Genomic DNA, 414,749 nt, shown 5'->3' with positions numbered 1-414,749 from the left:
GCTCCCATTGCTCGGTCCCTGCTCCTGCCAACCTAGCAGTTCGAAAGCACGTCAAAGTGCAAGTAGATAAATAGGTACCGCTCCGGCGGGAAGGTAAGTGGCGTTTCCGTGTGCTGCTCTGGTTCGCCAGAAGCGGCTTAGTCATGCTGGCCACATGACCCAGAAGCTGAACGCCGGCTCCCTCGGCCGATAAAGTGAGATGAGCGCTGCAACCCCAGAGTCGGTCACGACTGGACCTAATGGTCAGGGGTCCCTTTACCTTTAACCCTATTGCCAGCCAGGTCAAATCAAACGATTCGGTTTTTACACCAGGTTCACACAAGCAGGGAATATAAATAAAAAACCCTCTAGCTTCCCCTCGCTTGTTTTTCATCCCTAACACATAGCCCCACTTAGTGCACACCAGCAAACATATAACGTAATGTGTGAATTGGCCCCACTATTCATACACCTGCTAAGAGCGTGTACATGATTTTGGAGTGTGAGAAGACTTTTCTAAATGGTCTCCAAAAGCTCAAGCAGTTGCTGCAGTACAGAAGGATGCTTTTCTGTTCCCTTGCCAAGGGTTTGGTTTTTTTTAAGCCCCGTAAATATACATCTCGCATGGACAACAAGCCTAGCCAGACATCATTAATTTTTATGAAGTTCCACTCCCCTGTTTGAAAGAGACCTAATTAAAGAAGGCAGATGCCGTCCAGTGATTTTAAAGCCAAAAGAAAACCCCCCAAAAGTACACTTACAGAGCGAGGGGTGAATGCTACTTCCTCCAAGTTCAATTATTAAGAGTAAAGGGTGTCCATTAATAACTATGGACTTTTTATTTAAAAACAACCAGTTCCACATTACAGTTCCTAAATGATCTCTCGCCTGTAATTTCTCCAGCGCCCAGAAGCTTTTGATGAAAAGCTGCATTAGGTCACCCTGCAAATCACTTCCAGCTTTTCCTTCCTCTGCTCTAATCTGAGGAAAATGGGGTAGGGGAATGAGAGTTGTTTAGGTTGAAGATCCAAGGGAAGGGGGAAATGGGGAGGGGGAATCCTACATAGAAGCTACTATATAACTTCATTTAGGAGTTTGTGTTTAATGAACGTTGTCACTCTCTTAACAAGGGCAGAGGGTTTTTAGGCTTGTGCAATTAAATTGGACCCTCTGTAGCAATATCTTACTAAATGGGGTAAATGGACCGTTGGACTAGGACTAGGGAGAGCACTGTCAAAATCCCATCTCGGCCTTTAAATCTCCTCGTTCCTGGGGCTGTATAAAGAATCAAATCCTTTTGCATATCCTGTTAGGCTGGGACCTTCAAGTATCCTGGCAGCACCTGCCAAAGTGTCCAGCCTGCCTTTAAAAGGCAGCCCCATTTAGCGAGCACTGCAGTAATCTAGCCTTGCTCTAAAGCAGGGTGGGCATAACAGAAGCCGTAATCTTTGTTCACCTTTAGAAGGCAGATTAAAGCTTACCTGTCCCAGCAGGTGTTCTGAAAGTGCCTCCAGTTGATCTCAGGTTTTACTGCTGCTGCTGATAGCAATTTTTATTTTGAGAATTTACGCTTTCATGCTGTTTGTAATTTTATACGTGACTGTGCATTACTTTGCAGCACAGCAGTTAACAATTGCAGTAATATGATTTATTCTATTTTTTTAACTTGTTTTCATACGGCAAAAGCAAGAAAGGACATCTCTTTTCCTGTACCAGGGAAATATGGAAGGCAAGGGTGGATGAATTGACTTTTTCCTTTAGAGTTCACCACCAGCAGTCTGTAGAAAATTGTTACTTGGTGGAGGTGGGAAGGATTCTTCACCAACCTAGGAGCCTCCAGATGTTATAGACAACAACTCATAGGAGCATAGAAACCTGCTTTCGCATAGTTGGTTAGAGCGTGATGTTCCTAATGCCAAAGCTGCAGATTTGATCCCCTTAAGGAACAGCTGCATATTCCTGCATTGAGGGTCCAGATTAGATGATCCCTTCCAACTAAGCTACTGAAGGTAATGGGGCCCTTGATATGTCCAGCTGTCCTTTGTCAACAACAAATTGTCGCTGTTTTTCGTGTGTTGAATATATGCTATATGGTAATTTATGGACCTAATAGATATCTAAAGCTATGGTATTTGCACATAACAAAACATTTTATCAAAGTAATTGTTGGACTAAAATACAATTAAGAAGAAGTTGTTTTTTATGTTGTGTTTTGGAAATATACATTCAGGTTTTTTTTTCCTTTTTAAATTTATTATTACTTTTTTATTCAAAATTAAAACAAAACATATTATCCAGGAACATATCATCCTTATTCCACCCCCCATTTTCCCCGCAGGGTTCGCAACCCGAGGTATGACTGTACATTTCCAAACTATAAGATAAAAAACAAGTAAAATAAAACCTACATACAGCAACAGTGTTTCATGTTGTGTAGGTTCCTGTGATTTAAGTACAGTGGTACCTCGCAAGACGAATGCCTCGTAAGACGAAAAACTCGCAAGACAAAAGAGTTTTTCGTTTTTTGAGTTGCTTCGCAAGACGAATTTCCCTATGGGCTTGCTTCGCAAGACGAAACGTCTTGCGAGTTTGTTTCCTTTTTCTTAAAACCGTTAATACCAGGGTGCATCCGTGCTTCGCAAGATGAAAAATCCGCAAGACGAAGAAACTCGCAGGATGGATTAATTTCATCTTACGAGGCACCACTGTAATGGGACCGACCTGCTAGCCCTGCTCCCTAAAACATCACTGGTTTGCTCATTTCTGTATATAGGGCGCCTACATTCTACATGGACTAGTTGCATGGCAACATGTGCAAATGGCTTTAGATACCTATTAGGTCCATAAATTACCATATAGCATATATTCAACACACACAAAACAGCGAGAATTTGTTGTTGACAAAGGACAGCTGGACATATCAAGGGCCCCATTACCTTCAGTAGCTTAGGGCCTCATCAAACCTAAATCCGGCCCTGAGTGGGACTTGCTTCTAAGTAGACACGCACAGGATTTCCCCACTAACTCTTTCCAGCAATTAAATATAATGATCACAGGTGGTCCAACAGTGTCACAGAGCACAGTGAAAAATGTAATCTTGGATCCCTAGCTGGAAGCCACAATGCAATAAAGTGATTTTCTTTATGGAAACTTTAATTAATCTGCCAGTAAGCATGCAGAGAACCTTTAAGCACCATAGCTTGGTGGAAGCTTAATTAACTCTCTTCCAGAGCATAATAGCTCAGCGACTAGCACATCATTCTACATTCACGGGCTGAAACAAGCATATGGACTTTCACGTTTCTCTCTCTTCCCCTCACAACAGGGAGGTAAGCTTGTCAGATTTAATACAGGTTTTTTTTCACTTGCAAAAAGAAAAAAAAAGGACAGGGCGGCTATTCCGAGGCCCTAGAACACTGACAGAAACAAACAAAATAACCTTTTGCAAGATGCCAAGTAAGTAGCAAAAAGCAGAAGACATTCAATAAATGTACTTCTCAAAAGGAAGTCTCAGAAACTGATTGTCCACAGTTAATCCTTCCACAGCAGACAATTTCTCAAAATGAAAAAAAAAAGACTTCAAAACAAAAGGGGGGGGGATTTCAGCAAGAGGAAAATCGGCTTTTAAGAACAGGTTTGCCTCAAGGTGCCCTTGGCTGGGGAAGAGGAAATAAAAATGGAGGTTTACTTCTCAGATGAGACTGGAAACAATGCTGAATTTGATTTTTGTATTTAAATGGTTTGCAATAAATGTTCTGCATACAGCTCAAACAATAGGAAGGCTTTTCAGACTACTATATGCAAAACATTGGAGAACTTAGCTTACCACACTGGAGCTACCAGGGGACGGGGCAGGGGGATCCAGTCAAAATTATCATTATTTATCATTAATTTATTGCATTGCCTGCTCTTCACCTTGAAGGTGGGTGACTACACTTTAAAATACAAAGAAAACAGGTGAAAACAAACTGCAATCTCAAGAACAGGACGTGTACAAAATAAGCGTATCTCAAGTATCAAAGGCCTGGGTAAAGAGGGGCATTTTCAGCATATAATAAAAGCTGTATAGTGAAGGCAGTTCTGCAGTAAGGAAGTTCCATGTCGCTGAAGATGCCACAGAGAAATGTGTTGGGTTACTAGATCTTTGCCAATTCCTCTGTGTGTGTGTGCCAGCAATCTATGTTTGCTAAAACAATTTGGATTTAAACCTGAAAGACTCTGTTCAAGAGCTCAAGACAATTCGTATTTATTTTGGACTTATTTAGCTTTTATATTTGGGGAATATGGGGTGTTATGGGAAGGGCAGAACCTCTGGTGGGAGAGACACTGTGCTTCTTCTAGGGTACTTTGTCCACCTTTGTGTTGTGATGCGTCCAAGGGAATGGGGGCAATTGGCAGGCCCGCAGCTGACTCCAGCCCACCGGCCGGTAGCCGAGCAAACTCCGGTTCTCAGAACAGCATCAAACAGCGACCCACAGCTTCAGAACTCTTTAAAAGCTGGCGCACGCTCTAATCAGCAGAGTAATTAACTCTTCACAACGGAAGGGCGGACAGAGGCATATGTAAAACATATTTACAAGCCGTTTATTCAGCATAGATCAAGACAAAGGAAACATGTCTGCTCTCCTTCATGTCTAAGAGCAGGAAGCACTAAGCAAAAGCTCTACACAAACGGAAGCTCCCAGCAAGCTGCGCTGGAATGTAAACAGACATGTGACATACAACAATCCACATATCTGTTCCTCTTAGGGTAGAACGGAACATCAATATCCTAACACTTCGGTCCCACCATGCACTCAGCTCTCACCTATGCCTCCTAGGTGAGGGTAGCCGATGGGTCTTAAACCCTTGGCGAGTTAGAGATATCTCCTGCAGGTGAAGAAGGCTCCAGCAGATTGAGCTGACAAGACCCAATAGTGGATCCAACGCTCAAAAAGGCAGTTATTGCATGTGTTGTAGGAGGAAGCGAGGGGCAGGTGGGCTTTGTTGACCTTGGAAGGGAGCCTATCTAGAAGAAGGAACACTGGTCCTAAACCTCCGCTGCCTTGTGAGATATCCTTGGGAGAAGAAAAGGCTCAAGAGTAAACCCTACACAAATCCAGAGTGGAGTCCCTAAGACGGTTGGATGGTGTCTTGTCTGCCTCCTTCCAGCAATGCCTGCAGTCAAGGTGGTGCCAAACATCTTGCTCTTTTGATTCTTGTCATCTGGGCAGCCCAGGACCTCCACACACACTGCCCAGGCTTGCACCCTCAGTGGTCAGGTGTGCAGGCAGGAGCCAGGCCCTGTGACCAATAGGACTCTGCAGGAATGGGGCCTTCCTAAGTTTGTTCTGAAGAGGCAAGGCGTGGCCACACAAGTGAGGACAATTGGTAACACACAGCACACCTGGTGGCAAGAGCTGGGGAAGGATATAAGGTCAGCATTTTCCCTTCGTTCCCTGCCTTGCTGCGTTTGACTTTATGACTCCTTGCTTCCTGACCCTCGGACCCTTGGCTTTCTGACTCCTGACTCCTGGACCCCCGGTTCCTGCTCCCACCCCGCCATCTTGCCCCCGGTCCCGACGTCCCCAGCCGGGACTTTGATCGCCCATGAACCAGACCGCGACACTGAGGAGGCTACTTCAGTGCTGTTAACACAGTAGATTAACTGGAGGCGCACTCCATTGTCTCTCAAGGCAGACAGATGCCAACAAGTTTTTATATTTATTGGTGAATCATCCGACAATTTTTATCCTAGACTTTGTCATTTGTATGGATGGGGCTACTGCATGCTTAAGGTCCCAAGTATCTCTAGCAAGGGGCTGGGAAAGGCTGTGCCCTGGAATCCTGCATAGCCATTGCCAATCTATGAAAGCTGGGGTGGCTCTTACTCCCTAGAACCATTATATTAGTGGAAAGAGCCCCTTCTCATGAAGCTACTCTCCGCCGCCCCTCGAATGAGGCACACAGAGAGGGGCCACTGATCAAGACTGCAGGGTCCAAGCTGGTTTGTGCAGAGAGAGGCAGAACTTAAGTTATTCTGATTAATTGCTGAGCTTGTGGCATCATGTGCTACCTGCAGGAGATGTGATGAATGAAACAAATGGGATTGACTTTTGTCACGCTTCAAACACAGGTTTTTAAAAACCAAAAGTAACAGGTTTCTGCAGAGATGGTTAAATTATGAGGAACCAAATCCACTACAACAAGTCAACATCTGGGCATAAATCTTTGGCTTCCATTTAGCATAGAGTTTCCTCTCTTTGTTCTCCAGAGTCTTTTTATTATTGTAAAATTTGCTGTATATACACACAGACACAAAAAGAGCTGTTTGAGTTGGCTTAAATCGGTCGTATAAAAATGTTTGAGTGTATTGTTTTAAGAACAGTGATTTTGATTTTGATTTTAAGCCACATGCTTCAAAAGGAAGTTCCCAGCATTGCTGAACTATTCTGTATAAGGACAATTTGGTACAGAAAGTTGGTACAGATGCTAGACCAGAACTATGAGCAGCTTCACAAAACACTTAATAAAATCCTGGTTTTTCTGTGTGCAAATAAAATAACATCATATCATCATACACCAAACTCTGGTGACATTTGAAACGGGTTTATACTGTATCAGACCACTGGTCCATCATTGGTTTTTTTAAAAAAATGATACTTATTCAAAAATATACAAAAATTCATATCCATTACAAAGTTTCCTTTTATAATACACTGAGATAAAACAGCTAGTCTATAAGAGAACATAGAAGGAAGAAAAGACAAAAAAGGAGAAACCTAAAGAAAGAGAAAGTGAGAAAGGGGGGGAGGGGAAAAAACTAAAGGAGATAAATATATATATATAAGGACTTCTGGTTCTCTGTCCTGCAGCTACATATGATATCCATACGTTCATATCCAATCATTTTATCTTCTATAAACAGTATATTTTTCAATCTTAAAATCCAGATATTACAAGATCATTTTCTCTTTCGTGCAAAAAGTACCTAAGAAATTTCCAATCCTTAACATCCATCAGCAACGATTCCCCCCCCCCCCAATTAAACATGTTAACTTTGCCATCTCAGTCCAATAGTTTTATCAGTCATTCATCTACGGTGGGTAGGGTTGCGAGGCTTGTTTCATAAAACCCCTGCACCGGAATTGAACCACGAATCATCTCTGCACAAAGCATTCACTATTCCACTGGGCTATCCTGTTCCTTCCACCCAAAACAAACAGCTGGGGACTACCTATTAAACCTTTAGCAGGAAGGGCTGAACTCAGCAGAACAGCAAGTACTTTGCATGCAGAAGATCCGAGGTTCAACACCCTGCATCTGAAGTTAAGGATGGGAAGGTCCTTTGCCTGAAACCCTTGGGCGTTGCTGCCAGCCAGTGCAGACAATACAGTGGTACCTTGGTTCTCAAATGCCTCGGTACTCAAACAACTTGGAACCCCAAAACTGCAAACCCGGAAGTGTTCCGGTTTGCAAACTTTTTTTGGAACCCAAACATGCTCTGTTTTGAGTGCTACACTTCCGTTTTGAGTGTTACACAGAGGTCCATCTGTTTTTTGCTATTTATTTTGTGTTTTTGCGGCTTTTTTGTTTTGTTTTTGTGACTGTGCGGAACCCAGTTCAGCTACTGATTGATTGTGTGACTGCAGTACATTGTTTATTGCTTTCATTTTATGAATCAATGGTCTCATTGGATAGCAAAATTCATGTTGAATTGCTGTTTTAGGGGTTGTTTTCAAAAGTCTGGAACGGATTAATCCATTTTGCATTACTTTCTATGGGAAAGCGCACCTTGGTTTTGGAACGCTTTGGTTTTGGAACGGACTTCCGGAAGGGATTAAGTTTGAGAACCAAGGTACCACTGTACTGAGATAGATGGATCAATGGTGTGACTCAGAACAAGACAGCTTGTACCCGCTCCCTGCCCCAAGAGAAGACACAGCTTGTGTGGTGTAGTGGTTAAGAGTGATAGACTTGTAATCTGGTGAACTGGGTTCGATTCCCCGCTCCTCCACATGCAGCTGCTGGGTGACCTTGGGCCAGTCACACTTCTCTGAAGTCTCTCAGCCTCACTCACCTCACAGAGTGTTTGTTGTGGGGGAGGAAGAAGGGAAAGGAGATTGTTAGCCTCTTTGAGACTCCTTCAGGTAGTGATAAAGCGGGATATCAAATCCAAACTCTTCTTTTGAGAAATTACTTTGTTGAAATGGAGAGCATGTAAAACCATTCCTCTTGAAGGTGTATTTCATCAAAACATGATGGGCATTTTTATTCAGTTTCATATCAATTTCTCCACGTTACCTCACCCTCTCTCTTTGCCTTTTATTTACACCTTTGTGCAAAGTTACAGAGAGAGGCGAGGGGGTTAGAAAGAGCCAATCTTTCTATAAATACACATATAGAATGGATACCATATGTGCCCAGAGGGCTTGCTACACTTGCCTTCATCACTCAACTTAAACACACACTGGAGGGATCCCAAGAGGGGGGGAAATGTTTAACTGGTGGTCTACTGAATTTCCTCCGCACACACACACATACACACAAACCCCGCCAGGCCTTTTTGGCACCACCTAACCCCTCAATTAGCAATCCCATTTGGCTAGGAAGCCCAGTCAAAAATAGGCAGGGTGGGAAAGCTTGAGGAGTGTCACAGCTTCACATTGCTTATTTGTGCGTTGATTTCCTGAAGAGAATTACATATTCTTGAAAACAATGAAACCAGATAAGGCTGGGAGGTGGGGAAGATGAAAAGAAGAGCAAAAAAGCACCAAAGAACAAGAGATATTATTGGCTTATAAAAGCAGCTGTGAATACCGTATTTTTCACTCTATAAGACGCACCAGACTATAAGACGCACCTAGTTTCTGGAGGAGGAAAAGAAGAAAAAATAATATTCTGAATCTCAGAAGCCAGAACAGCAAGAGGGATCGCTGCGCAGCAATCCCTCTTGCTGCTCTGGCTTCTGGGATAGCTGCGCAGCCTGCATTCGCTCCATAAGACGCGCACACATTTCCCCTTACTTTTTAGGAGGGAAAAAGTGAGTCTCATAGAGCAAAAAATACGGTAGTTTGTCAACAGTTTGCAAAGCTGCACACACTACACTTAGCATGAAGTTGTCCCGTTGGAATGAATGAATGCATGGCCGGGGGAAAACAGGGAATTTGGGTTCCTGGGAAACTAAATTCTGAGCCAGAATGTTATACCACAAAGTACCCCCCAATTAAAAAAAAAAAAAGATATCCGAACCACCAATTCTTATGAAGCACAGAAGTATTCAATGCTAGCCAAACCACACAAATGAGCAGTCAGTTCCTCCCCTGAACCACAAAAAACCCAACACAGAGCAAGTAAGGCAGCACCTTCACTACTATAGCTATTGGAAGCTAGCTTAGATCAAACATGAAAAGCCAGTTGAGTCACACAGTGTTTCTCAAACTTGGGTGGACAGCTGCTGCAGGACCACAACTCCCATCATCCCTAGCTAGAAGGAGCAGTGGTCATGGATGATGGGAGTTGTAGCCCAACAACAGCCGGATGAATTTCAAGACATCTGCCCTCAAACTCGCAGCTAGACATTCCGTTTTGGTGACTGTAACTGTGGTTTCAGGAGCCATTAGGTGCCTAGCTTACATCTAACAAATATGTAACAAGGCACCCTTGCAAAATGTTATTTGGGGGGGAGCTCTATTTGGCGCTGTGGGTTAAACCACAGAGCCTAGGACTTGCCGATCAGAAGGTTGGTGGTTCGAATCCCCGCGATGGGGTGAGCTCCCATTGCTCGGTCCCTGCTCCTGCCAACCTAGCAGTTCAAAAGCACAAAGTACAAGTAGATAAATAGGTACTGCTCCAGCGGGAAGGTAAACAGCATTTCTGTGCACTGCTCTGGTTCACCAGAAGCGGCTTAGTCATGCTGGCCACATGATCCGAAAGCTGTACACCGGCTCCTTCGGCCAATAAAGTGAGATGAGCGCCGCAACCCCAGAGTTGGCCACCCACGACTGGACCTAAAGGTCAGGGGTCCCTTTACCTTTGCCTTTACCTATTTGACTGGCATGTGGGTATGTTTTTTCACATGGGGCGGGATCTTTGGACCAAAAAGCAGTATATAAATAAACTAGCTGCAGAACTGGGGATAAAGACATCTACTCTGGAGAAGCAAGAGTAGAGGCAACGGTCTGAGGACTGCCAGCTGATATATGGAATTTTGTTGATGCCAGTGTATCATGTCAAAGTCCCCTTGAAAGTCGACGTGACTTTCAAACTCTAATTCCGGATACGCGTTAAATGCATCACAACAGGCACTGCATAATTTCGGCATACCTCCTGGATAGGTTTATGATGAGCAACGGAGACAGGCAGCTATATCGGTAACAAAGGCAGCTTATTTAATCAGAGCAAAAGAAGAGAAAAATTATTAAGCTTTCAACAAGGCATTAATAATTCATACCAGCAAAACAGAAGAACGCCGAGTTAAGGTGGAAGTCAGCTGGCTGGGAAGCGCGGCACTTAAGAAGACACAAAACTAACATGATAGTTGAACGGCGTATTAGCTCATCTATAATTACCGGATTCGCATTTACACCAGGAGACTCAGATTGTAGTATTCAGTTAACAGCCAGTCTCACTCACACTTTGGGGAGGGGGAGAGGCGGTGGTGGAGGTGGTGATGTTTTAATAAAAAATATTCCAGCGAGCCTATCTAGCGGTGACAAATGCTATCTTGGCCGATTGATACTTCGTTCCCCAAGCACAGAAGAAAAAGCACTTTACGTTCACTACTTTTGTGATCTCCGTGGCTGCCTGGGGCCCCCAGCTCCTCCATCAGCCCATTCATTATTGTGCTTTTCAAAAAGCCCTCCCCGCCCGCCCCCCCCTCAAAACCAACACAGAAAGAGAGAAATATAGAGCAACCTAAATCCTTCTGACACATTTCTTTCTTTTGGCACATACCCACAAACGGGAAGCATGAATGGGGCGAAGGAGGCTTGAAAATATTATTATGCGTGCCCCAGTTATCCAGGCAGAGAGGACCCCGGGGACTTCGGCAAACTCAGCTTCTGTTTCCTCTGAATGAGGTCACTGGAAGCTTGTGGTGTTTTCGTGATTTTTCCGTGGATTTATTTAGAGGTGAGCAGGCGGCAGAGATCTCCCATCACTTCTGTTCCACATCTGTTATTTCGGATGCGTAACGTTGGCAGGTTGCTGCACTCCCAGCTGAGTAGTGTTACATGCATATGTTGAACCCTCGTCGGCATCCTGCGCAGAGCAGGGGGTCAGACTACGTGGCCTCTAAGGTTCCTCCCAACAACTGTGGCCGAAACCCTTTCGCACCATCAGCTGCAGGAGGAGCAATGCCATCTGTTCTTTGGTGGTTGGTGAATCCCACCAGAAGTACTGTTTCTGCCGGACAGAGGGCGGGCAGGTGTGGAGGACTCCCTGGTCCTGAACGGAGTAACTTGTGCCCCTAAAGGACCAGGCTAGAGGTCATTTTGGACTCACAGCTGTCCATGGAGGCACAGGTTAATTCTGCGTCCAAGGAGGCTGTCTACCTGGCTGCCTGCGCATTGTCTCGCCAGTGTGGTTCATGCTCTCGTTATCTCCAGTTTGAAGGCATAGAACTGCAATGCATTCTATGGGGGGCTACCTTTGAAGGAAACTACAACTAATTCAGAATGTGGGTGGCAGACTGGCAGCTAGGAGCGGCTGCCAAGACCATAACACACCGGTCCTAAAAGATTTACATTGGCTCCCAAGTACATTTCTGAGCACAATTCAAAGCATTGGTGCTGACCTTTAAAGCCCTGTACAGTCATACCTCAGGTTGAATATGCTTCATGTTGAGCGTGTTCGAGTTGCACTCCGCGGCAACCCGGAAGTAATGGAGCGTGTTACTTCCGGGTTTCGCCGCTCGCGCAGACGCTCAAAATGACATCACGCGCATGCGCAGAAGTGGTGAAAATGACGCGTGCATGCACAGACGTGCTGTTCCTAGTTACGTTTGCTTCTGGATGTGAACGGGGCTCTGGAACAGATCCCATTCGCATCCTGAGGTACCACTGTATACCTGAAGGAGCGTCTCCACCCCCATCGTCCACTGAGGTCCAGCTCCAAGGGCCTTCTGGCGGTTCCCTCGCTGCGAGAAGTGAGGCTACTGGGCACCAAGCAGACAGCCTTCTTGGTAATGGTGCCCACCTTGTGGAATGTCCTCCTATCAGATGTCAAAGATAAATAACTATACAATGGATGCTTGGGTTGTGAACGTGATCTGTGCAGGATGCATGTTCACAACCCGCAGCTGCGCATCTGCACACACACAGGTTGCGATTCAGCGCTTCTGCGCATGCATGACCGCCGAAACCCGGAAGTAACCCATTCCGGTACTTCTGGGTTTCGGCAGTCCTTAACCTGAAAAATCGCAACCTGAAGCATCTGTAACCCGAGGTATGACTGTAGAACATTTATAAAATATTTGAAGGCAACCCTGTATAGGGAAGTTTTTAATGTTTGATGTTCTATTATGTTTTTATAGCTGATAGAAGTCACCCAGAGTAGCTGGGCAATCCAGTCAGATGCATGGGGTACAAATAATAAAGTTGTTGTTGTTGAGGCAAGTTATTTTATGTTAAAAGCGGTTATCTCAGTACAAATCTGGAAGCCAAAACCCCTCACAGAGTTAGTGTTCCATAGTTAGCATCTCACAACATGGAGTGGAAAACAGGTTTTAAAAAACCCTAATGCCAGGAATGCTAACTCTCTTTAAAAAAAAGATATAGTTCAGACTCAACAGACCCTTTACAGCGTCCTATTTGTCCAATAGCCAGGACAGCCTTGGGGAAAACTGCAAAACTAAACAGTTTAGATCTTTTGTGTTTAGTGCCATTATCAGCTCCTAAAGCTGTTTTACATAAAAGGGGTCAGTTAGTTCACAGGAATTCTTACTAGTTTATGGGGCCAATTTTAAAAATACCTGTGGCATGGAAAACCACCTGACGCATACAAAGAGCTGTTCTCTGCAGACTGGGCACAGATTAATCTTTTAATTCCTTTTAATCCAAGCCGCAAAAGCCCATATTGGTGACGCGTCCACAACAAAGCCTTGCTTTCAAACTCAGGACCGCAGCAGTTTGTGCCACTTCCAGCTACTCAATAGGTTTCAATTCTGCATGGGCCTGCATATTTCCAATGGGTTTAAAAATGGATCCCCAATACTGTAGGTTCATAGTTCTGAATTGCAGGGCATGGGGTATAATATCAATGCATTCCATTTAATGTAAACTATATATATATTTCCATGGGGTCACAAAGAGTTCCCAGATGCTGGGAAAGATTGAGGGCACTAGGAGAAAGGGACGACAGGACGAGATGGTTGGACAGTGTTCTCAAAACTACCAACGTGAGTTTGACCAAGCTGCGGGAGGCAGTGGAAGACAGGAGTGCCTGGCGTGCTCTGGTCCATGGGGTCACGAAGAGTCGGACACCACTAAACAAAAAACATTACAATTGATTTAAACAGATTAAACTTTGCCAAAGCACCTCAAATGCTGACTTTGAATGGTGGTGTTGCATAGGTGAAGAATGCACAATAGATTAGGAAAATTCTATCTGTGATTACCAATCTCATTTCACACACCCATCAACTGTCTGGTGTGCATTCACTTGAGCCTTCGTTGTTAGAGCAAGACAGACGTCTGTCTTCCCCACTAGTAAAGTTCTTAACTAACAGATAATACAAAGCTCATGTCTGCCTCCTCAACTAAATGTTTTTTTTAAAGGACTTGCAGAGCTAACAACTGGAGTAAATTGCAAGTAGAGGACTTGTAGGCTAGTAAATTATTACTTCTGCAATCACCAGGGTTTGCCATTTATGAAAATGGAACAGAGGAATGCAAACCACTTCAGAAACCAATTCTGTCATGAGAAAAAAAAATGCATCTCTTCCAGCAAGACTGATCACCGTTTGATGAAGATGCATATCCAAGCAAAGAGATAAATGATTTTTTTAAAACAGGTTGTGGGAAGCATGGGTGAATTTAAAGGCTAACTAATTTGATTGTGTGATATAGAGAGCATTTGGTGATCAATTGATTTGCTATCCATTTACTCCACCTTCTGCTTTAGAACAGAAAGGTGATTTACAATACAAATTATATAAGTATACAAAAAACCACCTTGAGAACGTAACCAATTTGTCACGACATAACTTTTCCAACTGAAATGCATGGAGCATTCCCCTTAGTTGGCATGTGTAAGGCTACTAAGGCTTGGGAAGAAGAAGAGTTTGGATTTGATATCGCGCTTTATCACTACCCTAAGGAGTCTCAAAGCAACTAACAATCTCCTTTCCCTTCCTCCCCCACAACAAACACCCTGTGAGGTGAGTGGGGCTGAGAGACTTCAAAGAAGTGTGACTAGCCCAAGGTCACCCAGCAGCTTCATGTGGAGGAGCAGGGAATCGAACCCGGTTCACCAGATTACAAGTCCACCGCTCTTAACCACTACACCACACTGGGACATGGGAAGCTGTCTTAATACCAAGTCACACCACTGGTTCATCTAGCTCAGTGTGGTCTACACTAACTGGCAGCATTTCCAATGGGGTCTCTCCCAGGCTGGATCTAGACACATCAAAAAAAGTTTCGAAAAACGTGTTGTAAAGCTCACAATGGGAAACCACGTTGCCAACGGATAAAACTCTATAGCACAATCTGGTGTCAGAGTGTTATAATGTATTTAAAACACTTCTTTTCTTAAAAAAAACTAATGTAGCCAAGTCCCCAGTCTTAGAATCATAGAGTTGGAAGGGACACCAAGAGTCACCTAGTCCAAGCTCCTGCAATGCAGAAATCTCAACTAAAGCATCAATGACAGATGGCCATCCAACCGCTGCTTAAAAGCCTGCAAGGAAGGAGAGTCCCCAACCTCCTGAGGGAGACTGTTCCACTGTCGAAAAGTTTTCTGTCAGAAAGTTCATCCTGATGTTTAGTCAGAATCTTGTAACGTGATGCCATTGGGTTTGAGTCCGACCCCCCAGAGCAGGAGAAAACAAGCCTGCTCCATCCTCCATGTGACAGCCCTTAAGATAATTGAAGATGGCCATCATATCTCCTCTCCATCTCCTCCTTGCCAGGCTAAACCCAACTCCCTCAACCATTCCTCATAAGGCTTGGTTTCCAGACCCTTGATCATCTTGGTCAACCTCCTCTGCACACGTTCCAGCTTGTCAATATCCTTCTTAAATTATGGTGCCCAGAACTGGACACAGTGTTTCAGGTGTGGTCTGGCCAAGGGAGAATAAGGTGGGCCTATTACTTCCCTAGACATCTATTGATGGTAGCCTAGAATAGAATAAGGTTTTCTGCTGCTGCATCACACTGTTGACTCATGTTAAACCTTACCTGGAGATGCTGGGATTGAACCTGGGACCTTCTACAAGAAAGGTGGATGCTCTGGCACTGAGCTGTTGTCCCACCCCTATATACTGCTACCAGGTTCAGAGGGAGCGTCCCTCTGAATTACCAGTCACTGCAGAACAGCAGCAAGAGGGGGCAATTGGTTTGTGGCCCTTCCCATAGACATCTGGAAAATGGGATGCTGGAAAAGATGTCCCTTTGGTCTGGTCCAGCACGGCTTGTAACCCCACCCACCTTGTCTCTCATACATGCATATAGTTATAGAGGGGGGTTGTGAGAGGGGGTCAAATGGCAATTAAATGCAGAACAAGTACAGTCTGTGACAATGCAAAGCCTGAGATAAGCAGACAACTTGAGATAATTCACAACAACCGTATTCAGTGATAAAACCCTAGCAGTCTTATTGTCCTATTTAGGGCAAGTACAAGGCAAAGAACCTGAACACTAGAATAAGAAGAGGAGGAGTTTGGATTTGATCTCCTGCTTTATCACTACCCTAAGGAGTCTCAAAGCGGCTAACATTCTCCTTTCCCTTCTTCCTCCCCCACAACAAACACTCTGTGAAGTGAGTGGGGCTGAGAGACTTCAGAGAAGTGTGACTGGCCCAAGGTCACCCAGCAGCTGCATGTGGAGGAGCGGGGAAGCGAACCCGGTTCACCAGATTACGAGTCTACCGCTCTTAACCACTACACCACACTGGCTCTCAAGTCTCCCATCTGTTTTTGGACTACAACTCCCATCCTCCCTTGCTAGCAGGACCAATGATCAGGAACGTTGGGAACTATAGTCCAAAAACAGCTGGAGACCCAAGTTTGGGAAACACTGCACTAGAAGATGATTGTTTATTTAAAGTAATTTGTGCAATAATTAAAATAAGGCTGCCAAACCCCTCACCCTGGGAGCTGGAGGCAGTCTGTAGGAAGGAACTGCAGCTTATGGCGCATATGCACGTCCCATTTTGTTTCCGATTAGCAGGTTTCTGTCTTGTTCACAAAAGCCTGCCATCCTTGTTTGCCCAGAGGCACCAGCAGGCGAAAAGAGCTACATACACAACAGGAGAAGCCTCTCACATTTAAGTTCCATTTGCTGTCAGAAGCATTGTCTGTCTCCAACTTCAGAAAAGCCCAGACAGACAGACTTTTAATCCAAGCCTTTAGCCTTGTGATAAGGAGGCTGGTCTCCACCAGTGATTTCACTCTTCTTCCATTATTGAGTAGGCAAAGAAGGGAAGCATGTTTGTATTTGGGGAGGTGGGAGTGGCTGGGGGATAGTCTGTTAGACGTGCACCACCGCAGGCAGGTAGCACAAAAAGTCAGACTGTTGAGAGCCGTTTAATCCTTAGACAGGAAGATAAAAAGTTGGCTTAGACAGTATGATACTGTGCAGATTTCAGACTGGAAGGTTTAGCGCCGTCTGTTCTTTATAAAGAATCTGCGAGGGAGATACTCCAGAAAAAAGGGGAAAAGCCACAAGTGACAAGGAACAGAATGAAAGGAGCATATGACTTTCTTACTTAAAAATCCTTACAACAAAGGGAACAGCACAAACAAGGGATTCCTTCACATCTCTTGACTTCTTGCTTCCGTCTGATTTACAATTAAGACCAGTATGCTATTCTGGAAAGAAGTTAAAGGGGTCTAGAATTTGGCAGGAGTCCAGGATGAGTAAAACAGCGCCTGTCCTGTTTGGGATCTGAAACACTGAACCCCTTAAAGTTAGAGCCACGTGAACATGCTCAGAAGAGTGAAGATGCAGAGACCACAGATGCTTTAAGGAAACAATGGCCAAGGCAATTCCAAATTCAAAACAGCAACACACACTTTTGATGTTTTGGTGCACAAATCGAACAGAGAATGCTGGTTTTCTTAAAAGTAGGTGACAACTCACGATCTCCAGGACAAGCCTATTGTTTGTTACTACTGGCCAAACCTGCCAGTCAGGACTGGTCATATCTTCCTTTTGGAAGGGAAATTGCTGGCTCTGAACAGCCAGGAAATACCTGGGTAGTCCTTGGGTGCTATGAAAGGGAAAAAACCATCAGAGTAGGAGACACTCTCCAACCACTATGGATGATGATTTAGAAGAACCTCCTGCAACCAGGTGCCCTCCAGATCTTGCTGGCCTAGAATTCCCATCAGCCCCAGCCAAACATGTCCAATAACCAAGGATGGTGGGAGTTGGATTTGGCACTCGTCTGTCTCAAGAGACAATGGAGTGCGCCTCCGGAGATGAAGTGAAACAGCTGCATTAGAAGCACCAAAGGGACCTTCCCCAGTGCACAAAGTGTGTGTGGAGGTCCTGGGCTCCCCAGACAACAACTCCCTCCTCCTCAGCCTCTTTGATGTGGTCCAAAGAAAGCAGAGCTATACATCAGGCGCCATCTTGTCTGTAGAAGGCACCATCCAACCATCTTAGGGACTCCACTCTTTGCTTGGTACGTATACAAACAGAAGCTCCAGCATCTTCTAAACGCAAGAGCTTAAGTAACATGCAAAACACTCCTCAGCATCATATTATGTTCCAAACAATGCTACAGTCCTACCTACTGCTGTATTTCCAGCCTACAGATACATACAATGTGATGAATCAGCAAGATTTCAGCTCCACACCACTCTCTCCAGCATAAGGTCAATATGACTTCTTCCCCAATTTGAGATTATTAATTATTTTGGACAGATCCCTAAAATGCTGAAGTAGTTACTTTGGCCTGCTGTGTACTAGAGTATTCCATCTGCCTTCATGCTGAGAGCGCTGAAAATTAGCCTAATCGCATTTCACATGGATGTTCTTATTAGTCATCTGAAGTAGACTTCGTAAAACATGAAGAAAGTATTACCTAAAAGAGGTGGGATAGCATTATGCTGTTGGATATTCTAACTACTCAGAGTAATAAGACCTCCTGGTCAAGATCACATGAAGCATTGTGTTAGGCAAAGTATCCTCTTAACCTGATAACATAGATATCTTTTACATATAATAAAAATGTAAGAGTGGCATCACACATTCCTTCCTCACCACCCCATGCATTGAAGGATCTGTAGCGCTTCATCACAGTTCTGGATTTCCATGAAGTCCAGGTAGGGGAGCATGAGAAGGGGGAGACACAGAGGGAAAAGTTGGTGCTTAAATCAATGGGAGAGCTCAGTCACACAATGTATTTCACTTCTGGTACCATGTGTTGTTTTCAGTATGAAGTTCCAGATTCGAAGAAGTCATTGAAAACAGGTATTTTATTAACAAGCTAACATCCATATACATACAACATTCACCAGCCGCACTTAACCTTATTAGAGAACACACTATAGAGATCAAAAACACCACAAGAACCCTTCACTGTCCCTCCCCTCCCCTTCGGTCTCATTATCAGTTCAGACTTTGGAAGACTGAAGCAGAGCACAGAGTCAGACCTGCATGAAGCTAAATGAAGAGACTAACATAAAGCACAATTTGCGATTGTTACCTTGCTAAAGAAGTGATTTACTGTTGTTTAGTCTCTTCATTTAGCAGCAAATCACTTCTTTAGCAAGGCATCGATTGCAAATTGTGCATTATGTTAATTTCTGAACCTCATCTCCTTTAACTAGGCATCAGAACTGCTAAACCCACGTCACAAATGTGCAGAAACTCCTCTGCACAGAGGGTTGCTATGTCATTAATAATACATCTTGCAAGCTTTCTGCCTAAGTTTCCCCACCAAGTTCAAGGTTCTGTGTCAAGATCACTCTCTGGAAAGCAGAAACAAGTGACACCACAAGCTTCCTCTGTCCCATTTAACTTGAAAGCTCTGCTTTACAGCACGGGAGAAGTAACATTCTTCAATGACAAAGCAATCATCTTCGTTAGCACGCAACTGCAACCACAACACACACACACACTGCAAACCATTTCTACTCAGCACCATCATGGGTAACCAACATCTCCTGTAGGACTACAACTCCCATCAGCCCTGACCACTAGCCATGCTGTGCTGCATGCAGAAGATCCAAGGTTCAGCACCCTGCAACCCCTGGCTGAAGCTCAGTCAGAACAGTCTGCTGCTGCAAATCAGAGCAGACAATACCAACCTGAATGGGTGGGTGGGTTGAACCATAGTATGACCTTTTTGTGTTGGGACAGGAGAGAGACGTATGCAGAACAAGTACCATGAGAGAGACAGCATTTGTCAATGCATGTGAAGCACAGTGATTCTCTGTCACGGTACATATATGAATAGTTTAGAACTGAACGTTTACATTTCCTAAGAACACAAGACCAAAGACCCATCTAGTCCAGAATCCCATTCTCACAGCGGATGACAAGATGTCTATTGAGAAGCCTGTAAACAGGACCTGAGTGCAATAGTCACTGTGATTTGCACCCAACACTCGATTCCTCTGAAGGTGTCGGCTACCTAAATAAACTTTCTGATCCATGTAGACTATGCACTAACACGCACAGTTGACTTGTTGTGTGATTCTGTATGACTATTTCCTACAAGATTGAACTCTTGGGAGGGAAGGACTGGGAGCCCACCTTACCATTCCAGAAAGTTCCACTCAACACTCTAGTACCTGTGTTCAAATAAATGTGTTTTTAGGACTGCAATGCCAATTGTCAAAGTCAGTACAGTGGTACCTCGGGTTACACACACTTCAGGTTATATACACTTCAGGTTACAGACTCCACTAACCCAGAAATATTACTTCGGGTTAAGAACTTTGCTTCAGGATGAGAACAGAAATCGTGCTCCGGCGGCACGGCGGCAGCTGGAGGCCCCATTGGCTAAAGTGGTGCTTCAGGTTAAGAACAGTTTCAGGTTAAGAACGGACCTCCGGAACGAATTAAGTTCTTAACCCAAGGTACCACTGTACCAAGAAACACAGTTAAGGAGGTATTTTTAACAGCAGCTTTCTCAGCTGGCTATGAGAATACGTGACGTGGCAAAAACACAGGGCCTTTTAAGACTCAAAGCTGCTTTCAGGCTGAGTTTGTGCTGTAGGGCACCAGAACGGAAAGGGATTGCATCTTCATCCATCCATGAAGAAGCGAAATACAGACACACATAACACACAAATCAATGGAGGCCCCAACTATGATCAAATACAACCAGACATCCTCCATATGTGAAATCTCTTTAAGTATTAGGTCATGACGCAAACCCATGAATGTGGTCAATGGTTATTAAATAACTATGCAAATGTAGGAGGAGGGTGAGTTGCAAGGGAGGCACACTGGAGTGGAGGAACGCCTAGAAAGTCGTATCTTCGGTTTGTCACTGTGAATGACTACTAAGAGTTTACTTTAGTTCTCCACATGCCACTACAATTAAGCATAGGGCTACAGGACAGCCGACACCACAGACCTATGAAAAGGCTCCAACTGCATGAACCAGGTTGCAGGATTCCTATTGCATCAAATGCAAATTATCCACTTTCCTTTAACTTTGTTTTTTGCCTCATGATTGAGCTTTTCCATTTCAGACTGCAGGTGGTAGTTGGGGTTTACATTCTCTGAAGACTTCTCCAGATTTACTCGTTTTCTAACTCTTCCCTATAGGTATAAAACTATCACATCAAGGCAAGACCCAGCCTGGAAGAATTCTCCCCAGTGGCAATTCTCAACACGTAGGAAAATATTTACGCGAATCGGTGTTTTTTAAGCACGCAAAAAAAGATCCTCATCTGCAGAAGAACAAGCTCAACATGACCACTGTGCTGAACTTGTATGTCAGCCCACTAACATCTAGGTATTTGCACTCCCAGTTTCAGCTGGCGGGTGCAATAAGAAGACCCTAACGAGGGAAATGTTGCTTTCCAGGTTTTGCATCACCGAGTCTCTTCTAGCTACCACAGACAGCGAAAGCGAAAGGGCTCGGGGGCAAGGGAAGAACTCGGCTTTAAAGAAGTGGAGCCAAAGCCATCTCTCAAGTCTTGTTGAACAAACACATGGTTCACAGGCTTGAATTGGGGACCTTGCGCTTCCCATATGGGTAGAAATGTTTTGCTTTTAAGCAGCCATCCAAACTTAAAGGACTCAGGGGACATCTTGTGAACATGGCCTAGAAACTACCTGCGACTAGGAAACCGTTTTGAGAAAGTGCATTTAACATTTTTCATAGGCTTTCAGACCCTCCAAGTGCCCCTATTTTCTAGGGGCAGTCCTGGATTTACAGAAGCCATCCCGGTTTCTGATCCCAGAACATCCCACTTCTCTTTTGGACGTCCCTATTTTCATTGGAGAAATGTTGGAGGATATGGAGTTATGCGAACCCCAGGTCAAGGAGCTTTGTGTTATGTACTGAAGTTCTCCCCCTGGGCCAGCAGGGGGATACTGTAGATAGTTCAGGTCCACATATGCAAATAAGGGATCGAAAGTGACGTTCAGTGATTGGATAGTTTAAGAAAATGGTTACTGTTGCGTTCTGGTGGAGCCTATATAAGGAGGCTGGCTGAACCCTTCAGTTCAGTTCTGTTCTGGACTGTGAATAAACAAGAGCTGTTTGAAGAATCGCTGTGTCGTTTGATATGTTCACCCACAACTTAACACTTTGGGCCTACCCTGCAGGTAGGGCTGTGAACGTTGCCAGTCTGAAACCCTGGGTAGCTGCTGTCAGTCAGCGCAGGCAATTCTGAGCTAGATGGAGCACCAGTCTGATTCTGTATAACAGAGATGCTTATGTTCCTTTATAAGATTGCCTACTATCATTCCCTTTTCACACAAAGATCCACAGGTAAACAATGATTATGAATGGAAGCCAAGCCATTCAATGGTTCCTTTTAGGTAGACACAGAGACTTGCAAGGCCTGAACTTCATACGTCGAATTCAAAATGCACACAATCTTTCTGCAATGCACTGAATTGGATTTCTAGGTTTCAAGGTCAGCTTTCCTTGCTTTATAGTTTTGAATGTGGTGCCTTTTATTAGTTTTGTTTGCTCTTTTTTCCTCTTAAGCTTACAGCACCGCATAGCAAGCCCTGTTGAGTGATGTATCTTAATGACACACTGAACTACATTTTACCCATGAAAAAAGCTGCCATATGTTTCATGCTGTCCGATTTTATTAGGTTGCTGCACAAAGAAGAGTCAAAGGTAATTCCTTTTAAAAACAAAAACACAACCACTAACCCATTTTCAATTTGGAAACATTTTTCCAACCCAGATTTCTAGTGCAATGCAGTAGAGTTGACAATATTGATTGCAATTAAAAATAACAATAAAGCCAGGAGGAATTAAAGACAAGCTTTCAAGATCAGAAATTTTTGCTCGGTGATATTTACGACAGCATCAGAAATCTTTTCTCAGTGTGGGTAACCAGGAACTAAGGGACTGGTGTTAAAAAAAAAGAACCATGCTTGGATTCACCCTCCCCTATACAGTGGTACCTCAGGTTACATACGCTTCAGGTTACATACGCTTCAGGTTACAGACTCCGCTAACTCAGAAATATTACCTCAGGTTAAGAACTTTGCTTCAAGATGAGAACAGAAATCGTGCTCCGGCGGCGGGGCGGCAGCAGGAGGCCCCATTAGCTAAAGTGGTGCTTCAGGTTAAGAACAGTTTCAGGTTAAGAACAGACCTCCAGAATGAATTAAGTTCTTAACCCGAGGTACCACTGTAATCTCATGTGCCATAAATGATGGAATTCCATGTGGAATCTGTTATTTGGATTCTCAACAATCTCAGCATTCATTTACAAACAAAAAGTGTGGGGATGAAGCAGGTTTTTGGCCTTGATGTCTACAGAGACAACTATGAATGACTCCAAAATTCAGAGGAGTAGAACATTTCTGCCATGCATTCTGATCTATTATCAATAACTCCTAATCATGAGCCCCTCCCTCCCCCCAGCCTGCATAGTCTTCCCACAGTCTTCCCATCTCTCCCATGGAGGAGCAGGAGGGGAATCTCAGCTACCACACTGGGGAGGGAATCTCAATTCACACTGGGTTGCTTTTATTATAAGGAAGAAAATCTACACACATATCATTGGCTTGCAGCGTTTTTTTCACACCACAATTTGTGGGTGTGAAAAAATATAAACTGCTCTGGAATCTGCTTCAGTCACTTTCTTCCCTATCCGAGTTTCAAGCCTACTTTGCCTTTCTGCCAAAACAGTATGCAACAATTTGTAAAACAAATTATTTTTGCATCAATATTTACAACAGAGGGAAAAACCATACCTGTACAAGACTGCAGACTCTAGATAAGAGCAACAACCAACAGCACAAATTAGCAGCCAACAATGAAAACTTTCTTAAAGCAGCACTTCAGTGGGTTCAAGAAATGCAGTCCTTGATAATAATAAATTCTCTAATTACCCAAATAAAAGCTGCACAATTTGGGTCATCCTGTCATTCTTCTTGTTTCTAGAGATTTGTGGCTTTGGGAGTTCTTGAGCAATGTGCAGTTCCACAAAAGCCAATAGGTCCATCTATGACTAACTGTGAGTTAATGAAAAGGCGGCTTGGGTGCATAGTAGACAGGGCTGCTGCACCAGGCAAAGCCAACAGGGTGCCGTCCAAATGGGGTTGGACTCCAACTCCCAACAGCCACAGCCGCCATGGCCAATGATCAGGGATGATGGGAGCTGTGGTTCAGGAGTAGGTCAGAGTCTGCCACTGAAGTAGAACTGCCAACACTCAACCATTCACAAGAGATTAAAGTGGTACCTTGGTTCTCAAACGCCTTGGTACTCAAACAACTGGGAACCCAAACACTGCAAATACAGTACAGTAGTAAGTGTTCCCTTCTGCAAACCCTTTTTGGAGGTTGGATGTGCTCTGTTTTGAGTGCCACACTTCCGTTTCGAGTGTTACGCTGAGGCCTGTCTGTTTTTGCTATTTATTCTGCGTTTTTGTGGCTCTTTTTTGTTTTTGTTTTTTTGTGACTGTGCGGAACCCAGTTCAGCTACTGATTGATTGATTGTGTGACTGCAGTACATTGTTTATTGCTTTCATTTTATGGATCAATGGTCTCATTAGATAGTAAAATGCATGTTAAATTGCTGTTTTAGGGGTTGTTTTTACAAGCCTGGAACAGATTACCGTATTTTTTGCTCTATAAGACTCACTTTTTCCCTCCTAAAAAGGAAGGGGAAATGTGTGTGCGTCTTATGGAGCGAATGCAGGCTGCGCAGCTATCCCAGAAGCTAGGACAGTGAGAGGGATCGCTGTGCAGGGCTCCCTCTTGTTGTTCTAGCTAAGCCTCATCAGGGCAGGGGGAGCCTTCATCCCGCTGCCCTGAAGAGGCTTCGTGCGGCTATCCCAGAAGCCAGAACAGCGAGAAGGATCACTGCACAGCGATTCCTCTTGCTGTTCTGGCTTCTGGGATTCAGAATATATTTTTTTTCTTGTTTTCCTCCTCCAAAAACTAGGTGCATTTTCCTCCTCCCAAACCTAGGTCTGGTGCATCTTATAGAGTGAAAAATACGGTAATCCATTTTGCATTACTTTCTATGGGAAAGCACGCCTTGGTTTTGGAACGCTTTGGTTTTGGAACCAACTTCCGGGACGGACTAAGTTTGAAGACCAAGGTATATACAAGCAACTAAGTAGATTCTATGCACTCTTCCAGACTCTAATCAGGGGAAGAATCATAGAATTGTAAAGCTGGGAGGGACCACGAGGGTCATCTATTCTAACCCCTGCAGCACAAGAATCTTTTGCCCAAAGTGGGACTCGAAACTACAACCAAGAGTTTAAGAGTCTCATTTTAAGAATTATTGGGACAGAAGTTCCAAACAAGATGATTAGGCTGTTTATGATTGTAACAACAGCAGCTAGGATCCTCTATGCACAAAAATGGAAGGAAGAAGTTATCACCAAAAAAGAATGGATAAGTAAAAGGATGGACTATGCAGAATTGGCAAAGTTAACAGATAAAATAAGAGAACCTAATGGTAACTGTTTTATGGAAGAATTTTTTCCGACTACTTAAAGAACTACTATAGTATGATGAATTCACAAACAGGATTTGAACTATGAGCAACAGAAGGAATTAGAGTTTATTGTATTGTTGTTAGGGTGTAAGAGAGAGAAAATAAGGTGCAGCAAAGAAGGAGAAATAAAAAAACGCCATGGAAAATGGAGTGGGAAGTCGACAAAAGAGAAGAAAAATCTGTTACGTATTGGAGGGTATATCTGAAACTTTTGAAAACTTAATAAATTATAACTGAAAAAATGAATCATTTAAAGAAGTTTCCATACCCTCATCCAGACTACATAATCAGGGAAGAGTGTCTGATCTGTCTCCCAAGATCACAGCACAGGAGTGAAGGCTTTCTCTGCTATTTCTACCTAGTATGGGATTAGCTCCCAAGCGAAGACCAGCTCTCCTCTAGGGAGGAAAGTAAGAGAGAGAAAAGAACTCTCTTGCCCAAAGGAGAGAGACAATTGGACATGAGCCTGACATCAGAACTATCAACGTTCAGAGCATCAGGAGAGGACTTCAGTCTCTCAGGACACACTGCTGCTGACCTGATTCTGTAACAAAAAGTTTCAAAGGGAGACTTGAGAGCAAAATTGCTGAACTGGAACTTATCCTCAAGTTTCATTCTATTCATTTAGTTCTTGATAGGATCTTCTCTCCCACTCCAGGTGTCAAATTAGCATAGCAAAGGCGGGAAGATTGCATTATCTAAAATTCCTTGTACTGTATGTGTTTTGCATGTAAGTGTCACAGCCCTACTTGCATTTCATGACCTTTGGGCTTCGGTGATTTGATTTCCTCTCCTCCCCGTGCCACACTCTGTATTTTTCAATAATGGGAGATAAAGACTAGATAGAGATATTTCTCTGCCAACTAACAATACCAGTTCATATATCTGATAAGGAGGCTCATTGCCACAATATACCTGCTAGTATTTAAAAAGCCACACAGCATCCATTCCAAAGTCCATAAATTATTATTACTGTATTGTTACAGGAAACCAGGAAGAAGGCCTTCTCGGTAGTGGCACCTGCCCCTTGGAATGCCCTCCAGTCAGATGTCAAAGAGACGACTAATTATACATCTTCCATAGGCATCTGAAGGCAGCCATGTATCAGGAAGCTTTTACTGTCTGATGTGTCTAGTGCTCTTTTATCTTTTGTTGGAAGCTGCCCAGAGTGGCAGCATACAAACAAATTATTATTATTATTATTATTATTATTATTATTATTATTAAAAGCACATGGCTTTCCCCAAAGAATCCTGGTAGCTTGTTAAGGAGGAAGGGAATTGAAGCTCTGTGAGGAGCAAACCACAGTTCCCCCTCTTTGGGGGAAGCCCTGAGTTTGAAATGTATGATGTGCCCAAATTGTCACTTTCCCAAGATCCCAAACTTTGACCCATCCTCAACCACCAGCTCCACAGAGCCTCCTCTTGTAATGACACCTTTAGGGGCAACTGTGGAACTGATGTTGATTGACTGCATCAGTATTACGGTACTTTAGAATTCGAATACAGAACTGAGAAGCCCAGTCTGTAAAACATGTCCTGTTAAAGGCCTGGGTGGTGAACAAACAAGTTATTCAGCCGGTGCAGAAAAGATCATGGGTTGTAGCCAGTGCTGATCCTACTCATGAGAAGACCCATCGAAATAATTAGGCATGGCTAAGTTACATGCTTCCATTTCAGTGGGTCTATTCCGAGTAAAATTTATCTGGCTAGGACCCCATGAAGTTCACCCCATTGCCAGGTGAACCATTCTGGGAAGGCTATACAGTGGTTCCTCGGGTTAAGAACTTAATTCGTTCTGGAGGTCTGTTCTTAACCTGAAGCACCACTTTAGGTAATGGGGCCTCCTGCTGCCACTGAGCCACTGGAGCACGATTTCTGTTCTCATCCTGAAACAAAGTTCTTAAGCTGAGGTACTATTTCTGGGTTAGCAGAGTCTGTAACCTGAAGCGTATGTAACCTGAGGTACCACTATACTCTGACAGTATTCTAGCTTTTCATAAACCCCCTCCTCAGCTGTTGGGAAATTAGCCTACAGAACTTTTTAATAGAATCACAGAATTGTAGTGTTGGGAAGGGACCCCCAAAGTCATCTAGTCCAACCCCTTACAGTGCATGAATCTCGAAGAAAGCATCCGTTTTAAACCAAGAAACCAACTTAAAATAGAATAAAAGCAATGGCTATCTTGGCGCGGGGCTCTTTCAGAAACAAAATAATCCACGGAAATTAAAATAACCTATGCTGGCTCCTTTAGGAGGCGCTCCGCCGCGGTGTCCCGCCCGGGGAACGGAACCGCTTCCTCACGTGCAAACGAGCCAGCAACTTTTCCAAAGCCTAGCCGGCTCTGAGCAAAGAGGCGGCCGCTCGGCTTCTCTCCTCCTGCACCCCACCCACCCATTCCTTTGCGGTCCGGCTCTCTTGACAAACCTCAGCAGCTGAAGTTCTCCGCTGGGCGACCTCGTGGCTTTCCTGGGCTGGGCGGGGAGCCGAAGGGACGGGCCCTGGACCGGGAGGCGCCCAGCCCTCCAGAACTTTTAACCAGCCTGGACTGGGGCACCTTCCCCTTCCAACACCTGCTGCTTGCTCAACGTCTAACCCAGAGCCTCCCTAACTTTTGGGGGCCGCCAGCCCCCCTCCCTTCCGCTCCACGGCTCCATAACCACCTCCCCATTGCCCGCTACCCTACGCTAACACAAACCATTATTCAGAACAGTGGTTTGCACGACCCACTAAGGAAGGTGGTGACACAACCGAATTCTAAACAGTAGCAAGACATTGCACATTTATTCAAAATCCAGCTAAATCTTTTTGGTTTAATTCATTCAACAAAACTGGTGGGCTGGTGAAAGTAGCTTTTCAACGTCATTTGCACCTCCGGCGGTACCCGGCCGCCCCCTTGTCTCTTATTAGCACCTCCCACCCCCCAGGTTATCCCAACCGCCTCCCAGGGTGAGCTCGCAAGCTTCCTTGCAATTTTAGGGCAGTGGATTGGTCCTAATTAAAGTATTATTGCCCAGCTGTGGATTTTTTTTGGGGGGGGGGGAGTTCCTTACGGGCCAAGACGGGTTCCTTTGCTCTTCACGTTTCTCCAGCTAGTCCTGAGGAAGAAAATCACATGCATACAAGCGGAGCGGAGCCCAAACCTGCAAGTCCTATAAACCGCCTTGATTTGGGAAACACGTCTGAAATCAGAGCTGGGTTTCTCTGCCTTCCCGCAAGAGAGGGATGCCTGGGACAGTCTTCGTAAGACTCAGGGTGTTGACCTGGATTTCAGCGGAGAGCAACTCGAAGAGTATTCTGTCTAAATAATAATGATTGCGAGGGCAGACTTAGTTCAGCCTCCGCTCCCCCAACAGTGGGAAAAGATGACTTAGGCACAACTTTCCCCCCACGCTCACACATGCAGGCACGGAACACGCCCCTCTTCGGAAAGCAGAGGGGCAAAACCCAAACAGGGGGGCGGAGTGCGGAGAGATGGAGGACTCGCTTTCCAGCTTGCATGTACTTTGAGGGTCGATCGTGAGGGTCTCTGCCCCCCGCGCCGCCGCCCAGGCTGCCCTCTTAGCCCCATCCGTCCCGGGGGTTGGCTTCTCCTGAGCCGCCCAGGCAGAGCCGCCTCGACACCCTCCAGAACCCCACAAGCGTTTTCACAGCCCCCCATTCTCCCCCGTCCCTAGAAGCCCCAGCCCTGTCTGTCCCCTCTCACCTGCTACAGCTGCTGCCGGTGGTCCAGAGGCAGCCTGTGATTCTCGCAGTTCAAAGCAGGGAGGTGGAAGGCGGGTTTGGGGTTTTTTTAAAGCAAAGATCCGAGTCCTCCCGCTAGTGTTGTTCTCAATTTAGCTGCACCGCTTGCAACCATTGGGGGAAGAACCGTGGAAACCGCCCGCCTCCCTTCTCTGCGATAGGCGGGACGGCTGGGAGGAGGAGCTCTGATTCGTAGCTCCAAGAGCCCCCCACTCCCTCGCCGCGCTTTGCTTTTTTGGTAAGGGGGCGAGGAAACCCCGCTCTTCCCTTCTCTCCCGTTTGCATCCAGCGTTCATTCAAAGATGAGGAGCGCCCCGCCCCTTCATTTGCATGGGGCGGAGCCCTTCCGAGGCGGAGGAGGCCGAGGAGTCCCCATTGGCTGGGGGCGTTCCTCTCCGAGTGACGCGTCAGGGCCGGTGTTCCCCCGCCGCCGCCGCGCTCTGTACCCACTGAATGAATATATGAATGAATGATGAGAGGCTGCATCACACTTATTCTGAAAGTCTCCTCCGAGAACGTTGCAGAGAAGAGAAGGCGACAGAGATTTCCTCACTCTCCCTTGCTGCTGGGAAGTTGCTGAGCAGGGAGTGTGGAGACTGTGAGACTCCCTCTCCGGGAGGCCACGTCTGTTTTCCCCGACGTGACAGCTGCTTCACCACCAAGGCAAAGCGCCAAGAAACTGTGAAGAGAGACGTGGACTTTTCTCTCTCATTTTTCCCCTCCTTAAAAAATAAAAATGAAATTGCAACATGCAAGCACAGCGGGATCAAGCTGTGAACAGCTTAGGGCTTTAATTCCATCACTTAGTATGCAGGGAATAATTGATGGCACTCACCTCGTTTGAAGGATGACATTGTCACACAGGTATTATTAAATCCGCAGCACATCCCTGCGGGAACTGCAGGCACTCGGAGGCGATGGGAGGCTCCATTTCCCCTGCCTGGGCCTCTGCCAGGCCTGGTCTCGCGGGCGGCTGGGTCACCCCCTCCTCTCGGCTAGGCTGGCTGCCAAAAATACTTCTGGGTGTGCGCTGTGAGGGTTTGGTATTGATTGGAAACAGGAAGGCTCAGACTTTGTCATTGCCAGCCTGGCTTAATTAACTCAACAGGCTGAGCCTCCCTGATCCGGATCGGCCACTATGCCAAGGGTGTAAGGGTCAGAGGGCATCTCCTTGCATGGACAGTGGGTGGCATCCCTGCCTCTCCCCCCACCCCACTTTGAAGCTTTCTCTTAGGGCCAGCCTTGACACCAGAGCAAAATGAAGTAGCTGCTTCGGCAGCAGGTTCTATATAGGGCATAGTTTTCTATCTCTCTGAGTCATTTCTTTAAAACATACCAGCCTGGTCCAGAGCAGAATCCGTCCATCAATCCGTACAGCTTTTCACTTCGGGTTCGAGAACATCTGAGGCTTGCCATAGTCATGTTCAGAGCCTCCAAGGGGGTTGTGCCATTCTCTGAGCAGTTTCTCAGCAGCACAAAGATGCTTATGAGTTGTCTGGAAGCAGCTGGCAGTCAGAAACGTACAAGAGAGGAAGCCTCCGAGATCACAGGCTGGAGGGGGCAGGTGAGTCAGTGAACAGCCCAATCCCAAATGCTGGTAGCATTTAAAGTGCTTTGAAGTTACTTAATCTTAATTGGTTTTAAATAATACTTCTATTTAAGTTGGGGGGGGGTTAAAAGAAAATTTCTCTAATTTTAAATAAAGTTGGGGAGGGGTGTACCTGGTGCTTCTCTTTTATACCAATATTTTGAATGTTTTGGCTGGCTCCAGGAAGCCAAGAGCATGCTCACTTTTAACTGAGCAATTTGTGCTGAATGCTGCCTCCATACTTTTTATTATATCACCACAATTTTAAAAGGGTTAGATAGTTCCATTTTTTTCAAGGCTGACTTAAAAACTAAATATATTTACAGCCCCTCCCCCAATGACCTTGCAAGAACCACCATACAATTTATTTATTTTTTGGAGGGGAGAGAACTGGCGTCTGAATGGTGCAGCAAAACTTTTTAAAATGTTGGCCTTGGTGTTTGTGTCAGCTTCCAGCAACATTATGTCTTAGGTCTGCGCTGCTTCCCCCCTTCAATTAATGCTAAAAAGCTTAATAAAACATTTTGGACCATGGGTACCAAACAACCTTAAATATAGCCTTAGAACCATACTTCAAAGAATCTTATTTGGGTTCTTCTCAAGTCTCTCTTCTCAATGCTATAATGTGAGGGTTGTGGTCCCTTTTAATCCTTGGTGTTAATCCAAAGATAAGTTACCTGCAATAAGATGTTTTCAATTACTAGTATGATGATCCCTGTAGATGATGGCAATGTACATCCACTGAGCAAGAATTGGGATCAGAATCCATGGTTCCCAACCCAGCCTTGCAGGCATCTGGCCTAGAAAATCCAGCCTAGCAAGGCGATCCATGTAGGTTTATATTTTCTTATCACTTTCAAACAACTTCAGGTGAATTTACTTTGCTGTTTTGAAAACTGGTATGAGTTAGTGGTGCTGAATTTAAAAAGAGTGAAACTCCCATTGTGCAGAATTTAGAAGACTGGAAACACACAGGTAACTAGCTACAGCAGGACAGACGAAAGCATGGCAAAGGTGAAATCTAATAATATGTTTCTAGGCTTACGAAAGTTATGGCACTGTTACAGGTGGGTGACTGTGGCACTTCAAAGCACCTTTCCATTTCCAAAGGAAGCAGAAGCTAGACATTTAGGAAGAATTGTTCCTTTGGCTACATTTCTAATGGTGACAGCTATTACTGACTCTCTTGCTAGGTTTGCGAATAATAATAACCATCTACTGAATTTCTAATAATGTCTTGGCAGCAAATTATAGTTGCCTCATTATGGCAGTTTTGCCACTGGCATCAAGAGGAGCAAGATCTGGCTCTGTATTCCTGAATTCAACGCTGCAATAGTTTCGGCCTATTATCTACCTCCCGCACTCATTGAAAAGTTAGCAATTTTCATCTGAAAGTGTGAAGCCACTCTCTGCACAAAGAGAAAATTGATTCTCGCACACTGCCTTTAAGTAGTGGGCCTAATACAGTAGGAATGCTGAGACGAGGAAAGCAAAGCTTCATTCAGGTTATTTAGATATTGTGCCAAGCAAAGATATGTCTCTTTCTTCCTCTGCTCTTGTACAGCCTGCTAGTTCCTATTGAACAGGTGTCCCCAACCACTTCATTGGGCCTGCACTGAGCTACACCAAAAGACTATAGTGAAAGATCCCTGAAGCAAGGCAGGAGGCGGAAAGGGGACAGCCTAGAACATCTGGATTTGGCCAGCAAAGAGCGTTTTGAAGCTAGCTGGGAAACGTTGCTATCAGGGACTGATTGGATGCAGAGGAATGGTGGGAGAAACCAGCTGGGGAACCCCCAATAAAAGAAAGGAGAAAAGGGAAAAGACTGGGAGATGTCAGAAGCTGAAGTGGTGACAGCGTTTAGTGAGCTGTGAGCATCTGTAGCAGAGAGAAGTCTAGAAGAAGCAGCAGAAGCAGAAGAGGGAGACCAAGATGCAGAGATGAGTCAGGCTGGTAAAGAGGCACAGGTGAGGCCGCCTCCTGCTGCAACAAGCTCCCCTCTCCCCTGTCTGCCAGAATCAGAAGAGGTATTAAGTGGGCAGAGGAGAAATTAGTGTCATGCAGGCACAGTCTCAGATTGCTTGGAAAAAACCCTGAAGAGGCACCTGAGGGAAGGCTGCGCCCCTTAGTCTCTCAAGTGCTTCATAGGGGAAAGAAGAGTTACTGTGCTCATGAGGCCTGACACTCCTGTGTGGATCCTGTGTTCACAGTGGTACTTCAGGTTAAGTACTTAATTCGTTCCGGAGGTCCATACTTAACCTGAAACTGTTCTTAACCTGAAGCACCACTTTAGCTAATGGGGCCTCCTGCTGCTGCGCCGCCAGAGCACGATTTCTGTTCTCATCCTGAAGCAAAGTTCTTAACCCGAGGTAATATTTCTGGGTTAGCGGAGTCTGTAACCTGAAGCGTATGTAACCTGAAGCGTATGTAACCTGAGGTACCACTGTGCTAATAAAGAGTTCACTCCACTTACTTTGTGTGATTTACTGCTGGCTCACTCCTGTCAGTCGCTAAGAAGTTCCTGTATGGAAATAAACAAGTTTTATGTCACTACAGCAGGTCAAGCCTTAAATGAAATGGTGCTCCAGGCAAGGAGCATCTTCAGCAATGCCCCCCCCCCCAAAATTGGTTCAGCTTCAAATACCTTACCTCTTTGCATTTGTAGCCCATTTCAAGGCAGATGTATGCATGACGTGCCCCAGCTGTGCGAGACAGTAAATGTGTGTGCAACCAACTAATCAGAGGCGCCCACAATCACTCACCAGTGCCCCATTTGTTGAGTGGGCACTGATACTGCAAATTCTTTCCCACAGATAAATAGCAAACTTCAACAAAATGCTGGACACATAGGGCTGTGTTGCCAGCTTTGCAAGTAGAAGTCGTTCTGCACAATTTATTTCAGCCGTTGAGTGGATGCTTGAACAGAGAACGGTGGGGGCTGATGGTATGGAAGGATCTGTAAGCAAGAAGCTTCTAGGCACAGAAACTCTCACAAAGTACATAAAACATTTAGAAGAGAGCTGTGTAATTCAGACTTTTGGAATTACAGCAAGCAGGTCCTAGTCTTGTTGGTATATTCAGTAAAATCCAGTGATAAAGCTTGCTCAGGGCTCGCCACACGTCCGCTTGTCCTTTGCGGAGAAAGCATGGGTCAAGCGGTTTCCCAGTTGCACTGTGGTTTCTAGGCATAGGTCTGAGCAGTTTTGCCTTTGGCCTGCCGCTTCTTCCTGGAAAACACACTCTTTAGCACTAAATTGGAACAAACAGCCTTCTGCGGAAAATCCATTTGCTGTGATTCAGTGCAAAACTCTGGGTTTCCCTGGGTGAAAGTTACTGGACAAACAGTATGCAAACTAGGCCTAGGGACCAGACCACAGATCCTGCTTATGTTTGATGAGATTTAGGAGTCATGATCTCCTTTTCCTCCACGGTCAACACCTTCCCTTTTTCGCTGCAAGCTCGTTTCCTTCTCATGTAGGTCAACTGTATACCTCTACAAAACAAGGATTAAATTCCTCACCTATGGCAGGAAAAGCCACACCTATCCAGCCACACCTATACAGTTGCGACAGCTTTGCAGCAAATTATTTTTTAAGATTATTAGGGAGAGCAAGGCATAGTTCTTTATTTAATACACCAGGAAAGCTATAGAGTTGCTGAAGTCATAAAATTTTTTAAAAAATAAAGGTCTGGAGATGAATGTTTGATGTGTGGGTTGCTGGATGAAGAAACACTGCTGGCATGGACTTTAATGTATTGCTACTTGCAAAGCTAGCATCTTAGCTGAAAGAACTTGATTTGCTTGTTTTGCTTTGTTACTGGCAAAATGGAAAGTGTGAAAACACCCTGAGCTGTGGAACTGGTGTGAGAGGAGAAGCAGGTTTATAATTTGTTACCATTTTCAATGGATTGATCTCCTTGGGAGAATGACACAGCCAAGGACATCGTTTTTCATTCCTGGATACTCTTTCAGATCAGAGCTAGGACTTTCAAGCGTTCTCCAGTGATCCTGACATTGCCACTTGTAAACAAAATCATTGGCAAAGTGTTTGAATGTTTATTTAGATATATTTAATTCACTCTTGTTCTGGAAAATTCACTATGTTCATTACAATTTGTGTTCAAGTGCACTGAATAATTCACACATCCATCCACAGTATATAAGGAAAATGTTACAATACAGAAGGTCATTTCCACCCACAAGCTCAGTATAGATGTCCATCATCATAGAAGCCACTTGGACAAATGGAATTCTTTCCTAGATCAATGTGCACATCACTGAATCCACAGAATTTGCATTGTATAGGCAAGATTAAGGTAAAGGTAAAGGGACCCCTGACCATTAGGTCCAGTCGTGGCCGACTCTGGGGTTGCGGTGCTCATCTTGCTTTATTGGCTGAGGGAGACGGCGTACAGCTTTCGGGTCATGGGGCCAGCATGACTAAGCCACTTCTGGCGAACCAGAGCAGCGCACGGAAATGCTGTTTACCTTCCCACTTTTGAACTGCTAGTTTGGCAGGAGCTAGGACCGAGCAACGGGAGCTCACCCCGTCACTGGGATTCGAACCGCCGACCTTCTGATTGGCAAGTCCTAGGCTCTGTGGTTTAACCCACAGCGCCATTAGGATCCCCCAAATGCTAAATTTACAGTCTATAGGAGTGGATTTCACATTTTCTACCTACTGGTGTGTTTGTATGCTGCAACTGATATTGTAAGTGTTGGCATTTTATGAATGTGCATGTGTATTTTACTTGTAACTTTGGGGAGGCAACTGCCTGAAAATCCACACACAGATTGTTAAATGAAGAGTCGTAAAGCTCTCCAGAACAGTCAAAAATTGCTCTTCTAAAAAATAAATATAATTATCAACCTGCTAAAAAAGAAATTCTGTGTATGTTTCCTGTGTTCTGTCTTCACACACATATTTCATCTTTACACAAATTTACAGTTCCCTTGATCCTGAAAGATGTATGATGGAGATCCCATGCGGGTAACCATTAAAGATCACTTACGTCTAAATTATCATGAATCATAGAAAGCTGATGCGTCATCTGGTACAAACACAGGGGGAATGTGTCAGGCTACCATCTTCAAAATCTGTAACTCCTTAGAAGTTTAAAAAATGAGTGGTCCTGGAATATCTTCACTGGAAGTTGATCTTCAGTGTACCTACTGATTTATTAATTGGTCTCAAAATCTGAATGGTCTACTGTAGAGATAACTTACCTTCAAAAATATGGTTTAGTAGCAATTTATAGATTTGTCCCTTGGGGCAAGATTCAGCTAAGTTGTTGCATGCACAGAATGAGGTCTTGCTCTGGAAGGATGGGAGAATCCCCAGAACAGGTTTAAGGGGGCATTGGGGGCACACGGGCAGAAGAGGGTTGGGAGGTCTAGTGGACCTTGTTCTGTGCGCTATGTTGGCAATCAAGTTTCTTACTACTCTGGAACGAAGAGAACCAGGGGGTCATCCAATGTTGACAAATAGTGCAAGATTCAGGATAGGCAGGACAAAGTACTTGCTCCCACAGCATGCAGATTAAATTATGGAAATCACTGTCACAAGGTATAGTAACAGCTACGAACTTTCGAGAGAGTTAAAAGGGGAGGAATACATGAAGGATAAAGCTATTGAGAATTAGCGCTCTTGCACTTTTGTGTACTATGTAAACCAGTTCTATAGAAATTAGTAGAACTTGTTTCCCCCCTGAGAAAACACCCTTAAACTGATGGTCTATCTTTACTGAGAGACAGAGAATCAAAGGTTCTCATCTGTAACTCCTGTGCAAAATGCATTGTCCAAATGAGTAATGTGGTGATTTGGCCCAAAAAGAGACTTGCCTGCTTCTTGCTCCCTTAACTGTCAAGAAATCAAACACAGTAATATTCCCATTTGGATGTTTCCAGCCATTTCCATTTCTGAGAGACGTAACGTGAGAATCAGCAATCCAAATGCAATTCCCTTTGCATGCAGAACCCTCTGCATCACAGCATGTAAAGCAACGGGAGCAGTTGGAAATTAAATACTGGGATGTTGTTTGATAGAGATAGCAGCCTATTTTTGCTCTCAGTGATAGCAACACTCACTCCTTTGCTGCTGTAGCAGGAATATTTACATTCTGCTGTGAAGGAAGGCTGCTCATTCACAGAACTGGCACAGCAGATTTATGCATGAATTCTTTACAATAAATATCCGGTGCTTTTAAAGGCACCCGCTGAGTTCAAGTAATCTTTCTCCTGAGTTTATGTGCAGATCTTTTATAAACATACAACCTAGGTAGGCATGCCAGAATGTCAGCATGCTTTATTAATACTGCATTTAACTTACATACTCTGCCAGAGGAAATTAAATAAAACACACACATACACTTACTTACAGATCAGCAATGTTTTTGAGAAACCATTGTTCTTCGCTATCTGCAGTAGCTAGACAGCATGATCCTCATATGTTATCACCAGAGTCACAAAACAGCTAAGGGGCATTAGCACAATTCAGAAAATATTGTGACACAGCTACATATCATCAGAAGCAATGGAATGGAAAGAGATTCAATCCCCAGGATCTCCAGTAGGGCTGTGAATGTCTCACCATTTGTTTGGACTGTGGCCCTGTGACTTCATGTTGGATCCGTTCCAGTTTAAATACACATTCTTGAAAGGTTTTTGAAGCATCCATAGGGTTTTTCTTCAGACCTACCATTTTTACTCACATCCACTGGCTTCTGCGGTTGCCGTGTGCTGACAATCAAGTGGAGCTGTTTTGTTTATTTTTATTTATTTATTGCATAAAATTTATATACCTCGATTATAAAAAGAAAAGCCCTCAAAGTGGTTTACAAAAGAAGGCAATAAAATCAAGAAACATTTGCAACTCTATTTTAAAACACACAAAAATTAAAATACCGAAACACATTAAAAAATTACCGCAACTTTCTAAGCATCTGGGTGGGCTTCTCTAAACAAGAATGCTTTTAGCAGGTGCTGGAAAGAATACAGTGAAGGCACTTACTTAATCTCAATAGGCAGGGAGTTCCAAAGCGGAAATGCTTTCCTTTTTATTTTGTTTTCCTCTCCCTTCCAGGTTATCAACTTGTGTGCGTTCAGAATGTCTCCCTTCTTTTTATATTTTCTTTTTTCTTGCTACACGCATTTCATGCAGCTTAACCAGCATCTTGAGTCAAACAAAAAAACACACACCAGAGGAACGGAGGAAGCTTTTGCATATGGTATTTTGTCAACATATTTTATCAGAGCAAGTGGTATAATTCATAATGTAGCAAAACACAGACAGCAGACGTTATTATGAAAGGAAACAAGTAAATATAAATGATTGGCCTTAAGAAAAAAAAATATAACAAATGCATTTCAATGTAAATAGAATGTTAGGCACCAATTTATTGTTGGGAGGTGATGTAAAGGATGTAAAGTTGTTGTTTTTTAATGGTGGAGCTGTTACTTCTGCCCGAGATGAGACACAGGTGTATTGTAGGAAGCATGAAAAATTCAGAAGACTGACGAATCACATCAATCAGCTGAAGTCCTGGTGGACGCAGAAAAAGAAACTGACCTACAAAATGGAAGAATGATACTACTCTTATAGACCCCATTTTCCCCACATTCCCTGCCTACCAATAAAATCTCTGACAAATTTAGTGCAACTCCCATTAGCTAGACAAGTTGTTCAGAATTCCATTGTATCTGAAAAAAGGAAACTTACCTAGCAAAACTCATACCATGTCGCATTAATATCCATTACTATCCAAATTGCCACATTTTTATTACCTTCATAATTCCTAGTTAGCTGAACTCCCTGAGTGTCTTCCAGGTAGCTCTTTATTAGCATTGCTCTTCGTTAATAGCACTCCATTTATGCAAATGTCTGATGATCCGACTGCTTTTGTTGTGTCACAACAATGCAATCAAGATGAAGCAATACTCTGCTGCACTTAAAACATCTGCTAATTGAAAAAAAATTATATACTACAGCACTCAGAAACAGTGGTGTTCAAATGGCTAGTTGCAGGAATCAGCATGTTGAGAATCTCTGCTTTTGCTTAACAAACTGATGGATGAGGAAGTAGAATTTCTAGCTCTCCATGGCTCTTAAGAGAAGATACACTTCACTTGTTTGGCAAGTTACACCTCAGACCTTGGTCCCATGGGCTAGCTAGGGTGAAGAATGAGCATGGAAGTGGAAGCCGACTAAGCAATGCCAAAAAATGTAAATGTATGCAAAAGGTCCATGATGTATTTTGTGTTGTAGAATCCAGCTTTTTCTGAAAAATGGGGTGGTATTCAACTAAGTTTTACTCAGAAAAACCTACTGAAATTCACAAACTTGACCAAGTGAGGCCCATTAATTTCAGCATGTCTACCCTGAGTAAAACTTGAACACCACCCTGTTTTTTCCTCTTTCTAAACCCATAAACCCATACATCAGCAGTTAAATAATAGAAAGAAATAAGTGACAAGTGACAAAGATCTCTTTCTGGCCTCCGGAGTCTGACATATTCAATGTAGACCCCTTACTTGTGGTTTGCTAATGTTAATTTTTGTTCCTCCACAAGCCCTAAAGAGTTTTCAGACAAACTTCTTTTGTTGCCAGTTCTAACAAATGTATCAGGCCTGTTTGGGTTTGCATGTTTTTCAAAATAAAGGAGGCAGAACAGCAATAACTAATTTAGTATTTGCCTGAGGGAAATATGAATTTCATATTTTGCTTTAAGGTTATATTTGAAAGTTTTCAAAAGGTTACCATGCACAGGGACAGACGTTTTCATCAACACTTATTTGTTTGGTGTTGGGGTTTTTTTGCATTTACTTCTGAGGACTTCGGTGCGATGCAGGTGGAAGCTGTCCCATTTTAATTTCATAATATGCATCTGTGGCTGGCCAAGAGGTTTACCAATGGTCGCCCAATATGCTTCTTGATGATGGAATTCAAGTTTCCGAGTCCATGCATATCACTCTGGCCACTATGCCAGCGGTGGGAAATCTGTAGCCCTCCAGACAATCTAGGACTCTTAATGCCAATTAGCACCAGCCATCATGGTCAGTGGTCAGAGATGATGGAAGATACTGTACTAAACTGCTCATTATGTACCTGTCCCTTTACAAAAAGTCAGCTTTATCAAGCCAAGATATATTTTCCTGCTAAAAAATAGTTGTGGTTTGAAGGCTCATTTTGTTTTCATTTTCATAATGCAAAATTATGAGTTGTGTATCTCACGTCTCCAGGGCCTCATGAAGAGGTGATGTACTTGTTAATGTCAATGTAACCATTTTACACTGACGTAAGCAGGCATTGCCTGCAAAGCTCTCCTCCGCTAAGTGCTTAGTCTCCTGAATTTTTCATGCTGGTACAATCCATCTATGACTATAAAGGCTCACAAAAAGATTTATCGCGTTAAAAAAGAAAAGTTAGCCTTTCCCCCTACTGATTTCCTCCTGTATTATCTCAGTTAAACCATGCAGCAGATTGTGACCTACTTATAACATTCATTTTACATTATGTTAAAAACCCGCGAAGTGTATTATTTTGCTTCTGCTAATCAGGAGACGGGCCAGGGACCAACGTAAGAGACACCACTCTTGAACAGGGACACCACTCAGAGGTTTCTGAGATATTGCCAAATGTTTTCCAAGTTTTTTCTCTACTCCCCCCTCAAACTCGTTTCTTTAGAGACAGGCTTTTCTTGCTAGGTACAAAAATTGACAAAGAATACACAGAATCACCTGCTATTGCAAGGACCCTTTGCATACAAAGCAGACACCCTACCAGGGTGCTAAAGCTGTCTATTTAAGGCCTGGTGTGATAGTCTGTGTTGTGCATCTATCTCATGTCCTACTGGACTCATTTGTGGTTCCCTAAGAGGTGGGCGGCGCTGTGGGTTAAACCACAGAGCCTAGGACTTGCCGATCAGAAGGTCGGCTGTTCGAATCCCCGCAACGGGGTGAGCTCCCATAGCTCGGTCCCTGCTCCTGCCAACCTCGCAGTTTGAAAGCATGTCAAAGTGCAAGTAGATAAATAGGTACCACTCCGGCAGGAAGGTAAATGGCATTTCCGTGCGCTGCTCTGGTTCTCCAGAAGTGGCTTAGTCATGCTGGCCACATGACCCGGAAGCTGTATGCCGGCTCCCTTGGCCAATAAAGCGAGATGAGTGCTGCAACCCCAGAGTTGGTCACGACTGGACCTAATGGTCCCTTTACCTTTAAGAGGTGGGTACAGCCAGCAGTAAACTCATCCACAGCTAAGACTATAAACGGCTAACCAGTCATGATAGTCATATGCCTTCTTCAGGATCAGAGGCAGCATGCCTTACACTACAGGTTGCTGAGAAGGCAATATTACCTCATTCGACTGCTGAGCTTCTCAAGAGGCATCTGGTTGGCCACTGTGGAAAAGAGGATGATGAACTACAAAGGCCATTTCTTCTGTTCTGATGTGTCCCTTGCTGCCTTGCTAGACCCCAAGGAGAAGAGACATGTTAACTATTAGTCACTTGCTCACATTTGTGAAAGAGCAAATGGCAATACGTGTGGGAGATCCCTCTGTTTTTCTGCAGTTTAAACACAATGCAAAGTATTTCAAGTAGCAAAGCTGGGAAATACCTCTGTCGGCCTGATTTCTTGGAGAGCTGGTGCCCATCAGGGCAGTCAGTACTGGGCTGGAGAGAACTGCATAGGTTTTGAAATTCTGAAATTGATGACATACAGTACTCCTGACTGTAGTATCCCAGGGAAAGGGGTAGGTACAAAACAACAACAACAGAGACATTCAAACCACCTCCTGTAGACAACAGAACATTATTGCATCTGCAGACCTCTAAGTTTAGCTCTAACCTCCTGAGAAAAAAGGTGCATAATCTCTTATTCAGTGACCTACATTGTAGTGGGTTTTCAAGCTTTAATCTATTCAGTGAGCAGGTGTCTAAAGGGGGGGGGTGACACTGAATGTTCATCAGGCAATAAACCTCAAACGCTGCAAATTTGTGCAATATGCAGAATCCAGTTTGGGCATATAAAATATAGTATAAAAATGTAAGTCAATTCTATCCTTAAGCCTTAACACAAGAGTCAAGAGTTTCCTATCACAGCAATTGTCACAATATTCCCATGAATGGGGTCATAGAATAGAATCATAGAGTTGGAAGAGACCACAAGGGCCATCGAGTCCAACCCCCTGCCAAGCAGGAAACACCATCAGAGCACTCCTGACATATGGTTGTCAAGCCTCTGCTTAAAGACCTCCAAAGAAGGAGACTCCACCACACTCCTTGGCAGCAAATTCCACTGTCGAACAGCTCTTACTGTCAGGAAGTTCTTCCTAATGTTTAGGTGGAATCTTCTTTCTTGTAGTTTGGAACCATTGCTCCGTGTCCGCTTCTCTGGAGCAGCAGAAAACAACCTTTCTCCCTCCTCTATGTGACATCCTTTTATATATTTGAACATGGCTATCATATCACCTCTTAACCTCCTCTTCTCCAGGCTAAACATGCCCAGCTCACTTAGCCGTTCCTCATAGGGCATCGTTTCCAGGCCTTTGACCATTTTGGTTGCCCTCCTCTGGACACGTTCCAGTTTGTCAGTGTCCTTCTTGAACTGTAGTGCCCAGAACTGGACACAGTACTCCAGGTGAGGTCTGACCAGAGCAGAATACAGTGGCACTATTACTTCCCTTGATCTAGATGCTATACTCCTATTGATGCAGCCCAGAATTGCATTGGCTTTTTTAGCTGCCGCGTCACACTGTTCAGTCATTGTTAGAGAAAACACACCAAGACTGAGAGATTGCAAGTGGTCAAGGCCATCCATCTAGTTAATCCAGAAATTTAGAAAGTTGAGGTAATCCTAATCTGTTTTAGTATTTTAACTTCTGTATGTTTCATTAACATGGTTATGAATTTTCCTGTTATATTGTTTTATCGTTTTGCAAATTGCTTTGAGGTTTTTCACAATTAAGTGATGTACAAAGTTCATGTTTTTTGTTGTTGTTGCTGTTGTTGCTGCTAACTAAATATCAGAGCAGACAGGTGGACCTGCAAATCAGCCCTCAATACTCTGGCTGCTAAATCCCCATCAATTTACTGCTGGGGAGCCAACACGGTGCCTTCCAGATGTTGAGACTACAACTCCCATCATGCTGGCTGAAGCCAATGGAATTCAACATGAGGCAGCAATCCTGTTGACTACTCTTGCTTTACTGTATCATATGGGTTGGGATAATGATCAGCGCTGAAAGATTCAGTCAGACTCATTAATATTTTTGTTTGTCATGAATTAAAGACATACTCTCAATTGGAACTTTTAAAACACAATCTTAAGCATGTGAAATATTTTGAACACATTCCGTAATTGTCAAACATTATTATTAAATTGATAGGGTCTTTATCTGCTCCCCACCTCCCTTGGAAGGGCAACAGTGACTGCCTCTAGAAACAAGAAAATGATTAGGGTAAATTTATACCAGTTATGTGGCATTTAGAATGATTATTATGGATGATCCATCTGATCACCCTTTTGAGGGTCTGATTTAAAAATTCCTCAACTGGTGCAACATTTACTTTTAAGGTAGTCCTTTTTCTGAATTAAAACTAAAGGCACGTTTTTTTCTTTTACTCAGGGTTTGTTAAGAGCAAGAATCCCTACTCACATTCAGAGAAGCCTGCCTCTGTTTCTCTGCAAGCGCTGATATGCTGGGTTTGTTTCTTCTGAGTGCAGGTAAATTATGCTACATGTGGGCAGGTAAATCATACCTGATGTTGTATTAACAGTTCCCAGCAGAGCCATATGGGAAAGAGGCAATGCCAGAACAATGTATCATACAGAGGCACAGCAGGCAACCAACTCTGGGGTCTTGGAAGACAGGAGTGCCTGGCGTGCTCTGGTCTATGGGGTCACAAAGAGTCGAACACTACTAAACGACTAAACAACAACAACTGTTCTCTGGCAGCGTATTACAAATGCTTAAGCCCTAAACACTTTGGGACCAGCTTATCCAAGGAACTGCCTGCACTTATGCCTATCTTCCCATTGTACTTGAGGTCTAGCTGTGGTGCACCAGTAGGGCTGGGCAATATATCAATATATCATTCAAAACTGGTTTGAAGTCCATATTGTGTTATTGGTTTCTTAATTTTTGACTGGGCAATATATTGAAAATCATGTGTTCATGTGTGCGCACGCTATGCAAAAATAAAGATGTGGGGAAAACCGTGAAGCCGCCCAATGCCTCTACATAGCTCCATCCTTATTTCAAACATTTTGATATTGCGATGTTTAGCGCTATTATCACCTGGTTTTCAACATCGTATCACTCAGCCCTATCTACCAGTGAAAGCGGTTAGGGTGGCTAGTACTGGGGCAGTGACCTTTTGGTGAAGACTGTTTGCCCAGTATATCTGGAATGCCATCCCTAAATAAAATCATATCAATCTCTGGGCAGGGCACAAGAATTCACTTAAAATTCAAACCCTCAATTTTTTAAAATTCTAGTCGGTATTTATGCTTACTTATTAATACATGAAAACTTTGAAGCGTTCAAAGTGCTTCACATGTATCATCTAGTTTACTGAGCTGGGGCCTCCACCTACAGCATTTGCATGAATCATGTGGATCACCCTGCAAGCATCTTCTGTGATGCTATGTTTTGCTTGTAGCACAAACTGTATAGCTTTCATAGGTGGTGGGTGGGTTAGGAATGGTTGTTATGTGAACCAAGTGGCCAGGACAAATAGGTATATGGTTCATTTCAACTCTGATCTTTTCCCTCTCACTAACTTTATCAAGGAACAGATTAAAAAAACAAAACACAAAGGGGAAAATATAGCAAGGTGTCACTCTTCCGGCTGTGATTTATTCACAGTGAAATGGTCTCCCAGAAAAGAAAATGTGCTACCCTCCCAGGCTCCATTTGCACCTAGCTTACCATCAGGCATGTGATGAATGCAGGGAGCGATGCTTATTCTAGCAGATGTGATAAAGGCCAGGGCTTTCTGGTGCCTGACATTTTGCAAGACTATGTGGGAAAACAACCCCATGGGCAATCTCAATAAGGATAATGTTGTCAACACTTACTATCAGGACTTTTCCCCGCCATCACGCCTTGGCACATTTCCTGAAATCTTTAAGTACCCTTGGCACTTAAAGAGAAAGGCGTTTCAAAGATTTTGGCGGCGTTCCTGGACTCCAAAGACAGTGCAACGAAGAATGCAAAGCAGAACTCAAAACCTGCCAATCACAGTAATGCCAAGCACTTACCACACACTTCTAAACTTTCATCCATAGTACTGAGCTCAGTCTGAAAAGCCACAAAAAGCAGAAACCCCCATAAACTATTCTTAGCTTTCCCAAATGAACTGTTTCTCTCAAGGCTTGCTTCAGATATGTCAGCATTCATAAGCAATTGGTTATTTCATCACCATCTTATAATGAATTTCAGAATGTGAACTCTGCCATGAGACCTAGTGTCTACCTCAGATGAATGTAACTGTAAGAAAACAGATTTCTGGCCCACGGGGTTGGAAAGATAAGCTTTAGAAAGCTAACAGTATGCCTCCTAAGTGTTGCAACGCTAGGAATCAGCACACAACTTCCAGAAGCCACAGTGTACAACTTTCCCTGCAAGTATTCCATGTGATTTGTATTTTCTTCTACTCCAGCATTCCACTAGCATAGTGGTTCACACATTTTTAAGATGGTTCCTTAGAATTAATGCCAAACCATGGATTCTGAGTGGCTGCCAAACCAGGATTTGAAACTACAATGCAACGTCACAAACCAATTTGGGCAAATTACGGTTTTACATTAAATCCCAAACAACCCAGAGTTTCAGAGGCATGTAACACCTGAAGATTAGGTAAGGTAAGACAAGAGAGGTGGAAAACTGCACAAATCATGTTTTATCTGTCTGGAACATAAATCATTATTTGGATAGTTAGTATAGTTTCTTTATCATTTGGATTACGTCTGAAACAATACTTTGTCCTAACTGACTCTCCATAAATCTTGTTATCAAAAACGTGAACTCAAAGGCATTGTGTGTCTAGTTCTGCCAGAGATGAGTTCGTTCGTTCGTGTGTGTGTTTAAATCATTTAGGTTTAGATACCCACAATACACAAAGATGTCAAATCTGTAACTCCACTTCCACAGATATCTCACAAAATTTGTACAATGGAAAGAAGGGCTAGGGGGAAATCCTAGATATGATTGTGACCTAATCCCTCTCAAGAGGGCAGGGAGGAAGATACTTTTCTTCTTCTTCTCATGTCCCAGTATCTGCAGAAGCAAAAGAAACTTTATTATGTGCCAGTCACAAGATCACTCCAGAGCTTTCCTTTGACATTGCTAAACCATAGAGGGCTGAAAAAAATCTCAGAATAGAGAGCAAACTTTTGCCTTCATCTTCATCTCTAGTTTGGAATGCTAGGCTTTGGAGTTTCCTAACCTACTGGTTTTGGGGGACTTCAACGTCCAAGCTGATGCCGCCCCCTCCTCACATGCTCTGGACCTGGTGTCCTCCATGGCAACACTAGGGCTCTCCCAGGTGGTTTTGGGCCCCACACATCAAGCAGGCCCCACACTGGATTTGATCTTTGGCGCAGGTATAGATGTGATCATGTCCTCCCTTGTAGAGGTGCCATGGTCTGATCACTACGAAAGCTCATACAAGCAGACATGAGCATCACACTACTTACAGGCTTTCCTGGTAGTGAGAAAATCTGTCCTCAAGTGTACTACAGTCATACCTCTTGTTACGTTTGCTTCATAATACGCTTTTTCAGGTTGTGTCCCACGGCGACCCAGAAGTACCAGAAAGGGTTACTTCCGGGTTTTGCCACTCGCGCATGCGCACAAAATGACATCACACGCATGTGCAGAAGCGGAGAATCACGACCCGCGCGTGAGCAGATGCGGGTTGTGTTCCTTTCAGATTGTGAACGGGGCTCTGGAAAGGATCTCGTTCGCAACCAGAGGTACCACTGTAATCAGAATTCACAGTTACATCATACATCATGGTGCTTTTCACAATTAGGAACACAAAATGCAAAATTACATGCTTGCTCTGTTTCAGGCACTTTCAAGATAATCGTTTATTTACTGTAGGTAAAAAGCTAGTATACAGATTGGGGATCCCTTTAAATTTCAACTACAGTTAAACGCCATCTAGTAATTTCTGCTTTCAATGTTAACCAAAAATTTCTACATACCTGCTCCACTATTAGTGTGTTCTGTTATTCAAAACAAAAAGGTCAGTCTTTTATTTGTTCAATGCATAATATTTACATTGTGAATGGAGCTAGAACAAGCAATGGTAAAGAGGTAATAAACTTTAAAAAGCCAGTTTATATATTTTACAATAATGTGCTAATCAGCATAATTGTATATAAAAATTAAAACATAGTAGAGCTTCCTACTACAGAAGTCGTAATTGGTTGAACTGTAGTAATTACCTGCTAACAATTTACATGCAACACTTGTTAAGATTGACAACTGATTTTTTGTTTAAGTGTTAAGTTGATTAATGGCATGAGACACAATTTTAACTTGTGTACAAACAGAAATTGAAGTCTGCAACCAAGAACTGTACTCATCACAAGCCTCTTCCAAAAAAAGGGGAGGGGAATGATAAAATGTTCTCATCATACAACAAATGTTATAAAGGCAACATACAAGAAGAATGTACCTGGATGGCACAAACTCCATAGAAGGAAAGGTCAGGCACGCACACATGCACACCTTTTTTTAATAGGAGGCCCATCTTTCCACCAAGAGGCAGTGGCTGAAAGCAAATGATAGAAAGCCAGATGCACAACTAATTCAAATTTGGAAATTTACTAAAATGTGCTTGAGTGTTAATATACAATTCTATATACAGACCACGCTGGAATGTATCCCACCCCTTTGCAAAAACAACCAGACTTTTTGATACTAGCCTTAGGATTCAGTTATTTTTAAAGTAAACAAACAAAAACTCAATAAAGAGTTACATGAACAGCAAAATGCACGAGATGGCTGAACTATTTATTGAGTCGATCTGGGGATATTTCTGCTTTAGAAATTGTTTGAGCACTTCCCACATGTATGTCTAGGAAGAAAAGGGGCAATCTACTAGGTTTTGTTGTGGCACCAATCACCACTCCATTTCAGCAGGATTCTGTGTGAGGTTCCAAAATAACCCTCAGTGATTTAACGGAACCTGTTCAACTGCACTCCAAAAGGCTCACTTCGGGCGATTCCAACATGCCTTTGTGATTTTAGCCAAGGATAATATGCTGCACTTCGCTGAGGCAGATGATACAGTTGGATCAACTTGAAACCAGATGCTTGATTCCCTCCTGGAAGTGCTTTCTGCATGAAACATCCCAGTGGAAGAAAGGGGGGTTCAATAAAAACCCAGACACAGTAACTTAGATCTGATACGAAACAGAATGTCAATGTGGCCGTCAAGCATGTTGAAGAGCAGGAAGCTCTCTTGAACCAGCGGAATCCTGTAGTAGACACACACACACACATACGGAGAAACAGAACACACCACCTACCGTTCCCATGAACTAAAGCTTGAACAAGAGCTGATTTTCATCATATGAAGAGAGGTACAAGATGACAGAAAACATGAATCGTCAATAGAAGATAAACTGATTGACATGAAATGGGGAAAAGAACACTTGAGCAGTCTGATTGCAGTTATTTTGTGAAGGCTGCTACTACAGCCCACAGGACCTCATTTGTGTTGGCCTTCATACATTCGACTTCAGGGTCTAAATCCAGGAGCTGCCGCACTCTCTTTGTGGCTAGGTCATACTGCTCATCCAAAAGGGGGGCAAAAGCGTTCTCAAGGACATCTGATGCATGGGCTAAGTAAATGAGAGCCAGCAAGCGCTTGTCCATGCGGTGGGGGTCATTCACCCATCTGTCAAGAACAGCTTCTTGAACTTTCTTGATGAGGCGCTGCTTAATGTTGTTGTTGGTGAGAGGGTGTGTGGTCATGTCAAAGAGGAGAAAGTTCTGTTTCTCTGTAGTCAAAACCCCCTTTTCCACCAGGTTTTTGGCTAATCGTTCACGTACGTTTCGTAACTGGTAGTGCAATTTTAATGGATTCCATGTCTCACCTAAAATAAGGCAAAAGAACAAACAAGCCCCTGAATGTTTTGCTGGTATTCTGTTGGTTAGCAAGGGTAAATGAGACAAAACAGGACACATTAACACAGCAACAGAGGCAAAGATGCAGTATTAATTGTCACGTTAGGTAGAGAAAGAATGCTTCACTTACTGACCAGCTGCTAAGATGATCCACAGAGCAGCTTGCAAATAATACTTTGGATGAGGAGTTCCATGCTTCTAAACTAGCTAACAAGGAATGACTCCCTAAACTATTCCCCAAATAAACCTCAAAAGTTTCCTGGGGGATGAAATAATTTCCCCTGAAGTTTGTCACCTATTCTAATGTCAAGAAAAACTTTCTGCACAAGGCAGTCAATTTGTACCATGTCTGCTTACAGTGAGCTGTGTTGAGACAAATATGGTGACCATCTAAAGGGGGGGGGAGGGAATCAAAGCTACTTTTTGGAATATTCACCAAATATTTAAAAAGCTTTATTATGAAGGTTGAAGAAAACTGTGAAGGGCAGTTGCCTGTTTATCAAAACTAGAATCAAAAACAAAATGGAAAACAACAGTCTCCTAATATTCGAAATACTTGCTAGCTTCTGAAATAAACTGGTATCTGTCTTATCGGAGTTCATTGAGGATAGAATCTTCATTTCAATTAAACTCTGAAGCTTATTCTATGCATGTTTCTGAAGTGTATGGGGTGTTAAGGGATGGCTAATACACACCACGCTCCTTTTGGGGCAGTTTGTCTACCTCTGCTTCCCATCCCGTACTCCGCTCTCAACCTCCTAGAAGTTGACAGCATGCAACAGTGGCCACACCCCGGGAAACAGCTTTGACCGGCCAGCTAAACCAGGTCAAGGTAGTCAATGGGTCTCAAACCCTTGGTGAGCTAGGGACTTCCCCTGCATGCGAAGATATGCTTCAACAGATTGAACAGATGAGACCAACAGTGGGTCCAACAGTCAAGAAGGCAGTAGGGCTGGGCAATATCTGATGAAAACACCACAATATATCACCAGCTAATTATAACAATATTTCGATATATCACAATACATATCTACAGCGGCGTACATATCTACAGTGGCAGAGGTCCCGCCGTACCTCCCCGCAGCGGTGGAGGGTGCGCTGCGCTTCCCTGCAGCAGCAGAGGGCCTTGCCACACTTCCCTGCAGTGACAGAGGGTCCCGCCGTACCTCCCCCATGGTGGCGGAAGGTGCGTCACACTTCCCAGCAGCAGCCAAGGGCCTTGACAAGGGTCCCTGTGGTGGTGGAGGGTGAGAGCAAAGCTGGAGACACCATGCCTGCAAATTTTTTGCAGAGTACCTGTAAAGTATCCTTCAGCTGTAAAGTATCCTACCCCCCTGGAAAGCTGTTCCTTTTGTTCCCTGGGTATATAGTTTTGTTGAAACACTTATCACAATGTTATTTTAAAACTGGTATTCAATGGTATGGCGATTTATTGCACAGCCCTAAAAGGCATTTACTGCACATGCTGTAGAGGGAACTAAGGAACAGATGGGGCTGGGAGAAGGAGAACTCTCGATCCTAAACCTTCACTGTCTTGCAACTACACTCATTCATGAAAAGGGCTTCAGAAGTAAACCCCAAAGAAAAATCCGTACTTGCTGCCTTGCGGGATGTCTTCAAGAGAAGAAAAGGCTACAAAATAAACCCTTTAACAAATCTGGAGTGAGTCCCTAAGACAGTTGGGGGTGCCTTGCGTGCTCCCTTCCAGCAACTTCCGCAGTCAAGCTGGTGCCAAACATATTGCTCTGCTTTCCTTTGGACCACATCAGCAAGGGCAAGAGAGAGTCTTGCCATCTGGGGAGCTCCATACACATTGCCCAGGCTTGTGTCCTGGAGAAGTTATTTTGGTACTGCTAATGCAACAGAAACAATGCAGGAGGCAGCAGTTATGAGTTACCAATCTCTGCACCCACAACAGGTGCTGTGATTCTCCAATGGTTTGTGTTCACCCCCAGAGGCACACTCCATTGTCTATCGAGGAAAAAAGGGTGTCAACAATAAAATTTCCTTTCTATTAAGTGACACTACCTGCACCTGCTAAAAGAGACACTATAGATAAAGTCACTGACCAAATTAAAACCTCCAACCAAATTAGTCTCATGAACAAAACATTTCTAAAATGCCCCCCAATATACTGTGTGCTATAAGAGAAGGCATAGGGCATGCATTAGCTCAAGTTGTTGTGAACCCGAAGACAAGCAATGAAGCATATTTGCTCCAGCAAAAATAAAGTGAACATTTAAAATAGATTTTTTAAAATCCATTTTGATTTTCCACAGTAGCTTGGCGACACCTTGTGACCAAACCTCCTAACTACAAGGAACTCTGAATAAGCAATTCAGACAACTATTTTGCGTTCAGAAATTGTAACTCTTCAGAGATTTGTGTAAATGTTTTACAGGACTCACTTTCTTATGATATGCAGAAGCGATGGTACATAAAGCTATCAGGATATTTTATCAAATATCAATCATATTAGTTTGCTTTAAGACTGAACACGTTTAGCCAACATGTCACCCGTTAGCAGTACCAGCACCCTGTGGAATATGAGGGGTGGTGACATGCTGAGAAGACTTTCTCTGTGATGGAATGTCTCCCCCGCCAGCTGCTCCTGTATGAGGTATAGTGCAGAATGCTTTCTGTCAGCTGGTTAAAGCATACCTCTGCCTTTGGGGATGATGGACTGAGATTAAGTGAATGTTGTCCTTTCTGCTGTACTCTTAGTGCTGTTACAGTTTTAATTAAAGATCTTTTATATTGTAATATTTTTTTTGTAACCCATTCTGGGATCGTTGGCAAATGATGGGCTATAAATAAATAAAAAACATTCTGGAAAAGCAGAATTCATTATGAAAGGCCATTATTGCCCACTGGCAAGTACCAGTCCCACCCTGAGGCTGAAGTCTGCTGACGTTGCTGGCCCAAGAGGGTCAAACCATGTCAGAAAGCAGGTGGACTTTGAAAAGGAAACCAACCCAAGAAGTTGCTGCCAGCGTGCAGATGCTAGGAAGGAACCACATGCAACAAGTTTAGTTCTTATCAAGGCGGTAAGCCCATACCTGGTCTGTACCACTTCAGACTGCGGGTATGGCTACTATATGCCTATACATAAATCAATCCCTGCTCACAGAAAAATAGCATGTCAGGGAGAAGACTGGGCTAGAATCCTTCCACCTGATATTCTACATTTATACATGGAGGGGATTGCAGGGAGAACATTCAATCATGAGATCCCTAACCCCTGTCTAAAGTGGTACAGACAAAAATTTATTTATTCTTTGAGTGAGAACTTCAGTGGGAATTTGGGTGACATTTGCAGAAATGCTTCTAACATAATGATTTGGGGGTTTGTAACACACAAAGGAATGCAAGTATGGAAATATGATTCAAAATTCTGCACAAAGGCATTGCAGGTTTTAAAACTAAAAGCACAACACACCCACAGAGTACATTTGGAAATGTATAGAGCCTAGTGTTCAGTAGAAACCACCAGGGAACTGCAAATGGTTTCCAGGAGTCAGGGGCAGGGGACCTCGTACCGATCCCTGCCTCTCTTTTTGTTCCCAGGCAGCTTCTCTGCTCCACCCCCACCCCAAATTCCCACACAAACATCAGTGCCTCATCTTCTTTTCTGGCTCTCTTCCATTCACATCTCCAAATACTCTAATTTTGGAACCAGAATTGTGCAAAGTGCATAAAAATAGGGTTTTCCCCTAAGTGCTTACAAGCATTCTCTCACTGATCTCAACTAAACTATTTTGCTAGTATCATTGACAATTGTATTAACCCCATTTTATGGATGGAAGGGCGGAGGAAGCAAATTATTTACAAATTACCTTCTGCATATATATCTCAAGATGATATACAAAATAAAATAAAAGTACCTATAACAGTTAAAACCAGACAAAATACCGTATTTTTTCATCTATAAGACGCCCCCCATGTATAAGATGCCCCCTATTTTGGGGGACTCAGATTTAAGAAAATGGGAGGAGATTGCCCAGAGTATAAGACACCCCCTAATTTTTGACAGTATTGTTTAGGGGGGAAAACCTAGTCTTATACACAGAAAAATACAGTAACTGCTAGACAACAGTATGACTGAATTCATATTTCAACAAGAGGCTCATTCAGCACTCACCTCTCTGAATGACTATTACAATGTCAGCTGCACTGCTAAAACTACCTAATTTAAGAAATGAACTTCAAGAACAGAATCTGATTTTCTTGAAAACCGTAAACATTGCCTCTGCCAGAAAAGCTCCAGGTTTCTCTCATTTTCATTAGTCTCTCTGTTCTTCCTCTCTACTGCTGAACAGCCAAAGCAGGAGGGAACACAGGAATGTGTCTCTGAGATTTAAATATGCAATCCTAAACTCATTCACCAGGGAGTAAGCCCCACTGAATTCACTGGAACTAACTTGACTACATGAACATTACTACTAATCAACATGCTGCAGAAATAGGATATTTAATGAAGATGGAAGAATATTAGTATAAAAAGAACAAAGAGTGGGAAATAAGAGCCAAGTACATACATACCGTGATCTAGGTAGTCAAAATACAAAAGGCGCAGTTCACCTGACTAAACCTGTGTGTTAAGATTTCATGAAGTAATTAACACTGACCAAATCTCCCACACCCTCCCACTGCTGAATCTAAACCTGGTGATCCTGTATGCTGCTAAACAGCTTAATTCTACTCCAGAGATAGCAAGAGCATTAACTATTTCCTTCCACCATTCCAACACTGCCATCCCCAAATTTATTTGACAGAACACTGGTGTTTAAATTTGATCTTCACAGCATCCAAAGTTGTTACTCATAATTTGGACAGAAGTCATCACTTGATAAGGAACTTATCAAGCCCTATGCTTGAAAACTCGCTCCTTAAAACCAGTGATGCATGGCAGCCCAAAAGTTTGTTAAACATTAAAAAATGTTAATTTCCAAAGATTTATCTTACCACTAAGCAGCTCTATCCAGTTCTGCACTGTTTCAGGAGGCTGTGTCTCCTTAATGTGCTTCAGAGCTTCATCAAGTAGAACATCCCCTGTAGGAGCATCTGATTTGCAGATCACCTGATAGGAAATATAAGAGTTCACTCCATCACCTCAAACTTTTGCTTTTAACTTTTTAAGCACCAAGTGGAGAAAAATGTGTCTCAGTACTACTTTTTATATCTTGAGGCTCAGTGTTGGAATATTCCCACTTCTTGAACCGATGTCATTGCTTTTCGGAAACCAAACCAAGTATCTTGCTTTTGAAAAGGAAAACGTCTGAATCCATGGGAAGGCAATGCTCCATATATACCACCCAATTCAAGTCAACCAAGAAATAAAAGTCCCAAACCATTCCCTCTAGGTACATTAGCATCCTTTTTTATTTAGACAAATAGTTACTTCATGAAGAACACATTATATTAATAGCATACTACTTTCTGTTGCAACCTGAAACCACAGCATACAGGGCATATGGAGTCACATTTACCTCAAAAAATGCCCAGAAAAAATAAATACAGAGAGATAAGAGAGCTCTCCAATTTAAGCACTAGAACTTCCAAAGCTGCTGCAGAGGGAAAAACAGTGCCAATGGAGAGACATAAGAGAGCTACACACAATATCCAGGCAACAAATGAAAAATCAACCAAATAGAGTCATTATATTTTTACTGTTATTTTTATTCATAATTAGAATGCTCTGAGCTAGGATTATCAACCTGTATAAGTTACCAGTTGTCACCCTTTTTCACCATAATGTTCTAGTTCCCTAAAAGGCTGTAGGTGATGCAGATATGAACCCATATCACCTCCCTTGACAGGAGAAAAATAATAATCTCCCTGCCACCCTAAAGTCCCTTGCATATGGACAACAGACAAAGTTATGGAGATTTGTCTGGAATGTCTTCTGTTCCCTGGCCCCCTGTACATAATACTTAAGAGAGGCCAATCTGTCAATAAACAATAATCCATTCCTAAGCATACGCTTTGTGGTCATAGAGATAATTAGCATGCTTCTCAGAAGCAATAATTCCAATAAAAGCCACATTAAATGTCTGTTAAAAATTTTTTGATGGTGAAATAATTCCTTTAACAGATATTTTATTTGACAACAATCAAGCTCACTATAAATTTATATTATGGAGGATAGCAACAAGAAATGCCAAAATACTAAATTTAATAGACGTCATTATTTGGCGCCTAGAAATGCTAATTCTCTCATTAGATCTGTGCTCTCACTGCTTGAGCTCCAATTCTTCTGGGAAGCCAATATTAAGGCCTGGCTAATGAATGTTTATTAAGTCCTTCACAACACTGAGGGAAATTTATACCATCAGATGGAAGAACACATCAGCCAGAATGCATAGAATAAAAGCCAGTCAGAGGTTCAATAGAAACTTGGTTTCTAAAGAATGGCCTAAGCATAAAACATAGGAGGATAATCCAACTAAAACATGCTCAGTGCAGAACCACTGAAATCAGTGAAAGTTAATTGTCCATTGATTTCATCGGCGTATGACTAACATTGGATGCCACCCAAACTCTTGTAGTACCAGCTTTAATATATCTAGATACATATTATTTATTTGGTATATGTGGTTCAATAATATGCACTTTGCTACTATGTATGAGGAACTCCACTGATTAGCACAAAATTAAAATATGATGGCCGAAGCTTTTTAAAAGCATAATACATCATTTTAAGCAAATGTCTTCTTCATGGTGACCCCAATTTAGTACAAGGTTACGGCATGTTAGTACTTATTTTGGAAAAAGCTTTCAGTACCTACAAACAATAAAATATCATTTGGAAACCAAACAAGGAGATTATACAGACAAACACACATACCCCCATTTACATGGGGGTTATGTTCTGAGGCACCACATGCATATGTGATATTGCGTATAATTGAGGCACCCATTGGAAAAGCCTGCAAACACCCTCTAAACCTCTGAAAACCCTGGAAAAACCCTTAAAAAAACCAGCACATGGCTGGCGACATTGGCAGCTGCAGGTGTGCTGGCAGATGATGCTGCCCAGATCTCCTTCTCCCAGATCTTGATGGCATGGATGCTGGACACATTCCTACACATTCCTGCCAAACTTGTATGCCACAGCACACACACCCATGCCTTCTTGCAAACAGTCCAGCACTTTCAGTTTCTGCTCTAGTGTGAAACCAGTCGCTGCTTCTTGGGTTTTGGGTTTGTCAGCACCTAAGGAAGATGATGATGCCTCAAAACACCTCTCCCCAAAAGCTCAAAAAAATCCTGACTTAAAAAAGCTCCCCCCAAAACCCACAAAAGATCTATTTAAAAAAACAACAACCCTCAAATACATTCACCAGACACTCCTCCTCCCAAAACTCCTACAAAGTACGTGACAATTGCTCTCTCACAACCTCCTTCCTTAAACTCCAACTCACCACAATTATGGCCAATAAATAATGTAGCTTTTAGGTCTGACTCTTCTTAAAATCACCTATGTAAAATATTCTAGAAATAGTCAAGCAAGCTATTATATAACCTTGGTATTTCAAGGAACATTCCTGCATTTCTGGCACACCAAAGAATCTTGGAAGCTCTATGGGGAAGGGAACAGATCCATTTCAAGATAATCATAACTAAATGCAGCTGAACATAAGCAATAACTGTCTACTTACACAAAGACGCAATTCTTAACAGCGAGGTAGTGTGGAAACCTTTCAAAACATGCTTTTTAAAAAAGGTGAGCAAAAGATAATATTGACAGGGCAGACTGCGCATACAACAGCATTTTTTCATCACAAGATCTCCTTAGAATAAATAAATTGCCTTCACATAATGCCAACAAAATCAACCGCAAAGAGCAACATAGACTGATTCATCTCCATAGTAGGCCCTGGATTCAGCAAACTGCATAAGCACTACATGTTTAATATTAGATATGTGGCTTAAGGAACTTAAAATTGATTAGATACAAGTGTTCTTGTCATCTCTTTACAAATACTGAAATGAGTATGTAAAAGGCTTGGTACAGTTTGAAGAATTGTATGGGATATAATTTTTAAGACCTACATGTCATTTTACCCTCCGATTCTTACCTTTCTAGTTAACAAACTTTTGCGTCTCATTCCAAATGCCTCCAGCTGAAGACGCCCTCTCAGTGCTAATTCAATTAACATGCAGCCACGCAGCCCAGAGGAAATGCAGTCATTCCAAAATGATGTATAACCCTGATGGGAAAGAAGTCTCTGTAAGTTTTCTTTTATCCATGTAAAAATAAATAATATTCATTATAACACTTTCAGACAAAAAGAAAAAGAAATCTGCCCTCTTGAGATGCTCCAAAATAGCTAAAGAATTTAAGAATGAACTAAATACTGAAGAACATATCCAAGCTTTCCTCCCTCTTTTTTGACTTCTAAAGTACAGTGATAAAAGCTTTCTAACAAGCTTTCATGAAATGTGATTCATCTTTACAGAGATTTTGAACTTTACTCCAAAATGTTAAAATATTGATTTCTTTCAATTTAGGCAGTCTAGTTTGAATGAAGTGGGTCTATTTTTCTAAGAGCAGGAAAACACTTTTATTTTCAGTTCGCATGTAATTCCAAGTCAAACCATGGCTTAGCCTTGTGAAGCGTGGCAGTAGGAGTGTAGCAGCTGAAAGCTTTGTTCCGAGAATCCATACTTTTGTTTCTTTGTGCTAAGTCATGGTTTGTGCTAAGTCATGGTTTGGCTGAGAGTTACATGTGACCTGGACCAGACATCTCAAAATATACTTGTTTCAAATGGTTCATTTTACCAGGCTTAGGATTATGCATTGCAGGGGGTTGGACTAGATGACCCTTGGGGACCCTTCCTACTCTACAATTCTATGGTAAATAGTTGCAGGAATCACAAGTTCAGTAAAAACAAAGAAGCTTCGAAACAGGTATACTTCTTGCTTCACAAGAATTTGCGGTTAAAGCCACAAAACTTCACATGCTGAAATACTTTATTCTGGTTGAAGGAAATTTAAACCAATAAAATAAACACTATCAAACTAGCTCTAACATTATCCTTACAATGCTGGCCAAGGAATTTTTAACACATCTTTTCCTCTTTCCACAAAATAACATTTTATCATTTCAAAATGCCTGCTTTTCAAACCAAAACATTAAAATACTCTGGAAGCAGTGTCTGTACACCTTCAAATATGCTGTCAAAATAAAAGAGAATTTTCCCAACATATTGTAGATGTGAAAGTTTTTGAATTTCACTGGGGCTGTTCAGTACCCTTGACTGCCTTTTTTGTGAATGGAATGTGTTCTTGAATTGTGATGCCTCTTGATTGTCTGAATGGTGGGTGGGTGTAAAAACCGACTTTTGTATGGCTGGAATGTATGTAGCCTACTGGACAAAGCTAAGAGCCACACCTATGCTTCATTCAACTTTGCCTCTAACCCAGCCATCCCACTCCAAATTTACCTTGTAGTCCAAAGAAAGATTTTGCAAACTATTGTGGTTTTGAAAATGTTTATTATTTTATTATTTACAAATTCAGTCTGCCTGCTAGGTTATTTTTTATTGATGATAGGTACAGCGCAGCATCCTCAGGCAGCAAGCACAGCATAAATTTCTAATTAAAACAAAAAGATGAATCTTTTACCTAAATCCACAGGTACAACAAACCTCTATGCTCAATTAAGACTCTGCACATCTGACTCTAAATTAAGATAGGTCAGAAAGCTCTATGTTGGAAGTTTAAAAAAAAGAATTATGTTTATACATAAAGTATAGGCAATCATAATGACAAGAACTCAAGTATTAATGCAAAGTTCCTGTTAAGTCACAGTAGAATCCAACGTAGTGCTAAGACAATTATCTCATCAATGTAAGGATTTCTGCTTGTGCAACTACCCCACGTGCTCCCCAAATCTGTTCAGGGGGCTCCTCTAACCCTCCACAGAAGAGGTGCAAAGGGAGATGTATTTCCTACTGATTTTACAATACAAAACTGCAGTGTGAACTGAGAGGCATATACTTGTACAAGCTCCGCAAATTTTGGAATATGTTCCCTGGGAGAACAGCTGAGAGGCTATCAGATGTTGTGGACCACCACTTTCACCAACACAGAGAGAGGTCTGCAGGCAGTGTTCAAAACTCCCATTGTTTTAGGTGCATTTTTAGACAGACAATTTCATTAGTGAGAGCAGTTTCTGAGCTCTGGGAGCAGTACTGCACCTAAGATTTCAGATTAAAACTGCAGTGTGGAAGGAAAGGAGGACCTTTTTCTGCCTCCCCACTTCCAGCTACTCTCTGAAGACTGGAGAAGAGGCCCCCTTAAGAATATTATGGGGGTGGGCAGGGGACATACTAGACCATGTGAAAAATGAACTTATTTTAGCTGCAGTTCATTCATTTCAGATTTGTATTCTTGTTATGAAAAAAGTGTGCCTATATATTCTGTTGTTGTGCCCATAACCTAGGTTTAAGGTGCCATTTAGCTCCTAGCTTTCATGTCTCTGTTTCTGACACGGTCTGCAGGCACTCTGCCAGGTCTGCCACTGTCACTATAAAGCAGTGCTGCACAGACACTGACCTCAAAATGGGGCATTCCAGTGTGCAGTGCCAGGGAAGGCCTTGGATCCACTGAATCCAAAGTCCCCTCATTGCCCAGACACAACCCTGGAGCTGCTTATCTCTCTCACTAAAGTCAATGGTGGAGCAGGAAGGGGAATTTTTAAAGCACCATGACAGGGGGTGGAATCCATCCTCCATCTTTTGCCCTGACTGGCATGAGCTATCAGGGCGGCTTAGGAAGTGGTGGCTTCTTTGCCACAGAATCTTCTCACCACATTAGGACTGTCTTAACTAGGAGAATTCAGTATGTTAGGAATGAAATCGCAACCAGCAGAATTACATGAACTGCAAAATTAGCTGCCTGCATCGTAGTCTTAATTTTCATGAAGACAACCTAAAAATGATGAGAAAGGAAATGTCATAGCCCAGGAAGCAAGCAAAATAAAAGTGAATCTTAATCTGAGGAACAAACAGCCACCAACTCAAATATTCAGTTTAAATACTTCTGTTTGTTGGAGGAACTTTTGAGCTATCACTGAGTGACCACTTCATAATTATATGTATGCCATCATGAGTTTCATGGTGGAAGAAAGTTGAGATATAATGTAAGAAAATAAATATAAATATTTAAACAGCACACTAAATTAACAGCGTACTTTGGTTTTGTTTATTAAATGTAGGACAATGCATGCACTAAGGCTACAACCTGATGCACTTACTGGGAATAAAGCCGCACTGAGCTCACTGGAGTTCATTTTTGCCATAAATGCCTGGTTCACACAACACACTAACCCAAACCATTACTTAGCACAAACATGCAAGCGCTCAGGCTTCCAGGAAGGATAACACAGATGCTTTGCTTCTCACCAATTGTTTTGCCGCTGTACTCTGCTAAGTTACAGTATAGTTTAGTGCGTCATCCGAACCTGGGTTTGTGGTTTAGCTCTCTTGACTTACCATGAGTCATAAACTAAGAACACACTTTGATTACACAGCTACACAGCTTCATTAGCAAAATAAGGCAAATATAAATTATGGAAGCAAAGTGTATCTGAGTAACAAGTTGAAGAACAACTTTCAAGCTCCCAACTTGAGTCAAAACTGCACTAAAATTATTCAAATACTAAAACTTCTCTCTCACTCACACACACACAATCATGATTTTTCTTCCCTCAGGCCTCCCACTGTCATATCTATTCAGCACTTTGCTGTGAAAATAATACCCCTCTTCCCTCACTCTGAGATGCAATTCCTCTTCTCCACTGGCTTCCTGTCCAACAGATGCTTTACAAGCTCCTTCAAAACCCTTCATGCCCCCACTCTGCCCATCCTTATCTCTCTGTGTTTATTTCCCAACACATCCCTGCCTGTGACCTTCGCTCACCGAGATCCACCTCCCTCAGCATCCAAAGGTCTCCTGCTCCCTGAAATGACTCTGTCCAGTTTTCTTTGCTGCCTCTTGTCTCAAACTGCCTTCCAGAAAGAATGTCTCTGTGCAGCCACCTTTATCTCCTTTAAATCCTTCCCCAAAACTCATCATTTCTAGGAAGCCTTTAGATAAGCGCATTAAGATCAACAATGAAACTCAGTTTTTGCTATGACCTGATGCTTATTGGTATGTGGCAACACAGAGGTAAACATTTTCACTTCAGGCACCAGTATTGTAGAATGAGCTCCCTGCTGAAAAACAAAAGGCCCCATCAGTATTGGCATTCCACAGAGTACTGAAGACACACTTGTTTAAACAAGCATTCCCCTGATCTCCTTACTTGAACCTCCAGCTTTAACTGTTTTAATTTTTGTTTTAACTCTTTAAAGGACTTATTTTAGTGTACATTTAAATTAAGGGTGTTTATTTTACTGTTTTGATAAAGATATTTTATTGTGTATTTTATTTATGTGTACAGGTATTTTTTGCAATTAATTTTATACTTGTAATCTGCCTAGAAGCCACTTTGACAATTAAGTAATATATAATTCATCATGGTCACACACACCCTTGCCCCAGTCCTGGATGCCCTACTATAACTAAGCCAAAGCATGTATAACTAAAGTAATCATATATTATTCCACTATTGTATCCTGTCTATACTTCCTGTAATAAGCCCCTTGGGGTAAGGAAGGACCTGTCACAATTATTTTGTATGCATACAGATAGCACTACAAATAATAAGTTAGAAACCCCCACCCCCCTGCAATATTGTAGCGTTTGTCCCTCTTTCAGCTGAAAGCAGTGTTATCTAAGAACCACCTTACTCTGAGGGAAGCGGATACAGTGGATCCATTCCGGAGCCCCGTTCACATCCTGAATGGAACGTAAGATGCGTCGGTGCGTGTCACATTTTGCTGCTTCCGCGCATGCGCTGACGTCATTTTGAGCGTGCGGCGAAACCCAGAAGTAACACGCTCCATTACTTCTGGGTTGCCGCAGAGCGCAATCCGAAAGTGCTCAACCTGAAGCACATTCAACCCAAGGTATGACTGTATCTAGTTTTCAGAAAGACACCCCCCAACTTGTTTTATCAATTTTATTAGTTTTAATCCAACACCTACAAATCTGGTGTTTGAAGAACACATTATCTGGATGCAAAGTAGTAGTACTCCTTCTGTCATCTTTGGAACAGTGTCCTTCTTACAAAAGTTGTGCTACTTTCCTCTCCAAAACAATTCTCTCCCCATACCATTATAACAAGAACAAGCAAAATATTTTGCTTTATATATTTTCACTGTTCATTCTTTTGACAATGGAAGCCGAATAACAAGTATAATAGCAAGAAGAGCAATGCAATTCTTTCATTAACTCTTTTGATGAGTCAATGAATTATGAGTCTATGAATCTGATCTGCAGATATATTTCTTGCTGGAAAGAGGAAAAACTGGTTCAGTCTTCATGGGGTCAGTGCAGACTAACACATGATAGCACATTACAATGACCAGGAGCTGCAAAAAGGTTTCCTCCTCCTGCTCAGCAGTAGAAGGAATTTATGGCTGTGACCTGTAAGGAAATATTTGCATTGCTAAGGGATGGCTGAGCTGTAACTTTTTGAATTCCAGGGAAATTCACCTCCACACCAAGTCTCTGTGTCTAAGGTTTTGTGTGCATTATTTATCATCAGCTTTGTTAAAGCTTTGCTTTCAAAAATAAACAAATTAAAGCATATATACAATCAAACCAGAAATGTAATAGTATCCTTGATGTTATAAAGGCATTTGTGTTATTCAAAAGTCAGTCAGTTTTACTTTTAATAGAGATACTAACAAAACAGAAGGCTTTTTTACTTTTACTTTGCTTTGACATTCCTTAGGGTTATTTTATTCCAGCAAGAAGGGGTTGCTTCTTGTCATTAATATACTGTTCACTATTGGTACAGCTGCAACATTTAGCCAAGTGTTAATGAACCAAAGGGTTCGTATGTGAGCAGCAGAAAAGAATTACATACCCTTCACTATGCATCTCTCATGCGCTCCAAAGAATGCCATCAGTTTCCTGCAAACTGTAAATTCACTTTCACTAGGATGAGGACCTGATGCCTACAAAGTGCCACAACTGGTGTGTCATTGTACCATCTTTTAAGAAATAATAGACTAGCAGTTCTTCAAAGATGATGGAAATTTTGCCTTCAAAAATCCCCATGGTGTTACTGGACTTTATCCAACAGAAATTATTATTACGAGCCTACAGAACATAAGTCAGACTGGGGACTGCGATATCCCACTGCTGAAGACGCAACTCATTGGAGATTATTTAGTTCATATAATTTGGAAGAGCTTCATTTCAATCACAATATGGCATGGGGGAGGCCTAAAGAATGTGCTTGGCTTAAGCTGTAGGTTTATCAATGTTTAGCTCATACAGCATTGGGCTATTTACCTATTATTTAGGCCATATATATTAGGAGTGAGGAGCTTAGGGCAGATGAAAGATGGTTAATAGAAGGTTGCCTCTTAGCTATGAAGCTTAAAGGGCTTAGTTCAGCAGAAGACCTACATATTGTCTCTATACCTCTTAAGTCTCACTTTTTAACACTCTCTCTCTGAACACACCCCTTTGTGGCTTCCCTCAATTACAAGAAATCTGAAAAAACAGAAGATTAATACATTGCATAAGACATTATAGAAACAAATAAAAATGAATCTCAAGGTGCTATGGGTGCCTTATATGAACTGTACACATATGCTTGCACTGTCAAAATAGTCTGCAAATAAGTAATAACTAATGACAATAAAGCTTGACTTTATATCGCAAAATAAGTACAGTATTTGTTCCAAAATTTGGAAGCAACCACAAAGGACTGACAACTATTATCTGAAATTCATCAGAACAAACAGTACTTTTGAGGACTGGACTACAATCATTATTGTTAACTGAAACTCAGAATACATCAACCAACCACAACAATCTTGCTTATTAGAGAAGTTTGCAATGGCTGGATCCAGTCATCGAATTATGCTTTGACAACTGGAAACGCCTCCTTAGCTTGCATATGCCTCCCTCCCACAGTTGAGATAAGCCAACCTAAAAACTCTAATCTAAACTCTAATGAGCCTGTAACATGTTTCTCAGTATAACCTAATAAAAACTACAGCAGAAACCCTCAAAAGCCTGGAGATGAAGTATAGAGTAATGTACAGCAGCCAAGCTACAAGTGAATGACTTTTCCAAAGATTAATGAACTCTGGGAAAGAGTGCATATGAGCATGATCCTTTATGTAAGCCCACGCAAATACACTGTGGGGTCAAAATAGAAGCCAACACCTATCATGAAAAGGGCAGTAAGTTTTATTCTACACAGGTTTACAAACTTTTCCTCTACTAGGTATCCTAAAGAGAGTATCTTGCTCAAGATAGTACTACACTCACTAATAAGCCTGTAGTATGTCAACCAACCCATTCTGCCTATCCAAGTTTGTTTCTTAAATGATGTAAAATGTTTAAGCATACCCTGTGAGTCATGTGTTTTTCTGCAAAAGAAGTACATTTTAACTTTGCAAAAGGTGTTTTTTTAAATTCCTAAATAGCCATATGAACAGCAGCTAGAACACTACAGTCATACCTCTTGTTACCTTTGGTTCAGGTTACGTTCTTTCAGGATACATCCTGTAGCGACCCAGAAGTAACGGAACAGGTTACTTCCGGGTTTCGCCGCCTGCGCATGTGCGGATGCTCAACATAACACCACGTGCATGCGCAGAAGTGGTGAATTGCAACCCGCGCGTGCACAGACGCAGCTTGCGTTCTGCTTCTGTTGTGAACGGGGTTCCAGAATGGATCCCGTTCGCAACCAGAGGTACCACTGTATAAGAAATTCTCAGGCGACTGTTATGGCCCAGTTGTTTGAATTTACTGAACTAGCAAGTAGGTGCTTAGAATGCAGCATACCGACTATGCCAGTACACGGTTCCTAAACATAAATGTTCAAAAAAACCAGCTATTAACAGTATTCCAGTCTGAGAAAGTCCAACTACATGGACCTCTGCTCTTAAGAAACTTGATGCCCCTAAGCCAACTTTTACTGAGGGGTTTCAATGCAACTTTGCCGTTTCTCCTGCCCCATTAAGCCCTTCTGTCAAATCCAAAAGCTTTTCACCAGAACGTCCTCCTCCAGTTTTCCTGACACCACCACCTTCCTTAACCCCTCTTTACATCTAATCTTAAAACCGTTAGCTGCCTCAGTTTCAGTCATACCTGATAAGTTATAGTGGAAACACTTAGCATAAAACTATGAGCACTCAACTAGAATGTCCCAGTACTTAAATTGGGTAGAAGGCGGTGGCTGATGCCCACTTTCAAATTCTATTCCATCTTCATATCCTGTTCTTCTCGCAAGATTCTTCTTCTTCTTCTTTATTTCTCATATCTGATTTATTGCCATATACAGTGGTACCTCGGGTTAAGTACTTAATTCGTTCTGGAGGTCCGTTCTTAACCTGAAACTGTTCTTAAGCTGAAGCACCACTTTAGCTAATGGGGCCTCCTGCTGCTGCCGCGCCGCCAGAGCACGATTTCTGTTCTCATCCTGAAGCAAAGTTCTTAACCTGAAGCACTATTTCTGGGTTAGTGGAGTATGTACCACTGAAGTGTATGTAACCCAAGGTACCACTGTACAGTATCGCAGTTTGAGAATTGGACTGAAAGCTGCAGTGGGAGGAAGGGGTTGCCTTGCAGACAACCTGGCATGCTGGGGAGTGTGTGTCTTATATTTCCCTGCCAGCTTTCTGGCATTTTTTTTTAAAAAAACTTCCATTCTGACACTTGTGTCTCGTTCGTTTTAATTTGTTTTTAGGGTGGCCCTGAAAGGCAGCATGCAAAGCCCTGGGCACAACCACTTTTGTTTGTGTGTGTCAAGAGACGCCCGCCTACCTTAACCCCTAATCGCATACACTACACTACACAACACAACACAACCAGCCAGCCAAGGAGCCCCTCAGACATCCACCAAACCCCGTAGCAACCTCCAGGCCCCTCGACCGACACCACCCCTCACTTTGGCCTCATAATCCCGCCCCCCCCCCCAGCCCCACATACACAAGGGCAACCCTGGGGGGGGGAGGCCTTTCATGTCCCCTCCTCACCTCACAGACACCCCACCCCACCCCACCTTCCCGGGCCCACCCCGCCACCTTCCCCCGCTCGCCAGGCTGCGGGCCCCGCACCTCTCGGTCCTTGAGGCCCAGCAGCAGCACTTCCTCCATGAGCGTGAGGCGCGTTTCCTTGGAGTCGCCCTTCTCGTCGTCGCCCTGCTCGTCCCGCCGGCCTTCTTCCTCCGCGCCTCCTCCGCCACCCCCGCCGCCGCCGCCCCCGGACGCCCGCTCTTTGTCGGCCGCGGCGGCGCTGCGAGAGGCCTCGGTCCGGCGCTGCACTAGGCCCGAGTTTCGCTGGGTCAGGGAAGTCATGGCGGCGGCGGGGGGCCCCGGGAGGACCCTGCTGGAAAGGCTGGGGCTGCGGCCTCCCTGCCGCTCTCTCCGCTTCCCCCACTCCGGGCGGGAGCTGGGGCGGCCCCAAGCGCTCAGGGAGGGGAAAGGGAGGGAAGGGAGCGGGGGAGAAGGAGCTGGGCCAGCCTGGCTCCCCCTGCGGCACCAGCGGCGGCGGCGGCGGCAGGAGCACCTTCTCCTCCAATATGGCGGCGCGGGCTGACGCGCCAGCAGCTATAGCGGCGGCGGAGGATGTGGCAGGAGGAGGAGGAGGAGGAGGAGGAGGAAGACTCTGGAGGCGCCGGAAAGAGAAAGATGGGGGGCGGGGGCGGAGAGGAAGTTAAGTTGGTCAGTCAGTCGGCTGCTCAGAGGCGGCGGAGGTAAACTCTGAGGTAAACTCTTCCCCCCGCTAGCCCTCAGGAAGGAGGAGCGTGTTTTTGTTTCTGTATCTTCTGTTGGAGTCGCTTTTTAAAACTTTTTTTTTATGGTGAGGAGTACCTTGTGAAGGAAAGCGAATATGCAGTATACTTTCTTTTTTTGGACGAACGTGAACACATACACACACATGCCCAGGACATTTTGGCACCTGAGGCAGACCCCAAAATGGCGCCCCCATTCCCTCACACCAGGTGAGGGAAGATCTGCATCAGGGGCCAGCAACCTTTTTCAGCCGTGGGCCGGTCCACCGTCCCTCAGACCACACGGTGGGCCGGACTATATTTTGAAGAAAAAAATGAACGAATTCCTATGTCCCACAAATAAACTAGAGACGTGTTTAAAATAAAAGCACACATTCTAATGTAAAAACACCAGGCAGGCCCTACAAATAACCCAGAGATGCATTTTAAATAAAAGGATACATTCTACTCATGTAAAAACACGCTGATTCCCAGACCGTCCATGGGCCGGATTGAGAAGGTGATTGAGCCGCATCCGGCCCATGGGCCTTAGGTTGCCTACCCCTGATCTACATCAGGAGGAAGAAAAAGTTACATCAGGATCTGCGGATCCTGCCGCCTGAGGCAGTTTCCTCATTTTACCTCATGGGTGGGTTGGCCCGGAATGAATATTGTCATGGAGATCTGCTGCTCCTGAGTGGGCTGGCCCTGCACACACCATATTGCTCAAGGGGAGCAAGTCAATTCTCTGCATAAAAATGCCTCTTGAGCATATAGTGCGCATCCCTGAGAGTTTGGGCATCCTGTATTCTTCTCCTGGGCCCTGCTTTCGTGATCATGGTTCAGCCCCCATGTTGTGGTTGACTGTTTTAGCCCCTGTGATTTGCATCAAATTTTTATTGTGCTGGTCTCCTCGCACGTTTATTGTGGGTTGAGTTTTATGGAATGCCTTTGGATTTCCTTGTTCCAGTTTTGCACTGTTTAGGGGTGAGCAGTGAGGTTGCCAAGTTCGCTAACCCAGGGTCCATTATTTCCTTTTGAGGCACAACAGAGACTGGGGTGTTTTTATGATATATAGATTATTTGCACATTTATACAACCTGAGCCTATGATGAAGGGGTTTCCCAGCACTACACTCCAAGAGGATCTTCTTCTCCCATAGGTGCAGTCATCAGCCATCATTCTCTGCCCCTCTCTCTCCAGCCCACTGCTTTACTATCTCCATTACATCCCTCCTCCTACTCTACTCCTCCAGGCTACATTGCTTCTATTGCTTACACCCTCTCTGCTATAAGCTCTCTTTATCTGTAAAGGGAGGGGCCCTACTCAATTGGTGTCTTAACTCCCAGTTCCTTTGATGTCTTAATGATCCATTACCCCAAGTGATCACCTCATGCAGGAGGTTATTCCTGGCTTTATTAGGTTTTGCCATTTGCTGATTCCAGAGGATTAGATGCACCTACTACACAGCTGAAATATAGACAGGTTGAGCACAGCTTTAACACTAAGTCTTAGTTAAATTCTAACATTAGCTTGATCCGGGAATTTTAGGGGAAGTCTAGCATCCACAACTCCTGAAAATATGTGCTTGTGTGTGTATGACACAGAGAGAGAGGAAATGCAGGCAATCATACAGCTGTCTTGTAAGAAGATGTCAAAAGAGCGATTGTGCTGGTATTTGTATGGTTAGTCACTAACTGAGCAACCCTAACCAGGCAGATGCATTCCTGGCTACCAAGGCAAATCTCACCTCCTAGTCTGAGACACCTTTGTTCATGTCAGCAGTCTATTCATGTTAAGAGTAACTAACTCATACATCTATTTTTATTAGCTTTTTCTTCTTCAGAGAAGCTGTGTTACCCGGCTCTAACCCTTTAAAAAGGTTTTTTAAGTATGCACCTCCAGTGGAGTCTTTCTGTGATCTACAAGCAAATAAACCGCATCAGGGAACTATATACCATGTAAGTGTCTATACGTATCAGCACATGGAGTTTCTAATATATACAAATGCCATCAGCCAGCCATGTTCTGTTCTAATGTACTCCACACTATTTCTCCCTCCAGCAGACATTCGGCATTCTGTAGCCACTGAGAATTGCCTCATTAGGACTATCACCTTGTTTTCTTTCCTAAATATTCCTAAATAATTATTCTCTCTTTTTTATTTCTCTTTCTTTTTCTTTCTCCGTTTCTTCTGGATCTATGTTTTTATTTTACTTAGATTAATGTTTTAGTTTGGATAAAAAAATATTTGATAATCTTCTTTATATTTCTCTTTATAAACTCTAATAAAAATTTTCAAAGAAAATAATAGAATCCTATACACTACAGCACCAAAAGCAGCCTTAAGTGCTTGAGTTACTGTTCTTTTTATTTAAGCTGGAAATGTTGCAGCACATCCTTAGACAGTCTGCTGCAGGTACCATAGAAAATATCCCCTGCTATGTTTATGATAGGAGACTAGAATTATTGGGCTGGATAGCTGTAAAAAAACTGGGGTTTCAGCTCATAGTCACTGTGTGACTGCTATTATCCAAAAAAATACTCTTACGGCCAGTTCACATTGCTCCATAAATGTGATACCCTTAACCATGCATATACATACTTTAGGGAACTGTGATTGACTGAAGTTCCTTGTTAAATGTACACTTAACAGCACACATAGTTTTGCTTTTGCGTAGGTGAAATGGCCCTGCCGTTTTTGCGATGGAAGTCTAATGTTATAAAAAGAGAGTGCATGAATATGTCAGTACAGTATATCTTGTCTTTACTGCATTTGACCACAATGCCTTCACTGTGTTTTCCTACTAATATGCATAAATAATAGTCCAGAACTCTGGAGTGCATATGGCACAAACAGAATGCTCCTGTAAATGTAGAAGTTTTCACATAAAGTGATAAGCATGAAGAATAAATTGCTAATCAGAAAATGGCACTGTTGGGGAGCCAGTTTCAAGCTGAATGAACCTATATTTGTGAAATGACAGGATAGGCAGCAATGGCAATTCCAAAGAAGGCATATAATTATACACTCATTAACATGCATTAGTATGATTTCAATCAAACAGTGCAAAATTACAGTGAACCAGAGGGAAGGGTTCAATAATGCCCAGCACAAAAAACCTCTTAAAGTATATTCAAATGTACCTTTTTAAGGAGTACCCCCACATGAACAGTAAAGTATTTAATAACTCCAAACATTTAGAAAGCACACTTTAGGGGTCCAAACACTTTCTTACCTCATCCCTGTAATCCTTAAAATAAATCTGCAAGGTAAGCCAGCATTATCCCCATGTTGCAAATGGAAGACTGAAGCAGAGACAAAATTGTGACTTGCCGAAGATCACTTAGTTTACTGTTGAGAAAATTGACTGGCATCTTACAGATACCTGGGGCAGAAATCCTTGTGACCTGCTGCAAATCTCTCTGCAGCAAATATATTTAACAGCATTTTATTACTTAAAGCAGTTTTATCCCACTCTTTATTCAAAAAGGTTCCTAGTGCAGCTCATAATCTAAAAACCACAACCAACAAGGAAAATAGGTATTGGCTGAGGGAGGAAAAAAGCAAGCTCAGGTTCTTAAAATTAGTAGTTCTTAAAATTACAGTGTGTTACCAGATAAAAACCTATTATCTTATGTACATATTCATAGACCTTCTAATCTGGCGACCATTACTGGTGATGATTGCACACCACAGATGTTACTGCCTACTTGGGAAAATTACCCCAAAACTTAAATCAATAATTATCTTGATAATCTTTCTCATGTAGAGGAACCAACAACGTTAACACAAACTGATGTGATTGAAATATTTACACAACATGACAATCCATTGCTGCTAATGGGAATGAGCCTAATAGCAGCATGACATGTTTTTGGGGGGTGTGCATGTGTGATGTCTTTGTCAGAAACAAAAGAATCAACATACCAAGATGGACATAAAAGCAAAATGTAAGTGTGGCCATTAGTATTAACAGAGCATATATATTACATCCAGGAATACACTGTCATCACAATGCATGTTTATGACCTATTCAGTGTTCATAGTGCAGACATATGGTCTAATTTCCACTTCTTAAAGATATTAGCCAAGCCAATGTATCCCTTCAAAACAACATTTGAGAAAAGGGAATTGGGAGAGGGGCTGGGGGGGTTGCAGTTAATATATTAAAGGAATTAAGCATTATTTTTGTCTGAACCATGACAGGGATTAAACAGTTAAGCTTCCCCGGCCCATGTTCTGCTGTCCTGATGAAAATTGGGGAAAGGAGCTTTGCCTGCTATTAAGTTTTACAAAACAGATGCAGTTTGCAACACATGTTTAGCATCATGTGTTCAGGTATTAGATGGTACTGACAGCGCTTACAGAGTCTCCCCCACCTAACATTTTATTTTGAGCATGTGATCCGGAAAACTGTTTACTTGGGAGAAGACACTGAACTCAGCAGGACTGAGTCCTGCCACCCTCCCAGGATACTGAAAACAGGATAAAACCCCTCCCACTCTAGATTCACACTGATAGGTGCAAGAAAACGCAATATGCAATTCTTGCTGCTTTCAGCTGGAAGGTTTACATGCAGTTGCACATTGATATGTGTGAAATAGTAATACACTATGATTGCAGTGTGACCTGTTTGGATACAGAACCCAATATTTAATCCCATTTAGAGGGGAGAATTTGCCCTCCAAATTAACACTTAAATAGGCTTCAATTCAGTCATACCTATCCATTGGGTGGAGAAGGACAATGTATTTACTCAACATTCCCTTTGAAAAGCAAATCTGAATTTTAAAACCTAGCAGAACATTTATGATTTAATTCAGATTAACATAATCAGATTAACATAATTACCAGCAGTTCCTGGACAAACAGAATTTGCACACTCTTTTTTCTACATACTGCATAGATCAAAGTGACTCTCAACTTCAAACACAGTTTATCCTTTGAAGTTAGCCAGTGAAGTACTGTATATGCTTATAATATGGATATACCTGTTAAGAGATAACTGGTTTCTGCATTGCGGTCTCCCCCCTTCCTCATTGCACCACTATAACAGAACTTTTAGGGGTCCTGTTTCAACCTCTGCATTCATGAAGGTCTTGGTCTCTCTCTTTTTCTCTCACCCACACATCAATGAAAATACCCAGAATCACAGACAGCAAAACCTAACACATGAAAGTTAAAGAAGCATCTCCCACAAAATTGCAACTTGCTGCATAGTTCCCAGGGTATGGTCTGAAAGCACACGAGGTGCTACATTGCTGGTGTGGGTCTGGTTATTTATTGCATTTCTATTCAACCTTTTCTTCAAGCTCAAGATGGTATACAAGCTTATCCCTTTGTCCATTTTATTCTCACAACCACCCTGTGAAGTAGGTCAGGGTGTGCGAGTGCAGCAATGTAAGGCCAATGTGGGAGCATGATCTGAAAACTCCCTTTAGTTGCCAAATGCATGCCCTAAATCATGGGTTGGCAAACTAAGGCCCGCGGGCCGGATCAGGTCCAATTGCCTTCTAGATCCGGCCCGCGGACGGTCCAGGAATCGCCACATAGATCGCCAACACGCACATTCTTTCCCTCTCCCTCACACGGCAGCACTTTTCCCCTCATGGAGGGAGCGATCTTGTCCCACGCCGGGTGCCGTCAATGGCGGGAGTCAGCTCGCCCGCCTGCCCGCCTCAGCAGGGCAGCGCTGTGAAGGGTGTGTGTGACGCAGGCTAATGCTGCGTTTTCCTCCTGCTCCTCCTCCCTCTCCCTCAGTCTGTCCTTCCTTCCTTTACCGCACCCCTTTTCCGCACCGCTTCCATGCGCGCTTTCTTCATCACCGCCTGCCTGCCTCCTTCATTTCTTCCATGGCGTTCAGGTGGGATGTTGTGGCTGCGGCCGCCGCTTGTGGGTTGGTGAGTGGCTCTGTCTACTTTGTGGTGCCTCTCGGGAAGCAGCAGCAGGTGGTGGGTAAAAGCTCCAGCAACACCCCGGTTCTCCTACCTCCATCCCGGCTCCTCTGCCGGGACTGCTGCTTCTGTCTTCGCCAGCCAATGCAGCCTCCTACCCCACCACGGCACCTGGCTGGCTGGAGAAGCCCAACTGCGGCTATTGGGACGACAACTGGGACAGGTAAAGCTAGGCATAGGTAAACTCGGCCCTCCAGATGTTTTGGGACTACACCTCCCATCATTCCTAGCTAACAGGACCAGTGGTCAGGGATGATGGGAATTGTAGTCTCAAAACATCTGGAGGGCAGAGTTTGTCTGTGCCTGGGTAAAGCAAAGCATCTTCAGGCCTCTGCAGGCGGGAGAAAATCGTTCACCCCCCCAATATAGTCCAGCCCCCCCACAAGGTCTGAGGGACAGTGGACCACCCCCCTGCTGAAAAAATTTGCTGACCCCTGCCCTAATTGCAAGAGATAGGGATAAATATGTAATAAAATAAATAGCTCTGCAACTAAATCTATAAATTGTCTAGGTTTTAAGGCAGTATCCTGGCCTTAAGAGTTTAAGCACCCTGGGGTGTTACGGCACACTTTCCCATTGTGACAGTTGCTGGGAAGTAGTATTGTCACTAACATCTTCAAAATAAAAAGTTAAAAAGGAGCTTGAGAAGGGAATCTAGCAAGTACTATCAGCGCCATCTGATATGATCTCTCCCCAAAAGAAGGCTGTGTGCTTCCATTGTTATTTGTTGAAGTACGTCAATTATGGGTACACAAAAAGTCTTCTGCAGCCCAGCTGAACAAATTGGTACATTTTCATCACCCTTTTCCATTCCATGAAGGCATTCATGAGATAAGGAAATCTCTAGCCCAGCAGTTCAAACTTTCCCCCACACACTCCTTGAAAATTGCCCAGGGTCATGGCCGATTACTCAATGATTTTTCTGCCTGTTATAGCAACTGAAATGCACTGTAGCAGCTCGTACATGCTGTTGGTTTTTAATTATATTTCTATTCCTTTTATTTCCTATGTTGTATTTCATTGCATTACAATTTGCATGCCGTAGAAATAACATTGGAAGTGTCCTTCACATGGACCACCTCAATGAAGCTTGCAAGCCATTAGTGGTCTGTGGAATCCCTGCTCTAGCAAAAGAACCCTAAAAAGAATGGCGATTTTTCTTCTACAGCTTATTGCACGGTAAAATCTCTGGAAAGAAGCACAATTTGCTACTTTTCCATAGCAACTGAGATTTGCTTAAAATTCTCCTATCTTTGTGGATATTAATTCTTAAGTTATGAGGCTGCTAATTTTGTATTGGCTTTGTGTCTTCAAGTACACTGGGGAGAAGGGATCCAACAGAACGTGGCTACAAAACAGAAAGGCACTGGGTGGGAAAATCCTAGCAAATGCTGACTACAGGCAGGCCCTGTGCCCAAGCCAAGAGAGCTTCCTGTTCTTAAAATAAGGTCTGCCTTCTGAAGAGCTACTGTTAAAAAGTTTGCAAGCCTTCAAGTATCCCTCTCCCTCCCTGCGAATCTTTAAGAGGAAAAGCCACTTCAGACATGAAACACAACAAGAACAGGAAGCAGAAGCACAGCTGGCTTGTGCTTCCTGTTCCCTTTTCCATCTCTATTGCATTTGAGCTTTGTTTCCCTATGCATATGACATGGGAGTAGGCTGTGCAACTCCTTAGGACATAAGCAGAAAACTGCCCTCAAATGGGGCAAGGGAGCAGGAATCAAGACCAAACATCTTCCAAAGTCCTATCAGTCCAATAAACTAGTGTTCCCCAACCCCCGGGCCACGGACCGGTGCCGGTCCGTGGATCAATCGGCACCAGGCCGCCCGAGGAACTTCAAATCATTTCACTGTGGCGGGCGGCCGAGGCGCAGAGCATTGCGCCCGCCCATTGTGCGACAATAGCGAATGAAAGTTCGCTATTGTTACACTGATGCTCCTCCTGGCCAATCAGGGAGCGGTCCTCCCGCTTCCTGATTGGCCGAAAAGCAAACCTCACGCCATTGGCCAAGGAGGCGGCACCACGGGAGGACTGAGGACTCGAGGTCGGAGACGCGGGGACTGAAGAGAAGTTGCCGTGAGGTAAGTGCACGGAGTGGGGGGGGGGGGGACTCAGCACTATCAAACGGAAAGAGGAGCAGCAGTGGTTTTATTGGAATGCCCTCTCATTCACCCAGGCCTATTGCACTTATTTAGGTCAACAACTCCTGGGTCGAATGTGTTTGTGCGGGTTCAGGTATAAGTGCATGGAGGGGGGGGCGGAGGTTCTCTGCTATTGAGGAGACTCAGCACTATGGCGCAATGATTTCTGTATTGAAAGGGGGAATGCTGGGGCATCTCTGTACTGAAAGGGGCACGCTGGCATCTCTGTATTGAAAGGGGCACGCTGGCATCTCTGCATTGAAATAAATCACTTTATATTCATTTTTTGGTGTAGCTGTATTTTATTTTGAAGGCATGTTTAAATACAATTAAATTAAAATTATTAAATCAAAATAAGTGGGCCACGGAAAAATTATCAAACATTTACCGGTCCACGGCGATAAAAAGGTTGGGGAGCACTGCAATAAACCACCAAAAACATAGGTTGTTATTTAGGTTTAGTTTCCTGCCATGTGACGTAGACGCAGAATAAATATACAATAAATATATATATATAAATTCCAAACTAAGCTACTCCACCTCAGCTTTTACAAAATCAGCTCTTAATTTAATTCATCTTAATATAACAGGAGTCTAGTGAGTTAGGTCTTGTAACACTGAGTACTTAAAATGACTTTTATTTCCAAATCCACATTTCGATTGATATGAGTTGGGGGGTGATTGCCCTAAATTCCTGGATTTAGTAAATGTTAGAATTTAATGAATCTTTGGAGTTAAATGAAGTTAGACTCTTAATACGTGAACCCAGCTCCCTGTGTTCATGAGATCCCCATAGCAGAGAACAAAGACAGTGAGATGACATAAGCAAAGCAGAGACTTGTGTGACAGTCGGCAAATGGGAAGAGCCCTGCCCTGAGGTAGTTACAGAGAGAGTAGAGTTTAGAATTTCAGTGGTGGTGCTGTGACCTAGAGAGAAAAAGTGGCTGTCTGTTGAATGCAGCAAGCTACAAAGTCAAAGCCATGGCTGGCCAATTGAAAAGTCCTGCTGGTTAGGAGCAAACACCTCAACAGAAAGACCCTCTCAACACACCCCTTTTCATCAGAAAGGGAGGGTACTAGCAGCCCCATTGCTGAGCAAGGGCTGCAGGAGCTTTTCCTCCCCTGATGTAAAGAGGTGGGGGACATGCTTCCAGTGCTCCCCCCTGTCCTCCTTCAAATGGTAGATCCAGATTGCTGCAAAGCTGCTGGGATGCTCCCCACTCACTTCTGCACCTTCCAAGTTAGGAGGCTTTGGTCTCATTTTTGCTCATGGTCCTGTTGGTGTGGCTAGTAGGACAGTGGAACAAGACAAATATTCTGGAGCAAGCTAAAAAACACACTTATTTGTCCAATCATTTGGGACTTAAAAGGATTTGAAGCAGATGTCTGCTAAGGTGATTACTGTGGCTGTGTTCAAAAGTTCTTTTCAATTGTTGTGGCTTTTAAACATTGTTTCATAGTACTGTGTGCATTAGCTGCTCTGTGCTCCTGTTCAGAGGAAGGGCAGAGTACAAAAATGAAATAATAAATCATGGTTGCCTGGCGGCAGGGCCACATGTGACTGTATAGAGTAACTGTTGAGGCCTGCCAGTATAGATCTAATTGTGGTCCAACATCTAGAAGGCTACAGGCTCCCCATCCCTGCTGTACATGGCAGTGAGTTACATGCATTCAAAGGTATGACTACGTAGAAGGCAAGTTTTGTATGGATCTGCACTTCTGCTGTTGATTATCAGGAATCCTGAAACCAATGGTAAGGTTACTGCATCCATTACTATCGCAAAACACTAGAGCCAGGGATTCCCCAACTTGTGTCTCTAGCTGTTTCTGAACTACAACTCCCATCATCCCTAGTTATCAGGACCAGTGAGTGAGGGTGATGGGGAAAAACTGTCCAAAAACTGCTGGAGACCCAAGTTGGGGAAACCCTGGGCTAGACAATGCAAACAGCTTAATCGTTGAGATTGACAAAGACACTTTTCAAGTTAAAATAGTAAAAGTACACTTTATTAAACAAATACATTTGTCCAAATAGTCCATTAAAGTAAACAGGAAGTTTTTTTTCCTTTAGTACTGTTAATGCTAAGCTTGTATTCAGTGTAAAACTGGGAGGTATAAAACAGAATACCAGAAAATTCAGTATAGTGAATTAAATATGTTTCCATCCACAGTGGTGTGTTCTGATCATATCAATACCATACTCGTTCCTATTAGAGTGGAGCCGTTCCATAAGCCATTATAAAAATCCCTCCATATCCATGAGTTTCCTATATACACAATACTTGACAGCTTAAATATAAATACATTTCCACGACCAATATATTACAACTGTTTAGCTGTCAAAGGAAATGCTTTTTTTAAAAAAAAACTTTCCATCGTTAGTGTTTTTCACCCAAAGTGAACTCAAAATCATAATCAAGTAGCTTTAAAATGTACAGCCTGTACTAATTGGAGAGAAACTCCTGTATAAATGCTAAATAAATTTGAAGAAACCAAAGTGTGCAATGCTAGCTTTCGGAAGGCTCATATACGAATAGAATTATTGTGTTTTAAGAATACTGAAAGCTCAAGGAGCTTACAGTAGCAAAATGCATAAGGCAACATAGATTCTGAGGTTTCCATTTGGCATTCATCTATACCAGGGTAGCTCTAAGTAGCTCTCCAGATGTTGTCTACAACTCCCATCATCCACAGCTTAGGCTGATGAGATTTGGAGTTCAATGACATCTGGAGAGCCACAGGCTAGCTACCCTGATTTACACCAATTCATTATCCACTCTTTTGGAAGTCTAATCTTAGCTCCCAATACAACATAAAAAACAAGCAGGTATAGCACACTGGGATATACTCCAAGGCAATGCTTTAAAATTGTACCTAGAATCTCATTGGGCTAGTACAATAACCACTTGTGCACTGTCATATCCATGAAGCTCCAGCCCTCCAAGGAGGAAGGGTTACTAAGAGCCAATTCTATCTTGTGGGCTACTTCTGGATTTATGTACATTAAGACTTTACCCTCTTGACTGAATTATCTGCTTGGTATAGGCAGACAAAACTTAATAAGCAGTTTTCATATGGCTTTTGTAACTGAGGTACTGTTGTGACAACATCCAGCAATTCAACTCCAATGCATAAACTTTACATTCATAGCTAGCTTTAATGTCACGTTTATATAAAATAGCAATACTGGATGACAAATCCAGTTTCAAAGCTGAATATAGCTCTTTAGTTGCCTTTCCTAAAGTAAGGACTTGAGATTCAGTGCAAGCTACTGGCGCTAGTGAGGAAGATCAACATGAGCACCCTATGCAATCTGGAAGAAAAAGTCTGGCTTATTGCAGTCTTTTAAGTTCTACCCCATCTTGTACTTGGTAGTGTGTGTTCCAGATGTCACACACCAAGGCGGCAGGATAATAACATGATGGAAACAAAAGAAGACTGGCACAAGAGATTGTTATCCTAAGTTACTGAAAACTAAGACACTTATTAAGATACAGCAATGAACTATTATTCTGCAGATCATGGATGATAAGAACAAGTAGGATGAATGAGAGAAACACCTAGTATTTCTCTAGTTGGGAGTTTTAAAAAGGCAGGTATGACCCTGTCAAGTTCATTAAAAACAAAAAACAAAAACATGGCACCTGATTCTTCTTAGAAACGCCGGGGGGTGTCTTTCAAACAGCACATGTTTTTCTATGCATTGTAAGATGTGCCTGGAAGACACAGTTACCTGACTAGGACATTTTTTAATTCTGGTGGATATTTCTGAGACCACCACCCCTTTATGTTCCAACAAGAAGTTTATTATGATTTTGAGAGTGCCCCAACACTTTAACTCTTTCCATGATTGAGCAACTAATTTGTATTTTACTTTATTTTTCAAATGGGCCCTTTGCAACACAGCTATGTATCTCCCATGCTTATGGAAAGAACTAATTAAAATGCTTGATCAAAACTCATGTAGAAAATATTGCGGGTGCTCAAGTGAGGAAATCTTCATATGCTAAAAGCTTCATCGGGCAGAAGGGAAAGCCACTGCCAGGAAACCAATTTTATGTTTGGAGAGAAGTGTGCCAGTACTTTCATTTCTGTTTGTGAGCATAAGCCTCACATCAAACATCCCCTAAATCAACATACTCATCATCTCTCCTAGCCAAGTCCTCACCTTCCAAATCTTTCCAGGTGCTCGTAGGTAAAACTGGCTTGTGGGAATGTCTTTGAAGCCCAGCAAATGGAAATAAAGCAGACAGGCGAGCAGGATTTCTCTGGAAGGGAGACTCTGCTGCAGCGCCCTCCTCTGAGAGACTCTGGCTGCGTTGTTCATCCATTTGCTTCTGCAAACCTTGCACATCCTCCATCACATCCCAGACTTTTGTTGCAGTGGCAACTGTCCCACCACTAGGCAGCTGAGCTTCAGGGATCCATCGCAAGTATCTCTGCGCCCACACTTTGATTTCTGGTCCTTCTAAGCGTGGCAGCAGGATTCCATGGAGATCAGCAGGTTTGGAGTGCCAACTCTCATAAAATTCCCTGGAGGTATTCTGCAGTTCGTCGGCAGATGTTATCAGCCTGCTGATCCTTTTGCCAAGGAGGTTTTTTATTAACTGGTCCGTTTCTTCCTTAAAAAACCCTCTTTTGGGGGATGGTTTTGTTTGTGTCAATGGTAAAGAAAGCTGCCGTTGATGCTTTTTGTAAAAAAAAAAAAAAAAAAAAGGGATGAACATAGGCAATAGTTTAGTTTAAGACAGATTTAAGCTGCATTTTAACAGCTATCATAGCCTACAACTTACCAGTGTTTTGGTAAAAAAATAGCTAAGCAGCTATAACACAACACATTACTCAGTCAAATAAGAAAGTTGCGGAGAATATCAACCATCTCTTCTCAACTGAGATAGTGTTTTGAGAGAGGAGTGAAATTAGAATTAAATTTAGTTAACACAAAACATTTAATGGGTCAGTAAGTCAAGAGACTGCCCCTCCTCAGAAAACAGGATAATTGGCCACATCTTTGAAAGTTTTTACAAGTTATTGAAAAACTGCCTAAATCTGCTCAGCAAAACAGTTGCAGATTTCAGATGCATAGCCGTCAGGCAACTCACTAAACCCCTTGTTGCAGTTCAAAAAAGGATTACATCCTTTCCCATCAACTTGTGAAAGAACTCACCTAGCATGCTTAAGACTGCAAATCCTTTAGTGGTTCTCAAATGAAAAATTATTTGAGGGCACATACAAAATATACTGATGTATACTTTTTCATTAAATAACTATTTGCATTTTAAGTTTTTTGTTATGCGTTAATTTCAAAGTTAATCCCAAAGACCAGCAAATGACTATGTGATGCAGCGGGTGACGCTGTGGGTTAAACCACTGAGCCTAGGGCTTGCCGATCAGAAGGTCGGTGGTCCAAATCCCAGCGACGGGGTGAGCTCCCGTTGCTCGGTCCCTGTTCCTGCCAACCTAGCAGTTTGAAAGCACAAAGTGCAAGTAGATAAATAGGTACTGCTCCAGCGGGAAGGTAAACGGCATTTCCGTGCGCTGCTCTGGTTTGCCAGAAGCGGCTTAGTCATGCTGGCCACTTGACCTGGAAGCTATACGCCTGCTCCCTTGGCGAATAAAGCGAGATGAGCACCGCAACCCCAGAGTCATCCGTGACTGGACCTAATGGTCAGGGGTCCCTTTACCTAATCGTATGTTAACACTATTTTACTTAGCTTTATATGGTTAACTCATAGCAATCAATTAAGACAGCAAATGATTGAAGTATCTGATGCTGAAAATAATGCAGCAAGATAAGCTGTAAACCTTGCTTTTGATATTGGCACTGAGAAAACTATTTGCAGAAATCCACAGGTTCTACCTTAACTGAACAGTGGGTGACAAGTCATCAGCCACTGTTATTTATGTAAGGCAGAAAAATGATATAGAGTTTTGAGGATAAGAGTTGGACACCTTACCTTGAATTGTGTAGGTTTTTTCTGACTCTTATCTTGTTTTGGCTTCTCAGCATAAAGAGGATTATTCAGCAAGGCTTGTGCCTCAGGTCCAAACTGCACAGACCAGTCCCAAACGTGAAGATAACTAAGTTTGGTGCCTTCTGTATTAAGGCTTCCTCCATACTATCAAAGAAAAAAAGGGAAGAATTAGAATCTTGAATATATTTCTAATAAGCATCAGTTCATACTAGCTCTTTACTGCAAGTAACATCTTTACTTCAGCAATTTCAGCTCCCTCAACCACCTCTCTGGTCTGCGTAGACTTAGCAGGATTTGAACACATTTCTCAAGATGGCATTGTATAACTTCACTGTACTAAGCGTATCTGTACACCAATCTAGCCGAACAGAAAATCCACTTGATCCAGGACATGGTCTGAAGGCATATGACATAGTCATGGTTTATCGAAAGTTAAACAGCTCTGGTCAGTCTGGATGGGAGACTACCTGGGAATCCCATGCTACCTCAAATAGTATGAGGAGGGAAAGGGTGGATATGTAAATAATTTATTCAGCCATTGATTTTTAAAGACTTAAGTGGTAATATTGCACTCAAGTATAACCTTCCTCCAAAGAAGGACAGAGTTAGATCACAATTGTTTTGAAACTGTGGCAGAGGAACAACTTTCAAGGTATCTTGTTCACATCCATCCTTGAGAAGTGACACTCTCAGGATTCCTATAGCTCATGAAAGCACTGAAGGAGAGAATTGGGGGGGGGGGGGGGTCCCGCCTCTGAATAGGATAGAAGGTAGTTTGCTTCAATCATACTGACGTCTGTGCAATACAAGACATACTACACCGTGTCTGTACAGATTCAAAAATTTTAGTTCTCTTTATTATATGAAGAGTAACCTTCATAGCTGCAAAGAGTGGAAAGTATGTGAGCAATGTCTGGCGAGGTATCAGAAGCCAGGGAAGGGGTGAAAAGGTTTCCAGCAGAAAGAGGCAGTGATTCAACACACTGCACAACTTTATATACCATTGTTAGAATGGGTTATACACAGAAACAAAACAAAAACACTAGCATTTGTACATTATAAAAACAAGGCTTTTATTGGCACTTGATTGTACTGCTGTCATAAATCCAAAGAGAATTCAGCTGCACCAAGACAACCCATCTGCAATTCCCCACAGCCCCCAGTCTACATACCCTGGTAGTGTCTCTTTGATGCGGAGAATTGAAGAAGAAGGTGCTAAATATTGGTATGTACAGACTATCCGACAAGACAGTTAGGTAAGTCTCTGTAAATTCAAAGGCTAGTGAATACTGTTGAACCAACTGCCATACACAATCCAAGAACAACAAGAAAAGTGGTGCCTAAAAGGGGAAAAAACAGACATTATGCAATAGATTACGTGGGGTATTTGATGCATTGAGTTCACCAAGACTGAACCTATCCAAGGGGGTATTCCATGTGATACCCTTTCCTCATTGACCTTTGCCAACTTAAGTATGGCTGGTGGGGATGAGAAGGAGTTCTTTTTTAAATTATGGGTCTTGGCCTGGCCTAGTCTCATATCCATTTCTGAAGGGTTTCTAAAGGCCATGTTACATAGGCAGGCTCCTTATTTAGGGCTCTTAAGGTAGAGAGTTCCACCATACTGTACTATCATTTTGCTAAAGTCCAAATTAAGTTACTTCAAAAACATACTACGCTGTTACTGTTGAATAGCTGAATGCAGTATTTCCATTGTGATTCTCAGCCTTCCCCCTTTAATACCATCCTAGAGGATATGGTTTTGCTCAAAGACTTCAAGAATTTCATTTTGTCATACCTCCTCTCTATCCGTTTGCCACAGATGGTTACACCGATCCAGAAAAGCATGTCCTCCCATGATCCATTCTTTTTGAATAAGACTCTGAAATCCCAGCTTAGTTCTGCAGTGTGCATCCATCATAACTTGAACCAGGCAGGAGATTACACAACACAGGTCAGAAGCATTCTCTTCTGAAGAATAAAAAGAAATGGAAGCATTTGAGACATGACAAATCCTTTTATAAACACTTGAAGGAACTATATAAATTGCAAAAATTAACAGTTCCTACTTAAAACTTGGTACCTACAATAAAGGATTGGCCACTTCATGATTCTTGACAAATGGGGTTTACTGAACCTCCCCAACTCTGCACCTTTCTATTAAGAGACCTTTTACAACAAACTGACCAAGAATAGCATAGCGTAGCATAGTGTGACTAGATGTAGTAGTAGTGACCAAAATACAGGCGCCACACATGCATATGTGAAAATCATGTAAGTGGGGAGCACCCTTTATGTTTCCTGTTTGCTAATCTCTTCTCCAATCCATATAAAAAATAGTGTACCCAAAATATCCACAACTGGAACTGAAACTTTGGGGGCGGCTGGAGGCTGGAAGACATGCCTTGATGGGAGCGGCTGGAGGCTGGAGACATGGAAGACAAAAGTGGTGCTGCACTACCCCACACATCAGCTGTTAGGCAAGGAGGCTGAGCAGTGTAAACAAAGCCCTGTTGGTCCTCCAGTCTCTTTTCCACCTTCACTAAAGTCCAATTATGGCTCTGAGAAGGGTCTCCTCATGAGCCAAATGTATTCTCCAGCTCTCTCCTTCCATTTCCCAATATGAATTAAATTATTTATTCCCCATCACTGCCCATATACATGGTTGCACACAAGTTGATCGTGCATAAGTGGAAGGATGCCTGTATTGCTTTCTCAGAAACTCAGTACTTTGGCTATTTTTACTTCATAGTCCTTTGGGTGAAATTTCATATTCACTAGTACAACAAATCTCAGATGTTTCCCTTTCATTCTTGATTATGTCAACTAGGGATAGAGATTCCCAAAGCAGTGCACAGAAACTATTTCACAGTGGTCAAGGCAAACCCCAGCACCACAGATCACAGTAAGATGTCATAACACAAAGCTGAAGAACCTCAAACAATGTACTAAATGCTGCATGAGGAAGGAACACAAATGTGTGCAGGATGCAGGATTGAAGAAGCAAGTTTGGAAAGATTGCATAATGTTTTCACCAAAGAGAAAACTATTTAAAAGTAGCCAGTTTTGAGCTTGCTTAGTGTAGGGGTGGGTGAATCAGTCCATTTCTGGCCTGTGTCAGTTTTCCATGTGTTCATTCATAAGTCTGTTCTAGCCTGCTTGTACAATAATCCAATGCTTAAGTGTGCCAAATATGTATTTAAATACATATTTTATCTCAACGCATGCATTTCTAAACACCTTTTATCCCAAAGTGGGCATTTTACTGCAATCTTTAAGCCAATAAATCTGGCAAAATTCAGAGAAGAGTGATAATTATGTCAATGCACTTAATTGTTGGGGAGTTTGTTTGCTTAAAAATGCAGACAGGATGAATGTTCCCAGCCTTAGCTGAATGGCACAGTTACCAATTAGCCACAGTGCTAAATGCCAGCCTCCCTAATCTACCCATCTGTAGGGCTAACCAACAGTACTCTACTCACAGGTGGAGAAAAATGGGACAGCAGAAAACAGGGTCTTCACTGAAAGAAGGAAAATAAGGAGATGAGACAGAAGGAAGATGCAGGTGTCCAGCCAAAATAAAATCTCAAAGTAAAATGCTAAAGTGATTTCCAACTAAGCCGACATTTCAGGATTTAAGGAGGTTACTTAGTAAAAAGCCACAGTAAAGACCCCATAGGCATGCATACATCTACAGTGGTACCTTGGGTTAAGAACTTAATTCGTTCTGGAAGTCTGTTCTTAACCTGAAACTGTTCTTAACCTGAAGCACCACTTTAGCTAATGGGGCCTCCTGCTGCCGCTGCACCACGATTTCTATTCTCATCCTGAAGCAAAGTTCTTAACCCGAGGTACTATTTCTGGGTTAGCTGAGTCTGTAACCTGAGGTACCACTGTATCCAAGATTTACAGACCAGCTTCCACAAGGGTGCTTATTCTGTTTCCTCTAAAACTAGTTACACCAATGATTTTCAACCAGTGTGCCATGGTGTCTTGAATGATGGTCAGGGGTGCCGCGGGCAACACTGGCCTCTGTCCCTCCTTGTGTGGCTGGCTGTTGCAGCAGCCCTGGCTACAAGCTTCCCAAGCAAATGGTGCCTCTGGGAGGCAGCTCTCTTTGGGGCAGGGAGGGCAGCTCAGAGACCAGGGGAAGCAGCAGAGGCTGCCCAGAGGACTCCCATGGAGAGGGAAGAGGAGAGAAGGATGAGAAAACACTCCACAAGGGAGGGTGTTTGAAAAAGGGTGAGAGACTGCCAGCCCTGCAAGCAAGGAATGAGCTAACTGGGCTCCTGAGCCCCACAGGGGTGCCAGATAAAACGTGTAGTTGGTCAAGGAAGCCATGGATTCAAAAAGGTTGAAAACCTCCGAGTTACACTATCAGGAAATGAAACATCAACCCAATGAAAGAGTCCAGTGACCACTTACAGAGAGGGCTTATCCCATTTCTTTAGGGCATGACATATATACCTCAAATTCTTGGTACAAAAATCTTCCAGGGAAGAACAGATAAAATATGAGGAAACTAAGGCACATAATGTTTCCCCATAAACCATAATTTCACTCAATATGGTTTATAGAGCTAGAGCAAACTTGGATCCCTAAGTAGTACCATTTTGCTTAGCCAGGGACTGCAGGTGGGCTTTTCAGTGGAAAGGACTGGCCAGTAACAGTGGGGCAGCCCTGCTCACCTGCCTCCCAAATACTGAGCGTGACTGCTGGTTCCTGAAACAGAGAGGGGGGGAAAGCTCAGCACAGTTGAGGAGCCAATCCAATACTCCTACCACCACACTGTGCTGAGCTCCTTCACCTTGCAGCTCTCCCTCTCAGGAACTGGCAGCAACACTATGTTCAGGAGGTAGTGGAGCAATGTTGCTCTGCTTGCACAGCTCTCGCCACCTGCCACGAGGCTGAAAACTGCAGACTGTAGAACAATGGGATCCTGATCTCACCAACTATGCTACATGGAAAGCCACCTTTGAAACTGAAAATTAAAAAATCCTACAGGGAATCCTACAGTTCAAGGAGTGCTTAGTTCTGTTTTATATGCTACACTTTAATGTAAATGAGCTGGTGAGAAATAGTAAGACCTACAGCTCAATCCTACGCATGTTTAGCCAAAACATAAACCTTACTGAGTTGAATGGTAACTCCAACGCAAATGATTATAGGATTGCACTAAGGCATTTAGTGAATCAAAGCTTGCCCTTTGAAATCTTAGCTGCTTAATAAACGAGACCCATTCCAGCAAGACTCTAGGAAAATAAAATTTAAAAAATCCTTCCAGTAGCACCTTAGAGACCAACTGAGTTTGTTATTGGTATGAGCTTTTGTGTGCATGCACACTTCTTCAGATACATGCCTGAACTATTTGTTTTGACTACGGCAGACCAACACGGCTACCTACCTGTATCTAGGAAAAGAGTTGGCGAAGACCATGAATGGTAAATGTGTGCTAGTGGAAAACACTTCTGCATGTGTGACCTTAGGCACACAAATTTTCAGACTTTTCTATCTAGTGCAGCCCCTCCCACGCCCCTTAAAAATGCACCTTTGGGAGTTATGGAACAAAAGAGTTGTGAGAATCAACCACCTTGCCTCACAAAAGCAAAAGCACTTTTCAATAGCCCAAAGCCATCTCTGAAAACAACCAATGGCCTCTTGGTCACTTACCAGAGTTTATATCACGCCATGGAAGCATGCATTTCCTCCCTACCATTAATTCTTCTGTCTAAACTAGACTTGAGATATACTGCCACACACATTATGCACAGTCAATATTAATAGTAGTTAGGGTTGTGGTTTGAATTATGTGTCACAAGACCTATGAATTAGCAGTTCCACCTGGCTGCAGCAAAGGGGGGGAAAGGCAGCAGGCCATCTACAATTCCTTGGAGTAATTGCCAAAGCCCTTCCTTACACAGAACCAACTCCTTCAGTAGCCATCTCACCTGGCCAGACATTTAATGCAACTAAGAAATACTGCCAGAGTTTGTTCTCTATTTTTATCCCATCTCTTTTGCATAAAGTATATTACATTTTAAGCCAGCAGGCAGGGACTGTTTTCTTAACCTTGTACAGTGGTACCTCGGGTTAAGTACTTAATTCGTTCTGGAGGTCCGTTCTTAACCTGAAATGCAACTTTAGCTAATGGGGACCCCTGCTGCTGCCGTGCCGCCAGAGCCCAATTTCCTGTTCTCATCCTGAAGCAAAGTTCTTAACCTGAAGCACTATTTCTGGGTTAGCTGAGTGTGTAACTGGAAGCGTATGTAACCCGAGGTACCACTGTACAATATCCAGAAATCCTAGGAGTTTAGCAAATAATCTAACTGTCAAAATGACTGAACCAACTTCTAGAAAAGATTACCAAACATACAAGTAACCTTGTAATGCACTGTGTTGTAAAAGCTTTATACAAAGTGTATCATCCCAAGTGTGAAATGCACTCTTCTCCCACAAGGATCTGCAAAATCAGCACCTGCACTGTGGAAATTAAGCATTTTGCATGCCCATTTGACAGCCCATGCTGTGTACTTCAAAGTAAACTTCAACCGCAATACCCATAGAATAAGCTCTGCAAGCACCAAAACAATTGGTTGTAAACAACTATTTTGGGAAGTGAGCATACTCTGGGCTCCCTCTGAGACGATTTTGACCTGTTCTCTTTTGGTGGGGAGGAAGTCACCATGAGATCTTAAAACTGCTCATGGCAAATTAATGCCCAAGCACCTACAGCACAGCTTCGCGAGAAGACCTGCAAATAAATATGGGTGCCATCCAAAGCTAAGGTCTTTATTTTATTAATTTCAGCAAGAAACCATCTACCACTGAAGTCAGTGGTCCTTCAATTCACTGCTTTGGCTTGATTGTGCTCCAAGCATACTGCAGAGTAAGGCTCAAAACCCTCGCTTACGATCTTCTGAATACATTTAACATATGAAGTGTACTCAGCTGTAGACCTTAAATATTCAACTCTTCCTCTTTGAATAATCCCCTTGCCTGCCAAGGCTATGTGTCAGGTGTCAACTAGAGAAGGGATTGCAACAGCAGCATAGCTACTGTCCAACCTTACAACTTTTAATAATTCCAGGGCAACTCTAAATATAGAATGCAGTTCATGAAACTCAACTCCTTTCTTCACATATGTTTGAGAACTACTCTACAATTCAGCTACTTAGAGCAGAGCAGCTATGTGGAAGGCACACTGGAAAGAAGGATGTACACAACTTACCTATAAGGAGAACATTTGTATTCTCTGCTTCTAGCAAATCAATAATCTCTACTGCTTTTCTCAGACATCTCCTAGAACATGAATACAATGCTTTAGCACAACTGACAAACATCTCCCACTTCTGTACCCATTTTGGCTGATTCCAGACACAACAAACAGGCCCTATAGTTGATTTCTCTCACAACAATGGAACAGAATTAAACATTTTTTAAAAGAGGAATAAAGGGCATTTTTCTATTTTTCTAACATCCTAAAATGGGCCACAGACTTACATACCAGACTGGTATATCAGTACCCCTTATTTCCTACACTAAACCAATAACCTCATGTCCCCTGTTGAATTGGCCTGACTTAATCCTTAATCCGAGGGACGCGGGTGGCGCTGTGGGTAAAACCTCAGTGCCTAGGACTTGCTGATCGCATGGTCGGCGGTTTGAATCCCCATGGCGGGGTGAGCTCCCATCGTTCGGTCCCTGCTCCTGCCCACCTAGCAGTTCGAAAGCACCCTTAAGTGCAAGTAGATAAATAGGTACCGCTTTATAGCGGGAAGGTAAATGGCGTTTCCGTGTGCTACACTGGTGCTGGCTCGCCAGCTGCAGCTTCGTCACGCTAGCCACGTGACCCGGAAGTGTCTTCAGATGGCACCGACTCACAGCCTCTTGAGCGAGATGAGCACGCAACCCTCAAGTCAGACACGACTGGCCCGTACGGGCAGGGGTACCTTTACCTTTAATCCTCCTTTATAGCTTAGTGAAACAAGCTGTGTTCACAACAAATGCTACTTTTAACATTGATACAGTTATTTTAGCCAAACACTCCTGTATTATTTAGGTTTTATGTAAATTCTATCCAGATACGCTTTCCAAAAATAACAATTCTTTATATTTGATGTAGTTTTTTAAGATGTTAATAACATTTTGTTTGCTAATAGTAAACACATTAGTAACATTGTTAAAGATGATGCAGTGCATTTGGTGCATATGAGTTATCAAACCTTTTCATTAAGTTGGCTATTTTGTGGAATATAGTCTTGTTTTTCTTTGATAACAGGAAAAAAATTCTAACCTGTCTCCTTCAAAGGAAAGATTGGGTATAAATCCTTTCTTTGAGCACCCCTCACTCTTTCATTTGGGAAGCTCACATCACTTTGCTGCCCAATTCTAGCCTTGCTGATTCAGGCGATAATGATTTAGAGTTTCTCAGCTCTGCATCAATAATCAATACAGTATTTTAGATTTGTAATGCTAGTATTTTACAAGGTTTTTATGCTTTCTTTCCTGTACAGTAATAAGGAAATGTGTTATATGCCAGAAGACTCATCCTTGAAAACTAAAATTATGTGTTCTAATATGAAAGGGACCAACTCTGACCCTTGATGCTGCTGCAGAGGGAACTGAGGTGGAAAAATTGACTGTCAGACTCAGCATCTGCTACATGAATGGAACAAAATTGTCACATTAACTTAAATGGAAGGCCTTAATTATGATATGAAGTCCATAAAGCTATTGTGTTATTGTTTGATCTTATACAGGTGATTACATCTTGGAGCTAATTCAGATTAAGTTTGGCATTGCTAGCTTATTACGACATTAACTTTTTAAGATGCACTACAGTTGAAGCAGGGTTTCACCAACCTGACGATTTCTAGCCAATTTGTACTCTCCAATAATGAAAACCATTTCACATCAGTATCCCAGAAGTCTGTACTGTTATCTGTAAAAAGAAGAGAAATTGTTTTTAGTTATTTCTGGTGGCAACTCAAGTACTTTACATCAAAAGAACAGAAGATTTCAAAAGGCACAATGATATTTGAGATATGTATTGACTGTTGTGTTTGCACCCACTGGAAAAAACATGAAGCAGAGCAGTACGTCATCAGTACAATAGAGCAGCTCAAATGAATAAGTAGTAGAGCACTGGAACCAAATGTCCGACACTGAGAGCAAGTGGGAAGTTATCACAGAAACTCCTTGAACTCAAAGGGATAGGATTGAACAAGGAAAACAGAATGAAAAAACATATGGTAGTCAGTAGTATCAGAAGCAGAAGATACGTCTAGGGGTAGTGAAGTTAGACGTGGCTTTCTTTTGTAAAGTGCTATTTTGCTATGGCTTTTAGTGCTGTAGAACTGTTGATCTTTGGCTTTAGACATACTACATGAGTTCACACATTTGCAAACAGCTAATTCCTCTCAGCACTTCATGTATCAGAAAAGCAACATACAAGTTTAGTTACAAATTTCAAATGGAGACTTCAGCCAGTGGGGTGGTTACTGGAGAAAAAGCGTATTTTTTGCTTTAGCAAGTCTAGATAGGATATTCCTCCATAGTGCCCTCAATATATTTTCCACTTACCTATTAGAAACAGCTGTTTAAATCTGGTGTACGCAATTTGGATCTCTTGCAGAGACGGAAGACTACTTGACAGGACATCAACTTTCATGGCTTCATAAGGAGGGTTATCAAGTGTCTTATACATACTGAAAAACACATTAAAACTTATGATTTAAATGGCTTAATAGTGACTATTTTAAAATTAAAAAGCAAGGAAGTTTACAATCCAATTTCTTACATGTCAATATAAATGTCAGTTTTTCTAGGGTTCAGAGTATAAGATCAGCTATAGCATGAGTGGCAAAGACAGTCAACAAGAACACAGTTTTTATGCAATTACTTTGGTAAAAAACAACATGGTCTTCTTGACTAGTTTTTTTCACTCTATAATTGGGGTAAAGAACCTGTGGCCACCAGTAAGATATTGTGTTACAACTTCCATCACCCCTGACCATCAGTCATGCTGGCTGGGGCTGATGGGTGGTTGTACTCCAACAGCACCTGGAGGGCCCCACGTTACCTATTTCAGTTCTAGATAGGGGGAACAATGCTAGATTTACTTGAGCTCTTGGAGCCTTTGCTGTATCTCCCAGTTATATTGTTAAAACTGTACCTCTAATTTTCATAATGGCAGTGGTGTTTAACATGTTTATAATCTTCCTCTTCAAAGTTCCAGGGATGCTTATAGAACCAATGGTGAAGACAAAGTGATACATAGGCTTTGTTTGTTGATTTAGACCTGCTCCTATAGACAAGCCCTATAGCTACAGGCAGTTAGATGCACCCTGCTGTTTGGGAATTTCATCATTATGCTTTGGGTTAGCAATTGGTTTTTTGGTCCAGGATGCATAAAAGAATGTATAAACAACATTAACAACCATCTATGGCAAACAATCACTTGCATTGCATACGTCAGTCAACATTAGGAGAAAAAAACCTGCAGTTCACATCACCCTTGTGGTAATAGCACAATGGACATAGTCATAGGCAAATGTTTGTAACATGCATATAAAGTAGGAGTGAAATAAAGCCTGATGAGAAGATCCTCACAGACACTTAAAAATGGAAGAAGCTACTACTGACTCCTCTAAGAAGATTTTCTGTGTTTGCAGAGCGTTGTCATCTTGTGCTTTGGGCAGAGTAGACATCTTGAGGAGAGCAGCACCATTGTGGCAAGACCAACACCAAATCTGCAACACACGTTTATTCTCATCAGTAAATATTACCCAAGGGGCATTCATTTTGATATAAAGTAAGTGCATCATACAACAGTATGTCACGAGTGAATATTAGATCACTACAGCATTTCTGCATTACATTTAGTTTTCTTAAGGACTACCAATAATAAGCTGCAATCATTTTTAAACATCACGAGTTAGGTTAGATGATCATACGATAACCTCTAGCTCACGTGCTTTCTGCCTACTCATTTTCGTGTTTGTACAAGACATAGGTTGAATCAGTCTCCAAGTCTGGTTTGAGGGAAGCCACTTTTTTTACATCTCCCAAGTGGGAGTGCGCAAAGCCCGAGGCTCCACTTCCAGTTCTCCAAACCATGGAAGATTCTCCGACTTCATTCACAGAATGTATAGAAATTTCATTCTGAATTCTGTGGTGCCAACATTTATCCTTATTTGAATAGATAGAAATTAACATCACACAAAATTACATGACCCAATGTTCAGGAGTACAAAACTGTCTCCTTTCTTGCTCAGCTTCTGTTCTTAAACTGCACTCATTTGATATATTACTCAGATTCTTCAGCTGTGCCACAACAAGTCCTAAACACGCCCTGTGTAAAGTTCACTTCATTCCCATACATGTCTTCCATAAATTCTTGACTACAAATATACTCACTGGAATTCCTCTTCCTTCATATTCCAAAAGGTCCTCTTCAGAGACAGACATGGGAACAACGAAGTATGCTGGCAACCTGAAAACATTAATTAAAAGTCAACAGCAATTTGCACTTATGATGTGGAACACCACAGGAACTGTACAGTTTTTTAAAAGTTCTCAAAATAAGAACCAGAGGCAAACAATATTTGGAGGGCACCATGTTGCACACCTCACTATAGAGTTTGTATCCAGAGACAAGCTATCTAATGGCTCTCCCCATTCCTCCAGGGGATACACTCCCTGTATGTATGTCATCCTTTAAAACAACATGCTCCAGCTTGCTTCCTAGGTTTCTAGCATTAGAATATAAACATTTATACACTTTCTCTCCCCAAATGTCATCTGCACTTACTTTTGGAACTTTGGTTTATATAAATTGCTATCACCTCTGCACCTCCAATGCCTACTGCAACCCCTCCCCCTATTGGACCAATGTTCTCATCCCCTAGATTTAGGTTGAACCTGATGCTCCTCAACTCCTTTTGGCTTTCCCTCATGAATCAGTTTACAAGCTTTTCTGACACCTTTATTATTTTAGGTACCAACCAATCTGGTTCCATTCTGACTCAAGTGGATTATCAGCCCTATTGTGCAGGTCTAGCTTGTCCAAAATATCCCTCAGTCCAAACACTTCCTACAAACACTACAGTCATACCTCATGTTACATTTGCTTCATGATACGTTTTTTCAGGTTGTGTCCCGCAGCGACCCAGAAGTACCAGAAAGGGTTACTTCCGGGTTTCACCGCTCGCGCATGCGCAGACACGTAAAATTATGTCATGCGCATGCGCAGAAGAAGCAAATCGCAACCCGCGTGTACGCAGACGCGCTGCTGCGGTTTGCGTTCTATCCCGTGTTGCGAATGGGCCTCCGGAACAGATCCCGTTCGCAACCAGAGGTACCACTGTATTGGCTAATCCACACATTGAGGGCACTTAGCTGTGTTTGTTTTGCTAGCCCTGTGTATGGAATAAGTAGCATTTTTTTAAAAAAAAGGTATCTTGCAGGTTCTAGCTTTCAAGCTCCTACCTAGGAGCCTGAGTTTTGCTTCTAGGACTGCCTAACTGCATTGCTAACTATTCGCATAAGGCATGATGGTTAACAGCAACAACCGGGGGAAAGAAAGACATAACATCTTACAAGGACAGGAAGAAACACCACAGACAGAATAATTGCCACACACAGGAAGAACAAGGATATAGTTTGAGTTCCTCACTTGTAGTTTTATAAATCATTTAATGTGTCAACACAAATAGAAATTATTAATATTGCAATTGTTGTGTAAGGATTATTACGACGAATGTAATGGAAATTAAGATTTTGGAACGCAGGAATAAAGCAAATAATCAAGCTGTCAATTCTAGCACGTGGGGGGCCATCTTATCTAAATTATATAATTCAGTATTTGAACTACTGGTATTAATGATTGTATTATAAATTGGTATTGTTATAATGAGGCTATTAATGGATTGCAATTGAAAACTAATAAAAATTACCATAAAAAAGGAAATATATATTTATGGGAACCTCTGTTTGAATAACCTAATCATTGTTAACAACTGCAAACATCTTAAGAGAATAAATTCCCAAAGATTGCTATTCAAATTAATCTGTTCACAGCTTTAGAGAACAGATATAAAAGAAATCAGTTTACATTTGTTAATTTGTTCAACAGCAATAGTATGTGAGCTATACTTACTTTTTAGAAACTTTGTAGTCTTCATTGGAACTCACTGCTTTGAATTTCAGGTTTCCTTTGGTTCGTTCCAGTTCCTGACGCCAGTCGTTAATAGAATCAAACATCACTGTCTGATTCTTTTTTTCTGTCAAAATATAATTTGTTAGTTCTAACCAATCTAACAAAAGAACATACATTTGGGGTGTTTTTAGCAAGAAACTAGAAAGTTTAGCTACAGGACTGGCTGAATTTAGTTTTGTGATTTAAATGTAGAAATTAGCATTTCAACATATTTACACAAAGCTATTGATTTGACCTAGAGACTACACCCATAACCCAAAGTGAGAAACTCACAAAAACTTGGCAGTTTAAAGTGAAATTGCTGTTTCTACATGCTCAACCCTTTTCCCTCTTTGAATTGCTTTCAATGTCCTCAAACTGCTTTTTGAACTCAGGTCAGCTTCAAGAATAGCTTGGAGTGCCACAAAAGAGGCATCCTAAAAAGGAAACTGCCAAAAATTCAGGTGCAAATGTGCCCACTTGCAACATGGTCTGTACAAGCATCAGTACTCCTTCATAACCTAACATTTTCAGGAATGCAAGTTTAAAAATGAAGAGTTTTAAGCCCATACAGAATATGCTATTCAAAGCAGTAGTCTCAATTCATACCAATACATCCACAATACAGATTTTTCCACATACTGGTAAATCTAATTAGGTGGTTATAAACTTTTGATGAATTTCCATAAAAAGCAGTGGAAGTACAAAATACAGTGTCAAACAATTCTAAGTGCAGCTGTAAGTACATCACAATGCCAGTCATGAGAAATAATCAAGCACACTTTAAAAAAAATAATAATCATTTTTTCGATATAAACATCAACCGCAAAAGATACATACAACAAAAACCATCGAGTGAACAAAAATGGAGTGAAAAGTTAGGGGTACAGATAACAAATGAAATATGGGAGTCAAGTATAAGAAACAGAAATAGCCACTATGGATCTAAGACTAAGACTTATTCAACAGAAAATATTCAAAGTCCACTGGACTCCAGCAAAACTATTCCAGAAGAAATTAAGTGCAGACAACTGCTGGAGATGTGGGAGTAAAAATGCGAACTTAGTACATATGTTGATTAACTGCCCAATGATAAGATCATTTTGGTGCGAGGTGAGGATATTTATAGCAAGAGTAATATAAAGAAATTGTTATTTAGGGAAATTGAATTTAATAAATTATATTCTGGAAATGCGCGAGATTTCAAGGGGTCAAAAAAAATGGATGTACTGTGCTATATTAGAAGCAAAAAAAACTTGTTTAGATGAATTGGAAGAGCCGCAAAAAGATTCCATTGAGCACATGGATTGATAATATGGACAGATTAGCTACATATGAACGAATTGCATGTCGACGTAAAACAAGAATGGATAAATATGTATAAACCTGGAATGAATAATCCAGCACACATTTAAAAATTGCATTACAGCAAGTCAGTCTAGCCATAAGAATTATATGCAAACACATGTCTATTGGATGTCAGACACTAGTATAACAGCAGTCTGGGAAGTGACTGCATACCTATCTCATTGTTTCACATCCAACCTTTTTCCTGCACCCAAACAATCCCAATGTTGGAAAGAGCATATATAGTATCATTCATGAAGTGCAAGGCGTTTAGTTTGCCATAAACACACCAATGAGGGAGCTGCTTTGCCTTCGAACAGTGGGACACTAGTAATGTTAATGAAGACCAATCATAGGGACACTCAAATCATGCAGGAAATATTTCTTCGAAAAGGGAGAAGCTGCCCTTAGAATACCAACCAATTAAAAAAAACTCTCCTTCCTTCTTCTCATTCACAATGTTTCTACAGACAGGAAGTATATACCAAGAAGCCCACTGGATTAAAATATTTCTAGGGCTTAACCAAAATGGGGAAGGGGAAGCATTTAACAGGAAGCTGCACACCACCATAAATAACTTTGTTTTGTCATTTTGGGAGTGGTTTGAAAAACAGGCCAAGATATTCACGTATTCATAGCAAGGGTGGGAAGCACTGCCCTTTCTGCTTCAACTTTGTGACAATATCATGGAATCCACTCTGGCTAGGATTCCACCAGAGTTACAGCTTAAGAAATACAAAATGTTTTAAAGGTACATTAAAGTAGGTATGGGGTATGTTTTCAATTCCAAGATATTCACACTTCAGTCTTGGAAAATAACTGTGGGCAAAGACTTAACATGGTGCCAAGTTATCACATAGGCAAAATAATCTTTTGGAATAGTTTTCACTTGTGTTGCAGCTACATACAACTTAGGGAGTGCTTACTGTGCGCTGGTACAGAGTACTGTATGGATGCCCTAGTACCTTCCTGGATTTTACCTAAAGCTGTTTGGATATGAAACTGAAGATCTTTGTTGCAGTTTATCTATAGCGCCTGGTTAGTTTCACCTCAATACAGTGAAGTAACACTGCTTCTACCTCTTGATTAAAACAGACACACACACTCTACATTTATATCATTTCAGCAGCTAGAAGTAGCAGAAAGGTTTTTCCCAGTTATTCTCAGGCTAAACACAGCTGCTTTTAGTTTTAGTTTTATTTACCAGATAAAGAATCCAAGCATACAGAAATGAAGCCTGTTGATTTCCTTCTCATAAGTTCAAAATACTTGGACAAAAATTCAGACATGCAGCCTTCCTAGCAAATCCCTTATTTCAGCAAGAGAGAGAATTCAGCACAAAGTGTTGAAGAGACTTATACAGACATCCACTGAAGTTCCTCTCTTTGATTCCATACAGATGGGCATCTTATCACATCTCATGATTCACAGTAAAATAGCTTACTACCTAGATAACCAAGCTACTGCCATTGAAATGAATGGGAAATGAAACCACCAAACACCTAAACAAATTTTGTAAGGAAAATAATTTGACATTTGCCAGTATCATAAATTCCACTTCTGCATGAGTAGTTATACCACCTGAAGAACAAACTTGCTTCAACAGATAATCCCCAATTATACTGAGAACCAAACCAAGTAGATATATGCTTACCTGCTTTACTTGGTACAGCTGTTGCATAAGAGAACAGAAATAAGCGTTTAAATAGCTTAGGAGTCTGTGTTTGATGAACTATGCCACTGACGATCTAAGAAAGGATCAACAAATCAACACATTTATAAACCAGAACAAGGATTAGCCAGAAAGGAAGTCTAGTCACTTACCAAGAAGCTCCATCCTTGTTTGGGGCAAATGAGGCATGCAGAAAAGAATGAGTTAAACCCTGCTACTACTCAGGAAGGCAAGGAACATGCTACTAGCTCTCACCTTTCTGCCATTGAAGCAAAGGAAGCGCCCAGAAAGGAATGGAGTGTGTTTAAGGTACGCTGATCCTAGGAAGGGAGAACAGACTGGCTGGTTTGTCAGATCAAGGCGAGGGCAGAACATGCTGAAGCAACCATCTGACAAAGGATACCACTTTGGAAGGTGAAAAAATAGTGAAGAAATGGGAGTGAAGGATACCAAGAGGGAAGCTGAGTATGAGAGTAACTGCATATGTTTTATGTATTTTCTTAGGGTCTAGCTTATGCCTAGTCCCGAGCTGATGAAAGCACAAATTAACCTTCAAGATTAAAATTGGTCTGTGCCCAGGGTGACCCTATTCTTATGGAAAATGTTTAGATAGCTTTTTACTGACAAGGCTCCCAGTTTGGGGAACCTGCAGACTGTATATATCACAACTAGATTAACCATCTATTTAGGCTTGAAATTAATACTTAAGGTTAAAATGCTGAGCTCTAAGTGGTTGAAAAGAAACTCTGTTGGGTGAAGGCAAAAAAACAAACTGGGGATAAGCTTAAAGAACAGGCTATAGCACAAAGGGCTAGGGACCCTCCAGCCCCCAAGTCAGACTTGACCAAGACTCCCCATTTTGCCCACCAGAGCATTTCCCCCCAAACCACATTGATCTGCCCTACACCTGACCTCATATGAAACATTAGGTGTGGTGCAGGTAGAGATGTGTCCAGTACAACGGCATGAAAGCAAAACGTTAACCACCCCATGCATCAGCTGGTGGCAAGGAACTTCAATCCTCCTTGGCTTGACTATGCATGCAAACTCCCCATGGCCAACTTGCTTGCATAGCTAATGCCTGCAGAAAGCAGGCTAGAACTCAGGGTGGTTAATCCTGCTTAGTTACTACCTCCCCCTACCTCCATGGGCCAATGTTGACAGTTGAGTGGAACCACCCACTTGTCAATCGCCCTACGTCATTATGACAATGACTGACAGGAGGGCGTGAGAGATTTTAAAAAGGGCAAGTCACATGTTCTTCACATTCCTGGATAATAAGAAGTCTGAACCCATTCTTTTCTAGATGTATCCTTTGTTCCAAACAGAGAAAAGTTAAATGTTCAAGACTCCCACACATTTTCAAGCTATAATAAGGTCACTTTTTAAACTTAAAGGCAGTGCAGTCTAAACCCTTATAGTATTGCAATGCTCTCCATACACCCATGAGTATGGACAACTCCCTGTAGGAGACCAACTCCATAAAGAATGGACCAAATGTAGAACTATATGATGCGACATAGGCAGAAGCTATATTATCTTGGATGGGTGAACAGATGAAGCCAATACCAATTTGTGTGTCATTACCAAGTATATACACTTCTGCAATGTTCAGAACTAGATGTAAAAAGGACTTAAGTAATTCTAGCTTCTGCACTCAATGTATAAACGGAGCCACAGCCAAACTATGGCCTCGCCATTGAGGTAGTGCTGCATGCATGAACACGAACTCCTCTCCATTCTATTTCCTGGTTTGCCAGAAGGCCATCCAAATCAAGCAAGCTATGTTCACCATGAACCAGGAGCTGGGGAGAAGGAACTGGATCAAGCCTGAGGCTCTTTATCCCGACATCTGAACAACGGCTATGGTGTGATGTCAAAGCAGTTCAGACAAACCGAAGGAAAGAAGCTTCACTATTATGTAGACTGCACTTTTAATGCTACTGGGAACTGTACATATTATAATAGATATAACTGGTCACCTGAGGGCTTTTGTGTGAATACAGAACATGCAAACACCACATGCCATTTTCCTGTGATTTCCAAATCCTCAGTGGCAATTCTGAAGTTTTTAAATTTTAAAGAGTGATTAATTTGGGGTGCTCCCGCTTTCTCTAAATGTGTCAATTTTTCATTCAAATACATGAAAAAAGCTTACTGCTGCCGTTAGAAACAAGACTTCCCGTATGTTCACACAGTATCTGTCTGTGTGTGATGAATGTATCAATGCTGGATAAAAGCACTAGCTGAGTATTCCTTTTACTGTTTTTTCTTTATATTTACATATTTCTTTTAACAGTACTATTTTAATACTGTATTTCTATTCATAATAGTTGAACGTGAAAAGTTCTCTCTGTGCTCCTTTTCCCAATTCTCCTGTGCCACTGGAAAACAAGCCAGAATCTGGCTTGTTCCAACATCTGAACCCAGATTCATGCTTCTCTTTATTACAAACAATCTACAAGCAGTAAACAAAGAATAAACCTTGGGTTCTGCTCATTGTTTGAAAACCACGAACTCAGGTTTCAAATGTCATGACAACTCTGACTTGCTTCCAGGTTTCATGAAAGCAACAGGAGATAAATTTTCAGAAGGGTGTAGCAAGATGCTGCACATCCTCATTAAAACTTTGTAAATGCCCGACAGAAAAAGCTTAGTCACTCTATTCATGAAAGTTTTGTCACAGCTACTCCCAAATGTTTGTGTTCTAAAGAAAGGGAATTGAGGCTACATTTACCCGTTTTACTTCTTCCTCCTTGGTGTATCGCAAGCAGAAGTGAAACACTCTGAGATCTTTGCAGTAGATTATCATCGTCTCTGGGTATTTTCTCAGTTGACCATTCAGGGGTTTCTTTCTCTCATCATAAACTTTAAGAGGGGAAAATAGTTTTAACATTTCTCCATGCAGTGAGTTAGAACAGGGAACAAGGAAATCTACCCCTTCTCTATCATGAACAATTCTATCAATAATTTTAGATTAGTGACCATGACGGGAGCTGAAAAGTAACACACATTCATCCTGATATAAGGAATGGAAAACTATCTGGCCAGCAAGGCTATTTGAGAGTTGAATATGTTGGAATACATGCTTCATAGCAAGTGATCTTGACACATTATATAAGATTTACAAATTAAAACTCAAACAAGTGGCACCAAAACTGAACTTTAGATTAGGATCACCAAATGAAATAAGTTGTTTAGTTGACACCAAATAGCCACAAGAAGTTGTCAGCCTACCTCCATAAAGCTGGTCTACACACTGAAGAGTGATGTCATTTTCCCCAATGATTTTATTATAAAATTCTAGTTCCTGAAAAAAGAAAAAGGTTTTTTGTGTTCCTTAACAGACACTAGTCTTTTCATTTACTCTGTATTGCAAGTATAAGGTACGTTCATAATAACAGGACTGGAAGACTAGGGTACACTCTCAACCATGAAGCTCAGTGTGTGACCTTGAGGCAGTCACTATCACTCAATCTAATCAATTCACTTGTGGCTACGAGTTTTGAAGTTTCTGTTTCCTATTTCCAAAGCCTCAGTCTTCCAAGAGCGCCAACAAACATCCATTACTCTCCACTGATGCCTAAAAATGCCCAATTTTAATGTCACATCCCTGTCAATGTGCAATCTAATCTTACCTAAAAACAAAGCAGAGACTGCTTTGACATCGCTACAGATTTGAAGCTGTGGATAATTTAATTGTTCACCAGCAACTTGCCCATCCTAAAAGAACTAGATACACATTTAATATTTGAAGACAATTGTTAAGCCTCATTTTTACCTCCAGTATTCTAAAAGCTACATGTTTAAGGGAAACCTCTACCTTAAGACTCCAACCTAAATGGGCCAGAGTGGTGTTTTGCAAAATATTTAAATATAGCATACAGAGCCAGGCAGGCAGTCATCCCTGGCCACTGCTGGATGAAGGAAAATATCTAACCCCCACCCTCATTTCAGGTCTCTCTAATTCTGAGGTATTGTTTGGGCCTTTCTGGAGAACAACCTTTGCTAGGAGAAAGACAGGGAGTATTACTCTTGCTCCTCTCGGACATCTCAGTGGCTTTCAATATCAGCCACTACAGTATCCTCCTGGACTTCCTTGCAAGATTCAGGGCACCATTTTTAGTGGTTCTGCTTACTGGAAAGTAGGCTTGAGAAGGTGGTACTGGGAGACTGTTCCTTCTCAAGCAAGTTATTCTGTAGGATTCCTTGGGATTCAATATCCCCCCCCCCCCCCGTGGTATTTGGCATTTACACTAAACTGCTGGCAGAGGTTGTCAGGTGATATCAGAGTAAGTCAACATATTCCAATTACAGCATGCTCCATTTCTCGTTTTCAGCAAACCAAGCTAAAGTCCATGAACCTGTGCCTGCAATCAGTGACTGACAGAGTGAGAATGCTTAAACTGTTTTACATGGATTATGAATTTATTTTTATTTTTTTAGGTGAGGAAGCAGCTCAACAGACTATGGATACAACTCATTCTGGATCTGATCACCCTTCCTTATTAGGTCAGATTTGTCTTGGGGCATTGCTAAAATCAATTTTATTCCTGGATTCACAGGTTGCAGCTGTAGCCCAGAGTGTCCTTATCAGTTCAACTAGTACATCAACTACTGGAAACTAGAGATCTCGCTACTATCATTCTTGCTTCAACAGTTTCTAGACTGGACTCTAAATGCACTCTGTGGCAGCCTGCCACCATATAATGAAGAGGATACACTCACAAGATAGCTTAAGGTTAACTTAGATTCCTTACATCATCCTCCAAAGCAGGTTCTTCACCAAGGAATGAAATCTTGAAATTCGTGCATATAAGTTTCCCATAGGTGCCACGGTTTGATCCATCATCTTGTGTGTACTTCAAAACCATATTTGCCTCGCAAAGCAGCAGTTCACCTGATGGAAATCAACATGCTTCTTAGCACAGTGTAGTGAACTACTCAGGTTCTTTAATGCAAAGCTTCTCTAACAAATTACAAATGAAGTTGTCACATGTAACTTCACTGCAGGAAAGAGTACTTGAATTACAGATGCAAAATATTTAAATCAACGACTGCTGTTGAGTATTATTGGTCTAAATTACAGAGCCCCTAGTGTTCATTAAATCCACTTTCAATATTTTAAGTACGCTCTGTATTACATGGCTAGTTACCTACACTGCATAAATAGAAGGAAGGATGCTAAAGCCCATTAACACAGGCATCCTCAAACTCAGTCCTCCAGATGTTTGGGGACTACAATTCCTATCATCCCTGACCACTGGTCCTGTTAGCTAGGGATGATGGAAGTTGTAGTCCCAAAACATCTGTAGGGCCAGGTTTGGGGTGCCTGCATTAACACCTGGAGCCTTTAAAACAAGCTTGTTCTACATATAGCCATTTCCACTACCTTCCTATTCTCATTTACCTGTAGCCCTCCAGATATTAATTGATTTCAATTATCCCTGACCACTGAGAGTTGTAGTCCTATAACATCTGGAGGCCCACAAGTTACCCATATCTACAGTTAGCTGAATGGCAAAGCAGAGTCTTCAACTTCCTTCACGTTTGGGACCCGCCTTTCCACAAAACCTTTTACCCACAAGGGTGGCCAAATGCCAGAAAATAGGGTTTCTACACCTAATATCTCCATACAGGGCAATATTGGCAGATGCAGTTCACCATACAGGAACAAGACAGTAGTCTTCATTCTATACATCTTTTAGAGATAAAGTTGCTATTCCTTCTCCCCACCCTTGCTTACTTTCTCCAAAAATATCAAAGAAAGTAGCAACTGTGCTCAGATGCTGCAATCAATTCCTATAGCAGCCATGTGGGGGTTCTTTTTGACAATGCATTAATGTGGTGACCATGTGCAATAACCTTCCAGCACACACAAGGCCTCCACATTCCCTCACACCTTTTTCTCTCTTCCGAAGTCGGAAGGGAATAATCACAACCTTGAGAAATACTTGGAGATGAGGAAGTGAGAAGCGTGTCACACTCTTTGCTTGTTGAACTATGAACTTTTCCAGGCTGAGAGCAGGACCACACCTGCCCATCTCAGCCTTGAAAAGTATAGAGAGAGGAGTGAAAGTGCACAGTGTGTTGCTCCTCCCCACTTTCTTTCTCAGTTCTCTGAGCATTGGCTGCTCAGGTGCTTGATTCAGTTCACTTCAAGCAGGAAGAAGGAAAAGCACCTTGTAAAAATACTGAAGACAACAGAAAAAGGTAAGTGGGAGTAGCAGCCAGACCCAATGCAAGGAGGAAGTGGGGAGGAGAGTGAAGCAACCCAAGAGAGAAAAATGAAAGGGTGGATCGTATCTGCATTTTCTCAGATTGTGTGCCCCTCTTCAGCCGAGTTTCTGCTCTCTATGGCTGTTCTCTCTCTCTCTCTCTCTCTCTCTCTCTCTCTCTCTCTCTCTCTCTCGGTTTGTATCTTGCCAAAGAGAGACTTTGCCTTAAACAAGAATGTTTGGTAACAGCCATGTCTACCATGGCAGTCATTTTATGATGGCGCCCAAGGCGCTTTCGCACAATTCCAAATATGTCCATGGGTCCAAAGACAGTGGCAGCCTCTGTTGTAGACTACCAACCATTCTGCAAAGCTTCCAGACTGTTCTTTCTTGGCAACAGTTTGCATTGGCACAGGAGTTTACTCAGCCACAAAGCTTTAAACTTTCCCAGCCCTGACATCATCAAAGGCTCACAGCTCCTCTTAGTAGCAAAGTAAACATCGAGCCAGTCTTCCTCATCCCTTAAAAAAGAAAGGTGTTTGAGAGAGACAGTACTGCTGTGAACCTAATAGTTACTGTCAACTTTCACCATCTGCAACAGAAATTGTGGAGGCATTCTACAAAATAAAAATGCAGTTGGACAAATCTTGACACATGTCCATTATCTCAGGTCTTCTAGGCAGGTCATGCGTATAACATTGATAAGATTCTACAGCATTGTCTATATGTTACCTGGCAACAAATTTGGCTCTACTTCCCTTCCTGTGGCTTCCCTCACATATACCTCCTAGAAGAAAAGACATTGCATTAGTCCAAATCAGAAGTAAAAAGCTCTGTTTCAAATGCTTTCCAACATGTATTGCTTTAGGATGGTTCAAAGTAACATATTGTTTGGCAAATAAAGTTATACTGTAACTAGAGATTGGCCAAGCAAGCAGCTAGTCCAGCAAAGGGTTCATACACAAACACAGGAAAGCAACTGTGTAAGTTGCTATTATAAGGTAAGAAAACCATTATTCTCTTGTTGATTGCCACTTAAACTATGCAGGAATTTGAGTTCCTATTTTACCACACAAGTAGCTGTTTAGGTTTTGTTGGGATATTCTAACTGAAACTGAAACTCTGGCCATCTATTATTAGCTGAAAGACAACTTGAATGTCTGCCCCCATTTGGTTCCAAGGCTGTAGAATTAAACACAACACACTGTCTTCCTGCCCCTATCCTAAGTTACACAAGCCACTCAAAAAGGAAAACCATTACCACATTGCCAATTCCCAACGCCTGGTCACACCTGCCATCTATAGAAATGTTGTACATTGAGGGCTCAAATACATTGCTATTCATAATTAACAGTATCTTTACTTTTCTGGTTCAAACAGCAAAATATGTTGTGTTAAGTTTGTATCAATATATACATGTAACTGTTAATTTAGGATTTGCATCAACTAGCCATCATTTTCTATTATCCTAATGGCTTTTAAAAAAAACTTAGCACTTTAATTATTCTGCCCTTTACTTCTCCAGGTGTGAAAGCACTTCTCTGTGCTTTCTCCTCCACTGGGAAAAAACCAATCCTTTCACATTAGTTACATCATGGACCACTATTCCCAGCTGCTGCTTCACCAGTAACAAATAAGCCAGGAGTGCCCAGATCCTGTTTCACAACCTGTTTCAGCTGGGAGAATATCACAGTCCATGTTTGTTGCATAAACAAACTAGTGCCAAGATAAAAAATTTACCATTAACACTCAACAATGTTCTTTACTTCCTAGCAAGTAAGGCAAATGTCAAGAACATAGCAGCTCCAGTATTTTTTTTTTTTGTAACACAACTTTTATTCATTTTCACATTTGAACTGTTTGACATGGTTGCATTTTTTACATTAGTGCTTATGGCATGCAACGATTACATAAATTTATTAAAAAATAAAACACTCACACACAACTTTGTTAATATATTCAGAAATGTTCATCTAAGTATACATATACCAAAATTTGTAGAGTTATGACAGATATTAAATGTATAGTAGCGTTTATTGCTTAGATTGCTGACCATAAGTGAATGTATTTTGTATCAACAACAATTAGAAATTATAGGAAGCGGGAGAAGGAAAAAATTAAAATATGTACCGTATTTTTCGCACCATAGGACGCACTTTTTCCCCTCCAAAAATGAAGGGGAAATGTGTGTGCGTCCTATGGTGCGAATGCAGGCTTTCGCTGAAGCCTGGAGAGTGAGAGGGGTCGGTGCGCACCGACCCCTCACGCTCTCCAGGCTTCGCGGACCTCTTCGCAAGGAGCGGGACCACTCCGGCTCCTTGCGGAGAGTTGCCAGCATGCCGAAGCCTGCGCGCGCTGAGCTCAGCGCGCCCAGGCTTCGCGGACCTCTCCGCAAGGAGCCGGAGCGCTCCGGCTCCTTGTGGACAGTTGCCAGCATGGCGAAGCCTGCGCGCGCTGAGCTCAGCGCGCCCAGGCTTCGCGGACCTCTCCACAAGCAGCGGGAGTGCTCCCACGGCTTGCAGAGAGCTGCCTGTTTGCGGGCTGGGGTCGGGGGAAGCTCGAGCTTCCCCCGCCCCAGCCCCGCGCCTGGGGGGGGGGAAATAATTTTTCCCCCTTTATTTCCCCCCCAAAAAATGGGTGCGCCCTATGGTCCGGTGCGCCCTATGGTGCGAAAAATACGGTACTTCATGAATGCCAGGCTGTGCTGCAAGCTATGGGCACTGTTCTACCATATTGTGTGTATTATCAATAAAGTCACATCAGACTACATAAAATTTCATAGAATCTTAGAGTTGGAAGGGACTCCAAACCCCTGCAATGCAAAAATCTCAGCTAAAGCATCCATGACAGATGGCCATCCAACCTCCGTTTATAACCTGTTTAAAAACCTCCAAGGTTTGGCCTCTTACTACTTTTTAATTTGTTTCACTTTTTTCAATAATGCCATTTGCCAAATTGCATTGTAGCATTGGCCCATAGTTGATTGTAATGATTTCCGTGTCCTGGCAATAGTTATTCTTGCAGCAGTTAATAGATGTGCAATACAAATATTATGACTAAATACCGGAAGCTTTCCCTAACTATTGGAATTTATAATCTTTTCGAGAAAGTTTCCTGAAGTTGTTGGGTATGAAAGAAGATTACTTTCGTTTTTAATATCGCCAGCAAAAAGGACACCTGCATTCCCAATTGCTTCCTTAAAGGAAGCAAATAATCTAATACATAATCTAAAATTTCAGAGGGTTTTAAGTTAGTTCAGCTAATATACTGCCTCAGTATTAGTTGCTTAGGCAAAAAGAGGGGAAAACACAATGAGCTAAGGCCACTGACTTAATGACCTACTTGTGCCTCTACCAAAAGTACTTGGCTGGCTTCACTATCGGAAACATGATGCATGATAACATTGGTCCAAGCTGGACTCATGTCCTTATTGCTAGTGGCAATCCATTATAATGTGACCCATTTCTAGTATCTTACCTAAAAGTGAAGGTAAATATTGATTTTCCACCAGCATTTCACCTTGTTTTACTAAGATGAAAACTACCTTGATAGTTTTTAAGATACTGGAAAAAAGCCAACATTAACATCAGTCTACTGTTGAACCTAAAACAGTAGACTGATGTGGAAAATCTTATTTCCTTCTTGGCCAAATGCAAGCAAATGTAGAGCAAATGTAGGCTGCGCAGCTATCACAGAAGACAGAACAGCAAGAGGGATTGCTGCTTTCACTGGGCAGCAATCCCTCTTGCTATTCTGGCTTCTGAGATTCAGAATATTTTCTTGTTTTCCTCCTCCAAAAACTAGGTGCGTCTTATGGTCTGGTGCGTCTAATAGAGCGAAAAATATGGTAAATGTTAAAGTAATCCCAGCTAAGTAAGCTCTGGGAGCAAAAAGTTGTGTAGGGTCAGCTAGAGTATTATTTCATGTTTGAAGAGCTGTAGCTGTACCAGAAAAGTATAGCTAGAAGTTTACTAGTGTCAATTTATGCATGTCATGTTAAAGCATATACTGTATAGAAACTAGTAAGATTAGAGGCAAGGACTTGAGTAATATAACTGAACAGCCTAAGCTCAAGAACGTGGGCAAAAATATTTTAGACATTCTTTAGGCATGAAAGGTAGCATGAAAATTAAACACGTGGACTTCCGGTCGGCGCCAGCGTTAATGGCGGTCCTTGCTTCGAGCTCCGAAGCAGGACTGCTCCGTGAGTTCGGGTCTGACCCGCTACGGCGAGCGGGGGACCCCTAAAATCACAGGCGCTGAAGCCTGTGAGCAAGGAGATTCGGTGGGCACCTTTGCGCCCCCCGGTATCGCGAAAGAGCCTTTTTAAAGGCTCCGGAGCGGCATCGGGTGTGAGCGCGGTGCTGAGGATCGCAACCCAGCCCACGGAGCGAAGCCGCGTCGCCATTGACCGAGAGCGCCGATTCCTTCCTGAAACTACCGATTGGCAACAATACCCGTGAGTAAGACCGACAAATAAAGTGAACGGGACTTTAAAATTTAAGAAGATTAGGCTGAAAACGGGTCAGGCAAAAATTAAGGAAGTCAGCCTCCCGGAACTGCATGTCTGATTGAGCAACGAAAGGAGTAAGCTGTGTTTAAAGGGAACGTATTTATCTTTTTCAACTTCGTTAACCTGACATCAAGAGGACCTCCCCCCTAAAGAGTAGGAGAGGGGGGAAGAAAATTGACTTAATTTTATTTGTTTGAAGAAAGGAGTTTGGAAACGGAAACTTTCCGCTGTCAATACCTCTGGCCAGGCTGCCGGAGCAGTGAGCGCCTGGGAGTGAACTGTCAAACTAGATGGTGGATACAAAGTAAGATTTATCTGAAATAAAATAACGGGACTTTAGTGGACAAAAACTGTAACATTTTAAACTGCAACAAAGTAGGGTCTTTACTTGGACTTTCACTTTTGGGACTTTGTATGGCTACTTCTCTCCCTGTTTCTTTGTTCCTGTACTGGATATAATGTACTCCCTCTAGAGGTCTAAAAGAGAGACTGTTGTTGTACTGAGGCAGAAACAGTGGGATTTTCCACTTGCAACTGTTCCTGTGGGAACGACCTTGAGATATGAGCGGTCCACTGGATGAAATATCAACAAGATCCAAAGCAAAGCAGGCTCAAAAGAAAAGAGGCTCCTTGTCAGGAGCATCAGCTGCACAGGAAAGAATAACAACAGTATCAATGGATTCCATGACACAGGCTTTACTCAGGATAAATGAATATTTAGAAGCACTTACCAAGCAGTCTACAGAGAACTCTAAGAAACTGACAGAATTGACAACAAGACTGGATTTGAACACAACGACAATATCCTCTAATACAGATTCTATAAATCGTTTAATTCAGGAAAGTACAGAAACAAGGAGAATAGCTGAGAGCGCTAGGAGCACAGCCGAGGAAACTAAAGGGAAATTTGTTCCTATTGCAAAGAAAGTATATGAACATGATGCAGCCTTGGCCCTTATGGAACTGGAGAGGAAAGGCAAGAATTTGAAACTGAGACTGGTACCTGAAGAGGAAGAGGACAAGCTTGGGGAATTTCTTACAGATAAGTTCCAAGAATTTTGGAGTGATGAGTTAGAGGGAGAGGAAGAGGATTTTGCAATAACTACAGCCTTCCGGATTGGCAGAAAGCAAGGCAAGAAACCAAGGGATTGTTTAATTACCCTCAGATCCAAGGAAGAAAGAGACAAAATATTGAATTTACACTTCCGGAAGGCATTGGTTATTAAAAACTCCCAAATACAGATTTTTAAAGATATTCCCAGATACTTTTTGGAGGTGAGAACACAATTTAAAGACTTAGTTGACCTACTGAAACAAAACAACATTCAATTCAGGTGGGAATTCCCACAAGGGTTGTCTTTCAACTTCAAAGGGAAGAAAATCAAAATAAAAACAATTCAAGACAAAGAATACTTTTTGGAGAGAAATTTCGAGGACTTTCAGAAAGGAATCGTGAGAGAGAGGGAAATACCGGATATTGCAAACCTATCGTTTGGATTGAACCCAGCACCGACTGACGAGGAACAAGAACTTGGAGCAGTGGGTGGGAAAAATACCCAATAACAAAAATGTCCCTGCAACTTCTGAGTTGGAACTGCAATGGTCTAAACCATCCCCGAAAAAGAGATCAAGTCTTTCATATATTAAAGAAAGAACAGTTAGACATAATCTGTTTGCAAGAAACCCATATTGCCAGGATACACAGGAAACTTCTGATAAATAAGAGATTAGGACTGGAATTTGTTTCCTCAGACAAAGTTAAGAAAAGAGGGGTGGTGATTTATGCCAAGGAAAAATGGGAACCAAAAATGATCTTCAAAGATGATGAAGGAAGATACCTGGCAGTAGAAATGCAAATTCAAGGAGAAAAGATTTTAATTGTTGGAGTTTATGCACCTAATGAGGGGAAGGCAGAGTTCTTCAAGAAGTTGCATGAGACCTTAATGGACTTTATGGACTTTAAAATTATATTGATGGGCGACTTGAACGGAGTTGTCTCCACAAATATGGACAAAGCTCAAAGACAAATAATATCCAAGGATGGGAGACTACCAAAGACTTTCTTTGAACTCACTGACACCATGGACTTGATTGATATTTGGAGAACAAGGAACCCTCTGGAAAGAGAGGGAACCTTCTTCTCTGAAGCAAAAATGACCTGGACTAGAATTGATCAAATTTGGATTTCTAGCAATCTGGCACCAAGAGTGAAAAAAACAGAAATCTGCACAAAAACCTGTTCCGACCATAATGCAGTTAAGATGGAAATGAAATTAACAACGGCTGGAACCTTTAGATGGAGAATGAATGACACCCTATTTAGAGATGAAGAAATTTATCAAAAGGCCCAAAAAATAGTGAAGGACTATTTTGAGATAAATTTGAGAACGGAGGTGGAAAAAAGAATAGTATGGGACGCAAGTAAGGCCGTGATGCGCGGTTTCCTAATCCAGCAGAATTCTATAAAGAGGAAAAAACAAAATGAGAGAAAGGAAAAGATTTTGAAACAGATAAAAGAAGGAGAGAAGAAATTGAGATCCAAACCAAAGTCTCAGGAGATTTTAAGAGAAATAAAATACTACCAGACACAATACATGGAATTGATGAATCAAGTGATAGAATGGAAAATAAAGCAAATGAGACAAAAGACTTTTGAATCAGCAGATAAATGTGGGAAACTGCTGTCATGGCAACTGAAAAAGAGGCAAAAGTTAAACACTGTGACATCGTTGGAAATAGATGGGAAACTTGTTAACAAACCGAATGAGATAAGTAACAGTTTTCAAAGTTTCTTTAAAAAACTGTATGCACAAGGGCCTGTAAATGAACAAGAAATGGAGGAATTTGTTAAAGAGTACAGACTATCAAAAATTACAGAACAAAATAAAAGGATTTTGAATGAAAAAATTACAGAACAGGAAATAGAGGGTGCCATTCAGAATATGAAATTGGGGAAATCACCAGGACCAGACGGCTTGACTGCGAAATACTATAAAGCCCTTAAGGAATGGTTAATACAACCATTGAAGGAAGTATGCAACCAGATACTAGAGGGGAAAAAGGCTCCCGAATCGTGGAAAGAAGCATTCATCTCACTTATACCGAAGACAGAAACTGAGAAACATCAAGTTAAGAACTACTGCCCTATATCACTCCTGAATGTGGATTATAAAATTTTTGCAGACGTTCTAGCGAAAAGATTTAAGAGAGTACTGGCAGAGGAGATTCACAAGAATCAAACAGGCTTTCTCCCAGGGAGACATATGTTAGATAATGTGAGGAATATTATAGACATTTTGGAGTTGCTAGAGGTGGACATCAACAGAAAGGTAGTTTTGATTTTTGTGGACGCAGAGAAAGCCTTTGACAACATTTCTTGGAAATTCATGAAGAAGAATCTCCACGGGATGGGGGTAGGCCAAGGGTTTGAAAACGGTATAGGTGCAATATACTCTGAACAAAGAGCTAAATTAATTGTGAACAATGTGGTAATGGATGAAATACCAATAGAGAAAGGCACACGACAGGGATGCCCTATATCCCCTTTACTTTTTATATCTGTCCTGGAGGTTTTACTAAATATGATTAGAAAGGACCAGTTGGTAAAAGGAATACAGGTCGGAACCAAACAATATAAGTTAAGGGCATTTGCAGATGATCTAGTGTTAACTTTGCAACAGCCAGAAGCTAGTACCAAAAGAGTTTTAGAATTAATGGAGATATTCGGCCAGGTCGCAGGATTTAAACTAAACAAACAGAAAACAAAGGTGCTGGAAAAGAATCTAACAAATGAGGAGAAAGATAGGTTTCAGAGTGAAACTGGGTTGGAAATAGCAAAAAAGGTTAAGTACCTGGGGGTGAATTTAACATCTAAAAATGTGAATTTATTTAAAGATAACTACGAAAAATGCTGGTCAGAAGTAAAAAAAGATCTAGATATATGGTCTAGGCTGAAACTTTCCTTGTTAGGCCGAATTGCTGTTATCAAGATGAATGTATTGCCAAGAATGTTGTTTTTATTTCAGACGTTGCAGATTCTAGACAAAATGGACTGCTTCAAGAAGTGGCACAAAGATATATCTAAATTTGTCTGGCAGGGCAAAAAGCCCAGAATAAAATTTAAGATTTTAACTGATGCAAAAGATAGAGGGGGCTTCGCCCTGCCAGACTTAAGACTTTATTATGAATCAGCAGCATTTTGCTGGTTGAAGCAATGGCTACTTCTGGAAGATACAGACATTCTTGATCTGGAAGGATATGACAATAGTTTTGGTTGGCATGCATATCTGTGGTATGACAAGGTAAAGGTCTATAAAAGCTTTAAAAACCATATTGTTAGGAAAGCATTGTATAATGTTTGGAATAGATACAAGGATCTACTGGAAAGTAAAACCCCTAGGTGGTTGTCACCAATGGAAGCGAAAGCAGTGAAAAAACTTAACATGGACTCTAATTGGCCTAAATATTGTGAAATTTTAGAATATGATGGTGAAAAACTGAAGCTTCAAAGTTTTGAGAAGCTAAAGCACAAAGTTCGAGATTGGCTACATTATCGTCAGATAAATGAGACATTTAAGCAGGACAGGAAACTTGGTTTTCAGGAGGAGAGGTCAAAGTTAGAAACAGAATTGTTAGAATCCAATACTAAGAATTTATCTAAAATGTATAATTTGCTGCTGAAATGGAACACACAGGATGAAATGGTGAAATCAGCTATGATTAAATGGGCACAGGACATCGGTCATGATATTATGTTTGCTGACTGGGAACAGTTATGGACCACCGGTATTAAATTTACGGCATGTAGTGCCTTGAAAGAGAACATAATGAAAATGATCTATAGGTGGTACATGACCCCAGTCAAACTTGCAAAGATCTATCATTTGCCCAATAACAAATGCTGGAAATGTAATGAGGCTGAAGGTACCTTTTATCATCTTTGGTGGACCTGCCCAAAGATTAAGGCCTACTGGGAAATGATCTATAATGAACTTAAGAAAGTCCTTAAGTGGACATTTGTAAAGAAACCGGAGGCTTTTCTCTTGGGCATGGTCGGCCAATTGGTACCAAAGAAGGATAAGACGTTTTTTATGTACGCAACCACAGCAGCAAGAATCCTGTTGGCAAAGTATTGGAAGATGCAAGAATTACCTACTCTGGAAGAATGGCAGTCGAAGGTGATGGAATATATGGGACTGGCAGAGATGACCGGCAGAATCCGTGACCAGAGGAAAGAGACAGTGGAAGAGGACTGGAGGAAATTTAAAATATATCTTAAAAATTATTGTAAAATTGCGGACTGATAAGATGTCAAGGGGTAAGAAACAAAGAATTACAGCTGTAAATCTTAAACTTTAAGTAAATTTAAAAGGGACTTGATTAAAAACTGACTGATGAGTTGTTCGAAAAAATGGCAAAATAAGGATGTGGCGAAGGGAAGGTATGGGGAAGTCAAATCTTTGTTGTATGTCTTTGATGTTTGTGTTTTGTTCTGTATTGTCTTTAATATGTGTAAAAACCAATAAAAATATTATAAAAAAAAAGAAAATTAAACACGTGATTTGAAAACACTTAAATCTTAACATTCTTGATCCCTGAACTAAAAGGTGCATTGGTAAAAGCTTCAAAGAAAAACAGGATGCAGGTTGCTAAGACTGAAATAATTTAAAGTTGGACAGCTGAAACAATAAGTTGCACAATATTGAGATGTGCAGCTGCATAAAGAGCACGTGTGCAGTCTCTAGATGTTCATAAGTCAGCTTTGCACATTGTGGAGTTATTCATCCCAATAGTCAGGAGCTGATTAAAAAACAGCCAACAAAAAGACAAGAACTTTGAATGCATATTCTATTAGGCAACAGAATATTTGATTAGATAACTGTAATCCATTTTTGGAAGTGTATAAATTCTTTAAATATATAAATACACATCTGGATTCCAAGTTCCCTTTTCTGAAAGCAGCTGCTATTCCAGAGTGCATTTAACAAGTGGCTAGCAAATCCAATTTACACATCATCTTGGCTGTACCAAACAGACTACAAGTAGGAGCAGAAAGAAATGTACTGCAGATTTAAAGGTTCACCATTTACCAATCCTTACAAAAATATACTGCAGGGTTGTTGTAAACCACTCAGACAGATCTGCAGTATTAACTATATAGTGCAGGGCTGTTGTAAAGCACTCTCTCCTATCCGAAGCTTCTTCAAACCAGTAATATAAAAAACTTTACATGCTTTGAAATTTACAGTAGTAGGATTCTATTTTAAAGGGTTTCATTCTAATTAAGAAGAAAGTAAGAAGGAACAGAGCTCTTTGTGGCTACCTCTTGCAAAGTTACTTTGGTTGGGGTGGACTCATTGATAACAAATCCCAAAGCTACTTTAAAATCTTGGATTTCTTCGTTATTTTTATGGGCAGCTCTCACCTCTGCCCCTGGAAACATTTTAAAATATCTTCAGTATGAAGCAGGAAGTGGCCTATGCAGTCCGATTTTTTCTTTATACTTCATAGCTAGAGTCTCTTCCTTCTTTTCCATGCACTAACTTCCACCCCCCTCCAACCTGATTTTCTATGATTAATTCCCTGGGTGGAGGTGCTACTGCTTTGTCTACATAAATATAGACATTCTCCTTGGAGATCATAAATAGAATACAAGATAAGCCATGACAGGCAGTACATGCTGGAGTCAATATTGTCCAGCATCATCAGCTTCTCTTTACCTGGCAAGAAGGATCTAGGTGGTTTTGAAAACATTTTCGTATTCTGCAAACACCCACAGAGAGAGAGAAAATCCTTGACATAATCCAAGCTGCAAAGCAGCAGGAAATCAGCCAAATATAGATGCAGCAAAGACTAAACTTTGCATAGCAGTGAACTGTTTATTGTGGGAAAATGCGAGTGTTTACAGTTAATAGTATCTACTCCAGGGGATGTGAAATTCCCTACACTTAGTTTAGCTTTCATAGATGAAATGACACTACTTCACAAGTAGCTGAGATTCAACACACAACAGTAAGTTCAAAAACACTGTACTTTTATCATAAGCTTACCTGGTCTTCTTGCAACTAGAATTATAAAACACCAGAAATGCAAAACTGATGAAACATATCCTTTCACCCACCATTTAACTTGGGTAATGCCAACCAGGTGTATAGCTAATAATGGAAACTATCTTGAATATGTAACCCTGGCTATCAGTAATCCCTGGTAATGTCATTGGTTTTGACCAGGGGTAGGCAACCTAAGGCCTGTGGGCCAGATGCAGCCCAATTGCCATCTCAATCTGGCCCGTTGACAGTCTGGGAATCAGCGTGTTTTTACATGAGTAGAATGTGTCCTTTTATTTAAAATGCATCTCTGGATTATTTGTGGGGCATAGGAATTCATTCATTTCCCCCCAAAAAATATAGTCCAGCCCACCACTGGACTGGACCTACCACTGTATTTGGCTTAGAACAAGGAGCCCTGGGTTGAGTAGTCTGCTCAACCATGAAGCTCACTGGGTGACCTTGGGCTAGGATTGCTCTCTAAGTCTAAAAAATGTTAACAATATTGTAGAGAAAATAAAATGAGAGCTGGAGAAACCATATGTGCCTTCATGGAAGTAGCATATAATCTTAAAATGTACCCAAGGTCAATGGAGCTGCCATATTGCTTGCAATGCTCCACAGTTAACTCCATTAGAAACTAACACAAAATGCGTCCTGACAAGAGTTGCCTGACAACATACTTATCCCAGGCATTTCCCCCAAGCACCACCTTGCTCCCATTTAATGAATGCAACTTAACCTTGGAATTTTCCCTGCAGTACATACAAAACTGAAAATAGAAGTTTCCCCCCAGCATAACTTAGAGCTCATCTGAAGCTTAGGATACTTTGGGGCAAGTTATCTCTGAAGGACCTGGACCCCCCCCCCAAAAATACAATATACTAGATACTAGGAAACTTTATCCTAATTTGTTTCCTATTTAGTCTTTGTTCCAGTATAAATTAACATGGAGATAACTAAACCAACAAACCCAAACACCAAATTTTAGTAGTGCTACACAATGATAATTGTATTTTTATAACAATTATTTGGGATATTCAAATCATTTTTAATGTCCTTCAGTTAACGCCAAAGCAGAATGAAACTATAAACAAGTAAAACCAGTATGGAACTGGCCTGAAGGGCAAGTTCAAGTATCTGCTTTCATTACTTTGGCAAGTAAAGAAAGCATTGTTTCTGCTTTCTTCCCCCGTCAAATTGGAAGCATGGCACCATTTCTTTTAAAAGTAGCTTCTTACAACATCTTCCATAACTCTAAACTCTGCAATTTTCAATGTATTCTGGCAAGAAACAAGGGATATTTTCCTGACCATTATTCAGCTTCACCACACTTGGTACACAACAGCACATATGGAACTTCATTCATTAGCTGTTAAATTTGGAATACAATATTAACTGGCACCTGCTTAATGTGGGAGATATCAGCCAAACCTAACTAATTCCACAGAGCTGTAGGCAAATACTCAGACCATAGAAATACAAAGGTAAAGAGGGCTCTGTGGAGAAGGGGCATTTCCTCTCTCTTCTCTCTATTCCTTTGACCAGCATTGGATGCAGTCATGCCTCAGCTTTAGGTATATGCCTGAGGCTGGTTATACTGTAAATATAAGCATTTTGCCTGCATAGCTTTTAGTGTTGCCTTTGCATGATTATAAATCTTATTCTTACACTTACTTTACAAGCTGTTGTCTGATTCTTTTTTAAGTGGGGTAATAAAGGGAGAACCAACTTCATGGCTAGACTTGCTCAAAAAGGTTTTACAGCCCAATACCCACATGCTTCAATTTTGCTGCTAAGGATGGGACTTTTAAAACTCTTCAACCCATACACATGGGGGCTGGAAGGATAAACTGCAATTAATATATCCTCTCCTACCTATTAAAACCCACCTCACGCTTAACCTCTCTCAATGCAAATATTTTCCTACGCACAGTCAAACCAGTTGGCTCACTGCCTGCCTAATCAGGAAGCAGCAATATGCACAAAATTCCAATTCTCCCTTCACAAAGGTAATCTAGAAGATGCACAAGTCACAGGCTTGCAGTTACCCACACATTACTGTACACCTAAATTTATATCATGAGCCTTTGAGCAAAAATACATACAGCCTCTGTCTGAGAAGAGATGGAAAATCCTACAGTGCACTTACATCAGCAGGTATTATCTGAAACCATCTATTCCCCTATTACTGTTTGATTCCATATGTAGTTAATAGTTTGCTGCAAGATATGTATGAACAGGAGATGTAGGGGATGTGAAGCAGCGCCTCTTCCATCACAGCATTCCAACAACACAAATTGCCCTCCAATACCCTGCCAAAGACAACCTTCTCTCCTCAATTCACTAAACTCCCTCAGCACACCTGTCTACCTAATGATAAGCTCCTCTGCCATTTAAAAGAAAGCAGGAAATGCCGTATTTCAACACTCCACTCTCACACCATTCTTCATTGGCTCTGTCATACACTTCCAAATATCAGCTTTTGGGGGTAGTGGGCACATTTGGGAACCTGAAAAATCCTCAAGGGCGTTGCAACAACAGGAAGAGCATCTCCCTTCAAGAATGGGGGCGGGACTGGGACTTATTTTGATTTTTAAAGCCTAATTGCAGCAGGAGAAGAGCACTGTAGCCAACAGAAGGCTTTTTTCCAAGCCAAGTTGTAGCATAGGTGACATTTTTGGCAGGAGGAGCACAGCTGGTCAAGGCGTTAGCTTCTTTTCTTCACACCTCCCTACCCCACAAAAAGCCCCCTTTGCCACAATTAGGCTTCAAAAAATGCCTACAAAGCTTCTTTCAAGCCTAAATGCAACCAAGCAATTCTGAGAGGGAGTCCACAGAATTACACCTGCCTTACACCTAGTGATGCGAGGTGAGAATATTCAGAAATCCTATCCCAACCACACCTACATAGCACCACCCATCTCTGACCAAGCTACTACTTAAAAGGGGAAGGGGGGAAGAGACAAATTTAATTGGGTTTTTTTTGTCCTACATGCAATCATATTTAGTACAATCAAGAATGCAGTTTTGCAGATAGATTTGATTTGAAATGGCAGAGGTCACCACAGGCAGAGAGCAGGTTTAATTCCCATCAGAGGTGCACACCTTTTATATACATTCCCCTTATAGTAATTAATGGCTGCTATTCACTCTTATGGGAAATAGAAAATTGCTATTTTTACAATGATAGCAAAGTCTGGCCAACTTCCTCTTGACAGTGGAAATATAAAGCCCACTGAGTGCTTTGCACTAGACAAGGCTTCCTTCCCCACCTACTTTTGTCACAGCAACAGGTGCTTTACTGTAACTACAAATCAATATACTATACGCATATAGAGGTCCTTTCCTCACAATGCTACTTTAGCCTGCACCCAACTCAGATTTAAGGAGCTTGAAGGGAGCAAAGCAGGAAACATTCCTTAAGGAACAAATGCAAGACTATCCCGTGCAGGCTTGAGTCACACCACTTCACAAAAGTTATACTGTTCTGACATACCTTGGCAGCATTCAGAAAATGCAAACTTATAATTGACCTTATTTCATCCCAAGTATATAAAGGCTGACATTTTAAAATGAAGAATTACAGGGAGAAACTAGCCTCTCTATCAACAAAGCAATATTTGGACAGTAAGGCTACAACCCTTACCTGGAAGTAGGTCCCAGTGAGCTCAGTGGAGCTTGATACTGAGTAAACACATAGCTAGGGAGGGCCTTACTTCGACCACAGTAGGAAAGCTGGTATCAAGCTAATGCTTAAATATGAAGCTTCAACAGGGGCACTTCACCAACCCAATGTATTTTTTAAAACCTATTATTATTCAACAACACTTGTTTTTGTTGGAAACACACCAACATGAGCATAGATATGACCAGCTACCATCAAGATGTAAAATATTTCATGGTTTCAATGCTTTTAGTTTTGTGCCGTTAAAAAAACAACAACCACAACCCCCAGTAATTTAACATTATCAAAAACTAAATTTATCCTTATTCTCTTCCCCAGTTTTCTCCTCCTCCCACTGCTGTTACCTCCCCCCACTCCCCATCAAGTAAGCTTTTAAGCTCCTGCAGCAGGGACTTTCACTGTAGGAAGAACCACACACACGCTGACGCCAGACACACTTGTTGACTGCCCCCCCTCCCCTCAATGCAAAACAGTGGGGAGGAGGGTTGTGAGAAAGTGAAAGCGTACCACTGACCTAACTTCACAGCAGGCACACTAACCTACAAACAGGAAAAAGCAATATATTCTTATCCTAAAAAGCAAAAGTCTCGCGGCGTCACAAACACAAGCTTTATTATCATGGTTACACTTCTGCGGAAGCCACATCCTGCTGATAACTCCAAGGTCGCGGGTTCAATCCCCAAATGGGCCACGGGCCTACTCCTGCATTGCAGGGGGTTGGGCTAGATGACCCTGGGGGGGAGAGGAACCCTTCCAACGCTATACAGTAGTTCTACGGCTAGTTTTTTTTTTTAAAAAAAAAAAGCTTCACCTGTGAGGGGCACATACTCCCAAAATAAAGCGGAGACCACCGACCCAACTTCGCAGCGCGCGGCAGAGGAAACAACTCTTCTAAGAGACCTGAAGATGAATCTGTCATGGGTTTCGAGACCCAAGACTGAGAAACAAATGCTGGTCTAAGCTTTTATGGAATAAATAAGGAGGTCTATTAAAAATAGTAATAACGGAAGATAAAGCATTTTAAAAATATTAAAAGTGTTATTAAAAGTGCACTTTGTCAGGGTGTGTGTGTGTGTGTGTGTGTATGTATGTGTATATATATGTGTATATATATATATATATATATATATATATATAGGGGGCGAGGTAGGCCGGCGTGGGAATGGGGTCCTCCAGGGCTATTTACAAATATACACACACACACACACACACACACCTTGAGAGTGTCTGCTCCTGACAAAGCGCACTTTTAATAACGCTATTAATACTTTTTCTATGCTTATTTCCCGTTATTAATTTTAATAGACCTCCTTATTTATTCCACAAAAGCTTAGACCGGCGTTTGTTTCTCAATCTCGGGTCTTATATACTGTATGTATGTAAATAGCCCTGGAGGACCCCATTCCCACGCCGGCCCCCTTCTCCCTCCTCGTCCCGCGCGCCGCCAGCCAGCCAGCCAGCCCCACCCGCGCGCGCGCGCCCTCCCTTCCTCTCAGACCAACCGCCTCGCCTGGTCCCCTCAGTCGCCGACCTACCTCCGGGCTGATGTAGGAGACGAAGGAGGGCTTGGCCGGCCTGGCCCCCGCGCCGCCCCCCGCGCCCAGCATGTCTGGCCCCCGCGAAGTCCCGGCGGCGGCGGCGGCGCTGCTGCCAGGGCTCCGGCCGGTGCCGGCGGGCGAGGGCGGCGTCGGCAGCTCCTCCCAGGAGGACTCCGCGGCGTCGTCGTCGTCCTCCAGCGCCGCCCTGCTTCGCCTCACGTAGTTAATCCCTCCCATCGCAGCGAGCGGCAAAACCCCACAGTCCCGGCGGCGGCGCACGTGAGCCTCTCTCCCCGCCCTATTAATGCACGAGCTCCGCCCAGCCATCCGCGCCGCCATTGGGCCGGCAGAAGGTCGATCTCAGGCAGAGGTCCCGCCTGTTCACCCCGCCCTTTCTCGCTCCCTTTGCAGGGAATGGTCATTCCCGTAAAAAAGGGGTGGGGGAAAAGTGTCATGGGACCAATCACAACATTTATTAGATAAATTTTAAAAAATCCGAGGGCTGAAGGACAGATACGTTACCCAATCAGCAAATGACTCACGGACCGGCTTAAAAGAGCTGATTTCCTTGTCCCCTCCCCCCGCCAGGAACTCTGAGCTGTATTAACTGTAGTGCCGCCGCACCCGAATCTAGTTTCTCATAATGCAATTTTAAGTTGCACGGTTTGCAAAGTTGTGTGCGACTATAAAATTTCCAGGAACCCGAAAACAAAATCAGATGCAACGTGTTTGTTTTAAATTGTTATGGGAAATGTTAGGATCCTTCTGCCTTGGTCAGACCACGCTGGAGTGCTGTGACCAGTTCTGGGCGCTCCAAATGATGAAGGATATTGACAAGGTGGAACGCGTGCAGAGAGGAAGGCAGCCAAAATGATCGAGGGTCTGGAAGCCAAGCCTTAGGAGGGATGTTTGAATGATTTGGACATGTTTAGCTTGGGAAAGAGGAGACTAAGAGGAGATATGATTGCCATCTTCAAATATCTGAAGGGCTGTCGCATAGATAGAGGATGGAGCAAACTTTAGTTGAGATTTCTGCATTGCAGGGGGTTATACTAGACCCTTGTGATCCCTTGCAACTCTCCCTTTTCAGCCTGGCCAACCAACATCTATGGGAAGCCCACAAACACAATGTGAGTGCAAAAGCATTCTCGCCACTTGTGAACACCGGCAGGGGAGGTAGAACAGCCTTATGTTGCCCTTCAGGGTGCAATAAGGATGCAAATCAAAGCAATAAGAACAAAACCACACACACACACCAACAACTACATTCCTATTTAATGATATCTATACTGCTCTTCCATAGGAGTATTTCCAGGGTTGTTTGCAACAACTAATAAACACTTTGCAATAAACTGAGGAAATAATCATGTCCCACCCCCGCTGCTGGAAAGTGCCAGTTGAATAAATTATGTAAAGCACTCAGAAGGGGGCCTCTTTAAGATTTTAATGCTGTATGTTGGCAGGTTGATAATTGCAGGTGCTCATTCAACTACTCAGGTTGTAAGGCTCTTGGGCTGCAACTGCCACCAGCTGAGCTTCCAGCTAGTATGGCCAATAATTATGGAAAGCCGTAGTTCAACAATACCTCAAAGGTCAAAGTTTCTCCATCCCTAATCTAGGGGGTTAATGGTAAGTAAATCAATTCTGCTTGGAAACAGAAGTCTTCTAGCCCAGGTGAGATGTGTTTGCAGCACCTGGTCCCAATTAATAGCTCAGCAGCTGATTAATTTTGAATTAATTGCCCCAGCTGTTTAGAAGGTTGTTTGGGAGACTTGCAGCTGTTTGGGAGTGGATATGATGTGTAAGATGTTTTCACTTTTAATTAGAAATACAAAGATTGAATGTCACCCTGTTGGCAAAGAGCCTTTGTAAAACTATCAATTTATGCAAAAGAACAAAAGTTTGCTACCACAACCTTCTCTCACTTTCTCTCTCCCTACTTATCTTCTTCCCCAACCTTGTGCAGTCTATAACAATGTCTCTCATTGATGGCCAGATGATGGGAATTGTAGTTCAACAACATCTGGGGGAACAAAGGTTTTCCACGCCTGCTTTATATACTTAACTCTAGTAGGGATTTTGTATGCCAGACACTGGAAGAGTTAAAAAAAGAAACCAACCAAGAAAGAGCCAATTAGGAAGTTATGGGAACAGGAAGGAATACTTAAAGTAAGAACAATCATGGGGGAAAAGAAGACATGTAACAGAATTTTTAAATAATTTGGTCCCTTGAGTGATTTCATGATGCTCAATACATTAAGGAAAAGCTAGGTGTTTCATGTAGAGGGACACGGGTGGCGCTGTGGGTTAAACCACAGAGCCTAGGACTTGCTGATTAGAAGGTTCAAATCCCCGCGATGGGGTGAGCTCCCGTTGCTCGGTCCCTGCTCCTGCCAACCTAGCAGTTCGAAAGCACATCGAAGTGCAGGTAGATAAACAGGTACCACTCCAGCGGGAAGGTAAACCGTGTTTCCGTGCGCTGCTCTGGTTCGCCAGAAGCAGCTTAGTCATGCTGGCCACATGACCCGGAAGCTGTCTATGGACAAAAGCGAGATGAACGCCACAACCCCAGAGTCAGTCACGACTGGACCTAATGGTCAGGGGTCCCTTTACCTTTAGGTGTTTCATGTAGTTTATTAAATGGTATTATCAAACATGATACTGCCTTTCTCTGCTGGGGTTTTTTGTGTTGTTCTGGCACTACAGTGGTACAGGATTTGTTGGGAGGAGACAATTGTGTTGGATAACAATCTGACCCTAAGTAGCACTAGGAAGAATGACAGAAATCATAAATATTAAGCAGAGTCATGAGTACCAAGAGCTCAGTCCTGAAATGTGTGCAGTAATACACCCGATTGTATGCAAATTCCTTTCCCTCCAACAGGTAAAGCTTTTGCATCACAGAATATGACCACCTGATAAGACTTGCACCATAGTGCCTCTTATCAAGCAGTACATAATAGCATTGTAATATTATCAGATGTTCAGCCTTTGTTTCCTGAAAAGCAGCCATTATGTCTGAAATTGACTTCTTCATTAAACTGGCAAGTAAGGCAAGTCAAAGTTTTACTCAGGTAGGATTACTTAAAACAGATGAGGTCTTGTTAACTGGAGAAATTTCTCCAGCAATTAAAAAATGTTTTCACCTTGAAAATCTTGTTCTCATTCTATTGGAATTTGGAAACAGCGTACTTAAGACTTAGGCTACAGTCCTGTACCCTTACCTGGAGGCGAACCCTGTAATGTGGGCAGAGCATGCTAGGGCACATCTCCTCTAGAATATACAAAGCACAGAATAGTCTCAATTTCGCAGGAAGATGCAGTAGTTAACACCTTGATAGTCCATCATCTAACCTCCAAAAGGTTTCAGTCCCCCCACTTGGATGAGAAATAATTTCAATGATCACTGCCCAACTGTCCTTTGTCCCCCAAAGCCCCTCAGCTGACCATCTATTCTGCAACATGAGACCAGAAGTTTTTGTAAGTAGATGCAACAGTATAGGTTCTTTGCATTTTCTTGAAGCAACATTTGGCCTCCTCTTGTTTCTTTCGTCTTTTTCATCATAAACTAAGCTGTTGCGGTCTTGGGTGGTTCCCTCAGTTGACATCCCCCGCCCCACCCATGCCTAAAATGACTTGGTTCATGCTATGTGTGGGGGGTTTGACAGAGTAAAAACAAGCTACATTGGGCTCAGGGGACAGCCAGGTAGACTGGGTGCTTTCAGCCTTCCCTCCTATGTAAGGTATTTGCCTCGGATTCCCAAAAATGCTCCCATCTGGGGGTAGAGGGAGCCCAAGCTGGTGTGTTGACAACCTACTTAAGTGCCTCTGCCACAACTGGCCTACCCAGACTGGTAGTCATGGGAAGGAATACAAGGCCCATTAAGCACAATGGGATTTCCCCCCAAATGGTCATGTTAATTATTGCTCAGGTTACCAATGGTGTCTTAAATGATGGGCCAATGTTTAGCATACTCTGTTAAAAATAAACAGAACTTTGGCCTAAAATCCGAAGGCTGTGCATAAAAAAACACTACAACCTGCATGTATTATTATAGCGCATGAGTGTTGGAAAAAATCATTTAAAAATGTTACTCCATTGTTATAATGCTGAAGCAGCTGAAGAAGCAGGATAATGTGAAGGCCAAAAAGAGAAATGTGAAGACATGGAAATATGTGACCACAGATATATTTTTTTTTGGGGGGGGGGGGGAGTAGCAACATGCTATGTGGCCTAAGATAGAAAAATGGCCCATGATTAGAAAAGTTGTGCGCTTCTAAAAACATCCCAGTCCCCTTACACTCAGATCACAACCAGCAGCATTTGAAGTCTCTGTGCTACCAAAACTGACTACGTCCAGGTACACTCACAACAATCTGCTAGCCAATATGATGCATCAAATCCTAAATGAGAATAAAATTTAATATTTTAGGTATAGTCATCATGGCTCAAAAGATTCAGCTTCGATACTTCCCCCTTTGTACAATATACTGCACTTACATGTCTGTTAATGAATATTAAGAATTTAGAACAAATACAGCCTGAAGGCTTTGCAATTATCAAAAATTGAAGAGTGCCAGAACATGGCAGTCTCTGATGAAATCAGTCAACCATTTACAATTTCCTATTTCTCAAGAAATTTTAGGAACACCGGGCAACATAAATATCGCATAGGTTCCCACTTACTGCGACCTCCTCTACAGTCTGGTCTGGAGGGTCCCCCTCAACCCTACAGAATCATATTTTGTACGTTGGAAGGGACCTCAAGGGCCATCTAGTTCAACCCCCTGCAATGCATCCATTACATATGGCCATCCAACCTCTGCTAAAAAACCTCCATAGAAGGAAAGTCTACCACCTCACAAGGAAGTCTGTTCCACTGTTGAACAGCACCTACTGTCAAAGTTCTTCCTGATGTTTAGTCAGAATCTCCTTTCTTGTAATTGGTTCGGATGGATGAATCTGTAGCAGATTTAGGGGGGAGGAAGGGAGGAAAGGGAAGCTGCCACTGTGGAAATATATTCCATTGGACACCACTGGTTGCCAGTGTTAAATCTATGTGCTGAAAACTAGCATAATCCACTCAGAAAGACAAAGCAAAGTGTATGTTCTCAGTGTATAATGAACGTTAAGTCATTTAATAGATTTTAGTTTTATTTGCAGATTCCACTGTAGTGTTGTAACAAATCACATCTGTGTACCAGAGCATACATCAACAGCCAGATGTAGACCTGAATTACAGCACTGCTATAATATTTAGTTGTTTGAAGGAGACATAAGCATACACTATGGCCACAAATAATTTTCTGCTATTTTCTTTAACAACCTTCAAATTTCCAGAAATATTGGTATCTACGTTCAGGTTGTAGACCTAAAATGAAAGTTACTGAATAATTTGGTAAGGAAATAGCAAAAGGAGCAATCTCACAGGCACTGATATAGCAAACAATTATTTTAATTCAGAGCTACCATACTGATAAGCTCTCTGAAAACAAGTAGCCAGCTCTTTCCCAAAGGGAAAAATGCCCTCTTAATGTTTTCGGCAAAATTTCAGAAATTTATTTTTTGGCCTTGCTATATCAAAGTCAATCATACAAAGACCTAGGCATGAAACCTAAATTGATACTTCTTTAAAGCCCTTCTATTAAAAACAAAGTCATGCAATTTTTAAAATCAATTATGCAGTTGCTAAAATTGCAGCAAAACCAAACTGTGTATGTTCAGCATTTATACTGCTAATGCATAACTAACAACAAACCTGATTAGAGTAACACAAATCTGTCTTAAGTACACCATTATATCACTAAAGAGACAAATGCCATGGATTTGGCAGAAACATTTAATTGAAAGCACTTAAATAGCAGGATAAGTTTGTGTTAACGCTTCACATTTAGGAGAAATAATATTGCAGACCCACTTTACAAAAAGTGTTCTTCTATAAAATATTAAGTGAAGGACTGTATTTACCATTTTCTAATACAAAGCAACTTACAGCTTGTGTCAATGGTAACTTAAAATTCTAAATAAAAGAGCAAAATACACAAAGCAACTGAAGCACAAAACACTGTATTAAATACAGTGGAATTTAAGTATACATTGTACTACTTAACGTAAAGAAGAGAAAACAAGAATCATACATTAGAAGTTAGAAACTAAACAACGAGGGGTCCGCTAGAAGTCAGAATAGTTTCCATTTGTGATCTCTTTCTACCATAATTAGTCTGCACATCCTAAAAAAAATGGTGTGAATGCCACACAAAAAGCAATTTTTCTAACTTTTTTGGATGTATTTAACAGACATTGAGAAAAAAATCAGAGAACAAATGGCCTCTGTTAACACCAAACACAGTTTTCTTTTCTTTTTTTAAAAGTTATCATAATCTTTCTTGTCTTTCTTCCCCTCGGCTTCAAAGCCATCAACTCCATCACTGTCCCTTCTCCTTTTACGATTGTTGTGAATATTGAAGCGCTGGTTCATCTGGGGCAGGGGATCCATTCCTAAAACTTTGTGTATTTGACGGAATGCAAGGAGTCTCAATGCAAACTGTGGAGGAAGAAAAAGGTTATCAGAATTATTTAAACTTCCAAAAATAGATGCATGTTCATTTTAGTAAGACACTTTCAAGACCATACGTATGAGTATTTAAAACTCTTCTATATATACACCATACAGCTTTACCAAATTTTAGTTAATGATATAGCTTCTGAAAGTTTATTGAAAACAAAATTTTAGTTGTATAGTGAAGCAAAATTGGTCCCTGTGTAGAATATGTTGCAAAATGCTGTATTTCCTCTGCCTTCAGAAGTGAAACTATCTAGAAGAGTAATGGGAACTTCTGCTCCACAGGTGGCTCACATGTGACATTGGTTTTTGGGCAGGTAAAAACATGGCTGCATACTGCAGCTGGAAAGGACTGAAGCACTGAGTTCAATCCTGCTTGGTTTGTGTGTGTAAACCAGATCAGGTGTGTTGGTGCACCCAAATCCTACAGGAAGCAAGAATGAATTTGTTGTGCATCAGCCGATGCATGGGGAGTTCAATCCTGCTTGATAACCATCTCCCCCCAACCAACCACCTGTTAATGTTCGTTTGCAGGGTGCGGAGAGATAGATCTGTCCCACTGGCCAAAAAGGTTCTCCAACCCTGGTCTATAACATGGGTTGGGTTCTTTCCGTATGTCACCCTGAATTGTAACTCCCTGACTAGCCACTATCAATACTGCTCCTGATTTTTATCATTACTTCAACCAGTTTTAAAAAATAGTGAATTTGGTATTATTTTTGATATAGCATTTCCTTTTTCTTCACACCCTTTAAGATGAAAAGCAGTAATTTGCAAAATTGGTAAAAGACCCTAGTAATTCTTCCTCTGCTCCAACAGGTGCATCAACAGGGACTAGGGAGGTGGGCTGTGCTGGTTACTGGGTGGGAGTATAATTTTTGTTTCTGTTACTCTGCTGCCAGCGTTGTTATTACTGTTATGGTGGAGGGGCGCTCTCTCTCTCTCTCTCTCTCTCTCTCTCTCTCTCTCTCTCACACACACACACACACACACACACACACACACAGAGAGAGAGAGAGAAATGTTAATATGATTCCCCCTTTTCTATTTCATGATGTATTTTTGTGTATGTTCTTCGGTGTAAGTTGCCTAGAGACCTGTTAAATGCCTAGTACGTTTAATACAAAATTAAAATGGAAAATTGAAATTAAACTACAGCATATAGGAAGCACATTTTTCAGATCAGGTTCTTTTTTGAAGTTTGTGTATCAGATATTCACTGTTTAACTATTTTATGAGAACTTTTAATTACCTGTGCACTTGAAGTAATGTCTTCTCGTTGCTGATCTGTCATTAAAGCAAGTGTATCAAAAGGATCTTTTTCACAAGGATCCAAAAGGCCAGGACCACCTATAAACAAAAAAGTAAACTTTATTTTCTTTTTTCTTTTTACTAATTTCACGAAGATAGTATTATTTCATTCTTCCTATACTGTAACAAAATAATGTGTAAAGTAGACAAACCAATCAGTTTAACACAGAATTTCAAGTGTGGACCATGACTGCTACTTGCCTTTAAGGATAATTCCTGAAGATATACACTCAAACACTCTTCTTAAGGCATCTCCTGGGCTTTGTGGTCCAGTAGCGCTGCTAATTGCCTTCTCTACTAATAATTCCATTGCCTAAATAAAACAAAGAGATGTAACGATAAACCACTATCCACACTTTAGTTTAAAACACGAAATGTAGAATGCCATCAGCTGATAAGTAGCACATGATAACTTTATGAGCAATGGCTGTCTGTTAACACAGTCTTAAAACTTTGCAGCTCAGAAAATATAAGCAAGTTTAAACCAATACAGCAACTGTTGACACCTGCAGAAAGCCTTTTAATAAAAAAGAGTTGCCTATATCAATTCACACTGCCAGGTTTCTCTCAGTGGAGGCCACGATAGAGTCTAATGTTGTTGTTTTTTCATTAAAAATGTGCTTAACCTATAAATGAACCAAGGAAATGAATGCAGGCTGGAATCAGATGCAATCTTGGCATGAAAATAGGGCCCTGCTGCATAAAACACTGAAGAGTTGTGCTGCAAAAATATGAAAAATGCTTGGATTGTGAGTTGCCCCTCTGCAGATTTTCACTAATTTCCCCTTTCCCATGTATTCTCCAATGTCCCATGCCACTCCAGAGAGCCCCCTGATCCTCCATAACAGATGGCAGGGGCAAGGGGCTGGAGGGGGAATTGGTGAACATCTGCCAACAGGAGCATCAACGAAGTTCCATTCACAAAAAACAAAAAAAATAGAATCTAAGCCAAAGGCAACACACACAAATGTTTGCATACAGTTTCAATAGTCAAGGGTATATATGTGATTATCAGATACCATCACCTAGCCTTGGTAATACAAAACAAAACTACAAATCCGCACACTGCAGAGAACTCAGAGGAGTCTCTTAGCCCATACTGGGTGCATATGCAGAGAACTTGGGGGGAGAGAAATGACCGTCTCTCACTTCATACCAGACTTTGAAGATGCTCAGAAAAAACACACGAGAAATTTACACCTTCAGAGGATCTCTGAAGCCTACTGAGAAATAAGGGGCTCATCCCCAGCTCTTCTAAGACTTCTACACATACCAGGGGCCTTGTGAGTAGCTCAGGGGTTACCATAAAGAATGATCATATCCAAGGCTTGCAAGAATCTGTGGAGCCCTATCAGTAACATGGGCTGGATTCAACTACCCCAGTGTGCTAGTGGAAGCCAGCACAGGGAATCCCATTAGTACAAGAGTGCTGTCCCTCCATAATCTGTTCTGCAGGGTCAAGAGAACCCCCAGAAGAGCAAATGGCTGTGGAGAAGGAGATCGTTCCATCTGGACAGCTGAAATGCTTGTTGCTGACGGAATGCCTCTCATAGCAGAATCCTGAATTCCACAGGTGAAGGGCCTGTGTTTTACGTTAGATGCAGAGCTTACAGCGACATCTTCTGTAGAACCCAGACTCCTTGCAAATTTTCATAAATAAAAGAATGCAAAAGGAATCCGGCTCCCCTCAAATTCTTCAAAATTAATACTTATTTTGTGCACTGTTTTGTAATTGCCCTTGAAGGACAGCATTAGCAATTTAAAATATGTTGGCTATATCCAATAGTTGTATAAGCAAAGGGAAGCTTGCTTAAGCAATTTGTTTAATAACTTGCAAGCATTTCTATACTGCCAACATTAAGAACAAAATATAAAATTATCATCGTCATCACCACCACCATCATCATTAGTACAAGTGCAAAATCAATACAGCTATTTACCCAGGAAATCCTGGGTGAACGAATAAGTTTTAAGCAGGAACCTAAATGACAATACTGTAGGCGCCTGCCTGATGTTCATTGGAAGTGCCTTCAAAAAGTGCAGATACTGCCATACTGAAGATTGACAGATGATGAACCACAGGAGAATATAGAAGTGCTAAGAGTGTCTCTTGTGAAAATCCAAGTGACTAGGCTTAGGGTACCCAAGGTATCCTATTCCCCCCCCCCTTGCTGAATGTCCCATATACTGCATCTAGAGCGTCAAGGACTCTTCATAAAAAGTGGGGGCACTAGAAGAGGGAGGAATCACCCTAAATCAGGCAGAAATATTTTGTGTCAGTGGGATCTCTGCATATAAAAAGGGAAATATACTTCTTTAGCCCAAATGCCTTAAAAAGACAAAATCAAAATTACTGGAAATTACAGATTTATGTAATCAACATGTGTGTCTTGTATAAGTACAAGGAGCTCTTTGGATTGAAGCTATGAGGCATCACAACGGCCAGCAAATAAATGCAGTGAAGTATAAAATTCCAAAGTTGCAAGGATATTCAAAAGAATTTCATGCGTAATTCTGAGAACACAGAGAATCGGCAATTAAATGTTTAATTGGTTTTTTAATCATTTTTATTGATACTTTACTATTTCTTGTAAATCACTTATAAGTTTCACAACAATCAAATGGTATGTAAATCTTGTTTAAAAAATGAGAATGGAAACTATTCATAAATGAAATAAACAAAAAGGAAGTACTTACCCAGCTTGGAAAGTCAGACCAAGTGGGAACTCTCTGACAGAGATCACGAAGAATACGTATGATAATGACACACGACTGCAGACCATTAGCTCTAGCCTTGAGGGCAATACAAAATCAAGTTAATCAATCCCAGCACCAATAGAATATAGGCCTCTTAGAGAAGCTAAAACACCACTGTTCAATGGAAGCTCAGACACAGAAAAGAAACAAGCCACATGAAACATTCCAGGAGCTGCCATTTACAGAAGCATTTTATGCCAAGGTTAGTAATTGAGAAGTCAAGGTGCACAGGTTATACAAGACTAATATCCCTTGAATTCCTGCACACTTTGGTTCATTTATACAGAAAATACAATTATCTTCCTATAATAGAAATACAGGAGTAAAGAGCTAACAAGTAGAGAGACTGAAAGGCTATGGGAATCTGTTTGGTTTCTCTGTCGTACCTTTGCTGGAGTGCAAAGTCACCAAACCAAATAGTTTCTCACCTTTCATTCCCTACACTTAATAAGCTTCAAGAAAAAAAGGGTAAAAGTCTTACATCTAACACACAAAGCTTTAAACACACATTCTGTTATTTAAAGCAAAGTTACTCTGCAGCCTTATGGAACACATTACCAATACAAAACATACGATTTCCCCAAGCGAGTCAAGCTTTCAACTTCGCTATCTCAGTGGCCAGAAAAACAAGTTGACGTCAAATTGGCAAGAACGGCATAAAGCGGTTCTTCTATACAGATCTTCCAAGATGAATTAATTTCTCCCATGTCATTTAATTTTATATATGAGTACACATAATAGATATATATACACATATTTACTATGGGCAACATTTAGTTTTTCCGCATAGTTTAACATCCAACCGAACAACTGAACTACTCTCTCTCATAAGGCTACAAGAAGAAAGTAAAATGATGTTCCGAACCTGGAACCACTTAGCGTGGCGTAGAGCAGCCAGAGCGTCAAGGCATTTTTGCCTGTCCAAGACGTCCGGTGGGTCTTTCACCATACCCGAGGTTACATCTAAAATGGATTGAATTGGCAAAATGCAGTGAGGAATGGGTGTTTGACCAGGTGAGCAAGACACTTCCTTAAATTAGCTTCCATGTCACACGTGCCATTTATATTGCAATCCCTATCTCCAATGTATTTGTATTCAGCAGTAGTAATCCCTTAATCTGTATGTGGTCATTGAGCCCAATACAAAAGGTAATCAAGAGCATAATACAAGGTTAGCTCTCAATCTTATTTTTTTTATGTCCATCTATTTGTGAAAAAAAATCCTCTGGAAAAATAAATTTCCCCTAAAATTAAAATGTTGAAGGAAGAATGGTTGGACACAGTGCACCAGCACAGGAAACACAAGACAGAAGGAACACAAAAATCCACTTGAATGAAGCAAAAGTTACAACAAACTGTGAGCAAAATCTATTGTGAAGTTCTTCTGTGTGGGCCCCACTGAACTGAATGGGCATTTCTGTTAAGTTCCCATCCATTTTAATGGTGCTTGTGCAGAACAACTTCCCAGTGGATTGTGCCCTGTGTTTGTTGGGACAACTTAAAATGGCCGCATGCTACCTCAGACTTAGTCCTAGTTAATGGGTCAAAATTCTTCCTGAGCAGTCAAGACCCATGATGTACTAGGATACCTCCCATTAAGGTAAGGTAAAACTATACTTATAGAAACAATCCAGATTTTTTGGTTTTATGGAGTCTGAAGGGATGTGAAATACTTTGTAAAATTCAAGTCAAGAGCACCTGTACATGTTTGTATTTCTTAAACCCTCTAGGCTCCTATTGCACCAAGGTGCATGCTGTGTATATCCATCCCAATTTCATCCAGGGGTATACCAGAAGAAAATAAGAAAGAGGGGTCTTAAGAGAAGGAAGTAGAGGAAAAATCAAAACCAGGAAAAGCAGAAGCAACAGCAGTGTGATAGAAAGAACAACACTGCATCTGGTAAATTCTTATTTTCCAAACAAGGATTTTGTGTCAATTATAACTACTGTTCCTAAATATGTTGTAACTGCCTGCTGAGCAGCCAAGAGTATTTCTAGATATTTTTAAATTTTCTGCCAATACAAAATTGCTGTTAAAATAAATGTTGAATGCGACCAGACTTTGCCTGGATTATTCAGCAGATGGGACATTAAAATGTAGTCTAATTTAAGCAAACATACTCATAACAGCAAATCAAAGACTCATGGAACACACGAACTAGGAAAAGAACGTAAACCAAGATATTAACAGATTTGGCTTGAAGGTCAGCCATCAATGAAGAGAAACAGGTCAAAGAATGCAAGCCAGAATTTATATAAATGACACTTCCGCTGTGCACAGAATTATTTCAATTTCATTTAGTATGCTATGCCTGAATTGTACACCTCTCATACGAAATTCATTTGTTTATGCTTATATTAATATTTTACCAGTGGGATATACAAGTCTTAAACATTTTAGCAATGGGATTTATGCCATTTTAACATGGTGAATTTTATGGGCTATACAGATACAGTGAAGTGAAAAATGAGTCACATTAGTTAGTGAGAGATTTCAAAGCAAATGAAAGAAGACATTAGGATTATAGATGTATCAAGTGAAAGGAGAGAAAATTTAAGGGAAAAGAGTCAACTGAGGCCAAAGTCAGCAGTACGATTTGATAATTGACACATTTAAAGTTCAGTTCATAGCTCTGACAAAATAGGGAGAGTTTATTCTACTTTATATAGCTTGTGGGAGCAAGCTTTGTTTCATAAAAACTATTTATACTCTCCTAAAAAATACTTACAAGAAAATAGCGTTAATGACTTAGTTTAATTATCACTGAAGTCCTGGATTATTATTATTTAAATAATGGTATTAAAACACTTGTATTTCGAAGCACTACTTTTTAAAAAAAATAATGATGCAATGATCCAGAGACCCATATACAATTGACAAGCAAGATTATGGGTGATCCAGCTCTATTAAGCTTGAGATTTGTCATTGACCTCAGTGGGAGATAGAGTGTACCCATTGCGAATCAACCTTGAAGCCATCAGAAGATGCTGAAGCAGCTATAGAAATTGAGAGCTTATCTGGGCTGGATATCCATTTAAAAGACTTTCCTATATGTGGATTTTTGCATAAAGACTCCAAGTGGATTAACCCCTTAAAAACTGGTCCTAAAATTAAATGAATCAGAATTCAAGTGTGCCCTCTTAGCTTCAACCATAGCTTTGTTTTTAAAGTGCAGATTAATTTTCTTGTATTCTAAAAATAAGGGGTTAATCTTCAATAAGACATGCTGTGTCCACACTATTTCGTTATTAAAAAGTTAACAGGTATGACATGCGCTTTCAATTCCAGGTGTGAATTAAGTATTACCCAGTCAACTGTTTCAAAGCTAGTGTGAACACTGCTTAATTCTAGAGAAGAGAGAGACAAAGACAAGAAGGAAAAAAAAGACAAAACACAAAAGTAACAGTAAATGCTAGGACTATGCAACCAAACCCCCTCAAAAATATGGCAGGTGTGACATTGAGCTTTAGAAAACCTTGGTCAAAAATCCTTCCGATGTCTTGGCAGCAATCCCTGACAGGATTCAATTGTCTCTGCTAGAAGGCTTTGGACCGGGGCTAATAAGCTAAGGATAAAAAACATAAACATATACACTTTGCTGAAGAAACACATTCCGCAGCATGGGTTACAGAATCTTTATATCCGGAGTAAATTCTGTAAATTTAACTGTTAAGTGCACAAAACTGTAAAGAAACAAAATCCTACATGGTTAACAGTTTTGTGTTTACCTTCTCCTTCCCCTTCAGTTTGCAACTGAATAGGATTACATAAGATGTTATTCAACCAGCAAATGAAATACATCTACTTAAAATTGGGTTCTTCCAGCAAAGCCTTCCTTGCCACCTGAATTCAACTCCCAAAAGCCAGCTAGATTCCATCAACCAAGTTAAGACACCGAGCATTAAGAGCTGCAGTTAAGAGTATACCTTTTTTTGCAGCACATAAACAATGATCTTTATAAAAGTCTTGTTTACTACAATTTGCAGTTAAACCACATATTTCAGAGGTAAACTTTTTCACATATTCATTTTAAGCTGCTCAGTGTCTTGAAGAAATGATTCAAAAATTTTAAAAGCTTTGCTTTCCTCTATTAATATTATCAAACTTAGTATTATCAAACTTAGAATGGCAACTCTAATTAATGTTTGGGTCAGACAAAAAATTGGAGCTTTATTTTCTTTTGAAGTCAGATCATGAAATTAATCGGCACAGTGAAATGGCATCAAGATCGTGTTCAAAATAGTTGTGCAATTTTCTATCCACGTTTTCCTTTTTTTGCCAAATCTTTACAGGTTGCATATAACCAATTGTGATGTCTGACGTTCTTTCTGTTGTTTGGTAAAGATGAATAAATAAACTGAACTCAGGGCAATCAAGCAAAGTTATCTGTGATTATTTCAGAATTTAAAAGCCAATGGTATTGTGTAAATTTAAGTAGTGTTTTAAAAACCAGGAAGAAAAATCCTATGTACATTAATAGTCAAGCTTTGTTTTTTAAAAAAAAGCTTTTTGAGAAAGCTTGCTTCTAGAATAGTTATACTTTAAAAAAATAACATAAGCAATTGTTCAAATATTGAAAGCATAATGCTAAGAGTTCATTCCACAGCTGTATGTACACAAGCACACTCACTCTATGCTAACAAGAACTTAAACAGAGCCTTACTTCCTATGCTTATATATTCTTAGCCAGCAATACCACTGTGCCTGCAAAAAGTTTATTTTGACCAACACAAGACAAAAGAAAACAAAGTTCATTTTATCTGACCTCTAAATAGAGCCAACATATTGCAGACATTAAATTATCATGCTTGCTGGCTTAAAAACATTTGTAGCTTTCAAAGAATTATAGAAGAGACCCTAAAGCAACACTGCTGGCACCAGTAGGATCGCACAGGTCATAAATACATATGGAGTTTTAAAGTTCCAAGGTCTACTTAACTGAACTCAGCTATCACTCTTTACTATAAACACACTGCATATGTACTGCTTAATTAAGACACTCCAACCTCAATATTAGGAGCTCTTTGTCTTATACTCCAGTCCAGAAACCAACCTCAAAAAACTGGAAAAAAATACACATCTTGCTCCAAGCAAAGCCAGAATCACTTTGAACTTAAAAATTAACTAAGTGCCATATAAATGAAGGCTAAGACTGATCCAGTTTCAAACATACAATATAATTTCCTGGTGTAGTTTCTCCCTTAGGGAGGAAGCCTTCTTGATTATCAACTTGCAGGTATTTGAGTCATAAACATTTACTTTTTCCAAAGAAAGACAGGTTTGCACATTTTAAAAAAACACCTACATTTTCCAGAAATCTGAGGTTGTTGGTTGCAGTGAATAAGTCTAAAATAGGTTTTGGAAAAACACACAAGACTGCTTGATTTATGAATTGCCATTAAATGTGTATCACATGCCAGCATGTTGCCTTCCAGGATTTAATGCCGTTTATGACAGAATGATTAAGCCAATTAAAATAGAGCATTTTTTAACAGATTCCGAACCTCCATCCCTCATGTTCTCTTCCCGAATCACTGGTGATGTCAACGTGATGGTCACTTGCATTTTAGGTTCCACACAGGAATTCAAAATGATGGATGCTTCTTGTCCTGCACACTTTATTTCATATTTCTCAGGACTTATTACCTAAAGAATGCAAATAAGAAGCTAAATGTTTTCACACAAAAAGGGACTAGTCCGAAATACCCGGAGGTTCATCACAAGTTGCTTGTACCGTACCTTGACTAAATCATGAATTCATACATTAAAGGAAAGTAAGGTGAGAGAGAACTGGCTTCCTTGAGTCTGTAACAAATTTACAGTATCCTGGAGGGAAGGAGCAGGTGGCCATTATGAGGTTAAGGCCCTCCCACTGTATATTGGAAGGTTTTAGGATGGAGGAGAAAGAAAAAATAAATTTCTGCTTCCCCACTGTGCAGAATCCACCCTGCTCCCTGAATGAATATAGCAAAAGTGGGCTAACATTCCTTTCTGGGAATCCGGGGGGGGGGGTGTCCATTCCAGTTGTGAGAGGACCCAGAGAGAAAAATGGGTCGAGTAACGGGTGCATTTTTTACCAAATTATAAGGCTAGTTTCTAGATGCACTTTCAGACCACTCTCCATCCTCCTTCCAGGCAAGCAAGAAGCACTAGCCGAGTTCAAAGGCACATTCCAACTAATAGAATGCAGCAGCTAGATTGGTCCTGAAAGACCTACATTGGCGCCCGCCCTGTGGAACGCCCTCCCATCAGATGTCTAGGAAATAAACAACTATCTGGCTTTTAGAAGACATCTGAAGGCAGCCCTGTTTAGGGAAGTTTTTGATGTTTGATGTTTCATCTTGTTTTTAATATTCTGTTGGGAGCCGTCCAGAGTGGCTGGGAAAACCCAGCCAGATGGACAGGGTATAAATAATAAATTTTTATTGTTATTACCCTCAAGGGGTATGAGAAGTAGGGCTAGTGAGGCATGTGGCCCAGGGGAGAGTGCTCAGAGCCAGAGAGGCCTGGAGGGCTTCCTTCAGCCCCCAGGCCTGAGGTCCCTGCACCTGCTATACAATAAAATGCTCATGTTTGGGGTTGGCAGCCAACCTCCTACCACAGTTAATTAGCACTATATAACACAATGTGGAGTTTTAAGGAGACTGGGAAGGGAGGTGTTCTTTTCTTTCCGTCTTCCGCACCCTCAAGGAGTACTACAAGGCTCTTATTCCAGCCTTCCTACAGCCGTGAAGAGGGTAGAAGCACTCCTATTACAGGATGGCAGTGCAGCTATGCATTGCCGGATGAGCTATTTAGAAAATAGCTCATTGCCAGTCCACCTACTTCAAAGTAAATTACGACAGAGGAAATTTGACTGGCAGAGCCCCAGTTCAATCTTTTTATGAAAAATACCAAATGTTTTCAAGACCATACATACGGCAAGTTGCTTGGGCAGATTTTCAGCAATGCGACTCAGCAACGTCTTAGTAGGTTTCTCAGCACACAGCAAGACAAGGTTGACATTTCGGTCTCCTCGGAGCAGCAAACCCTTAGCCAACACTCCCACTCGTAAGACTCCTTTCAAAGCCCTGCGCAAAAATGAAGTCTTGGTGAGAAGCAGGTGTTTCAAGGGCCAAAGCACTCAAAGAAAACAAGCCTAATGCAGGGAGAGCCCTTCACGTGCAACACACTACCCTAGACCCCCCTGAGGACAGTGTGCATTCTGTCATTCTCTACATATATCATAGTGTACATTTTTATGCGGAAAGCACGAAGTTTTGGAAAATAGATCCAGACAGCAAAGATGTGCAATGAAAAGTTTGGCATTTCTCACACTGGCTAGTCCTTCTCTACAGTCAGCAAGAGGATAAAGCCTCAGCCAAGGAAAAGTAGTCTAAAGTGCTGCTAAAAATCTATTGCACAGCTGAAGGACTTTTTCATATGAACAAAGTGCAGTTGCTGTTGAAGAAATGCAGTTCCTAGTTGCTTCTGGAGAATGCCAGCTAAGCAAACAACTTTCATTGGCAAAAATTAGGGATCCATTATTCTGATAACAGAATTCAATATTTCTGGGAGCAGAAGTTTAAGAAGTTGGCATGAAGTAGGGCAAATGCTCCATTTTGTCTTAGTCCCTCTCCAAGCACAATGATTGCAAGCAACAATGGCAATAAAACATACCTGTCTTTGCCGCCCTCTTTTTTATCATCTCCTTCCTTGCTCTTGTTTTTTTCATTGTCAGTCATGTTATCAGATACAAGTTTCAGTGCACGCTCAGTGATAGAAACTATTTTCTGTACTGCCTGGAGTTCCTCTTCAGTTGGATAGATAGCAGCATGTTTGGTCATTACGTAGCGGTCATCTGAAGAATCTGGTCGGCGAAGAGGCTGAATGCAGAAAGTGGATTTTAAAAATCAGATACATTTTTTGTTTTCCTGCTTTTTGTTCTTTGCTATTTTATTAAAATTATCAAGTTTTCTGCCTCAAAGTGCATTAAGAGCTCACATAAAGACAATGAGATCTTTAAAAACTGTAAATGAAGAATTGGTTGGCATCAAAACCACCCACCAGGGCTAAAGGCTCTCCCTGCTCTGGAAAATAAATGGGGTGATACAGACCAAGACTTAGGAAGGCTTTCAAGTTTTACTATTATTTGTTACAGATTACATCAAATTCAAAAGATATGTAAAGATACAGGAATCTGAATCTCAACTGGTCACACTGTAAGAGAATCCTTATTCAGTTATCTTGTCTGAGTTTAAAAACTAAGATGGGGCAAATAAAGGCAAGAATTTGATTCTCTTTTTAGGTCTGAAACTCCTTGTAATCACTAAGGGGGGGGGCACTTTTTGGCACTGTAAGCTATGGTCCTGAACTGCAAGAGACCAAATACCTTAAATAAAGAAATGGAAATGGAAACAAAAGACTGCAGTCACATATGTTATCCCTTCCTTTATGTGATGGGACTCAGAATAAGTTGTTGGCAGAATAAGTGTCCTGATAACACATGTAATATGATGGTGCCATCATGATGGCTCTAGATTTCACAGCTGGGTAGCAGAGGCCAATGCTTAGCTACTAAGTCTAGGCATAATTTGCAGACCTGATTGAATTACTAGGTTCCCCCCATTCCCCCAAATACACCAGGAGGACAGAGACAATGTGAACATTACTCACAGCTGGTCCCTGGGGCTGTGGTGGCATTCCTGGTCTAACACCAAGTAGTCCAAGAGGTCCTGGAGGTCCATGAGGATATCCTCCATCAGGTATTCTGTGGCGGTCATCCCAATGATGCTGCTCTTCTTCCATCCTCCTCCAGTACATGTCTTCCTCATAGCGTCTAAGTATATGAATTAAATCACATATGCTTTCAGTTGATGCAGAAATACCTTTTATTGACGATATGTTCAATAATTCAGGTCCCACCAAAATTAATTTTTGGAACTTCAAATGTTAAAAAAGATATTGGATGCTGCAGGTTCAATAATTCTGTATTCGCTACAGAATTCATAGCAGGATCTGGATTACACCCATAAAAAGCCATTCTTACTCTTTATAAATATTTCCTATGCCTGCTGTCAATTATTTATTTAAAGGTAAAATTAATCCAGGCTTTCCAAGGCAAGCATTCATAGGAATATAGTTACATAGAATGGAAACTGATTCAGGTTTACAAAATGTACACTGGTCGCTATTAAAGTCTACATGTTACCTCATTTCCATTCTCCACCGTTCCTCCTCTTCACGTCTTCTCCAATATTCTTCTTTCTGCATCTGCTTCCTCATCTTTTCTTCCTGGATCTTCCTTGCCCGGATGCTCGGCTTCACTTCTACTTGCAAGTCTGGGTTTACTTTTTTCTGTTGTAGAGAAGGAAGATTTTCATTTTATTTTCTTGTAAGATTTATTCTATGTGGTCAGATCCAATTATTTTCACTAAGACAAAGCAAAAACTGCCATGCAGAGACACAATCCTTCATATTAAAAAACATTATGAGGAGCAAACAGTAAGCTACAATATCATCCCTCCTCATACAATACTTTCACTTGCAATACATATAAGTAGCTTAATATGTGGAGCAAACACTATATGGCTACCATAGTTCAGCTGGGGGAGGGAACAGTTAGTGCCCAAAATAGATGTACTACCTGCTTAGGTTTCATCCTAGAAGAGACCAAGTAAAACTCAATCACCATCAAATTTACTGAAAGACGGTCAGAACTAGACCATTTATGCTGCTAGCAACTTACCTTATATTGTAATCTATGCCGCCTTCCTTTTAAATGCATCTCCTTGGCATTTGGATCATTAAAACTGCATTCACAAAGTTTGCAATGGAAACGAATAACCTTCCCTTCATCATTCCGTACCTTAAAAATAAAGAAAAAGCAGTATAAAAATGGTCATTTAACACAATTTGGTTTCATAAAGAAACTGAACTGATTTTTGTAAAATTTTCACACAAAGACATGTTCTGGCATAAGATCTATGCAATAGTGGCAACAGAGAACCTGTACTAACCAGCCATAGCAGACTTCAATTAGGTTAAACAAACAAACAAACAAACAAACAAACAAACAAACAAACCTTTGACCCAAATATCTATTCTTACCTTTGCTACTGTCTGATATCAAAGTTGAATTACCCATTTCCCAAGTTAATTATTGTGTTCCAGATCAAGTGCAAAGCTTTTTGTTTCTCATAGCCAACAGAGCACTTCTACCCATATGAGCACTCTTTCAGAATCTAGATCTATTCTGCGCCCCTGAACTATTTCATATAGCGGTAACTTGCCTCTCCAACCCCCCTTGGAATTTTCTGGAGCAAGTTCTGCAATAGTTCTACTTTGGAACATTATGTTGAGGCACTATTCTCAATCGCTGAAGAACACTCTATTACTCCAAAACACCGTTCTGTAGATGTCCTTTCACTGTTAAAATCTTTTCTAAACACCAGAACAAGTACAGTAACTACTAATGTGTTTTGAATCGGGCTGCCTTTGAAGGCAGTTTGAAAGCTACAGTCCAGATCAAGGTTCGGCAAGGTTTATCTTGCCTGAGTTGGATCAGCCCCGTGGAGATCCCTTCATAGGCTGGATTGCGCACATGCCCGCAATTTTCGGAATCTGCGTTTGCGCAGACGTGGTTTCTGACGCTGCGGAAGCAACTCCCCGCACCGCTTTAGCGCAGCGCGCAAGCAGCTCAGTTTGGGGACGGCTCATTGCCCGGTCAAACGATCTCCACGGGCCGCTTCCGGCCTATGGGCCTTAGGTTGCTGACCCCCTGGTCCAGAGCATAGTGACTAGAATTTTGAACTGAGCAAACTGTGCAGAATATTGATCCTGAAAGATCTACACCTTGCACATAACGCTTGTCCTCGAAGATATACAGGGGTTATCTATGCATTTCTAGGCTCACTTCAAAATGCTGATTATGGCCTTGAAAACCCTATACCGAGGTTGGAGAACTAGATCCCGGATGGGAAACTTCCTAGTGGAACTCGCTGTCAGCAAGCCCTGCTTGCAAAGGAACAATCGGGAACTCAAGGCAAATAAACACTGTACTTTTAAAGCAAATACAATGCACACTTAAGCTACCTGACTTCTCCCAAAGAATCCTGAGAACTGTACTTCCCCTCTACAGAGACAGCATTCCCAGTACCCATAACAAACCAGTTTCCAGGATTTATTGGGGAAAGTCATGTACTTTAAATATGCATTTGATGCTTTGAATTTATGGTGTGGATTTACCCCTTACTTTAAGCTCCTGATTGTTCCTTTGGAGTCATGTCCTTACCTGCCTCTCATCTGCTGTCGCATATGTAACCCATGTGGCAGCTGGCCATGGTCTGGGGAAAAGAGTTTCAAAGGCCTAATCAGAACCTGTGCCAGACCTATGAGACACACCCCCCCTCAACCTGGATTCCTGAAAGAATGTCCATCTATCCTGCCCTGAGCCTCAGATGTTCTGAGGAAGGTCACTTGTGAGTGTCTCTGCCATTTAAGGTCAGTAGCTATTAAATTTACAGTGTTCTCAAATGTTGCCCCATCTGTAAAGCTCCCAGCGGAGGCATTTAACTCCTTTTCTTTCCTGATGGCTTTCCTGATGAGCTTTTTTTAGGATTTTACCCCAGGACATATACTGCCACAGGGGCCGGATTAAATCGAACAGATTAGGCCTCCAAAATGGACTTTGGACATGCCTGTAATATGCCATATCACTTTCCTGTTTTACAAGACACAGCCATCTTACTACATGTCCCAATGATTGCCATCTTGCTATATATCCCACTACCTCTTCCTCTGAATGGTCAGTTTTGAAGGACACTCCACGTCCTCAATGATCAGAAGTGTTAAGACAGTGTCAGTATTCACACTCTAGTTTACCTGAAGACAAAGGCTTTTAATTTAATAGCTACTGACATTAAATGGCAGAGACACTCACAAGTGACCTTCCTCAGAATATCTGAGGCTCAGGGAATGATGGACAATGCTATTAGTACTCCACTGCAAATTCTTTTATAGACAAAATAGCCAAGTAGTTACCTCACACAGAGACATGAAGCTAATTTAATTATCAGCGTGATTTCACACTTCTGAGCCATATAAAGTAATCTAACACATTAATTCAGCAGTTTTGTATAATTGCATTTAATGAACATAGTTTTTGAAAGAATACCTCTTCGACATAGTCATGACCCACTGGTTGGACCTCACTTTGCAAAGCAGCAAGAGCTGTAGATGTTACTGATTCAGCAGACATATCTGGCTTAATTTCCTGTGTTTGCACTGCAGCAATAGAAGGAGTAGTTTTGATATTTTCTACTGCTTTTAATTCATCCACTTTGCTTCCTGTTGTCTGTAGCTTGTTACCACCTAATATGAAACATTTCACAAGTGAATATTAATTTTCATTACATTTTCGAGTCACATTTCTTGCCACAACCAAGGGGAGGCTGGCCTACTGCTTAAAAACCTGGATATTCTGTCAGTAATAAACAAGCAAGCAAGCAAGCAAACCATAGCACAATACTGTAGTATTTTCCTCAAAAAACAGGTAACATAAACAGTTAAAATAAATAAAATACAAGTTCAAATAAACTATACGGTTTGTTTTAATAATGACAGCATGGCCTGGGGCGTTCAAGAGGACAGGATAATTGGGTGCAAGACATGAACATGCTGAGCCTTGACCAAACAAAACTCTATGACAGCTATTAAAAATGCATTGTTCATACAACATTAGGAGTTGTGTTCCAAGGTAGCCCCATGTTCAGTATTGTAATCTCTAATAAAAGGCGTGTTGGAGAAGAGAAGTGTTGATATAATACTTTCCAAAACCATTTGAGTAGCAATTTGTGTGCATGAGACAAACATTGCCATGAGAGAGCCAGTGCTTAGAACTGCAAACAGATGCTTGGTCTGATGGGCTTCATGCAGCCAAGCAGAGAGAAAATTAGAATTTCCAGTGGTTGTTAAAATCATAGCAGACACTCATTTTAAACCTGTTCTTGCATAAGTTTATTTAGTGTATCTTGCTGAACTTCTCACTAAAATACTTCAGTACTTACCAACGAAGTTAATTTTGGGTGTGGATATTTTCTTTACAGCAACATTAGCTGGAACTATTGTTGCTTTGTTGTTGGAAGTTGTGCTAAGTAGCACATTGGCGGAAGGAGTAAGAATTTTCACTGCCAAAGATGAAACGGAAGAATTCACAGTGCTGCTGTTAGTTGCAATGTTTGAAGAGACAGCAGTTGGTTTGGAAGCAGATGTTGCAGATGTAGCCTGGGTCACGACGTTTGGTTCGGTTGAAGGAATGGGTTTGCCAAGTTTAGTATGAAGCTTAACCACCTAGAACCACCAATGAAGAAAGTTAATAGCAGAATCTACAAAATTGTTCAACGTCTATTTAGAATCCTGTCTGTACTTCTAAGAGCATGAAAGTATAAGTTTCAAGGAACCTTCAAAAGAATTTGCAGAATTCATGAGGGAAAACTTAATGGAGTCTAATACACACATGAAATACTGCATGAAACTGCACCCCAGTCACACAACTGATGTACACCCAACTGTTCATCTGCAAGAGGTACTAACATTCAGTGCCTTTTACATTTGGCACCATTCTGACACTGCCTCTGTTGTCACCTTCGGAGACACCAAAAGAGGTTCTAGTGCATAAAGATCTGATTGTGTTCATGTTGGTAGCTAGTACATGGGACACTATGTAGAGATGTGTGTTTGCAGATTCTTTAATGTGTTGTAGCTCAGTTGGTTAGAGTGGTGCTGATAATGCTAAGGTTGCAGGTTTTGATCCCTGTAAGGGACAACTGTATATTCCTGCATTGCAGGAGGTTCGACTAGTTGATCCTCAAGGTCCCTTCCAACTCCGTGATTCAGATCAGAGCGACTTATCATTCTCTCTCCCTCGCTCCAAATGCAAGCCTTATTCTGATAGGCTCAATTCAGGAGCTCCAAGTGCAACCAATCCCTGCCTAAGGTGGGGCTCACGTTTACTGCTTAGTGAAGCCCTTGCTTGAATTACAGTCATAGCTATAAAGAACAAATTGAGAGCACAATTCATTCATTTGAGGCTGAATTACCTAAAGGCATACTGTGTCAGGTAACTGAAAGGTGGGCAGTCCCAGCCTCCTATCAAATGTGATGAATTTTGCCTGCCTGTCAGACCATTCATTTTGTCCAGGCTGGGATACTAACTGGGTATAAAACCTGAGAAATGGGAGGGCAGAGGAAGGAGAGGCTTACTTTTTGATGTTTCGCTCCACGAATATGAGCAGCATAAGCATCAGCTCCTGTGCAAGACACATCACAGAGTTCACAACGCAGCTGGTTCTGAGTCCCACGAGCAGATGAACTGTTGCTGGTTGTGTTCTGTGATGCTTTCAGTGCTGCTTCTTTCTTTTTATGTTTCTGTCCCTCCAAATGTTCTTTGTAAGTCTGTTTAAATCACCACATGAATAAAAAGACACATTAGTTCATTTATCATATTATTCTGTTCATCAAAAAGCAAAGTGCAAGAGATAAGCAACATGAAGTTGATTTGCTGCTGAAAAGTATCCTGAAAATACTTTCCTCCACATAATTATACAGTCGTATCTTGGAAGTCGAATGGAATACGTTCCGGATGTCCGTTCGACTTCCAAAACATTTGAAAACCAAAGTGCAATTGGAATATTTTAAACTGAAATAACCCTGAAGCGAAAAACTTTTTGACCCTTAATATTTGGCATATAGTAATTGTTTCATTTTACGAAGCAATTAAGTTCATAATCAGAAAGCAGCAATACCTGTGGTCCAGCACAGCTGATCTTACAAACATCACAATAGTGGATCTGGGGTGGTTTGGGAGGCTGTTTTGGTTTCAACTGTTTATTTTGGAATGGTGCCTTTTTCGTGAAGGTGGTCCCTGTCCAGGCGGCTGTTGCAGCAGCAGCAGCAGCTGCCGCCGCCGCCTGTTTCTGTTGCTGCTGCTGCTGTTGATAGTAAGATGATGCAGCTGAATATACTGCAGCCTCATAGCCAGAATACGATGTACCTTTAAATGATCAAAAAAAGTTGTACATTGTAAGCACATTAAAGTTTGAAAATCTAAAGGTAATAAATGCATAGTGTACACCAGAGTATCTCTTAATTAAGGAGAATTTCAGCATTAACATAGATGCACAAAACTTGTACTTAAAAGTAAAACCAATATTTGCAATCTGTATATCCAAGCAATGCTACACAGCCAGAAAAGAGGAGTTTATTACAAGTTTAAAAAGCAATTTTTTTCTAGTGGAGCAATGCCAACATCCACAGACATACAGCAAACCTGTACAATCAGTCCAACATAGATCTGTAAGGCATCACCTCGTGCCTGAAAAGGTTGATGACACCTGCTCTACACCAACAGTCTGCCATCAAGACTCTTTTTCACCTGTTCTAAAGAGTCTGAATTTGTAATCATACCATTACCTTAGAGTAAGTCCAACTGGCCATAGTTGACTTACTTCTGAGTAAACCTGCACACAATCAGCACATTTGACAAAGCAAAAGTTCCCAAGAAGTAATTTGAGTACAGAACCTGTCTTTGAAAAATCTAGACATGTTCAGCACAGCATTTGTACCTTTGATCTTACAAAGGCATCTAAACAGTCATTTCTAATATCCTTTCTTCAAGCAATACTCACCAGAATAGGTAACTGCTGTTGTACTGTATGTAGCACTTTGGGTATACGAGGGAACAACGGTAGCTGCTGCTGCAACTGGTTGCACAGTGGAAGATACAGGATATATGGAGAAAGTAGTAGTAGCTGGGCTTGGAGTGGCTGGTTTTATGGCTGTCACTTGACGAGTTTGCTGGGCTTGAGTATACTGAGTTGCTCCTTGGCTATAGCCGGCTTTTGGAGCTAATTAAGACAAAAGAGCATAATTACATGAATATTTCAATAATCATGTAAACAATTATAATTTAAAAATCAATTTCATTTAATTTTTCACTTTATCTTATTATTGAATAAGGCAGACAATATGGGAATAAATCTCACCCTACACTTTAAGCTCTGCACTTGGAACTTCTATTATAAAAATACTACTATCACTATAATGGGATCGGCACCGTAAAGCTTTTTTTAAAAAATAAAATAAAATATTTATTAACAGTTTTATTTTGATTACAATACCAATAAACAATACAATATAACACATCTCTTGACTTAATTTTCTTAACTTCTTTGGACTCCCTCACATCTCCCGCTCCTGCGTTCCTGTCTATAAAGTTTTGTCCAGCAAATTTATCCCCTTGTTTCTATTCTTATTATCTAATTTTCCAATGTTATATCTCTAATTTTAAATGTCTTTTATTCAGATCTTAAAACCTTGAATATAACCTGAAACTTCCAAATATTTATCTTTTCTTAAAATTTAGCTTATCTTCATAATTCACTTCCTCTAGCTTAATGGTGCCAAGTCGTTTATACTCTAGCATCCTTCTTAACATTCATACAGTTTACAATATTTCTGTAGATAAATCTTAAATTTCTTCCAATCTTCTTCTACCGTCTCTTCTCCCAGGTTAAAGCTTGTGCTTTTACTTTCAGTGCAACAACGCTTAAACTAACATGTTTAACTCCACATTCTTTGTATCTGAAGAAGTGTGCATGCACACGAAAGCTCATACCAAGAACCAACTTAGTTGGTCTTTAAGGTGCTACTGGAAGGAATTTTTTTTGTTTTGACTATGGCAGACCAACACGGCTACCTATCTGTAACTCCACATTCTTTGAACACACATAATAGTGGCCAAACCGAAGACAATGATAAAAAAAACTAATTGCAATGTATGCTTATTCCACATTCCTATCTAATATTTTATCCACCGATTTATATGAAGAAAAAAATCCCACCAACATCTGGTTTAATGAAAAGAGGTGATTAGCTCCCAGTTAGGATGGGGCTCCAATATAAAACGCACCATACAGATATGTCAAGAAAATAAACTAATTTGAGTTATACCAAAAAACTCTCTCGTTAAAAGCAGTTACCTTCCTGCCCCCATTACTCTGCAACAATTTAAAGCATCTGACTCTGCTCCTTTCCTATTTCCTTCACACATAGCTGTTTGCTCCCCATCTGAGTAGACTAGTTGTAAAACAGCGCCAAGCCACATGGGGCTAAATAAGCACAGCAGCATACATTAGAGTGACACTCTCAAAAGCTTTAAACTTTATTTGTGGCAGTCACAAAAAAGGTTTTTCTCCAATGACTTACAAGTTCAGAATGGCCAAATGTTTTACCTAGCAAGCAGACCCTCCAAGTCCTAAGAAGATAAAACATGGCATGCACTCTGTGATGCAGTCGTGTTAGAATTCTTCTTTGAATAAAGCAATTAAATGAGCTTTTAGAAGCTAGAGGATTGTTAAGATTTGCATATTTGAGCCCTAACTGCTAAGTTAACCACCAAACAGTTAACCATTGAAAACCAAGCTACTAACAAACTATTTTACTTACTAGATTCTGAGCATCTGCAGATGGTAACACATTTGTGAACTATCGTATTTTTTGCACCATAACACTCACTTTTTTCCTCCGAGAAAGTAAGGGGAAATGTCTGTGCGTGTTATGGAGAGAATGCCTACGGGTGGCGGGGGGGTGGATCTGCTGCAGTTGTGAGCAGAGGATCCATGGTTCCCCTTCCTTCCCTCCTCCGTGGCTCGCTTTCAAACAGCAAAGCGGGTGTAAGCGGCTAATGTCCGGTTGGCTCCTTTAAAGCAAGCAGGCTCTCTGTCCCTCTCTCCTTCCCACTCAGCTTGCTAAATAGCATTATTAGCAGCATCCTTCTCCACACACTCCATGCGTGCTCCTTGTCCCTTGAGTGCTTTTCCTTCCCTCCCCACTTAAAACGTGGTTACAAAGCACGGATCCACATGGATCCTCAGGATTTTTGCACTGGGTCACCCCAAATTCACCATCAGATCACATAGCATGTCCATGGCTACATCTTGCACCCAAAAAATCACGCACCCACTGTTGCCTGGGGTCTCAGTGGTGCAAAAACGTGGTTACAAAGCATGGATCCACATGGATCCTCAGGATTTTTGCATTGGGCTACTCCAAACTCACTGTCAGATCATATGTCTGTGGCCACAGCATGAACCACAAAATCATACATCCACTTTAGAATTTTTTTTTTCTTGTTTTCCTCCTCTAAAAACTATGTGCGTGTTATGGTCTGGTGCGTGTTATAGAGCGAAAAATACGGTATATCACAACAAAAAAGCTGAAGTTCTCTTTAAAGCTTGCAACTCACCTGTTTGGTAATACGATTCAGCCACAGAAGGCTGTGGCTGGGCAGCAGCTGCCACTGCAGCTGCAGTGGCTGTGGGTTGTTGATAGTATTGCTTGCTGTCATAAGCTACAGCTGGGGCAGTAGATCTAACATATGAATAGGTGTCCTTAAGAAACATGGGAGTGGGGGAGAAAACATATGGACATTAGTTTTTCCATTAAATATATGGACTATTACTGAATTATTTTGATTATTCTAATTAATCAGACTTTAAAATAGTAGAAACATTCAACAGAATTGATAAGTTACATTTTTGAGGATCAAACTATGTATTTTTTGCCTAAGATTGCTAGATTAAATGAAGCTAGTACTGGACAACTTGCATTAAAGAAACAAATGCCAATGTCCTGTTAAGCAGCCTTTCCCCCTACATTTTTAAAAAATGCTATATCACCATCACTTTACCCACAAGACACCAAGCACAAACCTCTCCATTAGGTTGGAGAACCTCCAGTGTTGGAGGCCAAATTTATCTCATAAAAAGTTTTCCCCAGACTGCATCCACCTTTCCCATACCAGATGCCATATGTGACATCAAGTATGGAGCAGGTAGAGATGCTGACAGACTGTTGTGAAACTGAGCTCTCTTTGGGATACAACTGCCTTTTATCTCAGGTTGTGTATAATAATCTACTAATATCTCACATATGTTGTAGCCTGCAGGCATGTACAGTGCTAAATAATTAAAAGTTCTGCAACATGCTGATGAGGTGGTTATGCTACAGTTAATAATTTGCTAGGAATGTTCAGTGGCTAATAATTACTTAAATTATTGTTACTTTCCACATTAAGTAATGTTTTACATATTTCTTCCCCTAGGTGTTGTAGTGCTATCCTCAGGTTTTTAAAAATATATTTGACTATGCGATGATCAAGCTAAAGGGGAAAAAAAGATTCTTGTACTGTCTTACCAAACATATGGGTGCATGGAAGTACCACTGAAGGCATCTACAACAGCAGTAGCACAGGAAGTCCCCCAAGAGGCCATTCCATGGGCAGATGGAGCTGAGCCAGTCCAGGATGTGCTGGATCTTAACCCAGTCCCACTGTTGTCACTGGACTTGATTTGTGCTTGATCAGTACACCAACTTCAGGCTGGCACAGCGATTTGCCTGTCCCCATGCCCTCTGCCAGCATGAGTGACAGGGCTGAAGATGTGACGGTGGATCGGCTACCCTATTACATTTCACCGCTACTCAGTCAGGGTCTGTTCTGTGAATTACTGGCCTAAACTACATAAGAGTTATACATGCACATTCTTACTCTATATTTAACATATTCTATTGCCCATCATGTTTTAAAAGGTAAAAGACTCAATTTCACAAGTATTATGGTCTATCCATTAAGTACCTGGTAATTTTGTGTAGTGACTGGAGGTGGCGGCGGGGGAGCTTCTTGCTGTCTCTGTGTATAACCATAGTCTGTTGCTGTATGTGCCGTTGGGTAACCTCCATAGGCTGCCGCTGTTGCAGCAGCTGCAACGGCCACTGGAGCAGGCCTTGCAACTGCAACCGTTGCTGCTGCTGGGGCATAGGCAGCAGTAACTGTGTGTGCAGCTACAGGAGCCTGATGGACAGTGTAGCTTGCAACTGTAGTTGGATGGGAATAGGCTACACCTGAAGCTGGCTGCTGGCTGTAATAGAAAGACAAACACAAGAAATATGATGATGTTGTAATGTCAGATACCTAACAGCAAAGCTGCTTAAATTGTCCAAATTTAAGGGTAGCTTAAAAAGGCTAAACTAAGTCTGAAACACAAGCACAGTGACCAGAAGTTTAAATAAGTCATGGAATTCCCATTTCTCAAAACCTTTCAATGGGGCCTTTCACTTTTACGGTCTTGGAAAAGCTCAGTTGCGCAAACATGAGGCAAACGTCACAAGGTTAGCGAAATCGGCACTGAACATTAATGCTACTCAAAAGCAAAATAATTTAGAGTACAATCCTATGCATGTATACTCATCAGATGTAAATCTCACCGGGAGTTAATTGCCAGGAAAGTGCACAGGATTGCATCCTTAACCAATGAACCATTTTTAACAAAATATAATTTTGAGAGGATATTTTTTGATGTAAAATAAACTTACATAAACCAGAAGTGGAGAACCTCCAACCCACAGGCCAAACCTGCCCTACCAGGGCTCCCCATTTGGTCCCGATGTAGTTTTGGGCAAGCCACACGTTTGAAATCCTTTTGCAAGCAACCTTACAGTGCTCTCTGAACCCCTGATGTTTGAAAGTTTAGAGAGGGCTGTTTGCAAAAGGGCTTTCAAATTGCCCACACTGTGCTTTAAAGTCCTAAAACCAGGGCTTCAAAACAGTACAACCTAATGACAATGTGACATCAGTTGATTTGACAGGTAGGGAGATACTGGCTAGAAATGCTTACCCACACCTGTTTTAAAAATATGTATAGATCAGAGTCAGGTAATTGGTTTTATAGCTATACTACATCTAAGAAAAGTACGATTTCACATCTCCATATAAAACAACTACTGTAGAGTAAATGCTTCCAAACACTCTGCAGTGCAATAGAACCAAAGAAACAGAGTCAGATATAGATTCCTAGAATGCTCCCAGGAAATGGAAAGCCTCAAAAAAGCACACCTGAAAATGTATTTGCAGCTAATTTCCTGCATGGGAAGGTGTTTTCATCTCCCACACTAACACATACAAAGAAAAGTCATGTAAGCACCATATTCATGTGATTATAAACATTTAGATCACTGGTAAGCAACCTTGTTAACTGTGTGGGCCACATTTGGTTGAGGGCCATGTACAAATTAACCCTCCCCCGCTCACAAATAGAGGGTGAGGAGGGATGATACGTGATGGAAAGAGATCCTGTCATGTGTTTCTCATGCTCCCCAGCCGACTGGCACTGAAAATCATGCTTCCTCCACCCCCAGCCCATCAAACAGCTGTTTAGCATGCTGTGGGAAGAACAACCGCAAGTGAAGACAGACCCACTGGGAGTCATCCCTGTGCATCTTCTTATCCTTGTAAACTGGGTTCCCTGCAGCCTGACAAACAGCTCTTTGACAGGCTGAAAAGAACATGTGGCAGGAGCTGAATCCCAGGATAGAAGGCTAGGAATTTCGTAACAGGCCACATTAAGGCAGTGTCTTGTCAACTTGCAGGCAGGGACCATTTTCATTCTTGTATAGCAATTAGTAATTTTAGATGCACTATTTTGTATTACAAGCATAGCAATGTTGAGTGCAGTTCAATTCCTCCCCACTCACATTTCTGACCATCCCATTATCCAGCATCCTGGGTCCACCGAACATCTTATTTTAATTGGGCTGTTCAGGGGTGAGGGGCAGAATGGGGTGAGCACTCTAGTGTCAAAGCCAGCTACATTAAAAAACTGTTTTTCTCCACTGATTTCTAGAGGCAGCTCTTACTTCTATTCTGATGACATTTAAATAGGCTGTTTGGGGGAAGGGGTCCTTTTTTGTAGTTTTGGGGTTAATCAGAGACATGTGTTTGGTTACTCCTTCCTCATGCATGTGTGGAGCAATTGCGACTACATAACCTCAAACATTCAAAAACAAACTGGTATACGTGTATATATGATATGATAGTATAATTAGAAAGAAAGGAAGATTCAGCTGAATCTACAGAGAAAGTAAGAAAATAATAATAAGCAACATACCCTTCATGAAACAATCATTCTAGCAACCTTCAATGACAACTCCTATCTTGCAAGAATTGTCCAAGAAAATACCCCAAAAGGAAAGTTCTTTTGAAAATGCCATCTTTGAAGAAATGCTTCAAGTAGCAACATAATTATGCCTCCCCACAAAATGTTTAAATATAATGCAAAACAAAAGTAGGCTCATAGAATGCTTAAAAAGTGATGTTAGGAAAGTGAAGCCAACGTTTTCATTATTTTGAGAAGGCAGTGAAATTTCATTCATTATAATGATGAAGCAGCAAATCAAAAGTATATATACCATTTAGAAATATTTGAAATGTTTCATGTGAAGAAAATGTATTTTGTTATGGCACAGAATGAACAGCCTTAACATTATTCATTCTAAGGCTGGTCTAGTTCTGTTACCACATTTACTTTAGCAAACCTGTTCCCCTTGCGTCTGCCACAACCCGCAGAGCCAGTGATCGAGTTTGCAAGATTTTACAAATTGTAGGATTTGACCTCCTACCTGCTGGGTAGAGAAGCCTCCCTCAACCTTGTATTCTGAGGCACATTGGCAAGAACTAGTAACTTTGGCTAATCCCCTTTAAGCAGAAACTGTGTGCAAAAGGAGACACTTAAAATAGTGTCTCAAACCGCCAATTCTTCCCTTCTCTTTGGTCTGAATAATTTCTCATGACAACTGATGTATGCATAGCCTGTTCCTTGTTGACTCCATTCTTCTACTAATCCCCCCACACATACATAATTTAGTACTGAATCAACATTTTTAGAGATTCTTTTCATCTGTGATCATGCCTAGGAAGTTGTGTGTCCCCCCCCCCTTTACAAATGAGAATCAGTAGTTCTGTCATTTTTATTAGCAATAAGCTATCACTGTCATAGAAACATTTTGTATCACTATACCATGGTAATTCATAGTTTGTAAAATAATTTCTGATGCTCTTCTTTATAGCTGTATTAAAGCAAGTTTTGACAGAATGGAGGCAGCTGTTCTGTTCTAATCACTATTTCTGCATATGGAGTAATTCCATCTTCTACCTAAAACTTTGCTGTATTTGAAGCTCTTCCACAGAAGTATTCCAATAAATTGTGATGAAGATCTCTTATAAGAAAAATAAGTAATTTTATATTCCTTCAGAGTTTCAAATAAAAAGTAATGTTCTTTACATAAAATACAGAGTATGTTGGCCATATAGTAAAATCTGGATAAGAAAGATAACAGCCCAGATTTATTTTTTATTTTGCCAATGAATAAAAAGAAAGTCCCAACAGATAGGATTTGTTTTAAAATGTATCAGTCATTCGAAGTTTTAATCTACAAAGCCCTATACAGCTCAGAACCTCAATACCCTAATGAAATACGTCTCCTAACTTGATCAGGCTGTGAATGCCTTTCACCAGTTTTATTTGGCATACCATTACAGTCATCTTGGGGTCAAGATAACCTGGCCACTGTAGTACATGCCCTGCTAACCTTGAGACTGGATTACTATAATATGCTCTACATGGGGCTTCCCATGGCCATGGTCCAGAAACTTAACCTGGAGCAGAATGGAATGGCAAGAATGCTGATGGAGGAGGACAGCCAACAGCATGCGACAGCCTTGCTATATAAAGTTCTACACCAGCTGCTTGTATGCCATAGGGCCAGGTTCAGGGTTCTTGTATTAATCATTATTGAGATAATTTTGTATTGTTTTTACAGTATATTATGTTTTATTGTATTCATGTATACTGGTATATTGCACACTGACTTGCTATTTTATTTGAGTGGACAATATATAAATAAATATAAAGTACATTCCATATTGTTGTTTTATTGTTAAAGGTGAGGATGGCTTTTTGTTATATATGCCACCTAAATAAGTTTTGTATGAGGCACTAACTTTTATCCATAGGCTATAGGGCATCTGCGTTGACGTGATTTCTGGCGTCTGCGCAGATGCGATTTCTGGCACCGCGGAAGCAAGTCCCCGTGCTGTGATGGTTTAGCGCAGCGCGCAGGGACTCACCAAGTGGGCGGCTCAGCTCAGGGGCCGGTTAAATGACCCCCGTGGGCCGCTTGTGGCCCATGGGCCTTAGGTTGCCGACCCCTGCTATAGAGTCAACAGAATGCAAGAAATGAGCAGGGAATTTCTGAGAAGTGGCAACAATATTATTTCCAGTAATTACAGAACTGGAAAATCTATTTGGGCTTTCGACAATTCAGAGTTGTACTTCTTCAAATGGACCACTGGAAAGGAAGTTTTGTCAAGTCTGCAAGTACAACTGTTACGCTGTGGCTAGAGCAGGGGTCTGCAACCCGCGGCTCCGGAGCCGCATGTGGCTCTTTTACACCTTTGCCGCGGCTCCGGGGCGGATATTAGCGAGGGGAGGAGGTGCATTGTGCGCCCCGACACTCCCCACTGTGGCGGGCGCTATACTGGCTGTGACGTCGCATGGGGGCAGTGTGTGCGTTAGTCATGCACCGTCCCGACGTCACCTTCCCGCCCGCTGTCAGATCGCGGCTCCGGAGATATATTTGTTTTAAATGTCGCAATGGTTTTGCGGCTCCCAGTTTCTTTCTTCTTCGGAAACGGGTCCAAGTGGCTCTTTTTGTCTTAAAGGTTGCAGACCCCTGGGCTAGAGAGAACTCCATCACGTTAGAAATCTTACACAGGGAACAGACTACCCATGCATTATTATTAAGACTCAAGACCAAATAATGGAGAAGTCTGTAAAGTATTTTTCTGCTGTACTATGCAAAACTCCGAATCCAGAGAAATAAACTGAAGGTTGGCTACATACCTTTCAAAAACGTTATTTCCAACAATATGGACAAGATCTCAAGCACCATGCAGAATACATGCAGATGCACATTTCCCCATTTCCAAAAGCCATTCTAATTTCAGTAAACCACTTCACAAGGAGGAAGCATCTTTAGCCCTCTCCCCAGATTTGAATAGCTTTGCACATGCAGTTCTTTGGATCTCAGCCTCTGCTTATTTCAGGAATATAAACTTTTAAGACGGAGTGCCAAGAAATATGCAAGTGTTTACCATGAAATAAGCAACTGATTTAAGTTAATAAAATACTGTTCCAATTGTTAAAACCTAAGAGGTGTAGCAATTTCATTTCACATATGACCTAGCAGCTGTAAATAAGCCTGAAACAATAAAAGCATTCTATGTGGATATTTGAAGCAAGAGAATGATTAGACCAGGCATCCCCAACCTTTCACCCTCCAGATGTTTTCTACTACAATTCCCATCATCCCTGACCACTGGTCCTGTTAGCTTGGGATCATGGGAGCTGTAGGCCAAAACATCTGGAGGGCCGCAAGTTGGAGATGCCTGGATTAAACAATTGCCATCAATTGACAAGTTTTCAAGTTCAAGGTTTACCTCTAAGACATACTAATTATACAAGAGACCACAAAGTTGGTGAAGTAAACTTATATATAAAGTAGTGCTGTCATTACAGTTAACTTCACTATGCCAAAATCTGACAAACTGGAGGTATTTCCACAGTAAACAAAACGATTTAACAAAATGGCCCAATTCTTAAAGAGGAGACAGACTGTCTTTCAGATGCAATAAACGTTCCTTTCACTGGGGATAATTTCAGCTAAGTGAGGCACTGTATGTGCATGCTATTTTGAAGTTATGTAATTAAGAAGTTATGAAATTTATCATCTCTTTCAAAATCATTCCATTTCAAGTTTCATTTGGTAACACCTGTTCCCGAAATTATGAAAAATTGCACAACCACACCATACTGAACATTTAGTTTAAGAGTTTCCCCAAAATAGTGTACGTATTTATAGTTTTTAGAGCCAAGTCATCACAAAGCAACATACATATTTTACAAAAATGTAAAATACATGAGGCACATAATATACTATGGGAAAGCTGCTCTGAATTACACAAGCCATGAATTCTCAAAGTCTGCACTGAGGGGGCCTAAAAGAAACACTGTCAGTTCTTAATAATGAGTAGGTCAGACTATAGCCTTTGTCTTTGTAAACCTTATATTATAAACCACCCTATGATCTTTGGATGGAGGGTGGCATAGAAATTTAATAAATAATAACAAACGTTCATTTTTTTTGCAGCAGGGCACAAATATTCAGCTGGGGTTGGATTCTAACATTCATTCAGGAAGTTCCAGGAATGAAAGTTTCCTACGCCCTCGTTTTTTTTGAAGCTACCCTTTGGAGGCTTTGGAGAGGCGGGAACAGGAACCTCTTCTTCCATGAACTTCCTTAACTTATTTTAGGATCCAAAGTCCTGGATTATAAGCCATCAGTCCTTACAGCCTGCCTGTATTTTATACTTTATCTTATTTATTCTGAATATTAAAAAATAGTCTAAGATATCACAGAACTCTGCAATAGGTTTTGGAAGTCAAACATTTAAGGGAGGATACTGAATGCATACAGAACACAAAAGTCAGTATGTAGTGGGAGAAATATAGTTGGAAAATACAGGTTTCCAAGGCCTGGCTGGGGAGGCTAAGGGAAGGAGTGTGGATGCAGAACCGAAAGAAATAGAACGTGTTTAAAGCTGCAACCCTGTGCCTGTTTGCTGGAAAGCAAGTCTCCCTGAACAATCTGGCGATACCTAAATATAGAATTGTAGAGCTGCAAGGGATACCAAGGGTCATCTAGTCCGACCCCCTGCAGGAACCTCAATTAGATGATCCACGACAGATGGCCCTCCAACCCATAGCTGCCAACGTTTCCCTTTCTTTAAGGGAAATTCCCTTATTCCGAATAGGATTCCTCGCAAGAAAAGGGAAAAGGTTGACAGCTATGCTCCAACCTCTGCTTAAGAGCCTCCAAGGAAAGCGAATGAATCCTTCCAGCAGAGTCTGTTCCATTGCCGTACAGCTCTCGCTACCAGTCTTCTTCATTAGCATGCGCAGGACGGGGCTGGGAGGGCGGAGAGGAGAGGCGGCGGCAGAATCACCAGGCTGGAGGGGAGGAGGAGGAGGCGGATCCAGCCCTACGGCAGGACGGGGAGCCCTTATTCCAATGCACGAGCCGAAGCAGGCCTGACGCCGCCGGCTCCGCCCCCCGTCGCCGCACACAACACGCATCAACACCTCCGCACGAGCATGCACATGCGCCGGCGTTTGCGCGCATCTCCTCTCCAAGGTCTCAGCTGCGCCAGGGAAGAAGGGGGGCCGGGAAACACCTCCCCCGCCCGCCCGCCAGCCTCCCCTTTACCTGTACTGGGCAGCAGCCCCGGTGTGGGTGAACCCGAAGTAGTTGCCGGTGGCCATTTTGGCATCTTCCCCCAGCCGGCTGGGCACTGCAGCAGCGACATGGAGGGGGGAGAGAGAAAGAGAGAGAGAGGGGCCTTGTCAAAAAGCAGCACACCTGAGGCGAGAGGCCGCCTCGCCGCCCCTCCTTTCCGCCCTCCGACCGGCTCGCCAAAGCGGCCGTTACTCACCATAGGTGAAAGAGACTACCGGGCATATGGGAATCATGAGTCCGGGCTGACAGAAATGGCGGCGGTGGAAACACACTCTCTACCTCCGGCGCTCGCCCCGCTCCGAGGACGACGCCGCTACTGCTGCTGCTCCGGGTTCACTGATTCCGACGCCACCACCGTCGCAGGCAGGCAGGCAGGCGCGCAGGTCGCTGGCTCGTCTGGCTCTCCCCTCCCACACGCCGCCCGCTGACCGACCTACGAGGATTCAACGGGCGAACTGAGGAGCCAGGCCTCTCCGTGGCGCATGCGCGGCACTTGCTAGGTTGTAAAACAGGGAAAGGGGACGGCGGGAAATGTAGTTCTTCTCCTTCCTCCCTCCCCCGCCGTCCTTCTTGGGTTCCTCTTGGTCGCCGCGAGGCAGGAACGGGACGCGGGCGGAGACTTTCGGCGCGTGCGCACGAGGCGTGCGGAGGCTGCCGGGAAACGTAGTTTTCTGGCCAGGGCGCGGTTTCTTCTCCATTCCAGTGCGTTTTCCTTACCCGGCCTTTTACGAAGTGCACTGTGTTGTGTTAGTAAAATCACATGGAGACACTCCAGACTTGTTTGCGGCTCCTCTGCACAAAAGAAACTTGACCCAAAAGTGCTCACGATGAGAAGCCCACAATCCAGTGCAGAATTAGCGTTGTTTAAGCCATTGATATCAGTGGGTTAAGAAAGCATATCGTACTTCTGCTGAATTGTGACCCATTTTTGCAATTTAGTACTCTTAATAAAGATATGATCAGTAGGACTAAAATGGTCTTTCTCAGATACATTGCGTATGATTGATAAATTTAATTGTTATTGGTAGATCTCTTATTACAGTATTATGGCTATTACACTGTTACTGCAAAGCAATATCCAACTCCCCACTTCAGTTGCACATCAGTATTCCTTTGCAGCCTCTCCAGGGATAATAATTGTGCCATTGTTACCAAGCTGCTGTGTGGGATTCAAGGACCTTTCTTCAAAGCTAACAGTTCTGTTCTTTTTCCAGCTTTCAAATCATAATGCGGTTTCTACTTACGCCCCCACTGCTGAGTCATTTGTGGTGTACAACAATAATCTGCCATCTTCTAGTCAGCACCACCCTGGAGCCAGAACTGTAGGGCAGGGGAACCCTATTACCAAGCCCAGTACAGGGAGCAAGGGGAGTTAGTGGAGCTTGCCAAATATCCTGAGACTACACCCTGGAAGATGCTTAATATGGTATGACTACAGATTCAGACAGTTCCATGTTTTAACTGGTTCATATAAGCTCCAGAAATTCCACACTTAACCCACAGTGTAAAGACAGTGGTGATTTAGAGTAGAAGTCTAGATCAGGATGATCTGTGCATGTCTGATATCACAAAGCCTCCAACCCTGAACCTACTCGAGAGAAGGGAACAAACTACTGTAGTGTGTGCTCTGGATAGGGTGCAATAAAAGGAAGCAGGTGGTGGAACAGCAAAAACAGCTATAAAACTGCTCAATTTGGCACTTAATATTGCAACACCTAATTTAACTCAATTCCATGTCACTCTGTGAAGATGATTTCCTAGCAACTGCATCTTGTCAAAATGCTGCTGGACAGCTCTTTGGCTGTGCTTCTAAGATGCAGTGGCGTAGCATGGGGGTGCAGGGGGGGCCGGCCGCACCGGGCGCAACATCTGGGGGTTAGGGTTAGGGGGCGCAAATCCACGGGTTAGGGGGCACAAATCCACAGGTTAGGGGGTGCAAATTACTTGCCTTGCCCCGGGTGCTGACAACCCACGCTACGCCACTGCTAAGATGGGAAATCCAAGCACACATCAAGGGTGGAAACTGACAATACTGGCACTTAGGGGATATTCTCTATGGCATTGCTGGCAATGAATGACCAAATTCCTTTCCCAACTTCTGAACATTTTTACAAGCCGTATTTTGTTGGCTTTGCAATTCTCTAGGAGTCAACACCTCAGGTGTGCTGTTCCACAGGTACTCCTACAGACCTTAATTTTAAAAGTTGCAGAAAATGAAACACTAATACCAGGGCTTTTTCAGGGGGTACTCAAAGGTATGCAGTACAGCACCTCGTTTTCTTGTTGTTAAAAAATGTGGCACTTACAGAATACTGGCATCTATTTTTCAAGAAAATAAAGCACTGACTAATACAGACTGAAGGCTCCTCTATTTATTCATGTTCTCTCAACCTGAGGCTGGAGCAGGGAAGGGGCATTCATATTCCATTCCAGAGTGGCAGCTCTGCTTGTCTATTGCAGCAAAAACAAGGGAGTCTTGCAGCACCTCAAAAGACGAACAACTTTTTATAGTAGGAACTATTAATAGATTGTTAAAATATAACAGTTTTAATTATAACAATGTTTACCTGGTAATTAGTTTTTTAATGGTTGCATTCCCATGTTTTTAGCTGTTCTTACATTATAGAATGATGGTATGATGATAAACTTCCACAGTCACATGCTTTGAACATACAAGTGCCCACTCCACATTTGTAATAACTTTCAATGTGGCAGCACTTGCACTTTGGAATTCCCTGTCTATTGTATTAAAATCAAGGCGGCGCTATACTCCTTTCCACGCCTGCTGGAAACATTTTAGACAAGCCTACCCAGAAGCTTATAAAGTTGAGACGACCTAAACCAGTTTCAATGTTTTAACCGTTGTATGTTGTAAATCAGTGCTGTGATTTTTTCTCAGTTTTATCGTGTTATTTTTGAGGGTTTGAAAAATGAATTTGATAAATGAAATCTTCGATTTTTATTTTTTTTTTATTTAAGATGGTTGTTGCTGCACGCATCTCTACGTCCCACGAGTCACCCCACACGCTTAAAACGCTCCCCGCTCTCCGAGCGCCTCGCCGCGCGCAGCGCGCTAACTTCACGCACGGTGTGCGTGCGCCCTCCCGCGGTCTTGTGGAGTGGGCGGGCCGCCGGAGCTCACGTCACTTCCGCTTTTGCAGCGGCGTGGGGCGGGGATAAAAAAGGCAAGCCGAGAGGAAGGCAGTGAGAGCAGCGGGCTCTGAGTGGAACGTGAGTGCCGCTTTTTCCGTTACTCCTCGCGCGCGCGCCCCATCCCTCTTCCCGTGGCTCTTTCTGCGGGGGGCGGGGGGTCACGTTCGAATGGAACTCTCGGCCCTCGTCGCCTGCGCGCGCGGCGCGGCGGTTTGAGCCGCCATGTTGGGCTCCTCGGGACCCGAGTCCCTGAAATGAGAGGCGGCGGCGACGCTCGCCCCTGAGAAACGAGGGAGCCATGGGACAAATAACTGCTCCCTATCGGTGCGGGTCGTGTTCGGACTCCCCATTCCCTAATTCTAAAGGGGGTGGAGGAAACCTGAGGGCGGAGGCGGCGCAGCAGCCCAGAGGCTGCCATGTTGGGGAAGGGAGGGGGCAGAGAAAGCATCCGAGGGAGGGAGAAAATGGCGGCTGGGAACCGCCCCCCAGCTCTACTTGGCCTGGGGGGATTCCCACCTCACCGCCTTGGCCCAGGTTCCCCTCCCCCCCGGCTTCATCTACACGGCTGTCTTAAAGGAGCCGTCTCTGGTCCTCCATACTGTGGTCTGGTCTCTCTCCCCCCATCTTCATCTTGGCTGGTTACGGGTCCTCGGTCGGCAGAGCACGATACGGCCACGTTGGGCAAAACGGTTCCTGCATTGTAGGGGGTTGGACTAGATGACCCTCGGGGCCCCTTGCGACCCAACGGTTTTCTGATTTTCTGGCAACCTGCTCCCCTCCCGCATTTCCTCCCCATGGGTGTTACTGGGGCCTTGGGCTGCACTTTCTCTCTCCTTCTACTCAAATGAAGGGTTCCCCCCCCCCCAACAAAACCATGGCACCTTCTAGGATACCTTGGCCCCAACAGTGACGCACTCTCTGCATTTTAAGTGACCCGCACCTGCTTTTTCCTGTGTTGTAGCCTCACCTTCCTGTTCAATCCTCCGCCTCTTGTGTGGCCATTTTATCCCTTGGGTGCCCCATGTGTCACAGGACTTGAGGCACCATTGGGTGGCAGCAAGAAGCTCGGCAAGTAAATGGCAGAGCCAAGCCTGCCCCCTGGTCTGTTGCCCCCGATTTGGAGCAGTACCAGAACATAGGGTGTGGGATGGCACACTACATACAGTATTAATGTATTGCTTTAACCATGGGCTTAGTCACATTTTAGCCTATTCCAAGTTCATTTTCCTTCTACATTTACACATGGAGCTGCACTACATCATCTGTTAGCTCCCTCTCCTCTTTAGTCTATAGACTTACATGCACACAGGTCTGTATGCTCATCTTGCCATCACCTCTCTCCTCCCAAATTCTCTTCCCTTTTGCTCTTTTGAAAATCTTGGTGAATTAAGTGGTAACAGCACGTAAAGTTCTCACTGTACCTTCACAGTCCACACAGTGAGAGAAACTCAGATACAGTATGGCTGTAGCACATGCCTCTGAATCCAGAAAGACGGGATGTAACACAGGCGTGTTACTTACAGACATTCTGTCGTCATGTGGGTGGGTCTCAGATGTTCCTGCAAATAAATTGAGGAGGCCAACAAATACAGGGATTTTTATTTAGTGTGAAAGCCTGTAGTGGTGCAACATAGGTGGGCAGATTTCTTCCTAAATGAGAGGTATTTATGAATGATAGGGCTGTGCTATCCCAGACATTGGTGGGTAGGTTTCTGTCTGTTAAGCATAACCCTATGCTCTGCATCTCCCCCTCCCAAGAATACCAGTTGCATTTTTCAGTCTTGACCCTCTTCTCTCAGTATGCCTATCCTGTTAATCTTCCCGCCCCCAGGACTCCTCCCTTGTAATATCCAGGGACCTACCTGTCTTCTTTATACTGCCCTCCATATCTGTATTTCTAGTGTTTGTCTCTTCCTATTTTTTAATCAATTTTAATTGCCTTGATATGGTTTTCCCATTTGCATTGAAAATGGCTGGGCTCTGGGTATTTACTACTTTTTATTCCTTACAAGCTGGTCTCTGACCGTAATAATAAATTATTATTATTACTTCCATCTGCCATTTCCCATGTTTCTTATATTTCACTCAAATTTATACCACAATAAGTTTGTGATGGAACAAAGGTTGGATATAATAAACATATTAAATAAATAAATGCCTTTCCCCTTAATTGCCTTAGTGAAACACCTGAAGCCTGCTTGTTTAATTTTTCTGAGAAGTTAAAACATGTCATTGATGTGGTGTGGTCAAGCAAATATACTTACCTGGAGGAAAGCAGTATGATCTCTGATGAAGCTGCATATTTAACTGTTGTGGTTTTTTCTCCCATGTGTTATCTTTTGGAGCTGGAATCGGAAGCCACACCTTGCCTAGAGAGAGAGAGCGCTAGAGAGCTAGAGGTTCTTTAAAGGATTAAGTGGGAAGAATTCCTGATAACTGATATATGTAGGGCAACATAAGATGATGTCTGCTGGATCAGACCAAAGGCTCATCCTGCCCAGTATCCTGTTATCCCAGGGGACAACCAGATGCCTGTGGGAAAACCGCAAGCAGCACCTGATGCACTTGTGATGAATTTCCTTGCAGTTTATATTCAGAGGCATCTTGCCTCCAGCAGTAGAGTTAGAACACAGCCATCTTGTTTCATTCTGAAACTGGAATAACAAATTGGTATTTCACAGAACATATCCATCGGTTCTGTCAAGCCACTTGCAAATTATCACTTAGATTTTGTAGAACATTTTTTTAGCTTCACTCATAAGCAAAAGCATTTATTCAAAGGTGTGATATATTCTGTACTCTGCCACATCTTCTTAGGATTTGTACATAACACCCCAGCTTTGCCTGAGTGCATTATTTACTATTAAACCTTACCACCTGTGAGGCGGATCAGCTTCCTCACAATCCTTGAAAATACGTATAGTACAGGCGTTTGCTCTCTTCTAAAACAAATACATTTTTACCTACTGGTGCCTCTTACTTGCTACGTTGTTTCAGAAGGTCTAACGTAACCTGATCCCTACTGTTTCTCCATGCAAGTCCTATCCATCTCTCTGCCTTTGCTCTAACAGAAGAATAAGTTCAGCTCTATCAGACCATAACAGTATATGTGCTTCAAACAACAGTTGGATAGGATTGCAATGTGTTAATAGTATTGATTTAAGATAAAGTAGCATCCTATATGGGTCTCATTCACTGTCTCATAAGCAGAGAGGACATCAGTTAACCCTATTTAAAATCAAAGCTACCTAACAACCAAGCATTTTGTGCTTCTCTCCATAGTCATTTATTATGTATCCCTCCACTTTTCCCCAATGGTAAGCCCAATGCCATTGTATGGCTCGTATCCCAATTCTTAAATATTACTTTGAAGCCCATTTAATTTCAGTGGAACTTCAGAGCAGTTGTGTGTGAAATGACAATGATGGAGGAGATTGCTTGATGGGAGGGGGTGTGAAATTCTAACAATCACTTAGTGTATGAAGCTTTTTTAAAAAACAACAAAATTTCTTTCCTTCCTAGAATGCCGAAATCAAAAGAACTTGTGTCTTCAAGCTCATCTGCCAGTGATTCGGACAGTGAAGTTGACAAAAAGGTGATTTATTCTCTCTCTCTCCCTCCACAAAATATTGAGCAAGAATAAAACAGTGGCATAAGCCACCCAGAAACTAATTTTAGAGTTTATGCTTTCTACTTATACAGAGACGTGTATAAATGGCTAAGACTTGAATATATGCCTTAAAAAGCCATAACGGTATAAGATAAATAGATCCTCAGGGGAGCTGATTTTACAAATCTACTTTCCTTGTTCTTAAAAAGATAATTAAAATGCACTTCTCTTTAATTGAGTCAGTCTTTTGAGGGCATACTTGTGCTACTCATGATTTTTTATTTCATTTTAAAGTTATGGAATATTTGGATCAAAATGGATATCTTGATCAGAACTTTTTTATTTTTTATTCTGTTTGTATTTTTTAAATACATCAACCTATTTTAAGGCAATGACCCTTTAAGACCTTTCATTTCAAGTATACCCACAATTCCGGGCACATTTCTTTTTCAAGTTCCGCTTATACTGGTATTTAGGACCTAGTTAGGCATGTAGATGATTGCATAGCTCTCTTGTAGCTGAATGCTTTTTTTAGCAAGCGTAGTCAGTAAAGTGGGGGAAGAATGAATCTCTCAGGGAATTTTTTTTGTACTTGAGGGGTAAGTACTAGTCCAGTTGCAGTTTCTCAAAATGTTGACGTATAGTTACTTCACATTTTAAGGAACTTTACCTTCCGCATATTTACTAATTTGTGGTGCTTTACCCACTTGCCGATGAGGGGAAATGGAGAAGCATAACTGGTATATACCACTAAATCTTGGAAAGAATGGATCCCTCTAGCTTGCAGATAAATGTTATGAACACCAAACTGTTAACCTTAATGTTTAAATGATCAACATCTAGCTTGGTCTTGAAATGTCATCTCTGAGCAGGATTCCATCCCGCCCATGGCCTGATTCTTCTCTCAGCTACTTGGCTGTACTTGGAGAATTTCACAAAGGTGTTTTTGTTGAACTAGTAGAATGCAAGTGCATCAGACTATGCATTCAAAGCCCCTCATTCTGCCCCAGGCCGCAGAATTTTGCAATTAGGTGAATTTGGCTTTTCATCTAAATATTTTTTAAGCAATTCCCTATGTACCTGTAACTAATATTCTTTGGTTAGTGGCCCATTTTTTGTGGACTTGAGGTGTTCAGGATTGCCAGCATAGATCAAGGCGGGGTCAAAATAGTTTGGGGAGCTTTTGAGCACAAATGAATTGGGATCTTGGTTTGGCCTTTCTCACAGAAGATGGGACACAAAGGGCAACATTTTTGAGCTGTGGTTTCAAGTGCTGTTAAGTCTGGTATTGCCAGCCCTCAGTCTTTTATACATTACGTTGTAGAAAGTTGCATACATTATTTTGCAATGTTATTTTGCATCTCTTTGATCCAGTTAATCTTAAGGGAGTTTACATTTTCATTTGTAAGTTGATATCCTAGCTGCTGGTACAAACAACACTTCTATTGAAGGGAAGTGCCTATTATTTACCAACACAGTTTGCCGAACATTAAGGGAATTCCTGGATTTACATAGTCTCTGGTGGAGATGGAAAGCCCAAGTTATCTAGAGTGAGATACTGGAGTAAACAAACTCAGGAAGTTTCTCAATACAAAGCAAAGCCAGTTGACCCCATTCAAGACTGTTCTGAGAGTTTGCTGCAGTTTCACATTGATTTTATCTGGCCTTCTGTAGATGCAACCTGAATGTGGTTATATTTTAAGTATGCAGTGATGCTAATAAGGTTTCTTTTACATTTTAAGGCCTGCATCGAACCTTGATAGAAAAAGGTTTAGTTTCCCACAATGAGAAAAATGTAGCTTTTACTTGGTAAAATTGTTCTTTGTATGTAAGTATTGTGTCTTCCCTGTGAACATGGGTACTTTTTTGTTAAATGGTTTTCTGGGGCTTTCTCTGATCAAATATTGAGTACATTTGAACACTGTTGTGGGGGAAGGAGGAGAGACATATTGGTGTAAACTTGAAACTACAACTTCTCCAGTAGGCTCTTAATTCACTTTGATTTTTAAATGTCAAGGTGAAAAGGAAAAAACAAGCAGTGCCTGAAAAGCCTGTGAAGAAACAGAAGACTGGTGAAAGCTCCAAAGGTGCCGCCTCCTCCAAGCAAAGTAGCAACAGAGATGAGAATATGTTTCAGGTAACTGGTGGCTCTTATTTTGAGTAGTTGGTGGGATACCTAGTTCTTGTGTTGTGGGTTGTACTTAAATTTTACAAAGCGGAAGACCTGTCGTCATCATCAGGAAAATAAATAAAGCCAGTGTTCTGTTTTCATAACTTTACAAGATTGGAATCCTTAAGACGACTGTGAGCTAAACCCATTTACAAGCTTCTAGTACACAAGCACCAGCAGACAGATATAGTTGTAGCTTTCCTAAACTGCTATTTATTTATTTATTAAATTATATTTGTATACTGACCTTCATCCAAAGAACAGCTATATGGACTCAGAAGCTTTATGTTCTTGCAGAAACAGTTTTCCCACTACTAGTCAGTGTCAGTAACACAAAGGGAGTGACGTGAAGTAGGAGAGCTGGAGAAGTAAAATTGATTTTGTTTAGGATCAGTCAGTAGTGGGTAGGGTCAGGAAGGAAGCTGAACTTCCCCAAGCAACAGTATTTTCCTGTCTGGGGTTTGGTGGCCTTGCTTGCTGGGGGCTGCTGGACTGAAAGATGGGAGCAGTTTTAATTTGACTGGCACAGATATGTCAAAACATCTTAGCTTGTCTATGAATGACATGAGTAGAAAGCACATTAAATTCTGCTTCACTGAGGAACTAGTCCATGCCTGTGTGATGCTCACACAAAGAAAAACTATACTGAACTTTAATCCGAAACGAAATGTTGAAAATTGTACTTGAATGGTACATCTGATCTGTTGCCAAATAAATGAAGATTACTGGATCCCAGATGGTCTGTGTTATGTTTAACACTACTATCTGTAGTGTGATCCGATAGTTGCTTATGCAGCAAGCATGAAAAGTTGAAGAGTGTTCTTAATTAAAGGTATGCAGTTTAGAAAGCTTGATTTTATAATTATCCATTTTTGTACTACTGTGGACAGCTAATTGGTAAGCAGTATTCTGGTTGAGCTAGGAACTATTTGCTTCAAATTACAGTACAACTAGGAACTTGATGGGTGACCTTAAGCAAATTACTGTTATAATAACATTTTGCATGGAGTTTTCCCCCCATTGGTTCTACATGTTTACTCTGAGAGTGGAAAGTAATTGAAGTGTCCGGAGGTGCTGGTGAAGTTGGCAAATAAGGAGCAGAGATGGGGGGGGGGTTAGAGACGTGGAGGTAGTGGGCTAGGTGTAGGAAAATTTGCTTATGGGCAGGAACTGTGTATTTCAAAGTCCTGTTCAGTGGTCATGGGCCATTTGCATGAGATTGGGGTGTTGCTGCATGCAGAAAAGGGAAGATTATAACAAGTGAGGAGGCCTGAGCTAGTGGAACTTACAGTTGTGTATGTTGAAACTCTTAAGCACATAGGAGTCAACATTTAAAAACATTTCAGATGTTACTCCTCGCATTACAAAATATATTAAGATTATACTCTTGATAGCCAAGGCACATCCAAGATGTTCTTGACATCTTCAGTGGTAGAGATTTTGGTAATCCTTTGAAATACAACAGATACAGAAGCTATTCAATCCAGCAAATATGTGTGGCATTTTTGGGGGTCTTCAGACAGTTTAGTAGTTTTAGAATTATAGGAAGGTGCTTTTGCATCTCGGTGCACTTAGTGTAATATCCTTGACCAAAACTGTTGCATCATTATCCACCCTATTTTTTAAAAATATGGTTCACTACTTTTTGAGCTAGGCTTCTGAGAATATCAGCTGCTATCAATTTTTCTAACTAGCATTCTGTAGGCTGCAGTTTCCTGCTTTAATGCTTTCAGAATGTTTTTTTCTCTTGATGGTGCAACCTGAACACTAATCTTGAAACTGCTTGCGTATGGGTTTGGTGCCCTAAGCTAAATATAGGCCTCTAGTTGGAGCCTAGCACATTTTCACTGTACAGCTGTACCTCATTTTGAGTCCGCCCCGTTTAGGGTCCATTTCATCAAACGTCCGTGGCAGACCCAGAAGTAACAGAACGGGTTACTTCCGAGTTTGCCGCACGTGCAGAAGTGCTAAATTGCACTATGCACAAAGCAGCACATTGTTGAGCACCCTTTCATCGTGTCCAGGGCTCCGGAACAGATCCCAGACGCAAAAAGAGGTACGACTGTACTTGGAAATCAGCTTGGTTGCCTTTCACTTAAGGTTACTTCCAGATGCTAATCATAATCTCATATATGCATAAGTTTGAAGACCAAAATTTACTGAACTGTATCTACCCTATTTCTCAATTTGAATGTGGATTCATACTTCTGAAAGCCCAAGGCTAGGATGATGATTTCATCCTCATTAGTTAAAGGGCTGAAGGTGATTGAGTTTTTTTATATTCCTTGACAATATTTCTATAAAAAAGCACGCTTCTGAGAAAAAGGAAATAAATCAGTTTGGTTTAGCAATAACTTCTGCAGAATGATTTGGCTTCTCCTGTCTCTTGCTGTCATTGCCTGTTAGTTGTAAGAGATTTCACTGAGAAGAAACGCTTGATCCCATAATCTCGAAAATAAACTCTAGTTTTACTTTGTATCATACACAAGACCTTAATAGTGCTTGAAGAGCTGTATCATGTGTTTGGTGAAATAATGATTTAGTTCTCTAATTTGTTGACAGATTGGTAAAATGAGATATGTCAGTGTTCGTGATTTTAAAGGTAAAGTCCTAATTGATATTAGAGAATACTGGATGGATCAAGAAGGTGAAATGAAACCTGGCAGAAAAGGTAATTCTTATGTTGTCTGCATGGTGACTACAGTTTTTGATAATACATTATGCACTATAATGGGTTTTTGGGCCCCATACCTAAACATCTAAGTCAGGGTAATTAGGTGTAGCAATAAGTGTTGTTGTTGTTGTAGTAGTAGTAATTAATAATAATAATAATAATAATAATAATAATAATAATAATAATATATTATTTATACCATGTCCATCTGGCTGGGTTTCCTCAGCCACTCTGGGCGGCTCCCAACAGAATAATAAAGGGTTGTGAGTACAGTCCATTCTTCCACATCATCATTACTACTTAGATATACCAGACACGACATGGCAAGACACATCTACCCAAATTCCCTGTTCTACACAGCTACTAAAGGCATACAGATTGTGTCCTTTTTCACATTCAGTCACACTATATTTAACTAGTTTGTGTGAAGTGGCCAATCTGAACACAACCAAACATTCCTTTGTTTCCCTGCTCTTGGTTTGCCTACCCTCAAAGTAGATACAGACAGGTTGGACATAGACCTATTTGGAGGTTCCTGTTTCTCTGGCCCCAGCAGTTCTGGTGCCCATTCAGGTTTGTTAGGTTATTGGCTTAGGGATCTAACTTAAGATCACCACCTACCTCTCATTTTGCACACATTCCCTTCCATCCCCACCCATTCATGTTTTGGTATTGCATATAACTCAAAGTTCTCGAAAGTGAATTTTGAGCTGCGTTCAGTTTTGTTTTGTTTTGATCCTGTTGACAGAAATCCTAGGTGATGCCAGGCCTGAGGAGGTGAGAAAGGAAAGAACTTTATGGAGTCTTGTAGATCCTTAAAATGTCTGTGCAAGACTTTGAGCTGATCTGTGCTCTAGCTATGCCTACTGAAATACAAAAAGAAATAAATAATTCTGATCATAGAATGCAAATAAATGGGCAGGCTGACTTGCATATCTGTCCTGTATGCCCTTCCTGGTCATACTGTTTGCACTCTGTGTGGTTTCCATTCAAAGAGCAGGAAACAAGTAGGTCAAAAGGAGACAAAGTTCCTTGAATAACTAGCTGTTTGTTTGGATTGTGCTGTCAGTGCTGGTCCTACTAATCTTTCAGTCTGTTGTTTGGATGGTACAGTACTTGTGTGCTGAATCAGCATGTCACAACCCCTCCAGCTTTTAAGGCCTTTGAGGCTTAGGTATGTATCTCCTTTAATATTCTGTGGCTGTTAATATCTAGGCACTTTTAAACTGGGCTGAGAAACTGCAAGTAACATTTTGATGAGTGTTTGAAGTCTTAACTACAACAAGCTCTGCTGTGTATAATGTTACAAGTGAACCATGTCAAGAGTGACTTCCAGGTAACTTGTTTCTCTGGTCTTGCGTAAATACTTGGCTTGGTAGAATTCCTGAAGAGGGATTATCTACTTTGTACTGCATAAATTTTGACTTGGATCATAGAGGCGCTGATTGCCCTTGACCCCCCAACTCTTCTGAGATCCTACCTTTCAAGTTTCTTGTCCTCAAATCTGCATTTTTTAATACAAAAGTTGAGGTTCTCTTGAAGCATCCTCAACAGGACAGCATTGTGAATTCTGCAGTTGTGTAAGTGTGTTTATAGCATAAGTGTGAATTTGTAATAACCTCCAAGGATTTGTTTTGGTTTACTTTAGGTATCTCTCTAAATCCAGAACAGTGGAGCCAGTTGAAGGAACAGATTACTGATATTGATGAAGCAGTAAGAAAACTGTAAAGATGAGCCATGCAGAAACTCTACTGTTATAGGTTTAAGTAGTCTTTTTACATTGGCATTCATTTTCTAAACTATTTGTTTTCCAAGCTATTGTATATTTGGATTGCAAAACAATTTGTAAGATGAGCGCTTTTTTAATGTGCATTAAAAGTGTATTCTGGGTGAAGTTACAAATGTGTATACTTTTATTAAACAGGTGTTATGTTCTCACATCATGGTGTAAAATAAAACACATTCAATTAATACTCTGAGTAAGTTACAGTTGTCGGTGGCCTTCTTGATTGAAATACTCTAACATGAGGGAGATTCCTTGTTTACTTTAATAACAAGAAACAAAAGTAACCCACTGTAGGCTTAAACTTTTTTTTAAGTTTACTTTCCCAGTTAATTTAATTACTGTGTTGCTTTGAAGATATAATCAATTCCTGTACTTCTAGTGTACTTTAGAAATTCGGCCCATTTTTCCACAAATCAGTTTTCTTTTGCAGTGGTCTGGCTATTCACACTTGTTCTTCAATTTCTCTGTAACAGTGGTGTCCCCTATCTTTTTTGGCTATGGTAAAATTGTCAGTTTGTATTTATTATAACATAAGGCAATGCAAGTTTGTTTTTCCATGCTCTCCCTGTGGAAAGGACTAGTTTAAGCAGATGGCCAAAGGTCTTATTCACAGTCAGTCCATCATTTGAAAAAAAAAATCAGGCAATTATCAGTAGGGACATGGGTGGCACTGTGATCTAAACCACTAAGTCTCTTGGGCTTGCCGATCAGATGGTTGGTGGTTCGAATCCTCACGATGGAGTGAGCTCCCATTGCTCTGTCCCAGCTCCTGCCAACCTAATAGTTCAAAAACACACCAGTGCAAATAGATAAATAGGTACCGCTGCAGCCGGAAGGTAAATGGCGTTTCCGTGTGCTCTGGTTTCCATCACAGTCTTCCGTTGCACCAGAAGCGGTTTAGTCATGCTGGCCACATGACCCGGAAAGCTGGCTGTGGACAAACGCCAGCTCCCTTGGCCTGAAGCAAGATGAGCAGCGCACCCCATGGTCATCTTTGACAAGACACTTTAAAAAATGTCCAGGGGTCCCTTACCCTTTTACCTAATTATCAGTTAAACATCTGGCTAGTTCATGAGCTAGGTTAAGAGCTTTAAGAACTTAAAAAAGAGAAGACATTTTATCCAGGGGTAGTCCACAGGTATATTGGCCTATTCAGTTTCTTAATGGCAACACAGACCATTCATAATGTAAGACAACTGAGCAAGGCAAGTTGGGTAAGCAAAGACAAGCTACAACCATTAACTATAACATTGTTTACTGCCTCTCCTCAGGCTGCCCAGAAAAAAGCAGTTTGGTTCCTGAAATTCATTCTGATTGTGCAGATAAAATATAGCCGATAGAATTCTACAGGATATGGTATTAGTGTGTGGAAACAGTCAAGTTGCAATGATCCCCAGGCATGCACCTCCAGACAGTGGAGATGTCAGGCACTCTCCTGGAACCCGCACATCTTCACTTGGCGCCTGGCTAATTTCAAACACTGTAGCTGGTGTTATTAGGACTCTTAATGCTTTAACTGCCTTTTTGTCCTCTGAAAAGGAAGAGGATCCTTCATTCCTTTCTAACATGAAAACTGACCACATGTTGCTCATGCACTGTTTCTCTGCCCCATTGCCTTGAAAGAAGAATAGCAAGTAGATTATAGCAATTTTATTTCTTTTTTAAAAACATCTTAAACAGCAGGTATACAACTGCTAATGTGCCCAGAATTAGTGTGAGGTAGCAATCTTTCGGCCAAAAAGGTTGCTTGCTGTCCATATTCAATGACTGAACCTCACTTGGACCCTTCAAAGCTTTGCTCTTTGGTCTGCCAGTTTCTTTGGTTCTGTGTCTACACTCCCTAAGTCCATAGGTTCCCAACTCTTGATGAGCTGAATACTGTTCTATACAGAAAGAACAGTTCCTGGCATTCTGTCATGCCCTTGGGCAGGCATCCCCAAACACTGCCCTCCAGATGTTTTTGGACTACAACTCCCATCACCCCTAGCTAACAGGACCAGTGGTCAGGGATGATAGGAATTGTAATCTCAAAATATCTGGAGGGCCTAGTTTGGGGGTGCCTGCTCTAGCGTGACCAAGAAACAATATATGCCTATTATAGTAGGGGCAGGCTTGGATCTTAATAGCTGAGTTCAACAGAAAGAGTTAACCTATCCTAATATAGCCAACCTTTTTTCTTTTAATGCATTCATTTTCTGTAATAGATTGCTCCTTTAAAAGTAAAGGTACCCCTGACCATTAGGGCCAGCTGCAGTGCTCATCTCACTCCTTTAGGAGAGAATAAAGTGCCACACTTGGGAACAAAATAGTGGTAAGGTTTTCCACAAACACAACTGGATGGCATCATTTTTTTAGGGGGGAGGTAGCCCTGCAATTTTATCACATCACTCAGTCACAAAGCTCACATTATGTGCATATTTAAATGTTTATATTTATTAAGGGTTTGAAAGGAGGCATTACAGTGGGAAATTCCTGAAGTCTGTGACAACGGGCCAAACTGACAAAATTGATCCAAGGTTTCATGGGCAAAATTTCATTCCGCATATAGCACGTTATCTTTCAACATGCATAGCAGAGGCTGCACTAAGGCAGCAGTCCTATGATTGCCACCAAACACATCTTATTAAATTCAGTGCAGGTCACTTGCGAGCCTTTACACACAGAGTTGGGCTGTCAATTGTGTGACACTTGTGAGAATGTCTTTTGTTTGTGTAATTTATAAAGTTTAAGATTTTCAATACAGAACTTTGATTTTCAGTTTCATATATGCCAACAGCTGGAGCTCATCATGGCAGCTTCCACAGTGAGCACAACTGGTGCCAGATTTTGGGGGACCCTTAGCATGGTGCTTATCATGCACCAACCTTTCCTCCAAAACCAGGACAGTGCCTATCTCTGCTGGTGGCTGCCAACACATGCTTTCTCTGTTGCTGCTTTGGTGGTGGCAACGTTGCCACTAACTTCTCTCCACTCAGGGCCCAGACACTTTTGAATAGGAGCTAAGCTAGACATCTAAGCGTAATGCAGCGCTTTGGCCCATAGATCTATGAAATTGTCAGACTTTATAGTCTTACCAAGGGCCTTTTTTCAGGGGGTAGTCAAGGGTACGCAATACCGGCACCTCTCTCTTTTTTTCTTTTCTTTTTTTTGGTATTTAAAAAGTGTGGCACTTACTGTAACGACCTCATGGTGAGTACCAGCACCTCTTTGTCTAGAAAAAAGCACTGGTCCTACCTGGACTTTAGCTCTATAAATTGGTAAATTTCATAGATCTGTGGGCTGGGACATGACATTTTGGAAATGAATAAGAAAAGAAAATATATGTTTAGCCTAATTATTTTCCTCATTTGGTGACTGCTAATCTGGCAAAGAAACTTGAAAGCCTCATGATTACTCCATTTGCTTGCCAGAGCAGCCATATAGGGACTATCTGTGACCCTGCCGCTCCAAGCTAATGGCGCCATTGCTCCTGTTCTGAAAAAAGTTCTGGAGCTCTGCTTCCCTGCATTCCTTTTGCAACTTTATTAAGTTTTGTTGGGTACAGCTTCTATCATATCCCTACAGTGACAACAGTGACACATGCAGCATTGGGATAATCTCTGAACTGAGGACTCCAGGTGACTTATCTGTGTGACATTTCTGTGGGGTTTTTTTTTTGTTGTTTCTTGGTTACTTGTCCTATGTTCATCACTTCTCAAAAGAGGTAGGCGGCTTTAGAGGGGTGTAAATAACCAGGCTGGCCACTAGATGGTAGACTTGCTCTTCTTAATGTAGTAGTAGTTGTGGAACACAAATAAGCTCCATGTTCCTTAGTGAAAGCCCTTAATTTCCTGGCCCTTGTCCCCTCACCTTTTTAAAAGAACTTTGTAGTGATGCAGAAGCACAGTTTTGTAAGGGGAATTACCTAAAATTTGGCACTATTTCTGGTCTAGTGGGAGACATGATGATGCTTGGAGAGGAAGGGGGCAGGAAAATATATCTGGGCTCATCATCTTTTTATGTTAGCCATGCTGGCTCCAGGATTTGGGCATGACATACTCATTCTACCTCCTGGAAGGGACAGGGCACACAAAGAGAATCCTTTCACATGGCTCCTGGCCTCTTGAGTTCATTGTGTAATGAGAATGATGGCATTGTTTGGATGCTTTGCTAGTTTAGGTGCTTAGTAAAACGTGATCTGGAGATGATCCTGAACAACATGCCAAATGTTATTCAGTATAAATGGAATAAATGAGAATAATATTAATATGCATCAGTGTGCAAGGACTTTTGGCTGCACAACAGAACTTCTCCTCCCCACACCCTAAACATGTTCTTGGTTTTTCCCAACCTTCAGGAGCAGATTTTTTTTTGGGGGGGGTGCAGGGGGTTTGTGCAAGGAGCGAGAGAAGAAGTTCCATTGCACAAACACAAATCCTTGTGCCGGTGGAAGTTGGCTACTGCTCAATGTCTGTTCTCAGAATTTACATCACCTCTATTGAAAATAATCAATTCTGCCAGAAATGATTGTCTCTCTCCACCATAGCCTCTACAATGGAGAATTATTCTTGTTCCCTTAATTATGTTCCTAAGGCAATGTTCTGAGTGTAGTCAGGAATGTTTTGAAATTATATATAATGATTAAGCTTTCTTTCCTTTCCTTGCAGCTTAGGTGGAGATTAGAGGGTCATAAGGTTAAACATATGGAATGGATTGTGCTAATATTAAAGTGCATAGCTTTGCTGAAGGGCACAGAGTAAGAATACTGAGACTGTTAGTGATGGGAAAGTACAATAAGTTCCCCCACTTTGATTTGGATATGGCTGAATATTATCAGGGTCAAAGTTTCCAATGACCTGTTTCCTGAACTTGATTAGTTGTAACTTCTGCTTAAAATCAACACACCAGCCTTAATGCATACAGGAACATAAGACGAGCTATCCTGCTACAACACACCATAAACCTATTTAAGCATCCTGCCTCTCACAGCAGCCAACCAAATGTCTCGGCCACAAGCCAGGGCAGATGGGAGCAAAACCCTCCCTAGGTGTTGTTTCCCAGCAGCTGACATTGAGAGACACGTGCTGCCTCTGAACCCAGAGGCATCATATAACCATTGTGACCAGCAACCTTATCTGCTATGAAATGTTTTAAAGCTGTTTCAGTTGCTGGCCATCAACACTACATCTTGGTGTAATCTACACACATATAAAAAGTGCGGTGAAAATGCTTTTTAAAAAAAAAGTTCTGAAAAATACATTGAATTTTGCATAGCTCACTTTCGTCATCTAGTGTCACATTTGTACATTGTACTTTACAACCAGTTTAAAATGTTGCAGCTGTAAAGCTGAGTCCCTTGTTACAGCATGAGCCAGTAAATCTAGAATGGACCAAACTCAAAAAAGTCCGCTGAATATTTCTAGCAGACCCCTTAATCATTGGAATTTCTAAGTGGTGTATGTAAGAATTTCAAAAAGTATACAATGGATAAAATCAAATAAAATCAACCTTTGTTATTGCTGCTGCTGGAATTCCCATTGTCCACCAACGCATGTTAAATCTGCAAAGCAAATGTGGATGTTCAGAATCTTTGAACAGTTGAGGCACATTGTTGCATGTACATAGAGCAGTTGCTGATGAGGAAGGGCCCCGATCGAAGGCATTGTGACCCACACATTCTTTCAATATGTGTGTGGGGTGTCATTCAGCCCCCTCCTTGTGTTTCCCAAGCGTTTGCTAGATTACACTTATTTGGGAATTAAATCTGGAATGCGCAACAACTAGAATGTGTAAGAATAAAAATTACCCGCCCTCAGAGGAGCCCAGTCCCCATGTTTGTGCATGAGTCACTAAAGTAAGCATTCGTCCTGGTTGGAAAGAAAAGCTCAGAGCACTTACTCATGCAGAAATGCAATGGAAAACCTCCTGCAACGGTGGGCAAACTTGCTGGGTCCCTGCATCAGGAGTGACTGGGCGTTGATTGGAAGGAGGTGAGGCCAGAGCAGGGAATTATTCAGAGATGCAGCCAGTGGTTAATTCCATAGCATCTGCACTGCAGATGTGAGATGGAGTGATCGATTCTTACCCAGCACAAAGCTGTGAAACAACAGCTTACCAGCAGCAAGTGCTGAGTGTAAGTTGGCAAGGGCAGAATTGCAAATCATGCAGAGTTGCATCCGACAGCCTCTTCAGCAGTAAGGGTGCTATAGGCTATTCTTCTTGGCCAAATAGTTGTCTTACAGGAGGCTATTTTATACCATGTCAGACAAGTCATCCATCCAGTTAGCACAGTATTCTCTGCTCTGACTGGTTGCAGCTTCCCCAGAGTCTCAGGGAAAGAAAGGTCTTTCACGCACAAGAGAGGATCCAAAACTGCTGTATGAAAAATATATTTGCCATCACCTGCTGCTTGTTTTCCTTTCAGATGGCGATACCAGAGCAGAACCAGTGATCAATGGGCCCTGCTTTGATGATCCCCCATAACGTACCCCAACACAAAGTTTGGATAATTTACTATGGTGTGTGCTGAATGTAACTGAATTGCTTCCAAGGACGGCCTGAGGCATGTTAACATCCTAAATGTTGAAACATGTTTTCCTTGCATATAGAGGGGAATAATCCCAAGCAGCTGTTTTGCTAGCAAGCCCTGCTGACATCCCATTGCAAGAGCTTGTTGCCCCTGCAATGATTGCTCTGTTGAGAAATGTAATTATTTTTATTTTAAGGTTTCCAGACTGTGAAAGCTGATGCTATCTGAGCTGCTTTCTCTGTCATCAAGGGGTGAGCCTTCCAGCCCTCGACCTCCTGTTGTTAATACCATGAATTCTGTTTAAAAACAAAATAATCCACAAACTCAGCACACGGGGCTATTTTGATATTTTGAAAACGAAATCCCCCCAGCGCGGTCACTTGATTATTTTCCAGCCACCACTTTTTTTTTGCTTCCAAAGGATTGGTTTTTTGTTTTTAGGCTTTCGCTCTGGTGGCCAAAACCGTTGTTTGTTCATCTTCTGGCAGCCGCAGGTGCTATGCTGAATGCCTTGAAAATGACTGTAATTACTGAGCATTGTTTAAGTAAAATCAGATAAAATCCGCATTGGATCTGGGCTGTAGGATTATCTGCCAGATTTTTTTTCCTTTTTGACCCAGGAACATGAATCATGTGAACTCGTTTCCTCAATCGCATCAGCATGTAATTATATATAATCTCCACGAAGAATTCCTGACTGGGTCCTGGGGTCTTCTGAGGGCTGGGAAAGCATTTGTGAAAGGTTTCTCGTGTCATTAGTGAATGAATTTCTCACTTGGATGGCTTAACTATGAAGTCTCAGCAGACCCCAGTGTTGTTTGTGATCCAGTAAATCATGCACCTTTTGGAGCATCTCGGCAAGTTGCGCGCCTGGTTGACGCTGTCTGCCTGTCTCTTGGTTCCTATTTTTACCCAAGGTCAAAGGGGGTTTTCATCTGTGCCAATGGCTATGTTGACTTATGCTTTTCACAGTGGGATATCTGAAGATTAGCCTTCAAATCTGGAGTCTCCCACTCAGAATGAGACAGCAGAGACAAGACCATAAGCCGGCAGAATACAGAACAAATCTCCTGACTGAACAGAGGGGAGGGGGAAAGCTGCCCTCACAAAATCTTTTTAACCTGCCAAATGGGTGTTGAAGGAGAGGCATGTGGGGGCTGAATGGGGGAATCAACAAAGCAAAAGGTGATGATAAGAAAGATGGGGAGGCAGATCTTACTTGAGTACAGATGTGGGGAGTGCATGGTCCTGCCAGATGGGGCTGGATTACAACTCCCATTAGGGGACAGGTCCCCCTTCACCTCTGAAAACGTGAGCTTTACAGCAACAATTTTAAGGAGAACAGTCTGTGGGGATGATAAGTTAAATTTTGTCTGACAAAATATCTGGTTCTAAAGAATTATTTTAGCTGTGTAATCTATTTTATTCTGCTTTATATATTTTATCTTTTGTAACGGCTTCAGCTAAACAAATAAATAATATTTGTTGTATTTAATTCCCTTCATCCTTGATCACTGACCATGCTGAATGGGGTTGATGGGAGCCTAAGAATGTCTGGGTTGCCACAGGTACCCTATTCCTGCTTTATAGTGTTTTCAAAATTTGAAATCCTGAATCATTTCCTGTTTCAGCTGAATCCCAAACACCTACATTTTGGCATCCAGCCTCTTGTTTCCCACTGTGGCCTTGTGTGAAAAGCCCACAGGGAAAGAGAGTTGTTCTCCAGCAGGGTGTCATGGCGCTGTCAGGAAAAGAATGTCCAGAGTGAGGAATTAACTTGTTATTTCCAAAGGTACACTTACAAGACAGGAAAAGGCATGTCCATCAATCCTGCTCCTGGGTATGCACCCAATCAGACAGTTCCATGCAACAGAGGCCTCACCCCCAACCTTGGCTTATGTATTTTCCCCACCTGAACTGCATGCAAGCAGATGAAGACTATGCCTGCGTGGAACCTGCTTCTGCTCCTCCCGCTTCAGTCCTCTTCTGGTCCTGGGAGACTGTGGAGCAGGAGAGGTGGGGGCAGGAGGAGGAAGTGTGCAAGCCCTTGACTCTACCCCAGCCTGACATATCTCTCCTTCCTCTTGCACCTGTTCTTCACTTTCCAATCCTGCAGCTTCTCCTGCCTCTGAATCTTGTCTCCCAGCTATTACTGATTCCTCCAGTTCACTGATCCCTTTTTCTAAGCCAGTCTTCCAGTGCCCACTCATCAGAATCCAGCCACCCCTCCTCAATGTCCAGCCAGTTGCTGACAGAGTGGGGAGGGGCAAACTACCTATGGCTATTTAAACAAGGGATTTATTTCAAGTTCACATTAGCAGGACCGGTGCATTACATTGCCTCTATTGCGGAGTGACTCTGTAGCTCGCACCCTCTTTGTGGTGGAGGTATTCCACTTTTCTGGCTGGCACCCTTCCTCTTCCTCCTCTTCTTCCTCCCTGATTACTAGCTGTTTCTGTGTTACCCCTCCTCCTCCTCCTCCTCAGTGGCTGAGGAAAGGCCAAGGGGTTACTTCCTCAGAGTGATATAGTTTCTGGATGGAACAGCTGAAAGGAAAGCTGTTTAGCTGTAGTTGGGGGAGGGGAATAAGTTACTTTAACCTTGAGAAGAGCAGCTTGGCTCCAGTTGCATATATAGCCCCAGCTGCAGCACACAACCTCATTTTGGCCTCAAAGATCTTCTGCCTTTTGCCTCCCCAGCTCTGCATCTTTTGAATTTGCAAGCCATGCTGCATTGGTGTGATTCACTTTGGGAAGCAATCATTGCCTGAAAAGCCAGATAAAATGATTGCAAAACAAAGGAAAATAGACAAAGTTACTTGTTTGCAGACCTTCTGTCCCTCTTAACATTTTAATTTTTGCTTGAATCAATGTATTGGAGGATGCTTCATTTTTCCTTCCTTACTGGGCAATGCCTCCTCTAAGACTTAAGTTGACTTAGGAAGGTGGAATCATAGAAGCATAGATTGGAAGTAACCACAAGGGTCATCTTGTTCAACTCCCTGCAATGCAGGAATCTCAATTTAAGCATCTATGACAGGTGACCATCCAACCTCTGCTTAAAAACCTCGAAGGAAGGAGAGTCCACCACCTCCCAAGGGACTCCATTCCACTGTCAAACAGTTCTTAATGTCAGAAAGTTCTTCCTGATGTTTAGATGGAATCTTGTCCCTTGTAGCTTGAAGCCATTGGTTTGGGTCCTACCCTCTGGAACAGGAGAAAACAATCTTGCTCTGTCTTCCATGTGGAGCTAACATTTAGTGAAAAAAGATAAAGGGGAAGGGGCATCTGCCTTCCCAGCAGGCATTCTTTGCAGGGTGATATGTTTGCAGCAGACTGCCTTGTCGCCTCTCATTCTGCACCTGCATCTGCAGCCTTCCCTTTGTTGTGGCTGTTCCTAAGTGCAGAGCGATTTCCAGTGTCCCCTAACAGGGATGCAATCGCCTGGGGGATTCTCCAGGTGCAGCTCAGCCCTGAACAGCAATGCCGGCTGCCTGCATCTGAGCAGAACGTGGCTCACAGAGAAGGAAAGACTCTGCCAAAAATGCCATTACTATACGTTTTTAGTACCGTGGACTTCTTCCCCTGACCCCTCGTCCGGACAAGTCGGCCCCAATTCCTTGGTTGTTTTGGTTTTTGTGGCCTTTTGTCAAAAACAGATTTGCCAGGGAGCCAAGGATATGTAACGTGTTTATTACTACAGGATAAAAAGGGGCCAAACAGATGGAAAACTAAATTCTGGCTACTGCAGACAATGCGACCTGGGAGACGATTGCTGAAGCACAGCTAAAGACAGGATTGCTGTGAACTGTTCCAAATCCACTTGTTCTGGCCCATTATTCTGTCTGCTTGTGGAATCGTCTTCTCTGGGTTTGTAGATGTTGGCAGGGCTGTGTTTTGCTACATTTCTCAGTAGTAGTACTTCATGGCAGAACGCTTCATTCCTCCACTGCAGAGTTCCAGCCGTTTTCACTGCCAGTTTGCAGCGTTTGGATTCAGTCGGCAGCATCCAGACTAAGTGAGTTGCACGTAGTTCCCTTTCGAAATTAAGTGAAGTCATGACTAACATGTCCCATCAATTTCAAATGACCTATGTTCAGCTAAACAGGCTGAACCTAATCCAGTAATATTAGCCCTGGGGTGAGGATTGCCAAAGCTTGAAGTTCAAGTGATCATTGGGGGAGAGAATTCAGGGCTTCCAAATGGTGTGTGTTCACTTTTTAAAAAAGGGGTACATGCTGCACTTTGGGGGCCCTTAGCTTTAGCAGCGGTGGTGGCTTCTTCTGGTTTTTATTTGTAAACTTCAATTTGGTTTTACAGTAGAAGCAGCAGCAACAACAGAGTTCTGCTCTTGGCAGCCATTAATAACTCAAAAATGAGTCAGGTGCAATGTCAGTTTTCGGGAATCTTGGTGGTAGTAGCAGTGACATTCTTATTTCCTGGGTAAGACTTGTTCTCTTAATTTGTGCTTTTCAGCTACCTAGAGGGCAGGTTCTGACGCCATTGCATCCTCAAGCAACCATCCAGCAGAGCTGTTCCAACTTGCAAATAAGCTTATTGCACCAGACCAGTGGGCAGCTTTGAGTCATTAGAAGCCTGCTGTGATGCTTTTATGAAGCACTTTGAGGATAAAGTGGTTGGACTTGCATAGAATTAGATATCACAGTTATACTAAATCCACATATATCTCCAGAGCACTGTCTGGTCTGGTTGCTTTGGTTCAGTTTCAGTTATTACAGTTTGAGGATGTGGAGAAGTTGCTTGCAGGAGTTTGGGCAACCACCTGTTTTTCCACTCATCGTCCACCCAAGGGGGATTGACTGGCCAGCCCAGGGAGTGGTTAATGCCTATTTGTCTTGGCCCTTAAAAAGACAGTGGTACACCCTCTTCTTAAGAGGACCCCTCTGGAGCCAGAAGAGTTAAATAACTACCCCCCAGTCACAAATATTTCCTTTTGGGGCAAGATGCTTAAGAGGGTGCTGGTGGTCTAACTGCAGGTGTGCCTGGAAGAAAAAGAATTGTCTAGATTTATTTTAATCTGGCTTCGTTCCCAGGTTTGGAAGTGGAATGACCCTTGGTTAATTATGGTAGGTTTATCAGGCAAGAGACAGGGGGATGCTACCCTTCTCAGTCTCCTTGACCTCTCAGTGGCTGATAGCAGAGTCTACAGATATTAGTGTATTGAAGCCTTTCAGAAGAAGCACGTTGTTCCCATATGGCTGAAAGCAGAAGAGGATGAAGCCAGGCAGTCCGCCTGCAGAGATCATTCCACAACTGAAGTATCAGCAATGGCCTGTAAAACGGATTAAAGCTTCAACTTTAAGGGGACAGATTTGAGTTTAATAATTCCTGGCCAATGTTACTAATTCTATGCAAGCGGTTGTTGTGGGTGTTTCTGATTTTCAGGATCTGAAGCATGTGCCTGAATTGCACTGCACTGTATTCTTTCCAAAGCTAGCCTGCCTCCAGGAAGAGGAATAGGTTGGAGGTTCTTACGGGATGAGGAGAAGGTGAACTGTACGAATCTTAAATATTGCAGGACAGTGTAGCTACCCCTTTTACTTGCAGTGAACACTAACTCCCTCCACATTTTGAATTCAGCTCGTCAACTCATCTTTGTCTCAAGTTGCATAATACAAATACTTCTCTCTAACACACCAACCTCCGGGAAAACATTTGGATGAATGTTATGAATCCCTCTGGTGCCCGAGATGTCTAGGAGATGTCTACAAAACAGCATGCAAATAGCACTTGGAATGGGTAGAATGAGACATTTTCGTCCAAATAACAACGGAAGCCTGTCACGCACCTAAATAAACAGGCATGCATGCCAATGAACACACTCATTTACAGGGATGGGGGGGGGAGGGATGAGTGTTAGTGGTAGAGGTTGGAGGCATGCTCTACCAGGATTTGGGGGATAAAATCTTCTTTGGCTCATAAGCCAAAAACATTGCTTTGCTAGGTTCACACGTCAGACGTGGGGCATTTTTATATGTACTCAGTAAAATAAAAAAATAAAATAAAAAGATGGTGACATGAGGTCAAATTGTTCCAGAATCCAGACCCTGGAGAAGACGAAAAGGGGATGGGGATCAACAGCCTATACTGATCAAGATCATTTTCAGTTCATGCAGAAGGGAATACAGGGGTACCACGGGTTGAGAACTTAAGTCGTTCTGGAGGTCTGTTCTTAACCTGAAACTGTTCTTAACCTGAGGCACCACTTTAGCTAATGGGGCATCCCGCTGCCACCGCGCTGCCAGAGCACGATATCTGTTCTCATCCTGAAGCAAAGTTCTTAACCCGAGGTACTATTTCTGGGTTAGCGGAGCCTGTAACCTGACGCATCTGTAACCTGAAGCGTCTGTAACCCGAGGTACCACTGTATGTTTCCAAGCACATTGCTTAAAGGCAGCCTGCTTCGCCACCTGAGGCGAAACAGGAATGGGCTGCCCGGCTGTTGCATCCTGCCCATCCCACTTCCACCACAGCTGGAATGCCTCCCTCTCAGTGAACTCAGTGAGAGAGGGGCATTCCAAGTGGCAGTGCTGCCTCTTGTGCTTCTGCTGCCTGAGGCACCTGCTCCACCCTGTCACATGGGTGGGCTGGCTCAGATGTTGCTTTTCCATCACTCTGGAAATCAGCAGAAACACCTGTGGTCACAAGGGTGAATAAATTGCTGAGAGAGCCCTTCATGAAAAAACTCCCCTATCTCACAGCCTCAGGCTGAAATGTCGGTAGCATTGGCTACGTTGATGCAGGTTGCCATAGATTAGGCTGAGTAAGTGTGAAGGTCTCTTAGGCTGCATTCACACAACAACCTGAAAGCTATGGTTGCCAATGAGCACCCACATTCATCTCCTATCTCACAATTATTCTCTTGGTCAAGCAGGGTGTGCATGTTTCTGTAGTGTTTAAGAAACTTGACTGACCAGAGACCACAAGAAAACTTAAAGAACAAATGCATAATCATGGTTTAATACTTGTGAACAAAATGGAATTTCAGCAGGTTGTAGATTGCAAGCTACATCTGCTGGAATCTCCTATTCTGCACAACCATTCAAGGTACAGGAGCCCTGGCCACTCTAATCGGAAAGCTAGGGCTGCCATATGTCTGGAAAATCCCAGACATTGCCAGCGTTTGGCATCCAAAAATGGCGTCCGGGCAGCTTTTCGGCAGCTTTTCATCTCTGAATCACAGCTTCCTCCTAGGACTGTTTCTCTACCTGAAGAAGTCAACCTCAACATAACAAATAAGCTGAAAATGGACATCTTCAGTTAGCCACTAAAACTGTGAATGCAATTCATATGAATTCTACACTCTTAGAAGGTCTCTAGATAATGCTGCTGGGAGTGATACAATTTCCCAGCTTAGCTGTAGCCTCCTATGCATCCTACAACTGCATATGATACAGTTGTACTGATTTAATTTTCACACTCTTGGCGATAGGGAGAGAAAGATATGTCACTTTCTGTTCTCTCAGTCTCTCATTTTTGCAGCCTTAAATTCACTTCTCCGCACTTTGTGGCAATTTTTTAAAAAAAATCCTTATGAAAATGCACCAACATTTTATTAACACATTTTATATGCAAGTTTGACTAATTTTTGCAAGCAACTTTCCCCAATTTTGTATGCTATTTTCATTAGTATCTTAATATGTGTACTTCTGTAAATACTGTTTAGAGAACTTCACCACAAAATTCACGTCAGGTAAGTGGATTTTGAGTGTAGCCATGTTTTGATGAGCATATTGTTTCTGAAAGTGTGAATTTGATAGTTTTTGGCTTTAAACATGCATTGTGCACTGAAATTAATTTCTCATCCATCCTGAGTTGACGACATATGCAAACACTGTTAATCTCACTGATCTCAGAAACTTCTAAATTGTGTAGGATAAAGAGCTACATTCACACATAGAACACATACTATGAACTAATCACTGTTTGCTGTACTGAACTTCATATATAATATTCAACACTCACCCGTTTAATCTAGGCTACCATAATATTACAGCCAAGCAAACAGATTTAACTCTGGTAGGGCTGGCTGCATGAGGTATTAGGGGAGTTAAAATCCCTTGGAGACAAATTTAAAAATCATCAATTGTGTTAAACACTCTCCCATTTTCAGGCATACGTGCAAGGAAGTGTGATCCGTTCAAGCAGCTGTGGCCTGAGTTAAGGCCTCCCCCGCCCTCCAATCACTCACTATATAGCACCTGCACTTTAAACACTTTCCCCCTCCTGTGGATCTTTACTTCCAGACTTATAGTCCCCTAGTTGGATGTTCTGGACTGCATTTGCTAGCTGCTACTGACTCTACATATTTATATGCTCCAAATCCTTTTAAGTCTGACTGCAGCTTTGCTGAAATCTTGCTGAGTCTAAATTGAAAACTTGGAAGCTCTACTCTGCAAGCTGGCTATTTCACTGCAGAAATCAAGCACAGGGGGCTTTTGCCCTGATTCATATAATACTAATCTTGAAATATGTTTTCTTAGGCTTGCTTTCCTTGAGCAGGGGTTTTTCACTTTTGAACTGACCTCTGTGTTTGTCTCTTTAATAAACATTTCTCCTGTACTAATAGCTCCATGCAATGAACATCTTCACTTGTTGGATTTCTGCATATCAAACCTCTGTTAAAGGCTCAGAGGTGCAGGTCAGGCAATTCCTAAACTCCCCCCCCCCATCTACTGCCATTTGGCAACTCAGACTTCAACTCAGATATCATTAAATAGAGCACTGGTTTTAACTTCCTTGTATGAACTCTGGTGGTCTTCTAAAATAGTGTGTAAATGAAATTGTGACTTCATATCAGTCACAGTGCTTGGTAGGATGATAGTCGTTTAAATTTTCAGCTACCCCTGCTGTCAGAACCCATGGGCCAGCAATGCTAGACAATTCTTCAACAAGATTTTTAACTGTGTATCTGAAATATTCACAATGAATTTTGCTGAGAAATAAAAAAAAGAAAAACAAGGTGCAATATGAGATCCTTGGAACTATCCCCACTCGACCATGAAGCTCACTGGGTGACTGTCACTGCCTCTATGCCAAACCTTGCTTTTTTAAAAAATGGGTCTAGTAGACCCAATTTGAGTTGCACAACTAAAATTGATTATTTTAAAAAATTAAAAAAAATGTTGTAAAGGTTGTTGTAAGCAACGCCACTGAAGAAGATAACAGTGGTAACCCAGACATCATCAATCATTAACCTTTATTACGGTCCAGAGACCCAACAAATCGTTACAAAGCAATACACAATTCATACAGCCTACCTCCAGGTTAAACAAGCATTTTGTTCAGAATATAGGGATCATTGGTTCTTGCAACCACCAATAAAAACTTTGCCACTGCTAATGTTCTAGTGGTTGTCCGGTCTTCCAATAGGAACCTGAAATAGGGAGCGTCTGATTTTCCCGGGAAAGGTACCAGCAAGGGTAATATCAGTTCAGCCCTGGCTTGCTCATATTTTGCACAGTGCAACAAAATATGTTTTATGGAATCGATGTCTTGAGCACACCAGCAAAGTCTGTCCTGGTAGACATCATTGCTGGTTGTGAAGGAGCCCTCACAACAGTTCAGGCTTCAGGGCCCCCCCAAAGTAGGTCCATCACTGTATGCCACCTTGAGCTCCTGGGAGAAAAAGGTGGGATACAAATGCAACAAACAAACATACCGCTAGATTTTGCAGCAGAAAATCAAGATTGCCCTAGTTCTGTGAGAACCCATGTTGCATTTAGCATGTTAAAATCCCATTCAACTTTGAAGATCACAAGCCAACCTTAGGACAGTTATTACCTTGCGGACTATCCTACCTCACAAGGCTTGTGAGGTAGATAAGATGGAGGGTGGGAAACCCTCTATATCAATGTTATCAAAGTTAAAAATGTTCTGTTGTGGAGTAAGCCAAAATGTGAAATGAGGTGACCATGTGCTATCAGAAAGATTAAAATCCCACATGAATCATGCACTAGTCGTCTCCTCCTTGCATTATATCTTATCTGAATAAACATTTCCTGTTCTGCTGGAGTTCTCAGACTTTTCGGGAGGTCTCTAACAATTCATTCTGGATAGTGTACACAGAAGAGGAGATTTATGATTATTGTGGATGCAAGGTTGGAGATCGCTTTAACCTCAATTAAACAATAGGTACAGTAAATAGCGTAACAAAAGGGGAAGACCTCCAAATAATATTTGGAACCAGGCAAGAGTGAAATGAAGTGCAGTTCTGCATACATACGTACAATAAAATGGTAAGATGTGAGGCTGCCTTGAGGGCCTTTGGTGTGTTTTTTCTTCCAAATTTTCTTTATAATTCACATTTCATTGAATATAACCACAAACTCAAAAATTAACTTCCCTTTCCCCCTTCCATGGTTCTATTTATTTATCCATTAAGACTGTATATTCTAATTCCTCCTTTTATTTTTTAAAAATCCCTTCCCTCTATAGTTTTAATTATTTAAACTGCTGAATTTAAATTAATCCTGCTAACACTTTATCCTGCTTGACATAATCCTTCATATATTCTGCAAACATTTCTTACTCTTCCTTAAAAAACTAAATCTTCCTGATTTCTTATTCTATTAGTTAAATTTGCCAATTCTACATATTTAATTGATTATATCTGCCACTCCTCCTTTCTTGGAATCATTCTCTCTTTCCATTTCTCAGCATATACTATTCGGGCTGCTGTAACTGCGTAAAGAAATACATTATTTTGGTCTGTAGGGACTTCCTAATAAGAAGCTTTCTGATCTTTTTATAAAAGTTAATTATATATCATCTCCCAGAATTCCTTCACATTTTTACATGTACACTTCATATGGTAAAAAGTACCCTCCATTTCTTGACACTTTCAACAAGTACTTGACTCTGATTTATACATTTTTGCTAATTTACTTGGCGTAAATTTATCAGCTGCCTCGAGGGCCTTTGTAAGGCCATGTGGAAGGATCTAAATGAAGTAAAATAATAGAATCATAGAATTGTAGAGTTGGGAACCTGAAGGGAACCTAGCCCAATATCGTATTGCAGAATACACCTACACAAAAAACCAGACTAAATGAGTTGCCTGTCATCTCCTCTGGCTCTTTTCCTCTGTTGATTTTTCTCTCAATATCTTCACCAATTCTCCCCTAAATTTCCTCAGAAAAACCAAAATCCCTCCACCCATTATGGGTGGGCCAATATAAATATAAATATGAAATTAAAAGTATAAAATATGGAATAAAATAAAGCTGTGCTCTAGGCATCTTGCAGTAGGCTACACTTGACAGGATTGGAAAATACTGGGGGGGAATGAACTCTTTTAATTATTCAGCACAGCAGCTATTGAAGCATAATAACTATTCCATGTTAAGTGACCTTAAGAGCACATTCTGGAGTAGTTTTCAGTACCACTGAGGTAAACCCTTAGGTGAACAGCAGGCAGACACCTTAGTGTCCTCAAATCTCCTCAGAAAAACTTCACAAGACTCTCCTCAGAGAGACATCCTTTCCCTCCCCTCTCAGCAGCTAAGAGCAAAAAAAAGGCTGTTCTCCTCCAGATCTTGCTCAGAGCTCCTGTTCTGAAGGAAGGTGGCTGACAACAGGATGGCAGTAATCCCTGGCTGTGTACACAATCCCATTGACTCTTCATCCAGTTTACTCCCACTGCTGTTTTAGAAAGCGGTGTACACATGACATTAGCCACAACCCTTATCTATCCTGTTTTATCTTGTCATTTCTTACGGAACACATTACTGTGTTTTGATTTGCTTCTTCATAGTCCAAATTGAGAAAATGAACCACCTAGCTGTGTTTTAAGATGATAATATGCACACAGCTTCCGTTTCTGTTGATCTTTAGGAACAGGCCAAAAACACTGCTGTTTCCCTCAGCTTTTAATATGAGTTGCTATTCATTTTACTCTGTCGTATGTTGTTTCGATATTTTAAATTTGTAAGCTGTTTTGCGAATCAGCATGATGAGGAGGTGGGATACACATTGTTAAAAAAGGAGGAACAAATAAGCCCAAAATAGTGTGTGTGTGTGTGTGTGTGTGTGTGTGTGTAAACTGACAACCATTTTTAACATTAGAAGGGAATTAACCAAGCAGGCTTCCCTGAAAAATGCTGAATATGGATATTTGAATTGGCCAAATGTCTGAAGTGTGATATAAAAGCTCGTACACCTTTGCAGACTCCTTTAGAGATCTTCAGACATATTTGTAAAGCACCATTTGTTGTATTATCATTCTTCCTTGCCAAACTGATAGTATCTGAGGGTCACTGGCAACTAGGTGATTCCTAGAAAAGGATTTGAGACTCACACATTTGTTAATGATTTGAGATGCTTGTTGTATGGGAATGGAGGAAACAGTGGGGAAATGTTTATTTTCTCCACCTCTATAAAAAGCCAGCAGGATACCCAACAAAGTAATGTGGGGCCCTGAAATACCAATAATCCTAATTGTTTCTTACAGTTTGAAAGGAATGCCAAGCATCCAAATTTGGAGGCCCCAGACACGTCTTGCACAGATATTAGACTTAGCAAATATTTTCCTTCTTGCTTGGTTGGAAACAGACAATAGTTTTTAGGAGAGTTAAAAGTAGGGCTTTTTCGGCCGGAACTCACCAGAACTCAGTTCCAGCACCTCTTAGGAGGGTGCCAATGCCATTCCAAGAGAACAAGGGAGCTGTTCATGGTGTGTTCTGGCACCTCTGTTTTATAGAAAAATAGCACAGGTTAAAAGTGGTTGTCTGTGTTGTTCGCATGCATTTGTTCAGAAGCATCATAAAAGATACGAAAGACAGAAATGACGGTTCTATCTTACCACTTTCAACATTCTGACATTTGGTTTGCCTGCAGCTAGCCCTAGCTAGCAAGCGAAAACAGATGTGATCAATGGTGTCTGCTGCTAGAAGCTTCAACCAGCTTCTACCTGCCTGCCTGCCTTATTACAGCTAATCTAGTGAGCAGCAAATAATAATATTCCTTCTTAGTCTCAATGTTGCCCTTGCAATACTCATTGGGGAAGAGGATGGGGACAAACTTAAATTAGAGGACAAACTTGAATTAGATGGTTTTGTGGGCCATTTGCTCTGGTTCCAACTATTGTTGGAAGATAAAGAAGGAGGTAGTTTCTAGTTTAGTATGGAATGCCAGCCAAGGTCATTTACTATGTAGAGATATCCAGAGCCTCTTCAGGCTTCTTGGGAGTCATCTCAGGACAGAGACAGTATTCCTATTTAATCTGAGCTTGGAGCCACCCCTAGTTAATTTTCTTTTTGTGCAGACTTTAAAGAGAGAGAGAAGTAGTCTTTTCTTGAGTACACTTCTAGGAACATATGTTGCAATGTTCCCTTGAAGCCCGTGTGGTAATGGGCGGCAACCACAGGAGAAAAAATGTCACTATTCATCCCTGATAGACCCATTCTTTAGCTGATTGGTGTTGTTGGAATCTCTCTCTCGGAACAAAGTTTAATAGATGCTTCACGGCACAGTGGGAAACACCTTTAGTCTTGTTGACAGCGATCTGAAGAAGAGGCTGCAATGAAAATGCCAGTGCAATTTTAAACAGTAGTGATGTGAAACAGCTTCTTGGTAACACAAACCAATGAAAAACACATTAGGCTGATGTAAGCCGTTTCCAAAGGGCAAACCTGGACAATCCACCCACTGCAGAGAAAGCATTTAATATGAAACTTGACAAGAATAGATAGCCAACTGCATATCCTACACTTCAAAAAGAAAAATTGCCCTTTGAAACCAGGGGAGAGTGGCTTGGAATGCAGGCTGAGCTTCTGTCTCTCTCTCTCCTCTTATCTCTAAATAGCTTTGAACCCACATGGAAGTCACTTGAGGATACCCTTTTAAGGAATAATTGTTGGCTTAGGCTTTATGAATATCTTAAACTGAATAATTTATTTAAAGGGAATAGCAGCAAAGGCAGTGACTCATCTGAAGATGTTCTTTGCTGCCAAATGGATTGTCCAAGCAAGACTAAAAATAGTTAATACTTAATTCTGTCTTAGGCCACTAACTTGAAATCTCCATTATTAATTAAAAGATGCACAAGGATGCAGGAGACAAGAGCTTCCTGCCAAATGAAATGAAATGTTCCTTCAGTGCCATGCTTGTTCAGCTGGTAGTCCACATTATCTCTTATATGGGTATGTTTTAATTTTAGGGTCTGATTACAAGGCCATCAATCATATGGTAGCTATGGGGAAAGCAGCCAATCAGAGCTTCCTGTACACTGGCCAGAGAATGTAATCAGGGCACATTTTCAGTTTCTGATAGGTTTGTTAAAGCAAAAGAGGACTAAGCCTCCTCACTATGGGAAAATACAGTGGTACTTTGGGTTAATTACTTAATTCGTTCAGGAGGTCCGTTCTTAACCTGAAACTGTTCTTAACCTGAAGCACCACTTTAGCTAATGGGGCCTCCTGCTGCCGCCGCACCGTCAGAGCACAATTTCTGTTCTCATCCTGAAGCAAAGTTCTTAACCTGAAGCACTATTTCTGGGTTAGCGGAGTCTGTAACCCGAGGTACCACTGTACCTGGAAAACTGATGGGTGCCATCTTGAATTCCATGGAAGAAAGGTGGGATATTAATGTACTAAGCCAACTGAGTAATATTTCTTTCCAATAGCACCATAGAGACTCTAGGGTGCTACTGGAAGGAATTTTTTTATTTTGTTTTGACTATGGCAGACCAAAACGGCTACCTACCTGTAACTATGAGTAATATTTGAGAGTTGTAAGCCTAAACTCTTTACAAAAATGAACCATCATCCTACCATGTTTCGTGACGGCTAGTCCTATAGTTCTGGAGATATTACCAGCTTTATTGAGATATTATAGTCCCATTGGAACTATGGAACTCCACAATAAACATACAGACTTGGAAGTGTCTCCTATTGATTCTCGTGGCTCTTGCTGCCAACCCAAATGTACTTTGGATCGAAGCCTTAATGATTCAAGTGCTACCTGTGTCTGCACTAATGATACCTTTCCACTGCCCAGGCCTCAGATGCGGCGGCAACTAAGACAGGATTGCCTTGTGGTCGTCTGCTAATAAGGAAAGGAAATGCGAGTAATGTGGAATCCTGCTCCCATAAAATATTCTGCCCAGTTTTATAAATCCAGGAAGTTTGGCTACTTCAAGTAAGTTTTGGAGAAGCACCAGTCAGGCTTGGAATGCCCAAAGTGAACCCAGAGTCCAGACTGTGGTGTGTGCAACTTGTTATAACTTGCTTTCTGTCACTTCCTGCACTTTGACATTCCCCCACCCCAAGCTTTGAAATCCATTTCTGACTCTGCCACAAGGAAGGAAGTAAAGCCATTTATTGCTTCTCTGCAGCTATTTCTACTGAACAAATAAGGTTGCCACCCGGTTGGTGTTTTCTCTCTCTCTCTTTTAATTAAGCATGGTCTTTACTGGGTTGGAGCCTTTTATTCTTTATCTCCGCTGCCATTTATTTAGGTCCTTGCTCCATTCCTGTTTCAACCCCTGTGGGTTCAATATATTCCTACCTCTTATTATGTATTACATTTCATTCCTATCCTGCTCCATGGCAGAAATTCTGAGCAATATGCAACATTTTTTTACAATATTACATGTTATTAAAAAATAACTAAAGACTGGGACTTTCCTATTCACAGTGTTCTTTTTGGGAGGGTGTGCCATCTCTTCCACAGGGCTGACTCAAGATATCTCACTGCCTGAAGTGAAGCTGCCTGCATCCCCATTTCACATATTGAATGAGAGTTGCATACCCCTCAATTGTCCCAATTTGAGTGGGGCATCCTGGAATCACAGAAGCTATCCCAGCTTCTCATTGGATCCTGGAAAGCCGTGGTTTTCTCATCCGCTTGCTCATCCCAAGCACCAGACCAAAAGACACTCATTTCTTCGTTTTATGCTCTCATGCAACCCTCATGCTAGCTCCCGCAAGAGCTTGGGACCAAAAAACGAGCAACCCAGTTTTGATCACTGGAATGTTGGAGGGTATTTGTTACTTCGACACTGATGACTGGTGGGGAACATCTGCTACACCTGAGGGTAGCAGGTTAGTTTAGGGGGCACAGGTGCGCGACACACACAATTCTGCCCTCCAACAGAGGTGGAATGATCAGGAAGCTGTTGCCACTCCCCCCACCTAGCTTCCACTCCCTCACTGGCTACCTCACTCTGCCAAATGGTAGGGCCAGTCCTTCCCCAGATGTATTTTTCATCTGGCTAGTGGCTGTTAACTATTGTGTTTGCTTTTGCTCCTGCAACCAAAGAGTAGAGGCCAATGCTGCAGAGGATAATCAAGGTCCCAGTCCCTATTTGTCCTTTGGACAATGGCTGGGCCAAGCTGACTTCCCCTCGCTAATGATATCCACCCACCCCCATGACTCTGTAAAGTAGGCTAGGGGCAACAGGAGGAAGATATTTGCCTAGAGCTCTGCAGTAAGCATAATAGGTTGGCTGAGCTTTCATCCTGAGTTGCATAGAATAGGCTTACATGAGTACATTATTCTGCAATAACAATCCCTGAACAAACTTCATTGCATATTATATTCAAGGAAAGAACAAGGAGTTAAGAGTGAGTCAGCAACCCTGGCAAAATTAGGGTGATTAATTCTATAAGCAACAGAAAAGTTGGCATTCAGGAGAGTTTAAGCTCCAGAGAGGAGTACAGCAACCTACGTGTAACTGCCATATGTCTTCTGTATACATAGAAATGAAAGGGAGTTTTTGGAGCTAGCTAACAGAAGTGGTTTAGGGCTTCAGGCGAACTGCTGTGGCTTTAGCACTGATGCTTCTTTGGAGCTAGAACTTTACCTGCATGTATGCCTGCCTACTTTCTAAGGATGGCTGAGTATGTCAATTTTGGTTTCTCTCTGGTTTCTCATTTTCCCATTACAGTATTAAGTTTAGTTTGTGATGTTTCTATATCAGTGAGCATTTTTAAAATAAGCCTTCAAGAAAATTTGCCAGCGAATTTCTCCTAAAATTTCACATGTTTACATTGCAATTTTTTATAATATGCATATTTTCCCAATAGGATGCATTTTAAATGTTATTTTCAACAATATATGCATTTTTATAAACACTTTAGTATATGTAGTTTTGTACACATTAACCTCCGCTGCCTTGTGGGATAGCTTTGAGAGAAGAAAAGGCTAAGAAGTAAACCCTACACAAATTCAGAGTGGAGTCCCCAAGATGGTTGGGGCAACTCCTGCAACCAAGCTGGTGCCAAATGTATTGTTCTGCTTTTCTTTGGACTACATCAGTAAGGCGGAGAGGCGAGTCTGCCATCTGGGCAGCCCAGGATCACCATACACACTGCCCAGGCTTTCACCCCAGAGAAGTCACTTTGGTGTTGCTGATGTAGTACTTTGACTTCACCCCCCAGAGGCATACTCCACTGTCTCTCAAAACAGAAGGATGAGACCAACAACTTCGCTGGGGAACTACACTGCAAAATTCAGAGAAGTATGGCTGTGTTTCAATTCACATATTGTTTTCGAAGATGCAGATTAGGTTCACCTTTAAATATGAACTGAACTGAATTTCTCTCCATTCTCTACTGTGTTCTACTTATATCTTTATACATAAACAGATATTACAGAATGCTCTGGATCACAATCTAGTACAGAGCTAAGGGTGCTCTTAAGGCTACTGATGCGAATGGGGTTAAGTACATTTAATGTTGTGCTCCATTGTGGCTAGGGCTCACTGAAAAATGCCCCACCCTTCTCCATGCAACCGTTTGGTGGGGCAGGGAGCCTTAACAAGGAAATTACCAGATAATTTATCCAAATACTATTTTCTGAGACATTGTGGCTCAGCCCTGATAGTGGCCTGTAATTACCAATATCTGTTTACTTCTTAGTGATTAAAATAATCTATTTCTCACTTTTATTCACTTAAGTGTAATTGAGGTGACATACAATAACTACAGTACACAAAATGCAAAATCATAAATGGGGCTGTAATCTTAACCCCACTTATTTGGGAATAACTCACACTGAATTCAGTGGGATTTACTTCTGAGTAGACATATTAGACTTGCATCCCGTGTCCAGTGCTCTCTCCAAAGAAAAGTGACCCTGAAAAGCATTTCTCACTGCTTGGGGAAGCATACAAAACAATGCATTCATTGAGAACTTTTACTTAATATATATGCTAAATCCAAAACAGTGTTACTGATCTCTACTCTGGGAATCCCAGCCCTGACCCTTCTGGATGAGCCAAAAGTCAAACACTTTTAACAGGGCTTCTTCTCACATCTCTCTGTTTTCTGACACATTTCTAAGCCATGCCTTGGCCAGTCTGCATTCTGGTGTTAGGTATGGAGACAGATATGAATGTCAGCAATGCCTGGAATTTTCAGACATTCCTATGCTAATTTTCCGCCCACTCTGCTGAGCCACATTGTCCACCTGGGAGTTACTGGTAAATGCTGTGCTGTGCTATAAACATGTGCTGCATATACTGTATGGTGGTGGGCTTCAAAGACATCTGAACAAGATCAGAAAAGAAAAGCCGCCACACTGTTGTTCACATGTTGGGCTTAGAACACATGAACAGGATGAAAAAACGACTAAAGATGACACTGAGATCAACTAGTGAAAGTAATAAAGGTAAAGGTAAAGGTACCCCCGACCGTTAGGTCCAGCTGCAGACGACTCTGGGGTTGCGGCGCTCATCTCGCTCTATAGGCTGAGGGAGCCAGTGTTTGTCTGCAGACAGCTTCCGGGTCATGTGGCCAGCATGACTAAACCACCTCTGGCGAACCAGAGCAGTGCATGGAAACGCCATTTACCTTCCCACCAGAGTGGTACCTATTTATCTACTTGCACTTTGACATGCTTTTGAACTGCTAGGTTGGTAGGAGCAGGGACTGAGCAACAGGAGCTCACCCCGTCACGGGGATTCGAACAGCCAACCTTCTGATCAGCAAGCCCTAGGCTCTGTGGTTTAGACCACAGCGCCACCCGCATCCTAGTGAAAGAATAGAGCCTGCATAATTGTTGCCAGCAGCCAGCCTAATTTCTCCCTGTTTTTTTTGCCCCTTGTAAATTCCAGCTTTGCCAGTGTGGATCTTTTAGTTGTGAATTTGTAATATAATACTTTGGCATTCTCACCTTCTCCTTATCATTGCCTAGTCTGAGTACTGTGCTAACAGCATAGGTCAAACAAGACATAATTCAGGGTCTGAACCATGCAAATGTAATCACTCGTAGTTTCCTCACTCACTGTCTCCAGGCTTGCATGTGTACTTCCATTCAATCAATGTCACAGAGTCTTACATGTTTCTTTGTCCCATTCTGGTAGACATCCCCATCACATTCACTCAGGTCCATCGTTCTTCAAACCTATTACCTACTTGGTTCCATTACTTCAATCAACACACCGATTCTTGGCCTTGTCAATGTTCCAATGATTCTTGGCCTTGACAACTTTCTAAGTCTTAACCTGTCCATACTACCTACATGTCAACACAGCTCCTCCACTCTCTCCATCCTGTCTTTGCCTAGCCAAACTGGCTGTTCACTTCTATCAAAGAAGATGGCCCATTTGTGAACATTCTCTTATTTGGAGCTCCAGTCTTTCAGCAGTTGGCATGGCATCATGTCATCGCAGCTCTTACTTGCAGAGTCTGTACCATGGCCATCTTCACTACAAACCTCCTTAGCATATTACAATATGCATTTCTGCATCTAAGAAGACTTTTACTATATTTCTGTCACAATCTTTCTCTGCTTAGATATAACCAGTTGCTTACATGGCAGCTAGATGGCACCAGTTGCTATAATACTTTCTTTTTAATTTATGTTTTAATCAGTGCTTGTTTGGAGAGCTTTCCTGCTCATCTTTCTCAGCTATTCCTTTCGCCCAAGGCAATAGCTTTAGAATGAAATGAAGACCATGAGTTTGAGATTATTACTCAGAAACTTAAAGGAAATTTGTTTTCTTATCAGTTTATCACCGATGCAGGATGAATTATAATTGAAAAGGAAAAGTGAAAGACTATCGTCATTTTGTTTTTAAAAATGAACATTTCCAGCTGTGGTATCTGTCATGGCTTGACTGTTCCAGCTTCAACAGATGGTGAATAAAAACCTATAAACATATTTTAATAACTCATTTTATAGTATTTTATGAAGCAATCTTATACTCCTTGGAAAGGCGGTGGAGGGGCTGTGAGATGCCATGGGGCTCCCTTTCTGTGGTCAGAGGCCTCATCACTACAGCTGTAGAATTTTTATGTTGTGAACTGCCCTGTGAACATCTATGGATGGCGGTGGTATAAAAATGTATTTAATAATGATGATGATGATGATAATAATAATGTAAATAATAAGAGTTCTCATTAGTCTTCTGCCACTGGAGCTGCCACGGTGATAGGGGCTGAAAAAGGGAGATGATGGAGATATGGTGGGATCATAGAATTTTAATGTTGGAAGGGACCCCAAGGGACCCCATTCAACCCCCTGCAATGCAGGAATATCAACTAAAGCATCTATGTATGGCAAGTGGCCATCCAACCTCTGCTTAAAAACCTCCAGGGAAGGAGAGTCCACAGCCTCCCAAGGGAGTCCATCCTACTGTGGATCACATGGATCTTGGATTGGAAGGATCCAAAGCCCTCCTGTTCCCATCATAAGCTCTCACACCAACTGGAAAAAATATATTCTTGGAGCTGGCATGGTTAATTTCCCCCTCATTGAAGCTGATGGGAGGAAAATTAGGAAGCACCCATCCCCTGCAGGAAAAAAGGAACAAGTTGCTGTTTTTATCCTGGCTGGTGCAAGCTGGTAGCGATTAGAAATTGATGGTTTCTCTGCCAAGGAACAACCTCCCCTCCGTTCTCATTAAGATTGCTCTGCCCTTGTATCTTCTAGCTAAGTGTTTTGGTATGTTGGTTGCAACAGTGGCTAATAAAATCACTCAAACAAAGAAGCAAGCAAACAAATAAATGTTGCAGTTATGGTTCAGGGGGTATCTTTCTTTTAAACATACCAGTTCCAAATACAAGGGGTGATATTTGAACTATGTTTTACTCAGGGAAGATGCATTGAAACTAACAGTCTCTACTCTGAGTAAAACTTATATCACTCCATATAATTATGAAAGAGTTTTCTGGGTGTAGCTGCAGGGGAGGGGCATAACTTCTGATTATGTAGATGAATTTGAAAGTGTTTGGTTGATGGCTAGTGACATTCCAGATCAAGGCTTTCTCTACGTTCTCCTAGCCTCTCCTCACCATTAGAATAAATTGTGCAGAATAAACAAATGATGTCCATTTTTTTCCAGTTTCTGCAGGTGGCAGACTTCAGCTTTGCTTAAGATTGAAGTTGCTGGATATTTCCTTCCCCTTTACACAGAGTGTGTAGCCTTGACTGTAGACATCTGTCAACAAAAGCAACCACCAAGCTGGGCCTCCTAGCTGAGCACATGCTATTTATTTATTACTTTTGTGTTTCCACACCACGTTCCTCCAAGAAGTTCAGGGTGGCATTTGAGCCTGATGAATGTGAAGTAGCTTCAGCTGAGAGAGAGAAACCCAGTGATTTGCCCAAGGCCACCCAGTGAGCTTCTTAGCTGCGTTTCCCAGGTCCAAGCTCAACACTTAACCATCACACCACACTAGAAGAAGCTAGATCCACAATTAATTTTTAATTGGCCTCTTCAGCATCTGGTGACATCACACGGAAAATTTAAACATAAGCAAAACCCACAGAGAAGAACAATAGTTTCAGGAATGTGAAGAGGCATTCTCTTGTCTACGAAGAGATGTTTTCCGTTTCTAAAGCTCCTCTACCTGACTTTTCTTTTCACCTAGTTTGTAACAAATGGAGCAGAACATCCCTTCCTGAACACTTCAGGAGCAAAAACAAATGGGCCAACTTGAAAAAGTCAGAAAGAAAGGTGGTTATTCAGCCCTGACTACCTCTCAAGAGAGCCCAGGAGACACACAGTAAAGCTGTACAGCTAGTTGCACAGAGCACAGCTCCGGAGCTCAAGCATGAAATTGCACCCTCCAGTTGCCAAGCCTCATTTACTTTTCTCTTTGGTTTCCAGCAAGGGTTTCTCTGAGTAACCAACCACTATACTGCTTCAGCAAAAAGAGGGAGAGAAAGAAAGGGGTGGTAGAAGCAGTGAATTTACTCACTTATAAGTTGATGCACAATCTAGTTGAGGGATTGGGACCCTCTGGCTCTCCAGATGACTCACAGCCCTGACCATTGGCATGATAGGAGCTGGAGTCCAGCAACATCTGCAGGGCCACAGGGTCCCCATCCCTCATCTAATTAATACTAAAGTGGTTCGCTGGAACCTATTTAGTGCCTGGTGAAACAGGGTAGCCATGGGTGGAATCCAGCATACCACTTCTCAATCACACCTCCAACTTCTTTCATTGGCCAACAGGCAGAAATGTCCAGGCTGCAATTAGAAGGATATCTCCCCAAAACTTTATGCTTCATAACTTTCTTTCTAGAAGGGCTAGAGTTTAGTTTAGTTTTTAAATGAAAGCTCAGAGTCACTTCTGAAAAACTGTTCCAGATGCCCACTGAAATGGCATGGGAGGGGGCATGGAGGCTTCTTAGGGAGGGTCAATTCTCCAAAATCAGAGAAGCACCTTTTGTGAATTGCTTTTCAGGGGACTGGAGTGTGGAGGAAGCAGCAAGCAAGTTCTATTTTGTCAGCTTCTTTCAGCTCATCGTTGTTGGAATCCAATTCAAAGAAAATCATAAATATTTTTTTAAAAATCACTACTATAAAAACTACCAATATTTGAAATCCAGCCTAAATAAGAGACTTACAATGTTTTCTTTCATCCTGATGATGGTGCACAGCAGGGCCACAACCAAGAATGCCCCATGTTGTGTACCAAACAGATTTTACTTCACCAAAGAAGGGCCTTGAACAGAGCCTCACTGTACAACAAATTGAAAACTTGAAAACAAGTACATTTAAGACTTAGAAATTAAGTTGCATACTTCGCATTGTCTCCTTTTAAACAAAAACAAGTTGCATGGGCATGCAACCTCTTTTGTGTGTAAAGTACTTTAATTTGGAAATTTTAAGGGTTTAATGCTGTCCGTTATGGAAAAGAAAACAATTAATATTGCGGAGGTGGCATGGAATGCTTATTTCTCACACATGTGGGTCAGGGTTTGTGTTGAGTAATTCTTCGCCAAGTTGGTTAATCACTGTGTTATGCAAGGAATTTCTGTATCCTAACCAAAACAAGCCAGGGATTCTCTTTAGCCGCATCATAAAATTGTTATGACGTCTCTCGGAGTAGAAAAAGGATACACACATATACACAGTCTTTGTCCATAAAAGATTCCTGTCTCTCATTTGGTTTTTTTTTATGTTATTGGCAAATGCGGCTGGAGCAGTGGAACAAAAGCAAATACTGTCTTTGTATTTTCAACACAGACAAAGGGTGGATTCTTCCATTTTGAAACATGTCACAACAGGCTACTTTGAGTTGTTCTTGAACCTTGACCAAGGCTTTTGTTGCTTCCATTCAGTGGTTGAAACTAGCAGACAAAAATGGTAGTGATTATTTAAAATAAGGGGGCGGTGGTGGAAGAAACTTGGGTCTTGCTCTGTTGTGTTTCCTTCCCTTCAAAACTCAGATTGGTCCCATTTAGTTGGATTCTAGCAATCTGAATCGTCAAAATCCTAGAGCAATTGCTCCATCTGATGTTTGTTTAGAGAATATGGGGGGGGGGGAGTGCATGTGGGGATGTAGTCACATGAAATATTCAGTGAAATTGACAAGGCAAAATAATCTCATTTAAAAATTGTGATCTCCACCTAGAATAATCTTAAATAGCTAGGCTAAGAAAGAACTACAGCTGTGTCTGGCCCAAGACAAGTCAGGGCACATAGTGCTTTCTGGATACCCTAGGCCAGCCATGTTATTTTGGTACCCGTGACAGAAAATCTCCCCCTGCCTAACAGAAAAAATACAACACTATCAGTTTAAAAATACAATAATAAGTTTCAAGGTCTAAGTCCTTTCAAGGTGTCCAAAATCAGCTGCCCATTCTGCTGAAAACCTTCTATGTCGCAAAGCTTATGCAGGCAATTAAGATAAGTATCTTTCTGTTAAAGTTAGTTGATCTCTGATTTTAATTGTTTTACATGATTGCTGTAAACCACTTTGTTTGTTTGTTTAAAAAATAGTAGTATACACATTTTTAATAAACAATTAAAAAAGACATAGTGAGTTTGGTACAGCGTAAGAAAAAAGTTATCTACCCCTGCTGAGGTAAGGTCACACTGCACCCACAAATTTAGATGTTTAATGTGATACATTCCCTGCCTTTCTGTTTGACTTGAGAGCTATAAACACAACAATAATTTCCTTTAAGAAATGCTATGGCAATGTCACATGTAAAGCATTTGATTTTTCATACTCTTGAGGTTTATGTAGCCATAAATCGAAAGGCTGTTGCATGAAAAGTTTGTCTATTGTGATGCCATCTCCTTTTTTTCAGATTACATTAAGATTTATGAATAAAGCAACTGCAAAAAAGACCTTTAAACTAGTGTCTCATCAAAATAATTAGATTTATTGTTCATGAATGACACTGAACTGGTGTTCGATTTAAAACGAACTCCTGTTACCCTTTCCACAGATATATGTTCTATTATTCATGGGCCTGGTCTGACTCTTCAAATCTATTTATCATTTATTTTAAAAATTGGACACTGCCGTTTATTTTAACTTTTCATAGTCTCTTGACATATGTGGACACTTTATATCAGCACATCAATTAGGTAAACCTCATTTCTTCCAGACAATGCAAAGCAAATAAGACTTGGTGTAGCTGCAAACTTTTGTTCTGCATCAATTTATCATGATTTGTGGTGTTCAGATAATGATCTGAACAAGTCTGCATCCTGCACTGTAAGGAATGTGTCTCCTGTATATGTCAGTAAACAGTATGATACTCTTTAGTCCTATTCAATATGATATCAAGGAAGATATGTTCTGCTTTCAGACAGTTGCAATAGTTAATTAGAAGCTTTGTGCTACTATATTGTTGCCTGCTTGAACAAACTCTTTAAAAATCCTCATTATTTCTCTCTGAGTTATATCATACATGTACTAGAAAATATTGACACTTAGTGGCTGAGAGAAAAGTGTCTGTGTGGTGAGGGCAAAGACATGCACAGACCAGGATTTTAAAAAGAAGACATTTTGAACATTGGGTAGATCCTCCCACTTTTGTTGTGGTTTCCGGTGGCATGCAGGCATATTATGTGCTCCATGAGCAGCAATGTGTTTGAAAACACCAACCCCAAACCAAAACACCATTCAGAACAGTGCTGCTTTGCAAATATAAGGGGCTGCAATGTGGATCCAGTCTTAGTTCTCTGAGAGAACTTACATTTAAAGAAATAGATGGTTGGAGGGGGTTTGGAATTACATTTACAAAACTGGATTTGCTGGAGATTTACTAGGCTTCAATAAGCTGGTGGTGGGGAAAGTCTAAAGACTGGATAAGCAGATTTAGCGAGCGCACTAAAAGGAAACAGTACTTCCTCGAAGTGATTCTCAGTACTGTTTTGAAGCTGTTTACTTCCTATTTTGATACCTACAGCAACAAGTGTCCAGGCTAGTCTCTGATTGGCCTTGGGCTCTGTTTTGTTTATACCAGCTTCCCATCAGGAAGCAATCATGATAAACTCTGTGACTCTGTGCTGGATGGTTTTTCCACACTGTGTTATTGCTTTTAACTGATAATGATGGGAACACGGTGCTCTATTCTTGTACTGATTTATTAGAAAAGCTAGGCTGAGCTACCTTTTTTTCCCTGCAATGTAAGTGCTTTTTTCCGCTAGAAGAATAAGATACAGAAAAACACTAAACATTTTGCAGCTGGAAGCTGTCTCGTGATCAATGTGCCCTCCTGCTTGAAAATGCTGCTATGCCTGAGGTTCTTTTTCCTCTGAAACACACACCGATAAAATGTGGCATACTGAACAACACAAAAAGTTCAGTCCCTTAAAATATACACACACAAAACCTAATAAGTACAGCTGCATATATTAACCCCATGGAAACCTGCTGGAGAACATTGCCAAATTATCATTATACAACATCCCTACTTGCAACCCCTGAATCTGCCTCCCTTTACTTGCCATGTGGTGGTGGCAGCTGGTAAATGCGTAGGCCCAGTTCCTCCCTATCTCCTCAGCTGTTTCCTAGTATTGGCAGCTAAATATGCTGCTCAATGGACCAAAGTTGTGTTTTCTGCCCTACTGACAATCAGTTTCCCCAGAATATCTCAATAAGTTGGGGCATGACTCAAATTAAAGACAATTTTGGAACAATGTCTGGTTACATTGCTTGTTTTTAAGCTTGTATAACAGGCCAGTGGTAGAATCAGAAGCCTTAAAAAAATGTCATCATGCACCCAATTGAGCAGAATTGGTTGGAGCAACAGTGGTAAATTTTAAGGAGAGAGGTCTGGTGCAGATGTAACTTACTGTGGCGTTAGATTGTGCTTTGTGGAAACAGACTTTTTACTGCTGCTGTGAGTCACTGTGGAGGAAACAGCTGTGGAACACCTGATCTAACAAGCAAAATTTCAAAGATGCTGAACCACCTGACTGTGGAATAAAGACTGATTGTACAAAAACTGTTGGCGAACCCTTGCATTCCCCAAAAGAGCAATTCAGTGGTGTTAAATGTTTCTAGTACTTTAAGACGATAGGGTTTTTGGTGTGCCTGTGTGTGTTATCTGAAAGGAGCTTTTTGATTTGCTAGATTATATTTATGTCCTAATTTGGAATCTTTCAAACACCCTTGGGTTTTAAGAGCCTGGAAAAAACCGCAGTGACTATATTTGGTCCAGGATTTGTTACTTTATTAAAGCATTCATTGGTGATTTACAGGAAATTATGTCACCTTGCTCATAGTTGCCCTTAGAGAATCAAGACTCTAAGGACCTGAATGTGCTTTTAAGCACACCATCAGATGTGCTGAAGCAGCTATTGGAAGTCAGTGGAGGCTAGAAGAGTCACTCACGGCAGGGAGCGAATTCTGCCTCCTAAACACCTTGGCTTTTGGGGAGGTGTTATGGGGGTGTCCAGCTGCTGTGCTGCTGGCTATATAAGAAGAGTTAGTGCCTTTAAACAGATGATATTTACTTTCCAATCAATAATTTTTCAGTTGTTTCACAGGCCCCTCTAGTAATTCTTCCACCGGTCGTGTGCTCACTCTCCAGTCCCTGCTGCTGCCCTCTTCCGGGTCTCCCACATCTGCCTCATCCTGACAACTCAGCATAGGGCATTCTTCACCCTTGCTGTCAGTCCCCGCTCCTCAAGCAAGCCTTTTCCGGTTAATCCTCGCCCTCAGTGCCAGTCTCTTTTTTTTCTTTTCTTTTTTTTTTCAGGGGAAAGCACGAACGCAGTCCCCCACTGCCACAAATTATGCAGTCAAGTATCCCGCATTTGGGGAAATCGCAGGGGTCAGCACACCCACAGTGCAATGGATGAGCCTCACCCTGGGAAAACCTCCTTCATGATCAAGGTGTCTCCCCTGCCAGGTAAGTATCAGTGCCAGTCTCCTTCTCCTGTGAGGCATCCCAGCACCCCCTGCCTGCTCTGGCACTCTCTGCTGTGCCCTCTGTGTTTGGCTGATCCATGACACAACTTTACCAGTTCTATGATTCTATGAAATGTGGTTACAGTGGTACCTTGGGTTACATACGCTTCTGGTTACAGACTCCGCTAACCCAGAAATAGTGCTTCAGGTTAAGAACTTTGCTCCGGCGGCACGGCAGCAGCAGGAGGCCCCATTAGCTAAAGTGGTGCTTCAGGTTAAGAACAGTTTCAGGGTTAAGAACGGACCTCCGGAATGAATTAAGTACTTAACCTGAGGTACCACTGTAATTAAATTTATTTGAATTTGCTGGTATGTGACAAAATCCCACCTTGAAAATGACAACTGTCTGGAAACACCCTTGGCTTTCTGATTTTAAAGCAGTGGCAACTTGAAGTCTGACTGGGTGGTAAAACAATCAATGGCAGCTTTGCCACTCACTCATCCATTCCATGCACCATCTAAAAAGCCAACACCACAGTTGTTATCAGGCTGACTGTGGCAGATGAGAATGTGCTTTTAGTGGATGTCTGAAGGCAACTTGGATGCTTGCATGCCCATAAGGAAAAATGGAATCCCTTACCACTGAAAAATATTTGATCATGTTGTTTGGGCTAAAATGACCACCCAGATATTGCTGCAGACCCACAAAAAGCCAGATTAGACAGATACAGCTAGTATTATGTCGTAAAACTGCCAGATTTGGATTCTGGTGGACCACAAAAGCATTCCACACAAACCAACCAATATTCAGCTTCTTTTAAGTCTGACTGTTTCAAAGCTATTCAGGATATGAAGCCATAAAGGATAACCAGCACTATGTAAATAAAGATGTGTGTGGTCATTGTATTTAGAGGTACTTTCAAACATCAGATAATCGGCCTCAGCACAAGAGCCTGGGTTTATTTGATGTATTTATTTATTTGCATTTATATCCTGCCCTATTCTGAAGGCTCAGGGTGGTTGCAAGCAACTATAAAAGATTAGGATAAAAATAACATTCTAAATGTATAGCCCATAACATTGCAAAAATGTTAAAATTCTGGCAAAATAAATAAATCCCTTAGCAACAGCATAACCCTGGAAACAAAACAATTTGCCCTGGCGAAGAGGTCTTGTGATAGGTATGGGGAACCTGTGGCCTTCCATATATTGTTAGACGCTCCAGCCACCATGGTCAGAGAAAATGCAAACTGTAGTCCAACAACATCTGGAAGGCCATAGGTTCCACAACTCTGCCTTACAGCAATGATCAAGTCCCTCAGGCTTGGACTTTAGTAGGTCTCTAAGGGAAGCTCTTCTACAGTTGGTCACCAGGAAGAATGCCATGTTAGTGGTGGCAATCCATCTGTGCAACCTGTCCCAGGCAAATCCATAAGGCCCCAACATTGTTATCTTTTAGACACCAGGTTTAAGAGAGCTTTATATTCTCTAAGGATGACTGTGGTTGACCTGTGGTTAAGCAATTTTTTATCTAAATGGATTTTTACAGGACTTTATTCATTTGTTTATTTAAGGAATTTAGACCCTGCTTTTCACTATGTTTCTTAGAATGGTTTAGCAGTCAATCCCCTCTTACTCAATACTTCAGCCCAAACAGGCTTCCCAATGAAGACAATTTTCTTCTGGCAGGCTTTTTATTAACACCAGTATTCTAAGCTAAATTTTGATGTTTAAATTATCTGCTAAACTGCTCTTTTTAAAATTTAATTGTATATTTATTGAAGGTTGGCTAATTTGTTGTGTTGAGTTTTTTCCCTTTTTTCCTAAGGCTACTAGTTTTAGTATTGGAATGGTATTTAATTATACTGTTTCGTTTCAATGTGTTATACATTTTTTTTTTAAATGCAGGGGTGCTTTGAAAGGTGGAATAGAAATGCATTAAAAAAAATCTTGTTAGCTCTGTGAAGTAGATAGATGGGTTACGAATTATACAAAAGAACGAATATATTATTTGATTTAGTGTAAGACAGCTTCCCATCTTCCTGTGAATAATATAGCTCTTCTTTCCTCTGCTAGTTAATAAATACTAGCACTTGGCTTACCACAGGAATGTCTGCTATTTTTACAAGACAGTAAGATTAACTCACACAATCCTTACCAGTATGCCACAAGCAGGTAACAAAAGGAAAGGAGGCACAGCGCAGTCCTAGCAAGCAGATAGTGCCAGATGTCTTACACTGCCAAGCCTCATGCTGTAAGAGAAGAAGAGGAAACCAGAGAAGAACATCAGACAGACTGCGGGTAGAAATAATTCTACATCTAAGCAAGACCAACAGAGTGAAGGAAAATCCCAATATAGGGATGGGTTCACACATGCATGTTCGCCATATGATAGTGGTTTCCATTAGCTGATCTGATTTGCTTTTACAAAACTTATGTGGGGGTTAGGCTATATCCTGTCATTACTGATCATTCATTCTGATTTGTTTGTGGGGATGTTATGCAACAATGAGCATTCATCCTGATTTTCTTATGTGGTGTTTATAATGGGATTGTTCAGTCGGGACCTGAACATGAGTTAGGTTGTGGGTGAACATATCAGACGACACAGCGATTCTTAAAAGAGCTCTTGTTTATTCACAGGCCAGAACAGAACTGAACTGAAGGGTTCAGCCAGCCTGCTTATATAGAGCTCCACTAGAACGCAACAGTAACCATTTTCTGTAACTATCCAATCACTGAACGTCACTTTCGATCCCTTATTTGCATATGTGGACCTGAACCATCTACAGTATCCCCCTGCTGGACCAGGGTGAGAACTTCAGTACATAACAATGAGACTTTTAATCTCACGGTCGTGGGTTTGAGCCCCACACTGGGTGCAAGATTCCTGCATTGCAGGGGGTTGGACTAGATGACCGTTGTGGTTCTTTCCAACTCTACAATTCTGATTCTCTGATCTTCCTATTAATTATTCAGTCCATTAATCATTCAGTCATCCCACATTTCCTATGCATTTTCCTGTCACCTTCCTAACAGCAATAAATGTTTTTTTAAATAAAATGTGGATTTGTTGCGGTTGGACAACAGCAATCTTTAAACTATTGTGCAAACCTAAATTTCTGGTATATGACTGATTCCCTCCCCCCAAATAATGACAAACTAGTCATAATCAGTATGCAACTTCATATCAAGGTTTGCATGTGTAAATTAGTCATTAGAATCTTCTAGCACCACAGGCACAACTTTCATATCCTCTCATGCTCAATGCTTTACAATGGGGTGGGTGCGGTCAGTGCATACTTTGATCTGCTGTCAATCAAATGCAGAGAAATCATATGAAATAAAACATTCCATCCCTTGCCCTTTAGTACAACATGGCCGTATCAAGATACATCTAGGGGAAAATGTGATCCAAATGTTTTACAGGCTTAATTTCAGATCATGCAAAGAGTCACTTCTTCCTTCATCTTACTCAGACTAAACATTTTAATAACAAGCCACATAAAAATCCAATTACAGATTTTCAGCAAAGGAAGGGCAGTTTACAATGTCATACTCACACCTTATAAAGACATGTATTAGATTTTCTTAGCTTGCTCGCACTGTGGCTCATATATTTATTCAGCCGCAAACAAGCGAACAAATGTTTGTCTTTTTTAAAAAAAAGCTGACAAAAGTGAATGACTTTAAATGTATTTCTCTGTTAGCAGTTTTTGGCATCATTTTATATCTTCTTAATTGGGTGAAGATCATTTGAAAACTTAAGGCAGCTGAGAGAACAGTTTTGCAACTGAAAGAACTGAAGATTAGACAGTAATTCCTGTGCAGCTTGGGGCACAATTTTCTGCAAAAATTATTAATAATAAAAATAATATATATCTCACGTTTCATTGTGTAGGTCTCAAAGCAAATGAACACAAACATCCCCTCCAACATTTCTCTGATGAAAATAGGGATGTCCCATTCCATAGTGATAATTATACTATTTATACCCCACACATCTTACTAGGTTGCTCCAGCCACTCTGGGCAGCTTCCAACATATATAAAAACACAATGAAACATTAAATGTTTAAAAAACCTTCCCTATACAGGATTGTTTTCATATAGCTCGGGGGTCAGATAACTCCATACCCTCCAACATTTCTCCAATGAAAATAGGGACATCCTAAGGAAAAGCAGGACATTCCAGGATCAAATCAGAAACTGAGGTAGATTCTCTACATCAGGGACATCCCTGGAAAATAGGGACACTTAGAGGGTCTGCAGGAACTGTATCGAGCATGCTCAAGAGTGCCCAAGAAATGGAATGGAGTTATGATGATGAAAGGGTGTGGTGATGCTAGTCAGAGTAGGTTCAAATTTCAGTGGCTCCCCTTATGTCCAATATAAAGGTAAAGGGACCTGGGGTTGTGGCGCTCATCTCGCTTTATTGGCCGAGGGAGCCGGCGTGCATCTTCCGGGTCATGTGGGCAGCATGACTAAGCCGCTTCTGGCGAACCAGAGCAGCACACGGAAACACCGTTTACCTTCCCGCCAGAGCAGTACCTATTTATCTACTTGCACTTTGATGTGCTTTTGAACTGCTAGGTTGGCAGGAGCAGGGACTGAGCAATGGGAGCTCACCCTGTTGCGGGGATTCGAACCGCCGACTTTCTGATCGGCAAGCCCTAGGCTCTGTGGTTTAACCCACAGCGCCACTCGCATCCCTCATGTCCAGTATAAGACAAAGTAAATGGTCTGTATTCAGCATGACCAGGGGGAGAGGGGAAAGCTGCCTTCTCTCAGAAAAACAGAAGCCAACAAGTGTAGAGTTTTAACTGTTCCAACCCCCTCCCAAAGTTATCTCCTTTAAGTACACTTCACTCCTATGTAAGTAAAGGATATTAATTCCTGTAGGAAGCATTAAAATGATATGCTTGGTATTGCCAATGCACTGAGAGCAAACCCTCAGGATTGATGTGCTTCCATCACCACCGTGCATAACCACATGGTGTGTGGAGCCAGCACACTGCATGTTCTCCCCTTCTGGCGAAAGACTTTGTAATGAGAAAGCCTTATTTCTATTACTACCTGCTGATAATAATTATGAACCTTTTCCTTGCTACTAGAGAGACTTTGACACATGTATAAGGCACCTTTCCAATCTGACCAAGGGCAGTATTCAAGTAAATAATTGCGTGAGTAGAAAATATTCTGTTCAGGCCTGTGCCGAGCCTGTCTGAGGCCCAGAGTGGAGTTAGAATGAAGTTCTAAACTGAAAAACGTAGCTGGTCCCCAGTACGGTGCCTTGGCTGGCTTAGCCCTCCAAGGTCCAGAGCAAGTGAACCTGGCTGCCCCCCCTCCAACCATGGGCCTGCTTCCACCCCCCTTTCCTCTGCTTGCCTGTCCCCAGATGTGTTCTGGAGGGTTGGGGGGACCCCATAACAAACGTAGTGAGTGTGCAGGGGGGAGGGGGGAAGTCCCACTGTGCAAGTGGAAATGGTTCTGTTCATGCAACACTGCCCCAAGCAATTGCAGCTTGCTTCCACATATGTGAGATTCCAAACATCTGAAAAAACAGCAGGTCTTTGTGAGTCACCATCTTTTGGTATGCTTTCCCCCAACAATGACTGGCCTTTCTTCTTATTGCTTGCCCTCGTACCCTGAACACTCTACTTTTAATTCTGCCGCTGTTATTGTGAATCATTTCATACAGCAAAACAGTGATTCTGTTTTTCTGAAAAAGGTAGTTATTGGGGAAATCATTTGCAAGTCATACTGTAGACTTGGCAACTTGCCAGCAATCCATTATGAAGTGATCACCGTCTGTTTAATGGGAAATCCCAGTTCTTATTCCCTATGGGGTTTTTGGTAGGTCTGAAGTATATCTTTGTGGTTAGGGGGAAAAGACATTTACTAAGGAAGCAATGTGTTATGACCTCAGGCAGTGTGCCAAGTGCAATAAAAACTCACTTTTACATGTCATTTACACATTCAGAAAGATTTAGAGAGACTCTGCTGCATATCTCTTCATACAGTTGCCAAACTTCTGTAGGCTCTTATCCTCAAATATAATGAGGCAACATCTAACACTTCTCTGTAGACCAAGAGTCAGGTTTTTTCCATCTAGGTTTTCCATTGTGTATTTTCCCTTAAAACACTGCTGCTCTTTGGTATCTTAGGGTGCAGAGTTAGCAGAAGGAAAACCCCTCCCAAACTGATTATGTATAACTGTTGACTGCAATAGTACTGTGTTTGGAACACTTTAATCCACCAGCAGTAATATCCACAGAAAGCAGATAAGCAGATACTTTTGTATCGTCCATGCTGCCAAGTCAGTTTACTCAGTCATGTGGACTGTGAATTAATTTACAAATGTGGCAAACTACTGCTGCAGATGCTGTTTCATAAAATCTCTTACATTAACTACACTTGTGTGGAGCCTGAGTTGAGAAACCAGGTACACCCCATACATTTAAAGCACATGACTTCTCCCAAAGAATTCAGGGAACTGTGGTTTGTTAATGGTGTTGGGAAATGTAGTTCTGTGAAGGGTGAACTACAGTTCTGACTTTTTTTTTTTGCAGGTGGGTCCTGTCCTTTAAGTGCACTTTAAACATATACGTAGTTAGTACTCAGCCGAAGTAGCAAGGAACCCATGTCTCTAAATGGAAAAGACCACAGGAAAAGGGAAAAGGAGCTGCCCAGGATTATAGGGAGGGGTTTGGGTTGCGGAGCAGGAGAACAGGAGAGCAGAAAAAGCAAAGACATGTAGTGGGGAAAGGGCTGCTCTGGAAAGTGGAAACAACAGCAGGTATAGCTTTGCTAAACAAAGGGGACTGGTATTAAGAAGAGGCACCAAAACATAGTTAGGAAAGAGGGAGGAAGTATGACTTGGTTGATATCCTGAGGGTAAATCTCTTTGGTCATATACAGTGGTACCTCGGGTTACATACGCTTCAGGTTACATACGCTTCAGGTTACACACTCCGCTAACCCAGAAATAGTGCTTCAGGTTAAGAACAGAAATCGTGCTCTGGCGGCGCAACGGCAGCAGGAGGCCCCATTAGCTAAAGTGGTGCTTCAGGTTAAGAACAGTTTCAGGTTAAGTACGGACCTCCGGAACGAATTAAGTACTTAACCCGAGGTACCACTGTAAATGCATCACTACTTTTAACTTGAATTTTGTTATTTCTCTTTTACATACTGTGATGTATGAATTCAGATAAATGTATGAATGCCTGTTCTGGGTGAGTTGAAGTGAACTGAAGGAGCATTCCAGACTCTTGTTTCTGGACTATCAAATTCACATTGGAATAGGGCCCTTAAACAAAAAACAAGGGTTGCAGCCTTGTTGCTGAGATCAAAATAGGACGTTTAAAAGCACACACTGCAGGAAAGAGAAAACATGGCTCCTCCTCCCCATTCCTTCCCCAGGCCTCTCATTGCACAACCAATGAGGTATGAACAGGTGACAGCAGCAGGTTGGAAAAGAACAATCCTGACTTTCTGCTCGAATTGGAGATTTAAAAATGGTTCATATTGGAGCTGTACAGAGGCAACCCTGCAATCCAGGGAGTGGGGTTTTCTGGTAGGCCTCTGTAATGCAAGCTTTTGATAACCAGGAAGCAGCTCCCCAAGGCCCAGCCTCCATATTCTGAGGAGAAATTAGTAATGAATAAATTAGTAATAACTAAATAAATTCTGAGGAGAAAATTAGAAGTAAATAAATAATAAGTATGAGGGAGGTTTGCCTTGATTTTTAGACAGGAGTCGCTCAAAGCTTCGTGAACCGGATTGTAAACCTGTGATTTTAAAAAAAGGGGGCTGGGTCAGTTATTGGACTTATTAACTGTTCAGTTTGTGAAGTAGGATGGTTTCTTATCGGTTTGAGGACAGAGCCAGGATAATTTTGGTCAGAGGATCAAAGTGGGTTATAAGGCACTGTGCAAAAAAATTACACCACATCACCCTCCTCAGATCTGAAGGTATGTGGTATACTCAGCAAAATACCTGATGCCAAGCTGGCGAAAAACTATCAAACGGAAAGCCAACATCTCTGCCAGTTGGTAACCCAGCTCCTGACACAGATTATGAACCAGGGTTTGGGGTTTGTTTGGGTTTTTTCCTTCCAAGGGAAACAGAGAAGCTCCTTTGATAGCGAAGGATCACGAAAAGCAGCACTGCTGAATTCAACTTCCCAGTGTTTCTAAGAGTGAAGAAACACCTCAGTCTCAGGCCTGCTGCAGCGGACGTCTTTCCCTCCTCTTTCTTTCTATTTTTTTATATGTCTTAATTCAATGTGTTTCTAAGAGTGAAGAAACACCTCAGTCTCAGGCCTGCTGCAGCGGACATCTTTCCCTCCTCTTTCTTTTTGTATGTCTTAATTCAATGTGTTTCTCAGTCTCAGGCCTGCTGCAGCAGACGTCTTTCCCTCCTTTTCTTCCTTCCTTTTGGTATGTCTTAATTCAGCTTTGTGACATCTGTCTTTCCTTAGCTTGCTCTTTTTCATCAGACTTGCGTAAATTAGTTTTCTGAGAAAGTTCTGGGTGTAGGGCATGTGGGTTTCTAGATTTTTAATGGTTCTCATTTTTATATGTAGACCGCCTTGAGTTCTGTCAGAGAAAAAGGTGGGGCATAAGTAAATAAAAAATAATGATAATAATAATATTCATGTTAATAAACCAGAGTGTTAGGACTCTTCTTCTCAAGGCTTTACAGTTTTAGAGGATTTTCAGGCTGAGGAACTGCACTTCTTTATAGAACTGAAGCTGCCTTCTCTTTATCCATTCCCCATGTGTCTGAGGGGAACAGAGAGTAGGAGCTCTCATTATGGTGACAAGAACATTTCGTTGTGATTATTTGTATGTTATTAATTTTAATCATATTTAGATAGATAGTTTTAATTCTATAAATATTTAATTGTTTTTAATTACTCCATTTTCTATGTTTTCAGTGGTTCTTACTTTTACCTGCAAGCTGCCTTGAATCCTGTCAGGAAAAAAGGCAGGGTATAAATATATAACTAATAATAATATAATAACATTATGGTTATATAGAGACAAAAGAAAAGTACAGTGCTATTTAAACAGGTTGTAGTGTAGCACAACTGCAATGAAAAGTGTTTAGTGCAGTAAATTAGCACCCAACTTTTTTATGCTTTTTTAAAAAAATGACAGACGTTTTCTGTCGATTAAGCACTATGTGAATTCTGTTAAGTAAATAAAAGAAACACCTTTCTTTTAGTGTTCGCGTCACTGAAATATTGCCTCAGAAATATTGCCTCAGAAATTGTTCCCATCCATGAAGGAGAAAATTCTGCTAAGTGATATGCAAAGAATGATACAAAATCAAATAGATACAACTTAAATGGGGGAAAAAGGATTGGAGAAGCTAGAGGTGGGCCAGGCAGGAGAGAGAAGATGCAGAGTTTATGTATATTCACTTGATATAATAACCATGGAGAAGAGCCATGGAGGAGACTCATGGGGGTGAGGAGCTGAATGAAAGTTGATTCCAGTCACTGCAGCAGAGAGGGGACTTCTCTGCCATTCTGTCACTGATACCTGCCAGGTGGAACAACAAAATTTGGGAACTGGTTTTGGGGAAGGAGGAGCACACCAGGGAACTACACATTTTGGCTTGTCCAACTAACCAGCCATTATTTATGCCAACTTGCCAAACTTTATCAATTCCTCTCCAGATGGTGGGTCTCCCTTGGGGTGCATCCAGACAGGTGTTTATTGTGGGATTGGTGCTCTTCGTACATGGTAGGGTTTTGTTGTTGTTTTTTCGCAGTGTTGAAATGGCATCATTATTGAAATGCCAACCACATCCTCCCTCCCCACAATTTAATTAGAATTTACTCTTTCCAGCAAAAATCAATACTTTTGTTGCCCTGGGCTTCAGAGCTGACTGAAAATTATTCTCTGATGGGTGACAGATCATCAAGTAGACCATAGTATTTAGAAATACCACCTGTATGATATACCCACATCACATTCCCCATTGTAGCTGCTGGTGGTTGGTTGCAGATTTGCAACATGATGGTGATGTTCAGTTCTAGATCCATCACAATAGCAAGGCCCCTCTTGACAGCATCTCCATGACAGGGCTATGTAATGTGTTGTGGCTCTCGGTCAATGAGAGCTGTTTCAAATAACATTTCATGCTGAATTATACTTTCCCTGATTATCATGACTTTTCTTTGCGTGCATGGAAAATACTCCGCTTAACAGTGTAGGATTTTAATGACCATCTGTTGTTTTTTTAATGTGTGTATTTTAGTGTTACATTTGGCACATGAAATTCTAAAATGGCTGGGAGGAGGTGTTTGGAAAAGTTCAGTCCATATTTGTACAACTGCCACTGTTTAACGAACATCTCTAGCAACAGGGCAGTTTCAAAGTCTGAGATGGTATACTATTGTAAAAACAGTACAAATCCGTTAAAAACTGTCCAGTGGTGAAATTCTAGCAATATACAGTTGTTTGGGTGCTTTTATATCTAGCTAATTTAATTAATATTGGTAAAATGGCCAATAGTTCTGAAGATTTACCCTTTGTCTTTTTGCAGAACAAGCACAACACAACAGTTAATATACAGTATTCATCTTGATGCTAGTGTAGGTGAGTAACTTCCAGCTTGCCAAGCCTCTTTGAATGCCATGTGGCAGTTATTTTAAATAAATAAACTATCAACCCCCAGAGCAAATGTGTAAAACAGCCCTCTGCATTTCTCTCTCTCCCTCAGCACTGCCTGAAATGGCTTGAGAAATGGGGGAAATAATTATAGGCAGAAATACTGAGCAGTGACAAGGAATTAAAAAGAGATGTCAGAACAAGGACTTCAGCTGGGATTCCTTAGGCCCAATTTAAACATTTGCATAGTGGCATAGTTGCTGCTGAAAATCATTTCTTTGTGGTCAGAGCTCCATGCAGCTGAAGAATGTTTGAATCCACTTCCTGTGCAGGACGACTGATCACATGGGAGGTAGACCCACAACCATCTGGAGCCCTGAGCATGGGTGAGTGATATTTAGCAGCAACTATGCTGTTGCACAAAAGTTTGAACCAGGTCTGAATTTTCTGCTGCTTCTTCCAACTCAGAGTTGGCTTGGGGTTGGGAATAGATATTTTGATGTTGCCAAGCGTGTAGTAGCCACCCTGGAACTTCTTTCTGAAGGACAGAATATGAATCTTAATTGGTTAATTAATACAGTGCAATACTGAGATTTTAAGATAGCAGTAGCAAGGCTTAGCAGAACTTCACAGATATGTAGGATTGCCAGTTTGCAATCCAGAGATTGAGGATACACAGAACAATTGTACTAATGAAATGACACAAGTGTCTCCTGGGATTTTTAATTTTTTTTTTTGCTATGGCTGCTTGCCTGCCACTTGTCCTTGTGCAGTAGCAAGGGCAAAGTATGGCATGCAGCAGACAGAGAAGGAGAGATCCTCTCATTTCACTGGTACAAATGCATTAATCTCTGGGTTGCAAACTATGTATGCGGGAGGCAACTGTGGGTACTTCTAATCATAGGTTGAATAGAGCCTCTCGGAATCTGGCAAATAACGCTTTGGACATGACAGTCTATAATATCTGAAACACAACTCAAGCATTTCCCATAACTATATTAGAGGGAGACATACAAAACTCCCCATGCCAGCACATCTCTTGGAAGGTGGAGATGTGTGTTTTAATAATATGGGGATGTGGGAGAACAGAAACACATGAGCTTTCTGTTCCTTCCTGCAAGAGAATGAAGCTGCATTTGACTCTCCCCCCACCCAAGTAAATCACAGAGGGACTGTCAAGTTAGCCATTGATAAAGAGCCTACTTGGTGTAGCATGGTTCTCCTCCTCAGATTCTGACTGAGTTCTTGCTGAGGATGTAGGAGACTGTACATACTAGGTGAATTCGCAGACATGGACACCACTTGCTTGTGTTTTCCTCTTTCTATCCGTCCCTTGAGTCTCTGACATGAAACTGTAAGGGGTGAGGGAATGGTTGGAACAGCTGACTGTGAACATAAACCCATAGTCATTTCCTCCTGCTGAAGCCCACCATTGACTTCTTTCTGGAAAACATGGTTGCTATGATCTAGATTGTCATAGAACAGCCAAGGCTTTTGGTTGACTGCTGTTGCCATGATTCATAGTAATAGCCTGAAGGAGAATGACACTCTGCCCATTACGAAAACCCTGAATGAATTGCCAGCTACCCATAAAGTGCTTGAGCCAGGGGTTCATAATTACTTTCATTAGTGAATATATAATTTGTTATAATTTTTGCGTAATCATGTTCCAGAGCCATATTTGCCAAACCTAAATCTTATAAAGTGTGTATTAATATAAACTTTAATGTAGAGGTTTGTCTCAAACTATCACATTTTACCTTTTGTGAAGCACAAACATCTCTCTTTTATTTGAAATAATATATATATATTGACTTTCTTAGTAAAGTAAATAATTGACCAGCACAAAGTATAAGGTCTTCAAACTCAAATGGGTGAATATGCTAATTTTCTTTCTCTTTCTTTCTCATTTCTCCAATCTTCAATTCAAATCTCCACATTTCCACATCAGTTTGCATTTTTTTAAAAGTCTGCATGAAAATTCATCATTTTAGTGCAAATTCTAATATACACATTTTTGTAAGCAATTTTGTCTAATAAACTGGTACATTTTTTGCAGAGCAATTAAAAAAGTTCCCTATTATAATGGATTTTTGTATGTTATTTTTATATGCACTATTTAGTATACAGTATGCACTTTGGAAAACATTACTTGGCTGAAAAACTGCATTGCAACATTTGGGCAAATGTGAATTTTGAAGAATGGCGGTGTTTTGGTTTGCATATTGTTTTGGAAAGTGTGAATTAGGTATTTTTGCCTTTAAATACAAACTTAATTAATTGCTCCTCCTTCCCTCCTCATGACTAGTTATTAAAGTACAAATTAACATGGCCACAGATTTTGATTCCTGATCCTCTGTTGTTTTGTGGATAGCAGGGCTGTACTAAATACTGCTGATTGTGGGCTGCAGATCAGTAATGAACATATAACTATTTGTGCCAGACAGAGGTTCAAGAACACTGTCAGCACTAACCTGAGACTGATTTTCTTTTCTAATACAGAGGAACAGAAGAAGCTGACTATTTATGATGCTTATCTGGGTGGAGCCCGTGGTGAGTGTTTTTCAGTTTCTTTATCACTTTTGTTAACACACTTTATTTTCCTGTTAGAAACATTATTTTTGGAGAGAAACTTTGCTGGCCACTTTTCTGTTTGTGTGCTGAGTCACTCAATCATACACACCCTAAGAACACTTATTTGGAAGTAAATTCTGTTGAATTTAATCAACCTTACATCTTCTATGTATCCACAGACTCTGCTATAATTTCCATTTCCTCCTGAACCTACTACAGTGTCTATTGTACCTCCTCTGTATCTCTGTCTTTCTTTCTTTGCTGCAATCACATTGACACATTCCTGAAATCTTGTTGGTGTTTGCATCAGCTTCGGCCAAACTAAGCTTCAATGCATTCCACCAGAATTTCATATAAACCTAAGTACCGGCTATATTGTATAAAGAAGACAGGATGGTATGTATAAGCAATAACACACAGCACAGCAGGATGAAACCTACCCTAGAAGTCTTATATACATACTGCTTTGGTAACATCAGCATATACCACCCAAGGGGTGCAGCAGGATGCCATTTGCAACCTGAAGGTTGAAGCTGAAGAAGGAAGCAAAGGATTGTCCCTGACTTCCCATGGAGATGCAGTTTGAGGTCAGTGTACATGCTACTCTGTGTACACTTAACTGGCAGAAAGCCCCGTAGTATTCAAAGAGGCTTCCAAGTAAACATGCACACAAGGGCAGCATTCTGCAGGCTACAAGTTTTGACTTGGCTACCAGGGAGAGCCAAAATATGTGGATCACTGTTTGAAAGAGGAATCTATGGTCTATCAGTGGTTATTAACATTAGTAGATAAATGGAGCCTCCACCCTCAGGTGTCCACTGTGAACAATTTGCAAAACACCTTGAAGATAAAATGACTTAAATCCATGCTAACTTGGAACCCATATATAAAGTTATGGATGCCCTCATGGTTCCTAAGTACCATAATGCATTTCAATTTATTCAGCCTGAGGAGGTGGACAAGGTCCCCTTCTTGCCGCTGGAGGGGCCTGGCATATTGGGTTGGGAGGGGTTCTTAATGTCTCACATAGGGAAGGTGTAGTTTTAGTAGTCTTAAAGGACCCTTAATAAATAGCTTATACAGTGGTACCTCTAGTTACGAACTTAATTCTTTCTGGAGGTCCGTTCTTAACCTGAAACTGTTCATAACTAGAGGCGTGCTTTCGCTGATGGGGCCTCTTGCTGCTGCTGTGCCACCGGCACACAATTTCCGTTCTCATCCTGGGGCAAAGTTGTCAACTTGAGGTAACTCTTTTAGGTTAACGGAGTTTGTAACCTGAAGCATTTGTAACCTGAGGTGTTTGTAACTCAAGGTACCACTGTAGTAAGATCTTTACTAAAGAAATATACCCTGTGTCTTACTGATTTGAATAACTATCAGACAGTTATAAAATCTACAATTTGGAAGGAAAGTGTTAGAGCATGTAGTGGGGATACTGGTATAGTGGTCCATTTACTTTTCCAAAAACTGTTTTTGTATTCCTTCCTATGGTGGCATCCACTATGCTCTTCTCAATTTCTTTGTGGTGGCTGACACTCCCTCAACCCTTGGTTTCAGATCACATAACACCAATATTGGAGCAACTTCATTAGTACCCTCTTTGTTTAATAATTTCAAACTACTTGCATTGACTTTAAAAGCTGTTAAAAGTTCGGAGCCTAGGTTTCTCAACCCCCACCCCTTTGTTGGAAGAGTATCTATTCATAGGACAGAACCCCCTGTTTTCCTTAGATATGATGTGTGGAAATTTGAGTTGCAGCCTTATCAGTAGTGGCTCTCAGTTGTGAAATTTCTTGTTCAGTGAAAAGTGACTGCCCCACTTTGTCTGTCTTCAGGTGGCTAGTTAGAGTATTCTTAATTATGTGAAACTTATTATAGTACTGTATCTAAAATGTCTGGCTTTACTTTCTAAGCCAATATCACTACTGGTAAAAATGTTTTAAATAAGTGAGGAGGGATAAAACAATTTTAAATAAATATTCATTGAGCCTTATTGTTTGTTTGTTTGTTTATTTATTTAGTGTAATACATTTGTTACCTGCTGTTCATACTACGTTTTCACAAGATGCCTTACAATATCTGACAGAGCCAGCTAAAAGCGCATGCAGTATTCCAATAACAGGTCATAAAATAATAAGCAGGAAACAATAAAATCACACATCCATTTCAGCAATACATTCAACACAGAAATTAAAATAGGCTGCCAAGAACATGGAAGATGAAATTTCAAGAACAGTAATCCTATCCCAATTCACACAACTTTTTAGCTATTTTGCATTGCTTTGCTTTCTCTTGGTTTCATATGGTTTGTTTGCCATAACATCTTTTCCTTCATTCAATTTTTTTGGGGGGAGGGGCAAGAGAAGACAAAGGCAGCTTCTATCCTTTCTAAAAAATGTTAGACATTATTTCAATGCAAATGCTGAGTCAAATACTCTTATTCCTCAGGTTGGATTATCTTTGTGTTAAAACAAAAACAAACAGTACAATCCTAGTTATGTTTTATCTTTTGTATGTTTTCCTCAAAAACTAGGGAGGTATTATTATTGCAGACGATTTAAAAACATTGCATTTAAAAAGCGGGCTCCAGTTTAATTTGAGAACAGAAAGTGATCGGTATTATAAGCTTAATGTTTATAGGAAAGAATGTTTTTCCTTTTGGGTCCCCCCCCCCTCAATGTTTGAAACGTTAAGTTCAAAGAGAAGTTTCACACTAGTGCCTGCTTGAATTTCTGCATTTTTGGTCAGTAGATTTCAGTACTGTAAGTCTGTTGAGGTTCTTCACTAATGTACGGGCTCAACCCTGCATTAAGGGAAGGAATTACAAGCTGTAAATAGTTTGATAGTGAAATCTGAGCAAAGGGCCAATGTCAGCATTATATAGGTAATCTGTCCATTAACTTTTAGTACTTCAAGATACAAGTGACAGCAAATACACATAATGGTTTAATTATGTAAGGGAAAGTAAAAAAGTTATATTATTTCATGTCAGGACGACAGGCACAACAGGGAAACAAAAGATCCATGATGAAACTTATTTCCATTTAAGTGTTAATAAAATAATTACGAGTTCAGAAACTTTGCTAAACCCAAAACTTTGCTATGTCTTGCAGATAAGAAGGGTAGGATACACATGAAACAAATAAATGCAGTGTGCTTTTAACATTAATTCCTGATAAGATTTAAACACTTGTTTATAGAATTGTACATAGGGATATATGAAAGGAATAGGTCCAAGGCATAAAATGATTTTGAGATAACCAGTCTAACTGCCTCCAGGGTTGTAGCCTGATGACTGTTGATCTTCTGTTTCCCCTCTGGAACATAAATGTTCTGATTTAAGGGTTGTTTTTTTTGTTCTCATGATGAAAGGAAGGTTCTAATGAATACAAGAAAGGTTTTTGCCTTTCTGCTTCACAGCATTATTTGTATAAATGTCACATCCTTGCCAGGAAAACGATCTGGCCACCATAAGTAGAAAACATGGGTGTTTCTTCTTCTTTTAATGGTACGTTGTGTCCACAAATGCCATTCTTTTGCTAGCTGGAAACAGACTACATATGGCTTTGTCGTCATTGGAGGAAACAGCAGTGTGCTGTGGGACTTTATAAACGGTTTTCATTGATTTAGTTTTGTCCATCTAACAGCTGCCTTCCAGCCCTGTACCCCTTACCCACGTCAGTGCTGCCGTCAGTCCAATTTTAAAAGGAAGATAAAGATATCTTTTTTGAGGGTGAGTGTTTAGTTCCAGGAGATGAGTGTATACATAGGATTTCATCCAGTTAAAATGATGGCTTCACCTTGGCCATGAATGACCCTTTTACTAAAATGTAGGCGCTGATCACAGAAACTTAACAAAACCTAGCAAAAAGGGCATATTAGAAAACTATATATTTTGTGCCATATAACTTTGTATAACTTACCAAATTGTGTCTTCTTCAATAGTGATGTCTTTTGGCATTTACATTGTGTTTATTGCACCTTGTATAAATGAATAAACAAGGATTTTTTTTTACAGTGATTGTTATTGGCATACATTCCAATTCTCAGTACTGTTTTTGGCAAAGACTCCCTGAATGGGACATGGTGGTTTCCACAGTGTGCTGTACAAAGGGCACAATAGTGTATTTGCTCTCTCTGGCTATTTTATCATAACTGACCTCTAGAACCATTAACTGGTTTTCTTTTTGGAAAATTATTGGGCACTTGTCTGTCTTGTGTTACTGACTATATATTGCACAGTAGAAGAAACTACAATTGGGTGAATTCTGCCAGTATATAGAGCATAAATGTTATTGAGCATCATTGTACAATTCATATGAAAGGAATTCCAGCTGGATTTTGTTGAGGCTCAAACCGCAGCTGATCTGAAGACAGAAATTCACCAATGTATTAAAAACTTAAGAACAATTCATTTTCTTACTTATTTTGGCCTTACTGGGCTTTTTTGGGGGGGATAGGGGTAACTGCTCACTTTTTAGAAAGGGATCAGTGCTATATTCTTATATTCTCTTTTAAATAGCTCCTCCTTCCATCAGTAGTCATTAGGATGTGCAAAGGGATAAATGGGAAGCAGGGCCCTTCCATCAGCTCTGCTGTATTTGGCTCCTCCCCTTCTCTGTACTGTTTCCATTTTATCTGGCCATCATAAGAACACTATGTAAGACTAACTGCTTATTCACACTTCCTGTTGTCCACTGCTTTTAACTCAGGGGAAACTGCTCTTTAGTGGTACTTCACTATTGAAATAGTGGTGAGCTTATGAAGCTAAGAGTCAAACTACATGTTACAGTATGTATAGTTAGGAAACATGTCAGGGCTTTTTCTTTCTGCAATTGCATTAAACCTGCAATGTGCAGGGAGGTACTCCCCAGCTGGGATCCTACAGACTGTGCATCTAGAAAAAGCTCCCAAAGGTTCTTAGGTAAGTATGGTCAATAGTATCCCACATACACTTTAGTTGCAAGCAGCATGTACACAAGGGTGAACAGAATCTAAGCCACTGCTTGACCTGTTACAGTATCCTTGCTTCACTGTGCTGACCTTGAGAGATACCGGGCATGATTGCAGTTCAAATGGTGGAACTCCATGTATACACAGCTTCCAAGGATTCAAATGTACATGTGGATCTGCCAGACTAATTAATAACCATCGGTTCACATCAAGCTTCCGTGCTGGCCTATGTAAAATATTGCTGGGGCAGGAACATGATCCTTGTGAAGTAGGTCATTATTAACTTCATTTTATAGATTGGAAGCTGGGTGTGAACAGCAGTTATTCAACCAAGTCCATATAACTCGCCTGTGGCAGATTTGGAGTGTAAATGCTGGTCTCCTAACTCTAAGCCCAATGCTATATCTATTGGACCACTCTAGCTCATGTCTATGAGAGTCAAAATGGTGCTAGAGCTAAGGAAGGCCCTTAATTATTTTTAAATATTATAGTCTAATGCAAGCTTTTCTATGAGCATTTTTCAAATAACAAATAGCCACAGGAATTATTAAGGCACAGGGTTTCAAAATGTCAAATGTAGTTCATTGAGAGGATCACATATATTCACAACCTGTGATTGTTTTGTGGTTATGTGTTAAACGGTCAAACTAATACCAAGATTGCCACGAAACACCCCTTGGAAAATATACATAGTGTATGCTCTGACACATGATGACTGGCTTTTAAAGTTTTATTGCCTCATTTAGTTTACATATTTGAATGGTTTTGAAAATAATCATTATAAATGTAAATTTTATCATTTCACCACACCATGGGGTAAAACCTGCTGTTTTTAATAGATTTGGGACCTCTACTTGAATGTTTATGTTGGTGGAAAACCAAGTTGAATATGAAATACATGTTTTGCTAAAACCCATGTGAAACCTCTTTAGCCTTGTTTACATACCACAGTTCAAAGTACTGTACAACCAGATTTCCATGGAAGTGGGAATATATGGTACAAGTACCTAAGGAATTTCAATATGGTGTGGTCTAGCAGGGTGGGAGTTGCTAAAAACTGGGTGAGTATGACATAAATAGATGAGCTCATTCCTGTTATGTAGAAGCGTAGTTCAACTTAAATTCTGCAGTTGCCCCAGAACTAGGTGCCTGTTTTGGCTTTGGTCTCTGAGCAATGAGTGTGGTGCTGCTGAAAAAGAATCAGAGTGCTTTAAGCCACTCTTCTCCCATAATAGCAGGCTTTAGATGTAAGTACCAGCCCAATTATTTTATTTATTTATTTAATTCATTATCAGTAGATCTTGAAGCAGTTACTATATTAAAAAATATCAAGTACATAAATATACAATAAATCTCAACAATTTAAAGTAGGGGTAGAAATCCAAATATATATACATACAGCACAATATATTTATAACAATAATCGTATCAATATAAATTTCTATGTGTGTGTCGCTTGTTAAACATAAATCAAGGTCTCAAGCATTTTATACACACAAATACACTCATAATCTCTTTTTCATCAACTACTCTCACACACATATATGGCCATTGTACTTTTCCCAGGGTTTTCTTTCCCTCCTTTTTTCTAGCTGCAGATATTCTACCATTAGGATTTGCCAATCTTCCATGTTGGGTATTGATGTGTTTTTCCAATTTCTTTCAAAGAGCATATCCTTTCATAATAACATCAATAACCACCAAACGTATCTGTCAGGGGCTCAGGAGCAGAGGCACTGGAGAGGGAGGAAATGGAGAGCGAGGGGGAGGAATCCGAAGGGAGCGTAAGCGATGACAGTGGTCCGAGGTCCCTGAGTCTTTCCAGCGAATCGGAAGATTCACAGAAGGGGGCGCCCATGGTCAGAGCAAGGGGGGTGCCTAGGAAGAAGGGGCCAGAGGGGACTCAGAGAGCAGCAGTTGGAAATCAGGACCAGCTTCCCCACCAGAGCGCAGTGGGGGGGAGGAGTCCCAGGTATCGGGATCAGGCTGCTCACCACCAGCGGGAGGAGATGAGTCAGGATTGACCACGCCTCCATCGGAGAGCGCGGAAACGGTCAAGAGGAAAGTTGGAGGTTGGGCCCGCGCGCCAAGTTCAAATGTACAGGCGAGCGGCACAGCAGGTAGCCCGGATAGGGAGCCAGGTCCTAAAGCCCGCCGAAAGGAGGGACAAGAGTCAGGGGGGTCAGTGTCAGAAGAGTCCAGAAAGGAGGAGACCCCGGGGGCAGAAGGACCCAGAGGAGGAAAGAGCAACGGAAGAGGTGGAGTAAGGCTAGAGTCTTAAACTGGTGTACAGGGGGTGGAGACTCAGACGGAGCTTCGCCGATCTAGGTTCTAAGACGTAGAGCTGCACGCTGCGGCTTGGAAATGGAAACTGAACTTCAATAAAGACTTTTGTACATTATTACTGACTAGCGTTGGTCCTCTGTGAGCTGGGACCTAGAGGCAGCTCTGACAGTATCGATAATAATAGCAGGCAGCAACCAATAGGAATAAAAGTTTCCACACTTCAGAAACATCAGTGACTCCAACCCACGTCTACCAAATGAATGTCATGCCCTGTCCCACTCACTTTCAGCTACAGGAGGGAGCTGTTCTATATTAATGCAGGATTCCACCCAAATGGTGTGTGTGTGTGTGTACAATTCCAAAAATGTTAAACAACCAAATCATAACATACATGGTACTCCCCTAACCTCACCAACTCAAGCCTAGCAACAAACACTAATAGTTCTCTTCTTCATGATTAGACAAATTCATGGAGGATAAGGCTATCAACAGCTACTAGCCACGATAGCTATCTGGGGCAGTATATTTGCGTGGACAGGCGGAGTCCCCAGATCCCAAGCGGTCCCCCCCGTCATGTGGAATAACGACTCAAGACAACGTGCTATGGGATTAAATTGGCCACAACTTTATTAAATTTCAAATGTGGGTAGACCTTGGCTCAGGCATTGGGCATTCTCCCTCCCCAGTCCCCAGCCGGGAACCTAGGGAGCATCAGGGTTATCCAGTGTGTGTGGGGGGGATGGGCCGGCTCTGGAGAACATATGTTCAAGCAGAGATAGCCGCCCCTGTTACGCCGCCGCCGCAGGGGAGAGCAATGACGACCTTTCGGCGTACGGTCAAACCCTCCCTTCAGAAACCCCTTTAACGGGGAACCCTGGTATCGCCGCAAAGAGGAAGATGGACTAAAGGATTCCGCCCAAGGCCTGATACTGCCAAAGTTGTGACGTTTTGCTACGGGAAAGGCGAAACCTGCCAATGCAGGGAAATTCCTTTCCGGCCCTTTAGCAGCGACCTTAACGTGGCAGCGCCCGCATACCTGTGAAGAAAAGTTAACCTGCAAAACCTGTGAAGAAAAGTTAACCTGCAAAATAAGACATTAACTGAGGGTGGGTAGGGTGGGAGAAGCTCTGGAGCCAAGTGAGGATTCCCAGCTAAGATCCTCCCTCTCTTGTGTGGGCAGGTAATGCCTCCCCTACCTGGCCTGGTCTCCTTGGCAACACTTCCCCCAGGTGGGATTGGACAGCTGACTGGGGTAGGCAGAGACCTCCAGGTATCCCACCTGAGGGAAGGCGAAGCCAAGCCTATGCTGATGGAGCCGCTCCAGATCCAGGGGCTGCACGCGTCCACGCAAAGGGCACCCCCTGTTTTAAGCGGGGAGCGGTCATTCTGAATTTCAACTTTGGGAATCACAAATAGGGAAAGTGTTGTTGTGCTTAGGTCCCACTTTTGACCTTTCCATGGGCATCTACTTGACTATTGTGAGAACAGGATGCTGCAGTAGATGGGCTGGTCCGGTGGGGCTTTTTTTTGTGTTTCTTATGTTTGTGGTAAGAATTTACTTCTGAACTACCTGTTTGTTTCCCAGGTGAGGGAACATCTTTAAATAAAATACGGGACCAAGAGAATAAAATCAAGTCCAGCTCCCAGTTAGGGACCCGGTTTATTAACTACTATTGCAGTAAGACAGAGCTCAACTTAACGTGGTTGTTCTAGCTATGGTCTGACCAGCAGGGGCTGATCTTTGCTGGCAAGCAGCTAGAAGATGGTCACACCTTGTCCCGTTCCCCCAAATTCCCTATGTCATCTTGCTTGTGCCATATCTCTAGTTCTGGTGTAATGTGAATATAGGATTGCTCTATCTATCATTTTTTATTCTTAAAGTGGTCAGTACTAATTCAAAAATATAAATAAAAGGCAGAAATGTGAATACTGAGTATTTGGGATAGATACATTTCCCGCTACTGTTACGTATTGGACAGAAGCAGAAACAGGAGATGACCCTTCACTTAACACTAGCATTAACATAAATCTGATAAAATAAAAATACAACAGTGATGCTTTGAAAAAAAACACCATTTGCTTAACAATCTGATTCCTGCCATGGATCATTTTTTAAGAAAATGGAATGTGGAGATAATTTTTGCATTTTGAATAACCCTGTTCCTGTAACCTGCTTTCTGCCCTCTAGCATTCCTATTGGAATGTTTGTTTTTATGTGATTAAGCCTGGAGTTCAACCTGACCCTCTTGTAGTCAAACAAAACATTGACCCCATATATAAACACAACATTCCCGAAGCAGACTGGCTGACCCAACTTATAGCCAATTTGGAGATACTGCAGTTGTTACAATAATGCTAACTTTGGCTAACACAGAAATAATGAACGGTATCTTAAAGACTAATAAATATATTATTGCATAAGCTAGTGATGACCAACATAGTGTCTTCCATATGTTGTAGAACTCTAACTCCCATCAGCCCCAGCAAGCGTGGGGCTGAGAGATGATGGGAGTTATAGTCTAATTACATTTGGAGGACACCACATTGGCTGTCTTTGGCAATCAGAATGACCTCACTGACCTAGTTCAACTATAGCCCCTTTTCCTCTTTATGAATAATTCTGTTTGTTTTTAACTACTCTTAATACTATATGTATCCTCAGAAGTAAGCCCCTGTGAGGTCAGTGGAACTTACTTTCAGGATTGCAGCCTCACTTTTGCATATTACAAAATGGTTTGCTAAAAGTTAAAAATTCAGACTGGATCAGTAATCTGTGAAAGTTTACAGCATAATGAATGTCTTTAAGCTCTTTATTGTTTTTGCTTCCACAAACTAACATAGTCAACCCTCCAGAAATAATGGTGGCCCCAAGTGAAATGGAAAGTCACATGAATGGGGCTGACCTTCTGTTATAAATAGCAGCATCCTCTCCTGAACAGGGGCCAAGCTATTGTGCTGCAGTAGCTGATCATGCATAAGGGTTTCAAGCAATACAGAAGGGACCACACCACATGCATATATGCTGGGACTGCTGAGATCTACCTGAGAATTCAGATTTGCTGAGCAAAGACCATTCAGTGAAGTTAATTGAATAATGTTGGTCCATTTCAAAATGGTAAAGGAAACTCATTATTTATTTGTTTAGAAATATTTATATACTACTAAACATTGTCAGATATCATAGTGGTGTTCAGCAATAACATACAACAAATGAAAACAGATTAAAACATTTTCCAAATAGGAATTTGATATTGCCCATGTGTCAACTCATCTTTCTTGGAAAACCTGTAGAAATATGAGAGATGTTAAACAAAATATATACCAAGTTGGATGCTAGCTTCAATAAGCAGTGTGTTACACAAGATAGGTGCCACTGTGCTGAAGGCACTACTCTGAGTCACCTTGCAGTTCCCTCAGCATTGATGTGTTGATGGGTAGCAACCCCTGCCATAAACCATGCTGCTGAATTTTGCAGATACTGAAGCTTCCAGGCCAAACATAAGGACAGCCTCACATAGAGTGCACTGCAATAATCCAGGGCACAGGTCACTATAGCCATGCTATCCCTGTCCAGGAATTGCCATTGTTGGCACAATAGGGGAAGCTGGTAAAAAGCACTCCTAGCTACTGTGACCACTTGAGCCTTCAATGACAATGATGGATCAAGGAACACTCCCAGACTCTTTACCTGTTCCTTCAGAGGTAGTACAACCCCATCCAGAACACGTAACTGACCTGCACTCTGAACAGTAGTAGAAACTCTCATCCACAGGGCCTCCATCTTACCAGGTTTCAGCTTCACAGCTCACTACAGAGAAATAGAGTCAGGTGTCATAATATAGATTATATTTTGCTCGAAATCTCCTAATGACAGCACTCAACAGTGTTATATAGAAGCCAAACAGTATGGGGGACAAGATGGTACCCAGTAGGACCCCATAGCATAGTAGCTGGGGAGCTATTAGGTGGTCCCCTATTACTACTTCCTGAAAACCACACTGGATGGTTGGCTTCCATCTGTCTTGGGAGACTATGGAGGAGTGTACCTTCAGGGGTGAAGTCAAACTGTTGGAAGATTACACTGCTTGCTGAATAAACAAATGAAACTACTGAGGAACAGTGACCCAAGTTCCTATCTTGCAGAGGTGGCTCAGGAGAATATCATGGCATCAAAAGATGGAGTTGCATACACTCTTTGCTTCTTTCAATAAAGGTTATCATCCATCAGGCTAACCAATGCTATTTCAGTTCCATTGTGAGGTCAAAACCCAGACTGGAATGGTTCTAGATCAAGAATGCTTGTAGTTGTTCCATCATGACTGTCAATCACCTTAGCAAAGTAGAATCCTTCAATTCTCACCAGAGGAATACAGAAGTAGCAATAACTGCTCCTGTGTTACCTTTGCAAACTTGAATCCTAGTCAGGTCCATGTGATCAAGGGAAAGAAGAACCCTTTTAATAAAATCACAATTTTATTTGCTGGTGTTATTAGTTCTTGCATGCCAATTTTTTTTTTTAAAAAAGCCTAATTTTTGTACTTTTGGGGGCATCAGCAGATTCCACTAGGTTTATGAGGGAGCTTATTTTTCCCACTTAATTCTTTGCATAGTTGGCCATGCACATTGTAGCGGGTGGGAAGGGGGTTCATTTTCTTTGGAAGCAATAGGAATGGGCACTGCTGGAGGCTGAATACTCTGTGTGATTGCTCAATCTGGTAGGGCAAATCCTATGTTTTTATGATGTAGGTATGCAACTTTCCAGGTCTTTGTCTTATATAGTTTGTATTGGATTTGAAATTGTATTTGTATATGAAATAGTTTTCATATATATTTATATTGTTGATGTTTTTATTGTTTCATTGCTTCACGTTTTATAGGATGTGATTCCTAAATTGAATTAAATAAATAGATGGATAAAAGGTAAAGGACCCTGGACAGTTAAGTCCAGTCGCAAACAACTCTGGGGTTGCGGCGCTCATCTCGTTTTACTGGCCAAGGGAGCCAACGTTTGTCCGCAGACAGTTTTTCCGGGTCATGTGGCCAGCATGACTAAGCCGCTTCTGGTGAAGCCAGAGCAGCGCATGGAAACACCGTTTACTGTCCCGCTAGAGCTATTTATCTACTTGCACTTTGATGTGCTTTCGAACTGCTAGGTTGGCAGGAGCTGGGACCAAGCAACGGGAGCTCACCCCATCGCGGGGATTCCGATCTTCCGATCGGCGAGCCCTAGGCTGTGGTTTAGACCACAACGATACATAAAAATAGATGTACGTGATAGGATTGCCATCTTTTTTCCTTTCCCTGCTTGTGTGTCTTTAACAACCTACAGATACACAGAAATAAAGAATCTGCTGCTTTCCCCACCAGTTTCCATACCAAAACATGCTTCAATTATTAAATTTTGGTGTCAGACTGCTGTTAAAGATGCTACAGTGAGTATGTTTCCAGTAGCAAGCAGACTTGGAACTGCCTTGTATCAGGAGTGGCTTGGTGGCAAGCAAGGCTTCTGAAGCTGTTCTCTGCAGCAACTAAGGAAGCTCAGGGTGGTGCATAAACAGCTGTCCCACAGTGTACAGCAAGGAAGCTGCTGCAGCAACCTGCAACACCTGTGTCATGATTGTCTTCCTGACTGAGAAGAGTGTAAAACTACACCTGCAGCAAATGGAAGCCAGTTGCCTTGCTGGAAGAGAAGATAGTACAGTGGCTTGTTGGAAGAGAAGGTACAGTGACTTGAGTGTGCTTTGAGCAAAATAAGGAAATTATCGCTACACCGGAATGGACAGTCCTGCAAGTGGGGTGCACCTAGCAGGGGAGGAATGTGACACAAAAAAGCTGGACTGTCAGGAGCAATGTTGTATCTCTGGAGTTGAAAAATCGATTCCATGAGCTCAACTCAGACACTGATTTTCTGCCAGAAAAGCAAGAGCAGCAGTTGCATACCTCAGAGCACACTGATGTGGCATTGGACAGTACACAGAATGATGTCTACTGCTCCACAGAGAAGGATAAGATGTGTGGTGGCAGCAGGTAATATCCTTCAGAGGGGGTGGAGGTAGTGGTGTGTGGTTTCAGTTGTCTCAATACTAATGCCCAGAGTATGAGAAACAAGCAAGATGAATTTCACCTCTTAATACAGGATGACGAATAATAGGCATTACTGATGAGATGAGACTCATGAATGGAACGCAGAAATTAAGGGGTATAACCTATTCAAAAGGAATAGATGAACAGGAACAGAGAAGTAGCTGCATTATAGGTAAATTATGTTTACACTTGTGCAGAGATTCCTGACTTGGAGCATGGAAGGCAGATGGAGAGTATGAGGATAAAAATTGTAGGAGGGAAAAAGGAAATGACCTTTCTGTTGGTGCCTGCTATAGACCTTTAAGACATATCGAGAGGATGCCTTCCTGCCGCAGATTACCAAACATTCAAAATGGAGAGATAAAGTAGTCCTGTGGGATTTCAACTATCCTGATATCTCTTGGAACTCAAACTCTACCAAGAATGTAAGTAAAGTCCAACAAATTCCTCCATTGCCTTGCTGACAATTTCATTTCCCAGAAGGTGGTAGAAGCAACAAGGGTGTCATCTGTCTTGGACCTGGTCCTCACCAACAATGAAGAACTGATGAATGAAGTAAAAGTACTAGGAATCTTGGGAGGAAATGTCCTGGGCCCGTTGTTGTTCACAATCTTTATAAACAACCTGGATGAAGGTCTTGAGGGGATGCTCATCAAATTTGCATATGACTTCTTGGAGGGGTAACCAATGCCACAGAAAACAATCAGGATTCAAGATGACCTTAACAGATTGGAGGACTGGGCTCAAACTTACAAAATGAATTTCAATAGGGACAAATGCAGTGCTTTTTTTTTCCTCTAGAAAAAGAGGTGCGGGAACTCCCACCTTTTTTGGACAGACAACCCTAAGTTGTTCAGCTTTTTTCAGGAAGACCACCCACAGCTGCTTTCAGCACCATAGGGAGGAACACAACACTAAAGAGGTGCCAGAATTCACCACAGAGGTGCCAGAACTCAGTTCCGGAGAGTTCTGTTTGAAAAAACTCCCTGGACAAATGTAAGGTTCTGCACTTAGGCAGGAATATCTAGCTACACAAATACAAGATGGGGGACATCTGGCTTGCCAGTAGCACATATGAAAAGGACCTAGGGGTCTTAGTAGACCACAAGCTTAACATGAGTCAACAGTGTGATGCAGCAGCAAAAAAATGCTAATGCTGTTCTAGGCTGCATCAACATAAGTATAGTTCCCAGATCAAGAGAAGTAATACTACCACTGCATTGGTCAGACCACACCTGGAGTACTGTGTCCAGTTCTGGGCATCACAGTTTAAGAAAGATATTGATAAGCTAAAGGCTCATCTAGTCCAATATCCTGTTTTCGCAGTAGTAAACAAACACAGCATTTTTTAAAAAATCTAAAGAAAAACAGTAAGACCTTTTCAATTTAGTTAGGTATTAAATATTTGTAAAATGTCAAAACCTAAATATCCGTAGACCTCTTCATAGCCTCATCAGGTCTAGTGAGCACCAGTTACTGCTGGCTTAATTATTGGGTGGTATGTTTGTATTTTGCAGAACAGATCCACAGAAATACATTGTGGAAAGCTACGACTGCCCTGCATTTGTTTCTGTGATGTTTATGTGAAGAAGACACAGAGCCATCTCACACATTACAGGGTAGAAATGAGTGCACGCTACTTCAGGGGGTAGCCAACATGGTCTCCAGATGTTGTGGACTATAATTATTACCATTGGTCATGCTGGCTGGGACCAGTGTTTGAAACTCCCATTGTTCTAGGTACATTTTTCAACAAGGATTTAATTAGAGTGAGCAGTTTCTGAGCTTTGGGCGCAGTACTGCGCCTAAGATTTTAGATTAAAACTGCAGAGTGGAAGGAAAGAAGGACCTTTTTCTGCCTCCCCACTTCCAGCTACTCTCTGAAGTCTGAATAAGAGAGCCTCTTAAGAATATTAGGGGGTGGGCAGGGAAAGGACTGGACTATATGAAAAATGAACATAATATTTTAGCTGCAGTTAATTCATTTTCAGCTTTGCATTCTTACAAAAAAGCGTGCCTAGACATTCCATTGTTGCGACCATAACCTTGGTTTAAGGTGCCATTTAGCTCCAAGCCTTCATATCTCAGTTTCTAACACTGGCTGGGACTGATGGGTGTTGCAGTCCAAAGCACTGGACTATAGCGTTTCTGGGACCTTCTGGTGAAACTTGAGTGTACTTACTTCTACCGTAATGTGTGAAGTAGCCTTTACACAACTGTAGCCTTTACACAACTGTGTTTATATTTCATAAGCATTGGTTACTTGGGCTACATGTCTCCAAATTATGTTTCTAGGTCAACTGTGGTCCTTTAATTCTTCATAGGAGATGAATACCAAGTAGTAAAGGAGGGGGAGAGGTAATGATTATGTATAGGACACGATGAGTCAGTGCAAAAACACAGAACTTCTGGGTGGGTGGCCGGCCTTAGACACTCAAGTATCTTTTGGGATCAATTTGGCCTAATATGTGCGTTACACAGATCATTCCTTTACTTTTCTAGTGGAACAAATGGAGAAAACAGCAGGGAGAAAAGGGATCCTTATAGGTCTTCTTCTTCATTCTGTTACAACCCAAGTGGTTTTCTGTAACTGGGAACAGGCTTTAATGAGACATATATAAATATATGTACAAATACACATATACAGTGCATTGTTTTATACAATGTTAAGAGATTTCCACTTTAATTTTAAAATAATCCTAGTGTTTAAGTTACATATACTTTGGATAATCCTGTCACTCATCTTTCCAAATCCACAATGCAGATTGGAAATAGGCTTCAGTTGAGTTGACAATGCTGTACAAAGTCTAAATTCTAAACTCCAAAACTTATTGGCGCATTCCTGCCATTCTAAAGAAAAGTGGAGGGTTTTCAAAGAGTGACGACCATCTTTCTCAATTTTGAATGATGAACCATTTGGGTTCCCATTTGGGGAGTGAAAGAGGCTAAATATTATTAGAAACACATTGAATAAGTACATAAGAATCTGGCTTATGCTCAGACCCATTTGTCTATCTGGTGTGGTACTGTCTACACAAATTAGAAGTGGCTCTCCAGGGTTTCAAAAAGAGCATCATTGCCAGACCTACCTGGAAATCCTGGGAAGTTCTGCATGCAATGCAGTTGCTCTTCAAGTAAGCTTTGGTCATTCCCCAGGCATAAAGGTACCCAAAAATGCTTAGTAGGGCAATAAGTAGCAAATTATAAGTTATTTACTAATGATAAAGTCTTATACATGTCATTATTTTCTCATAGAACTTTCCTTGGGTCTGCTCCAGGTCTGCTGTTCAAATACTAAGTTTTTGCTCTGAAATACGGTTTTGCCGTTGAGGAAATATGTGTTGTGTACATTATAAGTTCCTTCTTTGAATATGTTTGCATAAGTTTGGCTGCTTAGAGCTCCATGAGAGGCAAAACCTCATTGTTATTACCAATGAATAACTCAGATCCTGATAAACTTTCTGAACTTTGTATGCCATGCAACACTTAAAGGCATTGAATACATGACAGAAGAAAAGGGGGCCAGAACTTGTCTGCAAGAACTCAACAACATGCTGTTCTGACCCAACAAGACATTTTGTTATTTGTTATATTGCCCCCTAGTCTCTGCATTTAGAAGTCCTTTAAAATTCTGTTTGTAATCTTGATATATTAGCAACCAATCAAATCTTTCTATTACTATGTGTTGATTTGTTGTTTTCCTGTGTAGTATATCTAACCCTTTTTAGATTAGTTTTACTCAGTGGGAATGCTACCTTTGGGCTTTGTTCTCTAACACTTGGGAGTTGCAACCTGGAGAGTCTAGACTTGTATTTTCTTTTCACCTTATCCACACAGACTCTTATTTCACTCATTCATCCTTCTTGTACAGGTTGAAGATTTAAAAACGGTGGATAATATTCAGAGAAATCTCTGCAAGGTGGTATTTTGAGACATCTGTTTTCTCAGGAAATATCATTGAGAGATGTTGGGTTGGCTCTGTACTCCTTGGTTTTGAACGGCAGCAGTGAATCTTGTGAGCACCTATTGAAGACAGTTGTGAGCTGGCTAGATAATGACCGCTCCCCGCATAAAACGGGGGGCGACCTTTGCATGGACGCGCGCAGCCCCTGGATCTGGAGCGGCTCCATCAGCATAGGCTTGGCCTCGCCTTCCCTCAGGTGGGATACATGGAGGTCTCCACCTACCCCAGTCAGCTGTCCAATCCCACCTGGGGGAAGCGTTGCCAAGGAGATCAGGCCAGGTAGGGGAGGGATTACCTGCCCACACAATAGAGGGAGGATCTTACCTGGGAATCCTCACTTGGCTCCAGAGCTTCTCCCACCCTACCCACCCTCAGTTAATGCATTATTTTGCAGGTTAACTTTTCTTCATAGGTTTTGCAGGTTAACTTTTCTTCACAGGTATGCGGGCGCTGCTACGTTAAGGTCGCTGTCAAAGGGCTGGAAAGGAATTTCCCTGCATTGGCAGGTTTTGCCTTTCCCATAGCAAAACGTCACCCCTTTGGCGGTATCAGGCCTTGGGGGGAATCCTTTTGTCCATCTTCCTCTTTGCAGCGGCGATACCAGGGTTCCCCGTTAAAGGGGTTTCTGAAGGGAGGGTTTGACCGTATGCCGAAAGGTCATCATTGCTCTCCCCTGCGACGGCGGCGTAACAGGGGCGGCTATCTCTGCTTGAACATATGTTCTCCAGAGCCGGCCCATCCCCCCCACACACACTGGATAACCTTGATGCTCCCTAGGTTCCCAGCTGGGGACTGGGGAGGGAGAACGCCCAATGCCTGAGCCAAGGTCTACCCACATTTGAAATTTAATAAAGTTGTGGCCAATTTAATCCCATAGCACGTTGTCTTGAGTCGTTATTCCACATGACGGGGGGGGACCGCTTGGGATCTGGGGACTCCGCCTGTCCACGCAATGTGGATTTAACTCAGAAAATGTATGAGGGTTGTTAACATTTTTTGGGGGGGGGGAGTTCCTGAACTTTTAAGAGCTGCCTAACATGAATACATATGTATAGTAAATGAAGTTTTCCCTATAACTTTCATTCCAAGCTAGGAAAAGCCTCACTTGCTTAATGTCTTCTTACCAATTAGTTGTTAAAGTTACAAGTAGGTTCACCAGATGCAAAGTGAAGCTTGACAGCTGCAGCTTCTCATGTAGGAGTGAAAGTCTTCACCTATTGAAAATGCCCTCTTCTACACAATGATTGTTGGTACTCTTTGTGTCTGGTTGTTCCAGGCATATAGAAAACTTTATCACACAAACTGTTGACAGCTCTACTTTCTGCTAAAGTGCTTTAATTGTTGTCTATTGGTAAAATCTTATCATTTATGTTAAGTTGTTTAGTCCTTGGTCTTGAAGAAAGTTTTTCTAAATACCAATTGCAGTGTATTTCAGCTATGTTACTTGGGCAGCTCAAAAAAGAACTTGCTTTTTAACTTACCTAGAAGAAGAAGAAAGTGGAGCTTGTGTGAATACATTATTTTGTATGAAAATGCAGGCACACTTTGTCTGCTTTTGACCACAATATAAATCAGTGTAGAAAACAATGTAGATTTTGGCATTCAGGTCATGTTGGTTTTTAATTATGAATATATACTGGGGTTGGGAATTACAAAAGCTGCTTGTGTGGTAATGTTTTTTCCTCAGTTCATCTCCAAGAATACTTGAGCTGCCTCATGTCCTACATTCTGTATCATTCCCCTTGGCATAGATAACTGGGGTTTCCCACAGAGCAGCAAAACCATAATTATTACTAAGATTACTTCAGTGAAAGTCATATATAATATATATATGGTGGCACTTCTGTTTTATGGTCACGCTGAAGTTCAATGTAGCTTGTAGTAGAGGAGAAACAGAATTTCCTGTAATGGCTCACTATTTCCCTCCTAGAAAGGAAGCAGACCCTGGAGTTGATACCACCTGAGGTAGCTATATGTGGTAAGGAAGAAAACCCATGGCCTGTCAGGAGCACACAGCCTCCTTTGTAGGCACTCATGAAGCCCAATTGCTGGGATGATCCCTTGCGCCATCTCCTGAGTTTGAAGTTTGAGAGAATAATTGAGGATTATGTTTGTGCCACAGAAGCATAGCACAATATTCTGTCCCCTCTCCAGCTCCAATAAGAGAGCTGGGGCCAGTCTTGGACACAGTGAGCGTAGCATTTGCCTTGGGAAATGTAGATATTAAAATTGTGGACACCTGGTAATGCTTTTTTCAAAGTGGCTTTTTTTGGGACCTGAGTTAGCAAGTTCTGAGTTAGGAAGTCCTTGGTCAAATCTTACCTCAGCTACAAATTCTAGATGGCCTTAGGCAAGCTACCATTATTTCAGCCTCCGCTTCCCACTAGTAATATAGGAGCAATAATACCAAGCTACTACTACCTTGCAAAAGTTTGTCTGATTGTGAAACACCTTGAACAGTAAAAATGTACCATGATTCTACTTTCTTTGGGCTGTTTTTTATTTTCAGTAAGCAAACAAAATATATACAAACAAAATTAAGTATGCAGCAGTCATATAATCACTATTTGCTCTGTAGTTTCGTTTTCTTAATTTTCTTAATTTTCTGTCACACGGACGTGTGTGTGTGTGTGTGTGTGTGTGTGTAAGGCTTGGATATTCAGTCCAGCATTTTGTTTCCAACAGCAACCATCATAGGCCTCTGGAAGCTCACCAGCAGGGCATTAAGGTTATGGCCATTCCCTATGATCACTAGCAAATTGTATTCAGTGGTATACTGCTTCTGATCATGGTGGCTCCATCTGGCTATCATGAATAAATGAACACATTAAGACAAATTTATACTATGTATAGCACGAGTTTGAATTCCTGCTATGCAAATTTTTTGATCTGTAAACAGAAGGGGCGAACAGAAAGAAGCTTAGTAGGTGCATTCAGTTCCAGTGATCACTGCCAGCTTCATAGCTATTATTCCCGGAACTGCTTTCCCCCAACATAATTTCCAGGGATGAAACCACATTATTGGCAAATGGGAGTTTACACTGTCTGCCACGTTACTTCCAGACATAATGCATTCTAAAGTCCAATCCACAGCCTGGTTAAATTTTAAAAAGTTGATTTCAGTCTTGTTGAAATCAACCATGTTGGAAATTGCACAGCTAGTTAGGAAGAATCTGAGCAGTGCCTAAAAGATTTTACACCTGTGCAAGAGGATGGAAGTTGGTGGAAAGAAGTTACCACACTGCAAGCAGTGTTGAATTATAAATGCTCTTCCATAGCGCCTGGCACAGAGGTTTGCCATTTAGAATGAATCCAGCCAGTTGGTCCCTTGCTAACTTACCTCTGCTTTTCACCCAGTATGTAAACAGAGTCTTTTCACTGTTATTGTCAAAGCTTCTATGGGAGAACAGGGGTGTAAATTAGGCATTTGCAAGACAAGGGAGACCCCAAAAGCAATGTAGTATTATTTCTAGTATTAGCATATTGATCAATTTCTTTAGGAAATGGAACAATTTGCTGTATTAGCATATTCTACAATAATTTTTTCTATTATAAGTATTATACTGACAAGGCATTCTTACATCTACTTATGACACTTTCAGTCTGAGATCAAATACCGCCTTACTCAGGACAACACACTCCTGTACGTTTCTACTCAGAAGTAAGCCCCATTGTGTTATAGGATATGTGTATAGCAGGGCTTGGTAACCCATACATTTGGGGGGGGACTGGTTGGGGGCTATATATCAGTGTCAGTGGGCAATCACAAAGCAAAAAGTGAACATGTGAATGTTGCTGAAGCAAGACTGAATACACATTTTGGTCTGTAGATTTTTTATTTGCAGGCAAAGAAAAGGGAAATGGATTCAAATACTCTGATGCTGAAATTGTGTCAGTTTGTTTTTTTATCACTGTGTTGGATTTTCCTCATGCTCAGTGAAGCCTCCTGCATCCTGGGCTTGGGGATGCAATGTGGTGCTCTGCATGACACTGTGTCACTAGATCTGAGAGTCCTGATCATCTGTGGGTGTATGTGCATTCATCCCTGATAAATCATCTGACTGAAGTCACATAAACCTTAAAAATAAGGTGATATTCAAAATATCCTGTCAAGCACATGGCAGTGTTGTTTTTTGCCATGGTGGGTATGCTGTTGTTGGCATCTGTCTGTCTCAGGAGACAATGGAAGAGCATGCAGCCTGGTACAATGTGCAAGGATCTCTTGATTGAGTCCATAGTGCAGAAAGTCCATATGTGTGTGTATCTACTGGCAATTTTTCAATAATTCCTGTTGAGCCAGGCATGGAGTAGTTGAAAGACATTGTTTCTGCAAACTTTAAATTAGTTGTGAGGATACTTGGTTTGTTTTAAATGTTTTTACAATTATAATACCGTGTTTGATTGCTCTGTTGTTTGCTGCCCTCGGCTCCTTTGGGAGGAAGGGCAAGATAAAGGTCTTAATATACATAATATGTAGTAGTTGAAATATATTTCCAGGTCTGTCAGCATGCTTCCACACACCAAAGGTTTGATATATAATTATGCAAGTATGTTGCTTCATTTTTGCAATAGGGAAGAAGGGGGAATATGTATCTGCGTGTGTTTGCATGAGAAAGAACTTTAAACCATAGATGTGTGGGCAGAGAACACCCACCTTGAAATTTTGAGACATAACTTTTCCAAAAACAAATGTTTGAAGCAGTTTAAAAACATTGTGTTTTTAAGCGAGCAACACTTGAATATTTTCCAGAGCTCTGAGTCACTTGGCCATCCTATTCACACCTTGTTCACCCTGGACCAGCATAAGTTCAAATATGCAGAAAAATGAACTAACTTTTGCCATATCTTTTGACCATATCTAGTTATCTCATACTGAAACATTAGTTGTTGTAATTTAGCTTACTCTGGTCTTTACCAGTCCTTTTCCCTAAGATTTTAATTTTTTTTACTAAAACTAGAATTGAATTTGGGGCATGCAAAGCATGCAGGAGCATACCTAGCCATCAGCCAGGTTGCCCGCCCCCAGGGTGCAGGCCCAGTAGGGTGGACAAATTGTGCCGCTGTTTGGCACACCCTGACAAGAGAGCCGAGGGGGCAGTTGTGTGGCACTTCCCTGCCGCAAGAAGCCAGCTCACCACATTCCTGAACACTGGGAATACCAGGACTTGGGAGGGGGAAGGGAGTGGAGCTGGAATCAAAGCTCCCAGGATGATGGAGCACATAGGCAGAGCTGCCTTGCAAAGATGCAGAAAGGGGCGCCATGTGGGAGCATATTTGCACTGAAGCACAGAGATTGGTGGTGGATCCTCTAGAAAAGGATTCTTTGGAAAGGGATTTGCAGTGTCCTAAAAGAGGAGGAGGAGGATATGGGGAAGTGGGGAGATGAGGGAAACTGTTGAATTGGAATGGGATTGCTCCTCACTGTTGAGGTATAGGAAAAACAAGACCTTGCCCACACTTGTCCACTTAGTGGAGAGAGAGAGGGGGGGGATAGTAAGTAAACATCTGCAACAAGTGTGAGAGGTTACTTTGCAGCTCCTTGCCATGGGTACAAGTGTTGGGGCACTTTCTGAGACAGCTGCTTGCTAGATATGCCTCTGAAAGCATGTGCTCAACCAGCCATCCACATACAGAGCAATCAAAATATTGTTTACGAATTACTGTTTTTCAGTTGGCATCTAAACACACATAAAGAGGAAGAGAACTGTCCTAAACGCTTCAGACAGGGAGTTTCATATGCAGTGTACAGAAAAAAAACCAACCTCTCTCACAGCATGCCTTATTGAATCAGCACACAAAAGCAAATAGGCCTACAAAAATTATTACAAACCTGCTTACAAAAATGGTAAACTGTTTATGCAGAAGTATGTTTTATTTTATTCATTGGGACTAATCCCTGAACAGCGGGGAGTGCACCACCAAGCCAGTCACTGCCAACTGCATTGCAGCTAGGCACTAGAAGAACAAGAATGGGAGGAAGCCAGCCAGCCAGGTAACCTATATCAAACATTTATCTACACCTGCATAAAGTCACTGTCACTTAATGCTACCAGGTGAAGGCTGATCTTAGTTATAAATGCTGCAAACTAACCCAATCAGCTTTCTAACTCAGTGTTTGGTGCATTTGAGTTTCATAGTTAGCAAAGCTTTGTCCTTTGCCACCCCATTTCAAATATGGACTTACTGTACTTCATTAGAGGAGATAGTGGCTAAAGGACATAGCTATGGCAGCATAGTAGGAGTTGCAGAGAGATTCACACATTGATGAATTTCCTTTGTGCGATGGTTTGTTTCTAAGCTCCCCCCTCCAAGTGTCTAAAGTGACATGGGTACATGCAATATCCCCAATTTCTGTGGTTTTTACTTATTAATTATTAATTTCATAGAAATTTATACAGAGCTTGATTGTAAAAAAACCCCCCACCTCAAAGCAGTTTACAAAAAGATAAAACAAGAAAATCAAGGGGGGAAATTGCAACTGTACTTTAGTATTTGCATATACTTGTATCGCATGACTGTATCAGGCATCTTGTGTATTCATTGTTGCATCTCACTACATATAGGAGAATTATGGATTCACTGGTCTTTGTCTAAAAATTCTGGCTTTGAATCATATTTATATTATTTGATCCCTTAGGATTGGACAGGCTAGTGATAGATTATATAATTCCAATAAACAAAACTGGCTGATAATTAAGTTGAGGCACAATGTACATGCCTCTCTTTCTCTCGCCTGGGAAATAGCAGATGGGAAATCACAGCATCTATGAAGAATAGCTCATGAACAGCACAGTGGGACTGTTCTGTCCTCCCCTTGAAGATTCTGGGCCTCACATCTGGCCCTAGTATGGAGTGAAGTGTGCTCTCGCCATACTTCTGCTTAAACAAACAGTTGTCTTTGGCAAAAATTATAACTGTTCAGCCTCTTTTATATGTCTGGGGTTCCTATTGTGGTGGATTTCCTATTATCTATACACCAGTCTCAGTCCTAAATGATCTTGCAAGACAGGGATATGCATTTCTCCCAGTACTACCCAGATGGCCTTGGAGTTTATTAGCAGCATTTTACAAGCAGTTTATGTCTCTTAACTAGCGCATGGGAGGAATGTTAAAAGCTATCTGTCCTGCAAGATCAACTCTAGTGGTTTATTTCCTTGGCTTCCTAAAATGGCACAATAGTTTAGTTACTTTTTGAAGAAACCTCATTGAAGAATCATAGATTGTAATGTTGAAAGGGATTCCAAGGGTCTAGTCCAATGGCTTGCAATGCAGGAATCTCAGCTAAAGCATTCATGACAGATGACCATCCAACCTCTGCTTAAAACCCCCCAATGAATATAATACAACCCCCTGAGGGAGTCCGTTTCACTGTCAAACAGCTCTTAGCATCGTGTTTAGTTGGACTCTCCTTTCTTGTAACATGAATCCATTGGTTTGGGTTCTATCCTCTGGAGCAGTAGAAAACTAGTTTGCTCTATCTTCCTTAGGACAGCCATTCAGGTGTTTGGATATGGCTGTTGTATTTCCTCTTGGTCTTCTCTTCTCCAGGCTAAATATACTTAACTCCCTCAACTGCTCCTCATAAGGCTTGGTCTTCAGACCCTTTAACACCTCGATCACCCTTCTCTGCAAATGTCCCAGCTTGTTAATATCCTTGTTAAACTGCTCTGCCCAGAACTGGACGCAGTACTCCAGGTGCAATCTGACCAAGGCAAAATAGAGCAGCACTATTACTTCCCTTGATCAGGACATTATACTCTTGTTGATACTCATTATAGTTACGACATTGCTTATTAATTTATTGCCTATTCAGGATTTCTGCAACCAAAAATCCTTGTAATTAGTTTAATGGAACATCACAGAATTATTGTTCTGAAAGCAGAGATAACAAAAAGTATAAAAAGCAAGATATTTACACAGTACTATAGAACTTGAATGGTACAATGTGTCTGCAGTATTGTGGCAGTATTATCTTTTTACTTTTGCCTTCCATTCCCATCTACTTATTAAATATTTGTCCTAGGAAAGGTAGAAAGAGTTTTCTCTTTGTAAGTTTCCCCACAGTCTTGGAATCCCACAGCTGGAATGAATGGAATTCTCCTACTCAGAAATGTAAAAAGTAAAAATAAAAATCAGACTCTGCTGAGACTGTTTTAGCAGAACGTTGTATGGAGCTTTGTATTACTGGAGAGTGAATGATAAAATAATTAAAAACACTGTCGCCCCAGAAACTCAAATAACTATGAAAATAGCACATTCCTGCTGATCAGAACAGTGGAGAATGCGTTGGTGAAGATCTGCTTGACATGAGCTTGTCTGGCAGTTTTTTGGTAACTACATATTTCTAATGCTCTGTTTTTTGGACTTTCATTTATACCACTTTTTTAATGTGAGGAAGGAAAGCTCCCTATGTACGCATGTTAATCACTAAATATCACTGTTGAATACTGTGAGTGTAGATCCATGTATCCAACTATATTAAGAACTAGGCACTACCATGTATTGAGGATGTGGGCTCTCCCACAGAGATGTAATATGTGTATGCTATAGTGCTCCTCAAATGCAGTCAGATTCACAGCAGACAGGTATGCAGGTTTTCCAGAGCCCATGCTATTTCACAAGAAGTAATGGATTTCTTTAACCCTTCAGCATTCTCAATTAGTGCTTCCTGGAGACTAGGGAATCTAATTTAAGTGTAATTTGTCTTCTTACTTTGGCTAGATAGCTAATATCAGCACATTGTTTTGTTGTTTTTATTTTGATTATGTACTTTGTGAGTTTATCCTGTGAGTCGCCCTGAGACCTTATTGATCAACTTTATTCTTAAAGTGCATGGCCAGTTGGTCACAGTAGGACTTGAAAACTCCAGAGGCGCCTTCCCCACAATGGGAGTATCCTCTAGACCATTCAAAAGAACTGACGGTAGACTACTAGATGATGTCTTACAAACTGCGAAATGAGCCTTCTTTTCAGCCCAAATTGCCATATGGGAGGCACAATTATGTGCACTTGCCAGTGTTCAGTTCAGAGCAAGACTTGCACTTTAGTTTTCATCCAACTTGCTTCATAGTTTAAAGCTCCCTATAATACCAAGTAGCCACTCATGCTACACAATACTGAAGAGAACTTCAGGAGTTATTGTGTCAAATTATAATCCTACCAACAGCTCCAGCAGCAACAACAAGACAATAGTACCCACCCCATAATTTTATAATAGGTTTCCATTTAGTATCTTCCTGAATGTTTTGTTTTAATTGCTGAATACATAGCATTTTATATGTAGATAGAAATTGCTCCCTTTAAGTCAACACATCATAGTACATAGTGGTTGATTGAGGCTGAACATTCTGTTTTGTGGGTGTGCTATGCTTAAGACTTTTAACGTGTTTTAGATAGAAATGAATTCAGCTATGGGTGGTAAATGGTAGATGTAGTTTCTGCTTATTTGAAATAGTTGACACTTTCATTTACTTTGTACCCTAATTCCCCACATAAATGAGTGAAATGGATGATCTGAGGGTCACTGGCTCATATTTCCTGTCCTAATGATAGTAAAACATGCTGAGAGCAATGTGGAGGAACTGAAAATGAATGTGAAGGCATGTGAAATATGGTAAGGGTCGTGAGACAAGACAATAACTTTCATAGCTAAAAAATAGTACTTCACTTGGTGTGAATCCCAGGAGAAAACCAAGATTGCCCTGCAAAGGAGATACAAGGGCTCAAATGTCTTCCTAAATAAGATGGCTTGATGAAATACAAGGCATTGCCTCCATAGCAAAAAAGAGAACTGAATGGGAGACAGAATGGTTCAGGAAGATTGTGCTTAATATCCCTGCTGTAACCTAACAAGCTCCTAATTAAGGTCCATGTCTGCACATAAAGGTAAAGGTAAAGGTACCCCTGCCCGTACGGGCCAGTCTTGACAGACTCTGGGGTTGTGCGCCCATCTCACTTAAGAGGCCAGGGGCCAGCGCTGTCCGGAGACACTTCCGGGTCACGTGGCCAGCGTGACAAGCTGCATCTGGCGAGCCAGAGCCGCACACGGAAACGCCGTTTACCTTCCCGCTGGTAAGCGGTCCCTATTTATCTACTTGCACCCAGAGGTGCTTTCGAACTGCTAGGTTGGCAGGCGCTGGGACCGAGCAGCGGGAGCGCACCCCGCAGCAGGGATTCGAACCGCCGACCTTTCAATCGGCAAGTCCTAGGCACTGAGGCTTTAACCCACAGCGCCACCTGTGTCCCAATGTCTGCACATATAAATCACAATTTCTGCACATATAAATGAAAATTAAAATCACAGGTCTAAACAAAACCATGGGTTAGTGCAAATGCATAGGCACCTCAGAAGGAAATAGCAGCCACTTCTTTACTTCCTTGCCATTTTGCTGCCTCACTATGCTGAACTAAGCAATAGTTTGGCTTCATATGTTTTTTTGAACCTAGGCTCATGGTTTAACTCTCCTGGACAAGTCACAAATCGTAAACCTTCATTACAGCTTGTGGTTTGTCTGGTGAGAACTTTCCTCTTTCAGACGTATTTGTGAGAGAGGGTAAATGTGCATTTGGAATCTTGCAGGGGAAATGAATTTTGATCAGAAAACCAACTTCAAATCCAGTTTTAAAGCTCCCCAACTTTTTTTAATGAGAGAAATTTCACAAGCAATGAGAGAAGAAACTGAAAGTTTCTGATGCAAAAGCAACATTATTCATGTCCTCAAGATCTTAAAATTCAGAATGGGGAATGCATCTTATGGAGATCATGTTGGTAAACCAAAAATAGCTTGAGTGTCTTAACAAAAAATAAAATAAAATAAAAATAATGGTCTGTAGGCAGACTGTGGGAAGAGCCCCAGTACAGAAAGGAAATGTAGCTGGACTGTACAAGGACTGGTAGCTGCATTTTGCAAATAACACAGAATGTAGAATGTGATTATATATGTCTTAATTTCTTGTAAAATTTAATGCTGGTCATGTTTCATAATATGATCAATTCCATTAAGCTTAACTACACCAAAGATGCTCTCTAACCACATTCTTTTAGTTAATTTCATATCTGCTTTGTTGTCCACAAAAAGGGCTCACCAGATGACCCGGGGAATTACAGAAATATCAGTCTGCTCTCAATAGTGGGGAAACTGTATGCCCGCTTCCTGCTGAGCAGACTTATCCAGTGGTCCGAAGAGAAAAAATTAATTGGGCCCGAACAAGCTGGATTCCGCCCCAAACAGTCAACAATTAATCATATTCTAATTTTACAGCATCTTGCCTGGAAATATTCCACCCCAAAGGGTGGTCAACTCTGTGTGGCATTCATTGACCTAAGGGCAGCATTCGATAGTATCCCCAGGAGCATCCTCTGGGAAAAACTCACCCGCTGGGGCATCGACAGAAGGCTTCTCTGGCTAATAATCAAACTCCATGAGAACTCAGCGGCTAGAGTGAGATTCACCCCGGAGGGTGATCTCACCAATTCAATTCCCATTAACAGAGGTGTCCGACAGGGTTGTATATTGGCTCCATTCCTGTTCAATTTGTTCATAAGCGACATGAGGACTCCCCTAATAGAGGCTCAAGAAAGGATTCATGCACCCCGCCTAGCACTTTATCGCTGCCCTTTGTTACTATATGCGGATGACGCAGTCATCCTTTCCTTTTCTAGAGTAGGTCTCAGAAGGGCCTTGAAAATTTTTGGATCATATTGTAACGCAAATTCCCTTACAATTAATTATGGGAAATCTAAGATACTAGTTTTCTCAAAGAGCCGGAAACTCCATAATTGGAAAATTGATGGGAGAGCCATCGAACAAGTCTATAAATTCCAATATTTGGGAGTTTGGTTACAACATAACCTTAGATGGAAGGCCCATGTAGCCTATGTTACAAATAGAGCCAAAGCTATCTCCTTGGCGATCTTGCGATTCTTCTTCACCGATGGGGCCCTTCATATCCCATCGGCGTTGAAAGTCTTCAAGGCCAAGATGATTCCGACAATTGCTTATGCCATCTCAATTTGGGGGACTTTTGTCAATCTATCTCACCTAGAGGTTATTCAAAATCAGTTTTTAAGAGGGATATTGAAACTGCCCAACTGTGTAAGTAATACAGCGTTACGCATGGAACTTAACACTGTATCCCTGGAAAACGCTCTGTGGAAGCACATACTTTGTCATTGGTTATCTCTATGGCACAATCTCCCAAACTTGTACTTGATACAATGTATGTGGAGAGATGATTTCCAGAGCCCATGGGTAAAAAAATTACAGCTGAAAATTACAGCAATGGGAATCTCCCCATCCAAATTACTAGAGCAGGACATAGTTCCAGCTAAAAGAACAGTAACCTGTAAACTAGAGGAGATGGACTTGCAGCAGAAAATGGTCTTGGGCAACGGTACCTGCTCACCTCTAAACCTTGGTTTATTACCCCTCTTAAGGCTCCCAAACTATTTGAATTCCTTAACTTCTTCGGCTCATAGATATGCCTTTGTAAAGGCAAGATTCAACACCTTCCCATCAAACGTGCTGAGAAATAGATTCTCCAATGGACAGATATCGCTCTTATGTGACTGTAATTGTGGGGCACCGGAATCGTTGCATCACATAATTCTTGATTGTGCTTTTCACTTATCGGCCAGGAGCAAGTTTCTTGCTCAATATCTTAAGGGAATTGCCGATGATACAACTGAAGCCAAACTGAGATATCTATTAAATGATGATGACCCCCTAAGATCACTCATGGTTGCCAGATTCTTGATCAGCGTCCTATCCCTAAAGAAGAGAAACGGACTCTTGTGTGGCTCGGATAATCCCTTTAAACCATGATCTATGTTTTAGGATGTAATTAGGTATTATCACCATTGATGTCTTCTATTAATTTATGAGCAGAGGGCGATGTTTATGTTACAAATTTTGTAATGTATGATGTTGGTCTTTTGTTTTTGTTTTGCTTTGGTTCTTGTCAGTTTTTTGTAAGTTTTGGAGGTTTTAAATTTGGAGGTTCAAGTACATTATGGTGGTATGGGAAACTGTCGTGTGATGGGCCAATGGCCGTAATAAAGATCAATCCAATCCAATCCAATCTGCTTTGTTGAATCACCTACTTCTGATCATCACATTTAGATGTTGGAGGTTAATTGCATTGTACTCAAGTGGATAATAAGCCGGAGAAAACCAAACTATAGCTTAATGTCATCCTTAATAAAAAAAAATGTTCTATTTGATAATATAGTAAGTGATATTAAGTACATTTTAATACAGCATTTAATCTTAGGTTATGGTATGTACCTAATGTATCTATGCATATTAAATTTCCTGCTTCTGGGAACAAATTGCAGTCACGAGGACTTTAGAAATGGCAGGTAAGTATTCTTGTATTCGTGGCTTAATGCCCCTGAGGGGGTGATTCTTAGAGCTACAAACTGTCTTGTGCAGCTTTTTTTCTTTTTTAACTCCCTCAAAGAATATCTAGTTACAGAGTGCTGTGCTGGGAGTACCTGGGGAAATAGTAAAAGGAAACACAGCTGGGAGCCACTGTGGTTTGACTTCACTCCAGATACTTTGAAAATATGCTGGCAAAAACATGATTTTAAGTAAAACTGTTTCCTTTGGTAACATACCCAGAACTGCAGGTTTTACATTTTTGTGCTTTGTGTGTATAGGGCAAGGGTGGGGCAAGGAGTTGTATGAGGATGCCATATATATGGATAAAACTAGGATAGCATTGTAGAAAGAGGATAAGAAAGACTACAAATGCTGCAGTGGAGTGAGTTTTGGTAATGTAGATTTGCTGCTCAAATTGTGCTGTGCATAGAAGGCAGAAACACTGGAGGGAGGGAGGGAGAACTTGTTTAGAATATGTTGTTATTATTATTTTTAGAAATTAAACAAAACTTGCCCCTTCTTCAATGCAAAAATCTGATGGTGTTTTTACAAAATACACTTGAAAGTATAATGTGCTAGGGATGGGAGAGGAAATAAGTTTTGAATGTGAATGTACTTTCCAAAACAATATACTAACCAAAACACAGCTATCCTTTAAAATTCACATTTCTCCAAATTTTATGATGCAGTTTCCTAAACAAATAATGTTTATAAAAATGCACATATAAGGGGAAATGTACATAAGATGTATCTGCCAGAAAAAAATAACACATGAGGTCACAACCTTGCTAAAGCTAATCAGATCTAGTTTTGTTTAATAGATGGGTGACTGACTTGGTGGTATATATATCCTGTCTTGGATTCCTTGGTGGAAATAAGATGGGATATAAATGTAAGAAAATAAATAAATGCATTGGAACACTTCTTAATTCAGGTACTATGATTGCAAACAAATCCGCAAATACAGTGGGCATTTTACTCTTGAATTTAGTGGGCACAGCTCCTTCTGCCATAATTTTCACAAGCAGCACTCAGAAAACAGTGGTCATCTTGGGAAGAGGATTACCCATCCATTCTTATTGAGATGGTGCACACAGCAGTGTATTCAAATACTTCCATAGTATACATTATACAGTATATATTAATTCCTGAATTAAAAGTGATATAGCATTTGTGAATTATGCTTTCTCCATTTTTCTGCAGAAGTCTATAAGGTAGTTGTATAATCATATATGCAATTAGTTGTTTGAATATGAGATGTGTATGAGCCCCTGGAAGAGTGCTCCTGCACTTGTGTCCTGCTTGCAGGATTCCTATAGGCATCTAGTTGGCCATTGGGAGAACAGGAAGCACTTAATGGATCAGTAGCCTCATCCAGAAGGCTCTTCTTAGGTTCTGACAGTTTCATCAAGAAGTGGACAATCTGAACAACAAAACTGGTCAGGAGCATAACCTCTTTTCACTGGTGCAGAAGCTGCTTCCTAAACACCACCACCATTTATGATTTCTACCACGCCCATCTGAGTGTGTTGCCCCAGCCACTCGGTGGCTTCCAGCAGAATAAAAACACAGCAAAGCAACAAACATAAAAAAACTTCCCAACTCAGGGTTGCCTTAAGATGTCTTCAGAATGTCGGGTAGTTTATCTCTTTGACATCTGATGCGAGGGGATTCCACAGGGTGGGTGCCGCTACTGAGAAGGCCTTCTACCTGTTTCCCCGATTCACTTATTGCAGTGAGGGAACTGCCAGAAGGAGCTGGACCTCAGTGTATGGGCTGAACAATGGGGGCAGAGACACTCCTTCAGGTATAGAGGGCCGAGGCTGTTTAGGACTTTAAAGGTCAGCGCCAACACTTTGAATTGTGCTCAGAAACATACTGGGAGCCAATGTAGACCTTTTATGACCAGTGTTATATGATTCCAGTAGCCACTCCCAGTCACTAGTCTGGCAGCTGCATTCTGGATTACTTGTAGTTTCAGAGTCACCTTCAAAGGTAGACCCATGTAGAGCACATTGCAGTAGTCCAAGCAGGAAATAGCCAGAGTATGTACCACTCTGGCAAGACAGTGCACGGGCATGTAGGGTCTCAGCCAGCGTACCTGATGAAGCTAGTAGACAGCCATCCTGGATGCATCTTGTATATGTTATCCTGCAAGGTTTTATTTTGGCTTTCAAAAACGTCCTGCACTGTATTCATTAACTCATCTCCATGAAAAGTAATAAACATTTCAACAAGGCATCATTTTGCTTTGTGTGTGAACAAGTGGAAGTTTGGAAGAATGGAATTTGCACACCAGCAACATTTCTGCCTCAATCTGATTTAAAGTGCACTGAGTTAATAGTGAAATATAATCCCTTTTTATTGTCTGCTTTTCCAAACAGAATTCCAGCATTTTTTCAAAACTCCACCTCCTTGCTTTAATGTGTTAGTCACAAAGCAAGCTAATTTGGCTGATACCTTCTGTTAAATTAGCATAGCATCTACAGCAGCAGTTTATGAACACCACATAGAATGAGAACCTGCTGAATACCTCTTGCTAAAATTGGTGTGTCCTTTGTCTTCTTAACTAGAATCTCTTTCATCAAACATTCTTTAATTTTCATAAACCTGAATTGGGATCATGGTTTCCTTCAAAAGGCTTTTAGTTTGGTGAAGTTACAGCAGGTGTTGGGCTCTTTCAAGCTCCCTTTTCCAACTACAAAGCAAACTGGTTGGGATTGGTAGAATGAAGCTGGTACGGAGACCTCTACTGGTCACACTGCATAAAAATAGTTGTAGAGATGTTCTGGGACTTTTTTGGCTTTCACTTGTTAGCTTTGCAAATTCAGGGTCAAAGGTATTGTTATGTTATGACATATCTTCATAACATTTGCGCATCATACTCTGTACAGGAATAAACAGTACACACAAATCATGTAACAAAACCCCAAAAGCTTTTTTAAAAAAAGAAAAGCCACAAAAAGAGGACAGTTTAGAGCAGAGAAGTGGATGGTGCTTAGCCCCTTTCTTGTCTGTTGCTTCTGTGCTCCAAATTGTCTCCCCCAGTCACCTTTCCCCTGCTACAACCCTAAGAAGAATTCCTTTGAATTAAGTCTCATTGAAATAAATAGTTATTTCCCCAAATAAACATGCTTAGAAAAAGCCAGAGCTGATCCAAAACAGAAAATAGATATATATTATTTGTTTTGAAGATTTGCAATATGCTAGAGGCTTTCCATTTTTACGTGTTTTAATGTTTGCAAGTATTGGAACAGGAAGATGTGGGAGTTAAGGTTATTTCTGGACTGTAAATACATATTTAAGTTATGAATTGTTATAAAGGGCAAATTTTCACACGGGTGTGTGGGGATTTGCTTGCATAATTCCTATTATTGTCAACCAAAATCAAACTGGCTCACATGTCTAGCTCCCCAAACCATTTGTTTTTCTACAATACCTTCTGAGAATGAATGTCTAATTATACTGATTAAATTTTAATAATAAAAATATTTGACATTAAACATCAATCTTCTAAACTCATATTGCTCCACACTGATGCAGTTATGAATATATATTTTTTTCTTTCTCCCCATTCCCAAACAGTATAAACTTATTTTGTTTCCTTGTTGCATATTTGATACTATCTTCCTTGTCTAACAGAGTTATACAAACTCTCTCCACTTATGTCTGGCTGTGGGGGTCGGGTTGGAGGGGAAGTACCCCTTCGCTCAGCTCGGGCAGCTGAGCTAGCCTCTCACTGGCAACTACTAACTTTGCTCTTCTGCTTACTAAATGAGCAGATAGGTACGATTCTATGAAATTGCTGGCAAACTTTTATGAAAACTGTGCCAGTTTAAAACAAACAGCAACAACACTGATAAAGGAGAACAACTTTAGATGAGAAACCAACACTGAAAGTTTTATCCATTCCTTTTCTCAGTGTATTTTCTTCTTTGGTGTTGTACTGACTCCTATCCCCAAACAAAAGTGCAGAAATGCTTACTTGTAAATAAGGAAATGATCTTTATTAAGGGAGTGTAATGGTACAGACTCAGGAGCGATAAAAGAGCTCTTCTAGTCCCAGAGCTTTCACAAAGCAAAGGGTGGGCTGGACCAGTGGCCAAAGTGCATAAGTTCAGGGTAAGTTAGAAGACGTTCAAGACTGCACAAGAGCTAAGTAGTTGTTCCAACACATTTCCCATGCCTACCTATCCAGCTTTAAAGCTAAGGCAAGTTCTGCCCTTACTCACTGGATCTTTATTCCTGTGTGAGCAGTTAGCCTGTATCCAGGTGTGTGTGTCTAGGCCCTTCTAATGAGGAGATTCCTTGTCATGGGAGGTAATGCTGGACCCACCTCCCTCTGCCCAAAAACCTGCTCAGCTGCCCCAGGCAGAGGCTCCATGCTGCCCTCATATATTGACGTTTTCTTCCACCAAGGATGAGAGGGAGCTGGACTTCCTATAGCCACACTAGAGCCAGATGGGATCAGGAAGAGAGACTTTCCATCTGTTTCTGCCTCCCCCTGCTTTCACCTCATTTTCCTATGGAGTCTGCCATCATGGGGCCAAGCCAAATGGCACCAAGGGAGTCATGACAGGTGCCTACCTACAACTGCAAAAATGGGAGTTGCAGGAAGACTTGTCCAACACGGCACAATTTACTAGACAAAATACAGATGGCTGGTGTTTCCATTTCACTACATCACAATTTGGGTAGGCTTGCTTTGAATACAACTTGGTGGCCATAGAGAGATGTGTTGCCATTTCCCAACATTCTCTGCATTTCCAGTGTTCAAGCTTTGAGTGTCATTGTTTGGAGGCTTCAGTTGTTATCATTTTACTTCTGTTAGGTGAACAGAAAATGATACAAATGTTTATGAAATCAACTTTCAGTTTATTTTATTTTAATCAGAATATAGTACAGAACTCCCTAGAACTCCACAGGTTCTATTTTTTTTGTTCTATTTTCATTTGTCTTGCCTTTTAAGCTGGTTGCTTAATGTCTTAGAAGGAGCCATAGTTTGATCATGGCCATCTGTGGAGGTGTACCTTCCTGAGTTAGAATTCTATTTTTGGGGCACCCTCTAAACAACCCTTTGAGGAGTGAATATGCTCAGTGGGCATTCCATTAGAAGCAGAGCATGACCAGTTCGGTCACACTGGGTGCAGTGCAATGTTGAATGGAAGGCGAGAAGTGGGGGCCACCAAATTTTGGTGTTGTACAGGGCACCACTGGCATTTGAGACGCCTAGATCCATTGCTGATGCCATGCCCACTGACTGTTTGAGTGCTGGTGCTGGAAAATAAGATGTTGATGGTGGTGAGTGGAATAGAGTGGCTGGAATCCTGAACAGGGAGCCTTTAATGCTGTAACTTTTTGTTGTAGATCCCACTTCTTCTAAAGCTCAGAACTGAGACATGTCCTTATTTAGCCATAACAGCATCAGCCCTGCACAACAAGGAGGTATCATAAACTTTGGAGGGACCCCAAAGTTTACAGAAGTGCAAAAATCTTTAATGGGTTTTCATTAAAATTCTAGTCATTCACCATGAGTTCTAACAATTGATTATTGCTTGAACAGATTTATTTTATTATTTTATTATTTTTCAGCAATAACACTTCCAGCATGAGCATTTTTTGCTTTCTTGGGTTTCTAAAGCATCAGAGCCAAATATCTTAAATTGTCCAAAGGTTATAGAGTAGTATTGTCTGGTTTTGGCAGCTGAACATAAAGGAGATATAACAATAATGATAAAATGTTTGGTGCACCAAAATGCAGCATTTGGCACCTGAACTACACTGTAGGAATTTTCTGTAGCCCCCAACTGTCTTACCAAAACTCTTTTTGTTTCCCTCAAAATTCCATTGAAATTTTTACTTGAGCAAGGACTTAAACCTTTTGCCTTCAAATATTGCTGTTGGTGAAATTTGATTATAATGGTAACTGAATTAAGAACAGTGAGACTTATTGTGGCAAAATTAAGAGATCCAGAGAAAGATGAATTGGCAAAATGTCAGGCTCCTCGGAGGTTCCACCAGGGCTGGTGCTGGTTGCCAAAACCCTCCCCCATTGTTATGAGAGTGGCCAAAGCAGTGTGAAGCAAAGCACCAGCTGAGGCTGAAACCACTCACCATCTTCATTTTTCCAGAATGCCCCTGGGCACTGCTAAGTCAGATCTCAGGCATTTTATGGAAAAGAAGATGGTGGATGATTGCACAGCTGGTCTCCAATGCTCACTACTTCTAAACCTGGGATGAAAGTCCCTCCCTCATTTTCCTGGGACTGTTTGTTCTCCATGAAGGGTCTAATTTCCTCCCCAGGCTATGTGTGTGTGTGTGTGAGGGGGGGGGGTTGGGGGGGGAGTTGGTTGACTTGCCAAGATAGCTTTTTCGTTTTCTCTCTTTTCACACCTTAAAAACAGCCTTGCATTATCTCCGTGGTGTTTGTTTGTTTATAAAAATATTTATATACCCATATTCATGAAAAATAGGAAGGTGTTTACAATAATTGTACATAAAGCCATACAACAAAAACCATATAAAAAGTTAAACTCAGAAATCAACTAACTATTGTGGAAAGATGTTTTCGCAATTTCCTCTTTAAGCCTGATAGAATAGAAAAGTTTTCAGCAGGTGTTTAAATGTTGAAACAGAAGGCATCTGCTGAATCTCTATTGGCAAAGTATTCCACAGGGCTGGGCCAACTACACTGAAGGCTTGTTTACTTCTTGTTGTTAAGAAGAAGGGGACGCGAGTGATGCTGAGGTGAAAACCACTTAGCCTTTTTGACCTGCTGATCAGAAGGTCGGTGGTACGAATCCCTGTGACAGAGTAAACTCCCGTGCTCTGTCCCAGCTCCTGCCAACCTAGCAGTTCAAAAGCACGCCGGTGCAGGTAAATAGGTACTGCTGTGGCGAGAAGGTAAGCGGCGTTTCCATGCGCTCTGGCTTCTGTCACGGTGTTCCATTGCGCCAGAAGTGGTTTAGTCATGCTGGCCACATGATCTGGACAGCTGTCTGTGGACAAACACTAGCTCCCTCAGGCCTGAAAGTTTGATGAGTGCTGCAACCCCTTAGTCGCCTTTGACTGGACTTAAGTGTCCAGAGTTCCTTCACCTTTACCTTTTACTTTGTTAAATGAGCCTCGCCATCTCTGGGAATGACCAACAACACTCCCATAAGTGATCTCAGTGACTGAGCTAGGATATAAGGGTTCATGCATACCATGAGGTATTCTTGTCCAAGAAACATAGCTAGGAAGAGTACAAAGTGCCCTGTGACCTACAATTGACTGCAGTGCCTAATATTTTTAAAGTACAAAAAAGAAAAACCTCTCAGCCATCTTGTTGTTTAAAACTAAGGTAAGCCAACCTACTTGCCCAAAAACTTTGCGGAAATTTCCTTGCCCTCCGGGCTTTGGGAACACTTTTATTTTCACCCCTCACTCTGTAAATGACTGAATAAAGCTGGGTCAAAAGGTTCAGGCCTACTCTAGAAAATCGGGGGGGGGGGCAGGAATCCTTGCCCACTGTTGCCTGGTAAGTTTACTGCAGGGACACTAGGATGATAAAAGGGTTTCCCGGATGGCCCTATGCCCAGGACCCTCTCAAACTGGTGCTGGCCTTGTCGACAAAACACATTATCGTTTAGCTTCGACTTGAAGCCCAACCTGGCAAATAATCCCTTTAAAAGTCATAAACATTAAGCGTATTTATGTCATAGCATTAAGCTTGGTCAGGTTTGAACCGTCTTGTATTGTAGTATAAGAGACATCTTGTTTGCTTTTATTTACTTTCTTAGTAGTAAATGCATTTTGGTTAACCACAATGGCAAACTTAGTCAAGGCATTTATGTCAACAAATCCTTCTTCTTAACAAAGTAACATTCTTAGTTTCTAGGGCAGCAGACTGGATTCTAAGTAATAAGGTGTTTATAAGTCATGCTGTAAATCTGGGGTTATAAACATGTCTACTTTTCTATTAAACCTGCTGCTGTGTTTGAGGCACAATATGCTCTCTTTTAAATTTTATGGTGGCAAGCATGTTGGTTTTCCAGTTCTGATTGCTGTTGATTTAGCAGTTGCCAAACTCTCCTGCCAAGCTCTTGACCTAAGTCATGCTCCCTGGTGATGTCATATTGCATCTTGGAATGTAATAATTGATGGTACCTGCTGGGAGCCAGTAAGAGGTTTCTCACATTCTCCCCCTTCACCACCCTTCTTCCCCGTAGTCCTTTTTGTTGTAGGCAGTTTTCAGAATAACATTAAGAAATGGGTACATTTTTCACTGCTGACTTCTAATTAGTCATTTTCCAAAGTAAATACACACTGTGCAACAAAAGTTCAAATCTGGAAAGGTTTTATAGGCACATTCCTTTGAATTCTCTATTTTCACACATCCCAAAACTCTGGTAACAGTGGAACAGTTCCTGGAATCTTACTCACCCACTAATTCTTAATCTGTTTATTACTACTGAGCAATCTGCTATTGCAAACTTCATCCTTTCACAGATTATGGTGAAATTACTTGTCACATCAGAAAGGCCAACTCATTTGCATAAGAACAGGTAAATTGCAGCCCACAATTTATTTTCTCTGCACCTGTGAAGTCAGCAAAAAAATAAAAACATCTCCCTAAAAAGACTGCTATAATATGGTTGTGACCTTAAATGCAGTTTTTAAAGGGCTATTTGGAAGGTGATGGAAGGATAAACACACATTCTTTTTTGTTGTTGTTGAGTAATTTTTATTGGTTTTAAAGATACAAGATAGAGAAAAGTAACCACAACCTGGTTCCTCTCAGTCTAGAACATTTACAGAAGCAAATGCCATAGCCTGTCAAAATGTTTGCAAAATGCAAAAACATATAGTCAGAAATGAATAAGAAACAAAGCAAGGAAAAGTTGTCAAAGCTAGGACTACGTAAAAAACAAAATGTTATAAACCTGGAGTATAAGAAGTCGGTGACCTTACATCAAGGGAGAAAGGAAAATCCAGAACTGACTGAAAAAAATGGTGCAAATGTGGAGCAAGGTGCCATTCCGGTTTGTATTGACAAGGAACAGGGTGTTATCCGTGAAACTATTGCAGAAATGCTATTGCATGCCTCATAAACCTTTTTTTTGTTGGGAATGTGCTAAAGTTCAAAACATTTGGAATTATGTATTTTGTGAAATTATAGTGATCTCTGGATGCAGTTTCTTGCCAACTCCTTAGCTAGCTGCCACTTCTCCAATGCTTCTGCCGGCTGGTGGCTGCGCCCTCCCCTCCTCTTGGTCGGCCCAGGTCCGGATCTAAAGAGAAGGAGCTGCTGCTGCTGCCCCCCAGTCCCAAAGGCCAGTCCAGGTTCTCTTCCCTCAATGAGGGAACTGTAGTAGGAGTGCCTGGCTGCGCCCTCTCAAAATAAACTGCCTGGGGCAACAGCCTCCCATGCTATGCCACTGTCTGTTTATAAGAACCTATTAGGAATGTGGGGTTTCAGCCTAAACTTAGTCTTTGAACATAAAAATGCATTGAAAGGAGGACCATCCACTTCCTCTGACTCCAAATAAACCTAAGAACATAAAGTCTGCTGGATCAGGACAATGGCCCACCTAATGCAATGGAATCTAAATATTCCCAAATCCTTGTTGGGTCCACTTTGCAGATTTGTTAAGGCTGGAATAAAAAGAAGCAAACTCAGTACAAATGTTGCTGTTTGGATATAAAATTTGCCTTCCCATTGCTTAATTTTTACTTTTAAAAAAAACCTTTTGGGTGTCTGTTAGCCAGAAGTTTTGAACCTTTGCCCCCATACTCAAAATACCACTGATTTATATAGAGCACATTAACTATTGTTTGGTCTGTCTCTAGGGAGTTCACCTCACACCACTTCTGTTCAATTTCTCTGTAAAGATTTGCTGAGCCAGTTCGTTTATAGGTGTATAAATTGCTTTCAGCATAGCATTCCTTGAAGTTTCCTTGCTTTTAACTATCCATTTTTCTTTTAAACGTATCCCACACAGCACAGCCTTCATTGCCTCCCATTGAGTGTTGGAACTAATCCCTTCTATATCATTCCCTTTGAAATAATGTTTCCGTGTTTCCTTAATATGCTCCTTTGCAATTTGGTTAGAGAGAAGAGAGGGTTTAAAAGATCATGAAGGTGATGTATCATACAGTACTTGTTCCTCAGCTGCCAACCAACCTCTGCCAGAGCATAGTCCACGATTTTAATCAACCCCAATGAGGAGGTTTGGACCATAGGTAGCAGGGGAAACATGGCAAGGATGAAATCCAGCCAAGACACTGACCCATATTGAGAAGAGTAAAACAAGAAGCTTCTGTCAGTTGGATTCAGTTTGCTCCATACATCTCTCATAGCACAGACATGAAAAAGATGTAACAGTTGAAATGTGAAAGGTCATGAAATTTAAACTGGAGCTTAACACTATGGCCACACCTTCAAATTTAGCTGTGCCAGACGCGACATCCTGGGACCCAAACCAACTATTCACTGTATGTAGGCTGCCATAAATTTTATCCCTGAATAGACAAGGTCTTGATTCCTTACATTACGCCTTCACTCACATGGTCAAGACTGCTTCCTCCACCTAATGGAATGTCTCCTGCTGGTGATATCTCAACTGCATGTGGCGATCCATGAGTGGGTATAAAATGGGTATAAAATGTTCCACTGTGCCCGTGGTTCCATTAGCTGAGGCAAGCATTGCATGAACTACCCAGAATCTAGATGCAATGAAATTTCTGCTTTCTGAAAGCCTTTTGCATAGGTTCTTTGAAGTTCAGCTGGTAGGAGTCTGGGGTAAGCCTATCAATGACTAGTAGCCATGGTAGCTATAATCTACTTTAACTATCAGAAACAGTATGCTTTTGAATACCAGTTGCTGGGAGTTGCAGGTAGGGACAGTGCTGTTGTGTTTAGGTTCTGCTTGTGGGCTTCTCGTGGGCATTTGGTTGGTCAGTGTGAGAATAAAGCTGCTCTTACCTTCTCTGACATCTTGCCCCAACCCTTTAACTAAGCACTCATTGTCCTCTGCCCTGGCTTACCCAGCCTTTACTTTCCACTGTTCCCAACCAGAATGTTTTTTGGGGTGGGGGTTGATTTTGCTTTTGACAGGCTTTTGACTGCTTATAACTTGCCATGGATGCTACTAATATATGTCAGTCTGAACTGAAATTGCTAGATGTAAAAGAATATGTTTGCTCTGCTCCTAAAATTGAGCCAACATTTTGCTCCATTCAGAAACAGCTAGGAGGAAGAATTTACTTTTACACCAAGACTATGTTTGCTCACTTTTCCACCTCTTGTATCTTGCTGTAGGCATTTTGGAGTCATCACGGAGTGACATGATAAATAAAACGTTTTGTTTCATTCAAAGATGGCCATGTGGCATCAGTCCAGGTTACATAACCTGAGAGGACAGCTGCAGTTGCAAAATTGACAAGGGAATGTGTCATAGGGAGGTTCTGAATATTTAATATTTTCCCCCTAAAAGCAAATAATGGAACAGTTTATTTCGGTAAAATGTTCCTTTTAAAACAACTTGATTATGTACATGTGTTGGATTAGGAAAAAAATAGTACCTGCCCAACCCATTGAATGGTGAGAACAGAACAGGCACCAAGGCAGTTGACATTCCTGAACAGGCCCACAAAGTATGGAAGGGAAATGCCATGCCACCCCCAAGAGGGTTGGGTGCCCAAATTATTTTGAATGCTAATAGCTATACTGTTACCAGCTTTTTCTTTTTTCAAAAACCATTACTGTTAGTGTTAGTCATTTGAATATGGCAACATTGTTAGTCAGATTAAATGCTGTGAGTTATCAGTTAGTGCATTGCAAACAGACCTTTCCTCCCCTTCTTGGTCACACCAATGCTTAGAGTGAGGACTTTAATTTAATTTTCTTTTTCTTCCAATGGAAAGCTGGTCTGGCATGTGCATTTACATTCCCCAGAACTACATTTCTCAGCATTGCATTTCATTCCCTGCACCCTGAGATTGGCACAGGTATATCATAAAGTTAGGACTGCAGCATCTCTGAGGAGAGGGAGAGAATTGTCAGAAGATGGGCAATTGGGCATGCAGCCTTTTACAGGGGAGATTTTTGAATGGTCCTGATTGGCAGTCATGGTGTTGCTGCAGTATGTAGGGCTAGATGACACCGACAACAGGAGAAGGAGACTGGAACACAATATAAAAAGCCAGGACCAACTTATGTAACTTTGTAAAACACCCAGAGGAGTCTTTGATGGGCAGTATAGAAATGTTGTAAATAAATCAGCATTGCCAATCAAATGAATACAAATATTACCCAGAGAATCCTACATTGCAAACATAATCATTGCCTTTTGGAACTGTGTTGACTTTGATTACAGCACTTGCTCACAGGCTACCATGACTCCATTTACCTGTATTTCATCCAAAGTGACTGTTTCATTCTGTTCACCGTCAGTCATACTATTTTCAATACCCCTCTCCTAGCTTCCTCCAACTTTGTGCCAAAACTTGTCATAAGTATTTCTCCTAACTAAAGAGCCAAGATGAGTGTAATATTCCAGGTGTGGTCTGAACAAAACTTTGTAGTGAGGGATTATCACCTCTTTGCTCCATTACTTGATGTCTCCAGGACCAATAACCTTTATGACTGCTGCAGCATCAGTACAAAGTCATGTCAGATTTGCAATCCTATGTCACCTCATAAGTTCTTTAAAATTATTTTAATCATCAGTATTCTTTCTATTCCCAGCCAAGTAAATGCAAGACTTGAGTGTATTTTTTGCATTACCTACTTTGTGTTTTTTTTATATCTGAATATATAATGCTAGCAAGTCTTTTAGCATGACCTTGAGCTTATGATTTTTTTTCCTGCGGTCCTTCTCCAAGTTTCCCTTCTTAATGAAGTGAGATGGGTGTTTACTAGAGAGAGGGCCTTGTTGGTAATGATGCCCTGTTGTGGAAAGCTCTCCTAGGGAAGCTTGCCTCACACCTACATTAGGATCTTTTATTTCCCCACACTCATATTTATTGAACTTTAGTGCATTTTAGTTCTTTGAACTATGATTGGGTTTTCATGCTGTTTTTATTGATCTTGTGCTGCTTTGATACTGTTGATCAGTTTTTTGCATTGCTTGCTTTTGCTTGCTTGTATTTAAATCTTACTGCACTAAGGTGCAAAAAATGCTTGGGTTGGATATCAAAAGCAAACATCAGAAAAATAGTGTGGGTAAATATCAGCAAAATAGTAAAGCAATAAATTGTGTCATGTAGATGTTATGCAAATAGCAGGCAAAGGAAAGCCTGAGCAGCCTGGGGAACATGGCAAGGGCAGGTTCAGGAATTAACCCCCCCTCTCAAGGGTGCGAGTCTTTCCCTTAGCTGATATTTATATAGCAAGAAAGTGTATATTAATTGCATTCACACCATTAAGTAAATAAGTATTGACAACATGTCCAATTTAGTTCTAAGATTTTACTTCATTCCAAGAAGTCTTCCCAAATTTTCCTTAAAACTCTGAGCCATAAAGGCCACACAAGCAGGTAGTTTAAAATAGTAATGTAGATTCAGTCTTATGGGTATGGGAAAGCCTGAACAGAAAGATATATTTTTGTTCAACATCTGAAACAGCTGATGAATGACGCTTCACATATGGAAGAGGGAAAGGCATTCCAGAACCCAAGAGAGATAGGAGAAAAATACCTGTTTTGGTGTCACACCCCAGTGATAAGCTGTGGGTGTAGTACTTAGCTTCAGAAAAGTGCTCAGCCTTGGAATTCCAGTGGGATTCTGTCCAACAATTAGAAAATCGGGTATCTATGAGAATATCCTCTTGTTTATATCTAACTAGCTAATCCTAGTATACATGAAGCCTATTTATACTAAATTCACATTTTAACTCTGACTACATTAGCAGAATTTTATTTTGCTAACTGTGTAATGGTAACACTCCCTCACTTGCCCCAGAACACCCCACTTAGACACTTTTCACTTAGAACTCCAGTTGACCATTCCTGAACTTCCCCAATCCAGTATATTTGGGTTTCGCTCTGTGACTCTTTGAGCTAGAATGCTGCAATTATCAAGTACCAGGGTCGTGTTAAGTGCTGCATTCCAAGAGGATTATCACCTCTCTGACCTCGTTTGCTCTGGCAGACTTATGGAGAAGTTGCTGCTAACCTCTGGGGGAAAGGAGTATGGCGTATCTGGCTCTTACGCTTCAGTTATTTGGCCTGTGTGTTTTTTAGATCAGAAAAGTCAAGCTTGTTCTGTCAGTGCTATAGCTGTCCTCTCTGTGCACAACCAATTGTTCACAACACAGATTTCTTGTAAAATTAGAGGATTTCAGCGTATATATTTAACATTTATTTATTTTAGGTACTTATACTCTGCACTTTCATAAAAGTATATTAGGGCAGCATACAACATACAAGATTATAATAAAATCAGTAAAAAATACCATTAAACAGCAATAAAAGATCAGTAAATACCAGCTGGCTACACTAGTAACACCCCCCCCCCAATACAGTGTGTAGCAAAGGCCTGTCTAAACAATACAGTTTCAGAAGACATCTAAAAGATGACAGGGATTATGTCCCATCAGAGGATCTCTGTGATTAAGATAAAACACAAGGGACCACAAGGGAAAGTAATGTTACACGCCACCACAATCTCTGAGCAGTGTGAGATTTCAGGGGTACCAGACATGCTAGCCAGGGTCTGAGTTTCCTTTTGGACAATGAGGCACAGCAGAGACTGTGGTGTCCTTATTATATATAGTTTATTTATACATAAATACAACCTGAGCCTACTTTGGGAAGGTTCCCAGCATTATACTCCGAGAAGGTCTATTGCTTCTCTCATAGGTGCAGCAGCGGCTCTTCTGTTGCTTTCATGGCTGTCACACTCGATCCAAAAACTGCCCACACACATTCTGCTTTGCCCCTCTTGACAACTATCCTGCTTGACAACCGCTTGCAAAATGCAACTATTTCCCCTTCCACCTACCACATTGCCCATTGCTATTCTGGCCCTCTCTCCTGAAACTCTGGCCTTTTGTCTCTGCTAACCATCTCTCACCTCAGGGAGCAGTTTTCCCTGTTTGCTGTGTGACCCAGAGAATCTCTGTTAATGACCTTCTTAATGGGTCATCACCCATTTCTTTGTGCTCTTTTAATGGTCCATCTCTCCACGCAATTGCTTCATCAGGAAGGCAGCCTGTTTTATATTTCAACATTCTAAATTTTATGTCTGGTATGCCAAAATTAGAAGGGGATCCAGAATTAGAAGGGGAGTCCAGGCACTCCACAAACTTCCAACAGCACTTTGGCCCCAAGGTCTTTAGGTCTTTGTGAGTTAACACATATACCTTGAACCTGGCCTGGAAGCAAATTGGTCTTTCTCAGCAGCAGAGTAACATGTTGCCAGTAGCCTGTTACATACTGTGTAAGCAGTCTGGCTGCTGCATTCTGCACTAGCTATAGCTTCTGGACCAGCTACAAGGGCAGTCCTACATAAAGAGTGTTACAGCAATCATATCTTGAGGTTACAAATGCAAGGACCACTGTGGTACAGGAATGGTCCCAGCTGGTATACCAGCTGTAGTTGGTAGAAAGCATTCCTGGCCGCAGAGTTCACTTGGGCCTCTAGTGACAAAAATGGATCAAGGAGTACCCCTAGATCTTATACCAATCCTTCAGAAGGAATGAAACCTCATACAGAGCAGACAATTGGCCTATTTTCTGGACATGTCAACTACCCACCCTCAAGGCCTGCTTCTGCCAGGATTCAACTTCAGCTTATTTTCCCTCATCTATCCCACGACTGTATCCAGGCAGCAGTCCAGGGCTTGTGCACCCTCACCTGACTCAGATGTAATGGAGGAATAGAGTTGTGTATCATCAGCATACTGATGACATTTTGCTCCAAAGCTAACTAATGACCTCTCCCAACAGCTTCATATAGTCACTGAATAGCACTGACCTGTGGCATCCCGTAGTATAAACTCCAGGGTGCCAAATAACACTCTCCCAATGCAAATTTCTGGACATGACCCTGCAGCTAGGAATGGAGCCGTTACAGCACAGTGCCACTGAGACACATTCTGCAGAACTGTTGCAGAAGGATACCATGGTCAAGGGTACTGAAAGCTGCTGAGAGATTGAGAAGAAGGAACAAGGTTGCACCCCCTCTGCCCCTTTTCCTAAAGATTATCCTTCTAGACAACCAAGGCTGATTTGGTCCCCAATCAATGCCTGAACCCAGACTGGAATGGATCCAAATGATCAGTCTCAACCAGGAATTCCTCCACAGCCCTTTCAATCACATCCCCCAGAAAGGATTTGTGACCAAGCAAGAGTTGTTGGAATCCCTTGGGTCCAGGACTGGCTTTTCCAGTAGAGGCTGTACTACTACCTCCTTTAAGGTGGCAGGCACCATCCACTCGTGCAATAAAGCACCCACCCAATCAGTCTCCACCAGTCCAATTTCAGCAGCCACAATAAACTGGGATTGAGAAGGCACACAGAGATTAAGTGCTAGAGAGCCTCAAGTGTTGGCAAAAGAGGGCATGGCTCCGTGGTATAGCACAGACTTTGCATGTAGAAACTTCCATGTCCAATTCCTGGCTGTAATTGTTATGGTTATTATTTTTAGAACTATTTCAGCCCTTCAGCAATATACATGTCTGCAATAACTTCAGCATGTTCCAACAATGGTATTGCTAGGAATGAAACAACCGGTATTTGCATTAGCAGAAATTCAACTGAATGAATAAATCATGTAATCTAACAATTTCCCTCAGTCAAGATCATGAATTTGAAACTGGAGAGTGTGTTATCCAACACCAGATAAAGTAACTGAGATCATTCTATCTGGGCTGTATGCTTAATCCTGGATTAGCTTCCCTATTGATCAGGAGCATCTTTGTCTTCTTAGCCCATTCAATTGATCACTGATTGCAGACACTGGCTTTAGTCACACATCACATTAAACCACAGTTTTAAATAGATTATGGGTTGATGCGAATGCTCAAAAGTTCCTGCAGCTCCCTTGTTCCTGCTGCTGTTGCTGCATCACAGACAAGACAAACCAGAGTCATGTCACCCAAACCTGGATTTGTGGTTCATTTCCCACAAACAAATCACAAGTGGTAACCAAGGCTTATTCTTGGGTTATTAAGTAATCAACATTTATTCTTAGGGAAAGCAAACCATGAGTCTGCATTTGGACAAAGACTGGCTAGGTTCATCTGTCCTGCAATAGGAATAGGGAGGCATGCCCTGGGAACTTTTGAGCAGTGTGCACTGGTAGACTGCTTGTTCATATCAAGCAGCAGTTTCTTTTGAACTATGGTTTAACGTTACATGCAAACTAGGCTACTGATTCATAACCTCTACTGCCTCCCTGGCCATAGCTGTATTATACCTGAAGGAGCATCTCCACCTCCATTTTCCACCCTGGACACTGTGGTCCAGCTCACTGCGAGACATAAAGCTACAGGGAACCAGACAGAGGGCCTTCTTAGTAGTAGAACATCCTCCCATCAGATTTCAAACAGATAAATTTGACTTTTAGAAGACACCTGACGGAAGCCCCGTATAGGGAAGTTTTTCATGGTTAATGTTTTATTGTGTTTATAATATTTTGTTGGGAGCCATCCAGAGTGGCTGGGGCAGCCCAGTCAGATGGGTGGCTAAGAATAAGAATAAAAATAAAAATAAACAACACTGGGTATCACCTGCAGGTTGATGACAACGCAGCTCCATACTCCAGTTGACATATCCCAGTGGTGTCATGTAGATGGTAAACAACATGTGGGATAAGTGTGTTCCACTTTCCACCCCACATTTACTCCTAGAGGCTGTGCTGCTGCTTCACCCTTCCCCTCTCCTGTTAATTTACTGAAGGGGGAGGAGAGAGGTGAGGTACTGTATTTTGGAGGGAGAATGAGAATTTAGCCCTAAGCCATGCTTGGTTGCTTGCCTATGGGCCAAAACAGTGGCAGTGTGGTTGCTCACTGCCTCTTTCCAATGTTTTGTTTGGTCACCTGATGCTCAGCCAGACAAGACAGAGCTCTGAGCCAGCGGCAGGTGAAGGGGAGAAGGGCAAGAAGTGCATGTGGGTTTGCTAGTTTTCACCCACCTGAGTTTCTAACCACCACCTTATCCTTGAGAAATGGGTACTCTGAGAGGCCTTTCCCCAACAGATTGTGAGATCTGGGTTTTGTTTTTGCTTTGCTTTTTGGAAAAATGATGGTTTTCTGTTGTTTTGTTGGATTTTTTTATCAAGCTGCCTGAAAGGAGAATATGGTTGGGGCAGGGAGTTTCTAAGTTAATTGTGCACTTTTCCATAATTTTTTTCACATTGGGAACAAGCTTCCTTTTTTGTTCTGCTGTGCCCCATTTTTGGATGTTTGCATTCTTCTCCATGGGCAGAGGGATATGTGCTAAAGAATTAAGTACAATGAAAACTCTTGATGAAATTTATTTACAAATGGGTGCCTATTTGATTTGCATGAGTAATATACACGTGCAAGCACACGCCTGGAGCCGTTTGGTAACTTTTAAAAATGCTGTATTTAAGTTATTCTGATTTTGAGTGCTGTGAATTGGCACCAAATTGTTGGACATTAAATTTATTATTGCAGTTTATCAGGGAGGGGGATAAGCATAGACTAAAGAGAAGAATATTTTTGTTCGACTAGAAATGGGTTAGCAAAACAGAAACAAATAGTCTTACCTGTTTGTCCCACTTTTGATCTCTGTCTCTTCAAACTGGGTGCAGTAGCGTTTGGAAAGATACTCTGTCTTTGTTTTTGATGTGGCAAGAAACATTCACCTTCTACAGTGTTTGTTCTTGTTGCTGTTTTGCATTATTCTTTCTTGAATTATGAGCATATAAAAATAAAAGCAAGGGTAATGAAAATATCTATAGGCAAGAATGGATTTGAGGAGTCTGAACTTGTTCACATATTTGTAGACTTGCAGTACATTACCAGTTTGTACAAATATCTACTTATAAAAGGACATATTTAAATTAAATTACAGAACCAATCCAACAATATTTTAATATGCTTTGTGCTTGAATGATCCATGCAAGGGATCCGTGGGGCCTTTGTTCTCTCAACCACCCAGCGTGTGTACCCATTAGCAGGAAACTAAGGAGGACACAACAAAACTGTTCAAGGACATTCCATGTTGCATTTCCTTTTCTGTATTTCTGCATTGCTTTCAGCTCCATCCCAGGCAGAGGACTCTATAACTAACTGATTCTGTGAACAAGAAGTCAGCCACATTGCAATAGAGAGAAGGAACCAGCAGAGGGAGGAACATTGGGGACTTCATCCTCTCAATTGTTGAACACACCCGCTCTTTAGAGTAGCACATTTAAGCTGTGAATGGAGTGAAGTGGAATTAATTGTGTGAAGCTTGTGATCTGCCACACATTGCTTAAGAAGCAACTGTATTTTCCACATTTGAGTTCAAACTCAAGTACAGTAACTGAAAGTGGTTTTGCAGTACATATGCCAAGAAGTGTTACAATTTATCTACAAGGTTGTTTACATAATTAAACAACTTTATAGATAAATTGTAACACCTATTTTGGATGATCTGCACTGGCAGCCTACATGTTGCAAGGCCTGATTCAAGGTACTGATACAAATAGAAGCCCCTGAAAGTGTTTATTTGATGGGGTTCCCCTCCCCATACAACCCTGGGGTCATTAGGAGCCCCTGCTTGTGGTCCCACCAATGGGTGTAGTTTGTTGTGTAGTGACCTGAGCAGGGCCTTCTACAAACATAAGACGAGCATGCTGAATGATGCCAGTGGCCCATCTAGTCCAAGTGTGCTCCCAATTGTGGAATGGCAAGGGAGGCTCACTGTTATTACTAATCTGCTGACTAGTGATAAAAACAAGCCAGCTTGGATCATTTGTGTTACTTGTTGGTCCTGCTAGCTAAGGATGATGGGAACTGTAGTCTAAAAACAACTGGAGACCCAAGTTTGGTAAACCCTGCACTAGGGTATTAATCTCTTCATGCATTAATTAGTCTTGAGCATGTTTGCTATATGAGGCTGGTTATCCCACACTACTGAGACATATGTATCAGTTTAAACATAAATATGCTAAGAAAATGTTTATATAGCTCATTTAAACAGCCATACTGCATAATGAGTGTCATCATAGTGGGTGGGAGGAGACTAAGACCAGGTGACCTGCTCAGTTTGTTGCTCTGTCTTTTTTTCTAGCTGGACTGGAACTAGAGTTAATGGGGTTGTTTTACTAGCCTGTGGATTACTAATGAATGGGATGGGTTTTACATTTATTTTTTGCAACAATGTTCATTTTATGATGTTATTTTTCATTGCTGTATGTTGGTTTGTCAAAGAACTGTTTTAAAATGAGAACCAACAAATTCCTCAGGCTTACATTTAATCCCCACGGGGAATATAATACAAGGTGTTATATGTTTTCTTTTCCTCCATGGGAGGGAGCAATCTAGATTTTGAGTGGAGAAGTGGCTGGCAGGAAGAAAGTTGACCCCCCATTCTTTACCTGTCATGCTTCCACTCCCAATTTCAGTGCCTAGTTGTTTGCTAATAAACCCCCCAAACACAAAGGGAAAGTTACACAGAATTCCAGGTAAATTATAGTTTGGTCCTAAATAGAGTGTTTTAACTCAGGCTAACTCTAGAAAATCCTGAGCCCAACCCTGTGGGAAGAGATGAGTTGGATGCTTTATTCCATTGATCTGATGAGTTATTTTCCAGAAAGAGCTCTGAGCTCTTAAACATATGGACTTCTTGTTAGGATCACTTGACACCTCCTGGTCTTTCCTCCTTGGGGCGTAAACAGTTCTAAATGACCTGTCATTTTGCAAAATCTCATGTACCACAGCAAATGCAAACACTTTACATTTATGGAAGGTTTCAGCTACAATAATATTTACCTTTTACATTTTGTTCTATCTATAAATCCTTTTTACGGCAGGTTTTAAAAAATAAGTAAATGTTATATGACATTTTTATTACCTATTTATTTAATATCTCAAATTAAATGTCCTACTGCTGCAATTTGGAGGTTATGAAAATGTTGAGAGAATGACACCCTACTAGTTCTGCAGATCTCAGTCCACCCACTTGGAAAAAGTCACTTTGAAAAATGCAGTTTATGCCACTCAGGAGCAAATGGTTTGGGGATCGTAGCCTACAACACCACGTAAAGTAATACATTACCATAACAGTGTACCACAACTGCTTAGCTCTGACATTGCAGTGAGGATTGCACATTCTGCTCCATGCTAATCTTATCAGGAAGCAATGTAAAGCAGTTCTTTCTAGAGACAGATTCCACCCGAGTGCCATTTTCTTGACCGCATACTTCATCTTTTCGTGTCATTAAAAATGAATGTGGTGTGTGTGTTTTCTTGACCTTTTCCTTCAGTTTCAAAGATGTCTCAAGACAAGCACAGATTCTGCTGTCCTACTTGCAAATGCATTATAAGAGCTTATATCTGCAATCTAAACATGCAGGCTTGTGATAACAGCTATTTTACAAATAAGTTCCAAAAACTTACTGGCCTACATGATTTTTTGCTAGCATACCTGCCTATCTCCACATCTAAAATGTAAGTCATATTAGTTATCTCAGCAGCCCCAAAGTGTGAAGTACCAACCCTCTACCAATTTCCAAAAAAAACTTTGCCTGGTTAACTAGAAGACACTCTTAGAACAGAAAGTAAACAAGTGTCTTTTTACAAGCCTGGCCAACAGAAATGGCCCCAGAGTGCAAAAATGCATTTATGATGCTATGTAGCAAAGTATTATCTAGTCTCTCCCCCTGCTACACTTTTATGATACCACAACGATCTAACTGGCAGTATGTCAGCTTGTCTTATCTTGTCTTTATTCTCATTATGCCTGAAGTAGAGGAGCCTTGGGTGGGGTTGAAAATTTCAAGGATTTTCAAATTGAAGCAGCACAAATCAAAAGACATGCTTTTATAGATAACATACATTGTTCCATGAACATGCATGGGGTGGGATGAGCATTTGGGCATCATGTCTTTTCCCTGACCTGCGTGTATATATGTGACAGTCAAAGTAGAACATGCAGATGTATAATATGCACAAAGGGTATGATCAGGAAGCCTATTTTTTTTAATCCAGTTTCTGTCTAAAGGCTCATATCTTTAAGCAAAAATGGATCCTGTGAGCTGATACAGAAATGTTCTTCAATATTAAATCATGTTTTATAATTCAGTCAACTGGAAGTTCTCCATATGCCATGCTGACATTACTTTTTACTAATTGATGTAAGAAAAAAAGTTGGCTTAAAAATAGTACATGCAGCAGCTAGCACCATTACTTTGTTTTTGTTTTGATGATACATTTTACTTAAGGGCAAGGCAACACCTACACTTTGAAGCAAGACACTGGCCTGGTTTGCACAACACTTTAAACCACAGTTAAGTTTAACTCAGAAAGCCCAATCCACTTTGGTGCCTGGTCTTAAAAAGCAAGCCTAGAGTGCAAGGCTAGGGTGATGTCAGCAGTTTCCAGGAGCCATTTTCTTTGTGAGATTTTGTGGGTGAGCTATGAGTTTGTTTGAGCCTTGGGCGAGAGCCAGAGTGGAATTCTGGATAAGAGCCAGGAGGCTGAGAGGGGAAGCGTGCCAGAATGTGAAGGAACTGATACTGGTCTATATTCATACAGTAAGTGATTTCGTATTCATGAAACATTTGTATATGTTACTATATATTTATATAACTTTTGTTGTCTAAGTTGTCTCTTGTTATTGCTTTAGTTTTCTGTACACAGCTAAGAGAGATATTGTTATAAATTAAGCAGTATAGAAATTGTCTAAATAAATATAAAATAGTGGCTATTTTGCTTCTTCCCAATTTCTGCTGCACTGCTGCGAGCTAAGGCATTGTGTTATGTCAGAACCCAGTCTTGTAATTTGTCTCCCCCCAAACAAACCTTGAGCTATAACCAAGATTTGCTATTGGCTTATCGCTCACCATTTGTTTGAAAGAGAGGAATTACAAACCTGGCTTTGAATGTAGCATTTAACCAAAGAATGACTTTGCTCCTTGTAATATGGCAGCAGGAGCAGGGCAAAAGTGACCACACCAGCATGCTGTGTGTTCATCTTTAAACTACAGTTAGCCTTAACTATGGTTTAAAGTGTCCTGCAAAGAAGATCACTGTTTCTATATGTCATATTTTCCCCAATGACCTCCATTTTTTATTGTTCAGATTAAGTCGGGGGGGATCAAATGTCAGAAACTATGAATTCCAACCAATCTAATGAGTGACAAGTTTTTGTGAAAGTATTTCATGTGGGCAGATAATATTTAGAAGGCCCTCTGAGACTTCTGCATGCATTTTGAAATTTCTAAGTGTCAATTTTATATTATTTATGCCGCTTTGAGTTTTTAAAAGTTGTTGAATAAATTAATCCGCTTCATTAAGCCCCACCCCCACTGCTCTGCTTTTAACTTGGCTGCATATTATTTCTTCTTTTTTCTGCAGTGACTCCTAATTATATATGGCAGAACCATATATAATTTCTAAATACTTAAAGAGCAACAAAATCCTCATTATGAATGGTTTCAGGGCTGCAGAAGGTAATAAGATAATGATGAGGTCTGTAACCACTTTAAAGAGAGTAAGAGCTGGGGCCACGTTCTGCCCTCAGTTACTCCAAATAACTGCATTGACGTCATTAGTAAGTAATTGAGGTCGGAATTTAGCCTACAGAGCTTAAGGTCATTAATCCTGGTGATTTTAAGTAAATTGCTGTGAGAAGGACATTGTTTATAGCTATGTAACTGTGAAGCGTGAGGCCTGCTTTTGCATATGCAATATAAAACAAATTTGGAGCCAACTTCACATATTTGAAAGGCACACAAGGGAGTATATTTTTCATAAAAATATTTAGACTTAATTGAGAAAATAATTGAAAACACTGGTATATATTAATCTTTTGGTGTATAAATTTTAGTTTATGTACAGATGATGAATACAGTTTTATTCTGTCTAGGTGCCCAGGAAAAAGGAGATTCTGTCCATTACGAACTCTTGTTTCTCACAAAGTAGTACAAATATTTATTAAATGTTGGGTATGCCTGCTGTGTTTTCCTTTGAAACAAACACCCTAATAGCATGTTAGAGAAGGTTTGATAACTTTTCCTTCAAACCTTGTCCTGTTTATCTGCCAACTCATGACTTGGGACTCCTCCCAATAAAATAATTGTCTGAGCTGGCAGTGACGGGCCAGAACAGAGATTGTGGGGTTTTGGTGCACAGCTCATTGAAAGCATTTATCCAGTGTGTGGTAGCTGTGAAAAAAAAACATATTCCATGTTAGGGATCATTAGGAAAAGATTCAAAAAATAAAAATGCTAATTAGAGATGAAAGGAGCTGTCGATTTCAGTTCTCTCTGGTTCTCATTTATGCAGTCTTAATTTCAGTTCACATTTCTGCAGTGGTCTGCAATTTAAAAAAATTCTCATTAAAGTTATTCAGCATTTTAGTGTGAATAGATACTGTATGCAGTTTTGACTAATGTGCTAATTTTTGCTAATGTGCTAATTTTGACTGATATAATGCATTTTTGTATAGTATTTTCACAAATACATTCGTTCTTTTGAACACTCTCTCCTAATATATGCATTTTAAAAACACTGTTTAATGGGAGAGCTGCATTGTAAAATTCAGATAACTGCAAATTCCAACTAGACAGTGTGAGGCAAGGAGATGCTTATGGGGGAGTGGTGTTGAGAGAACAGAGACCTGTGTGACACATGGTCTGCACTCTGCCTGCTAAAACACCTTGATGCCCTTAGGTGCAGTAGAGGACTATGTATTGTAGCAAGTGTTGATATAAGAGTCAGCTGTGTGTCCCATCAACTACTACATGTTGAATGAGAGGGGTGTCGTCTTTGCCTTAGGTAGGGAAAATATATTGGGCTAGCCCTACACAAAGTAAACTAAGGAATTCACAACCACAAGATGTGGTGGTCACCAACTCTGATGGTTTTAAAACAGGATTAGGCCAATTCAAGGAGGAGAATACTGACACTAGCTACTAATTTGCTATATGTAGGACCATAAATAGCATGCCTCTGATTATCAGTTGCTGATGGAGAACACTGGGAGAAGCATATTGCTATCATGTCCTCATTCTATGCTTCATGGAAGCCTCTGGGAAACAGGATGCTGGACTTGAAAGGTCTTTGGTATGATCCAGCATGGCTGTTCTTAGTACTACAACACAACCTAACCTTGCCTATAGTGTGATGAGATTTGAGTGTATCTTAGGTGAGGATAAGTAGTCTTTTACCCATTTGATGGTGTGGTTGATAGTGTGGTCCTACTAACCCCATTTATATGCCATTTGAAGGAATACAGTGCAGAAATACTTTGAAGTAATTTCCACACCACCTATGTACTTCAGAAACCAGTAGCACCAGCATAGTCAAGCTCACATACAGCGTTGGAATCCATGGAGCTGCTCAGGTTAGAACTTCATTAAGAGTTAATTTGACAGACCTCCTCTGCATCTAGCTAGGATTGTTTCCCCTACTTCACCTTTGCAGCATGGTAGCCTATAGTTGGACTGGGCTTTGTTGGACCCACACTGGCTGGGGTGGAGGTGAATGGGATTTGGAGTCCAACATCTGGAGGGTCATAGGACCTCCAGTCCTGAGACAGAAGTCAGCCTCTCTGTATTAACTTTGTAGCATACTCCCTAGAATTAATCTCTACACAACACCGTCACACAGCACAGCTGCTCCCCTTTTTTTTCTTTCAAAAAGTTGTCATGATTAGATCTTGCTGTTCTGCTTTCACTTGAAGGAAACAGTCTGTTAATTCATAGGTTGGTTTGTTGTGCTTCTTCCAGTTTCCTCACATACATAATACAGGAAAGGCATGATCTGGCTCTATGTAAGAGAGACTTGTAGCTCACACAATTTTGACATATCACAAGTCAATCCAAGTCCATGTGAACCAGAACCATACTCTTCAATTATATGTAATTACATATTCATTGTCTCACAAAATTAATACCCAATAGTGGACCTTATAAAAGTTAACACTAATTTACTTCCCAAAATTCTCATCAGAATTATCTACTGCCAGATTAGATGGCAGAACCTTTAAACCAAAAGAAGTATTTGCTGGTGAATGTAAATGTGCCATTGAATCTAATGCGCACCTTAATTTTCACAATGTAATTTGGCCAAAAAAGTGAGCATTAGATTTGAGTAAATACTGTATACTGAATAAGTGATATGTCATATAATTATGAATATATTCATCCAGTGATGTGAGGATTTCAAATATTATTTTGTAGGGCATGTGAACAGAACCATCTAGAAGTACTGTATGATGAACTCTTCATTTATTTAATGTGAGAAGAGGTGCATCTGTTTTCCTTAACCAGATGATGAATGCTATGATTACAATATAATGGTTTGTGAACATCTCCATACATGGCCCTAGTTTCAAATGTGTAATAACATTCAAATGAAGGCATATTTGCTTTATAATAGCTTTATAACAGCTTAATGCTTCTAGCAAAACTTTACTTAATGCATATCTAAGGATTACACACAGTACACTAACTAAATGAATCCCAAGCATGTAGACATTAGATAATATAAACAGCAGTTTTCTAGGTTACTCACTTTACCTAGAAAAGGGATGGAGAACCTGTGGCCCTCTAGATGTTGTTGGATTACAACTCCCATCATCCCTGAACATTGCCTATCCTGGCTGTGGCTGATGGGAGTTGGAGTCAAAAGACATCTGGAGAGCCACAGGTTCTCAATTCCTGACATTCTAGACTATGGGCATTAGTAAGATTTCCTTTGATAAATCCATCTTCCACACCATCCAGGTGTTTTTTTTTTAGAAAAAGAGGTGCGGGAACTAGTTGACCTTTTTTAGGCGGGAACACCCACCCAATGGTGAAGGTTGAGGGGGAAGACTTCTTCACTTGTTCACCCCACCGCCGCAGGAAAAAATAAAAACTTTTGCCTCAGACCACTGTCGTAGTCGCACCACTGTAATCACCCTGCTGCCCGCCACCTCCATAGTGCAGCCCCGAGCGCCCTGACGCCTCTGTCGAGCAGCCCCGAGTGTTGTGCAAGGGGATGGCACCACAACACAACAGAGCTGCTGGGACGAACCAAAGAGGTGCCGGAACTCAGTTCTGGTGAGTTCCAGCTGAAAAAAAGCCCTGCCACCAACCCTTTTATAACATAAGAGACAAGACAAGACGGTAATCAGCCTGAGTCTTAGCAGCTGACAATTGCAAGAACCAGATGCTGAGCTGTAGAATTTATTTTTCCAGGAGGGTCATGTAGGTCTTTGATTTCTTTCATAGCTAGCCTGTCAGAAATTGTTTTATCTGGCCCCTAGGTTGATTCCCACCAGAACAATAAAGCATTTGTACGCGATAGATTGACGTCGTAATCATAGTTACTTGGAAGTAACTCCACTAGAGTCAGTGGGAAATTATATTGAAGTAAATACATTTGGGTGGGGACAATGATAATCACTTTTCCCTATGTACTGTAAGCCAGTAAACTAAACTAAAGGTTTGCACTGTCTTTGTGAAAAGTCTCAATGAAGAATAAAAGTTGTTATGTCAGGACATGATATGTCACTCTTGTTTTTTAGTGCAGAAATAATGGACTGTGAAGCGTTGTGTGGATACTACTTATTTTTTATCTGAATGCAACTTGCAATCTGTTGTTTATGGAACTACAAATGTTATTTTGCCTAGGCAGAGTTAACATCTGTTTGTGATGGAGAATGCCATCCAAATCTCAGTGAGCAGCAAGGAAAAGACATGAACAGCTCTGATAGCCTTTGCCCACATCACTGGCAGCTCCAGTGTCAGCTCCAGGTTTTGTATGCCCTTGGGTAAGATGCCCCCAGTGCCCCCTTCTCCTCATGGATGATTCCACTACCCATTCATTTGCATTCTCCAGATCCCAACCCATACAATTGCTCAGGGGAAGAGTGCATGACATGTGAAGAGTGCTACCTTGTTTTCTCAGTCTTGTCACTACTTGCATGTTCAGAAAGGGCAGTGAACATGAAGGTACAGCAAGGAAACTCTGAAAGTCAACAGTAGGCCCCCAGCAACAGTGTGGGCCTTACACTGATGCCCTACAATGCTTACTTCTGAGGACACTCTGGAAATTTAAAGCTTTCTGTGCAAAAAGGTTATTTTATCTTTGTATTTCTAGTACTGCATGAAATATAAATCTTCAGGTTACTTTATGATCCAGATACAGTACTTTTAATATTAAACAAAATAATTCAAACAAAGAATTTCAAACACTCCTACAACTCAGGTGCAGGTGTGTAGCTTGGGGGTACTTCTGGACCCATGTCTGTCACTTAAGGCTCAAGTGGGCTTGGTGGTGCAAATAGTTTTACAGCTGTTTCTGCTGGTGTCTAACCTCTGTGTTGAAGTTGTGGGAACCCCTAAACTAGATTATTGCAATGCATTATACATAGGGAGATATCTGAAGGCAGTTTGGAAACTGCACTTGGTGCAGAATTGAATGAACAGATAACTGAGTGTGGTAGGATGGTTTGAGCAGGTAACACTGATATTGGCAGGACTGCATTGGCTACCAGTAGTTTCCAGGTTCAATTAAAAGTGCTGGTTTTGACCTATCAACCTTTATGTACTTCAGGCCCCCACACCTCAAACTGCTCACCCCCATGAACCAACCCAAACCCTGTGCTCATCATCAGAGGCCCTTCTCTTTGTGCCTCTTTCGAGGAAGGTGACATGTGAATGATTGTGGAGGCACACCAGGCACCACCATTAACTGTTTTTAGGCACCCTACAAAAACAGGCTTTGGTCCCTCATTTTTTTTGAGGAGCTGGGGTACTTAAGTATATTTGTGGCTTCTTCTGCTCATCTATTTAGTGGACTTGGTTGAATTGGATGCTACATTTTATATATATTATGGAATAACATTTTAGGTTTACCATGTCGGTTGCTTTGAGTAACATTTGTGAAAGAACCAACAAACTCACATGAAGTGAAGGACCTCAACAGTACGTTCAACACTGCATCAAAAATTTAAAGCACAGGACATTTAAAGAAACTTTTATCTTCATGAAACTAACAAATTATACTCTATTGCACAAGCTACAATTTATTCTAATACCCCATAATCTTAATTGGCTGGTCACCAAACGCTAAAAATTGCCTTAAACGTTGAGTCAAACACCCTTTTTTCACAGTCATAAATTGGTTGATGCCTCCCAAAGGATTAGCAAAAATGATACATTACATTTAAAAGAATATTAGAGATAAAAATAAATCATCTAGGATTTGTCATTTTTAATAAAGGTCCATATACAACTAAATTAGTGCACTAGGGGAAACCTGTGCAAGGATTCCTACTAGTGCAATAGGAATTTCACCCTCTATTCCCCCATATATACCCCCATGCCATCCCCATATCTCCTGCAAAGGGTGGGTTTTATTATATTTTTGTTTAAATTACAGTAATTATTTCATAAATTTTGCTACTTCCGATTCTGGTTGTTTTGCCAGCTTCTGTCCCTACACAGATGACTTGGCTACTGTACTCTGTTCTGGCAACTTCCAGATGGGATTATTGTAAATGTGTGCTGTGTGGAGTTGCACTTGAAGATTACTTGGAAGTGTCAAGTGGTCCAAAACTCAGGGGCCAGGTCACTGGCAGCATTTCCTTTTAGAGCTCATATAGCCCCAGTTCTGAAACAGCAACGCTAGTTGCAGGTTCGTTTCTGTGCCAAATTCAAGGTGCTCACTTGGATGTTTAAGGCCCCAAATATCTAAACTGTAAGTGATTGAAAGCTCTATTTGTTTTGATTTTACATTCAGTAGGTTTACATTCCGGCCCCATGTTTTATTATTTTTGATTAACGGTTGTTTTTCTGTTTTGGTACTTGCTTAGAGAAATAATACTGATATCCTTAAATATAGAAATGAAAATTATTTTTTTCATTATGTGTCCCAGAATGAATCCCAGGCTTGCAGGCTCTGGACATCCCCACCCCGCCCCACCTCACCGTCCACACACAGCATGGGCACCATCTTTTCCTACAGCAACTGTGAAAAAAGGAGCCAATAATACCAGATTATAACAAAGTTATGAAGTACTATATCCTCATCATTTTTGAAATGTTTTGATAATTGCAGGTCTTTGCAGTGGCCTCATTCCATAAATATTTGCCTGTAGGAGTAGGCAGTGAACATGGCTTATTTCCTCACTGAACCTGAGGTTGGCATTCGTTTGTACATCACAGTAAGCCAAAATATAGTATAAAAGGACCCACAAATGTGCAGGTTCTCAGGGAGGAGCTTGCAGCCACTTGATTTCTTCCTTGTCTTTTTTACTCCTATGCCAGACTGAACTGCACCAAGGCTTGGCTTAGCACATTGTCCAAACCTTGGCTCTCTATTTGTTAACCACAAGCTATTGCTGAGTTTTACCACGATATACCAATGAAGCCACTGTCAGCTTTGACAGTACTGATATCTGCTGAGATGGCTATCACTCTTCTCAGCACTACCTACCAAGCCGGTGTCACTTCTAGCAGTCTTTTGGGTACGTAGGGCCCAATCAGGGATGGGATCAACAAACAGCTTATATTCTGTCAGGACATATGTTTTAGACAAATCTGATAAAATGTTTTTTGTACTGTTTCTTAGGATATAGAATAATAAAAAAGGAAAAATAATCTGCATCTTGACCTGGAAAGCACATTTGCCCTAAGCAAGACAAGGCTTATGTATGTTATCTCTTCAACTTCCAAGCAGCCCTCCTTATTTTCCTTATTCTCAGTCTCCTAGGACTTTGGGCTCTGCGATGGATAGAGAGCAGCTGGCTCTTATCTGCTGGACTGTGGGTCTTCTATTTCCCTTTTTGGTGCTGAACTGCTAGGCAGTGGAGGGAAAGAGAAAATCCAGGCATTCTCAGCTGGGCTCTCTCAAGATACTGGTTTTAGGAATTCTCCCTTTTAACGTTTTCTCTCTCAAGGGTTGCACCCTGGTAAATTTCTCTCTTGATGATCCAGTTAACACAAACATGAAATTTATTATTTGAGATACCAGATACAGTTAAACTTAAAGCAACAAAATTCATGGCAAAGTTTGGTGAATTTTACAGAGGTAGAAACAGAGCTCACTCTGCTAACTTCGTTCCCCGTCCATTCTCTGCCATATCACTCAGGAAGCCAAGAATTCCAGCAAATAATAATAATAATAATAATAATAATAATAATAATAATAATACCCCCCACCCATCTGGCTGGGTTTCCCCAGCCACTCTGGGCAGCTTCCAGCACATATAAAAACATAAAACGTCAAACATTAAAAACTTCCTGATGCAGGGCTGCCTTCAGGTATCTTCCTAAAGTTGTGCAGTTCTTTATATCCTTGACATTTGATGGAAGGGTATTCCACAGGGAGAATGCTACTGCCGAGAAGGCCTTCTGCCAGGTTCTGCCAGGTTCCCTGTAACTTTGTAGGGACCAATAGCATAGAAGTTGGGGGGGAGGATGGAAGAAATGATGTGGGTAGTTAAATAAAACCTATTTTTATTCAGAGTGAATTTTACTTTTTATAAGGATTGTCAAGGTTAGTTGATTTGCTTAGATTGTTTTAAATCTATCATTCTCAGTTATTAGAAAGGTGACCCTAATGAACCAGGCTGATTTTTTAAAAAAATAATATAAGTATTTACAAAAAATACTGATAAGCACCATCTTACAAGTTCCATTTCTTCTTTGCTCTCATATAAGAGGGGATGCTTTTGGAAGAAGGAACTTCCAGAGAAATGAGATTTGTTCTGTTTCTTCTCACGGGAGCTGCCTAAAGCCAGTTTTTAGCAGGTGCCAAAAAGAATATACAGTATCAAGTATGTCTGCCAGATATCAGTAGGCAGGGAGTTCAAAAGTGTGGGTCCTGCCACACAAAAAGTCATTAGTTATATGCAGTGCTTTTTTCTGCGGGGACACAGGGGTACACATACCCTTAAACATTTTGTGAATCTAATGGGAGAAGAAACATTTTTTTTTAGTTTATTCTCTACCATGGTGAATTGTCAGTTCCATTGCTACCACGGTGTTTCCTGAGTCTTAGACAGAAGTGAGCATTTAATGTGTGAAGTAGGAGTTGGAATCTAGCAGTGTTTGGTCAGTTTCGTTGTTACCACCTCCAAAGGTGGCCTCATTTCCTTTCCCGGTGATTTTATTGAGTCAAAACAAGAGTACCCCTAAACATTTTTTAAGAAAAAAAGCACTGGTTATATGTGTGTGTATATAATGAGTAGATTGGCTCTGAGTAGGGTTTTAAAGTTACTTGTATGATTCTTAGCTGGCTGTTGAAGTTATAGGTGTCTCCTTGAGCTGTTTTCAATGGAGAGCATAAATATTTTTAATATATAATAATTGCTATCCTGTGAAGTTTCTCAGTATATAAATGGGAGCACTGAAATATTTAAGAATAGATTTAGTAGCTGTAAAGCACCTTAACTTTTATTCCCTTTTTACATTCAAGTGGCATGTGTAAACATCAGGAATTGTGGGATGAAATAATCCTTGCTATTTAAAAAAGTTTTGGATGGGCAGAAAATGTTTTTCTTTTTAACCCTTCCTTATGCATGAATAGGGTGTCTGGAAATATGTCTGGAATGTTTCAACCTTGTGTGTTGTTTCCATATGTTTATGTAAGGGGAAGAAAGTGACATTGTACCAGGTGTAACTTTAGGCAGCCATTAGATAAGTTTACATAGTGGCTTTGGGAGTTCATTCTAAACCACAGAGACTAGAAAGCAGTTTTCATAAGTATGTCTCGCTGTATAATAAAAATGTAAGAATGTCATTGTACAGCCCACACTGGAGAATTTCTACTGCCTCATCACAATCCTGTATTTGCATGAAGTCAGGGTAGGGGAGAAGAGAGGTCATAGCATGGGAACAAGAAGGGTCACTGAGAGAGGGAAAGCGGTGGTTTAGAACAATGGCAGAAGTAGGAGTAAAGTGGGGGGTAGAGGAACAGGGAAGAAGTGGTGATTTTAAATAATGGCAGAGGTCTGACTACAGCAAGGAGGAAGTTTGGAAGGGCTCTGATGATAGCTTTTTGGTGTTAGCTTTATTGTTGTATCCATCACTGCTATTTCTCCTTTTTAAAACAGTTGAAAACAAAACAAAACCCCTCAGTGTCCTTCCAGCCCTGCTTTGTGCAAGTTTCTGCTGTCGCTTCCGCCTTCGGTTCTGCTTCCTTCTCATTGCACTCAAATGTCTCCTCCTTCCAATCCCAAGGGCCCTCCAAAACCTGAAGCCAGCAATGAGTAGTGGGTTAAATATTCCTGGCATTCCTGGATTTTTTTTGTTTTGTTTTGTTCATGGGTGCTATTTTTAAATCTGGTAGCATTTTAAGTATTATGTAGAAGCATGCAACAGTTTCACATTTTTCTCATGGATTGCTTGTTCAGCTTGTGGAAAGAAAATATAATGTGCTGTGGTTTTGAGGGATGAATCAAAGGTCACAGGGGCCCTGCACACACACTTAGAGATGAATTGTGTCTGGGCACTTTTCCATATTTAAAGATATATAGCAGGAGATTAAATTTCTGTTTGACCTTCTTTGCATTAGGTATGAAATATTACCATACATTAGAGCTAATTGCAGCCTTTTAAGATGGGAAAACAAGGAACACAAGGGACAACAGTTTGAAGTTAAGGACGACATTGGGCTAAGGCCAAGGGGAAAATAATGAAAATCAAAGCCCCTTCGATGTGACTGAAACAGTAACACGACCAATTTATACCATTGATCATCAGATCTCCTTACATTTCTACTTTAGCAGTGGTGCTGGGGTGCAACTTGAGGGGTGACATTTACACCAGAAAAGTAGCATAGGGTCAATATGATGCTGTGATTTTAAGAAAATGGAGTCCTCAGTAACTGTAAAGTAAAAACTGGAACAATTGGGGAAGAGTTGATTGCTCCCAAGTTGTGCAGCCCCAGTAAAGATGGTGCTAACCAATTCTCCCTTCCCCAAATAGTATGTGAACCAAAATGGAGCTATTTGTTGAAACGGACACTTTTACAGACTGTGTGATGTAGTTTTCCCACCCAAAGTGTACAAAAATGTGTTTAATAACTAGAAATTGTGCAAAGAAATGCATGTATTACTAGAAACGACATAGAAAATGCATTATATTAAGGGAAATAGCTTGCAAAAATGTGTAGCAGCTTCAGGAGGGAACAATATTGAACGTAAGAGTGGCAACACAAGCAAAGCGGCAGCACGGTCAGGTAAATTCCAGGACCAATGGACCCTAGGCTGAAACAGGCTGCCAGCATCTCTATTTCTTTTAAAAACATTTTACTAGGATGTTGAGCCAGAGCACTTAGGTTGACACTCTGAGGATGCAAGTATCCAACATCATTTCCCCAGCATGCCTCTGTGCCAAAGGTGGGCCCATTCCAATTGTTGTCTACTGCCTGGAAAGTTTATACAAGAAGCAACTTTGGTTTTTCCCATTTGTACAAGTAGGCATCCCCTTTTGTATCTCACCCTGCTTTCTAATAACGGGTTGATCTCATCATACGTGGCTTTCACTTACATGATTGTAGCTTTATGTACAATCGCTGACATTAAAAAAAAAAAGGGAAAAGAGATGGGGAGGTGGAGAACAACCCCCCCCACCCCGAAGGTCCATTTGAGTGGTTTGCAGCCTGATTTTCCCGGACTTACTGAATTATCCTCAAATTGGGTAAACCCTGATTTACAGGAAAAGCTTTTTGATTGGTGTTATTTGAGAGCAACATTATGTGAACTACACAAATTAAATGGGATCACAAACAGTTACAAACAATGTGGACAAACCCTAAATCTCCAGTCTTAAGCAGCAAATATTAAGCAACTGTATGAACCATCCATATTTGCATTCCTTTGTTGTCCTAGTTGGAGAAATAGGAAATTCTGGAAAACCATCCATTCTCTGGAGCTCCTGGCTAAACGGCTTGTTTGAGGCCACATGACAAAATGGTTGATAAAGTCAGAATTCAAACGAGCATTCTTGGCTACAAGTCCTTTGCTTAGTCCTATAATAGACATTAAGTATATTTTTATTCAAATATGCTATTCATTTTGATATGAGACATGAACAAATTGAAAGATCTAGCAGAAAGCTATTTAATGACCTAAGAAAAAGTTTCCCAGATATACAAGAAATCTGTCATTTCATATCATGCATAGGAAGCCAACTATATATATATAGAGAGAGAGGTTGGTAGTGTGAACTCACAATTGCTTTAGTTCTGTAGTAGGAATACCGTTTTGCTTCAGACTGTCACAGATTTATCTCAGCACTAACATCTGCTTCTCCCAGAGCTATAGCTTGAATTCCAAGTTTTCAAGTTTGAGTAGTGTAATCTTAAAATTATAGTTGACAAATACTGTTTGGAAATCACTGACAAATACTGAATGGAAAAAATTATGCTCAGATTTTACAGCTGGGATGAATTTAGTGAAGTAGGTTTGAGGTGACCTGTCTAATTCTAACCGTTGTCCCAAGACAGCATATCCTTCCTATATCAAAAGTATCTTTGACAGATACTTGTCCAGCCCTTTCATGAAAGTCTTCAAGAAAAGAGATTACACAAAAAGTACTTGTAAAGTTGGAAAAATGGCAACTGGGTTGCAGGATGCTTTAGCCACAGATTTCCATCCTACTACACATTTCCATCCAATTGCCATCTTGTGTGAGTGTCCCAATTGAATCCATGAGGGGAAAGCTCAGGTCTTTCATATCCCAAATAATAGCCTGCAGCCTCTTACTGCCTTCTGGCAGAACTTATTCATCTCATTGCTCTAGTATTGAGTGTCAGGTTGTTATTTTTCCAAATAGCAACATTGCTTGGAGAAGAGGAAAAGAAAGAGGCAGCTATTTTTAATTGACAGCATAAGAAGAGCACTGCTGAGTTAGACAAAAGGTCCATCCAATCCAGCGCCCTGTTCTCACAGTGACCAACTACAGATGCCTATAAGAAGTCCACAAGCAGGAACTGAATGCAATAGCACCCTTCCCACATAATTTCCAGCAAATAGTACTCAGGGGTGAAAAGGTTAAAGGACCCCTGGATGACTAAGTCCAGTCAAAGGTGACTATGGAGTTGCGGTGCTCATCTCGCTTTCAGGCCAAGGGAGTCGGCGTTTGTCCACAGACAGCTTTCCGGGTTGTATGGCCAGCATGACTAAACAGCTTCTGGCACAGCAGAAACACCGAGCATAGGTGTTGTTTTCTGGCAGAAACCAGAGCACACAGAAATGCCGTTTACCTTCCCTCCGCAGCCATACCTATTTATCTACTTGCACTGGCATGCTTTCAAAATGCTAGGTTTGCAGGAGCTGGCACAGACCAACGGGAGCTCACCCCATCACAGGGATTCGAACCGCTGACCTTCTGACCGGCAAGCCCAAGAGGCTCAGTGGTTTAGACCACAGCGCCACCTGTGTCCCTTTATTCAGAGGCATACTGTCTCTAACAGTATGGAGGTAGAGTATAGCTATCATAGCTAATGGTCATTAACAGCCACATCTTCAATGAATTGTTTGTTATAACTGTCCAAATTGGTGATTATTGCTATATTTAGCAGGAGCAGATTCCATAGCTTAACTATGCGCTGTTTGAAGAAGTAGTTTCTTTTGTCTGTCTTGAATCTGCCAACACTCAGCTTCATTGGATGGTCCCAGAGTTGTAGAATCATGAGAGGATTAACAACTTTTCTCTATCCACTTTCTCCACATGGTGCGTAATTTTACACAACTCTGTCATGCCACTTTTTTCTTGCTTTACTTAACTAAAAAGATACAAAGGTTGTAACCTTTTCTCTTATGGGAGTTACTCCAACCTCTTGATCATTTTGGCTGCCTTTTCTTAACCTCTTCCAGTTCCACAATAACCTTGTATATGTGAAGCAATCAGAACTATGCTCAGTATTTTCAAGTGTAGTCTCACTATGAATTTGTATGCTGGCAAGACAACATAGGTGTTATTACTTTTGATTCCTTTCCTAATAATCCCTAACATGGAATTCACATTTTACACAGACTAGGTCGGCATCTTCATTGAGCTGTCCACTATACTCAATGTCTGATCAGTCACTACTAGTTTGAACCCTATTAGCATATTTGTGAAATTTGGATATTTTGACCCAAATATCTGTTACTTTATACTTGCATACATTGAACTGCCTTTGCTATTTTTTTTGCTCATTTACCCACTTCAGATAGATCAGTTTAGAGTGCACAAGTTTTAACTAACTTGAACAAATTTTGTATCATCAGCAAACTTTACTTCCTCACTGCTCACCCCTAACTGTAGTCCATTTGTGAACAAGTTTAAAAAAACCACAAGTCCAAATACTGATTATGTTCAGTATAAGCAACTTTGCATGCCTCCAGTCAGTAGAGGACAGGGTTGCAACTAACAGATAGCTAGGGAAAATTCACTTTGTGGTTTCCTACTAAACAGCTAAGCTTCTCCCCTTCCTTCTGCTCTCTTTCGCTCTGTCTCTCCCCTGCACTAGGCTGCCAGTCATGAAACCTCCACTCACAATTTAGACATAGAATCCCAAGCCATTCTTGTGAATATGGAGGGCATGATCTGTTATTTCAAAGTCACCCTTATTCAACTAAGAGGTTGCCCAGTGCTAGAGAAGGAAGAACTTTGAGATCAGGCAGCTTTCAGCTGGCCCAATATGTGTCTTCATACTTCTCAGAGAATCCAAGGTGGATGCTTTTCAGCAAAGTAACATATCCAGGAGCTGGGCCAAAGTTTCTCCATCTCTGTGCTTAAGCGACACACTTCCTTGATTCAGACTTGGTTAGCGTATGACCTGTCAATGTAAGGCCGATGAGCAGTGTGTTGCTAAAGCAACATTTTCCATTGTGTGCTGTGAAAACTTTTTCAGCTATATGTAGGTCTTCTCTGCAGCTTTTATTCAGAATTGTGTGCCTCAACCATCAGAAGTTTGGAAATGCTGTACTAGACTAAATTGCCTTTGACTAAAGAATGTCACAATAGCGTGCATTCTGCAGCTTCATAGCGTGCATGGTCTCCACATTCTCATTACAAGCTTTGGATCATGTTTCATGAATTCATGGTCTGCAATTTGTTTATGTTTCCCCAAGACAAACATGGTAAGATAAAGCAAATGTTCTGCTTCTGTAGTGTAGGTTGCATTGCTCTAAGAAAATGTAAGCAAGAAAATCATTTTGGAGTTTTTCCCATGTTACTGATATTTCGTGTTGAGTATAAAGAGAAAAGACAGCATTGTGGAAAACAATAGAGAAAGAGAATGTAAATAACGAGTTGTGTTTCAAGGAAAGGTACATATGAGACAGGCTGCACGTACCTTTGGAGAAAGAATAAGGACATATTTGTTGTGTTACTCCTACACACTCTGTGGGTTTACACAGATGTAAGTACATCAGTAATGTGACCTTCCAGACCTGATATCCCATTCCCTTAAGCCCCTACAGAGTAATGGAACATGCCACCGGAGGAGAAATGTACACTGTTGCATTCACTGTGCACAGATAAAATGAAAGCAGAAAGTCAAAGACTGCAGGGAGTGTGAGCTACTGGCAGTAAGCCACAGAAAGGACAAAGTTTAATATAAACCTAGGTATTCTTAATGCTAATATTTTCATGTTTTAAGGCTATCAAAAGCAAGTGTCAAATTGCAAAGGTGCAAAAATATGTAATATTACATAGAAGATAATTTATCCCAATTCATTATGAACCAGAAATGGATTTGTTCATCAATATTTTAAAATGGCTACAGTCCAGTACAAACTGACTTGGAAATAAAAGGTAAAGGTAAAGGTACCCCTGCCCGTGCGGGCCAGTCTTGACAGACTCTGGGGTTGTGCGCCCATCTCACTCAAGAGGCCAGGGGCCAGCGCTGTCCGGAGACACTTCCGGGTCACGTGGCCAGCGTGACATCGCTGCTCTGGCGAGCCAGAGCCGCACACAGAAACGCCGTTTACCTTCCCGCTGGTAAGCGGTCCCTATTTATCTACTTGCACCTGGAGGTGCTTTCGAACTGCTAGGTTGGCAGGCGCTAGGACCGAGCAGCGGGAGCGCACCCCGCCGCAGGGATTCGAACCGCCGACCTTTCGATCGGCAAGTCCTAGGCGCTGAGGCTTTAACCCACAGCGCCACCTGCGTCCCCGTGACTTGGAAATAAGCTTCGTTTAATTTAAAGAGATTTACATATCTGATTGAGATCTGATTGTTGAGCTGCAACCCTATGCAAAGTTGCCTTGGGAGTAAGATTCCAGGCAGAGCAATCTACTGAGGTTGGAGTGTGGAGGGGGAGTCTGGCAGAATAACCATCACTTCCAAGTCCTGCTGGACTCATGCCAGGCAGGAGAAAAAGTATGGATAGCTTTTAGCCTCCCCCTTTTTTTCTTGCTAATTTATTTATTTCTTTATAAATAAATAAAATCCAGTTGGTTTTAATGAGGATGAAATTAACCATCACAGCCCAACAGCGGGCATAGTTCCCTGTTCCAGGGACATATCAAGGAGATTTGGGTGGAGGGAGAGGAGACTGCAAGGGGAAGTAAGCAAGGAGAAAACCCATTTCCTGCAAAATTCAGCATATGGCAGCCCATCTCAATACTCCAAGCATTGATTAAATTCCAACACCCACTGGATCCAGGAATTCAGGGGAGTCAAGGCACCCAAAAACTCATAGCAGTATCAAGACAACAGTCCTCACCAGTCTGCTGCATTTTCTTTGGTACAGTACTGCTACAGAAAGTTCATTTGTACTATGATAAGCCAACACCTGCTTCACTGATTGGACTTGGAAATGATTGACCCTAACGGTCTCAAGAAAACAATACACAGAGAAGGAGGATAGTGCGATATTGTAGTGCTTTAAAAAAATTATTTAGTTTATGTGTGTGGGGGTGTGTGTGTCCAGTAGCACCTTAGAGACCAACTAAGTTTGTTCTTGGTATAAGCTTTCGTGTGCATGCACACTTCTTCAGATACACTGAAACAGACGTCACCAGACCGTTATATATAGTTTTTAAGCACTACAATAATGCCCCATTGTATGAAAGTCTTTTGGTGTTCTTTTTCTATTTTACATAAAGTCAGAGCTTCTTGTTGCTAGACATTTTGTATTTTGGGTTGTGATAGCAAATACAAAATATATATGCAGGCGTGTGTGAATTATCATTTTGCCCTTTTAAAATGCATCATATGCAGAGTTGGTCCCAGTTTCACATAACTTCTGGCTGATATGCTGCCTGATGTTCTCCATCCCCCCCCCAAAAAAAACATAGGTGCACACACCCCTAGTGAGCTTGTTGGCAGCAGTCATGGGCAGCAGCTGTGATGGCACTGCAATCTGTGGCAGGTGGCTGTGAGCAGCCTACCATTTTACATTTATGCTGCTACATCAAGGCACTGAGGGAGGTTTAAAATAGCAAATGGCTTGTAGTCACCTCCTGCAGTGTAAAAACAAGCCAAGGGGGATTCGTGGGTGGGCTGGTGTAAGCATTGTCTGCAGGGGGACCATTGTAGACTCTGCAGTTTCTCCTTGTCACCACTGCTTCTTCATCCATGCTCACTGAATATGTGAGCAGTGGCAAAAATGAGAAGATGTTTGTACATATTAAACCTGGAGGGAATAGAGCAAATGAATGCCAGTGAGAGCCACCAAGGGGGTGGGGAGAGAGAGACACACTGAAGTCATCTTACCCAGGGTTCTTCCAAAGTGTGGTGTCAGCACTGGTATATTGAGCTGGTATCAGTATGTGTGGGTGCTAAGCAAGTGCCTGAGAATGCCAGGCACTGATGTTGGCCCTGATCATGTGGATGGGGCCCCAATCCTTTCTTGTGTGTATGTATTTCCTGTAACAAATGTGGAGTGATAGTTTAACCAGCACATAGCTGCTGAGTAGGCACTTATGTGCATATGGTTCTCATTAAAGGTTATATGCATGATGGGCCTAAGTTCATTTCCACAGCCTGCTGCATGCAGAACCTAAATGACTGAGCCATATGTGAACTGACCCTGTCTTCAATTAAATTCTTAAAAAGTTTTATGCCCTTTCCCCCATATAACATTTTTAAATGCTTTTTAAATTTCATGACAACTCTTGGAAAACACAGAGGTCAACTAGTCTATAAACATGACTGCAGTTAGCATCCAGCACAACTTTTTAATGAAAAAGAGAGGGAACATTTATGTTTATGAAGCACACAGAGTCCTACACATCTTAGCAAAGCTGCAGTCAGTTTAGTAGTAACCTTGTGATTTTTTAGACATGGAATTAGTGTAATAGGAGTTTTCATTTACACTAATAGCAGGCAGAATGCTATTGAACTTTGGCAGGAGTACACTGGCCTCAAGCTAGAGGAGAACGGGGGACTTGTCACGTCTTACTCATGAAATTGACTATCAGATCTTGGAAGAATCTCTCAGATTATGTGGTCAGCTCCCAAAATTCAGCATAGTAGTAATTTATGACAAACACAGTGGTCCAATTCAGATATATAAAGAAGCCTGCTCTGTCCTATGACTAGGGAATTGGGGAATACACTTTACATCCTTGGTTAATATTAAGTCTGAACCAGCTTTAGCTACTGTTACCATTAACAAATAGTTGATGGTGTGGTGGGACTTGCCTGGTCTCTGGTCAGTTGTGTCACTACTGCTTACTGGAAGGAGTGTCTCCACCCCCATCACTCAGCCTGGAGGTCCTCCTCCAAGGGTCTTCTGGCAGTTACTTCACTGTGAGAAGTGATGTTACAGGGAACCAGGCAGAGAGGGCCTTCTCAACAGTGGCACCCTCCCTGTGGAAAGTCCTCCCATCAGATGTCAAGGAGATAAAGAACTATAGAACTTTTAGAAGACATCCGAAGGCCATCCTGTATAACAAAGTTTTTAATGTTTGACATTTTACTATGTTTTTATATGTGCTGTAAGCCACCCAGAGTGGCTGGGGAAACCCAGGCAGATTGATGGGGTATACATAATAAAATTATTATTATTATTATTATTATTATTATTATTATTATTATTATTATTATGGCAGATGGTGGTGGTGAGGTTGGTTTGGTGCAAATACCCCACCATGCCATTTGCTTTTGCCACAGGAATTTCACAGTGGGGCACCTGACTTATGAAGATTTCCACTTTATACACTAACATATTCTGCTTTTTATTTAGAATACTTACATTTTGCTTTAAAGCCCTGTGAGGCTGTCAAAGTGACAGGCAGAGTAATCCTAACCTGAGAGGAACAGGGCAGTAGATCCACTGTTGCAGCCAAGGCTCTTCCAGCTCATGCCATTCTGGGTGGAAAGTGAGTGGCAGGGTAGTTGTTTTTCCTTTCAGTTTTTGTTACACCATTTCCAAGTTGGCATAGGTAAGGAACACCAAGGAGTTCCTTTCCTCTGGCAGAAAAAACCCCTATGTACCACCCTAGCACACATACCCTGTTACCAACAACCTGAAAGGAGGGATAGGATTGCTCTGTTACAAAAGATTTTTTTTTAAAATAAAAGCATATTCAAATCTAGGAGCCATGATTATTCAGATAACAATTTATTGGTTTTCCACAGATCACCATTTGCTCTGATTCAGTGTTAAATACAGTGGTACCTCGGGTTAAGTACTTAATTCGTTCTGGAGGTCCGTACTTAACCTGAAACTGTTCTTAACCTGAAGCACCACTTTAGCTAATGGGGCCTCCTCCTGCTGCCGTGCTGCCGGAGCACGATTTCTGTTCTTATCCTGAAGCAAATTTTTTAACCTGAAGCACTATTTCTGGGTTAGCTGAGTCTGTAACCTGAAGCATATGTAACCTGAAGCGTATGTAACCCGAGGTACTACTGTAAGGGAAAGTGCTGGGGCAAAAAAAAGAAAAGAGAAAAAAAAGCACTCGGCGCTTTCAAGCACGGACCTGTGCCTAGAAACACAGCATAAAAGGAAGTCTAGATGAACCTTTAGTCTTCTCAAATTAATAAGTATTCTATAAAACAGAGCTTATGACACAGTTAAATGTGTATTTGCACAGCCACATTCAGTTATTTGTTTTAATGAATCTCTTCTTTGGGATTAGACTTTTCATCTCTCGACAAATAGTAACATGAAAATCCAATCCCACATATCCAACTTTCATACTCTGCAAAAACCCAGCTATATTGCAATGTTTAGCCTTTACATTAGTTCTCAACTGAACTCTAGGCTCCTGTCTGCAGTGCCAAGGCAACTTATACAAATCTTTTCTAAATTTCTCTTTTGAATGATGCACACATTTCACCATGCAATTTCAAGCTAAAGATGACACTATTATCTTGTTAATGTGAAATTTGGCAGGACAGCAGTGTGGATCCTTTTGTGTCAAGAAATAAAGGAAAGCTGTAATTTTTAAAGTGGTCCTCAAGAGCTTCTGGCAGCATTGTTAGTTTGCTTCTTTTCAGGTAAAGCTTTAAAAGAGTATTTGGAGTTGGGCCTGGAGCAGTCACTCATTTACTTCTTGGCAGCCACTTTTGGTGGCAGAGAAATAAAAGTACAGTAGTATTCTTACTACTTTTTCTTTCTTGGTTTGCTTTCGTTCCCCTGATCAAAATGCTCAGGAAGATCTTGAGATTCAGAATGAAATCAATGAAGCATCCAAAAGAGGAAATGTTTTAGTAATAGGTGACTTCAGCTAGTCTCACATAACTTGACTACATTTGTGTTTCAGTCATAACAAAATGGTGGGTTCTCTAAATGATTGTGCTTTGGAACAGTTGTCCATGGAACCAGCCAGAGGGTCAGCGGCCCTAGATTTAATCTTAAGAGATGCCCAGAACCTGGAGTGGCATGCAAGTGTTGTTGAACCAATTGGGAGCAGTCGCCATTGTGGTATTAACATAAATGCAAATGGCCAATTGCCAAGAAAACCCAACATGGTCACACTTGACTTCAAAAGAGGAAACTTCCCCAAAATGAAAACATTTGTAAAGAGGTGGCTGAAAGGCAAAGTCAAGAGGGTCAAATCTCTCCAAAATGCTTGGGAGTAATTTTAAAGCACAATCATTAGAAGCTCAACTGGAGTGTATACTACATTTCATAAAAGGTATCACTCCAAAGATGGAGAAGCTCTATACAGTCAGCAAAAACAAGACCTGGAGCTGACTGTGGCTCACATCATCAGCTTCTTATAGCAAAATTCAAGCTTAAACTGAAGAAAGTAGGAAAAACCACTGGGCCGGTAAGATACAATCTAAGTCAAATCCCTTATGAATACACAGTGGAAGTGAGGAACAGGTTTAAGGATTTAAATTTGGTGGACAGAGTGCCTGAAGAACTATGGATGGAGGCTCGTAACATTATATAGGAGGCAGCAACAAAAACCATCCCAATGAAAAGGAAATGCAAGAAAGCAAAGTGGCTGTCCAATGAGGCCTTACAAATAGCGGGGGAGAGAAGGCAAGCAAAATGCGAGGGAGATGGTGAAAGATACAGATGCAGATTTCCAAAGAATAGCAAGGAGAGACAAGAAGACCTTCTTAAACGAGCAATGCAAAGAAATAGAGGAAAGCAATAGAATGGGAAGAACCAGAGATCTGTTCAAGAAAATTGGAGATATGAAAGGAACATTTCATACAAAGATTTCCATAATAAAGGACAAAAGTAGAAAGGATCTAACAGAAGCAGAAGACATCAAGAAGAGGTGGCAAGAATACACAGAGGAATTATACCAGAAAGAAATGGATGTCTCGTATACCCCAGGTAGTGTGGTTGCTGACCTTGAGCCAGACATCCTGGGAAGTGAAGTCAAATGGGCCTTAGAAAGCACTGCAAATAACAAGGCCAGTGGAAGTGATGTTATTCCAGCTGAACTATTTAAAATTTTAAAAGACGATGCTGTTAAGGTGCTACACTCAATATGCCAGCAAGTTTGGAAAACTCAGCAGTGGCCAGAAGATTGGAGAAGATCAGTCTACATCCCAATCCCAAAGAAGGGCAGTGCCAAAGAATGCTCCAACTACCGCACAATTGCCCTCATTTCACACGCTAGCAAGGTTATGCTTAAAATTCTACAAGGAAGGCTCAAGCAGTATGTGGACCGAGAACTCCCAGAAGTGCAAGCTGGATTTAGAAGAGGCAGAGGAACCAGAGACCAAATTGCAAACATGCGCTGGATTATGGAGAAAGCTAGAGAGTTCCAGAAAGACATCTACTTCTGCTTCATTGACTATGCAAAAGCCTTTGACTGTGTCGGCCAAAGCACGTAAAAGACTCAATATGGAGGCCCACTGGCCTAAATATTGGGAAATAATTGAAAAAATTGGAGATAAATGGAGGTTGCAGAGTATGGAAAAGTTAAAAAACAAGGTGCGAGATTGGTTGCATTATGCTCAAATCCAGGAAGTTTTTAAAGCGGACAAAAAAGTGGGTTTCCAGGAGGAAAAATCGAAACTAGAGACAGAGTTGCTTGAGCCAAAATCTAAGCTAATTTCGAGAATGTACAACTTGCTGCTTAAATGGAATACACAGGATGAGATTGTTAAATCCTCCATGATAAAGTGGGCGCAGGACTTGGGGCACAACATTATGTTTGAAGACTGGGAAAGGTTATGGAACACCGGAATGAAATTCACGGCATGTAGTGCCTTGAAGGAAAATATTATGAAAATGACATACCGGTGGTACATGACCCCAGTCAAGCTTGCAAAGATATATCACCTGTCGGATAATAAATGTTGGAAATGTAAAGAAGAGGAAGGGACATTTCTACACCTCTGGTGGACCTGCCCGAAGGTGAAGGCCTTCTGGGAGATGATACATAATGAACTAAAAAAGGTGCTTAGATTTACCGTACCCAAGAAACCGGAGGCCTTCCTCCTGGGCATGGTAGACCAGAGGGTGGCCAAGAAAGATAGAACTTTCTTTATGTACGCTACTACAGCAGCAAGGATCTTGATGGCAAAGCACTGGAAGACACAAAATCTACCCACACTGGAAGAATGGCAGACGCAGCTGATGGACTATATGGAACTGGCTGAAATGACTGGCAGAATTCGAGACTCGGGAGAAGAAGAAACGGAGGAAGTTTGGGAAAAATTTAAGGACTATTTGAAAAAGCATTATAAGTTGTATGAATGTTAAAAAATGCTCCTTTCTAGGAAAGTACAGCTTCAGTATCGGTAAATTTTTGAATTGGTAAATAAGGCACAACAAGACAGAAGTGGTGTAATGAAATAATTTTATTGTGTTGAAACTAAAAATTAATGGATTTGGATTGAAATGTTTAGAGACCAGATATCACGATAAAATGGAAGATATATTATTATGTTTAAAATAAGTCAACAAATTGCTGAGGTTTTGGATTTACAGAGAATGCAGTGCTCGGAAGATGGGGGGAGTCCATTAGATTTATGGAAACATGTATTTGCAATTTGAATTTTGTATATTATAACCCTAATAAAAATTATATTAAAAAAAAAAAATGACTGTGTCGACCATGGCAAACTATGGCAAGTTCTTAAAGAAATGGGAGTGCCAGATCACCTCATCTGTCTCCTGAGAAATCTCTATGTGGGACAAGAAGCTACAGTTAGAACTGGATATGGAACAACTGATTGGTTCAAAATTGGGAAAGGAGTACGACAAGGCTGTATTTTGTCTCCCTGCTTATTTAACTTATATGCAGAATTCATCATGCAAAAGGCTGGGCTGGATGAATCCCTAGCCGGAATTAAGATTGCCGGAAGAAATATCAACAACCTCAGATATGCAGATGACACAACCTTGATGGCAGAAAGTGAGGAGGAATTAAAGAACCTTTTAATGAGGGTGAAAGAGGAGAGCACAAAATATGGTCTGAAGCTCAACATCAAAAAAACGAAGATCATGGCCACTGGTCCCATCACCTCCTGGCAAATAGAAGGGGAAGAAATGGAGGTAGTGAGAGATTTTACTTTCTTGGGCTCAATGATCACTGCAGATGGTGACAGCAGCCACGAAATTAAAAGACGCCTGCTTCTTGGGGGAAGGGCAATGACAGGCCTAGACAGCATCTTGAGAAGTAGAGACATCACCTTGCCAACAAAGGTTCGTATAGTTAAAGCTATGGTTTTCCCAGTAGTGATGTATGGAAGTGAGAGCTGGACCATAAAGAAGGCTGATCGCCGAAGAATTGATGCTTTTGAATTATGGTCTGGAGGAGACTCTTGAGAGTCCCATGGACTGCAAGAAGATCAAACCTCTCCATACTGAAGGAAATCAACCCTGAGTGCTCACTGGAAGGACAGATTGTGAAGCTGAGGCTCCAGTATTTTGGCCACCTCATGAGAAGAGAAGACTCCCTGGAGAAGACCCTGATGTTGGGAAAGATGGAGGGCACAAGGAGAAGGGGGCGACAGAGGACGAGATGGTTGGATAGTGTTTTCGAGGTTACCAGCATGAGTTTGACCAAACTGCGGGAGGCAGTGGAGGACAGAGGTGCCTGGTGTTCTCTGGTCCATGGGGTCACGAAGAGTCGGACACGACTAAACGACTAAACAACAACAACAGGGACAAGAGGATGCCAATGTGGCTAATGAGCAGTCAGTAAGGCTTTTGATGAAGTCTCCCATGATATTTTTGCAGAGAAACTGGTAAAATGTAGACTGGACAAGTTAACTTTAGGTAGATTTGTAGCTGGTTGACTGACCAATCCAAAGAGTGCTCATTAATAGTTCCTCGTCATCCTGGGAAAAAGTGGGCCCGTTGTTGTTCAACATCTTTATAAATGACTTGGATGAAGAAATTGAGGGGATGCTCATCAAATTTGCGGTAGGGACGCAGGTGGCGCTGTGGGTTAAAGCCTCAGCGCCTAGGACTTGCCGATCGAAAGGTCGGCGGTTCGAATCCCTGCGGCGGAGTGCGCTCCCGCTGCTCGGTCCCAGCGCCTGCCAACCTAGCAGTTCGAAAGCACCTCCAGGTGCAAGTAGATAAATAGGGACCGCTTACCAGCGGGAAGGTAAACGGCGTTTCCGTGTGCGGCTCTGGCTCGCCAGATGCAGCTTTGTCACACTGGCCACGTGACCCGGAAGTGTCTCCGGACAGCGCTGGCCCCTGGCCTCTTGAGTGAGATGGGCGCACAACCCCAGAGTCTGTCAAGACTGGCCCGTATGGGCAGGGGTACCTTTACCTTTACCTTTACATCAAATTTGCAGATGACACCAAACTGGGAGGGGTAGCTAATGTCACAGAAGACAGAATCAGACTTCAAGATGACTTTAACTGATTGCAGAACTGGGCCTAAACAGAATGAATTTCAAGAGGGGCAAATGTCAGGTTCTACACTTAGGCAGGAATAACCAGCTGTACAAATAAAAGATGGGGGACATCTGGCTTCTCAGTAGTACATGTGAACAGGGTCTGTAAAAAGACCACAAGTTAAACATGAATTAACAACAGTGAAAAAACGTAAAGGTGTTTTAGGCTGCATCAACAGAAGTCAAGACTCCTGATCAACAGAAGTCATACTACTGCTCTATTCTACTTTGGTCAGACCACACTTGGAGTACTGTGTCCAGTTCTGGGAACCACAATTTAAGAAGGATATTGACAAAGTAGAACATGTGCAGATGATCAAGGATCTGGAAACCAAGCGTTATGAGGAACACTTGAGAGAGCTGGGTATGTTTAGCCTGGAAAAGAGGGGAGAATAAGAGGAAATATGATAGCCATCTTCAGATATGTAAAGGACTGTCACATGGAAGATGGAGCAAACTTGTTTTCTCCTGCTCGGGAAGCTAGTACTTGAACCAATGGATTCAAAGAAAGGAGATTCCGACTAAGGATCTGGAAGAACTTTCTGTCAGTAGGAGCTGTTTGACAGTGGAACGAACTCCCTTGGGAAGTTCTGTACTCTCCTTCCTTGGAGGTTTGTAAGCAGAGGATGGCCATCTGTCATGGAAGCTTTGGTTGAGATTCTTGCATTGCAGGGTTTGACTAGATGACCATCAGGGACTCTTGTAACTCTACCATTCTATTATTCTATGAACTCTTGTATTGAATACAGTTAGTGGGTCTGTAGCCACATAATATTGAATTCCACCCTTTGAAAGGATTCAAAGAGAATAGGTGTCAGTGGAAAAGTCCTGTGGACCCTGAAGGCTAAAAATTGTATAAACACAAGTTTAGATATTTGTGTTTCTTTAAACTGGGACTGGGGGAACCATTTCCCTATAGCCATCAACTTGGATGGCTTTAAAAAAGAATTGGACAAATTTATTTAGGACAGAGCTGTCTTCCACTTCCACTGTCAGAGGTAGTATGCCTCTGAATACCAGTTGCTGGAAATCACAAGCAGGGAGAGCGCTGTTGCATTCCAGTTCTGCTTCTGGGTTTCCCTTAGGCATCTGGTTGGCCACTGAGAACAGGATTCTGGATTAGGTGGGCCTTTAGATGTCTTCCCTGTGTTTTTATGGAAATGCAGAAACCTAGAATGACTGGAGACATTTGTAGAATGAAAGCAAGGACAGCCCTATTCAGCCACCTCAGTGCAACAAAAAACATGTATCCAACCCAACAGAATTTTGCTGAAATTTTCTGTCCACTTTGATAATGTTTGAATGCAGTTTCTTTGCTCATAAATTGGCAGAGAATGGTTTAGAAGGGGAGAAACAGACTGCAATTCAGCTTCTTCATGATTCCTGATGAGGGATATTTTTTTGCCTGTAATTAACATTGATTTTTGTGGTGCTGTTTTCCTTGGTAAGTGTGCCTTTGTTGCCAGTCAGCTTAAATACAAGAGCATCAGTTTAACTATGCAGTGAATAATATTGTTCCATTGTTCTTTTAAAGTTGCTTATATTAAATAGCACTACATGTAAATTTAGTGATATCAATGTACTATTCAGTGACAGACAATGTTAAATGTTGTTCAGCAAGTATCAGAAACAGTTTTTGTTTCCATTTGCTGGTGGAAACAACAGGCATTCCCCAAGCCCCCATATTTGGAAGGATTTGCTAATTTTTTGGAACCATCACATATGGAATATGTCATGTGTAATTTTTAACTGGATCCTGTGGAAGTAAATCAATCCAAAAATGTCAGAGTTGAACCAGTTCCTACATTTTTGTACTGAAGATACAATACTTCCAAAATAGAGAAGGCTTGAAGAGTAGGTTTAGTTTCTTTGGAATAATTGTTTTAATAATGAAACAGACTATTGCAGTCCCATGACACTTGAACCTAAATTCTCTGGTGAAAATATTTTTTTTTACATTTGATGTATTCATCTTCAATATTTTTCTTACAAGTTATGAAAAGAAAAAAGAATATATGTTATGCAATCAGATTTCCAGTAAAAAATATAGTGGTCTTAATTAAACACTGCAGTGTGCTTTTAGATCACAAATCTACAACGATCATCTACAAAACTTTCTTTATGCTAAGAATAGATGGGAGTAAAGTCTTTTGGAAGGGGACTGTTAATATAGGATAACGCAAGGATAAAGTCCAGTGGAAGAGAAGAACAGTGTGACGACTTACTCCTGCCCCTTCTCAGTGTTCTATAATACCTTTCAGTTGTACAGTGTTTCAGAGTGGAAATATTGTAAAGGACCAGTTTACTGAGGACCAGTTTACTGAAATCAGTAGTGTCCATCTTTACCAATAAATTACACACATGGAAGTCTACCCTGTTGCACACATTTGCACAATCCCCAGATAACTGTGGGTGAAGTTAATGCTTTTGGGCACTGCAACCCACCATGGCTGCACTGGTCCTTAAATTTACTTCTTTTGTGTGTGTGCAGATACCATCAAAGAAAAACACTTGGTATGTGTGGATATTGTGCACATGTGCTCTTAGCTATGGTCACTTTGCCTACTCTGTATCTTAAAATCTACGGTACATCTTTATCCTGCCTTCCTATGGTTTCCCACTATACCTCTATTGCTAAAGTTGATGGTTTTTACAATAATGGCAATGGAGGCAAAACAAAAACAAAAAAAGGAAAGCAGGAATGGGATCTTGCAGCTCTTTAAGAAAAATAATTTTGTAATATATCTGTTTATTATTAAATAGTAATATTGATTTCATATGTATATTTGTTTGGCAACAACTGTTTCTATTTTCCATGTTTCAGTTCTGATGAGTTAAAAACAGGTCTGAAGCTAAAGCAAGTTCTATGTCCAAGATTACAACTGCATGGTTCATATATTGCCTTCACATTGTCCATTCATGTTTCCAAATTACTTTGGGAAGGATATTGCCCAGGGATCAAAAGTTAGTGTATATTGCCTGCTGTAATGGAAGTAAATGAGTTGTGGGAGCACTAAAGGAAAGAATGTAGCATGGTAGGGAATGTTCTAATTCCGTGTGTTCAACATTCTGCTGGTTTCCAAAGGGTGGAGTGCATTCTTGTTGATCACTCAGCAGGATTTGTGATCTGTCTGCAGGATTATTTTTTTCCCAATGTTTCATTTGTTCCTCAGACAGGGTTTTTTTTGTGTTTTTTGTTAATAGTATGTTGATACAGTTTGGAGTATAACAGATCAGCTGCCAGTGAAACCAACTCAGCTAACATTATTTTCTTGTTACCGTCATTCTGTATTCAACAGAGAATTTCTGTGCTTGAGAGAGTGTGGTAAAAAGAAGCATTAATGTGTGGTGATGCTGATAGACCAGAATCTGAAAACCATTATCTTTGAAATAAAGAGGCTCAGAAGAAGACTTTTAATGTTCCATTCCTAGGGTGACCACTTTGCCTTTGCTGAGAAAGAGGAAATGCAACACGCACATACAAATAAAAAAAGGATACAGATTTGCCTAACATTGACATATGCTAATTTATATAGTTGTAAATTTAGAAATAATTACTATAATTTAAATGGAAATACAGTGATCTTACTAATAGTGGGTAAGACAGTGACATGGGGCCTTGTGGGTCTATTCAGTCTGCTGTCCAAGTGCTAATTGTTGATGGGCAGCCTCAGTGCTCCTCCTTTCTCTTTCTTTTTGCATTTATTTTATATTTTAAGTGGAATTGGACCACATAGCCCTTCAGAGGACTGTTATCTGTAAAGTAGTGCTTTATTACACAAATGCTTTTGAATCATTCCAATGGTAAGAAAGGTATATAAGTTGGCAAACATTGCATTGGAATTTGTTCTTCACATAGATATTTTAAATATCCTTGAGCACGAGCCAGCCCAAATCTTGTATCCTCCCCATGAGTCTTTCCTTAAAAATCCACATGAATAACCAGCTCTGGAACAATGTTTTCCAGCTGCATGCCTTCATAGGCATTCCGTTCAAGTCAAACCTCATATTCCAGTTAGTTCTGAGTATTTGGATTCAGTCATTCATTCCCACTGTCGGACAAGCAAGTCTCAAGCTGGGATTTTCTGACTATAGCAGTAACCAGCCTGCTCAGCCTGCCAAGCTTAGTTCAGAATTCAGTGTGTTAATTCAACATTTGTTGTTTAAAAAGGGTCTGCAAATCTGGTTTTAAAATAAGCTCTGGGAATATACACACTATACCTTTTAAAGTCCATTCAAATCACATTCCCACCCCCATCCCCCAGCAAAGAATTTGGGGCATAGTAGTTAGGGGGTTAATGAGAATTATAACTCTGCAAGGGGTAAACTACAGTGTGCAGAATTCTTTGAGGGGAAGAATGTGCTTTGAAGGTATAATGTGTATGCAGCCTAAGTTTGGTACTTTTCTCATGTTTGAATAAGATACTCGTGGCTTTTGAAACAGTGGCTTTTGAAAGTTGCATGCCTTAGATTAGTTCACCTTTGCATATTGGTTTTGTGTAATCAATGAGACATTACTGAGATTACTCTAGAGCAGGCATGTCCAACTCCCAAGAAACTGTGATCTACTCACAGTATAAAAACACTGTGACGAATGCCAGAGTGCATGGAAACGCCGATTAGCTTTCCATCACAGCGGTACCTATTTAAGAACTTTCACTAGTATGCTTTCGAACTGCTAGGTTGGCAGAAGCTGGGACAAAGCGACAGAAGCTCACCACCTTTAAATAGTAAAAACACCAAAGGGAGAAATATCAACTGTATAGAATCTGTATGAGAGAGAGAGAGAGAGAGAGAGAGAGAGAGAGAGAGAGAGAGAGAGAGAGAGAGACAAGTTAGGAAAACAAGGATAGTTAGAGTATCCCTGCACCCCAGCTTTGGTCACTGAAAGGCACATATTGATTAACAAAGAAATAACAGTGTTTTGTGTCCCAGCTCCAAGATGAGGAATATGATTTACAACAGTTTCCCATGACCTTATACATGAAGGAAGGTTAAGATCATTGCCATGGTCATGACCCCAGGATCATGGGGGTGGCATATGTCCTCTCCCAAAGGGTATAAGGTCTTTAGTAACCAAATGAGCTACAAGAGTCATTCAGTTCATCCATTTGCCAGGAGAAATAATAACACCATTTTTTTATGTGACAATTTGGTGCAAAAGGGGGTGGGGGTGGAACTGGTTCTATGCTCTTTTTCATAAGATGACGTGTTGGGCTCCAAGCACTAATTGAAGAAAACACCAAACACATTTGTTTTCCCACTGGCAGCAACAAACAAACAAACAAACATTGGGGAACTATGTGGACCTCTGAAATATCTTATGCTCAGCAATGGCAACTAGCATAAAAATATTTTTGTTTACTGAAGTAGTGGCTTTATATTTATTATCTTGCAATGGTAAAACATAATGAAACGGTAGGATCCACTTCTATACAGAAACAGGTGCGTTTCTGAGAAGGCTATTTCTTATGACCTGGACACAGGCAGGCTGGTAATGCTGTTCTCCTTTCACAGAGTGACCCCGTCCAAATTTTGATGCTGAAGATGTGCCAGCTCACTATCTCAAAGATCATTTTGATAGCTTAAAAAAAATTTCACATTACAAAAGAGAAGTGTGGAAATGCCAACAGGATTCACTGACGCAAATGACGTTGATGGGAATATTGTGTTTGTTTACTCTGTCAAAGGAAAGGATGGTTCTTAAAAGTTTCATGACATCAAAGATGAGGCAGAGGAAGCCATTAGAACCAATCAATCATGTGTATTCCTTTTCCAACACTGTTTATAAAGGAACTTGGGCAGTTCCTCTGTTTAACTGTTGTGCTAACAACTGAGGACATTCCTAGCATTGCCAATATAATCTATTTAGTTCAATATTGAAATTGTCATACCACAGTTCTGAAACAAGTTCTCCTATCGACTGAAATTCATACTTCTCCAAAATTTGTGATGCAGTTCTCCAACAAAAATGTGTACAGAAATGTGTGTGTTAATGGAAAATGTGCATAAAAATTAATATATTATTGAAAACAGCATACAAAAGGCATTCTATTAGGAAAATTGCTTGTAAAAGTGTTTGTATTAGCCCAAACCACACAAAAATGTGTACATTGAGATAAATTTGCGCTAAAATACTGATGAATTTTAACAAGGCTTTTTGATTTTAAAAGCCTGCAAACTGCTATAGGAATGTGAAGAACTGAATTTGAAACTGGAAAAATGAGAAACAGATATTGACAGATTTGTCCATCCCTACGTGATGCCCCATGTGGTTAATGAACCAATCTTGGCATCAGGATTTGAGTTCAGCTAGACATGAAAATTAATTAACTTGAGTGCTAAAACTAAATATATGAGCATCCCAAGTAAATATATTCCACAAATATAACTTCCTTTATATAAGTAAATATAGCAGCAAGGTGGGGAGGGAGGGATGAAGCAGGAAGATAGCTTACCCACATGCTGCCCAAGGCAAAGTGAATTGTCTTTGCCTCAGCACCAGATAGCTGCAGATACCTGCTATTTGCACAGGAAAGAAAAATCACATCCACACCAATGGAGCTTTCCTTCCATTGTAGATAGGTGTGGGACTCCAATCTAGATCAGGACTGCAAGAAGAGAGTGGGTTAAAGCCTACCATCAGGATCCTGATCTGTCTTCTCCTTTCCCTGCTATTTACTCTTTTAAACAGTCATTCGTATAATTGCTAATTTTGTGAATAGTGTCTCCTTTAATGTGATGGTAATCCATATCCTTGTGATGTGCTGTTACTATATCATAGTTCATTTGAAACTGGCACTGGTGTAGCATTAAAGGTGGGTGATAAGCTTTGCTGTGAAGAGAAGGCAGAAGGTAGTAGCATGAAAAGGCAGTACAAAACCGTGTATGAATTTGGGAGTGGGGTGCTTTTATTTTTTGCTTATAGCAAAGCAAATCTTGTTACTCAGCCAGTTTGCCCTGCCTGACACTCCTGAGATTGATGGCAGTGGAATTCCTGTGTTTATATGGGAACTATTTAATTGAGAGTTTCTGCCATGCCTTCCTGTTTTCAGAATGTAACCCAGATTTCAGCTTCCTAATCAAAAGAAATATGGCATTGTGCCATAGACACATCCAGTTTTACTTCCAATAATTAGCTTTAGCTGTGTTTGCAATCTGTTTTGTCTATAAGGATTTCTTTCTTCCTAGAGCAATAATTATTTTAATCAAAGAAATATACATAATTGGGTTTTTAAAACATACCATACACTTTCAGTATCTTTGTTTCTTGAAATCTCTTTATTTAACAAAACTGATGTATTGTCATGAAGGGGAAAAATGAGACAGATGAAATACAGTGCATTATAGCAGATCTATGACAGGACCAGGGCTCAACCCAAATATCCCATGTTTTTTCAATTTTATTATTGTGTGTGTACATCCCTTCCACCCTCCTGCCCTATAGAGCACCCAACCAGCTGGCTTCTTCTGTGTCTGCCCCACTTCTCACTCTGCTGCTAAACCATTCCTACCTGACCTCTCTGACATCCAGTGAGCATGAGTGACTTTCTAAAACAACAGAACTGCAGAGATGGGAATGTGCATGGAAATAATACCCTCTGGTTTGGAAGCTGCATACCTAAATCCCAGACATTATTGGAGCAGACTATGTTCCTTCAAATATGATGAAAATACACTCTACTCATATTAAAATATATTCTCACATTTAAAGGGAGAGCACTAGAGCATTCAGGTTCTTTGGAAAGTTATCAGTCCCTGATTTGGGAATTAGTTGAGGAAGGGAAGGTCATATTGTATGTGGTCATCTGCAGTGTTTTCATTTGAAAGGTGGAAGGAATCACAAAAGGAATTGATAATATGTGAACAAAAAGGCATTATTGTTATTATTATTATTATTATTATTAATTAAATTTGTATACCATCCTTCATCTGAAGATCTCAGAGTGGTTCACAGCATAAAAAGACAAGATAAAAACACAAAATATGCAATAAAAGCAAGAACAAAAATGAAACAATAACCCCCCCTCCCACAATCACATTTAAAAGGATATAGGATGTTAATCAGCCAAAAGCTGGTGGAAAGGGAACGTTTTTGCCTGGCAACTGAAGGCACCATGAAGAGCCACACTAGGGAGAACATTCTAAAAATGGGGAGCCACTGCAGTAAAGTCCCGTTCTTGTGTTGATACGCTCTGGACCTCTTGCGGAGGAGGTACATGAAGATGGATCTCCGATGATGATCACAGGGTCTGAGTAGGTTCATATAGGAAGAGGCAGTGCTTGAGGTATTGCAGTCCTGAGCCTTTTAAGGCATTATAGGTGAAAACGAGCACTTAATTGGGCTTGGAAACTAATTGGGCCAGGATCAGTGTAAGATGCTCAAACCATCTTGCCATGGTGACCAACCTGGGTGCCGAATTCTTCACCAACTGAAGTTTCCGAACCATCTTCAGAGACAGCCCTCTGTTGCAGTAATCTAACCTTAAAGGTTACATTAGCCTAGAGGTTTCCAGAGCACCAGAGTTCATTTTTACTCAGAAAACCCGTCCCCAATCTCTGCACTCCCTTCTGCTTTAGCCTTTCCTCCCTATCTAACTTCACTGACATCATCCCCGCTTCCTTCCTTATCCCAAACTTTTGTCTGCTTTCCTTGAGTAGTCTTCCTATTGCAGCATTAGGAAGACTGGAGAAGAGAAGGAAAGGAAAGCTTTGGGAGAATATTATTAGCACTGAATATAATTAGCATTTATTAATCACCTTCTATACAAACATCTCAATACAATGTATTTTTATTTAAAAAGATTTATAAATAGTATAAAATATCAAAGCAGTATAAAGAAAATGCCACATTGAACCTGATCTGGTAGCACAGAGGCAGCCAGTGCAGCTGCTTCAACAAAGGTATAATATGTAAACTGAACATGGATAAAAGTGTGAGTGCGTATTTGGCTTTTTTTTTTATCTCTCCCTGCTCTTTCATAAAAACATATTCATGCTTGATATTCAGATCTCCTTTAAGCCTGCTGTAAATTGCAAATTACAAAGTATTTGGCAACCAGATCCTCTGAAGGTCTCACACTGGCAGCTCTAATTTGAGAAGCCAATCATGGCAATTTCATGCTCAAATTAGCAATGCAGTATTTTGTGTACATTTTTTGCATGGTTCATTTCATTCCTTTTAAACTGTCGGCAGTCAGTTAATTCTTCCACCGGTGCATTTATTCTTGCTACAAGCCATAAAGCTATGAGATAATCCACCTTTAACTTTGGCCTGTGTTGATGTATTTTGTGCACCTCAGATGAACCCTTTTCTAATGGTAGTTGGATTAATGTAGGGGTGTAATATGTATATGTACACACTGACACCAGTTTTCCAGCCCTTGACACCAGAAGTCACATCTGTGAATATCCATTCTAAAGCACTGAAGTCTGTAGCGGTACTGTGGACAACTGCATGGACATAAGTCCATTTAAAATATTTTGATTCAAATAACATCTGACACTTGCATGAAATACAAATGGTATTGGTTGCCAAACTCTCGGAGGTGGAGGGGCTTATTTGTAGAGCAAGACACTGTCTGGATGCTGCACAGTAATTCACTATTTGTCCGAGGTGACAGAATCTGTACACCATGCAAATTTGTCATACATCTGCTCTTGCACTGATTTATGACAACCCTACATCACACTGGCAAATCTGCTTAAGCCCTATAATATATAATTTTAAACCGAAAAATTATTACATAAAAGCTGCTCAGCCAAATCCATAGCTCATACAAATCAGTTACTTGAATTTCTGCTGATTTCCTACTTAGCTGTATCTTTTGTGAAAGCTTCCATTGAACTTAATGGGAGTGAAGAAGAACCTCCTTTCAGTTGTGCCAGTTCAGTAGGGAAAGTCCATTGGATTGGATTGGTTTAAATTCCAGACATTCAATTTAACCCAGTTGTGGCCTGAGCTATTACATTGCTCAGTTTAGGCCATTTTGTATAATTTTACCCTATATTTATATTACATGTACAATTTTTTAAAAGGTGTGATCTGTGAGTGAATTTTCAACATAATGTCGGCAGTTACTGCATTTTAGTATATCATCCCAATCCAGTGAAGAGAATCTTATGCAGCTGATGTGGATATGCATGACAATGCTAATTTGTTTACCAATGAACTTAATGGGTGCATTTCACACTATCATAAAGTGTCCACATCCAGAATTACTAGTCAGGTATAGCAATGCAGCTAGAATTGAATTGCAACTAATTATGTTATAATGGTTTGGGATGCAATCCTGTGCACGTTTACTTTGGAATAATCTTATTGAATTCCAGGTAGATTACTTCTGAATATACATATAGGAGTGCACTGAAGAATAGATTATATTGGCTTGTAGTTATTGGCTGTTATTTCTTTGTCAGTCACATTATTTTTGGCATTATTACCTGATCCAGTTTATCTGGAAAAGATGGTAATGGGAATCTGATCCATATCTCTTCTGTAACACCTTAAGGAACAACACCCCCCATTTAACAACAATGTGCAATGATTAGGAATATGTACATTTCTCCTTTTTTGTCACAGAAAATATCAGTGAATATATAGATAGTGGTAGGCTCATTTTAAAACAGTTCAGGTTCTCATCACGTTGATTAGTTGGTTGGTAAAATGAAGCTGCTGTTTTTTTTGAGGGGGCAGACAAATTAACCAAAGCAGAGTCCCTAAACACTGCTTGTCAAAACGTATTGTTCAACAAGAAATTCCCACTGGCAACAAAAGAAATCTGTATCCAGGACAGCTGCAGAAAACCTAAAGAGGGAAACAGACTGAGTTCTCAGCAGTAGCACTACATCACTGCTTTGCTTGTTTGGTCTTTGTGGTTTAATTTTTAGAGAGTTCATATCTCTCCTAGCCTTCATGCCGTTCAACATTCCTTTACATGTTTACTTGGAATCGAGTCATTTTTTACTGCAATAGAATTATATGGGTCTAAGGTTTAAGTCTCTGTGATTGGTTTAGCTGCATGCTTTAAAAACATTCCTAAAGTCTTTTTTTCTTTTCTTTTTTAGCTTACATGAGACTTGTGTGTGCTTGAAACATTTTGTTTGAATTGGAACATGTCGCTTGCAAGGCTTTGGCCTGAATATCCTTTGCCTTCTGTGTGGCATAAAAGTTGCTCAGCATTGTATTTTGCCATGTGTACCCTTTCCATTCGTAAGGTAAAATTTGCTCAGTGGTAGCTGGAGCCTCTTGGGCCTTTTGAGGAAGAGAGTTGGGGTCAGCTGATGGAGCCTGTAGTAGGTGTAGCCATCGCTCATCTCCCATTTTTGCCTACTTATCTTTTAACAACAGCTTGATATGCAGAAATTAAATGGGTGAAGCTTTATCAATGGTGAGGAAAAGTTTCCAGCTTGACCTTTTGCATGTATATTTATGATTAAAGCAATCTACTGCTCGCTCTAGTAATGGAGAACTTGCAATCTAGAGGCCTCTGAGTTTGGCCTACCAAGTTGTTTTAGCCAAACCATACCCACTTTTCCCACCCCTGATGCCAGATGATCTCAGATGTTAGAAAGTTCAGTTCAAACAAAATTCAAGATACAGATACAAATAAAGCTGTGATCTTGCTATCCACATAATATTGTATTGTTGGTTGTTCCCCATGCTGACAAGTCGATAACGACAAGAAACAAAGCCTTTCATGTTCTCAGCCCAGTATTGTAGAATGCTCTGCCAATAGCAATTGAGCAGGCACCTTCTGTTTCAATTTTTTAATACAACTTTGGTTACTCACCTCTATTCCTACAAACAAGACAGACAATCAAGAAATAAAGAACTAGGTGAAGCACATTATTGCAGTTAGAATAATATAAACAGAAGGTTCAGTACACTTTTGCACACATCATTTATGTGAAGGGACTTTTTAGAAGGGTCACATATTGATAAGGTAGCCTTGCCACATAGAGGTTTATGATATTGGGGGCTTATGCAGCACACTATTTTTATTTCATCTCCTTATATGGAAATATGATCAGGATAAATTAGGTTCCAAATGCTGTAATGAAATACAAATCAACTGCAATTTCTATATGGCCATTCTATTGGGCTATAAATCTATCCCCACCCCACCGCAAATGAATATTGATGTCTAAATCAAAACAGAAGGGCAAGATTAGACTAGCCTGAGGAAATGTGTGCTGTTTTCTTTTGGTGCAATTTTCATGAATTTCACACAGATGCCTAGAGACCTTTTCAAATCTAACAAGGGAGTTAAGCTGAAATCCTTGGGTATGAAAACTTTGAGATCATAATGACGCTAAGTATGAAAAGGATGTTTCTATTTAGCAAAAAGTCATTTATAGACTGTATTAGAAAGAATCCTACAAATGAAAGAAGAAAGTAAATGAAGGACATGGCGCCTTACTGAATTTTTTTTGCATAGATTTACAAGTTGCTCTAAGTCCCCAGAGGGATGGATTTTTCACTATAAACCTGCCTTGTGTACACAGATCTGTACAGTGTAAAGAGCAGTTGAACTGACATCTTTCCGCAACAGAGAAGCCTCTGATATCAACCCTTCCCCCATGTATCTGGTTTTTAAACTCCAGTGTTAACAGCATTTTTGTACATGTCCAAATGTTTTATTAATTAATTAATTTAAAATATTTACAAGCAGCCCTTTAGTAACTATACAACCTTTAAAAGACATCTGAAGGCAGCCCTGTATAAAAAAAACTTCCCTATACAGGGCTGCCTTCAGATGTCTTTTAAAGGTTGTATAGTTACTTATCTCCTTGACTCATAACTCCATACCCTCCAGTGAAAATAGGGACATCCTAAGGAAAAGCGGGACATACCAGGATCAAATCAGAAACCAGGACGGCTTCTGTAAATCCGGGAATGTCCTTGGAAAATAAGGACACGTCGAGTGTCTGTATGTGGGCTGCCACTATTGAGCTGTTTAGGGAGGGACTTGATGGGTAGTTCAGGGAGGCACAAACATGCCTATATTCAATCCTTTGCACATGCAGCTGTGCAAATGATAGATATTTTCTGTGTGCTTCAAGTGCCCGCAGCTGCCTTCCATTTCCCTTGCACCCCAGGACCCACCAAACTTACCAGGAGAAGGGGAGAGGGGACAGCAGCAAAGGTAGTGGTGAGTGTTCCAATTCTTTGGCAGATTACCCTTTTCACTAAGAAACAGGCTGGGGGCACAGCTTCCAGCATTCCTGGTAGGAACATTCAGATAATTTGAGATCTGGGTCTACTGTTGCTATTTTTACTTTACCACCTTCCAGTAATTCATTAAGCAATATTATCACTAACATCTATCAAATAAGGATAGCATTTTTCATCATAGGGATTAGTTGGGCTGTGTATTGTTGTGTTTGACCAAAGGTTTTATTTCTTTTTCTTACTTGTGGATTTTTGGAGGAATTTTAACTCCCCCCATCATTTTCTGATTGCTCTGTGAGCAGAATGGAGTAGTTAGCAAGCCTGTGGACTTTAATTAGCACTTTACTGTTAGTCAATTTGTTTCTTTTCCATAGTGAGTGATGCAGGGCTATAAAGCTTGCTTCTGTGATGAAAGGTATTCAGTAAGAAGCACTTCTCCTCCCACCCTTTCTCTGTATGTCTTTAGGAGCAATGTCCTGGTGGATGGGGCTGCAGAAATGCAGCTTGGACCATTGGAGAAGATAGAATAATAAATCCCTGTATAAATAACTTCCCCATATGTGTGATGCAACCAAATGTTTGCATGTACAGGAGCCAACTAGAGGTGATTGTACAGTAAATGAGTAAGTGCTATTGACATTCTGAAACACCTTCTTTTAGCAACACAGCTTGCAGTTTGTTTTTAAAATTAGTGTAGGAATTACAATTCAGGGAATAATAAAAACAAAAACTGACAACAATGTGAGTGCTTGTATGTATACAGCTGTCTTTTTCCCTCTGGAATCATAGGATTCTATTGTTGATGCCAATTCTGCTAGAGCATGTTCTAAGATGGACATGGTCTAGACTCCCTATTAATTTTTCTAGCCATATTTTAGTGGAATGGGCAGGGCAGACAGATTCTTCTCAGAGCTCTAGCTCTAGCTATTGAAGGTAAAACTAGAGGCTCAAATTGTGAATGCTCTAATGGTGTTTTTTGCATACTGAACACAAGCAACACACACACACATTTTGCTGTTTTTGTTTGTTGTTAACATTTTGCTTTCTTGACAGCACTGGAGCACAATAATGAGGATTTTTTTAAAAAAAGTAATTCTCTGATAGAGGCAAAGTATTTCAGTGTTACTATCTGTCTCAGCCCTGCCCTGGAGGTGCCCATGCTTCTAAATGTCTTTCAGTTCTCAGTCTCTGACTGCAGAGAGGATTATTAATGAAGCCTTTAAGATATTTATTCTTGCGTGGTGACATACCTACCTACCTATAAACATTTAAGGAATGGCAGGCTTTCTGGGAAGAAATTTCTGAGTCGCTGCACCATAGCTTGAATCTAAAATACGTTTCCAAAGTGAATTGGCATTTTTAACACAGTGGGCTATTTACTGACTGTTGAAAGAATCCACCTCTGCCTAAGGATCATCAGTTTGATTTATATTTGGCTTGCTGCCCTGTTTTCGGGAAGAGGGTTTTTTCTGTCTGCACTCTGCAGGAATGAAGAGATTAACCAATCAAGCATTTTAAAATGTTTGAATATGATCAATTAATTTACTACATTTTTGCAATCTTACTTTTTTTTGGTAATATTTTATTGAAAAGATTTCAACTGTAAATAAAGTGATAAAAAGAGATGAAGAGAAGAAAAACGAAAAGGCACAAAAATGTGTAGAAAAATATATATGAATATATACAAAAAAATCCTAACTCATACATCCTAACCCATATATATTATTATCCTAATACATATGTAAATATTAATAGCCTACTACCTTTTGTATGGGACGCGGGTGACGCTGTGGGTTAAGCCACAGAGCCTAGGGCTTGCTGATCAGAAGGTTGGCGGTTCAAATCCCTGCGACGGGGTGAGCTCCCATTGTTTGGTCCCAGCTCCTGCCCACCTAGCAGTTTGAAAGCACGTCAAAGTGCAAGTAGATAAATAGGTACCGCTCCGGCAGGAAGGTTAACAGCGTTTCCGTGCACTGCTCTGGTTTGCCAGAAGCGGCTTAGTCATGCTGGCCACATGACCCGGAAGCTGTATGCTGGCTCCCTTGGCCAGAAAAGCGAGATGAGTGCCGCAACCCCAGAGTCATCCGCAACTGGACTTAATGGTCAGGGGTCCCTTTACCTTTTGTATAAACTCATTCCAAATATTGTCATATTTTCCCAAGCAAAATCTACGTCTGTAAGCAGTCCATTCATAAGTTGTGAGTGTTATCATATTAGTGATCCATTTATTAAAGGGGATTATATCTTTATTCTTCCAGCTATCAATATCAGTCTTTTGGCTACCATTGGAGTACGTAGAATAAATTTTCACTGTTAACTTCCATACAATAGGTATATAGTTCAGAAGACATACCGGTAGTTTTAAGGTTTTCTGCATGACCCTGAAAGCTAGGAATTTTTTCTCATCTTTGCCATCGAAAGCTAGTATACAGTATAAATAAATTCCTGCACAATTTCTAAAGAAGCAGTTGAGCTGCTGGGGGCAAACAGAAGCAGCTGAGAGGCTGACCGCTAGTTTTGGGATTCAAGTACCTACCTGAGAGATATCAGGCAGGGAGTTAACATCTTCAGCATCTCCAAGCTCAGGTTAAAGGAATGTACAAAGCATCCTTCCTGTCAGATCAGAGTAAAGGTTCAGCTAGAATCTAAACCTCTGGAGTTTAGAAGGGAAGCATACTCTGGTGTCTGCCATCAGAGAGGAGAGCAAGAGCCACTCGAAGGTTGCGCCAAGGATGGCTGTTTGCTTGAAAAAGGGAAAATGCATCGCCACCACCCCAAAAGGGCACGGATTTGTCAAAATTTGGACACATGCCCCTTAAGGGAAGTATGCTCTGGTCCCATCCCTCAGCCAAAAGACTGCTGGGTTGTATGTGTGCATCAGTGAGAGTGGAGTCTTTTATATGTTTCCAAGCTACCTTCAGAATATCAGAATGCAGAATATCAATCTTCAGAATGAATAACAGACCAGGCAGATGCTTTTGAGAAATCTGCAAGCAGAGCAGTAGCCCATACTTCTTGTTGCTCCCCCCACCCCATTGACTAATTTTCAGAAACATATTGCTTCATATTAGGCATTGATGGACCTCTTCACTCCCATAAATCTGTGTAACAGTGGCCATTACAACGTAAGGCTACAGATAAATTAAGAAGATTAGTGTGGATACGATCTCCCCTAGCCAGCCTCCTTGAGCTGACAGGTTAGATTAGGCAATTAATATTCACTGACACTGAAGTTCTATATCATGGATGCCCAGCAGTCTATACAACAAAGCAATCTGCTTTTGCAAGCTTGCATTTGCCTTTCTTCTTCTCTGCCTTTGCCTTCCCCATACTTGACTGCACAGAGGCTGATAGCTGTTAATCCCTGATACAGACAGTCATCACTGGAGATACTGGAACTTGAATAGGAATCTTGAGATCTTTGAACAACCTTTCATTAATTTTTTTTTAAAGCATTTATATCCCATGTTTACTCCAGAGAGCTCAAAGCAGCTAACAAAAATAAAACCATAAATTAAATGGTAAAGGATGCCTTTAATTATAATACTTATTAACACTAAAGTAGCAGCATGAAATAACAAAAAAACACAGCAACTTTTTTTTCCTATAAGAAAACCCTCAAGAGTTCACTTTGCTCATTTTGCATACATTTAAAGTTTGATTATAGTGTCTCTTAATTATAATCATGTCTACTCAGGGGTAAGCCCTGTTGAAATCAATGTTGCTTCCTTCGGCGATCACTCATGGCCGAGTAAGATTGTCTTTCATTAACATGGTCTTAATGGTGTGTCCATAAGTGACTGTAGAGGCCAATTCTGGATCCACACATCCTTCCACAGTGGGGACATTTTCCCCATCTCTCTCTCAACGGAGTTCATCATACAGGGCGACCCAAGAAATTTCTGTGCCAAAACTGGGGCTAAACCCCAATTGAAAGGGATCTAGAAAATCTATTCCCTCCAAGAGCGCCTGGCTCTGATTGACAACCACCCACTCTAGAACCTTCCCCAGGAAAGGGAGGTGAGCAACCGAATGGTAGCTAGTTAGATTTTCCAAATCCAGGGTTTCTTGAGGAGTGGTTTTACCACTGCCTCCTTCAGGCAGGCAGGGACCACCTCCTCACGTAAAGAGGCATTAATCAACTCCCTGGCTCAGCTAGCTGTCCCTTCCCTGCTGGTTTTTATCAGCCAAATGTCCAGAGCAAAAGTGGTCACCCTGACTGATCCAAGCACATATTCAAGCCTTACTAACTGAAACTCATCCAACACAACATGATTAGACAGTGCTCTGGACACCCAAGATTTATCTACCCATTTTTCTTGTTATTAAATGTTTATAATTATGAATAGTCCATTTCCACTAATACCAACCAGTGTAGTATAAAACAGGGATAACCAATGTGACCCTTCCCCCTGACTTGGATTCCAGCAATATATGGGGGGCAAGTTATCCAGCCATTGTATAAAAGTCAGCATATTTGAATGGGTGTGGATTTCTTGGGTGGTGGTATAAAAGTGGCTATCTGAAAGATCTCCCCCAGCCATTTAAAATAAGTTTTCCTATTGTACCAATTGCATGTTGTATAGCAAGGATTATCTTAACATATCACAAGAACACGCTGTTAGGTGAATGTATAGGTTCATATCTTTAATGGAAGCCTTTTGTTATAATGTGGGAATATGACAATCCGTACTACTTGAAACGTTTACAAGAAAATGTACACACTTAATAGTCAATAGACACCAATATTTTGAATTGGAAACTTGTAAAAGAAATAAAAATACATCACACAGAGGTTACGTGTATCCACAGTCATGAATTCTGTCTCTACAGAAATGCAATAAATAAAATCACATCATATGCAAATAGTTCTACTTACATCAGTACAATATACTGTGCAGCTTTCCATTCATTTTTACCCAAACCAGTATTACACTTCTAGATGATCCAGTTTATTTTTTCTACAATCATAACATTGCTCACAATAAAAGGGGAGGCAGAGACAAAGTTAAACCTCCACAATCTCTATCCTGAGTCTTTTTAGTTTTGCACATACTTTGCAGAAGGAAACCAAATCTTATCCTATGGCAAAAATTTAGCTTAGTTTTCTGCTCAAGGTCTGTTAATATCTCACAAATGATTTTACAAAACAAAATTTTTAAGCCAGTATTGTTATTAGGAAAAAAGTAGATATGCTTCAAACTTAACCTCTGAGCAGCTGTTTTGAAAGAGATTCTAAAATCCAAACAGAGATCTATTGCAAGAGCAGTTGTTCAGTACGGTACGTGATGGCCAACCTACATACATAGTGTGAATAGTAGCCATATAAGATTATGCTTTTCTTTTCTTTTGTGTTTCGTTAGGTCTTGCAGTTAAGGTGGTATGATGAACAAATGCAGTGGCTTTTAAAATACATTCTGAGGGCTGCAATTCTCATTCACAAAAACACTCTCTCAAGTACTAAAGTACTCTCAAGAACTCTCAAGTACATGGAAGGATTTGTGCGCCTGTCAACTTATGAGGAAGGCACATTATGTCAAGCTGCTCCCAATTAGAGATTGACAAGCTCTCTGAGACTATCTCTGTTTAGCTCTGGAATTTTCCAAGGTTTCCTGGAAAGAAAAGGGAAACCCCGATAACAATTTCCTGAATCAAACCAAGAGATCAGAAAAATGTCACCCCAATTCCTCAAACACATCCCTCGCATCACTCATTGTTTCTGGCAGAGAAGGAATAGCAGCAGCAACAAGCAAGAGAGGTGAAAAGGTTGATGATATAGCATGTGATGGACTATGGAAAGTGTTGTTCTTTGAAGGGGCCATGCAATTTCCGAAGATTAAGGTGAAAGGGGGTACTGCATTTTGGGGATGGGGAAAACATTGGAGGATGTGCAGGGGTTGCAATAGATATGGGCAGCGGGAGCTTGGAAGTCTATTCGCTCTTGGATTTTTCTCTGGGCAGGAGAGGAAGTTTGACCATGTAAAAAACACCCTTCTCCTTTTGTGGTGAATTTTCTTGGTCCCCAAAGTTTGATTCTGCGTGTTGCTCGTGAGAACTCTGCTAACATAATTACTCCAAATCCTACACCCCATCTGACTTCGAGCACACACCTTTTGCACACATTGGTGACACACCTGTGAAAGAAAATAGTGTGTGTAAACATCAGATTATGCACTTGGATTTTCTTCTTTGTTTTCTTTGGTGGCTGTAGCTGCTGTTTGGCTTTTGAAATCTCTTTTCATATTTGGAGAAGTAGACAAAAGGAATGTAGTGGTTTGATCCATGGAAATCAAAGCAGAGAGTCCAGAGGTACAAATGTGAATCATGTGAGCTTATGAACTTGGCTTCTCTTAATTGAGACCACTGCGAGCCATGGCTCCTGGAATGCCACTGAAATTGGAATGTTTAGTCTGACTCTCCTCCTGTTGAAGTCAGAAACAAAATTCTAATTCCAGCTATCAGTGTCTATCTCCCTAAGCATTTAATAGCAAAGGAAAAAATTCATTTTCTTATTTGTTTAGGAACTGCAGTCATGCCAGAAATGACACACAAAGCAGTGTACAATACTAAAAATTAAAAGTAAAATTATTATGGTCATGCTTACTATCTTATAAACCATTATAAACTGTTGGCACAACATTGTCACAGATATGGAAATGAAATGTTATAACACCCTGTAGCCCCTAATAACTTCTTCTGTAATACCATCCATTGGTTTCTGTAAGTAATTTGAGAACTTCATTGTTCAGCAGAACAAGTAATTCAGAAAATAAAACTAATATTCTAGCATATACAAATTGCATCCTATTCTGAATGATATAAAATAAACTTTTAAAATCTGCTGTCTTTATGACGTATTCATTAAAGGAAGTAGTAAGACATAAGAATATATGAGTTAATGATACTCTCCATGATTTGGAATGATTCTATGTCTTTGTGTATTCCAGCTTAGATTTTTTAAATTTTCTCCTTAGAAATTCCCTACTAGATACATTTACTTTGCTTGCTCAATAATCTTTTAGGAGATGTACGCTCTGGAAACACTAAGCAAGTGTTGTTGTTACTTTATAAACCATCTATTACATCACATAGTAAATCTCCAATAATAAAAGCACTGTAGCTTAGTATATGAATCTCAAAAGTATCAAAGTCACCAGAATATTTCAGCCTTTGACTGCCTTTTACAGTTACTGTAAATTTTACAGTGTAAAAGTTTAAAGGAGCACCTTTCAAAAATTCTTTACATGCTATAAATGTTTGTGTGCACCAGAAAGAAAGTGTTTAGGAAGAAATAGTTTAGTATTGATAAAAAAGGTATCTATACAGCAGTTCATTTCAGAAAACCTCATTTTGAGTTTGTTTTCAAGATCAAATGCAATGAATCTTTGTGTAAAACTAAGCTGCTTCAAAATTACCGTAGCCTTGTTCTTTAGAGCTAAATTCAGAGATTCTCCCTTTAACCCCTTCATTCTAGCTTAGCAAAAATTAGTCTTTGGAGGCAATAATGTTCCAAAACAGTCTTATTTGGAAACAATATGTCTGTCAGTTCACTAATGTAGGATTAATGTGGTTCTTTGGATGATGCTTATGCCAATTTTCTACTAACACAAAAATAGAAAAGAGGAAATTGATAAGCCAATTCTTTTTACTGGTGCAACTTGTTGGCCAACATGAAAGTTTGAATATCCTAAAGGGCTGTATTGCATTGGAAAACATGACACACCCACCAACAGCTGCTGGTTCAATAAAATGTGCATCCAACCTTCTTTACTGTCTTTTTTCAGTTGGCTCAGTGTTAGTACTTAGATTCTTGTACAGTCTTTAAATTAAATTCCAGCACATCCTTCTGTGTACTCTTTGTAGATTTTGGCAACAATCCACTGCAGTTATGCACTGCTTGATTTTAAACTGGACAAAGCAATTGAAATTAAGCATACTTATTGGCCTATTTATTGTGTATGCTTTATTCATGTATGATTCATTTTAGTGAAGAATGCTTTGGTAGTGTTTTAATTTTATTATTCCCTTGAAAAGTCTGAAACCTAAGAATAGTATTAGCACTGGAGAACCAGCTGGAATGCTCAAGGAATTGGGGCAAAAATAGCATACACTGACTTAGGAAAACAGCAGAAGATTGCTGGGGAAAAAACCTGACAGTGGTTTTCAAACTATGTTCCAAGGAACTCTCATGTCCCTGGAAGTTATCAGGGCATCCTCAGTAAAAAGGTAAGCAAAAATTGACAAGCTTTCCTGAAATACAGCTAGACCTCCATCTTCCCCTGCAATGTGCAGCTACAGGAAAAGGTTGGATGTGTTGTAGCTCTTAAGTTACACACTCCACTATTTATGTAGGGTAGCTGTGAGACCGAATAGGAGTCATCAGTGTCTGCATGAGGCTGAATGCATTCCCTAAAACATGCACCAGAATCATCTACAATGTTCAGGGGCCAGTGAGGTGGTACACCATAAAGAGGAAAGAATAGCTACTTCTGCTGGATGGCAGACAAGGACACACAGACACCCTTGCCAGCAGGAGACATGAAACAGTGGTAGCAGCAGGAAGTAGCATCTTACAGGTGTGGGGCTGCTGGGAATGACCAGGAGTGTCCAGAACTCTTGCTGCTTCTCTGGTAACCACTAGCTGGTTCTATTGGGAACCATGTCGGAGCTCCTTGCCAGATGAGTCAATATAGAGAGATCTCTGAAGACTGACATTAGAAAGATAAAAACTGATCTAATAGTATATTTAAACCAACATAGGTAAGAAGGATTGCTCTTAAAACCTCCATATTCATGTACCCTTCCAATAAAATAGATGGTTATATTATTCCTTTTAGAGAAATCTGGGATTATTAGCATGAAGTATTTGGATGGGGAATCTCTGGCCTTCCAGATGTTATTGGAGTCCTACTCTTATCAGTTCTAACCAACAAGGTGAGCGGCCAAGAATAGTGGAAGCTTTGGTTCAGCAACATCTGGAGGACCACAGCTTCCACAGCTCTGTTCTATATCATCAAAGGAATCTTGCCACTGAATGAGAATTCCATGACTGGGGGAAGAAAGAAGGGGAAGGGGCGGACTGGCCCAATATGCAAAAGTCAAATATACTACTTTTATTTACATATAAGAAGATCTGTGCTCATTATTATTCACACTTCTAAAAAAGAAAAGAAAAATAGCTCTTCAAATGTGCTCTCACTTTGACTTTCCAAGGTGAAATAAAACAACCTCAAATAGACATTTTTTTCCTTAATAGAAAAATATGATAAGAATACCTAAAAAATAACATGTTAGCCAGATGTCACTTTTTATACAACAAAAAAGTTTGGAGTTGCCTTTACTGTACAAAACCACTCTAATACTTAATATTTACATAGTTTGGGCTACACTCAGGTCTCAAAGGTGGCCATGGGGTGTTTGCTTCCAGCTGAAGAATTTGAAGCAGGGATGATATATTGCATCCTCACTCTGTACTCATTTTTCTCAGAAGTAAGTACCACAGATTTTAATGGAACATGCTGCTGAGTGATGGCCTGATTATTTTTTAAAGCTATATTATTCAGTTCCTAAGATTCTCTCATCTGCACAGCTGTTATGCCCATATATCTACACAAATCAATATTCTTGCCTTGTCCATTTCTTCCCATTTTAGCAGTGGGAACCAAAAGGCTAAGGAAGCAGAAGGGCAACCTGGTGGAGACAAAACCAGAGGAGCCAGAACTTCTGAACTTCTAGCTGTTTTGTATTTTTGTGTGTACATATCTCTATGTACATAAAGAGATCAGCCAAAGGTTCTTTGTCTGAGGCAAGGATTTCATTTACTGTTATTGGCCTAGTCTACACATAAAGCAGGATGAGATGGGAATGAGCTGACAGATTGGACTATACTACTTCAGAATGCAGGTAAGGGAAATCATATTTCCGAATGCTTCCCTGTGTAAAAAACAATATTTATGCAGAAACCTGGCATGGCTGTGAAAGGGAGCCTAGACTTTTCTCAATTTTTCATGTTGCCCCCTCAGTTATTGGGAAGGATTCAACTAATGAATCACATCAACAGAAGCCCTATGCAAGGGCTTCTGCTTGTGCAACAGGGCTTTCCTTTCCTTCTTCTCCTGTGTGCCCCATATCCCCTGAAACTGGCACAGGGGTGGGAGAACCCCCAGAACAGTGCATGGGGGAGGAAAGTGGGGACTGCTGAATCTGGCAAGCCACAATGCTTGCCCTTTTGGAACAATCGCCTTAGTGCTACACTCAGTTCCTTCCTTTGTGTGTGGCTTTTTTTTAAAATAACTTGGAGAACAGTATTCAGAAATGGCACCTCCTCTCAACTCATCTGTATTCTGAAGTTGTAAGACCACTCTACCACCTCAGGGTTCTTTTACCTAGTGTCACGTTATGTGCAGATCAGGCCTGCCTCTTTTCTGGAAATGGTTCATGTTTATTTTACACAAGAAACACCCAACAGATTAAAAAGCAGGAGACATGTAACCAGTGAATGTATAATCCTACAGTGATCTCTATGACAGGAACCCTGCAGAATCCATATATAGGTCATGAAAATCATACAGAGGAGGGAGCTTTCTTGAAACAAAAATGCCATGTAAATGGAAGTTCTCTTAAACCCAAATATCCCCAGAAACACAGGCAAGCAGTTGTCCTGTTTAGACCAATACACAACATATTTGCAAAGGAATCCTTTCACAGGGAATGCTACTGGAATGATATCCAAAACTAATTTGTTGTGTAAGTAGGTCCTTAGAACCAAATACTATCTTTCCACTGCCTTGGGATTTCTTTTGTTCTCTAAAGATGCTTCTGCTCCTTTCCCATAAATTGTATTGTTTTGTACTACCTCACACTTCCTTTGCTCGATTCTAATCTCCACTATTCAATGCTGAACAATACTAAAAAGCAGCACCTGTGTCTCTGAAAACACATTTCTTTTATAATCTGGTATGAGGTACAGCTAACGAAGGTCCGCTGAATGAACCTTCACATTTCCAAGAAACAAAATGGCTGACTACAGCGACTTGTCTTGGATACACACCAAGTGTCAAAACCATCTTGGCGGGGGGGGGGGGGAGAGACACACTTGTTCTTTTGTCATTTTCTTTTCCACAAGATAAAAAGGCCACGTGGAATATGTGGCTAGTAAATCATTCCTGAGTTTCTGAAAGAAATTAAGACAGAGTTACTCTACTTTTAAAATGCTGAGTCCTTAATAAGCTTCTTCTTTTCTGTTGCTGTCTTTGGTAGTGTCCATTTGTCGACAGATTTCCTCCGCACACAGACAAAAACAGTTTGTTTCTCCTTACTTCATGCAGCAGAAAAGTGAGACCTTATAGAGTCCTCTCGTAATTGCCAGTGCTTGCCGATGTTGTATTCTTCCAGTTGACTTCGCCTCTCAATAGTTATTTTGTATTTTTTTCTGCATAAAAGAAATGGGTAGCACAGGGTAAGAAAACCTCCTTCAGTTTAGGATAATTAGGAATATAGCTCCCTTCACAAAAGAATGTCTGTGAAGTACAAATGTGTTCCTAATGATAAATGAGATGAATGAACACCATTGCCAAAAGATTAAAGAGGTGTGCCTTGAAGCATTTTTGCCTGATCTCAAAGTTAAGTTATATTCAAAGATTTCAGACAAATTGCATATTCTTCCACAGATCTGAAACTAAGTGAGCAGGAAGCCAGTATAAAGTGCAACAGATGCTTTGAAGTTAGGGCTGCAAATAGTGGAACCATTTAGTAGTTAGTTCTCTCAAACAGTTTTTTTTTAAAGAACAGCTTCCAGATTGCAGCATATGGCTTCATATTGTTCAATGGAATAGATTGCTTGCCACCTCACACTGTTAAATATAATTTGCGTTTTGTATTTGTGTTCTTCAGTGAAATTGGGACTGCCCCATTAATGTCCACTCACAATTCAGTAAAATTTAAATACTCAAACATATCTAATTAATTGTTATTCTGACTAAATTCTTACATGTTGTTACTGCCAAAAAATATTTATAGACCTCGTTTACAAGTAATAAACACTGAATGCATCTTACACTAACGGAATAATAATACAATTGCAACTATAATAAAACAGAGTGCAACACAAAACTGCTCATAAAGTTCACAACATTAAAAAATCAGCAATATTAAGTACCCGTCCACTCCTCAAAATAAATAAAGCACAATCTGCCCCACAGATGATTCAACAAACCATGGCTTGTTTCTCTAATGATTGATTTGCTTTATACAAATTATAAAATGTAGGCAATATTTCCCCCCCCCCCAAAAAAAAACAGAACCAACCTGAAAAAGTAGAAAGCCATCAACAATCCTGCTCCTAGCAAGGCACCCACAACAATTCCTGTAACTGCTGACTCTCCTAGACCACCTGCTTGAAAAATTAAAAAAGAAATAACCAATAGCAAATCACAAAGAAATATGTTCAAGCTCACAGAATGACTGAATAAATGATCAATGTAATATTATAAACAAATCTATTCAAAATCCATTTTGAAAAGTGCCCAAAGAAACTTTTCTATAGTTCCAACTGCTTTTATTATCTTCCCTTATGTTTACCTTGGAGCTTATTGTTGTCACACTCTGAAGTGCTGCTGATTTATTTCAGTTACTTCTAAGCCACCTTTCAAGACTATACAAGGCGGCTTACATTAAAACAAAGATACAGTTTCCATTAAAAACAAACATTGAAATATACCATTCAAATCACAATAAATCAGTCAGCTAATAAATTTCAATAAACGCTAACAGAAACCCCAAAGTTTAAAATGAAACATTTTGTTAAAAAGCCAAGGAAAACAGGTGTTTTAAAAACTTTCTATAACAGCAGAACTGAAAGAGTTAAATTGACCCTTTTAAAGGGAAGGGATGTGTTTTCTGTCCAACACGCCTTGAGGGCACTGCGCAATGGTAATTCTCAGTCAGTAATGAATTACCTTAGGATGGGTTGCAATGCAACTTTTTACATCCATATGCTGTTTTTTGCTGTGATTTCCGTGTGTGTTGAAATGGTTCATCCATGCAATTCGAATCTCAAATTTATAAAAATCTGCCTTCTTTTATATTGATGCTGGGAGATAGGGAGTGAGCCAACAACATGACTACCACCTTGGCTGCATTGTGGAACCTGCTCCTTGGTCAGCTAGCAAATGCCAGGTGGGCATGGATAGGAGATGGAAAGGGAGTGAAGCTAGGTGGTGAATCATCTGCCATGCATACAAAAGGTCCCAGCCTCAATCCCAGGCATTTCCACCTAGGACTGGGTAAGACTCTGGAGAACTACTGCCAGTCAGTGTAGACAGTATTGCGCTAGGTGGAGCAAAGTTCTGACTTGCTCTAAGGAATTCAATCCATCTGGTGCACTTCTGGACTATAAATTCTGGTTCCTATCCTGGTGGGGATGGGATGGAGAGTTCTTAAATTGCCCTCCCACTCTCCCTAATTCTTGGATGTTTCTTCTGCTTGCTTACTTTGTTATGGGCTAATTGCCGGTCACTGGGTGATAGTGCCAGGAAGGAATTTTACCTAAATTCCTAATCAACCATTTGGTTCCAGTTTGTTTGGGTTTTTTTGCCTTCCTCCTAACAAGGATATTTTCTTTCACAGTGCTTTCAGTCTCTTGCATCAATAATTGTATCACAACTTGCTCTACCCGCTGGGGCCCTGGGCAGGGAGCATAGTTTGAGAGCAGGTGGGAGTGATTTCACTGAATGCCTTCCTGGGGCTCTGGGGGTAATGTCTCGCTTCTGGACCATTTTGGGTACCTTGGTACCATTTACATTCTATGGTTGGTCACAGCAGGTAGGAAGAGCAGTCTGCAGTGAAGAAGCTGACTTTCCTCTTGACATCAGTTAGGCTATAAGGCAGCCTGCCAGAATGCTTTGGTTCCCTCGGCCATTCTATGCCAAATGTTTCAACGCTTAATAAACTTTGGGCTTGATTCATTCTTGTGCCTGTTCAGCATTTACACTCACCTCATGACAGCTTCATTTCAACTGCATCTCTGTATCTTCTCCCATTTACTCCTTTATCCCACCTAGCTCCATCTGCAGCACCACTATTCTCTTCTGGGGGTTTCAGCAAAGTTATTTGTTTGTTTAATATCCCCCCTTTCCTCCAAGGAGCTCAAGGTGGTGCACATAGCTCTCCTGCTCCCCATTTTATCTTTACAACAACCCTGTGAGGTAGGTGGGCTGAAATACAGTGACTGGCCCAAGATCACCCAGTGAGTTTCTTTGCTGAGTGGGGTTTGGAACCCTGGTGTCCCAGGTCCTTCACTCTAACCACTGTACCACATTGGCTCTCTGCTTTGCAACCTTTTGCTTGGGAAATCCTGATGCTATTGCCAATATACAAAACCATTTGCACATACCCACTTTGCCAGTGTTTCATCTTCACATTTTGAAAGAAACTATCCCAGATTTTCCCATGAACATTAGCTATATGTAAATTGAGCCTCAGTAAATTTCCTCTGGTCAAGTTGTTATTTGTAGTATTGATATTGATACAGAAGTGTATCTGAGAACAAGTGCAATTCCTTAACATGGACTGCTGTCTGTTGCAGATTTGGAAAGGAGAAGTTAACCTCAGTAAACTTACATGATTTGCAGGGTGTGTTGCTTGGGTGTTCCAAACCTCGGCTGTCATCTGTTCTTGCTTTGAGCTTCCAGGGGTAATTTACATTTGGAAGCATTTCAAGCCGTCCATGCTTTCCATAATAGTTCCAAATAACCTGTGAAGAAAATAGATATATAGCAAAATGACAGTCTATTTCAAACCAGCTTCTGGAAGTAAGGAGAAAACTGGGCTTTATCAGCTAGCTTAATCTCTGTTATATATAACATACACTTTTCAGAATTGCATCCAAAAATCCATCAATTGAAAGACATAATTGCTGGAGCCATGCATTTTTGGATCATAAATCCCTCCTTGCCCCATTCTGAAATTTGGAGGGACCAAATGTCCAGCACATAAACATTTGTTTACTTCACCGAATGGTGTGTAAATTATTGCTGTCATTTGTGTATGGCTGTCAGAGCTCTTTGGGCTATGTGCTTGGCTCTTGTTCTCTACCACCACACCTCTATTTTATGTTGTCCCAAACTACTCTGTTTTTCTTTAAAATGTATGTTTACTTCATTTTAGGTTCATATTATCAGATAAAGATTTGCTGGTCAAGCCTAAATTGGTTTGGCTGCATTCCGCTTAGAAATGAAGGTTTTTATGACCAGTGGGAATGAACCTTCCAAATAAACTAATATTACCACCAGTACCATCAAAGAGAGGTCAGCATTATAAATTAGGATGAGACAATCCCAGCAAAATGAATGATGTCAACAAACACAAAATGGAAAGAAGCTGGAATGTGACATGAGTGAGGCTTCCAAAGGGAAACAGAAAAGGATGTACTAAATATACAAAAAAGTCTAATCATGCAATTGCTGGATTTCCTGTCATAGATGAGAGATGCACATGAATATATGTAGAGACTGGGGTCAATGTTATCCTTCCCATGTGCACTTCCCTTCCACTCCAAGGTTTTGGGTTAACAGGCTGTGTCCTTCAGCCTTTCCTCAGATGACTTCTGGACCTGTAATAATCTTTATAGCTCTTTTCTGACATCTTCCATGTTATCAGTCAGTCAGGTCTTTGTGTATGGCCAAGGCAGCACAATATTACACACACAAATCAATCAAAAGCAACATAACTGCAGTACAAACAGTCTGGTTGACACCAGATCAAACCAATTCACTGTCCTTACAGTTAACAGGTTTATATGTACAATTTCCCAACTAATCTTAGCAGTTTATGCAGCAAATGACATTACTGTACTTTATAAGCCATTATTTCCATTTTACCAACATTATTCTTGAAATGTAACTAGCTGCGGCTGCTGACCCCTGAGGCTGGTGGGGTGAAGGACTGAGCAGAGGGCAGGGCAGCTAACTGCGGATGGGGCTGGGGTAGGCAAAGCCAGGGGTCACCATGGGCCAGCCACATGTGACACAGAGATGCAGGCAGGCAACCAGGCAGGCACGCATGCAGACACATGCAAACAGTTTAATTGGTGGTGAGAAACAGCAAGATTTGGGTCTGGGAGGGGAAATACACAGGTTAAGGAATGGAGGGGAAGGAAAGAGGGACTAGTGCTAGGCATTCTGATTTTTAGCTCACTGTGACATTCTGATTTTTATAGGATTGCAGTTTAAGGCATTTATATTTTTGAGGCTGAAGTTCTATGTGTTTAACAAGGAGGAAGCTCAGCTAAACAGCAGATTTTATGTCTGAATGAATATGCAAAGGATTGTTCTGTATAAGGCAAATAGTTTGATTTTATACACTCACTAGCTATAAGTGATCTATGTTATATCATTAAAGGTTAAAACAGTAGAATAAGTTTAGCGCTGATAAGAAATTAAGAGCTGGATATATTTCTGTTTTACCCTGGGAAATTTGCTTCCCATGGCTTCAAAATTTCCAGAAAATTTCACCTCTCTGCTGCGTCATATTTAGCTTCTTGTTCACTGCAACTAAAACCTTCTGAACAATGCCATTGTCTAGGATATATATGATACATATATCTGGATTTTCACTCTAGCATGTAATATTATTGGTTGAATGCTGTCTTTAATTTCTACAGATGAAGACCATGACATTTGTAAACCAAGGACTCTGTAGTGCTATTATGCAATTGTAGTGTTTAATTTCACAGTACCAATACTCAAGGCACTCTCCTTTGGCCTCATTATATCTCCTGCTTTTGATGACCAGCCTAGCTAAACAAGGTCATGAATACTTTTCATTTTCTTCGAAAATGTATGCAGTCTCCCACATTCATTAAGATCTTGAATTCAAGAGTCTAGGTTCCCATGTCATATTTTTCAGGTTGATGATGATCCAGTAATAATCCAGTAAGAATGTGTGTGTGTGTGTGTGTTTTAATGGCAGTTTGTTCCAATCCCTGCACATCAAGCTTTCTTATGGGGATCTGCTGAAGGGTTAGTAAGAAGGACTTGTAACAGTGATCAGTCTAAATTCTTTCCTTAATTGGTTTAGTAGAAATGGAGACTGCAAGAGACATAATATGTCTTGCCCACGGTAGAGTCAAGAAACATTTTGCCACTGAATCCTTGTTCCAGCCTAGCATTTAGCATTATTTCAGCACTTACCTGCTGCATTCCAGTTTCTGGATCAGTCATTGCAATCACAGAAAAATCTCCATATCTTTCTCCATTGGCATCTATGGATACTGGCCCTGCAATGCCTAGAGAGTGGCAGGTGAGAAATTAAAAAATTAATGAGTTGACAGCACATAATGCTTCCAAGAAAAGCAAATGGCAGAATTATTAGAGACTGATATGGCAGGAAACCTCATTAGTCTTCCAGTACTTATGTTGGCATTCCAAAAGAAATTGTAATTTTACCTCTGGGGCTGCATTCCTTAAATTCCTAACATTTCTTCTCTCTCTCTCTCCCTCTCACTCACACACACACACACACACACAAATCCTGCAGGGCATAAGTCCTATTTCAGAACCCCTATTTTGCTGATTTTTAAAAAGCCATTAAGGGGCAAAATAATTTTACACACGAAAGTCTAGGCCCTGGAATATTTGAGGAAGCTAATAATTTAATGCATCTACTCGTCTGAACTCAAAAGGCAAGCAAAGAGTCCTACTAATAATACCTTTATTGTCATTGTACAACCTGTGTACAATGAAATTAAATGAGCCTCCCCCCCCCCAAACACTCAATCTCTTATCGAATGTATCAATCTCTAATACATTCACCCTTTGAGATGGCATAGCATATTTTGAGAAAGGGTGGCAACTATGAGGCTAGAAATCCTTAACAGCATGTTAAGTTCTTCCTGCTACCCTTCTATCCTCACAGCAACTCTGTGAAGTAGGTTGAGAGACAGAAACTGGCTTAAGGTCTCTTCAGTCTAAATCCAGCACTACTCACTGCACTACACTGGCTTTCTTCATAAGCAGTCCCATGTTTACTGCACTGGTATAATACATGTAATATGCATATGGTACTAGAATTTTTAGTTTTTTAAAGTAAAATCAACATTACTGATACATTTAAGATAATGGTATCCTGCTTTGTAGCCCTGAAAGGCTCTCTAATTAAGTTAATAAAAGGTTCTTACAATAAAAATCACATTCAAGTTGAGTATCAGAAACAGAAATAACATCATCCTCGGGCTTCTTTGGTGCAGCCCTTCAATTTCTGTCTATTATAATTTTCTATCATTCTTATTTATTTCATTTGTGAATCACTTCCCATAAAACATTCCAAAGTGATCTATACAATAAAAAGATGGCTACAAACAATTTCAATTCAGTACAGACACAGATTGGGATCCCCCCCCCCCCAAAAAAAATTCTCTTGAAAGATTTGTTGAACAAGGAAAGAGCTTCAGTATGCACCAAAATGATAACATAGATACTGCTAATCTGTTATGTGGTGGGAGGGAGATCTGAAGGGTAGGTGCAACCACACTAAAGGCCTGATTCCAACATCATGCAGAATGGCCCTCCTGAGGAAATAGCATCTGAAGGAGGCCCACCCCTGTAGAGTGCAGTGATTGGCTGCAAATATAAGGCATGAGACATGAGACAGCAGAGCCCACTGATGCAAGAGAGCAGCTAAACTCTCTTAACCCATGATGGAGACGACTCCTTCCCCTGCTGGTAGTTGGCTAACCCATCACTATTTGTTACTGTCTTTTGATCTACTGACGTTTGGATTATGTGGATTATTGTTGGGACTTAATGTGTTGAGCTCCTGGATCAGTAAGGTAAAAGGTAAATGACCCCTGAACGCTTAAGTTCAGTCAAAGGCGACTATGGGGTTGAGGTGCTCATCTCGCTTTCAGGCTGAGGGAACCGATGTTTGTCCACAGACAGCTTTCCAGGTCATGTGGTCAGCATGACTAAACCGCTTTTGGTGCAATGGAACACCGTGTGGGAAACCAGAGCACACAGAAATGCGTCTACCTTCCTGCCACAGCAATACCTATTTATCTACTTGCACTGGTGTGCTTTTGAACTGCTAGGTTAGCAGGAGCTGGGACAGGATAAAGTTCTTGTCCTTTCCAACCAAATGCCTCTCCATTACTGTGAGAAAGAAAAACTCACTGAAGCCGAGAAAGTGGCCCATTATGTTTTTCATAGCTGTTCCAATTTCAGAACTCATTGTTGGGTTCTTATCTAAAGGAAATATTTCCTTTCAGTTTAAGTACTTCCACTGGAAATTGTGGTAATCTTACACTGTAAGAAATGACAGATGTATCTGGCAAGAGCAGCTTGGTCTTACCAGTAAGGTCCAGCGGAACTTACAAAGTTTAATGCACGGGTGTGCGTTCTGGAGTTTGAACATATTCATAGATTCTAAGATTCGCAGGATGTGGGTGGGGCAGAAGGGCCCAAAAGGTTTGGCACTGAAAACCCTGAACACTTTGGCATGCACAATCTAAAATAGCAAATGGAGACCTTGAAACATTTCTGAATGCACACACAAAAAGTTGTTCAAAATCTAATACAGCAAAGAAAAGGAAGGGGGACTTGGCATTTTTGCATTTTTATTAAACCCAGCTTTTCAGTTATAAAACCTAAATGGAAAAGATGAAGCAATGTAAGGAAGCATGCTAATATATGCACATGAAAGAGTCAAGTGGCTGCAATCTTCAAAAACAAGGAAGGAGCCAAGAACCTTAATGATGACAGCTAACCTATTATTATAAGGGATTTCTTTGAATAAAAAATTACTGACAGTGATGCTATAAAAATATAGACAACAGGGGGCTATTGAATGTAGTTTCTTAATATCTAGTGTGCAGGCAAGCTATCTGTACACCCTGTTTAAACATGTCACAGTCTCCATTTTTGTCTGTGTTGTCCCTGTTAATACATAAGTATGTGTAGATAACCAGAGGTAGGGAGAACCTTCCAAATACAATATGTGAGGCATAAGGTGGTATGTAAAGGAGTGATAAAAAGCTATCACTGCACATTTAGATGGAAACCATTATCTTCTTACCTCCTTATTATAAGCTGCCTCTTCTTTTTTGTACCAATAATTATCTACTTGGAATCCTTAATTTATATCTCATCCTTTCAAGGAACCACATTATTCATGGTTCTACCCCCTCCCCCCTTTTTTATTGCTGGAAACAGCACAGCACAACACAACACAACAAGGGTGGGGGTCTTTTCCACCCTGAGCCCCACATTCCAGCAGTAGGTGTGCCAAAGCAAAAAAGGGAATGGTAACCCCATACGTCTGTGTGTGTGTGTGTGTGTGTGTGTGTGCGCATGCACCCCCACCCCACCCCCACTGTAATTTGCATTGGAGAGAAAAGGACTTTTTAACAACCAGTGGGCAATGGACGCTCCCTCATTTTTCACTTTATGGTATGCTATCAGCAGGAGGTGGCAGGTTTTAATTTTAAGAAGCTAGATGGTACAACCAAAAAGTTACAGATTTTCCCAAGACTGGACAAACAAATTTACATCAAACACTTGATTATTCCTACCTTCATATGTCCTATTCCATGTCTGATGGACAATCTTTTCTCCATCTTTCTTAGTGAAGCCATTCTTCAAAACTTCCCGTAAAGCCAGAACATAGAGGATAATAGCATCATGGAATCCTTCCACAAACATGTTAACCTAAGGACAAAGCAAAGCTTTATTATTATACTGAGTCATAACAAAGCAGATGTTTGCAACATTCAGCAAAATCCCACAATTTGTACAAATTGCTTAAGAAACTCAATTAAATAGAAAAAAACCAAGTAAACTTAGTATGTCTCAGAAAGTGGTAAAAATATATCCCAGCATTTCTCCTTATTGATAAAACATCTACATTCAAACTATGGAGCCAAACAGAATGTCATTCTTCAGAAAATTTTAAATGGGCTATGAACTTTTTCAAGATTATTGTATTTAAGTCACTTATGCCAAGGGTAGCAAGCCTGTGCCCCATGGGCAACATCCTTACCAAATTGTTTTTTGTGCGGCCCCAATGTTTTTGTTTTAGGAATTTTTTTTTAAAAAGATACTGTATATGTGTGTTTATGTGCGTAAAACTTGGCTGGGGGCAGCAGGGTGAATTTCAGACTGCCTCCAGCAATTAGTTATCAACAAAGATTAGGCAGACATGCACTGGGGAAGCTAACATGGTACCTGCAAAAGTTGTTGGATTATAGCTCCCATTAATCTCAGCACACATGACTAGCATCCAAGGATAATGGAAGTTATAGTCCATGTTGAGTACCCGTGTTTTATACAAATCTGAGATCTTAAAACTCTCTACTGGCCTCACTCTGAGTCTACAACAATTACCCTACTTCAGTTGTATGTTTATACACATAATCCTTTAAATCATCTATAACTTTACCTGGAAGTAAGTCCCACTGACCGTATCTACTTCTGAGTAGGCATGCATTGCACTGTAACTCTGCTTTATCTTGTTAGGGTAGTGGTAAAATAATCTGTCATTGCTCAAACTGCAAATAGCAGAAATGCTTCAGTGTCTGCTTTACAAAGCACCTTCATTGGCTATGGAAATAGTGTCTCCCCGTTGTAACTGTGGAAGTTTTTTCAGACTGTGCTGGTTATTTTGTTTGTCTAATGATTGCTCTCCCCCAGCTCTAAGCCTCCCTTACACATCTGTGAACTCTGGACTTTGCTCAACAGACTCCTTGTCTGTTGGAATATGAACCAGCAGCATGTTTTCTAAAGCGGTAAAAATAAATAAAAGTTCCCCATCTTTTGTGGCCCTTTCAGTAAATGGCATGAGCTAAATGAAATGTCACTTTCCACTACAAATCTCCAAAACAATTAAATGGATTTGTGTTTTATAGCAGTACTGTCAGTATTGTTCTACAAGGAATCCAACTGTGAGTGTACTCTCTCAGGGTTGCATTTACTATGCTTGGCCTTTTGGGCAAGTTCCTGTGGATTCAGAAAAGATGTAAGCAGCCCCTTCAAATTGGCAGGATTTGTCTCTAATAGCAAGCTTGTGATACACTTTTCACTGTGTATTGATTTTTGTCTTTTTATTTCGTTCCTCCAATATGTTTGAAGTACACATTGAAAATTCAAGTTCAATATAGCTTTGAAACAAAAGTCAATGGGAAGTAAGAAAATTCAGGCGTGAAGAACGGGATCAAAAGCAAGTAAGACTAATCAAAAGTAGTGGAAAGACACTTTAAGAATCTTTACTGTCTATTTTAGGAATGCAATGAAGCTGCTTCAAATGGAGTAATATCATTGATCCATCCAGCTCAATATTGTCTACATTGACTGGCTCTGACTCTCTGTGTTTCTGGCAGGGGTCTTTCCCAGCCCTACCCAGAAATACAAGGGTTTGGAGCTGCATACTTTCTGCATGCAAGTGTGTACTGTATTCTACCACTGAGCTACACCCCTTCCCTTTGAGAGTAATCCAAAAGAAGGCTGAATTGCACATTTACTGAGTGTTTACAGGAGAACACCTTAAAGACAATTTGCTAATTTCAGGAGCTGTATACTCACAATACTTCGTAGAATAGAATAAAAAAACTATACAATAATCTAACAGATGATTTATAAGACTGTTAAGGCAGCAGTTATGTTCAACCAATAACACCAGGTTGAAAATCCAAGATTCCATTTCATTGATGGAGCAATGATGTGACATTCAAACAGTAGGAACAGACAGAACTATAGCATACAAATTGGGGACACGTAGAAATCTCAGCCACGTGAGGCAGGAGAAAGGCTCCATCTTGCCCATAGTCTGATTATCTTTCCATTGGTCATATGAATCATATGTGAAGACCTCTCTCTATGGAAGGCCGATGGAGGCGATGTGGAAAGTTTCCCCTCTTTTCCATTTCAGGTAATGTTTGCTGGAGGGGCAGGACAATTCAGTGGCAGAGAGTGACAGAGCACAAGAACGACCCCACATCTACAGTCCCATCACTCATGATGACTGGGGCAGAAAGTGTGGGGCCAGCCTATCGCTCTCAGCTATCAAGCTTGGTTCAGGCCTGTATCATTAAGTGGTAGCAAAGATTCCAGTCTGAGCCAGAAAAGGGCCTGAACAAACTGGTACTGATGGAGTATATAAACGATTTCTGTGTGTTTAGATGAAAGAGAATGTGCATTCCTGTATGGGAGAACAAGCAAATGCGCACTGTAAAGACTGATTAGTTTAAAGTTAACCTTGAGACTCCTAGAGCCAAACTGGACACGAAATGCAACTTTGCACCTAACTTGCAATATCGAGAAAAATCCTCCTACTGAAGCTGGTATATGCTTTGGGAGGAACCCCAAAGAGATGCCTGCAGCAGAGGTAAATGGCTAATAGGAGAAACAGTGTCAAAAAGGGCTTAAGCAGGAGGGCAGAGGACATAAAAGGTTCTTTGGAGAAGTTGGGAAACAGGGTTGCCTACTCCTAAACAAGGGATACCCATGTAGGAGTAGTTCTGATGCCTGAAGGCATTGCTACCATTGCTTATCAGAGAACCCCATAAGGCAAAAAAATAAAATAAAAAAACAGACAACCTGCCACACAAATGAGGAAGATGAAATAGCCCCTGGAAGTGAGCCACCTAGCTACCATGATTTGGTAGTGCCAGATGTTTTATCAGCTCCTTCTGGACAACTAGATGGTATGCAGAAATAAGAGGGGGGTGGGGTTATGATATTAACTGTCCACTCCCCAGGTCTCAGATATTTACTTAGCTAACAAGCAGGAACAGTGTTATCTTTTGGCACAAGGTTGGCAATTACATCACTGGAATTCTAGCATTTCACTTTCCAGACATTATGGGCAGCTTTCAAATGCAAAACAGTGGCCTGCTCACTAGGGTAGAAAACCTGAAGGTAGACTGTACAACTTCAGGCAGCCAGAGGGGGCTCATGACTACTCTTCCATGAGGGGGGAGCGAAGAATATAAAATAGGGGGGTTCTAACTTAACCTTCCTGGTATGCATTATGAAAAAGATGCCTGCACAAATAAAATTGGCATGAATGGAAGAAAGCTAAACCAGAATTTAGTTCCCTGATATTTAGTTTTCTACTTGAAGAGGGGATTGTGTGGAGAAGCATTCAATCATGTCAGCCCCAACCTACAATCTGAAATAATACAGAACTCCAGACACAGGTTTACCATCTCAGTGAAAACTAGGAACTGGCGGTGCTATGATGTCTTAAAAAAATATGGCCTAGATTTTGGGCAATGAACACTTATTTAGCTTTTGTTTTATAGCACAAGAGTTCAGTACAGATAAAATAAATGGTATTCAGAGACCTCAAAAAGAGTGCAGTTCATTACAAAATTTCAAAACTTCAGCACACTGTGAACACTTAAGATGATTTTGCAATATTGGTGCATGTTGACGAGCCCTTATCTCTTCCTAAGGTCAATGGCATTTCCTTTAGTCCATTCTAAAGATTTCAAAAGGGTGATATGAGGTTACTGTGCTTAGTACTGGCAAGAGGAGCAAGGAGAAAACATGCAAACCTACAACCCATACACATGCTCACTGCACATAGAGGTGGGGGGCAAAGTCTTTTGCTTGAGACCCTGGAGAGCTGATGCCGGACGGAGGCATGCAAGGTGCCAGCCAACCGTCTCAGGGACCTCACTCCAGATTTGTGCAGGGTTTGCTTCTTAGCCTTTTCTTCTCCCAAAGATATCCCGGAAGGCAGCAAAGGTTTAGGATCAGAGTTTTTGTTCTCCTAGGTCTAACTTCCCAGGTTGATGAGCCCCATCTACTCCTCACTTCCCTCTACTGCATGTGCAGAAACCGCATTGTATCATAATGCTTATATTCATAAGGGTTTGGGAAAGTGTCCATTTTTTTTAGTGAATTGTCATGCATTACAGATACATAAGGTGCTGAGATTTCCTTAAGCATTTGGAGTCTTAAATTCCATAAAGGAACAGGAGCAGCTCAAGAAAGTTTGTCCTCTGAGGCAGAACAGCAAATGGCACTTGCCCTCCATTTACTCTCAGTCAAAATCCATAGTACCTAAGCTTGGCCAAATTATTTTGGCACCTGAGACTGAAGATCCCACACCAGCCTTTTTCCTGGGAGTTAAAATACAACAAAAAATAAATTGAATAACTAGCAATTCTGCCTTTTTGTTATACCTAAAACCCACTGCCTGAGGTGACTGCCTCATTTACCTGTAATACCATAATAGGTACTTTGGGCATTTTATCTGACACAGAAAGGTGGGCTAGAAATGTTTTAATTTTAATAAATAAAAGTTCATTTGTAGTGTAAACATGCCCTAAGGGTTATGCTTCCTTTGAATAGTCACCTTGTTTTTGTAGCTCTAGGAGGTAAATTGATTTGCTTTGATTCATTTCTGGTTGCTCCCCACCCTTACATTTCAAAGTTGAAAATTTACTGATTTTGGAACAGCCACAGCCTGTCCTTTTGATGCAGTATAAATCTATCCTGCCCCGGTCTGTGCAAGAGCGCTACAGTAAAAAAGGGGGATTATATATATACCACAGTGACAAATAGCTTACAAACAAGGAAGCAAAGTCCTTTATCTGCAAACAGTAGATCTTATTAGGGTTCCCAGTTGTATCTTTTTTATTACCACACTGTTTTTGAAGTGATTAACCAGAAAATAAATGGCTGTAAGCTCCTGGCAATGTTTACTTGTAAACTTACAATAAATCCCATAAATATTACCCCCCCACACACATACATCACCAATGGTTCCTCTTATTGTCTTCCTACTATTGAAAAACAAATTGCCACTTCATTAGATTTAGGATCTGATATGAAGCCAAGGTTTGTTTTTTTAAAAAATGGATTTAAATAGGCTTTGAATCAAGCTCTAGGAGAGACAGACCCTTTGGCTCTGCATCAGACATCCCATTCCTTCCAGAATTAAGCTGACATCACTTTTTGTTACAAAGAGCAAAGGAAAGCTAGGTTGGTTCTATTTATCCTTACTCTATTTGTTCTCTGAGTGGCCAGCCATACTCAGTAAGGTTCACAAGCAGGGCACACTGGCACTATTTGTCTCTTGATAATCCCAAACACTTGTCACCCAGATAGATGATGAAAAGGTGGTTATGTTAGGCTAACACAGGGTTGGGGGTCGGAAGAGGAGCCTGCTGGATCACGCCAATAGCTCATCTAGTCCAGCATCCTGCTCTCACAGTGGCCACCTAGATGCCTGTGGGAAAGCCACAAGCAGAACCTGAGCTCATGAGTGCCTACTCCACACCTGCAATTAACTTTCATTGTGATCTGGTGTTCAAAAGAGGCATTGACTCCTATTATTGTTGTTATAGGAATTCTAAGGTCTTATATATATATATACAATAAATGTTCATAAATGTACAAGGTAAACACATACATAAGCATATAAGCCACGTGTCTGAAATAGCACAGGAGAACAATCCTGAAGCCATTCTGACACTCCCAAATTGACCTCGAATATTTCTCTGCAAGGAGGAAGGAAATGGGAAAAGCTTTCCAATTGTCTTTGGCCTGTAGGGGCTTACACCTCCCTGTAAATACAGTCTGGCAAGTATCTGTTAAGCTGAGCACACTATCAATATGCATAAGAGATCCAGGAACTAAATATTTACCATCTCAGCCAGGCTACCCAGAAAAGGCAATCAGATAAGGCATTATCAGGTATCCTGGCAGACAGGAGAGAAGCAACACACTCAAATTTTTGCTAGGGACCACCTCTTTCTGTGATGTATGTATGTTTTGGGGGGTGGTATCGAGCTACAGCTACAGCAATTTCAAAAGTCTTTATAAGAGCTTGCACACCAATGTTCTGGGTTCCTCTCCTCCCTCCATACGTGGAGTAAGCAGGGGACCCTGCTGCAACAGTTTAATAAAGATCATGCTTACTAGCTGCCTTGCTTCTCAATATTCTCTGGTTGGCCTTTGTTATTTTCTCCTACTGATAGAGAACCTACATAAGGACTCTAGAAGGGCTTTTGGATACCCCATAAGGAAAAAAGGAGCAGTTTTTTCTTATAACATTATTGTTACATGTTTATTGCTCCCTGTGAAGATGAAGCTTGTATTTAACTTGTACTGGATTATTGTGTTCTGAGTGTGCATGCTCATTTTCATTTGGATACCCCATGTGTTCAAAACACTGTGCAGTGTACACAGCCTTTAGACCCTTGGGAGAAAGGCAGATTATCTACCGTATTTTCCGCTCTATAAGACGCACCAGACCACAAGACGCACCTAGCTTTTGGAGGAGGAATAAAAGAAAAATATTCTGAATCTCAGAAGCCAGAACAGCAAGAGGGATCGCTGTGCAGTGAAAGCAGCAATCCCTCTTGCTGTTCTGGCTTCTGGGATAGCTGCACAGCCTGCATTCGCTCCATAAGATGCACACCCATTTCCCCTTACTTTTTAGGAGGGAAAAAGTGAGTCTTATAGAGCAAAAAATGCGGTATGTAATACATAAATATATGGCCAGTGAGCAAACAGAGAATGCTAAACATTCAAATTAAACCAAAGGCTGTGCTTTGAGTGGGCCAAAAATCCACACACAGAGACATACACAAAAGGCCGCTACCAGAGACATTCAATCTCAACTAAACTACACAACCAGGAACCCAACGCGACTCAACCCTCATGCTCCAGAATGGAATGTGGCATCCCTCGCTATGGCTTGTGTCTTCTCAAAGCTTCCTCACTGGAAGTGTCACAGTGTCATTGGCTGGCACTGATTGGGCTACTGTCATGCATACAAAGGCTGCACAGTCTCAGTTGGGAGGTGTGTGTGGTAATTTGACCTATAGTCCAGCACCACCCAGAAGGTCACAGGTTCGGCATCCTGGCTAAAAGATTATTTCTGGTTGAAGACACCCCGTGAGCTTCGTGGCCCCACAGGGTTTTGAACACAAGCTTTCTTGCTTCTGTCCATCCACTAGACTATACTGGTGGTAACAGCTAGTAATAGTTCTCCTACCTCTCTTTGACTACAAAACCCCTTACTATGTCACCAAAATTAGCTTTCTGCATGATTCATTCACCAGTTATCACAAATCCACATGCCAGCTAACTTGGAAAACAGCAGCTACAGAATTTACACCATGGAATGGGCATGTCCACCCCAAGTTAAATGTGTACCGACATGGTCCTAAAACCAATGCACACTTCGGATTCTCTGCACATCTTTTTTTAAAACAAACAAACAAACAAACAAACAAACAAACAGACAGACAGACAGACAGACAGACAGACAGACAAACAAACAAACAAAGGTCTGTGGCAGATCTTAGAGCCACTGCACTTTTAGCAACTGGTATCTCTCATATCAGCTATAAGTCTGTACAATAAAAACCACAGGAAAGTTAAAACGGACATCAATTAAACATTGTGGAAGGATGTATTCTTAATTGCCTGCATAGGCCTGGGGGAATAGAGAAGTTTTCAGAAGATGTTTAAAAGTTGGCATAGCAGGCCCATGTGTGTGTGTATTTCAACTGTTGATTTAGAAAATTGGAAACAACTGGGGGTTTTTAGGTTAGTTTTTTCTGTTTTTATTTTTTGTATTCTTGTGTAGCTACCTTTCTTTTTTGCATCTGTTTTTGTATTGAATGGAAATAAGAGTATAAATATACCGTACTTATTTCTGTATTATACTGTATTATAATTAAATCATTTTGAACTGTATGTAACCATTACTAAGTTTATATAACTTTATTTAAAAACAAACAAAATACACCACTATGGCCAATGGACAAGGACACTTTAAGAGTCACTGCCATTGCAGAAATCACACATACGACACCCAGATGAAGTCACTAGTTCATACAAATGCCTCATCCATTCAGCCCCTGTGGTGGCACACTCCCAATGTTTATTACACTGGAGCTGTCTTCTCTGCAAACTTGCTCTAAGAATCCCAAAAGTCAGAAAATATGCACTGATTAAAATAGATCTGACAACAGAGGTGCTTCAAGTCTTGGGAGAGAACTAGGGATGGAGGAAAATTTCATCCTGCATTTTTAAGTGAACTGACCTAATTCACACCTCCTAGATTAATACATAGATTGGAGCATGTCCTGAATTTTGCAATGGAGTTCTAAAAACATACCAAAACCAATTAAAAATGTGTAATTAAGGCTAAAGTAACCTCAGACATGCATGAACCACTATAAAAAATGTAGTTAAAAATGTTTGAGATACATATGGAATAACATATGCATTTAAATATTTATCTTCATACTTTTTTTAAAAAAATCACATTAATGTATAATCAAGGCAAAACTGCCTTATGAATGAACACATGTGAAACTGACCTGAAATCAAATCAGACAGATCTGTCCATTCCTATTCAAAACACACAGGCATAGCTTTCTTGTGTTTCATTCTCTCAGTTTGAGGCTGTATTGCAAGAACTTCGAATTCGGATAATCAAATGTTTATATTTTGGTTTTGGGTACACAGAAAATAGTACTATAAAGTCTTAAAGTACCACAGGACCAAACTAATGGTTTGAAGGTGCATAGGATGTTCCATTACTGGATATGTTCCATTGTGCCAGAAGTGGTTTAGTTCTGCTGGCCACATGACCCGGAAAGCTGTCTGTGGACAAACGCCGGCTCCCAAAGCCTGAAAGCGGAGATGGGTGCCGCACCCCATAGTCACCTTTGACTGGACTTAAGTGTCCAGGGGCAGCGGTGGAGTTAGCTGCATGAACACCCGGAGCAGCGGCCATGCTGTGCACCCGGTGGGGTGTGATCTGCTGCACGTTGCCGCGCATGGGGGCGGCAGGGCAAGCCCCCCATGGTGTGCCTTTTGTCACCCCCTCTGGGATGACACCCAGGGCACGCCGCCCTGCCCCCCCTTCCTACGCCCCTGTCCATGGGTCCTCTAGCTTTACCATTTTAAAACCTGGGGACTGCTTCTTTATGTGCTGCTTGGAGAAAGAATAGAATGCACATATACTCAAACTAGTTTGGACAAGCTTTCAGTAAATGGGGACTAAATGTAAGGCTTAGAGTTTTAATATTGTTGGTTTCAGGACGGGGAATTCTGGTGTGTTTTTACAAGTGCTGTTTTAAATTGTTAAAGTATATTTTTAATTGTTAGTTTTGTCTAACCAACACTAAGACTTTGGGGAAGGACTGGGTGTGACTGCAAATATATCCAGGGAACACCAAGTTAACATAGATTAATTACATAACCCTGCCCAAATTAATAAACTCAATTTTGTTAGGAGCCAAGGGCGAGGGCATTTCTCTCTCTCTCTCGCAACATTCAAAGCCACAAAAACAAGGTAGGATCTAGCCCTGCAAATATGTGCAATTTAAAGATGTTGCCTTAAAAATGATTAGACACGGTCACGGAGGATAGCTCAATCAACAGCTATGAGTCATGGTGGCTAAATGAAACCTCTGTGTTCAGAGGAAATGTATCTTTGAATACCAATTGCCAGGGGGAACAGCAGCAGCAGACAGTCCTCTTACTTTTGTGCTCCCTAGCAGATTTTGACCTGCCACAATGGAAACAGTATGCTGGACTAGATGAGCTTTTGGTCTGATATGCAGCAGGGCACTTCTTACATCATGGATGGGTGGCCTCCTAGATGTTGTTGCATTGTAATTCCCATTGGCCATGCTAACTAGGACTGATGGGAGTTGGAGTCCAACAACAACTGGAGATCCACAGGCTCTCCATCCTTGTCTTGTCTTAAATTGTTATGTGCGCTACCATTGTGCACTACAAACACCACTGCAATGTTTGCTAGAGAGCTTCCAACAGTTCAGGCTTAACTTTTCATTATGTACCATTTCAACTTATTTTCATTATATATCATTTTAACTTCTTTAAAAAAAAATAAAACTCCAGAATTTTGAAAGTCACTGTTATTATATATTTGAATGAAGCAGAATTAAGGAACAAATTAATGTCATATTAAATACATCTTTGCATTTAACACACAAGCTTTTTAATGCAAAACTGCTGGTGTGGTGTGTAAGTGTGTATTGTGGAGAGGTGGGGTTTAACTCTTTCTTCCCCTAATATGATCCTAACAAAAGTCTATCAATGGGAGATTCTCTCTCATTGCAGACAGCGGCCTCAAAAGAGTGATTGTCAACTGCATGAAGGACGGAAAGGTTTAACAATTTCCCTGGCTCCTGCAACCCCAGTAATTATCAGCTTCTACTAGCTGCATTTTAGAACACTTGCATGCTAAATGCATTTAACATCTAGTTTGGCCCTAAATTTCAGATGTCAGAAATGGTAGCAGTCAAAGGTTAATGTATTGGGGTAGGTACAGAATTTGTACTGGGAGCATGAAGGCATTCATATAACACAGTACAAAGTTCCTCCAAACCTAACGTTCCTAAATATATAAGTTTAGTCATAGCTGTAAAGGTTCACAGTGCTCAGAAGGTCTCATTGCCCTCAGGAGATTTCTCATTGGGACAGACGTTTTTAGCATCTAATGGAAACAGAAAGCTCAAAACACACAGCTTTTCATTACAGAGAACCAAACCACAGTATGGACTCAAATATCAATGCAGGTTACTTCATTTGGGGTACAACATGTCCAGCACTGAGGGCTACACTTGAAGGATACCGCACATGAGAGAACCGATTCTACTTTGTATATTTTTCTTTCACATGTTGCATTGCTTGTACATAATCTTCCCTATGCCCTCCCTTTTCAAAACGTTTAACTTTAAATGTGAACAATACATGAGTCCATAATAGGAGTCCATCAAAACAAATTGGGCCTTTTTCACATCATATTTTTTTGACTTACCTTAAACAGAAGGGCTGCAGGCTTAGGATGCAATCCACATTTCATTCAAGCTAATGGCCACAGATTTTAATAAGAGTTGGACCCCACGCCACAAGAATATGCCTCAGGTAGGATCCATTTGTTGCCTTCTACTGAATTTTATCTATTTTGTGCCATAGCATTTGCAGTTCTTTAAGAAGATTCCACAGTAAGTTCAACGGTGTTGATATACACACATTTCTTTTGGCACGTAGATGTGCTACTTAATAATGCCCCTCTAGGCCAAAAGTAAGCATAGCAAGAGCTATGTGGCTCCTACCAGAAGCAACAGTCTTGCATCTCCTCTTTCCCCTCCCAGCCCCTGTAATGTCTAGTACTACAGAAAACATGACCTGATATTAATTACTGTTCCCATATCCACAAGTGGCAGACAGTGCAGTGGAGTGCAAGTGTGGAAACTCACAGCACAATGATGTACTGCTTCACTTAATATTAAGCATTAACAGAGGACGACTACACACTGAATTGCTGCTTTTGGTGATGAGCACGTGGCTCCTATAACTTCCAGTTCTGGCAGGATTTAAAGCTGACTGTCTTTGTTCAACATTGCTTTGTGGTTGTTTCTGATCCTGCCACTAATCTGCTATTGCTGGTGTATGAAATTTGTACTTTCTTATTTCATTGTTGGCTTCATTTTGATTTTGTAAACCTCTGTGGATCTCTTTGACCAGCAATGCAGAAATATTGTATGAAAGAAAAAAAACTGCCATTGACACAGCTTTAATGCTCTGGGTTTGAAGTTGATTAGGTCTGCAGAATGTGAATCCATCAAAACTGCCTTGCAAAAACGTACTAGAAATCCTTCAGTTACAACTTAACCTACACCCTAGCTGTATGTTACCATAAAATTAATTCCAAGCCTCAGCAATACCTTACAGCAAGGATGGTTATATCTTAGAGCAATGGTTACTGGTCATGGTGGCTATGATCTGCCTCCTTGGTCGGAGGCAATAATGCTTCTAAATATTAAGTAACTGGAAACTATAAGAGAGGAAAGTGCTCTTGTGCTTGGGTTTTGCTTGTGGTTTGTGCCAGCAGGAACAGGATGCTGGACAAGATGGGCCATTGACCTGATCCAACAGGTTCTTGTTATCTTCCTATGGGGAACCTGTGGTCCTCTAGATGCTATTGGGTTACATACTTAAATCATCTGTGACCATTGACCATGCAGGCTGGGGCTGATGGGATTTGTAGTCCAGGAGGGCTGCAGGTGGTTCCTCATCCCTGCTTTATAACAATATATTGAATATACTACCAGGTTAGTTTTCTTCCGATCCTACTTGCTCTAAATGTCTTCAAGTATTGCATTCAAAGGAAAAGATGTCTATGTTCTAACACTCTGAGATTCCAACTGGGGATAATATGCTGAAAACCAATAAATGGACCTAAGGATTAGGTTGCTAAACTACTAAACATAACATTGAATGGGCCTGGACTGGGTAGATGTAGTCTGTTTCAAAATGTCCACATAAACAAGGGACAAAAATGCATTGGGGCATAAGGAAAAATAAGAGTGTAATTTTATTCATTGTCAGTAAACATCAGATATCTTGGGCTTTATCCTCTCAACAAAGATAGTGGGAAAGATCTTGCTGACTTTGGTGGCTATACAGTCATGTCACAACTTCTAATTAATAGTGGATTGATTCTGTCAGCAAAACATAAGCTGCCATGTGAATTCGGCTTTTCTTGCCACTGAAAGCAAATCTGTGGTTTGCTTTTATTCTTTCAAAGACAATTAGCAAAGCACTCCAGATACTGAAAAGTTCTATTCATTTGTACAAATTATTCCTTGGCAGCAGCCTATTTATTTCCTCTCCTTTCTCTCCTGGTGCATTTAAAAGAGGACACAAAAGCCTGCCTGTCATTAATCCTACTTGGTTGGTTTGGAAAAAGACAAGTGGTGCACACACCACTGAACATGTAACATTTTTGCTTTCTTTTAAAGAGATTTTTAGGAAGTGCTTAGCAATCTTCCATCACCTCCACTCTCTGTGACTGTATAGTCCCAATTAATGGATAACTTTTTTTGTGGGGGGGGGGATGCCTGTGTGTGTGTGTGCGCGTGTGTGCATGAGAGAGAGAAGTTGGGGGAATTAGAAGACAGATAAGTGGGAGTATTTGGCATGGAAATTATGGACCAGCTGACAAGCATTCCAATTTCTGCTGCCTCCCATGTAGCTTTTTAAAGATAATCAACACAATGCTAAATTGTTGCTTCAGAGGACTGGCAGTGCCTTCAACTCTCACTGACAAATGTTGTCTAACTGACCTGCTCATTAGAGAGAAAGAGAGAATATCTGATTAAAATAATTCATTTAATGCACTGGTGCACATTCTTTCAACAAGAAAAGTTATGAATCAAATAAGGCCTGGTCTTCATTCTCTCCGACATTAGAGAATGTTGCAGAAATGCCTCTTAGAGTGACAAAACTCTGATCCCACCAAACAATGCAACCCCGCTCTATCCAGCCAACCTTGCTGGAATGTTTGTTAAATTAGTTAATTTTCCCCTTGCTTTTAAATGAGAAGAAAAAACAAGCCATGGGTGGCCTTGCTAACCTCAAAAGGCCAAATAGCCAAGGTTATAAAATCATCCCAGCTCAGAATACTGGATCTGAAATAAAAGCAGCATTTATTAAATTCTACCCCCAAACCAGTAACAGAGGTAGCATTAATAATTTTGAAAAGCAAAGCCTAAGCCAATTTCCTGTAAGAGTGCAGAATCATTTAATAAAAATGGACTGTGCCTGAACTTTAACTGAAAAACAATTTTTAGTAAACTAGGTATGTCAGGATCTATTTTTACTCTGGGGTTGTCCTTACTTTTTACAGGCATAATAACACTATAATGGGTACAAGCCATCACACACTCATTTTCTTGTGCATATTCAAATCATACCCCTCTTCAGCACTCATATATTATAATATTAATGTTTTTTTAAAAAATTGAAATTGTGGTTTTATAGCATGAAGAATGGACAAACTATTCATTTGTTGCAATACACTTGTTCTCCAGCCAGTAAGGGCAATTTGTGTGCATGTTTTGGGGTGGGGGATTCACACGTCTTCCCACAGCTACTGCTTCCTTTGTAGCCAAATTGCACTTTGCCAGCAATAGATATGTGCACCTTTCCTAACATCCAACCAACTGTAGGTGTGCCTGGAGGAAGATGATTATCTGGACCCATTTCATTCTGGCTTCAGACCCAGTTCCAGCACTGAAATATAGATGACTACCCCAATTGATGACCTTTTATCTTTAAGTGGCTTTTGACAGAACTGTCCGTGATGTTCTTCTGAAGCTACTCAGAGGAGCTGGAGGCAGTGTGTTGCAGTGGTTCCACTCTTAACTACAGAGAGCAGCACTGGAAACTTTTTCTCAACCCCATGGCTGTTAGGCTGTAAGGTTCCTCAGGGGTCTATTCCGTCCCTTGTGCTATGAAACCACTGAAAGCTGTCATCTGGGGATTTGCAGCACAATATCATTAGTATGCTGATCGCATGCAGCTCTACCTCTCCATGTCATATAAATCAGCAAAGGCTGTATCAGCTACTAGACAAGTTGGGCTGGAGCTGGTGGTGGGCTGGATGGGAGCTAATAAACCAAGGCTGAAAATGATTAAGAGGGAGGTGCTGTGGGCAGGCAGTTCACATGTTAGGGAATTTGGCAGGCAGCCTGCTCTGGGGATGGTTGCACATCTGAAGGAGCAGGTGTGCAGTCTCCTTGATACCAATCTGTCACTAGAGGCCCAAATAGCTTCTGTGGCAAGGGATGCTTATGCTCCACTACAGCCGGCTAGTTCGCTGCAGCACTTCCATTTGGACTGCTTCAATGCACTCTACATGGGGCTACCCTTGAAGATGGTCTGAAAGATGCAGCTGGTGCAGAATGTGGTTGCCAGGATAGTGACTGGGGCAGTACAGTTGGACCATTCATCAGTATCCCAGTGTGTCCTGTTTCAGGCCAGGTCCCAGCTAGAGAGGATCCACAAGGCCCACAAGCAGTCCAGAGACTGGGCAAACAGCTAGCAGTAAAGGCAAGGGCACAGGCCAAGGACAGTCTGGCCACACAGAGATAGGTGTTCAGGCCAGGTGTGTTGCTGATGGAAAACAGCTCTTCTACCCAGGTACTTTTGAACTGGAGCAGCTGGAACCATTACCAGGGTCCTGCTGAATTCTACCAGTTGTTATCAGAGAGAGGTCTCCTCATGGGGAGGACCTTGCCTCCAAAGGAGTCTTTTCCTGAATTATGGCACTTCTTTTTATGGGGCAGGTCTTCACCTGTCATTTAAGGAACTGTTGTTCACGTGGGCTTGGGGACCATTCAGCCTCAGCTTCTTGGACAACACTCCCTGCCTGTCTGGTTCAAGAGCCCTGACTCTGAGGTGCTTTTCAAATGTATTTTACATTGTTTTATATTCTGTGTTGTTTTACATTGTGTTGTCAAGTTCTGGGCTTCTTCAGGGAAAATGTATAGGTAAAAATCTAACAAACAACAGCATCTCAAAGAAACAAAAATCAAAACCAAATGTCTATCATTTGATTCTGAAAAGGTTGTAGTTTCTGTTAACTAGGAAAAACAGAACCAGCTTCTGCCCTTGGTAAACTTGTACAGTGTCTTTTGGATAAGAAAACAAACGGTGGGGTACTTATATTTGAAGAGAGCATGGCATTATTGAAGCTTCTATACATACACCCTATCTAATCCATGGATTAAAATCTCTTATGGGTGCCCTGTTATGTAAAGTTCAGTAACAGTAATCTAGAGGGAACCAGATTTATGCAGTTACTTAAGATACTGTTCACCTTCCTCTACAAAACAATAGACTATTGAGAAGAAATTTCATATGCTCGGGGCCAGATTCTGTAAGCTTTAAGTATGCTGGGCATGCCAACTTGGGAACAAACTTTTGTGCTATAGGTTTGTGTAGTTTTGGTGTTTACTTTTAACAATAGCTATCTCAGGGCTTAAAGCTGGAGTCATAAAATGACAGTTTGTAATTTTACCACCAGCTAAGGAATATGTGGGTGAGGCTAGACTTGGCTCCTGCCTGTAATGCATCATTAGTGAATTAGTGTAATGAATTAGTGAATTAGGCGGCAAACATAACCTCACATACCCGGGAGTAAGCTTCACTGAATTCAGTGGGACTTACTTCTGAGTAGGCATGCTTAGAATTGTAGCTTTATGCAAATTTCCAGGATCACAAGAGGAAAATAATGGAACCATATATTAAGAAACTTCCATCAGAAGACATCCTTTTTTCCTATCTCTATGGGATTTTTGAAAGGCTATATTACCACCTGTCAGGTAAATGGGAATAGGCAGGAATCAGCAGAAAAACTGAATTACGGTACAGTTTCAGGAGGCCTGCCTTTCATCTTTCCTCCTAGTTTGGCTTGTTGTGTCAATACAGTCCAAAGTTAAGATGTATTTATGATGGCAGCTTACTACCATTGGAATTGTCCCCCCATTGCATGTTTTGCTATTATTATTATTACTATTATTATTATTATTATTATTATTATTATTATTATTATTATTAAAAAGCCAGGGAAGTCCCCAAGTAGGAATTCCATCACAGAAGGAGGTAGGACAAAGGAAGAGGGGGAGGGGATCAATTTGATTCCAAGCCAAAGGCCAGGCGGAACAATTCTGTCTTACAGGCCCTGCGGAAAGAAATCAGATCCTGCAGGGCCCTGGTCTCATGAGACAGAGCGTTCCACTAGGCCGGAGCCAGTGTTGAAAAGGCCGTGGCTCTGGTTGAGGCTAATCCGACTTCCTTAGGGACCTCTAGGGTGTTACTATTTATGGACCTTAAGGTCCTCTGAGGGGCATACCGGGAGTGGCAGTCCCGTAGATATGAGGGTTCTAGGCTGTAGTAGCAGTAGTTTGAGGTTACATTTTACTGTGTGATTTAAGAGAACATACTGCTTTTTCCACTGTGTTGCTTAAAAGACTGCAGAAGGCTCTTGAGAACTGTTAACTCTCTGTCCTTCTGAGCAGAGTTCCTATTCAAGGCCGAGGTTGTATTCTTTTGCACCAAGGCAGAATGAAAAACTGTAAATCAACTCTTTATTCTTTTGTTAGCAGGACTTGAGATAACATACACACAATTATGAACAAATGCAGCAGCTTTCATTGACAATCTTTCCTGCTATGCTGTTTTCAGAATGGGAAATCAAACACAAGTGTGCTTATTTATTGTGAGGCACTTGAAATCACATAGTCACCTAATATTAAAGGGCCCTGACAAAGCCGGGTGTTTCGGGTGAGAATACTGACTATAGTTAATATTTTGGGGGTTTCCCCATCAGGCACCAATTCAGGGCCTGTTCAGTTTTATTTTTTAAAAAGCTATGCTTAAAAAATAAATCCTACAACACATGTTTAAATAATTCAATTTTACATTAATATTACTCCATACTGATTTACTGCCTTGTTAATAGACTGGCAAGACAATGCGAGAGGATATCTGTATCACTTTAAGGACCCCGGAAACAGGTTACCAACTACATTTGCAGGTGTGGTCTACCTTACAGTTGCTTTGCACTAACACAGTGTTTCTGAAAGAAGTACAGTTGAGGGAAACATTGTTACCTGCTCAGTGTTAAGATTTGCTCGCACAGGAAATTCCAGTTTGATGAGAGACTAACAATAATATATTGGCCAACTGGCTGTAACTGAGGAAGACTGACTTCTATTTAGAAAGCTCTACTACTCAGGAAGGTATCCTTGGACTTTCTTGGAATTCAGTATTCCGGACAGATTAAACTAACAGAGATCCTAAGCACACTTACTTGCAACAAGTACATTTCACTGAAATCGGCTGCATCTGTTGGATATGAAGCAAGGAGGAACCAAAATCTTCCCCCCAAATTGGCCTGACGTGCTCCTCCCAGACTAACTCATGAATCAGAACAAAGCATTTCTGCCACCAAGACTGTGTTTGAAATGGAACTGACAAGATCCCTGTGATCAGGTGTGGGGGAAGATGGTTAACTGCAACAGTACACAGTTGTGGAGGCAGATATGCTTGGAGTGGTTACTTTGACTGTTTTTTGAAAAGGGATTAAAATGCTAAAGATAATAAATGTTGGAAATGTAAAGAAAATGAAGGAACATTCTTCCACCTCTGGTGGACTTGCCCTAAAGTGAAGGCCTTCTGGGAAATGATATATAATGAGTTGAAAAAGGTGTTTAAGTACCTTTACCAAGAAACCAGAGGCCTTCCTTCTGGGCATTGTCGACCAGAAGGTGTTAAAGAAAGATAGAACATTTTTCATGTACGCAACAACAGCAGCAAGGATACTACTCGCTAAGAATTGGAAAACTCAAGATCTACCCACGCTGGAAGAATGGCAGATGCAACTGATGGACTATATGCAACTGGCAGAGATGACTGGCAGAATCCGAGACCTGGGAGAAGAAAGGATTGAGGAAGATTGGAAGAAATTCAAGACCTACCTGCAGAAATATTGTGACTTAGTGGAATGTTAAGAAGGATGCTTGGTTATAAATAATTGGCCATCATTAAAATAGATTAAGAATTTATGATAAGAGAGATTAAGAGAAACAATTAGTAGGAGAATTATTTTATGGTATTTAAGCATGTGGTTATAGATTTGGAAATAAGATGATAATTTGCTTGACAAAATTTTTTAATGATGTAAATGGGAGCGGGAGACGTGAGGAAGTTCAAGGATATTATGAAACTTTGTTAAAACAAAGCAATAATGTTTATTAATATTGTATTTTCTTTCTAAAAAACTTTAATAAATATTTATAAAAAAAAATAAAATAAAATGTTAAAGACAGCTCTTCAACCACTTTTCAAATACAGTGGTACCTCGGGTTACATACGTTTCAGGTTACAGACTCCGCTAACCTAGAAATAGTACCTCAGGATGAGAACAGAAATTGTGTTCCGGTGGCACGGTGGCAGCAGGAGGCCCCATGAGCTAAAGTGGTGCTTAAGTTAAGGTTAAGAACACTTTCAGGTCAAGAACGGACCTCCGGAACGAATTAAGTACTTAACCTGAGGTACCACTGTATGCAAGTATGTTGAATACGATGCTCGTGTTTAAACACAAACTTTAATGTGCTTTTTAGTTTCAAAAATTCACTAATGCAATGTAAAGTACAGGATGGATTCAATAACTAACACATGTGCAATGAAAACAGACTAAGAAGTAGACTGATCCAGCCATCTCTACCCTGGGACCCTAATGCTGCTATGGTATATTGTTATTCATATTTCAATGCGAACATCCTAATATAAATTTCCAGTACAGTTCTTGGGAGGTATGTAGATGATCTTAAATTAGGTTTATTATTTGTGGAACTCCAAAGTGCAACTTCCCTGTCTCCTCTCCCTTTTCAGTGCTATGACTGAACTCCTACGTTCTCTTAGGTCATGTTCACAACATATTCTTAAAGCATATTGACTTCCCCCAAATATTCCTGGGAACTGTAGTTCATTTAGGGAGCTGGGGTTTGTTGTTTGAGGGGAGGGGACTACGGTTTGCACGATTATTTTAGGGTAAACCATGTGCTTTAAGTTTGCATTAAATGTATGGTGTCAATGTGACACCATACTGAGGTTGCTAACACTTGTAGCAGTTTGGCATTAAATGCTAGGAGGACAGCTACCATTCAAAGCAACATTTTCAGACATCTTAGTAATATAGCATTATACACCTCTCCTGAATGCCCTATCATGTTCTCACACCGACCATGTTCTGTATGGTAACCGGCCTGGGCGGTGGGGTGGGGCAGAAGTCCCCCCCCCCCTTTGGTTCAAAAAAGAAAAGAATCCTTCAGAAGTCCTAAGAAGTTTAATTACAGTGGAGCTTTAAACCCAAATCTGTATAAAACAGATTTAAAGGTCTGCTGCTAAAAATGATTTGCATTTGGGGGAGCATTAGAAATTACTAGATGTACTGTGTCCCATTAACCTTTTGTGGAGGGACATACAAAATGGATTTTAGTTCCAAATGATTGCTTCCACTATCTACAACTACAAGGAGTTGGTAGACTTTCAATGAGGGCTGTGCCACATCTGACACAGAACTTTTATTCCTAACAGAGCTCCATAGAGGGTGTTCTCATGGGGAAAAAGAAGGTGAAACAGCCGAGATTACAGTTCAGTGCCTCCGAACAGGCAAAACTCTGGTGGGGTGTTTTTTAAAAAACAACAAAAACAAAATCCTCTGACGCCCTGCCTGTCAAATGCTGCATTCAGGAGCTGCAATATAAAACCAGTGTAGAGAATGGAAATTGCTGTAGTGGAAAAGTCTTGCACTAATACCAATGGGCAACTGCCTGGATTTAACACGGAATATTTGAAATCACTTGCTGAAAGTGTCTCTGGAACATCTAAGAACACTTCATTCACTGACATACAATGGAATATTTATCAAGGAACTTGGCATTTCTTAAAGGGTTTATTAAAGAACTTTACATGTGTCCCCATTGTTATGTTTCTTTATGTTCCATGCCTAAAATCTTCACAAGATAAAACACTTGGGGGGTTTTCAGGAAGTAATTTCTCCCCTACAGAAAAGGGTGGTATCTAACTGGTGCCCTGTGCTGACAGAAGGCATCTGGAAGTGGACAGAGAGGGGGCAATTTTGTGCTATTTCCTCTCCCCCCAATATAATCCACCCTGGGGGTCTTAGTTTTAGGGGGCAGATTTTAAGGGACTGCAGGGGCAAAGCGGAAAATTCCCTCCCTCCCTTTTCTGCTCGGAATGCATTCCGCTAGCAGAGGGGCACCAATTGGATGCCACCCGAACAGTATACATTTCATTTCATTTTACTTTTAATGTTAAGGAAAATTGCAACCAAGTTATAATTTAAAAGCAGAAAACGGCGACAACGGATGTTACTGCTAATTGTTTTGGACTGACATTTTGAATCTTTAACCTGGAATTATCTTCCTCTTAATCACATTGCACTATCTACAAACAGCTGTTACTTACACTCTAGGAACCTAATCATTATTCATCTCCTGTAAAGACAGGCCTCACCCATGGATGGAGAACAACATTTTTTGCTCAAGCGCTGTTCATAACTGACGCTGCAGAGGAGCTACACCATAGCAGCAGTCAGGATAGCCAGGAAAGTACTTATAGCGATAGCCACAGGTGGGCTGTAGAGCCAAGCAGGCAAGCATAATTGCCTAGAGATTTTGTTAAAAAATTAAATGACTCATAAATGGAATAAAATAAATGAATAAAAGAGAGATGGCTGGTGTCAGAACCTGGGACAGCGATGGTGGGAGCTGGAGCCAAGCGAAGGCAAATGATCAGTGCCAAGGACAGGCAATCCAGTATATTACCCCAGTACTGACCTGAACTCTCGTGAGGGCAAATATAACTAGGCAGGGCGGTCTGTGCCATAGGCCCCACATCCCTGGAGGAAATCAGTACTCAAAGAGATGCTTTGTTTTTGCAACCTGCCTTTGACTGAAGTGGTGTTTTCTGCTGCCTCAGGGACTGGCATGCGTGTGTGTGTGCGTGTGTTTGCAGGAGAATGCAAAGAGCTAAGATAAGTTCTGTGGCGGAGTCTTTGGTATCAAGTGATACAGGCAAGAAACCATGATTGGGAGCCAGAGGATAAAAGAAGCAAAGTCCCTGGGGATTAGAGACAGACTGCTGTGCCTTCTCTTCATCTCAGGAAGTCTCCACCAGAAGAACTGCCTCAGTGGCTGCTTCTTGAAATGTTCCAGATATAGGGTCTTCCTTGGGTTTGTCATTATTATTTAGTTAATTAAATTTATATACCACCCTTTATCCGAGGATCACAGGGCGGTTTACAGTATAAACCTCCTCTGTTATGTCCTCACCTGATGGAGCACTAACTATGTCTTTGACTGGATCCAAGACCACGACAGCAGTATTAGATACTCCAATGCTGATATTTCTGGGTTCAGAATAGTTGTGAGTGCAAAAGAGCTCTTTTCAGGATATTATAATAAACTGGAAGATGTTTCTGTAACACAATTAAGGAAGTAAAACGCAAATCTCACAAGCTGCATCTGAGAAACCTTGTTCCTCCCCCTTCACTTTTGATAGGTTCCACATTTTCCCAATATACCTTTGCATGAGCAGACATAAATGCATCTAAAATGCACCTTAACTAATATAAAGAGAGTGAGAGAAAGAGATGCAAAGATCATCAAGAAGAAAAAAGTTACAATGGCGAAACAAGACTTCTCAAATTTGGTCTGAGAGCCTGTTCAAGTCAAGAGAGCAGATAAAGTTCATTCAGGTACTTTGCAATAGAAACCAGCTACAACTACAGAGAAAGGAGTGAGAAAAGGTCTCAAGTGGTGGAAAGGATTCATGGCATGGTTTATGTTCCCCAGTATCATCCATCAACACAAGTGGGAAGGAATGCAGTTTGCTGATTGACTGCAATAAATTATTTGATAAGGTGAGGACAGGACAAGGAGCTAGAGGATAACTTGGTTCTCTGCTGGAATGGCTTTTGAGATAACTCAGGGAAACTTGGAGCTAAATGGAAAACTAAGGAAGTCCTGACGCAGAGAAACAGTAAGGGTTACAGAACCAGTTTCTTCACCACATCATCCCTTAAAAGCCTCATGATGAGCAAGACAGATGAAGATGAAAGGAACTCTGTTCCAGATGACTGTGAACAAACAGAAAGAGCAATTTTCACTTGCAAGTGGGGTTGCTTTTTTTAAGGCTACCAGGAAAAGTGTTCTGAAAAAGTAGCTGAACACTCCGACAATTTGGTCCAATTCAGAAAAGGCCACTTTGTCACCTCTGATTTAATTAGGTGGGTGTTTTTATGATGCCAAAATCTCTAGCCTCATAATCGGGCACTTACGTAATCATCATCATGGATTCCTTGTTTCTGTACAGAACTTTTCACCTCCATGGCAAACTTCTCAAATTCAGGTTTCACTGTCCTCAGTAGTGTGACTGTCTGGAGGGATGAGTATGCCTGCTTTGCTTCAAGGTCGTATTTGTCTCCTCTCTTCCATGAGCCATTACCTAAGGGAGAAATAAAAATATTTACAATTCCAAGCCAGTTACCATAAAGAGCTCGTTTTCCCCCTTTCCTCCTGCTGTATTCCCCATGTGTTGCTGGGGGCAGCCAGAGATTTAAAGGATGTTGCCCTGCTAACAAAGGCGCACAATCCACCAAACTTAAACACTTTTAAATCACACTTATTACCTATGAGAGCATCAAACACCTTATGAAATCTCTCCCATTGAAATTAAATGTGGATGGATTGTACCCTGCATGATTCATTAATGCAGTTTTTTAAAACAAAAGGCTACACACTGTACTACAGAAAAAGGAAGCATGCTGTTTTCAAGGGTGAGATGTGTGGCAAAAGTCTGACATTCTTTACAGGAAGTTCAGGAAAAGAATGAAATGAAAACAAGCATAGCTCTTGGGACCTAAGAAAGGGAAACAAAGAAACATTTCCCTTTTTGGGGGGTCCCAAGAGATATGCTTGTTTTTATTTCATTTTTTCAGCAATAACATTGTGCACTGGCAATACAGACAACAGAGTGCCACAACACAACTGCTATAATCTCCCTGGAAACCTAATTTTTACAACTGGAAATTTACACTAATGAATAAGAAAAAAGAATCAAAAAGAATTTAAGAGCGGAAAAGAGAAAAGAAAAATATGTCTAGAGGGGTGAAGTGGGTGGGGAGTTTGTCTGCTTATTGTGGTGGTTATATTTAGCAATTTGGATGATTGTGTCTTTTTTTAAAAAAATCTTGTTGCTCTTATAATATAAGCCACCTTGAGGCTTTGCTGCTTGGTGATGAATTGAGCAAATAATCCACATCATTCCTCTACCTCCAGTCTAGTAGGATTCTATGAGGATGTTTGGATGAGCGTACATTTGATTAATCAGTTGAGAAATGAATGAGCCCCTTTCCTTATTTGAAATGGAAAACTATGGTTAAATAGCTTCAGAACAAGCCAGGCCTTTGAAATCACAGACTCGTAGAATGGCAAGTAATCTTTGAGGTCATGAAGATCAACCCCATGCTCATTATCTTGCCTGAGCAGCCAGAGGCTGCAGCAACATATATGGATCAAACTTCCCATGTGATAATGTGGTTGTCCGATGGGGACACATGTTCAAATTGACACTGGCTTGGCATATGAAGCATACTGGTGGTTCAAGACAAGTTACTGTCTCTCAACATAAGCTATCTCATAGGACTCAAATCCAGCTCTGAACTCCTTGAGGGCAGAGGGGAAAACAAATTAAAAAATAAATAAAAGGCTATCAGTTTTTCATACATTTCATAGAATCATAGAATTGTAGAGTTGGAAGGTACCCAAAGGCCATCTTGTCCAACCCTTGCAATGCAGGAATCTCAACTAAAGCATCCATGACAGATGACCATCCAACCTCTGCTTAACAACATCCAATGAAAGAGTCCATTGCCTTTCAAGAGAGTCCATTCCACTGTTGAACAGAAAGTTCAACTGTCAGAAAATTCCTCCTGGTGATTAGTGGGAATCTCTTTTCTTGTAACTTGAATTCATTGGTTTGGGTCCTAACCTCTGGAGCAGGAGAAAACAAGCTTGCCTCATCTTCCACATGACAGCCCTTGAGATATTTGAAGATGGCTATCATCTCTCATCCCAGTCTTAGCTCTTTTTTGCATCACCAATTTCTCTTTATACACTGAACTTTTAAAACCTTGCCCCCCCCTTTCTATTTTCATAATCCAAGTGGATACTAATAAGTGTTAGAAGAGACAATGCTATGTGGCATATTTTAAGACTTACAAACTTAAAGACTAAAGTGATCTTTAAAACTTTGCTTTGTTTATAAAAGCCTTGAACCCACCAGAGGAAAGAAACCACATTACCATATGATGAACTGTTGAAGAGTTCAATACTGAAGAAAGCATAGTCTCCATTGGTCATTCCTTGCCGATGTGCAGCCAACATGATGTTCCTTATTGCGTCACTGCTGGCACACATGATCACAACTGGTGAAAAGAAATGGAAAACACAGATAAGAAACTATTCCTCAAACTACTGGAAACAGATTGTCAAATTTATGTACAGCTGGAGATAAGGACATAAAATGTCCTCCAGTTGCTTTTCAAAATCTTGGATATAACAGCCAGCAACAAGGCTAGGGGTTTCAAAGGAAAATATAGCAACCAATGGGACAAATTTCACTGCCACTCTGCAGAAGCCCAGCTCCTAATTCTGCTAGGCTTATTTGAAAATACCATCCTCGATGGCCTATTATTGTCAGGCTTTTCATTGACATAATGTTTGTGGGGGTTTTAAACATCAATTTCATCATCCACATTTTAAATATTTCATGCAATGGTATATTTTTTATTTATTGGAGGGAAGACTTAAATAGTTGGAACATTTAACAATACATATACAGATAGGTAGCCGTGTTGGTCTGCCATAGTCAAAACAAAAAAAAATTCCTTCAAGTAGCACCTTAAAGACCAACTAAGTTAGTTCTTGGTATGAGCTTTCGTGTGCATGCACACTTCTTCAGATACACAGAATAATACTAATACATAATAATGTAAATAAATACTAATACTAATAAATACTAATACTAATACAGAATAATGTTAATACATAATACTATGTATTAACAATACATAGTTAGGGGGCAATCCAATTAAAGTTAAGCATTTTAAAATACCATTATAAGTATATGTTACGATATTTCCTGGAAAGCATTTAAAAACACTTCACTTTGGCTGGATCATACCCATGATGTTTAATAATGTGCAGGAAAGGAGGGGTGCTGTGATTCTTAAGACTTAGGCTGGTAGTCAGCTATGATTTACTCAAAGTAGACCCTCGGAAATTAATGGACATAACTTAGTCATGCTCATTAATTTCAATGACTAAAACGTAGTTGTGTACTCTTTCCTGGGCATTGTGAACTAGGCATTCCTAGATCGTAATGCTACAACCTTCTCCTTTAATCCAGCACTTTCCATCTTGGTTCCCTCCAGAAGTTTTGGAAAGCATAGCACTTGGCTGGGGCTGATGGCACTTGCAGTCTGACAGGCACCAGGCTGGGGAAGGCTGCTTTAATCTGAATAACTAAGATCAGTGATAACAAATCCCGTCATTCTGTAGAATGATTGAGTTACAGAAATTAAATTGCTAAAACTTCACCAGAACTAAATCAAGAGAACTGGAACATCTTCAAAAACCTGTGACATGGTAAGAAAAGTATTTTAGATTGTGTGAGAAAACCTGTCTGCTTTCGCCAGACACTTTAAACCTAAAACAAAGATCACAACTGAAATCTTATCTGTGCTGAACCTAAAACCTAAAATGGCTACATGTGGAAAAGAACTGCAAAATTAATTAATGAAAATTGGCTTCATAATTTATACTTTGATTAAGTGAGTCTCTGCATTGACAGAATCACTAATCAGGGCAGTCAGTCTGCAGCAATGGCCACAGCTGAGTTGGGCAAGCAGAAGGCTGCTCATCAACAAAGAGGCAGACAAGACAAGGCATAGAGGCAAAGAGGAAGCAAATGATATGCTCATGGACCAGAAGGAATTTACAGGCCTTCTGCTAGAAGTAAGTAATGATAGGGAATCTATGGCACTCCAGATAATGTTGGACTACAACTCCCATCATATCTGACCATTGGCTTGATGCTTTATAGGGCTGATGGGAGCTGGATTCCAGCACCATCTAGAGCAGTGTTTCCCAACCTTGTGCCTCCAGCTGTTTTTGGACTACAATTCCCATCATCCCTTGCCACTGGTCTTGCTAGTCAGGGATGATGGGAGTTGTAGTTCAAAAACAGCTGGAGGCACAAGGTTGGGAAACACTGATCTAGAGCACCACAGGCTCTGGTGCAGAAGGCAAACTGCTCAGATTGAGGAGCAGTCTGAAGCCTCACAGGACAAAGTGAAACCCCACAGGTGCACTGTGTTTGCTAATAACTGCCGAGTCAATAGATGCATGATCTCAACTTGGAAAGATGCATTGGCCACAACAGTCGAGAATGGCTTTGTAGGTCACCTAGTCCAATCTCCTGCTTGGTGCAGGCCTGTAGTTTAATCTCCTAACAAGCTGCCAGCTTCAGATGCACACATACAATTTATACAAACAAAATCCAGCGTATGCATGGACCACTTTCTAGCTACAAACAAGTTTTGCTGGATTTCCTTCAAAAATACCCACTCAGTTCTAACCTATATATATTTAATCTGCCATTAAGTAAGCAGAATCAAAGTTTTTCCTCAATTAGCAAGATTGACTAAAGAAGAATTCAAGTATTGATAAATCACATGCAACAAACCACAGAAGTGTAGTTAACTGAGGCTCAGTCTATACATGACAGCAGATTATTTCTGTAAACTGCCTCAAAACATATATACAGTGCATAGTGGGAGTAAAGGTCCTATTTTTAAAGCAAAGGGGCATGTGGTGGTCCTGGTGGGGCACTAATCTTTTCCCCATGTGTGGTCAATCTTCCTTCAGTCTATCTCTCCAGCTTTTCTCCAATATCAGAAATGAACTGGGGAAGGGGTGAGCACTTGGGGCTGGGAGATGCCATGATAGGGGTACAGAACAGCCTACTGTACAAAGAAAAGAGACGTATTTAGCCACCATTAACATATGGCCCCTGGAAGGCTGCCCAAGAGGCCATGTAATGCCATCAGGGTGAAAAAGGTTCCCCCACCCCTGGTAAGCAGCAGTCACATGGAAGGTTTTGTTCCCTTCATTTGTTCAGTCTAAAAACCAACCCCCATTTCAGTCCTTGTAAGTGACTGGGGACGACCCAGATTTGACACAATGTATCCCCCAATACTTACAGCTCAAGCCCTGGATTTTGTAATTAATTGTATCCACCATTTTCCACCCAAAATGTATATCACTAAAGATCACACTAAGAAATGATTATTAAATCCATTTATTGTATCTAAGTTTTCAACAGCAAGAACAACAACAAAATGTTTTCCAAGCTGTTTGTCTCCCAGTTGCTTGATTTTCTAAATTGATGAGCGTATTGCTGAACAAATGTGAGTCAGGAATCCATGTGCTCCCCTGATGGTTCCTTCCACAAAATGCCTTTGTTATTTATGCAATACTCAACGGGATCTCTCCAAGGTTGAGGGGGAAGAGACTCTATATTCAGCATGGCCAAAAGAAAACATCTCTCACACTCCTAACATAGGCAGAGTCACTATAAAAGAATGAAAGGTTAAGCATCAGATTTGTTGCTGTCCATCCAACATTTCCTTTTGGGTACACTCATGGGGTTTTTGCATTCTTAAAATGAAAGACCTTGAAAAAGAGGCTGATTGCTAAGGAACTATTATTATATAGTACAACAACAGGGGATGCTTAAATCAAACAGGAGGGGTCCTTGGCTTGAATAAAAAGTTGAATTTATTCACTTTCCACAAAATACAATGGCTCAGTTTGCATGTAACGGTAAGCTATGGTTAATGGTTTACTGTAAATATTCCTTTCTGGGCTGCTAAGACTAATCTCTGCTCACACATGCAGGAAACAAACCATAATCCCTAGCTGAGAGTTATGTCTGATCCAGGGATTGAACTACAATGTGCAAACATGGCTCTTGTCTGATGGTGAAACTAGAAATGTACTGGGAATTCCTTTTTGCTCTTGATATACAAGGCAGAGGTGGGTTGACATTTGCAGGAGCTGCGAGTGGGAATTGGAAGAGGTGCTTAACCCTGCCCTGACCTCACTCTGCAACTTTCTGTTGTGTCTGCTTTCCCCCACTTCCTAGGAAAGCATGTCTTGGATGTCCTGCTTGGGGTAGAGATGATAAGAATAAAGCTGGAAGGAGCAGGGAAAAATTAAACACCCCCACTGTTCCACATCTCCCACTTCTCTACTGTATATGCCCCTCAATCATGTTTGACCATCAAACACACAGCTGAAAATCCCATGTTTACTCTCAAATGTTTAGTTCCACCTTAAGCTAGCAATTTACAGGACACAGTGCACTTTTAAAATACCAAAAGAAAGAAGACAGTTTGTCTAATATAAGTAGAATTTGAAAGAAGTAACCCTAGTCACTGCCATATGAAGCAAGCCAATACCAGCTTTATAATCCAATGCAAGTGTCAGTCTGCCCCAATAAAGTATGTGTGAAGGTTTATAATTACGTAATCAAGAAGCCATTTGAACAAGATTCTAATGCAGACATAGCCCCTGCTTAGTCTATCCGCACAAGTGGAAAGCTTTCATACAGACACTTGGGATTTTTTGTGGTGTGCTAGTGATGCAGAGAAACATTTCAACAGCCCTTGACATCTCTATTCCATAGCCTACTCCACTCCTCAAATGCTACAAGAGGCTGTTTTATCTCAATTTATCTGCATCCTGCACCTGCAAGCTGATTTTTCTAGAGTGACAATGCAGCAAACTTCTTTCTGCTGTACAACAGCGTAAAGTTACAATATGTAAATGTTCAACTGTTGCTTCAGAAGAGACACACATTTATAAATGAGAAGAGAGATGTGGACATGATCAGGAATAACTATGAGCCAGGGCATTTTTAATACATATCCCAAGGCAGTTCGGAAGTCAAGCTTTGTGGTGTCTCTTGTGTAACAGATGACAAGCAAATGCAATGAACAACCCAGAGGGATCAATCTGAAGTTTCAGTGGAGTATATCTCAATCCCCATTCATTGTAAATCTGACTCCTGTGCTTCCTGCTACCCCTGCTGAACTCAAGAAGTCCAAAAGCCAACAGGGTATGACCTACCAGAGAACAACTTCCTACACTGAATAAAAACAGGAAACACCACAGAAGATTAGACTCTGCTGCTATTGAGAGTAGTTGGCCCGAAAGCTCCAAACAAGAACTATTTGTAACTGACAGAAAAACAATAAAGAGAAACACAGAAAATGTTATATCTTTAATACAATGTATAACCTGCCCATATAGATTCTACATAGGCAGGTAATGAAATGTTGGATGAGTCAGCTTTTGAAGGAAATGCAAGGGGAAATCCTGGCCCAGTTCCTTCACTGGCAAATCTAAACAAAGAAACAGAAAATGGAAATGAGAGAGGCTGGCATAGACAGGAACATTACTTTTGAGAAAGTTGCACAGGAAGTCAGGAAACAGAACTCTGGCGTTAACTCATTCTTGCTATATTATCTGGGGCATTTCTTCTGACAGGATTCGCTTTCCTATTTTATTTTTTCATAAAAGGCATGCTGAAACGTATAGCCTCAAGTTTATTCCCTTCTCCCCTGACCTTACATTCCCAAGACAATGACTGCTTCTACAGTCATGTGCTTCTCACAACAACTGCTTGGGTCACAATTCTTAGCAATCACACCATGCAATTACACCATCCCTGTCACACACAGTCCAGGTGCTATTAGCTGGAACTACAAGCACACATGCATACATGTTTTAGAAAGCCTTATTAAGCTTTGCTAATACAAATCACAATAAGGCTACTCAAATGAGCATTGGGTCATGCTGCATCCAGGGGGTTCCTGTTTTCTCTGTTTGAATACAGCCCACATTCAATCAAACTTACTGTGCTAGGATCATATGAAGTGCTCCACATCAACAAAAATACCGGTACAATCCTTTCTAAATGATCCATTCCAAGCAATTCCTGCTCAACTGTTTTCACAAACAGGACAGGAGAAAATGACCTAGTAGAAAACCAAACTCTGAAGGAGACTCATTCTTTCAAGAGCCTTATATACCTACATTAACTGGGCAGAGGTGAGACCTGAACGTCCTCATTACCTCAAACTCAAAAGCTAAGGCACTGTACCAGATCTATGTATGCATATATCTGTACAAAATAATTCAGGAAAGTCTGTAGCACATTCAGACTCTACAATCCAGCTGCACCCATGATTTCCACTGTTCATATCTGACTCAGTCATTCACAGAGTGGGTGGAAAGGCATTCTTATTTCATACCACTTTCCATTATGTATGGACACAAGAGAAAGTGTGTAGCAAATCCCCTAACAGCATATGAAAAGCAGGAAAATATCTGAGTTTCAGCCAACTACGGCAAACTGAAGAGTAGGTCCTCTGGACTAATTTTAGTCTATTGATTTCAGTAGGTCTAATCTGACCTAGTTGGGTACAACCCTTTTTTAACTTGTTGTAAGCGTTTGTTGTTGTTGTTGGCCTTTGCCCTGAAAGGAGGGGGTATACATTTATTACATAAATAAGACCAGATCTAAGAATACTGTACAGTGGTACCTTGGGTTACATACGCTTCAGGTTACAGACTCCGCTAACCCAGAAATATTACCTCAGGTTAAGAACTTTGCTTCAGGATGAGAACAGAAATCGTACTCCGGTGGCACGGCAGCAGCAGGAGGCCCCATTAGCTAAAGTGTTGCTTCAGGTTAAGAACAGTTTCAGGTTAAGAACGGACCTCCAGAACGAATTAAGTACTTAACCCGAGGTACCACTGTACTTGTGTGGAGGAAAGAGTGAGGAGTTGGGTTATGTGTCACTCCATTCAGAAGATGCCTTGTTTAAATAAATCCTTGATGTCCATTGTTTATTCCTATCCATTCCTGATCCACCAATAACAGCCTGCAATATCCCCTATTGATCATCTGCCAATGTGCCTGCTTAGGAAATCCCATTTTCCCAGTGTATCTATTGCAATAAGAGGTGCTAGGCATACTGTGCTTTCCAGAATGTTATGAACTGGATAGTGTTTGTGGCATCATTGATGATAATACATTCTTTTTGTGTCTTCATCATTTCTGAATAGTTTTTAAAACGGTTATTTAAAACTAGCCTTTAGTTGTTTTATACTGTGTATGTTTTCAGAGGTCGAGTGTACCAATGCTGTCCTAGTAATCATGCTGCCCTTCAATATGGAAAAGGCTAGTGAATAACTGCATAGTTATCACCTCTGCCATAATTTCCACAAACCCTTTGCCATTTTAACATATAGTTCTGCAGCAGTTGAGCACACAGGCCCCAAATGTGTGGTCCCAAGCTCAATACAAGTCAATTGACAAGTTTTAATGGATTTGAATGCTGTTGTTAACTTTAATATATGCAAAGGAGAGGTTCCCCGTTGATGGCAACCCTGGGAAAAGGAGCAATAAAGCTGTAGCAGGGAGTGTGATGGAAAGAGTAGCTGAATCCTCCCAGGAACTGGGTGCATTTGACCGGAATGTGGTAGACCTCAATTCAAGTTACATCCCTGGTCTACACAGGTTGCTCCCCTTTGGCCTCTGTTTCCCTTCTGTAAAATGGGAATAATAGTCAAAGGGCCATTATGCTGATAGGTCAAACTGAACCCGGGACAAAGCACCCTGCCAATAAGATGATAACCTCTTTACTGAGCATTCATTCCGATTTTGTTTGCAGAGAGGTGTGATAACTGTCTCAAAACAAGTGCTAGCCAGTTTCCAGTGCCTTTCCCCTTCACTTTCCATATCGCAAAAAGCCGGCTCTCTGGGGAAAGCGGGTTTGTTACGCAGGCCCTCCCAAGCAACAATAATCGGGGAGCCTAAATGTGTCTGTTTGTGACTGAATCCCACTCTGAAACGGCGATAGTCTGGATGCGCTCCCCTGCCCCATTTTTAAAAAAAGCGAATATAGCTCTAAGCTGGAAATAGTGAAGAGGTGCTGCCAGACAGAGATGCCGAATAACGCAAGGGCGTTATTTGAATGCATCCCACCATGCTAGCGCGCATCGCGGGGCGCAGATTCTCCTCGGGCCAATTCTCCGCTTTCCCCTAAGTGGCTGCACCAAGCAGTGCGTAAAGAGGAGCGTGGCAGGATCCTTGCCGAGGGCGCCCCTCCGGAGTTGCGCGCTGCTCCTTGCGCCCTCTCGCCCAGGCGTTGCGCTCGCCCACCCCCAGCCGGAGAAGCCTCGTTGGGCTCCGGGTAAGGGCAGCTCCCCCCGGAGGTCGCTCCCGCGCGCATCCTCACCTTTCTCGCCGCCCTGGATGGCGCGCACCACGTCCTCGGCGTACTTGGCGCTCTCGTCGAAGGCGAAGTCGTCCAGGTGGAAGCCGGCGTCGCGGAAGACCACATGGACGCCCTCGGCGGCGAAGAAGCAGCTGCGCTGCTCCTTGTCTTCGTGGTAGACCAGCAGCACCCGGTTCCAGTTGTGGTGGCGGAAGAGCGCCAGGAACATCTCGCCCATCTTGGCGTAGCCCGGCGACACCCGGGTCAGGTGCGAGTACTCGCCCGTCTTGGTGCCGAAGCCGGCGGCCAAGGCGCCGGCCGAGATCATGGGCAGGTTCCAGTGCGAGGCCAGGCGCGCCACGGGCGCGGCCGCGTACTCGCACACGGGGCCCAGCAGCAGGTCCGGCCACTGGCCGCTCAAGGCCACCATGTCCACCAGGCTGAACAACGCCCCGTTGCCGCAATCCGAGTCGTTGTAGAAGAGCCGGAACTTGTAGCCCGCCGGCAGGAGCGTCCCGTTCGCCTCCAGGCGCCGCACCGCGTACTCGACGGCCGGCTTGACCCGCGCCAGGGAAAACAGGTACGCGTTGTCCTTGGGGAGAAGCACCAGCACCCGCAGCGCTTTCTCCTCCGCCTCCTCCTCCGCCTCCTGCACGCCCGGGCGGCTGCTGCTGCTGCTGCTGCCGCCGGCGAGGAGCAGCCAAGCCATCAGGCTGCAAGAAAAGCAGCCGAGGAAGAAAAAGGACGGCATGGTTGCGACGCAAAAGGGAAAAAAGAACTCGGAGAGGGCTGGGAAAGCACTCCTGAATGCACGGGAACTACGTACCCAAAGATGCGAGAAGAGCGCGCGCCAGGAAAAGAAACCCCTGCAAAGTTTGTATGGATCCAGCAACAAGGAGCGCCTCGTCTTTTCTCTCTCGCTCTCTCTCCCCCTCTCGTCTTGATGCCTAGCAGGGAATGTGTTGCTTTTTCTTTTTTAAAAAAGGAGGGATGTTTTGCAACTCAACTACAACTCTCCCGCGACTTATCCCTGATGCTGCGATGGTGGCGGGGGCGCCAAGAGCATCTCCTTCTTCTTCTTCTCCTCCCCTTTCTTCTTCTTCTTCCTCCCCCTCCTCCCCCGTCCCCCGTCTCTCTGCCTCCTGAGTGATCTCGGTGGACCTCCGTTGCTCCTCCTGGTCTCATAGCCTCTGTTTAAATAGGGTGGCAGCAGCCCGCGCGCCTGGTCGCCACACACATGGCGCGGCGAGGCCGGGTTTGAGCTGGAGGTGGGGGGGGGGTGCGTGGGAGGAGACCGCCATTGACGCCCCTTGCCTGCCGGTGGCCCTGCCCCCTGCTCTGCCCCGCCCCCCTTGGCCGCAGCGCGCGCCTCCGGACGCCCTCTCGGGCTTCCGCCACTTTGTTCTGGACTGCAAAAACGAGGACGACCCGGTGGGCAAAAGGCGAGGAAAGTGAGCCGCGATTTCCCCTCCTTTTTCCAGGAGAGAGGGGGGTAGGGGGGTGGGGTGCTGCATGCCTGCGTGCCCCGAGGGTTCGCAGATCGAGGGCGCTGCAAACCTGTGCATGGAAGTGCAAGCGGCTTCCCCGACCCCAGTACGACTTCACTTGAAATGCATGGGATTGGAGAGGTCCGTTGCAAAGTTTCAAAGGGCGCTGCTTTGCACAGCGGCATGGATGCAATTAGGTGCAGGGCAGCAAAGAGGGGGCGGACTTCCCTAGGCTTAAAAGCTGCATTGTATGCAGATGTTCGGATTGCAATGAAGTCAGTCTCTCTCTCTCATCGGTCCTCCCTCTTTGAACTATCGCCTGCTTCGCGGATCAGCGGGACTGGTTGCTAGCTTGTTTACGAGCCGAGCAAAAACAGTAGGCGTGCAGTCAGGGGATGCGTGTGCCTCTTCAGGGGAACAACGGCCAGCACACAATGCTGGCTAGGATGTCCCCAAGGAGTAGGCAGAGTACCTCACCTTGGGAAGGAGGACTAGGACTCCGGAGCTATAGTCGCAGTTCCTAGCTGTACACATTTAAAGAGTCTCTGCTTCCCGCCACCCTCCAGCTCCCCCATGAGGACTAGAAACTTACTCTTCTTTAATCGGTGCGTGAAAGTTTTTGGATGTAAAGACTTTCACATTTCTGTTATTTGCATACAAGGAGGTCCTGTGTTAATTTGTCACCTGTTTCTTTGGTAATCACTTGTAGCGGAGTAAGATTGCCTTCTATGAACACGGTTTTAACAGCAAGTGACCGTGGAGGCCGATTCTGGATCCACACGTCCTTCCACAGTGGGGACATAGGTTTCTGGGCAGGAATTGATCACGGTGAGGGTTTGCCAAACGTGCCTTCTTAGCACATTTCTCACTTTCATCCTGAGTTTGAGCATCTTCAAAGTCCATGACACTTGGTACAGGCTGTTCTCGAATTGGAGCACTCGCAGCCCAGTGTTTCCCAATTGTCGGTGTTTATGCTACATTTTTTTAAGATTTGCCTTGAGAGAGTCTTTAAACCTCTTTTGTTGACCAGCAGCATTACACTTTCCATGTCCCACCCAGTGGCTAGACCACTGAGAAAAGGATTTCTGACTACAGTACATGAGACTTTGGCCTGATCCAGCAGGGCTCTTACTTTCTTCATTTCAGTGAGATGGACATGTAAGTAAGGTATACTTTGGAAACATTTCCGCACATGATAATAATTAATTTTATTTCATTAGAATATTTATACTTCCTATTAGAAGTTCAAATGTCCCTTCATCCTATTAGATTTCAGGGAAGTGTACATGGAATCATATACAGTACAACACAAAAATAAAGATCAATATGTATTTTAAACATTTATCACTTTGTAGATTTATCACATCTTGCGATATATGGTTTCCTCCGCCTGCTCACATGCAATGAGGAGTCACGATCCTGACTTTTTGATGGCAGTGCTGATTTGCCACCTGCAACAAAGACCAAGGCGTCAAGCACAAACTAAGTGATTTAATTGAAAGCAGCCTCAGTTGCAAGCTACACTTCACTGTAAATGAGGTTGCTGCGTTAAGGAAGGCAATGGCTGTAACAAGAATCCCCTCTATTTTCAATGTTCAGGCTAAGTATCAAGTAAACCGCATTACATTTTGTTGCAAATCCCACATGTGGTAGACTAATTGAATGATTCCAAATTTTATAAGAGGAGCCGGAAGGATAAGATATATTCTGCTTTTTGGCTATGACAGGGAAAATCCAGCAAGATAATTCAGTCCCTACAGAAAGCACACACAGTGCTTCTTTCCAATATGCATCTGTGTAGCAAATCTAGTCCATGGAGAAGGTTCATGTACAAGAGAAGTCTGAGCAGCTCCACAATTTACAGAGCAAACAGTTTCCTGCTATAAAGAAACATGGCTGCTGAGTGACATTTTCGGTATTTATTGTGTATGAATGACATTTTCAGCGTTTATTTTCGGCAAGTTTCTAATTAAAAGCAGCATGAAAGTGAGTCTCCAAGTGTTTCCTTTCCCAGCAGAAAGAGCTTGTGTTTTATTTTTAAATCAGCATTTTCCATGAAGGAAAAAAAACACATTTGGTTTTGAGTACATTTAGAATGATGTTTTCTAAGCAACAATTCTCAAACTGTATTCTATTATAATTTATGGAAAACATGGGGGAATGTGTTGCTGGCTTCAGTAGGATATTACTGTAATTAAGTTGTTGCAATGTCACCTTTCCAATATGCACAAAATGTCCAAAGCACTTCACAAAAATGAAAAATGATGGGAGTCCATTGAAATCAACAGAAGTACTCCTGAGTAAGTTGTTTGACTACTGGCACGTAATTAAGGCTGTAGCAATCCAAGTCCCTTGTAGCTGGGAGTAAGCCCAATTGAACTGAACGGGATTTACTCAGTAAGATACAGGATTGTACTTTGAAAACATTCACTAAGAATGAATGCTTCATAAAAATAATCATATGGTGATTTGCTAATTTCTGATAAGGGAGAACAATGTGCAACACAGCCATTTACCGTTATACTGAAGTCAGTAAGTGTTGCAGTGGAAATCTCTGTAGTTCCTTGTGCCAGCATTACACAGACTGATTTATTTATATTTTGTTAGTAGTCAAAAATTCTAGGTTCTTTTACAGATATCTTGTTGCAATGGCCCAAGAATCCCTGCAAAAATTATTTCATTTATTCCCTTATTTTAGATGGTAGAGGGCTTTCAGAAAATAATCAGCTCTGGAAAAACTTTCTGTGGACAGGGCAGGTGGCAGGAAAGGGAATTACTACAGCTTGCTGCTGTAGCGATTCAGCCTCACCTCTAAGAAATCTTCAGAAACAGAAAACTCTGCACCCTCCCAGAGCTTACAATGTTCCAGATTCTATGCTTATTTGGTCTTTGAATTCACATCAATTTTAAAAAGTCCTTAATATAGGCTTCCTCTAACTCGGCCCTCCAGATGTGTTGAGACTACAATTCCCATCATCCCTGACCACAGGTCCTGCTAGCTAGGGATCATGGGAGTTGTAGGCCAAAAAACATCTGGAGGGCCGAGTTTGAGGAAGCCTGAGTTAATATTATCAGTACTGAGAACATGGACCAACTTTGAAGTAAGGCCATCCACAGGGATGCCATAATGGCTGCTTAAAGCAGCAAGATCAGACATGTCTAATTGTGTCTCAGAGGAAGTCCTGAAGGAGGCTGTGGTGAGGCCCTTATTAAAAGGTGTCTCTCCTTGACCCCGGCAGAACTAATAACTATTGCCCTATATCCAGCCTTGTAAACCTTAGTAAGGTGAACATGTGATGCAGCTCCAGGATTTGCTGAGCCAAACATTTGGATCCATTTCCAGACTGGTTTTAGGTCTGGTCTGGGAACTGCCTAGGTTGTCTTGAGTGACCTGGGTTGAGTGATGGACTAGGGAAGTGTTACTGCGTTAGAAACTGTTCGTTGTACTTGCATTTACATATTTCTAAGTGGCGTACGTAAAATGTTAAGAAATGTTCAAAGAATAAAAACAGTTAAAATTCATCACAAAAGAAAATGACTTTCAATAGAAGAGCAGGATACAAATACATTGTCACATTGTGGATTATACAAACTCAGTGTGGAAAAGCTACATACAAATATCAAACCAAGCCAAATGTAACGGCATCAATGACAGTCAAAACTAGGGACGGTATACAGCAGAGCTTTCCAAACTTTTCACATTGAAGACACACTTTTTAGACATGCATCATTCTGCCACCATAACCAGTTCTGTCATGTCTGGATAAGCTTGTTTGTTGGTCCTCATCCAGCTCATACCTTCAATCCCACATATCCTCAGAGAATCCTGATAAGAAAGGTTTTGAAAAGAATCGTTGCCTTTTTAAGACCTGCATATTGATTGCTATATTGACGATACCATACTCCAGGCTTCCAAATGATCTTTCCCAGCAGTTGCATGTAGATGTTAAAAAGTACCAGGGATAAGATGGCACTGGGAGATACTCCACAGGTCAGAGCCCCTGGGAGAGAGTATCAGACACTTAGTGCTACTTTCTGGTAGCTAGCTACTGCAAAGTAGTATCCCCCCAAATTAAAGTAAACTGGCAGTCTAGGAAGATTAGATGGTTCTATTGTATCAAATACCTCTGGGAGGTCTTTGAATATTAGTATGGTCACACTCCTGCCCAGTTCCACATAAGGATCATCAGCTAAGCAATTCAGTCATTAACCTCACTCTGAATTAGTGTTTCCCAAAGGGGGCTGTTTTTGAATTATGGTGCTGGAGGAGACTCTTGAGAGTCCCATGGACTGCAAGAAGATCAAACCTCTCCATTCTTAAGGAAATCAGCCCTGAGTGCTCACTGGAAGGACAGATCCTGAAGCTGAGACTCCAATCCTTTGGCCACCTCATGAGAAGAGAAGACTCTCTGGAAAAGACCCTGGTGTTGGAGGGCACAAGGAGAAGGGGACGACAGAGGATGAGATGGTTGGACAGTGTTCTCGAAGCTACCAGCATGAGTTTGACCAAACTGCGGGAGGCAGTGGAAGACAGGAGTGCCTGGCGTGCTCTGGTCCAGGGGGTCAAGAAGAGTTGGACACGCCTAAACGACTAAACAACAACAACAACAAAAGGGGGCTGTGGGATTAGCAGGGTGCCGAGGCAAGCGAGTAGCAGAGAGGTGCTGGATGTGTAAAAGATTATCAAGACTTTGAAAAGCTGGTATCACCAGATCAAGTTCATCAATTTTGTTGAATTAATTAAATCATTTTAAATGGCTTTGGAATAAATGTGCAATTAATTGTTACTGATAGCTATAGATTTCTCCTTGAGGCTTAATTGTTTTCTTGTTTTATTACAAGCTGTGAGGGCATAATGTATAGCTATTAGGCCTGAATTCCAATCAAAATCGAGATTCAGCTGAAAACCAGAATTGCAGCTCCAAATCAAATACTGAACATGTTATTATTTCCTTGTATGTAGAACATAATGAAATACCAGCAGAGTGACAATCAGAAATATTTGGGGAAATAAGATCTAAAATAAGATGCAGTAGGGCAAAGGTCAAGAGAATTTTACAGGAATTACACTTCAACATTTATTACTACAAATTATTTCAAAATGATCTAGGAATTTGCCATTAAAACAACACCCTAACTTTCTAAATACACTATCAGGTGTGAGTTTATTGTGCAATCAGTGCTGCTCATGCATGCATCATTATTATTTTTGGCATCATCTGCACAACAGCGATGCTGTCAAAATTCCAGCCCATGCTTTTTATTTATTTTTTTAATCTGGATTTCCCCTTTATGCAAAAATAAACAAAATAAAATCCAGTAAATTAAAATAACCTTTTATATATCTACTACAGGCACTGCTGATGTGTAAACTTGTTGGCATTTTTATTTTTATTGATGGGCAGTTTGTCACATGTGTGGTAAGGTTTCAGCACCCCCACTTCCATTTGCTACTTGCTTGAGCACAACCCTAGCTATTTTGTTTCTGAAAGCGCAAACAATAGGATCATTCCTCTCTTTAACAATCTGCACAGGCTGTAGGCATGCTCAACAACTGAATAGGATGAGCTGTTTTCTCAAGATGTCCATCCGCTACATAGAAGGGACTACCTTAGAGACTGTCATCTTGTGCTAGAGTGATAAAAAAGATATTTTCTAAACCATTAGAAAACTATAAAATAATCAACAATTCCAGTGCACGTACTGCAACTGCAACTAAACTGACAATGGGGAGGGACAAAAACAAACACCTGTGGATATGTTTCATCAAGCTCTGTCCAGTGGTGTGGATGGCAAGCGGCGGAACAGCAATATATAACACTGGGGGGGGGGGAGACACACCAAGGAATGTGTAGAAGCTAGCATGCACACAGAAAAAAACAGATCTGAATGTCCTCTTTGCAATATAACGCCCCCTTATGGAATGTGCCCTTATTTGGAAAAGTGAATGATAAATATGGCACGAGGATTCCTTACTCAGAAAAAGACACACCAACAAATTGGCATCCTGAGAATGTGAGTTTTGGTGGGTCCAAGTAGAGTCCATCATAAGGCAATATAGCCACACAACTGCTTTTCTATGAGCCTGTTTTTTGGAACTTTATGCACGTGTAATGTGGCCAGGATCACAACTGGACACATGGCGAATGAATGGCACAACAGCTTCACCAGAAGTGAATCTACTCTGCCCACATTGTCAACACAGCAATTTGGTCATGGAAACTGAACTTTCAGTGAAATGTCCCTTACGCAATAGTTTCAGCAAGATTAACATGGGGAGATAAATGGGGAGATGCTGAATGACAATTTTCATTTGTATTTATACAAATTTACATTTTACGTTCTTTTGAAAAATACCAACTATGAAAGCTAGCCATAACAGAAGACATCCAGAAATTCCATATAGAATTAACAAGTGAGACTAGCAAAAAAAAAAAAAAAAAAAAAAAGGAACAGCAGGGGCAGGGTTTAAATTATTGCTATTATTTTAACTTGTGCAAATGGCAGAGTCCCCCCAAATATGCTGATATCATCTTCTTGTTTCTCCCTGCCATTTCTGGCTGTACTGGGGAATTGAGTTTGCCATTAGGAGTGATGGGATATAATACAAAATTACAGTACCACAAAATTATCTGATATTTACCTGGCAGAGCAGCACTCAGGTTGAATCCCCCTATGTATACCACCCTATGTATACCACCAAATGATGTAAAGTGGCCAATCATGGGTTTGGCTTGACAAAATACCTTGTAGGGTACTGGCACCTGTCCTAAATTCAGTCTTGTGGTGGTTCAGATTCACCCTAGGATCAGGCTGCCTGTGTTCAATAAATATCATGACTTAAGAGGAAATACCATGTGCTGTTTTTGTTCTTCATTTGTTTCCAGTTTTTTTTTAGAAAATGAAAGGGAAATACTCTCTGCTTGACACACAGTCATTAAATGTCTAAGGCAGGGAACATTTTCACAGCAGAGGCTTTCATGAATTCACATAAGTTTGTTTTCCCAGGATGTGCATTTGCATTACAAATGCCTGTTCTTTCTCTACTGTATTAGCCACCATAAGAGCTGCAAATGTGATTTAAATGTCTCTTACTAAGGGGATCATACAAACACCTTTTCTCATATCCATAGTCTGAAAAAACAAAAGGCACACATAGACAAAAGTTTTACTGAAATAGCTTAAAATTCATTTTCTCTTTTCTTTTTAAAACAAATTTCTCATCAGGTGCTAAAGTATAATAATTCATGAACTACTTTTTCTGGACTGGTTCTGTTGACTTCGATATGGAAACCAAGCCTTATGAGAATAAGAACTGCTCAACAGTGGAGCAGACTCCCTCGGGACGGTGGACTCTCCTTCCTTGGAGGTTTTTAAGCAGAGGTTCGGTGTTATATATGATCTAGTCGATATTCCTGCAAGGGACTGGACTAGATCACTGTTGGGGGTCCCTTCCAACACTACAATTTTAAGATTCTATGACATAGTAAAAACGAACATCAGTTACTGAGAAGCAGAACATTGCAGTCTGGTCCTTTGACGCTGCCTGGGTGCCCCTCTTGAACAGACATGGTTTAGCATGTTGCATTGCTTTGTTTTGATTTGATTCTAAAGTCATGCGTGAGCCACATATTTTAATATCAAGGGGGAAACTGGCATGGGATGTGGCCTGAATGCTTTAGTCCTAAAATCTGCAGCTTTCTCCAACTCCTGTTGGCAAGTGATTTGCAAATCTCTCCTGAGATGAAAAGAAATGAAAGGATTTGCTGAAAGCAGGGCTCCCCCTAGAGGCTGATGAGAAGGAAGGCCAAAATGGAGAGCAATATGAAATTGTTACTTCTTTTTTCACACGATTGCACACATTTCCTTTTATATGTTCTAATCTAGATCAGGGATGGGGAAGCTATGGCCCTCCAGATGTTGCTGGATTTCAATTCTCACCATCCCTATTGGCTATGCTGGCTGGAGTTGGTGAGAGTAGAAGCCAAGCAACATCTGGAGGGTCCACAGGTTTTCCCATCTCTCATCTTTGTAATAACAGAAAAGTCATACTTCAGAATCATTTGAGCTGCAGCATTTAAGGGGCCCTTCTTGCATCTTGCCAGTGATAACAGGGCCCCCACTTTTAGAATTCCCCGCCCCTGGAAATTACCTTCATTGCTGAGTTTCAGATATCAGCTCAAGACATCTATTCCCCCAGACCCTGGCACTATAATGGCGCCTGTTGGCATGATTATTTGCTGCAACCATTGGTATTTGTTAGGGATTCTTATATTGTTGGTGTTAAAGCTTGTTGTTTTACGGGATGTTAAAGACAACTGTTTTATATTGCACTGTTATTATAATGTTGCAAACTACCCTGTGGTCTTTGATTATTAATTTTCTATTAACATTTTTGATTAATGGTAATAATGATGATGATATGCCTCAGTTAAGTAACCAAAACGCAGCCATCCTTCATCAGCCAAAACTGAGCCACCCTTTATACTTCTCTAAATTTTGCCATGCAGTTCTCCCATTTTGTCTCACACAGAAGGGGGCAGATCTTCCCAGCTCTCACCTGGGAGCTTCTCTTTCTTCTCCCAGTCTCCCACCCTGAGAGATCTTCCCTTCCCTGCATCTCACACAGGCTCTTTCACCAACCATCCATCACCTTCTTGTGTGTACCCTCATTAAAGCAGAGTATAGAACAAAAGATGCAGGGTTCTGCATGTGTTTTACACAACAGTACACTAGAAAGTAGAGGGGCACAGGTGGCGCTGTGGGTTAAACCAGAGAGCCTAGGGCTTGCTGATCAGAAGGTTGGCGGTATGAATCCTCACGACGGGGTGAGCTCCCGTTGCTCGGTCCCTGCTCCTGCCAACCTAGTAGTTCGAAAGCACGTCAAAGTGCAAGTAGATAAATAACCACTTTGGCGGGAAGGTAAACAGCGTTTCCATGCGCTGCTCTGGTTCGCTAGAAGCGGCTTAGTCATGTTGGCCACATGACCTGGAAGCTGTACGCCGGCTCCCTCGGCCAGTAAAGCGAGATGAGCGCCGCAACCCCAGAGTCCGCCACAACTGGACCTAATGGTCAGGGGAGCCTTTACCTTTACACACTAGCAAGTATGGTGCTATATGGCATAGCAGGAGTAGTTCATGTTTCTAAACATTCAGGTCGTAATTAAAGTACCGGTACTTCATTCCCAATGCTCTGATTTTCCTGGCAAAAGATGATCCTGCGCTAGCATGGAACAGCCAGCAAGGGGCAGGAGAGAGTACATGCTGCTCAGCTCTCACAAACAGACCTCCAAAGGCATTATCAACTGAAACGTGGAAGAACTACAGCACTAGTGGGTACAAATGTGGGGATGTCCTCCTCGCTAAGGACAGCCACAGGCAGCTCTCTGCCTTGATCCATGATTTGCTTTATTTATTTCATTATATGCTGCCCAACGGCCAAAGTGGCTTTTAAGCACTTTAGAAGCATAAAACTAATGACCCCAAAATAACAATGAATGATCACATATAATTAAAACACACAGTGAAATAATTCTATCAATACATTAAAGTAAGCACCCACAATTAAAGTGTGCAACAAAAGAAGCCCGTTAAACATTAAACCGGTTAAAACAGCAATTAAAAGCAGGAGTTTCAGATAAGGAGATCAGAAGAACGTTTGTCTAAAAAGGCACGTCTTCAATAATTCCTATGCAATGTTGGCACAATGGATTCGGATGTGATGTGCATGCGTTTCGTTTGCAACAGCAGAGTAACAATTGATGTAAACAGCCAGAATTGTTCACTTAAATAGAAGACAGGAGAAGAAACAGCAGACAAGAGAAAGATGGTGGATTCCACGACAAGCTGCACTGCTTTGTGTCATTTTTGCAGTAGAAGCCTTTCTCAGAAAGAGCCTTAAGTATGACAGTCTGGCTAAGCAAACACAGTAAGTGGGATATAAATGAGTGCTTTGATCAACTCGTTTTTGATCTCTCCGTCCACCTGTAAAGTCTCTGTGCAGAATCAGGCTGTTGCCCCCAAACAGACTGGAAATGTGAAGACTGTGCAGATGCCATATTAAGAGTTAATCCAAACCAAATGCTTCAGTGCACGTTTGAGGTTCAGATCATGAGTCTTAGATCGTGAGTAACACATATGAGACTGTGTGAAACCTGTTTTCTATTTATCCTGCGTGGAAAAACTGGGGTCCATTATTAGTCTGAGAACATCCCCAAACTTTTTGTTGGCATTTGTCTGTCTCAAGAGACAATGAAATGGGCCTCTGGGGGTAAAGTCAAACTGCTGAAGAATCATAGCTCCTGCTGTAGCTGCAGAGACCAGTAACTCATAACTTCTGTCTTCCATGTTCACAGCACCAAAGTGGCCTCCCTGGGGTGCAAGCCTGGGCAGTCTGTATGGAGCTCTTGGGCTGCCCAGACAACAAGACCCCACCCACCCCATTCTCAGCCAGACTCAGGAAAGTAGAGCTGGAAGGAGGTGTACAAGACACCATCCAACCATCTTAGAGACTCTACTCCAGATTTATGCCTTAGCTTTTTCTTCTCCTGAAAAATATCCTGCAAGGCAGTGGGCAACCCCCCAAACCACATGAATTTTATTCCTCCCCCCCCCAAGAGCAGCAGTGCCTCTCATCAGCTAATTATGTCTCCTTGGAAATATGTTGGACTTTCTTAGTAATCAATCAAAATGATCATATGAATTTCAAATATATATATAAAATTTTAAAAAAATTGTCCAATAGCACCTTAGAGACCAACTAAGTTTGTTCTTGGTATAAGCTTTCATGTGCATGCACACTTCTTCAGATACTGAATTTCAGTCAGGCTACTGGACTTCTCCACATACACGCTTGACCACAGCATGGTCTGAACTATGGAGTCATTCTCTATCTAATGCCCCCAGGATTGTGGCCTTGTTGCAAAATAGTTGGTTGCCACATTTCCCTGCAATGGGCTCCATTATGGACATAGCGTGTGAATAAGAAAGGCTCACATCATCAAATAAAACACAGCAGCTCAAAGCAGTGAGGGTAGAACAGAGGTAGACCAAATACTGTTGAGTCAAGTAAGAGGAAAAACTAAGAGAATCTGCTTGCTGATGCTCTGAGACGTTTTACATTGTTGCTTAAGAATCCCAGTTTTCCATTTTCCTTTTAGCCTGGGCATTGATTGAGGTGTCCACATGGCGATTAATAGTGGGATTTGTCCCCTCTCCTAGCTGTCCCTCTCTGCTAGCCACAGCAACCCCTTCTCAATCAAAAACCAAAGAAAACAGAGGAGGGCTCACTAGAGAAAGTACGTAGTCTTGATCCTTAACCAGGCCTGCTGTTCCTGGGCATGCTCAGAAGCATTATTTCCTGTTGAGTAACACTGGGCCTTGAGCTTCCTCTACTTCCTGAATGGAACTGGGGCCACAGGAAACTACAAATTCCACGTTGTTCAGCGGGAAATGATGCCCCAGAGTGACTTGATTCACGTGGAATTGGTCAGACGAAGGCAGCCAGTTAAGTCTTGTCACGCGTCCAGATTTCTGCTGATTTTTCAGGCAGCATACCCAGCAAAACAGATTTTGAAATCATGTGGCCAGCTTCAGAGCAGTAGTCCAAGAAGGTGACCACACAAGAAATTGTTTAAAAGGCTGCACTGTTGAAAAAGCATTCTGTGTGCCCGCACTGTACAAACAGGCTTGAACTTTTTGCTTTATCCCGAGGATTGAGACACAACAATCCAATTGCTGTGAGCTGAAAAAGCACACTGGGTACTGGCATGCAGATGGCCAAAGCAGGCATCCCGTTTTGCCCAAGAGTTCCCACGTCTGAAAAAATGTAGACATTTATCAAGTTCTGTGTCCTCAGGCAGCCTCAACAGATGTGCCATTCTGTAGATGGTTTAATTTTGAAAAAAGAAAAAGAAGTCTTGCTGAAATCCAGGCCAGAGTGAAAACAAACTTCATCTCCAAACACAATTTGTGGTGTTTGTCACGGAACCCCCTAATGTCATATACGCGAATGGAAAATGAAGCAGAACTATAAATGCAGGAGGCATTGCTTAGCAATCCACTGTAAATTTTTTTACATTACCTTAAAGGCAAACAGATGTTTTCCAATAAACAATTGTTTTCTTCCCATTTGCTTTCTTTTACTGTTCGCTTCTTAATTTAAAATGTTATTGTGGGGTGGTGGGAGGAAGAGTTCCTAAGGGTTTCTAGTCAGAGTACCAAATAAATTAAAATAAAAAATGTGGAGATGAGGTACTACAGTGGAAGGAAGTGGAGGGGGAAGAATTTGCAGCTTGTTCGCCTCACGAGAGAACTGTGGAATAGAGTGCTATTGCCAAGTAGGGAGGGTTATGCCTTTTTAAGTGGAACAACCTGTGTTGGCAGAAGGGCATCAGCTTGCGAGTTTCACAGAGCTCTCCCTACATGCAGTTCACAGCCGGACATTTCACTCGCTACGAATGCTGGGGTGCGAGGGCACATTTATTTATTTATGTCATTTATATCCTGCCTTTTTTCTGCAGAACCTAAAGCAGCATGTGTGCTTTCCTGAGGTGGTCTTCTATTTAGGCCTTACTAGACTTGGGCTTGCTTTACTTCAGCAGCATCCACTCAAGAGTCAAGTAGGTGGGAAGTTTTTAATGACTGAGGTTTTAATGTATTTTTAATCTTTTGTTGGAAGCCATCCAGAGTGGCTGGGGAAACCCAGCCAGATGGGTGGGTATTATTATTATTATTATTATTATTATTACTACTACTACTACTACTCTTAAGAGAGAAACAGGGTCAACTCTAGCCTTGAGGTGACTCCTCAGCAAACCTGTTCTGTGGTGGGCCCCTCCTTGTGTAGCCTGTGTTACAGACAACCCCCCTCTCTCTGAAGGTCTATCAGAGGGCAGCCCTTTATTTAAACTAAGGAACCCTATATTTGAAGCCACAGGCTTCATCACTATGGATATAGATATTTCAATGTAAATACAGATAAAAAAAGGTAAAGGTACCCCTGACCGTTAGGTCCAGTCACGGATGACTCTGGCGTTGCGTTGCTCATCTCGCTCTGTAGGCTGAGGGAGCCGGCGTTTGTCATGTGGGTCATGTGGCCAGGTCATGTGGGGTCATGTGGCCAGCATGACTAAGCCGCTTCTGGCAAACCAGAGCAGCGCATGGAAACACCATTTACTTTCCCGCTGGAGCGGTACCTATTTATCTACTTGCACATTTTTTGATGTGCTTTTGAACTGCTAGGTTGGCCGGAGCAGGGACTGAGCAACGGGAGCTCACCCCGTCGCGGGGATTCAAACCGCCAACTTTCTGATCGGCAAGCCCAAGAGGCTCAGTGGTTTAGACCACAGTGCCACCTGCGCTACACATATAAATACACATATAAATGAGCACATGCAGATTTTATGTAAACCCATGCCCTTTCTCTTTTCTTGGTTATGTGTTTTCTCTCTTTTGGACATCCTACCCAGTGATGGAGCCAGGGTAGCGATTTTTGATAGATCTAAGGCAGAAACCTGGTGTTGTTGTTTTGCAAGCATGGGAGCAGGTGCCAATTGGAAAAGGTACATAACTAAGCACACCCACCCACAACCTAGGGAGGGGAGACTTGCCTCAACTGGCCAAAAAGCAAAGAAGAAGAAGAAAAAGAAAGCCACAGAAGCATTTCTTTTTCTTCTCATGGTTAGCTAGCAACCTTCTTGGCATTGTGCTTATCCTTTCTCACTGACTGCATTGCCAGTTTTAACAGGACAATAAATCTTGCAACTTTAATAGATAGCTGTGTGGGCTCAGGCCACAGAGCCAGGTCGTTAATTCCCCTCTTTTGGCTTTAGGTTTTCTTCAGATGTTGGCAGTTTTGGAAACAAGGGTAGCAAAGCATGGTGAATGGCATTTCATTCTATACGACATCTACTTTTGGCATGCAGCTGAGCTGTAGGGTGTCACCAGGCTCCCTTTAACTCTCTGCTGGCGCAGAGAACAGGCCCCAGTTATCAGTGCCCATCACGGGAATTACACAAGTATGCTTCACATTAGCTAACCTTCCTGAAATCTCTGTTGAGAATATTTCCAATAGGGAGCCTTGTGATCTCCAGTCACACAGAGTGTTTTGGGGAGGGGGGTGTTGTAGGTTTCCAGCAAGAGGAATTTATTGTGGGCCAAAGTTCTGATTCTGGAAGTGGCAAAAAGCCTAATCAAATTTGGACGGTACTTGGTGCCTGCCTCCCTGCTCTTTCACCCATTCTTCCAATGTCAGCTAAGCCTTCCTGTGGAGAAATACCAGCAAAACGTTGCCAGCATAACTCTTGAAGTTCACAGACTTTCCCACATTCTTATTTTTGAGAGTATAGGTCAATCGTTTCTCCACCAAGCAGATGCAATGGAGTGGAAAGCATCCACATAATTAGTAATAAGAATTCTGGATGGCATTAAAATTTCTGCCATCTTTCTTGTTTGTTTGTTTGTTTGCTTGCTTGTTTCGTCATCGTAAAAGGAAGGTTGCTGGAGTTCACTTCGTTGTCTCAGTGCAATTACATAGATGGGACCGACACCTTTCAGGGCAGCCCTGAAGAACATTCCAGGGAGCTCTAGAAAGTGTAAAGAGTTCAGGTCCAACCTTCAAGAGGCAGCCCATGTATGCATTGCACCAACACCCGAAAGAATCCCCAGGAAAAAAGGACAGAGGGCACCACAGATGTGCATAAAATTTGCACAATAGTTTAGATGTAATTTAGAAATACTTACTATAATTTTAAGAGAAATACAGTACATCTTGACATAATGGCAACCTGCTCAATCTACTCCAGTTGCAACTTCAAGGCCCTTCTTGCTCTTCCTTCTGAGGGTTCTTTATCTTTCAACTGGACCTGGAATTAATCCTTCAAATAGAGGACTGATCTCTGTAAAGTAAGGTATATGGCCTTCCTACCACATAGCAGACCTGGGACCAGTTGGCGCTGTGGGTTAAACCTAGGCCTTGCTGATTAGAAGGTCAGCAGTTTGAATCCCTGAGCTCCCGTATTTCGGTCCCAGCTCCTGCCAACCTAGGAGTTCGAAAGCACGTCAGAGTGCAAGTAGATAAAGCGGGAAGGTAAACGGCATTTCCATGCACTACTCTGGTTTGCCAGAAGTTGCTTAGTCATGCTGGCCACATGACCCGGAAGCTGTCTGCGGACAAACGCCGGCTCCCTTGGCCAGTAAAACAAGATGAGTGCCGCAACCCCAGAGTCGTCCGCAACTGAACTTGACGGTCAGGGGTCCCTTTACCTTTACCACATAGCAGCAATCTCTGAACCAGTGGTTGCCACTCCTTCTTGCAAAATCCCTTTTTAGACACCGCTCCCTACAGCATCATGAAACATAATCACCAATACAGTATTTCAGCAGAAGCTATAGATAAAAAAAATTATGCCTCTGATTTCTACCTTTTAGTAGTTTTAAGAAAAGTATCTCAGACAGTTGTCTCAGAATCCCACCAAGTTTCCAAGATAGGTAGCTGGACTTAAGACACATCAGAAGAGGAGAATTGAGAAGGTGATTTGTGATTCCTTAGACCAGTGTTTCCCAACCGGTGTTCCGCGGCACACTAGTGTGCCGCCGGACGTTGCCTAGTGTGCCGTGGGAGGGAGGCGGGCGAGTCGGTCTAATCCTCCGACGAGCTCCACCTCCAGACCCATTGCTCAAATCCTTTAACCCAGGAGGGCGGGGAAGGGGGGGAGAAAGAGAAAAAAGAAAGGGTGGGAAAAAAGAAGGGGAAGAGAAAATATTTTTTAAAAAAAAGGAAAGAGAGGGAAAAAAGCGAGGGATGGAGGAAGGGGAATAAACAGAAGGGGAGGACAATGAAGAGGGGCGGGGCTTGGCAGGCAGCAGATAACTGGGGAGGGGGGCGCGGCTGGCGGCGGCTCAAGGCAGGAAGGGAGGAGCTGCCTCGCGGAGAGTCTTGGGCTGCAGAGATTTCCCGTTCAGGAGTGTGGGAGGCCACGCCGTGGATGGGAATCTCCTCCTCCTCTTCCTCCTCCTCCTCCAGGAGAGAGGGTGGTCCGCCCCACCGAGTCGGGCGTGCTCAAGCGTGGGAGCCTATAGTTAGAGCTCAGCTCCTTTTCTTGCCTTCCCCGCCCCCCCACGGAGCACATTTTCCTCGCCCCCCAACCCCCGCATGTAGAATAGAAGCCCTCCAGCCTCCACGGTGCACAAACTCTCCCCTCTGCAACGAAGCGCTTTGTTGCATATCTTTGGTGAGGTTTTTAGGCAGTCTTGGTGCACCTTAAATCAGCGCTAATTGCGCCTGGACGCAGTATTTACTTCCGAGTAGGCCCCCTTCCCCCCCCCCCCGGTAGCACCTGACGTTGCTATTCATATCATCAGGTTTGTTTGTTGATAATTTAATTGTTTTAAAAGCATCATGCTAAAGAGCTCTCTCCCACCCCCAGACCCTTGGGCAAAACAGAAACACACACATACACAAAAACAGAGATTGAGCCCTGCAGGTTTTATGAAATGAATGGATTCTGAATGCCTGTTTCAGTGGCTTGTCCGCCTTAGGCTGCTGGGCCAGACACCTGTTACACGGTGCAGTCCGTAAGCTGTGAGCGCTGCTACCTGCCGCCGAGACCACGTAACGACAGTCTTGAAAGACCTACATTGGCTCCCAGTACCTTTCCGAGCACAATTCAAAGTGTTGGTGCTGACCTTTAAAGCCCTAAGCGGTTTCGGTCCAGTATACCTGAAGTAGCGTCTCCGCCACCATCGTTCAGCCCAGACACTGAGATCCAGTGCCAAGGGCCTTCTGGCAATTCCCTCACTGTGAAAAGTGAGGTTACAGGGAACCAGGCAGAGGGCCTTCTCAGTAGTGGCGCCCGCCCTGTGGAATGCCCTCCCATCAGACATCAAAGAGATAACCATTACCTTCTATGCTGTTACTATTTTTTAATTTTTTTTTACATAAGTAAAAAGTGACCTTTCCCCATCTGGCATGGTGGTGTGCCTCGAGATTTTTTTCATGAAACAAGTGTGCCTTTGCCCAAAAAAGGTTGGGAAACACTGCCTTAGACCATGGGTAGGCAAACTAAGGCCCGGGGGCTGGATCCAGCCCAATCGCCTTCTAAATCTGGCCCACGGATGGTCCGGGAATCAGCATGTTTTTATTTGAGTAGAATGTGTCCTTTTATTTAAAATGCATCCCTGGGTTATTTGTGGGACAAAGGAATTTGTTCACCCCCCAAAAAATATATATATAGTTTGCCCCCCCCCACAAGGTCTGAGGGACAGTGGACTGGCCCTCTGCTGAAAAAGTTTGTTGACTCCTATCTTAGACTGACATCCTTTCTTTCAGGAGGCTTCCAGCTGTGGTCACAGCATCAGGTCCAGGTTGATACCACAAGCCAGAAACACAGACTAACACCATAGTATTCCCTAGTATGGTCTAGTGTAGTTATGATCTGTCAGTATCCGACCACCTCCAGCCTTGATGCATCTCGCAGTGTGATGACCATGATCCTAACTAAGTGCTTCAGTAGAGAGTGATGCCTGAGCCAATAACATAATATAGGTGGAACGCTCCCATCAAGCATTCAAAGGCATGGATCTTTGATGAGGATAAAACACTTACTAAGTAAGATGCACTCAGGCATCCAATACTTAAAAAGCTGGTTCATGGTGTAGAATCTGGGTTTATTTACAGAAGCGAGTTGTATTGCAGTCGTTAACCTATTGCACTCTTAACCTATTGCAGTCGTTAAGAGTCGTCAACAGGCTCATCACAGCTATCTGCCAATCACCCATTCCCACCACCCTTCTGAGTAATACCCCTCCCCACCTTCTCACTATATAGAAGGGTCTGGTGACTTCTGTTTCAGTGTATCTGAAGAAGTGTGCATGCACACGAAAGCTCATACCAAGAACTAACTTAGTTGGTCTTTAAGGTGCTACTGGAAGGAATTTTTTTATTTTGTTTTGACTATGGCAGACCAACACGGCTACCTATCTGTAACAGGTGTCAAAAAGTTAGGGATGGAAAGGGGGCATCAGTATGCAAGATGAATCATTATATGATCAAATACTAGAATCAACTTGCAGTAAACTGGCCCATTATAAATAGGAGCTTCTGCTTGGAATACAGTCACCAATTAAATACAAATTCTTGAAACTTCTAGAAAAGCTTCTGTCTTAGTTTCACATGATTTCTCTAAAATTGCTAAGCACATTCAGGAGAACCATTTGACAAAGACAACCAGCCACGTAACATCTTGCAACTTGGAAAAAAACATGCAAGGTATACACCTTGGAGAAACTATGTTTCTAATGCGTACTGGATCTGCCTATAACAGGCAAACTAATCCGAGGCATGTTTACTCAGAAGTAAGTCCTTGATGTATTTTCCAGAGCCCGCTTTCCAGAAATCTAACTAGACTACTTTTTAATGCTTCAAAACCAAAGGAAATACAAGTCTCCGGTTAAACTTTTATAACACTAGGTAGACACAGGCCATGGTATAAGAAGTCTTGCAAAATTCCCAGCTAGTTCTTGGGTTTGAAAAGCCAGTTTGAGATCAAGAAACTTCACTTACGAATTTCCTGATGAGGTCTCACTCTTCGCTCCACAGAATAAAATGTTAATTGAAAACATTAAAACCCACTTTATGTCCTAGCTAGAAGAAGTGGTTTTCCCGGGATGGTTTAGGCATAACTTGGGTTCAAAAGAAGATGGCATATACTCAAGGGCCTTCAAAGCTAGATACATCATACTGATTTTAATAGTGACGTCTTACCCCATTTGTAGAAGGTCTCATACACCCCCATTTCAAGCTCCTGGCATTAGTCTGGCTCACCAGCTTCCATTTTTCACACTGTTATTTCCTTGGATTGTATTTTCCTGGCTACTTTCTTTACTGCCTGTTTTAAGAAGAATGTGAACTCAATAACATTCTAATTCCAGCCAGTCTTTCCAACCACAATTTTAAAGTAAATTTAACGTAAGACTTGATGGAAATGGATATAGCTCAATATTTACACCAGTCTGCACCCACTTAGGATTTGACCCAAGACATTTCACCTATACAAAAATCACTGTCCTTTCTGTGCTTGGCAGCTGTGGTTTCTACAAGACAAACGGTGCTCCTTCCCGCCCCCTCGGTGCCACTCACAGGGCAGACAGTGTAAATACCAAAGCCATGCATAGAAATTGGCACAGATGGACTTTTGTATGATAAACCAATAAACAGAATCCATTTTTGTCCCATGTTACTAAGCAGAAGCAATTCACACTACATTCACAGGGGTTTTTTCTGTTCCTTTTTTGTTTTTGTACACATTGATGATCAATGAAACCAGGAGGGCTGCGATCCTAAGCACATTTTCCTGGGAGAAAGTGAACTCTGTTGGACTTGCATCTGAGCAAACATACCTAGGATTAGATTGCATGTTATGGGCAGATTCAGAATGCATTAGAATGTATTAAGTTTCCCTCCATATGCAAATAAACTGCTAAAGCGGGGATGATTCTCACTGGTACCACAATGGAGGAGAAAGTGTTAACCCTCTCTTTTATCCCTTGTGGTCCCAAACCTGCTCAGGCTGCCCCATAGCTGCTATTTACATTTTTAAAGTGCCATTTTAATTGCAATCACAAAATGAATGCCACATCTAGTTTGCCTTTAGCAAACCTGATTGGCAAAGGTTTTCCAAACTCGTGTTTTTTATATAGCTCAAGGTTCTCATGGCTCTCTCCCTCCTCATTTAATCCCCACAACAATCCTGTGAGGTAGGTTTGGCTGAGGGGAAGTAACTGGCCTAAGGTCACCCAGTGAGCTTCATGGCTTAGTGGGGATTCAAACCCAGGACTCTAGCATCTTGGAAGAGCCACCCCATGCTGGGTCCTTTTTAATTTCTCCCCACCCCCCATGCACTGCAGTGCTCTGAGCAGCACCAAGCAATTGAGTTTAACTGCTTTTAATTTCCCACAATGCCCTGATGTATGGCCTTTTGTGAGGAATTGTGGGAAATTTAAATGGCAGCCCTTAGCTACAGAACAATGTCACTGGCTGTGAGCAGTAGCAAAAAGCTTGCTAAGGCTCTCCAACAAGGTTGGGGACCTATCAATAATGAATTTTGCCCAACACTCTTGCTCTCTCTAATCTGGACATGGCTCTGGTTGGCCTACAGTGCCACTTTGTATTGGATCCGTGCCAAGAAATAGTTTCATGTGAATTTCCAGGATTGCAAAACAGAACAGCAACCAAAAAAAATCATAATGGAAAAAGGTTAAATGAATCCAAACAGAATCAAGGTCACAAAGGATTATATTCTGAAATGTGTAACTTTACTGCCCTCTCCTGGCTATATTTATTACATAATGTTAATAATCTACACCTTTCCAGAATCTACCAGTTGTTGCAGAGTTTTTCATTTCTCCTTTAAATAACTTTGTTTCCTATTTGTTTGTTTTTCACTAAATATTTTCTAGTTTTAGAATCTCATCTATGGTTCTAGTATTGTATCATACAAAGTGATATAATTATTTTTTATAAACAAAATGGTGAGACTCCTGCAAAAATTAGCTTCTTTTTCACATACCTTCATACGGTAACTTGCTAATGTACATTTGTGAACCATCATGCTTGAACTGAACAGTGGAAGATCTTCTTATTTATTTAAAGCACTTTTACTCACCTCTTCAGTCCAAAAGGCTCCCAGGAATACTTACAAGATCAATAGTAAGTTAAGTCCCTGCCCTGATTGTTAACAATCTAAAAGACATGACACACAAGGAAAAAGGGTGGGGAGGAAGGAATAAAAAAAAACAAAAGTAAAGTCAGGCACCAGTTCATACAGTATATACACAGAGACAACTTTGAATATATTAGACACTTTGGTTTCTCCATCAGAAAACAAGAAAATTACTCACAAAGGTAAAGGTAAAGGGACCCCTGACCATTAGGTCCAGTCACGGACTCTGGGGTTGTATGCTCATCTCGCTTTATTGGCCGAGGGAGCCGGCGTACAGCTTTCGGGTCATGTGTCCAGCATGACTAAGCCACTTCTGGCAAACCAGAGCAGCGCACGGAAACGCCATTTACCTTCCTGCCGGAGTGGTACCTATTTATCTACTTGCACTTTGACGTGCTTTTGAACTGCTAGGTTGGCAGGAACAGGGACTGAGCAACGGGAGCTCACCCCGTTGCGGGGATTCGAACCTTCAACCTTCTGATCCACAAGCCCTAGGCTCTGTGGTTTGACCCACAGCACCACCCGTGTCCCCACATACCCAAAAGGAAAAATTCAGGCTAGAATCCTATTGTTGTTGTTGTTGTTGTTGTTGCTGCTGCTGCTGCTGCTGCTGCTGCTGTTAGCAGAGAGACAATAGAGTGCACCTCTGAGGATGACTTCTAACTGCTGTGTTAGCAGGACTTAACGATCTCCCAGGACACAGTGGTTCTGGGCTGCCCAGATGACAAGACCCACCACTTTCAGCCTCCCTGATGTGGTCCAAAGGAAAGCAGAGCATTATGTTTGGCACCAGCTTGGCTGCAGGAGTTGCCAGAAGGAGACCTACAAGGCACCATCCAGCTGTTTTAGGGACTTCACTCTGGATTTGTGTAGGGTTTACTCCTTAGCCTTTTCTTCACCCAAAGATAAGAACAGCGGAGGTTTAGGATCCGAGTTTTCCTTCTCCTAGATGGGCCACCTTCCCAGGTTGACAAGCCTCACCTGTCCCCCAGTTCCCTCTACAGCATGTGCAGAAACCACCTTCCAAACTATGGGGCCCACTATTGGTCTGTTCCGCTCAATCCGCCAGAGGCTGTCTTTGCACGCATAATTTCTTTTTAATATTCCATGATTTATTTCTTTTATTAAATCTGCAAAATTAATCTGCTTAACAAGAAACAAAATACAATGAGTCATACTGGACTATTTTGAAAAGTTTCTTTTTATAGATAGCATAGTGTATAGACTTTGTTTTAAATACTATGAACTGGATTTAATTAATGAAGAACTAAGACTTAATTGAAGTGTTTATGATTAGCTGGTACAGCTAATTACTTAAAACAGGGAAGTATAAGTGTCTGATAGAATTGTAGTGTTTCGTATTGTGCTTTTTTCAGTATGTTGTTTGTTAGTATGGTATGTATGCTTGTGTTTTTATATTGTAAATCACCCTGTGATCCTTGGATGAAGGGCGGTATAGAAATTTAATAAAATAAATAAACATTATCTTGCTTTTTATGTTTTCATATTGTTGCAAACTGCTGTGAATGATACAGCAGTATATATATTGGACTGCAGCTGCCATGAGCCCCAGCCAGCACTTCATATATATATATATATATATATATATATATATATATATATATATGCAGGTTTTGGTGTCCTCGGGTGTCTTCCCGTGTAAAAGTTGGGGTGTCTAGGCGACGTTTCGACGAGGTCTCACTCGTCATCTTCAGGCTGGTGCTTTCGGCTTCTTGTTACTGGAACAGAGCAGGATCTCAGTGTTTGAGTTCCTATAAATACTGTTGAGGGGGTGTGGTGTATAGCCTCCAATGTTCTGGGCAGAGAGGAAGTTCCCAGGCTAGTGTGCCTTTTCTTCTTTTGTTCCTTAATTACTTGAGGGATATCTTGAGTGATTTCTTGAGTGATATCCTGAGTACCACTTAGGTGGGTCATTAGGTGTGGATTAGTTGCTAAAGTCTTTGTGTCTTGACCTCTTGAACTTTGTGAAGAGCCAAACTTTGGCTCAGATATGTTGACGACACCTTTGTAATTTGGCCACACGGGAAGGAAAAACTGGATAGCTTCCTCACACATCTCAACAGCCTACACCCCAAAATACAATTCACTATGGAAATAGAAGCCAACAACCAACTTCCCTTCCTTGACGTCCTAATCTACAAAAAACCTGATGGCTCCCTAGGACACACTATCTACCGGAAAAAAACACACACCAACCGCTACTTACATGCACAATCACACCACCACCCTGCACAAATAAACTCCGTAGCCAAGACTCTCATCTCCAGAACCAAACGCCTGGCTGACAAAGACCACTTGACAACTGAGTTACAGAATCTCTCAAATGTGTTAATTGCCAATGGATACCAGCAAAACAGGGTTACGAAGCTAATCCAAAAAGAAACACCCCCCAAAAACCAAGACACAGAAGAAAACAATGGCATGGCCCTCCTTCCTTATATCAAGGGCACTACAGATAAAATTAGCAAAATCCTCCATAAACACAATATCAAAACAGCCTTTTGCACCAACCAAAAAATAGCCAATATCCTCAGAAACCCCAAGGATAAAATCCAGTTGGAAAACCAAGGGGTCTATGAAATACCCTGCAAAGTCTGCCCAGCCACGTACATTGGACAAACAAACAGACGAATAAATGCACGTATCGCAGAACACAAGAATGCCGTCAAAAAAGAAGAAAAAACTTCCTCTCTCTTCCAACACATGAAAGAAACAGGACACGAAATTAATTTTGCAGATTCCAAATTGCTCTTTAACATGGAACATCACCACAAGAGAATAATCATGGAAGCCATCGAGATAGAGAAACACCCTCACAACATGAACAAGCGGGACGACACATCCCGCTTGCCAGACATCTGGAAATTAGCCCTCCCCACAAAAACTGACACCAGATCCAGAGGCACACAGAACGCTATCACCAATCAACCACACCAGACCCAAACCCAGACCCTCTCCACAGATAAATTACAGACACCATCCAGTAGCCAAACCATGGTGGCACCTCCGGATGCTGCACCCCCCTGCAATCCCTACACAGATCTGGCTGACACAGGCCACAAAACCACAGCTCGCCCCTATACACGAAGCCAAGCCAGAGCACAACTAAGTGCAGTACAGCCATCTTCTCAGAAAAACTCTTCACAAAGTTCAAGAGGTCAAGACACAAAGACTTTAGCAACTAATCCACACCTAATGACCCACCTAAGTGGTACTCAGGATATCACTCAAGAAATCACTCAAGATATCCCTCAAGTAATTAAGGAACAAAAGAAGAAAAGGCACACTAGCCTGGGAACTTCCTCTCTGCCCAGAACATTGGAGGCTATACACCACACCCCCTCAACAGTATTTATAGGAACTCAAACACTGAGATCCTGCTCTGTTCCAGTAACAAGAAGCCGAAAGCACCAGCCTGAAGATGACGAGTGAGACCTCGTCGAAACGTCGCCTAGACACCCCAACTTTTACACGGGAAGACACCCGAGGACACCAAAACCTGCATTCCTGTACCCGTGAAAATCTACGAAAGCAAATATATATATATATATATATATATATATATATATATATATATATATATTATTAAAGAAATATTAAAGAAATACAGTGGTACCTCAGGTTAAGTACTTAATTCGTTACAAAGGTCCGGTCTTAACCTGAAACTGTTCTTAACCTGAAGCACCACTTTAGCTAATGGGGCCTCCTGCTTCCGCTGCGCCACCGGAGCATGATTTCTGTTCTCATCCTGAAGCAAAGTTCTTAACCCGAGGTAATATTTCTGGGTTAGCGGAGTCTGTAACCTGAAGCATATGTAACCTGAGGTACCACTGTACTGGCTGGGGCTCATGACAGCTGCAGTCCAATAGCGTTCAGAGGAACCGGCCACTCTACGCAGGGCCTGTGCTATCATTGGATCAGTGTGAAAGACTTCAGAGGGGCGCAGTACTGACCTTTGAAAGGGCACGTTTTTATACAGATTAGTTTTCGTTACATCTTTTTAAATCTGATATTTTATTTTTATTTTATATTCTGAAGCTTTATCATTTTTGAAGTAATTCATACCATATCCATATGTATGAAAAAGACCGTACAGTTGGTTGGAAATCTATGTAACATATACACCTAAAAAGTGAAAATGCATTTAATTAAAAAAAAAAAGCAGTTTCAAGTGCTTTTGATTTTTTTCCTAACACACACCTGTTTTGTTTTGTTTTTAAAATTGAAGTTAGCAATTTTGGGGAGGGGGATGCATTTTGTGTGTGTCTGGCGCAAAAAGAACAGCCTGGCACCGGCACTGACTCCACCTGACCCCCGATTTGTGAAATGGGATCCCTTGAGAAAGCGATCGAGCGGGCGCGCACAACAACCAAGCCGCGTCCCCGCTCTCTCGCCTCTCCGAGCGAGCAGCTTCCGCTTTCGCTCCCGGGGATCGCCATCCTTCGCGCTCCGCCCCGCGCCCCGGCCTGGGCGGGCCCGGGAAGCACGTTTGCGGCGCGTTGCATCAGCTGCCGGGGCCTGCGCGACTGAAGCCAGCCCGGTTGAGTTCGCTGGCTGCCGCTGCCATTGGGCTCCTCGCCGCTTCGGAGGGAAGAACCGGCTCAGCCTGTGCAAGGAAGGAAGGAAGATGGAGACGGCGGCAGATGAACAGGTAAGGGGGCTCCAGTTTCGCGCCCAACCTCCATGGCGAGGCTGGCTGGAGGCAGCACCCGCCCTCGGTGCCTCCAGACTTAAAAAGAGGCCTCGCCTTGGGCTCTTTTTCTCTCGCTTTCAAAGAAGCTTCTGCGAAGAATCCTGGATGGGTTTGTAACGTGAGGACGCTGCTTGCGCGCACGGCCACTTTTACGCAGCGCCCTTGTGGCTGTGAAATCCTTTGGCGCGTCGCCTCCTTTCATATTATAACTGACCCCCCCCCCAATACGTAGAAATGAAATAGTTTGCCCCCCTGGTTCCCTCGCACCCACCCCTTGCTGGAATACAAGGCTCTTCCTTGCAGGGACCTCCTGACACCCGCCTGTAATGTGTGAAGCGCCATACACGTGGACAGTATAGTGTTACGTGGACTCTCGGGAAGTCGCCATGCAAATGTCAGCGAGGATGTTGTGGCTCGAAGGCCAACATTAGTCACAGCTGCCGCCACGCCACCCTTTTTCCCGAATCATGCTGGGTGCTTGTCTTTTAATTATTTTCTCTATTAAAAAACAAAACCTGCTTGGTATTCCTCCAATGAACTCGGGAGTGTTGTGTATAGATGGGGGTCATTCGATAAAGAATGGTAGTTGCTGTTTCGCTTCCTCTCCAAGGTAGGGCAGCCCTTCCCGTAAAGCAAGTGGGATCTAGGAACAAAAAAGGTTGCCTCATACAGAGTCAGGCCATTGGTTCATCTAGCTTAGTACTGTTGACACAGGCTGGCAGCAATTCTGAGTTTGAAATGAGGGGAATTCCTAGCTCCGCTTGGAAATTCTGGGAATTGAACCAGGGACATTGTTCAGGCACAGCAGGTGCCCTTCCTCTGCTATGGACCTTTAAATACCTATTTTTAAAATAAGAAAAAAGAGAGGAAGTGCTTTTCATTAATTTCAAACAAACTGGACTGTTTCTTTTTAAAATCCTTGCCACTGTCCTGATTTTTGTGGCGTCCAGTTTTCTTGTTTTACTTTAGTTTTGTGAACTGTCCTGAGATCTCTCCTACAGAGCAATCTGGGGATCTGATAAATCAGTCAAAAACAGCCACAGGCTGCATCTTGATGTACAAAGGCAATATGCTCATCTGATCACCAGATTCTTGAGGATAAGTCTGCCTCCATCTTGATGTTTGTGGGTTGCTTGGCTGCTCCTGGGCATAGAATGCCAGCCTAGATGATCTCCTCCTGCCCAAGTTTATTAGGAAGTGTGAATACAGAACACTTCACCATGGTGGCAGCTTTTGATTAATCCATCTGCAACTCCAAATTGTGAGTATGAAAGAGAAATAAAAATGGATTGAAGTACAACAGGCCTATGTTGAAAGCCCCCTCAGTACATTCATTCACTGACAGTGGTTGTCAACTTTTAGAGACAAGGAAGGGCTCATGCCCTGTTTGTGCACCAGCCAGGAGTGCCAATGGGCTATAGGCACAAATTGTTTTGGGATTCCTGCTTGTAACTTGGCCGAATTGGATCACCAAGTGAGTAATCCTCAACACTTTCAGGTTTGGCAATGCAGGGTCCTGGGTAACAGTTTGTGCACTGGCATCACCTGTGCTTTCTGAGGAAAGAACGGCTGTGTTTCTGCCCTTTTCTTCAAAGAGAAGCTTGCAGGCCAAGGAATGCAATGCCCAAGGGAGCCTCACATCTTGACAGCTGCGTAGCTAAGCATTTTAACTCCCCCAAAGTAGGAGTTGGTTGTTTATTATTATTATTATTATTATTATTATTATTATTATTATTATTATTATTGATCTTACTTTCTTTTAGCTTAATAAGAGGGTTGTTACTAACAGAAATGGATTTGAGATTCCGGTGCAGCTAAAATGTTTAATTATCCTGAGTGTATTCACACTAAAGTTACAGAAATTCCTCTGCTGTTCTTACCATTTCTAAACAGAATAACAATTTTTCTAGCAGGATTAATGATGACACTTTTTGAAACAAGTGCCTTGGTGGTTTTCTTTTATTCTTCTAGATCATTGCTGGGGGAGAGAAGAAGAAAGAACCAGGAAAGAAGAACAAGAAGGAGGGAACTGCTGATGGTGGGTGCTTGGAGGTAAGCTTCTACTTCATGTTTCACAATGGTGGGCAACTGGTGGTCCTCTAGATGTTGTTTGACTACAGCTCCCATTATTCCTGATTGTGGTTCCTGGGGCTGATGAGAGCCCAGCAACATCCCACCTCCGTGCTTAAACTGTTTACGCCCTGACCTGGAGCATATTTTCTTAGGAAGTAAGTTGCCCTGATTTTTTCATACAATTTATTTCTGAATGGGTGTGCCCTTAAAACTCCCCCCCCCCCCAGGGTTTTGTCAGGGTTTTGTTGAGTTCAGAGGGACGCAAAAGCAAGGTCAACCAACCTTTTCTGATAACAGACCTCTCTCTGTACCATAGGCAGGGTGCTCCCAGAAGGCACCTATAGATAATTTGGTCTTTATGGCTCAACCTCTAAAAGTGTATCTACATGTGAATCCAGGTATACATACAAACATCTCCCTGTAACATAGAAGTATTATGGGGCTTAGTTGAGATGTGCTGGAGGTTGCTCAGAGGCCTGAAGGGATGTGTGATCTGGCCAGCTATGGTTATATTTGAGATGGTATATTTGAGGAACATCAAAACAGCTTGGGTCAATCAGACCCAAATTTCTTCCTAGTCCATAACTTTGCAACAGTGGCTGGACTCTGGGATGCATTCAGGCAGAGCATGGAGGCAATAGTTTTTGCTTTTTAACCCCCTCCGCCAAATATTTGGTATTCAGGTGTATGCTGCTATTCAATATGCAGATTCTATTTTGTTATAACAAGCTATAGTAAAATAATATGTTGACTTAGAGCTATTCTGGATGGTTTCTGAGACTCTGAATAAAAGTATGCTTACTAAGGTTTTGTTCAACTGCTTTATTAATGGCATGGTTACTTTTGAAGTCCATTAAATACCGTATTTTTCACCCTATAGGACGCACTTTTTCCCCTCCAAAAATGAAGGGGAAATCTGTGTGCGTCCTATGGGGCGAATGCAGGCTTCAGGAAGCTATCAGCAAGCCTGGGGAGCCCGCAGGAGTTCCTACAGGGCTCCCTAGGCTGCAGATAGCAGCCTGCTTCCCAGAGCGCGGGGCGTGCTGAAAGCAGAGCGCCCGGCGCTTCAGGAATACACCCGCAGCCTGCTTCCCGGAGTGCGGGGCGCGCTGAAAGCAGAGCGCCCGGCGCTTCGGGAAGACATCCGCAGCCCCACAAGCTCGGGGGACAGCAGGGAGGCGCAGCGCTGCCATCCCGCTGTTCCCTGACCTGGTTTGGATTCCCCGACTTGGTTTTGGGGGGGAAATAAAGGAAAATTTGTTCTCCTTTATTTCCCCCCAAAAAAACTAGGTGTGTCCTATGGGCCGGTGCGTCCTATGGGACGAAAAATATGGTATTTTAGATGAACTTTGAAGTACAGTGGTACCTCCGGCTACGAGTGGGATCGTTCTGGATGCCCAGCCGTATCCCGAAGATTTCGTAACCGGAGGACCGCTTCTGAGCTTCTGAAACCCACTTCTGGTTTTGCTGCGTTCGCAACCCGAAGATTACGTTACCTGGAGGTCATGTAACCCAAGGGTCCACTGTAGTTAATAAGACTAGTTTCTACAAAATTCCTTTTTCTCCACCTTTTTGCATGCAGCTGAGTCAGTTGCCTGACTACATCAACCCGCGACTAGAAATGTATCATAAGCTGAAAGCAGAACATGACGCGCTTATGGCAGAACGAGCTGCTAAAGAAAGCCGACCTATTAAAGTTACCTTACCTGACGGCAAGCAAGTTGATGCTGAATCCTGGAAGACAACGCCATACCAAATTGCCTGTGGAATCAGGTGAGCTTCCTCTTGGAGTGCAGCATTTCTTATTTGGGTATTTAATCCCTAATAGTGTGCTAACCACCCTCTCCTCTGCTTTTATTCTTCTTTCTTTCTCTCAAAATGTATTCAATATTTTCAAAAGTGATTTATTATAGGAATAAGCTTATTGTGAAGATGCTTGCTTCAATGAGGTATATGAAAGTGATTACACACTAGTTCTATGCTACTTCATGTAGCTAACTGTTAGTCGCTGGATAATAATTTTGAATTAAACTCAGGAAATTCTATACCTTACAAAAATCTTCTCTTGAGCAAAAGAGCTTGATCCACTAAACACACAGACTCTGATAGCAGGTTTTTATATCTTGAAAAATAATCTTTGAATAGCCCTGGTAGGATTAGGAAATTGGTTCATTGCTTATGGGAGTGCACATTTGGAGAAGTGATCAGTTGTAACTCATGTGCTATTGAAGCGTATCTGTTGTTTCTTGCTGTATACAAACAGCTTATTATAATATTTTGCCTTTTTAGTCAAGGTTTGGCCGACAACACGGTTATTGCTCGAGTGAACAAAATGGTTTGGGATCTAGATCGTCCTTTGGAGGCAGACTGCTCCTTGGAACTGCTAAAGTTTGATGATGATGAAGCAAAAGCAGTAGGTTATCTACTATTTATGAACTGCCCATTTTCTAAATCTTTCACTGAGCAGCAATGTCTGGCGCCCTGCCATCACCTGCTGTTCAGTTCCCCTGAGCTTTAATACCATTTTCATTGTTCTGAGAAGTAGGTTTTGTTTGCAAAATAGTTTAGAAGGCATGTGTAAAAGGACTCTCCAGAGTGGGACAATTGTCCAAACTATATTGAAACTTATGTTCTTGTGGTTAGTGTTGGACTTTGACCGAGGAGACCAGTCCCCACTCAGCCATGAAGCCTGCTGGGTGACTTTGGGCCACTCACTGACTCTCAACCTAACCTACCTTACAAGGTTGTTGTAGTGATTAAATGAGGAAGTGGAGAACAAAGAGTTCCGTCTTGAGCTCTTTGGAGAAAAGATGGGATATAAAATGAATGATACTGAGGTGATAGCTCAGAGCAGATGTATTGAAATCAATGGACTAAAATTTACATCACTTGAGTTTAATGAGTCTATTCAGTATGACTAGCGTTGGATTTTTCTTTCAATAATCTTCAAACATTTTTAAAATTGGGAAATCACTCTTTATTAAGATAGAGATTAGCACAGAGTTTAGTGTTTTTGGAAGAATTAATTATGCCAAATAATACAAAAAGGGAGGGATGCGGGTGGCGCTGTGGGTTAAACAACAGAGCCTAGGACTAGCCGATCAGAAGGTCGGCAGTTCGAATCCCCGCAACAGGGTGAGCTCCCGTTGCTCGGTCCCTGCAGTTTGAAAGCACATCAAAGTGCAAGTAGCTAAATAGGTACCGCTCCGACAGGAAGATAAACGGCGTTTCCGTGCGCTGCTCTGGTTCTCCAGAAGCGGCTTAGTCATGCTGGTCACATGACTCGGAAGCTGTACACCGGCTCCCTCAGCCAATAAAGCGAGATGAGCGCCACAACCCCAGAGTCTGTCACGACTGGACCTAATGGTCAGGGGTCCCTTTACTACAAAAAGGGGAGCCGAAGATTTAAATGTTTACACGTTGTAACTCTTGGACTACTGTGGAAAAGGAAGATGTTCGATGATGGCAGCCCAGGAGTCTGAGCTCCCTCTCTTTCTTCCCCTCTTGCTAGGTGTATTGGCACTCAAGTGCCCATATAATGGGTGAAGCCATGGAAAAAGTATATGGTGGCTGCTTGTGTTATGGCCCGCCGATAGAGAATGGGTTTTATTATGACATGTTCCTTGAAGATGGGTAAGTTTTTGCTCTTGTTAAAGTGAAAGTGTCTGGATTGTTCTATATTGTAGCCTAGACTAGATGAAAGAAAACACAAATCCCCCTGGAACATGGATTGAATAAGTCTGTGAATTTAAATCGTTTTCTGTTTTCCTTCATGATGATGTTGGAATGACTGGTAGTGTACATTCTCTAACTCTCTGGTTCCTGTTTGCCTAGAGGCCAGCCTTCTTGGTATATCAAGAAAAAAGCACACCAAGAACTCAGGCCAATATAAGTTTCAGTAGTGGGAGTGGTCCCTACTCGCAAATCAATAGTCAATTGTAACAAAAACTGATCCATTAAAAAGTATGTATTCTGACAAGGATTACAAACTCAAATAGAGATTACAAACTCAAACAGAGATTAGCCTTCTTGGTATGGCAAATTGTGTTTTTGTGATGTAACACGTTGGAATGTAAGAAAGGGATAGAGCTCAAGAAAACAACCTGCACATCTTTATTTTTAAAAAATTAATTGTCCACTCTAGGGGTGTCTCTAGCAATGACTTTCCTGGTCTAGAGGCATTATGCAAGAAAATTATGAAAGAGAAGCAACCCTTTGAGCGACTGGAAATTAAGAAGGAAACCTTGCTTGAAATGTTTAAGGTAAGATTTCAGAGCATATGGTTCATGCCGTCTGTAACTATCACGTCTACAACAGCGTTAGCTGTGTGTTCTTTTGAAATTTTTTATCTGGTTATTTGAATGCAGATTATTAGTTTACCCACGTCTTATGGTCTTGATGGATGGCAGATTCCATTTCAGCAATCTTAGGTAGAAGATTCTTTTTTTCACTAAGCTATTGCCAAATACACCCCCTTCCATTGTGCTGTGGGTACTTGTCAGGGAACTGCCATCGGAGAGTCAGGTGGTGGAAGGACTCAAGGAGGCTAGGAGAGCCTCGGATGCGGAGGAATGAACCAGTAGGGGGAGAGGGAGAGTTCCTGCAGAAACACTATCGAAGGAAGGGCTCCAAGACGTTTCCAGTGAGAATAGCGGGGAGGGCTCAGGACCTCCGCTGGGGACGCCCACTCCGCGGAGGAAGCTGTCACGGAGAGAATCTAGAAGAAGAGTCTCTGTCAAAGAACACTTATGTTGGAGTAGATTCCGGAAACGCCCACTGACGGATTCTGCCAGCGATTGAGGCAGCCACGCGTCCATGGCTCCTCAGACTGGGAAAGTTTAGGAACTGATGGTAAAGCTTGAAGGCTTTAAACGCTTACGCACAAGCAGCCCCCCTTTCCCATTACAGTACTCTTTTCAAATCAACTGCTTATTGCAGTATTGAATGGTTCAGTTGGGATAATGCTTTGAAACATATATTGTTTTTACTAGATTATTACAAAGATTTAAGATGGAAATATGCTACAGAAATCTCAGAATCCTAATCATTCTCCCTTGAACTTCTCTGCTTCTCACTAGTTTACTAATCTCACAATCCAGTATTGGTTTGTGTAAGTCCTATGGTATGAACATATAGGTAACTTCAAAGAACAGTTTTTTGGCTCATTGTATTCTGAATCTTGCAATCACTAGGCTGGGAATTATGTGCAACTATTAGCTTGTGAGGTTCTGCAGAGTCCTGGCTTCCATTTCTGTTAAGGTCAGACAGATTGGAGATTTCAACTAAGGCTGACAATTTGCTGAATATTGGATCATGCAGTTGTAGAGCAACCCATATTTTCATTGAGACATCTTTTAAGATGGTTTGACTTCATGAGGCGGAGAAATAAAATTCTTAGATGTCCGTAGAATGACTTTTTGTTTTTATGGTTCCCTTTTGTATGATTTGGCAATATATTATAGGCATATATGGAGATGCAATTTGGATCTTAACAGTGGCATAGAATTAACTCCCACTCTTCTGTTTTTCTCAAAGTACAATAAGTTCAAGTGTCGGATCTTGAATGAAAAAGTCAACACTCCAACTACTACTGTATACAGGTAAACGAGTACAAAAATCAGCCAAACCCAGAGCTCCTATAGTGTAACTATTTGGGAATCTGATTGTTATCCTTGTGTGGTTTTAGGTGTGGCCCTTTGATCGATCTCTGCAGAGGACCTCATGTCAGGCATACTGGTAAAATAAAGGCATTAAAAATACATAAGGTAAGAAATTAAACTATAGTGCTGTTAAAGTAAGAGTGTAGACATCTCAGGGCTAATCCTCAGTGGTAGGATTTTCTGGGAGTGTGGTGAGGTTTTAAAATCAGATCAAAAATCAGTTTCATTAATGAAGAATTAATTCATTAGAGTGGCTCTTAGCCAATGTAGATCTCTACAATTCATGCCCATTCTTCTATACTGCACTGCAGATAGGAAGACAAGAAACCTATATACCAGTTTAACTTACCTGAATTGTTTTTGTAAATTGAGGTTTTTTCAAGCAGTGTATAAATTCTATGAAGTAAATAAATTAGATACTATTAAGTTAAAGAGTTTTTTTTAAGGTACCATATTCTCATGCTAGTTATTGAAATCAATGGACTGAAAGAAAATACTTTGGCCCAATTTAAGTTAGCATATATTTCATGTGGCAGTAAAGGCTTTGTAAGTACCACTGACTTCAGTGAGATTTCTAAGCCCTTCTGCTGCTTTGGGTTTTGTCCATTCTCTTGTCTTTGTGTATTGTGGCCATAGTTGTCAAATGATGGGGCTGCTTTTTTTGGGATGCAGCTTTAGAATGTGCAACTATTTCTTTCCATTACTTTTTAATATCCTCATCTTCCCCTCCGACTGGGTTTCTCAAGTACAAGAAACTTTAAAGTATCTGAGAATGTAAGAAGTATGCAGCTTCAAAACACAGATCTTACACATAGTGAAGCCTTTCTGAGTAAAGTTTAGAGTTGCTGTTAATAAGCTCTGTAACATCGCTTTGTGGTATTAAACTGTTTCTGTGATTCCAGAATTCCTCTACATATTGGGAAGGGAAGTCTGATATGGAAAGCCTGCAGAGAATTTATGGAATTTCATTCCCAGATCCAAAAATGCTGAAAGAATGGGAGAAGTTCCAAGAGGAGGCGAAAAACAGAGACCACAGAAAAATTGGGCGGGTAAGATTAACATCAGTAGCATCGATTTGAGCTGGTCATATGAGGAGAGTGAAATTGCTCCTTAATGTTTTCGATGTAATAAAATAAATGGTCTATTTAATTTTGTAGGCATTGTTTCAAAATATTTTTAAAGTATGCATTTATTACTTAAGGTGCTGAAAGTTTAGATGTAGGCATGCATTAACTTTTAGCATTTGTTTGCTGTACAGACAGCAACCATTTTAGGCACGTCCAATTGACGTGTGGGCCCTTTTGGACCCCGAAGAGGCAGAACAGGAGATGGAAAGAGACAGAACACGCTTATGCGCACGGTGCGATGTGCAGAGGGGCTGCACATGGAACCCCTATGTGAAAAAATGCCCATGTGAAATGGTTGCTGCCTGTATTGCAGGGATGGGGGACCTCTGGGCTGTGGCTTCCCAAGCCTTTGAATTGGGCCCAGGGCACTCTCGCTATGCCACAGTCCTGCATCAACTCACTTCACTTCCCCGCTTTGTTCTGCTCCCTCCATGAATGCAGTAAAGTGACCATGGAGAAACAGAAGGGTTTCATTCTTGGCCAGCTACTCTGATGAAGCAGAGTCCACTATCCCTGCTTTGACAGCCCATTCTCTTCCTGCATTTCACTTTTCTGAGCTTGGCTGCCTTGCTGTGCCTTGTGAAAGGGGAGCCCCCTTCTTAGCACACAGAGAGCTGCCTGCCTTCCACTAAGGCCAGCTTACTGCCTTCCCTCGTGAAAGACTCATCTCTAAAACCTGGTGGAGGCAAATGGAACATGGTGTGAAAAATTAAGTATCCAATAGCAAATGCTACCAAACCGTTAAACTTTTTTTTCATTCGTCAAAGTTTCTCTGAATGTTCCTTTTCTTTTTCTTCACGCTGTGGTGGAGTCTTCCTACTTATTTTCCACCTCTTCTGGAGAATGCTCACGTTTTCTTAGAGAAGCTATGTATGTTTTGAAGGCCTGGCTCCTTTTGTGTGATGTTATAAAGTGATGGTTCATTTCGATGTTGCCTAAAGACCTCCGTCACAACTTTAGCACAGGGTGCAAACTGCTTTTTGGTTTCTCTCCCCAGGATCAAGAACTCTTTTTCTTCCATGAACTCAGTCCTGGGAGCTGTTTTTTCTTACCAAAAGGAGCATACATCTATAATATGCTGATAGCATTTATTAGGGTAAGTTTAAGACACATGTCCAGTTCATCTTTGCCAGCAGCCGCATGTGATCTCTTGGAACAGTGACTTGCGTTTGCACAGAGGCAACGCAAAGGAGAAGATTGCATTGACTGCTTTCTCAAATCTTCTATGTGCAGTCTGTTTCATATAAGGCATGTGCATATAAGACATGTTTCTGCTAGACATGTACAGTCACATGGCACTAGCTCGGTAAGTTAACCCTTGTGCTGCCTTCACAAAAAACCAATAACAACCTAGGTTTATCACACTTTAGCAGGGTCACTTTGTAGCTGGCAGCAGCATTTGGCTTTGTGGTCACAAGTTGTGAAAGCCTGTATTAAAGCCAAGTATCAGCCTCTTGAATTACTCACAAATTATTAACTGTACAAGTCACTCATAGCTTTAATGGATTTCTATTGATTTTGGGGCCCGTCTGACAGCTAGACTATCAGTTCATGATTTCATTGATCTGATCATTAAAAGAAGTGGGTGGCTATGAGTTACAGTCCTTGGCAAGGTCTATAATGTTTGTTTCAGATTTGGTGTTACGTAGTCATAGATGTAGGGACGCAGGTGGCGCTGTGGTCTAAACACTGAGCCTCTTGGCTTGTTGATCAGAAGGTTGGTGGTTTGAATCCCTGCGACGGGGTGAGCTCCAGTTTCTTACTCCCAGCTCCTGCCAGCCTAGCAGTTCGAAAGCACACCAGTGCAAGTAGATAAATAGGTACCACTCCGGTGGAAAGGTAAACGGTGTTTCCGTGCAATCCTCTGGTTTCGCTAGAAGCAGCTTAGTCATGCTGGCCACATGACCTGGAAGCTGTACTCTGTCTCCCTCGGCCAGTAAAGCAAGATGAGCGCCGCAACCCCAGAGTCGTTCGCGACTGGGCTTAACAGTCGGGGGTCCCTTTACCCTTTTAGTCATAGATGTGTGTTGTGCTGACCCTCTGGTATCAAAAGGCACATTGCAACTGTGGTGTTCTCTTTCTTTGTGGAACACACTTTTTCTCTAGCCCCTATACCGCATTATTATTAGTGTTGTTGTTGTTGTGGGGGGAGCAGGCTAATAGGCCTAGTTTGTTGATCAGCCATGAAGAGTGCTTTGCTCAATTTTGACACAGATTTGACATCTCTGTAGGCATTTGAATCACCAACCGGACTTTCTCAGTCTGCCTCCTCTTAGTGGTTTCTGATGTTTAACTCTTTTTCTTTTTTCTAGAGCGAATACCGAAAGCGAGGATTCCAGGAAGTTGTGACACCAAACGTCTACAACAGCAAGCTCTGGGTGACTTCAGGGCACTGGCAGCATTACAGTGACAACATGTTTTCCTTTGAGGTGGAAAAAGAGATCTTTGCTCTGAAGCCGATGAACTGCCCTGGACATTGGTACTGGCTTAGTCAGGGACTGCTTTGAGATTACTTCACTTTCTTTCCCCATCCTAATAAACTCTTGTGTGGTGCTTGGCCACCGTCGAAACACCCTTGCAAGGGTGGATAAAAATCAACAATTATTATTTTTTAAAATCAGATTTTAAAAAAATCTAAATCGGATTTTTAAAAATTTATATTGGATTTTTAAAATAAAATGCCTTTGAAGGAAAAAAATCTTTCTAAAGATAGTTTTCTGTTAAAGTTACATTACAGTGGTACCTCAGGTTAAGTACTTAATTCGTTCCGGAGGTCCATACTTAACCTGAAACTGTTCTTAACCTGAAGCACTATTTCTGGGTTAGCAGAGTCTGTAACCTGAAGCGGATGTAACCTGAAGCGGATGTAACCTGAGGTACCACTGTATAGTCCAAAGGCTATTCATCAGGAAATAAGGATTTGTTTTAAGTTTTTCATGTTTGCTAAAACTTAGTCTAAGGTTTGTTTGTTTTTTAAAAAAATAATTGTTTAACCACATCATTTAACAGACATGGATACATATGCTATAATGTTATTGTTTTAGTTAAATAAATTGTTATTAAGGAAATGATTATTTTTCTCCTTCCAATAAAGTACAGCAGAAAAGTTGTCCAAATATAAACAGTTAACTTATCAAACCTCACAATAATTAAAAAACTCTTAAAAACTACTGTGAAAAATTATAATTCCAAAAATGAAACCTTCCTCTGGTTGTAAGTATTAAGATGATACCAGCAAGATCGAGTCTTTCTGTAGAAAATGATTTAAAATCAAGTCTTACTGACTAGTGATTTAAATCATGATTTAAATTGATTTGATTTAAATCAAATCCACCCTGATCCTTTCACAGTTAAATGTGCTATTTATGCTATGTGACCTTGGGCTGTAGAGAAAAAGATTCTGTGTCTTCATATGGCAAAGAGCCAAAAAAAGAACTGTTACCACCATTTTGCTCCTTCAGCTTCACTTACCTAGATTCCTACCTGAACCTTCCTTGGAAGTGCTGTTTCTTCTCCATAATAATCTCTGTGCCTCAGGCCTATGCCAGAGACAATGGCTCTGACTCCTGCTTTCCCTCTCGTAAGCTCCTTTGCCCTGTTCCTTTGCATTCTACCTCTTTTCCATTTGAACCCCCTTGAGCTAAAAAGGACCAATTGTGACTTGTGTTTCAAAACATTTCAGAGTAATCAATTGGTGATTCTATTTTGCCTTTATCTATCCGGTCAGTTAGGGATGCGGGTGGCGCTGTGGGTTAAACCAGAAGGTCGGCGGTTCGAATCCCCACAACAGGGTGAGCTTTTGTTCGGTCCCTGCTCCTGCCAACCTAGCAGTTTGAAAGCACGCCAAAGTGCAAGTAGATAAATAGGTACTGCTCCGGCGGGAAGGTAAACGGCATTTCCGTGCGCTGCTCCGGTTCGCCAGAAGCGGCTTAGTCCTGCTGGCCACATGACCCGGAAGCTGTACGCCGGCTCCCTCGGCCAATAAAGCGAGATGAGCGCCGCAACCCCAGAGTCGGCCACGACTGGACCTAATGGTCAGGGGTCCCTTTACCTTTTTATCCGGTCAGTGCGCTGTGCCAATCAATCATTTGGGATTCCTTTTGCAGTCAGCAGAGTCATTAGAATATTTTGGGAGAGTATATTTTGAAGCAAGAGTAATATACAATGTAAACTAAATCTGCAGCATCTGAGGTTGTCGGCCTCTGTTGTTCAAGGCAGCTTTTGAAAAGCATTCTCTTATCATAGCTGATTTCCAACACGTGCTCTGTTTCCTCCAGCCTCATGTTTGATCACCGGCCCAGATCCTGGAGGGAGCTGCCACTTCGACTGGCTGACTTTGGCGTTCTCCACCGCAACGAGCTGTCAGGGACGCTGACAGGCCTGACCAGAGTGAGGCGCTTCCAGCAGGACGACGCTCACATCTTCTGTGCCATGGAGCAGGTACAATATGACACGCAGTTGTGGGCGGGAAATGGCCTCATGAAAACGCAGGGGCTTTGACTGCATCTCTTTTTGTTCCGTGTGCAGATTGAAGGGGAGATAAAGAGCTGTCTGGAGTTCTTGCGTGCCGTATATGACGTGTTCGGCTTCTCCTTCAAACTCAATCTCTCCACCCGCCCTGACAAATACCTTGGAGACGTTGAAGTGTGGAATCAAGCTGAAAAGGTAGCCGATACCTCCTTAACCAGGAGCTGTTTTTTTAAGCCTATTTAAGTGACTGCAAGAACTAAGAGGTATTCTAGATAACTCAATAGGCTTCAGGTGTTAATGGAATTTATGTTTTAATTTCCTGGTCAGGGGGGACTAAGGTAGCAAATGCTCCATGCCTATTTATGTTCAAACTGCTGTGAGGAAGAGAGAACAGCAAATGAATTATGCAGTGCAAAGCCACTAACCTGTATATCCTCTTCCGTTAGCAACTTGAAAATAGCCTGAATGAATTTGGTGAGAAGTGGGAACTGAACCCTGGAGACGGAGCTTTCTATGGGCCAAAGGTTAGTAAATTTGAAAACTTGCCTCACTTCCCAGCATCTGGTCACTTTTGATACTTATTCCACAAGCACCAGTGGTGGATAAATTGTCCACCAGAGTTTATTTAGTTCTTAATTCCCACATGTCTGTACATACTTATGGGAGGCAGGCAAGTTAAATGCTGCTTAAGGATGGGTCAGTTCTCTCTGCACTGTATAAGCAGAATGATACAAAATTATTTTTCAGGCTACTTGGGATATAATGGACCTGCTTCATTCCTACTCTGGTGAACTTCCTTGCAGGGTAGAGAGTACACATCCACTTCACCATACAGAAGGCAGCCTTTACAGTGTGTGAACTAGGCTGTGAGATAAGGCTAGGCCCAGATACATTTTTCCTTTGGGGCAGGGGGAGCCATCCCAGCCTAATTATGTTTATTTAGCAAAAAAGCGTTTGTAATTGGCCAGGTGTTCACTTAGAAAAATGATCAACGAAGTTGAGAATCAAGATGTGATGGGGGACAGAAAGTGGCCTTGCAAGCTAACCTCACATTAGTTGCCAGCCGATCCGATGGCCCATTTGGCCACTAGGATGCTTCACTGTTCCCCCAGTTGGCAACCATGCCAACTGGGTAGGGGTAGGGGCTGAGGGTGAGAGCAGATGCAAGGTCACCTGAACATCGCTCTGCTCTTCCTGGCACAAACCTGTGGAGCTCATGAAAGACTAGGAGAAAGTGAGCCCATGGGTCCTTCCTCCAAGTGGTCCATGGTTAAAAGAAGGTGGGATGAGAAAATGGGATTTGCTTTAAAGTGTTGCTGAACCTAAAGACTCAATTAACATTTGCCTCATTTCCTCACACTCCTCCCATAACACAAAAGATTGACATTCAGATTAAAGACGCCATTGGCCGGTACCATCAGTGTGCTACAATCCAATTGGATTTCCAGCTGCCAATAAGATTCAATCTCACCTATGTGAGGTGAGTGTGCCGTGTACTTCCTTTGGCTACAAAGCATTTCTTGTTTTGTGAGGGCTTGTGTCTTGACGGAAGCCAATTTTTATCTTCTAGTCATGATGGCACTGACAAGAAACGGCCAGTGATTATCCACCGTGCTATCTTGGGATCTGTGGAGAGGATGATTGCTATCCTGACAGAAAACTATGGAGGCAAATGGTACTGAATATATCTTTCTCTCTCTGGTTTTGCCCAGTTTGTCCAATTCTAGCACATCCAGTGAAGCAGGCACAGTTCAAACCAACTCTGCTTGTTCCAGGCTCTGTTCTGCCTGGTCGTCGTATTTTTTAAAATCTTCATTGGATAGTGCATTTGGCCAGCTCTGTGAAATCCTATAAGAGTTTTCAATATTTTGCCTGAGCATGTGAACAGGAGACCAGGGGTTTACATACAAGCCCACTACCGCTGAAGACCTGGTTTCCAACCTTCCTTGGTTTCCTGATGGTGTGGAGGATACTAGTCATGTTCAAGTGAATGTGTGAGGAACTCTCTGAAAGCCAGAAACTTTGGGAAGGGAAGCATGCGCAAGGATGTTTGCTTGCATGTGCACCCCTGCCCCCACATTGCATATTCCCTTGCTTATATCTCTCACAAGTGCTTCTGCTAGGTGTGGGCATCATGGGAAGAGTGGGAGAGAGAGTAAAGGAAAAATAAGCAAGTCCTTGGGGAAATGGATTGAGAAAAGTGTCTGTGGATATGCGTTCTGTAAAGAAAGAAGTTTGTCTCAACGAAAAGGCACGACAGAAGAATTGCTGAGTTTGTCACCCCAAAGAGCTTAGGAAAGGTTATTAAAATTGTTAAAGTAACTTCTGTGAGAAATACAGTAAGCCTTCCATAGTTCCAGTTACAGATAGCCGTGTTGGTCTGCCATAGTCAAAACAAAAAAAATTCCTTCCAGTAGCACCTTAAAGACCAACTAAGTCAGATCTTGGTATGAGCTTTTGTGTGCATGCACACTTCTTCAGATACACTTCTTCGTGTATCTGAAGAAGTGTGCATGCACACGAAAGCTCATACCAAGACCTGACTTAGTTGGTCTTTAAGGTGCTACTGGAATGAATTTTTTTTGTTTTGACAGTAAGCCTGTAACTTATGCGCGTTTAACTTTTTTAATTAAAAAAAAAAGACTGATGTTCCAGGAAAAAGGACTTTGGCAGTAGCACACATCATGGAACCCAATGGGTTTTGACTACAAACAGTTTTTGCTTAACCGCAATCTCAAGAATGTAACTCCTTCATACGTTGCGGGTTTACTGCACTCAAAGGCTTGATTCAAGTATAACAATTAAATTCATTAAGCCAAGAATGAGTACTTGGCCCACAGACTTCCTCTGCATAGTTTTTGGCACTTTTTTCATGATTTTTGAAATCACGATTTCTTGTCATGTCAAAACTAGGAATCCCATTTCAATTTAGGCTTACTAGGGTATGAAACAAGGGTCTGGTCTGGTCTGAATTAGGACATTTCCTGTAACGGTGTAATTTAGGTACTTCATAGTCATTTTCCAATGAACTCTCGTTAAGCGACAGGATTGCAAAAGCAAGTTAGCTGGTACCGTCAGCCCTTTAAGCATAACATTGTTTGCTGTTCTGAGTGCAGTGTTGTCTTCCAAGTGATATAATGATGTCTTCTGTTAATCCCCTTACTTTTGATTCCTCCTTGCACAAGGCCGCTCTGGTTATCTCCTCAGCAGGTGATGGTGGTGCCAGTAGGCCCAACACTCGATGAATATGCCCAAAAGGTAGGGGCTTAATTTTTCTAGTCCCAAATTTCCAGTCAAGTCCTATGAGCTAAAGCACCTGCCATTGCTTGATGTTTTCACACTGGGCTATTTTTAAGGCAATTCTACACATTTTGGCAAAGAAGCATGGTTTGCGCATGTGCAGTTGGAGTCTTAACTCTTTTTCTTCTGATGGAAGCATTTTTGTGCAGATGATAGGTATTGATCAGCTTGGTTTGTTGTATTTCTATGCTGCTTTCCATTCAGATGAATTCCCAAATGACTTACAAACAATAAACAACAGTGGCTTAATAGAGCATCGAGTACAGCATAAATCACATAATATAATTAACAAATCACCAGTAAAACAATTGTGTTTTATGAAATGCTATTAACGACCCAGCAACTAAAAAATAAATATCACGATTACAGCATGCAAGAATGCCATTCCCTTGCCTATCTTTTGTCATATATACATGTAATGTATATATTGTGGGAAGCACTGTGCAGGTGTGGGATTCCTGTGTTTGTGACTGTGTGTAAATGTGCCTGACCACTAAGCAAAGCCTACTTGCATGTTCCTAAAAATATTTCTACACTTGTTATAAATTTGTCACCATCTTTAAGATACAGTGGTACCTCGGTTTAAGAACTTAATCCGTTCCGGAAGTCTGTTCTTAAACTGAAACTGTTCTTAAACCGAGGTGTGCTTTCCCTAATGAGGCCTCCCGCTGCCGGTGCCCTTCCACCGTTTGGATTCCGTTCTTAGACTGAGGTAAAGTTCTCAAACTGGGACACTACTTCCGGTTTTGCAGAGTTCATAAACCGAATCATTCATAAACAGAACTGTTCATAAACTGAGGTACCACTGCATGCGTGTGTGCCCCAAATGCACTGATTTATAGTGCCTAACTTGTATACATTCCATTGTAAACTCTCTTGCTTCTTAAGCTTTCTCCTGATGGAAGAACACTTGGCATATATATATATATATATATATATATATATATATTTGCTGCTGCTGAAATTTTTCAGTGTTTTTAGTTATGTTTTATCTATATTTTTGGACTGGGGTGGTTGTTTTTTTAAAAAAAAACATTTTGTATGTTGTAAGCTGCCTCAGTGTACTTAGCGCCTTATCGATTTATATAAACATAGGCTAGACCTACTTCCCCGAGAATTTAGCCTACCCATAACCTAAATACTTTTCTCTTGCTGTTGTCTCCAAGGTGAAGCTCCAGTTCCATGATGCTGGCTTAATGGCAGACGTTGATGTGGACGCTGGTTGCACCCTGAACAAGAAGATAAGAAATGCTCAGCTTGCACAGTACAACTTCATTTTGGGTAAAAACACCACCTTTTTGTATGTGGTAGGACTCCATTGGGACAATGTGCTTCAGAGGTTACCAGCACAGGGCAGTTAGATAATTGTTAGCTTGTAAAGTTTGCTGCCTTTGCAAGTAGACCCCAAGAGAAGTATTCCCTTTGGAGCTTGCCTGAGCTGCCTCGTTAGCCACAGCTAGTGCTGCCTCCATTCTGATTTATGTCAGATTTATAGCCGCCTCTTGGGGAAATCTTTGGCACTCTTGCCTGTTAAGAATCAAGTAAATTGGCCCAAGTCTTCTTTTGTAGCAGAGTGGCTCAGAAACATCTGTCTTACTACTTGGTAATTTGTTCTGCTTCTTTGTAAAAAGGTAAATGAATTCTAGGGCACGTTTTGTTCTCTGTGTAAAAAGCAGGGGGGGAAATGCAGCAAATATGCTTGGTGCATGCATGCAACATTCACTACTTATCACATCCCAATAAAAGGGGCCTGATCATCTTCCCTCCTGTTGCCCCTTGCTTAAATTTCAAAGGAGAAAGGGACTTGCCACTCATACTTGACATGATCTGCACATATTTTGCATTACTGTACATTCTTGTCCTCAGATGCAACTGGGGTATAAGTCACTTGTTCTTCTCCCACTACAGTGGTACCTCGGGTTAAGTACTTAATTCGTACTTAAGCTGAAACTGTTCTTAACCTGAAGCACCACTTTAGCTAATGGGGCCTCCCGTTGCTGCCGTGCCGCCGCAGCATGATTTCTGTTCTCACCCTGAAGCAAAGTTCTTAACCTGAAGCACTATTTCTGGGTTAGTGGAGTCTGTAACCTGAAGCGTATGTAACCCGCATATGTAAATTTGTGTCCTCCCTACAGTTGCAGTGTCTCTGTATGCTGCTGCTATTATTATTATTATTATTATTATTATTATTATTATTATTATTATTATTATTATTATAATACATCTTAAGTGCACCTGTGGGCTACATTGCAGCCATCGTGACAGAAATTCAGAGGAGCCAAAAGAGTGCAGAAATAGTGGGAGCGTTTGTTCAGCAGCCTCCAAAATGCAACATCCCAGAATATCTCTGATTATACACTCGTCCAGCTGTCCTTGGAAAGTGCCCAAGAAAGTTTTCTGTCATCTTGACAAATTGTTCCATTGCAGAACTTCTGTTGGTAGTTAGTGAGGTTTAGTGAAAATCAATTCAGTAGCAGCTTTCTAATATCTTTTTTTAAAAAATGTGACCATTGTCAACGTACTTATTTCTTAAACTTTATTCTTTCAGGCTATACAAACATATCCAGTTCCTTTTATTGTATGGATTTCCCTGTTACACTGCTGTTTGATTCTTCTCTGAATCCTTCCCAGTTTATCTGTATTCTGTTGCCCAAAGCACTAAATGATGCTGCAGATGTTCTGAGTTATTAATACTGAGTAGCATACAGGCGTCTCACCACTTATGGAGGGGTTAACGTTCCTCGGTACCATGCGTATACATGAAACTACTTATAGTGGGGAACACCATCTAAAAAGCCTGTAAACGCCCTCTAAACCTCTGGAAAAACCCACCAAATGTGACCTCAGTTACTCCCTCCAAACCTCCTTCCTTAAACTCTTAACTCTCCATAGGCCTCAAAGGTCAGTGCAAAGTCTCATAGGATTGCAGTTGCAAAGGCTTCTGGGATTGCTAGCTGTTTCCCTGCCTTTTTGCAGTTTAAATTAATACACGGACGTGCAGAAATGGGGAGAAGTCTGTAATTCATGTTGGTTCTTGAGTATTAAGTAGAATAATTGGTTGACTATCCCCCCCTCCCCTTTTCAGTGGTCAACAACTGGGGTCAGCAGACTTTTTCAGCAGGGAGCCGGTCCACTGTCCCTCAGACCTTGGGGGGGCAGATTATATTTTTGGGGGGGAAATGAACAAATTCCTATGCCCACAAATAACCCAGAGATGCATGTTAAATAAAAGGACACATTCTACTCATGTAAAAACACGCTGATTCCTGGACCATCCGCAGGCCAAATTTAGAAGGCGATTGGGCTGGATCCGGCCCCCGGGCCTTAGTTTGCCTACCCATCGTCAACAGTAACAATATCTCCTTTGTAACCTGCTTGTCTCTTTCCTGTCTTTTAGTTGTTGGTGAAAAGGAAAAGGCCAGTGGGACAGTGAACATCCGCACCAGAGACAACAAAGTGCATGGCGAACGCACCGTGGCTGAGACGGTGGAGAGGCTGCTGCAGCTGAAGGACTCGCGCTGCAAAAATGCTGAAGAAGAATTTTAGCCAAGCCCTCGTTTTCTACATTTTTCCCCTTCCCCCATAGCAGTTAACCTTTCTGGATTTAGCAATGTTTGCTCTGTACTGTATTTGATAAGAGATCTTTGTCAAGAGAACCAAAACACCCACTTGCTTTCGTATGTTCAGAAATTAAGTTTCTATGTCCATTTTGTATACATGTGGGCAACTGCCTTGATTAGCATCTGCAAGCTCCAAGTCTGTGGAGCTTGAAGAAGCTAAAACTGAAAGGGAAAATGGAACAATTAATCAGGGATTAAAACGCCACTGGTAGCAACCCTCTGATAATTTATCCTCTTCGTGAAATAAATTTGTATTTCAGCAAGATTGAGTAAAATGGTGTGCTTCTTGAAGCTTTGCAGCCCTGTTAATTATTCTGTTTCATTTAAGACATCACAGAAAAATCAAAGTGACCAAATCTCCCCCCCCTCCTTTTCCTTTTACTTGAATCTGTGTCATACTGATGACTAGGTTTAAAATAAGGTTGAAATGTGAGGCTCAGTCTGTAGTTCTAAAAATTGAAATATTAATATTTGATTCCTCCTGCTTGGCAGTGATTATAGTAATTTATTGTTTATACTGCACCTATATCGTATTGTTTGCGATACAAAAATTGAGGCATGGCCCTATTTGCAGACATGCAGCTTAACAAAACACAACACACAAGGCAGAAAGAAATGAGGAGGAAGTAGGATTATCCATCATATGTCATTGGGAAGTACGTAAATGGAACACACATGAATGAAAAGCAAAAGGTGACAAAATAGAGAAAATTTCTATCGAACCTGATAATTCAAATTCACTTTGGACACTTAAGTGCATTTTGTGAATGCACCTCTTAAAGTCAATTGGCCATTTTGAGGATTATAGGTTTTCTGACTTTAAACACTAATGCCCAACTAATGCTATTTAGAAGATGATAAGCACCATTGAACCAGTGGAATGTAATCATGCTGCAAATTGGTTTCAGGGCCCTGGTCTGTAATTAGTATTACGAAAAAGTATTACGCCAATAAAACTTTCTCCTGTAGTTGAACTTTATTCAACAAGAACAGTTTCCTGCAGCTCTTCTTTACTAAAATTGCTGAAGCTGCTTCAAACACATCCTTTTACCAGTGCTATCTTGGCATAAACAACAAGCTCTAAAGTAGTTTATCCCTGAGTTACAGCCCTACTGCACAATCTCAGCAGAACCAGCAGGCTTTTCCGAAACAAAATGTTTCAGTGAGGGAGTTTAAAAATGCGGTATTTTGTCCTATTCACTTGCAACCGAGCTGATAGAAGGGTTGATGTATTTAATACAATCAATAGTTGTGATTCCTGTAGGCCTGTTTTGTCCTCATTACAGAACCAGGACTAAGGCTGAAAGAATATGAATATGCAGGCGCTTCACAAAATCGTGTGCTAGTAGACTTGTGTAGTCTGTAAGACAGATAACTTGAGCAACTGGAGCATGCCAGGAAAAACTCAATTTTCTGCAGCTGAAGGGTTGTGGATGGACAGCCAGATGACTTGGTATTCTTACTTGAGAAGTGTTGATAAGATTGAAGAGGAGAAGAAAAAGAAAACCAGTTGTTGTCAACACATTCCTCGGGATGGGTGGGTATCTTTAGATGTAGACTCAATTTCAATATATCGCCTAACACAGCATAAATCTCTGCAGTTTTCATTTAAGTGAGCCAGCTGACAACTGGCTTTGATATACGAGGCACCTGCATCTCATTTGAAAATTTTGGTACCTCTGGGGTTGCCTTCAAGGTCATTTAGAGGTGGCGCATTGCCGGATAGTGCTGATCTGTAATCACCCAAGCCCAGTTTCTCAACAGCAGCTGTGTGCTGCGTGGCAATGACTCCTAAATCAAACTGCAGCTCACCCAACTGGCTCCAACTTATGAAATACAGGTGCCGGAAGGGAAGCTAGTGCCTTTCTGCTTCACATCATTTGCGTTCTGGCAGGTACTGGACTAGATTTCATGAAAGTTGGGAAGAGACAAAACATGCATCCAGTGCTGTTGGGGCTATGTGTTCCTGTGTGTTCTAGCAGATCTTAAACCTGGCTTGCCCTTGACTTATTTTTCTGGCCAACAGATGGCAGCACAATTCTGGCAGGAAAAAAATGGAGAGGGAAACAACTGATAGCAAGCAAAATTACTGGTATAATAGGCTTCCCATATCTTCCCATAGCTGCTTCTGGCGGTTCCCTCACTGCAAGAAGTGAAGTTACAAGGAACCAGGCAGAGGGCCTTCTTGGTAGTGGCACCCTCCCTGCTGAACACCCGCCCATCAGATGTCAAGGAGATAAGTAACTATACAACTTTTAGAAGACATCTGAAAGCAGCCCTGTATCGGGAGGTTTTTAATGTCTGATGTTTCATTGTGTTTTTATATGTGTTGGAAGTTTCCCAGAGTGACTGGGGCAACCCAGCCAGCTGGGTGGCAACAACAACAATTAATAAATATTAGTGTGTGTCCTCCTGGCTTGCGTCAAACTCAGGCCCATGTGTGTTAAACCAAGGGGTGGTCTCAGCATATCCCAATCTTGATTCCATTATAAAAACCAACCACGGTATACAGAACACTTGTAATAAAAGAGGCAACTTTGGCCATGAGAGGATGTCCCTCTCCAGCAGCCAGGGTGTGTGGGGGAGCCCAGCAGATCTGCCTTTCCTAGAAACAGACTCCAGGCACTTCAGGTACCCTCAAACACGAGCAGCTTTATTTAAGTTCAGTTGACAGGGCGCTCTGCTCACTCCTCTGCCTCCAGACCCACATCTGCTCCCCCCCTCGCACTCACTTCTGCAGGAAATTCTCGCTTCAATTACTTTGTCAATTGCAATTACTCGGCGAGCTCACCTTGTGTATATGGTTAGTTTGTTCCTCCTGACCTGAGAACTATCTGCACAGGGTAAGCTCACCTAGCCTGTCCTTTGTGCTATCATTTACAGATCAACTCATTTCCACTGACTTGGATATTTTGTTCTCAATTATCAAGGCTGAACCAAGACACTTCACTGGCTGAAGCAAAGGACAAGATGCCCCCCTGCTGCATGAGATTATTAATCTCAGGGTTAAGGATTCAAGCCCCCTGTTGGGTGAAAGATTCCTGCATTTCAGGGGGCGCTGGACTAGATGACCCTCACAGTCCCTCCCAACTCTACAGTTCTATGATTCAGTAGATAGATTGCAGTAATTTAGAAACATTTAC

The 414,749-nt window shown here is 41.5% G+C and overlaps 6 protein-coding genes and 1 long non-coding RNA gene across 13 annotated transcripts; 2 read left to right on the top strand and 5 right to left on the bottom strand.

The window, feature by feature from the left end:
• Positions 1-46,687: 46,687 nt before the first annotated feature.
• On the bottom strand, positions 46,688-66,410 carry GOLPH3 (golgi phosphoprotein 3). The gene is made up of 4 exons (XM_081929979.1): positions 65,966-66,410; positions 56,848-56,979; positions 53,732-53,846; positions 46,688-48,735 (listed from the first exon to the last, which is right to left on the bottom strand). The coding sequence occupies exons 1-4, from the start codon at positions 66,203-66,205 to the stop codon at positions 48,311-48,313; spliced, it is 912 nt and encodes a 303-aa protein (XP_081786105.1). The 5' UTR covers positions 66,206-66,410; the 3' UTR covers positions 46,688-48,310.
• Positions 66,411-77,750: 11,340 nt separating this feature from the next.
• On the bottom strand, positions 77,751-120,270 carry MTMR12 (myotubularin related protein 12). The gene is made up of 16 exons (XM_081929661.1): positions 119,914-120,270; positions 103,864-103,918; positions 101,674-101,813; positions 100,151-100,223; positions 99,651-99,781; positions 96,896-96,989; positions 93,856-93,979; positions 92,115-92,190; positions 91,341-91,447; positions 90,279-90,403; positions 89,559-89,637; positions 87,925-87,995; positions 82,495-82,667; positions 81,869-82,036; positions 80,679-80,840; positions 77,751-79,409 (listed from the first exon to the last, which is right to left on the bottom strand). Exons 1-16 carry the CDS (start codon positions 120,253-120,255, stop codon positions 78,837-78,839), a joined length of 2,493 nt encoding a protein of 830 aa, XP_081785787.1. The 5' UTR covers positions 120,256-120,270; the 3' UTR covers positions 77,751-78,836.
• A 4,783-nt stretch (positions 120,271-125,053) lies between these two features.
• Positions 125,054-158,381, bottom strand: ZFR (zinc finger RNA binding protein). 2 transcript variants are annotated; one of them, XM_081929628.1, is made up of 20 exons: positions 157,970-158,368; positions 157,744-157,828; positions 150,221-150,503; positions 148,832-148,976; positions 146,214-146,432; positions 145,332-145,579; positions 144,790-144,981; positions 143,595-143,877; positions 142,703-142,899; positions 140,276-140,395; positions 139,739-139,884; positions 139,204-139,366; positions 138,208-138,413; positions 137,468-137,618; positions 136,053-136,194; positions 131,413-131,510; positions 130,488-130,583; positions 127,992-128,103; positions 127,732-127,829; positions 125,054-126,461 (listed from the first exon to the last, which is right to left on the bottom strand). In XM_081929628.1, the coding sequence occupies exons 1-20, from the start codon at positions 158,004-158,006 to the stop codon at positions 126,282-126,284; spliced, it is 3,201 nt and encodes a 1,066-aa protein (XP_081785754.1). In that variant the 5' UTR covers positions 158,007-158,368; the 3' UTR covers positions 125,054-126,281. The 2 variants fall into 2 exon arrangements, 1 of the variants encoding a protein (XP_081785754.1); XR_014172700.1 differs by lacking the exons at positions 125,054-126,461; positions 127,732-127,829; positions 131,413-131,510 and having other exon boundaries at positions 128,081-128,103; positions 157,970-158,381.
• Positions 158,382-160,886: 2,505 nt separating this feature from the next.
• SUB1 (SUB1 regulator of transcription) lies at positions 160,887-171,338 on the top strand. Of its 2 annotated transcripts, none has more exons than XM_081930081.1 (5): positions 160,887-161,004; positions 164,449-164,521; positions 166,554-166,673; positions 169,269-169,377; positions 171,029-171,338. In XM_081930081.1, the coding sequence occupies exons 2-5, from the start codon at positions 164,450-164,452 to the stop codon at positions 171,106-171,108; spliced, it is 381 nt and encodes a 126-aa protein (XP_081786207.1). In that variant the 5' UTR covers positions 160,887-161,004; position 164,449; the 3' UTR covers positions 171,109-171,338. The 2 variants fall into 2 exon arrangements, with proteins under 2 accessions (XP_081786207.1, XP_081786206.1); XM_081930080.1 differs by lacking the exon at positions 160,887-161,004 and adding an exon at positions 161,097-161,250.
• LOC309380228 lies at positions 161,257-214,739 on the bottom strand. 3 transcript variants are annotated; one of them, XR_014172738.1, is made up of 4 exons: positions 214,675-214,739; positions 207,404-207,497; positions 176,654-176,705; positions 161,257-163,295 (listed from the first exon to the last, which is right to left on the bottom strand). It is a non-coding gene; the product is annotated as an uncharacterized lncRNA (long non-coding RNA). The 3 variants fall into 3 exon arrangements; XR_014172739.1 differs by lacking the exon at positions 214,675-214,739 and adding an exon at positions 213,243-213,597; XR_014172740.1 differs by lacking the exons at positions 176,654-176,705; positions 214,675-214,739 and adding an exon at positions 213,243-213,597.
• Positions 214,740-215,833: 1,094 nt separating this feature from the next.
• On the top strand, positions 215,834-411,869 carry TARS1 (threonyl-tRNA synthetase 1). 2 transcript variants are annotated; one of them, XM_081929656.1, is made up of 20 exons: positions 215,834-215,857; positions 218,372-218,422; positions 393,328-393,408; positions 395,012-395,202; positions 395,719-395,842; positions 396,941-397,062; positions 397,574-397,691; positions 398,965-399,029; positions 399,116-399,194; positions 399,992-400,138; positions 401,214-401,312; positions 402,529-402,695; positions 404,494-404,656; positions 404,744-404,881; positions 405,133-405,210; positions 406,066-406,166; positions 406,257-406,361; positions 407,872-407,944; positions 409,153-409,267; positions 411,384-411,869. In XM_081929656.1, exons 2-20 carry the CDS (start codon positions 218,396-218,398, stop codon positions 411,530-411,532), a joined length of 2,142 nt encoding a protein of 713 aa, XP_081785782.1. In that variant the 5' UTR covers positions 215,834-215,857; positions 218,372-218,395; the 3' UTR covers positions 411,533-411,869. The 2 variants fall into 2 exon arrangements, with proteins under 2 accessions (XP_081785782.1, XP_081785781.1); XM_081929655.1 differs by lacking the exons at positions 215,834-215,857; positions 218,372-218,422 and adding an exon at positions 390,909-391,314.
• Positions 319,754-365,710, bottom strand: NPR3 (natriuretic peptide receptor 3). Of its 2 annotated transcripts, none has more exons than XM_081929835.1 (8): positions 364,458-365,710; positions 356,388-356,510; positions 354,363-354,529; positions 331,219-331,354; positions 327,845-327,939; positions 325,275-325,407; positions 322,962-323,049; positions 319,754-322,086 (listed from the first exon to the last, which is right to left on the bottom strand). In XM_081929835.1, the coding sequence occupies exons 1-8, from the start codon at positions 365,185-365,187 to the stop codon at positions 321,975-321,977; spliced, it is 1,584 nt and encodes a 527-aa protein (XP_081785961.1). In that variant the 5' UTR covers positions 365,188-365,710; the 3' UTR covers positions 319,754-321,974. The 2 variants fall into 2 exon arrangements, with proteins under 2 accessions (XP_081785961.1, XP_081785962.1); XM_081929836.1 differs by having other exon boundaries at positions 322,962-323,046.
• Positions 411,870-414,749: the final 2,880 nt, after the last annotated feature.

This window comes from Podarcis melisellensis, assembly GCF_964234715.1.
Source record: "Podarcis melisellensis genome assembly, chromosome: 11".
NCBI lineage: Eukaryota > Metazoa > Chordata > Lepidosauria > Squamata > Lacertidae > Podarcis > Podarcis melisellensis.
This window is presented reverse-complemented; position numbering and strand designations above follow the sequence as displayed.

Bases quoted from the DNA above. Each gene is read 5' to 3' on its own strand.
- GOLPH3 (XM_081929979.1), bottom strand. From the start codon at position 66,205: ATGACTTCCCTGACCCAGCGAAACTCGGGCCTAGTGCAGCGCCGGACC. The intron at 56,980-65,965 runs GTGCGGGGCCCG...CTTTCCCATCAG, and splicing joins TGGGCCTCAAGGACCGAGAG to GGTTATACATCATTTTGGAA. The intron at 53,847-56,847 runs GTAAGAATCGGA...ATTTCCTATCAG, and splicing joins AAAGTTTGTTAACTAGAAAG to GTGATCTGCAAATCAGATGC.
- MTMR12 (XM_081929661.1), bottom strand. From the start codon at position 120,255: ATGGCGGCGCGGATGGCTGGGCGGAGCTCGTGCATTAATAGGGCGGGG. The intron at 96,990-99,650 runs GTAAATGTAGCC...ATCCTTTCTTAG, and splicing joins AGGAGGAAGAAGTAAAACGG to ATCGTCAGTGGCATAGTTCA. The intron at 89,638-90,278 runs GTAAGTGGAAAA...TTCTTTTTACAG, and splicing joins TAAACAGCTGTTTCTAATAG to ATAACAGTACAGACTTCTGG.
- ZFR (XM_081929628.1), bottom strand. From the start codon at position 158,006: ATGATTCCCATATGCCCGGTAGTCTCTTTCACCTATG. The intron at 146,433-148,831 runs GTGAGTTGCAAG...TGTCTTAATTAG, and splicing joins TGAATCGTATTACCAAACAG to CTCCAAAAGCCGGCTATAGC. The intron at 137,619-138,207 runs GTATGTTTTATT...ATTTTTGCGCAG, and splicing joins AAAGAGGGCGGCAAAGACAG to GGCTTTGAAAGGAGTCTTAC.
- SUB1 (XM_081930080.1), top strand. From the start codon at position 161,225: ATGGGACAAATAACTGCTCCCTATCG. The intron at 164,522-166,553 runs GTGATTTATTCT...TTAAATGTCAAG, and splicing joins ACAGTGAAGTTGACAAAAAG to GTGAAAAGGAAAAAACAAGC. The intron at 169,378-171,028 runs GTAATTCTTATG...GGTTTACTTTAG, and splicing joins AATGAAACCTGGCAGAAAAG to GTATCTCTCTAAATCCAGAA.
- NPR3 (XM_081929835.1), bottom strand. From the start codon at position 365,187: ATGCCGTCCTTTTTCTTCCTCGGCTGCTTTTCTTGCAGCCTGATGGCT. The intron at 356,511-364,457 runs GTGAGGATGCGC...TCTTTTCACCAG, and splicing joins CATCCAGGGCGGCGAGAAAG to TTGTGATCATGTGTGCCAGC. The intron at 331,355-354,362 runs GTAAGTGCCCGA...CTTTGTCCTTAG, and splicing joins GAATCCATGATGATGATTAC to GTTAACATGTTTGTGGAAGG.
- TARS1 (XM_081929655.1), top strand. From the start codon at position 390,913: ATGCATTTTGTGTGTGTCTGGCGCAAAAAGAACAGCCTGGCACCGGCA. The intron at 399,195-399,991 runs GTAAGAAATTAA...CTGTGATTCCAG, and splicing joins AGGCATTAAAAATACATAAG to AATTCCTCTACATATTGGGA. The intron at 406,362-407,871 runs GTACTGAATATA...TCCTTGCACAAG, and splicing joins GAAAACTATGGAGGCAAATG to GCCGCTCTGGTTATCTCCTC.